Source organism: Equus caballus, chromosome 4 (genome assembly GCF_041296265.1).
Source record: "Equus caballus isolate H_3958 breed thoroughbred chromosome 4, TB-T2T, whole genome shotgun sequence".
NCBI classification, from domain to species: Eukaryota; Metazoa; Chordata; class Mammalia; order Perissodactyla; family Equidae; genus Equus; species Equus caballus.
In genome coordinates, this window is record NC_091687.1 from 13,950,879 (window position 1) to 14,435,087 (window position 484,209).

Genomic DNA, 484,209 nt, shown 5'->3' on the forward strand with positions numbered 1-484,209 from the left:
AATGACATAGATCTACACAGAACTGCCAGGGAAAAATAGCCTTAAGAACATGCTGTTTTCATAAAGTAGCATTATTTACAGAGTTTTCGTAATTGTTAGAGACAGAACTTGTTTTAAGTGAAAAAAATGTTAGATGATAGCCAACATAGCACATTTAATTGTTAATTCCAGGCTTAGAAAAAGAAAATGCAATAAGCAGGAAGACATTAAACAAAGAATATCGTAAATAGGTTTCACAACAATCATTTGAAAAGGTAGTCATTTTCCAAAGCAGGTCGCATTTTATCCCTTCCATTGAAGACTTCACACCAGGGAGTTGTGGCATCTTCCTAACGAAGTCATCCTAGGTATTCAAGCCATTGCTGTCTAATAGCAAAGCCCTAATTCTACTGGCCTGTCTTCTAATCTTGGATGGCAATATAGCTAGTTTGTAAACCTGGAAGAAAATCTTGCACAGTTGACTAATTATCTAGGACTCCAGGGTAACGCTTAAAGGAAGGGGTGTTACTCTCGCAAACCTCTCAGTAAGTCTCTGCTGATGTTTTTCTTGCATCAAAGTAGAGTTCATGTATCACCATAGAGTGGAGTCTCTGAAGACTTATTCCTTCTCAGAAAAAAGTGCCTTTGAAGAATTTAGGCTATACACAGTCCCAGTAATGGTGTTTTGTACAAAATAATTATGCACACAGGATTATTACATATATAAGGAAGTTTGAATATTTTTGGAATAAAGGCTGATGGTGTAGTTTTTGTTTTGTAGAGTCTTTAGTTGCTCCAGGTACTATGGTGACTATGCCATGATTGAAGATAGTCTTAGGATTTCACTGTTTGGGGTTAATTTATTATTCTTTACACCCAAAGGACCAGTCAAAATTAGATTAGTAAAGTATGATTCATTTCTATCTCTGTCCTCCCCACAAGTTTGATTAAACAGGACCAAAGCTGACAGTGGAGACCAGAAACTCTGCCACCCACCCACCATTGGTGAGCTAGGCACCCAGAATTGTTTTGATATTAGCAGAATGGGTGGGCTCTGATTTATCTACATTTTCTTACCAATTTTTAGCTAATAGCTGATTGCATTTGGGGAGTATAATATTTTGGCCATTTAGCATAGCATTTTAGTGAACCAGTCAACAATTAATAGATATTCATTGTGACGCTTTACTAGGCATTAGGGGAGGAACAAATCATAAAGAATAATTCCTGACTTCAAGAAACTCATAATCTCAAGTTCTAACCAATGGAAAAGAAAATCGATTCTTCATCACTTTCTGGTTCCAGATCAGGTCACCAGTCTTTTGGAAAATTTAACCAGAATCATCCTGGTAATGGGAAAGAGAAACTGCTTTTAGGAGACAAGAGGAGATAAGAAGTTGAGTTCTGGATGCATTTATTTGAAGTGAGGGAGATGAGACCACGTGAATGGCAATATCCTAGAAGGAGCTGAACATAGAAGATTGGAGATCTTATATTTTCTTATATTTCTTATGCTATCTTATATTGAAGTGTATATGAACTATACATGTCCTAACCAGGATAGGGGGATCAAAGAGTGGGGGAGGAAAGACTTCCCTTCTCCCTTCCTAGGTTCTATGGCTGACTCTATGAAATAAACTGACAGCAGGCAGATTAACAGGAGATAAAGAATACAAATTTATTAATTTTTAATATTGCATGGATGAGAAATCACAGGGGAAAAAAATGAACACAAAATAGCAGTAAGATTTGAGAGTTTATATACCCATCTTAATAAAAGAAGAGAAGGGGGTAGGTAGGCAATTTAAGGGAGAGGAAATGATTTTTAGGAAAGATGAAGAGGCCCTTTGAAGAACAGATGGGAGATGTGATAACGTGTGACAAAGTGTGTCTAGATGGGTGTCAACGTCTAGTCTCCTCTCCTGGGATGAGTCACTCTTCCCTGGTTGATGAAACTTCTGGGAAGAGGATTTATGACAACTGAGTTCCTTCCAGAGGATCTGTCTTTAGGCACATAAGGGGAGTTCCGAGAAAGAAAGCCTCTCCCTGAATTTGCTGTTGCTCAAGTGTCTTCAGCTCAAAATAATCAATATACCAAAGTAGCATATTTGGGGTAGCGTGTTGTCAACTCCTTCCAAAGAAAACAAGAAAGTGAACAGGGTCTTCGAGCAACCAAGTATAGTGAGAGACAAGCAGGGGCCCTCGCACAGAGCTGCAGGGCCTGGCTGTGGTTAGGGGACGGGAGAGAAAAGAAGATAGAGAAGTTAGAAAAAGAATAGTTGTTTCCAAGTTGAGCTCCCAATTTCCCTTGAGTTCCAATTAGTCACGGAGTCCTACGACTGTCTCCATGGTTACACAAGCAGTGTTTGAGAAGCTCAGAAGATCAAGGGCCAAGAAGGCAGTCAGTTAACATTAGTGATGATGGTGAAACAAATAAAGGCTAGTGAGACAGAAAGGCTAAGGGCTTGTAAAAAGCTTTGCATCCTTCCAAGACGTTGGTTATCTCCATGGGGCAGAGGTCCTAATGAAACCACAATTAAAGATTCAGTCTCTGAAAGGAACATTTGTTTGCAGATTATTCTGTAAGCTTTTGGTAATAAATAAATAAACAAGTTAAATAAATTAAAAGCTTTGTGCTGTGGATCATGTGGGAAACTGGAGCAAGAGGCAGATGAAAGAGTTTAGTACAAATCCATTTCAATCAGGAAACAAAAGATGCCTCAAAGCATATATCCTTGCACAAATGTTTAGCATGTTTATTTAAACTCTAGAAGGAGAAAAGACTTCTCTGAGTGCAGGATGGCATTTAATTTTGCTGTCTATAAACTACCAACGATTTCATGAATTTTACAACTATTTCCTCATCTTTCAGCAGCTCGTTTTTGAAGAAATGTGTCAATTTCTCAGCCTTCTTCTTAGATCCAAGAAAATTAGGCTACCATCAGAGTCAATATTTTCTGGGGCACCGTGGCATAATTTTGGTAAGTCAGACAAATTAAGCCATGGTGAGCTGTGGAAAGCCATTAGAGGAATATGGAAATGGGGAGAAGCTGGCTAAAGGCCACCACACTGACATACCTGGCGTAGCCCAGCCGACACGTTCCGACCTCTGCCCTGTACAGTTACATGCTCTGCCTTTGCATGTGACATACACTGCATGTCACATCCGTGTGCTTCCCCTTGCTTGCTCTCAGTCCCTACCAGTTCACTTCTCTTTGCCCATCTCAGAATATAAAACACCATGAGGATTTTACTAATTGGAAAATACCTTAATATAATTAATCTGCAGGAAATGACAATTTTACAGAGTGTGTTTTCACTGTCAAATGAACAAACAAAAATATTATTTAAAAAATTTGGCCCACCAATTAACATTCCTCTAAAAGAGAAAAGGATTCCTTATACTCTACGTAAGTGCCCCAGTGTGGGTTTTCATGATGAACAGAGCTGTTTTGAAGGTGAGGCTTTTTAAATAGAAGGGAAAAGGAAGGAAATTCACATACTCTGTGACTACATACTCTGTGTTAGATGCTGTAGGAGATGCTTCGTAGATATCATTTGCATTTTATTCCATTTTAGGGAGATTTAAGTCTATTTCCAGTTGGCAGAAATTTCCATTTTAGTCTGGGAAATAAGAAATGGAATTAGGAATGACCGGAAGGACAGGGTGACATTGAAAAAGATATTTTGAGCCAAGGGGCATTTGGCAGGCGGCATCGAATTGATGAGTAGGAGAGGCACCACAGGTCAACACTGAGTCGTCTCTAAGCCCAAGCTTGTTTTATGAGGCAGTACAGTAGCAAAGGCTGGTTGGCTGAATCATAGCTAGGTAAGAGGAAACACAATCGAACCTGTGTTAAAGAGGACGAGGACAGTACGAAATGAATGATATAAAAGGAAGATTGAGAAATCAAGGACATGGGTGTTGTCTAGCTCATCTGCAAATGGCCGCACATGTTTACACACCCCCCGCAACTGTGAAGGAGACGACTTCCCCTCTAATTTTGCCATCGCTTGATATCATCAAACTTTAAATTGTTTGCCAAACTCAAAATTCATCGAGGCTGTTAGAAGTCGGTTGCTTCGTGAAGGGGGTTCGAGGGGGCAGCCCAGGAAGCTGGCAAGGTCCTGCTCTTGATCTGGCTGCTGGTTGCACACCAGGGTTCAGTCTGTGGAGATGCATCGGGCTGTGCAACTAGGATATGTACGTATATTATACTTCAATCAAAAAGTTTAAATAATGCTTGACAATCTTAATAAAGTACCTTGTTATAGTTTTCACTTGAGTTCCCCCGATGACCTCTGAGACTGATCATCTTTTTTTTTTTTTTTTTTTAAAGATTTTATTTTTTCCCTTTCTCTCCCCAAAGCCCCCCGGTACATAGTTGTATATTCTTCGTTGTGGGTCCTTCTAGCCGTGGTATGTGGGACGCTGCCTCAGCGTGGTTTGATGAGCAGCGCCATGTCCACGCCCAGGATTCGAACCCACGAAACACTGGGCCGCCTGCAGCGGAGCGCGCAAACTTAACCACTCGGCCACGGGGCCAGCCCCAAGACTGATCATCTTTTAAGTTTTGTTGGTCGTCTGTATTTCTACTCCATGCATCGATCAAAAGAGACCTCAGCAAATCATAGTGAAATTTTGATTTTCAAAGTTAAAGAATTTAGCAAAGCATTCAAACACTCACATGCACACATACACGAAAACAGCTCTAGGGGCCAGCCCGGTGGCGCAGTGGTTGAGTTCGCAGGTTCCGCTTCTCAGCGGCCTGGGGTTCACTGGTTCGCATTCCAGGTACGGACAAGGCACCGCTTGGCAAAAAGCCACGCTGTGGTAGGTGTCCCACATACAAAGTAGAGGAAGATGGGCATGAATGTTAGCTCAGGGTCAGTCTTCCTCAGCAAAAAGAGGATTAGCAGTAGTTAGCTCAGGGCTGATCTTCCTCAAAAAAAAAAAAAAAAAAAAACCAAAACAACAGCCCCACATATAAATTAAAAATTCTACTTCAGCATAGGAAAAAAGTCTCACCCAACTCATCTATGAAGGAAAAAAATTAAGCTTGCTTCAGATTTTACCTGCACAATGTTAAATGATATACAACAACAAAGCCAAGAGAAGGCAGCAGAAATATTATCACATATGAAATAATTCTGAAATAAACCTCATATATAACCTTCCTATAAACATTTATCAAAAACATATCCCAGTTAGTTGAGAAACTAATAAAAAGGATAGGAAAATTGTGGTATAAATACATTGCAAGTTTATGCAAATGTTGCAGGTACAACATTAACAACTAAATATAGAAGTTAAAACTAATGTATATATCAAAAAATCACTCTTATAAGTAAAAAAATCTCTAGAGAAAATAAAGTATGGAGAATACATAACAGAAAATAGAAAACAAAATAAAATGGAGGAGGGAAATAAAAAGAGAAAGCAAAACCAAGGCAACAACATGAAGTTATACATGCAATTATGCCCGAGAAGTAGACATGTGTTGGATTGTCTTATTAAAAGATAAGATGAAGCCTAAAGTTAAACAAAAGAGACAGCTTTAAAGATGGTCACAAGTGCATTCATTTTAACAGCAAGAAGCATAAACCTTTGCCTTCTCCCTTCATCTTGGCCTGTTCGAATGCTTTTGAGACCATTTTTGACAGATACCACGTCAATTCCCAGTATGAAACAAACACAAATGCCTCCCACGTAATGATGAACAAACATGAAATACAGAGACCCGGAAAAATCCAGTCGTTCAAGGGAGTAAGGTTCTGAGTTAAATAATGGATTGAATGCATGTATTTAATTTTATTCCTTCCCAAAACCCTGCTAAAATCACCTGAAAAGGATGTTTACCAAGAACACATAAATCCACAAGAATAGAGACGGGGACAATAGCAATATATTTCTGGAAAATGGATGCAAGGAAACCAGTTGGGTGGACACAGAACAGTACTAGAGAAAGCTGAGAACCAAGGTAACTGTGTGTGGCTTTTCACGGAGGAAAGGTGCCCCGTCCAGGCGCTAAGTTGGAGCTGAAATCCTGGCCACATTCCTCCAGCCAAGCAATGCTCCCTGGCGTGGGGATATATCTGCCCAGAAGAAGAGGCGCCTTTGCTAATTCATACAAAGGTACCACCTGCTCAGCAATTGCCTGTGTCAAGAAGCATACTCTTCTATATACTCGTACTTTACTGGGGGTTCTGCAGAGAGCCCAACCTGATTTATACGGCAGAATCCTCAAAAGGCTCGAGAACTACCAGCACGATATCTCTGGCTCTTGGGGCAAAGGGCACTGCTAAAAATAAGGAGGGCTGCACGGTTGTTTGGACGCACCTACATCCCTGGATCCCCTACTCCAGTCACTGAGCAGCGCCTCTCCCTGCTCCCTCACCCCACCCCACCCCCGGCAGAGGTCCGCTGGTAAAGACCCTAGAGAAGGTAAAACAGGCGCTGAGAACTGGGAGGACAGCTGAGAGCCTTACCCAAATCAGGGGACTTCAAGGACTACAGTCTATAGAATGCTGCCTCCTGGGTCACATTCTTCTCCCAGCCTCCTACCCACTCTTTGTTCTCAGAAAGCTGGCAGCCAGACCTTTGCTTTTCAGGCAAGACACCTCTCTGGGGAACATGCTCAGACCAAAAGAAGAGATCTGAAACTATCGACATCAGGGTTGCCCAACAAATGCCCCCCCAAAAAACTTAACGTGAAGCTCAGCATTGACAACTACCACCCCACCAGCACAAGTTTAACGCTCCCACTTGGCTGTTTTCTCCCTCTCTTAATCTTGAGCATACCACCAAGAATTGTCATATATATGAGGGAAGCCCCTAATGTGGAAGATAGAGGAACAGAAACTATCCAGGGAAAAAGAAACTTTAAAAAGTTATCATTATCCTCAGTGTTATAATATATTAAATCAATACAGAAAGAACAAGATGATCTTAAAAAAAGGAGTCAGGAAATTGAGAAATTAAACAAAGGATGGCAGCAGAAATGAAAAATTCAATAGAAGTGTGAGAAAATCTCTAGAAAATAAAGGAAAAAGACTCAAAAATGGAAAGAAATGATGAGAAAATTGTCGACCAGTCTATAGTGTCCAAAATCTGAATAACTGAAGTTGCAGAAAGGGAGAACAGAAAAAAATGGAAAAGGAGACTAAATCGTCAATGAAACAAATCATAATCTCTCCAAGGCAGAAGGATACGACCTGAAGTAGAACAGATGAAATTAGACCCAAACAAGCATGTTATTCTAAAGTTTCTGAGTACTGTGGACAATGAGAAAACCCTTCAGAGAGAAACAGAGAAACAGACAGAAAAATAGAAAGACTGAAATATATATATATACATACATAGAGAGAGAGAGAGAACACAAGTCATAAATTCATAAATAAAGGAATGAGAATCAGAATGACTTTGGCTTTTTCAACAGCAACATTAGAAGTTAGAAGATGAAGGAAGGATCCTGTAAGGGTTCTACAGGAAGACATTTCCAACTTGGAGCTCTAGACTTTGTTAAACTGACATCCAAGGGAAGGAAAGAATAAAGATACTTTCAGACAAGCTTAATCTCAAAAAAATTTAACTGCCACCCACTTTTTCTTAGGAAGCTACTAGAGGATGTGCTCCATCAGAATGAGGATGTAATCGAGGAAGAGGACTTCATTGGAGACAAGGAACACAAGATTCAATATAAGAGAAGTAAAGAGAATCCCCAGGATGACGGTGATGAGCAATCATAGAATAACAGTTGTGTCCCAGGCATAGAGAGCTAGTTGTCCAGACGAGAGCAGATTTCAAAAAAAAAAAAAAGAAGCCAGCCCGGTGGCGTAGTAGTTAAGTTCACATGCTCTGCTTCAGTGGCCCAGGGTTCACACATTCAGATCCTGGGTGCAGACCTACCCACAGCTTATCAAGCCATGCTGTGGCAGGCATCCCACATACAAAGTGGAGGAAGATGGGCACGGATGTTAGCTCAGGGCTAATCTTCCTCAAAAAAAAAAAAAAATATATATATATATATATATATAGTCAAGGATAATGCAGAGCTTCAGGTCTATAGCTCCCTACAGAGTTAACTAACACATAATAAAAGCCAGTGTAGCTATTACTTTTATTTGTGTGATCCACAATTATGATGGCTTACAACTTAAATGCAATGATGAGACAATGAAGTTATATGTTCCTGATCTGAACTGCTACAATGAAGCTGGTGTCTCTCGTAAAAATTTAGTGATAGCCTTTGCCTTCTGCAGACTTCAATACAGGGCGAGAAATCTGTTGAGGAAGTTACAATTAAATAATCGACAATATTGGTGTATCCTATTGGAACGAGACCCTGCGGGTGTCTACAGTGAAGGAGAAAACTACATTAGGAAGACTGACTTGTCATTGTTGACCCCTTGTAAGTTTGTACCACATACACGTAATACCTATTCAAAACAGATATAACAAAAATATAGTTTTTAAATTTGAAACAAATTAATACATAAAATAAAACAAAAGCAAATTTGAAAAATCAAAAAGGCTTCAAAAAACAAACGAAAGTATTAAAAATCTATAATTTTTATTTCTAATAAGAATCAGGGAGACATTAATTCAAATAAAAAATTTGTTACGAAGAAATGATAACTCATTCAACATTCTGTTCTGGTGATAAGGATTCAGGTGAACTCTGCAGATAGGTCTCTGCCCTCGTGTATAATCCATCATGGGTAACAGTAAGTGCGATGAAGAAAAACACAGGATAGAGAAGGGTGGGAGATCATTTCCTAGTGAGGTGGATATGCAAAGTCATCTCTGAGGAGGTGATTTTAGAGCAAACTCTTGAAAGAAGTGACAAAGGAATGCTTACAAATTTATGGGGGAGATCTTCAGGCCAAGAGAAGAACAGATGTTCTAAGACAGAACCCTGCCTGATGTACGAAAGGGACAGCTAACCTCACTGTGTAGGTGGAATCACAAGAGATCAATAAGGGGAAAAGTGGCAGGAGCTGAGGTCAACAGGGGAGGTTAGTCAGGGGCCAGTTCTTGTTAGATGTAATCAGCCTTGATAAGGGATTTGAAATCTTAAGTGTAATTTGATGTCATTGTAGGGTTTTAAGTAGGAGAATGATTTGATTCAGACTTTAGAAGGATCCCTTGACAGCTGAGTGGAGAATGGACCACAGATGGGACAGAATTGGAAGCAGGAAGACCATTTTTGGGAAGTTATCGTAATAGTCCAGATGAGAAATAATGTGGTTTGGACTAAAGTCAAAATAGTCAAAGCAGTGTATTCGGGTTTGTTCTGAAGGTCAGGCCAACTGAATGGGTTAGAACTGGGGTTTGAAAGAAACGTCAGGCACAGCCCCAAGGTTTTTGACCTGAGCAACTTGATGAACTGAGGTGTTGTTTCCTGATGTGGGGAAGACCGTGGGAGGAGCAGGTGTGAAGAGAACAAGTTATTTAACTTTTATTTAACGTTTATTTAAACGGTTTGTTTTTGACAACTGAAGGTATACATATTCTCAGATATCCAATTGGAGATATTGAGTACACAACGTCTGTAAGACTCAACAATTCAGGGCAAAGTTAGAGGTTGGAGTTAAAAGTTAAGACCTGTCAGCAAAGCCACGAAATTGATTGCAACCATGTAGGAAATAATTGTTGGCTGAGAAAGAACAGATTGCACAGTTGAGCGCTGAGACCCTCCAACACCGAGAGGTCAGGAAGAAGAGAAGGACACTGTACTGCCCAGAGAAGGGGTGGCCTTTCATGAATTCAATGAAAAAGCCTACCTAAAAGCATGTCTGATGTTAAAAATTGGATTATATAATCAGAATCTTCTTCCAAGACTTACATTCTCCCCCCTCTGTAGCATGCATTCAGAATTCAGATTCCCATCTTTAGCACTCCAGGTTGTCTGCGTGCTTCACAGTTTAAAACCATAATGCGCTATTTCTCTCATTGCAATATTTCCAAACTCTTCTATCAAAAAGTAAAGAACTATAGTGCTACTTTTAATTGGCAGACGCATGACTTAAAGATGGCTGCAAGGATTTTTATTGCAATTAATTTCTGTATCTCTTTTCTCTTAACAAAAAGACTACATGCTCACCGTAGAAAATTAAGAAAATTCAGATAAACAAGAACGGTGCATGTTACTAGAGAATTTTTTTCGATTTGTGTGAAATATCTGCCTCTCAAATCATGTTATGGCTCAATCAGTATTTGCTCTTTCTTTGAAGAGGAAAAGAAAGAAATGTCTGCGAGTGTCTCGATATAATTGCATGGTACTTGCATACAATTAGGATGCAATGCATTAAAACCCATTTTGAAATTGCTGCACCCTGTTCACTGTAGGATTTCTGAAAAGCAACATGAATGATCCATTTCTTTAATTAGACTACCTTAGGCTATTAAGAATGGTAAGAAGGAAAAATACTGTGCCTGGTAGTGGGAAATCTTAGAAGAAAATAAGACAGAGGCAGCTAAATGAAGTCTCCTGGGAAGAGAAATTTTTACTATCATTTTCTTTTCCCAAGAGGATTCCATTTTTAGAGTTAAAGAACTAGGATTACTCCATGGCGACTGACTGTCACACTGGATTCTTTTAGCTTCATTTGTTGATACCTAGGTTTTTCTAGAAACACTTCCAATCAACAAATGCAGATTCAAAACTTAGCATCATGCACCATCACTACGAGAGTGGGAGTCACTGCAGACTACAGAAAGTTGGTAAAAAACAAAAATTCCATTATTGCAAAGCTCCTTAATTATCTGGCCTCCAGGTTTCTGTCCCAAAATGGGTCTCTGGTAGGGAGAGGACAGAGGAGAATTTTAGGACAAGAGGGAAAACAGAGTCACATTCTTTTTAAATAATTGGAGGTCAGTGGAGAAACGAATGTGAGTAGGTGTTCCAGGTCCTGTGGGCTGTTCCCAGCCAGCCTCCCATGCTAACGTTTGCTGTTCCTACAACTCATTAGTTAACATGAACCAGACACTAATTTTGCAGGTCTAGGACACAGCTGCAAACTGTAATACTATTGAAAGGCCAGGAGCTGTGAGAAGGTTTCTATTCTGTTGTGGAATTTGGCCAAACCAGGTGAGTCCCTATCTCTTGATGGAGCCATTGGAGACTCGTGGACAAAATGCAGCCAAAAGGGGAGCGGGCTCAACTAAGATGTCGCAGAGAAATAATCTGTAAATGGCAGAAGGACCCTTCATCCCTTAGGCTCAGTTGGCAAGCAGAAGACAGGGACTCCTCAAAGTGGATGTGGGGCCAAATGCGTCAAATCCTTCCTTAAAGAGGATGGCCAAGGTGGATGGGGAGGCAGAGGAATCAAGAGCAGGATTTGAGAGACTTCGATGGTGCTTGGGAGCCAGCCCTTTCTTCCTCATAGGAATTGATGAATATGTGGTGGTCTTTTGAGATTTTGCTTCTCATGGTGCAGCCCCAGAGGTGTATGAAAGCACAGAGCCATAAGACTGAGGACTCCTGATGCTGGGAAAGGCAGGATCCAGTCCCAGTGGGAGGGAATGGAAACTGGTTCTGTAACCCATTTTCTTTACTGCTGGATTATTTCTGCACACAGGCCATGAATGGGGGTACCATTCATGTTTCTTGAAGCTACTTAGAGTATTTTGAAGGCCACATACAAAGACCATTTATGGAGTTCCTGCCTAAAAGGTTAAAACAAACAAACAAAAACTGAAATCAGCAACATGACCCCTGCCAATTTTCCTATCACCTAAAGTAGGAATTCTGGTCAACAAGCTGAAATTTGGTGGGATGAGGGAAGGAAACAATCATAACAAACGCTTCATAGTAAAAATATTCTGGCTTGAGCCCTCCAGAAGAAAAGTGAGAGCTGGCACGGCAGAAGACGTTCCCAGAGAAGGAAGGCGCAAGCCAGAGAAGCCCTGGGAGCTCACCTGTGGTCAGAACTCTGGAGAGAAGGCCAGAATCTTCTCCTTTATGGAATGCATCCCTGGGGAAGAAAGAAAAAGAAATTGCCTAAGATGGTGACTGCCAGTTCTGTTTACAGCAGGCCAATGTCAGCAGCTTGATCTCGATTACAAAGGAAGAGACTGTATCCATGACGCAGAGATTCAGGTGCCACTGAGAGATGGATCTTGGGAGTCCACAGACAGCCCAAGTTTGTGGGTGATGTGCCTGCTGGGACTCCAGACTCCTTAAGAGCTACTGAGCACCATCTCAGGAGCTCCTGGGGGCTAAGAGGCCACCTAGGCCCAGAAGTGATGCTAATTTGCGAGACCCCTAAAGTCATAGACCTTTCTCCATGTCTCTGTCCCAACCTTGCCGCCTTTCCAACTGTGCTGGAAGAGGAGCTGAGGTGGGAACTAGAACACCAGCGAAGGTGGAATAAGAAAATTCAGAGTGAAGAAGCAGAGCAAATGGAGGAAAGAAAAACACACAAAGAAATAATAGAAGAAATTCTTGAGCCTTCTCATGGACGAGGCTCTCAGAAAGTTAGGGTTTTGTTTTGTTTTGACCTTGAAAACTAAAACAGACATGCCTAAATTTATCCTGGTGAAATTTCAGATTTTCAAAAATAAAGGACACAAGCAGTAAAACCAAGTTAACTATAGGCTTTGGCTCCAGTCTTCTCTGCATTAGAAGCATGCCAAGACAGTGGAACAAGATCCACAGAGTTTTGAGGACAAAGAGTGTGGCCAGGAATTCTAAACTGAGACAATTTATTATCACAGCACTAGGAAATGATAAACGTGTTCTGAGACACGCGATTATTCAGAGTGAAACACTCATGTCACATTAAAAACACCCAAGAAGAAGGTAAATGAGGTGAAGAAGTACAATAACAAAGACACAAAATAAAGTCCCTAATGAATAATTGCTGTTTATCTGGCTGTATGTAATTAAGATATCAAAATTGTTTTGAAAGATAAATTACAGAGTGAAAAACTTAGTTGTTTAACACCCCAGTTTTAAAGTCCAAGATAATTCTAACACAATCTGGGAGGCAGAGAAAGAAGAAAAAAAAATTAAAGCAAGCTAAATTCCTCATCTTATTCGAGGCATTGAAGCTTTATGGGTGATATTAACAGAGCAATAAGGGTCTCATATTTTTAATGAAAGATGCTCTTGAATAGACCATGAGTAGAATGCATATTTTCCAAATCCGTTGAAATATAAAATATAACATACTAAAAAAAGCCAGACACACAGGGAAAGTAAAGAGCAAAATACAGAGAAGCATGAAATACAATTGTAAGTGCAAAAGGGTCAAATTCCACCTTTAAAAGAAGATGGTTTTCAAATTGGGTTGGGAAACCACTATCTACATAAATGTTGTTTTCAAGAAACTTGTAAAACAGATTGAAGGGAACAATATTTTTAAAGAAATGGACAAAGACACACCACATGAGTGCAAACAGAAAGCGGAAGTGACAATATCAATACTAGACCAATAGGAATGAAGGAGAAAGGAATCACTGAGCAATGGGGGCCATTTCAGAAGTCAGAGGCAGAATCTAAAATGAAGATGTGATTGTCGTGAATAACGGAGGGACCAAGCAAAGCACAAGAGTAAAGGTATGAAGCCACTTCTCTTACTAACCCTCCTCCAGTGAGCAAAACTGAAAACAGTGGGGATTACCTGCTCTTAATAAAACAATTCTATCACCAGGGGTATTTGTTTATAAGTTATTAACGTTCAATTCAATTTCTTCTTTATGGCATCTTTTATTCATTTCTGTCTCCTAGATTATTTTATTGAATGCTTAACCAAGCATTCTTTCTGGTTTAATATAAGAATGTTTAAAGTCAGGGATTTTCTGACCACAGCCTATTAGTTTGAGTATGTAATGTCTTATGTAATAGTCTGTGATTTGATTTTAATTTTCCTTTTTACTCAAGACTTATTTGAGTGTCTACTTTTAATTCCTAACTAATTTTATTTTTAAAATTAATTCTAGTTCTTCATATTGTACTCAAAGGTTATGACCTGAATAATTTTTATAAATAGTTCCTGTAAATTGAAAACAATAGTTCTCTATTTGCAAATGCGCCATTCTTATTTATCTAAATTTTCTACAATGAGCGTGTACAACTTTGTTAAGAGAAAAAAAACAAAAATTAATTGACATAAACATCCTTGTGGCCATATTTAAATCATAGGCTTGTCTATTGAAAGCAGCATTGTGGTTCTTGTTGATGTAAAAGTTTAAAAATAATTCAAAAAAAGAAATAACGCATTATAGTTTTACCTTGCAGGAATTAAATCCCAGATATCAAATTATATTCTTAGAATATAAGATAGGAAGATTCCCCTCCTTGCAATCACAGAAAAATTACTTTGGCTATTTATAACGTCCGAATTCTGCTGTTTTGTATAAAACAACCATGAATTGGCATTTCTAGTGTTGTGCTGGGTCTCTTTTAGAAAGCAAAGCTGAAATCAATATACTCTTCTGCTTCCCTATTCTTTTCCATAAAACGTAGTTTGAATTGCTGAGCCTAGAACAACATCCTTTGAAAAATATTTAGCATTTCAAGACAATAATTTTCCAAATCAAGCAACTGATAAATTGGAAAAATACGTGTGCACAGAATATCAATCAGTATGTACAATATAGTCATACATGGAATGGATACTACTTAAAGCATTTCAGGTATAAACTGCAATATATAAAAATAATACAGGAGAAATATTGATAAATAATTCCAGACTGTAAATTATAACAAATTAGAAGAAAAGAATAAATCTTTCGTTACAATATGTTGTACTTTAAGTTGGTTGTAATACAAAATGAACCTTTTCATTTAAGAAAAAATACATTCAGGCAAGCCCCAGAAGGTCATTTAACCCATAGGTCATTGAGCCAAGTCAACTCACAAATGAGAGCACGGTTCATGATGTTCCATAGGAGAATGTGCTTGAAGCTTTACTCGGGATGACAGGACCACCATGTCCCAGTGCAAGTCAGCTAAGGGAGAGGGGATTCTCTGACTGCACCTCTGGTGGGCTCCAGTGGGCAGGGCTTGGGAAGATGCTAGTGGTTTCCCAGGCGAGGCTGGTTCTCTGTCACAGCTTTTCTTCACCAAAAGTTTTGGCACTTTGCCTCTTTATCCCTTATCCCTCCCATATTAATGGCTTTTCCATGCCTAGAGGTGGAAGCCACTTGTGACCGTTGATCTTTATACTTTTTAAAGAAGCATAGAAACATTCTATTTTCTAAATATATGTGTGCATATATTTATGCATGTATAATTAGAATAGATGTATGCCAAATGTTAATACATATTCAGGTATATGAGGTGAATTTTTTTTCTTTGTTCTTTTTATTAAGATTATGATAGTTGACAACCTTGTGAAATTTCAGTTGTACGTTATTGTTTGTCAGTCATGTTGTAGGTGCACCCTTCACCCTTTGTGCCCACCCCCCAACCCCCTTTCCCCTGGTAGCCACTAATCTGTTCTCTGTCTACATGTTTGACTTCCACATATGAGTGGAGTCATACAGAGATTGTCTTTCTCTATCTGGCTTGTTTCACTTAACATAATACCCTATGAGGTGAATTTTTGAGAGCACTTTCCACGGGACATGTGGAAAAGGATCTGAGATACTAGCCTATTTTCAGGAAAGTCCAGAGGAATCCTGCATCATGACTTAGCCTGAATAAACGTGTCTGCACAATATGCTTAAACTTTCTTAAAATGAAGCTAGAGATGAGATAAAGGGCCCGATAACACACTTTCATGAAAACCAGGTCCCTCTCCCAAGGCATGCCCAGTGCTAGGAAAAGCCAATCAAGAATGCTCTGTGCACTTGCACCTCCTGTGGTAGGCAGGGCACTTTCCTCCCTCATGTCACACCTGCAATGACCTGGACCTGTTTCCCCAAGCCAGTAGGAGATACATTTCCCATTCTAATCACACTCATGCTCAAGAATGTTGGCCCTCTAACCAATGTTCAAGCTATCGTGCCTTCTCCCTTGAGTGTTCTCCTTTCTATATGGAACTTTTCCATTTCCTAAGCGTCCCTATCACAGACCTAGTCAATGTGCATCGCCTAGTCAATGTACCATGTTAACAAATATTTTTTGTTAAGGGTCATGGGATGTTCTTTCCCACTACAACCTCTGTGTGCTTTCATGTTTGGACCATGTCATCCCTTTCTTTCTCTTTCATCCTAACATCTAATGGAGATGAACATCTAATGCCACAGTCCCCAGGGAGAGAAGAGGAGATGGAAGCACAAGTCATGTACCCCATTCCCAGGGTCAGTTCAGAGTCTTGTCCAGGGTGAGGAAGCCACACTGTTTGCTTCCTTTATGCACACCTCTCTCCCTCTTCTCCCGTCCACCTGCCCACAGCAGCTCAGCACAAAGATATTGGTGATGGCAGAAGTCAGAGGCTGGCCAGGAGAAGAGGAAGAGATCAGGAAGGGGACTGGGAGTGAGGAGAAAATGGAGAAGTGGTAGAGGAGAAGGGAGGAGATAATGACAGTGAGAAAAAGAAACCAATACCCCCCTTCTCATGCAAAATGAAGGGGTAAGGGGAACAGACAAGGAAGTTGCTGAGGCAACCATAGCCAGCAAAGTTTGAAAACCAGTGGCAGGAGAGGTGAAAATTGGGGCGGGAGGGCGGCAGCGGCAGCAAGATGTCAATATGGAAGAACCTTCATATTGCAACTGTACTTCACTAGGGCTGCCTATCACACTCAGAGTTTCACGGCCTTGTGAAGGGGGAGTGCAAAGCCACTGAGTTAATACTATCTGTAGTGACTCATTGACAACAAATTTCACAAACCTCTGCTCATTGTAGGAAATGCATCTGGACCATGACCATCACTGGAGTTAAGGGTTAAATATGAGAGATACCCTTCGCTGTCTTCCACAGTCAAGGAATAAGATTTGTTATCACTTCTTATCAAGGTTTTTGGGTCAGTAACAGTAGGAATGAAGCTTACAAAAGAAAGAATTTGCTGACTCCAGATTGCTTCTTCCGCTTCTGAAGAACTTAGTTTTCCATTTCTGATGAGATTTCTGGATGTAGGTCTCATTGAAACTGTCGTAGTTGTCAAGTCACTGTGAAATTTGAAACTTACATTGACCGTTGAATAGAGTTTGAAAAGGATGTATTTTCTTTTATATTTTTAAGATGATATCTAAAACTTTTTCATCTTACATAGTTGCAAAGGATGTGATTTCTGACATATTGTATATGTTGACATTTTAAAATAAAACTGTTACATTGCTGTGATGAATATGCTATGGAAAATGGATATGAACACTATTACAATTTGATACCCAACATCATCCATATTTAAAATACATGAACATTTCTTCTTTACCAGCCAGAAAATTTATATCAATCATTTCCCTCTTAAAATCATATTTTTATCACACTTGCCCCATAGAATTGTATCCAATACAATTTTTATGCTTACAAATCTTTTATTCTTTACGCTACAAATTTCTTTGAAACAAAAACATGTCTATGAATTAAAATTTATTTTTAATCTTCTCTGATTAAAAATCTCTAAAGTTAAAACTTCTATTTTAAGTGGAGGAATTACTATAGATCAAAATACCTTAACCATACAGCGAATTGTGACAGTAATTTTTAAACATAAAAAGAAAATTTTATTAGAAATGCAGCTCTTAATAAGATGTGTTGGAGGGAACTTGTGAGGCCTTCATTAAAGGTGACTTTCCCAAATGATATTTACAATTGTGCCTCTGCTTGGAGCCCTAGAGATTTTGATACTTTGAGCCACTGTACCAGAGTCAGATTCCAGATCTGCGAATCTTTGGTAAGATGCATGAAAGGAAGTCCTGATGGGGATGCAAGAAAGTATTGGTAGCACAGGTGAGTTCCCAGGCCATTCAGTATCGGGAAAGAGTTCATATGAACCTTGAAGCCTGAATTTGATTCCCTTGGGAAGTTTTCACACAAGTCCAGGACGTGTGAACCTCAATGAACACCACTGCTCCAGGCTGGGGAGCCCCAAGGCAAGTGGGATATATCCAGTGGGGTGTGAAAGGAAAATATTACAACTCTTTATTTTTTCAACTCCCACTTCTAAATTTTCCACTTTTTCTATGGTGTAGAATATTGAGTATAAGTTCGAATAAAGTAGAACAAGGGCGTAAATGTGAAAATCACTTTTCTGGAGCAAGTCAATCATGAGCATGATTATAGAATCACATTACGTCTCAATTTGAAGAAACATCTTGTTTATGACTCAGTTCTGTGGGACAAGATTTCTTCAGTGAGGGTCCACAGATGTATCACGGGGTCTGTGAGTTCTCCGGCAGAACATAAGTTATGTCTGTGCTTTAACGATAGCTTGGAACAGTGTGCCTATGTTGGGAGTTTGGACCATCAGGCCGATAATTTTCTCCGGAGACCTCCTGCAGGATTTCAGTGAATGTGTCCTCCATGCTGTGAGGGTCCCAGGTCCTGATCCTTGGTCCTCTGTTTTTCTCCAGCTTCATCCACTCCCTTGTCTATCATTCATTCAGTCCTTTGGCTCTAAGGCCATCTATACACTCACCGACTCCTAAATTTCTATCTCTGCTCCAAACTCTGGACTCTTGTACCCAACTTCTCCTTCACCTTGATGCTTACCAGATGTCCTAAAGTTAATCAGGTCAGACCTGATCTCCTTATCTCTCCTCACCCCCAGACCTGGGTACCTGCTGCTTCCCCACTCCGGTTGAAGGCAGCTCCATCCTTCCCAAGAGATGCTTCTAAACTACAAGTCAGATCATGTCATGCTTTGCTCAAAATGCCGCAGCGGCTCCTGATTCCACAGAGTACACGCCAAAGCACCTGCAGTGATTTCCTGGGGTTTAAAATCTTCCTCCTACTTCGCCCCCTCATCTCCTGCCAGCGCCCCTAACTGACCCGCGTGCAGCACACTGACTTCCCCGTTTCCTGCACAAACCAGGCACGTTCCCACCGGGAGGATTTGCCCTGCCCTTCCATCTGCCTGGACGGCTCCTCCCCTGATATCAGCTCTGCTGGCTCCTTCATTCTCCAGACGTTTTCTCCATTCTCACCCTGCAACCTGGCCCATCCTGGGCCTGGAACTCCCTGAACCCTCTTCTGCTTCTCTTTTTTTCAATGACTTATTTTCAAACACACTATAAATGGTACTTATTAATGTAACTCTTGTTTTCTGTCTCCCTCTGCTAGAGTGTGAGCTCCGTGAAGATGAGGATCTTGTCTGTCTTCTTCACTGATGTGTGTAGTTGCCTAGAACAGTGCCTGGCCCGTGGTATGAGCTTACTAAGTGTTTGATGGATGAATGAGTGAGTGAAGGGTATGAAGGAGCGGAATACAGGCCAAATCACGTATAACTCACTAAGTGAAAGTTTCATTGTGTTTTAAATAGAGAACAGTGGTGGAGATGTGAGTGCTCACACAGCACGTGGTATCAAGTTCCTAACACTCAGAGGGCCTGCACCAGCTCAGCAGTCGCCCGTGTCCCAATCCCAGGCGGGCGTGTGGCATACAGTCCAGTCCATCTTGCTCTGTACTGACTTCAAACAACCCATTAGCAGCAACCACTGGAATTACAGTGAAGACTTTTTTCTATTTCCAATTCCAGAAATAATTGGATTGGACACCTATTTATTGTAGATTCAAAAACATCACAACCCTCACTTAATTTTCAGATGAACTAGTCAGCTTTACAAGTTTCTACATGACGTCTCTTCAAAACAGCACTCAAGGATTGCTTACTAGCAGAATTTTAGCTAAATAGGAGGTCTGTTTACTGAAAAAGGCTTGAAGTTATTAATATCACATTGCTGATCAAACGTATCCAAACAGGCATTCTCTAAAATTAGTATCATTCAAGTTAAAATATAGACATGGATTAATCTACAACTGAAACTAAGGCTCCTCCTTTCTTTTATTAAACCCAACTTGGATGATTTAGTTTTACCAAGACAACATCAATTATCATTAATAATCATTAATGTCATTAATATGATGTTTTACACTTGTAGTTGTTTATTTATTTTTTAAAGTTTCATATTTTGCTGCCTTTTTCTCTCTCCCCAAAGCCCCAGTACATCATTGTATAGCCTAGTGTAAGTCCTTCTAGTTCTTCTACGTAGGGCGCCACCACAGCATATCTTGATGAGCAGTGTGGAGGTCCACACCCAGGATCCAAACTAGCGAATCCCAGGCTGCCAAAGCAGAGAGCATGAACTTGACCACTGGTCCACCAGGCAGACCTCTGCAATTAATTTTAAAATGTCAGGGGGCCGGCCCAGTGGCGCAGAAGTTAAGTTCGCATGTTCCGATTCTCGGCAGCCCAGGGTTCGTGGGTTCGTATCCCCGGTACAGATATGGCACCGCTTGGCAAAAGCCATGCTGTGGTAGGTGTCTCACATATAAGGTAGAGAAAGATGGGCACAGATCTTAGCTCAGGGCAAGTCTTCCTCAGCAAAAAGAGGAATATTGGCAGTAGTTAGCTCAGGGCTAATCTTCCTCGAAAAAAATAAAATCAAGTAAAATAAGATTTCAGTTTTCTGGCTTCATAAGAGCCAAACTCATAGGACGTTTATACCTAGTTTCACATTTGTCATAAAAACTGCATCCCAACAGTCTCCATCTGTCATCTATCAGAGTCTGGGACAAAGTCCACAAGGAAAGAGATGAGGAATAGGCTTTACTGAGGAAAGAAAAAACTAACAAGGATGGATTAATAAGTGAGAAGACATGGGGTCTGCCATCTTCCCATCGCCCCATGGAGAGGAAAGCCCGGACCAGGGCAATTTGAATGACACATGATGGAGCTTGTGTCCCATGGAGGGACTCTCCCCATGTGGGTCCTCCTTTCTACATGGCAAGTACGTGAATGCAGGCTTGTCAGTGAGGATAATCAGACCAGCAGTCAGGATGTGGGTGCCAGTGTCTGCAGAGGGGTCTGCAAGGGCAGCCCAGGCCCTGCTGTCAGGGGAAGGGAGCTGCTGGCTGCAGGGGAGAAGAGAGACCCCCAGTCTCTGCTTGCTCATTACCCAAGCAACCCAGCATCCTCAACGCATCACAATATTTGTTGTATTTTAAGTAACAGCACAATTGAAATAATTTAAATCAATAATGGATATCTGTTACTTGCCCTTAATGGGTTCTATATGATACTTAAATTTTTAAAATGCTGCCTGATAAGCAATGTCATTTAAAAATAGCCTCATCCACCAAGATTTTAGTTTATTATTGGCCAATACTTTAGGAGGCCTGACCACTACATAACACCAAATAAACCCTTCACTGCAAGGACCTGCATTTTTGGGATTTGGGAGGAGTGCATAGGAGAAGGAAGTCCCTGGCTACTTTCTCCTTCATGGCTGTGACAGTTTCATTGGAGAGTTTTTCTGAGGCTTTGAGGTTCTCCAAAGATTGAACTAATGCCAATCAAGGACCTTGACACGTAGGAGTTGATCCATCTCTAACTTCGTGTTCAAACATAACACATGTTATTGTGCTGTGAATAAAGAATGAACATTTTTCCCTTGACACAAGGCAATGCCATCAGCTTAATGAAAGACCAGGCTTTTGTACATTACTCACTCACTGACCATACACGGACAATGAAATCAGCAATCCGGTATTGTCTGAATTGAGGGGTTTTAAAAATTAATTACTCTGCAAAAATGGTGTCTACTTATCTGACAGATGAAAATCCTATAGGATAATTTTATCTCCTTGGTTTTCCAATTAGATGTATTAAGAGACTATTCCAGCCTCCAATAGCTAGGACACTTTTAAAGTCAAGATGAGCAATTGCCAATCCAATTAGTTAAGATGCATTGGCTCTTTGGTTCCAGGAATGGTTCAACTATTGCATTTCCTGAAGAAACAATTATCTTCTCCCTGGAGCATTTTCCACTTTTTGTTCCTATTTTCACACTGCCTCATCAATGAAAATCTTGTGCAATTAGCTAGAGTTCCTTTGAAGTCTGCATATCTTTCTCGGGAAGCTTAGTTGAAGCTACTCTTTATGATTACTTTGCATTTTATAAGCAACAACTTTTCACTGAAGACCTCTAAGGATTTCCTTTCGCCATCACTTCATACGGTTAGTGTGTTTTAGAAGAACTTACTACAACTGCAAATGCAACCGAGCTGGCAGATGCTCCCTCGGCTCCTAGCAGGGAATTCAACCTCAGCTCGCAACAGAGCCTCATCAGCCCTGTGGTTGAGCATCGATCAAGGCAAGAACTTGTTTTCTTCATAGAGCCCTTTGGCGGTTTACCAAGCTCCTTCCCCTGTGATTTGATTTGTTCTTTCCAACCATCCTGGGGAGAATCTAGTTATTTCTGTTGAAAGGATGTATTTAATCAAGACTTAGAGAAGTTGAAGCTCACTCGGGTAATAAATGACAAGGAATCAATGTCTTCTGGGTGTGAACCCCGTGCACTTCCCCCACGTGCCATCCTACCTTATGACACTAGTGTGAGGCACAGGGAGAAGCACGTGCTTCCTACCAGCTGCTCTACACTCATAGGCTGCCTCCTGATGGTGACACCCAGGGTGAGAGTTTGACACGTGCCTCAGAGTCACCACCACGCAATAATCCCCCAAACGAATGCGTATCGCTCCACTTAGAAAATGTGTTGCAGTGAGAAATAAGGTCATTATTTTAAAACACCCTGAAGGTTTATAGTTTCAAAATCTATTTTAAAAAAATCGTGTATTTTTTTCATTCCCAATTTACCCTGGTATGATTCAATTTTCTCCTGAACAATTTCTGGTAGAACAGACGATTGGTTTACAAGGCCAAAAATAAATCACATGCAAATTAATATTAAACATCCTCAATACAGTTCATGATATATGGTAGTTTTGTGGCTCTTGGCCCATAACCACCTTCTACCAGTAGGCAGGAGATGGAAGGAAGCAAAATGAAAGATGAAAGGCAGCTAAATGAGCACTCTTAGCAAGGTTGGAACTCCGTTGAGTCCAGCAAGGCACTAGGCTTGGGCGCAAAGTTTAAGGGGTAATAAGAGACCCACTAGTGAAGAGCAATAGTAATTTAACGTAATTTTCTGAAAAATCAATGAATACAAAATATCCATGATGAATCAGATATAAAAATTTTAAATAAAGACACAATCGGTATCGCTGGCTTTTCCTTTTGCTGCTGGCTGCGACACGGCTTGGCACAACACTATTATGGACCCTCTCTTCGTTTCAAATTTTGACATTTTGTTCACGATGGATTTTTTTGCATCCACTTGGAGTTTTCAAAAATATCGGGTTAAAATATTATTTACAAACTTTGCACCCAAGGCGAGTGTTTACTTAGCTCACCCTAGTCCTGGCCCTCAACATTCAACTCTCTCCCTATCAGTAATAACCCTTGGGCTGTGCAGGTCATCGTGAGCATGGAGATGTTGCCACCTCCCCCAGCGCTTTGAAGCCCCTCGACTCACCAGGCCCCTCATTGCATCTGAGACAGTGTTCTGTTAGATACAAAAAGTCGAGGGAACCAAACAAGCAGCAGGCATATAACAAACACCCAACCTACAGAGTCCCTACAGACCCCAGGCTGAGTAATCTGTGCAAACGAGAAGCATCCCCTTGCTCAGCAGGTATTTTCTTTCTGTGACTTCACAGAGGAAAATGCAAACACATTGACAACTAACCACACAAAACTATCCCTCTGCAGATGCAAGAAAAGAACTTTAAAAAAAATTTCAGCAAAAGTTCTGTCTTTTAGAGTCTCTGAGGAATATCCAACACAACCGGTCTCAGAAACCAAACAGCTTGCAGGAGAATCTCACACAGGGACGTATTATGAGCATGGCAGAGCTGTCGCGCTCAGGCCACACAGGATTGCACAGCTTCTTCTGAGAGGCTGGAAGCCAGGAGAAGGGCACTCCTAAGCCCCTGTGACGCACGTGCCCAGCACTGTCAGGACCCTCTGCCTGTGCAGGTACGAGATCGAGGTGTGGAAAAGCAGGAAATTAGAGAATGTGGTTAATAGAGTGGGGTGATCAGCATTTTAAGAGCAGGAGATGAAGGATATGAAGCCTTGACTGAGGAAGCGCTTATAGAAGAAGAAGAATGAGAAACCAGACAAGGGAAGGGATCACGCCACCCGTAGACACTTCATTGCTGGGACCCAGAGACTGTAGACCACGGATTGGTCAAGGTCAGGTGAGTGGGACCTCAAGGGCCTTGCTTCCTATACTCCTGGACCTTTTCAGACAACACTCCCTCCCACTGTTATAATCTTGGGATTGTGGTGGGCCTGAGAGGACGGGGTAGTGCTTGACACATATGCTGAAGGAGGACTGGCAAGAACACAAGACCCTGGGAAGCCAAGGGGTTATGGTTCTGTCTGCTCAGGCATTGTGCAACCAGCTGCTGAGGGGCTGCGCTGACACCTAGGCAATTTGGCTGGCCATGCTTGGGATCTCCGCATCTCCAGTGATCCCAGGTGGGAAGGAGGCAAAAACTCTGGGTAACACAACAGTCCCGATGGGGAACTTCAGGGTCAACTTGTGTGGCTGCCTCATTTCTTTCCCACGGCAACATACAAGGTAAGGATTGTTGTCCCTAAATTACAGAGGAGGAATCAAGTTCAGAAAGGTTCATCAGCTTGTCTAACGTCATGCGGTGAATAAGTGGCAGAGGTGAGACCCGAATACAGTCTGCTTGACCTCAAAGACTATGGTCTTTCCACCATATGACACAGCCTTCAAAACTTCTATTTCAGAAGTGCTTAAAATATAAACAAATACTTAGACCAGTCAGGCCATTTGAGAAGAGAGAATTATTGCAAGCAAAGGGCAACAACAGAAAATCAAGCGCCAAACCAGCCAAAGGTCAATAAACTCAATGCCTAAAATTAGACTGCCATCATGAAGGAAACGATATCAACAAAGCTTGAAGATGCTTCAGACTCACAATGACCTTGATTTCAATAACAGAAAGGTATCAACTTTGATATCAATTCCATGATACCAGCTCGAGATGCTTAGCAGAAATAAAAGTATGATTAGACTATCACTGAAGCTTTCCTCCGTAGTCTTTATTTTGCATGTTTTCCAGTTATGAAAGATTTAAAGCTTTGCTCTTTTTTTGCAGATACATTTCATTGCCGTCAGGTTGGAATCAAGCACCAAATATACAAACCACAAATATCTTTAGATCTTGGACTGAAGAATTAGATATTTTGGGGATTTCACGGTAAAGCTTCCAAAATCTGGTTCTACAAAACAGAAAATTAACATCTTGTCTTATGATCTGACCACAAATAAGATTCTATTTTTTACTCTCAGTCAGGAAGATGAATTAAAATAGGTAATGTTTCAAGAAAGATGTGAGCAGAGCCTGTGGCAGCCGTGACACTGCATCTCGCAGCCTCTAAGCACAAGGAGCATAATTGACCAAGAGCCCAGGGACTTGTTCTGAAATTCATTGCTGTGCCTGAGCCAAAGTCATGCCTCCCAGGGCTGTTCCCAGGCGGAACCGGGGGGCAGCAGGGACACTGAAGCAGGCTCACTTTGGGGAGACACGGGACTCGCCTGATAAACAATTGTTTCTCAAGGACCCCCGACAATGACAGTGCTGCTGAATCTTCTTATGCTCGCTGCATGGGGGGGTCTGAAACGCTTCCCACCCAGGATTCCCTCCCTCTCTCCTTCATTGGGGGGCAGGCTCGCAATGTGGTCTGATGGCTCCCCTGGCTTCTCCCAGCTCCCTCTCCAATTTCTGTCAATATTATCACCCAATAAAATCCTCATACGTTTAGTCCTGTCTTGGTGTCTATTTCTCAAAGGACGTGGACTAACATAGAGCATAAACGTGAGGAAAAACTAGGATAGCTTATTTTCTTAGTTTTGTATATTTCTAAAGTTTTAGAGCTCAATATATGTACACAGTAGGTATTCAATCAAGTTTGTCAAAAGGACAAATGAATCAATGAACATTATCGTAAAAGATGTGTGGAATACTTAGCTTCTAATTGCTATTAACCCTTACGTATTTCTTACTGTGTTTTATTCATAAAGGATAGGGAATATGCCTAACGAAATCTTCAGTTAAAAAAAAGTTATTCCTGATATTAACTGGAAACCAAATACATTTTTGGCCTTAGATTAAAAAATGTTTAAACTCACTGCTTCAGTACAGATGGAGAACTCACCGGCCTGTATTACTAAAAGAGAAGTAACAAGTGTTTCTGTTCCCTCATTTCCCCTTGTCATTTGTAATATTATCATGTCCTCAATGTGGGGCTTAGAAGCCACCCTTCATTTTCTGGAATAGCATAAAAACGTCCAGTCTGTGTTACCACCCAATGAGTGGATGCTTTGGAAAACATACTGCAGTCTTTCTCTCCAGTAGGAATCCTTTTATTCTTGCTGGCAATTCCTAGATGCTCACAAAGAGCCAAATGTCATCACTGTTTAGCCTAAGCAGAAAATAAAAGTCCCTTGAGCACTTACCTTATGGTTCTTAATAAAGTGCTTTCTCACTTTCATACAAGCTAGACAAAGTTAATTAGCTTGGATATGAGAAGCCGTTCCCTGTCCTCTTTCCCCTCCAAGCACTAATTAATATTAATGAGTAAAGGGATAAAATTACTAAGTACTCCTATAATTGTACTGGCAGATCATTTCCTTCGGATGATCCTGAAATCCAGATAAACAGGACTAAATGCGGATTATCAACAATGAGACGATTGACAGACCTTGGTATAGATTTCACTGGAAACTCTGATAAGAGGGGTCCTTCCACCTTGAGAGATGGATTTAAGAGGATTATTGTATAGGACCTGGCTGATTTACTAACACTGACATTTCCTTTTCCCTTCCTTCTTATTGCTTTGATTTTTTTTGCCTGGTTTGTCAGGGAAAGGCAGTGAGATTTGATGTTCTGCCCTATAGATTGTTTTAACTCTTTCAGAGGCAAAGCCTTCAGGCTTTTATCCCAACCCTTCATGAGGCTAAGAAGACAAAAGAGAGCACCCCAGATTGTCAGGCTCTTCCAGAAGGATGTCAGAGAATGTGACGAAATGGAAAGCTGTTTTGGAAACAGCAATCATGTCAAGATTTTTTCAAAGCAAGGCCCAGGCTGCTTCGGCTGCTCCGGTTGCTCCTGCGGGCAGTGGAAAGTCATCTTCTGCAAAGTTCTCGAGCCCAGCTGGAGTTGAGAAGGTGTTCTCAGCATGGCAATTAGGCTGCTGTGCCTTGAGACAAAGGAAAGCCACGGTCTGTAGGGAATTACATCCCACAACGGTCAACCACCTTCACTTGTTTCTTCTGGTACCACGGGTGCTGAGGTCTGACCCAGAGATGTTTCAAGAGGGTTAAACATTACCACTTCCCCACCGAATAGTTAAATAAGGCGTTTTGTGGAAGTGCTACATCTGAAAAATGAGAAAAGATTATAAGGAAACAAAGATAGGCATCTTCTAAACGGAAACCTATTGTGTCAGAATAAAAACAATAATTTGTATGAAATGTATAAATACCCGTAAGGCTACAGTTGTATGTAGTAAGAAGCTTTATAAAGAGGAGGAAGATCTTGTGTGTCTTATATGATATACACACCTGGAGGATTTTAAGTATCCTTCTTGTATATTTATCAGCAAGATAAATATAAAGATGACATGGGGGCCGGTCCGGTGGCACAGAGGTTAAGTGCCTATGTTCTGCTTTGGCAGCCCGGGGTCAGCTGGTTCGGATCCCGGGTGTGCACATGGCACCGCTTGGCAAGCCATGCCGTGGCAGGCATCTGACACATAAAGTAGAGGAAGATGGGCACGGATGTCAGCTCAGGGCCAGTCTTCCTCAGCCAAAAGAGGAGGATTGGCAGCAGATGTTAGCTCAGGGCTGACCTTCCTCAAAAAAAAAAAAAAACGACGTGGTTGAGTGACAGAAAGAGGAAAAAGATGTCTCAAGTATACTTAGGACTAATTAGGATATGGTCAGAATTCATCAAATGGCTGAAAGTTCACCACACTATTTAAGCTCGACATGTCTCCCTCAGGGCTGTTTTTTCTTTACAGATTCTGGCTTCATGAGGCAAGCCACTCATAATGAAGAGACTCCCCCCTGACCCAAGATAGGGCAGAGACCAAGCTTAGAGGGGGTTTGAGGGGTGATCTCAGGGTTATAAACAAAAACAATGGACTGAGGCTTGAGTGATGCAGATCTGCTGTGTGTCCCACTGACTTGGACAATCCGGGCAAATGGACAGCCACGTTGCCGGGTTTCTTCCGCTGGCTGTCACTGGGAGGGAGGAACCTACAGGAAGACGATGGAGCTCCTCCTGGTGAGGCGTATTTGTGAACTGTCTTTGATGGCAATTTAGAAAACCTGCTACTTTGACACCTCTTCCTGGCCTTTGCTTTTCTCATAACAGTTTAGAATAGGTGGCCAAGGGAGTTAACACTTCATCCCATTTTTCTACCCTCTGAATTGCTGTTTGGACAAAGCTGGACCACAGATCATGAGTGAAGCCTCACCACAAACACTCTTGAAAGGGAACGAGACTACATAGCATAAGGATATATTCAAATGAAATGCTAATGATACACGCATCCTTTACTGGGAAATATTTTTTCTCCATGCCATGCTACAGTAATTCGTAATGATGCGCCTGAGGTCAAGGTTAGCAGAATAAGTGACCAGCAACAAAGAGTAATTTCAGGGGCTCTAGAATTTTTTTCCTGTCTTATTACTCTTATTCCATAATTAAAAATAAGGTTTAAAAAGTGATTATTCCCAAGAAAGAGAGAATATTAAGTTCGTATTAAGTCAATGACAAAAAAAATCTCCACTTTAAAAAATAAAAAGAGGAAAAGGTCCCTCACGTGCCTCCACACCTTTGTTCAAGTGTTGAAATTCCCTTCCTTCTTATTGTTTTCCTGGTAAACTCTTGTTCTCAGTTTCGACTGAGTGAATGAAACCTACACACAGTGGATCCACTTTCACTCTCCCATAGGGCGCCGTCTGACTTTGCCCTGGGTCCTCCACTAGAATGCCTGGGTCAGAAGTCACCCCGTTCTCACTGCCAAAGCCACTGTCCTATATTCAGGACATGTCCAAGCAGAAACTTGGCTATAGTGGATTTTGGCCAGCCTCTTAGAAATTATAAAATTCTGTCTTTTCTTGGCTTCTGCAACACCGCTTTCCCCCACTTCCCATCCTACCTTTGTGACAAAATTTTTATATAAGAATCTCAACTCCAAGTCTCAGGTTTTTAATTCAAGGAAGGAAGTCTCTGGCTGAGAGTAAGGAAAGCACTGTGTGTGTGTGTGTGTGTGTGTGTGTGTGTGCGCATGGACGCATGTAGATAGGCATCTGTTAACGCCAGAGCAGCTAGCCCAACTCTTCCTCCCCATTTCCAAGGTGAGGGGACCTATGGGACTGGGGAAGAGCTGTTGTTTCTCAGGAAGATCTATAAACTAATGGACCCATAATTCCTAAAAGACTAGAACTTTAATGGTTGGGTGTTACAGTTAAACGTTCCGGAAAGTCCTCATCCTTCTTCTCTACACTCTACCTCTCCCAAAACATTTTGAATAAGAATTCCAAGGCATCCAGTCCCAGTCCCTCCAAAGCAGTGGATTTCTAGGACCTCATAAAGTCATAGACCTTGTCTCCTGCTTAATCTGCCTACTTCATAGGTTGCTGTGGGAAAGAAATGTGGCAGTGTACACATGTCGACCCTTAGGCTCTTGAGGCAGACTGTTGTGCCCCTTCAGAATCCTAGAAGATTCTTGGCTCCTTTGCAGTACCCAGCATTTCAGCTGCACATGGGAACCAGTGTGCGACATTCCTTGCCACTGCTCATTCTATTCTACAGGGAGATTTCAAAAAATAGTGAGCCCTGAGTTGAGCTTCACTTCTCTCTTGCATATTTTAATGGGATTGGTCATCTGAAACCCCCATTTGCCTTGAGCTCATCTGCAGATAGACCATTAATAGACACTTGAAACTTGCAGTAGAGTCATCTCGACCACCTCCTCTTTTTCCAATACAGACTCCTGGAAGGGAGAAAATCCATTTCTGATCACGAGTATATATGTTTGCCCAAGAATATGGTTTATGAACATACAATCACTATGAGGAATTCTTGGCCCTCCTCAGGCATATTGGCACTAGGTACCAGAGGTACCTGGGTCAGGCGTGCCAGGTGGCAATTAATCAGGGTCACTATCAAGGGCAGGAACTCCAGAAGAAGATGGTTTGGGTTCAAATCCTGGCTGCATCACTTATTCACCTGTGACCCGTGAGTAAGTTATTTTACCTTCTGTGCCTCTGTTTACTTATTTAGAAACTGGGAATAATAATCATATCTACATCATAATTTGTTGTAAGAATTAAATGATTTAATAAATCCAAAATGCTTAGAACAGTGTCTCATACATAGTAAATGCCACATGAGAGTTAACTATTGATGATGATGACAATGATAAAGATAGAAAGACTTCTGAAAATAAGCATCCAGTGTGCTCCTTAGGACAAGGGGAAATTCTGGCTGATATGTCCAAAAAATACCAGCTATGACAGAAATAGAAGCAAGAGTTTTAGAAAGTCAAATTTGCTTGCTAAAGAATCTGAGATCTGGGGATTTTTCTGAAATTTCAACTCTTTGCATGTTCCCAAGTTTCAATACAGAGAGAATGTAATGATACAAATGGTTTTGTTGGCTGGAAATTGGGACATTTTTGGCTCCTACTCATCTAAGATGACCTGGGTTCATTATGTTCACCTTTCAAAAAGTGAAAAAATGATGAAAATTTTATAAATGTTTGCTATATTATTATTATTATTATTATTATTATGGTTTTGAACCCACGCAACTAAATAATCACTGATTGTGCACAAATTCAGAAGAGTACAAATGATATCGAAACAGGCATGTGGCTAGTTAGGTCTCTAAAGGCCTGGATTGGAGCAGAAATTTAATCGCATATTTTGGTCAAATACTGAGATCAAAGCTGAATTGCAGTGCATTCCTATAAAACTGACAAATTTGTAACAAGATGGATCAAGAAAAGAGAGACGGAGAAAGAGAGAGAGAGAGAGAGAAGCACAAATAAAATTAGGAATGAAAGAGAAAGAGGGAAATAATCCTACGAACAAATTTAAGCCAACACATTTTAAAATGTAGACAAAATAAACAAATATCTTGAGTACTATAACTTAACCAAAACTACCTCAAGGTGAAATAGAAAACCTGAATATTTCTATAACTATTAAAGAAACTAAAAGTCTTCCCACAAAAACGTCAATCTCAGATGGTTTTAGTCAAGTTCTACAAAATCTTCAAAGAACAGATCTTTTCAATCTTATACAAACGTTCCAAAGAATCAAAAAGAGGGAACATTCCCCAATTAATTTTGATACCAAGTGCAGAAAATGGCATTATGAGAAAGAAAAATTTATAATCTAATATCACTCATAAACATAGACACAAAAATCCTAAACAACTAATAGTAAATAGAATCTAGTGATGTACAAAATAAATAATACAACACAGCGAAGTGAGATAAATTATTCCCAGAATGCAAAGATGGTTTAACATTAAAACAATCTATAAGTATAATTCACTTCAAGAAGAAGGTTTTAACAAAATGTGATCATCTCAATACATTTGTAAAGGCTTTTGATAAGTTCAACACTCATTCATGTTAAAAAAAATTATCAAGTTATGAATATAAGTGAATTTATTTAACATGATAAATGATGCCTACAAAACCCCTTACAGGAAATATAATTATTAATGCTGAAACATTAGAAGTTTTGCTTGTAAAACCCAGAATAAAACAAGGATATCTACTAAGACCATTGTTATCCCTCATTATACTGGAGACCTATCCGGCAGAGTAAGAGGGGGAAAAAAGAGAAAAGCATAAGGAATAGGCAACAAGAAACAAAATTGTCATTTTTTTGTATATGATATGATTGTCTACATAGAAAATTCAAAAGAATCTACATGCAAATCTTAAGAACTAAGAGAGTAGAGCAAGATACATAGATATAAGATCAACAGACCTAAGTCATTGATTTCTATACCCCAGTCAGAGGGAGCTGCTTGGCTGGTGTTGGTGCCTGAGAATCTTTGAAAAGGGGTCCCACAGAATGCAGCTCAGGGCCCTGAGAAGGGGGCACCACCCAGGTGTTGATTATACCTCTAATGGGAGTCAATTATATTGGATCTGAGAGCCAAGAGCAAAGCTGGAAACTGGAACCACCTGCTCCCACCATGATGAAGACCCATTGCTAGAGCGAGACTGACAAGGGCAGCAGAGCAAAGGTCAAGGTGCTTCCTCCTCCTCTTGTCTTCCGCCCTCCCTCCAGTATCCTTATTGCAGAACCTAATAAGAAGCCATTTGGGAAAGGAGAACTACGGTTTGCAGAGGCCCAACCCAGCATCATATGGCAGACTATGGAAGGATGGGATTGGAACAAGAGACAACAGCTTAAAAGTCTAGCCCAGCTTTGTAAAGAATATTTTAACATTTAATATTTAGATATTTAGAATATTAAAATATTTGGGATATTTAATTATGAAATGACATTAAATAAGAAAACTAAATGGAGAAATATACTGTTTTCATGGATGATATGTCACATCCTGAAAATTTATCTATAGATTCAATGTAATTCCAATCAAAATCCCAACAGGTTTATTTTCAGTGAAACCCGTCAAAATAGGATTCTAAAATTTATACAGAAAAGCAAAAACCCAAGAAGAATGAAGCCATTTTTGAAAAAAAATCAAATTATTATTTTGGAAATTCTGGAAAATTTTATAAGTTGGTTAATGAGGTAAAACTTATATCCAGTAAAATTCAGCCTTTTTAGTTGTTCCGTTCTGAGATTTGGCAAACATATATAGTCATATAATCACCATGATCAAGATATAGACCACAACTAGAAGGACCAGCAACTAAGATATACAACTACGTACCGAGGGGATTTGGGGAGAGAAAGCAGAAAAAAATAAAAAGATATAGAATGTCTCCTTTGCCTCCCCCCAAAATTCCCTGTGTCTCCTTGTCGTCAGTCCCTTCCCTCATTCCCAGCCTCTGGCAACTGCTTATCTGACTTCTGTCTCTATTGTTTTGACTTTCCCAGAATGCTAATTTTTTTTTTTTTAAGGAAGATTAGCCCTGAGCTAACATTCACTGCCAAACCTCCTCTTTTTGCAGAGGAAGATTGACCCTGAGCTAACATCTCTGCCCATCTTCCTCTGTTTCATATGTGGGACGCCTGCCACAGCATGGGTTGATAAGTGGTGCCAGGTACGCACTGAAGATTCGAACCGGTGAACCCCAGGCTGCCGAAGTGGCACATGCAAAATTAACCCGTACGCCACTGGGCCAGCCCCCGGAATGCTAATTTTTAAAGTAAGTTTTCGATGCAGAATTAAACATAGTGACCGAGGCAACAAAATAAAGAGTCTAGAAATAGATCAATGCATATAAGAAAACAACATATGACAGACATGGAATTGCCCATCAGTGGGAGAAGGGTAGATTTGCCAATAAGTGATGCTGAGATAATTGGCTTATCCACATGAAAAATTGAAATTGATTTCTCTCTCATACTATACATAAAATGTAATGAATTAATGACCAACATGAAAAGTACATAAAAGGCATACCTTTAAAACTTTCAGCAGAAAATATGGCACTATGTTTCTGATTTTAAAGTACGAAAAATAAGTAAATAAAAATAAGTAAATAAATAAATTAAAATTTAAAAAGGAGGAGGAAAGAGGGCAAAAGGGGCTTCAGGGCACATGTGAGTGGCAATGGATGGTAATTAGTCTTTGGGTGGTGAACGTGATGTAATCTACACAGAAATTGAAATATAATGATGTACACCTGAAATTAATATAATATAAACCAATGTTATCACAATACAAAAAATAAAATATAAAAGAAAGTAGAAAAATATTTTTTAATCAAGACTCAAAAACCATTAACATAAATGACTGATAAAGAAATTAAAATTGACACTGTTTGTCAAAAGACATCACAATAAAAAAGATAAGCCACGATCTGAGAAAAGATATTTGCAACACATATTATTGATGGAAGATACTGCAACACATAAAGATTAAAATCTACAAATACGAAGAATCCTTATGATTTAATCATGAAAAATAAATAATTCAACGGAAAATTGGGCAAAGCACAAACAGGCGCTTTATAGAAAAGAAATTAAAAATGGCTTATTTAAGTAGATAGACAGAGAGAGAGAGATAAAAAGATGCTTAGTCAGGTAAATAACAAAGCAAAAACACATTTTGTTAAATGGATAAATACTCAAGAACTCTAACAATACCAATTGTCAGAGAAGATGTGAAAGAATGAAAACAGCAAAGGACGCCATTGATGAGTGTAAATTTGGTACTACTTTCAAAAGTGGAATACTTGAGTTTACTGCAATCCAGAAATTCCATTCCCAAGTATATACTCAGAAATATATGTTCTAGAAATCATGTGCAGAAATGTTCACAGCAGTATTACTTGAAATTTCAAAACATTGGAAATAACCCAGAAATCCACTGCCCAAGGGATGAGTAAGTTTATTGTAGAAAATTCACACAAAATATACAGGAGTGAAGGGGCCAGCCTGGTGGCATAGTGGTTAAATTCACGTACTCTGCCTCGGCTGCCCAGGATTCTCGGGCACAGATCCCCAGCATGGACCTACACATCGCTCATCAAGGCATGCTGTGGCAGCATCCCACATGCAAACCAGAGTCAGCAAGAAACTTTGTTTTTCTAAAAAAGGTGTCTGACTTTAAAAGGCATTTACTAATTTTTGGTTCCAAAATATTCTTGGAAAAATTGTTGAACACTTGAAAACGAAATTTAAATTTGCGTTGCATAAAGACTAACTTCTTGTTTAAATAATAATTTTACCTCTGAAGCTATAGGAGCACATCAGAGGAGGAAGAGTCTGTGTTTCCTTTGGAAATTGTAATGCCATGTGCTCTGAGCACCTTCAGAGAGCTATAGAGAGAGCATTGCATTTGCTGCGTTAAAACTATGGAAAATGATCTTTTATATTCTCTTTCTGAAAATATCAATGCTTTGAGGACATAGTTACTGTTTCCCTTGCACTTTCCATTTCTTAAAATAGTTTTTTTTCAACAAAGATTTACCTGTTGGCCCAGATCTGTCAAAACCTGGTTTAATATTCTTTTTAAATTCCTGTGATAAATAAACACATACAAATTCATTTTAGTGTCATGATTACTCTATGGGTCAATGGGTATAAGAGGTTAAGAGTGAAGTTAGTATAAACTGCATTATCTTTGCACTTTTTTAAAAAACACATTTCCTATGGTTAGGTAGCAAAAGAAAAATAATCCATGATCTGACACAAAATATAACAATATCATTAAGATTATTATTAATATACTTTTTTTTTTAAAGATTGGCACCTGCACTAACATCTGTTGCCAATCTTTTTTTTTCTTCTTCTTCTCCCCAAAGCCCTCAGTACATAGTTGTATATTCCAGCTGTGAGTGCCTCTGGTTGTGCTATGTGGGATGCTGCCTCAGCATGGACTGATGAGCGGTGCCATGTCCACGCCCAGGATCCGAACCGGTGAAAGCCCGGGCCACCAAAGCAGAGCACGCAAACTTAACCACTCAGCCACTGGGCTGGCCACTAATACACTATATTTATATAGGTCTGACACATTTTTTTCCAAAGGTGTTCGATATTTTTACTGAAACCATCTGACATCCCAATTCTCTGCCTATATTCCTTTTGTCCATATTTCCTTACCTGGTTATTTTTAGTATAATTTTATCTTTTTCTTGATATTGTATTTGTGAGTATCTTTAAACCCTTTTTAAGAAGATTTCAGGTGTAAATGAAGAAAATAACTGATAAAATACACTATATACCTATACCTATATCTATACATATCTTTTTAATCGGAAACTAAAAATAAAGTTGGAAGAGTCATTTTCCTTAAGGAAACAGCAGCCCCTGCTCATTCTGGGGGCAAATCTGGAGCGGATTCCAAGGTGTGATTGAGAAAAACAAAATGGCAGAGCAGCTAACCCAAGGGACCCGAAACTGACGAGTGGAGAAAATGATGACACAACCCCATCAAAATATTGGTGTACCTGCATAAATGCATGGTTGTAAACTTCTGGAAAAATTAACATGGAAAAATATAAATTCTTGACAGCAAGAATCACCTTAAAACAACCAAGAATTCAGAGGACAGACAGAAGGAGTGAGCCCCATGCAATATTGACTGAGCACAGTGGGCTGAGACCTACAAGTTGATCACCAGGTACATTACACATAAAACCACTAATCTCCAACACAAGCCTACAGGGTAAGCATCACTATTTTTCAGATGAGGAAATTGAGAATTAAAAAGTCAAAGTAGTGGCCGGCCCAGTGGCATAGTGGTTAAATTCACACGCTCCGCTTCAGCGGCCCAGGCTGCATGGGTTTGGATGCTGGGTGTGGACCTACACAGAGCTCATCAAACCATGCTGTGGCAGCATCCCACATACAGAAAATAGAGGAAGATTGCCACAGAGATTAGCTCAGTCACAATCTTCCTCAAGCAAAAAGGAGGACGTTTGCCACAGATGTTAGCTCAGAGTCAGCCTTTCTCTGCCCCCGCCCCCTCCCCCCCAAAAAAGGCAAAGTAAACTGCCTAAGGTTTCATGGCAAGTTTAGTCTTATGAATTTTATACCATCATACAAGATGTAAGAAACATAATCTCTTCTTATTTTCCAAATCAAATTTAATTGCAGTGCTGGCTCCCTGACTGCTCTAGGCTCATACAAAAGTCCCAAGGGGATTATGCTGTCTGGAATAATTCCTGTGGTCTTTGATCTACATCAGTAAGCAGAGTAACCAGAGATGAACTATTTAAAGCCTCACGATGCATTGAATATAGTGCAGCACTGAAGGGTCTTCCTGCAGTCCAGGCACCTTGGTGTCTAGTGACTAGTTTCCCCGGGGCCACAAATGTCACTCCCTTCTGATACCTGAGCAACCATCCCATCCCCTGCTCCCAGGCCCTGCAAGAGGGGGAACTAGCTTCCATGCCCCTCTCTCTATCAGAGATGCTCTTCCAACGGTAGCCCTTTCAAGCTAGGTACTGCTCCCCAAACTCTACATGCATTCGGAAATCACAGCCACCACATAACCAAAATTAAGGAAATGGGGGTATCATAGTGGCAAGTTGCATTTAAGTGGGTATAGTTCCAACAAATTAAAAATGCTCTTTGGTAATATTGCATGCTAGGTATTTTATAGTTTTATACAAAAAAATCATCTTATCAGATCCTCCTCATGGGTTTAAAGCTTAAGAGTAAGAAGGGCTGGAGAAAATCATACTTTAATCCAATCTCAGGAAAACGTTAGTTGGACAGGGTTGATGGTCTCATAGGTGACCGTAGGTGTTGCCCATCATCCAACCTCTGACTCTGCATCTGTGAGGTGGGGGTGGGGGATTCCATCAACACACATCAAAGTACATTAATATATCCAAAAGTATAGTTTCAGGTATTTGGTACTATCCCACTGTGTCTCATGCTGTCTGACACTTGGTCGGTACTGATGACATATTTGCTGGGCACATATTGTAGGAAACAGAGATCAATAAGTGGTGAAAATGTAAGGAAATGATGTGATTATGTCTATGCTTCATTAGATCATTTGTTGGGTTGGATGGACTTGACGTGGTCGATAATGAAAGCAGAAAGACCAGAATATCTTCTAACATTTACACTCATCCTCATTATTGGCTGCTTCCAAAGTTAGAATTCGCCTACTCACTAAAATTTAGTTGTAACCCCCAAATCAATACTTACAGCACTTTCGAGATCATTCATGGACAAGTGCAGAGCAGTGGGAAATCTGAGTTGCCCAACACACGTGTTCCCAGCTGTGGGGGAATAAAGTGATGCTCTACCCTCTTATTTCAGTTCTTATACTGTAAACAAGTATCTTTTTTTTTAAAAGATTTTATTTTTTTCGTTTTTCTCCCCAAAGCCCCCCGGTACAAAGTTGTATATTCTTTGTTGTGGGTCCTTCTAGTTGTGGCATGTGGGACGCTGCCTCAGTGTGGTTTGATGAGCATTGCCATGTGCGCGCCCAGGATTCGAACCAACGAAACACTGGGCTGCCTGCAGCGGAGCGCGCGAACTTAACCACTTGGCCAGGGGGCAGCCTAACAAGCATCCTTTTCACAGTCTATTTGGTGCCGCATCTTCCACGTGTTTGTGCTTTTTGATGGTGATTTCTCTGTTTAAAATGGCCCCCATGAGGAGTGCTGAAGTTTGGGACAACTAGACAGCCCAAAGGCTGTGATGTGCATTATGGAGAAATATGCATGTGGATAACCTTCACTCAGGCATGAGTTATAGTGCTGTTGGCCATGAGTTCAATGTTCATAAATCAACAATATATGTTAAATAAGGTGTCTTTGAAGAGAAATACACATAAAACCAGATTACGTTTTGATCAGTTGACAAAAATGTTACCAGAGGTCTGCAGGGACCTCACCCCATGTTTCCCCAGGAACAATGATTCCGGATTCACTAATTCGCTGTCCAGGTAACTTTATAGAACATAATACTGTGAGTAAATGTACGACCACAGAATAGACAAGAGAAACGCCACACAGTCCTATGCATCTGTGGCCATTCTGAGCATAAAACTGAAAGCTGAGATGATACGTTATTCTTAAGGGCTGTGCTACTTGTTAATAGACAGGGTCAAGTTGGATCATTTTTCTTTTATAAAAACTGAAATCCAAAACAAGGCTATGATTGTCATGAACTTTGATGTGCCAAATAATACTTTGGGAAATGTATATAAAGCACAAACTATTAGAAATGTAAAGAGAATTGACCAAAAAATACAATATAGTGGTAAACTTTGCCCAATTCAGAAGGCAATTAGAGAGATTTAAAAATAGCTGGATTTGGGGGCTGGCCCCGTGGCCGAGTGGTTAAGTTCGCGCGCTCCGCTGCAGGCAGCCCAGTGTTTCGTTGGTTCGAATCCTGGGCGCGGACATGGCACTGCTCATCAGACCAGGCTGAGGCAGCGTCCCACATGCCACAACTAGAAGAAGCCACAACGAAGAATACACAACTATGTACCGGGGGGCTTTGGGGAGAAAAAGGAAAAAATTTTAAAAATCTTAAAAAAAAAAAATAGCTGGATTTGGAATTATTTACTGTTCCAACAGTGTATTAAAGGAAACTTTGGCTAGCCAACTGGCCACTGGAGACGTCTGCTGAGCCCGAGGCCAGGACCCAGTACCCACACAGGCCCTCTCTCCCCCGAGGGGTGAAGCTACTCCACATAGACAGCTGCATGGGCCCGAAGCTGGGCATCTGCAAACCCTTTGGCAGAAGAGGATTTTGGAGCTCCCCCAGCTAAGCATGGGAGAGCACCTGCCTCCATCACTGTTCCGTATAGCTGCTGCTGCTTCTATTTTTTTTTTTTTTTAACTCTGGCGAGTGTTCTGTTCAATCTTTCTGTATGGGTGAACTTGGCCACCTTGCTTTAAGAATCCAGCCAACTCCTGCTTCTGCATGTCAACAATGTTCTATAAAAATGAGTAATTATATAAAGTAATATACATGTGTGTTTGTGTATCAAGGAATTAAGGTGAAAAAGGATAACGTTGTATCTAAATATAGGGATGTCCATAAAATATTCTCAATGATGAAAAACAACTGGTAAATCCAGGCAATGGGTGGATGGCTTGTTCATTTTACCGTCCTTCCAATGTTTTTTAATAGGTTTGAGAAGTTTAAAGCTGAAACTTTAAATGCTACAGATTAAAAAAATAATAATAAGCCAAGATATGGGGGTGGAGTGGATGGGTGAAGGCAGAGTTTGAAACAAGATTGACCTTGAGTCAACGACTGTTGAAGCTCTGTGGTGGGTACATAGGGATTCATTATACTGTCCTCTCTATTTCTGTGTGTTTGAGATTTTCCAAAATAAAACCTTAAAGGAAAAACAATTTGTAGACTGAGCGTAGTGTGATTCCATTTCCGTAAAAGCAAACACAATACAAAGAAAGCATATGTGTTTAAATATGTATGTATGAATAAGAGAATGGAGGGCTGGCACACAGCATGCTGTTAATACTGGTTACTTCACAGGGACGGGTGACGTAGCAGGAAGAGCATTAGCTTTGTCATTATATGTGTTCATAATGTACTCTTTGACTTATTATATAACATGCACATATTATTGTTTTAATTTTCAAAGCATTAAAAAAACACTTGTAAATAATGTACCATAAAAGAAAACAGATGACATGGTCGCCCGGTGGCACAGCAGTTAAGTGCACACATTCTGCTTCTCAGTGGCCTCGGGTTCACCGGTTTGGATCCAGGGTGTGGACATGGCACCGCTTGACAAGCCATGCTGTGGTAGGCACCCCACATATAAAGTAGAGGAAGATGGGGGGCTGGCCCCGTGGCCGAGTGGTTAAGTTCACGCGCTCCACTGCAGGCGGACCAGTGTTTCGTTGGTTCGAGGCCTGGGCGCAGACATGGCACTGCTCATCAAACCATGCTGAGGCAGCATCCCACGTGCCACAACTAGAAGGACCCACAAGGAAGAATATACAACTATGTACGGGGGGGCTTTGGGGAGGAAAAAAAGGGAAAAAATTTAAAAATCTTTAAAAAAAAAAAAGTAGAGGAAGATGGGCATGGATGTTAGCTCAGGGCCAGTCTTCCTCAGCAAAATGAAGAGGGTTGGCAGTAGTTAGCTCAGGGCTAATCTTCCTCAAAAAAAAGAAAGGAAAACAGATGTAAATGCTTTCAGGGCTTTGGGAGATGATGTGAATATATGACAAGGCCTGGGAGTTTGGGGAACAGTAGCAAACAGGCACGAAGCAGTTCAATTAAGAAGAAATTGACTCAATATGTCAAACCAAACACCTCCCGTTTTCAGGCTCTGGACCGACGGTTTCTCAATATATCGAACATAGGGAACTTGACAAACAGTGTGACACCCTCACTAAGCTGAAAGGGCTTCTCTTACACAGCCTCTAAAAAAAATCCATTTGCAATCCCTATCACTCAAGTGCATGGAGCAGAAGCCAGTTCTTGCTGGAATCTCACCACTTTTAACATACTAACTTTAATCTTTGACATTTTCTAAGACCTTTATTTCAGAAGAGACACAAACTTGAATAGATCAATAATCATGGAGAAATTTGGGAATATTGTCCAAAAACTGTCTCAAAATATACTAAACCAGGCTATTTTATTGATCATTTAGACCAATCCCTTCAAGAACAGATGATGCTTCTGTTACATGAATTGTTCAAGGACCTAGATAAAATTGGAAATCTTCCCAACACATTTTGTATGGCTCTGAAAACCCTGACAGAGTTCGCACAGAAAAAAAAACTACTGGTCACCCTTGATGATAAATATAGGTAGGTATGAACAAATTGAAACCAGGACTGTATTAAAAGAATAATGCATCGTAGCCAAGGAGAATTGACTTTCCAGATACGCAGCAGTAAAGACTCTAACAACGTATATTTTTCACATTAATAGGTTGAAGGAGACAACCCACTCAATGATTTCAATTAAAGTGGAGAAGGCATCTTTTTGACTGTGCGTGGGTGACTGTCCAGCATCAGGACCACCTTTGTATGTTTAGATAATTCTGCACCTTGGGAGCATAGGCGTGAAGCAGAAGATGAAATCAGTTCTCCCAGCTTCTCCTGCATCCAGGGCATGAGTACGTGGCCTAGGATTGGCCAACCACACTGACACCAGGTTTGAATCAAAATTAAATAGGTAAGCAAAGAATTAGGGGCAGGGACAGCGGTTATTTCCAGGCTCTGGGGTGGCAGGGCAGCTGTGCCCGGGAGGCATCTGGGTCGCCTGGTGTTGGTAAGTGATCTCACTGTGCCGGCTCATGGAATGATTGGGGGTCATCCTGATGATGCCTCGCCCTTCCTGAGGAACTTGCAGCTCTGGGCCCCATCCCTGGACATGATCAGGGCTACCCTGGACCGGCCAGACTGTGTTTTACTTGTAAGTGAGATCCCTGAGTCTGAAAAAGTAAAATTAATCACCCATCCTGATTTTAAAATAACCAAATAAAAGTAAACTGTTAGAAAACCAAAAATAAAAAGTAGCTTGCTTAATGCGATAAATACCTACCACCTATATTGTACTTAATAGTAAAACCCCAAAATATTCATATTAAAGTCGGGACAAAGACCACGCCTGCTGTCACTGCAGTGCTCAAGGTTTGAGAGGTGTTATCCACCGCAATAAGAAACTGGAGGGAGCGTAGTGGGAAGAGCAAAAAGGAGAAAATTATCATTATTTGCGGGTGATATGATTTTTATCTGGAAAAGTTAGCATAACTAACTAAAAAGACTAGACCAAACAGATAGTTAAGTGCTAGCCAATTAGAAAATCAATATTAAAAAGTCAGTGAATTTTCCTATATATCAGCAGTAACTAGTTAGTGCTACGGTGGGAAAATAATACCTAGAAATAATTCTCATAAATAGGTTAGTAAGAAATATGTGAAATCTATAAATATTTATTGAGAAGTAATACAAATAATTATTGATAATGATTTACCTGGAAATTTATTGAATAAATGTAGAGACATATCCTGTTCCTGGATGTAAAAACTTATTGTAATATGTCACTTCTTCCTAAATTAATCTGTATTTTTTTTTGAGGAAGATTAACCCTGAGCTGACATCTGCTGTCAATCCTTTTTTTGCTGAGGAAGACTGACCCTGAGCTAACATCCGTGCCCATCTTCCTCTACTTTATATGTGGGATGTCTGCCACAGCATGGCTTGCCAAGTGGTGCCATGTCCGCACCCAGGATCCGAACCAGCGAACCCCGGGCTGCTGAAGTGGAACATGTGAACTTAAGCACTGCACCACCGGGCCAGCCCCCTAATCTGTATTTTAAGTTCCACTCAGAACAAATGTCTAATGAGTTTTTTTAGAAAGTCTGACAAAATTATTTTAAAGCTCATACCCATGAATGAGTGTCCAAGAAGAGCCAAGACAAGTCTCCATGATTACTACGTTGAAGAGGGCCTTGTTCTATGAGCCATCAAATCATTTTCTGAAGTGAGGAAAAGTAAAACAAAGTGGGACTGCTGAAGAATAAACAGAACAATAATGGAAGAGAAAAGAAAGTCCAGAAACAGAATCAAGTGTATGTGAGAATGCAGCAAATAAAAAGTAGTGCCAAAAGAGTTTCTATTCCTAGACCAACATATCAAAGTACGACATAGTAAATTTGTCAAATGTGGCTAAAGCCATCGTTATATGAAATTTATAGTCTTAAACGTAAATATTGAAAAAGAAGAAAGACTGAAAAGCAGTGATCTAAGTACTCATCTAAAGAAACTAGTAAAAGAACGGCAAGTAAAACCCAAAGGCAGAGAAAATTAAATAATATAGCTAAATGTAAAAACTAATAACATAATAATAATAATAACGATAATAACAAAATAGAGACGATGAACAATTCCAAAAGTTGGTTCTTTGAAAATACTACTAAAATTAATAAACCCCTGGCAAGCTGATCAACAAATAAAGAACCAATGATATTCACTCATATCAGGAATGAAAAAAGGGACATCACTATATCATTTGCAAACATTAAAATGATAAAAAGAGAATATTATAAACAAAGAGAGTACTGCCCAATTTATATTGTATAGCCAGTCATACTTTGATATTGTAACTTGACAAAAAATAAAATCTTAGTATATATGGTAATATATAGAAAATGTATAATACATTACTAACATGATGCTTTATTCTGGAAGAGTAGGGTTGCTTTTAACATTAAAAACTTCAGGGGCCAGCCCCGTGGCCAAGTGGTTAAGTTTGCGCACTCCGCTGTGGCAGCCCAGGGTTTTGCTGGTTCGGATCCTGGGTGTGGACAGGGCACTGCTCATCAGGCCACGCTGAGGCGGCATCCCACATGCCACAACTAGAAGGACTCACAACTAAAATATACATCTATGAACTGGGGGGATTGGGGGAGAAAAAGCAGAAAAAAGTAAAAAGAAGATTGGCAACAGTTGCTAGCTCAGGTGCCAATCTTAAAAAAACAACCTATAGTAGATCTCTGAATGGTAAAATGCAAAATGTTGCAAGCTTTCTGAGACTGGGAACCAGCTAAAGATTTCTACTCACTTTACTTCTATTCAGTATTGTACTGGATGTCCTGGACAGTGAAATAAGACAAGAAAAGGAAATAAAAGGTAAAGGATTAAAAAGGCAGAAGTGAAACTCACTATTCTCAGATGATAAGATTGTGTATGTAATGATCTAAAAGAATCTATTGATAAAGCATTAAAATTAGTAAATGAATTAGCAGAGTCTGTGGAAAGCAGGTTAAAAAATTTATTGTAGTTCTATGTATATGCAACAAACAGAAATTGAAAAACGTTTTAAATATGCCATTTAAAATCATATCAAGAACATCTGATACATAAAAATAAATATAACAAAAGATAAGTAAATGTCCTTCACGGAATGTAAAACACTATTGGGGAGTCAGAATTTCAGTGTACCCAAAAATCGATGTAAGATTCAATGCAATCCCAATCAAAACTCAAGCATTTTGAGGATAGGACAAATTAAGACAATTCTGTAATTTGCATGGAAATGAAAAGAACCATGAATACTCTTGAAAATCTTGCAAAAAAAAGAAGAAAGAGACTTTCCATTACCAGATATCAGGACTTACAAACCTACAGTAATTGAGATAGTGTGGGACTGATCTAAGGACTGACCGATGGACAAATTTTGCAGAAGAGATAGACTGGAAACAGACCCAATAATCCATGGGCGTTTAGTTTATAACAAGTGACACTGCAGAGTAGTGCTAAATGGGTAGTCTGTTTAATAAAATATCCCTTGTTCAGTTGGACATACATTCAGAAAGGAGTAAAATTTGACCCTTTCCTAATACCATGCACAATGACTTCTGATGGATAATATAGCTAAATATGCAGCTTCTATGGAAGATTACACAAGAGAATATCTTCATGATGGTGGGGAGGAAAATATTTCATTAAAAGGATGCAAAAAAGTTCCAATCATGAGGGAAGAAATACAATTACAAGGGTGTAGTGGTTAAATGGTGTTCTTCCAAATTCATTTCACCTGGAATGTGTGAATATTACCTTATATGTCAAAGGATATGATTGAGTTGAGGACCTCTGGATGGGATCATCTTGGATTAGGGTGGGCCCTGGGTCTAATGATAAGTATCCTTATGGGAGATAGAGAAGGAAACAGACACAGAGGCACAGAGGAGACCACTATATGAAAACAGAGACACAGCGACACAAAGGATAAAGTGAAAATAGAGTCAGATATTGAAGTGATGTGTCTACAAGCCAAGGAATGCCAAGCAACTTCTGGAGTCACCAGAAGCTAGGAGAGAGGTAACGGAATGGATTCTCCCTTGGAACCTCCAGAAGGAACCCACATTTCCCACACTTTGCTTTTGGGTTTCTGGGCTCCAGAACTGTGAGAGAATAGATTTCTGTTGTTTTAAGTCACTAAGTTTGTGTAGTTTTGGGAATTTGTTAATTTGTGGTAATATGTCCTAGGAAACTAATACAAAGGGTGAAAAAGTTGTCACAGACTATACTAAGACTTTGTAATACACATATACATAAATATAAAGGGTTTGTTTTCAAGAATGCATAAAATCTCCTGTAAACCAATAAGAAAAAGACAAGAATCCAATGGAAAATTGGGCAACAGAATTAAACACATACTTCACAAAAGGTGATATTCAATGGCCAAGAAGCCTAAGAAAATGTTCTCAACTTCATTAGTCATAAAAGAAGTGAAAATTAAAACTATAATAAGATACTTCTATACACTCATCAAAGAGCTAAGATTAAAAAACCTGACAATACCAAATATTGGTGAGGATGTTGAATACCTGGAATTCTCATGCTGATGGTAATGGTGATTGATAAAACCACTTGGAAAACTGTTTGGCAAACATTTACTATATGATCCAGCAATTCTATTCTTATGTATGTATGTATATACCTGTCAGAAATGTGTACATATATGCACCAAAAAACATGTGCAGGAATGTTTATAGTAGCAATCTAGCCCAAAGTTGGAAACTGAAATGTCCAGCAAAGTACAGTGGATAAATAAATTGTGGTATATTAATATAACGGAATACTATACAACAAAAATAGATGCTAACACAACAATGTAGATGAATTTCACAAGCATAAGGAAAGAGAAAGAAATGAAAGAGGGTACACCACAAAAGAACGCACATTATGTGAGTCCATTTATACCTATAGCAGTAACCTTTGGGGAGGAAGAAGCATAGTGACTGAAAAAGGAGTGGTGGGGGTGTCCCAGGTGCTGGCCATGTTCTATTTCTCAAGCCGTTAGGACGTTTTCGTGAATGTGTTCACTTTGTGATAATGTATTGAGCTGTGTTTTTATGATTTATGCAGTCTCTATGTGTTTTATACTTTAATTGGAGATGATAATTAAACAAAGTAGTAAAGCAATTTGTCAACAAGGTAAGTTATAACTTTTTGTTAAGCTCCAGAGGAAAAGGTTAGATACTATTTTACAACATATAGTAAAATAAATTCCAATAAATTAAATAATTAAATATAAAAATGGGACAATTTAAAGTCCAAGAAGAAAACAGGAGAATACATAACCTTGGGGGAGAACGATGAGAAACAGAAGGTGATTTGACATATGGCCCTTAATGTATGCCACTGCACAACAAAAAGATTTGTAGAAATGTATACAAATTTTTCAATGACTAGATGTACAAATATGCAAATACAAATGATAAACTGGGAAAAATATTTACAATACATAAAACAGTCCAAGAATTAGTACTTACTAACAAGATATCTGAAGGAGGATTTTTTTTTAAGATAAGAGACTCATACTGATGAAAGACAATTCAAAACATGTATTGGGGAACAGAATTTTATGTAGCGTCAATTTCCTGAGGCAGTTAGTAGCACCTATTATAAATAAAATAGAACTGTTAAAAATATTTGAAATAAGACATTGAATTGTGAAACTATCACATTTTTAGTTGTTATTAATATTGCCAAAAATCACAGCTTCTTCTTCACAACAGGAAGTTAGCTTTACAAAGTAGAACAATCTGGTCTACCAAACATTCTAGTCATGGTTGGTCTATGCTTGGAGAAGAGAGACCAGATTCTGCAGCTGCTTGGGTCCTCCCCTGATGGTGCTCCTCCCCGAAAGGTGGGGAGAGTATGTGGACCAAAGGGATGTGTCTACCCAGCGGCCACTTGGTGCCCATTTGAACTCCACTTCTTGCTTAAAAGACCCTGAAGGGCATCCCTTTGGAGCCCAAGTAGCTGCTTCCCAGAGTCCTTCCTCCCTCGAGTGGGCACATGGCAGGTATGTGCCATTCTAAGCCAGACAGGAGGTCAAAGGTGGCTGTCTTAGGGCCTCCACACAGCCTGAACCTGCACGTGAGAGCCCTTCAGAGTGTGGGATGGAGACCGAGGTGGGAAGAGAAGGAAAGCAGGCTGAAAGTGGCCTGCCCTCCCAGCACCCACTCTGTTCTGGCTCAGAACTCCCCAAGAATTTGAATTCCAGCCTGGCTTTCCAGGTCCTCAGGGAGGCACATTTGTTCAGCAGGATGATGAAACATATTTTACATAAAACTTAGCTTGATTTATAACTTTAAAATTTTTAGAAGATGGTGACGTAGGAAGATCCTGAACGCACCTCTTCCCACAGACACACCAAGTCTACAGCTACATATGGAATAATTTCCCTGGAAGAAAAAACTTTAAAACTATTGGAACTACTCCTGCACATCAGACAAGTGAGAAGCAAACCACATTGAAGTAGGTAGGAAAGGCTGAGACACAATCTCACCATAACCTCACCCTTTGGTGTGGTGACCCACAGTTGGAAGGGAACTCAAAACCCAGAGCTTCTCCCTGAGGAGCAAAGAGTTCATCGTTCCCTACATTGGGCATCCCAATTTTTAAGACCTGCACTTGATAGAGGAGCCCCCAAAACATCTGTCTTTGGAAACCAAACAGGACTTGTACTCATGAGATCCACAGAGCTGAGGAAAATTGAGAAAAGGCTCTTAAAGGGCTCATGGCCTGGAACAATCCAACCCAGGGTCCAGCGCAGAAGCAGCCTTTGAAAAGAGCCCAGAATTTGTGTGAAACAGGCTCATTTGATAATTTCAAAGCATCAGACTGAGGGACAGGCACCTGCTGGTGTACTTCCACGGGGATAGAGGCTGGCAGGCACAATACTTGCTCTTTCCTTCTTCCTTAATAGAGCCCACAGACCCAATTTTTTTTTCCCTGTGGGAGCCATCTTTATGCTCCAGCTGGTGGGTGCCATCTTCTTGCTCTCCCTCTGCCTTGCTAAAGCAGGCAGGCACCATCTTTTTCTCCTTTTATTTTCCTTTTTTCTTTCTTCTTTTTTCAGCAGCTTCCATCTTTGCAGTCCCCCTTTGCCTCACTCCAGCCGGCAGGGTACATCTTTCTGCTGTTCCTCAGCCATGCTCAAGAGCACCAGCATCTCCCACAGGGGAGCTTCTACATACGTCTGGTGCCCTGGTTTTTACATCTGGTGACCCAGTTTTTGCGGCTGCCACCCAGGGGATGCTCCTCGATCACCAGGCTCTGCTCACCAGAAAGAATTGCATGTCTTGGTGCCACAGGACTGGAACAATCAGAGAGACACCCCTCAGCAGGCCACCACCCCCAGGGCACTGCCCTCTAGCAGACTGAAACACACCCTTAGTCTTTCTGTGAAATATGTCTATTTGCTTGTCCTGGAGCTTCAGCCTGAGGGGCAAGCTTCCGGTTTGGAGCACATCTAGGGGCCTATGGAGGGGCTCTCAGGGAACATAGGCTGGGGGGTGTTATTTTTGCACTGTCCCTCTGCCTCACTACAGCTTACCAGTATCTCCCAGAAAACAGCCTATACACTTGTCTGGAGCCCCAATTTTTGTGCTGCCCAGAGGACACCTCTAGACCTCTTGGCTCTGGTGGCCAGTGGGGCTTACTCTTGCAGTCCTACAGGACACTATATATTTGAATGCTTTAAAAACTGCTGCCTGAGGGTCTGGCTTCCAATCAGCCTAATTCTGGATACAGACTTGATCCTCCCATTTGGGATACTGACAGGTCTTGGCACACCCTCAACTACTGGAAGCTATTAAAAATAAAATAGGCTGCTTGGACAATAAGAAAGCTTTGAGAGACAACCAAGAGGAAGGGCAGGGTTGAACAATAAGGTTCATCTCTTACTCAAGACCACTCCTTCAAGACTGGGAGAGGTAGCTCTTTCACCTAATGCATAGAAATCAACACAGAGAGACAAGTAAAATTAAGAAACCCTAAGCTGGGGAAAGAAACAGATAACCAGATGCAGGAAGCGCAGAGAGTTCAAAACGAGAGGAACCCAAAGAGACCCACACCAAAGCACACTATAATTACAATGTCAAAATTTAAAGACAAAGAGAGAATCTTAAAAGCAGCAAGAGAGAAACAACTTGTTACTTGAAAGGGAACCCTATAAGACACTCAGCAGATTTTTCAGCAGAAACTTTGCAGGCCAGAAGGGAGTGGCACTGTATATTCAAAGTGCTGAAAGAAAAAACTTCCAACCAAGAGTACTCTACCTAGCAAAGTTATAATTCAGAATTTTAGTAGCGAGAAAAAGTTTTCCAGACAAGCAAAAGCTAAAGGAGTTCATCACCACTAAAATGGCTTTACAAGAAATGTTAAAGGGACCAGCAACAGTCCTAGTTGCTAGTAATTAGCAACAATAAACATATACAAGTATAAATCTCACTGTTAAAGGTAAATATATAGTAAAAGTAGTGGATTAATCACTTAGGAAGCTTGTATGAAGCTTTGAAGACAAAATTAGTAAAAAATAACTATAACTATAATAATTAGAAAAGTGGTACGCAAGATAAAAAGATGTAAAATGTCTCATCAAAAACATTAAACATGGGGAGAGAGTAAAAATGCAGAGCTTTAGAATGTATTCAAACTTAAGTTGTTATCAACTTAAAATAGACAGTTATAAATATAAGGAGTTATATGTAAGCCCCGTGGTAACCACAAAGCAAAAACCTATAGTAGACATACAAAAGATAATGAGAATGGAATCTAAACATACCACTAAAGAAAGTCATCAAACCACAAAGGCAGAGAGCAAGAGAAGAAGAAAAAAAACAGAGAAACTACAAAACAGCCAGAATACAATTAACAACATGGCAATAAGTACATACATATCAATAATTACTTTAACTGTAAATGGACTAAATTCCCTAATCAAAAGACACAGAGTGGCTGAATGGATTAAAAAGCAAGACACATCCATATGTTGCCTACAAGAGACTCACTTCAGACACTAGGACATGCACAGACTGAAAGTGAAGGGATAGAAAAAGATATCCCATGCAAATGGAAACCAAAAGAAAGCTGGGGTAGCTATACTTATATGAGTCAAAATCAACTTTAAAACAAAGACTATAATAAGGGACAAAGAAGGGCATTGCATAATGATAAAGGGGCCAATCCAGCAAGATGATATAACATTTGTAAATATTTATGCACTTAACATAGGAGTACCTGAATATATAAAACAAATATTAATAGTCCTAAAGGAAGAAATAGGCAGCAATACAATAATAGTAGGGGACTTCAATAATCCATTCACATCAATGGATAGATCACCCAGACAGAAAATCAATAAGGAAAGATCAGCCTTAAATGACATGTTAGACCAGAGGGACTCAACAGATATATACAGAACACTCCATCCAAAATCAACAGAATTCATATTGTTCTCAAGTTCACATGGAACATTCTCTAGGATAGATCATATGTTAGGCCACAAAACAAATCTTAATAAATTTAAGAAGATTGAAATCATATCAAGCATCTTTTCTGACCATAATGTTATAAAACTAGAAACCAATTAAAAGAAGAAAACTAGAAAATTCACAAATATATGGAGATTAGCAACATGCTACTGAATAACCAATGGGTCAATGAAGAAATCAAAAGAGAAATTTAAAAATACCTAAGACAAATTAAAATGAAAATACAACGTATCAAAACTTATGAGATGCAGCAAAAGCTGTTTTAAGAGGGAGGTTCATAGTGATAAATGCCTACAAAGAAAAATCTCAAATAAACAACCTAAATTTACATCTCAAGGAACCAAAAATGAAGCCCAAATTTGGTAGAAGGAGGCCATAACAATGTTCAGAGTGGAAGGAAATAAAATAGGGGCTAAAAAGACAATAGAAATGATCAAGGAATCAAGAGTTGGTTCTTTGAAAAGATAAACAAAATTGACAAATCTTTAGCTAGCCTCACGAAGAAAAAGAGAGCTCAAATAAATTAAATCAGAAATGAAAGAGAAGATCTTATAACTGATACCACAGAAATACAGAGAATCATAAGAAACTACTATGAGCAATTAAATGCTAACAAGTTGGATAACACAGAAGAAATGGATAAATTTCTAGAAACATACAACTTCCCTTGTGAATTCTACCAACATTCAAAGAAGACTTAATACCCATCCTCCTGAAATTCCTCCAAAAAACTGAAGAGGTGATGCTTCCTAACTCATTTTATGAGGCCTATATTACCCTGATACTGAAAACAGACAAGGATAACACAAAAAAAGAAAATTACAGGCCAATATCACTGATGAACATCAATGCAAATATCCTCTACAAAATACTAGCAAATCAAATACAACAATGCATTAAAAAGATCATACACCATGATCAAGTGGGATTTATTCCAGTGATGCAGGGATGGTTCAACATCTGCAAATCAGTCAACATGATACACCATGTTAACAAAATAAAGGATAAAAGTCACATGATCATCTCAATAGATGCACAGAAAGCATTTGACAAGATACAGCACCCATTTATGATAAAAACTCTGAATAAAATGGGTATAGAAGGAAAGTATCTCAATATAATAAAGGCCATATATGACAAACCCACAGCTAACATCAGACTCAATGGTGAAAAACTGAAAGTTATCCTCTTAAGAAGAGGAACAAAACACAGATGCCCACTTTTGCCACTGTTATTTAACATACTATTAGAAGTCCTATCCAGAGCAATCAGACAAGAAAAAGAAATAAAAGGGATCAAAATTGGAAAGGAAGAAACAAAACTCTCACTATTTGCAGATGACATGGTTTTATGTATAGAAAACCCTAAAGCGTCCACCTAAAAACTATTAGAAATAATAAACAAATACAGTAAAGTTGCAGGGCAAAAAATCAGCATACAGAAATCAGTTGTGTTTCTATACACTAGCAACAAAATAGCAGAAAGAGAAATTACGAATATAATCCCATTTACAATTCCATCCAAAAGAATAAAATACCTAGGAATAAGTTAAACCAAGGAGGTGAAAGATCTGTACACTGAAAACTAAGACATTGATGGAAGAAATTGAAGAAGACGTGAATAAATGGAAAGATACTCCATGTTCATGGATTGGAAGAATTAATATTTTTAAAATGTCAATACCACTGAAAGCAATCTACAGATTCAATGCTATCCGCATCAAAATTCCAATGGCATTTTTCACAGAAATAGAACACACAATCTTAAAATTTGTATGGAACCACAAAAGATCCTGAACAGCTGAAGATCATCCTGAGAAAGAAGAACAAAGTTGAAGGCATTATGTTCCATGATTTCAAACTATATTACAAAGCTATAGGAATCAAAACAGTATGGTATCAGCATAAAAATAGATACATAAGTCAATGGAACAGAATAGAGAGCCTAGAAATAAACTCACACATATATGGTCAATTTACAACAAAGGAGCCAAGAATATACAACGGGGAAAGGACAAACTCTTCTCCAGCAAATGATGTTGGGAAAACTGGACAGCCACATGCAAAAGAATGAAACTAGACTGTTGTCTTAACATTGTACACAAAAATTACCTCAAAATGCATTAAAGACTTGAAAGTAAGATTTGAAACCATAAAACTCCTAGAAGAAAACATAGGCAGTAAGTTCCTTGACATAGGTCTTGGTGATGATTTTTTGGATCTGACATCAAAAGTGAAGGCAACGAAAGCAAAAACAAATTGGACTGCATTAACCTAAAAACCTTCACAGCAAAGGAAAACATCAACAAAATGAAAAGGCAACCTACTGAATGGGAGAAAATATTTGCAAATCATATATCTAACAAGGGGATTATATCCAAAATATACAAAGAACTCATATAACTCAATAGCAAAACACCAAACAATCCGATTAAGAAGACATATGACGGCCAACAGGTACTTGAAAAGATGCTCAACAACACTAATCATCAGGGGAATGTAAATCAAAACCACAATGAGATATCACCTCAGACCTCTTAGAATGGATATTATTCAAAAGACAAGAAATAATGTGTTGGCGAGGATGTGGAGAAAAGGGAACCCTTGTACACTGTTGGTGGGAATGTAAATTAGAACAGCCACTATGGAAAACATTACTGAGGTTTGTCACAAAATTAAAAATAGAATTACCATATGATCCAGCAATTTCACCTCTGGGTATTTATCCAAAGAAAACAAAAGCACTAACCTGAAGAGGTATATGCAACCCCATGTTCATTGCAGCTTTGTTTACAACAGCCAAGACACGGTAACAACTTAAGTGTCCATCAATGGATGAATGGATTATTATTCAACCATACAAGTGAATGAAATCTTGCCATTTGTGACAACCATGGATGCACCTTGAGAGCATTATGCTAAGTAAAATAAGTCAGACAGAGAAAGACAAATACTACAAGACTCACTTATATACTGAATTTTTTTAAAAAAGAAAAATCAAGCTCATCGATACAGAGAACAGATTGGTGGTTGCCAGAGGCGGGGGTGGGAGAAATGGGCGAAGGGAGTCAAAAGGTACAAACTTCCAGTTATAAAATAAATAAGCTATGGGATGTAATGTATCGTATAGCAACTATAGTTAACAATACCATATTGTATATTTGAAAGCTGCTAAGAGAGTAGATCTTAAAAGTTCTCATCACAAGAAAAAAACGTGTCTAATTATTATGGTGATGGATGTTAACTAGAGTTACCGTGGTGATTATTTTGCAATATATACTAATATCAAATCATTATGTTGTACACCTGCAACTAGTGTAACATTTTTTGTCAATTACACCTCAATTAAAAAAGACGTTTCGACACATATGTGTGGGTCTCCATTTGGACTCTGCCCTGCTGCTCAGTTACAAACTATACTTCAGTAAGCATCACCAGAGGTAAGTATTTAAACAAATCTTAGATACATTTCTAGGATAATTTCTTGTAAGGGAAATTTTGGGGTCAAATAATAAGGTTTTGAGAGCGTTGCCAGTTTTCCTTCTACAAAGTTGGAACCAATTTATCCCCCTATTCTATATTACAAGACAGCGCCAGTTTATCATCACCATCGCCCAAATCAGGTATTTTTCTTTTTACTTCACCATTAGTATCAGGAAATTTCTTAGGTGAAAAAGATTCATCATTATTGCTTTTAAATTTGCTTATCTTCGATTATTAGTAAAAAGTAAGGTGGGGCATTTTTTTCATGTTTCTTGGTCACCTGCAATTCATCTTTCATAACTAGATTTTTCTTTTTGTTTTTTTCTTAATGGATTGCTCCTTTGTCTCGTCTGTTTGTAATTATTCTTTAAATATTATGGATTTCTCCATCATATGAGTCACAACAAAATTCATCTAGTTTTTCTTACTATTTACATTCTGCATTTATGCTCAACTTATAAAATTCAGGTTTTAAGATGAAATTTGAGGGAACAAGAAAGCTTGTTAAGACTTTCTTCAAAAGCTGTCAAGAACAGAGACTATTTTCCCCCAGATTTTAGAGAACTATGCTTTTCAGGGAAAAAAGGTATAGATTCCAAAATTAAACTTTGCATGCATATTTCTGAGTGCTATTTGAGACACCTCGCTTGTCTTATCCATTTGACTAAGGCAAATGTCGAGTGTAAGTGACTTCTAAGAGCCAAAGAAAAAGTGGAGTGTGTCTCCCCAGTAAGGCTCTGCCAGGATATTGGCAGTACATGCTCCCCATATTTCCTGGGAGAGAGAATGTGCTCTTCGGCATGCGTAGAAACAAGATCGTCACAAACACATTTATGTGCAAGAGGAAGCTCTGAAATCTGAATGCCGTTGAGGCTTGGCCAGAAAAGATGTCACATGGATCTTCTCCCAAATCTCTCCAACCCTATGTAGCCTATAATTCATACACTGTATGCATGTGTGTGTGTGTGTGTGTGTAGAAAACACGGGCTTCAGTCTACTTTGCTAGTCTCTAGGAAGAGAGGTATTAAATTAAGTCTGATATGGGACTGGGGGCTTACTTTGTAGGGAGTGCTAATTTAGCCTCGCATAGGGTTTTCAAAATAGTCCCTGTCCAGCCCCCCGTTGATATTCAGTGACATTATCCTGCTTACTTTATACCTTCTGAAAAGTAGAAGACTCTTGGGTCCAGTATATGATAACCATAATGAAAATAAAAATGATGAAAATACTGTGAACACTTATTTGTGCTAGGTAGACACCGTTCTAAGTGTATTTAATCATCATCATAAATTTATGAAAAAGACATTATTATTATTTCCATTTTCAAATGAGGGAAACAGAGACAAAGAGGTTGAAGAACATACCCAATACATGTGAGCCACTCTTGCTGGGAATAATTAGAAAAAGAAGGAACTGGGCTTTAGAGCCACACGAGGTGATAAAGTAGGGCAGAACTTAAGTAAAAGTTTTACCTTGGGATAAATAAACCTGGACAGCAGAAGAGTATTCTTGCAGCTTGGAAAAGGGTTGGCAGTAAGCTTTTAGAGGCTACATTTCTGGGACTACTGGGGGCTAACGAGTCATAAAATCAGAAAAGTGTAAAAGAAAAACAAATTTTATTATTTGTAACCTGGGGAGCTGATAACAAAGGTGACTTGAGCTGTGCAGCAGCCCTTTTCTGCTGGGGCGAAGGGTTTGCGTGGGAAAGTTTGGGAGTAGGAGTTAAGGAAAAGCTGAATTGCTCTCCATAAAGGCGAAGAGAAAAACTATTTTGGTTCCCAAGGCAATCCGAGTGGGAGGAAGTGAGGACCAGAGGAAAGAGAAGAGTCAGTGAGATGGGGCAAGGTTCCACGGCAGGGTGACCAGAAGAATTTTCAAGAGATGATTAAATGTTGATTGGGAAATATTTGCAGTGCCATCTCCCCTCCCCACAAACTACCCTCAAACATCCAGAAATATTTTTGTGAGTAGTTTTGTCTTTTTCTTTTTTCCTTCTTTTTCCTTTTTGGGTGCATGAAGAACAGCGTCACATCTTGTCAACACAGTGCGTTACAAAAACACACAGAAGTTACCTGAGTGCAGAGCTGACCGTGAGACGATGAGCACATCAGGAATGTGGAGAACTCTGGAGCAGGCTTTGGGCTTCTTTAGAATGTAGAATTAGAGTTTGAGCCAATCATCAAGATGTCAAGAATCACAGGGTAGGAAGGTCCGAGATGACATTAAAGTTACAAAGCATTGAACGTTTGAGTGAAGATTCAGTGAGTGTAAAAGGATGGCATTTTGGATGATGCTATTGGCGACAAAGAAAAACAAATTTATAACCCTATTTTTCTAGGTGCCCAGGAATGACCTCCTGGCTGAGTTTTCTTAATTGCTTTGGAGTCCTTTAACAAAGAAAATGGCTAGGCTGGATCAGCTAACTATCCACTTACAGCACACTATGAAAGCCAGAGGCCTCTATGGCAGTCTTGGAAAACCATAGGTCTTTCCACTGCGGGGCAGGCACTGCTGAAAACCAGGCCTGGGATCTTATTGCAAGAGAGAGCTGCACAGGAGACTGAAGGCCCATCCTTGCTAGGTCACCTATGTCAAAATTAGTTCTCTGATAAGAAAAGAGTGTGACCCTGAGACCTGGGAATGGAACATTTGGTTGATTCTCCTGAACAACCCAGGCCAGAAGAAGCCGCTCTCTCCCCTTTGTTAGAGGAGAGGAACATCCCACACTCGAGGCCTTGCAGAGGCTCACCTGAGTCAGGAGCCTTACAAGATGGTGCTTGTCCTTCATCTCCCGTCATTGTCTCCATCCTGATAAATTGGGGTCAGGTACTGCTACTGGTGATTACTATCTACCTTCCAGAAGGAAACGGGTCTCACAGTGAAGGAACTGCAGGACCTGGCTAACGTATACCAGCAAGATTTGAGAGTTTGCAGTTCAGACCTAAGAAAAAAGAACAAGAGAATATTTATCCTAGAGAGGAAAGTATGAGTGGATGCAAAAATGTTTTAATCTATTAATATATTATACTATATGGAGTATAAAATGTCTTACTTTAAATGTTCTGGAGGTTTACTTTGTAGCCTTGTATATAGTCCATTTTTATAAATGTTTTATGGCTGATTAAACACATCTGTTTGATTTTTAAAACATTTGATATGTGTCAACTAATTGAACTTTTCCATCACATTATTCTAATAATATGTACTTTAAATTTTCCTACACAATCTGACATTGGTTGGTTGAGATATGCTGAAGTCTCCTTAAAAAAGATATCAGAAATAATTTCTCTATGCCTAACACTTGTTAATATGTTGACATAAGGCTATTCTACACATTTTGACTTTTAAAAATGCTTTAAAAAAAAGCATTTTTTTGCTTTGTTGGTATTTTTAAGGCTTGATTTCCATTTAATAGGGTTGCAAATGCTATTTTAATGTACTCACTTGCCTAATCTGTCTACTTTTCATTTTTAATGTCTTTATATTGCTTTATTTTAGGCTTTTAACACATGCATGTATAATTTATATGTGCAATTTAATTTGTTGTATTTTGTTTTCAAGCCTCCTTTGAGGAATTTTAATACGGGAATTTAACCCATCTATTTTAAATGGGGTAACTTCTGTCAGTCTCAAACGGTACGTTTGACCCCAATTCTGTTGTTGCTTTATGTTATTAAGAATCTGGCCTATTTGCTTCTATCTTCTGAGTTGAAGAAATGATTGAAATCTGCCAACTGCCCACATGGATGAGCCCAGCTGAAATCAGCTTAGTCTGGCCCAGATCAGCAATTTACAGCCAGTTTAAAGACTCATGGGAAAAAATACATCTTTGCTGTTTTAATCAACTAAATTTGGGGATGGTTTGTTATGCAGCAATAACTAACTGATACAGCTACATTTGGGCACATGAGCTGTTAAAACTCCACGAAACAAGTGACAAATTGCACTTCAGATAACATGGAATTATATGCATTCTCACCAGCAGAAATGCACTGCACCTTAACTAGTAATTTTTTAAAATGTGTGTTTTTGGTGGGGGCAACTTAATTACTGAAAATGGTCTCTCAGTTTCATTTGCACTTATTTGATTCATAGAGTTATTTAAAAGTTTTTCATGCATTCATTGTTCATTTTAAATTATCTGTCAAAGATTTTGAGTGTCCTTTGTCCCACTTTCCTTTTGTACAAATTGTGTTTTTTTTAACCTCCTTAAAAAAACTCTATATTTTTTGCATATCTAACTTTGTGCAAACACTTTTAGCCTTACTCATATGCACTACAGCATGTGGGAATCTCCAAACGGATTTATAAATAACATTACTTTTGGAACAAGCTACGGAATAGTGACTGCTACCAGGCACTATGCTATGAACTTCATGTCTGTTATTCCACTTAAACCTCAACAATTTTAAAGGTAAATGATTAATAAGTCAATTTTATACATAAGAAAATTGAATTTAAATGAATATTTTAAGAACACAGAACAAGTAAAGGGTAGAACCACGTTTTCAAACCCAGGTCATCGACTTGAGTCCATGCTCTTTACCACCGTCCTCGACTGCTTTTCCTAAATGAAGGCTTTGCATTTCTGAGGAAAGGGAACACAGTGATATCTGTTTCTATTTGTTTTTGTTTTTGTTTTTTTCTGTCTGGCTGGGTTTCAATGCCTAAACCATTCTTTATCAGTGAAAAATCCTTCTGGAGTGTGATAAACTGTTGATAAACATTTGTATTTTATAATGGTCTGCCTCTTTTCTTTGTCTTGTGCTCTTTAATAAGTATTTTGATGGAAAGGTGGGTGAGGGGAGATGAGCTAGCTGCCATCCTAACCTGACCCTTCTGTTATCAACATATCTTCTTAATCTAAAATTATTGGAAACTTAAAGTAACATTGTTAATTTCGCTTTACTGTATATTTACGTGACAAATCTTATTGTTTTACTTCCTGGCTTTAAACATCTTCCTGGTTCTCCATTACTAATGGAATAAACTCTAAAATCTGGAGCAGGGCATGTTTTGCTCGTCACACTCTGTCCCAAAGCTTTCTTTCCAGTTATCCCTGACCCCCTGTCTCTTTGCTCCAGTTAAGTTGAACTCTCCACCATTTCCCAAGCTCATTCTATTTCTTCAGTCTTTCTGCCCTTTCACGCAAGCTGTTCTTTCTTCTTAGGATGGGTTTCCTCTTTGGGCCATTCAACAAGCTCCTGTTCTGCCTTTAAAGGCTTCTCTCGCTCCCCCAGCCATAAGTAGTGTACGCACTCCTATCTCACTGACGGCACACCTCTATTGTAGCACTTACAACATGTTGTACTTATATCTTTAACTTGACCATAAGTTTATAGGCTCTTTGAGTATTATTTATCTTCACACTGAAGCTCAACAAATAGTAATTATTGAATTAATTAATAAAATTAAAATATATGCAATAAACAGGAAAGATCGACAATGAGATAACACACACACACACAAAACAAAAGGCAAACAGATTGAAAAGCAAGAAATAAAACTCTCCCCTCCACAGACAACAGAATTGTCTACAGTGAAAATTCCAAGAAATCTACACAAAAGCCCCTAGAGGGGGCTGGCCTGGTAGTGCAGCCATTAAGTGCGTGTGTTCTGCCTTGGTGGCCCAGGGTTCTCGGGTTCAAATCCCGGGTGCGGACATGGCACCGCTTGGCAGAGGCCATGATGTGGTAGGCGTCCCACATATAAAGTGGAAGAGGATGGGCATGGATGTTAGCTCAGGGCCAGTCTTCATCAGCAAAAGGAGGAGGATTGGCAGCAGTTAGCTCAGGGCTAATCTTTCTCAAAAAAAAAAAAAAAATACAAAAGCTCCTAGAACTAATAAATGAGTTTAGCAAGATCACAGGATACAACATAAATATACAAGAAAAACTTTCATTTTTTTCCCTGTTCTAACAATGACCAAGTCTGTGTTAATCATGTTTTTTTATTTTCTGTAATTTATTTTCTGTTTTGACATGTTAGGGGCCTTGCTGTCTGGAAAGAGATTGCCTCTGTGAGGGCTAGCTATTTCCTAGAGATTGTACACAACTTTCCTATGAGCACACCTTTCATAGACAAACCAACTAATTCTGAGTCCATACCCCCAACCACCTCCATAATTAAACTCTCAACACCAAGCCAATATTTCTCCCACCCAAGTCACTCCAGGGCCAAGCACAGAACACTTGAGACCACCTCTATAGTCCAGAGCCCAGTAAAATTACTCAAACGAGCCAATCCTGAGTTTGTTCAAGCTTGCTTGACCTGCTCCCCCCATTCCTTCCTGTAGAGAACAAAATAGGGGCTCTGGACCATACTGTCCCCTTGGCCCTTCTGAGTCCTGACCCACCCAGGTGCTTCTCCACGTGGCCCTGTGTGGCATATCGTGCTTCCTTTTTCTAGGAATCTGAACTTCTTTCATGACAATCATTTCTATGTCTGCATGTCTGTGTGTCCATAACTGATTAAAACAAATCCCAGATACGTTTTAATACACAGTGAAATTCAAAATTAAAACCAATACCTTTTACAGTAGTACCCAAAAATGAAATTCTTAGGTATATATCAGCAAAATATGTGTAGAATCTGCATGCTAAAAGCCTCAGATTCTGATTAAGTAAGTCAAAGAAAACTGAAATAAATGCAGAGATACACTATGGTTATGGATTGGAACACTGTAAGAAATTGGAAGATCACTAAAATGTCAAGTCTTCTGATTGATCTGCAAATTTACCAAAATTGCAGTCAAAACCCCAGGAGGAATTTTTTTGTAGATATTCACAAACTAATTCTGAAATTTACATGGAAAGGCAAAAATGACTAACCAAAATAATTTTTAAAAGAAGAACAAAGTTGGACTCACATTACCTGATTTCAAGACTTACTATAAATCTACATAATTAAGATAGTGTAATACTGACAAAAGGATGGACAAATGGATCGGTGGTACAGAATAGAGAATCCAGAAAGAGACCCATACAAATGTGGCCAATTTTTTTTTGAAAAGTTTCAAAGGCAATTCAATCAAGAAAAAAAATAATCTTTTTGGTAAACAGTTTTGGAATAATTAGACACCCATATCCAAAAAAAAAAGAACCCATGACTCATACCTCACACCTAAAAAATAACAAACCAAAGACCTAAATGTAAGCTGTAAACCTATGAAACTTGTAAAACAAAACATAAGCAAAACTCTTTGTAACCTTGAGTTAGTCAGAGTTCTTAGATACAATACTAAAAGCGTGATCCATAAAAGACACAGTTAATAAATTGAACTCCATCAACCTTAGAAACTTTACTCCATGAAAGAAACTATTAAGAGAATGAAAAAACAAGCCACAGACTAGGAGGAAATATTTAGAAATCACACGTCTGACAAAGAACTTGTTTCCAGGACATATAAAGAACTCTCAAAACTCAACAATATGACGGGAAACAACCGATTCAAAAATGGGCAAAAGTTTTAAACAGACACTTCACTAAAAGTTGAAAATAAACACGGGAGAAGATGCTCACTCTCATTAGTCACTAGGAAAACACAAATTAAAAACAAGATAAGACACCACTACACACCTATGGAACTCTCTAGATTTCAGCCAGACTGAAATTTTGTTGAATATACTACGGACTTCTCTGCTTGTCTTCTGACCTCACCATGTTAATCTGGGATGCTCTTCCTTCATTCCCTTCACCTGCCAACTCCTACTGATCCTTTAAGACTCAACTTAGGTACCACAGGTTCCAAGAAATTCTACTCTCCCACTCCCACCTTCACTCCCCACATCTGGGTCTGAATTAATGGGCTTTGTAATGTGTGATGATGGACCTTCCGTTTTACCTATCACTTTATCTAGAAAATACTTAGTGCTAACTGCTTTAATCAGGGGTTTTAAAGATTTTATTTTTTCCTTTTCCTCCCCAAAGCCCCCCGGTACATAGTTGTATATTCTTAGTTGTGGGTCCTTCCAGTTGTGGCATGTGGGACGCCACCTCAGCGTGGCCTGATGAGCGGTGCCATGTCTGCGCTCAGGATTCGAACCGGCGAAACCCTGGGCCGCTGCAGCTGAGCGCACGAACTTAACCGCCCAGCCTCGGGGCCGGCCCCCGATCAGGGGTTTTAATACTCTTCACCCTGATCTCCACAAAGTCAGAGACTCAGTCTTCTTGAAGGTTGTATCCCCAGAAATTAGCACCTTAAAAAATTGTTGACTGAATAAATTCACATAAGAAAAGTCCTAAGCTCCTTCATATAACCTCAGCCTCTGCTTGACCCCCATAACTCAAAACCACCCTATGGTTTTCATAGCTCCGAGACAGCCACTGCCATTCCCTAGTCATTTGCAGGTGTACTCACCCTTCAAAACTAAAATCCTTTTTCCCTCCTCAGAGGAAGGCCTGGTTTCTCTAGATAACTTGCTTAGCTGACCAAAGTCAGACATCCTAAGCCGTAGGTGTCCTCAAATGACAATTTTGTATCACTGGCTACAATTTGTCCTACTGAGAGAGACCGCATCAGACATGACACCATGAGCGCAGCTCCAGGGGCTCAGTCCTTCACTATAGCGTTTCCTTCTGACGCTGTGGGTGGGGAAGGTGTGTTCCCGAAGGTGAAGCCCCCGGTCAGTCCAAGTCATAGCTGTCTCAGCATTGTAGGTGCCACTTGCGAATGGTGCTCTGGTCTATATCTGCATGTGGCCTGAGATGAGCAGGCAGGCCAGTCTCTCCCTGCGCCCTGCTGGATGCTGAGTTACAAAAGGTGGAAACACAGGGTTGTGTCAGCATTGTGATACTACGTGGCGTTTGTGTATGCTTCTCAAAATGCCTCATCATCTTATTCCACTGTGTAAGATTAGTATTGCTGAGGCATTGGGACTGTGACTTATTGTTATTGCATTTATTACAGTGTTTGGAGTATATCAAAGCTTGATAAATAGGATTCATAAACAGATGGCTTTAAAATTCACGGCAAGCCTTTTTATTTCTCCACCAAATATGCCTCGCTGTAAGGTTAGGGCAGCTGAAGTCAGTTCGCTCTAGATTGGAGGTATTCTGCTGGCCATGAGACCTTAGGGAAATTACAGAACCCTGTGTAGCCTTGGTCTTTCTCCTCCGTAAATCAGGATGATGCTACCCAGACTGCAGGGGGACTGTGAGGGATAAGCAAGATAATGCGAGTGTGAGGAATAAAGAAGACAGCAAGTGTGAGTGCGTATGTTGCCACTGCACGTGGCACGTAGAAGGCGCTTTACAAGGAGTTTATCTACTCAGCATGTTAAAATGTGAAATTTTGTGTACTTCTGCTTTCATATCTTCTGCCTTCATATAAAAAAAGAAACTCTCCAGGGGAAAATAAAGCACACCTCAGGATTGTTCTATCAATCACTTTTATGAGAGACGTTGACTTAAGTTATCTCCGTGATACAGAGAACAGAGAGGAAGATCTCTAAGCCAAGTTGATGCTGCTTCACCGAAAATAATGAAGTGAACATCCTGGCAATTAATTGAGGTAAAGAATTATCCTTTATTGTGGTTTGGTGATATTGTGATCATTTAGAAACCATGGATGCTGGTTCGTGGCAAAGCTTTTGTTTTCATTCAAGTCTCTGGTTGGAAACATGACACGGTTGGTGGATGTTGCTGCCTGGTACCTACAGAGGAGCTGTCGTAGTCTATTCTTGGAGAGTTTTCTTCATATAGGAGGTGACAGTAATTGGAGTGTAAAATCTACTGGAGAAATGTGTGCCCCGCTTTCTGCACAGATCCTTAGCTGAGGTTTGAAAAGTCGGCACCTTCGATCTCACTGACCGGGAGGTCTAAAGGCGGCAGGCAAGGAGAAGGTGTCTATCAGGAAAGGTGGAGGCCTGGGCACCCCCTCCTCCAGTGGGATGAGGAGAGGGAAGCCCTTATGATGTGTGCCTTCCAGGATAAAGGGGTACAGCTAGTAAAGCTGCCTTCACATCTTCCAAGGTTTCCACTTCTGGAAAGTTCTGGTTGTGAGAGAGAGATCAATGCAAAGAGGCTGGTCAGTGAAATAAGAGCCACTGAGAAACAGCCCATCATACAGTATTTGGAGGGGCGGGGGGAGGGGAGAGGCTTGTTTGGGGAGGTCTGTGTTGGGGTCTTCAGTAAGGAGTCTGGAGTCAGAGCCAACCCTCTGTTGATTCTAGAGGACTGCGTCAGTGGTATGGGAAAGAAAACTTCTCAGGATGTGAAAAATGTCTTATGTAGGGGATGCTGGGCAGGAGAATGGGGAGAAATAAATAAGCATTGGGAAGAAAGCGCTGAGGTCATGGAATCACAGACTATGAGATTATGTGCTCAAAACCACTGCATCTTATGTGAACACACACGGGCCAAGAACAGACCAAATGCACACAGATTTACATACGTGCGGCAGCCAGCAACGAGGAGTGACCAACATTTCAGATCTCTTTGCATCTCCGTTGGCTGTACAAGAAGGGGTTTAGCCTTTGCTTCCTTCCAGTTCTGGCATTCTGACACTGTGCGCAGTTTAATGTAAAACCTGGCTGAAAGCTAGTTTTGCCCAAGAATAGATTTTCTGGGGGGATTTTCGTCCTTTGCGTTTGTAATTACGCTGTGGTTTTGTGTGTTCACGGTGCAAATACAGGACGGTGCCTGGACATGTGTCTGTGTTTATAACTGTATGTAAGGGAGGTGGAGAAAGTGTGTAAGACAGAGGCCAAGAACACCTGTCCTAGGGTACCTGCTGGGGTGTCTGTACCACATCCTTTCTGAACACGCTGTTTGCACAAACACAAAAGGGCCGATGGGCCGGCGCGGGTGCTGGATATGCCCAGTGCGCGAGCTGGGTGTTGGAAGGACGGGGCCGGCGGTAACAAGAATCAATATATATTTACGGCGCCGGGGAGCGGGGGGGGGTGCGTGGAGGCTGCAGGGCGGGGCAGCGCTAATGAGAGCAAGCCTGGCTTGTGGTTGGTTCTGGAGTCTGGTACCCATAGAGGAGCAGGCAGGGAGGGAGGGGATGCGGGCGGGAGGATAAAGCGATGAAGTGTGCTGCGTTACCGCGCATCAGGCGCCGTTGTGGGAGCCGGAATACCGTGCGTCTCTGACCGAGCCGGCCCTCTCCTGCGCACGCCCTCACCCAGACACGCAAGCCCCTCTGCTGTGGCCGTGGCCGTGGCCGGCCGCTCGCCCGGAGCACCCGGAGCGCGGCGAGAGCAGGTGGGCGCCCCGGTCCCCCGGCAGGTCCCCGGCGCCCGGCGCGCCATGCAGGGCACGTGCGCCCCCCGGCTCTAACCTGCGCGCTGACGGGAGCATGATCTGTGCCCAGGCCGGGGCTGCCAAGGTAAGCGGGCGCCGAGCGGGGACTCTGCCTGCCGCCCCTTCCCCCGCCCTGCTCTGGGCGGCTTCCTCGCGGCTCCCGAGGCCCCGGCAGCGCCCTCCCTCCGCAGGGCCCGGGATACACCCTCCTCCCCACCCTCTCGCTTCTCCCGCGAGGTTCAATTGTCAGCCTGGGGCGCGCCGCTGCCCGGGCTGGGTAGGCGTCCCCGGGTGGCGACCCCGGCTCGGGTACGGCAGGCACACCGGGCCCTCCTGCGGGGCAGGAGAGAAACAAAGAAGCCCCCAAGCGGGTTCGCGGCGCCTCCCCCGCCCCCCGGCGCCCTCCTGGTGGCGAAGTGGTGTCAGGGGAGGGGGCGGAGAGACCTACGTAATCTCCCTTCGCAGCCCACACCCACCCCTTGCGAACCAAAGCTCTGGATTTGGCTTTGCCTCGGGCTCCCTTTTAGGCAATTGTGTCCCATGCAATGCCCACGGTTAGCCGAGCGAGCACCCACAGCCCCCGCACGAGCTCGCCGGTGCTCGCTCAGGGTGCGCGTGGCAGGTCCGGCCCTCGCTCCCCTGGGTGGTGGCAGGCGGGGAGGATGCGCGGTGTGGGTGCTCCTCCAGCGGCTCCCTGTCCCCGGCCGGCTGCGCCGCCCAGCCTGGCCTGCCACCTGAGTTTTAGCGGGAGCAGCCCCTCATGTCGCCTACCGTATTGCGACCTGCACACAGGCCGGGGGGAGCCGCTGGGAAAAACGCGGCCAGTCCATTTTTGGCTGGAGGGGCGCTTCCTCCTACCCCTACATTCGCGGACCGTGACAATGCACCAAAAGCCGAGGGCTCAAACAATGTGGCCCCTCCATGCCCCGCTCCTCCAGTGCCTTCTGATCGCTCTGCCGCCTTGATGTCCCAGCCACTTGGCGGATCTGCGGAGTGTGGGCGCGTGGTCTGTCTGTCTTGCATACAGAGGCTGGGCACCATAACTTCTTCGCTGCCGAATTTCAGCGCGTAGGGGGAGCTGGCAGAGACACAGGCTGCAGAGATGCCCGGCTTCCTATGTTTCCGGGCACAGCGCTCCCCAGTCTGCATTGGGCTGACACCAGATCGCATGTGGGAATTTTCCTAGTTGCTGAAGACACTGTTTGACGTTGCTGTAGTTTCGTGCTTACTTCTCTTGGGATCTGCAGTGGTGCCATTCTCCCCTTGTTTTTTATTTTTCCTCTTTGAAAAGAGACCCAGGCTGTGTTCAGCAGAAATGGATACAGGAAGAGCAGCATAGTGCAAAGACTAAGGGACGCGGCTTCTCTCTTTTCCTGGGATTTAAAGGCGATTTAGAAGGGCAGATGCCCTACCCGAAAAGGCCAGCCTTTAAAGACCCCGGCAGTGTCCTGGTCCGAGGCATCTCTAAGCAGGTGGCAGGATCTGCGTTTCTCATCAGCGGACTCGCTCCGGCTGTGGCTATTACGGTAATTCGTTCTAGATGGGGGATTCATTTTGAAAATGTGTGTTTTCCACTAAGAAGGGATTAGAGTCCACATGCCTACCCTGGTATGACTGTGTGTGCCCGGAGCGAAATCCAGTGTGGCAGGTTCCTTGTCGCCCCTTCTCGCTGCTTGCTCCCTCCTCTGGAATGTGGCATTGGAGAACGTAGCGCTGTTTTCATTCCTAGACCGACAGACAAATTGGACTTGAGAGTGTTTCATTTCTGACTAATTCTGGAATCCTGGTCTAGTGCATTTGGCAGTCTGGTGGAATGACAGTTCTGTTTTTGTCTGGGGTAGCTATTTCATGAAGGCAAATTGCCTAAGTTTGTTCAGATTGTGGCATTATTGACTTGATGGGGGGACCACGTCCTGAGCCAGCACAGTCTATCAATGCATCAGTACAGAGGGACTGCAGCTGCCGTGATGTGTGTACGTAGCATCATTTCATTCCTTTTATACTTCTGCCTTTTAAAGACGGGTGTTTTAAAAGGTCGCTTTCAGCTTTACCTTCTAGGATGCTTGCTTCAGATATGACTATTATTATCGGAAACGCTAAAAGGCCAGATGTGATCATGGGGAGACAAGCCTGTGTCGTCTTTTTCCTTATCTACAAAGTGAATAAGTTGGGCTAGCTGATCTCTACGCTTCTTTCCAGTTCCAGCCTTGTGTAATAATGGTAGAGCAGTAAGAAAAGTTACCCAGTTTAGCAAGGCAAACAAGTATAGCCCAAACCATGTAAGCAATCCAAAGTTTGATTTTAGAATTTATGGTTTATTTTTATACCTGCAATTTTTTTTAGTCCCCCCATCTGCATTTTTCCCATAAATGGAATTAGCCAACAACTCAAACAGGTCATTTTTTGGTTCACTATAGCAAAAGATTTGGTTGGAGCTGGGGCACAGAGAAGAATGTTGAATTAATCGGATAATAGCTTTTCTCCTGATCTGTGGATTAGTTCTCTATTCCAGCCCCATCTCTTGTGGATAATCAAGAATGTAGCTTATTTCTAATGATTGATTTTTTTTTGTTTTTAATGAAAGACTCTAGGTGGCTGTTTCATCCTATCCAGCCATTCGCAACAGCATCCAACTTACTTTCCCTGATAGAATTTGGCGTTGCTCATAAAACTTGCTAGCTAGCACTGTTGCTTGTTGTAAAAACGACAACAATTATTCTAAACAGGCGAGCAGAGTGTTTTCACGTGCTTATAGTAGTTTCTACAGCTTAGAGATACTGGAGGTATTTCGTCATTGATTTATGCTTATCCACACAATCTTCCACAGCACTGTGCTCGTTTTCTCTTTTCTTTTCTTTTTTTTTAAGTTACAATCAAAATAACATCCTAGCATAACAGTACCTGCCAGGCGTAATGAGTCGCTCCCTCTTTCATTTTCCCACAGCCTTCTTGTCCATACTGCTAAGGCAGCCCGTGTGATATTGCAGTCACATGAGTTGTGAATGGGCCACAGCCCCTTGTCATACACATGGTATGAGTGTCTCCAGGACAAGGACATTGTTAAGTGCGTCTCTCATCTCTCCGGCACCTCACACCTTGCTGGGGACCTGGTGTGTTCTCAGGAATGTTGACTGAGTGGATTTCAGGTCCTAAAAATGCCCTCTACCTGTTTAGGAAGGAGGTGGGTGGGAATTCTTCCTTCCCTTTGCGAGTCAGATGGGCGAATCAGAGAGGTTATGTAACCTGGTGAGGGGACCCGGGGAGCCTGCACTCTAATCCAGGCCTCCGCCATGCTGCCTGGGGGAGAAACTCCACCCCACCCTCAGTAGAAAGCAAGTAGACTCTAAGTTGAAATGCGGCAGGTCTGGGTTCTTTACTTTTTATCTGAGCCACCTGGATTGTCCATTTTGACAAACTCGATCTGATAACTGCCCTGTTCTTGCTGTGGCTTTAAAAGGAAACCCATTCGGCTCAAGCACTGTGTCCTCTCACCTGCACTTAGACAGAAAGGGTGGGTGCCCCTCTGCCCGCCTCCTCTCCAAGCCTTGCCTCCACCGCCCAGAGCCTGTGGGAGAATGGACTTGTCTAGGGAATGCCCCTGACTGACTCATCATTTGTTCAGATCACGTTTAACCGCTGTAAGCTCTGCTTCGGAAACAACCCGGCAGCTAGACCACAGACGGCCGTCGTTCCTGCGCTGGGCCACCAGACAGATTTCTGTGCAAACAGGTCTGGCTTACAGAGAGACCCCTGCTTCTCTCCCATCACTTACTTCCTTTCCATCCTAAAAAACAGGACAGGTTTCCGCTACGGGCAGGAAACCAGGGAGCTCTGACCCCAAGTGCCCTTTCTGTAACGCAGCCTGTTTGACATTCATGGCCTTTTAGAGAAGACTGTGTGAAATGTTCTGTGTGGCTTTTTCTAAGTCACTTTTCCTCTCTGAGGTTTACTTTCTTCTTCTTTAACAGTAGGGAGTTGAACCAGGTAATGCCAAAGATCACTTGGAACACCATGATTCTGTGATTGTTTTTGTTGATTTATTCAGTTGAGCCAATTGGAGGGCGAAAAATATTTTTTTTTTTGGTGAGGAAGATTGTCTCTGAGCTAACATCTGTGCCAGTCTTCTTCTATTTTGTATGTGGAACGCCGCCACATCGTAGCTTGACAAGCAGCGTGTAGGTCCACACTAGGGGTCCAAACCCGTGAAATCCAGACCACCAAAGCAGAGGGCGAGAACTTAACCACTACACCACCGGGCAGGCCCCTGTTAGTGATAATTTAACTTGACAATATAGATAGTAGAACTCGTAAAGTCTGTTGTCTGCCAGCCCCTGCATCATCTAATAATCACTCTGAGCCGTCTGTTAATGCTATTCTCTGTAAATATACTACTTCTTTCTTATTTGTAAAACTAGATTTACTATGTGAAAGGAAAAGTTTGTGGCACTTCCGGACCCCAGTGAGGAGAGCAGTGATGGAAAAGCATACAATCCTCAACTCCTGTACAGAATGTTTAGAATTTTAAGGTTTGATCCTCAGGATTCCAAGACCTACGTAAAGCATTTATATTCTCACCCTTGAGTGTGTTTCACGGTGAAGAACTCTTGCCGTCCAGAGCGTGCCCTGAGTTTGTCCAGCAATGTCCCTCTCCATGTTCTTTGCTTCCTCATTTTGCTCTTTTCTTGTTTTTTGTTTTTGCCTCCTGTTTAGCTCCGGTGACCTCCTGTCACATCCATAAAGCCTATGCCACTAGTAGCAGCGCCCCCACCCTCACCCCCTGCCCCACCAGGTGCAGGAGTCAGAGCCTCATACCTTCCTCCTCGTGTCCGCCTTTTCCACGGGCTTCGTGAGCCTTGCTTCTCAAGATAGGCTGCGGTTTGGAGGCAGGCTGCCTCCTCTGATGATTTTGTTTATAGGAGACGTGTATTTCTCATGGGCTTTCTGACCACCAGGCATTTGTGTCTTAAAGCTCCTTAAGTACTTTAGGAAACACAGCAGTATATAGGCGATTTATCCCATACCATGAAGTGTGGATGTCGGGGTATCGCTAAGTGGTTCTCATGTTCTGTGACCTGGGCACAGGATGAGAATAATGTCACTGCTTGTTGGCGAGATACCATAAAGACCACTCCTAGGTCACTGGATTCCCATAGCAACAAGTGATGTGAGTCCTGTTCACATTATTAGTTCAGAACCCACACTTTTCCTGATTTATTGGCCCAAAGCTTGATGCACACAGATGACTGAAAAATAAGGATAGAGCGTACAGGCAGGCTCTTCTGGTGTTATTAGCCATCTATTGCATTGCAATATTTTGGGGAAAATGCAGCGGTTGGAACTTAAACTCGTATCGGGGGCGCGAGGGGGAGGGGAGATGGAGAGAGCTGGAAAAGGATGCCATCTGTGCCCATGATGACGAATGCTATCCTGGAGACTTCATTCGGGGTCCCTTTTATATATTTAGTGAAGCAGATTTTCCCTTTCACGCTTTCTAGATCTATTTGTATTGCACAGATGTCAGGGAAGTATCATGTGTGTGAAAGGAAAGAAAAAAAAAGACGGAAATTCACATCCATCACCAGGGATCGTAATTCAATCACTTTGTCCTTAAACTGACACCCGTTTAACCTGCACGAGTGTTCCCTGCTTTTGCTTTCGGGGTTTCAGTCCGAGCAGTTGGAGAAACAGAAATCTCAGTCTTGTGCAGTATTGAAATTCAGAGATTCAGGTTAAGGGGGGAATAAAGATGGGGAGACTAGAATTAGGCACATTCCATCTTGGTTGCTGTCAGTCCCAGAGCTAATGGAACCCATCCACCATGCGTCATCTCCCTTCCTGTAACACACTGACCGGCTGAAAAAACTACAGGGCACAATCAATAGATGTTCATTCTTAAAAGGACTTCTCTTTTTCCTTACAGTTATTCGGAATTCGTTTTACCATCAAAACTTAAAACTACTTAATTAACAAATTTTTTCCCTCTGTTTTGAGCACAAGTTATTTTTGTGGAAATGAGCTTTTGAAGTTGAGGAAGAAAATCGTTTTGAGGGTTTTGCCAGTATTTTCTCCCCCCACCCCTCCTGTGCCTCCCCCCTCCCCAGCTCCTGCGTGTAAAGGGAGGGACAGCAAGATGACGGGAAGCAAACAGTTGGCGCACAAATGTGATGCAGTAGATTCCGTTTTACAGATCCCTCCCTTGCCCCCCGCCCCCACCATTGATTTTCTGTTCCCTCTTGTGGGTCAGGCCTCAAAAAAGTTGTCCACACTGGCTTTCTCCACTTAGTCTCAGCCTGTAGAGACATATTTTCTTGCGTAATGTTTGATGTCAGCAAACAATACATTTAACGTATATGTAAATTAGGAAACAAAACAATACAAATGTCCGCTGTGCAGCCTGAGACCAGAACACTGTTCATTTGAAGCTCCCTATGTGCTCCGGCCTCATCTCTCCTTCCACCCCTCCTGCCACTGGCCCCATGGTGGTCACCTGTGGTCTCAGCCTGGAGAGGGCAAGGTCACTTCTCTGTCCCAATGATGCTGACATCTCAGCAGCGCTTCCTGCCATGGACCCCTCCCTCTTTCTCGAGCTCCCTGCTTCCGGGACACCAGCTTGTCCTGGTTTCTCTGCTGCCTCCCTGGGTGCTCTTTCTCAGCCTCTCTTGATGGCCCCTGGACTTTTATCCCTACTGACCTCTACTGAATTTTGCCCTCGATGTGTTGTAATTCTCCAGGGCTTGGCTCTCAGATCTCTTCTCTTGCCTGTGTTCCTGCCTTTGGTCTCAATACGGCCTCCGTGCTGAAGATCCCAAGTTGGCTTCATCAGTCTTGACTCATTCCCAGACGCCAGCCCTGAATGTGCCACCGCCCAGCCTCTCCCCTCAGATGCCATGTAATCTTAAATTTATATGTGCACCACACAACCCCTGCTTTTCGCTCCCCCAACCTGCTTCCCCTCCAGTGTTCTCTGTCTCTGTAAGGAACAACTCTGTTGTTCTAGTCGCTCAGGCCAAGTGCCTTTGAGTCCCCTGACTTCTCTCTCTCTTGCCCAAATCTAGCCTTTAGCAAATCGCTCTTCCTTCCTCTCACCCCCTCCATCCAGCACAACCATGCCCATCTAAGCCACTGTGATCTCTCAGCTTTTGCACTTGATTCCTAAGCAATGTCCTGCATTCCTTGCCCATCTGCAATCTATTCTCTATGTAGCAGTGCAAATAATCTTTTAAAAATATAAGACATATCATTCCTTCATTCAACAAACGTTGACTCTGTGCTATGTCCCAGGCATTATTTTAAGGTGCTGGCATGGAGCACGACACAGCACAGAACAGTCACAAATCTCTGTTGTTTCTTTGCCCACAATCCTCCGACGGTTCCATCCCACTCAGAATGAAATCCAGACTCCTTATTTGGCCTGCAAGGCTCTCCATCGCCGGCCTCCAGCTCCTGCCTCACTGATTTCTTCTCCATAAACTATTTCCCCGACTCCTCGAGGTGGGGGTTGGGGGTCTTCATTCCGGCCTGGACCTTGTGTTGGTCCTGAGGCTCTGTGTTGTTTATCCTGGCTGGCTTCTCTAACAGTTAAAGCTCAAGTCGTCTTTGCTTCCTCCTCGGCACCCAGCAAGGAGCAGCCGGACGCTCAATTATTGTTGAATTGAATCACTTTGTTGTTGTTGTTGTTGTTGCCAGCACTTGATATGACTGCCCTCTGCCCTCTGCTCTCTGCCTCCTCTGGGCCACACTGACTTTGTCATCTCGAATGTGAGCGTGTCGTTCCTGTGTTCGGAACCCTTGGGAGTGGCCACAGTCTCCACAATAAAGAACCAGCTCCCCAGGCTGGCCTGGCGGGCATGTGGGCCGTGACCACCGTGTCACTAGGCTGCCCCGTTGGACTCGGCTGCAGCCAAATGGATCTTTTTCCCATTTCTCCACACACGTTCTGTGCTTTCCTATAATTAGTTACTTTTTTCCTTATGCTATTTTCTACTCTGATTCCCTACCCCTCTGTAAACTATCCATTTTTTAAGATCTAGCTTAAATCTTGCTTCCTGGTAGAAGCCATCACTCGGTTTCCCAGTAGATGTATTTCTCCCCCACTGCATTCCCCTGTGACAGGCATTACAGTAGGCTCCACATTAACTCTCCTCCCTGTCAGCCTCTCTTCTAAATGACGAGCTCCCCAATATTAAGGACCGTGTCACATTTATCTTAGGATCCTGAAACCACCTGCCCCAGTATCTGCCACTGCAGGGATTTCTCTGACTGTTAAATGAATGAGTGATGCAAGGAACAACCGAAGAGTTGAGAAGGTCTGTGTTTTATAGCTTCCAGAATGGCATTATGCACAGTGTATGAATCCATGAAATACGGGTCCCAGTGGGAAGTGGAAAGTTGGGAGAGGCGAGCCCCACAGAGACAGGGATTTCTATCTGCTTTGTTTGTTGATTCTCCTGAGTGCCAACAACAGTGCTTAGTAACAGAACTCAGTAACTGCTTAAAGATGGAATGCAGTTTCTAGCCGGATGATATCTTAAGTTTCTAATATCCTTGTTATATAAATGAGCAAACCCGGGGACTGGAGAGGCTTTCCCGAGATCACACAGTTAGACATGGACCCTGTCTCCTCCCTGTTCTCCAGCCCTGAACAGTGTCCGACCTGGATGGAGAATGCCCAAGAACATTTTCCAAGGTGATGCCCAACAGTGTTATTTTCTTACCAATGTCTGAGTGACTCCCTTCTTCAGGAGAAGCCTAACTTTTTAGATCTTCTGAAAGAAGCAACAGAGGAGAAATTTCAGAGCCTTGGCGATGGGAGACAGCATTTGTGTTTCCACACTGGTTCCCCTGCTGCTTGTGTGGGCCATTCATTCTGCAGGTGCCTGAGCAGATCTGGACCCCTGACTTTCGTGGACCACGCTCTGGGATTTTGCTTAAACCTGGTGTCTACTCGAAAGGATCAAGTGGTCATTGTTTCTTAGACCCTCTAAGGGCAGAATCATTTCGTGATGAAATCATCCAGTTTTCATTTCAACAGGGAGTTTTACAGGCAATGTTGCTCTCCGGCTTTGCTAACAACTTTCAATGACAACCTAGCACAATTTTTGATGAGATATCGCTCACAGGAACTTTGCAAGCATTCTCCATCTTTTTGTTGCAAGCTAGTAAAATTTATCTTTCTTAGAAACTTACATTCACCTCGTGGTTTGACATCCTCAGGAAATATAGTTGAAAGTCACAAATTGTTATTTTCATCTTTTTTCCAGGAGAAAGGAAAAATATCACTATATGTATAAGGAATATTAAGGAGGCTTCAATCTTCTAACGAGAAATTTGACCAAGGGACTGTTGGATCACAATCCAAAATAATAATGCATTATATGTGTGTATACATACATGTTTCTATGTGCAAATGTATAGAAATATATATATGATATGTATGTAATTTTTTAAAATCTTGGTTAATTATTTTCAATTACTTGTTCACTCAGAAGACATTTCTTGAGCTCTTATTATGTGACAAGTATTTATGCTTGTTTGTGTGTGATGTAAGTAGACAAAAATGCACTTACAGTTTAGGGTGAAAATGACCAAAGAGAAAGCAAAATTAAATCCACGCAGTGGAGAATCGTCTAGTTTGAGAAGGCAAATGGGAAAAGTTGTGTCGTCTAGGAGTGATTATTTTATTTTCACACTGTTAGTGGAACATCTATTATGTAGACGCTGGGCTGGGAACTGGGTTACCACGGTGGATGGATACACAGCCATGTTCCTCGTCTTCACCAGTGAGGTCCTCAGATTTACAGTATTGCTTCCTGAGAAGCTGACTCACGGTTTGGTCATTAAACAGAACATCACCCTTGTCAGGCACTTAGAAATCACTGTGATATTCTTTAATTAAACTTAATTTTAACAAAATCGAATGCTCCTCTCGTTGATCTTAGGCACCTTAGGGCCAAGGCATTGGGTCTATTACCTGGGAACCCACTGCTGTAGGAACATGCTCCCTCAAGACTTGAAGCTTTGCCACAAATTTTCTTTTTTCCAGTGATCCAGAGAACATTCTGGAACAGGAAGCACTTTTTTCTCTAAATACTCCATATGGACTTTTGTGAACAGCTGTGTCCAGGGACATTCTGCAGCTCAGACTTGCCGCCTGCTCAGGACCCACAGACTCCCAGGACTGGGGGAAATGAATGACCTGGCCTGGTGCACGTGGTTAGCAGGTGGACAAGGCTTCAGGTTGCTGAAGTTTGTAGATCACACTGGACACTGGGCCACAGCCCGCTTGCCTGCCTTATGCTGTGGAATAGTGACGCTGCAGCTCCTCAGATGGGTGGGCTGTGTGTGTGGGTGGGGGGAGGCAAGAAGACCCAGGGCCAGGCCTCCTCTACAAACGTCTGTGTCCTGCTCTGCATTAAATGGCATTTATCTCGTTAACCTAGGATAATTTTTAGTTTCTTAGAGAAAGCACTGAATGAACCATTTCAGCTAGAAAGAGAAGGTTGAGGGGTTACGGCAAGAGAGATGAAACAAATCTAAAGCCAAGTTGTGTCTGCCAGTGTGGGAGTGATGGGGGAGTGTAGGAGTTGGGTTCAGCTCCCCTGCATTCTGTGGGCCTGACCTCTCCCTTTTGCAAGTGTTCATTTGTCTCTGCTCCATAATGTAACTGATGCACTATTTCTGTAGAAGCATTAAGCTTTGTGGTAGGAATGTTTTCTTAAGTGTAGAATTCTTGCCTCTGAAATTTCATTTTAGAGGCAAAAGAGTGAATGGCTTTGTTTTTACATTGAGCGCATCCTGGTGCGAATTTGCAAATGGCTTTTGAGGGATCCAGATAGTTTATTTTTCAAATCTATTTTTTCAAAGTGCTATTAGCAGGTGGAACTCATGACTTCAGGCATTTTTCAGGCAATGAACTCAGTGAGATTTGAAAATTAGCTAGGCCATTTATAGATTCATAGAATGCCGGCTGGGGAAGGAACCTAAGCCACGTGTCACTTAACCCCCTCACTTTCCACATGATAAAACAGCCGCCTCCCAGGGTCACAGAACTTGCATTTGTTAAACCTGGGGTGGGAAGCTGTCTCTGGGCTCCTTGCCCAACGCTCTGGAGCACACTTTGGGGGCAGGGCAGGAGACCTGGATGTCCCCAGGGTCCAAGCAGATGTGTGTGTGTGGGGTGGGGTGACAGGGGACTGTGAAACAGGAGCTAGTGCTGGTCACTACTTAGCTTCAAGCCAATTGTTGACATGTGGGAGTGTGACCCAGTGTTGCTAGTTCTTCTGATTTTTCTAAGGAAACCAAGAGACTAGATATTTAAGAGAAATTTTATGATTTTAAGATTCTTTTACTCATTCAATGCAATGATTTTACAATGCTTAGTTGGTCAAACCAGACATAACTGTAAGCTTCCAATTTGCAACTTCTGCTGTAGAAAAACTGTGCTTTGAGGATTTCTAGGATGGAAACAAGAGACCACGATCATGGCTTCAAATACCTAAAATCTGAAATGTGGCAGAGGAACTTGCTCCAAGTCCAGAAGGTGTGCCACTGAGCAGAGGCCACGGGGCCCTTTGTCGGGATGCTGGCTGGAGGCCTGGGACCATGAGCCCCTGGGTGACAAGGCCCAAGAGACCGTGCTCTCTAACTGTGCTGTTGTCTTGAGAGCCCCCACGGCGTCACCTGGCCATGGGAAATGGGCCCAAAGCTTTCAGGACAAAATCCAGTGAGAGAAAAGGTCTGTTTACATAGTTTGCTCTCACTTTTTCTTTTCTGAATAAAAAAGTGTGATTCCTTCTACCCGCTGAGGGATTGCCGCTCGTCTTGCTCCACAATTGCTCTATTCTCTCTCGCCGTAAAGTGTTGTGCAAGGTTTTTCACCTTCTACAACTGCACCTGCCACTGGAAAATTCCTCTCTTTTCTTGATTTTTGCTACACCCCCTTAAAATTTTATTTTTTAAATAAAACATGTATATATCATGATCTAGAGCAAGGATCTGCAGACTAGGGCTATCTGGCCTGTTTCTATAAAGTTTTATTAGAACGCTGTCACACCCATCATTGACATATTTCCTGTGGCGGCTTGCATGCCTCAGTGGCAGAACTGAGTAGTTAAGACGGAGACTATAAGGCCCGAAAAACCTAAAATATTTACTAACTGGCCCTTTAAAAAAAACTTTACTGATTCTAATGTATATGCAGATGACCATATCAGATAGATAATTTGAAAACAAAAAAAATGTATAAAGGATAAAATAGCCACCTGTAATTCAATGACCGGATTTAAGAAGCATTAGCATCTTAATGTATTTCCTCTAAGCATAATTCATTGTAATATTGAAATCACATCATGAATACATTTTTGTGTCCGTTTAACAATATATGAGATGCATTTACTTGTCATACAATTTTTCATATTATATATATTATTTTAATTGGCTAGATAATAATCTATATAGTACTCCCTGTCTGTGTGTATATCTATTACGCACTGATGCTTTATTGTGGCACTTTGCAAATATTTTATATATAAAATTTTGTTTAATCCTTCTAAGCTTATGTGGGAAGTACTATGAAGTCCATTTTACACATGGGAACACTGAGACCGGAACTGTTTCCATGACTTGACCAACTCACACAGCTGGGCTGTCTGACAACCAACCTTGCTTTTTGAGCCATTCGCCTATGACTGGGCACTGAAGTTAAATTTACCTTTGTGGGGTTTTGAGGGGAAGGTGGATATTAGAAATATTGAATTGGTGAACATCAATGTGCACAAATCGTTGACTGCGTTTCTCAATACATCCATAGAAAAGATTCCCGAAAGCAGAACTGATGAATCCCAAAGGCACACTGAGGTTTCCTCAAACACACTGGAAAGCCGCTTTCCAGGAAAGGTGGAACAATGTATACCATACACCAACAGTCGATGAGGGTGCCAGTCTCCAGTTCGTCAGTACTGAGTACTGGGATCTAACCATGCTGTTTTTGCTGTTTTGTCAGGGGAGGAGGGATGCTGGAGGCCGACTCTTTGCAGGTCGTTGTGGCCAGGTGACTCCTCTGAGAGTGACTTCCGGGAAAGATGTTTTCTGGATAAAAAAGGACAGGCTCAGTTGGTGCAAGTCTTTCGCCCTTTGCCCTTCCACGTCTTCCAGCCGTCTGGTGACCAAGGATGGAGGGCTGCAGGCTAAGAATGGCAGGCAAAGGGAAGGGTGCCGGGGACCTGGGGCCCGGCCGGTACTGTTGGGGGAAAAGTACCCCGGTTTAGTGAGGTCTCTGTAGTGAGGGTTCTGATTCTCAGGCAGATGGAATCCTGTCCAGGGCTGTTTCTCCCACTGCCAGTGAAGGGATAAAGGGACAGTGACGCTGTTTCTACAATTCTCTGAACCTGTATTTTGCCAACACCCTCTCCTCCAGTAAGGTCTTGGTGTTTCTCTTTCCAATTTTATGAAGTCTTTATATATTAGAGGTATTAATTCTATCGTATTTGATGTGGTTATACCGTGTCTTTTAATCTTACTTATGGTGACTTACTGCTTGAGTTGGTGATCTTCAGACATCTCCATCAAAAGGTGCAACTTATCTTTACAGTTAGGACTAGGGACCAATTCCTGTTCCCCAATACCCTTTCACTTAGTTCTTTGATCATCCAGTGGATCCTTCCCTGAATCCATTATTACATTGGGGATTGCAAATTGGTGACTTTCCAGTGATATAATTCCTTCCACATTTACTAACTATTATTCTTCTATGAAAAAGAGCTTTCCCTTTTTTCCACTCTCTCTCCTTCTTTTGGGAGGAGGGGGATCACTGTGTTCTTATAGATTTTTATTTACTCAGTGTGATGTAATCAATTACAGTCATTATTCTTTTTGATGCTCAAATTAACCCAATTTTTGCCAGTGGGCGCCTTTTATCTTATCTCCAACGCGAGAAATCGAATGCTTACATTTCTTTGTAATTTTCTACCTTTCTTCCTCCCTCCCTCCCTCTTTCCCTTCTTTTTCTTTGCTTTGGGGTGGGAGGTGCTTATAACATTGGCTGGAACGAGACAATTTAGGTCGTGGTGGTAAAGGAGGGCTTCTTATCTCGCTCTTCTCCTTAATTAAACTGGATTTCGTTTTCTACTGCAGTCTACTTATTTCAGGGCTTTTCTTTAATAAGTAAGTGTTATTCTGTTTCTAGATTAGAATGTGTTTTAATCATGTGTAAACACTGAATTCACGGGGAATTTATTTGAAGTTAACCAGTGTGTTCTCTCCGTTGACCCAATAAAGTGATCAATTACATTAATAGGTTTCCTATTATTAAACTATCTGTATAGTCTTCTGATACACCCAAACTGAACATCTGAATACTGTTTATTATTGTTTGAATTCTGTGTTGATTCATTATGCTTAGTTTTATATATAGATTTATTGGTATTTTTTATTTATAACTAAGTATAAACTATATGTAAATTATATCAATAACATAAATAATATATAGCTATATATAAATATATAAAAATTATATTAGTAATATAGACTATATAAATATATAAATTATATATTAATAATATATAAACTTTACATAAATATATATAACTATATATAAATGAATGAATGAGATTAGTCTGCATTTTTATTATAGTATGTATCTAAAATTTATAAAAATGAATTGGGAAACTGTTGTTTTAGTTCTTTCAAAAAATGAATATGATGTCTGATGATTATTCTCTGGAATTTAAAAAGCCTTTATCTGTAAAATCTTCTCGGGCTTTATGCCTTTTTTGGGGTCAATCTGATAAATGAATTCATTAATCTCATGGTTATCAGTCTATTTAGAGTTTCTACTTCTACTTGAGACAGATCAATTCTTTTCCTAGAAAATTACTTATTTGCCTAAATTCAGACTGTTGACCATAAAATTCTTTCGTACATTTTAAATTGCCTCCTCGTCTGCAGTCTTACTTCCTTTTTTTGGGAATTTTGTATTTCTCCCTCCTTCCGTCTCTTCCTTTATTCCTCCCTCTCTTTTTAAAATAAGATTGGTTAGAGATTTGTCTATTTTATTGTATATTTTTTAACCCAAGAACTAGTACTGGTATTTATTTATCTTGTTTATAGCACTTTCTTATATCTAATGTTTTCATATCTAATGTTTTCATCTATGTGTCTGTTTTTAATAATGTATACTTTATGAGTGCCTTGCTTTTCTCTTTATGCTGTCTTGGATAAAGAGCTAATTTATTTATTTCCATCTTGTCATGTTAGTAACGCTAAGCTAGTCATCCTTTCCTGCTGAGCCTAGATTTGACCTAAGGATTCCTCTCAACATGCAGCCATATGTTGTCACATGTAGGATAGAAGATAGTGCTGTGTCCATCTTTGGAAAATACAATTGGTTACAAGACCTCTTTAATATGTTCAAATTCACCCAAATTATGGTCTTGTACAGCCTACGTTTCCCACTCTTAAATTTTAAGAATAAATTTATTCTTAAACGTGAATGGAATGAGTTTCTCGTTCATAGACTTGGGAGAAAATTTATGTTTTAGTGAGTTTTAAGTGGCATATTTTCCGAGTCTTTCGAAATAAAGGGGATATTTTTTCTCTTACTTTCAGAAATAGTGTTTTGACCCTGACTATCAGTTTTGTGCAATAACTTTTCCCCTAAGACTCTGGAGATATTATTTTTTTATCCTTTACCTTTGGGGGTCATCAAGTCTGAAGACAGCCCAAATTTAAATTCTTTGTAAATAATTTTTTTTCTGCTTGGATACTTTTAGGATTAAAAAAAAGTGTAATTAGAGCATTTCACCAAGATATCTAGGTATATAGGTTTTTGTTGTTGTTATTGGACTTTACTGGAAACATGACAAACAGACAAACTCTTCTTATTTGCATTCATAGCACAGGAAAATCGTCACCTGTTTATTTTTGTGTATTGGCTCTGCTCCTTTGTCATTGTATTTATCTCAGGAACTTTGTTATAGGTTGCTATTTATCTACCAATATTTCCTCTCCCCCTTTTCCTTACTTATTGAACTATGACTTAATTTTGGAATGGTCCCAGTTTAAAAACTCCATTTCCCAGTCTTCCTTGCAGGTAGAGGCAGTCATATGACATACTTGAGTCCAATGAGATACATTTGGAAGTCACTGGGTAGGACTTCTGGGAAAGCTCTTGAAGGGGAGCTGACTCATCTGGCATGCTGCATTTGCTCTTACTCTTCCTCCATATTCAGTCTGGAATGTGGTCATGGTGGCTGGAGTGCCAGCAGCCATTTTGTAAGCTGGGGTAGAGAGTCACACACTAAAGATGTAGAGCAAGGGCTAAGAAAAAGTCTGGATCCAGGGTAGGGTAGCTGCCCTACCAGCCTGGATCTGTCATCTCTGGACTTCTTGTCACAGGAGAGAAAAATAAACTTGTCTCTTGACTAAGCCATTAGTGACGTTTTATTTTGGTCAATGTCTTTGAACAAAATCCCACTCTAATAAACAATCTTTCCTAAAGGTAAATTATCTGCCTCCAACTATCATCCTTTCATGCATTGTTTTTTCCTTTGGCCCTCCTTTTATATTCTCAGAGAGCTTTCTTATTTCTTTTCTACATTTCTAATTTGAATTTCCACTCCAAAGCAGACTTATTTCTATTATTGCCTTTTAAGTTTTCTTGCTCTCTTCCTCCATTTGAGCCATATTCACCTTGCATTTCATCCAGTTTCCTTTGCTCCTTGAATTTGTTTCTTCTAAAATTAAGTCTCAAGTTCTTTTTCACCTCAACTTTCATCTGGTTTTGAAGGACCTTTTATGCATTTATGACATTTATTTCGAATGCAAAATAGATGCAGTTTAGACTTTTCTACTGTTTGCTGTGGCTCCTCTCAAACTCTGCTTTTCCCTGAGTCTTTAGAGTTGTATTCCCTTTATCTGCCTGTTAGACATTTTTTTTTCAGTTTATTCACCTTTGGACAGTAAAACCATCCAGGCTGGGGCCGGCCTGGTGGCACAGCAGTTAAGTTCGCATGTTCCGCTTCGGTGGCCCAGGGTTCGCTGCTTCGGATCCCGGGTGCAGACATGGCACCGCTTGGCAAAAGCCATGCTGTGGTAGGCGTCCCACGTATAAGGTGGAGGAAGATGGGCATGGATGTTAGCTCAGGGCCAGTTTTCCTCAGCAAAAAGAGGAGGATTGGCAGCAGTTAGCTCAGGGCTAATCTTCCTCAAAAAAAAAAAAGAAAAACAACCATCCAGGCCGATGTTCACTAGATGACAAGGGGTGCATATTCCCTCTGTTCTCCTCGGTTCTGAGTGGGTTCTGCCAGGAGCAGAGTCGTCCCAGTATTAACTAGAGCTACGTGAGATGCCCAGTTCCAGCCACACTTTAGTGCCTCCTTGGCATTTATCTCCTGGGGTTATCCAGCAGGGCTTACTTTGAATGAGTGACTTCCCACGGTTGTCCTGTGTGGTCCTCTGACACTGGAACGGGAATTTGTTCCTAGATAATGATGTAAGGCATGCACTGGGAGACTCCTCCTCTCCATTTGAGGGGAGAGTGATTCCAATCCTAGGGCAGAGGGCACCCCTGCCGGATGACCCTTTCTCAGCTGGGTTGAAATATAGGGAGGCGCTCGCATCTCCCAACAGCTGTAGAAAGAGACCACTTGGGAAGGAGAGCCTGAAAAGACAGGTCCCCTGAGCGCGATCACGCCTCCGCGGCGGGGGAGGAGCCAGGTGCGTTTTCTGGCGGGGCGTGGCTCTTGCTTCAGCTCTGAAATAGGGTGGTATGCTGCACATGGAAGCCTCGGCCGGCTGTTTTCTTCAGAGTTTGTCTCTGAACAGATCACAGTTTTGCAGTCCGGCCCATCCCCACTGCAGCTAAGAGAGATTTCTTCCAGGGAGCTGAAAATGTTGATCAGCATTATTGATGCCCCGGGCTGTGCTCTCGGGAGCGGTACCCCCAATGGAAGGCCACGCTCACCTCTGTGTTGGTGGTGGCCAAATCTAGCCCAGGATTTTCCTGACCTAAGTCTGATCGCACTGAGATTTCAAGGCATTTCATCTGAAAAATCCTTTTATCACTACAAGTTTAGCATGTCTAGAGCCAAATTTATGATTTCTCCTGGTAATAACTTGTCATTCTCCCAGCCCTCAAACCTTGTAGTTACGCAACAAGACCCACGTCTAAGGAAACATACTGGAGTTAAGCCACCGGACACCTGCTAAATACCCTTGAGGTTGTTCTAGAATTCCACTTTCCATCTTTTCCATTCTCCTTGCTGCCCCTATGGTGCAGGATTTAACGACTTCGTGTCAATCACACCAGAGGAGCATCGCTGCTCATCTCCTTCTTCATGTCTCTTCTCGCCTCCCTCTCAACAGGCAGATCAGTTCCGGGTTGATCTTCTTTTATGCAGAAGCTCAGAGATTCTACTCTTTTGCTGAAGATCTGCTGACTCCTCCCTTTGATCTGTGGTATCAGGTTCAGAGGCCTTGAATTGAATTCCACGCTCCTCCACCCAGTGGTACTTCCCACTGCTCTCTAAAACGGATACTCGTCTCTTTAGTAGATTCCATATGTCCATTCGGTACTCATCCTCCGCTCTTAGGTTTTATTTATGATGTTTTTTCTGCTTGGAATGCTTCCTGCATTCTTTATCACCAGTTTAGACCTCACCCCTTCTCAGATACCCGGCTCAAATCCAGTTGTCAGATTGTTCTGACGCTTTTTTTTTTTTTTAAATGATTCTGGCTTTTGTAAACTGAATAAGAGACATACACATTTGGAAATTATTTCAATGGGTTTGTGTGTAACGTCTGTTGCATCACTTTCATTTAAGTGTCTTATTTGTGCTATTCCTCTTAAGAATGTGCGATAAATAGACCTTTTTTTCCCCCTGTAGCTGTTAAAGTCAGAATCATAACCGTCCGACTTTGAGAGGTAATATAAGATGTCCTCCTTCTCTGTGCTTGGAATTGTGCTGCTCAAGCTGACATCACCCCGTTGCACAGGGACTACCGGCGTGCCGGCCGAAGACATCATTTTAATCATTTTCTGCTTTATACTTTCTTGGCACATGTGGTCAATGGTTTAATCTGTGCTGCTGATTAAATAGCTCTTTATTGAAAACATGAGTTTTTGTTTTGTTTCTGGGGTTTTTTTTGGTTCCTAAAGCACAGATTGCTCTGGCACTGCCAGCAAATTCCTCACGAAGCACCAGGTGGTTTTCCTCTTTTGGTGGAGTTCGTTTATCGTGTCTTTCCCCCACATTTCTCGTTCCTGAACTGCTGTTAGAAAAGGCCTGACTTTTCTGTCTGCACGTGTGCTTGCCTCTGTGATTTATTTACCACCCCACCAGGAGCATCATCTTCCTAATCTATGTCTGTAATATTCGCTTTTAAACAGATTGGGCCATTAGGACAGTGGTCTCTGCCTTTATAAGACTGTCCTCTCTCCTAGACCCGGTGACCCCTTGTTAGGACAGTATTTTCCCAAGTGCTTTCCATAAACCTGCTTTAGGAGGAAAATAGGGCTTATGCAAGGATCAAAGGTAGGGGGAGGGGTTTCAAAGGTCAAATAAGGTGACTTGAACAAAGAGAAGCAGGTTTCTTAGCTGCAGGACTTCTCAGGGCTTTTGGTGTGCTGGAGTGTGGCTCAGTCTCCCCCGCCCTCGGCGGTAGGTGGCCTGGTGCATCTGTGAGGGTGCTGCGGCCCCACACTGAGCAGCCCTGATGTGAACTGTGCCTCTGGGAGCGGTCCAGTGACATGATCCCAGAGGGGACGACGGTGGCATTCCAGAAGTATCTGGCTTGAGGCTCTTTAAAGACTCTCTTTCAGAAATAGTGTATAATGGGAAAGGTATTTTTCACATCATTCATACCATTTTAATTCGTTTTCTTTTTCCTTCCTTCCCTATTTTGTTACCATATCTTCCTTACTTGTAATTTTCCTGCTTTTTATTTTCTTTCCTTTAGAAGTTTAACGCAGTGTTTTATGCTCTTCTTAGCTTTCTGGTCTTTTATTTTCTTAATTCAAGTTCAGTTGAATTTTATCTTAATGGCTTTATTTCACTATTAATTTTGAGGGATCCATCTTTGGAAAAAGTACAGCGCAGGGTCCCCGGGGGGTGGCGTTGGGGTCAGAGGATGTGGTTTCGTTCTCTTTCTACCAGTTTGTCTCTGGGCATCTTTAGGCGAGTTATTTAGCCCTCTCTAAGCCTCACTTTTCTGATCTGCAAAATGGAGTTAGTGATGAGTCGTTTTAAATATTAGATGACAAAATGCGTCTATAGTTCTTGGCCCTGTGCCCAGGCTAATAAATTCTTCTTCTTTATTCTATAAATAATAAATGTATAATTATTATTTATTAGTTCTAGTAAAAGTTCTTTACAGTTTTAATATTTTTGCATTTTAAGCTGTTTATCATGTTTATTGTTAAATTTACATTTATTTAAAATTTTTGAGGATTTTATTTCTTATTTCTTTTTTTTCCTTCTATTCATCTCTAATCTTTGAAAGTTTGTATTTTGATATTCTTTTTTTGGTTTTATTTAATTTTTATTTCTCTTCATTAATTTTTTTCAATTTCATCTTTTTTTTTTTTTTTTTTTGAGGAAGATTATCCCTGAGCTAACTGCTGCCAATCCTCCTCTTTTTGCTGAGGAAGACTGGCCCTGAGCTAACATCCATGCCCATCTTCCTCTACTTTATATGTGGGACACCTGTCACAGCATGGCCTGCCAAGTGGTGTATAGGTCTGCACCTGGGATCCAAACCAGTAAACCCTGGGCCACCGAAGCGGAATGTGTGAACTTAGCTGCTGCGCCACTGGGCCGGCCCCTGAATTTTGTTATTTTTATGATGACTTATATTTATATGATTACATGAAGTGGGATGAAGGGAGATCTGAAATGAAGAGGACGCAACTAACGATGAGGCCAGAGATGACAAAGGCTTTTCTCTTTAATTGTCCAGTCACTGCTCCCCCTCTTAAATCTCCTGTATCTTTTCACATCAGTTCTCCAGAAAAATCCTACTGTGATCTACTCATGAATTCCTCCTTGAGTGAATATGAGTTCTCCTTTCATTGGGGGAACACCCAGGTGCTGGAGTAATGCTGTCCGCTCATGGCACTCATCAACCGTGAAGAACCCACATCTCACATCCATCCCTTCTGGCCTTCGTCATCCTTTGTGTAGCTTCTTTTGTTATTTTTTTGAAGGTAGTTTCTAAAAGATGTCAGGATCAGTCTTCTAGTCTTAGATTATGATGATGATTCAATATATTGCATTCAGTTTTCTCCCACTAGATCGGGAGAACCCAACATAGCACAAACTCTCTTCTTGCCATACCCCTCTTGGGAAGTGTCGATGCAAATAATCCACAATAGATCTATAAATCAAAACCTGGGGTGAGTTTATTATGAGCCAGGTTTGAGGACTATAGCCCAGGGTGGGCTGTACAGAGTGTAAGTAAGAGCATACGTCACATATGATAGGAATGTCCCTTTTGCAATAGACACAAGGTTGCTTTGCTGGCCCAGCAGGGTGAGCATAGCAGGTAAATAATTAATCCTTGGCTTCTAGGAAGAGATGCTGATACTGGCCCTAATGTCAATCCTCCTATATTAAACCCAGCATATATGGGGTTAAAACCAAACGCACTCATTCCCTTTCCCCGCTTACTCCTTGGCTCCCTGGCACCAGAATCCACCGTCCATCATGGAGGTAGACAACCAAGAACACCCACCTGCAGATTCCCTTATCTCACTACCTTCTTCCCTGCAAACAGCCTCACAAGGCCAACACAGGCTGGTGGCAAAACACTGACCAACAAGGCCACAGACTCCCCTCTCCCTACAAGCAGCCACTTTCCTTGCAACCTTTAAAAGCCCTCGCCTCCCATCTTTTGGAGAGACAAGGTGAATTTGAGGGCTCACTTTCATCTTCTGGCTGACATCACCCGAAATAAAAACGCTTTCCTTGCCATACACCTGGGGTTCCAGTTTTTATTTGGCTCCTCTTGTGTAGCAGGTAAAGAACCTGTAATTGTATGTGGTAACAGTGCTTATCTTTAAAGGAATGCCAATATGGGAGAAGATACGTCCTTATCTTTAAGGGCATCATTCCTGTCTTTGGGACATTGTAAACGTTTAAAGCAGATGTACCATGCACGCTCAACAGGCCACGTCAGGTACTTTTGAAGAAACAAGGTCAAGACAAATTGATTTCAAACCAAATGTGTTCTTCATATTTTCCAGTATATCCTATTGCTTGCCATTTATTTATCACTGAGGAGAACGCTGAGCAGTGGCGTGGTCTGCCAGCCCTGGGAGGTGATGTGTTCCACTTACACTCCTGACTGAAGGCTTTCGGCCTCTGGCTGTGCTATTCTTTGCCTAAATCCACGGAGAGGAGTCCTGAAGAAACTCTTGATTCAGCTGACTCACGAGGGAGCCCCACTCACATGGTTCTGGAATCCCTCAGAAGCCACCTGTACAGGAATTGCCGAGACCTGGGGCACCTTGGCTCACTGATCAGTCAAACCACTTAACTTATGGTTGGAATTGAGCTACACAAGGCAGCTGGCCGTGCCCTTTGGGGCCACTGGTTTCCTTGGAGTATGCCTTTCTTGGAATGTAGCTGAGAGCATTGACATTTCTCTTGGGTTTTGATATCATATGTTTGTGAGAGATTTAGATTTTAGAAAACTAATTCCTCAGTTTTTAAGGAATTGAGAAAATCAGAATCTTTGGTAACACTAAGGGTGTACCGACCACTCGGATTATATTCAGCCCTAGAGGGACCACAGCCAGACCTTCTAAATCAGGATTTTTCCCTCTGGTCCCATCTTAGCCTCTGATCTTTTGGATGCAGTTGACCTCAATGTTTTAATCCTTCTGAGAATATGCACACAATATGCTTGGACTGTATGTGTTTATTTATATATTCATTTATTGCCCTGTGTTACACATTTTCTATGATGGAAAAATTCTCTGAGGGCCTGAAATCTAGGATTAACTAACATTGGGGCCTCATTGAGAAGTGCGGTGACTGCTTTTGTTTCTTAACGTGTGGCCTGGATACTCTGCATCAGAATCTCATGGGGGATGCTAATTAAAAATGCAGATTCCAGGGGCCAGTCCCGGGGCGAGTGGCTAAATTCAGCAGCCTGGGGTTCTCCAGTTCGGCTTGGCTCCTGGGCACAAACCTACACATCACTCATCAAGCCACGCTGTGGCAACATCCCATGTAGAAGAATTAGAATGACCTACAACTAGGATATACAACTATGTACTGGGGCTTTGGGGAGGAAAAAAAGAAAAGAGGAAGATTGGCAACAGAAGTTAGTGCAAAGCCAATCTTCCTCACCAAAATAAAGCCAATCTTCCTCACCAAAATAATGATAATAATAATAATAATGATGATAATAAAAACAATAAAATAAAAATGCAGATTCCAAGCTCCCAGGGTGGGGCCCTGGAATCTGTCCCCTGAGAGTTGGAGCTGTGGCTATTGCTTAAAATCAGCATTTTAAAACAAGTTTCCAGGGTAATTCTTATGTGCACACCGGTGTTCCTCTATGGCAGCTTTGTCTCCAAATTGAGACTTAGAAATGTATTCACACACAGAATCCACTAGGGAGTGGTAGCCCCAGAGGGTAGCCTGGGGCAGGCAGCTCCTCCTTGTGCCAGACCATCAGCTATTGTTCTGAGAAGAGGCCCTGCCTCACTTCTGTCCACACAGTGCCAACAGGCCCTCTGAATATCAGCTCAGGAGTGACACCAGGCTGGCTCCTCACCCCCTGCATCCCTTCCCCACAGGCCTGGCTTCTCTGTCCAGCAGACGTTCCTTCTACTTTTTTGTTTTACCCCTGGAATTTGACAACATAGCTTTTGGATGAGCTGCCAGGCTTAAACGTTGGTTCTTTTAGGACACAAATTTTAGCATCCACTTGTTAGCTTCCTGTGCCTTGCGCTCAGCAATGAGTGGCCTTGGCTTGTCTGGGGCATCTGTCAGGGCCGTGAGGTAGACACAGCACCAGGTCCTGGGTTGAGGCCCACTTGGGAGGATGGATGCTGCATTAGCTGCACTTGGGCTTGGCGGTGTTGTAACCACGGGCCCTCTAGGACCAGTTCAACTGGCCCCATCTTATCAACAGAGTAATTAAGAGTGGTTTTTCAGGAACTGAGAAACAACTCCTTGTCCAGTTCAGGCCAGTTGGGACCACCAACCTGTCAGGTGGGCCTGTGCAAATGCCTGATGAGTGACCCTTTTGATGTCGAGGGGCTGAAAACCCCACCCTCAGATCATGCTAACACCACCGCTTTGTGAACATGCATCCTATGAAGAGCCATGTAGCTTGATGACGCTTGTGTAGATTATCAGTTACCTCCCTTCTCCTTACCTCCAATCACCTGTCTCCACATTTCAGACCGCCCTGCCCTTCATCCCATAAATTTTGCTCCAAGCTCTGGATCGGGGAGACAGATCTCAGAGCGTTGCTTCCTGTCTCCTTACAGATCGATCTTGCCGTAAAGCTTTTTTCCTTTCTCAAAAGCTGATGCTGTCATAATTGGCTCTTTATGCACGTCGGGCAGGAGAACCCCAATTTCGTGCAGTAACAGTGTGGCACTTCAGACTGGAGAGTGGAAGGTCCCTTTTGGATGCCAGCTCTCACCCCCCAGCTTGAAGGTGGGGGTGTGACTGTGGGAGCCCAGCCCCAGCACCTTTATGCAGCTGCTGCTTCAACTGCCTGAAGGACTTTTGGGAAGCTCTTCCTGGCTACCAGCTCCTGGTTCAATTTGCAAAAAGTACTTGGCTATGCCAAGTACACTCACTGGGGAGACTGAGTTGTTTACCTTATTTGATTGCTATTTTGGAGTGGGCAAAAGATATCGATTGCGTTATGAATTTGTATAGCTCAGAAGTCTAGAGGGAAGGAGGTAGTCTTTATTTGTAAACTCAAGAGCACACCTTGTAACCTTCTTGGTCAATATTTGACTTGCTGACCGCCAAGCCTACATCAGCTCCACAAGCACAGCCCTCTCATCACTCTTCCACCTGCAGGCTCACCATGGGTGATGGTACTGCCCTGCTTATGGTTGACAATTGCTCCAGCATGTGTAAGGTCAGCCTTGCAGGCAGTGATGGTGCTGGAGCTGTCTTCCCTTCCATCATAGGGCACCCCCAGCATGGTGGAGGGTGTGGGCCAGAAGGACTCCTATATGCGTGATGGGGCCCAAAGTAAGAGGGGAAACCCTGGCCCTGAAATACCCCATCAAACATGGCGTCATCACCAGCTAGGATGACATGAGATGATCTGGCACCACACATTCTACAGCGAGCTGCATGTGGTCCCTAAGGAGTACCCCATGCTGCTGACTGATGCCCTCCTGAATCCTAAGGCCAACCAGGAGAAGATGACCCAGATCGTGTTCAAACCTCCAGCACCCTCACTGGAGGTACGTGGCCATACAAGCTGTGCTGTCCTTTACGCCTCTAGTCACACCACAGGCGTGTGATGGACTCCTGCAATAAGGTCACCCATACTGTGACAGTCTAGAAAGCGTATGCCCTCCCCCATGCCATCCTGTGTCCGGACCTGGCTGGCCGGGCCCTAAGGGACTGCCTCAGGAGACCCTCACAGAGTGTCACTGCCACAGCCAAGCAGGAAATTGCATGAGTATCAGGAGAAGCTGTACTGTTTTGCTCTGGACTTGGAGCAGGAGATGGCCACCACAGCCTCCACCTCCTCCCTGGAGAAGAGCTGTGAGCTGGCTGATGGTCAAGTCAAAACCATTGGCAACAAGTGGTTCCACTGCCCCGGGGCTCTTCCAGCCTTCCTTCCTGGGCATGGAATCCTGAAGCATCCGTGAAACTACCCCTGACTCTGTCATGAAATGTGACGTTGATGTCCACAGCGTGTGATGTCTATGCGAACATAGTGCTGTCAGATGGGACCACTGTGTACCCGGGCATTGCTGATGCGGAAGGAGATACCCCACTCTGGCTCACACATGATGAAGATCCAGATCGTCATGCCTTCCATCCGGGCTTCACTGTCCCCCTTCCAGCAGATGTGGATGAGCAAGCAGGAGTACCATGAGTCCAGCTCCCCCACTGTCCATCGCAAATGCTTCTAGGCCGACTGCGTGTTGCACTCTTTCTTGATAAAATCTAATTTGTGCAGCAAACAAGATGACATTGGCATGGTGTATTTATTTATTTATTGTCACTTGACTCAGGATTTAAAAACTGGAATGGTGAAGGTGACAGCAGCCAGTTGGAGTTGCATCCCCAACGTTCTGCAGTGTGACTGAGTGTTTTAATTGTACATTGTTTTTATTCTTTGGTTTTTTTTGAGTCATTCCAAATATCCTGAGATGCATTGTTCCAGGAAGTTCCATGCCTTCCCAAACACCTCCCCTAAGGGGAATGAGGGGAATGGCCCAGACCTCGCCCGAGTCCACTTAAGAGAGGATGATAGCATTGCTTTTGTGTAAATTGCATAATCCAAATCTTTTTAATCTTCTGCCTGAATACTTGCTCTTCTTATTTTGTGTCATTTTGAATGGTCAGTCATCATGACCCCCTTTTTTGTCACCCAACTTTCAATGCATGAAGACTTTTGGTCTCCCTGGGAGTTGGCTGAGGTGCTGAGGCAGTTCAAAAAAAGTACACACCTTAAGGAAAAAAAGAAAAAGACTTGACCAGTCCTTTGGCTGGCTGTAGTTGGGGACGGGCTCCTTCAAGTTCTGCCTCGGGGTCACAACTGGAGAAGAATGAGTTGCCTCTGTTGTTGAGCCAAGGTTCGAAAGCCTTAGAGGGGTCTTATGAAATTAATGGGTCAGGGCACCTGAAACTCCCATTTTATCCCATCCCCCCTATCTTTTATTCTGTCCATCCACCTGGACCTGTGCTTTATCCCTTACAATGCCTCAGCCTGGGCACACTGCCTGGCAGGATGACCATGGTGTGCTGGGGTCGGGGTAGGTTTACTCCACAAAAACCTGGCATGTGGAGTGACCTCACTCACCCTCCTCAACAGGAACCACAAAGGACTTGCTCAAATCCCTCATCACGCATCGTTCCCAAGGGAAGAGACCAAGTACCACATCCTTAGTGCTTAGAGCAGCAGTCACAAGTCTCCAGGTTGAGGCCAGAAGAGATCACGGGCTGTGATGCAGTGTTTAGCCAAGCTCTGGTCTGACCTGCCCCGCTGCTGGCCTGAACCCAGCCTGCCTTCTTGGGTCTGGAGGTCACTGCGGAGTGGCCCAGGGACCAAGATGAGTATGCACCCAGAGATGGGGCTGTAATTCGTTGCCCATGATTTCCCTGGGCCTCGGTCTTACACCCTCAACCCCACCCTGATCTGGAAGACCCACACCCTTTGCCTTATCTCAGTGTTGTTGCCAACATTGACTCTGCCACCCCTAGAAAGCTCTGTGCTGCTCTTTGTATCTCCACAGTCCTGGCCTGGTCTGCCACTCCAGGGAGGGGTGTTCTGATAGGATAGAGAGGAGAGGCACCGTGTTGGGAGGGAAGCTCTGAGATAGACCCTCCTGGGTTCCCTTGTTATCAAGCCAGATGCAGGCACACCCCAGAAGCACCCAGATACCACCTCCGGTAGAAGCGCCGAACCCACGACCTGTTCCCAGTGTTGATCACAAAGAGGAGAAATTGAGGAAGCTTTGCTCTGACCAGATGCAATTTCTGCTGACCCAGGGTGTCGGTCTTCATGGAGCTGGCAGCCCTGGCTGCCCCTGTGTCCACAGTCATCTTGCTCTCAGCTGGCTCCATCGCCTGCTGCACTGGGAGGAAAAGTGAGCCTGTGGGAGTGCAGTAGGGCCTCAATCCACACTCCCTCAGGGAGTCCTTTCCCTGGCTGGTAATGGGGGCCTGTGAGGAGGGTGCTGGCTACTCCCTTTCAGCCCCTTCAGTGCAGTGAGCCAGGAATTACATGAAGAGCCCCTGGGGAAATGTGTGGTCCTGGCAGGAGTTGCGCATCTCTGCCTGCTGCATCGGCCATGCCTGCCATCGCCTTGGGTGAAGATGCTTCAGCCCTGTCAGTTCTATTTTTCTCCTGGGCCATGTACTCTTTTCCTTTGCGGCTCCCTCCCTCCTGCCTGGTCACCTCAGACTTTGATCAGCAGGTCTTAGACCTCTCAGCACAGTATCCGCTTGCAGGGGTGTGAAGCATCTAGAAAAGTGAACTACTGGGGAGTCAAGGGCATGGACTCTCCAGCCATTTTTAGCCGTGGGCCGTGCGCAAGTTTAAAGCTTCAGTGTCTTCATCTGTACAATTGGGATGACTGTTCTACTCATTTCCTAGGATTGTTATTGGCTTAAATGAGGAAATATATGTAATATGATTAACATTGTGACTTGGCGCCGGCCCAGTGTCATAGTGTTAAGTTCGCACACTCCACTTCTGTGGCCCAGGGTTCCGGGGCCTGGATCCTGGGTGCAGACCTACAAACAGCTGGTCAAGCCATGCTGTGGAGGTGTCCCACATACAAAATAGAGGAAGACTGGCACAGATGTTAGCTCAGCAACAATCTTCCTCAAGCAAAAAGAGGAAGATTGGCAACAGATGTTAGCTCAGGGCCAATCTTTCTCAACAACAACAAACACAACACAACATTGTGACTGGCCCATAGTTCCCTTTAATAAGTATTAGTAATTGTTCACTGTTACTCCCTGGTGGTCATTTTACCCTCATCTTAATCTAGACATAGGTGTCCTGAAGCTGCTGGTGACACGGGCTGAGAAGAAAGAAGAACAAAGCGTCAGATTCAATGGGACACCTGAAGCTCTCTGAAGAGCTCCAAAGCTTAAGTCAGGGATTTTGCCTTTTATCTTTCGGTAAGTTAAGATTTATCCACTTTAAGGTTTATCTTCTTGTTCCTAGTTTGAAAAGAACTATTAATGAGCCTAAACACACATACATCCTCACGCCCCAACCCCCCCACCCCAAACAATGACCAAGTTAGAGATACGATATGTGAATCAGACTTTGAAAAGGGAACCACTGTTTCTTAGTAAATTTAAATCTTTCTAAAAATTTAAAACTTCCTCTCACTTTCAAAAACACAAAACATACTTGGGTTTGAGTATGGGAGCTGCGGTGTTTGGCTGACAGCAGTGGTTGCTCCTGGGCAAGCCCAGATCTGGTGGAGAGTTTAACGTTTTATTTCTTATCAGCTTTATAACTCAAGGAAAATGCTTCTGAATTTAAAAAATTTTACCAGCTCTCTAATCTAAGGACAACTCATTCATTTAAATATTGTAGCGCTCTGATCCCTTTGTGATGAGGTGTAGTAACTTTGCCTTCCTAGCCCAATTGATCTACGAAGCAGATGGAGGAGCACGTGACGACCTTCCGCCCCTAGAAGTGTTCAGAGACACTCTGAGGGTCGGTTTATGTATCCTCATCAACCCCGAGAAGGCTCGGTCCCATGGCTACATGTGCGCCATGTGGCCTATCCTGTTGTTTAAGAGGAAGCCCCTACTCCGCCATTCGTCAAGCCCTTGGTGGGCTATCTGTGAGACCCAAATGGTTCGTCCCTTTGCTTCCTAACACATTTCAAGCCAGCTTCTTGACCAGAACTCAGCTGTAGAAGCAGGAAGGCCTTAGGGAAACTTTCCATCACTGAGTGGAAAAATCTGGTAGGACGATAGAACGTTGTTTAAACCTTTTTAAATTTTATTTATTTATTTATTTTGGTGAAGAAGACTGGCCCTGAGCTAACATCTGTTGCCAATCTTCCTCTTTTTGCTTGAGGAAGATTGTCACTGAGCTAACATCGGTGCCAGTCTTCCTCTATTTTGTATGTGGGATGCCGCCACAGCATGGCTTGATGAGCAGTGTGTAGGTCCACGCCCAGAATCCAAACTCCCAAATCCCAGGCCACGGAAGGGGAATGTGTGAACTTAATCACTATGCCGCCAGGCTGCCCCCTAACCCTTTGTTATTTTTAAATAATAGTTTTCTTTTTTCTCTGTCTATAGAGATCCATATCCATTATAGAAAATTGAGAAAAAGATCTCACAGGGTTTTTTCTATCACCAGATGAATACATATACGTACACACACATATTTTAACCTTTTGTAACTCCTTTTTTCTCTACAATTTATTGCAATAACATCTCAAGATTATTTTGATACTATTTTGTTGATTCTTAGATATAGATATATTCCAATTTATTTAACCAAACTCCTGTTGTTGGGCATTTATAGGTTCTTACCACTTTTCACTGTTTTAATAATGATAAGATAATCTTCCTTCTGGATTAATCTTTTGGCACATCTGTTATTAAATATGTGCTCCTTTTCTGTCTGGCTTCATTCATTTAGCATAATGATTTGGAGGTTCATCCATGTTGTAGCATGTGTCCTCAGTACTTCGTTTCTTCTTATGGCTGAATGACACTCCATTGTATGTGTATATCAAAATTTGTTTATCCTTTCTTCAGTTGTGGACATTTGGGCTACCTTTTGGCTGTTGTGAATAATGCTGCTGTGATCATGTATTTATTTGTTTTTACTACTTTTGGGTATAAATCTAGGAAAGGACTTGCTGGGTCCTATGGTAATTCTGTGTTTAACTTTTTGAGGGATTATGGCATTTTCAAAAATAGACTTTTAATTTTACAACAGTTTCAGATTTACAGAAAAATTGAGAAGGCATTACAGAGAATTCCCATATATCTCACACCCAATTTCCCCTACTATTAACATCTAATATTAATATAGCATATTTGTTACAGTTCATTAACCCATATTTATTTATATATTATTAGTAGTGAAAGTCCATACTTTCAGATTTCCTTAGTTTTTACCTGATACCTTTTTTCTGTTCTAGGATTCCATCCAGGATAGCAAATTACATTTTAGTCACCATGTTTTCTTTGGCTCCTCTTGGCTGTGACAATTTCTCAGCCTTGCCTTGTTTTTGATGACCTTGACAGTTTTGAGGACTGCTGATCAGATATTTGTAGCCTGTTCCTCTATTGGGATTTTTTTCTCCAAATTAGCCTAGGGTTGTATGTTTTGAGGAAGAAGACCACAGAGGTAAAGTACCATTTCATCACAGCATATCAAGGGTACATGCTCTCGGCGTGACTCGTCACTGTTGATGTTGACCTTGCTCAGCTGGCTGAGGTGGTGTTTGTCAGGTTTCTCCACTGTGACGTTCCTCTTTGTTCCCCTTTCCACACAATGGTCTCTGGAAGGAAGTCACTACGTGCAGCTCACACTTAAGAGTGGGGCTATGCTCCGCCTCCTTGAGGGCAGAGCATCTGCATAAATTATTTGGAATTCTTCTCCACCGGAGATTTGTCTCTTCTCCTCCACTGTTAGTTTATTCAATCATTTATTTATATCAGTATGGACTCATGAGCATTTATTTTATACTTCTAGTTATAAACCAATGATGCATTATTTATTTTCTTGCTCAAATTCTTCCAGCTTTGGCCACTGGGAGCTCTTTCAGTTGACTCCTGTGTCCTTCTGACATACCGCCATCCTTGTTGTTGGGGTGGCGGGGGGGGCGGTGGTTGTTTGCTTTTCTTGAGCATTTCCTTGCTTCCTGGCACTACAAAGCGTACCCAGGCTCATCTGGTATATTTCTTGTTTCTATCCTAGAATCAGCCATTTCTCCAAGGAGCTCTGGTTTCTTTTATTGAAGAATGGAATTAGATAGACGCCAAAATCTGGGTCTTAGGTTTTATAGCACTTTTGATGTTCAAAACCCCATGTAATTAAATTTTACTTAGTAAGATTATCAATCTTTGACTTAATATTTTCTCACTGTGCTTTTATTTTTAAAATGCCTTCTTTCTAAGAATAGGTGGATGGATGACTTAGGAATTTAGAAGTAAATAATATTCACGTATGTCCTTTTAATTATTTATTGGTTTTATTTATTTTTTTATTTGCTGAGGAAGATTTGCCCTGAGCCAACATCTGCTGCCCATCTTCTCCTTTATGTATATGAGCCACTGCCACAGTATGACCACTGACAGGTGAGTGGTGTTAGTCCATGCCTGGGAACTGAACCCAGGCTGCCAAAATAGAGCGCACCAAACTTAACCATCAGGCCACTGGAGCTGGCCCTCTTGGTGTTATTTTTTAACATTTGAATCTTTAAATATACAAGCTATATTTTTGATGCATAGTATAAAGTAGGTATTTTACATTTTTCCAAAATAAATTACTAGTTCTCTTAATAAGATTTACATTATACTTTTTAAGTAATTTTTCCCTATTCTTTGAATCTTGAGATCTGGATTGCTTGGATTATGGGTTAAGCTGTGTGAACTCAATCTAGTCCATAGGGCCACTTAATACAGTTGAGAGAATGTGTCACTGGTAAAATCAGAATTGTTTTGCTATCTCCTTTTTTCTTATATCTTAACAAACAGTTTCTAGATGCAATGGATGCATGTCTTCTTGCTGTGGAAGTCTAGAGAATATGCTTCTTCCCTTAATTGAAAAGTCTATCTACTCTAATATATAGCCACCATAGATAACTTCAAATTCTCTGCTGCCCAAGTGTTACTGGGGTGTGGTTGTGAGAAACAGAACACATGAAACGTTTTCTGAAAGATCTGTGGTCTATCCGACAGTCTGTATATTTTGCATGTTACTCCCAGGGCGGAACAGAGCAAAAGAAAACAAAGCAGAAGCAGACTCTAGTCCACCAGTTTTGGTCTTTTGTAGATCGGCCGGTGCTTTGGTTTTGGCCCCATTCTTGCGCTATGGGAAGCTGTGAGAAGCAGCCGCACTGAAACTGGAGCTGGGTACCTGAGGGTTATCATAAATATTCAATAAGATTACCTTTTGACCTCATTATGAAAAGAAGTTAATCTTGTCAATTTGCTGTTTTCCTCTTTAACCTGAGGGTCACAAGGATTTATGAGCTTGTTTTACAGAAGAAAGAGAATGCCTTTAAGGATCACCAGATAACCAGCCCCTAGCTGCCATTGACTCCAGAAGTCAGATTGCCTGGGGGTTTATCAGGAGTGAAAGAAACATGGATTACCGGATTACCCCTTTGTTTCTTTGAAACTCCTCCTGCCAAGCCCCTTAGCTCTATAAAACCCTCTGCCTTCTTCTCTTGTTAAGGTGGATTTGAGAGAACCCGTGCTCCCACCTTCTCATTTTGGTCAATTCGAATAAGCTTTCCACATCTCCAAGCATTGATTTCTCAGTGATTGGCTTACTGTGCATCAGGCACACGAATTTGAGATTAAAAGGTTCAGTGTCAAAACCACACTCGGATTCATCATTTGGGACCTTTGTGATGGAACATTGGTCCTCTCCATCACCCTCCATCTCCTTTATGGTGACCTTAGGAAGAATGCTTATCAGGCTCGTGGGTTGGCAGAAACTTCCCCAGCATGATTGGTGGTTAGTTTTTTCTTATGGTCACTGTTTCCTCTACCAATGGTATTTCACTCTTTTGTTTTACAGACAGGAAGCTCAGAGCCAAATCATTGGTCCATTTACAGCAAAATGTTTGCCTCTGACTGAATTTTACCATCCTGGTTCCGAGTTTTGCTTTGTTCTTTTCCATTTAATTTTCTGTGGTATTGGATTTAAGGTTTATCTGCCTCAGCACTATTGACATTCTGGGCCAGATAATTGTTTCTTGTGGGGGTCTTCCCTGGGCTTTGTAGGATGTTTAGCAGCATCCCTGGCCTATGCTAATAGCAGCCTCCCCACCCCCATTTTAGCCAGAAAAAATGTCTCTGGACTTTTCCAAATGTCCCCTGGAGAGCAAAATTGCCCTTGGTTGAGAACTACTGAATTATATGTACTTATGTCATCACTAAAGTATTTTTGGCTCTAAGGCAATGTATACAATTTTAAATTAATAATAAATAATGAAATGAATCAGCCTTAACAGGTGAAAAAAGAGGGGAATGGAGCATTTATATATGGATCTAGAAATCAGAGCCTTAATAAGTTACCCAAGCATCATTGTTACAGCTCTGAACCCCTGTGAGTGTATTCACCTGGTGATTCTAGAGTGGGAATTAGCCCATGGAAGCTGCCGTGCTTTTAAAGAGAGAAGCTTCTGAAGCAGAGAAATAGAGGCTGTGTGAGGGACCAGCCTCCTCTGGGTATGCCCTCTCCAGTCGTTTATAGACAAGGAAGACGAGTGGCAGTATCAGCAGCCAGAGGTAGCAGGGCCCTGGCCAAGCCCACGTCCACACGCAGGCAGCGCTCCTCCAGTGCGTCCACTGGCCAGTAGAGTGTGGCGTGTAATTCAGAACATGTGGACATGAGAAAATGAAGACAAGATTGAGTGAGCCATGGAGACCATCAAATTAGGACATAAGAAATGGGTTATTTGGCACTTCGGGGGGTCTTATTGCTTCTAAAGACTATTTTAAGGCTCCTTTATGTGTAACACAATTGTATACCCCTTCAGGAACTCGCCTCTGGCCAACAGTGGGTAATGGAAATTTTGTACTTTCAGAATTTTCTGTGAAAGACCATTAAAGTTGTCTATCATTTGAGGAAACTTTTACCAAGCTTTCAAAGCCAGAGCTAAAGAATAATAGTAGCATGCAGGCAAACATTTTAATGCACTTCTGATTTTTCTAATGGAAATACAGATTTAATCATGCAAGAACGTGATGTGTGGTTTTTTTTAACCACACTTCAGGCTAAGAGATCTTTCATCTGAATAGGTAATTGAGCTCTACACTGTTTCAGCCTGTTGAAATGGCACATAGAGTGCATTTTGCCCTTTGCTTGAAGAAGCAGGATTTCATTTGGCTCTCAGGGTACATTCCTTTGCAAGAGAAGCACAAGCTAGTTTTTCTTTTGTGTTTGCAGAACAGCTGAAATGAAGGAATAGAGAAATGTTGAGAAGTCCTTTTAAGAGCAGAGCTCTAAAACTCACTTCCACACTCTTGATGACTTGAGTGCCCAGAACTTGCTGACACTTAGCTGTGGAATTTTTAGTATCAAGGGTAAGCAAAGAGTTGTTCGGGAAACAATGGGTTTCTTTAGTTTAAAATCAGGTTGTGCCTTTTGTTAGAAAGCCAGTGGTGACACTCCACTTCCCGACTCCAGGGTTCTCCAGTGATGGGCCTTGATGGAGCTGTACTAGGATGTGAATATTAAGAGAGTTTAGATTGAGAAGGGACTGGCCACTGACCACAGCAGTCTTGCCAAAATGGTGTTTTGGTTAATTGCACAATCTTGTTTAGTTTTTGGTCTTCCCTACTCAACAGTGAGCATTGTTTTGCTAAACTCTGCATCGCTCTACCTATTACTGTGCCAGAAGCATAATAGGTACTTAATACATGTTTGAGTTAATTCATATTTAGTGATATGGACGATATGCAAAGATCCCCAAAAGGCACAGCAATCATATTCATAAGAATTGTTCCCAATTCTCGAGAACCTGTTTTGTATCATGTGGCAATTTAGGTTCTCCTGGAAGTGGACTTTGAGATGGAGTTGGGTGTTTGGGATGTGAGAGTGCCTCTGGAGCTAAAATGGCTTGTTCTGTGTGGGGTCAAATTGGCTGGTCCTCGCTATCCTTGTCTTTGCATATGAGTCACCATTGGAATGGCATGATCTTGGGTGAGGTAGCTCTTTTCCTCTGAGGCCGACCTTGCAGAGGCTGAAGGCACAGCTGAAGCCGTGTGCCGACAGCACTCCCAACAGCTGGGCCACATCTGCATGCACGTCTCTGTGTCCATCACATGCCAGCTTAGTTCCCTAGGTGCTTTCCATGTATTATCTCTTGTCTTCACTATTATCCTTAAAGTTAGCTACTGTTTCCTTTGATTTACAAATGCAGAAACTGACGTTGAGGGAGATTAAGTAGCTTGCCTAAGAATACCCATGGAGCTAAAATGAGCTTTGAAGCACACAGATCACTCAGGAATCTTGTTACAATGCACATTCTGATCCAGTAGGTCCCGTGTGGGGCCTGAGAGTCTGCATTTCTAACAAGCTGTCCGGTGATGCCAGCATTGCTGGCATCTGAGGTCTCAGAGACTCTGAGGTCTCCTCCAACACTGAAATTCCATGCGTCTCGAACATGTAGGGACAGCTCTTCCATACAGAAGAATTCCAGTTGATAAATATAGAAGAAATTAAGGAAATAGAAAGTCACCATTATAATACCCAGTGATAATTGTTTCAGGTAAGATCTGTGGTTAGATGCTAAAATTCGAAGGTAAAAGTTTAAGGAGAAACATGATATTTGCACGATATCAAAGTGTCTCCCCCCAAATATTTATTGACTACAAAGGGAAAAATAATGTTTACTGCAGACACTACGTTAACCAAGTGATCCAAGTTGATATCACTAGTAATGAGACATATCGACATCATGCACCTCCTGTATGATGCCTGAGAAGGACACATCACTTCCGTGTATTCTCTTGCAAAACACACAACCTCAATCTAATCATGAGAAAATAATAGACAAACCCAAACTGAGGGCTATTCTACAAGATAAGTGACCAGAACTTTTGAAAAGTGTGAAAGTCAGGAAAGACGAGAAAAGATGGAGGAATGGTCACCAACTGGAGGAGACCAAGGAGACAGGACAAGTACAATTTGGGATCCTAGACTGGATCCTGGAATAGAAAAAGGACATAAAAATGTGCAAATAAAGTCTCTTGTTCATAGAATTGCACAACTACTTAGTTTTAACAAATGCATCATGGGAATGCATGACGTTAACATTAGGCCGTGCTTGGTGGCAGTTAAACCAGGATTCTCTGTTCTATTTTTGCAAGTTTTCTGTAAGTCAAAATTATTTAAAAATAAAAAGTAAAAAAAAAGAAGAAAAAGAGTAAAACAATCTATAAGTATATCCTTCAAAACTTCTTTCAGACATTTTTATATACAAAAGCACTCATACAATAGAGTTGTTTAGACTTTCTATATCACATTGCTTGTAAATAATGATGATTTTGCTCTTAATTTTCTATTATTTTTATATCTCTTCTCCTATCCCCAGCCCAAAGCTAGAACTCAGATCATTCGAAATCATTGTGATGGTCTTAGATATCCTTGCAGCATCGCTGACTGTGGAGGTTTTACAGTCAAAAATCATAACTAACATTTATTGTGTTTACTGCAAACCAGGCACTGAGCTAAATGCTTTAAATGCCTTCTCTCGTTATTCTGCCCAATAACCCTATTGTTATCACTAATTTACAGAAAAGGAAATATTTAGAGAAGTGAAATAGCTTGCTCAAGTTGACATAGTAGTAATCTGTGAAGCCAGGATTTCAACCGAGGTTATCTAGCTCCCAGACCTAAGCTTTGAGTTACATTATCCATAACACTGCTTAATAATATTAACAATTGATTTCGGATAGGTTTTTTTTTTTTTTTTTTTAACATGGAAGGATACCATCACTGAAACAACGTTTGAAAGATGAGATCAGAATGACCAAGAAACCAGTATGTGTTTTATGGTCCTCAACCCAGTATAGGCAAAGCAGGGTGTCCTTAAGAAGATGGGTTTTCCAGGAAACCCCTCAAATCCCAGGCCTGAGCCACTGCAGTTGGAGGGGCAGGGGCGGGCAGAGGTGATGAAGGACCTCAGTGTCTGACCGGCACCCCCGACCCTGGCAGCCTCATCCCTCAGCTTCACTTGGCTGCTGGCTTACTGGGTGCAGTGGGCATGGGCTGCAGCTGGCTCTTACCTGGGCAGTGGAAGGACCCCTGACTCCTGCTCACACAACAAATACAGATAAAAAGAAAAAGAAAAATGGGTTCATGTGCTCCTTCCTGACTTCCTCCAGGCACCCACAGCTCTGACTACAGAGATGTCCCTATGGTTCCAAGGAGAGGCTGGAGGAGTGAGTGGGGCTGAGGGGCTGTTTGGGAACCAGGACTGCTCAGCTCATTGACAGAAGCCATCCAGTGCCCCTTTGACCTGTCCAGGCACAGGCAAGGAGCACGATGGCACTGGTGAGTTGGAGAACAGTCTCAAAGCTTTCTGTGTCTTGTCTGTGCAAAGGAGTAAAAAAATAGAAGCCTGTTTTTTTTGTTTTTGCTTTTTGTTTTTTGCAGGGAAAGATTGCCCCTGAGCTAACATCTATTGCCAGTCTTCCTCTCTCTCTGTCTTTTTTTCCCCTCCCCAAAGCCCTGGTACATGGTTGTATATTCTAGTTGTAGGTCCTTCTAGTTCTTCTGTGTGAGCCACCATCACAGTATGGCTACCAACAGACGAGTGGTGTGGTTCCACGATCAGGAACGGAACTCAGGCTGCCAAAGTGGAGCGCACTGAACTTAACTGCTAGGCCATCAGGGCTGGCTCCCCTTTCTTGTTTAAGTGTTTAAAACAATAAATCCAGAGTGGATCCTAGGACAGCTAGACAGGAAGAAAATTAGCAGCTGCAGTTAAGTACTTAAGAACTCTTAATTAGGAAAAGTAAATTACACCAATTTTGAGCTCTGATAAAAAGCAGAGCTCATTAGGAAGCTTTTTAAAAAATTACTTTTTAATAAAATTACAAAAGAAACACATGATAACAAAAGTCTAATACATGAAAAACTACCATATAAAGAAAAAATTATTCATTGTAATGCTCTCACATTTTGGGGCATTTTCCTTCGGCCTGAGGCTAGAATCTATGTCTTAGTCATCTTCATACTTCCAGAGTCTCTCTGGTGTCCGGGCCAGAGCAGGCCCTCAAGAGATGTTCACTGAATTGAGTGAATGAATTATGGGGTATCCTCCGTCATTCTTTCCTCTCCTCCCTTTCTTATTGGCCAATATTGATCAGTGGTTATTTCTTTTATCTTGGAAACTAATGAATAAAATTTATAATTAAAATGAATTTGCCACACATAATGAAATAAAAGTCATAGATCTTTCAGCAGTAACACAACTGTAATGTCAAGGAGATATATAAAGCTGTCTATTTCTATGTTCGTTTCAGTTAGTCTCAAAAAAGAGAAACTGACATTGTAGACCATTGTCAGTGAGTAAAGATATTAATGAGTACTAATTAATAATGTCATGATTCCTTCTCGGAACCTTTTTGGGCAGCCCTTAATACTGTCCTCAAATATTTCTGGCTCACCATCTTCTGGATATGTGGTGGGATTATACTTCGCTGCCTCTTGAAGTTAGGTAAGCTCATGTGACTTGCACTGGCCAATGGAATATGAGTGGAAGTGATCTGTGTTCCCTCTCGGTTGAGATTTATGAGGTCATTCACCACAGTCTCTTTCCACACAGAGGTGATTGGGAAAGTGTGTGTCAAGCTGAAGCTTCCACCAGTGTCTATCCCTGATAAACAGATCTTCCTACCAACTGAGATTTGACATGTAGTGTGATTCAGAAAAGAAATTTTTGTTGGATTAAGTCAATGAGTTTCAATGGTTTATTTGTAATTTAGTGTAATTTAGCCTTTCCTGCCAGACATACATTGATTCACAAACCTGGGCATTGTGCTAGGCATAGTGGAAAACAATACTAATAAAATATGCATCTTTAGTTCAAAGGAGTTTTCATTCAAATAGGAGAGGCAGTACACAAAGTACCATTCCCCCATAAGTATAATAAGTCAACATTTATAATATGCATTAAAAGTTGTGGGAGGTATTGCTTTAGGTACAATGGCTTCAATTAAACGTCTTTAGTAAACCCCGGAGATCTCATAGTTGAAAATGAATTCTTTCCAGTAGCTTCTATCAAGCACTCAGAAGTTTTTTTATCAGCAGATTCATTCCTCTGGCTGTCTTATTTCAGACCAGAGTAAGAAAAAATTAAAATGTTTTCATATTTGACATATAAATTTTCTCTGAGTAGACTATTAAAATAATAATTTTGACTCATACTGATATGAAACCATTGCTCTAATCTTAGGATAATAAATTACCATGTGAAATTAGGCAGTGACTTACTCTGTCACAGGGTTTGCTTTCATAAGGATAGAATTGATATGCTCTTGTCAAAATCAGATTCACTCACATCCACAGAAACGTAGAACACCAACTTTGGCCTTAGTCTGGTCTGGTCCTTGCTCCCCACTGATGAGATGTGAAGTCTAGCCTAGTGACTTCCGGTATCACAGCTTTAGTTTTCCTATCTGTACAGTGGAAACAATAAAGCTCTTACCTGTGAAGCTTCTGTGAGCATTGATGGAGGTAAGTCAGGAGGCACTTTGTGCATAGTACCTTATTCATAGGAGCCGCTCAAAAAACATCTACTAAACAGTACTAATTAGTATTGTTATTCATTCCAGTTTCTCTTTCAATAGACACACTGTTTCCCCAATTTTTTAAAGTTAAAAGGCAATAAATAAAGTTAAAAGGCAAAAAATAACCAGTATGGGTGATTATTATTCATAAACAATCAACAATTAAAGTATTGGGAAAACATACCAGTTTCCCAATTTTCTTTGAGAACCTTTTGTTTATGATCTTAAGGGAGTGCCTTAAATTTTTTTCTTACGTATTTATTATAGAACTTTTAGAAACTAGAGACAAGTGAAAAGAATCAAGCAACAACAAAATATGGATAAGCAAAGAGAACAAAGAAACAAAAATTTACCCATTATCTCAAGATCTAGAAATAACTATTATTAATACTTTGGAATATATCCTGCAAGGATTTTTTTACGTATTTGTGGGAGTATATAAAAAATATGTATGATACACATTTTTAAATGACAAAGTGATCATGTTCTGCTCTTTAAAAATTTAGTATTCATGACCACCTTCGGTATGAATATTCATTCTGCACAATCCTTTTTTGTGGCCTCATGAGCTGCCTATCTTTCTCTGCCCCTCGAAATCCCTCTCTACGCTTTATACTCCTGTTCCCAGGGACTGCCTGGGGTGGACCACAGCAGGGGGCTCCCCTGCCCTCTGAGGTCAGCCAGTGGAGAGCACCAACAGAGGATCGGAGATGGGGAGGAAAGGGAGGTGGGGTATTTCTTCTATGGCTGCCTCCCTGTGGGGTCATTGGGGATTTTTTGAGTCGTCTCCCCACCCCAACCTGAGGTCACAGTTCCAGCCAGGCAATCATTCCCAGCCAGCTACATCTCTCTGCATGACCATTCCCTCCGGGGCTGATAATGCAGCCCCACTGTCACCAGCCTCAGATCCTGTACCCCACTGTGGTTTACTTACTTTTGTAATGGTCCCTTTTGTAAAATTCTTCAAACTACCAAATTTGAGTGTCCCAGCTAATTCCTCCCAGGACCCTGATTTATACACTAAGGGAGAGGTTCTTAAGCTGTAATGCACATCAGAATCACCTGGAATGTTTCTCAAAACACAGATTGCTGGGCATGACCCTCAGGAGTTCGTGACTCATTAGGTCTGGGGAGGGCCAGAGAATTTGCATTTAACATTCCCAGATGAAGCTGGAGCCGCCAGTCTATGCACCACACTTTGAGAACCATTGCGCTAAGCATTCCTCCATTGTGTGAATCTCACAGTTTGTAACCAACCATTTCTCCCTTATACAAGTAACTCCGACATTTATATCCTTTTAGCTAATCTTTACACACAGACTTGTTGGTTTCCTTCAAAAAATTTCCTAAAAATAGAAAATGTTGAGTATATGTGTATGCAAATTTTCAAGGTTTTTGATCTTTATTGACAGTTTGCCATCTGAAAGTTTTTATAAATTTATAATTCTACCACCATATATGAAAGTCAGTATTTCATGTATCTTTGAAAATACAGGACACATTTTATCATATTAAAATCCTTGCCAATTGATAAATGGGAAAATGAAACTATTGTTTTACTCGGAGTTATTCTGAGAACTAGTGAGATTAAACAGATTTGCAAATACTTTGGTCCATCTGACAGTGTTGATTTGTGGGTGGCATCTCCATGATCTTTGCCCATTTTCTGTGCATCTGTAATTTAAGATACCCTTCATTTGTAGAGAGTACCAACCTTTGTTTTTTTATATGTTTTCAATATTTCCGTCAGTTTATTGTTTGCCTTTGGTCTTTGTTTATGATTACTTTTCATACAAAGAATTTTTTTCTTTCTGTAGTGAGAGCTCTCCATCCTTCACTTCTGGTGTCAGGTTTTAGCCTCCTGTTTAGAAAACCAGAAGCCACCTTCATCCCCAACAGGATGAACCATCCACCTGTGTTTTATGCTAATACTTCCATGGTTTTCTTTTTATATTTCAATATTTAGACTTTATTTTGATAAGAGAGAGATACAGTGCTTTCCCTCCAAATGTCCTAGAACCATTTGTTGAATTATTCATCCACTCTCCAAGGTTTGGAAATGCCACCTTTATGAATTTGCAACGTCTTAAATGCATTAGGGTTTGTTTTAGAATTTCTTTCTGTCCCAGTGATCTGTTGACCCCATCTCAGAACTACACGGTGAATCATTGACATTTAAAACGCTTTTAGTGCATCTCGTTAATTTCCTTTTTCTCCCCCAAATTTCTTTAGCAATTATAATGGCTTACTATTTCCAAATAAGGTGTTATTTTGTCTAGTTCCCTCAGAAAGGCCAATAAAATTGTGACAAATTTCACCTCAAAGACAAGCTTTTTTTTTCCACAAGGTTCAGCCCTTCAATTCTTCCACCCTCGGTTCTGTCCCTTTTTTCCTTTGATTTCATTTGGGTTTTGTTTGTTTACCTTATTCAATTTATTTACCTTATTTAATTTTTGTAACTTATCTTTCCTTCATTTCTATAGCTTATTTCTTCTTCTGAGTCACCCATTGTCTTGAGGAGATGTGGCTCCAGGTGTGTGTCCCCTGGGCCCTGAGGGAGGCAGGGCTGGAGGGGCGCAGGGCAGCGGTCTCTCTTGCCAGGTCCAGGTGGGGCTGCATGTCGTGACTGACTGGGAATGAAGAGTGAAAAAAGAATTTGACATAGTGTCATTTTTCCACAGGGCCCCTTTTGCAGTTGCTCATTAGTTTTATGATATTATTTTTTGAGATTACTTTGGGGTTTTTTTTCTTTTAATGCTATCGATACAATTATTTTCTCATGATTCTGTTGAATGACATTCCTATCAATAATGTTTTAGACTTGGCCTGAGAATGAGAATTGCTGATGGAGCGAAGGTAGGCTAGACATGGTCAGGTGTGTTGAGGGCCCACGTGGGGGCGTGGAGAAGAGAAGAGTTAGCATGTGCTTTTCCCTGGACTTCTCTCTGGTTCCCTCTGCCCAGCCAGGCACGCCCTATTAAAATCAACCCCTTCGCCCCAGACACACCCTTCCCCACTTTCCTGGTTCACATTTTCTTCTATTGCACTTGTCATCACCTGACACACTGTATATTTTCTTATTTATTTCGTTTATTGGCCATGTCATCCGCTACTTAATTTTTCTGTGTCCTCCGCTGGAATAGAAGCTGCAGGAGGCTTGGGTGTTCTGCTTATTTCCTTCTCTGTGTATCCTCGGCATCTATAACACTCTTTTGCACCTATTAGGTGGGCTCACAAATATTTGACTAAGTGAATGAAGACCTGGACCCCCTTTCCCCCTAGAGGTGCCCTGCAACCTCTGAACACCCACCCACCCCACCCCACCCCCCCACACACACATGCACAATTCCTCAGGCTGAGACTTAATCAGCTTGCAGAACTCAACTAATGGGTCACATCTTCCAGAAAGCTCTCTGTGTTAGTCCCCTCCTCCAGGCTGTCTTCCCCTCCTCAGATATCCTGTAGTAAGCATGTGAGCAACACTGTGGCACACCTGTCTGCTCACTTCTGTCTCATCCTCCAGACCGTGGCCTGGCCCTCAGAGCACACTAGCTCCTGTGTCTCCAGATCCTTGTGTATCACAGCGCTTGACTCATAGCACAGGCCTGGTCAGCGTCTGTTAAATACACTAGTGCAAGAGTTCTGTACAGTTCTTCAGTCAGAACTGGAACCACGAGACGCTCAACACAGGGAGTGTATTTTATCTTGCTCTGGCTGTGAAAGATATTTCAAATAAAGCTTTCAGGTAAGGCAGGCTGGGGAGGTAGGAAACTCCCCATTCCTTAAGGTATTCAAGCAGAGGCTGAGTAACAACTGTCAGTGGGGCTTGTGGAGGTGATTACTGCATTCATTATCTTGGAGGGTGAACTAAATAACTTCTGAGGTCCCCGTGTCACTAAGATTCAGTGATTCTGTTATTCCTGGCCAATTAAGCTTATGTCTTCAATTTTTCCTTGCATTTTTCTCCTAGCCTTCATTCCCTTTATTCCCCTCTCTACAAAGTTGGTTTGTCGTGTCACTCGTGTGCGTTTGTGTCCTCTAAATTCTGCCTGCAGCTACGATCCATCTCCTGTTAATTCCTTGAGAAATGTGGGTGCTTTTCATCTGCTTGCTCCTTTCACAGCCCATTTGTCTTTATTGAATATGCAAATGTGATGGAAGCATCTGTCACTGGCTCTGTGATCTCTCTTTTTCCATAAATGATGGAAGGAGAAAAATGATTTCATGTTATTAAACACCATAAACAACTTGATGTCCGTTTCAGTGAACATCAAGATTTATCGATCAGTACGTTTACCTGCCTGCCTACTGAATCACTCTTCATCTTACAAAACAAATTAAAATTAAAGAAGGAACTACAAAATAAATGCAAGATAATTTTTAAAACTTACTTATCAGTGTATTAGTTTCCTAGAGCCGCCAGAACAAATTGCTATGAACGTGATGGCTTGAAATGATAGAAATTTATTCTCTCAAGGTGCTGGAGGCCAAGTCTGAAATCAAGGTGTGGCAGGACCGCGCTCCTTCCAAAGGCTCCAAGAGAGAATCTGTTCCCTGCCTTTCGAGCTTCTGGTGGCTGCATCCGTTCAATCTCTGTCTCCGTGGTCACACTGCCTCCTCCTTTTCTGTGTGTCTCTTATAAAGACACTTGTCATTGGATTTAGAGCCCACCCGGATAATCCAGGATGATCTTCTCATCTCAAGATCCTTGACTTAATTACATGTGCACCCTTTTTCCAATTAAGGTCACATTCACAGTCCCCATAGATTAGGATGTGGACATAATTTTTGGCGGCCCCCATTCGTGAGACTATAGGTGTTAAGCCGGGAGACCTAGTAGGGAGAAAGGGAAACTGAGTAAGATCTCACGTGGAGATCCTGGGAGTGTCCCTTTATACTGAGTTAGTGGTCCTACAGACAAAGATCCCATAGTCCTATGACATATAATAATAGAAGCTATGATTTATGATGCACTTGTTTCATGCCAGGCATTGTTCTATCTTTATAAGCATCATCTCAGCTAATTTTCTCAACAAGTCTATGAGGAGGTAACTATTAATATTGTCGTTTTATAGATGAAGAAAATGAGTCTCAGAGAAGTTAAGATACTTGCCTATGGTCACACGAGCAATGGTGGAAGAGTCGCTTACATTTGTTAGAGCCCACGGCCTGTGTTGGGAACCAGGACTGCTCGGCTCATTAACAGAAGCAGTCCAGAGCCCTTGTGACCTGCCCAGGCACAGGCAAGGAGCACGATGGCACTGGAGAGTTGGAGGAACAGTCTCAAAGCCTTCTGTGTCCTGTCTATGCAAAGAGCTCCCAGTGAAAAACAAAACAAAACAAAAAACAGCCAGGTTTCCAGAAAAATTGTTCTCCACTGATTGGTTATTGAAGAAAAGAATTCAAACAACATCGGATTTATCATTAGTTTAGGATAGCAAATACATTTCCTCTTGGAGAAGATCAGAAACCACCCCTGGAAAGCAGATCATGGTTGATAGCTCACACGTGCGCGCACACACACACCACGTGGGCACTGACAGGAGTGCCGTTTGCCCGCCGCCTCCCTTGTTCTGTGCGGAGAGCAGTGCTATGAAGGGTGGGGAGCCGGGGCCAGACTCTGCTTCTCTGCATTCCTAACCCACCATGACCATGACCAAGCTCCCTGACCTTCCATGTGAAGATCCAAGCTAATTCACGGACCACCTGCCTGTCACCCAGGGAGCCGGCCATGGGTCACCCACTGACCACTGGACCCCCGCATGCTCCAGGTTTTCTTTCCCACCAGCCAGAAACCAGGGTCTCTTGGATATGACCTCTGGGTGCCCCAGCTCTCATCAACTGAGTCCCCCTAAATGGCTTCTCATTGGATTCTTCTCCTCCCTGCTTGCTGTTTGCTGCCCACAACCCTCACGTCTTGAGTTTAAACCCTGAGAGAAGGCGGAGATGTTTGGATGGATGGAGGGGTTGGACAACCAGAAAGGTGAGGATACTGCAGGTGAGGCAAACACTGACTACTGCCGTGGAGAAGGAAATCATTGTCCTGTTCCTGGAAGAGCAAGGACTTCAGTGTAGCTAGAATCGGAGTCTAAGAGAAGAAAACCAAGGACAGAAATCTGGACCTTGGTGGCCAGCCGAGGGCGCCCACTGTGCTCTAGGGCCCAGGGCGCACAGGTGATCTCAGGCCAGGAGAAGCGACAGGGCAGACAGTGGAGAGAGTGGCTGAGGCCCAGGCTCAGGGGAGGCCTTGGGACAGAAAGGGAGGCTGGCCCAGGCCAGGAGTGAGGAGCAGTGGGCGCGGGCATCTCATCCACGTGGGCAGGAGAGAGGGCGGCTGCCTGGGGAAGGGCAGCGCCATTGCCATTCATTATTTCTCGTTGATTTGTACGGTTTACTTCTGCCTCGATTACTTTCGAAAAGAATTACAGCAGCTAATAAAATGTATGTGAACGCCAAACCGCGGACACACGTTTGTGAACAGTCACCGAGGACCTGAGCGAGGGGGCCACGGCCTCCCGGGGGGCGCCACCTCGGTGTCCCCAAGCGGGTCCCCTGTGCCGCATGGCTGCAGCCTCCTTCCCTGCAGAGCATCCACCTCCCCGCGGTGCTGGCGCCGTGGGGTGGGGTCGCCGTCGGGTGGGGTAACTGGCCTCCCCTAGATGTGGAGGAGGAGGAGGAGAAAGGAGAGCCGGAGCATCGGGCTCAGGCCTCCAGGAGTGACGAGGAGCGGTTGTGGGCGGGGGCAGAGGCACGGGGTGGGGGCAGAGTCGTCTTTGGAGAATTAGAGGAGATGCCAAGTGTGCAACAACGCTCACCTCCTGCACTGTTTAGAAAACTGTCGTGCAGTCCGCAGGTCATCACAGTAAGAACGCATTTATCAGGGAGTGTCTTAGGGGTCCTGGTTGAGGGCAGAAGGACGAGTCAGTTCCTCCCTCTCTGTGAGACAGGTAATACAGTTGTGTTGGGTACTTTTTGACTGCTTGCCTGCTCCAGAACCTTTCCACTTTTTCAGAAATTCCGCAAATTAATCTGGTTTGAAATTCAGTTTTAATGTTGAGGGCTTCTCCGTTCCTAAATAATGAAGATAATGAAATGATGAAAATGGAGGATTTTAATTTTTATTGGCATTTTTTACTGTGTTTTAAGTGCGACTGCAGTGCATTGCTGAACTGTTTGTGATGTTTATTCTGTTTCCCTTTGCCTTTTCCTACGTTTTCAAATACTCGTGTGTCCACAGTTGGAGATTTCCAAAACACGTTGGGAGCCACTTACATGAAACTTTTAATTTCAGTGCACTATGTATGAATTATATGTTAGAGAGTGTGTGTATATATATATCCCATGAGGTTAGAAAACAGTGTCAAAGAAACTGGGCTTCCGAGGGAAGTGTGTGTGTGAATGAATAAAGCATCTTCTGACAGCCAGTCTTCTTTCACTCATCACAGGTTATTAATAACGACTCAATAAGTTATCCATAAAGGTGTAAGACGTTTATTCTGTGGAGTTTAGATTGCTTTGAGAACATTAGAGTGTTTTATTTTTGCTCTTGTGCATTTGAAAAGGACATGGCTATCCTATATAGAGATTTTTGCATTTCTTTGGGGCTTTTCATCCCTAGACAGGCATTGTGAACCCAGTCGAATCATTTAACTTATTTTTGGTAATGGTTTCCCTAACAGTCAGTCGTGCCAGCTGTTAGAAAACATACTCTGAGCTTTATATTCAGACAAATAAAGTTAGAGGCTCTGTGCATCAGTCAACTATGTCAGAGGGAAGAAGCCATGCCAGAAGCCACTGGCATGTGTTAAGGTTTTTGGGTCCCCAAGGGAGACCTCCCTTCTAACTCCTTGCCCATTCATTCATTCATGCATTCAGTTATTCAACCAATGTTTATGAGCACCCACGTGGGTCAAGCACAGTCGAGTCAGTGGGCCGCAAAGAAGAATGGGATGCTGTCAAAGGCCCTACAGTCTGGTGAAGGAGATTGACAAGCAATCAGATGACTTTAACATAGTTAGCGTTAAGCTAGAAGCTGCCCAGGATATAAGGTCATCTAGTTCTAGAAGAAACCCCTAATCCAACTGCAAGGCAGAGATGGAGAGGGAACGCAGCCTGGAGAAGCTGACCTCTGAGCCAAATCTTTTGATATTGTTGATATTTTTAGAAAGGATGGTGGTTAGTTACCTTAAAAAGAAAGCTTCTCTTTGCCAAAAAATGCCAGTAACTGTTAATTTCACTTTATCAATTATATATTACCTTTCAGATTACATTTTACAGATTATTATATTTAGATGATTATTTACTTAAGAGAAAGCATTCTAGGAATCTTTGCCCATTAGAGAGTAAGAAGGAATTAAAGTGAATGAGCTTTATCATTCTTGTCATCGAGTCGGGGGATTCATTTGAATTCTTGATCTTAGACAAGAGTGGGAGTTACCAGGTGCCTGGCTGGCCTGTGGGGCCAAGAAAGGTGGTGCAGGCACAGGGCGTGTCCTGCCAAGAGTGATGACAGGAGCACCTGCAGATCTCAGAGGTGGCCTGATAGGAAGTCCCCATTGATTTGCACTTCATCCCAGAGGTTGTAGGCAGCCACTGAAAGATGCCAGGCAGGCAAGAGGCGTTTCAGAGCAAGATGTTTGAGAAAAAACCCATGTGATTACGTTCTGGTAATGCTGTAACAAATTACCACAAATTTGGTGGCTGAAAACAACAGGAATTTATTCGCTCACAGTTCTGGAGGCCAGAAGCCTCATATCAAGGTGTGGGTTGGGCCATGCTCCCACCGAAGGCTCTAGGGGAGAATTCTTCCTTATTGTCTTCTAGCTCCTGGTGGCTGCAGGCGTTCGTTGGTTTATGGCAGCATCTCTCCAGTCTCTGCCTCTGTCTTCAGGTGGCCTTCTTCCTTTTATAAAGCCTCTCTTCTTTGATGAGGACACTAGTCATTGGATTTGGAACCCACTCTAAACCCAGGTTGGTTTCCTCTCAAGAGCCTTAGTCAGTTCATCTGCAAAGACCTAATTTCCAAATGAGGTTATATTCTGAGGTTCCAGGTACGTGTGAATTTGGGGGGGATGCTAGTCAACCTACTACAGATGGAGAGAGGTTGGAAGAGATTCAGATGATCAGATTCTAGAAGTACCTGGGAAGATACTATGGTGAGGCACCTACAAGGAGAAGGAATGAGTATATGGGTAGGGCAGGGTGGCAGGCAGCTTTCAGGAAATGTGTGTTTAGAGAGAATGAGGGAGGAAAGGGTAAAAAGAAAGATGAGGGGTTATGAAGCCAAACGTCAATCATCACAAAACTTTCTGCACATCAAGGTGTCTTCTATCATTTAAGTCCTAGCTCAGATGCCACTCTCTCTTCTGTACTAATAGCTAATAACATTTATTTGTCCTTTACTTTATGGCTAGCAATGTGCTAGGAGTGTTGCTAGCATTATCTCATTTTATTCTTAAACAGTCTTCAGAAACAGGTACTATTATGATCACCCCCCAACCCCCACCCCATTTTAAAGGTGAAAAAACTGGATCTTGGAGAGCTTAAGTGACTTGCTAGTAAAGAAATATTGGAGCTCGTATTTGAACCAGACAACCACACTACAAAGCCAGCACTCCTGCAGACTCAGATCCCCCACCGCCACCCCCACCAGTAAAGTTATTCCTCCTTCTTTTGAAGATAGACCCTGTGGTCTATACTTCTCTTTTGGCCTTTGTGTGCACATCTTGAAGGCAGGACCTGGACCTGTTTCACTTTTGCATGGTGTCCCCCAGTATCTTGCACCTTGCATTTCACGAAGATCATATTCATGAGTGTTCATTGAAGAAAGGAATATTAATTCAAACCACCATTGTATGTCCAGCCTATGAGAGAAATACACAAGGCAACATACAAAATTAAGCTGTATGTTGTGTGCTAGGGTAGAGGTGAACATAATGACTTTGGGATGCTCTTAGGAGGGGCACTTAGTTGAGGCTGAGGGGGAGGGTAGAGGGTGGGTTCAGAGAAGCCCAGGTTCCTGGGCTGAGGCCTGAGCTGCATCTGAGGGGGTGGGTAGGAGTGGCCAGAGGAAGGTAAGAGGCAGAGAGAGCAAGGTCTGTTTGGAGCCCTGCATGTGGCTCACAGTGCCACTGGAGAAGAGGAGAGAGGAGGGTAGTGGCCAGAGATCCTTGGGCAGGTAGGCAGTGGCAAAGCTATCAGAATCTTCTCTGTTGTGCTGAGGAGCTTGACCTTTATCCAGAGGAAACAAGTGAAAGATTGGAAAGAGTTGAAGAGTCAACGAATCAAACTCACGTTTTGGATGGAGTTCTCGGGCAGCACTGCGAAGATGGGTTGGGGGGTTGGGACTGGAGGCAGGAGGGTCACTAAGAGGCAGCTGTGTATCTAGGAGGAGAGTGTGGATAATGGGCAGCAAGGTGTAGAGAGGAGGCAAGAAGTGGTATTAGTTAGAAGATATGATCCAAAAAACTTGGTGGCAGATGTAGGAATGGGGAAAGGGAGGAGTCAAGAATGACTTCTAATGTGGGCCTCAGGCGAGCAGCTTTTGGCGAGAGGGAAGTTGATGATTTGGTTTGAGACTTGGTGAGTCTGCAACTCCGGGTGCAGGATGCAGATGCGTGAGGGGTGGCTGGGTTTTTAGGTCCTGCATCCTGGGCCCCATGCATTGCAGGAGGTGTTTGAATAGTAGGAGGCTTCCGTTCTGAAAGAATGAATTTTAGGGTGGCGGGAGCTTCAGAAATCACGGAGCTGGGAAGACCTTCTTAAATAAAACAGAAAAAGCAATACCTGTAAGGGAAACACTTGGCAAATTTGGCTTATCAATATTGAAAGCTGCTGTTTGAAAGAGGATAACAGAAATAAAAATGAAGAGGTGGAGATGGGAGAAACTGCCTGCAACACACATGCATTTAATTGTCAAAGCATTTATATACTAGTCAGTAGGGATAAGGGACACTTTCGTTCACTGTTACAAATGAGCAAAGGAAACGAATGAACAGGCAGTTCTCAGAGGAAATAAACATATGAAAAGATACTCAGTTTCACCTGTAATTAACAATATGCAACTTAAACAATGCAGGGTATCATTTTACTCCCACCAGATTGGTGAAATGACAGTTTAAGGAGGGCAGGGAATCTGTCTTTGTTTATTCCACAAAAATACAGACCAGACTGAGAATAAAATGACATGATTACTTCTGAGGGCAAAGGGGTGGTTGCTAGGGCAACTTTACTTTTATCTGCAATGTTTAAATTGTTTGACTAGGAGAATGTGTTCATGCGTTACTTGTATATTTAAAATTAATAGAGAAAGAAATCATTGCCTCCTCCTCATTTTACATTATTGAGTAATTGCAAGGAATCCTGACATGTGTTACTCATTGTTACTTTCACAGCGGGAAGAAAGACTCGTATTACCAATTCTGTTATCTTTCTACCACGTTTTAATGATAAGTGAGATGGGATCAGGAAGTAAAGGAAACACCAGTCTAGAGGGAAAATATAGAGTCTAGAGCAGGGTTTCTCAAGAGGAGCCCTGTGATTTGGGGCTGGGTCTTCCCTGTTGTTGGGGACCATCCTGGGTAATGTAGGATGTTCCACAGCATCCCTGGCCTCTACCCACCTCCCGAGCTGGGACAGTGTCTCCTGACATTGACACATTTCCCCTGGGAGACACACTCTGCCCTCCACTGAGTCCCACTGCTCTAGGCAAAGCCTAGAAAAAGAACTTAAGCATCTCAACTCAGCCCAGTTACCCTTTACAAGAGAAAAAGTAATAGACTTCAGTATATGCTAGTACTTTGCTGTTCCCTAAAATAACCACTATTATAAATTCCTTGACAAGATGATATTTTATTGCTTTTTCTTATTTTTGTATCTTAGATACACTCTCCACACCCAGGTAGGGGCAACTCTCTACCTGGGAAGGCTGGTGGATTTTGACCATTGAGGGTAGCTCAGAGCCATACAAGTACAGAGAGGACGTGGCTGTTTTGTCTGTTGAACACCATCAGAGCCCCTGGATGGAAGATCATTCCAGGGGATGCACTTGGCTTCCAGTCATAGATGCATTAGGGCTCTTGGTTGTAACAGAAACCCACTCAGACTAGCTTAAACCAAAAGAAGGGTCACCCGCGATGATTACAGCATGTGAGAAGGCCCTGAAGGGAGAAGGCACAGCGGAGATCAGAGTGCTGGAAACAAAGTCGGAGTAGAGTAAGAGCGCATTAAAGGGCCTTGCCAGTGTTAGAGAATGTGCATTGTTTGTCCAGAGAGGAAGAGCGGGAGTTCAGTCAGGATCATCCCCACCTGGAGGCTAGGTTGGGGAATAAGAGGTGGGTGGGAAGAATCTATTAAGTGGATGCCAGCAGCCAGTGAGAGATGAAAGCGGCCCAGCTGACCATGGTGCGAGTGAGCATAGGGCAAGTACATGGATCCTGAGGAAATCAGACAGTGGGCTCTGTGGGAGATAGGGCGGGAGCAGTGCATGTGTGGTGCAAGTGTGCTTTTGCACACAGTGAGGAAAGAAGAATATTGCTGCAAGCGCTTAGGCAGCTAGGGGAACATTAATGAAAACCACATCTGTTAACTTAGAGAAAGTGGTACCATTATGGCTTGCTATGTGTTCTCTCCTACTTACGAAACGCTGACAGGTGGCACGCTGTGGTGGGCTAGATGGGAGAGTGCAAGCATGGAAAACCCAAGTATTTTGTATTTGATTCTTCCTTTCCTCAATTTTAATTTAAAAAAATGTTTTTTAGCAAATGAACATAAGTGAGTTTATAAAAAGTAACATGTCTGCCTTTCTTGTATGGAATGAAGATTTTGAGTCTACAATGAAGGAGTTCCAGAACTATTCTGAGTGATGGGAAATGTAATTCCACTAAGTGTAGAGCTGCTTCAAGTCACTAGCCAAACACACATACACACACACACACACACGTTCAAGTTCTGGTGTGTTGTTTTTAAAAAATCTCATTTTTCAAGTCGTATTTCCTATTGTGTGAGTCTGCTATTTCTATAGGTCTTACTCAAAGTTTGAGTGAACGTTTAAAAGCATAGGCATCATGCTTTCAGTGAACCCACAGTGTGCTGGCCAGGTCCCATGGATAGGACACGTATGAGCTCCATGCAGATAATCTAGTGGGAGAAGACAACCTCATAAAAAATAATTCAGTGCAATGGACTAAGATGTATGAGAAACAATGCAAGGAAAAAGGAAAGAGTTTCCACAGCCTCGAAAAATCTACAGTCCTTGAGATTTTGAAGAATTGCTGTGAACGATAAGCTATCAGACTGGAAAGTGTCTACTGTAGAATCTTCCTGGAAGGGTTGGGCTTTCTTATTCCCTCTCCTGTTGTCAGCTGCCTTACGGGAATCTTTTTCAGGAAGATGGCACTTGCAGATAATAAAAGTAAAATGCTTTTTCGGTATTTCATCTGACAGCTTTTGAGATTAGTTTCATGTTACTTGTGTACTGTGATCGTTAAGTTCTGATGAATTGAATATTTAAGCAGATACAGGATTTTTACAGTCTGAGTGTTATTTATGTCCGTTATGAGTGAAAAACAAAAACTACTCTACAACTCTTAGTATTTTCACCATTGGGCTTTAGAGATTTCTAGGGCATTTTTTCATAAATCCTTTCATATATACCTGTGTTTGACATCAAACACACATATACACACAGAGTCAAATTATACTTATGGACTAATTAAACTATTATAGGTACTCGAATGTAATGTGTTACTTAACGCTCAATGTCACTTTTATAAACATGCTTTGGGTTTGAGGAAAACAAATAGTCAAAAGTGACATGAGATGCTTAGGACTCAGCCCTTCCTACCCTGGTCCACTCCCCCAGAGCTCAGAATCCTCTTAATTGGCACAGATCCCTGTAGGGAACCAATGTGACAGTTAGATGTCTGCCCTCATTATAACAGGGTCAAAGGAATAGATGGTGGCGGGAAATACTTTTGTTTTCTCAGTTGCATTATCACCAGTCCTTGGACACAGCGTGAAGAGGCTCTGAGGAAAGCCATGCGTGTGATGAAAGGGAAGCTTTTGAACTCAGGATGGAACAGATGCCCAGGAGGGACACAGACACCTAGCCCGTTTCGTCTCTACCTGGGTTGTAGTTTACATTCGTCAAATCTCTAGCTGTGCCTTTGAGCACCCACTGTTTTGGGTTCCTAACCCCGATCCCCTCCACGGCGGTGGTTTTCACACTGTATCCACAGGAGCCTCAGGCTCAGGGGAAGAGTTCAGACCTCCTACCTCTTAGAACCAAAGGGGCTCTGAGTCTCTATTTCATGTATTTTGGTTTTCTGTAAAATTTAATCTGAAACTAGGGTTCTCCAGGGGAAAAAATAAACAAAGACAGCAAACTTCAGCTTTCAGATGTAAATGACCATCATGAGAATGTTCCAGTCATACCTGGGCCGCCTGGGAACAGTTCTCAGGTCTGTGGCAAGTGCGGCTGGGAGTGGAGGCGCCTTATCTAGTGAAGAAAGCAATAAATCTGGGGACTCATGGAAAAGACGCCATTCTTCTTATTCCCAGGGGCGGGGGCGTGCTGGGCAGAGGCAGGGGATGGTTAAGTTCTAGGATTACACAAATACCGTCTCCTCTTAGCCCTGCAAGAAGGAAACACTAAAGGAGAGCCAGAGGAAAGTTAAAGGGGCACTTTGTGTGGCTGGGCAGGGCAGAAAGGTTTTTACTCTCTGTTTTCTGGAAAGGAAGGACTGGTTTACTTGGGAACAGTCAAATGTAAAGTTTCAATATGGGTTGTTTCTCCCTTGGAACTCAGGGACCATATGTTGCCCTCCAGAGGATGTCCGCTTCCAACCACGTGTTAAGAAAACAATGTGATTAAATAAAGTTACCCAGGGAGTGGATGACTGACAGTATATCCCCCACCGCCTAGATGCCTGTTATTTTAAGTGAATCCTGATGAGTGGAATTCCAGGCAAGATTGGGAAGATGGCATAAATATCCTACTGCATGAGGAAGGGGTTTGTACCCGAGTACCTGACGAAGCCCCAGTAGCTGAGGCATCATCCTTGCCTCTGGAGGATCCATGGAAATCCCTTATGAGGAAGCTGGAACCTTATCAATTGGGATTTCCTGGGTCATGGGTAGATGGTCTCAGAGCAGTCCCTGCTCCCACCCATCTCCCCAAATGCTCTTTCTTTCTTAGCTTCTGCACCTGTCCTGTTCCTCCCTCCAAACTATGTCTTTGTTCAGCTTCCTGTTCATGTGACTCAGAGATGACCCCAGTTCCTTCTCTGCTTCTTCAGTCTTCTCCCAGTGTCAGCCTGGACCTATAAATAACTCTCCAGCCCAGCCTTGGACCAGGGTCTTTGCTGCTTAGGAGCTGGAATGAGCTGAGAGGAACTCCCAGCCACTACTTCACACCCTCCCCAAGTGCCTGTTTCTTCCGTTTGCTCTGAGTCTTCAGACCTTTTTTTGCTCACGAAACGAGATTGTCAGCTCACAATAACAAAAACACCTCTAGATAATTTTGTTTCCTTATTGCAGGATACACAGAGGTTTTACTTCAACCAACTCTTTTCCACATGGGGAATGCTGTCAAAAGGCCTCTTGTGTGCTGTCCATGGATAGTAAGCAAAGGAGAATGACTTGAAATAGTTGAGATTTGCTCTGCCCTGAAAGCGACTCAAATGGAATACACTAAATTCCTGTGATCATCTCATTTCATTCTATTTAAAATTTTTATTATATAATATTTGATAAAAATAAACGTTATATGTAAGTGAAGAGGCATATTAATAAAATGAACACATCTCACAACTTAAGAATTAAAACAGCTGAAGGTCCTTCCGTGCGTCCCCATCCTAGCCTCCTATCTCCTGATATCATTTCCCAATATTTTATGATGAAAATTTTCAAACATACAGGAAGATTCAGAGAATTTTATTGTGAACATTCACATTATTTTTAAGGTAAAAATTTCTCCCTGAATGTTGGAGACTGAGTTTCAGTAACATAGTACTCTAGCGATGCTGGTTGATTCTTAGTGAAGTGGGTAGAGATTTCTCTCACCATGCAGATTGTGAATTTTCAGATGAAAGGATCTTTATAAGCAACAAATCACTGCCAAAAAGTAACTGATTTGAAGACCAGCAGAGTGAATCTACTAATATTTGCTAGACCTTTTCCGTGGATGTAAGATGAAGTATTTTAGGAAAAGATGAAGCCTTTTATGTAACAAAGAAATCATGAGGGCACTGGAGTGACATTTTACTCAACCTCCTTTCCACAAACTGCTCACTTTGATAAATGCAGACCTTTCCTGGGTGGTTTTTTATATTCTAGTCACTTCTTCCTTCTCACAGCATACGTTTCTTTAACACTCTCTCAGTTCTGCTCCCTTTTCAATACCTAATTATGTCTCAAGTTTAATTTTTCCTTGCCCACCGGAGCACATTTCTTCTTAATGTTCACAGTGGCTAATGGCCTGTTCACATTTGAGTAAGCTTTTAGATAATTCTTCTCAGGGAGCCACATGGTATTTTCCTCAGCATAATGTTAAATATGGGCAATTGCTGATAAACGATGGTGGACCTTTTGTACGCCTGGATTCAATTCTAGAGTCCACTACTTTGGGCAAAATGCTTTGTTGGGGGGACTGTGAAAGAGGTGTCCAATGTCTGTTTTTGCTATGCCATATTTTTTCAGAAAGAAGAAAGATACAGGCTACAGCCAGAAGAACTATTCAATGGAGCTGTAGTGAGGGGCTGTGAAGCAGTTGTAATTTTGTATTTTGGGGCCATTTTTCAGTACCTGTCTGTGATGCTCTGGAATAGGGATTCTTCTGCTGGGGACTGGGTTCCCCTAGGTGAGAGTTTCTGGAAGTTTACCTAGAGGCCACCTGCAGTGCCTGTTAATAGGCAGATTCCTGGGCCTCGCCCATAGATGTCTTAGATTACTATTTTGGGGGCTGGAGACCGAAAATTTGCATTTCAAACCAGCTCTTCTGGCTGTTCTTCACTGTACATTAAAGTTTAAGAACCACTTCTCTAGAGTGTCAACTTAAAAAGCAAATTTGCGAATTATTTTTCCCTTAAAGTGAGTTTTTTCAGGAATAGCCAAAGAATTGCAATTCAGGATGTGCATGCTATGGTGGACCATAGACAAATCCAGAGAGACGAAGGAAGGGGCTTTCATTTATAGAGCACAAGGGGGAGTGGGAAGGGGCTGTTCTGAATGAAAGTCCACTGGAGGAAAGTAATAATTCAGGGTGGCAATGGCTTCTTGTTGGCTTAGCTGTGGTGTTTCTCCTTGGCTGGGCTGCTGCTGTGCAGGGAGAGAAATCCTTCTTCTGGAGCAAAGTAGTTGTACTTCCTGTTGGAGATGTAAGCCGGTATCTCTTCCAGTTGGGAGTAATTGGCAATGTATGATAGGGTGTGAGAGCTCCCCCTACAGGCTTTCCCAACTCCAATTTAGTTGAGATTTCCCTTATTCATTTCACATTTTCCCTTTTGATCAAGATCTTTCTCAGAAAGCATCGCTGATCAAGAGTCAGGTTCTCTGTGTATGACGGTTTTGTCCCTCAGTTCCAGGAAGAACCTTTCCTGTTTGTTGTGTCCCACATTGGAGAGAAAGTGCATAGTGGTTGGAGACCATTTAGGCCTCATTTGAGTAACAAGAAAGGTTGGTAGGGAGAACACAGGCATTTCCCATCTAAAGTCTATATTTTGATGAGGTTGTGGGCGTTGGAGATTATCCTGAAGTGCTGAGCCAGCATCACATTATTGGGCATGTCATTTTTACAGCAATTTGACAAGCAATGAGTACAGAACTTCACAGGTATATAAAGTAAGATTAAGAACAATACTCTAAACTCGGTTTGCAGGATGGTGCTAAACTAGGAGCCCAAACCTGAAGGTAATCAGTTGAACAAATCAAAAGACAGTGGGTTGTTAGGTGAAATTTGTTGTAGCCAGTGTACTTGCTCTCTACTCTTATGTAATTGGATTTCTACCTCCCCAGAGGCATTTATCCATGTGCAACAGGAGGTGGTGGCCACTGCACAGACCTCCTTGCTCAGCCAGTAGGTAATCAAGGGCTATACAGTTATCCAGAACTACCTTGGCCAGTGAGTTAAATGATTGTTGCTGAACTGAAATTGCTTTGGCTGTGGAATCAGCCAACTTTTCTAGTGTCAGCAAGAGATTCCTGATCATTTGTTCATTGGCATTTACTCTGATCCACAGGAAGAAAGCTCTTGCCGTGGAGGCAAATCCAGAGTCATGTACATCTCCTGGGAGTTACCATTTAGAGTGGCTATGGAGATTCAATGGGAGAGACCAATGAGAGGTCTCTGATCAGTTATGTAGAGAGAACAGGAGAGTGAATATGATAAGGACACACTGTCCTTTTATTCTCCAGCTGTCAAGGTAATGAGTTGCTCAGGTATAAAGGCTACTACTGAAACCGCCACGGATGAAGATGTAACCAGGTGGTATACATAAGGCTCCCACATCAGTGATGTCATCTATAGACTCGTTCATCAGCATAGAGGCATTAGCAATATATAACCAAGACTCAGATACTATGCTGTTGCATCTTGAAAGTTTCCCTAAATACATGGACATATTAAGAAATATTCAAACGATTTGACTTACATTGATGGTGCCACAAAATTTTTCACACAAATACTCAAAAGATCTTGTTTTCCCCTCCCAAGCTTGGGTTAAATTAAAGCAAGGGACAAGTTAAGGTGGACTTAGTATCCTGACTCTATAGGTTGGCCTGCAGAACAATTCAGACAGACAACAGCATTTGGAATCCCAGTAAAATTCCTTATAGGGTGAACTAAGGGGTCATTACTGCCTGAGACAGACCGAGGTTTCCGATGGCAAATCCAGCAATCAGAGAGCTTTCTCCCCTTTGCAAGGGACTGGGAAATGTGGGCAAGACCATTGTTTTTCCAGTAAAGAGAAGGAGAAAATAAAGAAGGAACAGTGAGAGAAGAGTATACAGGCCTGGTCCAGTCATCTTGAGAAAGCTTCTGCCTCAGATGTTGGGTGCCTCTCTTCCTAGTCAATTTGAATTGGAGGTCCGAAGCATTTGTACAGAATCAGATGTCAGATGGAGCCTTTTTGAGCTGCGAGATGCGTACCCAAGGCTTGAGTCTCTGAAGTTTGACTGCCCTCTGGGTAGTGAGGTGGACATGGTATAGTCCCTTCTAAGGATATTTTGAGGGTGGTAAAAATTGGAAATATTGGTTTAGAGAGTCGTAGCCAGACACTTAAGGAAACTAGAAGAATTTAGGATCCAGTCCAGCCTACAGGCATATAACAAAACCTTAAAGACAGTTAATAGGATTAGAACTTAATATCTACAAAAAGTATAAACTAATTTCTCTCCCTACAATTACCCCCATTTTTATAAAGATAATCATGGTAAAACTGATTTGTTTGTATTAAGCTTGGCCTGATTATTTATGTAAAAGCAGCAAGAATAGTGATTGATTGTATGAGCTCTTTTTTTTTTTTTTTTTTTTTTAAGATTTCTTTGCTGGAACCTTATAAGAAAGGTAATAGGTTGATTTTTCCAGGCAGTTCCTTAAAACCATCTTGTCATATCTGAGTCTATGTACATCTCTCTTGAATATGATAATCCAGTCAAAGCCTTGGTAATATTAGCCAGTATTTCCAGCTATGTCCTGTTATAAGGAGAACATATTTTCATTGAATTTATGAAAATACATATATTGTCCTGAAAAGAATACTTAAAGGGTCTCTAAATTCTGGAGGGATCAGGTGGGGAGAAAAAGATAAAGGTTTCAACCTTTGTCGTGAAGATACACTTTACCAAATTGCAGTAAGAAATAGATAGCTTAAAGGGTAGAAGAAAAAAGGGTCCCTTACATCTGGAAAACAAAACATTAAGGCAGTCAGTTTTCCATTAGAGTTTTAGAAATTTTTACCCAGTTCAGTGTTGTGATCTCAAAGTTATCAAAAACCTATATTCCAGAGTATTTGTCAAAGTCTTCTCCACGATTCTCTTTGAACATGAAACATATTTGTAAAAGCATCAAAGCAAAACAAAAAGGCAATGTGTAAGGATCAGGTGAAGGTTCATTATAATGCAGTTGATGAGGAAATTTGGGTATTTTTGTGACATACATTTTTAGATAGTAACTAGAATTATAGGTGATAACGTTACATTACGACATATCAGATTTTTAGGAATTTTATACAATTTCTACAACACTTTTTAGTAACATTCATCTATACAATATCATCTAAAAAGGTTTATCATCATTTGTTGATTTCTTTCTTTTTCTTCCCAAAGCCTCAGTACGTAGTTGTATATCCTAGTTGTAGGTCATTCTAGTTCTTCTATGTGGGATGCTGCCACAGGATGGCTTGATGAGCAGTGCATAGGTCTGCACCCAGGATCCGAACTGGTGAACCCCAGCCACTGAAGTGGAGTGTGTGAACCTAACCACTTGGCCACAGGGCTGGCCCCTATCATCATTTATCCAACCGTGCTTCTCATGTAATTTGACATACCAAATAAGCCTAATTAGTATATTATCTCTCTTTTTATAAGGAGAGAGAACAAATCTTTTGAGATGTTCCAGGTGCCCTCTGGAAAATCCCAAAGTTACATCCAGATTGAAAAGACTTCATTTACAATTTGAATATTTTTGGAAGCTTGTCAAAAATATCAAGTTTTGGATATTACCAAAAAGAATCACAGATGATTATGAAATAATATTTAAATATTTATCTGACTAACATAATAAAAGGTTTCAAAGGCAAATAGAAAAGGTTATGTGGTTGTGAGCAAAACGTAACTCCTTTAGTACTAAGAAGACTCAGTTCTCTTAAGTAATGAAAGACCTGATAAAAACAACACAGGAAGTTATTTTAATAAAACGCAAAATTCCTGTTATCAAGAAATATTGCTTGAAAGGTAAAGAAGCTTTCACAATCTGTCATCAAAAGCAGACCAATAGCCCAACAAAAGGCATTTTCATTCCTCATACCTTTTTTTTACTAAAATACATATCCTACTTTCCTGGCATATGGAGATTTTCCCCTTTTTATTTCTAATAGCTTTAGTTACATATATTAGAATTCTTAACCCTTAGAATCTTTAATTCCTAGTGAAAACTAAGCAATTGTGGACTGGCAAATTTATAATGTTTCACTTTCAATGTTGCACAAGACCTGGTTACTGACAGACTCAAATTTATCTTTAGTTCTTTCGCAATAGAAAGCCAAAAGTAGATAAACCTACATTTGGTAATTAATGTTCATCTTATTTGGAAATGATTTAGATGTTCAATGACCATCCACTATTTAGTTCAATGTAGTATAAACTTTGATTTTATTTAATTTGTTTAAATTACTTGCTTTTAACAATTATGCTTGGATTAGACATTAAAAAGCTAACTATCCTCTTAAGTTACTTTCTTGCTGGAAAATTTTGTAACAGAAATAACATGAGTTTAATGAACCCAGGTAGAATGAAAATTGCATGTCTACCTTATATTTAGTGTTGATAACTCTGAATACATGCATATTTCAATTAGACCAACAACCTTAAGCTAGCTTTTATTTACTAATGTGAAAAGTATTTGGGTTAGTTTCTATATGTCTGAGATTTAAGGATACTTAATTTATAAGCACTTAATTTCACCAATTAAATAGTGCTCTTTTAAAAACTGGTTTTATCAGTACCATCCGGAGGTAGAAAAATATCACATCTGTCTAACATACATATGTAGACACATAGACAGACAGGCACAGACAGAGATCTCATAGCTTTCATCTAAAAAATTTTAGCCATGTCTCAGTTATAAAATGCAAAAGAATAGTTGGATCCAAATTGTGTTTCTGGCAGATGTGCTAAGTTAAGTTTACTTGCTCAGACAGTGAAAGTTTTTCTGCTAAAGATTTTTTTTTTTTTTTTGCATGGTAAAAGGATCTTTTAGAGCTAGTTTTTGGAGTCATTTTGTCTTTGGTCAAAAGTCTAGGGTAATTGCTATTTAAAATTTCCTTCTAGTTGTTTATTTGCTCCAGTTAACTTAGAAATAGTAATTAGAGTGTTTAGTACTTGAATCCTCAGAGGGTCTGATTTTAAAGGGGCAGATTTTCACAGAGGGGAAAAGAGGAAGATGGTGTCAGGAGCAGAGCCTGAGGATAAGATGGCTGCTGGGGTGGAGTCTGAGACAAAGGAATCTGGGAAGACAAACAAGATGGGACCTGAGACAAAGAAGGAGGAGGGGATCGTGAGGCTTCAGAAGCCATATTGCTCTCCCTCTGTTTTTTAGTTGTTTCAGCTAATTTGGACTTGGTATCTTGTAGTGGAGGCAATCTTAGAGCTTTGTGCATGTCCAGAAGCCTCCAGGTACCAATGAAAATAGACATGCTCTTCCTTTTGCTTAATTTTGGAGCTGCAGTCTTCCAATTTGGTTTTAAGAAAAGTGAGTTTGGGGAGATCGAAAGTTCCCCATAATCGCCATTGTAATTCTGGACTACTGATGGTCAGTTTAGCCCACATAGTTAAAAACGTACATGTCGGGGGCCCAGAGTTCTTAAATGTAAACCCTGCCAGGGTCCCTGAAGGAGGGGTTTCCATCAGAACATTTAGATGACTGGGATCCCATTTCTGGAATTTCCTCTGAAAACCCAATAAAGTTGCTAGAGTTCCAACCCTGATCCCCAAAGGAACCTAAAACCAAAAGAAAGTTGCTGGATTCCCAGTCCCGACTCCTAAAGGAATCTGAAAAACAAAGGAAAACTTCTGGATTCTCAGCAACCCCAAGCCCCAAAAGGTCCTGTGCTACTACTTCAGGAAATAACTGAGTACTCACTAAGGATGAAGCCTTGAACCCAAGGGTGGAGCCTTGAACTGGGAAAAAGTCCCTCCCCTGAGAGGACGAAGCCTCTCTCCATCCCGAATAAAGTTGGAGACCTCAGGACACAAGGAGAGCAAAACTCAGAATCTGAGAGGAGACTCACCAAACTGAAGATAGGGGGCGACTCAGGGAAGTGCTGAGTGCAAGGGGCCCCGTGAGAGTTCCCCGCTTGATTCTAGGGGTTGCCATCCCTTGGGGATTGCCTCCTCCATCTGACACCATATATGCCAACTTAAAAAGCAAATTTGCCAGTTATTTTGCCCTCAAAACAAGTTTATTTGGAAACAGCTAAACATTTGAATTTCGGGATGTGCATGCTTTGGCAGACCATAGGCAAATCCTGAGAGACAAAGGAAGGGGCTTGCTTTTATAGAGCAAAAATGGGAGAGTAGAGAGGGGCTGTTCTGAACAAAAGTCCACTGGAGGAAAGTAACAGTTCAGGGTGGGAACAGCTTCTCATTGGCTGAACTGTGACATTTGTCATTGGCTGGGCTGTTGCCAGGCGGGGAGAGACTCTTCCTTCTGTAATAAAGTAGTTGTATTTCCTGTCAGACGTGGGAGCAAAGTCTCTTCTCTTTTGGAGTGATTGAGGATGTGTGATAGGGCGTGAGAGCTCCCCCTGCAGGCATTCTTGACTCCAGTTTTGTTGATGTTTCTCTCACTCATTTCACAAGAGTTTCAGGGTCAGAAATTTCCTGAAATTGTGTGCATATATTTTTGTGATTCACATATGAACATTTTTTCCATTACAGTCAAAATATTTGGAACTACTCCAGAAAATAGAACGCTTGGACTCTGAAGGAGTTAATACTACTCTCTTACAGATTTGGGAATTGAGTTGCTCTGTTTCTGTGGGAACTGATGCGCAGAGAGGCTTAATGGCCAGGAGAACTTTGCAGAACCAAACCCCAGCACCTCCTCTCTAGTCAACAGGTAACGAGGACTTCCACAGTTATTCTACCAGTACTCAGTTTTGGTCATGTTACCCCTCATTCAAAGATTTCATGTGCTCCCCACTACCTACTGACTTTTTAGCCTGATCCAAGAAACAGTCTGAGCTGGGTTGGTGTCTTACCAAGTTTTTCAGGATATTCACCCCAGTCATCCTCCCTGTGCTTTGTCTTCCAGCCCAAGTGAGCCACTCACCATTTAATCCCACATGTATTGTGGTTAAGGAAGGCTGCAGAATCTGACAAACCTGAGCTCCAGCCCTGGCTCTGCCGTTTGTCAGCTGTGTGACTCTAGGCAAGTGACTTAATCACTCTGAGCCTCCATTTCATCCTTAGTAACATGAGAAGACTTGCACCTACTTCAGTGAGTCTTTGGCAGGATTAAATGAGTCAGGACGCACATACAGTGTCTGGCACATGGGGAAGAGCTCAAATGCGTGCTCCTTTCCTCCTGTCTCTCTGCTTTCTCCCTCTCTACAAGTCCCACACCTATCCATCCCCTCCTTGAAGTCTTCTCAGATCTTCCCATGACTCCCCTGCAGGAGGCACTCTCTCCTTCTGAATACTGGTAACGTTTTATTTTATCTTTCTTTGGCATTTATCCTTCCCTGGTTGGTGTGACTTTTATGTACCTGTCTTATCTGCCCTGCTCCCTGTGGGCAGGATTCCTGTCTGGTTATCCCCATGGAGCCAGCCAACAGCATTCTTGCATGTAGAAAGTGCTCAGTTAGAACTTGGTTTTAAAGCCATTCGTAACAGAGCGAATTTAGTATAAGATGTCTTCCACGTTGCCCAGGAATTTACTGGATTAAACAAAGGACTTTGTAAGGTGGAAGAAATGGTCAAATGTCAAATGATATTTGGCCTCCAGACAGCTTTCTACCAAGCATCTGCTTATATAATAGCTTACAATTATTGAGCTATTTGCTGTTTATTTTGCGATAGTCACTATGTGATGCTCCATCTCATCTGATCCTTGCAACAGCCCTTTAACATGGGTTCTCTTACACCTCCAATTTAAAGGTGAGGACATGGAGGCTTACGCGGGTAAAGACGACGTGCCCAAGGTCGCACAGTTAGAGGCTGTGCAACGGAGGGAGTTCATGCTTCGAACTGCTGCTCTGATGCCCCCAGCCCCGCCCTGGCCCACTCTGACTTTTAAGTCTTATGAAGCCCCTTTCATTGTACCTGCTTTAAATTAAAGAAGGCTTGATGACATAGAAAGCTCAGTTGCAAACGTAGCATTTTCAGAACTCTTCCTGAAAATATCTTCCTTATAGAGGATAATACCTGAGTTGAATTGATGAAACCCTGCACATAATACTGTCCAGAGGATAAGGGCTTGGAGAAGACCAACCACTTTCTTGGAAGTGCCAGGCCCTTCACAAGTATCACCAGGAAAAAAGAAAGCATTTTCTCCAGAATAATCATCCCCTTTTCTCCTGCAGTGAGAAACCATCAAAGTTGTTGACACTTGAAAGAGATTCTTGCTTTCCACAGGAAATAATGAATGGAAAATAGCCATCCTAGGATGCTGGGGAGAGTGGCTGACAGCTCCACCCATGGGATCCAGTTTGAATCGGGCTGTATTATTTGTGCAACATTCAAGGTGAAGCTGAAGTCTACGGAGAGCAAAGGAGATTGCAATATGATGCTCTCCCTCCCTAGTCTTAGGACTCCCAGCGCAATGTTAATGCCAAGCGCAGCTTGAGTTTTACTGGCTGCAATAGAAGTTCCTGGTGTTTGAGAGCCAGAGTGTGGTGGTGAAATTGAAGTCTTTTTATTTTATTGGGACCTGAACCCTTTCAGGTGGTTATGTTCTCCCACTACAGTGAAGACCAGTGCTTGCTTGGGAGATTTTATACATGCTTTTTTTTTTTTCCTGGGAGATCAAAAATATCCAAATGCAAAGGTTATATATACTTCTAGTTTTAAGAACAGCTGAATTCAAAGAAGTGTGTTTTTAATACATTTAGTATTGTACATTGTCTGTATTAAATATGGTAGCCTAGATTGTGACTACCTTATTTATACCTAGGGGGAGTTACAGAACATCCAGATTTTCCTTATCAGGAGCCCCTACCTGAGGGGTGTGTAAAGGAACTAACCAGGAGTGCATTCCCCAGAGCGTGGCTGAGCTTTACTTGTCGCGATTCCAGTCAATCCTAAAAGGTTCATTAATTAGCACAAGGGCTGTTAGAAATGGTTTTTCATTGTTGGAACGAGTAAAGGTTCAGTTTGGCCAGGAAGATTGTCCAGGCCCCTTTGCCTTGTCTGCAGAGGGTAAAATAATCAGCCGTGGCCAGCAACCGTAGGTCTGGCGCTCTGGTCCTCTGGCCCGCAAATTGCTGGAGGATCTTGTACCTACACTGGCCTTCAGCGGCGTTGCTACACTTGCCTTAACGTTAACTTTTATGCAGGCTGCTCTTTGCAATGCCTAAAAGGACACGGGTTGTGTGACTGTTTAAGCCTCTGGGTAATGAGTGTTGAGTTCAGGCGGAGCTTTGCGGTCACTGCACGGCACCTCCTGGGACAAGCTTGTGTAGGAGGAGCCTTCTGGTTCCCACCCTCTCTAATGGTTAGAGGCAATTCAAAGAACCCGACGATTTCCAGTATCCAAATCAACTCAGGCTCCTTTGCACTGAGTCTATTCTTTTTTTTTTCTCTATTTTCAGTGATTTAAGTGCAACTTTGGCTGTAACTTGCAAGGGTACCTCCCCAGGCATCCTTTCAGTGCACGCATAAAACCCTTGTCAGTTGTGTACAGTTATCAAGTGAGAGGGCAGTTCTCAGTACATCTTTATTTTCATGCGGGTTTTCACTGCTGATTTATCGAGCGTCTCCTAGGCTCAGCGCCCTCTGAGGGTCGGCGCTGGGTTGTGGGAGCCAAGGGTATAAGAAAGCCTTTGTGTGCAGGTGCTCACCTGTCGTTTGCACTTGGCCTTACTATTTAGTTTACAGTTGAGGTCGCAGTAACATTCATCTCCTAAACCTTTCCCTGGGAAAACAGCTCTGCCAGCTTCTGCCACCATCCCCTGCGTCCTGTCGATCTGGTAGGTGGTGTCAGGCTGGAGAATAGATAACCTGGTTCCCCTGCCGTGTTCTGAGCGCTCTTGCTCCTGCCCTCAAATAGAGGCCGGAGCATCCCTGCCCCTCAGCACAGTCCCCACCGTGTACAACGTTGGCTTATTGTTAATAAAAATAATGTACCTACTATAGTCAGCATGAGTTAGTGTCAGTGGTATGCTGGTAAATGTTTAAAAACTGGCTATTTTTAGAAAATGAAGTATATGTACATAATATACACATTTAATAAAAATTTTACGGATATAAAGGACGTGTAGCACACAGTTTATGAGTAATAATAAAAATATACAGTCTTCTTTATTGTAAATTCCGTAAACTCAGTTGATTTTCATAAAATGTTACGTTGATTTTTGCCAAATTTTTATCCATACTCAACCTATGGTTGCAACTGACAGATGAGTGCAATTCAAATTGACTGTTGTTTGATATTTTCGTTTACCTTAACTGGTAAGACAAAAGTGAAATGATGAAGACATATCTCAGAACGTCACTCATTCTTCCATGATGAATTGGATAAAATTTTTGGAATACTGGAAGAATATTTCCTCAAAGTTTTGTGCTATTTCAAATGTAACAGGTAGAGAAATGACACAGTTTTAAGTTTAATCTGCATTATTAACATTTTCTGCATCACTTTCTAAAGAACAGACAATTTAAAAAAAACAGTGAATCAAGACCTGACTTGTATTGACCAGTTCCCAGGGTGTAAATACTCCCGCCACAGCTGATTTCCAGCTGCCAATGTGATGTCCACTGAACCAGCCTTTGGGAAGAGATGCCCTGCTTCAGACCGCTATGCAGTATTTCTATCGTATAGATTCAACACACACAAATCACCTCGAAAGCACAGATAATAGCGTAACGTAGTAAAATAATTAGGGTGTGATGAGTTTCAGTATTTGTTCCCTTTTTCTTTAATATAATTGATTTAACTTTAAGCTTAAATTTAATTTTTAATAATAATTTCATGGTTTTAGTTAACAACTGGCATGCAAAATTCCTGAAAATTTAACAGTCTTCTCTCACAAGCCAGGATGAGCTGGCTCCAGCAAGCCAGAATGGCGTACGGGTTAGGCCATGGATGTCAGGGTCGTTAGACATGTTTTCGGGAGATAGGCCTGCTGTAAGTGGTATATTCTGGATAAGGGATGGGAGTCATGGCTTTCCTGCTCAAAGATCAAGAGTAAGATGCTCAGAGAGCTTCTCCGGGATTTTCATGCTTTGAGATCCCCTCTAACTCGAATGAGAAGGCCCCATTAGAATACACCTTATTTGACTCCTTTCTAAGCTGGCTCAGTCTCTCAGGAGGGTGCAGTGAGATGTCAGCCAACACTATGGTATCTGAAGGCCTGACTGAAGCATCGGCTTCTAGGATGACTCATCGCATGGCTCTTTCCCTTGCCATGTGGACATCTCCACAGGGCCGCTTGAGTGCCCTCACAATATGGCGACTGCTTCTGCCAGAGTGAGTGGTCGAAGACACAGCAGGTGGGGGGCCACCAAAGCTTTCCTATAAATCTCAGAAGTCACCCACTATCACTTCGGCTTTATTCTTTTCATTAGAACTGAGTCACTGCATTCAGCCCACTCAAGTGGAGGGAAATTGGATCTCTCCTTTTGAAGGTAGAGTCAAAGAACTCGTGGACATATTTTAAACCACTACTTATCACAATTTTATGTAGCTTTAGCTCATTTTGTCATCCTAATTTATGCTTTCAAATTTTAGGATTTTTATTTTACTTTCTAGTAGCTTATTACATTGTCTATATTTTGTTCTTATGGACATCATTACCTTTCATTCATTCTAGAGTCTTATGACTTTTATCACTAAGATTCTTAATGTTGTTTGTCTGAAACATTTATTGATTTTATGTGATTGAATTTTGCGTTCTCATTTGCTTTTCTATTTTAACTGTGATAATCTTGCAATAACTTGATTTACCTAACTCCTTAATGCTTTCCTTGCTTGTCTCTATTAGTCTATCTTCTTGATTTGAAACTTTCTACTGTTTTATATTTTAGCTGCTGCAAACTGACTGAATTTGACCAGACAGCTTCTTTTGATAATTGGCAGATCTTTTGATAATTGTGGGTAACCTCTGACATTTAGAGGTGAGTGGGAGCTTTGTATCTCCACAGCCACACTGAAGAGTGATATGTTATGACAAAAGCGAGTCTCAGACTGAATTTGGCCACAAGCGCAAACATGTACTAGCAAGCAGGCAGAGGCGCAAACAGCTGTATGTCCCGTGTGCAGACTCAGTAAAGACCACCCGCTGCCCTCTTGGTGCTCTAGCCCACACCTTGCAGGAAAGACAAATTCTGGCACAAACATAATGAATATCCTGATGACAGGATCGGCTAACCTTGTGGTGGGATCAGGTGAGAGAATGTTCTGTGGGCGTAGGACCGAATGGAGTTCTAGGCCCAGGATGTCTTTCCAAAGGGGTTTGTTTTCCTGGCTCCCAGGTTGCTTCATCCTCATTCAAACCAGGTTGGAGGTGCTGGAACAATTACTTCTGGTCAGTGAAACGTTATTTCCAAATCCCAAAGGCTAATTAATGACCTCTCTGATGCAGATTTAGATTGGGAGCCCTGAAGAACGGTGACAGTCTGAGGACTGTTTGTCACAGCCCTCCCAGTGCTAACTAAATGTGTCTGCTGACTGGGGAGCCATGACTTCAGTTGTTAACTACCCACCCCAGGTTACAGGTTAAACTCAAGCATGCTGTCTGTACTGAGGTGTGTTAAAGTTAATTCCTCAAACATAGCATTCAATGCCTTAAATTTTATTTTACCTTACGTATTAAGCATTCTTTTTGTTGGGTTCTTCCTCCCTTTAACTTCTTAATCCCTTTTTTTTGTTGTTTTTACTTTATTATCTACATTTTATTGTATTTGACTTTGAGATTGTTTTTATAATTACAGGCAGTAAGCATGGGAAGCATAGTCCATACTATAAACAGTAGAATTTGAAGATTTATTCCTTTCCACATCTCTGCAGCTGCCCTTGGAATCTTCTTAAGGAAAGTAATATTTCCTTGAACAGAGGTTCTCTCCCCGCACCCCGCCTCCCCCACCCCCCCCAGATTTCCTCGTATTTAACCCTGGAGATCTAAAGATTAAAAATTTTTGTAGGCCAGTAAAGATTCTCCCTTTGTGGAGCACTCATTTGAGTCATTGAAGATTTATTATTTGCCATGTTTCACACCTTTTATCATCTAAATTCTACAACGTAGCTGTATTAGCGTTTCCCAGAGAAACCGAACCAATAGGATATCCTGTAAATAGCTATGCATAAGAGGACACATTATGGGAATTGGCTCACATAGTTTTGGAGGCTGAGAAGTCCCACAGTCTGCCACTTACAAGCTGGACACCCAGGAAAGCCAGTGGTGTCTGAGTCTGAGTCTGAGGGCCTGAGAACCAGGAGCTCCGATGTCTGAGGGCAGGAGAAGATGGATGTCCCAGATCGTGAAGAGAGAGCAAGAATTTGCCCGTCCTCCGCCTTTTTGTTCTATTGGGCCCCCAGTGGACTAGCTGTTGCCCTCCCGCATTGGTTGTCTTTACTCAGTCTGCTGATTCAAATGCTAATCGCCTCCAGGAACACCTCTACAGACACGCCTAGAAATAACGCTTCACCAGCAACCTGGGCCTCCCTTTGCCCAGCCAAGTTGAGAAATAAAATTTACCATCACAGGAGCCAAACTGCAGTTAACTATATACTCAGAGTATGACGACTGTCTCAGACAGAATAGACTATGTTCTCTTGCAACCAACCCCAGAATCCCAGGAGCTCTAAATGTCAGTGGTGTTTCCTTGCTGGCTGAGTACCTCTGACGTTGCTGGTGTCTGGGCCAAAGGGAAAGAGTGCTCTGGGGAGGCTCACAATAAAAATTAGATGTTCTGGCTGGAAATGACACTCGTTACTCTTGCTTACAACTCATTGGCCAGGCGAGCCTCCTGCCCCTATGCCAGGGGCCGGCCAGAAAGGGCCATCCGGCAGGTACCTGGGAGTGGTAGAAATGGAGTCATTTGGCGAAAACACAGTGCCCACCTCAAATGCCCTCCTTTGGTGTTGTCGTTAAGGTTAAAAACAATTCACAAAAAGTCATCAGTGAATATTAATTTCTATGGCAGCACTGTCCTTTTAAACAGCTACATTTAAACTACCCATTGGGGCAGCAGCAGCGCCCTCTCCTCTGTGAGACATCCTGAGTGATGCTGGAGTGGGAGGAGCTCTCACTCGCTTTTGTCCTCGTTGGTTGAGTTGAATGCTTCCAAAAGTCAGGGGGTGTTCTCCCAAACTTGTTTATGCCAGTTATACTTACTTTTATAAATACATAATTTGCTTAAATGGGACATAACCTATAAAATATGAGGACAGAAGGAAAGAGTGGATTTCTTTAAAAATGGCTACTGAAATAGGTTTGGCTGGATGGGCACTGCTCAGATTTTAACGTGCATATGAACCACCCAGTGATGGGGTCACAAGGCGGATTCTGATTCTGCAGGTCTGAGTGGGGCCTCACATCCTGCCTTGCTGATTAGCTCTCAGTCATGGCGATACTGCTGGTCCACAGATCACACTGTTAACAGCAGAATACGAGACAGTTACAAAAGCTCATTGGAACATCATTAAAATCCTGAAGGATCTCGCCTTCAGGTCGCTTTGCTTGTGTTTTAAGTTCTCTAAGATCTTGCTCCACTTTACAGAAGCTACGCCTGGGGAGCATGGAGGTTGTGTTAGAGAGCTGGCCATGTCGTAAAGAGTGTGTGAGCTCCACTGGGGAGAAACATATGCATGGTAATCAAAGGAAGTGACTAAGACTCTTTAAGCAATTAACCAGGCTTTAAGCAGATACATCCCACAAAATCTCAGGGCCACCTTGTTGTTCAGGGTGCCCTTTACACAGAATATAATAGCAGACCTGTAACACTTCTTGAACCTTGGAGCTTTTTTGTGTATTGTTGCTTTCTAACGGGGAAGATTATTAACTGTGGTAGATACTCAACACTTCAGAGTTAATCTGGGGAGAGAGGGAGGCTTGCTGAGTGGATTCAAAGCAGATAAATGCTCTTTGCTCTGACATTGCCGTCACACAGCCATGGTCACAGTAGGAAAGGGAGGGTGAATGTGTTTCTTCATTGTGCTACTAGATCCTGATAAGCTTGAGGGATTTTCAAAAGAATAATGACAGTGAAATACAGTGGTATGGGGGAGCCGTGGATTGAGAATTGTTTCTCATAAAGTATTCAGTTGATCAGTGATGTATTTACAACAAGAAGAATTTTAATCCTTATCTTCTAGAGTTTGTCCGAGGACCAGAGGGCTTGCTGCTATAGAATAGATTGACAACTGCCTCCTCCGCAAGCCATCCCAAATGGAACAGTCTCATGGTTTACCAACAAACCCTTCTGCAGACAGAGCCTCTTCCCACAAGGCTCTACCCTCCACACTCCAAACTCCTTTTCTACCTTGTTCAGTTCTCCTAAGTTTGTAAAAGATTGTGCTGCGCAAACTATTTATTCATTCCTGATTTAGGTCCAGTCTTGGTTTCTGTCTGCTAATAGGTTCACTGTGTGAGTTCATATCAAATCCCCAAATGGAGTCTGTCTCGAGTGTCATTCTTGAGACTGGAATAGAGAACATTTCTCCTTCCATATGTTGTGTAGGGAAGGACCCTGATGTAAGTACCTACCAGGCAACGTATTCCAGAAGCCACAAAACAGAAAGGCTCACAGGCCAAATTAAGATGCTGGAACCCCACAGTTTGTGAAATCAATTTAAAATACAAACAAGGGGAAATGATGGGGTAGGTTAACATAGTTGGGGGAGGGTATCAGCAGGTAGGACCACACTGCCTGAATCCTGGGCTAGTAAAGTTGATGTGTGCCATCTCTCTGCCATGGCAGCCTTCCCTTTGATGGCTAGAGTTGGTTTGAGCAAGGGGACCCATAGGCTGAAGGTACCTGGGGCCATTGACACAACCATGTTCTATGGGAGAAGCATGGGGCAAGGATGGCTAGCCCATAGCTGTAGCTTGCTAAGAGCTATGATTAGCTGCTAAACAGCTGTGTTTCTAATCGCACTTCTTGGGCAAAGCATATGTGGAGCCAGAGTGAGGACACAGTGGATGTCACCAAAGGATGTCAAGACTCTAGAGATATTTAAAAATTACCTTCCAATAGGGTTGTTGCAGTCTGCATATCCATGTAACAGTTTCAAGGTGACCCAGCTGTCAACCCACAGGCAGCAGGCTCATGACTTGGTCTGTCTCTCCTTTTCTAGCTTTGAGTAACTTTTACATTCCTGCCATCTGTATTCCATTTTCTATCTGTTTTTAGCATTACAGGCTTCTAACTTACTGTCAGTATTTAGCACATGCTATGAATTCTGCCCATGCCTCACAAGGCCCTTGCTTAATCATTATCTGTACTGACCACATACTATGAGTTTCTCCTATGGCTCACCAGCCACTTGCTAACACACTATGTCCTACATTGCTTATGCATGCGTTTCATCCATTTTATTTGCTTTTCTTGTCGTCTTGAGGGAATTGAATAGTGTCAAATGATACAGCAAATTCACATTATGCAGTAGACTAGGAGGACTGATGGAAAAACATAATGTGAAAAATGCATTTTTGATGGCTTAGCCAATAACTGCTGCTGCTGCTTTAACAAACGATACATTATTGAAGATTCTTTTTAAAGAAATTCTTCCATTAATTCTCCTAATTGTAAGTTATGCAATACTCACTTTAGGAAACTGGAAAATACAGAAAAGTAGAAAGAAGAAAAACGCACAACCAGAGGCACTCACAACCAGAATATACAACTATGTACCTGGGGTGGCTTTGGGGAGAAGAATTTAAAAAAAAGATTGGCAACAGATGTTAGCACAGGTGCCAGTCTTTAAAAAGAAAAGAAATTGTCCTTGATGCCATCTCCTTGTGAAATCAATGTCAGCATTTTGGAGTACTTTATTTTTTTAAGCTTATTGTAGTAGACATTTTTCCTCAACTGTTAAGATGGTACGTACATTTCTATATCCTGATATATTTCTATATCCTAGGTATTATAACATAGGCGTCTTCCTACCTTACTATAAACTCTTGATAAATATCCATTTAGTGATGCAAATATGTCTCTTGTATATATTTTTTGTAATATAACAAACCATGTCCCTCTTTTGGGATATATTGGCTGTTTCGGGTTTTCTGTAATGTATGTAACACATGAATGGATTATGCATAAGGCTTTTTCTCGATTTCATATTATTTACAAAGGATGATAGTGGAGTAACTGACTGAAAGGCCCTAAGTGTTTTTAAGGCTGCAGAGATAGATATTTAAAAATTATGTTCCAGTAGGGTTGTTGCAGTTCACATGCACATGTAATAGTTTCTAAAGCTAGAAAGGTGGGTTAAGGACGTAGTCAAATTTTTGGACTTAGTGGGAATTTAATCTTGCATGATATATGTTAAAAATATCTGAATTGATATATTGTTACAGTCATGATTAGTGCATAATAGATCACAATATATGGGGCTGGCCCCGTGGTGCAGCAGTTAAGTGCGCATGTTTCCCTTCGGCGGCCCAGGGTTCGCCGGTTCGGATCCCAGGTGCCGACATGGCACCGCTTGGTGGGCGTCCCACATATAAAGTGGAGGAAGATGGGCGCGGATGTTAGCTCAGGGCCAGTCTTCCTCAGCAAAAAGAGGAGGATTGGCAGCAGATGTTAGCTCAGGGCTAATCTTCCTCAAAAAAAAAAAAAAAAGATCACAATATAAATGTTATAAAGCAGGAAAAACAGAAAATTTTATTAGAAGTCTATCTCTTACTGAGTAAGAAGGGGCATTTATTTCTCCAATGTTCATGTACTCATGGATGAGTATTATTTACTGCTAGCATGAGACGGTTCTCAGCATCAACTCTGTACATTTAAAAAGAAAATCTCACAGTTGAAAGTAGTGAGAACAACTTTCCGCTTTAACTCTGTTCAGTTTGGGTGGTGTGGTTATAGTAATAATCTGTGGGTGAAACTGAGAAGAGGTCATTCGTTGTCACTCAGTTTTTTAAAAGGCCTTCTAGGGTCCATGCCAAAAATCACAAAAATTATTTGTTAAGGTTCTATCATCTGACAATTTGACTAGGTTCTCCTTCAATTTATTTCTGAAAGTATTAGAAACCAACTGACTTTCAAAAGGACTTGACTGCCCTGGTCATTAGTCCTTCATTTTCCCGGTTTCTGGAACCTATACCAAAAGAGGCTTTCCTAAGTGACTGTTAATTATGCCTGTTACTCTTTAACTTAGAGGCACCTTCTGTAACTTGATCTATATAATTAGGAAAGGTGAGTAAGACTGAAATATTGTTAACTTAGTACACTTTTGCCAATATGATACAATATTATTTTCTTTAAAGAGAGATTCTCTTTCCATTAGTTATTTTTTTTAAAGATTGGCCTTGAGCTAACATCTGTTGCCAATCTTTTTTTATTCTTCTTCTTCTTCTCCCCAATGCCCCCCCAGTACGTAGTTGTATATTCTGATTGTAGGTCCTTCTAGTTCTGCTGTGTGGGATACCACCTCAGCGTGGCAGCATGGTCTGATGCGCAGTGCCGTGTCCACACCCAGTGTCCAAACATGAGAAACCTTGGCTGTCAAAGTGGAACATGTGAACTTAACCATTCGGCCACAGGGCTGGCCTCAGATGCAATATTTTTAAATTTTAGATATTTTTTAATGTTTTAGTCAAAAACTTGAGTTGCCAGTTTTAACTCATTTGTGTCATTTAATTGGTAAAGTGATCACTTTTAACCAAATTTGCAAAGTCAGTCTTCTTTGGCAAATCAATTAGCCAAATCAGATTTACTCTGAGTCAGAAAATTACATCTTCCTATTTCGTAGGTTCCGTGGGAGTTAATGCATGTTGCTGAGACCACCGTCTCACTTCTGAATTCTCCTTCTAAGATAATTACACAGATGAGACATGGAGCTTTGCCGCACATCTCTGGTCCGATGAAATAAGTCTCTTCTGCCACCAGTATCGTGTACTAGGCTGTTTTCTTTGCTCTTGTGGGAGCCTCCCCCAGGAGACGTGCATTGTTTGGCATCAGTTGGGAAACAGAAGAGGCAGGGTCTTTAAAAATTGTTACCACTTTTGCCTCCTCCTTAGCTAGTATGTCTTATTACCAAACACAACATGGGCCAAAATGCTCATTCTTGACTCTGTGTTCCCATGCTTTACCCTTAAAAAAAGTAGTTATACAGCTGGGAAGACAGGAGGCTTTACCAAAGCACCTTGATGCATGGAAGTTTCCCAAAGGAGACGTTCACATCAACCCTTTGTTTTCAGGAGGTTTTACATCCAAAGTCAGTGTAAGATTCATGGTGGGGACGACTCATACTTTTGTTTCTTTGGAACGTGGGAGGAGGGCAGCTGTAAAAGAGGAGGTGTGTGCTAACCCAGTTTGAAGACCTGACTCTAGACGGGACTCAAATCCACCACATACTGGCCCTATCGTTCCTTTTCTTCAAAATCTCTCTTCCTGGCCTGCCCAAGTCCTTCCTGTGATCTGGGCAGAGTAGTAGCATGGAAGAGACGATCCCAATCACAGGGCTCCAGTGTAGAGGGTTCTGGAAGCCAGAAGTACAGATTTCTGAGTCTTTCTCATAGAGGTGATAGGTGAGGCCCCGGAAGTCCACTAGTCTATAAAGGCGAGATGTGAGGAAATGGGACTTTGTGAATGTCCAGGGCAAAGTGTGCTGTGTTTACACAGTGGAGGAAGGACACCTGGAAGCTGAACCCTAAGTGATGGGGGCCTTTCTGTAAACCTGTAATATTGTTAGGATAATTATAATAAGAAAAAGAGTAATGGCCCTCATTAATTCATCTTTACACGGGAACATGGTATTGTGACTCAAGGTGCATAACTGGTTAAAGTTACCATTTTTTTCACAGTCTTTTTTTCCACATCTTTTTCCACGTCTTTTTCCTACACAAAGTCTCCAGAGAAATTTAACAATTCTTCTACACCCTAGGCTGGAGAATCTTAGTCAGAGAATTTGTCTGGGATGACTTATGTCTAGAGAATGGCGTCATGCGGAGAGAAATATCTATGCTGAATTCTTGCTACCAAGTGAAAAAATTATATGCATGGAGATTTCATTCACATTAGAATATAAAAGCAAAAAGAAAACACCCAAAAGTCCAAATATTTTTAAGGGACTAAGTAAATTATGATGCAATTGAAGTGTAACCTATGGCTCTGGGATAGAAGTTTTATTTATGAAAGCTTCAGAGAAATTTGTAACAAAGAGCCTTCTGTGTAACGGTTTTTGATAATAATAAAATAATACTTAGCTGACATTGACTTATTCATTATGCTTCAGATACTGTTTTAAGCACTTCCTCATTTAATCCTCACAGTAACTCTAAGGAGGACAAGTAGGTACTGTTAAGATTCCCATTTTACAGATGGGGAAATCAAGAGACATGGACGTTAAGTTATCTGCCAAAGAATACCTAGCTCGTCAGTGGCCCAACCAGAATTTGAACACTTAGATTCTGGTTCTAGAGTTGGCGCTGTGCTCACTGCCTTAGAGATTTCTTACATGTTTTAGTCAAGATCTGTACCCTATAGCATCTCTCTCTCATCTTTAAAAAATCATGTGCGTATTTTGGGAGTTTGTGGGCACTAAAAACACTATAGAAATAATGATAATAATTATAGAATTGAAAAGTAAAGTATCTTTCCTTTTCCATATTCTTTTCCATGTCCATATACGTTCATAATTATTATAAGAGTATAATCATGGGATAGGTAAAACTTTGCTCCCTGCCTTTTCTACTTATTTTAATTCAAATATTTTTATTTTGCTACTTGTCTTCATAATAATCATTCTACTTGTTGTAAAATGCTCAAATAAGCTGATGTTCCATAATTTCTTGAGACAGCCTTCTCTTGGGTTCCTTTTTTATGTGATATTGCAAATAACATTGCATTGAACATCTCATACATTATTTCTTTTCCTTCTTCTGAGTTATTTCTTTAGGACAAATCCCTAGGAGTGAGATTACTGACAAAGCATAAGAGCATTTTCGCAGCTTGCGAAAATAAAGTCTCATTACTTTCTGAATGGGTGGTTGTATGGGGTCATCAGTGACATAATGAACTATCCATTCCTCCACAATTCCATGAGTATTGGTGTATTTTAATGTTAAAAATCCTTTGCAGATTGTACCCCAATTTCTTAAGTTACATATATTTCATAGCTGACAAGTCTGGCTATTACACAGGAATATCGTGTGTACATTGTATTTAGCTGCATATTGCTGAAAAAAGCACAAATTGAATTATTAATGAGCTCTTTGTCTTACCCAAAGGATTTATTTTGAAGTTGTGATAACAAATGAAATTTTGGTTAATAAGAATGCTGATTGTGGCTATTTAGCTCAAAGTATGAATCATTCTTGCAGTTATTGGCAGATTATGGTTAGAAACATTTTACCTCCCCCTGCACCACAATAAATATTTTTGCTTTCTTCAACAGTAGGTGTCAAGGCAGCTAATTTTGTTGCTCTATCATTGCGTAAATTCATTCTTCTCATGAGGAAATCTCTGAAGAGGGCTTGGGAATAAAGACCATTTTGCGTGACTCATGAATAGTTTATTGAATAAACAGAAGAAAGCTAAGGCTATGAGATCCCTCTCTTTCTTCATTTGCATTAGACTCTGTTCAAGAAACCCTAAGTCATTTTTCTTTGTGGATTAGTTTGTCCAGCAGTGTATTTTTTGCAAGACGACAGTTCAAGAAACCAAGTCGCTATCAGAGTCCAAATCAAGTGAAAAAATCTTATACTAGTTTATTCATTATACAAGTATTTATTGAGCACCTTCACACTCTGCTGGTGGCCAATTGTATAAGACAGGCATGGCCCTTCCCTCATGGAATTTATGGCCTGCCAAAGGAGAACAAAGCTGGACCCTAGGTAAAGGCAGTTGGACAGATTTTAGTCAACACCCCTGCCGTAGAGAGAGCTCAGTGTAACCTGAGCTCAACTCTGCCAAAACAAAAGCCAGGAGGCCTTTTAAACGCTGGGGGTGTGTTCAAGGAAGGGTAATAGAGGATGTTGAGGGCTTTGTCTAGAGATTAGGCCATCTGGTTTTCTAATTGGCGCTTATCTGGAGGAGAAACAACCTTGTCATATCTCTAGGAGAGGAAGTAGTTTTGCAAATTGGAGCAAGGCGCCCACACCCATGGAAGTTATGGTCCTGCCCTCCCACAGGAACTGGGAGATGGGCGAGCTATCTCCCTGGGTGTCTGCCTTTCAAGGAGATGGCTCCAGGTCCTTGAGGAGACATTTCTGGGTGGTAGAAGATTTACATCTCAAAGGGTCAGGGAAAGGATTTATCATTGCAAGCTTTTTAAAGTAAATGCTCTAAAAAAAGGGAGGTCAGGGACCTATAGTCAGATTTTGGCTGGAACAAACAGTAAATTCTTTTGGCAGCATTGAGTGTTCTCAGGCAGCATTTTAAGAGGGTTGGAGTCATCCTAGGAACACAGCCTTTAGCTGATAGAAACTATGCTCGTGTTTGTTCAAGTCTCTTAGTGTAGGAGGTGGGCAAAATTGTTTGTGCTGAAAGTTGTATTTCTTATAGGCCAAGGTTGAAGCCTAGTTAAGAAGTGGGCTCAGGACCCTGCCTAAGTTTAGTCAAGGAGATAGTCTTTGTCAGGACGTAGCCAGTTAAAACAAGGCTTATTGTATCAATGCCAGGAATGGTGTGCAAGTTATATACTGCACAACTCTAGGGGTGCCATTTGCTTCATAGTCTTTGTGAATGACTACCTACCCCTGAGCTGTGCAGGGCACAGCCTGCATGGCCACATGCAGCAGTCCTGTGACCACAGCTGCTCTAGCTGCTGGAAGATTTTCCAGTTGGGTCTTTTCAGCTCCATCTTTTTCAGTGGGCTTAGCTCCTTCTGTCCTAGTCCCACCTGCCATGTATAAGTCTCTCATTCTCATCTGAGGGGGCTGGACTTTTGGACATTTGTGGTCCACAATGCTGTGTAGTTGGATCCATACACTGAGCACAACTCAGCCCCAGATTCCTTCCATCCTGTCCTTTGGCCCTCCAGGGAGAAGGTCTTTACTTACCTTCCCCATCCAGGACATCCCGCCCCCACCCCATCTTCTCCTTGGAGACTAAAATCTCTATAAGCAATGTGGGGGACTGGAATTGGCCACCCCAAGATATCTCTCTTTGGCATGAGGATTATTTGGGGCTGGTTACTTTTAAAAACTGCAGACATGAGAGAAACTCTGAAAAGTAGAATTTACTTACCCTTTGTTAAGAGACATTTACATTTGTGAAGGAAATCTCCATCTGTAAAGGTGTCTCCCTCTCTGCACCAGGAAGAAGGGGGGATGACCTTTTGTCTAGAAACAATTAATCAGTGCAGAAGGCAAGGACTTAAATCTGAATAATAACCTTACTCTTGTTTACTGTGCTTTTCTGGCAATCTCCTATAACTGACTCCCCCAAACCCCAACATCCTCCTTTGTCTTTAGCTGAGGATGGTATTTAAGGTGAGAGCTTCTGCCATTTTGGTGAGTTACTCAGTTTTTCTGGGTTTCTCCCATGTATCATGTTATAAAGCTTTGTTTAATTTTCTCCTGTTGTTCTGTCTCCTGTGAATTTAATCTGATGTCCGGCCAGAAGGATCCAGAGCGGGTAGAGGAAATGTCTTCCCCCCCTCCAGCTGATATTGTCTAACACCTCTGGCTGGGGCTCTTTCCAGTCTTCGCTTCTCCTTTGCAGCAGGGAGAGCAAATTAAAGAACATGGGAAACGCATGGATTGATGCACCTAGATAAGCCTCTGCCAGAAGCACTTACAAGGACGCATTCTAAGGGTTCCCCTGGGAAAGGAAGGGAGCTCTGGGAGTGGAGACCAGAGCCACATCAGCCAGACTGCAGCAGAGACAAAGGAGTCCTCCATGGAGAATCTACACCTCCACAAAGGAAGGGTGGGGAGGTGGAAGAGAGCCAACTACGGTGCCAAGGGGAGGGCTGGCTCAAAGACCAGCCATGCCTTTTTGGTCTTTTTTCTCTCTTCTGCTTTCTTTTGGATTAATCACATTTTCTTTATAGCTTTCTCCCCTCCCCCTGCCTCCCCCCTCCTCTCAGGAAGTAAGGTGTTCCATTTCAATTCTTTTAGCAGTTAACTTTACATTTTTAAGAGGCATAGTTAACTTTACAAACACAGCAGCTCATTAATCTTTGTATTGTTCTCAAACAACACAAAGGCCTTCAGATATCAGCTTCCCTCCTCTGCCCCCTATATTCGTGCTGCTTTTGTTTCCTTCTTATCGTGAACTTCCAAGGCTGGTCATTGATCATTGTTTTTACAGTCAGCTCTCATTTAGATGAACCGAAATGTTTGCCAGTTTCTTTGCTTCAACTGGCGTCTTAAATCCAGCTCCTTTCTAGATTCAGTGTTCTGTGTGCTGAAATAATCTTTAAGCTCTTTAGGGTGGGAAAATCTCTCAGTCTTTGTTCTATCTGAAAGTTAACCCTTGCTCTTGAATTACAGACTTGCTAAATAGATAATTCTAGGCTAGCTGTGCTGTTTTCCCTTGGCACTTTGACTGTGTCATTACATTGTCTTATGGAGTCTTTCGCTGCTTTGAGAAAATGTGCTTTTGTCGAATTGCCATCACTTTTTAGATGATCCTTCCCTACCTTTTGGTAATTTTTGAAGTATTTCTCTTTTTATGTTTTACAGATTCAGAGTGCTGTATCTGTGCAGATTTGTCTAATTTATTCTGATTGAGACTGTGCTGCCTCAAGCTTAGGAACTGTATCATTCTTCACATCCAGAAACTTCTCCACCACTATTCCTTCAAACATCACCCCTATCCCATTTTTCTCCATTCTAAATTTCTAGAACTCCTGTTAATGCATAGTGGCCATTTCAATCCCCCTCCATATTATTTAAACTCATATTTTCCAGATGTTTGCTTCTGAGTGCTGTACTCTAGGTGATTTTTTTCATGTTTTTTTCCAATAGACCAATTCTCTGAGGTCTCTTCTTCAACTTATCTGTTGATTTCTCTGTTTCAATGACCAGATATTTCAGATGTAGAGTTTCTTTGCATCTTTTGCAAATCAACTTGTTCTTTTTCCCCAGAGTTCTATTACTGTCTTATGATTCATATCTTTCTCTCTTTGAACAGTTTAAGGTGAATTCCCAATTTAAAAGTTTGATCCAATTGTTTTATTATTTTTGCTTCTTGGGATTCAGTCTCCCATTTTTACCTGCCAGCTGTCTCTCAGGGTGGTTTTCTCTCATGGAGAGTCCTGCGGGTCTGGACATGGCAGCCTTCCAATGGGATAGTTCACATTTATCTCTCTGGGCCTCATGGGATTCACTAGTTCTGGGCAATTTTTGTCAGTTTTTGGCTGAGAACATGTGTGTCTCTTTCCTACTCGTGTAGTATGAATTCTGACTCCCTGTCTGTTGGTGGCTTAGATCTGGGGCACGTTCCTGATAGGTGATTCCTATCACTCTTGGCCTCCTTGCAGCCACCACTTCCCCGGGCTGGTGGGCAGTGGTTGTCTCTTCTCTACTTAAGCACAAGTCAGCCCTCCTGGGCTGCTGGCTTCTGGCATGGAACCTGGGGTCTGGATTCATCAAAACTCATGCTCCCGGAGGTTCAGGCCTGTGTCCAGGTCTGAAACACCTGTGCCTCCTGTGGCTCCCACTTCAGCCAAGTTGTCCCAGCTTTTAGTTTTCATTTCTCTTCATTCCAACGCCTCTTTGGTCTTGAACTTGGATATAGACACAGAATAGTATCTTTTATTTAGTGTTTTTCTGTATTTAAGCAGGGAGGGCAGCGTTAGGAGTGGGAGGCAGAAGCCCTTTTGTGCCAGCTCTGCTCGCCCTGCTGCATGAAGCCCCACTTATTTTCTGGATTCAGAAGAACACTGACATCCAATCTGCTTAGCCTTCTCAATCATCTTATCCGTGACGCCATTGTGATGAATGGTTTCAGGATGGCATTGGGCACACTGGCCCACTAAGGATCGATGCTTCCCTGTCACTCCTGCTGACTCAGAAGCACATGACCCCTCTCAGGCAGGTGTCCTAAGTCAGCGACCTTGGGCCTGTGTGACATTCTCCAGACACAAGAGGCATCACTCTGCCTCCTGAGCGGCTCATTCTGGATTTCAGTTCTCTGTCTCTTTCAGGCGGGTGGTTCTTTCTTTCTCAGGCTCATCTCGGGGCTCCTGCCTCCGCTGGAAAGCCCTGTAATATTTGTGAGGGAACTTCTCCTCCAGTCTCGTTCTCTTACAGATTGGAATTAGCACTTAGGTGCCCCCCAACCCCATCCCTTTTGTTTCTCTGTGAGAGAAGTTTCTGTTGAAAGGTGAGTTGGTAGCCAGGATACAACTGGGTAAGATTTAGAAGGGAACCCAGGAGCATACGTGTCTTTCAACAAGTCTGTTGAGAAGGGGAGAAGATAAATAGGTTACCTGAGTGAGAGGAAGGTGGGAAAGGAGTGAACATCTTTGAATGCTGGTGGGAAGGAGGTAAAACAAAACGATGCTGGAGTTCCAGGGGGGTGAAGTGTTAATGAATAGCGCAAAGTCATGGAGAAGGACAGGCACTGCTGTCTGCCATGGGTGAGCTGATGTACACAGCCCCACACTGTCTCCATTGAAGGTGAAGTGTTGGATGTGTCAGGGGAGAACCGTGCTAGAGGGACAGGCCACAGCTCTAACTTTGGGCTCTTCTCCAAATGGATGGGCAGAGTTGGAGAGATTTGAAATCACCATCCTTGATTTGTGACTTTATGGTCCTAGCAGTTCCTGGTGTGGCTGGAGTCAGCCTTCCTCAACCAAAGGACCCCTGCAGCCTGTCAGGCTGCCTGGATCGGGAGACCTTGGTAGGCAATGAATCTTTTACTGGAGGAGTTTTGTAGAAGTTGATGTATCTACTATCACTGCCCCAAGAGAACTTGTAGAGATTGGCCCTTGAATAGACGCGTTGCGATGGCATGTGTTTTAGTCAGCTTGGGCTGCTGCTACAAAATACCATAGACTGGCTGGCTCAAACAACAGACATTGATTTCTCACAGTTCTAGAGGCTGCTAAGTCCAAGATCAAGGTGCTGGCTGATTTGATTCCTGGCGAGAGCCCTTTTCCTGGTTTGTAGACGGCAGCCTTCTTGTGTGCTCACGTGGTGGAGAGGAAGAGAGGGCTCTGACTTCTTCCTCTTCTTATACAGGTGTTAACCCCATCATGGAGGCTCCACCCTCATGACCTCCTCTAAACCCAATTACCTCCCAAACGCCCCATCTTCAAATACCATCACATTAGAATATGGCTTCAACATATGAATTTTGGGGGATACAAACATTCAGACCATAGCAGAGTGAGTATAGAAAACTTTCAGAGATTGAGGCCCTGGGACAGCTCTGGTAGAATATTCTAGAGAGGGACTCAGGCCATCCAGAAGCCAGAATTTGTGCATGCTTAGGGGAGGCTAATAGAGGACTGAAGAAGGGATAAATAGCACTGTGTGTATGTGTGTGTGTGCATGTGTGTGTGTGTGTTGGGGAGGCAGAAAGGCTAAAAATCAGGATGAAAAATCTAACCTTTACAATTTTATGTAAGTAAAACTTGCTTTTGGCTTCTTCAGGCAGTTCCCATTTTTCAGTTCCATGTGAAATGCCACCTTTCCCTTCTATAAATGAATGAACTAACTCATTCAATAGATATTTATTTGGGATGCTCTATGCTAGGCACCACGGGGGGGACAGGAGATGCAGGGGTAGTTAAGATAGTCTCTGTTCTCAGGGAACTCACAGTCTCACGGGACTGTTGTCCTTAACCAGTGGCACGATTCCCTGAGTAAGACTTTCCAAGGGGTACTCAAACAAGAATATTTTATGGAATTTTGTTCTCAAATACTCAGTTTCTGTTCTTTTCTAAAGTTAATCTACTAGAAAAACCTGTGTTCCTGATAATTCTGCACAACAGGGAGGCATTTCTAGCACCTGCCTCAGATCTTACCCTGCTGCATACCCACAGGTGTAAAACTCCAAGGGCATCGAACAAAGAGAAAACCTTCTTTTTAATAATAAGTCAAGACATCATAAACCCTTGGGGCTTCCCCTCTGCTCCTGGCTTCTATATTTCCGTTAAGAATGAAGTGTGGGATTGGAGAGAAGGTGCTCTGGCCCGCGTGTTTGTGATGTTCTGTGGAGTGATGACAGGTTTCATTTTAATGATTTCGCCTCTCCCATTATCTGCCTATTGTAAAAGGGGTTCTCAAGGGTCCTCAAAGCAAAGAGAGCTTCTGTAAGAAATAAAGAATACTAAAAACAGGCCCACCCACGTGTAAATGTGCACAATTCTTGACACCTGTCCTCAGGGCTCAACCCCCCCCCCCACCACCACCCCCCCAGGACCTGTCACTGATTCTTATAAATGCAATCAGATGTTTCCTGGAACTATCAGTGTTTTCAAGACTGTTAAATAAATGCCTGAATAAAACTTTTACCAGATTCTCTCAGATTAGGAATATGTTATTATTTAAGGTAGTTAAAAGCTAGTTTTTCAAATCATATCATAAACTCTTTCTTTATAATCATTTTTCATGTTACCAAATCTGTAATATTTTCTTCCTACTGTTAATGCAAGATAAAATTATAATTATATGCTAACTGCCAGACATATTCATTATTCTTAGCAATATATTCTTTTTACTTTTTAAAATAGATATAAAAATTTTGATAATTATGTCTAACAAAATTATTGGAGTTATTTCTGATTTTTATACACAAGACCTGCTTAATTGTCCTTCAAAATCAAATGGTGCACACACAATTACAGAAGGAATGCCAAGGCCGTTACCACGCTCTGCTCTTCTCAAATAACTGGGCATTTTAGCTGCAGATTACATTGCCCTAGAGCAAATTAAGTAATGAGAAGGATTTATTATCTTGTTTGTATAACTTACTTTAAAAAGAGTAAATATGTTAGATCTACGTCATTCTAATCTTGCTAGAATGTTTTTAGTAATCTAACTTGCAAATTGCATCTTTTTCTTTATTTCCAGTTATATTAATAACATTCTTTGAAATGTGCATTAACACATTGATTTGAGTTTGAAAATGAGGTCAGGCTTTTTCCTGACAAAAAAATCCAATTTGGCTAATTGGTTTGACAAAGAGGACTGGCCTTACCATTGATATCGTATGGTAGATATTTTCCACAAATAGAATGATTAAATCTGTAGCTCCAAGATTATGACAAAAATATATTTAAGGCATGAGCTAATATAAAATTATTGGATTAGGGACCGGCCCAGTTGGCTCAGCAGTTAAGTGCACACGTTCCGCTTTGGTGGCCTGGGGTTCGCAGGTTCGGGTCCTGGGTGTGGACATAGCACAGCTTGGAAAGCCATGCTGTGGTAGGTGTCCCACGTATAAAGTAGAGGAAGATGGGCCCGGATGTTAGCTCAGGGCCAGTCTTCCTCAACAAAAAGAGGAGGATTGGCAGTAGTTAGCTCAGGGCTAATCTTCCTCAAAAAAAAAATTATTGGATTAAAAATATTATATTGGTAAAAGTGTAATGAAGTTAACATGTCAGTTTTCTTGACTTTTCATGAATTAAATCAATGTACTTCTAAGTGAAAGTAATATTGATCATTTGGTAAATCTTTTTTATACACTTCTCAGAAAGTGAATGACTGATGAGGAGTAAGGACCTTTTCCAAGTCAAGTGTTTTCCAGTTTTTTACTTTCACCAAACTGAACCAGGACCTAATTGAGTTGTTGGCTTATGATCATTAAAAATAGTTTTGATGATGAATGACTTTGAGATTGGAAGTGTAAAACTTGGAAATAGTTCAGACGTGTAATACTATGAGAATAAACCGTTTCCCACTCACACCTACTTGTTTATGTTACGAAGATGCGTTATTGCTTAATTCTATAATCATAATAACAGCAACAACAACAATAAAAAGAATTGCATTAACTTAGAAACCCAAATCGTTCTAGCTATGTCATTTTGTTCACGGGTATGTGAGCTACTTGGGGAGAAACAGCCCTATTCATATTATTAAGAGATGCATTTCTGATAATTTTTTATGTTAGTAATTTTAAGAATCAAGTTTGTAATATATTTATTTTGTTTGGATCAACTGTATCCTACTGTTAATAATTTTAACAACAATAATAATTGGTTACCCAACCCAGAAGAAATTGTTTAACAGTTAGAGCTGGAGATCATAGGAACTTTTTAAAAAACTAAATTTAAATTTACATACCTATTTTGTCACAGAAGAAGATAATCAACAAAAGAGTTTATATGATGAATATAGAGCATCGGGATTAAATTATGTCAGGGGAATTGGAATGGAGATCTGAGTGCAGTAAGAATAAAAAGAAGGTGTAAAATTTCTTATGTTGTGAGCATCGAATAAGTTTGTTAGAGTCTGTGGAAACATTTAAAAGAGAGATGTAGTCATTTTATTTTTAAACATCAGTACTTACAATATAGCAGAAATAACATCCTTTGCTGTGATTGAAATTTTTGATGAACAATTTTCTGTTTCAACTTAAAATGTAGTTTTTCAAAAACTACGTAGTTTTTCAAAACTCGGTTTAGCGGTTATGGTACCAGAAATATTTGAAGAGAACACGAGGACTATAATAGACCCCACATAGAAATAAACACTTATCACAGTGTTCCGTTGATGTTATAATAAATACGGTAAGTAAATAGCACACATCTCAGCCAGGCAGGTCAATGAAAGCTTCCTGGAGTCACTGATACCTGAGCTGGGACTAGACAAGGGGGGGAGGAGCCAAGCTCAGCAGAAGGTGAGGCACAGAGAGCAGGACCCACTTAGGGGAACCAGAGGTGTGCAGGAAGGTGTGCACCATGCAGGTGTAAGGTAGGGTGGAAGCAAAGGTTTATTCAGTCAGTATCCTCTGCTTGGTCATTGAGGTAGTTTCTGGTATTCCGTAATTACATTGGTAGTGCAATGGTTCCTTGTGCATCCGTAGTCTCATGTTCTGGAGGCGCATCTTCAGCGTACCTTCCTAGAAGGAGGATTGCCCGTGCAAGAGCAGAGGTGTCCTGGAGTCTGCTCACTCAGGCACGAGCTCGCAGGAAATGATTGCTGCATTTTCAGGAGTTTTGTGAGCCTGCTGTTAAACCATCGATAAGTTAACATCGACCATGGTGGGGGAATTTACACCACAGAAATCAGCAAATGCTATAATTAGGGGCCACCCACCACCCTCAGATGGCCATTTACCAGCACACCAGTGGGGTAAGAGTGCCAAATTCTCCTCCAATCATGTATTATTTTTCTTTAAACATATTTCTGGATTCCTTTTCTGTATCTCGACTTAGAATTTTTGTATCAATTACCTTAAGAATGCATAGCTTGTAATTTTTGAGGGAAAGTGGCATGGCATGGGTGTTGCTTTGTTAATAAATTAGGAAACTATCTTGTATATTCTGAAATATGGAAATTATGTAATAATTATCAATTCCTTGAACTTCTGAAATAATTTTCTGGTAAGCAAAAAAACCTTTTAAAATTGTTTTGAATTTCTTTAATATTTATAGTTCTCTTGATTATTTCTTTTTCTTCTAAAGTCAGATTTTCAGAAAAATTAGCCATTTCATCAGGATCTCAGAATTTATTATATTAGACCTTTAGATACCTTTCTTTTATACTTTAAAACTACTTTCCCTACCGATCATAGTTATAATCTCCCTTCGTATTACTAATGTTATTTGCTTTTTCTGTCTAGTTTTTCTTTTCTAAATTCCTCTGTGTGCTTGTATGTGTGCATATATACATCTGTATGTACACATGTATATATTTCTCATTTTTATATATATTTCTAATTTTTTAGTTCTTTTTTAGTTTTTCAAATATATTTTTCTTTTCTGTGTGTACATATATGTAAAATTAAAGAGAATAAAGCAGGTAGTCAACTTAAAAAGCTAATTTTCCTGTTATTTTTATCTCAAAGTGAGTTTATTTGGGACTAGTCAAAAAAATTGCAATTCAGGATGTGCACACTATGGCAAACCGTAGGCACACCCAGAAAACAAAGGAAGGGAGCTGCTTTTATAGAGGAAAAGGGGGAATAGGGAGGGGCTGTTCTGAAGAAAAGTCCTTTGGGGTAAAGGAGCAGTTCAGGGCAGCAACAGCTTCTCATTGGATGAGCTGTCACATTTCTCATTGGCTGGGCTGTTGCCAGGTGGGGAGAGAAGTCTTCCTTCTTCCTTCAGTAGTTTAAAGGGGTTCTACTTCCTGTCGGAGATGTAAGTATCCAGTCTCTTCCTGTTGGTGTACTTGATGATGTGTGATAGGGCACCAGAGCTCTCTCTATGGGCTCTCCTGACTCCAATTTACTTAAAGTTTCTTTTATTAATTTCCACAAGATAAACAAGATTAGGAATATGCAAGGAGATTATAACTGCCATTGAAAACAGCTTTTAAAGAATAAAAGAAAGCTATCTAAAGGTCTAAGGTAATTATTAATATGAATAAATAACATATTCAGGAAATAATATGTGCAAATAAATTTCCTGAATGAGGTTTGTATGAAAAACTAGGCAAACTAGAGTTTGGCTGTTTAATTCAGATATCATTTCTACTTTCCCCCTGCACACCTTTTCCTTTCCATTATTCTGTTGTTGTTATTGTTAGGGTATCAGGAAATGATGGCAAACCCAAAGTGGGCAATTTGAGGAGAGTTGACAAGGGCATGAACAGTGTGTGGGAAACCTCATAGTGGACAAGTGGGCACAGAAGCTAGTCTGGGCCAAGTGGAGACCAAGTGGGGCCAAGACCTTGGGCCAGCTCACAGCCCACAGTGGGGAGACCTCGGAGGAAATACTCTGACCTCACATTTCTTCCTCTCTCCAGTCACCTGTGTTGGCTGAACCCAACTGGAAGACAGAGGGGAGGGAGCCCGTTAATGCCTCCAGCAGATGGGGCGTCTGGGACCGAGGGTAGGAGGGTGGGACAGGGAAGCAGAGGGAGGATATCCCACACATTTGGGGTCTTCATTAATTTATTCTTTCAGCTCTCTTAGGTTTACTTTGTTCTTTCTTTCCCCCTAATTTTCAGAAATGTTAAGGATTTAATTCTCAGTTCTTTTATTTACCTGTTTTCCTTGTTTCCTAACACAAGCAGCTAAACTATGTGATATCTAACTACGAGTCCTGTATAGGAACTGACCAATCAGAGTGGACACTGCCCTTGGGACTCCTGGAGACCCCGTGCTGTGCCAGGCTTTAACCTTTTAGCCGCTGCATCTTGGGAGGGTTGGTGTGTCCAGGAGAGAGGCTCAGAGCCGTATAGAAGTGTTTCCATGTTTTAGCAGTCAGATGGTTGAACCAGTGGGTGCTGGCTGGATAGCAATCCTACTTAATGCTACAGATTCTCCTTTTGAGTATAGTTCTGTTTGTATTTCTTTTGTAGCATTTTCATTGTTACTAATTTTTCAATCTGTAATTGCAATTTAAAATTCCTTTTTAACCAAAAAGCTGTTTGGGTTCTTAGTTTTAAATTGGTTAAGGTATTTTTAAACTTCAAACTTGTGTTATTAATATCTAGCTTAGTTGCTTTGTGGTCAGCAAAAATGTCATCCATATTCTTTCTGCATTTTGTAATTGATCCGATGTTTCTTTGTGGCCCTTGTATAATCAATTTCTGTAAATGATCCATGAGTATTAGAAAATAAGGTCTATTCTTTGGTTATCAAGATCTTGAAAGCTTTTCTCAATAGCTTTGTTCTGATCATTGCTCTTGGAGGATACGTAAGGACCGTGTGGGGAGATCCAGACGGCGGAGTGGGGCAGACGGAAACCACCGTAGTTCCTTCAAAATGCCTGACGCCCGTGGTCCAGTGTTTCATGGGAGTAGCCTCAGGCCGTCTCAGTCAGAGAGAAGACAAACCTGAAGTCATATGAGTCCGACTGTCATTTGTGTGATCTCTGTTTGATGAGATGAAATCTGAGTCTGGTGAGAGGAAGCAGGTTTTTAAGGCCTTAAAGCTGTCCTCCATGGCATAGGCTGTCCGTCCGGCTTAGTCGTCAGCACTGTTGGCTTTTCCTGTTTTTCCTGGGCCACAGTGACCTGAAGACACTGCCTGGTATTGATCTATAGATGCTGTGTCAACCCAAAGGCACAGGATGTGTGAGCTGGCACACATCCTGCTCACCTTTTGCAGGATGACAAATGCTGTGCAACCTTAAAGCATCCTTGGACCACCCCTCACGGCAATAGTGCTCATAAGTGGAATTCGAGTCCTTTGTGGCACCATCTTAACAGCTCCTTCTGTGAACACACTCTCCCGTTTCACTTCCCACCCCTTGACCAGGCACACTTGTTTTAATGATAGCAGCTTACTACTAATTACACTATCCAATTAGCCCATTATCTAATAAAAAGAAATAAGAAATATACTAGAAAAATTTTAGAGACACTTACTTTTATCTTCTTTCCCTGTTTTGCTTCATAGACAAATTATTCCTGACATCTGATCCTGAACCCGGTAGTATAAATTATAATTGAGTCTCAGTTAGAAATGTAAAATATATTCTTGGCCCCAGCTAAATGAAGTCCCTCCCTGGGAATGCAGATAAGGAAAAAGAAACATGTTTCATCCTACTTAAAATGCATGAATTCTGTTAAATAGGGTCGGTGTTGGATTATAGTTGAATGTCTATATCAAATTAATGAGATCGATTGCAGCGTCTTTCTGTTTGTAGATGAATCGTGGTGTCCTAGAGAGGAAGGTATGTCTTATTCCCTCCAGAATCATTGCCTGCAAGGAAAAGAAACCCATCTGAGCTAATTCAAATTCCCAGAGAGGGGAGAGTTGTAGAAACTGGGCAGTGCTGTAGAATCATACGGCAGACAGATTGACTTGCAAAATCACAAGGAGCTTACGTTCCCCCTTCTTCTTTTTCTAGACTGTATTCCTTTGCTTGTTCATGTCCTCACATGGCCTGAAGTTTGGGTGACCTCACAGAACTAACATCCACCACTCACGTTATCTTAGAATCATCACGAAAGGAACACTTTTTGGTCACTGACTGGCCGATTAATTGGCTCCACTTGGTGCTACGTTCATCTCTGGCAGTCAGCTTTGGCCCGGGAGTGGTGTCATCTGGGCAAACCTAGCTTCCAGCACCTGCTCCTTGTCGGGCTAGAGAGGGAAGAATTCCCCAGAAGAGGAAATTCTGAGCTAGAAGGACAGGCAGCGAGGTTTCTGTTATACACAGAAGGAAGAAGGGCAGAGTGGCACCGAGGTATTGCGGTGTTTTAGACTCCCCTTCGGAGGACACCTGTATAAACGGCCTGACAGTCTGTGTCACAAAGGATTTTGAAGCTTTAGGGAGAGAATTTTGCAGGTGAAAGCTGATAGTTCATCGTGTATTTTTAACTGAAAAAATCAATGTCACAATGCCGGACCTTTCAGCTTAAGGTATATATAGATCAGGGGTTGAACTTTCATTCCTGAGCAGCAACATGATCTGAGAGAACAGAAGTGGAGTGGAGTCAGGAGGTCCCGGTTTTCTGGCTCATGCAGTGGCACTGGGTCACCTTGAAACCTCTGCTCTTAGCCTCTCTGGAGCTCAGATTATTTTCTCGAAACAAGAGGATAGGTCGTATCACGGATTTGAAAATGGCAGTGACTCAGGATATCACATCTCGGGTATGTGGCCTTATCCTAGAAGCAGTTGGCGCTGACAACACATTTTGGTGGATAAGGGAAGGAAGTGTGAATGCAATACGGCCACTCAGGGAATAACCTGGCTGCGGTGCCCCTGTGACACTGTACGAATCACAGTGTCCTGGGAGGAATGGCAAGCCTGAACTTGGTCAGTATTTATATCGAAGGGCGTTTTCCTGGTGGGCTGTTAAAGCCACGGTAATCTTCTGAATTGATGGTGCTTGATGAACAAAGTCCAAGGCAAGGAAAATGTTATGTTTTAAGAAGTTCATTAGTTTGGAGCAAATCTCCAGCCAGGGTGGGGGGGTGTACAGAGAAAGGTTCTTTTCGGGGAGCAATAGGCAGCCTCAGTCAGTTGGGCAGCCCTCGAGAGCAGTGCTGCTCGGGAAACTGAGGCAGACTCCTGCAGCGAGTTCTCACACCAGCTCCCTGGAGTTGGGCCAAGCTTTACAAGTAAGGGCTCAGTCCCCCACAATACCACCTCAGTCATGGGCTGAGTCACCCTTATTTCCAATAAAGCCTGGTTCCATCTCTGTAGCTTGCGCATCTTATTATAGAATATTCACGTCAAGAAGGTCCCTTGTGTAAGAGGGGCTGCGTTTGAGCCCTGTTTCATCTCAGATCAGCTCTTGTCACAATGTGGACTTTGAAGAGGATGGTTGAGCGCTTTGAGAACAGCGCAAGAAATTAGCAGTGCCTCTTCCTGGGGTCGGATTTTCCAGTTTTTTCTTATGCCATCACTGCCTTATTAGAATCTGGAGAAATTGCTTTTCTTCTATAGAGAGCCAAGTTCAGTAGGGGACAGCTTACACAGATGCTTCCGTTTACAAAATTAATCTGGAAACCTGATATGTGTGAGGTTGGTGACTCTCAGTTTATCTTCCCACACCCGTGGAATGACCTTCACGCTGGACTTGACCCCTAGTCTTCCTTTTCAGGTTCTTCCTCCTTTCCTTTCCCATCAGGACTCGGGCCTGTGCTGTCCTCCCTTCTCTCTACTCACTGCCCTGGTGATCCCACCCGACTTTCAGTTTTGTTTATGCACTGATGACTCCCCAATTTTTATTTCCATCTCACACCATTCCCCTGAATGCCTGACCTGCCTTTCTTTCTCTGCCTAGCTGTCTAATAAGCATTTTCAGACATAAAATGTCCACCCCTTTCCCCATCTCAGTTCATGACAAATCCATCCTTCCACTTTGCTCAGGTCAACAAATGGAATCATCCTTCCCTTTCTCTCACATTCCACGCCCACTCCAGCCGCGGCTCCTCTGCTTCTATCTTAAAGGCATATCTAGAATCCAGCATAATCTCATCACCATCCTGGTCCGAACCACCGTTTCTGCCTGGAATACGTACAAAGGCTCCTAACTCGTCTCCCTGCCTTTTCTCTTGGTCACCTCTGGTCTATTCTTAGCACCACCCCCTGAGAGAGACCATTAAGACTTCTCTGCTCAGGTCCCTTCAGTGGCTTCTTGTCTCTTAGGAGCAAAATCAGAGTCCTTACTATGACATACGAGGTGCTACCTATGTGCCCCACTTCCTTCACTCTCCATCCATCTCTGACCTTCCTCCCCAGTCTCTGCTCCAGCTTTTCTCTGCCTGCCAGGCACGTCCCCTCCTCAGGGCATTTGCTCTTGCCCTCCCTTCTGCCTGGAAAGCACTTCCCCCAGATATCCACGGTCTCCCTCCCTCCCTCCTTCACGTCCATCTTGTTCTGTTGCCCCTTCTACAATTCAGGCCTCTCGCAGCCTCCCGCCCCATGGGACCTGTCCCGTGTGCATGCTTTCTTGCCCCAGAGCTCACATCACTTTCTATTACACTACATAGCTCATCTTTTTTTTTCATTATCTGTCTTCTTGCTCTAGGATATAAGCTCTATGATGGTAGAAAAAGGAATTTCAACAGTTTTGCTCACTGCTGTATTACTAACATCTAGAAAAGGCACATAAAATGAAGAGGACTGAACGCCATTTAATGTGAAACATCATGTATTTGTCACCTAGTGTTCACCAGTCCCCATGCCAAGGGCATGCATCACTAAGACACGTTAGTGTATCTCTGAGCTCACAGCCTAGTGAGGATCTCATGTGCAAACAAGCACAGTACCATATGATTCATGTGCTTATGGCTAAAAACTAAATGCTCTGCAGCTCAGAGGGGCGCTAACAGTCTGGCTGAGTCAGGAGATGTGGCATTTGAACATGGTGTAGAGTGGGAGTCCCCAGGGAAAGAAAAGGAAAGCGTCTTTGGCAGAAGCAGCTCCATGTGAATAGGGACAGAGGTAAGAAGTGTTTCTGGAATCACTGGACAGCAGGATGGAATGTGATGCAGGCAGGAGTGGCTGGGATAATCCTGGAAAGAGGGATGAGGCCAAATGGTGGAGGGTGAACGCTGTGCTGGCAAGTTTGGATGTTATCCTGCAGGCCTTGGGGGACCATTAAGTACTTTAAGCAAAGAAAGAACAGGATAAAACTGATGGCAGGTAAAGAGCTCTGTGGAAGTGCAGGGAGGGTGAGGGAGAAAGAAGGCCAGCTGCCGAGGCGGTGGAGGTTTGTCTAGGGCCTGGCAGCGAATGAGGAGGATCAGAGGATTTGCAGAGATATTAAAGGGGGACTGGCTTATTTCTAATAGTCAAAGCCGCCACTGGGGAGTAAAGTCATAACGCTAGTAATAAGAAATATATAAGTTAAACCCACAATGATATGCCATTTCACGCCCATCAGGTGGAAAACAGAGAAGGCTGACAATAGCAAGCTTTGGCAAGAGTGCAGAAACACAGGCACTGCACCGATGTGGGAGGGTGCACTGGTTCTGCCCCTTGGGTGAGCTCCGGGGTCCCACCTGGCAAAGCAGAGGGTGCGTGGTCTTTCTGTTCCAGCAAACCCATGCCGTCACGCCGGGAACCTCCCTTACGTGTGCATAACGGGTCGTGGGTAAGAAAGTGACATTGCTTGTAATATCAAAAGCAAAAACTATTGGAAACAACCTAAATGCTCATCGGTAGGAAGACAGGTAGATAAATTTTGGAAGACACATCAATGAAATATTATAGAATGATTACACCAGAAATCTAGAGCTATATGTGTTAATGTCGGTGATCCCAAACATAAAATTATTGCTACAGCATGAGGAACTTTTTTTCATACTAATGTGAAATCATTCATGCTACCAAAAGTGGTTAGTTAAAAACCATGAGCAATGATGGAAAATGCTGTCAATTTTCTATGAGATTGGTATAGATTAGAATAGATTGGTATAGAATAGGTATAGGATGCGATGACTACCAGTTGAATAGACCTCTGATTTGCATTGTTAGATTATTTGTAAATACCTACAAGAAAAGTCAAAATGCCGCTAAACACCATATTTTCTTTGGTAAACCAAATAATAATAATAACGTTTTATATGAATTATATGAATTTAGGGAATATTGAGGTCCATTCACAAACCAAAACAATTAACGTCTGTGTTACTCCAGGTTCTCAGCAGGTGCCCACGTGGGATTAGACATCAGAGAATGATTAGGAGAAACCCCTGGAAGGGGAGGGAGGGAGGGAGGGAGCTGGGAGGGCTGGGGGCCGTGCAGGTCAGGGTCGGCCCTTGGGAGAAGAGAGGGAAGGAGAAGGTTGTCTGGAGCTTCACAGGCCCCAGCGTGGTCCTAACTGTCCCCCTTCAGGAGAGCCTGTGATCTCCCGGGAGCGGGCCCACCGCGGCATCCCTGCCATACCCTGTCCTTGACAGGAGCCAGCTCTAGAGGCGCGGCCTGGCTGTGATGCTCTGACAGGTGAGGGTTCCAGAGCACTGGACTGGGCCCATCTCCCACAGTGGGAAATCTGAGAGTTAGCGCTTTCCTGGCTGCCACAATGTCATGAGAACAAGCTACCATATTCTGTGTCTGATGAGCATGAGTGCCATTATTCCTAGCACATAACTTGTTAAAGAATATATTCCTGTAGATAACAGAAGATGGAAATTAAGGTCGACTTCAAACTAATGGCCAATGTCTTGCTTTATGTTAAATGCGTTCCTGTCACTATCAGAAACAACATAAACTTGACCACCATTTTTAGTGATTGTTTAACATTGATCTTGGAGTTCTGCCTAATGGAATAAGAGAGAGCAAAAGCTGTGGGGATGGCTATTGTAAAGTTGAGATCAAAATGGTCATTATTTTTAGGGATGTGATTGTATACCTGTGAATGGAAGAGAAATAGCTAGTCAACTGAATAAATAAGACAGTTTTCAAAGTTAAAAATATTCAGAATATAAACTTTAAAAGTAATTTAAAAAGTGTCATATTCACAGTGCTAATGAAAACATAAAATATCCATATTTAATCATTAAGTGCAGAAAGTAAATAAAACTAAAAATCTATACTAGAAACATAAAAGATTTAAATTAAGTTACAGACAGCCCATGTCCTTTCATGAGAAAACTGAATGTTGCCAAGTTGATGATGTTTCATGTGAATTCATATGTACGGTCATGCACCAGATATTGACATTTCTGTCAATGACTAACCACATATACGACGGTGGCCCCATGAGATTAGTACCTAAGAGCCTAGGTGTGTAGTAGGCTGTGCCATCTAGGTTTGTGTAAGTGCGCTAGATGATGTTTGCACGACAGAGAAGTCACCTAACGATGCGTTTCTTAAGACTTATCCCCATCGTTAAGTGACGCTTGACTATAGGTTACAGTGTTATAATTAAAATGTTCTCACTTTTCCTAATTAAAATTTTTTATTAATTGAAAATAGTAAGATTATTCTAAAATATTCTGAAAGAATAAGTAGGCCAAAAGAGAGACATTTGAAGAGGGCAAAAGAAGAGGCATGAAATAAAATTAACACCATATTTAGAGCTACAATAATGAATAAAATGTGGTCCTGATTCCAGAAAAAACAATAGATTCATGAAACTGCATAACTCAGAGTAAATTGTAACACGTGGCAGATCTGAAACATCAAAGGGGCAGCAGGTGTCAGCAGGGAAGAGGGGTGTTATTCACATGCTCCTAAATAAGTTACCAATGGATTTGAGAGCCAAGCTTTTCAAAATAGTGCCCTAGCTTACTGGATGGGTGCAGGAGGCGGGGGTGGGGGGAGCTCTCTAGGATCAAAGTGTTAGAGGGGATCAAAAAGAATAATTTTGACTACATGAAATTGCAAATCTTCCATTAATTTCTAAATACGCAAAATTAAAAGGCAAATAATACACTGGGAAAATATTCGCAACAAGTGTGTTGGACAAAAGCTTAATATTTTAGGGTGCATGGAACTCATATACTTAAGTAAAAAATACCAGCAAGCTTCAGTAGACAGCCACTCAAAGAGCCAGATCAGACAGTTAACAAAAGGGCAAGAGAAACGGCTGAGAGAACGTTGAAAATGTGCAGTCAGGAGCTAGAACCACGAGAACACCCAGTATTGTTGAGTCTTTGGGGAGAACAATACTTGTATGAATTGCCACTTGGTGGATAAATTGGTGAGGCCTTTGTGTAAGGCCACTTGGCAGTATGCATCCATTGCCTTCAGCTCAGCCCCCCTCATTCAGGCCATAATATTTCCTACGGAAATAAAGTAAAATGCAGAAAATACTTTTTGTGAATGCCAAGGTGTTTGTCCTATCATTATTGAATAGCAGAAATGTAAACCACCTAAGTGTCTACAATAGAGAACAATGAACTAAGTTATGGTATGCTTACAAAAAGCATCCTTGAAGATTTATTTATTAAAAACATCTTAACAACATTGGAAACGTTTATGTTTTGTTGAAAAATTGGAGTATAAAATTATATACAATATAACTTAAGACAAAAAGAAAAGGGGAAAAAATTACTGCAAAGAATATACCAAATGGGTTAGCAGTGTTAGATTCTGGATCATGGGTTTCTTTTTCCTTCTGTGTCCTGCTTTTTATAGCCTTCAGACTTTTCCACATTAAGAATGACTTACTTTTATAATTTAAAAAAATGAAAGGGACCAAGCCAGTGGCGTAGTGGTTAAGTTCGTGTGCTCCACTTTGGTGGCCCAGGATTCGCAGGTTCGGATCCTGGGTATAGACCTATGCGTTGCTCATCAAGCCATACTGTGGCGGCATCCCACATACAAAATAGAGGAAGATTGGCACAGAGGTTAGCTCAGTGACAATCTTCCTCAAGCAAAAAGAGGAAGATTGGCAGCAGATGTGTCAGGGCCAATCTTCCTCACCAAAAAAGAAAGAAAGAAAAAGAAAGAACAATGCTATGTTGAAACCAGATGTGAAATGACTATACTGTAATTTAGTGTCAAGAGAAATTTAGTTTCTATTCACTTTCCGGTAAATGAGATGGATTTCCAATGTTGACCATTTTTACCTTCCCTAAATTGAAGTCTTTGCAACCGGCTGACACCAGGCAGGAGCTCACTTTTTAGAAAGATGTTTTACGATATAGTGGCATTAGTAAGTCTCATTATAAAATCCACTGCCATGGAAAATATTCCTCAAAAGACAGAATTCAAAACTTATGTGAAGAAATGGGCAAGGACCATCAAAATAATAACTGATTCAGGCAAAAGTAATTAATGGATGCTAAAGGAAGTGGGTGAAAGTTTAAAGAGTAGTAGCATATTTATGTAATCTCAAAGTCTCTCTCCACAAGATACTTATTAATTATAAAGGATAAAGAAGTAACTTTACAGAGGAGAAAGCCGGCAGACATCAGCTTAACTAAGTAATCAAAGCTAACATCACCAGAAATGGGACTGGTGACAGCATGTGCGTCTGGATACGGTGCACAGAGAACTCAGCATTGCTTCTATGGTGTTCCCACACAGAGAGTGTAACCCCAACCTGACCAGGAGAAAATAGCAGACAAACCCAAAGTGAGGGACATTCTACAAAGTCACTGGCCTGTACCTGAAAAACTGTCAGTGTCATGAAATACAGAGAAAGACAACTGAATGCAACACAGGATCTTGGATCTTGGCGTTTCCTTTAAAAACAGACATTAATCTGAATAAGATCTGTGGATTAGACCATTGAACTGTGTCCATTTAATTTCCTAATTTTTATAATTGTACTGTAGTTATGTAAGAGAATTTCCTGTTTTTTAGGAAATACTCACCAAGGTATTTAGGAGTAAAGGGACATCCTATCTACAGATTACTTTGGAGTGGTTCAGAAAAAAATAGACATGCACACATATGTGTATATATAAGTATGCATAATTATATAAATTATTCTTGTACATATATGTGTGTCTACACACGTATATATGCAGAGAGAGAGAGAAAAAGAAAAACATAGCAAAATATTAACATTTGGAGAATCTACTTGAAATGTATTAGATAATTCATTGTAGTATGCTTGTGACATTTCATAAGTCTGAAATTATGCCAAAATCAAAAAAAAACTAAATCAGAAAGTGGTGGCTGCAGGCTCATCACATCAGTAGGACCCCAGCTGAAGTCTGAAGTCCCCTCGTTTCCTGAACTTGACCCACCTTTTTCGACTCTGTTCTATAGGCAATAGATGCCTTGTGTCTCATGCTGTTCTTAAGGCCTTTTAATGTATTTCTCTCCCTAAATCTGTTGACACTGCTGTGGAGTAGTTACAGTTATAGTCCTCATTTGTAAGTCACTTGCTCAAGATCCCAGAGCCAGAAGTGGCAGAATGAGACTTGAACTCAGCGTCTCCCTGTCCCTCTGCCCCTCTGTCTGAGAGAATCTTCTGTCTCTCCCGTCACAACCCTTTGAGTGTGACTCTTTTGTTCTTGGTATTTACATACCTAAAAAGCATCCCTGTGGTCCTTGCCTGTGATGTGGATTCATTGACTTGATTTGTTCTGGGAAATGTCATCTCGCTTTGCTCCGTGTGCCGCCATTAAAATCATGTTGAAGTTCTGCCCTGAAATCCTTTAAACTATTGGGTTCTGGACAGAGAAAATGAAGCAGTGACCTGTTTCATTAAGTCTGTAAATCTGAGATCCTTTAAGCTCTTTGGCTTAATCTGAGCAATCTCTAACATACTTTGGCTGTGTTTTGTCCAAAGCTCCTCCTGGCCGTGGTAGACAGTGGACAGAGAGGAGATGCTACCCTCCCCTGACAGGTCATCTCCCTCCTCCTCCCTCCCTGTTCCCGCTGCTGGGATGGGAGGCTGCTCTGATTCTGAAGTGTAAACGCCTCCGGGAGGACCAAGTTTAAGTCTGTGAAACTGCAATATCGGAATTGTGTTACTGCCCTGCTGGGGACTTGCTGATTGCCAGCTAAGAGACTGAAGAAGACTCAAGATGGTAGATTCAAGGAAGAGACGCAGCCCTCGGACGGTGCTAGAGACTTACTCCTGGTTTTCTGTGCTTTGAGATAAAAACAGTAAAATACAAGAATTTAACTCTGAGCCCTTACCAGCAACGCAGCACTGTAGCCTCAGAATAGAGTCCAACCTTCTTCTCTCTTGTTGGCAGAGAGTGCTTTCCTGTGGGAAACATTGAGGGGATACAGTAAGTGTCCTGACGCGACAGCTCCTGGGAGAAATTGCATCTGGGAGTTGGTAACTAGGGGAAAATGACCATGAAGAGCTGGGAATTTCAGTGAAAGAGAAACCAGCAAATACAAAAGGAAAAAGTAGAGGATTTGGTTGATTAGGATGGTTCGAATGGGACACAGGAGAGAAGAAATGTGCCCCTTACATCATTGCCACCTTGCAAGTCTATATTTGTGCTGAAACCTCTCCCCACTCCTGAAATATAAGCTCTTTCTTTCAAAGAAGGTCACTTTAGGGGAATGCCAAGTGCTGGTTGGCATAGAAGAATTGGGATATGCCACCTTCCACTGGGCAATGGGGTTCAGTTCAGAAGGGGGTAGAAATGGAGGCTGGGTGTGCAACTGTATTAGTCTGCATTTGCTGGTTATGCTGTGAAACAAATATCCACACAATTTGCTTTCGCTGCTTAGGCTGTGAAATAAACATCCACACAAACTCAGTGGCTCCCACCACACAGGTTTATTTCTGACTCGCATCACATCTAGGCTGTGGGTCCGCTGCAGCCCTCCTTCACTTTGGGGCTTAGGTTCAGATGTGCTCCAGGTGTCTTCTTCCTTCTGAAGCGCAGGCAGAAGGCACGGCCCAATCTACAACCAGAACATGCTGTTCTTATGGGAGAGGGAACAGGAGCAAGAAGGATGGTGTCAGCTAAGGATACCTCTTAAAACTTCTTGCTTAGTAGTGAACATCACATTTAATTGGCCGAAGCATATTACATATTACATGGCCAAGTCCTGAGTCTATGAGATGGGAGTATGTACTCTCCCCACAGGGAGCATGAGCTGGTCACATGGCAGCAAGAATGTATGATCGCCCTGGAGAGGAGACTGGAATGATTGATGGTGCGTCATAATGCACTATATATTAATGAACGCTGTTACTGTCACAGCCAATTATCCTTTTATTGTTAGGTTATACATCTACTTGTATTTATTTATTCTGACAGAAAACATGAGGTTTCTGGATCAGAGAACAGTCTGATTACCATAGCAGTCTTATCATCATTCCCCCATGCCCAGGTCCCCAGGGGGTGAAGTGGTGGCAGCCACATGTTCCCTGTACATACAGGGATTTGTGCCACAGGAGAGAAATCCTGAAATTATGAGTCTCAGAGCTTCTATAGGAGCTGCTGGCACATCTGGCCCTCTTCCCCTCTGGAGAGAGGAAAAGAGACTTTGGTTCTGGCGTGATAAGAAATCCTCTCTGGGGAGAGGAAGCAAAAGACTGCGCTTACAACCCCTAGAATGTAAACAGATGTCTCCGGAGGTGATAAGACTGTGTCTTCCCAGAGGTCTCTATCTTTAGAGTGGCCATCAATCATCCTTTAACCCAAGTGCCAGTGCTCTTTGCTCAGAAATCCCTCACCACCAGAAATGTGAAAATATTCAGATTGTTCCTGACACTCGTACTCTGTAATATTCCGACTTCTGTTGTTTAGTTTTAGCAGACCCAAGCTTTCAGAGTTGTGGGAAGGACTAGCCCCCTGGTTCACAGTTCTCGGTTGGCAGATATTCTCCTTTGGCTGAAATATGGAGACCAGATGGAAAATCTAGCCCTTCCCTCCCTCTCCCAGCTGGTGGACATTATAGTGTTTGGTGTTACATCTGGAAACTCTTTACGTTTTCCTATACTATTAATATGCAAACAATAAAGTTACTAGAGAAACCACAACTTGGGTATTATATTTTTTCTTGCTTCTTAAGCCCTCAACACCTTATTATCGAGTGACATAATTTATTTACATTTAGTCCCCAGGACTTTTGAGGTGCTACAACAAGAGTTGGCCACACGCAGTCACATATATTTGGGTCAGTGTATGCCTACGGCTTTTAATATCTTTAATGGATTATGTGTTCAGAGAAAAGATGCTATTGTTTGTTTTTCAATGTCTGAGAAACTCTTTTATGTGTCTGTAGAGTCTTAAATTATTATCCAGTGGAAAAATGTGTCACTGAAAAAGATGGCAGTGATATTCAGTTACCAAGCTGACTGACTGGTAGTGATAGATTTTAGTGAATGAAAAGCTTTATGATGCAAAATGGTAGTGTTCCAGAACTCAGGAATAGTGATTGATAGGTGTGACTCCACAGTTGGTTTCCAGGATGCCAAGTATGACTTGGGCCCCGAAGACCAGGGCCAGACCTCTGCCTGCCTGCACGCTTCACCCACCCTTGTGGCTCCAGACCTGCACCACCAACCTCTTAGCCTCCATTTGCACCTCTCTCCTTGTTTTCATTTGGGGTCTTCCGCTCCCCAGAATGCAGCAAAGCCGGAAGTGGATATAGAGATACAATGGGCGTCGTAGGAGCTGTGATACCCACATTAGGAAAAGGCAGATCCAGAGAGATTGGAAAGAGATTACAGTTTCCGGCAAGGGAAAGAGAAGTGCTTGATATTAGCCAGAAATAAGCTTCGTTGAGGTAGTCAGGTGAGCAGGTAAAGAGCAGCAAGCATCTCTCCTCAGTCTGCAAGAGCTGCATATGGTAGGAGTGATTGCTAGACACACGCGAGGTTAGCTGGCGGCGTTACAAATTAAAGGCAACACAGCCTTGTCAGTGACAGCTCTCTTCTGTCTACGATTCTGACCAAATTCTCAGGGCCTCTTCTGCCCACACCCTGTTCACGCCACCTTAGAGTCTGGCCTGGATTCTTGCAAGACCTCCCAACTTCCTCCCTTGCCTCCTCTTCAGCGTGTTCTTAAACCAGCAGCCAGAGAGACCCTGTTCATTGCCAGCCAGGTCATGTCTCTTCCCCACTCAGTGCTCTCCAGGGAGTCCCTGCCCTGATCAGTGTGGACCAGAGCCCTTCCCCTGACCTAGGAGGCCTAGCACCATCCAGCCCCTCGCTACATGTTCAACTTCATTTCCTGCTCTTCTCCCCTCTGTTCTTTTCACTCTGGCCACACTGGCTTCTGCCGTTTCTCAAAAACACCAGGCACTCTCCACCTCAGGACCTTTGCACTTGCTCTTCCCTTTGCCTGGGATGTTCTTTCCCTGGGCTCTCCTTGGACACTTCCATTTCTTCCTTCTGGTCTTTACTCAAAATCTCCTTACCTTTCAGAAATTCAGTCTAAAATGTCACCTTGAACCCACATCTTAACATTTGCTTTCTCATTTATTGTTTCTTCTTCAAATTTCCCACCATCCAACATGTGCATTTTACATATTACATACATAATGCAACATGTGTATTTACATATTGTGTTTTTGTGCTCTCTCCCCTCAAACTTGAGCTCCACAGCCAGAGCTGTCGTCTGCTGTTCACCAACATTGCCTCATCTCCAGGGCCTGGTGTGTGGTTGACCCTGAACAGACGTTTGATGAAGGTGTGACTGAATCAAAAGACCCCTCCGCGTAAGGCCCTAGAGGGAAACAGACACACAGCAAATGAAAAAAAAAAAAAAGAAAGGTCACACTTTGCGACTATCTGGCATTTAGGTTGCAGATCCATGCTGGGTCCTCAGTAGTCCTGTTCCTCCTGATCTCATTGACTTGAATTAGCTGCCAACAAATCGGGCCAGTCGCTTGCCAGGCCCATGGTGCAGATCCAGGTCCCGACCACAGCCGTTCCTGCAGGCCTGGCCACAGCACGCCTGCGAGGAGAAGACCCGGGCTGGGAGAGTCCTCCCCTGGGACTGGGCCAAACCTTGTCCAGGGCAGTCCAGAGCTCTGCCCCTTGAGACGCTGCAGGAGGATGTGGGGCCCATCCCCAGGGGCTCCTCACCTTGAGGAAACCCCGCAGAAAACCAACTGCCCCTGCTCCAGGAGTGGCTGCAGGGGAAGGAGATTTTGGCCCTCCCTAGAGGGCAGTGTAGGTGGGAATTCTGTCCTCCCTGGCTGTTGGTGAACCCCAGGTCAGCAAACATATTAATGTTTGACAATACATGATAATAAAACATGATGATACCTGAGGGGACTGCGCCCCGGTGGTCTAGTGGTTAAAATTCGGCATTCACACCACTGCAGCTCGGATTCGGTTCCCAGTCAGGGAACTATACCACCCATCTGCTGGTTGTCACACTGTGGCAGGTGCATGTGGCTGTAATGCTGAAAGCTATGACACTGGTATTTCAAATGCCAGCAGGATCACCCATGGTGGACAGATCTCAGCAGAGCTTCCAGACTAAAACAGACTAGGAAGAAGGACCTGGCCACCCACTTCCAAAAATTTGGCCATGAAAACCCTTTGAACAGCAGCAGAGTGTTGTTTGATAGGGCACTGGAAGGTGAGAGGATGGCGCAGAAAGAGCAGGCAGGGATTTGCTCTGCTGTGCACAGGGTCGCTAGACTTGGAGTTGACTCGACAACACTACCACCACCACCTAAGGATGAATATTAGGCTGATAAAAACATTCTGAAAGACAAGAGAAGGGAATAGAGAGCCATTATTCTTAAGAAATGCAGAATAAGAAAGACTTCCTTTGGCCCAAGCCCGTGATAATTTTAGAAACGATTTGAATTCTTAAGAAAGAAACCATGGACTACACACAGCAAGGACTTTGTTTGACCTAGCTGAAGAAAGCTGTGAATGTTAGTTAAAAAAATCAGAGGCTGGCCCCGTGGCCGAGTGGTTAAGTTCGTGCGCTCTGCTGCAGGCGGCCCAGTGTTTCGTTGGTTCGAATCCTGGGCGCGGACATGGCACTGCTCATCAAACCACGCTGAGGCAGCGTCCCACTTGCCACAACTAGAAGGACCCACAATGAAGAATATACAACTATGTACCGGGGGGCTTTGGGGAGAAAAAGGAAAAAATAAAATCTTTAAAAAGAAAATCAAAACAGGACTTTAAGAAGTGGAGAAACAGATCATGCTCCTGGGTGGGATAACTTAATGTGTAAAACCGTCCCATAGTCCTGTGTTAGTTTAGTTTAATCCCAATAGCAATATCCTTGGGATTGTTATGTTCCAGAATGTGGCCAATTGAGTCTAAGTTTTGGGTCCCACAGGCATCCTGGGCGGGGAGTCCTCCGTGTGGGTGTTGCTGGCACCTCCCAGCCCCACCTTGTACGTGCCTTGTGACAACTGTCACACTCCCATAGGCATTTCACGTGTCCCCCCGGCTCCACAGCAAGCTGAGTTCTCCAGACTCTAAACATAAAAGCGCAAGCTAGGAGGTTTTGAGAACTCATTTCAAAAATTAAGGAAGTAGTTACTTATACTACCCAATGTGATATATGTTATAAACATATAGTAAATGTGTTTCTATGTTTTGGTCCCTGTGTATGTACACCCACACATGCATGCAAACATGAAAACTACGTGTCAGTATATGAATAGAAAGAACAATAGAAGAGATTGATGACTCTGAAATAGACATGAGTTTATAAAAAATTTAGTACACTCTAATATAGTAAATGATTGCTTCACAAATAACACTCAGAAAATTATTTGGGGACGGAAAGCTGAAATGAAATACATAATCCTCGTCAGGCTTAAGTGAGTTGCTATACGTAAAGCAATTAGAATGGTGCCTGGCGCATAGCAAACTGTATAAATGCCAGATATTAGCTTTCACCACCGTATTTCCAATGCCAAACCGATCCCAGGCGCATGGAGGTGGTCAGTACATGCTGAATGCCTCTGGGCCTGCTCTGCTGTGTTGTACCTCTCTGATTCCCCAAGCCTACAACAGACTCACTCCTTAAAGACAACTGATGGCAGATTTTGAAAATAGAAGCAGAGAGGCAGTTCACCAGACTTCTTTTTCCCTTCTGCCACTTGGAGCATGGAAAAGCACTGAACAGGATGAAGTCTGTTCGCGCACCCATGATGGGTAAGTTAAATGAGCTATTGAAACCAGTGGAAGCGAGCTCCTAGTTGCTGAGGGCACAGTTAAGCACATATGTTTTGCATAATTCTGCCCCATCATATTGCTTGTTGTACAAGGAAAATGTTTTGATAGTCTGTCACTGAAATCTGTTTTTAATGAAAACATCCTGGGATAAGCTATTATTCTTAGAAGACAGCTTTGTGGAGTCAGTCAAGCATGGAGTTCTATTATGAGTGTTTTCCCATCACAGATGTCCTGTGGATGGAACACGAAGGGTGGGGCAAAAGGAAACAGCCCTGGCTGAACAGCGGTCAGTCACAGCACTGGGAGGGATGGAAGTGGTGGTGCGGGGACCCAGCTCATGGCCATGAACACTGACCTTGCAGGAGGGCTGGCTGGGAGCTGCCCTGACCCTGTCCTCACCACCTGAGCTCCAGGACTCAGCTTCACTCTCCTCCTGGGGTTGCTCCTCTGCTGCTCAGAGTTGGGGTCTGAGGTACAAGGTCCTGGTAAGAGGAGGCTGTACCCACATATTTCTGTTGCTCCGTCATGGAGCTGGACCTGCCCAAGTGAGGACAAACTGGCCATTTTTGGAACCAGCCTTTTTTAGAACCAGCATGAGTCCACCGGGTTGGGAAGAAAATGTCAAATGGGAAGTTTGGGGACCGTGGAAATTTAAAGTCAAGCCATCATTATTTTCCATCTGTATATCCTTAGTAGTAGAGATTTAGTCGTGGAAATGCATGAGAACTGCAGAAATACATGAATAAATGAAAATAAAAATATATTAATAAAATGAGTATGAAAAATGAACAGCTCACTGGTTATGCCACCAAGTCCATGTACTTCAAGTAAAGCCTGGCCCGTTGGTCAAACCCTATTTTTTTTTTTAATTTAAGAATGGAAGAATCTGAAAATCTAGAAGACATTGTAAACCGTTAGTGACAGGAAATGACGCTATTAGGTTTTGGCTCATGAAGAGACCTCCTCCCAGGAAAATGAATTCAATGATAATAATACCCTTAAGGTTACATGATAGTAAATCTTATAGCTCCTGGAAATTTCAGTTGGATGAAGACAAGGGGCTGAAAGAAATTAGCCTGGGACAAAACAAAACCAGTCACACCCCAAGTAGTCGTGATAGGTTCATGTCACAAATTGAGAACAGGACTAACCTGTCATTAGTTTCAGCATACTGTCCCCACTGGCTGTCAGCTGATGAGTCCCTGCTGCGACACCAACAAGAGGTGGATGTCTAGTGAAACAGCTTGTTATTGGGATCTCACAACAAGAATTGTTTTATTAAATTAGCAAATATAATTTTCTGGTCTCTAAGAAGAAATGTTTTGCAAAATCTCATTCAAAACATATACAATTGGAGGCCAGGCCGGCAGTGTAGTGGTTATGTTCATGTGCTCTGCTTCAGCAAGCAGGATTTCACCAGTTCGAATCCTGGGCATGGACCTACGCACCACTCATCAAGCCGTGCTGTGGCGGCATCCCACATAGAAGAACTAGAAAGACACAACTGGGATATACAACTATGTACTGGGGCTAATATCTGGCGACAATTGAACTTAATTTGTCCTTCCAAGGGGTTCTGATGTGATGTATTTGGAATTGCCCATGTGTGTGGGAATGCATTTGCAGGTTATTCCTTCCGCCATTTATCTAGTCAGTCAGTCAGCAAACATTTATCAGATGGCGGACACTGGGCTAAGGTCTTTGCATGTGAACAAAAGGAAGATTTTAAAATTTTCTTGAGGGCCTGGAGCCACTGAAATGGAAATTGTATGACTTTAAATGTCTCTGCAATTTGGCTTCTCCCGTTGAAACTCAACAGATCCTAAATATCAATCGTGCATACTGAGGACGATTTAAAATAATTGATAGTTGTGATTAAGGCTTTCACGAGGGGTGATTGTGCTAGCTGACTGGCTTTCTGAGGATATCAGACACATTCACTTAAAGTAAGTGGAAATCCTTTTTAGGTATCACAAACCTCCTTTGAGGGCCAGCAACTCTGGAATTCTTTCCCACGATGCCCACCCACAGGCCAGTGGGACTTGTAGGGACCTGGCCACCCACAAGGCAGCAGCTTGATTAGATTCCCCTCAAACCATTGCTTAGAAATGAGGAACTCATTCCCAACCAGACTCTCTGCCTTTCTTCAGGGCTGTGGTCATGAGTGACTTTCCATCATATTATTTATTGTCTGTATGGATTGGCTTTTTAAACAGCAAATGGTCATTGTTTCTATAATTACAAACAGTTTTTAAAAAATTGTCATCTTTTATATTGCTCAGTTTCATCAATTCCACCTGTGAATAATCTTGATCTCTTCCTCAAAAATCCTCCGTTTATTAGATGCAGACCAAATGCAACAGGAAGAAAGAAGAGCAAAAAAAATTTTAGCACATGATAAATCACCAATGTTATTGTTCCTATTAGGTTTTTAACTTTAGCTCATTTGGGTAGAGGCAGGACCAATATTGGCCCTGGAGAAATATCTTATCTAGTTTATTTGATTTTTAAAAATGGTAACTTCTAGAGCCAGCCCTGGTGGCCTAGCAGTTAAGTTCAGCGTGCTCCACTTCAACGGCCTGGGTTTGGTTCTCGGGTGTGGACCTACACCGCTCTGTTAGCACCCATGCTGTGCTGGTAGCCCACATACTAAAAATAGAGGAAGATTGGCACAGATGTTAGCTCAGGGCAAATCTTCCTTAGCAAAACAAACAAACAAAAAAAGTAGCTTCTACCCAGGTGACCTAATAGTAGTAGCAATGATGGGCCACAGTGGTGATGTCACCACCTTTAAGCCTGGACTCATAGACTGGCGCAGCGGGAGGGTTAGTTTACAGGACATTGGAGTGGATGCCAGGGGCTCAGAGAGTCAACACAGGGACCCGTGGAGGAGCGGCCTCGTCAAGGGCTGTGCCTTGCCATGGGGCCCCTGCTCTTCTGTCGCTGTGTGTTAGGGCTTCTAGGGCAGGCCCTGCTACAAGGGTCTTCAGAAGCATCCTCCCACTTGACTTTCCTGCTGCCCTTACAGTGGGCTCCAAGAGTGTTCCCCAAGGGTCACCTCTGGAGTCCAAGAGAAGAACTGGACATAACTGCATATAAATCACGTGTGCATCTGAAGGAAGAATTGTCTAATCTCAGATGATTTACAAGGTTCAAGTTTGTTGATCCCTATTACTATCAATTCTCGTTTCTTGTTGGGATTGCCTCCACGTGAAATCTTTGCATGCCTTTGCTGGGATCTGGCGGATCCCATACAGCAGAAATGAAGAGTCATGTGGATCTGTAAAGCTCAGGGGGGCTGGAAATGGAGTAGAGCATTTATCTGGTTGCTTCCATGCAGACAGGTCACTTGGTCCCCATTCTATTCCGTAATTTCCTTGGGCTCCAGCTTATTCCTGCTGGAATTGGATTCTGTCCGGGTCGTTCTTGGTAGGCTGGTATGAGGTTGCAGGATCTAGAGCTGGGTCCTTTTTAATCCCTGTTCACTTTCTTAATAAAGTCTCCAATTCTGCTCTCCTTCTTTGTCAGCTCTCCTTAACTTCTTTGCAGTTAATTAGAAAACTGTAAGAAAACAATTGACAGTAAACTGTAGGTGAAATATACCAGTATCCCCAGCACTAAGTGCTAAATAGATAATGTCTAATTTGAGTGGTCTTTTTTTCTGTTCTGCTTACTCTCCTAATGTGTGTGTGTACGTTTGATTAATTGGATCAACACTTGGCTTAGAACAGGCGCAACAAAAGCCTTCTTTTATATCTTCGAAAGTCTAGACTGAGACTTCCTCTGGAACCTGGTCCCTAATCATTCAATCATTCATTCCTCTAATTCTTGTTGCAAATAGTGAGCATGCCCATGTACCAGGCTCTGTCTACGTCCTGTGGATGACAGCCCCAGCTGCCAGAGAGCCCTGGGTGACTTTGCAAGACAGACATTAAGTAAATTGCATAAATAATTCTCTAGAGTTATTTTCAAAACTGCCAAAATAAGTACAGGGTACTGTTCCGGAGGCATCTGTCCTGGCCAAGGGACACAGGAGAACCAAGGACTGAGGGTTGTAGAGAAGGAAGGGCTGAGGGAAGCACATTTCACACAGAGGGAACAGCATACTGAAGTCTCCCAGGAAAGGAGAAGCGAGTGCCTCTGAAGACTGTCATGCCTGGGTGGAGGGAGGCTGGGAGTGTGGCCAGCAGGGAGGCAGGCCAGATCCATTTTGCATGTTTGTATGAAATAAGTCTCAAACTGGTGTTTAGGATTTTAGCCTAAAGGAAGTGTGAAACCAACTAAAGCACGGAAGTGCCACAATCTGATGTCCCCTTTTTAAGAAGCGTTCTGCCTGTTGTAGAAAATGTATTTGCAGCAAGGGTGGGGTAGAGAGACCACTTAGGGTCAATTGAGATTGTGTAGGACAGAGGGGCTTGGGCCATGGTGCAGGAGGTGGAACTGGTGAGAAGCAGATGGATTCTAGGACTGTTAAGAGGCAGGGGCAAATGAACTGGGCCCTTGGTTGGATGAAGAGGATGGGCTGGGGGAGAAAGAGGAGTTGAGATGAGCTCCCGAGTTCCTGCCAGGAACACCCAGAGGGTGAGCAGCCATTTCTGAGTCTGAGCTTCTAGGGAGAGGATCAGGGTTGAGGATGAAGATCCTGAGTTGCTTTTGCACTGTGTCTGGGGGGCTGTGAGAAGTCCTAGTGGGTGTTAGGTTTGGACTTCAGACAAGAGCTCTGAGCTGTCACAGAAATTTTGGAGTTGTCAATGTTCAGGCAGTAATTGAGACCATGCATGGGCATATGGACCCCTAGTGTGAACATATGAGAGTCTGAGGACCTCCAACATGGAAGAGCCTGCAAATGGAGCAGAGCTGGGGCAGCCTGAGGAGCAGCTGGGCAGCCAGTGGTCATGACAGGGCAAAGGGCCTCCGGAGGGCACGCTACACGGTTCCCTCACCACTGAGAAGCCAAGTAGCGCCCAGCATGGGGTTGGGCATAGAGCAGGATCTTAGTACGTGGATGTTGAATTCTCTCTCTCTCCTATTCAAATCTGCTCGGATCAGGGATGAGAACATAATCTGTGCACCCAGAATGCAAGCTTGCGACTTGTTTCTTACACGAATTCATTTGTCAGCAAAGCTTCAGATGTCACTGGGGTTTTGGAAAGCTGACATCATATACTGCTTTCTTCTGGAATAAGGCCATATTGATTACTTTCATAGCAACTTTGACTTCAGAGGAAGATGAGTCTATAAAATCAGAATAAAGATTCATGAACCAAAGTGATACCTGCATTATGTGGACCCTTAATACCATCAGCAATCTTCCTATGCCTGGCATCTTTCTGTTCAAATTCTTTATCCTAATTTTTGACATGGCTTCTCTGTATGAAAGTGCTGATGATGTGACTAGTGATTGCCTTTTGGGGCCATACTCTGCTGGACAAGACATGTAAGGGGACAGTGCTCCCTCGTGAATCTTTCACATCTAGGGAAATGCCTGAGTGAGAAAGGCGCCGAGATGAGTCAGTCATGTTTCAGCAGTTTGACTGTGGATCCGGTTCCTTTGTGGTTGAGGGGGTCTTATGAGTGAAGCTTATCTGAGGATGCTTTTAGGGGGTTTTTTCAGAAAGCTAGGGGAACAGAACTTCCCCTCTCTCCAGACCCCACACAAAATCCTTGTTTCCTTAAAAGGAAAAAAAAAATGTTTTTCAAAACTCATGGTTCTTACTCCTTCAAGGTAGATTTTAAAATCCTAATCAAATTATTGATGGCATAAAATAATGTTGCTTGCTACATTTTGTCCATTTTCTCAAAATGAGATGATCCTTGTGTAATTTTTCCTTGTCCCTGTCGGTTGCGCAAGCCAGGTGTCTTGGTGGGGGTGGGGGCGCAAGGTTCTTCATGTGGGTAATGTCGCTGACTTTGTTTGCTTGGGATACACACTGAGTTAACCTCGTTGGACTTTCCCCAGGAATTGATGCGCGTACACGTGGTGGGTCATTATGCTGCTGCACCTGTGTAGTGTGAAGGTCAGTGTGTTTTTCTGATTATAAGAACCCATCCATGTCATTCCATTATAAACCCACTCCACTCATAATGGAATGTGCCTCAGCCCAGAGCCCATGGCAGTCCCCAGCCCAGGAATTCTCTCAAGTGTGGCCCTGACATTTGAGATCCATCACTCACCCTTCCCACTGCCTGCATCCACCCCGATTCGACTGTGCTCCATTTTGAGATGATGTTCTTTGCATGTCAAGTTCTTCTTGTGTGATGTGAACGTACAGTTGTCACAAGTGAATTTGTACCTGGAAACAAACCTACTATGATGGTCCTTCCAAAATTGCAGCCGAGAGCTCTGCTGGGCTGGGGGCAGTTACCTGGCAGTTGATACAGACACACGGAAATACCCCTGGAGACCAGAGAGACGATTTCTTCTGCTGACTCAGAGTCAGCCGCTCAGCCTCCAGGAGGTTGCCAGTTTCTTAGAAGGGGCCTTCTTGCTGCTGAGTGGCTTTCCTAGGGTCAAGGGCTTTCCCCCAGCTCCCCTCAAACTTGCCTGTAAGCCCCCTGCTTCACGTATTTCACAGTTTTACAACTTCTGGTGGCAGTCCTGGTTTACAGTAATCACAGCTCACATTAACTGGACACGATGCATCATGATTTGTGTCGGATGCTTTTCCTGCGTGAGTTCCTCTCTGCTCACAGCCATCTGAAGAGGTAGGTGTGACCGTTGTTCCCATCTACGTATGCGGGAACTGGGCCACAGCGGCTAAGTCACTGCCCCAGCATCCCTCAGGGTAAGTGGGAAGCAGGGATGCAAATGAGGCCTGTCTGAGCTGGAATCCCCATCCATAGCCTAGTGCTGTCTGGGAAACTGCACTCAGCCAATCCGTGAGTGAGGCTTTTGTTTAAGAAATAAAGAAAAGCTCGCTTCTGCATAGCGCTTTGCATATTTACCACGCGTATCCACATGCGTGTTCAGCTCGTCCTCGAAGTCGCCCACAGTCAGGAGAAGGAAGCCAGCCATGAGAGGGTCAGGGAGTGGCCTGGTTTTCATCAGCTCCGGGTGGGCAACCCTCCGACTGGGGGCTTCTCTTCCACCACAGGGCACTGCTTCCAACCTATCCCCAGGGGGCTTTCTTAAATTGGTGAGATTAGAGTAATGCACTAGAGAATGTGCATTTTCTGTGTTGTATTCAGGAAGCATTAAATTAGTACTAAACCGTGTGCTGCCAAACGTCCAGGGACAGTCACAGGACAGTGGCTGTGAGTACTCTCCTTACTGTGCATCCCAATTTGTTGTACTCCAGCAGAGGCTTGATTTCTCCAGGTGCACTCAGCTACTCAGCCCCCAGTCTTCCCCATCTGGGGACGGCTTGACCTCTGCTAAGAGAATGCTCCCTCTGCTAAGAGAATGCTCTCCCCGGTGCCCAGCACTCTCCTGCGCTACATTCCCTGGGGCTTCTGAATTGTCTCTTTAGCTGTAAAGATACAGTGAGAAGCCTTTTTAAAATACCAAGTGGTTGCCTTGGGGTGCATGTCACATTCCTGGAGAATGCCCCGCTTTCCTCTTTCCAGGACTACTATCCTTGGAAAGTTGGGGCTTCCCTGTCTTAGAGAACGTCACTTCATGTGCGTCTTCAGATACAAGCCTGGCCTGGAAATAAAACTCCTTGACTCTCACAGCAGAGCTAAATGTGCACACATGTAATCTCAGGGGGTTTTACTCAGTGGTCCAGGAAACACAACGGCCCAGTGCTCTCCCTTGACATTTATGTGAGTGATGCGCTCTGATCGACAGGAGAGAGGAGGCGGAGCTCATGACTGATGTTCCCGAACGACTCAGGTGGTGAAATAATAGCATGACCCCAACCTCCTGCCCCGTGAGGACACTAGAAACGTGAAGGGACAGAACACGGCCACCGTATTCCCAGTGTTCGTGAAAGTCAATCAAAACTCCTTGCCCCAAACCCCACATGATAAAGGAACTCTCATGGCCCCATAACTTTTGTATTTTTTGCTTATATCTTCAAAATTGCAAGTGAGCCCAAGGTTTCCTCCGCCTCTCTGTATTATTTTCCAAGATGATTCCCCATGCTAGGAAACGAATCTGCAACATTAGTAGCTGGACTTATAAAAATATCTGGAGAGGAATTAGGGATCCCTTAATTGACTATTTAATGCAGATACGCTTTTCAGCTTCTAGAATGATCCTCAGGATGAATGCTCCTCTCTGGAAGAGGCCCAAACCAGGGGGAATTTCATGCTAAAACCAGTGGTTCTCAACCAGGGGTACATCTCAACCACGTATAGCTTTGCATGTGGAGCCTGGGCATTCGCATTTTGAAAAAGTCTCTGAAGTGATTCTTATATGCGCCCCTAATTGAGAACCCCTAGCTAAAACTGATGGGAACGAAGCCTCTGTGTGTCTGTGAATAAGAGAATGGAAAAGAAATCTATTCTGCAGATCTTTGAGCAACAAGAGGTTTCCTGAAGCCTGTCAAAGATCCTTTTTGGGTAAATAAACAAACAGAGTTTACGTGTTACAGTGACTAGCATCTCTGGGTCTGTCAGGTCCCCTGGGACATAGATGCTGGTTGTGTGAGAGACAAATGAAGCCTGTGAAGAAAAAGGGAGGAAATAGAATTGTGCGAGGGCTACAGCCTGACAGAATCTCTTCCAGCCCAATGGCCCTAAGGAGCCAAGTCTGCCTGTTTAGAGACACCCCCGTTGGGTGGGAGCGGCCAGGCCCTTGTTCCCACACCTGGCTCAGGGCACCCTAAGAAGACCAGACCAACCTCAAAAGTTGAGGTGGACCTGAAGGAGTTGGCATTGTCAGCTGACACCCTCCTAGCAGCTGGGCAATGAGTTCTTTCTTAAAGGGGCATCTAAGCAGCTCATTGCTATGTCTGCCACACTCCCCAAAACTTTAGAAAATCAGTTTTTTGGGGCTCTCCAGAATTTGGTTAGAAGCAGCTTGAGTAGGGAGGCAGTTTTAAAACGTGGTCCTTTGCTGAAATTCACTGCTTTATGTGGAAGGAGGGAGGCAAATGGAAGAAGGAGGGAGGAAAACACAGCTCCTTAGATTTCTCTCTGTGTCAGGACGTGTGTGAGGTGGCGAGGCATGGAAGAATAGGGGATTCAGATTTGAGGAACCTTGAAAACTTCTCGTGTAGACAGTGCAGCCCAGAGAGGTTGTGTGGTATCCAAGATCGCCCAGAGACGGCAGGGCTCAGGCGAGCCCCAGACTCAGCCCCATACTCCACTCAGCCTCATGTCTGCTCAAGACTCCTGATATAGAATGTTCCGGATCATTTCCTTCCTCTTGACCCCAAACTCTGTATGATAAAGGAAATCATATGGCTCCATCACTTTTTTGTTCTCGCTCAAATATTCCAAACTGAAGGTGATCCCAAGGTTTCCTGCTCCTTATCCCCACCCCCTCCTGTCCTTGGTGGTGAGCTCTGTATCCAGTGTATTAGTAGACACAGGCATGGATCCTTGGGCATCTGAAGCCCACAGCCAGCCTCCCTAAATATCCACTATATCTCTGTCTTGCTTTTCAGTTGTAGTATCATATAGGCAAAAATGGAAGAAGTCATCGGAAGCCTTTAATTCTGCCCCACAATTTCTCATCTTGACACCAATAGAAAATCAGCACATCATTAGTTCTCTACGTTTGTTGATTTGGACACTGAATTGAAAGGCTGACTGCCACCTTCCTTCTGCCCCAGTCCTCCTCCCCCTCCCACTCTCCCTCCTCCCCTTCCTTCTCCTCCCCTTCCGCTTTCCCCTCCTCCTCTCCTCCTTACCCCCACCCCCAATCATTTTCAGGTTCTGGAGTCCTCAGCCACTGTGTTGCAATAACTACTGAAGAGATAAGCACTAAATCTCCCTGCATGTGAAGCCACAGCTCTAGACCCCACTGAGTTGGGGACCACCGTGGCCTCCCCCAGCTCTTCTCAGTCACTGCCTCCCATTCAGCTTTACGGGACTAGGAGAGAGAAATAGTGTGGTCCGGCACTGCGAAGGAGTGAGCTGAGTCATGCCCTTGGCAGAGTCAAGGAACTACATCAAGGAGACCAATAGCCTTGGGTTATTCTGGAAGGGGTCTGACCTGACAAAGATGCCTCCTTCAGAGACTGCTTGCCCTCTGCCCAGCAGGAGATGAGCGCCCCCCTCCCCACCTCCCTCAGGACTCGGAGCATCTGGGGAAGCTTGGCTCTGCCTGATACCTGGGGGGAGCTCTGCCACCAGTATTTTCCCATTAGGAAGCAGCAACCTCAGCACATAAATAAAACTGTCCTGCTGACTTGCTCACAGCCTGTCCCAATAATTGTTCTGAGCGTCATCCTGACGCAGCAGCCCCAGAGGACCAGGCCACTCAGGCTCAAACCTTTCTGTTAACCATGCCCAACAAGACCAGAGCCGCGAGCACAGAGCAAGGCCATGGCACTGAACAGCTTCTCAGTCTGCTCTTTAGAAGGTGTCTTGTTTTGAATACATAATCTGTCCTGTTCTTTCAAAGTAAGTGCTTTTCTAAAAGGTCTGGACTGTCCTTTAAACATATTTTTTCTCACTTAAAGGGAAATGTATTTCTAGTCCCTTTGTGGACTCAGCTCTAGAAAGTGAGACAGGTAGAGGAAGGATGCTTTTGTGTGGAGTTCAAAGATTGGCTTAAACTGGGGCATGCACATTGCAGAGCTGTTTTCCTCAGACAGCAGGTGGACAAAAGCATGCGTGTGTAGCTAACTGTTTTGAGCTTTGCTTATGTGATGGAGTGTATAGTAACTGGTTTTGTTTAAGCAAAGGAGTGCCAGCTTTATACGCAGCCCCAGATGAGATGCTTGTCTTGCTCGGGAGTGCCGGATTTAGAGCCTAGAATTTTCTTTTTCAGCAAGAACTAGAAGTCCCCTGGCATTGCTTTTTTTCCCCTCATGCCGTTTGCGTTGTGCAGAATTCTTAAAGAACACGGCATCGCTGGTGTCCTGCAGCAGCCTCCACACAGCACTGTGTGTCAGCAGATACGGGTCTCAGGTCTGTTTGCCTAGCTATGCCTTCCTTAACGAAGGTTCTCGCTTTACACGATTTCAAACAGCAAATCAGTATTTTCATGATCACAGCTAAATATATACCACGAGTAGATGTGTATTTGCCTTTCTCTCTTGCAGACTTTTTTTTTCTCATTTTACAAAGTAGCAATGGGATTTGGGAGGATTTTATTTTCCTTAAAGTTTTTGGATAGAGATTCTCCTGGGTTGCTCTGACCCAAAGCAACCCCATGGACTGCTAGGAATTAGACCCTGGAATAAGAGCCCTGTGACACAAGCTCACCCTGGCTTGGATGTTCGACACAGAGGCATGGACCAGTCATTCGTTAGTCACTTGGCACCTATTTATTGGGCATCTACCACGAATCAGACGCAGTCGAGGTGTTGGGGATACAGCCGTGAACAGACAGGCCCCTGTCCTCATGGAGATTTCATTCTGGTTGGGGGGAGGGGCTTGTTCGGAAATGAAAATCGCAGATAACTGTAGAATATGATGTCAGGAACCGGGAAGCGGTAAAAGGCAAGAGAGAGCAGGGTGAGGCTGGGTGGAGAAGGGAGAGCCTGGAACACCCTGATTCTGCTCTGCCACTGCCCCCCTCCTCTGGGTACAATCCCCAGAACCCATGCTGGCTCTGTACTTGCCTAAAAACACAGCCCAGAGCTCACTACCTCTACACTCCTAATGAGGTTACTTTGTTTGGCTGCAGGTAGTTTTGGGGGGTTCTTTTGGCTTTGATTTTGTTGATGACAATTAAAAAACAGAAAATTTTATATAAAACTTCAGAATCTTAGCTTCTCTTGAAAAAATTCCAAAGCTCTTGCAGCACTGGGCCCACATTGTGCTTGGCAGCATTTGACGGGAGCTGAGTAAGGCGGTCCCTGTTAGGTCAGAGGGGCGTGTGACCTTCAGATTGTCATTGTTCCCACTCAGCTCACCTCCTCCTGAAGGCAGCCCTTGTCTCCTCCTGTTCTGATGCCAGCCCTGCAATGCCCGGGGCAGTGATGTCTCCAGTGTCAGGGACCCCTTCTGACTGGATGGGCACTGTGGGGCTCTCTCCTTCTTCTCTCCCAATCACTTTATGTAGGTTTGACTCTTTGCGGGCTGCCAGGGGCTGTCAAGGTATTAAGCCGTCACAGTCCCAGGCTAAGTCAGGGAAGCCATCTAGTCGAAGAAGGATCCCTCTTGCAGTCCCAGATTGCTTTCACATAGCCTAGTGGAGCAGGGGACTCAGTGCAACTCACAATGCCTCCTACATTTCCACTCACAACAGTCGCAGGTCTAAATAACTGAGATGCTCTTGGAGTTATGGGTTCATTATCCTCCTGCCTAATTAAAACTTAGGCCCATTCTCTGGTTATTTCACCTTTTGTCCCTTATGCAATTCCACCCACCAAATCCTCCCCAGACTTTCCCTTCCCCAAAATGCAATTAGCCAAAGCACATGGTATTTTTCCCAATGACCATTTATTTCGTTTCTGTTTGGCTTTTTAGAGTACCATGCCATTCTTTACCTGACAGGAGGGGGTGTGGCCTTAGGGATTGGAAGAGGCAGTGTCCTCTGAGCTAGACCCCGCGCTCCATGGGGCACGTGCCATGGGATCCTCGGCTTACCTCCCAAGACTGTCAGCATTCAGGAGTGCCCTCCTCTTTGTCTCAGCTCGTTGACCCAGTGTGGGCCTAGAATTCACTCATTTGACTTATACAGACTGTTTCCAAATGTACGTAACTGCCATAACCATATGTTTGCAAGCCCTCTAATCAAGGTTCAAGTGTACTTTTTACTTAAATGAGTAACACTTCCCTACTCTACAATAGATAATAGATTCTTTGTTGAGCACTGCCTTCCCCGCTGTTGCATATGTCGGAAGCACATCTCTGAGTGTCCTCCCCAACTTTTTGCCCCAATCAGTATCCCCGTCAGTGAAGGTCAGTGATACCCACTGACCAGGCCTGTGCTCATTCTTGAGAGTGGATCTCTTCATTGGTGCCCCAGGGCTGCAGTGGCCTATACCCAGGAACCAGCAGCTTTAGCATCAGCTGGGAGTTAGAAATGCAGATTGTCAGGCCCACTTTGGAAATGCTACATCAGTATGCACATTTTAATATGATTCCCAGGGAATTAATGAGGACCTTTAAGTAGGAAAAGCACTGGCTTCTCCCACTGTCCAGTCTGTGCACAGGCTTCTTCCACTGCCCTGGGCCCGCTCTCTTCCATGCCATCTCCACCCTCTTGTGCAAAACTCTTTCAACAATGAATAGACATTCTCTGATCATTGATTATGAGTTCCAAAAGTGAGACACAGACCTACGCATTTTGTGATCTTAATCTTTGGTAGTTATTGTATTCAGCTATATGTAAATGCCACCATATCATTACCACTTGGCTACAGTATAAAGTATCCTTGGGAACTAAGTCATTCATCATAAGCCTCTAAATGGTCATTAGGGGAAAAAGTAATCTTGCAGTGTAGTTTAACAGTGAATGTAGAATGTGGAAAACCAATTAAAGTCACTAAAAGACAGTTGTTAAATCAAATAGATTGTTATTGCCAGTCAGGTAAGATGGAAGTGGTTAAGAGCTGACACGGGTGTCCGATGGCCAAGGTGGATTCGGGTCCAGCTTTGCTCCCAGCTATGTGACCTTGGGGAAGCGACTTAGCCCAGTCATTTGCAAACCCACCTGCTCAGTAGAATCATCTGTAGAGCTTGGAAATAAAGTTTCAGCTCCCTAGGATTCCCCAATAGAGACCCTGGTTCGGTACCTTTCTGGTGAGACCCAGGCATCTGCATTTAAAAAAAAATCCTCAGGTCATTTTGATGCACAACTGAGTTTGGGAACCACTGGAAATGTCTTGAAGCTTCTAGCTCCCCTTTTCTAAAACAAGGATAATAACAAAGCTGCGTGGTGGGGTTTTGGGAGAATTTAATGGTAGCCTGAAAGGAAAGATCCTGTCACATGCCTGGCACATAGTCGTTGCTCAACATTAGTGGTGATGATGATGATGATGATGGTGACAATGATGATGATGGTGATGATGATGATGATGATGATGATGATGAAGAAGATGGTGGTGTTAGTAGTGATGATGATGGTGATGCAGGCACCATTTAGACACCATTGGATATGGACAAGTCTACATCCTTTCTTCTGAAATCTGAGCTTTATTTTATATATGGGTCTGAAGAGAAGCCCAATAACATAAATTGTCAGAATAAATATGATTATTTTATTATGTCTGCTGGTAGCTCCACACTAGGCTTGAATCCACCCTTTTGATAATGCTGTTTTATCTTGTTCAGTTCTTTGTTTTCTAAGCGCATTAACATATGTCATCTCCTTTGACATCCTCTGCGGTCTTAAAAGCTATCACATGAACTTGAAGGAAACAGAGAAACAAGGGGCTTGCTTAAGGCTGCCCAGTGAGCAACCCGGAATGGAGTTCAGGCCTTTGGACTCTGGCTACATGTAGAAAGACTGCTATCTTTCTTCCAACAGCTCATAGAAGGGGAATTTTCCAGGCAAATCTTCTTGATTGACTGCTAATGAATCTCCCCCGGTTAGATTAACAATTGTCTGGGAAATATCTATGTTTCCTGAGTCAGGCTCCAATTTAGTCTTATCTTCAGGTCTTTTCAAATCTGAGGCGACCAAACACAGAAGATCCTTTTTTTCAATGGAGAATCAATGACCACTCAGGGCAAGATAATAAAGGCCCACTTAAGTGAAAAATAACATAATTTAGGTAATTGTTAGAGAGAGGAAAATATGGCATGGTCCACTAACTCTGTATTGTACAGCTTGTATCTGCAATTTCTCATGAATTCCCACAGGTAATTAGTTTTATGAAATATTGCCAGATGGCACTTTTCTACTTTCCAAGCCCACTTGGAAATATCTGACATGCTAGACAAGCGCTATTACTAGAAAGTTCCTTCAAAGAGTTTAGCAGAATGTGCTAGAAAGCACACTATCAAGCATTAAGTCAATATGCAATCTACTGACACCGTCCTCACAGGAACCTCAACAGAGACCTCCCTGCCTCCTCCACCATTGTTTTTCTTCAGCAGAGGCTTCAGCCTTCAGCTCTCCTGGAACATAATGCATGAAAGTGTGTGAGGAGCCAGATCCCTCTAAGCTCCACCTCCACTGAATTATCATCTCTCTTCTCTCTTTCTGCACTTGTCCTACCTCCCAGAGAAATGGCCACTCTTTGCTTTCTTGAAAACGCCAGAACCAACTGTAACTGTTATCCATCTAAACTCGTCTCCACCACGATCACTTATACTCCTAAGATGCTTTGGTGTCACTAGAAGGAGGGGTATTTAATTACTCTCTCTCAGATCACTTTGTCATTCCTTACTGGATTGCCTAATAGCGTCTGTACACTCAGTCCAATAATTCATTCTCCATTTCTTTATTGTATTCATGTATGAAAAATACAAGTCAAGAAGGGGAAGCACAATGTCCTAGTGAATCAATACGGTAAATTAAAAATTAGAACCTCAAGTCTATATTATTTAAGAATTATGGCATCTAAAAGCTTCATAGGTGTGCCCAGTGGGATCCAGGTTGCTAACACTTATATTGACTCCTCATCTGGAACTTTACTTCCAAGCAAAAGAGTTTGAAATCAAAATGAGGAGTCAAGTACTGTTTCAGATACTATATTGCCTCCTTTTGAGAACTTTCGTCACCATGGCATACAGCAAGATTTATTCAACAATTATGTACTATTATTTATTCATAAATATTTGTGGAGTGCCTACTCTGGGCCAGATGCGGTTATAGGTGCAGGGAATAAAATGTGAGCAAAGCCAGCCCAGATTTTCCAGGCTTATTGTCTAGTGAGGCAAAAAGCCACTCAAATCATAGCTGATAGGGGTATTCTGAAGGAAAAGAATATAGCTCTATGAGCACTCATAAAGGAGAATTTTACCTGGACCAGGATTCAGGAAGTGTCCCTGAGGAAGCGATGTTTTGGGGAAGTGAAATATGAATTGTAGGTAATTAGGTAAGAGAGGAAGATTTCTCTTCCTTATTATAAAAATTGATGTCATCTGCTTCCAAGAAAATCTGACCTCATCACTTAATATGAAGAGCTAGGAAAGATAAAACAAGCTAATACTTTTTGGTTGGTCTTTTCTAGAACCATCTTCTTAATTTTTAAAGTGCACTGCTCATTACCTTGCATAGCATCTCCTTTATTAGGTAGGTAAATTTTGACTCTTTTCTCTGGGCAGTTGCTCTTCAAGTTATTGCACACTCTAGGTCTATATTATTTATATCCATAAATATTTCCAAAGTCTCCAAGGAAAATAATAATGATTGGCTATTTGCTTTATCATACTACTCAAAATAGTAAACGTGAAGAGTTAGTGTGTTGGTCAGAAAGCTGTGTGTGGCAGAATAGGCGTACTGGGCACTGTAAGAGGAGGAATATACAGTTTAAGCCAAGTAAGAATATATAATAGAGTAAAAGATGAGCACCATAGTAATTTCTCCTTATTAATAATACCGCAGTGAAATACTGGAGTAATTAATAAGTAATACATTGGCCTAATGTGTGCCAAGGGAGTGATTCATTACGTAAAAGCTACTGCACTAAAAGCAACATTTCCTAGAAAGGAGCCTTCTATTCTTTATCCCCCTTCTCTGCGTATGGCTACCCCCTTCCCACCCCCCCCCCCCAAAGGCAAAGAAATGTATATAGATAATGTATTGCAAATCTCAGGTTTGGTTCCATTTATGCTGTCTAAGGCTTAATTTCAACCCGAGATCTAATCTATCTATACATTTTAGTATAATTGATAGAGAAATCAGGAAAGAAAAAAAGGAAAAATGTCTACTCTCTTCTTGTTCCAGAATTAACAATTTGTGTTACAATGGTTACTACTAGGTATTTGCTCATTCTTTCCATTATTCATTCATTCTGTGAGCTTGAACTGATCACTGCTTTAAGTAATCAGTGAGGCCACCTAAACGAATAAAACACAAACAGATGTCTACTTAAATACAGCATATGGGATCATATTCCAAGGTGACATATTAGTAGTTGTTCACAAAAGGGTTCTGTGGTCAAGTAAGCGTGGGGAACAGTGGTTTAAACAAACTTAATCTGATTTCTTCGCTGCAGGACATCTCAGAGTGTTTAATATGTGACAAGAGGGGGATTTAGAAATGCAGTATTTCTATAGCATTTTTTTTAACGTATCATCTACTCATGATTCCTTGGCTACACTCTGGGAATTGCTCATCTAAGCGGTTGAGCAGGCTTCTGCTTTCCCGGCAAGGAGGGTGATGTTATCAGGACAGGTTAGGGCCCGAAGCAAGAGGCATGGGGTCTAGGTCAGAGTTCTAACTCTGATGGAGGGATAGCGGCAAACCTCCAGTGGCACAGAGGTGGAAAACCAAGACAGGTCGTAGTCATATAGACCAAGCAAACTTGATGCGGATTCATTTTATTTGCGTTATGAATTTTAAGGATATTAACTATTAATAGTAAAAGCACTGTGTTGAGGGTCAAGAAGTACCAGGAATTTCAGCATGGTGGATAAAGACTATAGGCTCATGCTCAAGATTATTAAAGTCTATATCCATGTTTTACCACTGCTGACTTATGACCTGAGGCAAGTTACTTTACCTCCATAAAACTCATTTTTTTCATATATAAATGGAAATAGTAATATTATGATTCACTGCAAAGAACATTGTGAGGTTTAAATGAGATAACATGGGTGAAGCACTTGGTACAATAGCAGGTACCTGGCAAGATTTCATCAAGTGCTCATTAATTATTAAATGCTCTTTAATCTTCCCAATCCTATGAGGCAGCTACTGTCTTCCCTATTTTATGGATTAAAAAACTGGGACTCAGAAAGTTTAATAAGATGCCAGGGTCATGTGTATAAACAGTAGTGGAGCTAGCATTCAAACTCAGGTTAGTTTAACTCCAAATGCCATGTCCCTTCCAGTGTAGCATTCCAATGTGAAGCTCAGGGGCATACAGATGCTGGATTCTGGGACTAATTACAGACTTCATTGACAGGTAGATCTTTGTCAAGAATGGCTCCAAAACTGGACTAAGCTGGCATAGTTGTTGAATGAGAATATAGACAAGAAGGACAGACTCAAGACTCTTTTTGATGTATTGGCCCAGAAAAGTTGGAAACACTCCACTTGATCTAGTAGGAGCCAAGTAAGATTGAAAATGTCACATTTACTTGTTAACCTACCTGTGCTTATAAGAGTTGTCATTGGCCCTGGCATAACTGATAGGCAGAAAGAGACTTTTTTTGGTGTTGAAACTAGCAGAGGCAAATTTGGTGAGCTGAGCAGCAGTTAAATTGCTGAGGGTGGGGAGTGGCTTCTGTAGGGTGAATGCTAGGATAGAAAATTTCTACACTTAGCAGTGGGAGATACAGCCTAGTTTTAAACCAACTCAGCTCTTACTAAAATATGAATGATCACTTCCTCGTCTTAACCTCCAGATATAGGAAAGAGCTGGCACAGTAATGGGAAACAAAACAAACAACGGTAGACTTTAGTCTCCATTGTTCTTACATAAACATTGTTCAATATATAATTTGTAAAATTATAAAACATGCAAAGAAGCAAGAAAGTGTGGTAAATCAAGAGACAAAATCTATCGGTGGAAGCTGGCACAGATGAACCAGACATCAGAACTAGCAGAGAAGGATTTTAAAACATCTCTTGTAAGTATCTTCAAGGATTTGCTGAAAAACATGCTAGCATGGATGAATAGATGAAGAATCTCAGCAGAGAAAATGGAAACTTTAAAAAGGAACCAAATAGAAATTCTAGACTAAAAATAAGTCATCTGAAATAAACAAATACATTAGATGGATGTCTCAGTCTGTTTGGGCTGCTATAACAGAATATTATAGAATGAGTGGCTTATAAACAACAGAAATTTATTGCTCACAGTTTTGGAGGCTGGGAAATTTGGTGTCTGATTGATAGCCATTTTTACCTGTAACCCCATATGGTAGAAGGGATGAGGGATCTCTCTGGGGCCCCTTTTATAAGGGCACTAATTCCATTTATGAAAGCTCCACCCTTATGACTTTATCACCTCCCAAAGGGTCTATCTAATACCATCCTATTGGGGATTAGGTTTCAACATATGAATTTAGGGGGACACAAACATTCAGTCTATGGCAATGAGCTTAACAGAAGAGTAGAAACTGTGAAAGAAAGGATCAGAGAACTTGAAGACTGGTTAATAGATATTGTTGAAACTAAAGCACAGAGAGGAAAATATTGTAAAACACTTTACAGGTCATCAGTGACCTGTCAAGTGGTCTAACATACACTACTTGGAATCCTTCCAGAATGAAAAGACAGAGAAAATGGGCCAAAAACTGTATTTAAAGAAATAACTCTGAAAATTTTCGGATATGAAGGAAAAATATCAGTCCACAGATCCAAGATCTCGGTGAATTCCAAGTAGTAGAAATACAGAGGAAACCACACTTAGGCACCTCAAAGTGAAAGTTCTAAAAACCAAAAAAATGTAAAAGAAAATATAAAAGCAGCCGAAGGAAAAAATGACAGACTGCATTACATACAGGGCAACAATGACAAAAATAATGGCTGACTTCTTATCAGGCACAATTAAAGTCAAAAGACAATGGGAAGATATCTTAAACTGAGAAAGGGTGTGTGGAGGAAGAATGCACCATGCTCTGAGGACTAATAATGGAGGATATGACCTAGTCAAGGGGTCAAGAAAGTCTTCCTTAAGAAAGTGTCACCTGAGCTAAGATCTGAAGGATGAGATGTTAAGTAGGCAAAGAGTGGGGAGGATGTTCCAGGTGTGCAAAGGCCCTGTGGCAAGAGAAAGCACGTCACGTGGAAAAACTGAAAGGTCCAAGGTAGGCGTAACACAGATATCAAGGAAAATATAGGGGCCAAACTAGCCTTTACAAGCCACAATGTGGATTTTTGTTTTCATTCTAAGACAAATGGGAAGATTGTCAAGAATTTTAAGCAGCAGGGATTATTTAAACAGATTTGTGTTTTGAAAAACTCTTAAAATTCTAGATAGAGGAGAGGGACACCAGAGTACCTGAGGAGAGAACAGGAGGCATACGAATGGTCCAGGTGAGAAATGATGGTGGCATGGACTCAGATGCTGTCAGTGAAGATAGAGAGAGGTGACAGTCTGACTCCAGGGAATGTGTTCCTGACCATTTCATTAAATTGCCTATGGGAAAATATAAAGATAATGTGTTGCAGGAGACTGAGACATTCACATGGATACAGGGACTTGGGACTCAGAAGAGAGGTTTGGGCAGGAGATAAATATTTGCAGGTTATTGGCATAGAGAGAAGATAGATTAAGTCTTGGATGTAGATGAAATTGCCTTTTTCCTTAAAAACCTTGTATCCAGAACATCAGCTTTGTTGCTGTGCTCTGCGTAGCATCCCAAGTATGTTCTCTGAGTAGGGCAGAACCCCTTTTCCTGAGGAGCATCACTTGCGTCTCTTTTTGTCGTCCCGTTGGAGACTCCCCACCTGTTTGCTGCCCTCTAGTGACCCTTGGAAGCTCTGCCCCACCATCAAGGCAGCTGAACACTTGTGTCCCGGCTGCCACTGGTGGGGCCTCAGGACGAGGGAGCTCTATGACTCCTGGAACAAGTGGCACGAGTTACAGGTCCCCCCCCAATTACATGGCACCTTTAGTTAAACAGGAGGAATGACCACACCAGCCGGCATTGAAGCCAGAAGTGTTTTATTCCATGCCAGTGATGTGATTTCTTAACGAGCGGCTGTTGACAGAATTAACACTCAGATTTCAGAGGTTGCCTGAATTTCTGCCGTATCCATTTTATCTTGTGATGGTGAAGAGCCCATCACTAGTGGTTCTGTTTTATAACAAATCCGTAACTGGCAGATTTTTATTTTTCAGTGTTATTTGCTGACTCCTTGCCTAACCAAATTAGCTAGCAAAATCTACAAATCTCAAGAAATTGATGAGTATTTGAAGCTACAAGGAAGTCAGAGAGAAAACAATAGCTGTCAGTCGTTGAATAACGTCTACACGTCAGATATTTAACATCTGATTCAACATTCACAGCAGCCTACAAGGTGCGGATGATATTATTTCGCATCTGAGGAAACTGAGACTCAGAGAAGGCATGGCCCCTTTCCAGGAGCCCATAACTACTGAGGTGGAGGCGAGACTCAGAGCCGGTCTTTGTGACTCCAGAATTCCTGTTCTTTCCCCGATGTTATGATGTCTTCAAATGAATCTGTAATAAGTTAGCAGTTGCCTTGCTGGAAGCAAGCTATGAAAATATAAGATGTAGTTTTCTTCTCTAAAGAGTTTTCAATCCAGTAATGAGGTTAACATGCATTCTAAGGGGGAAACAGACTATTAAAAATAATAACGTTACAGTTAAAAATGCCATTTCCTCCTTTGTTTCCTCTGAATGGCTACTATAAATAGAACAAAGATATTGTATCAATAAATGCCACCAGTCCTGGGAGATGATCAGGACCGTTATCCTTGTTCATCTTTATATCCCCCTTCTGTCCACTTCCCCATCCGGGCTCTTCCCGCTTCACGTTCACATCCATAGCCTCTTATGCAACCCCTTGTACACGGCTTGACCTCGGTGAGAGCAGTTGCCTCCACAGTCACACTCTCTGTTTGTTGAAAAGAGCAGGTTAGTTGTCTGTATGTAAAAGTTGCATTTAACAGACTAGATACCAAAATGACAAGAGTAGTTACTGATGCCTGGTAGGATTTTCAGTAATTTTTTCTCATGTGCATTTCCTGATACTACTTAACCTGTGCAATAAAAGAAAGAATATAATTTAATTGCCACATTCTAAAGAGGGGAAAATTGGTTGTTATTTTCTCAGAGAAGAAATAATTTTACTGAAGCATCTGAAAACTTCAAAGAGCCGTCTGGCTCTTACAGATATATAAGTGAAGATTTCCATTAATTTACTAGTAAACACAAAGAATTATAGAAAATTGTGAATATTCTTGTCACGAATAGCACTGCACAGCGAGCCATCTGATTGCTGAAATACTCTGAACTCTGTTACCTGTAGTGAAAATATAAGGAGAAATACTAGACAAGAGAGAAGAAGGGAGGGAGGCAGGGGAAGCCAAACAAGAAGAGGAAGAAAAAAGAAGCTATTCTCTCTAGCATTATAATTTTTTTTTTAATTTAAGCTCATATTTCTTCACATCTTACATTTCTTTTCCATTATTTGTCATTCACAAAACACAAAGGAATGGTAAAATGCGTGAATCTCAAAATTTTGCTCTTTGCTTTTCTTAAATAGTGTATCTGTTGTCGGTAAGAAATAATTACTGTGGTTAAGAATTGAATGTATCTACAGTCTGCTTTCCCTTCCTAAAATATATGAAGAGAATTAGTCTAAATGACTTGGCATCTTAAATTCCTCCCTCCGTTTCTTCTTATTTCCCATGACAACTTGAGCACGTGGAAGCAAAGGTATGTTGTTTATACAGTAAAGAAACTGAGAAAACAACGTGGACAGAAAACAGGTCAGGATACAATAGGTTATATTGTGATAACAAACAACCCCCCAAATCTCAGGGGCTTAAACAAATGATTGCATTTTGCTCATTGAACTACTAGTTCATGACATGCTCTGCTATTGTAGTCACTGTGGGTCCTGGGTGACAAACAGCCACCATCTCAGTGTTGTCAGTTGCCATCTAAGAGGGAGAGAGTGTTCTGAAAGGGTTTGCACAGCCATTTAAACAACTCAACGTGGAAGTGACACACTTACAACTCCGTGGCCATTATTCATCCCATGGCCCTCCTAACTACAAGGGGACCAGGAAATGTCATCCTACCATGTACCTGGACAGCTGAGAGCAGACATGTTTGGAGAAGAGCACAAGTTTCATCCTAGAAAGGAAGCATAAAAAACAGAAACCCTAATATCAGGTGACATAAGTATATGTTGAAATGTATATAATTGCTAATATTCTGTTTGACCTACAAAAACGTCAATTTCATAAGGCTCACACTAACAAGACTTTTAAAAAAGTCTTTTTTTAAAAAAGACAACACCTTTGTCTTTTTTCTGACACTAAATGTGTGCTTTTCCCATACCAATTCTCTGACACCAACAGGGTGTCCAAAAATTCAATTCAATTCTGACACTAATTCCCGGACTTAGTGTATACTCTCAGCTTAAGAACTTAATCCCACCACACGGCTCCCACTTCAGATCCCACCTGCAAATGGGATGTCCAGGCTACCCTTCTGCAAGCCAACTATAAATTCTGCCTGGCTAAGTATAAATTTGGGGGGCCCCAAGACTCCTTCCTCTGGGGTTCAATAATTTGGTAGAATGACTTACAGAACTCAGGAAAACACTATACTTACCACTATAGTTTATCATAAAGGACACAGGTGAACAGCCAGAGGTACATAGGGTAAGATCCTGAAAGGTCCTCAGCCTCTATCTCTGTGGAGTTGGTGTGCACCACCCTCCTGGCATGTGGATGTATTAACCAATTTGGAAGCTCCTCAAACCCTGTCTTTTAACAGTTTTTATGGAGGCTTCATTATGGAGGCGTGATTGATTAAATCATTAGCCATTGGTGATTGAACTCAGTTCCAGCCCCTCTCACCTCACTGGGTTCTCAAAGTTCCAGCCCTCTCATTACATGTTTGGTTCTTCTGGGGACCAGCCCCAATTCTGAAACTAGCTCTGGGCCCACTAAGTGTCACCTCATTAGCATAAATTCAGGCATGGTTGAAATGGGCTGGTTATGAATAACAAAAGACACATCTATCACTCAGGAAATTCCGAGGGTTTTGTTGCTCTGTACCTAGCTGAAGACAAAGACCAAATATATATATTTTTATTAAACCACACACCTCATACAAGAATGAATATAAATAAATATCTCCTAAGAACATAAAATTCTCAGACTGAACCGAACTATAAAATTCACCTATATTGTATTTAAAAGAGTTGTGTATAAAAGTAAATATTAAGAGAGAAGAGTGAGAAATAAAAAAACAAAAGTCAGCTTAATATCCAATCAAGTAATGTTTGATGGGAAAAAGTCCTTAATGTGATAAAGCTGATAATATTATATTGATGAAAGTTATAATCCACAGTGAAAGAGCTATGAACTTTATGCTCCTAATAATGTAGCATTGAAGTAGTTAAAGCAAAAACTGCAAGAAATGAGCAGAAATGTACATCCATTGAGTTTTAACTCATTTTTTGGCATGCAAACGTGAGATAATAATATTACATAGAAATCAAATGATATACAAATTTAAAAATTATACCAGTTCCCAGTTCTGCATGGCAGTTTCCAATTCCACATGTAAGGAGCTTGGAAGTTGCTGCTTCATCCTAACAAATAAAAAGCTAAACAGGCTGAAAAATCAATAACTTTTCCTGGATCTTTAAGAAAGTCCAAGACACAGGGCAAACCTCGGCCCCCGCAACTTGGAGAGACAGACAGGCAAATACAGGGCGTCATAGTTTAACAGAGCAACTGCTCATGAGCAGACACAGCTGCAGGATCAGTGCCGGGGCAGGAAAGACTGAACAGTAATCGATGAGCTGCCGGAGGCTCAGTGTGGGCAGCGCTGAGAATTAGAAACTCCAGGGACCTAGTCTTAGGGGGGCCTCAACAATTTTGTGAGATTTACTTCCAGGAGCTCAACCAGGTTCTGACAGTTCATATCAGGTAAAAGTCTCCTCGAACTTCTAACAGGGGGAGTGGAAAAGGAACCGACTTGAAACGCATCAGAGCTCTGTTCTTAATGAGGCCCACATCAGTGGAAACTAGTTAACCAGAGTCTAAACTGCTGGGTTATTATCAGAGCCTAACTGACCTCAGGGAAGGGAAATACCCAACTCCAGCCACCCTAGCCATCCTGTCCCACCTAATGGGGGAGAAAAATATAGAGAAACACTTGTGAAGTTCACACCCCAGAATGACAGGCTCACTTAAAGACTGAGAACGCATTACAGGACTAGAGAATGCTTCCTCTCCCCCATACATCACCACCACTTCACTAAAGGCCTATTTACAGCAGTTCCTTTTACCCAGTTCATCATGCCAGGCTATCAAGAAAAAATGACAAGGCAAAAAACACAATTTGAAGAAGCAGAGCAAGCATCAGAACCAGACATGACAGAGATGTTGGAATTATCAGACCAGGAATTTAAAACAACCATGATTAATATGCTAAGGGTCTAATGAATAAAGTAAACAGGGTGCAAGGACAGATGGGCAATGTAAGCAGAGAGATGAAATCCTAAGAAGGAATCAAAAGGAAATGCTAGAGGTCAAAATCACTGTAACAGAAATGAAGAATGCCTTTGATGGGCTTATTGAATGACTGGTCGTAGCTAAGGAAAGAATCTCCAAGCTTGAGAATATCTCCAGGTAATCTCCAAAACTGAAAAGCAAAGAGAACAAAGACTAAATAAGACAATGGAAATCCAAGGACTGTGGAACAACTACAAAAGGTATAATATATGTGTAATGGGAATACCAGGAGAAGAAAGAGAAAAGGGAACAGAAGAAATATTTGAAGCAATAATGATGGAGAATTTTCCCAAATTAATATCGGAAACCAAAACCAAGGATCCAGGAAGTTCAGAGAACACCAAGCAGAATGAATGCCAAAAAAAAAAGCTGCACCAGACCTGTCTTATTCAAACTGCACAAAATCAAAGGTAACTCTGAAAGAAGCCAGAGGAACAAAGAAAAGAATTACATCATTCTTCTCCTCAGAAACCATGCAGGCATGAAGAGAATGGAGTAAAATATTTAAAGTATTGAGAGAAAAAAGCCACCAACCTAGAATTCCGTACCCTGCAAAATTATCTTTCAAAAGTTAGAGGAGGAATAATGACTTTCTCAGACAAACAAAGCTTGAGAGAATTTGTTGCCAGCAGACCTGCCTTGAAAGACACGTTAAAAGAAATTCTTTAGGGGCTGGACCCATGGCCTAGTGGTTAAGTTCGTGGGCTGCACTTCAGTGGCCCAGGTTCATGGGTTTGGTTCCCAGGCGTGGACCTACACTGCTTGTCAGCGACTATGCTGAGGCAGCGACCCACATACAAAATAGAGGAAGATTGGCACAGATATTGGCTCAGGGAGAATCTTCCTCAGCAAAAAAAAAAAAGAAGTTCTTTAGAGAGACAGAAAATAATATAGGTGAGAAATTCAGATCTACATAAAGAAAGGAAGAACATCAGAGAAGGAATAAGTGAAGGTAAAGTAAAAACTAATTTTTCTTATTCTTAATTGATTGAACAGTTTGTTCAAAATAATAATAGCAACGATGTATTTGATTGTGTATGCTTATGTGCATATTTTATGCACATAACATTATATGTACACATATATAAGCATGCATAAGCATATATATGTGTGTGTGTGTATACATATATATATGCTTGTGTATGCTTTTATATAAGTGAAATGAATAACAGTGACAATACTAGGGAGGGAAGGGAAGAATTAGGATTCTTTTATTATTATAAAGTACTCACACTACCCATGAAGAGGTATGGTGTCATGTGAGAGTGGACTTGATTAGTTGTAAGTGTGTTTTGGGAGCTCTGGGAAAACCAAGAAAATAAGTTAAAAAAGAAGTATAACCAATAAGCTAAGAAGGGAGAAAAAATGGAATCAAAATGCTCAATTAAAACCACAAAAGAGAGAAAAAGAGTGAAGACAAAAACAGGAATAAAGGACAAGGGCAACAAATAGAAAACAGTAACAAATATGGTGAATATTAATCCAAATATATCAGTGGCCTAAAAACACCAATTAAATGTCAGAGATTGTCAGAGTGGATCATAACAATGGATCCAATTATATGTTGTCTACAAGAAATCCACTATAAATATCAAGACATATAAAGATTTAAAGTAAATGGATGGAGAAAAATATACCATGATAACACTAATCAAAAGAAAGCAGAAGTAGCTATATTAATTTTAGACAGAGCAGAATTCAAAGCAAGGAAAGTTATCAGGGATAAAGAAGGGCATTACATAGTGATAAAGGTGTCAGTTCTCCAAGAAGACATGACAATTCTTAATGTGTGTGCACCTAATGACAGTGTGTTAAACCACGTGAGACAAAAACTGATAGAACGGCACAGAGAAATAGATGAATCCACTCTCGTCGGTGGAGCCTTCAACATCCCTCTATCAGAAACCGACAGATCCAGCAGGCAGAACTTCGGTAAGGACACAGTTGAGCTCAACAACGCCCTCAGTCAACTGGATATAATTGACGTCTATAGACGACTTCATCCAACAACAGCAGAATATACATGCTTCTCAAGTACACATGGAACATTCACCAAGATAGACTGCATGCTGGGGCCTAAAACACAAAGAAATATGAAAGAATAGAAATCATACAATATCTGCTCTCAGACCAAAATGGAATTAAACTGGAAATTAATAACAGAAAGATAACTTGAAAGTCCCAAAATGCGTAGAGATTAGACAAGCACTTCTAAATAACATGAGTCACAGAAGAAATCTCAGGAGAAATTTTAAATATTTTTAACTAATTGAAAATGAATACCAACTTAAAAAATCTGAGGAATGCAACAAAAGCAGTGCTTAGAAGGAAATTTATAGCTTTGAATGGATATATTAGAAAAGGAGAAAGACCTAAAATCAAACCAAGTTTTTGCCTTATGAAAATAGAAAAAGAAGAGCACATTAAGTCCAAAGTAAGCAGAAAAAAAGAAATAAGAGGAATTAGGGCAGAAATCAATGAAATTTTAAACAGAAAATCAACTGAGAAAATCAGTGAAACCAAAAGCTAGTTCTTGGAAAAGATCAGTAAAATCAATAAGCTTACAGCTGGGCTAACTAAGGAAAAAACAGAGAGAGGACACAAATTACTAATATCAGAAAGAAAAGAGGGGGCATCACTACAGAACCTAAGGATGTTAAAAGGATAATAAAGGAATGCTATGAACAATCCATGCCCACAAATTTGATAATATAGATGAAATGCACCAATCCCTTGAAAGACACAGTTTGCCAAAACTCACACAAGAAGACATAGACAATCTGAATAGGCCTATATCTATTTAAAAGATTCAATCAGCAAATAATAACCTTTTACAACAGAAAACACCAAGCCCAGATGGGTTCACTGGTGAAATCTACCAAACTCTTTAAGAAGAAATCTTACCAGTTCTCCACAATCTCTTTCAGAGGGTAGAAGCAGAGGAAATACTTCCTAAGTCATTCTATGAGAACAACATTAGCCTAGTACCAAAACCAGACAAAGATATTACAAGAAAATAAAACTATGGACCAATATCCCTCATGAACATAGATGCAAAAATCCTCAACAAAATATGAACAAATTGAATCCAACGATGTCTAAAAAGAATTATACACTAAAAGCAAGTGGCATTTCTCCCAGGTATGCAAGACTGGTTCAACATTTGAAAATCAGTTAGCGTAATCCATCACAGCAACAGACTAAAAAAGAAAAATCACGTGGTCCTATTAGTAGATGCAGAAAAAGCATTTGACAATATCCAACACCCTTTCATGACAGCAACTCTCAGTAAACCAGGAATACAGAAGAACTTCCCCAACTTGATGAAGAATATCCAGAAAACCTACAGCTAATATCATGTTTAATAGTGAGAAACTCAACACTTTCCCACAAAGCTCAGAAATGAAGCAAGAATGTCCTCTCAAAACTCCTTTTCAATGTCATATTGGATGTTCTAGCTTATACAATAAGACAAGACAAGGAAATAGGTATAAAGATCGGGAATGAAGAAATAAAACTTTGTTCACAGGTGACATGATTGTCTATCCAAAAATATCATCAAAAAATTCCAGGAACTGGGTGGCGTGGCAGTTAAGTTTGCACATTCCACTTTGGTGGCCCGGGGTTTGCCGGTTCAGATCCCAGGTGCGGACATATGCACCGCTTGTCAAGCCATGCTGTGGCAGGCATCCCACATATAAAGTAGAGGAAACTGGGCATGGATGTTAGCTCAAGGCCAGTCTTCCTCAGCAAAAAAGAGGAGGGTTGGTGGTGTCTGTTAGCTCAGGGCTAATCTTCCTCAGAAAAATAAATAAATAAAATTTGAAAACTCCAGGATCTAATAAACAATTATGGCAAGCTTGCAAGAAACAAGGTTAATATACAAAGTTAATCACTTTCCTATGCAATGAACAAAACAAGTAGAATTTGAAATTAAAAACACAATACCATTTATATTAGCACCCCTAAAAAGGAAATATGTAGATATGAATCTACAAAATATGTACAAGATCTGTATGAGGAAGACTACAAAACTCTTATGAGTGAAATCAAAGAACTAAATAAATGGAGAGATATTCCATGTTCATGGATTAGAAGACCCAATATCGTCAAGATGTTAGTACTTCCCAACATGATACATAGCTTCAATGCAATCCCAATTAAAATCCCAGCAAGTTATTTTGTGGATATGGACAACTTGATTCTGAAGTTTATACAGAGGCAAAAGACCCGAATAGCCAACACAATATTGAAGGAGAAGAACAAAGTCGGAGGACTAACACAACCCAATATCCAGACTTATTTTAAAGCTACATTAAGCAATGCCAAGTGTGGCATTGGTGAAAGAATGGACAGATAGATCAATGGAACACAATGGGAAGCCCAGAAATGGATCCCCATGTAGTCAACTGATCTTTGACAAATAAATATAGTCAACTGATCTTTGACAGAGAAGCAATGGCAATACAGTGGAGCAAAGACAGTCCCTTCTTCAAATAGTGCTGGGACAACTGGACATCCACATGCAAAAGAAAAAAAAAAGGATCTGGACACAGACTTACACCCTTCAGAAAAATTAACTCAAAATGGATCATAGATCTAAATGTTAAACGAAAACTATAAAACTCCTAGAAGATAACACAGGAGAAAATGTAGATGACTATGGGTATGGTAATGTCTTTTTAGATATATCACCGAAGGCCTGATCCATGAAAGATATAATTGATAAGCTGGACTTCATGAAAATTAAAATCTTGTGCTCTGCAAAGGACAATATTAAGAGAGTGAGAAGACAAGCCACAGGCTGGGAGAAAATATTTGCAAAAGATACATCTGATAAAATACTATTATTCAAAATATACAAAGAACTCTTAAAACTCAACAAGAAGAAACCAAACAACTGGATTAAAATGAGCCAAAGACTCTAACAGACACCTCACTAAAGAAGTTATACAGATGGCAACTAATCATATGAAAAGACGCTCCACATGGTATGTCACCAGAGAAAAGCAAATTAAAACAACGACGTACTGCTACACACCCACTAGAATAACTAAAATCTAGAACACTGACAAAACCAAATGCTGGCAAGGATGTGGAACAACCCTCACTCATTGCAGGTGGGAATGCAAAATGGTCCATTTACTCTGGAAGACAGTTTGACAGTTTCTTACAAAACTAAACATATTCTTACCATAGGATTCAGCAGTTGTGCTCCTTGGCATTTACCCGAAGGAGTTGAAAACACACAAAAATCTGGACACGGATGTTTATAGTAGCTTTGCTCATAATTGCCAAAACTTAGAAGCAACCAAGAGGTCTTTCAGTAGCTGAGTGGATTAACTGCGGTGCATTCAATGGAATATTATTCAACACTAAAAAGAAATAAGCTGTCAAACCATGAAAACGCATGGATGAATCTTAAACGTATATTACAAGTGGAAGAAGCCAATCTGAAAAAGCTACAGACTGTATGATTCCAACTATATGCCATTCTGGAAAAGCAAAACTATGGAGACAGTAAAAAGATCAGTGGTTGCTAAGGGTTGGTGTGGGGAGGGATGACTAGGAAAGGCATGTTGTAATGGTGAACACCAGGAGGTAAGGCTCTTTGGGTGCCATCTAGGAGGCTCACTAAAAACCTACCAAAACAAGCATAGATATTAGAAGAAATCAATATAATATTTACAAATGTCCAATTGTCAAACTAAAAGACTGCAGTGACAGGGCTGGCCCCATGGCATGGCGGTTAAGTTCAGTGTGCTCCACTTTGGCAACCCAGATTCGTGGGTTTGGATCTTGGGTGTGGAACTACACCACTCATCAGCCATGTTGTGGCAGCGACCCATATACAAAATAGAGGAAGACTGGCACAGTTGTTGGCTCAGGGTTAATCTTCCTCAAGCAAAAAAAGAGGAAGATTGGCAACAGATGTTAGCTCAGGACGAATATTCTTCAGCCAAAAAAAAACCTGCAGTGACTCAACTGAAATATTATTGGAATAAAAAAGAGTTAAGTAATGTGGCGGGACACAAAATAAATATGATAGATATTAGTAGATTTCATCTAAATCAGTGATATCAAGTTGGAAAATATGAGGGAAAGAAAATCCTATTTATAAAGTACCTAGAGATAGCCTCCAAAAGAAGTACATGGAAACTCTCTGAAGAAAAATATGAAGTCTCACTAAGAGACATAAAGATTGGAACATGTCGAGAGGTACATCATGTGGCTGGGATGGAAATGCTGAACTTTATATAACCTCAGTTCTTCACAAATTAATAGACAGGCTGGCTGCAAATCTAGAATCCCAAGGAGATAGATTTATATAAACATAACATATATATATTTATATGTGTTGTGTGTATATATTTCATTAAACAATTCCAGAAATTATCTAGTAGAATGAAAGGAACAACATAACCAGGAAACTTTGGGGAAAGAAGTGTGGATGTTTGGTTTAACATTACGTCATATGTTATATAGTAGTCGAGATGGTGTGGTATCAGTACAGTTATATAATGGAAGATCAGTGGAACTACATAAATGGACCAGAAACTGACCCTCATATAAATTTTATAAATAATAATGATGGAATAAAAAACTCTTTGAGTAACAAATATATTACACAATAAATGTTACTGACATAATTAACTACTTAGAAAAAATCTTAATATGTATTTCCCTTTTTAGCCATACTCCAGTCCCTAAGAGAGCTGAGTTAAATATAAAATGTGAAATCATAAAAAGTCAAAAGAAAATATAGATGAATATTATCTTGAGTTGGAGAGAGAGAGAGACCTTTTAAGCATAAAATAAGAAAACGATAACAATGGAAAAGAAATCCAGATATTTGCAAATATAAAACGTTAAACTCTCTGTAAGTTAAAAAAAACACACACACAATAAATGAAATGAAAAGACAGGTAAGATTGGAAAATTTTGTCGTATTTATAGAAAAGGGTGCTTATCCTAAATACATCCGGAGTAGTAAAATATGCTTTTATGATAATAAAAGCAGTAAAATCCTGTTACAAAAATAGAAAAGACACGAGTCATCTCTGCTTTGATTAGTCATTCGATATCTATTTATTGAGCGCCTATGATGTACCAGACACCGAGAAAGGTGTGAGTCACACATATAAAAGGTCGTTAACCCAGTGAAAATATTTTTAGCCAGACTAAAAAAACAAAACACAAATTAATGAAAAGTACTCTGCCATTTTGCCTATCAAACGAAAAATTTTAGGCAGGATACTAACCAATGCTGTTGAAGATGCGCTGGGATTTTCAGTTCTCACCCTCCTGCACTTGACACAGTTGACAGCACCTTTCATGCATTGCAGCTTTCTCCACTTCCTGGACACTCAGAAAGTGCAGGCGGAAGTGTAAATGGGTCAAGTTCACACGGTTTAACCAGCAGTTTGGCAGTCCACGTCAACAGTGTGGCTGAGTTATTGGGTCCTCAGAGAATGGCATAGATGTTGATACAAAGAATAAGCTGTAAGTTGTTTATGTGCAGCATTCTATTTACAATAGTGAAAAATTAGACATTTCCTACAGCGTTCAACAAAAAGATTACTTAAATTACTTGAAGTAACGCCCTAATATGGAACAATGTGTAACTTTTGTAAAACCTCCTAATGTTAATAATAATGTTAATAATAATAGTAATGTTAATATAATAAACGTTGCTCATGACATGATGTTACAGAAGCGAAGCACAATCTGAATGGTATATGCAGCACAATATTTTTTGGCTGAATAAAACGTATGCGTGTGTTGAAAATAGTTGGGAAGGAAATCTTTGATATAGTCATGCATCACTTAACGATGGGGATATGTTCTGAGAAATGCATCATTTGGTGATTTCATCATTGTGTGATCATAGTGTGCTTACACAAACATAGGTGGTATAGCCTACTACACACCTAGGTTGTATGATATGAATCTTATGGGACCATCGCCGTATATGCAGTTCGTCGTTGACCGAAATGTCGTTATGCGGCACATGACTTTATATCAATAATGCTTATCTTGAGTGGTGGGGCTTGAGGTGGTTTTTGTTTTTGTCTGTATGCTTTTTTTATTTTATAGGCTATTTATAATTAGGCAGTATTGTTTTGATCATAAAAAAGATGAAGATGGAAGAAATAGTATTAAGTTTTGCAAAGGCTAGAGGGGGAAGTAATGTAGATGCAGGAAGCATTTGCCCAAATTATGGAGCTGCCTTGCAGCCTGGCCATTCATTCATCCATGTTGTTCCCGTCTATTACTTACACAATCCATCTCTCTCTCTCTCAGTCTTCCCGTCTCTCCCTCATGCATGCACGCGGACATGCACGCGCACACAAACACACACACACACACACACGCACACATCCCTGCAACAAATCTGATCATTGTTCTTTTGCTGGATAGGTGGGTTTATTCAGGTGATTTATTCAGTCAAATGCTTTATAGAGTTTTTGCCAATACCTTGCTAATTGATCGGTGGGGCATTTCCTCTGGTGATTTATGGCATTTTATGGTGTCAGCTCTTATTGAATTTCCTTCCTGGGTTTTTGTCATTCAAATCGTTTCATAAATTGAGATCTATTGTAGGGAATGGCATTCAGAACTGTGCTGGAAGGTGGGAGGCAGCAGGAGTTTTATAAGGATTCAAGAACTGATTGTGCAGAAGGCCCCTTGTCAAAGGGCCCCTTCTGGTTGCAGTTGATGGAGAGCCTGTGGCAAGAAGTGACCCTTTTATTATTTTTGCTGGCTGTGTAAAGGATATCAGAAACTGGGCAATCATGTTACATAAAAGTCACGCAACAGACAGTTTGTTTTGGATCAATCTAACAGACTCACTTACGGCCTGACCTGTACTTTAGAGTTATCTAAAGGCCGGCAACATTGATTTCCATGTCAGGACTCATAAACTCCCGGCGATACGTGGCTCCCCTGAGAATTCCCCTTCTGTCCCAGCAAGTGACTAGAGACCTCTGGTGATGCTGCTCTCGGTTTGTCATCGATTAAAAAAAGAATCTGTGTCGCACAGAGTGGTTTGTAGAATTTAAGTAGATGTTAAATTTAATTTTATAAAATTCTATATCATCAGGTGCCATTCAAAATAAAATGTAGGCAGAAATTCACATCATGATTATTTTATAAAAGTTCTGATAAGTAGCCCTTTCTTCTATGTTAAGGGTAGTTCCATCATCTTTATGTCCTTATAAATCATTATTAATCCCCATAAAATGTAACTTTTATTTCTTGGATGACACTATTTATTTTTTGCACAGCTAAATGCCGTAAGCCAAAGGTAGTCTTCTGGGAATGTGCTGGGGAGGCTGAGAATATGTCAGAATATGTAGGGGCCTCTTCTCGGAATGCACCTGTCTACTGGCATACTCTACGTTTTAAAATAGACCTCAAACCAAAGCCAATTAGTGTTTTATAGTATGTGCAAAATTAGCTCGCTTTGCTGTCTCCTGAGGAGCAATTCCTTTTTCGGCACATGCTCCTGCTTTTCTGTTTTCTCAGTGTTGCTTTTCCTAAAGCGAAGTCAAGTACCTGAATCACGCAGAAGGCATGATTCTTCGCCCTGGAATAAAAAGTACATTCAGCAGAAATGCAGATGTCTTGTACCCTACTTTGCTAGGTTATCTTTGTCTCTCAGCAAAGATCAGTGGGATCTTCTCAGTGGTGGCCAGAAGCTTCATTTGGGGTTTCTCTTGGGTTCTCTGGATGTCAGAGCTCTTTTTTCTCCTCCTCCTTCTAGCCCTGCTCCTTTTCTTTTTCCATATAATATAAGAACAGATCTTATATTTATGAAAGAAAAATCAATCCATTCATTAGTTAAAACACGATGATGAATGAATCTCCATCATCTCCTTCCCATCCTCCTACTCAGATGATGGATGACCCTGCTTCACACTTTGCTGAGACAATTGAAAGGATCAGAAAAGATCAGAAAAACCATCCTGCCTTTTATGGTGCGTGAACTACCTACACCCCACTCTATAGCCACTTGGGCCCTAGACGCTGCCCTCTGTCACCTGCTGAGGACATCACTCCCCCTCCCTCCCTGTTAGATCAGTCCCAGAAGTGTGCACCAGCTCTTTCTCCCAAATCTTCTCATCGCCCACATCTTTCTGCATCTATCACCCCATCTTTTTCTCCCCCTCACAGCAGAACTTCCTCAAAGAGGTATCTGGACTGCCTCCAATCCCTCTCCTTTCATTCTCTGAGCAGGCTTCCTTAACTCCAGCCTTTGTTAGAGTCACCAGTGGCCTCCTCTTTGGAAAATCCATTGGTCAATTTTCAGTTCTCACCCTCCTGCACTTGACATAATTGACCGCACCTTTCATGCATTGCAGCTTTCTCCACTTCCTGGAAAACATCCTGTCCTGGCTTTTTTCCTGTTTCTGGGCCTCTTTCCCTGACTCCCCCAGACCTTGAACTGTGGGCTGCCTTAGGGCTCAGACCTTGGCCTTCTTCTCCTGTCTATACACACACTTCCCCCTTGAGGCGTCTCATCCACTCTTGTGACTTTAAAAAGTGTCGATAGGCTAGCGACTCTCACATTTCTATGTCCATTTCAGACCTTTCCCCGGAACTCCAAAGTGGAATATTCAGCTCCTGCTGGAGATCTTCAGTTGGATGCCTAGTAAACATCTCACATTTATACTCTCTACCTTACATCCTCTTCTGCTCGCCAGCTCCTCCACTCACAGTCCCCCCGTGTCAGTTGATGGCAATTCCATCCTTCCTGTTTCTCAGGCCAAAAACTGTGGAGTCATCCTTGACTCATCCTTTCTCTGCACCCCACATCCAAACTGTTAGCCTCAAAAATAGATCAGCTCTCCCAGTGTGTGTCCACAGCAGCTAGCATCCTGGTCCTGGTGATCAGTCTCTCTCCCCTGATTACTGCAGCAGCTTCCTCACGGCTCTTCCTGTCCTCACCTTTGGCACATACAGCCACACACCCACCAGCGGGCACCTTTTCAAACCTAATCTGGAATGTGTCACCTCTCTGTTTGAGCCTCCAGTGGCTCCCAGAGCTGCTTCAGTGGCCAGCGAGGCCCTAGTGATCTGGTTCCCCTTTTCCCCTCCTTGCTCCCTCTGCTCCAGCCACATGGGTCTCCTTGCTGTTCCTCTGGCAGTCCAAGCACACCTGCCTGGGGACTTCATGCTTGGTCTCCCCTCTGCTCCCCATGCTCTTTCTCCTGATGTCCAGAAGGTCTGCTTCCTCTCCTCCTCACATACCACCCCCCGAGGTGCTTCCTGACCACCCTATTTAAAACTGCACCTACCCTCCTCCCCGTCCTGCCTCATTTCCCTCCACAGCCCTTCTCTCTACTCTAGTCTGTAACTTATTGAATTGCCTCGTTCATGGCCTCTCCCCCATTGGAATGGAAACAGTATGAGGGCAGAGATTTTTGTCTATTGTTTGCTGCTCTATCTAGAGCGCCTAGCACAGTAGGCACGCACGAAATCAGTTGCATGAATGAATAAAGCCAATGGTTGTCAGTGATTAAGAACGAGGACACAGGTGTAGACGCCTATTTTTTTCTCCCTTTGAACTGGGTCTAGATCCCATTTCCTGCCGTTTATCTCGGATGGGACATTGAGGGTGGGCTCAAGGTGAGGGGATTCGGTCTGAGTTATGGGTGAGGGCGCTTTCCAGCCAGGAGGACTCTGATAATGAACTAAGTTTCATTTGCATTTTCATGAACTGCTCTTGAGCAAATAGCAGGTAAAGGACAGTCTTGGGCTTTCGAACTGCTGCCTTTTTTTCTGTTTTTTTTGTTTTTTTTTTTAGTTCCAGAATAAACATTTTTATACATACTAGAAGCAAACTGCTTCTTTGTGTCCTTTTTTAGGATGTGGGAGGGATTATCTTCCAGTTTCAATTAAGTGAAAAGAAGTATTTTAAATAAAATGTGATTTCTTCATAACCAGAAACCCTGAACTCCCATTGGACCGTGTCAGACCCCCTCAAAGGCTTTCCCACTGCATTCAGAACAAACTGCAACCTTCCTGGTGGTCCCACGTCACCGCCCCTGCTCGCCTCTTTTCTTTTCTTTTTTTGAGTAAGATTAGCCCTGAGCTAACTGCTGCCAATCCTCCTCTTTTTGCTGAGGAAGACTGGCCCTGAGCTAACATTCATGCCCATCTTCCTCTACTTTATACATGGGATGCCTACCACAGCATGGCTTTTGCCAAGCTGTGCCATGTCCGCACCCGGGATCCGAACCGGCGAACCCGGGCCACCAAGAAGCAGAACGTGCAAACTTAACCGCTGTGCCACCGTCCGGCCCCTCGCCTCTTTTCTTAGTTCACTGTGTGTTGCCTCACTCATCTTCATTTCGTTCCTTGAACCATCAGGAATTCCCATCTCTGCATCGTCACCTACGCTGCGCTTCTGCCTAGAAAAGCATCCCCCTAGGTCCTTCCACTGGGGTGTGTGCAGCCCTTCTGGGATGCAGAAGAGATCAGAGTGGGGTGGGGTGGATGGAGCCCAGAAAGGGAGTGGCGAGCGCAAGACCTCTGGCTTCTCTAATGAGTCTGTCCCAGATGCTGGGTATCTGCCATTCTAGCATTCAGTGGTCATCTAGTTGCCAATGGAAAGAATGAGCATTATGTTTCACATATGTTATATCTAGAACAGACATTCTCACAGTATGGCCTGGGGACCCCTGAGAGACCCCAAGGGCCTTTCACGGGATCCATAAGGTCAAAACTAATTTCATAGTGATATTAAGACTTTATGTGCCTTCACTTCATTCTCTTACAACGTGCCCTGGAGTTTTTCCAAAGCTCCACGATGCTTATCAACAGACTGAAGTCAGAAAGCAGGCATGAGAATCCAGTTGTCTTCTCTTAAGCCGGACCTTAACGAGAGTTGCGAAAACATAAAACGATGCCACGATTCTCACTATTTTTTAATTTTGAAAAACATAGTTATTTTGCATAAATGTTATCCATGTTAATGTGTTATGAATGTATTATTGTTGTCCTTAAATGAGTCGATATATATATTTAAATTTTTTTTTCAGTTTCAATTTCTAATCGGATACATGTTGATAGATAGAATCCACATAATAAAAAGTTCTTTGGGATCCTCAACAGTATTTAAGAATGTAAAGTGATCTTGAAACCAAGATGTTTCGAATGGCTGAGTGAGAGCTCCAGGTATACCAGGTTAAGAGTAATATGTACTGTTCAATCTGCAAATGTCCCACAGCCTCCGTCCTACTAGGTCATCAGCACCTCTGCGGCCCTGAATTGGAACAGGAAGAGAAGCAAAATCTTGACCCTACTTTATTGTTTTATTCTGTCACAATCTATTTCATTCACATTCTCTGAGAGAAACGTGTGACCAGTTAATTCCCTCATGGGCAGGCTTTAGAATTCAGAATCTCAGCGGGCTGTGATTTTATTCACTTGGCATTGTATTCACATTCGTGTGCTTTCTGTATGGATTTTCTTCCTGCTTTACAGCTCTAATTTTGATTTAAATTTATTAAACTTAGTTATATGAACTCAGTATAACTTTTTGTTATAAAATGGGCTGACTTTTTTAAAAGAACAGGTCTGATGGATAACTTGGAATTGCTGGGAGAATATTTATAAACATAGTGTAATTCTTTGAGGCTTCAGTATAAAGAGAAGCTCAAGACAAAGAGGGGGAAAGGGGAATAGGTTGTTGTGAGAGCTTCTCGGCATTAGAGGTTTAGATAAGCGAGTCAGGGTCTCACCCGGGGAGTTTGTAAAAACTGGGATGCCCAGGCCACACCACCAGCCAATTGAGTCAGAATCCCTGGAAGGGTGGGGGGGCCAGCCATCTACGTTTGTTAAAGCTCCTCAGGCTTTGTGGGTTGACAACCAGTGCACTAGAAAATCAAGAAACAGCCCTGCGAAGATCAGTGAGGACCTCTGAAGTTCCGGAAGCCTAGGCCACTTGGATTCTAAGTACTTATTACGAGTACAGTCAGGAATGAACTTGCTCAGAGTCATAAAAAATAAAGGACCCGGAGTAGGCTGAAAAACAAAAAAGCAAATAGCAGCAAGCTTTAATTTCTTTAATCCGAGGAAAATGCTTAGGAAGAATAGGTCATCCTGAAAGCACCAGGAATCCAAGTCGGGCAAAGGCCAGTGGTCTAACTGGGGGAACTGGTGAGAGTTCTCTTAGTCTACCGTCTATAATCTGCAAATAAATGCAAGAGCACGGAGATAGAGCTCGAAGCTGGTTCAAGAGGGAAAGGACAGGCGGAGGGCAAGTGCTTCCTTGCCCTTGGTTCCAAAGGAGGAGCTCAGGGACCCTGGAGGTGGGGGTCATGGAGGGCAGAGCAGATAGAGTAGTGAATTGAACAGAGATAGGATGAGAAATCAGCATGGTCCCTTGAAGAAGAGACATAGCAGCAGGCTGCAGAGACCCAACCATTGGTCAAAGCGTGAAGTCCAGCCATCTCATGCCACCAAGACTGATCCATGCTGAAGCTGCAGGGAGCCCTCATGACACACTTCCTTTAGTCTGCGGTGAGGCCGGTCTTCAAGCCTCCAGAGTTGCGGCCCAGCAGGAGGGCTGGCTGCAGCATTTGCTGCTCTCGCTTCCTTTTTCCTGATTGTTCAGTTGATCGCTGCTCAGTTTGTACCCTGAAAGAGGAAATATAATGTCAGTTTCCTTATAGCAAGTATTTAAAAGAATATTTAGCAAAAGTGCTGGCAAATTGTAGGCTCTCAAAAATGGTAGCTGTTGTGTTTTCTTTACTGCTTCTATTGGCGGATGCACAGTTTCTGTTTGCCACTTTTAAAATGGTTTTATGTCCAACAGAATTCCACATTGCCACCCCCGAGAGTGCTTGGGAGGAGGGACGTCACGAGCCTAGCCTCACCCAGAATCACACCTTTTAACTCTGCTGCAAAGTCATAGTCCCCAGGCTACTTCCAGTTTGAAAGTCATAGACAGAATTCAGGGCGCTCCGTGATGCTATGTAAATGCTTGCCATGAACCGTGAAACTCCCTGAAATTCCTGGGGTGGTCATTTAACTTCTTCAAACTAATTAAATGGGAAAGTCAATAGATGTGCAAATGACTTACATACAGTCATGGCCGTAACATCCATTTATTCACCCACTCAACATTTACTGAGTGATTTGCTGTGTCGCGGGCACCAGGAAGATACAGCAACAAACAAAACAGCCCTGTCTCTCGTGAAACATACCTTGTAATGGGAGAAGACAGACAATAAAGTAATGGATGCATCTTTTTGCCAGTTAAATGCTATATAGAGAGCGCAGGGGAAAGGGGAAAGCTGGTGGACATGGGGAAAGGATGCAGGGTGATACAGGGTGATCCTGATACAGAGCGATGAGGGATGAGTAGATGTGCTGAATTGGATCTGAGGAGTGAGAGGGACAGTCAAGGACGCCTCTAGATGTTCAACCTGAACACCTGGAAGAATGGAGTTACCATCTACTGAGATGGGGAAGAGCAGATTTGGGGCTCGGGTGGCCAAGAACTTGTTTTTGGACGTGTTGTGCTTAAGATGCCTATTACATATCCACATGGATGGAGCTAGTTGGGGGAGAAAACCCCACCAGCATTAATCACATGGTTCTCTGCATATTACAAACGGGGCATATTCCCCATGTCTCTTCTCATGGGGAGTGTTCTCTTAACATCTCCTCTCTCTCCAGGGCTTCCAGAGTAATTGAACACACAGCTGAAACCACCAGCACTGAGCATCCTCAGTGAGAGGAGGAGGGGATTAGCTGGACAGCTGCAGTGAAGGCTGATAGATATTAGAGTCATGGGAGCAAATTAGATGCATGGAGGGGACACTGTCAGAATTTGGGAGCAGAGGAGACAGGGAAGAACAGGGCGGCCATACGTATTTGGAAGAAATCTCCAGGTGATTCTGATAGTATTCTTCTCTCTTGACATTTTTCTGGGGACCTTGTGATTAGGTTTTCCAGGTTTTCAATTCAAGAGTCCTTCTTCAAGAGAAAACATGCAATATATTTGGAGTAAATAAAATTTTGCTGGGAAAGGACATACGCCGATTGGAAGACTAGGAGTCACAAGCCTGAGGTTTGAGGGCCCACTTTGCTGCTCGCTGGCTGTGCGACTCCAGGCAAGGCCCCCTCGGAGCCCAGCTTCTCCTCTGAAGGGGGCTATGATCTTCTCCCGGGGCCACCGGGAGGACGGTGTGACATGACAGCTGAGGAAGCTTCTTGTAAATGGGAATGTGCTGTGCAAAAGCTTGTTGGTATCATTCACTCACCCTCTTCTGTCAGCCTCGTTTTCCTAAAATGCCATTTTCATGCCCTTACTCTCCACCCTTCTTGAAGAATGTGCAATGCCTTGTTCTTCCCCATTGTGGGTAATGAATCCCAAAGACAAATTCCCCTGCCAGTATTCACGGCTCCCCAAACCTGGCCCAGCCCGCCTCTCTCACCTTATCCTTGCATTCCAGTGAGGTCAGTGTTCAGGTGTACTAGCTTTTAGGTAAGTCTTTTGTCTCTTTAATTCACTGGATTATCCCATTGCCCACAACAGTGCCTGGCTGCTAGCAGGCGTTCCGCAAATAGTTGTTCAATGAAGGAGTGGAGTGCAGCCTTCCAGTCCTTGCTAATGCTGGTCCTGCGTGCACTGACAGCACTACCCCTTTGGGGGTTGGGTTCCAGCCCCTTTCTGACATGCCCCCGATATTCTCACTAGCTAGAATGGCAGCTCAGACATCAGGAGGTCAGGAGCTAGAGGAGAAGAGGAGAATGAGGACCTGGAGACAGTTATTCAGCCACTGTTGGTGGCTCGGGTATGTGCAGGGTCGACCTGGCTCACAGGTGGTACAAGGGAGGTAGGCAGGAAGGTCATAATGTCCAAAGTGACAAGTGGTAGGTCCTTGCAGGCAGAGAGCATGCGTGAAGCCCAACAAGGAGTGACTGGTGTGCGAGCCAGCAGAGGGAGTTGGGGAGGCCACGTCTGGAGATCCAGGCTGGCTGTTGACATGGTGGAGATCTGAGAGCTGGTGGGGGTTACTGAGTTTCAGAGGCAGTATAGGGAGATTGACAGGACAAGGCGGGGACCTAGTTTCAGGGGAGCAAGGAGAGCAATGAGGTTTCCATCAAGACAAGACGTAAGAATACTCAATAGCAGTACATGCCATTGCCAAGAGCCTGCCTGGACCAGGCTCCTCACCTCAACTCTCTTTAATTTTTACAGCCATCCAGGATAGTTACTCACCTGATGCATCTGAAGCTCAGAGTGGAAGCATAAGGCCTTGCTGGCTGAACCAAGCTGGCAGAGGACAATGGTAGTAAGTCATACAGCCAGCCCTTTGCACAGTGTGTCCAGATCCAAAGCAAGTGCTCTTTCCTCCTTGCCGTGTGGCCCTAGGGAACCAGCCAGGGTGACGGGGCCAACGTGGAGATGAGTTACAAGAACTGAAACCCAGTTAATAACCAGGTCACAAGGTCACAGCAGACTAAAAGCAAGTTGGATTTCATGCTGTGTCACCTGAACTTCCCCACTAAGGACTAAGCACAGGGTGGCCCAGAGCCCGAGAGGGAGCTCAGGGTACAGCCAGCAGCAAATGACAAGGTGTGAGGAGAGGAGAGGTGGGGACAGAGCCGTCAGGTGCGTCACTCTTGGACATTCCTCCACCATCCAGCACTCTGAACGCCGCCCTGGGCTTTATCATTTGTGATAAAGCTTTTCCACGTTCCAGCATTTCCCAGGGAGTTGTGGGCGCTCTGTGTTCAGCTCAGCTCCTCTGGTCATGCAAGGCAAAATCTGGATGTTTGTATCCAATAACGCTCCACTGTTCGCCTCTGCACTTTCCCAAAATCCAGCAGTCCATCTTCAGCATCACATGCTGTAGGGCACTTTCAGATCTAAAGAGAGTCCTCTTGTGTGGCTTTGGGATTGTGGTTTTTTTTTTAATTAGAAATAACTTTATTTTAGTCCATTATGTAACCTTTAAACCCTTAGGGGGAAAGTCTAGCGCACATTAAAATGGAAACCTCTAAGTGCCAGCCAGCAGGAACTCACTGCTGCTTCTCCCACGACCTCAGATGCTCTGGTACCCTCGACATGTCCATCACCTCTCTGCGAGAGCAACATGTACATCCACACAGGGGACCGCAACAGGGAAGACCTTCAAGACGACGGCAGCAGTCCCACGCCCAGCCTTTCTGGGGTCTGGGGGCAGGTGGTGGCAGGGTGGGTGTTTCTGAGATAGCACCTTCTTGGCTGAGAGAAGTGAAGTGACTCAGAAGTCCTGGGGGAGTGGCTGCCACTGTTGCTGTCAGACTAGCTCCTTCCAGTCCCGCTGGAAGCAGCCTGATGTAAGGCCAAGCAAAGGCAGATTATCCAGCTCTGGCTGTAGCAGTCGATCCCTGCGGAGGTCAGGTCCTATCTTATTGAATCAACTGAAGTGTGGAGAGGCCCAGAGATTTGATGAGGATCACACAGCAGGTGGAAGGGTATTTAAGGCCAAGTCAGTCTGACTTCAAAGGCTTTTGCCCCCAGTCCCTAGCCTTTATGTTCCTGGGGGAGACGGTCTCCTGGGCTGCCACCTTAGGTGCCAGCAGCAAGACTGAGCACTGCTAAGTCTAGAGATGGGTTTTTATCATCTTTCGGGTTGTTTTTGCATCCTCCCAAGCAGAGACCATCTGGAACCTGTCTCCCCTTGGATGTGTGTGGCCAGTATTCCCTAGGGATGGTGCTCGGAATGGAGCCAAGAAGGGAGATGGTTCAGGTACACTGAGAGGGAGCCATTCACCAAAATGGGGTGCAGGCTTTCCAGTCACCAGTCCCAGCAAGGGACCCTTCGTGCCTCCTCTTGCCCTGTAATTGAGATGAAAATTACTACCCAGATTTCGATTCACATCCCAAGACTGAGACGTTTCCCCTTAGTTCTGTGAGATAGCTGCGTTGGGTTTGGCTCTAAAGCTCCTTCTTCAGTGTGTTGATAATATGTCAATTGAAACATACATATGGTGGAGTCACCAGAAAACAGCGATGTGGTAATTTTTCCAAAAAGCCTAAATTGGGTAGGACTTAAAGTATGTGTCTTGATTCCTTTATATTTTGGAAGGGCGTCCACGGTTCTCCCTATCAGGGATGCCCACCCCACCCTCCCCTGCATTTGTGTTTCTTCTGGTAGCTCTGACTTTGGCTCTTGGAATGTGAGACTCCAGAGAGTATTTGGGGCTGTTATAAATTTTTCATACACGTGTGTCCTGGCTTTCCGGATGCCATAGCTTATACTCTGGTTCATTTTCCAGTGTTTGACACATGCGTTTGTTGACTGAATGAATAAATACATGAAGATTGTCTGGGAAATGCACCCTTAGCAATTTAAAGCCATCCTGACAAGCCATCTAACGACCTTGGAGTAATATTAATAAAGCGAGAGTAAAATGCCAGCATTCGACTGTGGGTCCTAATCGAGGCGCTGACGTGGAGTGCTTCATCTTCCCAGGACTGGTGGGGATGAGACTTGTCCCCTGCAAAGAACAAAGCTGATGTCTTGGAAATGCATGCACTTAAGACTCATTAGCATCTTGCTTCCTCAGAACTAATGTTTCATCTTGAACCGCCTTTCAAAAACCCAAATTACTTCATTTTCTCATTTTTCTGTTAATGCCGCTGTCTCCCAGGGCTTTGCGAAAAAGCCTAACGAGCAGTTTGAATGGCAACCTAGGTGCCTCCTTGTGATGACAGAGCCTGTGTCGCTGCCACCCCATGAGGGGAGGGCTGTGTCTGCTGCTCCTGAATCCCGCAGCTCCTCTTACAGCTGTCACTCCCCTGCAAGGATACAAAACTTTCATCTCTGATGTTTTCTGCCTGCAAAGTAAAATGGAAAATTAGAGATGTTATCTGAAAAATTAATTCGTCTTAAATGAAAAAAATAACTTTTCTAATATATCCAGATCATTGAGACCTCTGGATTTCTATTTATCTGGATATAAGCAGCTTTTCTTTTAACTAATTGAAATGGCAGTGAGTGCCCTTGAATATATTACCATATCGTTGAGACCCCCGACTTCTAGGCATTAGCTTAAGGAGTGAAAAATGTCTTAACTAGATGATAATCATCTAGTTTGCCTTCTGGGGATTGCTACAGAGAGTCAAACTAGATTGTATTCTCACTGAATTTAATGTAAATCTATACCATACTACTGAGCAGAGTCTCAGTGGCCAGGAATTCCTGGGAGAAGCACCAGGGCTTGTAATGTCACTGTGGCAGCTGCATCTTTTGTGTATCGTAGACAAGCTCAGGTGAGGGTCCCAGGCCTCCAAGTAAAAGAGATGGACTCTGAGAACCATTCCCCTTCTCTAGTCTGTAAAACTGAAAATACTGTCTAAAATCCCCAGCAGACTGCAGCTTTTGTCCATGAATTCGGAGGTTCCAGGCTGCCTCGATTGATCGTCCCTTCTCTTTAGTTCTGAAAAGTCAAAAGGATTAATTGTTATGACAAATGTCAGAAGGGACTTTCCTTGAAAGATGCTCAAGAATTTCAGCAGCGGGTGTCACGTAGGTCTGTTTAAAAGGAAGTAGCTAAGTGTTTCTTTTCTCTTAATGTTCTTTTAGAACCAAGCAAGACTTCTGAGTGAGGAGGTCCCTACCCCTGGGAAGTCAAGTAGGGAACCCAGCTGTCTGGATAACCGCAGACTGAATGCTCACTGCCAATCTACTTGAGCCATCATCTTAGTGATGGTTTCCCCAATGCCATCAGAGCTGAAGGACAAATCCTATTTGTGTTTTCAAAATAGAATTCTTCCTTCCTTTTACCATTTTCATGAATGATTGATAATAAGTGATATGGCGCCCATTTAGCTCACCTGATCTCGATGCTGTTAGAATTTTCCGCAAGGGACTCTACACTATTAGATACTTGTCTGTTTAGCTATGGTTCACTTGAAAAGCAAAGCTTTGTCTCTGTTCTTGCATCATTTCTCTCATCTGGAGATGTGAAGAGCTGCATGGAGATGCCGTTGGGTCGATTTGTCTCTTAATCGTTTCAACTGTCCCAATCATTTTACCCTAAATCACTGAAGGCCTAAATTTTTTTTAATACCACCAATTCTTTCTTATTTCCTCCTTCTTCCAACAGATATCTCTTGATTTAAACCATCTCTGCCAGCTCTCCTTTTATAGCCCAGGGGCTGAGATGGTCCAACCTGGTGTGGCTAAGAGAATGAGTGACAGCTAGAATCAGAATAGAGTAACATGGTCCAGAAATATCATGGGAGTGGGCACCATGATGTGGGGAAGGAACTAATTACCTGTGACCCCATCTGGGTTATGAACTGGCTTTGTCACTTCTCAAGGGAGTTAGAGGGATAGACATGAAACAGAAAGGAGAGAAAGCCAGATGAATTTATAGTGCCAAATGCTATTTATGCTTTACTCCATCACTGCTCGAAGTTGCCTTCCAAAAACGGTCTCAGGTATTAACATTGTGTTCGTCTCAGATATGGATGTGTTCATCCAGGGCACTTTGATAACAGAAGGAAAGCGCTGCCGCTGCGGCTTCAGTTCCCCTGTGTCCTGATAGCGGGCCATTGTGGTTCACGTTCCTAGTGATTGGCACCTTTGCAAGAGCTGCAGTCGAAGATGGTGCCTTCCTCTGTCCTGAGAGGTGATCAGAAATAGCGGTGCTGACGGCCTCCTGTACTGCGGAAGCGAGAGCCGTGCAATACGTCCCTACCTGCCCCTACTACTCGGGCAGAAACTTTTGCCACGTTGCTCCTGAAGGAAGATGTTCAGCAGCACAGTGTGTGAAAGCATAGCGTAGGACCGTCCGCTGCCCAGTCTCTCCCCGTCTTCAGGAGAGCTCGGTCTCCCCAAAAGAAATGCCTCCCTCCTTTCTTTGGCACACTTGGCCTTGAAACTGGTCTCATTTGTGCTCCAGCTTCATGCCTCCCCACTGCTCCTGACCCCCGCACCCTCTGCTTCAGACATTGGTCTTCTTCCAGTCCCCTGAACACGTGGGCACAGTCTGTACAACTCTCCTGCCTTTGTATGTGTACCTTCTGCCTAAATTATACCTTCTCCACTTCTCCCTAAAGTCTCATTTCCTTCCCCCTCAGACAAAATGAGTAGTTATCTCTGCGTCCTTTAAATCCCTCTAAATTTGTTTGTCACCCTGTATTGAAATTACATGCTTATGTATCTTTCTCAGCACTAGGTAGCATGCAGCCCATAGCATATGCCTCATCCTACCATGGTACAGATCACATTGTCTGTGCTCGTGTGTGTTTAACTTACGTATTAATTAGTTCTGGTACGCCATTGGCAAGATTACTACGTAACGGTGAAGGATAGTCTTTGTCCTGTATTCTATGGCAAGGTAAGATTACAAATTCAGTATGTTCCAGAAAGTCTGTCTGATTCACTCCATATTGATATCAGCGTTGGCCCAGCTTTGCAAACGAAGGAGGCAAAGATCGTGAAGTTTACCTCTCTTGAGTAGTTCTGAGGAGCAGTTTGCTGAGGAACATGCTACTGAGTGAATCAAAGTCCCCTAACGATAAAATTAGGCACAAGTACCATTTGCCTCTGAATGGGCTGGCCATGTGGTCGCGACACTGCTGTATGCCTGGATGATTGCACCGGCCGTGAGGTCCCAGTACAAACAGGCCACGTGTGGTGCCATCTGTGGTCTCTGTGCCTGTGCCTTTGGATTGCCCCTTCATTTACACACCCCTTGAAGGACCCAGGCCATACCTGTTCCTTTGCCTCTCCTCCTCCCACAGTGAGACAGCGCCTACACTGCAGATGGCGCTGTGGGTTTGAGGGACCATCTGATGGATGAAGCTTCTCCGTGCACTTGGACTTGGCTTTCAGAACTGCTGACGCACGGCTGCCCCAGACAGGGCAGACGTTGCTCCTTGCTCTCCTCCTCAGTGTTGCGGGGTGATGTTTCCCAGATCTAAAATCTCCTGGGCTCCCCGTCCTCCAAGTGGGGAGGTCGTGTGTCTTGGTGTGGCGTGGGAGACCCTTCTCCCCACTTCCAGCTCCCCTCCTGATGTTCTCCAACAGGCGGCTCAGAGCTCTGCTAAATCTGGCAGATTTTTTGTAAAGCTGCGCTTTACACGTGGAGTTCCTTCTGCTCAGACTGGATTTCCCTCTGCCCTCACCCAGCTGGTGACCACCCTTCTCCTCTTTCGAAATACAGCTTCCCTCTTCCCCCATCTGGGCAGGTGGTCCCAGCCTCTCTCTCCCTCCCACGGGGGACCTTGCCCACCACTCCTGTCACAGCCCTTGCCATTGTGTCATTGACTGCTTAAATGTCTGCCTCCTGCACAGAACTCTTTCAGGGCAAGAGCACTATTGAATTCATCTCTGTATCCATACTCGATACTCAGCACAGTGTCTAGTACATACTAACGACTCAATCGAATGGGCTAGAGAAAGGAAGAAAACCAAAACCAGAGTTCACTTAAAAAAATCCACCTGACTGCTGGGTGTAACCTTCCAGGGGTGGAAGAATTTAAAAGAAAGTATCTATATGGCCCCCTGAACCTCCACAACAAATAAGGTACTTTTGAGTATCAACTTCAGTATGTTTGCAAACTTTATTTGAAACCCTGCTGAAATGTACTTCTTAGAACTATATTCGTTGCCTGGCCACCTTGCCTATTGCCAGGCAAATCTGAAAACCATCGTGAACATGATCATAAACAGGGAGGGAAACACTGTGGCTCACGTTCTCCATAAGCCTGATGCTCCCTCCTGAGCGAGGCCAGCCATCGGGGCTGGATTCTGGTCATGGCTCTCACTTGCTGTCCTCAGGGCAGGCTGCTGTCCTTCCAAGGCCTCCGCCTCCTAGTGAGCATGGGCAGGGGCTGGACGGGACCTCTCATGACTGTCCCTCTGGGCGTTTGTGTGACTCATGGTTTTACTGGTTGGGTTTTAGAGACTGAACTGTCACCAAGCAGGCGGTGATGCTCAGGGTATGGAAGAGACGCAGTCACCCACTCGCCACAGCAGCCCTGTGCTCCAGGAGCAGAGCTGTGGAGGTCAGGGGTGTTGCTCACGGCTGCCAGGGGCTGGACGCCCTGGAGGAGGATGCAGGTGCCCTCCTGCGCTCCCACTAGGTGGCTCCCCAGTGGTCAGCAGGGACCCTGGAGCTCGGGCGCCATGACCTGGCTGGAGTGTCACTGTGGTTCTGGGAGATGAAAGCGTATCATTTTCTCCTGTGTGTGCAGTAGGTAAAGAAGGAATTTTTCCAACTTCCATCAGGATGGGACCCTCCTGAGGAAGAAACAAAGCTGTCTAATATTGAAAAGGGAAACACAGGTCCCTTTCCACATCTGAGCACTCCCATTGCATCTCTGTCTCTCTGCGCTCTCTGTCCCTGTCTCACACACACACACTAGAATACCACTAACAGTGACCTTTCCTTTCAACATAGATCAGAAGGAGATGCTAGGGATCAAGAATGTCCCCTAAATAACATAGGGAGGCCCTGCTGCCTCCCGCCTCCCTCTGGCTCCTCCCCCACAGCCCCCCGCCCATCGCTCTGGCCATACAAACTGCCCAGATTTCGACAATTTCGTTCTTGAACTCCTCCAAGCATAGACCTCCCAAGTGACCAAGAAATTCCAGACTTGACCAAAGCGGTGAAAGGTACATCCCCAGAGAAGCATGGCTGGACTCCTGCTCGCACCTCATAAACGAGAGCAGAGAGAATGGCATCTGAGCCACAAGGAGCAAAGACTTCCCTCTGCCACCATAAATGCGGCCCCAGAGAAGCAAAGGGCTGTTCAACAATCTTAAACCTGTTGCTGGATTTTTCCCATGAGTGATAACACTTTATGTATTCCTAAAACAATACATTTGCCTGTCATTTTAATAAGTCCCCTGTCTTTTAAATCATAACTTCCTATGTGGCTGTTTCCTGGCTTGGCTTTATTTGTTTATTAAAATTTTCTCCACCTAATGTTCCCTTTCGGCCAGCAATGTGTGCGATTCTATTTCTTCTTCAAAGAAAAGGAGCCCACACAATTTAGTTTATGTAATTCTGTGATATTCCTCTGCACAATGGCCAGCACAAAAGAAAGCTTTTTCAACACACAGCTTTGAGGCTGAAAACACAGTTTTGAGGCAGGAGTTTCAAAACTTCCTGGGCGTCTGGAAACTGAAGTGTAGGACAGAGATGGTGGTATTGCAGCCACCTCCCGCTTGGCTGCTCAAAAGCGCTTGGCCGTCTGACAGGATCAGGGCCACCTCAGCCCCTCACGCCCGCCCGTGGCCCAAGGCCTCACTCACACAGCCGTTTCCCAGCAGACGTACAAATGTACAGGCAGGACTCAGATGTCAAGGTGTGAGATGCAGAAGGGACCCAGGGGGGAACTTAATCCCATCCTCAGTATCCCCTTCTTACCAGCGTCATTCAAGAACCAGGAACCTGGGGCATTCTGGGTACCACATCATGTGCTTTAGGCAAAATAGGCACCGAGAAGGGTTCTGAGCTCAAGGAGCAGAGCATCATGTCATGGCTCTGAGACACAGGAGGCAGATCGCCCCAGACCCCATCACCCATGCATCCATTCATTTATTCATTCAACAAAATATTTACTGAGCATCCACTACACGCTTGCCAGGAACATTCTTTACTGGAAATGCCGACCTAAAGGAGCTAGGCAAGGACCGTGCTGTCTTGGCGCCCACCTCCTAATAGAGAAAGGGACAATGACAAGAAGTGAGTTAACGAGTTAGACAGTTGCAGATAAAACATGTCGTTCAGGCTCTGATTTACCTGCATCAGAGTCAGAGAAGGAGATGCGGGATTGAGAAGAGGCATTGAGTTGAGAGCAGGAGATTTGGGGCATCAGGGCTGGAACAAGCCAAGTGGACTTTTGAATGTGGTCGAAGACAACACAGCTAAATGCATTCATTCAGACCCAAATAAACTCTCTTTATGTTATGACCTTGGCTTTTGTCAGAAACTTGTACAAGCAGTCTGCCACTATGTTTATGATAAAAAAGAAAGTCTTTTAAAATATTGTTCACCACATAATGTGGTGTTCCTACATAAAGTTTAAAATGAAGCATTTTATTAAGAACTTGAAGGGAGAAAAATAATTCCAATATTCGGAGCATGAGAACTACGCTTTACTTTATCTCCTTGGCAGCCAGGAAGCTCAAAGGAGGATCTGAATCCCAATTATTGCCACTATATCTGCCCACGTTGTAATTTGGAGGGAGTGCTTAAGACTGATAAAAGTGCCCACTTATAATCACACAGAATAGGCTCAAATCCCCATTTCCTGCTGCAGACCTGTGACCTTGAGAATGTTTATTAACCACTTCTGAGGTGGGTTTCTCACCAACGTGGGAATAGTGATACTTGATAAGGTGTTAATGGAATAATGTACCAAGTCCCCTGCATAGAGTAAATGCTCATTGTTATTATGATTCTCTTTCTTATTGCTACTTCCTGATTTCTGTCTGGTTTACATTTCCCTATTTCCTTGTACATTTCTTTTGTTGTAAATTTTCTCAAATCCATTGTAGAGACAAGTTATATGCAATTTTTTTTTAAGTTCTATTACCCCCCAGGTAGCATAAAAGCGTTAGGCGTCCATTCGCTCAAAATAAAATTAGTTCATGAACTCAAAAACTATTATGCTCTTTCTTCCAGCTAAATAATGCCAGTTTCTGTAACCTCATCTCGTATACTTTAATGAGGTTTCCCTCAGGGCCTGTGTTTTGCACTCACAGTTTTCCATTTCTTAGTGTAGAGGCAATTTTGAAGAATCATTTTCCTTATTATAGATATGCCTTTTGTCTGCCGCCTTTCCATTTCTGAGATGGCACTCACTCATAGCTTTATATTCCAAAACAGGAAAGCTATTAATGACTTTCTCAGTTAGAAATTGACACAGCAGAATCTCTTATCTCCTTGTGTTCTCCAGAACCGAAAATCATGTATAAGAACATGTTCCGTCCCTAGAAATGATGGTTTTCTGCTTTTACGATTCCGTCTCCTTACAGGTTTTGTTTTTGCTAATGTACTGTCCTGCATAAGAGTATCTTAAAACATACCAAACATGCAAGGCCTGTTCCAAGATTTTAAAAAAATCCAAGAACTTATCACTTAATTCAAAACATTTCAACGATTATGAGTTCTTTAAGTTCAAAAGCAAAACAAGTAAAGAGAACATTGTTGGCTCCTCCACTGCAAATAGGCAACAAGCCAGCGGATGGAATCGTACTCCCCGTGAAGCGAGGCACAATGTGATCAGATTGTTTTCAGCGGCTCATTCATTGGACCCACTTTTTCACGGGTCACTTAAAATCTATGCTTAACACAGCCCATCACTAGGGACCCTTGATTACAACCAATATTTGGAAACTTACGAGGTTACTGAAACTGTTACTAATATTCTTATGGCTTTCTTCTTAGTGACTATTGCCTATGACCAAGGTAAGAGAAGATAAAAGAATTGCTCAGTGGGCTGGAGAAAAGCTGGGAGCAATTTAGTGACACCCTTAACTTCCTCATCTCACAGAGAATGGGAGAGCCACGCCTCTCCTTTGCGGGAGGAAGAAGGGAGGTCTCTGTCAGACGAGCTTTACCTTAGAGATTAGGAAGAATTCCGAGGTTGTAAAACATTGGAATCACTATCTAGCAAGAGAGTGTCTTTTATCCAGGGCTATTTAAAAACAGGACAGATCCTCATCTATCTCCCACGGCTCAGATGTGAAGGGAGAATGATTAAATTGCTTCTTCCAGCCCGATGAGTCTATAGTGTAAACTGGAACACTTGTGAATGCCCGGGGGAGGCGTGGCCACAAAGGACTCTCCCGTGGGGCATCAGCCGTCCACCTGCTGCGTTCAGGAAGCAGCTGTGGCGTCTTTACGAAGCACACCTGTTCAGGACATGCTGGCGTATAGGTTTATGTTCTTCCTGCATACTTTTTTGTCTCTGTCTTTATTTTCTTCTCTCTCTGCACCATCTACTACTCACTTATCATGTCGTGTTTGATCTATTTTTCATAGCCACCTTAAACCCTTTCTGGAAAAAGAAGGGACATAATTGAATAAAATAAATTCCATTAGTTAAAGTTTTGAGGGCCTTTTAAATGCCAGGAGTCATGCCGGGTCCAGGGGAATATAGAGAGCAGAGAGCCCTGGCCTCCAGGCCTCCACAGCGTAGGGCTGAGTGTAGACAGGTCGACTAGCAATAACACAGTAGGAATCCTGGCAGGGGAACTGGGACTCCTGTGGGATCACAGAGCAGAAAGGCCCACTCTCTTGGGAATGGGAAAAGTGTACTGGGAGAGGTCATAGCAGAGTTAGTACTGAAGTATAATCTCGAAGCCGAAATGCAAATCCAGCCTGCAGGTGTGAATGGGGAGGATGTGGGCAAAGGTGGTGTGGGGAGAGTATGGTCTTTGAGGAACGGCGTTGAGGCTGCCCATCTTATTCCAGGTGAATGCCATTATTCCAATCTAGTAAATTACTGACAAACATCTTCCTTGACTAATGCTTCCTTCTGTGGCTTTGTTCCCACCATGTGGACAGTGATCACTGGTGTAATTTGACACACAGTTTCAGGAGAGTTGCCTGGTTTCCAGGGAATCCTGGTAGAAATACGACAGCAGAGGTGTCTTCAACAAAAGAAAAGCACTCTATGATCTTTTTTGAGGCCCTGATACTACATGGATAAAAATCTCTCATCCTTCTCAACATTAATGCAAAAAAACCCTACTCGAGCACAAACTTTACAAATTAAGGGACCCCTCTCCAAAAAATTGTTATATAGGCACCATTGCAAATACACTTGACTGTTTAACGTTTGCAATTTCGATTTTGTAAGGAACCCTGGAAGGCCATGATTAGGAACGATTCATAGGTTTGCTGCAGAATGAACTTCAGTGCGAGGGCTCCGGGACTGATGTGAAGGGACCTTTGGCCAGTGGGTGAGCCTGGCCCACTGCCTTCGTGTAGTGAGCCTTTCTTCCTAACGCAGTACTAGTGGTACTCTTATTTACTGAGCATTTTCTATGCTAAGAGCTTGATTTGCATTACCTCATTAAATTCTGACAACCACCCATTTACCCATGAGGAAATGGAGGTCTGAAAAGACTGAGTAAGCTGTCCAGGGATGCACAGCTTGGAAGCTGGTGGGTGCTGCACCAACTCGATCCTGGTTTGGTCTAACTCATAATTATGTACTTGACCATTTCATTTAATTTCAAGTAGTTTTCATCTCCATAATCATACTGTCAGATGTTATTAGTCCACATGAAGTGTGGGTACATTGAAGAAATGTTATGCTCTAGCAGGAGCCTTCCCTTTTTTGGAGATTTTTCCTAAGTTATCTGGATAAAGCCTGGAGGGTGGTCAGCCCACTGAGATCGTCCCCAAAATGGCCAGAAGAGCCAGGGTGCCTGTGAGGTGGGTGGGTCGTTCATGCTTTCTGGGCTCGCGGCTTGGCTTGTCTTCCTGAGAGGAGGACCGGTTTCCAGGCAACGCTGTGGTCCATCTATTTCATACTGTCGCAATGACAAGCATTTTTTAAAAAAATTAAACATATGGTACCAATAGTTGATGAGATGCTTTCTGAAGTCTGGCTTTTCTGCCTGTAGTAATTCCATGGTTACCGCCAATGGAGCCAGAGGAATTCCTAACAAGAAACTCAAATAATGAATGAAAAGATCTGCCACATGGTCATTAAGGACTAAGATTCAGAATGCCAACACTGGGCTTTATCAGGTTAATGGGCTTTTTACAAGTGCCCTGGTCTTGGAAGAGGGAAAAAGTACAGGCCTAAATTACTGCTCAATAGACTCGTCTAATCTAAAGAGTAGACCAGTGCTGGGGTCTGGTCCTCATGGCTGGTATACCAAAAATCCCAACTTGCATTTGATTGTGTATATAATAAGTTATAATCTCTGGGATCTAAGCTGCATGATTCAACACATTTGTAGGCCTTAATTTTCCCTTCTTGAAAACAAAAGTGTTATTAGTTGTACAATAACATGTACGTTTATAGCCAGGAGGCCCCAAAATGTACATTTAAATCCCAATTTTAGTGTACTTTGATGAAGTCAGAATCACTCTTGCTTGTTTCAAAAACAAAGCCCTTATGCAAGTTCTCTATGATGCCCTTTCTCCCTTGTTTTAATAGCTATCTGTATCCAAAACAAACGAGTTATTGCTCTGCTTCAGCTCAGCTCTTTCTAAGTGCTCAATGTTGTAAACAATAGAATATATTTTGTTTTTCTCATCAGATGCAATGTTTTCTACAATAACATTGACTCTGAGGGAGACACAGTCCTCTGAGATCTGATCTTATTGAAAATGGTAGAGTTTCAAGAAGATTACTAGGATATCTGAGATCCTTAATAGATATTTCAGATGGCCCGGAGACATTCTGTAGAGTGAAAGAGCTGTGAATGGGGGAGGAATGACCACCTCATCCAGCAGGGACCACCTCTCATTCTGGGCTGAGTTTAGGGTCTTGAAGCACTGAAATGGGACCGCTAAGATGTTCAGTGATAATAACCATCATTTACCCTAAGGAGGGATAAAATTGGATCCAATTGAATTGATATTGGAGAACCAGAGAAATGGCACCTTTGGGGCAGGCATACCCTCAGGGCCATTCTTCAGACCTTCAGAACTTTTAATCCCAAGTAGGCTAGAGGGAGCAGGAAGAGGTGGACTCCAGCAGAGTGTGGAAATGCTTGGCCCCTTGGTGAGCTCGTCTTTTCACCCTTACCTCCCTGTGTGAACCCAGAGCTACCGCACTTGTCCTGAGGAAGATGCTGTGAGACGTTTCACATCTTCCTAGGAGGGCCGCTCACTCACAGCTCATTTCTCCCAGCACAGCCTTGGTTTCCTGTGAAGACAGTTACTCTGTAGATGGCAGATTATCCCAGCTCATTGTCTCTTTGCCCCCACAGAATCTGTACCAGAACAGGTTTTTAGGCCTGGCTGCCATGGCGTCCCCATCTAGAAACTCCCAGAACCGTCGCCGCTGTAAGGAGCCACTCCGCCACAGCTACAACCCCAGCCAGTTCCACAGCATGGCCATCAGGAATGGCCCCCATGGCACCGTCACCATCCCCCGCTCCACCAGTGACACCGACCTGGTCACCTCAGACAGCCGCTCCACGCTCATGGTCAGCAGCTCCTACTACTCCATAGGGCACTCACAGGACCTGGTGATCCACTGGGACATAAAGGAGGAAGTGGATGCTGGAGACTGGATCGGCATGTATCTCATCGGTGAGTAGAAGAGCACTCAGCCAGACTGGCCACCAGGGTGCCAGAGAGATGATGGTCTCAGGAGTGTGGTTTGGGCGTTCAAGTATATTATTCATCATTCACTTTTACATATGCTTTAATATTGCAATAAACTATAATTTAATTAAAATGCACACTTCACAATCAAATGTATTGTACACCAAATTCTAACATGTTGCAGACCACACACTGAGGCTTCTCTTGCCATTTCTATTCAATGGAAGAAAATCAAGGGATAGCGGGACGAGGTGTGGTTGAACACAAACGTCATTACCATTTGCAAATATAAAAGCTCTTCTACTTATGAGTGAGTTAATATCAAAAGCCTGTTTCCAAATCCATGTGTTTATAAGACCAAAGCAACACCATGTATGCAACCATCTTATGCACATCTATTGGAGGTGATTTCACTTCTGTTTCCAACATGATCATGAGCCTCTTTTCAATTACCCTTTCAACATCTTACTGCTTTGTATTCACAAGACATAATGGCATTGAACAGACAGCGAGAGCAAGCACACTGCAGTGTGATGGCTGAAAGGAAAATGAATGCACAAATCTGTGTGCTGGAGAAAATAAATCTCACAAATTTGAAATGATGAAAATAAACTTACATGAAAAATATATTTTATCTAAATTACATGATAGAATCAGTCATGATGGAAACTGATGCATTTACTCTGGTAACTCAGCGAGCGAAGGTGTAATTGCTGAGGGGTCATGAGAGTCAAGTTCAAGAGAGGCCAGGCCTGCTACCTTCATCTGTGCACTGAACCCCTGACACGCTCAGACACACGGTGCCTGATTTCATATCATCGAATATCACAGGCACAATCCATTAGGATTGCTATAAGTATTTTACAACCTGGACCATTTTTCTGATAAAATAAAAGGGATCTTATTTAACTGGCTGTTAGGGAAATATTTTTGGCTGTCTTGAAGGTTTTGCGATCAGCTAAGTCAGTGTATTTACAATACACACATTGTTGTAAAGATGGAGAAATGTAATTTTTGAAATTTTTACACAAATAGTGGTTACTAGCTAAATTGGACTTCCAAACAGATAAAATTTAATTCGGTTTAAAGATAGTTTTTGAATAGAAGCGTTTGGACACCGTCATCCTAGAACAGAGCTTGCAAAATGACAGCCTACCCAGCATATTTTGTTTAGTCCATACTGTTTTAAATTTGACTCATTATCAAGATTTTAAAATGTAGAGATTTCACATTGAAATCCAAATTTCTAGCTTCTTTCACAGAAGCCCTCAATTTGCAGACTGAGGCTGTAATTCTGCTTGGCGCTAATCCGCTGGAATTAAGCATCTGCTGCCCCTTTAGACGGGCCTGTACCCTTGGGTTTCGCCACAGGCCCCCTCCCACCCATCTCTACTTTAACTATGAATGTTACTTGTTTAGCGCCTTAGGCAATTACGCATTGGCCCCAGACCTAATTTTGAATCAATTCCTTATAGCTGTACCTTCCTGCAACGGTGAGTGTCAATGCCATTCATTCCGGGGAACAGCTAGGAGAGGAGCATGTGTGGGCAGAAGGTGAGACAGCCAGGGACGTAAAGGAATGGATGGATCTGGAGCTCAGCCCTACCTCTGGGCTGGAGGTGTAGTTTGGGGTAATTTGCACCTGGGAGTATGTAAGGTTGCTCATGGCTTGAGGGCAGAAAGAGAGCACCAGAAGGCACCTATCAGAGAGAGGCAGAGGAGGAACTCAAAAAGGAGATAGAGAAGTGGTGAACATGTAGGACAAAAACTAGGAGACCACATCATCAAAGACGAGAGAGGGCGTTAGAGGGAAGAAGGGGCGGTCAGCAGTATCGATTGTCATGAGACTCTGAGAATGAATGAGATCTGGTGTTAACGTGACAATTTGACTGAGACAAAAGTAAACACAGCTCAGCATCTTGGAATCTTAATCTGACAGTTTGTTCTTCTCATAGTGGCTGCACAAATATAACTGTGAAGCTATTTAATGCAAAATGCCAACACTTTCGGTGGCGTAGCTTTTCAAAAATACTTTCCAAATCCAAAATTATCTGTGAATCTTAAACGTTCATAATTTGTAGGTCCTTAGTAACTTATCTGCCAGATTTGCAGTGCCTTGCCAGAGATCAAATCGTAGATCCAGGCCTAGAGTTTTAGAGGTGGTGATTTCACCTAATCTGTCATTTCACAAATGAGGAAATGCCAATTCAATGTCTCTCAGGGCCCTGCCGCTGCCCATCCTTCTAGCAGACTCCATGCTGACCATAGGAACATTCCAGTGTGACATCAGGTATGGGCCATTCCACGTGAGTGGACTATCTGAATGTCCACATGAGGCCAGTTTTTGATGCTTTCAGCATCTGACCTCTAGAGCTCTCCAGGCAAACATGACTTTCCTTCTGCTGTACAGAGTGAGATGTCTGGGTGTGGAGGGGATGTGTGGCCCTGCTCACTGACACTGTCACCAAGTCACTGGTGCTGTCCTTAGCCAGGACCCGAGGAACTCACTGATGGGACAATAACAGCAGCATTACCAATATTTAAAAAGTGAAATCGCATTTGCTTGCCCTCATTTGTGGAGTAGTTCATGAACTACATGAGAGGGATGAAGGATTTTCCCTCCTAGTGGCATAGAATGGGGAAAGATCATGTGGTTTCAGTGACAGGTTGACCTGGGTTAGAATCACGTTCTGCCATGATAGGATGTATGGCCTCAGCCAGATAGTGTCATCAGATCTTTGGGTTCCTTATCTCCAAAATGGAGAAAAAAACTTTCTTCTGAGGATCATTGAGCAGAATTGATGTGCATTTACTGTGCCTTTACTGCCTGCTGATCGATACGGTGCATCTTCATTTAACTTGTCAGGTAGCTCTGTTCTCTGGATGCATCGTGGCAAATTACCCTCATTCCCAGGCTGCAGTCAGCCTAGCCTGGGCCCTTAGACATGTACTCAGCTGTTAGAGTTGTACATTATACACAAAAGCTTCTTACCAAACCAACAAGGGTCTGGAAAGAGATTTTAGACGTCAGTAAATGGGCAGAAACTTATGATTCCGTCAAAAACAAGTCCATAAAGGCAGATTTGCTAGAAATCAGTATTTCCGGGAAATAGTTTTGCAATTATTCATTCAGGAATGCCTATGTGATTTTGACAAGTAAAATGTAATTGTTTATGAGTCTTGTACTTAAGATTAAAGATTCATGGCCATGGCTTACTCACACTAAGGGAAGGGACAGTATTGTATCATTTGGTTAGGGTACATAAATTGAAGGATACAATTAATACTTTTAATCATTAGAATGCGAAATTAATGAGAACATATGTATTCAAGTATTTTTCTTCTTTTATAATTGACATATAACATTATATTAGTTTCAGGTGTACAACATAATGGTTCAATATTTGTATTTATTGCAAAATGATCAGCACAATAAGTCTAGTTAATATCTGTCACCATAAATAGCTACGAAGATTTTTTTTCTTTTGATAAGGACTGTTAAGATTTACTCTCTTAGCAACTTTCAATTATGCAATACAGCGTTTTCAACTATAGTCACCTTGCTGTGCATTATCCCCGTGACTTATTTATTTTATGACTAGAAGTCTGTGACTTTTGAGTCCCTTCCCCCATTTCACCTACCCCTCAACCCCTACCTCTGCCAACTACCAGTCTGCTCTTTGTATCTATGAACTTGAGTTTTTGTTTGTTTTTATAAATTCTACATATAAATGAGAGAAATTGTCTTTCTCTTCTGACTTATTTCACTTAGCATAATGCCTCAAAGTCATCCATGTTGTTGCAAATGGCAAGATTAGATTTCACTCTTTTTATGGCTGAATAGTATTCCATTGTATATATATATATATATATATATATGTATACCACATCTTCTTTATCCATTTCTCCATTGATGTACACTTAGGTTGTTTCCATGTTTTGGCTATTATGAATAATGCTGCAGTGAACGTGGGAGTACGTATATAAGAAAAGAAGATATATCTTTTCAAATTAGTGTTTTTGTTTTCTTCGGATAAATACCAGAAGTGGAATTGCTGGATCATATGGTAGTTCTGTTTTTAATCTGAGGAACCTCCATATTTTTTCCATAGTGGCTGCAACAATTTGTATTCCCACCAGCAGTGCACAAGGGTTCCCTTTTCTCCACATCCTTGCCAACACTTATTTCTAGTCTTTTTGATAATAGCCATTCTAACAGGTGTGAGGTGATATCTCATTGTAGTTTTGAATTGCGTTTCCTTGATAATTGCTGATGTCAAACATCTTTTCATGTACCTGTTGGCAATCTGTAGATCTTATTTGGAAAAATGTCTGTTCAGATCCTCTGCCCATTTTTTAATCAGAGTGTTGGTTATTTTGCTATTGAGTTGTATGAGTTCTTTATACATTTTAGATATTAGCCCATTATCAGATAAATGAATTGCAAATATTTTCTCCCATTCAGTAGGTTGCCTTTTCATTTTGTTGATGTTTTCCTTTCCTGTGCAGAAGCTTTTTAGTTTGGTGTGGTCTCATTTGTTTATTTTAGCTTTTGTTGCCTTTGCTTTTGGTGTCAGATCCAAAATATCATAGCCAAGATCAATGTCAAGGAGCTTACTGCCTATGTTTTCTTCTAGGAGTTCTATGGTTTGAAATCTTTAATCCACTTTGAGGTAATTTTTGTGTATGGTGTAAGGCAGTAGTCTAGTTTCATTCTTTTGCATGTAGCTGTCCAGTTTTCCCAGCACCATTTATTGAAGAGACTTTTTCCCTCTGTATATTCTTGGCTCCTTTGTTGTAAATTAATTGACCGTGATAAGTGTGGGTTTATCTCTGACCTCTCTATTCTGTTCCATTGATCTATGTGTCTGTTTTTATGCCAACATTATACTGTTTGATTACCATAGCTTTGTAGTATAGTTTGATCAGGGAGTGTGATGCCTCCAACTTTGTTCTTCTTTCTCAAGATTGCTTTGGCTTTTTGGGATCTTTTGTGGTTCTGTACAAATTGTAGGATTGTTCTATTTCTGTGAAAAATGCCATTGGAATTTTGATAGCAATTGCATTGAGTCTGTAGATTACATTGGGTAGTGTGGACATTTTAACAGTATTAATTCTTGCAATCCATGAGCACAGAAAATCTTTCCATTTATTTGTGTCTTCTTCAATTTCTTTCATCAATGTCTTATAGTCTTCAGTGTACAGGTTTTTCGCCTCATTGGTTAAATTTATTCTTAGATATTTTATTCTTTTTGATGCAACTAAAAAGGGATTGTTTTGGGGCCGGCCCGGTGGCGCAGCGGTTAAGTTCGCACGTTCCGCTTCTCGGCGGCCCGGGGTTCGCTGGTTCGGATCCCGGGTGCAGACATGGCACTGCTTGGCAGCCATGCTGTGGTAGGCATCCCACGTATAAACTAGAGGAAGATGGGCACGGATGTTAGCTCAGAGCCAGGCTTCCTCAGCAAAAAGAGGAGGACTGGCAGTAGTTAGCTGAGGGCTAATCTTCCTCCAAAAAAAAAAAAAAACAAAACAAAAACAACAAAAAAAAAAGGGATTGTTTTCTTCATTTGTCTAATAGTTCATTATAAGTGTATAGAAATGCAACAGATTTTTGTATATTGATTTTGTAGCTGGCAACTTTACTGAATTCATTTATTAGTTCTAACAGTTTTTTGATGGAGTTCAAGTATTTTTCACCTCTTCATTTCACATTCCAATATTAAAATAATATTTAATATCTTAAAACTCTCCCTAGGATTATTAATTTTTAAAAATAGCCATTCCTTTGACTCTGTTGGAAGCAGTCCTTATTAAAACTGCTTAAACATGAAATAAGTATGCAATTAAAATTGTGAAAATATAATTGTATAGGTAAAATAGGCATAGTACGCTCATAATTTGCAAAACTAGCTTTGTTATTAATTTAGAATTTTAATAAATCATGTCATTATTATGCCATGCTATCCCTTGCTATCCCTATATGATGCTAGAATTTGCTCGGTAATTTAAAATGTAATGAAACTAGAGAACATTGCTGCATTCAAAATTTGAAAAATTACGAGAGGATAACTGAGAGCAAAATTAAAATTAAAAATTCTCTAACATGTCATCTTTGAATCACACTCATAGACTGGTGCCTGAGAACGTATGTTCCCTTCTATATCTTGTATATCTGGATTGCTCCATCTGTGTGGGGTTAGAGATTATGGTCTGTCTCAAATTGATTGTTTGGAATTTTTTGAGGCTTCTTCTGTGACCTGTACCTGCTCAATGTTCATAAATATTTCATGTGTGGTCATAAAGAAAGTGTATTTTGTTCTGAATAGGTTTCTTTCTATTTATCTATGTATCTATCTATCATCTATCTATCTATCATCTATCTAGAGATAAAGAATATTTTATGTATATCTAGAGAATATATATATATAGAGAGAGAGAGAGACAGACAGAGATTTTATAAAACGTGTTTACTGAAACTTATGCATACTGGGGCCATGTCCTCACCTTGTACAGTTCCATAGCAGCTGAGGGAGCGGTGGTAACCGTTATCACAGAACCATGCAGAGCAAGGACATAATTCTGATATGTACAAGTTTCAGTTCACAGGGCGTCTCACAAAGCAAGGATTGCCTCTCTTTCTCATATATGCGTGTATTATTAATATTATATATATAAATTTCCATCATATATTGTATATTCTGATTTTTTTGTCTCCTTGTTCTTCCCTCTTTTGAATGGAGTGTGTCAAAAATTCCTAGCAAAATTTTTTTTAATTTTTCATTTTAATCCATCTAGTTCTACCTTCGCTTCTGTAAGTAATATACTTTGTAGATGTTAACTCTGATTATTAAGTGCATAAATGTTCATATTGCTTATATCTTTTTTCTCGATGGTGTTTAACAGTTTATCATCACAGATCTCTATGTGTGCCTTGTGCTACACTTTGTCTTGAATTCTATTTTTTTAACTATTTAAGATTGCCAGTCTCCCAGTTTTCTTCTGCTTCATATTTGCTTGGTATTATCTTTTTCTTTTCTTTATTTTCAATCTTTGTCGCTTTTTAAGCATGCCACTTTGTGTGTATGTTTTTATTCTGATCTGGGAGTCTGACTTTTAACTGGCTAGAATAGAATACTTACATTTATTGTACTTACTGTTCTTTTTTGAGGGGGGGAAGATTAGCCTTGAGCTAAACTACTGCCAATCCTCCTCTTTTTGCTGAGGAAGACTGGCCCTGAGCTAACATCCATGCCCATCTTACTCTACTTTGTATGTAGGACGCCTGCCACAGCATGTCTTGACAAGCGGTGCCATGTCCGCACCTGGGATCCGAACTGGCGAACCCCGGGCCTCTGGGAAGCGGAACATGCGCACTTAACCGCTGCGCCACTGGGCTGTCCCCTGTACTTACTGTTCTATTAGGGCTTATTTTCGCCTTCTTTCTTCATATTCTTTATTTACTGCATTTTGTTTTTGTTTCTTTTATTTTGTCTTTTCTACTTTCCACTAACTGGATCAGTTTATTTAAAAGTTATGCATTCTCTTACTGTTCTTATGGTGATTGCTTTTAATCATAGACCAGTGGTTTTTAGTCAAGGGTGATTTTGCCCCCCAGAGGACATTTGGTAATGTCTGAAGACTTTCTTGGATGTCACATTGTAGGTAGTGCTTCTAGCATCTGTTGGGTTGCCACTAAACATCCCACAATGTGCAGGGCAGCCTCACCACAACAGAGTTAGCCAGACCAAAATATCAGTAGTGCTAAGGTTAAGAAACCCTGCCCTAGATCATACTCATATTTACTTGCCACTGTCAATTTTTCTAACCTTATCAATAAATATCTCTTCTTCCAGCAGACGAGTAGTTCAGCCAGCATATTTTCATATTCCTTTGGTATTCCAGGACTTTCATTTTCCAGATGTGGACACTTTCCCTTTTGTTCTGATACCCCTTAGCCTTTCTTGTATATTTTCTGTCTTTGTTCTGGGAGGGTTTCTCTGTCAGATCTTCCAGCTTCCTGGTCCCTTTATCATCAGAACTCACACAGTAGAGTAGGATAAGAGCCATGACGGATGAAGGCATGAATGTTGTAGCCAAATGAACAGCACTCACATCCTACACATTAGTTTCAGTTAGCTCTCCATGGGGAAAGACTTCTATGGTTAAATAAGGATGGAAAACTCAGCCTGCATTGCCCCACTCTTAGAGACTCACAATGCATACTGAAGGTTTGAGAAGCCTGGAGGGAGCAACCCACTTTACTTTGTTTAACCCGGCATTTCCTACACTTTCTTGAGCGAGAAACACGTTCTTATTTCCCAATATTTGTCCATCAGGTGTTCCAGCTTGGGAAACCATACACTAGGAGTTATGGGAAATCATAGAGTAAGTACAGAAACCCAACCCTTGCCCTTAAGAAGCGCTTAATGTACAGAGCCTTAAAATTTAATGTTTTAGGACGAGAGCTAAAATTGTCTCTCTGCCTGGACACCTGCACATGGGAATTCCCAGAATGCTTCCTTACAGACATCAATTCGTGAAGAACTGAAGTTTTTCCTTTTCATCAGCCACCCTATTAGAATACAGAAGAGCTGGAGCTGAACTTGCTCATTAAGGCGCAACCAGTTAGAATACTTATGTTCAAAGAAACAATCTGAGGGAAAAGCCACGGAAGAGAAGAGAGTGCCATTAATTTTTAGGGCTTCCCCTGCCCTTTATCCTTAGATTCCCTTCGTAGCACAAGAGAGCGGAGTTTCTCCATCTTTGGCTTAGTAGTATGAATGGCGAGTAGATTCTCCCTGGATCTCCTGGGCTACTGTTTAATAAAGCCACAGTCTAGCCGTAGTAGGAGAATCCTTGGGGATTTTGCCGAGATTTGGTTATCAATGGGCATGAGTTCCTCTGAGAAATGGCAGCCACGTTGTATTTTCTCTGTTGGGCTTAGGAGATCGAGGTAGTGGATCAGGTCTCCTTTTTAACTGATTCTGGGCTCACTTGCCCATTCTGCTCTCGACAACAACAGTCTTGTTGTTGTATACTCTTCTATTATAGGTTAGGATGTGGAAACTATAGCTACAGATTTTATTTTAAGGACAAAGCAAGAGAAATACGTTCCTCGTTTCTTAGGTGTGCTTGTTTCTGTAAGCTTCACTAGAACTTTCAGATTCAATTTTGTTTGTTTGTTTGTTTGCTAAGGAAGATTGTCGCTGAGCTAACGTCTGTGCCAGTCTTCCTCTGTTTTGTTTGTGGGACCCCGCCACAGCATGGCTTGATGAGCGGTGTGTCAGTCTGCACCCAGAATTCGAACCAGTGAACCCAGGCTGCTGAAGACAAGTGCATGAACTTAATCACTATACCACCGGGCTGGCCCCTCAATTTTTTGATAATCTGCAAAGATCTTTTCTCTATTATTAACTGTGGGGCAGGAGGTACACACTAGAAAAAATAAATATCACCCAGCAAATATAATCCTTTTTTGAGAAACTTAATACACTCTACACGTTCTATACAAAATGAGCAGTGGCAAAATTTTAAATAGTACCGGCCTAAGCTAATGTCTCAGGTTATTACTAATGGTCTTACACATTAAGTGTCATGGAGCATTGCCATAGAGGACCCTATTTTTAGCCCTGACTGTAAACAGAAATAGCCACTTATTGGATGTCTGACACTGTTCTCAGACCACTGCCTGTATTAGCTCATTTAATCCTCACAACAGAATTGGGGGTTGGTACTAATATTACCCCTACTTTGTAGTGAGGAGCAAAGACACAGAGAGATTAAATAAGCTGCCTAAGATCTCATAGCCAGTAATGGTGGACGTAACCCTCCTACCTCACAGGGGCTGTAAATATCCCTCTAATCACACAAACATTGCTCCTACAAAGAGACTTCCGCCATGACAGAGAGTGCCGAAAAAGAACCTCTGGGTAGAGAGCCCAGAGGCTGCCATTCTAGTGTGGTGGAGAGCGTGGCTGGGCCCCCATCATCCATTCCAGTCCTCTTTTCTTCTCCAGCACCTTCCTCTAGTGCAGAATCTGGTCCACTAAAAATTACATTTCCCAGACTCCCATGCAACCACATCCTGGAATTCAAATTTGGTCCCTTCCTTTAGATGCACCTGTGCAAGACTAGGAAGGTGGAAGTGATGGGGATCCTCCTTTAGTCTGGGGCTGCTGCAAACATGGCTTTGATAAATTAAGCTTTTCTACCATACTGGCCTAGTGTCCACTCACTCACTTGGTGGGTGTCAGCCAGCAGTGGTGATGGCAGTAACCTATTCAGCCTGCCACTGGCTGGCCACTATCTTTGTGGGTGGAGAGGCAGTTGCTGTGGCCTGTGCAGCAGCCTCCTGCTCCCCGGATCAGCTGTATGGGGTTCTTGTACTCAGCAGGTCCCATGTGGCCTCTCTGAGTGAGGGAGAGGCAGCGCCTGGGAGAGCCAGTGTTATTCTGGGGGCTGTTCCCAGAGGCCTGGCCTAGAGTCCATTTCTCCGATACTTAATTCCCTGCATTCAATCCCTTTCTGCATAAAATATCCAGACTGATTCTGTTTCTCTGCATCTGACCCTGACAATACACTTGGATTCCCACGCAAAGACTAGTGACTTTTCTAACCATTGGCGGTAAATGCCTTTGGGGAAAGATTTGACCTCTCAGCAGAGATGGTCTGGGCAAGAATTCAGACTATTCTATTTTCTTGTGTGATATTTGTTGTGAAGTGTTATTATTAGTGTAAAGGAATGAGATGCTTATCAGGACGAATTGGCAATCTCTTAAAATGTGTTGTGTTTAAATGTTACAGCGAAATGTATCTTGCTCTCTTTAAAATGTTATTTCACTATTCTCGTCAATCTTTTCTGATTCTTCCCACTCATTCACCCCCATCCTTTTCTCATTTGTACCCCTGGGGTTCTTTAATATTTAACCCATTCTTATATGTACTGTATTCTAATGAAATTGCCTGTTATTCGAATAAATCCCCAAATCTATTGGAAACTTCCTGAGAACATGACCATGTCTTGTTCACCAGTGTCTCCCCAGGGTTTAGCACAATGCCTGGAGTGGAGTAAATACTCAATACACATTTACCTAATGTGTGAATGAACTTTCCCCTTCTTGGTGTTATTGTATGTGGATACGTGACCATGACTTTTAAAGTGAATATTCTGGCAATAAGAGAGGATCAATTCAGGTAAATTCCACTCCTTGGAGAATAGCCATAACAAGGCAAATTTCTGTCTGGAAATGAGATTTGTTATATCTGTACTGAAGACCCAGGGAGCCAGGAAAATATTATGCTTTTTTTTTTTTTGTCAGAAATGAGGCAATTACTATAAAAGACATATTATGCAATCATCTTAGTAACCCAAACAGGGCTGTAAGCACACACTGTGAATATAAAGACAGGCAAATTTTGCAAATAAGTGATTTTCCAAGAGATGCCAACACTTCCTGCCATTAATGAGGCAGAGACAGTATTGCCTTGCTCAATCATCTTTGCCAAAGTGGAGGCAGGCGAAAATGTGCTGTCACCATGGCAGGGCACAGGCATGTCTACCAGTCATCTTATTGAATCCTCCCCCGTGGGTCCGAGTTAGTACTGCCCCCACTTTGTGGTAAATGGCACAAAGGCCTCTGAGAGCCCTGCCCTCTGCCCCTCATCTCTGTTGGTTTTCCCGGTCCAGCCAGATACAGGATGTGAACCTCAGGGTATTGTAGTTACAAAAAGACTTAGTCCCTCTCTGCAGAACTAGGCCTGCCCTCAGGAGCCCCTGAGTTGTGGTGGTTTCTCCAGTCACTGTGGTGGATTTGCACTCTCAAAACATGGTTTCCCACAGCCTCAGATCCATCTGGCTCAGGTGGTTACGTTCTGGTACCCATCTGCAAGGGCCCCATACAAGGTCAAGGTAAATTCATATCCCTGTCCTAGTCTGCACTGAAAACGTGGGGTATGGAACTAAGGAGGTGACGGTCAACTTGGTCTTCCAGAATCTGTTCTCTCCAAGAATGCTGCATTCCTCTGCAGACACCGGCTGAAAGAAGGACATTGATGGGTTGCAATGTGATGAGCAGAGAAAGGGCAGGAGAGAAGAATGCACCGTCAACTTCCAGCTCCTCTCAGTGCCTCCATGTAGCAGGCTCTCCCCCACCTCGGGCCTTGGACACCACAGCCAAGCCTTACTCCGCTCTCCACACATCCTGCCTCCATCTCCACCCTTGTGGCTTCCTCTCATCCCTCAGCTCTCTCCTGACCTGCTGTTGGCCTTCCTCCTTGTTAACTCCCTGTCAGAGCACCCTGTTCTTTCCTTCATATCCCTTATCACATTTATTTCTTTACTTAGTGTTTAAAGGCTATCTCTTCAATTGTTTGTAAGCTTTCACACAGTGAGTTCACAAAGGACCGCATCGGTTTTGCCCAACACCATGGCCCCTGCACCTTTCTCATTATAGCAGGTGGTTGGATCTTAATAAGTATCTGTTGAATGAACAAGTAAACGCACAAGCACATGAAAAATGGATGGACAGATTGGTGGATGAGTCCCATGTGTTGGATGATGATGGGTGTCCAGGCTGGAGAAGAATTAATAGAGGGTGTGGCCCATGAGAAGTGGGCCCCAAGTGAAACGTGCAATTGGATGTTTTCTCTATGCCTCATCCTCAGACCCAAAAAGGAACCAGTTAATGAAAGATTTAGGAGGAAAATTTTTACACTGAAATTTCACACATGAAAGAGCTGTTCAAAAGTGAAATGAACTGCCATAAAAGCAATTACTTCCCTGTTTCTGGAGGTGTTCAAGAACCAGTTAGATGATCCCGGGCCAGGAGTGTTGCAGAGTGGGGAGGAGATTCCAGTGTTAAAAAGGAGTTGGGCTCGGGGCTGGTCCACTGGTGTAGTGGTTAAGTTCATGTGCTTCTGCTTCAGCAGCCAGGGGTCCACAGGTTCAGATCCCAGGTGTGGACTCAGAACCACTCGTCAAGCCATGCTGTGGTGGCGTCCCACATAAAATAGAGGAAGACTGGCACAGATGTTAGCTCAGTGACAGTCTTCCTCAAGCAAAAAGAGGAAGATTGGCAACAGATGTTAGCTCAGGGCCAATCTTCCTCACCAAAGAAAATTGGGGATTGGTCCAGATGATACCTGAGGATGCTTCTAGCTCTGTGATGCTATGATTCCAGGTGCCTTTTCTTCAGTTGAGCTGGAAACGGCATTAATATCTTTTGCTCTTTTAATTTTTTTTTAATAAATATGCTGTTGGCTGATATGTTCTCTGCCTTCTTTTCTTGGAATTATAGATGAGGTCTTGTCAGAAAACTTTCTGGACTATAAGAACCGTGGAGTCAATGGTTCTCATCGGGGCCAGATCATCTGGAAGATTGATGCCAGCTCTTACTTTGTGGAGCGTGAGTACTTTTCCCACTCCTGTTGCTCAGGATGAAGCAGAATTCAACTGCTTTGTTCTTTGTTCTGTTGCCTCCTCTTAGAAATGTAAAAGAGACATGAGTTTAATGAGATGCTTAAAAATAGTGAGCAGCGAGCTGGAGAGTGGTGCGTAAAAGCCATCTAACCCAGCCCTTTAAATTCAAGGAAAGGTTTGGTTCACGTTCAGTAATAAGCCTCTGGATGCAGGACCTTTTGGCTCATTTCCCTGAGCTTTCACTCCATGGCTCCTCCAGGGTCTCTACAACTTTGTGATAGTTGTCCCTCTGTATCCTGCCATCCAGTTTTGGCTTTGCCTGACCCAGTCCTTCAAGGCTCCTCGATCACGGCCCCGGAATGCTGGGCATATTCTGCACTTTGCCCTGGTCTGTGGCTTTGGCCACAATTCCTCAGGATGGGGTGCTGTATTGGTAAGGCCAACCTGTTTCTTTGATTCTTGATCTCCTGACGTTTCTGGACGTGTAAACTTGTCATCATGTATCTTATTGAGATATTTTCTAAACTCTTCTGCTCTCTTTGAGAATAAATAATTTTCACAGTTATGGAAGGATATTTTTCGTAGGTCTCCATACTGGTGCATTTCCCATTGCATGAGGAAATTTCTACCTGGGCCTCATGTTTGCCAGCTGAAGGAATGCACGGATTACCCCTAATCCACAACTCCGTCCGCTCCCACTCGGGTACTGAGAGAGCTAAGGGCACAAATTCCTTCATGCATCTTCTGGTTCAAGGCAGGTATTCGTTCAATATAGCACTTCTGAAAGGAAATAGAATAGTCTATTGTTCCAGCTGCCCAGTTCTCAGAGGAAATGATATAGGACCAGGAACCTAAAGGTGTCTGTTATCATTTGACTTGTGGTTCAAGAAAAACTATGTCCTCTACCATATTTTGCTCCCATTTTTATTCACTCTCATTTTCATTCATTCACTTAATAAACATTTTCTAGGACTTACTATAGTCCAAAGACTACAGATTTGAGATGAAAGGCCTAGTGTCAGCCCTTTAGAAGCTTATGGCGTCTCTGCTCCTAGAAATGACACAAGTGCCCATTTTTTTTTGCATTGGCACATACAGAATGGGTAGACAGTCAGGAGATTTGATACTATCAGATGTAGAAGGAACACGATTTTATGGGATATGGTTGCTGGCCCTTGCCTTTGAGTTATGCACAATGAAATTCCCAACAAGAGATTTCCTTTTCCTTAATACTTTACTCCCTGACTCTAGCTTTTCTTCTCTCTAATCCTGCACACTGATACCAGACAAAACTCCTTCAACCCAATTCTGCTACCATCTGCCCAAAAGACGCTTGGCTGTGCTTTCATAATATATCAGCTGAAACCTCTCTGCCCAGCTGCCAAGCCCCAACAAAACTCATCCTCATCCCTCACCCCTACTTCTCCATCCTCCCCAGCACACACTCGTTGCCCTTGTCATGCCAGTATCTTCCCTTATCCCACAAATAGCTTCATTTATCATAAAGAACATGGGTGGCTTAATTTGAGGATAAAGATGGGCTCTAGCTAGTAGTACCTAATATGACTTCCCAAATGCCAAAAAGAACAAAAAAGGTAAAAACTTGCATTAGCAATGAATATTAGTCTTGATAGTTGACTGTGTGCATCAATCTACATTGGAAGTTTGCTGGAAGAGTCCTTCCTTACTAAACACCCATTTTCTTCTTTCGGGTTCTAACTAATTGAGAAATAGACACAATTTAGGGTCAGAATATAATATCAGCTCAAAATGGTGCAGGCAGGAACACAACTTAGAATTTTTTATCTGTTTAGAGTCAAGGAAGTAGGCATTAAGGATAATATGAAATCTCATGACTGTTTCTTCATTCTGCGTGAGCCAATATGAAAAAGGGGAATTTGTGTATAAATTAATCTAGCACTAGTGCCATTCCTTTCAAGGCATTTCTTCAAGATTTCTGTGACATATAGAACATTTCCTGTATATTCATCTCAAATAACAAACCGTCTAATACAATTGTCTTCATCAGCAGTATGAAGACACACTTTAAATATCATTAAAAAGATATTGTAAAACCAGCTCTGTAAAACACATAAAATATTGTCATAATTGAGTGAAAGTGTATTCAAACTTGGTTAAGTAGCAATGTCTTATAATAAACAAATAGCTTGCCAAGTCATATTCAAAATAACTAAAAGTTGAGCACTTTAGAAAAATGACATTTTTAAAATGTTCTGGTGCAAACTTGAGAAGATCTCACTCTGCGATGTACCTGTTGGACTAGCAATATCTCAGTGCTTTGGGAAATGGACGAAAGTGAAATTGAAAAAGTGGCCATTTACATTCTGCTAATATATCAAAGGAGTGGTCAATATACTAAGAATGTATTATTCTGTACAAATGTAATATAATTTGTCAAAAAGTAAAAATTTATCAAGATAAAGCTTAATTGAGTTTGCAAATGATTAGAATATTAACTCAGGGAACACATATAAATCAAATAAATGTAAATCAAATAAGTTAAAATGCTGTAATGAATCATATTTTTAGAGTCTGAATGGATTAAAACTATATAATATGCTATATGAATTTATATTTTTTACCGTGAAATAATTTGAATTTTCAAAAACGTATGATTGAAAAACTGCCAGATTAACAAATAGGAAGAGATTGGAAGCACAAAATGTCCTAATATGGCTGTCCTTCATGAACACATCAAAGGTCCTCTTGCTGTAATAAAAATGCAGAATCTAGACCATTATCCGGAAGGTTACAGAAGTCTTTGTTATGAATCAAAAATAGGACTCTTTCCCAGTCTCTCAGTAGTAATAAGCACATTATTCTAAGTGGTAAATTATACCTTCTTAAAATTAAAAGTAATTTTGTAAACTTTGAACATTGGCCGTATTTTAAATGTTGAGGTACGGCAGAAGGTCATTCTTTCTACCTGGGAGTTAAATTAAAATAATAAAATAAATGGTTTTTATTCTATTTTCATTTACCATTTTTTTCTTTATTTTTTCCTTTTATTATTTCCTTTTATGAGGTGGAAATATATTGCTGATCCTTGGAGTCTATAATGTTTAAATAGCAGATTTCTTTTGGGGTTATGATTCAATTTAGAATTAGGTGATTGCTATTGATTTATATGATTTTTTTTTAAAGTTCTGACTAAATCAGAGTTTGAAAGTACCACCAAATGAGGAACATTCAAAACAAATATTTTCTGCATTCTCCCAAGAGTTACATGCATGATAAAATACAAGAGGAAATAAAGCCAGAATCATTTCCTATTCTCTGGCATAATTATTCCCTAGTGGACACCTGGCTTTTTGACTATAGTAATAATTGCTGTAATATGAAAAGTGTGAAAATGCAAATTTTGACACCGACAAAAGAAACAACTAGTGAAATTCTAGTTTCACCCTCGTGATAAAATCTTACAATATTTCATTGTTATAGTAACTCAATTATTATTTTTTAATATGTGCAGTCAGGCTCCGTGGGCCAGTCTCACACCCTCAGAAGGAGTGACCACAGGCCTTGTTGATTGTGTGTTCCTTCAAGTTGGGGCTCATATTGCCCAGAAGCAATGACCGGAGGCGGTGATGCAGCAGCGAAGGCATCTTTTGCCTTGATCGCTTGCCCAAATCTTCTACATGTTGCTCCCTGCTCATTGTAGTTTTCCATCCATAGCAGGAAGAACAGAGTGGTGTGCCTGAGGTGACCACCAATTTCTGGCCAAAAGAGTTTCTCCCGAAGGGGGCCCCCTTTCTCCACCCGCCCTCGTGTCATGTCATGTTGTTATCACAGTCATGACGGCTGCCTTCTCACAGCTGTCCAGGCGTACACCAGAAATCTGCAGTCATTTTAGACTGCTCTGCTTTGTCTTGGTATCCTGCCTCCTTGGACCACCGGTCACCAGGTCCTGCCTCGCCTCCAGGTTGGTCCTTCACATCCAGCTTCTTCCCAGGCTCTGCCCTCACATCGAGGTTCACACCCTGATTACTGCCTACTCTGGTTTCCTCACTCCCTGCATCTGTCAGAAGAATGTCCGTCAGTCTCCTTTTCAACACGTCATTTCCAAATCCTTTTCTGTCATGTCTTCCCAAATTTAAAAAACACACAGTGGTCCCTGATTACACACAACAGGAAATCTAAGCACCTAGTCCTGCTGAAAGTTTTTAACGACTGCCGTTGAGCATGGCCAGGTAGAATTTACACAGGTGGGGTCGAGGGGTCAGGCTTTGCCTCCTCGCTCCACACTTCCGTGGGTGGCTCCAAGTGAGAGGCACGTGGGCTCAGCGTCCACCCTGGTGTGGTCCCGTGGACTCTGAGATTCTGCTTCTTCATCAATAAAATGAAGTTAACATACATCCCCACAAGGTGACCCCCTGAAGATCAACTGACTCGGCCCCATGAGTGCCAGCCCTGTGTCTGGTACAGCCAGATCTGCTGTGCAAGTGGAAGCTTCAGAGACCGCAGTGCTGTTCCAAGGGGGGTCAGAGCAGGAATGTACATTCTGCTTTTCGTTTCTCCTCTGGAAACAGACATGTCGCTGACTTGGGGACAACTGTGAATTGAATGGCTTTATTCTGAGAGTTTTCTTTGGGGAAATGCTTTGCAGCCAGAGTTGGAGACCCAAGGGCACTGAAGGAAAAGCAGGGCTCCGGGGGAACCAGCTGCCATCCCCTTATTAGCATTTCTGGCACAGGCTTTCTCCGCTCGGCAAGGCAGCCAGAGCCAGGACGAGCTCTGCCGGAGCCAGAGGCTCCCCAGTTCCGTGATGAGACACAGGGATCTCGTCAGGTCAACAATCCAGATGGTTCAGGTGACACAGGCTTATAGCCTTTTATTTGAATCTGGGCGTCTTTTCACCAGACTGCTCTGTTTTTAGAACCAGTCCGGCTGAGAACTGCTCTGTGGCCTGCCATTTTCAATCACTGTGTGGTTATTTCCAAGGAGCTGTCTCCATGTGTCCTACAATAAACGTCTGACTCAGGCTCTAAGCCCTCACGAAGTCTAATGTCGTCTGCTTGGGGGGACTATACATACCCCATGAAACATAACCCAGTGACAATCTTTAGGAACAAGTCCAGCTCCACATAAAGATTTGCAGGATAACGGGCGTTTAGATTATTACGTCATCTTATTTTTATTATATAGTTCCATGGAAACTATATCTACCTCCATTGCTCATCCAGTTTAATACTATCCTAAAAGGAAATCATGCTAAAAATTGAACTCTGCACACTCATAAAGGCATTTCAGTATTGCTTACTCATATTTCGTAAATTTTGAGGAAAGAATACACAGTACACAGCAATACTTCTAAAATTATCTTTCCTCTTTCATCTGTGTCTTTTCACCATCTGATTCCCTTGGTGTCCCTCCCACCTAAACTTCTCCATCAACCTAAATCTGCTTGTAGCTCACTCATGCCGGTCTTCTTCCCTTCTCATTTCCTCCACATTTTGCTTTAAAAGCCTAAGAGAAGTACTCTTTCTAGAGAGAAGTCTCCAGGGGCAGTAGAGGCAGGAACCCACGTCACTAAACACACACTCACTCACCCTTTAGCAGACCAGAGTGAAGTGGTTGAAAATATTCATACCATAATAATTTGTCCCTTTGATGCTATCATATATCATATATTGTACATCTTGTGTGCCAATGGAATGTAGAAAGAATATAAAAGTGCTTAAACTGGTGGGTGGAGCTGGCTAGAGATGGTTTCTTGGAGGAGGCCTTAGTGAAAGAAGAGGATGGAGGGGTATGCCGGGGATGCAGACAGGCATACTGCATTTCATAACCGTGTGGAAGAAAACAGAGAGCTGTGATTGGCTGGAACTCAGGACAAAGCTGAGTATTGTGTGGAAGATCAAGGTGCTTAGATTTTATGTAGTATAAGAAACCATTTATTGCTTTTTTTCTTTTTAATTTTAGGATCAGGTGATCAAAATGGGTTTGAGGACCTGTTCATGCAAGGCAATTTATCCGCCTTCAGTAATCTCAGCTGTGGCTTTTGGCATGGGACACAGGGCAGGAAGAGGCCTGAGAGGGGCTGTGGTTACAAGCTGGTCATGATCTGGGCTGCCAGAGGCCAACCTAAGGGTTCTGACTGAACAGGGCCAATGAGACAATGAGGGTGTGGCAGTGGGAGAGTAGGGGTCCAGGTGGGAAGACAAGACATAGGAGTGAGGAGACACACACAGCAGGCTTGACCTCAGTCCACCCAACATGAGAAGCCAAACTGTTGTGTGCAATCTTATCTTTCCATGTCAGATATTCCATGACATCTGGGGGCATCAGAGTCGATCTTTGATCCACAGAAGTACCAGTCTCTCAGATTCAATAACAGACCACACACAGAGTGACTGAGCATTATTACAGAAAATAGGTGTGAAGATATAACCAAATCCTTCAATTCAGCAGTACAGAAAGATAGCACTGGCTTCTAGTTGGATACATGTCAGATTCTTCCGATGAGATGAAAGGTCTTAATCAACACAAATGAATAGTCAAAGCCATATTAACTCAAACTGAGACTTTTTTGGATTAATCTTGAGTTACCACGTCACTAAGAGAACATATAGACCTGCCTCCCTTAACCCTACAGAGCTGGAGGCCTGCTGGGGACTGTGCTGGTCTCCAGGGACTGAGATCTTGAGGTGAAGGCTTGGTCCCTGCTCTCTGAGGCTCTCAAATTGCAGTAGGGGAGAAAAGCACATATCTCTTACTGTGTCCTGTGTCACTGATGAGGAGAACCCAACTGAGCTCTGGGGCATGGAGTTGACCACCACCCATGGATAAGAGGAGCTGATATATGGACTTGACCAGTGGGAAGGAATGACTGGTGTTGGGGGCTGAGTGGTAGAGGGGTCATTCCAGGCAACGGACAGCAGCTGCAAAGGCATGAAGTCATGAGGCATGGGGGACAGTGCGGGTAGAGAAGCCTGGGGTAGGGGCAAAGAGTTGAGGATGGAATCCTAAGGAGGAGGAGGAGGACAAGATATCATCAAGTGTAGCAGTTTAAGGATGGCCACAAATTCCATGACATGCCTCATAAAGAGACGGGGTTCATGCCCCCTCCCCTTGGGCCTGGGTGGGCTCTCTGACCCCGTGCTGGTTTCCATGCCAAAGTGATGCTGTGCTGGCTTCCAGGCCCCAGTCTTAAGAGACTGGTAGCTTCCACTCCTACCTTTAGATCACCCACTCTTGGAGCCCTGAGACGGCTGTGCTGTGAGAAAACCAAGACGGCCAAGTGAGAGGTTGCATGGAGAGAAGGTGTGGCCAGCCCAGCTGCTCCAGCTGCCCCTGCCCAGGGGACAGCAGAGGTCCAGCCCAGCTGCTGTCCACTGCAACAGCATGTGAGACCCCAAGGGAGAGCCACCTAGCTGTGCCCAGTCACCTTATGGGCCTTTGAGGAGAGAATAATACAGTGATAGTTTAAGCCATTAAATTTTTGGTTCTACTATTGTGCAGCAATAGCAACCATAACATCAGGGAAGCCAAAAGAGCAGGGCCGTGGAAGTCAGGGGAGAAGAAACTACCAAAGGGGGCATCGTCGACACAACCTGGTGAGTGCCAACAGAGGAGTCTTGGAAGACAGGGTCTAGAATGCCTCTGCAAAGAGTTGCCACAGAGGGGTTGTGGTAAAGTTTGTCCAAAAAAAGAAATTCAACGAGCTGATGAGAAAGACTTCAGGCTGAAGGGTAGGGTGGCTGGTCCATCTGGCTTGTTCAGATCCATCCTGGTTGTGGCTCTGAAAGTCCCCAGCCCAGGAAACCTCTCTGTCCTGGACACACTGGAGTGGTCGTGGCCCTCTAGTAAATCTGCCTTGATAGAGAAGAGGCAAAGTCTGTAAAGCCCTCCTCCAGGGAGGGTGGCTGTGGAGTGACTCTGAGGTGGCAGCATGAGAAACAGGTTGGAGATGGGCTTGAACTTGTGTATAGACTGAGTGGAACAAGCCATAAAAATAAGCGTTCTCATTTATTTACTACTTACTTGTGTCCACTTCTTGGCGAGGATCTTACATTCTTTTATTTTATGCTAATGAAAGCACCAAGACGTGGGTGCCAACACCACTGTATTTGAGGAGAAAGCTTAGTCTCTGAGGTAGGTGGTAGCTTGTGTGGTAGGTGGTAGAGCTGGCATATGAACCAGGCTCATCTGCTTGTGCTCGTCAGCCCCAGAGAAGAGCCTATGGAAACTTGGAGATGCCGGACATAGAAGGGATGCTTGATAGACAGAGGTCCTTAAGGAGTCAGCAGGAACAGGATGCAGAGAATAGTTAATGAGACCAGCCTTTCCTAGAAGCCCGTGAGCCATGGACTGGATGACCGGAAGTGTGGCTGGGGTGGGATGGAGACAGAGAGATGGGAGGAAGAAGTGTTGTGCTGACCACTCTACAGTGCCCCTTTTCCTAACAAGGGAAATAAGTAGAAACTGGAAGAACTCAGGAGTGATTTTCACCTATACAGACATAGTAGAGTAAAATTAGAACTCTACAAAAAATAGATTCTCTCCATCCCTCTCAAAGCCACTCCACACACAAAGTGAATCTTTTTTACTCAAAATGTGGAGCTAGAAACAATCAGGACTGCTGAGGCCCTTCATATCTCTGCTTTCAGAGAGGGCTTCAACCAGACAAGAAGGGAACATCATACCCATTTTAATCTCCATGAGATGGACTCAGTAGCTTTCTCATAAAGGCCTGTGGCGGGGGAGGGCAGAGAGAGGCCAAATTTGGCAGGAGACTATGTGGGACAGACAAGGGAAACTGACCTAACTAAAATGCTGTGTCTGGACCTGCAGCCAGGTGGGTGAGGCCATGTCTGAAGGGCATTGCAAGCTGATTACCACAATGTCCGATCAGACAGACACGGCAGATGGGCACAAAGGTGGCTGCGGTCATCCCAGGAAGCTGGGCTATGCTTGTGCCTGGAGATCTGTGCATGGGTTACAAGATCTGACCCCGGGCTGTCATCTGGGGTAAGGCTGCTATCCTGATTAGAGGAATAATACTGCTAATAACAGTAGCTGAGCATCTCTGTGTCAGGTGCCAGGCTGAGCCCCTTACCCCATTTAATCTTCATGCAAACCCTAGATGGCAGATATTACTTTCCCTTTTTGTTTTTAAAAATTCTTCCTGAGGTGCAGGAAGATAATGCAACTGGTCCAGTATTCACAGGTAACAAACAAATGATGGAACAAGGATTTGAACCTAGGCAGTCTGACCTCAGAGCCTGCTCTTTTAGTCATCGTGATGCCCTGATAAGGCCAAAGTAGGCCAGAAGGGCTCCCACCACCAAGGTGGAGATTCAACGTGGAGATGTGATCCATGGCGGGTGGGGTACCAGGTAAGACCCAGGCTAGAACTCTGAAGTTGGAGTCAGTGCTGGGGGCTTAACTCTCAGAGTGATTGGCAGGGAAATTATTTGAGCATCAAAAGTGGGAACCCAGACGTCACTGGGCTAGCAAATCCTGACCAGGGGAAAGAAAGTCGAGATGGTTAATAAACAGCCTTCCTCCTTTCTAGATGATTCTGAGTGGGGAGCTCACTAGGCTCCTCCATAAAAAGCTTAGAGAAAGTCAGATTAGAAGACAGAGGCTATCCAAGATTTCAGTCACTTCCTCACACGTAAATCCACAATCTTCTCCATTTCCATGTATTTGTTATGTGGGTATGAATCCCATTTGTGTACACATTTATAAAAATATTACTTGTTCCCTGCAGAAAATTTGAGGAAAAGATAAAAATAATAATCAGCCATAATTTCAGTACTTGATAACATTTTAAAAGGTTTTTTTTATTGCTAGTAGCATCTCCCCTTAGAAGGGCTTAATAAATATTTATTCACTTAATTAATGAGTTAATTAATCTAGTGCTCAGAACTCGTGCAGGAAGCATGAGACTTGTGCTCAAGGACAACCACCGTCGTGTCTTATCTTTCCCACAGATGGCCCCTGAGCCATCTAAAGGAAGAGACAAGAAATATGGGTGGAGGGGGAGAGCCGGTGGTCCCTGGTCAGACGCATGGCAAGAGGGTGCCACAGAGAGAGAACAGAGTCAACTGACCTGTCTAACTTCTTGGAATAAGGAGGTGTAGAGAGGTACCACCTTGTAAAGCAGAGGATTCTGCTGTCTAGCAAACATGGCCCAGTCCACACTGGGAATCTAACCAACCAGTTTAGCACTCCTTCCCTCTCTACCGAGGCCGGGAAGCGGATGCAAGAAGAGCATTCTGGGAAAGGGGGATTTTCCCTTCTCCCACTTCATTCCCAACTTACCCTTCTCTCTTTTGACCCACCAAGCCTTTCAGCCAAGTCTGTGGTCCTGCACAGTTACAGTGTTCTCGGTAAGGACAGACACCCACGTTGGTCAGAGAAGTCCTGCCTGCACACCTGTGTGCCTTCCTGGACTCCTGTCACTGCTCCTGTGCACCTCCCTGGGGCCCGTTCAGAGGTTACCCCTAGGAGTTTCTGACATCAGCTCAGACAGGTCTCCAGTCAACTCCAGGGTCATTTTCTACAGCTACACTGTCCACACCGGCTTTGGACAGCCAGGAAAGAGTTCAGAGTCCCAATAATATAAAAAAGCACAAATCCTCACAAATTCTCATTAATCCAAACTTCAGTGTCTCATGTATCCCACTTTTCCAAAATTCCAGAGTTGATGTGGTACCCAAGAATATTGCAAAACCCACCAACACCCACAAAATCTAGAAAACACAAGCAATGCCTCGTCCATTACAGCAGCTGTTAATCTAAGCCCTGTTTCCCTCTTTCCAAGCAAAACCAGAGTTTGCAGACCCCTGGTCTGTATTTAAAAGACCACATTGCTGTTGCCGGCTCTGTTGCCTGAGGGAAGAAGGCAGACAGAAAGCAGAAAGGAAAAAGAAGAACATTGTCCTAGTTTCAGCTTCACCAGAATGAGCACCAATCTCTCCTAGGTTGCTCAAGGCCTAGGAGTTTAAAATCCACACCAGAGAACTCGTCTTAGAAGACAGGAATTGTGTCATTATGCCTCCCATATCCTTGGAGAAAACACAGTTAAAAATACTGCACACTCTACCAGAGAATGATATATATGAAACACTCCTATTTTTATACAAACTCTAGAAATTCGAACCTACAAATTCAAAGCCTGTTCAGGGGACTTCTATTCCTTATATTTGAAACCTCTTAATCTCTTTCTGTCGCCAGTAATAGCTACCCCTGAAAAAAGAGGCTTATTTTACAGTATGTTTTCTGTAACAAAAAACAGGAATTTCTAGTGAAAGCTAAACCTTTAAGGCTTGGCTGACCCTTTAACAAAGGAAAAGATAAGTATTAAAAGAATATGAAATATTTTTCAGAGGGGGAAGAGTAGATTATGTCAATCTTTGGGGGAAAAAACAATAATAGGCACAAAGAGTATGGGAACTTGGAAAAGAAATAATAGTCAAAATAATCTTCGATTAGACCTCATCCTTCCTACTAGCCTAATGACAGGCAGTTCCCAGATGGGAGAAAAATACATTTCAGGCAAACTCAATGTAGAAAATGAACATTCAAATATTAGAACCAGTTCAATGGAAGCTCTGGGTACTTGACACGGACAAAGTGACCTTACAACCGCACAAAGCAAATTCTTACAAGAGACGGACTCTTGAAAGAAGACCCAGCTCCTCCCCAGGGCTGGTGTTGGGCAAGACTTTTCTCTGAGTCTCCAGCTCGGTCCCTCCAGCTGGACCTCTTGCGGGAGTTCCGTCCACGCAGCCCCTGCAGCGCCCTCTGTCAGCAGGTCCCTGGCAGAGCGCAGAGTAACAAGAGTGTCATTAGCTCACTCTTGCTATCCACAGAGGCTGGAAAGGAGGCGGGGAATCTGCAAAGGGGTCCGGAGACCCATTGTGCCAAACGTGGGAGGATAATGGGAAGCTTATCGGAAGTGCCAGGCTGGCAGTGCAAGCTCAGCTGGATGCATGGTAGGAAGAATTCCATAAAGCCTGTGATTCCTGCCACCTAGACGATGTGTGGAAGTAAGGGAATATTTAAATATTGGGATGTTTGTGTCTGATCAGGACTGTTTCTAATGAGGTTGCTCCTCTTGCTTGACCACCTCTCACACAAGCAGGAGCCAGAATTTGGTGTGTGTGAGGGTCTTCTGTCACCTCTCCCACCCCCGCACGCTTTCCTCCAGGACAGTTCTTGGTCCTCTGGCATAGACTCATCTCTGAGCCTAGCTGGAAAAGATGCTGAAATTTCCAGTTCCGTGGCCTGCGCATGCTAGACGACAGGTGGAAAGGGAGGCCCTGCCAGCTGAGCAAAGGCAGGCTCCATTAACCCTGCCTTCATAGTGCCTGGGTTTTACGGGCTGGCCTGTGTGCCTCAGTCATCACCTGTCTCCAACAGCCTTGACACTAACCTGTCCCATCACTGGCGTCTCAATGTCTGCAGACTGTCTTCCTGGATGGCCTCCACCGCTCAGCCATGTAGTCAAGATCAGTGCCTCCAAATCAGAAACAAGTTTTTCCCGAGAGACAATTCCAGTAAATTCCAAGCCTGCAAATACTATCTTTTCCTGAAATCCCACACCAATGGAGTGCAGTGTTCCTTTTTCAGGAAAAGAACTTGCTTGCTGTAAAGGCAGCTTTTTCGATGTCAGGGATCCCTTAGAGGGATTCAGCTTTCAGTTGCTGTAGCCTAGGTGGGACTCAGCTGCCCCTGGGAAAAGCAGCAGCCAATGCCAGATGGCCTGGTGTTTTTACACGTGCTCTGAGTTACCATGTCCCACATGCCGGGGAGACAAAACAGTAGGCAGGCTCTCCGGCCAGAACTGCAGATCTGAGGGTTCTTAGCCTGCCAGATTCTCCCCACATAAAACTATGGTCAAAACTATGGTCTTAGGCTAAGCCCCTAACTATGCAGCTAAGTTAGTCATGACTGAGCATCCATTGTGAGATGTCTCCTAGAATCTAAGGGAGGATTGGGCAGGGAGAGAAGAGAGGCATCCTGAGAGGAAAAGGGAAGCAAAGACAGAGGAACCTTTTCTACTTGCGCAGCTTTCTGTTTTTCTTGCCAGGGAAGCCCGCCCCTGAGGATTTCACCTTGTCATGCATCCCACGTGGCGGCCTCAGCAGTCCAGTAGCAAGACAAAGTTGGCTAATATCTAAGAGAAGTACATACTTCCCAAAAACACCTCTGGAACACTCTCCAGCAGGTCAAGAGCTGGCTCAAGACATTCTTAATCAGCCCGGGATATGGGGAAGGGTCTCCATCTGGCTCCCTCCCTTCGCGCCAGGAGCCGTGCTCTCTGCCTTCTGGAGCTCTTCAATATGACAGTCTGTTGGTCTGTGGCCTTCTGTCTTGTGTCCCATCTCAGTTCCAGGGAACTCAGTCCTCCAGCATCTGACCAACCAAGACCCTTCCCTCCACTTGGACCGAAATGCAGAGACCTACCCTAGAAATCCAGGACTAGGGATAAAAATACGTGGCACAGAAGAGCCTAGACTTTGTGGTGTCACTGCCACTCCTGTACTTGGCCTTGGAGGATCTTCTGGGATCCCCGCCTCCGGCCAGAAGGCCCAGGGAGGCTGAGAGACAGCTCAGCCAGCTCCATCCCCAAGGGAAGACTGCTAAGATGCCAGCAGCTATGCGAGGCTCCCTTGGCATTTGCCATACTCGTTACTCATGCCTTCCGCCTCTCACTAGGGATTTTTCATTTTATTAGTCTTTTCAAAGAACCAGCTTTTGGTATTCTTGATCCTCTATGTGTGTTTGTTTCTCTTTAATGACTTTCTGCTCTTATTTTTATTATTCTTTCCTCCTTTCTTCTTTCCCTGGGTTTATTTTGTTGTTCTTTTTCTAATTTCTTGAGACGGCTGCTTAGCTCATTGGTTTTTAGCTATTCTTCTCTATGTATGCATTGAAATTTCCCACTAAACAGTTTTTGTTTTGCTTTGTTTTGGTAAAATTCAAACTGAAGCACAACACACACACAGAAGAGTGCACACATTTCAATGCAGAGCTTATGAATTTTCAGAAGGTAAACACATCTACGTACGCAGCACCCAAATCAAGAAGCAGGGCTTGATTCACATTTTAACCCATTCTGTTCCTCTTCGTTCCTTCCCGCACATCTGTTTCTGTCTGGGATTATTTTCCTCCTAAAAGAAAAGAGCTCCGTTTCTTTTAACTCAGGCCTACTGGTGATGAATCCTCTCAGTTTTTGTTTGTCTGAAAACGTCACTACTTCACTTTGACTTTTGAAGAATAATTTCACGAGATGTATAGGATTCTGGGAGAGCCATTATTTTCTTCAGCACTTAGGAATGCCATTTCCCTTCTTCTGAAAAGTCAGCTACTGGCCTTTTTGTCCTTCCTTTGAAGATAATGTGTGTTTTTTTCTCTCTGATGTGCTTTTGTTTCGCTTATTTTATTGAGATCATAATGGCTTATAACATTGTGTAATTTGGGGTGTACATTATTATTTATTGATTTCTTTATAGACTTCGTTGTGCTCACCACCAGTAGTCTAATTTTTATCCATCACCATACATATGTGCCCCTTTACCCCTTTCATACAGCCGCCCCCCCCCCCCCCCCCGCCCAGTGCCCTTCCCCTCTGGTAACCACTAATCTATTCTCTTTATCCATGTGTTTGTTTATTTTCCATATATGAGTGAAATCATGTAGTATTTGTCTCTCTCTGTCTGGCTTATTTCGCTTAACATCATACCCTTGAGATCCATCAATGCTGTTGCAAATGTAATGATTTTGTCTTTTTTTATGGATGAGTAATATTCCATTATATATAGATACCACGTCTTCTTTATCCATTGATCCATAGAAGGGTACTTGCCTTGCTTCCACATCTTGGCTATTGTGAATAATGCTGCAGTGAACGAAGGGGTGCATAAATCTCTTTGAATTGTTGATTTCAAGCTCTTTGGATAAATAACTAGTAGTGGGATAGCTAGATTGTATGGTATTTCTATTTTTAATTTTTTGAGAGAAATCTCCATACTGTCTTCCATAGTGGCTGCACCAGTTTGCATTCCCACCAGCGGGGTACGAGGGTTCCCTTTTCTCCACATCCTCTCCAACATTTGTTATTTTTTGTCTTGGTAATTATAGCCATTCTGACAGATGAAAGGTGGTATCTCATTATAGTTTTGATTTGCATTTCTCTCATAGTAATGGTGTACATCTTTTCATGTGTCTGTTGGCCATCTGTATTTCTTCTTTGGAAAAATCTCTGTTCATATCTTCTGCCCATTTTTTTATTGGGTTGTTTGGGTTTTTTTGTTGTTGAGTTGTATGAGTTCTTTATATATTTTGGAAGTTAACCCCTTGTCAGATATATGATTTGCAAATATTTTCTCCCAGTTGGCAGGTTGTCTTTTTGTTTTGTTCCTGGTTTCCTTTGCCTTGCAGAAGCTTTTTAGTCTGTTGTAGTCCCATTTGTTTATTTTGTTTGTTTGTTTCCCTTGCCTAAATAGATATGGTATTTGAAAAGATGCTGCTAAGACCAATGTCAAAGAGTGTATGCCTATATTCTGTTCTAGAAATTTTATGGCTTCAGGTCTCACATTCAAGTCTTTAATCCATTTTGAGTTAATTTTTGTGTGTGTTGCAAGATAATGGTCTACTTTCATTCTTTTGGATGTGGCTGTCCAGTTTTCCCAACACCATTTATTCAAGAGACTTTGTTTTCTCCACTGTATGTTCTCAGCTCCTTTGTCAAAGATTAACTGTCCATAAATGTGTGGTTTTATTTCTGGGCTTTCAGCTCTGTTCCATTGATCTGTTTGTCTGTTTTTGTGCCAGTACCATGCTGGTTTGATTACTATAGCTTTGAAGTTTATTTTGAAGTCAGGGATTGCAATGCCTCCAGCTTTGTTCTTTTTTCTCAGGATTGCTTTGGCTATTTAAGGCCTTTTCTTGGTCCATATAAATTTTAGGATTCTTTGTTCTATTTCTGTGAAGAATGTCCTTGGGATTCTAGTTGGGATTGCATTGAATCTGTAGATTGCTTTAGCTAATAAGGACATTTTAATTTATTCTAATCCATGATCATGGAATATCTTTCCATTTCTTCATATCTTCTTCAATTTCTTTCAATAATGTCTTATAGTTTTCAGTGTATAGATCTTCCACCTCTTTGGTTAAATTTATTTCCAGATATTTTATTGTTTTGTTGTGATTGTAAATGGGATTGTATTCTTGACCTCTCTTTCTGCTAGTTCATTATTAGTGTATAGAAATGCAACTGATTTTTGTAAGTTAATTTTGTACCCTGCAACTTTGCTGTAGTTGTTGATTATTTCTAATAGTTTCTGGTGAATTCTTTAGGATTTTCTGTATATAGAATCATGTTATCTGCAACCAGCGAGAGTTTCATTTCTTTCTTTCCAATTTTCATTCCTTCTATTTCTTTCTATTCTTGAATATGTGCTCTGGCCAAAACCTCCAGTACTATGTTGAATAGGAGTGGTAAGAGTGTGTACCCTTGTCTTGTTCCTGTTCTCGGAGGGATGGCTTTCAGTTTTTCACTGTTAAGTATGACATTGGCTGTGGTTTTGTCATATATGTACTTTATCATGTTGAGGTACTTTCCTTCTGTACACATTTTATCGAGAGTTTTTTTATCATAAATGGCTGTTGGATCTTGTCAAATGCTTTCTCTGCATCTATTGAGATGATCAAGTGATTTTTATTCCTCATTTTGTTAATGTGGTGTATCACATTGATTGATGTGTGCATGTTGAACCATCCCAGCATCTCAGGTATAAATTCCACTTGATCTTGGTATATGATCCTTTTAATGTTTTACTGTATTAGGTTTGCCAATATTTTGTTGAGGATTTTTGCATCTATGTTCATCAGCAATACTCGCCTGTAATTGTCTTTCTTTGTGTTGTCCTTGTCTGATTTTGCTGTCAGGGTAATGTTGGCCTCATAGAATGAGTTAGGAAGTGCTCCATCTTCTTCAATTTTTTGGAACAGTTTGAGAAGTGTAGATATTAAATCTTCTTTGAATGTTTGGTAGAATCCTCCAGAGAAGGCTTCTAGTCCTGTACTTTTGATTTGGGGAGGTTTTTCATTACCATTTCAACCTCTTTACTTGTGATTACTCTATTCAGTTTGTCTATTTCTTCTTGATTCAGTTTTGGGAGGTTGTATGAGTCTATGAGTTTATTTATTTCTTCTAGGTTATCCAGTTTGTAGGCATATAGTTTTTCATAGTATTCTCTTATAATCCTTTGTATTTCTGTAGTATCTGTTGTAATATCTCCTCTTTCATTTCTAATTTTATTTATTTGAGCCTTCTCTTTTTTTTTCTTAGTGAGTCTAGCTAAGAATTTACCAATTTTGTTTATCTTCTCAAAGAGCAGCTCTTAGTTTCATTGATCCTTTCTACTGTTTTCTTTTTTTAGTCTCTATTTCATTTATTCCTGCTCCAATTTTTATTATTTCCCTCCTTCTGCTGACTTGTGCCTTTGTTTTTTCTTTTTCTAGTTCTGTTAGATGCAATTTAAGGTTACTTATTTGAGATTTTTCTTGTTTGTTGGGGGGGAGGGGCCTGTATTACTCTGAATTTCCTTCTTAAAACCACTTTTGCTGCATCCCAAAACTGTCTGTATGTTGTATTTTCATTTTCATTTGTCTTCAAGTATGTTTTAATTTCTCTTTTGATTTCTTCATTGATCCAGTGGTTGTTCAGTAGCATGTTGTTTAGTCTCCACTCATTTGTGATTTTCCTAGTTTTTTTTCTTTTAGTTGATTTCTAGTTTCATAGCATTGCAGCCAGGAAAGGTGCTTGATATGATTTCGGTCTTCTTAAATTTATTGAGACTTGCCTTGTTTCCCAACATATGGTCTATCTTTGAACGTTCCACATACACTTGAGAAGAATGTCTGTTCTGCTGCTTGGGGTTGGAGTGTTCTCTTTATATCTGTTAAGTCCATCTGGTCTATATTTTCATTTAAGGTCACTATTTCCTTCTTGACTTTCTGTGGATCTATCCAGTGATGTAAGTGGGGTGCTGAGGTCCCCTACTATTATTCTGTTGCTGTTAATTTTCCCTTTAGGTCTGCTAATAGTTGCTTTATATACTTTGGTGCTCTTGTGTTAGGTGCATATATATTCATAAGTGTTATGTCCTCTTGGTGGAATGTCCGTTTTATCATTGTATACTGCTCCTCTTTTGCTCCTCTGATTGTCTTTTATATCTTGAAGTCTACTTTGTCTGATATGAGTATGGAAACACTTGCTTTCTTTTCTTTGCCATTTGCTTGAAGTATCATCCTCCATCCCTTCACTCTGAGCCTGTGTTTGTCTTTAGAGCTGAGATTTTTTTCTTAGAGGCAACAAGTTGTTGGGTCTTGTTTTTTAATCCATCCAACTGCTTTAAATCTTTTGATTTGAGAATTCAACCCATTTACATTTAGAGTAATTATTTATTTAGATTAGATTTAGATTATTGATATATAAGGGCTTAATACTACCATCTTATCTCTTGTTTTCTGGTTTTTCTATGTTTCCATTGATTCTTTTCCTTTGTATTTCTGACTGCCATTTCATTTTGGTAGTTTTCTGTGGAGGTTTTCTCAGTTTTCTCTTTTTTTATTAACTGTGACTCTGTTCTGATTTTTTGTTTAGTGGTTACCATGAGGTTTCTATAAAAAAAATCTCATAGATGTGATAGTCCATTTTCTTATCTCCCTTAGCGTAAGCAGGTTCCATCCCTTTCCTCTTTCCCTTCTGAATTATTGTTACCACCACTTGTCCTGTTTTGTGTTGTGAGTTTGTGACTAAGTTGAAGTCTTTATAGTTACTTTTGATGGCTTCTTTTCCTTTATCTTTTAAGTTATAATTAAGTATTTGCTTCAGTGTTCTGAAAGACAGCTACAGTTTTCTGATTTTGCCTATTTATCTCCTTGCCCAAAGCTTTGTAGACCTTTGCCTTTTTGTTCCAGGTATGAGGACCTCCTTGATCAGTTCTTGTAGGGGAGGTCTAGTGGTGATGAACTCCCTCAGCTTTTATTTATCTGGGAAAGCTTTTATTTCTCTTTCATATCTGAAGGATAGTTTCACTGGATGTAATATTCTTGGCTGAAAGTTTTTTTCTTTCAGTATTTTGAACATATCATTCCATTCTCTCCTAGCCTGTAAGGTTTCCACTGAGAAATCCACTGAAAGCCTGATAGGCGTTCCTTTGTAGGTTCTTTTCTTCTGCCTGCTGCCCTTAATATTTTTCCTGTTTGTTGATTTTGCTAGTTTTACTAGCATATGCCTTTGTGAAGTTCTTTTAGCATTGATGTAATTAAGAGTTCTATTGGTTTCAAGAATTTGTAAGTGCAGTTGCTTCCCCAGGCTTGGGAAGTTCTCAGCTAGTATTTCTTTGAACAAGCTCTCTGCTCCTTTCTCCCTCCATTCTCCCTCTTGAATACCTATACTCTTTATGTTGCTTGTCCTAATTCAGTCAGATATTTCTCAAAGAATTCCTTCATTTTTTAAAAATCTTAGTTCTTTCTCCTCCTCAACCTGTGGCATTTCTTTATTTCTATCCTCTAAGCCACTAATTCTTTCCTCCATAATGTCAGCTCTATTTTTAAGGAGTCTAGTTTATTTTTTATTTCACTAATTGTATTCTTCATATCCAGAATTTCTGCTTTGTTTTTGTGTGTGTGTGGCTTCAATCTCTTCAGTGAAGTATTCTTCTTCTCATTAATTTTGTTCCTGAGCTCATCAACCGTCTCTCTGAGTTTTCTTGTAACTCATTGAGTTTCTTTATGAGAGCTATTTTGAATTTTCTGTCATTTAGATTATAAATTTCTGTGACTTTAGGGTTGGATTTTGGAGAATTATTTCCTTTTTCTCTGAATTGTTGCTGCAGTTTCTCACGGTGTTTGATGAACTAATCTTTTGCTGGTGCATTTGTGGTGGTATCAGGTCACAGATTCCACCTGCTCCTTCTGTGGGGAAGCAGGAGCTGTGTTTCTGATCCCACCCCATCTACTGGAAGTTGTGGTGGTACTATGGGTGCTTACACTAGCCAGCAAAGTGTTCATGTGTCTCTGTAGACCTGCCACTGCCTCTTCTTACAGTTGTGCTAGCCAGTGTGCTTGTTGGATGGGGTTTCTTCATGGGGGTCCCAGCCTAGGCCACTTGTTGGGACTGCAGCAGTATGGTGGGCTCTCTTGCTGGCTGAGAAAGCATTCACATGTGGGCTCAGGGCTACCACCACGTCTTCCCACAGTCGTGCCTAGGTGTGTTCCCACTTGTGGGGCCATAGTAGTACTATGGACACTTGTGCTGGCTGGGAAAACATTTGTACTGGTGTGTAGATCTGCCATCATCTCTTCTTGTGGTTATGCTGGCCACTGTGCTTGGAGGGCAGGGGCTTACTCGTGGGGTCTGATTCTGGGTCACTCCTTGGGACTGCAGCAGCGCAATGGGCTCTCCCACTGTCTGAGAAAGCAATCATACACATGGGCTTGGGGCTGCCTCTTCCTACAGTCATGCCAAGGCATGTTCCCACTTTCAGGACCACAGTGGTACTATGGGCGCTTACACCAGTTGGGAAAGCATTTGTGGGTGTGCACAGGGCTGCTGGGGAAGGACTGGGGAGTGCTCACCTATCTCCACTACTTTCTGGAGAGCCAGTCCATCCACCTTTAGATGTATTACTGCATGGGTCTCTCAAGTGTCCTGTTGTGCTGTGTGGGTATCCTCTGTTGGTCAATGAATGTCCATTTAGTTGTAGCTCAAAGCAGGAGAGATAAAGGAAACAGCTCACTCAGCTGTGTTGCTGACATCACTCTTCTCTCTGATGCTTTTAAGACTTTTCCCTTTCTCTTTGGATTTCAGCAGTTTAACTGTGAGGTGCTTAAGAGTGATTTTTGTTTTTCTGCTGAAGCTTGATGATAAACTTTCATTTTCCCCAAAGTCAGCTTTGCCTGATTCTTTGGAACTCCAGTTATTCCATTGTGTCCTGTCTGTCCCTAATTCTCACCTCTGTATTTATCATCCTTTTTTCTCTCTCTTCCTTCAGTCTGGATCATTTCTATCAATCCATCTTCCAGTTCACTAATCCTTTTCTGCTATATCTGATCTGCTGTTAACCCCATTATAGACGCTAACCATTATAGAGCTTTAATTTCAGCTCTTCTGTTTTTCAATAATAAAATCCACATTTGATTCTTTTCTATTGGTTCTAGTTTTCTGGCAAAGTCTACACTTTATCTATTTTCTGCATATAGAAATCAGTTTCCTTTGAAGTGGTTGTTTAATGATGTCAATATCAGGATCCAGTTTCCATTTTCTTTCCTGCTTTTGGTCATTTGCTTCTGTCTCTTACCATACTTGGTAATTTTCTATTGATCACTATAAATTGGGTGTGAAATACTCTAGAGACTTTGGTGATGGCATCTTCCCCTAGAGAGGGTTTGCCTCTCTAAGTAATGAGGATGCTAATGGCCTTGGCCCAATGAGAGGTAAGCTTAATGAAGTGTAGTCCAGGCTTGGTAGGTGTCAGCCTCCCTCTATCTCGCCCTGTTCCTGTGGACCCATCTCTAGGGCTTTCCAAGGGGACCCTGGGTTCTCACCAGCAGCCGTCCTTTGCCCGTCTCTCAGCCAGGTCTCCTCAGTACTAAGACAGAAGATTTTGCCTCTACTTTTCAGATGCTTTCATGATTTACAGCTTCAGTGTTTTGCCTTAAAAGCTCAGGATTAAGCAAATGTCTGAGGGAAAGCCAGCTGGATATTGTGGGTCTCTAGTTCTGTACCTCAGGCCCCACATGGCCATCAGCAGCTCTGCTGTTTCTCTGCCACCAGGGAAAAGGCGCTGTATGTTGTCAGCTCATCTCACCAGTCTTTTCACTTGTCTAGAATTTGCAGTCCCTGTTGCTTCCATTCTCCTGCAGTGCCTTAAACATTTTGTTTTAAAACCAACTTATCTAGTTGGCAGCAGAAGTGTTAATCTGCTATAATTACTCTGTCCAAGCAGGAAGAGAAAGTCTGTTAACTGCCTTTTAGCAAATACTCCACATGCGATGATCCCAGAGATCAGAAACACTACCTAGGGGGTGATAATAACCAGCACTGAAGTAGGAAACAAATACATTTATTGGATTGTTTTTGAGTTTGGAATTGGCTCTCTGATGCCTTAAATAAGTATTTCCCATAAATTAGAGTTCTAGTATCATTTCACATAATGCTGCATTTTGATCAATCTCCCACTTTTGCTGTGGTACCATATCTGAAAGCATTAACCCGGGATTTATGCTGCTGTTCTAAATAGGAAATTAGTCAAATGATATAAAGTTCTTCATATAAAAAAACATGTATCAGTTATCACAATTGCTTCAAAACAGTTGCAATTAACCATTTTTCACTCAGATAATCATAATTTAGCAGTTAGAGAAATAGAACTTTATCACATGGCACTTTTTATAAGCTAGGCAAATGTGAAATGCTTGAGGATGCAAACATCTCTGTTTATTCAAAATTTATGACTTTATTTTTTTCAATTATTGTCAAATTACAAAGTTAATGTAATCAGTCCATAATACAGCATTCTAAATCACTTCTGGAAGTGCAAATCCAACTAAAATGATATCTTTACCAAATTACAAAATTTTGACAAATCAGTGTGATATTATGTAATGCAATAAGATTATTTTTTCTGTTAGAGTCATATATTAACTTAATGAGAATTTTACTACAAAAATATCATTTAAGTACAAAATAAAAACACCATGTTTTTCAGAGCTGTTTATAGTAGAGCAAAGGTTTTTTTGGTACAACTTAATATGGCTTTTAAACTTATATAATTTCTTCTCTTGAATGAGTTCTTGGATACAAGCTGCTAAAACTTAATATAACAGGACAAGCATGTATAAAAGGTGACTGCTTCATTTTGCTGTTGGTCCAAAACCAGGGCCCTATGCATAAGAAGATTTAAAACTCTACCTTAACTAGATCCAACAGGCAGTATCAGTTTTAAACTAATATAACTTTCCAATGTTAAATCTTTACCTACATAGTGGAATCTTCAACGTCAGATGCCTTGTCAACGAACACTCATTCCATTTATTCCAATTTATTAGGAAGCTATTCACCCTTCCTTTTGTTTGTTTGTTTTCTTATTCTTCTCTCCAAAGCCCCCCAGTACATAGTTGTATCTTCTAGTTGTGAGTGCCTCTGGTTGTGCTACGTGGGACATGACCTCAGAATGGTTCGATGAGTGGTGCCATGTCCATGCCCAGGATCCCAACCGGTGAAACCCTCGGCCGCCAAAGCGGAGCACATGAACTTAACCAATTGGCCATGGGGCCGGACCTGCTTCCTTTTGTTTTGATCAAAAGTCACAGCCTTTCTCTAAGCTACTTATTTCTTAAAATCCGTTTAATTCATATTTTTAAATAAAAAACCAAATACAAATGAGCATATTGCCATGTAGGATAGACTAGGGGGCCTAAGGTTTTATACCAGTAATGTGGATTATTTCTTTGAAAATACTGCTCATGCTAATTCTTCTTACTGAAGCTAAATGTTCTTCAGACTCAAAATTTAATTTCTGTCTGATTATCCATTGCTTTTTGATCTTTTTGAGCATTTGAAGATGCTGTACTTTCCATTACTCTTCCTGGATAACTGTTGACACTGACTCTTTCACAGTGATTGTAGCTTCTTGAGTTAAAATTGCTTTTCCTGGCTTTTGAGGATGTGGTTTCCATTTGTCTCACATCTATTTTGTAAATGAAATATTACTAGATCAAAGTTTCTTGTTCTTGGTATCAAATGTTACTGCATAGATAACTTGCTTCTTTCTGCACAAATAAGTGACTTCACAATGGAAGACATTTCACATTTGGGCATTTCTGCATTGCAGACGTAATATATAGATAGCTAAAAACGTGCTATGAACTTCAGATATTCAGGTGCTGGTAACTTGTGCAATGTCTGGATAGCAATACGAGTAATCATCTTATTCTCAAGGAATATTTTTACTGGTTGCAGAGTTCCATGTTGACAGTTATTTTCTTTCAGCTCTTTTATCTTCCATTGTTTCTGTTTATGTTGAGATGACATCTGTCAGTCTAATTGTTGCTCCTGTGAAAGTAATCTAGCTCTTTTCTTCATTGGCTGATGATGCGATTTCTTTCTTCTTTTTTGAGGTTTTACAGTGATGTCTGGCTGCTGTGTTCTTTTTTGATTCATAGGGTTTTTTGAATGTATGGCTCAACGTCTTTAATAACTTTTGGAGAATTTTTAGCTTCCGCATCACTGTCTCTCTCCTTTCCTTTTGGATTCCAATTTACACGTATTTTAGACCACCGCCTGGTATCCCATATGTTTCTCACTTTTCTTCTATATTTTGCATCCTTTTCTCTGTATGCTTCATTCTGGATTTTTTTTTTCTCACCTATGTTCCAGTTCCCTAAATTTTCTCCTGTATTTTGTTTAATCTGCTTTAAATCCATCCGTTGAGTATACTATTTGAAAACCGTAGTTTTTCAGATCCAGAATTTCTGTTTGGTTCTTTTTTTATAGACTTCATTCTTTGCTGATATTTTCAATCTTAGCTTTTACTTCCTTGAATGTTTTAAGTATATGTTCAGTAAAGCTTGTGTCTGATAACTCCAATGTCAGCCTTATGATTCTGCTCATAACGCCTGCTCTTTCTATTGCTGCTTTTTACATCGCCCTGTCTCGGCATTAATTGAGAACCGGCCATTGTAAATGAAAACTTGTAGAAGTAATTTGAGGCTTAGAGTGATGTTATTTTCTTCCTGAGAGGATTTGCATTTCCTTCTCAGCTATAGGTAGCAATCCAGAATAACCTCCGTTGAATTTCAAGACTTGAGATGATTTGAAGGGCTAGGGCTGGTATATTTCTCAATAATGTATCTATTCGACTGTTCAGGGTTCCACCTTGAATCCTGAAGGATTTACCAGAGTCCTCCTGTTTGGCAGGCATTGAACTCTTAAGTGTTATCTTCTTAGCCCTGCAAGTCTGTCAGAAGTTCTCTTCACCTTCCCGGCCTCTCAGCTGCATTTTTTGGAATCAACACAAGCCCCGCTGGGGAAACAGCCACCCCAAATCCTGGGCTCATCTCCGAGTTCTCTTCTTCTGGATCTGTCCTCAATATTTTCCATTGTCTCACTAGGTCTCTGATGCCTTCAGGCTAGGATTTCCAGTTTTAGGGAGAAACAATTGCAAGACCTCTAATTAAATTTGAATTTGAGATAAACAATGAATATTTTCTATGCATATTTAATGAATATTTTTTATTTATAAGTCTGTCCCATGTAATAACTGGGACAGACTATACTAAAAACTTATTCCCTGTTTATCTGAAACTCAAATTTAACTGAGTGTCCTATATTTTATCTGGCAACCCTACTTCAGGCAGATTGATTTCCAGGTTTTTCGCTCTTCTAGATGTTCTCTGAATTACCTGGTAGTGCACGTGGAAGATTGCTTTTGCTAGCTGGCCAACAATCTTGAATTATTCAAAATTTTTAAAAGACAAATCACCAAGTGAAAAGTTATTTGCTTAAGTCCTGGCTGCCATGAATTCCCTGTGTGACCGTGTACAAGCAGCTTTACATTTTGGCCTCATTTTCCTTAGATGTAAAATAGGAATGATAGATGACATTTGTTGAAGCCTTGTTATATGCCAGCCTTTGTGCTAAGTATTTGCAAAAAAAGTTAATAATAATTACCTACTTCACAGGGATTTTCTGAGGATCAAATTTTAAAATAGTATGAATTGGCTGGTGCATATTAAGTGCTAATTAACTGTTAGGACCAATTTGTCATAACTTTTAAATTTAATTGAACATTATACTTATGCCAGGTCTGCTACCGTCATTGCATACTGATGTCTCAAATGCTACAGCAGGCCTGCTAATCCCTCAAGAAGGGATGGGAAAAACAACAATGTTTTTGTTTCTTTAAGTGATATGGGAAGTGAAACAGTCTATACTTTCTGAATACATGTGCTAAAAAAATTATAACTGCAAACATACATATTTGTAGAGGTAGAAACTTCAGTTTTATTCCACTTTGTGAATGAGCTGGCCACTCCTGCCCAAATTTGAAAACAGATCATGTGCCAGGCCAAAGTAACCAAAATGTTATGAGGAGACCTATTTCAGGGCCACCATTAACCTATCAGTGTTTAGTTGTAAACCTCTTCCTGGAAGGGCAAGACCTACACCCTCTGGTGAGTGAAGCATGGACTAGATTTCGATCCCCTACTCACTCCTTGGTCAGACACCTTTATGTAGGATGTGCCTGAACAACTATACAGGACAGTTCTGATGATCAGAAATGCTGATCTCACAATCACCTACAGGCAAAGTAACTCATGTAAAACTCCTATGTGTTGACCACCTCATGTATGCTAGGCTTCACACATTCCATTTGCTCTGTACAACTGTACATGAAACAATATGTACAAAGTTGGCAATGGCATCGCCATTCTACGTTAACACAAAGGCTCAGAGAATCTGTGTGACTCGTTCTGTTAATAAGAGGTGAGTCAAGAATTGAACTTACATCTATTCAATCCCACATTCCTCCTCTTTCTTCAGATCACTTTGCCTTCTTAAACTTCTGTTACTACATACATGTTTACTAGGAATAAACAAGAAAACTACTATAACATAGATGCTTTGTGTTCAAACTTTGACGGCATTTTTGAATTATTATTATTTTAACTAGACAAGCAGAGAAAGATTAGAACTACTGTAGGTCTCCTTAGATAAAGTATCTGAAATAATAACCAACAATGCTGTAATATTTCTTGGCCATTGAGCCTTGATACTTTTCTCAGAGAGAGCAATAATAGCTAAAATGGGACAATTTCCTTATCTATACTTGAATCTATTCCAAAAGTAACGTAATATTAGGCCATAGAAAATCTATGTTCTCTATGAAGAATTAGGACCCAACAGGATGCTATACCTGCTCCTGGGTTAATAATAAGGCAGTGAAGCCAATCAAATGGAACCAATAGTTCGTTGGTCATTTTTCAGCAGGTATTTATGGAAGATCCTTACGTTACATGATACTGGAGATAGAAAGATAAATAATACCCAGTCTCCTTCTCCTGGAAAAACTCAGTGTGGGGCTACTTAAACAGAGCAATTTAATGTAGCTGTCACTAAAGGCAGAGCAAAGTAGCATGGAATTTTGTGAGATGAAGTGGTTTTTAAAAATCCGTACAGCGTATTATTTATATATTATATTGTTGCATGTGTTTTAACATTTGTGGATTCCCTTCACACCCCACCCCTAAATAAGAGGAAATTTTAAATAATTTAATATCTCTTTCAAGTTTGAATAGGAAATTATTTTAAATTATATAAAGTATTTAGGTTAAACAAAAGGAAGATCTCTTAATAATCAAGTTGCTAAATCCTGAAACAGACTATTAAAACTTTTCCTTAAGGAAAAAAAAAAAACTTTTGCCAGCAATTTCTCAGAAGATTACCATGCTGTGAAGGTTTCCATGAATTCTTGGCTCAAAATATGTGCTCATCTGCTCACCTAGCGATAGAAGCAATACAAGATTGTATGTAATCTCCCTGACCATTTTTACTCAAAGCCATTGGAATAATCTCCCTTGAAAGGAAAGTGAGTAGTGCCTGTTCAGGTCACCTGTTATTTAAAATTTCCTTCTGCCCAACTGAGCTTGGGCGAGGCCATTGGCCCCTCCATGCTGATCTCGCTGGCACCTTCAGGCAGAGCGACTCCCATTCTGAACTACACCCACTCAGTGTGGTTACCTAGCTCTGTGGCTCACTGTTTTACTCAGGGTCCCTCCATGATCCCTAACCTACAAGAAATCTGCCTCTCAGGCTGAGACAGTAGTGGATCTCGGTATGTAGACCTAATGTGGGGACAACGGTGAGGTGTCTTGGAGAACAGGCAACTGGGTTATAAGATTGTCCACCAAGAACTTAAAAGGCAATCCGTCAACAGATATTCAGAGTCACTGTAGGGGAAGAATGATGCAAGGTATCAACACATCTAAGGTAAGAACATGTCCACCCAACGTTGAGCACACAGGAGGCCTTGTCCAGGCAGTGGGAAAGGCTAGCAACTACAATTCTATGGATGAAAAAGAGTAAATATAAATGGCTAATTAAAAATTGATGGAAAATGTTTAATCTCACTAGTAATCGAATGAATGAAATAAAAATAATAATGACATACTATTTTAAACTTATTTTTTAATCACTGTTTAATGCTAGCAAGGATTTTATAAGATGGTCAGAGTTACATTTTCTGGTGGAAGCGTAAAGTGCTTTTCGGAAAGCAATTTGACCGCAGGAACGGAGAATTCTTACAATATTCATGTCTTCTAAGAAAGAACATTGCGATATTCATATTTCCTACATCAAGGAACCTTTCTGTATCAGTTAGGTTTAGGTTTAGCTACAAATAACAGAAACCCCAAAATAAGAATGGCAAACAACATAAATGTTATCTGCAAAGGGGGCTACAAAATGTAGTACTTTAGCTGGACGTTACCATCCAAAACAAAACTGAGATTCTGTCATTAAGGAGGAAAGGGAGAATGGGTGTTGGGCAGGTAACTAGCAATTTTTGCTCCATTATCCTCGGGAGCAAACTCGAACTTAAAAATAATTTTCAAACAGTCATTCGTTTTTAGCGAAAAGCCCAAATTTCCAAAAATAGGGGAATATTTGCAAATTACAAATCGATTAAGTGATTCCACAGAACAAGGAATGTTATCTACAAAGTTTTAAGTAATTGAACATGCTTATTTAATAATGTTGTTTCAAAAAAAGCAAACTGTATTGTTGTATAAAGTTTATACTCTCAGGTATGCAAAAAACACTCATAGAAGATTTGTATTTTATTTATGCTTTTTTTCATTGTCCATATTTTCATTGTCATATTTAATATGCATGCTAAGAAAATTGTAGACATTATTTTTTTAAATATTATAATTGCAGCCAAAGTCCTAGATTTGAGAAACAGGATCTCAAATTGGAGATTCCTCATGTTGTTCCAAAGAAAATTAATATAATGAATTAAGAGATAGTCCGGTAAATTTTTCAGATCTAAAGAAAAAATCCTATAAACAGTCATTTGGGAAAAGCAGGTCACCTTCAAATGACCTGAACTCAGGTTTGCCACAGATTTTGTCCTCTACACAATGAAATGCCAGAAAGTAATGGCGTCCTAGCCTTATCATCTAATCATCATCATCATCACTAGCATTCACTGAGCGCCTCGTTGAATTCTAAGAACTTTTATTTGCTTGTCTAGCATCTTATGAGGCAGGTATTATGGTTAGTTCTATTGTACAAGGAACATGGGGAAAGGAAAGATAAGTGACTTGCTCAGTGTCTCACAGATTGTCAGTCATGGAGCTGCAATTCAAACCCAGAGTGATTCCCCCGAGGCCCGATCTTTTCTGCTTCCATCTATAGAACTTTGAAGAAAAACAAATTGTGAGGCAAAGAGGTTACTGTTGATGTGTACCAGAGTTTAGAAAATATGCCTCCCATCCATGTATTTCAACAACTTCTCAAAGTCTTCCTACAAATTACCAAGATACAAATCACAATGAAGTAAATTACAGAAAAAACAGACTCGTGTTGGGCGCCAAACCACCTAAAAGCTTAGAACTAAGGGTCTAAGATCAATAACCTCTAATGGAATAGGGTAGATGCTCAGAAGTCTACAGAATGGATTTCACTTGGGTGCAAAAATGCTAAGGCCAAAACAAATCTTGATGACACATTTTTAGAGAGAAGTTAGACTTGTCCATGAGGCCACATGCTGAACCAGCACTGTCAGGTGTGGCCTGCCTGGCCTCTGGGAAGAATTAGGTTCCAGTTTGTGGGTGTCCTCTCTGGTCATGGCTTGCTCTTCCTGGGTTATATTTTATTCTTCTCAGTCCCGTTTTATTTTTGTCTTTCAGCTGAAACTAAGATCTGCTTCAAATACTACCACGGAGTGAGTGGAGCCCTGCGAGCCACCACCCCCAGCGTCACGGTCAAAAACTCGGCGGCTCCCGTAAGTCCCATCTCTTGCTCTTGGGTCAGACGTAACTCTGGTGCTTCTTTACTTTCCCACTTTGTTCTTATGTTTTAGTGTGCGTGTGTGAGTGACTGTGTGGGTGGACACACATATGTGGAGATATATTGCTAGATTATGAATAGATAGGTAGACTGACAGACAGAAACACATCTCAAAATACTGAAAAAGAAATAAGATCCGGGGGCCGGCCGGTGGTGCAGCGGTTAAGTGTGCATGTTCTACTTCGGCGGCCGGGGTTCGCCAGTTCGGATCTCGGGTGCAGACATGGCACTGCTTGGCAAGCCATGCTGTGGTAAGCGTCCCACGTATAAAGTAGAGGAAGATGGGCACGGATGTGAGCTCAGTGCCAGTCTTCCTCAGCAAAAAGAGGAGGATTAGCTCAGGGATAATCTTCCTCAAAAAAAAAAAAGGAAGAAGATCTGAAGGCAAACATTAAAATGCATGCTGCTTTTTGTTAGAGAAATGTTATAACACTTCAGTAGATAGCAAGAGGCTTCTAATAGACTTATGCTTAATAGCAGTGAATAATAAGTCTTTCTTTGGAATACATTTTTTTTTAATTCCTTGGTTTTAAATGTTTGTATTTTCATATGTTTTAATTTCTTTTTAGGCTTATAAATAAGTTTTTGGAATAGAGTTTATAGTCTTCGACTGATTTTAGTCATAGAATTATAAAATGATGGGCCTAGAAAAGACTAGAATCTCTGGTCCTTTTTTTTTCCTTATGAAAATGTGGAAACTGTACCTAAAGAGCTTAAGTCATGTCCCTGAGTTCACACAGTCAGCTAATTACAGATCAGGGGTTGAAATCACGTCTTTTGTTCCCTGCTTTGTGGCTTTGCTCAGTACTGTGGTAACAGATGCCATCTTTTCCTCAATTACAGTCGACTTTTTCTCTTTGTGGTGCTTCTTATCTTAGTTCTTAGTCCACCTGGTTAGGTTGGCTGAAATCTCCTTCAAATGGCATTCCTTTTCCTTTTCACGTAAGTTAAAAATTACTGACTCGGGGAGGCTGAACAAAACTTTTCTGAGTCTATTTGTATGGGCCATCCTCAAAAGAGGGTTCCTGGAAAAGCCAAGGAGGTCCTGATAATGTGTTGCCAATGGTTAAGGCAGAAGGGTCAGCTAAATAGAGGCAGCGAAGCTGGAGTTGGGGCTGAATTGAACCAGAGGCAAGGTGGGCAAAGCAGGAAGGTGTTGAACACACCACAGACAGAGAAGGAAGGAGGCAGGAAGGGGAGTGGAGCTGATGCAGGAAAAGCCTTCCAGATGCAGGCGTGGCTGACTCCGCCACAGCACAGCAAGTCATGTGATGAGACAGTTTCTTGTCAGACACATTGATCCCTCAGCAAAGATAGACCTTGTCCAGTGCTAGGACTGGCCTGTTGGCTCTAGGCTGGAAGGGGAGAGGTGAGTTCCTCACTTCCTTCTGCTCAGGCCTGATGCTGTGAGTGTGGCCAGCCTTGGAATCAGACGAATCCTTATCATCAGGCAAGCTCTTTTTGGAGGAAGCTCTGTGGAGCGTTTGGCTCCTCTGAACTCAGCCTACTGGCGACTCCAGATGTAACCTGCTTCTCAGAACAATGTAAAATGCGATCTACATCATCACAGAGAGACCCAGTGTAAGCCTAAAAGAAAGCAAGACGCCAGCTACCCAGAAAACGGTGTGGAGTTGCACTCTAGACAAGCCCACTATAGAAGCGGGATAAACTGTCAACAAACGTAGTCTTTCCAGGGGCTGCCGACACCAGAAACAAGGACTTACGTCTGAGAAGAGGAAACACCATATGAAGTGATTCAGACATGTTGTTGGACAGGAAGTTTCAGGAGACTGCACTGATTCTCTGTCAGCCTGAGTCCTCTTTGTTACTCCATGAGTGCTTGTACTTAAAACGCAGACAGCTTGAAACGCGTTGACGTGTTGTGTTGCCCTGATGTCATCTCCGTAATGACTCTCTCGTGTAAATCAGTAGACACTTGGGTTGATGCTTTAATATACGCTCCACAGTCAGCTTTTGTTTCTCTTCTTAATCCCGACACGTGTGAGAGCCCAATCGTGAAGGCTATGTGATGCCAGGGCCAGAGAGTAGTCCTCCCGCTGCCTTTTGGAAGAGGAGCACTTGGAGGAGTGGCAGAAGGGAGCACACGGTTTCCTGCAAGACACTATTTTAACGCGCAGCTGGGTTTTACAATACAGTCGCATGTCGCTTAATGACAGGGACACGTTCTGAGAAACGCATGGTTGGGTGAACTTGTCGTTGTGTGAACATCATAGAGGGTACTCACAAACCTAGGATGGCACAGCCTACTACACGCCTAGGCTATGTGGTACTAATCTCATGGGACCACCATTGTGCACATGGTCTGTCATTGACCAAAACGTTGTGATGCAGCGCGTGACAGTGGTTAAACTGTTAGAGGCCCTTCTGGTTCTATAGCACAGTGCACTTTTCAAAGGAGCTTTACTTGCATTATTCTAGTTGATTTCACAGCACATCTGTGAGACAGGTGGGAAGTATCATTTTGGCTAAGTGACCATTTGGCTATCCAGAGATGGGGCTGAATCAGACCTAGCTTACACTTTTTGCAACTCAGTTCAGTTACTAGTATAATCTAGCAGCCTTCTGGGTTAAATAAGCCTTTGCAGTTTGGTCTGGGGACTTAAGCCCTGTCATTGAGAACTCATACTCTAAGTGATAATACATCTGAAATGTCTGGTGCTGGAGTGTGAAAACCCATCGTGCTGATGTGTAGAGTGAGGACGGACCTGCAGCCACTGAGAAGACTTTCAGAGGAGATGCACGTAGGCTGAGTCGGGCAGCATGAATTGGACTTTGCCAGGCCTAGGAGGGAAGTAAGGCCTGGCTGGCAGAAGGGACAGCGTGTGCAAGGGCACAGGGGTATGAAATGCCACAGGCCCGGTAGGGAAGGAAACCTAAATTGTGTTAGGTCTAAAGAACATCTGATTGATTTCATTTTCTCCATATTTCACCCTGTGCTTTGTTTGTATCTTACTGGGAGCACTTAGCATATGTTGTACATTGTTCTTCTGTTTTGTGTAGAAAATCCTTTTCAAAAGTAAGCTCTTCCTCTTAGTACTTTTGCCCATGCTACCTTCCCCTGGTGCATCGCAGGCTCTCTTAATAAGCCCCATGATCGTTTTTTCCTCTCCCCATTTATACATCAAGGGACAGAAATCTGGGGCAGGCATCTCCTGGTAGGGTGGGCATCTTCTGGACAGGATGAGAGCACTCCCTCTGCCTGCTGGATTCTCCTACAGTGTGGGAGATTCAGACACATCTGTAACTATGCTCAGGATGTGTTCCCAGTCCTGAGCACACCACTCCTCACGCCTAATTTCCAAGACTTTCCCAGAGGAGGGTTCGCTTCGCAGTACAGTGGCCACCACGTGTTTCCCTTGTCCCCAGCCGTGCTAAGGCCTGGGAACGGTAGCCTCTGCATACAGAAGATCGGTAGCTGTTGGAGGATGACTCTGGCAGGTTCAGGAGGCTGGGCCTGAGGAGTTGGGGTAACGCCAGCAGAGTGAGGGGCGGACAGAGGACTTTATGTTCCTGCCTTCTCTGGGGCCTAGTGTTAGGAGTCCCCCAGATTAGGGGCCAGACCATGTGTAGTCCAAGAATGTATTTCTTTCTCTGTCTTTGTCAACATCAAAATTTGTGGAAATTCCTTCACAGATTTCGTTATTCTGGGTTGTTCTCATCCTTCCTTCACATTGCTATTGTGTCTATCTATTAACATATTCTGTACTTCTAGCTTTTTCTGTGAGAAATTGGAAATGAACATGGCAGGTTCCGTTCCTTCTTCTACCACTTTAACCCAGTGCCCCTGCAGCCAAGCTTTTGATAATAATTGAACAGTGTAGGTTCAAAGGAAAGTTCTTTGCCAGAACTTGAAATATCTTTTTATAAGTTCATGTTCACAGATTCATTTGCTTTGTCACACCCTTAAGCAGAGGTAGAGTTGACATTCTCCTAAAAAAAAAAAGGCAACTCAGTAGGACATTTCCCTAGGAATACAGCCTAAATTCATACCCTAAGGTGAGATCAGGTCAAGATTTTCCTCCACAAATAGTCTGGGTCTCCTGCACTGACAAACAGGTGATCACTATCCCCTGAGCTCTAAATCGTTACGCTTAGCCATAGTAATATTTGTCTTGGGAATTTTAAAAGCAGATCTTTCCAAAAAATATTTTAAGTCATAATAAAGCAACTGTCGACACAAAGTAACCAATAACCATTCTATAGATAAAAGAGATAAGGTGAGTTTTACTTGAGCCAAACAGGATTATAACCTGGGATGGCCTTTTCCAGAAAGGAAGAAAGCAGTCCGGAGAAACATGGTTTTCAGTGCCCTCTTATACCTTCTTAGAACAAAGAACATCCTTTAAACACGCCCAGGATACATATTCATCAAAGTTTCAAAGAAGTGTTCAGTTGCAAATTAGCAGATCAACTGGACCCTGATGTCTGGAAAGAGACTAATACCCAGCATTACCAATAGGCTGTTACCAATAGGGCGCAGGAGGGGAAGTGTGCATTCTTATCTTCAGAGAATGCATTCTTTACTTTAATGGTTAAAGCAGATGTGTGTTTGATAGGCTATAAATCAGGCTTCTTTAGTTCAAGCCGAATCAGTTTTGAACCCGAAGTTACCCCATATACCTCAATGTGTGAAAATCTCTTGTCACGACCATGGAACAGCTACTTTAAAGTTATGAAGCTTCCTGGAAAATACTCCAACCAATTAGTTGCAACATTAATTCACAGGTCACTGACTGATGTGACCATAGCTAGAATTGTTAGACATAAGCCAATGAATTTGGAAGGCACCTTGGTTTCACAATAGATGATCTTGTGCCCTTGTATTTGGCAGAGATGAAGTGGTAAGACCACTTGTTGATTGAAGCCACTCTTCATAAGCATCAGTCATAACGTCATCAATGTTGGGGTGAAGGTCTCCCAATTTATCAAAGGATCCCCTTCATCCTGTGCGTCCACATGGAGACTCATCTTCACGCCAAAATGCACCAAGAGGGAGTATCCAAAAAATGAATGGAGGAAAACAGAGTTCATCTTCTCTTTTTAACTGGGGTGGACTGTACTGCTCTAGTAAGGAGGGACCCCAGCATTGAGAGCCTCAAGACTCTGGGCAGTGGGTTCATAGCCCCCCAGTCAGAGGTGGCCTTAAACAAACCTTGGGACAGCAGCGTTTCCCACGGGGCTATTTTCTCATAATTTTCGATTTTGAATGAGTTGTGTTATGTCAAGAATTGCTTCTACACAATGAGAGAGGGACTTGGGAAGAGTTCAGAGCCATTTTCCATAAATCATAAGAAAACAGAGCCTTTTAAGGATTTAGTCAAACTGAGCCTTTCATGATCTCACCGGATTCATGCCCTACAATCGTATTCTTAAATCTGCCCTTATTTCCAGTCCTAATTCTGGAAACCTGGCCCCATGACGTTTCGGGAAGATGACACGACATTTATTTTATGACTAGGATTTTATAATAGCCCTAGGAGCCTTTTGTGAACTAATTCTGTTTTGCCTCTTGCCTCACCAACATGTTCATAATTTAGTTTTGCAATATGTCCCCGGTACTTATGAAACCAGACACTAAAATGGAACTTCATCCGCAGTCCTAGGATGAGACAAAAGTCTGTGACTCAGTCCCTAATATTCTGAAAATCAGTTTCTAAATAAAATAATCCCAGTTACACTAGGAGAACAAAAGTCTGAAGTAATATATGGCACAGCAGTCTAATTTTTCATTTCTTTCCTTCATATATATTTCTGTTAGCCTTTCCTTGGGGGAGAATTTAAGAAAACATTTTGATTTGTAGAAGCTGTCAGTCAAATGCTACAGATAAAATGCAATAAATGTAAACTTGAGTGCTTGAGCTAAAATTGCACACATGCTTTATTTACACACTAAGGATCGACATTGCTCAGACATTACTAGAGAGCTTTAGAATGATTTTGGAAGGAGGTGTTTTACAAATCTCCTGACTATTGTAACTTTGAACTGTCTCAATTGCACAAAGTCAAGGGTGGAATGGGAAAGGAGTTGCTAAGGGGGAGAGAGAGAAGTGGGTGGTTAGATATTGGCATAAGAAGTCATTTCTTGAGCTGAAAATCCACAGCCATATTTTGGTTCCTGCTAATCTGGCAAATTGTTTTACGGTGCTCGGAGCCTGCTGCCTCTAATCCTCTTTCTCCAGAACCCACTCCCACCTCCTCAGTACCCGCCGCTCCCCCAAGACATGCGGTACTCTGATCCCCAACCCTGGAAGTTTGCTCCAAACATAGTTATTTTTACATCTTTGTAAAGCCTGTGAAGCCTATGGCTTCAATAATTCATTTATTTATTCAGGAAATATTTATGAGTGAGCTCTTCTCTGCTAACCACTAGGCGTACAAAACTGAACAAGTTAAATCCTCATCCTCATGAAACCATCTGCCTGGGGTGGGAATAAGTGAGCAGTGGGGAGAGAGACAAGAAAACAGGCAATAACAAGGGACCATTCTAAGCACTGTGGGAGTGGACATACAGGGAACTCTGGGAAGACCCAGGATGGGCAGGCCCAGAACGTGAAGGAAGGCTTTCTAGGTGGAGTGGACCAAATCATGTGCACACCGTATCTAGGATTCCTGATCAAGCCCTTTATTTTTTCTATGCTAATTGCACCCAGAGTGTAAGGTCACGTTGCTCACATGTGCATCTTCAGCAAAAATACTTTGAAGTTTTGATTAGACTAAAGCAGGGAGACATTTAGACATTTGTATTTTGGTTAACACATCAGGTAGCCTTGTGCTTCTAGAAGAGAAAGAAGAGGAAGGGAAGTCAAAGCCACGTTAGGCATCGTTTCGTAGAGAATCTACCCGGGCCCTGCCCACCATCACAACTCGAGGGACCCCGGAAGTTTGGATTCCATCCTGGCCCAACATTAAGAAATTTGTTCAGTTTTAGGAGAAGAGGTTAAAGTTCACTCTAAAGTGGCATTTTGGGGTCCTCAGTCTGGAGGTGTTGTTCCCTGATAAGCTTTCCCACCAGCCTCGTTTCAGCTCCCTTAGTGCAGGGATGGTTTACATCCTTCCTTTCTAGGGTACAAGAAGCAAAACGCCAAATCATATTCTGTGATCACCAATGGTTAGTTCTAAACCTTCTCTTCAAGTCTGATTTTCTGTAGAAACCACATTAGAAAAAAATCAGAAGCAAATCACTAATAGAAAGTGGAAATCCTCTCCATGTTTCTAAGAGCCGTGTTCTTACATGGGAGTCGGGATATCTGTGAAGCCCTGATGTTATGTGGATGTGTTTGTGCCTGTTCCTGGGGAGTGGATCCAAGGCATTCATCAGATTCACAGGGTTCGTGGTCTCAGAAAGCTTAGGGGCCACAGTTACAGGAAACACCAATGTCACTCTTTGCTGATGTGGAGACCGAATTTATTAGGCTTTGTACTGTTACACTTCTACTTTTGCCTTTATTGGAGTAAATATTCTAGTCTTTGGCAATTCTCTATAAAGCCAGGAATGTTCTTCCTGAAAGGAAACAGGTAGTAAATACCTAGGTAAGAGATCCAGACCTAGAAAAGAGATGAATCTTCACATAAATATATCCAATGAGCCAGCTACAGGAGGACATGAAAATTAAATGAAGACCTCTTAAATGGAAGGCTTTTTTATTCTTTTTCTGCAGCAGGATACAAATGTTAACTTCTCAGGGATTAGAGGCAAGGAGTCTGGCACAGAGTAAGCAAATCAAGAAAATGTTTGTTTTCCCTAAAACAAAGCAAAATGGGTGAATTCATAGGTGAAGTCTTTCAAATGATTGAGGTATTGATAAATCTGATATGATTTAAACTTTCGAGAGCAAAAGGAAAGAAAAGAAGCTTCCAAAATAATTTTCCTTAGCCACCATAACACTGACACCAGAATTGCCAAAGATAGCACTAAACTGGAAAACTATAGGCCAGTCTTATTGATAAATATAAATATAAAAACCTTAAGTTACATATTGGCAAATAGATTTCAAAAGTACCTTAAAATAATTGGACTACATGAGCATCATGCCCAGCTTATAATGTTGCCTCAATATTCAGAAAGCTATTATTACAATAAACTTTATTAATAGAAAGCCACATCACCGTCTCCATAGATACAAAAAAGGCATCTGAGGGGCCAGCCTGGTGGCGCAGCGGTTAAGTTCGCATGTTCTGCTTCGGCGGCCCGGGGTTCGCCGGTTCAGATCCCAGTTGGGGGCTTGCACACCACTTGGTAAGCCATGCTGTGGCAGGCATCCTGCATGTAAAGTAGAGAAAGATGGGCACAGATGTTAGCTCAGGGCCAGTCTTCCTCAGCAAAAAGAGGAGGATTGGCGGCAGATGTTAGCTCAGAGCTAATCTTCCTCAAAAAAAGAGAGAGAGAGAGAATGAGAAGACAAGCCACACTGGGAGAAAATATTTACAAAAGACATATCTGATAAAAGACTGTTATCCAAAATATCCAAAGAACTCTTAAAACTCAACAATAAGAAAATGAACAACTCAATTTAAAAATGGGCAAAAGATCTAAACAGAGACCTGACTAAAGAACATATACAGATGGCAAATAAGCATGTGAAAAGACACTCCGCATCATATGTCATCAGGGAAATGCAAGTTAAAACGACGATGAGACATCACTACACACCTGTTGGAATGACTAAAATCCGAAACACTGGCAACACCAAATGCTGGTGAGGATGTGAGGCAGCAGGAACTCACTTTCATTGCTGGGGGGAATGCAAAATGGTGCAGCTACTTTGGGAGACGGTTTGGCAGTTTCTTACAAAACCAGACATACTCTTATCATGTGATCCCAGTGATCACACTCTTTAGTGTTTACCCAAATGGGCTGAAAACTTAAGTCCATACAGAAACCTGCACACAGATGTTTACTGCAGCTTTATTCATAATTGCAAAACCTTGGAAGCAACGAAGATGTCCTTTAGTAGGGGAGTAGATAAAATAAACTATGGTACATCTGGATCATAGAATATTATTATGCGCTATCAAGCTATGAAAAGGCATGGAAGAATCTTAAATGAATATTACTAAGTGAAAGAACCCAATCTAAAAAGGTTGCATGCCTTATGATTCCAACTGTATGACATTCTGGAAAAGGCAAAACCACAGAAGCAGTAAAAAGATGAGCGGTTGCCAGTGGTTGGGGGAGGGAGAGCTGAACAGGAGAGGCACAGAGATTTTGAGGGCAGTGAAACTATTCCACATGATACTATAATGGTGGATACATACATATTATTATACGTTTGTTCAAACCCATGAAATGTACAACACCAAGAGTAAGCCCTAATGAAAACCAGGGACTTTGAGTGATAACGATGCATCAATGTATGTTCATCAGTTGTAACAAATGTACCACTGTGGTGGGGGATGTTGATAACGGAGGAGGTCATGCATGTGTAGGAGCAGGGAGTATGGAGGAACTCTCTGTGCTTTCTGCTCGATTTTGCTGTGAACTTAGAACTGCTTTTGAAGAATAAAGTCAATTCAAAAAAAAAAGTGCTTCAATCAGAAAGCAAAAATTAAAAATTTCGATGGCACCCAGGGATGATGAGGCTGTGGGAGAAGTGTGTGTACGCTATTGGGTCCATTTTTCTTGAGGCAATTTGGCAATATATATAAAATTTATCAAAATTTTTCTTGGGCGTATTTGCAAAAGATCTTTGAGATATAAGTACAAGAACATTCGTTGCTGCATTGTGGGAATAGCAACAACAAGGACACCAAATTGTCCACATTTGCAAGACTGGATGTTACAGCCCAAGGGGAGAAGAATGAGGGCATCCAATGGTGATTATGGGGAAAGTTCCTCAATATGTTTTATCAAGTGAAAAAGCAAGGCATAGAACAGTGCTTTTAATATTACCCTACTTATGTAAAATTTTTATTAATAGTTAGAAAGGTAAGTATAAAATTATTTTCAGGAAAGGATAACAAGAAATGAGTAACAATGGCTACCTCTAAGGATTTTGTGAGGGTGGGGTGAGTGTCTTCATGAGCGGGCATTCACTTATTATTCTGAACCTATTTTTACCTGTTTATGTTCTCCAACAATGGATTTCTTTCCATTTTTACCCGTTTGTATTTTCTAACAATAGATTCCTTAAAAAAAATGTTTTTTCATTGTGGTAAAATATATATAACAATATTTACCATTTTAACTATTTTTAAGTGTACCGTTCACTATCATTAATTACATCCACATTATTGTGCAACCATCACCACCATCCATCTCCAGAACTTTTGCATCTTCCCAAACTGAAGCTCTGTACCCATTCAACACGCCCCTTTCCACCTCTCCCCAGGCCCTGGCAACTACCTTGACTGCTGTCTCTGTAAATAGACTGCTCTAGGCGTCTCATATGAGTGGAATCATTCAGTGTTTGTCCTTTTGTGATTGTCTTCAAAGTTCATCCATGTTGTAGCATGTGTCAGAATTTTCTTCCTTTTAAAGGCTGAGCAACATTCTCTTGTATGCATATCCCACATTTGTTTACCCATTTCTCATCCATCGATGGACTCTCGGGTTGTTTGGTGTAGATATTTTTAGGGAGGACTCCATTGGTATTTTGGGCAGGAAAATTACTTGTCGTTGCTTTCCTTGCATTGAAGGATGTTATTGTCGCTCATTATCTATAAAAAGTATTCTGTGGTTCGGATGAAGAGAAACGTTAAGAAAACACAGAGTTTGGCTCCTTCTGGAGTAAATTCAATGCGATGAACAGATGGAAATCCTAGAAAATTTCACTTATGTTCTCAACATGATTCAAAAGAACATTGCGTCTTTGAAACCTCATAAGAGAGTGATGAGAGGTAAGAAGGGACAGTGAGGAGTTGACCGGGCCACCTTTTGGCTCACTGTTATAGAGGCGTGACTTAGAAACCACAGGCCAAGGAATTACTGAATTAGAAAACAAACTAAGAAAATTCACCCCAAGCCCAGCAGGAATAGGAGATGAAAAGAGAGAGAATAAAAGAGACCTAGAGATCAAATCTTTGGACAATTGGAATTTCCAGAAAAGAAAATACATAGAAAAAAGTAATAGCCAATGAAATAAAAGATGAAAATATTTTCTGATATTAAAAAAATGCACTTCAGACTTAAAATAGAAAGCCCTAATCATATTTCAAATACCTAGAATTTATATAATAAAATACATGCATATGTTCATGGTAGAAAATTCAGTAAACACACAAATAAGAAGAAAAAATAATGCAGCAAGCTCATGGAACTACACAGTCAGGTATTTCTGGAAGAATTTTCAAACTGAAGAATCCTATAAATAAGCAGGAGAAAATGTCAGGATACCTAGAAAATAACAAAAGCCAAGAAACTTTGAAAGTCCTCTCCCCAGCCCTAAACTTGGCAAGATGACTATTTAAAGGAAACACTTTGTTTTCTACTGTGCCAGTGGTCAAAGATGTGTGAGGGCAACGGAAGGCAGATATTCTCAAGCATGTAAGAAGACAGAAATTGCCCACACATCAAAGAGACAATTTCGGGTTCCAGGAAGCTGTGGATGGAAGAGACTAGAAGTGAATAAGGAAGCTGGTTAGCTATAAAGAGATAAGGCAAAATAATTGCAAGGTTCGTTATTATCTTATTATTCAAATATATATTATATGATTTACTGCATGAATGGATTAAGCAAAAAACACTTTACCTCAATAATCAAAAGGCATTTTTTTAAAAAACTCTTTAAATAGCAAGATTTGCCATGGTCAGGAATATTTGTTTACACCAAAAGGCAGTGATTGCGCATGTAGGTTTGACCTGTTGATGTTGACAATGTAGCTTGTTAGATGGAATCCATTGGAATGTGTCTTGTTATGTCACTAAGCTTCACCAACACTTCCTGACTGGTTTGTAAAGGGTCCCTGAGCCGCGACGAGGACTAACCATGGTGACTGGCTCAGTGGGCTAGGGCTGCCGTAACAGAATGCCACAGACTGTGGGGCTTAAACAACAGACATTCCTTTTCTCATATTTCTGGAAGCTGGAAGTCCAAGGTCAAGGCGTCTGCAGGTTTGGTCTCTCCTGGGGCCTCTCTCCTTGGCTTGCAGACGGCTGTCTTCTCCCTCTGTCCTCACACCGCCTTTTCTCTGTGTGCTCACGGGCTGGTGTCTCTCTCTCTCTTCTCATAAGGACCTATTGGATTAGGACCCCACCCTCAAGACCTTATTAACCTTAATTACCTCTTTAAGGCCCTATCTCCAAGTGCATTGGGGGTCAGCGCTTCAACAGATGCATTTGGGAGAGACACAATTTAGTCCATAACAGAGACCCACTGTCTCTTTGGGCTGACTTGACAAAGTCTACTCCAGCCATCTGCTCACAGTGTCTGTGCTCCAGAAATAGTCGTATAGCTATCGATCTATAAAACATTTTATATATATATATATATAAAACGTTTTATATAATAACATAATAACATAATAAAATTTATATAATAACAAAAAAATGTTTTTTATATATATATATGTATATGCATTAAAATGCAAGGATTTGATTCTAATTTTGGGGACTCTTTAATGAAACAACACTAGAGAAGACTCCTGATCTAAAAGCACCAGTCCCATCTCCCTGGTCATATAAATAAAAATATACATATGCACATTTGTATATACAATTGTATATATATGAAATTTTCTTTTCATTTTATTTTTATTTCCATGACCTTGATTATCTCCAACACAGTCCAGCAAACCAAATATATACTCATCCATTGCAATGCTTGGCCACGAAACACTAGAGATTTTTAAAATTAAAATTAGCATCAAAATAAGTATATAGGATGTCACTATTTTTAACATTTAAAAAGTGCATAAATAGTATATGCTCTTTGGAAATACATGTAAACGAAAAGAAAAATATCACCCATAATTCCCCACTCAAGAAGCCTCAGGAAAATAGAGAAATTAAGGGTTTTTGATTATCTCTGGCCCTGGAGCCAGTGTTTGGAGTAAACTTGACAAGTCTCCGGGGGGCGGTCGGGGTCTCAGCCAGCATCTGGGTTATGTTGACTCTCGTGGCCATCTGGCACAGTGCCTTTTACACATTTAGTGCCCAATAAATGGCCATCAGGTTGGCAAAAGTCTAGCTAAAGACATCATTCTGGTTTTTAAATCCTAAAGGGCCTTTCTATAAAAACTCTTTTTATTACCACTTCATTGAAGGATAAGAAATTTCAAATCCAAAATTCCTGATTCCGGATTTGCAACTTTCAGCTCCAGTGTTTAACTCAAGGGTCACACTCTGGAAAAAACTTCCCTTCAAGGAAAAGTCTTGAGAGAAAGGAGATTCTTACTTCGCAAGGATCTCACAGAGCTGACATGAGTAAATGAAATCGGACTCATAAGCAGATGAATGAATGCAGTGCGTAAAGCTTTCTGGTAGATCAGAGACACCTGGGACTCAGTTCCTCCCCTCTTCAAGCAGAAGAATAACCCCTGGCCACACATGGTTTGATGTGGGCCAGAGAGAAGGCAACCCAAGCCAGCCTCCTCTCCCATCCAGGGGGCCCACCTTTCCCTTTTGCCAACCACGTTTTCAAACTTTATTTCGTCTTCTGCAGGTATCACGTGCAGCAAGCTGCTGTCAGTCCTTCTGCCTTTCTTGGCCTGCGAGGAAGGTGAAGTTCAGGTTGACTAACCAGTGGATTAATCTGATCTCTTGGTTTCTTTGCTTCAAAACACATAACAAGACTGACCCAAGTTGCGAAGCCTTCAAAATACGCTTACTCAAGACTTCGCTGTTCACTGTGCAACCTCACCCTGCCCCCTCACAATAATTAATCTCGGCTCCTGGTAGATCATTAAGGTCCCAGTCCCACCTCCTTCAGCCACCGGAACTGGGCCGTGAAGGGCCCCTGGATTTAAGGTGCTGCGGCTGACTGAGGAGCCAGGACCAGCGCTTCAGATCAGGCGTCTTCTCCAGTGTTTTTCATGAAAGAGTCCCAAAAAGTCAGAATCAAATCCTTGCATTTTAACCCACAGAAATGAATTTTTTTTTCTCCTTTGGAGTTTTCCTGTGTTGCTTTTAACAAAGATGGCAGAGGCCCTTAAGTCAGCCAAGTGCTCAGGCATGTTGCCAGGGTGTAAAGGCCCCTATCTGTGCTCCTGCCAAAGGGAAGGCAGACTTGTCGGGCAGCCCTGGGTCGGAAGCACAAGTCTGATCCTCGGGGTCTTCTCAGCCCGCCCCTCTGTGGATCATCCCTCTGTCCGCACTCTTGACTGCAACCATCGTTTAGGAAAAATGGCTGCTCTGTCAGTACCCAAAGATGACTACATTTCAGAGGAGGTTAGTAGAAATTTAGCGTTAAGGCTTCGGTGTATTGATGCATTTATTTATACATCCGAATGGATGCATTTACACATAATCACTAACAGCTTGTTTTAAAGAGTTCCTTGAATTTAACTGGAGCCTATTATCTCTCTCCTACATTGCCAGTTCTCCTCTCTTCTCCACCTTTCCCATCTCAGCACATAACATCTCTGCTCAAAACTGGCTTTCTTTCCATAGCATTCTTTCTGGAGCCTTCAAGTCCTAGCTGCTCTCCCTCTGCCTACGCCACCACCTCCTATTCCACTTCATTCTGGCCTCACTGGTTGTCTTTCTTTGTTTTTTTAATTTTTATTTTTTATTTATTTTTTTTTTTTGAGGAGGGTTAGCCCTGAGCTAACATCTGCTACCAATCCTCCTCTTTTTTGCTGAGGAAGACTGCCCTGAACTAACATCCATGCCCATCTTCCTCTACTTTATTTGTGGGACGCCTGCCACAGCATGACTTGCCAAGCGGTGCCGTGTCCACAGCTGGGATCTGAACCAGCGAACTCGGGCTGCCAAAGCGGAACATGCAAACTTAACCACTGCACCACCGGGCCGGCCCCACTGGTTGTCTTTCTGACCCTTGGATGCAGCAAGCTCATCTGCCCCCAGGGCCTTCACACGTCATGTTTCTCTGGTTGGAACATTTCTCCCAGATAGTTAAATGATTTACTCCTTCTCTTCATTTAGTACTTTTCTCAAATGCCACTTCCGAGGAGTGGCCTTCCATGACCCTGTGTCTCAAATTTTCTCCACACGCCTCCAGTCACTCTCCATTCTCTACCATGTCTGCTTTTGTTCACGCTGCTTGTGTTGTAATTTGTTTGTGTTTGTCCCCCTATTAAAGACATGACCTCTGGGGTCAGGGATGGGCCTGCCTACCCTGTTCAGGGCTGTTCCCCAGCACCAGCTAGGCCAGCACCTGGCATGTGGCAAGCACTCCATAAAATATTTGTACCCAGTGGGCCTGGTCCAAGCCCTGCACAGGCCACTTAATAACTTGGTGGCCTTGGACAAGTTATTTAATTTCTTTGAGGCTCTATTTATGAATCTACAATGAAATAGATGGGTGGTAAAAATGGGACCCATTTCACAGGACTGTTGAAAGGTTGTGGATGAGGATGAGGTGAAATGATGCCTCTGATGTTCTCAGCACTTGCCCAGCGGATGGTAAGTACACAGTAAGAGTTCATTTCTATTGAGTCTCATGAGCTGATTCAATAACTGTCTCTCTGTGGAGGTACGCCAGCTCTCTGGTTGCAAAATACATAGATTTCAGTATCAGTATGATATAGAGAAGCTAAATGCATATTTGGACAATATATGGAAAGTTTGAAAGTCCCCAAAATAGTGAGTTACTGTCTATAGGCAAGGGCTTAATTCCTTCCTTCAAGCCGATTTTTTTTAAAGGAATTCACTGCCCCTGGCATAGTACCTGTGAAATAAATGGATGAATGGATGAACAGACGGATGGATGAGTAGTTCAAAATGGTGGCTGAACTGTTTTTTATTTTAACAAATATGGAAGAAAAGCACTGGATCAGAAGTACTATAGATTACTTCTAGAGCACAAGTGAGTCTTGTTAGAGACTTTGTCTTCGAAAATCACAATTTAGGCAACAGAGCGGGGGCCGTGGCTTTCCACATGGCCCCCGGGAATGCAGAAGGGGGTTGGTGTGGGGTTCTCAGATGCTGCCCAGTATTTAATGGAAGAGCAAGAAGTCTTCTGCCATATGTGAGAGAAGGGGAGGTACCCACTCATCCCACGATCGCTCATCACTTATAGGGAGTAGGAGCCCCACACACATCTGGAGGGATGTCTGCGGCTGCTGGGGTGCCAGGGGCCCCTGAGGTGGCAGAGTGCTGGGGGGCTAACAGGCCTGTCCTTGGACCCTATGGGCTTTTCCTAGCATTTCTCAGGAGATGAGCATCCCTGTGGCATGTCATGGGACAAAAGACATTGCACTAGAGAGAAACACTGTTTTTGCCTAGAACTTAAATATATCTTTACCTGGGAATACATCTTAGAAGTTTTAAAGCAAGTCAGGGAGAGGGAAAAGGTTTGTGTGAAAGCAAAATCATTTTTTAGGCATCTTTTCAGGAATATCTTTCATCTAGTGAGGAGTAAAGATTGTCACGTTGCCGCCATACACTCGCATGGATGAACCATGCCCATCCCTCTCTGGATGGTCCCTCATGCTGCTCCTCTGTTTGGTCAGAGGCAGTGGGTGGCTGCAAAGAGCTCTGTGCAAAAGGCTGTCCTTTCGTTTCACTAAACACACTCTTTGACCTGGATGGAACAGCAATTGACATACTCCCTGTGCTTTAGTTTACCAAAGGTTTCGTGGTAAATTAACTTAATAGCTGTTTTTAAAAAATAGAGTTAAAGCAGTTTCTGCTTCCAACCTCATATGCTTAGATGCAAAGAGCTAACTCTTGTCACTCCTGCATCCTTAGCCAGACTTGCTGGTGGTAAAGGACAAAACTCAGGCCTGGAAGGACAATGATTTTGAGGAATTTCATTATCTGTAAGAAACAGATTCTAAATTCAAAAAGAATACAAAGAAAGAGATCACTTAAAGGGACTCCTCTCTTTTCCTCGGTGTCCTCTTCCAGTCACCGGGTTCCACCCATTTACCACCGAACAGTACAGGCCCCCTTCTCTCCATCATCCCATCACATTTTTAGGCCCCTCACTGCTATTCACTTGAATCATTGCAGCTGCTCCAAATTAGCCTCTCTGCTTCCATCTTGTGCCTTCTCACTTCATGGTTCTCAGCCTGGAGTGCACCCTGGACTCACCTGGGGAGCTTTAAAAAGGATGCATGCCAGTCATGCACCCAGAGGGTCTGCCTGCCCGGGCCTGGAGAGGCCTGGTGCCCCTACAGAAAACCCCAGTGCTGCCTCCAGGCCGCGGCTAAGCGGGGCTTCAGCGCACAATCTCAGCATTGCTTTCCCCGAGCCAGAGTATCTCCTGTCGTCTGCAATGAGTGTGTATTACTTTTTAAAGTGAGATTTATCATTCAAATAAAAGCATTATTTAACAAAAAATAACAAAACAAAACTTTCAGTGGCTTTCTCTTGCTTGTAGGGTAAAGTTCAAATTCCTAAACATAGACCACAATAAAAAGTAAAAATAAAACACCAATAAATTAAAATGTCCAAAACATGGCACAACCAGCCTCCGTTTCCTGTCTCCTGCAGAGCCTCACAGCCACCACACATTCCAGCACAGGGATGTGGCAGGACTGGTGGCTCCCGGAATACCAGGCTGGTCTGCATCTCCTGCCTTGCGGCTGAGATCCCCTCCACCTACAGCATCCTTCCTCCCCTGGCTCATTCCTTCTCATCCAGAGATACCCAGTTCAGGAATGTTCAGCCTCTGGAGCAAACTTCGGCCATACCTCCAACTACAGGGTATTGAAGCAACCTGTTGCTCTGTCTGTCAAAGATCAGTTCCTTAACGGAAGATGCCACATCCCCTGTGGCATTCACAGGCCCTCAGGAGAGATGACACTGGGTGAGCCTCCCCCTGTGACGCACACAGCAGCCCCCGGCCCACCACTCTAACTGCCCTTCCCCCTGTCATGTACTTTTGTGGCACCTTCCCCCAACTGCTGTCCCAAATTCTGGCTTTCAGAGTATATTCTGGCATGGTTTGACTTTAATAAAAGCATGACTGACCAATGCATAAGCACACAGAATGGTTGCAGGTATGGAAGGAATGTGGGGTCATAAAAGGATTGTTACTTAAGGCGAGGTTATGATCCCAGGAGACTAGAGAGGTAAGTCTTATGCATATAATATATAACATAAATTATTCTATGTGATGTGTATTATACATACACGCGTTTTCAAAAAGTCGGGAAACAGAATAAATTCATTTTTAGAAAGTAGGTCAGTTTTATTTCCAAGTAATATAGTTTATATGTTAAAGCAGTGGATACAATTGTTAATCATGAGCTGCCAATTTCTTGCCCCTACAAAGTGTACAAAAAGTCTGGAAACACAGGGAAAATGTGTGTGTGTGTGCATGTGCATGCACACATGCTCTGCCTTGCTCCAGAAAGGATTTCAGACCATTTGCAGAATACATGAGCATGTACTTTTAGCCAATGAAGAGTGGGGCTCCAGGATCAGGTGAATGTGCCCATGACAATGGTGGGCACATGTTTTACAGGGGCTGTGGTGGGGGCTGATCTCTATGTGTTCAGGTGGTCCTTGCTGAAAAAGGAAGAAGGCCAGGTATACAGTTCATGGTTTCCAGGGGGCTGAAAACTGATCTCACTTGCTCAGGAGAAATTCAACTGTTATCGGTTCTAAGATCAGGCAGATATTTCTCCCAAGGCAAAAGAGTGTGTTGAAAATGAGCTCTGGCTCATAAAGGAAAGAGAGGGGAGAAGGTTGTGTTGGTTTCCTATTGTTGCATAACAGATTACTGCAAAGTTTGCAGCTTAAAACAACACGTAGTGTCTCACAGACCTGTAGGTCAGAAGTCCAGCACAGGATGGCAGGATTCTCTGCTCAGTGTATTGCAAGGTAAATACTTGAAATCAAGGTATCAGCCAGGCTGAGTGCTCATCTGGAAGTTCTGGGAGAAATCTTACTTTCCAGCTCAGTCTTGTGGTTGGAAGAATTCAGTTCCCTATGATTGTAGGACTGAGGTTCTCATTTGCTCGTTGACTGTTCGGCTTCTATACGCTGCCCACATGTCTTGCCCCATGGCTCCCTCCATCTTCAGGCCAGCAATGGCATCCAAATATTTCTCACTTTGAATCTCTGACTCCCTGCCACTCTGACCTCTAGACCCAAATTTAAAGGGTTCATGTGGTTAGGTTAGAACCACTCATATGATCTCCCTTTCTCGAAGTCAACTGTGACATATAATATAACCTAATCATGGGAGTAATTCACAGTCTCTGGATTATGCAGGGCTCATATACCAGGGGCAGGAAATCTTGGGACCGTCTTAGAATTCTGCCTGCCACGAAAGTTTAAAAGGGCCCCTCCAGTCCTCCGGGTATTTGGGGGTTGAAGATGGAGGAGGATAGAAAGGAGCCAAGCCATCCCAGCTCAGCCCAGAGTTCCCACTGCAGACAGTATATAGAAGCGCACTCCCAGGGATACGCACGACCCCTGAACAAGCAGAGTGGTCCTGGCTCAAACAGCATTCCTTCCTCCTGAGCTGCCAAGTACTTGCCCTAAGTCCAGCCTGTTCCCAAAGTACTCAGGTGGATGCTCCTAACTCCCTGCTTGCTTTTCCTATCTTCTGATGGAACTCTTCCAGAAATTCTGCCCACCCCCTCTTCCCCACCCACATCAGCCCTGTGATCCCTAATCTCAAACTGTGATCTCTCATCCCAGGTCCATGGGCTCTAAGATCAGCTCCAAGATGAGAGAGGAGTGCTCATCAGCTCTCCTGTCTGGGCCGACTGAAGGGTGTAGAGGGTAATATAAGCTCATTGCGCTATTGCTTTTATTTTGTATTTCATTTAGGCCAGATTTTGTTTACAAAATGATTAAAATAACAGCTTGACATGAATTTGTTGGAAAACTAGGGATAGAAAAATATGGACAAGACTCCAAGCACATTAAATTAATCCGGATGAGCATGGCACACCAGTCAATGCATTTGTTGTGCTGAGGTGTGTATTTGTAATATGGTCTGGCTGAGCAGAGAAGTGATCTAGCCGTATAGAGGCACTGAGGAAGCTTCCAGAACTACTTTTGTCACGTCTCTTTCTCACAGCCGGCCAAGCAGATCCCTTGATTGACCTTTTTATGCTTCATGTTCCTCACCTGTAAAGAACCAAATATTAGACAATCTGCTAACATAATTCTTAACAATAGAAGGTCAGAGGTTAAAAAACAAATAACAATATAAATAACAACAATGGCCTAATTTAGAGCACCTACTAAGTGCCAGCCTTTGTGCTAAGCATTTTACACGCATCACCCCTTTCAGTTCTAAGGATTTCAAGTAACTCCCCGATCTCCACACATACAAACAAATGGCCACCAGGTGCATGAAAAGATGCTCAGTATCAGTAATCATCAGGGAAGTGCAAGTCAAAACCACAATGAAATATCACCTTCCACCTGTTAGAATGGCTCTTATCAAAAAGACAAGAGATCACAAGAGTTGGCAAGGATGTGGAGAAAAGGGAACCCTTATGCACTGTTGGTGAGAATGCATACTGGTGCAGCCACTACGGAAAACAACATGGAGGTTCCTCAAAATATTAAAAATAGAACTACCATATGATCCAGCAATCCCACTTCTGGATATATATACGAAAGAAATGAAAATTGGATCTCTAAGAGATAGCTGCACCCTGATGTTCATTGCAGCATTGTTCACAGTAGCCAAGATATGGAAACAACCTAAGTATCCATCGGCGGATGAATGGATAAAGAAGATGTGGTATATATATATTTACAATGAAATATTATTTAGCCATGAGAAAAAGGAAATCCTGCCAATTGTGACCCCATGGAGGGATCTTGAGGGCATTATGCTAAGTGAAATGTCAGACAAAGACAAACTCTATATAATATCACTTATAGATGGAATCTAAATAAGCCAAATTCACGGACACACAGAGGAGAGTGGTAGTTACCAGGAGCTGGGGGAGGAATGGGAAGATGTTTGTCAAAGGGTCAAACTTCCAGTCATAAGATAATAAGTTCTGAGGATCTAATGTACAGCGTGGTGACTAGAGTTAATACTGTATTATATGCCTGAAAGTTGCTAAGAGAATAGATCTTAAATGTTCTCACCACAAAAAAGAAATGGTACTTATCCGACCTGATGCAAGTGTTAGCTAAAGCTATGGTGGTAATGATTTTGATTTGCTGTGTATCAAATCAACACATTGTACACCTTAAACTTACATTTAGATGTCAATTAGATCTCAAAGCTAGGGAGAAAATAATTTGACAATGTTTCAAAAAAAACCCCGTGGTATATACATACAATGGACCATTCAGGCATGAAAAGGAACGAAGTGCTGATACTTTATACAGCATGGGGGAAGCTGGTGATGGTTAATTTTATATGTCAACTCGACAGGGTCACGGAGTGCCCAGATATTTGGTCAAATGTTATTCTGGGTGTTTCTGTGAGGGTGTTTGGGGATGAGTTTAACATTTAAATGAACACACTGAGTAAAGCAGATCCCCTCCCTAATGTGGGGGGGGCGCCTCATCCTATCAGCTGAAGACCGGAATAGAACCAAAAGGCTGACCCTCTACCGAATAAGAGGGAACTCCTCCTGCCTGACTGCCTGCTAGCTGGGACATCGGTTTTTTCTTGCCTTTGAACTCAAACTGAAACATCAGCCCTTCCTGTGTCTCCAGCTAGCCAGCTTTCAGACCGGAGCTTAAACCGTCAGCTCTCCTGGTCTCCAGCTTGCCAACTGCATATCTGGGAGCCTGTCAACCTCCATAAACGTGGGGCCCAATTCCTTATTTCATACATATATGTGTGTTTGTGTATGTGTGTGTGCGCGTGTGTGTGTGTGTATATATATATATACACACCCTATTAGTTCTGTTTCTCTGGAGAACCCTGACTGATCCACACTTCAAAAAATACTAAGTGAGAAAATCTAGTCACAAAGGCCATATATTGTATGATTCTATTATATAAAATACCTAGAATATATAAATCCTTAGAGACAGAAAGCAGATTGGTGGTTTCCTGGGGCTGTTGGGGAGAGGGGAAAGGGGAGAAACTGCTTGACGAGTATAGGGTATAGGGTTTTACTTTGAGTTGTTAAAATGTTTAAGAACTAGATAGATGTGGTAGTTGTACAACGTTGTGAGTTGTGCTAAATACCACTGAATTTCTCAGTTTAAAATGATCAATTTTATGCTATGTGAATTTCCCCTCAAAAATAATTTAAAATAAAACAAAAAAGTTAAAAATGCCTAACATACAAACATACATACATACACACCATAATAAGGATCGCAAATTCAAAAGGTTCCAGGGAGCCAGGTTGGTATCACATTTCATGGGATCTAAGTTGCCGTGGATTTTAAGACCAATCATTGATTTTTGTACCTCAAGGCTATAAAAAGCTTTCCAATTATAATTACAAGATGCATTGATGGATAGCCGCACCGATTTCAGAGCATTAAAATGGGAAGCATTTTATGCCTTCAGATTGATGAAAGCAGTCCCAGAGAGCAGGTCTAGGAAACGTGGCACTTCGAAGAGGACTGTTCTGTCTCAGCTCCAGCTGCTTATTGCTGGATTTTCAGGTATTTTAAAAGTCTGAAACCCACAGTCTAAGTAAATCTCCTGATTTGTGTGGGCCAAAGAAAACACGTCAATGGGCCACACAGCCTGCGGCCCCACCTGTGCCCGTGGTGGGTGCCTTGTGACAGGTGTGAACCAGGTGAGAGTGATCAGCCCACGGAGCGCAGGGCAAAGGCCCCTTCCCAGACCAAGGGACCAGCTGGGCAGTGGTCGTCCAGACCAGAAAGGAAGACCTGCAGAGAAGCGACCATTCGTCCCCGATGGAAGTACAGGCCCGAGCACTGGGGACAGGGGCCTCCATAGGCCAAGGCACCTGCAGAACCTGCTTTTGGTGCTTCAAACTAGGATGCAGACAGTTTTGAGCTGAGAGTTAGTTAGAGACAAATCTAAGGCATCTTTTCATCACCTTCTAAGAGAGGCAGACACGTGTGACAGGTGCTCCTCCAAGTGCCACAGCATCAGCCTCCACTGGGCACTTGGCAGAAATGCAGGCTCCGGGGCGCTCCTCAGCCCTAGGTGTCAGCGCTTCCGGGGGTGGGGCCGGGCAGTCTGTGTCTTATCAAGCCCTGCTGGTGGTTCCCATCCACACTGAAGTTGGACAACCTCTGCCCTCGAGCAAACAGAATGACTCAGTTATTTCTTAGAATTTGGTAGAGTTTGTCCCCACTTTCAGAACAGTCTGTACTATACAAGAAACTATGTTAAGAATAACTAGAAAGCTTAAAAATTCATCAGGGAAAATCCAGTGTTTGATTCCTTCCAGCTAGCATTCTCATTCTCCCAGCACTGCTTACACACTCCCGTCACCTTCTTCTCTTTAGTAAACCAAACGCCCAGCCTCCTAAATACAGCGGTCCTCTGCCCCAAGCAGATTTTCCCCATTGCTGGTGTCTGCAATCCTGCATCACCAAAAGCAGTCAGAGTAAAGAAAAGCATCCCTAATTAATTAACACGTTTTTGTCCAATTCACACACTGAAAGCTAGGAGGACGCCTCATTTTTCCAACCCCTTTTTTTCCCCACTCTAATTAGCAGAAGAACCCAGAAATTGGAAGGTCGTGCCTTGCCTTCAAGGCAATAAAGAAAGCTGGAGCAGTGAGGACTCTGGAAGCTGGCCTGGTGACAGCAACATCAGAAAGCAGAGAGGAGCGAGCAGAATATGAACCACACATGAACAGAATATGAGCAAAAGACAGCCAACAGCCAGGATGGGGCTGGAGAAGTGGCCCCGGGGGGTTAACGGACTCTCTGGAGGTGGTCCACGGACTCTATGGGGGGCGTTCCCGGACTTTGTTGGGGAGTTCTGCAACTCTCCTTTTATTTAAGCCAGATGGACCAGAGATTAATTCATCCCAGGTGAATCTTGGGAAGTCACTGAATGTTCTAAGCTCGGCTTTCACGTTTGTGAACTGGTGGAGAGTGAATGATGCGAATTTGCCAACTGTTGTCTAGAAGAATGGCTCTGTCCTTGGCACATGATCAGCTCTCATCTGTTTTCATTGTCTTCTTGCCCCTTTGATGGGCCTGGAGAAATTGCCTGGGGATGCAGTTGACTGTTGGAGCTTTATGTTTCGTTCTTTTAGCCCCTAAAGATGGCTTTGCACATTGAGTTTACAGGCCTTTCTGTTGGAGAATTTCAAGTAAGCTACCTACCCACCTAAGAATCATTATGAGGATTCAATGAGGGCAGTATACTCAAAAGTGCTCTATAAACATCTCTGTTGATTGTTTGCTTGTTAGAACAATTCAGAGGTTTGGAGGTGGAAGTGGAACTTGGCCTTGGCTTGGTTTGATTTGAGGTTTTTTAAGGTCGCTGAGAGGCATTTCAGATTCCTTAATAGACTTTATCTTGGATGCAAAAGATACTGAACTTTACAGGAACCACTAAACTCTGGTCTAAAATGGAACCCATAAATCCCTGCTCTTGGCTGCTGATTCCACGGCTTGGATATTTTATTATTTATAATGCAATGCTACTCTGTACTCAGTCTTTAGATTCACATTATCAGTCATGGACCCCTGCGCTTTTCATTTATAGGGAAATCAGAGTTATCTGGGTGAGGTGAGTGGATAAAGGTTCAGTGAAGTCATGAATTTCAGTCCCTGGCATCATTGTTGACTTAATTGTTCTGTAACTGAACACAAATCCTGTTAGCAATTTTAGGGGAAAGAATTCTATAATTACTTGAGGATAATCGTGGGTATGTAAATGGAGTTATCGCATCACAATTGAGTGTAACATGCGCACGCTGGAAGTGCCGTGTGAGCTACAGGGAGGTCCCCCAGCTTTCACCGGAGGAAGCAGACCCAAGCCTGGAGAAGCAACTCAGAGTGGCCAAGAGAGTTCTTTGAAAACTCCTCCTTTCCCTTCAAAGTATATTCATATTTTGCATTCAACTTTAAATCTCTCCATGTTCACTTTTAAGATAGTTTTACCAAAAATTTTGAGTAGAATTGATTGCCCCTGGGCAGTCTCATACCTGGGCATGAGAGTGCACCTGTCTGGGGAGCCATGATGTCCTCGGAGACTGGAAGATGGAGGATAGAGGTCCGCATGCATTTATGACCATGCGATTGAGACACACGTGTGATTTTGGCAAACAGCCTCATGTGCATGAAGATGGAGAGAGAGCTAAGGCAGAGGGAGCCTAATCAACTGAGCCACGCGTCTTCACCCTGCTGAAACATAAGTGCCCCTGCAACGGTAAAAAGGCCTGGTCTTTACTCTGGTTTTTGCTGAACTGCGTTTTTGCGGTGTGCGACAGTGGTGTGGATTCATCCTTAGAACTTTTCAAAAGGCAGATGTAAAGAGAAAATGAGAACGGGAGTAGGAGAGAAACATCTGAATGAACCCCAAAGTCCTTGATTCAACTCCAAGAGCCTTCTCATTACCCTGCAGAATCTTCTGCACGCCACCAGCAGATTCGGCTTTGAGTCTGTTAAACCAATTGCCAAGTGGGCTTTCTTGTGGAAACACTTGCGTGTGAAACAAACAGTGAAACTGCCAGGGCTGCATCTGAGAGGGGGGAGTCAGGCCCCCGCGCCCAGTGGTTAGAACAACAACCAGGTATCAGACAAACAGCAGAGCGAAGGGAAGGTGCAGCCTGGAGAAGATGAGCGGTTAGCTCCTCTGCCCTCACTTCTCGGGTTGTTCCGGGGTGCAAATATTTTGCCTGAGTCTTCACGTCATTTTCACAGTCCATCAACAGTAGATCACCCAAATCTGGGGGTGCAGCAGATTTCTTACCTCAAACATCCCTCTGGAACTCATCTCAAACAAAAAGTCAGGATGCGAAACCTTCAAGATGGGCAAACATCTTTACTTCCTGGAAAAATGTCTATCACGGCTTCTGAGGCCTCCACTTTTGTATCATCAGTCTGGTGCTGAGATGACTTTGTGAATAATCATTAGCAAAAGCCATGAGATAGGTAGAATTTTATGGAGTTTCAAATGTGTGTCTCCTCTCTGAGCTTAGTAGCATCCGAAAATGTATATTGTTTTTTTGTCTTCATTCCCCTTTTTGATGCAAGAAAGATGAAGAACCTTTTTGCAAATACCCAGCAGAGGAATATTTAAATATGAAGAATCAAAATATGTATGCTTTAAATAGGAAGGAACAAATGTCCTCTTCTTTGTTATGATTGCGTGTTTAAGCTCCTTTTAGCCTAGCACAAAATGTGCAGTTTAATCCTACAGCTTTTGAAAAACATAAATTGGCATGTACACACTCTGGACTTATAATTCCACAAGGCTCTGTTAAGAGAATAGTTTTTGTTGTGCCCTCAAGGAACTTACATTCTGAGAATAAACGAGCTAGATGTTTATCTTTTGAAACTGGAATTAGGAATCGTCAATTGTACTTGGCCCACTTAGGCAGGTACAGCACTGTAAGGGGGTGCAGTCAGCCTGCGGAAGGTTTGAAAAAGAAGGAAAGTCCACAACATTAAGGAATTTTGAGCCCTGATTGTGCCCGTGCATACTGGCCACTTTGAGAGTTAGGAGAGTAGTCCAGCCTGAGGACGCAGTCTCTGAGCTGTGTGTTGACCTCCGTTGCTCTGTGTCAGCCAGGTGAGGTGAAGACCAAGCACAGTCAAGGAAGGAGCGGGCTCTCCAATGCGAAGAGGCTAGTGCTTCAGACCAGCCAGCGTTCCCACTCTCCAATCCTGGCCCTGTCTCCCTGATTCTTTATCATCAGATGAGGTTCCTACAGGCACAGACCTGTCAGAGAGTTTCCTGATCTCTTATCTCACTTGATGCCAAGCCCCATTCCATATGGCACCCATGTTGGTTCCCTCTCCTGAGCTGCCCAGCATCCCTGATATTCACCTTGCACTTGGACCTAAGAGCAGACATACTGAGGAGATTTGCACACAAGCTGCCGCCAAACACGTAGGCCCACCAGGGGCACCATCTTCAGTGTGAGGTGGTGTTCTAATAATCCCTTTGTACTCTCCTTGGGCCAAAGTTGTGAGCTCTGGTGAAGCCCAGTCATTGCTCCCAGTTTCATATGAGGCAGATTGATGGTAACATCCATTCACAGCTCTTATAGCATCAAGAATACAGAGAGGCAGGGGCCAGCCCTGTGGCCTAGTGGTTAAGTGTGGTGCACTCCACTTCAGCAACCCAGGTTCAGTTCCCAGGCGCAGACCTACACCATTTGTCAGCAGTCATGCTGTGGTGGCGACCCACATACAAAATAGAGGAAGATTGGCACAGATGTTAGCTCAGGGCCAATCTTTTTCAGCAAAAAAAAAAAAAAAAAAAGAAGACTACTGAGAGACTGTAGGAAGAGAGAGAACAAGCCCACATAGCCTACAATCAAAGAGACTTTGAGCTACAGGTCATCAAGCTTTCCTTTTTTTCTTCTTCAGTACAGATTATCTTCTAAAAAGTAGACCCTGTATGGGTTTGTTTAATACTCAGATTTAAAAAATTATTTTCTGCAAATATGCAATATATGCAAAGGTAACTCTGTCTTTGAGTAAATACTCAGAATTCTTTGAGTGAAATTTTCCTAGAAGAGAATGGAAACAAAGACTCTAGGTGTTTTGATTAATCCATTAACAAATGTGTATTGAGCAATGATGCAAAATAAAACTTTTTAGCAGCCTGGTTTGCAAATGCCTATCAAATTGCAGAGAATCCGTGTAACAATTGTGTTGTGAAATTTTCCAGGAGGGCAATTAAATAAGAGGGACTTGAGAGCAGCTTGTCAATGCCATGCTCAGGCTCCTCCCTAATAAACAGAATTTCCTGAAAATCCCCAGATAATAACACAGATCAGAAGAAATGGAGACAGCAGTTTAACACTATCCTTTGCTAAATGGAAACACATTATAATTACAACAGTAAATATCTATTGACCTATCCTTCTACTGCCTTAAGACCTGCTTTAATAAGTACTTTTTGCAAATTTGAATGTGAAAAGACATTATTTACATAAATAGTTACAAAGGGCCTCTAGTATTATAGTAATTGTGTTTATTGAGCTCCGTTTCTCTGAAACTTGCCCCTCACCCCACCAGCAGATCTTCTATTACTGGGAAAAACATTAGGTTGCTAGAAGCTTCTTTTCATCAATAGTAGCCTAATGAAAATCACAACGCTGCTGTCTGCCATGGAGCATAGCTGGAGAAATACTGTGATTAAGCATGTTTGTGTGGAGTGTGAGTATCTATCTCAATGCTTGTTTGCTTGTCTCCCATTTTCCTCCTTCTTACAGATTTTTAAAAGCATTGGCTCTGATGAGACCGTCCAAGGGCAAGGAAGTCGGAGGCTGATCAGCTTTTCTCTCTCAGGTATGTTTTGCTCACCTGAAGGCCTTGTGGAAAGAATAAGAATGTCAACCAACCGTCAGGAGACGTGCTTTGAATTGACTCTTACCCACAAGTTACTCATCCTTTCTGTGCCTCAACTTCTCCATCTGTAAAACAAAAATTAAAAATATTCGCTGCATTCCCCTCGACCTCATGAGGATATTGGAGGATTCAGTAAGTAATAGATGCAAAAGCACTTTGAGGTGATGAGCAGAGAAGCTGCTACTCTACCTTCCCTCCGGTGCCAAGCAGCAGTAATTAAGAGTTTATAAAGTGGAGGTAGGGGAAAGCCTAGGAATAAGAACAGCTATGGGTCCTTTATCTAAATAGAATCTCACATGAAGCTCAGTTGGTAAAATAGATAAAAACTGAGCTGCTCAAAAAGATACGTTCATGGAAAAACCAGTGAAATCCAAATAAAGTCTGTAATTTAGTTAATAGGGTTTGGTTAATAGAGTAATTTAGTTAAATTTTTAGTTTTCATAATGTACCATAGTTCTGTAATATGTTAACAGCAGGGAAACTGGCTAAGGGGTGTTGTACTATCTTTGCAACTCTTCTGTAAATCTAAAATAATTTTAAAATCAAAAGTATAACGAAAAACTGAGTTGTTTTGGGTAAAGCGATATACAAAGCTCAAAGCCCTACACACTCAATTCCACCCTTAGTGGTCTTTGAGGAGACACAATGGCATGAAACTCCAGGTCTTCATGAGCATGGTTTGAAAACTATTGCCTTAGCTTATTGTTAAACCAACCAATGTTACAGGCCATAAATGTCAGAGAGCCAAGTCACAGAAGCGAAGTGTGTAAGCGTCCTTGGGAGATGGACAGTCACCTGGGGCTCTTCATGTCTAAGTGAGCCCCAGTAAAGCAAATGTGGGTCTAAAGATCCATTGATAGCAATTACAGCAAGGTTGCAGGATACAAGGTTGATATACAAAAAGTCACTTGCTTTCCTACATACCAGCAATGAACAAGTAGAATTTGAAATTAGAAACACAATGCCATTTACATTAGCACCCCTAAAATGATATACTTAGGTATAAATCTAACAAAATATATACAAGATCTATATAAGGAGAACTATAAAACTATGGTGAATGAAATCAAAGAAGAACTAAATAAATGGAGAGAGATTCCATGTTCATGGATATGAAGACTCAATTTTGTCAAAAAGTTTGTTCTTCCTAACTTGGTCTATAGAATCATGCAATCCCAATCAAGACCTCAGCAATAATTTTGTGGATAGTGACCAAATGATTCTAAAATTTATATGGAGAGGCAAAAGCCTCAGAATACCCAATACACTATTGAAGGAGATCAAAGTTGGACAACTGATACTATCCGAATTCAAGACTTACTATAGAGCTATGGTAGTCAAGATGGAGTAGTATTGGTGAAAGAACAGAAAAATAGATCAATGGAACATAGTAGCCCAGAAGTAGACCCCCGTATAGTTCAACTGATTTTTGAGAAAGGAGCAAAGGCAATACAATGGAGCAAAAAAAATCTTTTCAACAAACAGTGCTGGAATAACTAGACATTCACATGTGAAAAAAACAATCTAGATAGACCTTATACCCTTCAAGAAAATTAACTCAAAATGGATCATAGACCTAAATATAAATTGCAAAACTAGAGGGCTGGCCCTTTGGCATAGTGGTTGAATTTGGTGCACTTCACTTCAGTGGCCCAGGTTCACAGGTTCACATCCCAGGCAGAGAACTATGTGATTCGTCAGCCATGCTGGGGCAGCAACTCACATACAAAATAGAGGAAGATTGGCACAGATGTTAGCTCAGGGACAATCTTCCTCAAGGAAAAAAAAAGGAAGATTGGTGGCAGATGTTAGCTCAGGGCAAATCTTCCTTGCAAAAAAACATACAAAGCTATAAAACTTCTAGAAGATAACATAGGAGAAAACCTAGATGTCCTTGGGTATGGTGATGCCTTTTTAGATACAACACCAAAGACACAATAAATGAAAGAAATAATTGATAAGATGGACTTAATTAAAATTAAAAACTTCTGCTTTTTGAAGGACAATGTCAAGAGGATGAAAAGACAAGACACAAACTGGGAGAAAATATTTGCAAAAGACACATCTGATAAAGGACAGTTACCCAAAATATACAAAGAACTCTTAAAATTCAACAAGATGAAAACAAACAACCCAATTGAAAAATAGGTCAAAGACCTTAGCAGATACCTCATCAAAGAAGATATACAGATAGCAAATAATCAGACGAAAAAATGTTCCACATCACATGTCATCAGGGAAATGCAAATTAAAACAACAGCGAGATACCACTACACACCTATGAGAATGGCCAAAATCCAGAACACCGAAAACACCAAATGCTGGCAAGGTTACAGAGCCACAGGAACTCTCATTCATTGCTGGTGGGAATGCAGAATGGTACAGACACTCTGGAAGACATTTTGGTAGTTTCTTACAAAGCTAAACATACTCTTATCATATGATCTGGTGATTGCACTCCTTGGAATTTACCCAAATGGGTTGAAAAGTCCATACAAAAACCTACACGCAGACCTTTATTCATAATTGCCAAAACTTGGAAGCAACCAAGATGTTCTTCAGTAGGTGAATGGATTAACTGTGGTGCTTCCAGATAATGGAATATTATTCAGTGCTGAAAAGAATTGAGCTATCAAGCCATGGAAATACATGGAGGAATTTTGAATGCCTATTACAGTCTGAAAAGGCAATATATTGTATGATGTATGATTCTAACTCTATCACATTCTGTAAAAGATAAAACTATGGAAACAGTAAAAAGATCAGTGGTTGCTAGGAATTGGGGGAAGGAATGATGAATAGATGGAAGACAGAGGGTTTTTAGGGCAGTGAAAGTACTCTGTACAATATTGTAATGATGGACATGTCATTACACGTTTGTCAAAACCCATAGAATGTGGGCCACCCCTGTGGCCGAGTGGTTGAGTCTGCATGCTCCACTTTGGCGGCTCAGAGTTTTGCTGGTTCAGATCCTGGGTGGGGACATGGCACTGCTCATCCAGCCACGCTGAGGTGGTGTCCCACGTAGCAGAACTAGAAAGACCTACAACTGGGATATACAACTGTGTGCTGGGGGGCTTTGGGGAGAAGAAGGAAAAAAAAAGATTGGCAACAGATGTTAGCTCAGGGCCAATCTTTAAAAAAAAAAAAACGTAGAATGTACAACACCAAGAGTGAACTCTGGTGTAAACTATGGACTTTGGGAAGAAATAAAACATTTATCACTCATCTGTGATTATAATGTGTCAGTGTAGGCTCATCAGTTGTAACAACAGTACCATTCCGGTAGGGGATGTTGATAATAGGGGAGGCTATGCGTGTGTGGGGCAGGCAGTAAATAAATGGGAAGTCTCTGTACTTCCTCTTAATTTTGCTGTGACTCTACAACTGCTCTAAAAAGAAAAGTCTTTTTACTTGGAAAAAAAAAAGATCCATTAACAATATTAGCATGTGTCTGTCTAGGTTAAGAAAAAAGGAAGAAAAAGGAAACTCAATACTTTTGTATTACTAAATCAGAAAGCTTAACAATTCCTAATTCACTATTCCTGATTTGCTATTCTTATGTTTGTATTGAAATGCTTGAGAAGTCACAATTATTTGTACAAACCTTCAGGAACAGTAGAAACCAGGAAAACTACCTGCCAGAAACGAAGAGGAATTTTCACAAACCAAATCTCAGTGAAATCCCAAAGCCTAAGAGGGATGCCACACAGGATGGGCAGCATGGCGTTGGGGAAGAAGAGGAAATCTCTGCCAGTTGGTTCCCATTTTGGCTCTGCCATGAAGACATGGGCTCACAGACCCACCAGAGGAAAGGAACTGCTCCCAAATTGGTTCAAAAGGCTACCTGATAAGGTGATCAGGATTGCTTCATCTCCTATAGCCCCTCAATATATCATTTTTATTACACTTATTTCAAGGCAAAAATTGCCAGCAATGAAATGTGACTGGAGATGTAAAATTAGCAGCTAAAGAAGCAAGCCTGGAGTGGTCGTGGAAGTATACTACTGAGTAGTGGAATAGTTGAATATGTGTGTGTGTTTAATTCACAATGTCTATTTAGAAAAAAAGGGTAAATATTGCTTAAAGTATCATGGTAAATTTCGTGCCTCAAAGAAAGACAAGATAAAAAGATCAGCAAATCTATGTCTAGGCAAAGCCCATAAAGTATCAGAAAATTGATCAGATGCTGGTCATGTCTGAGTGTAAAAGCAGAGATGAGGAGTCCCACGGAAACCACCTGGACAACCAACCTGACAAAAGATGGACCGATATCAGAACTACACAACATATTCATGGATAAATAACAGAAATTTCGAGTTAAAGAATGTATGGAGAAAAGATTCTACCTATAAAAAAGTTGAAGAATGTAACACTCAAGAGAAGAAGAAAGTATTGTGTTGACAGGTATCTACTGAAGAGAAGTGAAGTGTTATCACTCGTCCGCTCAGAGTCTCAATGAAATACAGGGAAGTGCGGGACCTATGAAGTACGAGATCTAAGATGAAGAAAGATGATAAAAGGGAGTTCTTTGAATCTGGCAAAAATAAAAACTTAGAAAGCCAAGCGTATTGGTTTCCTATTGTATTTCTTTCCTATTCCAGTTAATTCCTGAACAAATTACCACACACATAGTGGCTTAAAACAGCACAAATGTATTCTAACTTTTCCAGAGGTCAGAAGGCCAAAATGCATCTTAAGGGATTAAAATCAAGGTGTCAGCAGGCCTGGTTCCTTCCTGGGGTCTCCAGAGAAGAATCCATTCCTTGTCTCTTTCAGGGTCTAGATGCTGCCTGCATTTTTTGGCTCATGGCTGCATCACTCCGATCTCTGCTTCAATGGCTCATCACTTTCTCCTCACTTTGCTCCCCAGCCGCCTCCCTTTTATAAGGACTCTTAGGATGACACTGGGCCCACCTGGATAATCCAGAATAATCTCCCCATCTCAATCAAGATCCTTAATCACATCTGCAAAGTCCGTTTTACCATGTAGGGTGACATATTCATAGGTTCCAGGGACCAGGTCATGGTCATCTTTGAGGGGTCATTTTTCTGTCTATCATAGTCAAGCAGAGACTGAAAATAAATTCTAAAAGGTGCAATCATAGCATTAAAAATGAGCCTTTGAAAGCAGTAGAGAGCACAACCACCCCTACAGCATGGAATCAGTGATATATATGGGAGACTGACTTGAAAGTCTCTCCCACAATGCTTAGATGAAGGGCAAGACATAAAAAGGATGAGGAAATAAAAAGATGGATGACACATACCGAGCCGACATATAGGTAATTGGTGCTTTTGATGAAGAGATCAAAGCAAATTGAAAGGAAATAGTAAAAGGAGAAAATTTTCTTGAGCCGAATATAATTTTGAATCTTCAAATTAGACTATCAGGTACTAAGAAAAAGAAGAAAAAAAATGTATGTGCAGAGACCAACACCTAGACAAATGCCAACTTTTGAAAGAAAAAAATGTTCAAGTACAGACACAGTAGCTCTCTGGGCAGAAAAAGCATGAGAATACACGTTTTACGAAAGAGTAAACCTCATGTTAATCTCAGACTTGTCTCCTGTGGTACAGAATGCCAAAATAATGAAGCAAAGTCTACAGAGTTTTGAGAGTAGAGTATTTTAACCCAAGATTTCTATGCCCACCAGGTTGTCATTTATATGAGAAGGCAAGAAAAACACATTCTCACGTTTGCGAGGGCTCAAAGAACATCACCCTTGCATCTTACCTGCAAATCATATATAAACATGTACTCCAGCATATAAAGAGATAAATTCAAGAAAACTCAAGAACTGGAGACACTGCAATGTGAAACAACCGATTTTAGAATTTAGAATGAGAAATGATCAGAAAGGTAGATCATGGAATTGCCTTCTCTGGAAAGCTTCAAAAGTACAGTAGACACATCAAAGCAAAATTGTTGATGCAAATGCTTTCCTTCTCAAATCTAATTATATATTCTGTTTTTCCCACTTTTGGGGGTAATAAATTTCCTAGATAAATAATATCCCCTTAATTTTTAATGAATTCCTCTTTTAGCACTCTAACCTAAAAATATCAGAAATGCAGATAAAGAGTTATTCACAAGTGTATTGGAAACAATTTAAACATTTAAAATTAGGGACTGATTAAATAAATTACCATACAGCCAAGTAATGAAATAGTAGATAATCGTAATAATTATGTATACAAATGTTCTAAAAGGCGTGAAACATCTTTATGATAGAATCTAGGCAAAAGAAAAAGTTTAGGATACCATATTGTATATACAGTATGGTCTCAACTATGCAAAGAAAAATACTGGAAGGAAATGAGGAAAAAGTCTGGTAATGGTTGACACTAGATGGTACAATTTGGAATAGTCGTAAAATTCTCCCATTAGTGTGTCATGTACTTTTGGAAAATTATAAATCTGTCCTTAGAGATATCCATTCCAGCAATTTTCTAGATGAAGAAATTGAGACCTGAAAGAGTTAAATCAGTTTCCTCAACAAAGTTCAATAGTATGTTCCAGAACTAAAATCTAAGTATACTGACTCCCAGGCCAGTGCACTTTTAATTACCCTCCTTATTGCAGCAGTTTTCAAACATTTTTACTTCATGAAACATATATTTTAATAAGATCCAAATTGAACTTAAATGTGTAAATCTTTATAAAGTATAAAAGTTTACTGCGGGAAGTGAAAGAAGACCTTAAAAAAAAAATGAAGAAACATATGCTCTTGAATGAGGAGTATTATAGAGATACAAATTCTTCCAAAATTAATCTATAAATTCAATGCAATTCCAATCAAAATCCCAACTTTTTGGAGGAGGGTTATTAAGAAATTAATAAAATTAATCTAGAAGAATAAGTGTATGAGTGATAGAGCAAAGTGGGGTTTTTTTGGAAAAAAGAACAATGAAGAGTGACTAAATTTATCAGGTATCAAACATGATAAAGACATATTGATACAGGTATAGATGAGTCATTTGATGGAACAGAGTATAGAAAAAAGACCCATTTATACTTGAGAATTTAACCTGTGCCAAAGTTGGCATTTTTATAAACAGGTAATATGACATTTTAGTTAAAAGCATAGACTTTGGAATCAAAGAGAAAGGTCTAAATTTCGCTTCTGACATTGACCAGCTCTGAAAACCTCATCAAGTTACTCAATTCGTAAGCTTCCATTTTCTCTTCCTCGAATCTGGGATATGATATCTACCTTGTAGAGTTTATGGGTAGGATTAAATCCGATAATGTATTTGAAGGACATAGACTGGTTCCCAGAATTTAGTGACCAGCCAATAAATGGTAGGTGGTAGTGGTGGAGGTGATGGTAGTCATATTATTTTATGATGAGTAAATCTATACGTCTGTCACACTCTGGGTTAAGGTCCCCAACACCATCCTAGATTTGATGATTCTCTAGGAGAGCTCAGCACATGGCCTTACTCATGGCCGTGAGAGGGATTACATTGAAAGGATGCAAAGCAAAATAAGAGAAGAGGTGCTAAGAGTGAAGTCTACAGGAAACCAGGGGCAGGCTTCCTCGAGTCCTCTCCCAGTGAGATCACACAGAATGTGCTTATTTCCCCCAGCAAGTTGCAACAATACATATGAAATATTGTGTACCAGAGAGGCTCGTTACAGACTCAGTGGCCCTGGTTTTCAGTGAGGGCTCATGACACATAGGCACCTTCTGCCTGGCATGTACCAAGATTCTGGACTCCCAGAAGGAAAGCAGGTGTTCAGTATAAACCACATAGTTTGTACAAACCATTTAGGAACAGCGAGCCACCCTTCTCAGTTCCAGATCCAAGTTCCCAGACACTAGCCAAGAGCCAACCTTATAAACAGGACTTTCTAAGGAGAGACGTCTCAGGCAGCTGTCTTACCTCTGTTCTCCTCATGGGTTTATCCCAGGTTTTGCAAATTTCTGTGATGCTTGTTGTACTTTCTATCCTTTGTCCCCTATGGGTGTATTATAATGCAAGAGAGTAAGAATAATTTTATTATGGAGATAACCGCAATCAACTCAAAGGAACTTTTAAGTAAATTCACATGAAAACTTCTGTACTTTTTCATCAGTAACTAATTACTCACACCTCACAACTTACACCGTGGTTGGGAAATCAATTCAGTGTATCTTTACCTGGGTTACTTTCACTTATATGTAAAAGGGAATAATTTGGGGAGGGAATACTTCAATAATATAAATTTTTAATTATGTTTTTTGATATCATAAATATATTTCCAATAAATATAAAAGGATTTCAAATTACCCCAGAATAATTATAATCCATTATCACAAATGGTCTTGCTCTCTGTCTCTCTGTCTCCCCCGCCCCCAACTGCATGAAATTTACACAACCAGACAATTTCGATTCAATGCAACAGCTCAGTTTTCCACACTTTGCCCTCCCTAACATTATGGTTTCTCAAAATTCTCCTCACTGATAGGCACTTAGCTCCATGGGGGCCATGTTTTCTTTTTCATTCCTCTATTATCTTTTTTTCTTTGCTCTTTTAACCCTCTTCTCTCTCTTTATTTCTCCTAATTCTGTCTCGCCTTATTCAGTTAAGACTATATTTATTGTGAGACAACAGCCCTTGTTTTTCTATGTCTCCACTTTGCAAGGGAATTTTCACCTAGACTTGTTGAACTTTCAAAGTTGGATTTCCTCCCTCAGTGTCCACCCAAGTTTCCTGGGTGACCCTCAGCCCCTTACCCCAGTCTGCCTGAGGGACATCAAAAGTCCAGTCCAGTAAGGGCCAGTGGTCCTCTCTTGAAAAGCATAGTGACTACAGTGCCAGTCATATTGATTTATAACAAGGTTTTCTCACCAAAACAATTTAATATATGCCAGTAGATGTTCCGTATAGCTGGTTCTATAGACATATCAATCCATATTTGTAATGAGGTAGAAAATGGTCTAAAGATTGAAAGATTTTTCTTTTTTTTTTAGACTTGTTCTTATTTTATATTGACTTTTCCCCTTTGTGTAAGGCCTGATACGATCTTTAACCTCACTAAAACACATTTAAATTAAAATATCCTTTATTTTATAGATTTCCAGGCCATGGGGTTGAAGAAAGGGATGTTTTTCAACCCTGACCCTTACCTGAAGATCTCCATCCAGCCCGGAAAGCACAGCATCTTCCCTGCCCTCCCTCACCACGGACAGGAGAGGAGATCCAAGATCATAGGCAACACTGTGAACCCCGTCTGGCAGGCCGAGGTGAGTGCCGTGGGCCCTGGAAAGAAGCCCACGTGACAGAGTGAAACAACTAGGTATGAAGCTGCCCCTGTGCTACTCCCTCCTTCCTTGGAGCCTCAAACTCTGCTGCTAAGTTCATGGCTCTCCTGGTCTTAGAAGGGAGCCATGTTCTCTCTGGGTTACAACTCTCAGGGGTCTTGATCAAGTCCCTCAAGGCCATCCCAGGAAACTATTCATTGCCTCTGCACTCAGTAGCCATGGGACGGCCTCTTCCTCTGATTCAGAAGCTGCACTTGAAAGCAGGACAGCTTTCTCTCTGCCTTTGTGTGGGAGAAGGAAGAGAAATGTTTTGATCTGAGGATTCTCACGCTCTTGCCATGCATGTGGTCCTTAAGCAAGGGTGCCAAATTTTAAATGTGTCACTCTGGACCAGTTTCAGAGATTCTAAAACTGTCAGATTCCTGGGACGGGCAAATCAAGAAGCCCTAGACTATCCTTGGGGGTGCCATTTTCTTTGATTTAAGTAGACATGAAGGCTCATGGTTCATCCCATCTTCCTGGTTTGCGCCGTGCTCAGCAATTTGCTGGAGTATCAAATAGTTTGTTTTGTCAAATGGAGACCCTTCTCCTCTGCCGAATGTGTCTCCTCTGCCAGCCAGGAGCTAAGAGGTTCCTCAACAAAGCCACGTGACAGGCTCAGCCTCATGTGACCAGGTCCTCTCCTAGAGAACTAGGAGAAAGTTGTCGCAACCCATTCGGCTGCCTAGCTCACATGCTGTAGCTTGAGGGGATGACCTGCAGACTGTGGGTTTGGGAGCAGCTTAGGGCAAGAGAGTGGCCACAATATAATGTAAGGGTCACACAAACCTTGGTTCAAATCCCAGCTTGGCCAGTTCCTACTTGTGTCAATTTGAAGAACCAGTTATCCTCCATCTGTGCCTCAGATTGTCTTCATCTGGCTGTTACTGATGGAAGTGTACTGCTCCGACCCAAGGCATTTGCTTTCAACAGGGTACCTTCCTTTATTCTTCAGATTCGATCATCTCTGACATAGAATATTCAAGCATTCTTGACAAGAAAGTCTAATTAGACGTTTGGCGGCAAATCTTTTTCGTTGTCTCTTAAATGATACCACCTACTTCCTAGGCTTCATTAACCCTGACCCAGGCTTTACGGAAGAGCACTGTTATAGCTTTAAGTGGGCAGAAGGGAAATGGAGTCGTACTTAAACGTCCTTCGGCTTGGTTGTCCACAGATTCTAAAGCACTGGTAGTCCCGCGAGGGTGGAATAATGACTCTTCAATTATTTGTTCCTTCAGCCCTGGCTAGTCTCGCCAGTTATTTCTGGACTCCTCACTGCATTCCCAGGGGTAATACAAGATGCCACGGGAATTTATAGCACATGGGGAGAAAAGCCTTCTCTCTTCTGAAGATCTTTAGAGCAACTTGTTCTAAGACATTTCGTCATAAAGGTATTATAAGTCTCAAAGAACCTTCGTAAAATCCAGCACCATCAGAATGTTTCTTGGCTAAAAATGTCAACTAGAATCCACTTTAAGTTCTGAAATGATTTCTGAATCCTCTCTTAGGATTTATTTTTCTCTGGAAGGGTCCTGGCAAACTCTCCCTGTGCTCTTGATCTCTTCCACTCCATCCAGCGTGCTGTGGGTAAGGTTAGCATTCTAAAAAGAGTTTCTCCACAGGTCTCCCCGATGAGGCTCAGAGTGAGGGTAACTGGTTTCTCAAGCTAAACAGCAAGGAACTGACTAAACTGTGATTTAAACCAAGGTTTGTGTGACCACAAAGCTGCCCTTTCAGCTCCTAAATTAGGCAGCAGTCCCCAGTGCCCAAATGTGGGCGTCAGAGCTCGTATGCAGAGCATCCCAGGCCTCCTCTGACCGGGCCTCGCCTACCACTTGTGTCAGCTAGGGATGCCTTTGGCTCTAAGCCGCTGGAAGCCTGGCCAGCTGTGGCATTTCTCACAAGCAGGAAGTCCAGAGGGAGGTGGTCCAGGCAGTGCGGCTACTGAGTACAGCTCTGGCCAGGGGCCCAGCTCTCTGGGTCTTCCCGCTGCACCATCCTTAGCAGATGGCCCTTGCCCTCCTGTTTGAAAGCCTCAAAGCCAAGTTCCAGGAAGGAAGGAGAAAGCGAAAATGCTAAAGAAGCCTTCTCCTTGTAAGGTTTAGCATTTTTATTCTGTAAGAGAAGCCCTTCCCAGCAAAAGCCCTATTACCTGTCACAGGACCTCACCTGGATGGGAAAACCTAGAGTTCCGCTTCCCTGACTGTGCCAGGGAGGCCGGGGAGAAGGCGGTTGAACAGGAGTATTGAATAAACCAGTTTATAGCATCTGCAGTGTGCTTCAGCTTCACTGCCCGGAACCTTCCAGCTCAGACATTGTGCTAAGGCCTCTCTCGGTAGCTGCTGTCCCCCAGTGCCCCTCGTGCTTTCACAAGGCTGTGTAAATTGTGTCTTTGCTTACATCTGCCTAAAATGTGCATCCCCAGCTACTCCAACTAGCAACTCCTGCTCATCCGTGAGTCTCAGCTAAAACACCACCTCCCGTGGGGGACACTCCTGACGCCGCCACCCCAGGCCTCAGGAGGAAGGTGCTCCCTCCTCTCTGCTCCCTTGTCCAGACCTCGACCATAGCGTCTTTTGTTTGCACATCTGTCTTCCCATGACACTTGAGCTCCTCAAGGAAAGGAATCACATTCAATTCATCTTGGTACTTCTGGTTCTTGGAACCTACTAATAATATAGGCTGTGTAGGGCTTACTGTGGCAAGCAGTGTTCTAAATGTTTTCTGTAATTATCTCATTTAATACTCACAACAAGCCTATGGGATATATACTATTATTATTCCCATTTAAAGATGAGGAAACCAAGGCACAGAGAGTTAACTAATTTTCCCAAGGTTATACAGCTGGTAAATGCCAGAACCAGAATTTAAACCAGCTCTTCCGCCTTTAGAGTCTGACACTGATCAGTTTTGTGTGTAGGTGGTAGAAAAAGAAGCTGCTGGAAGGACACAAAAGTGATTGATAGATGAGTCCTCTCAGGCTGGTGGAAGAAGACAAAACAATGAAATAAATGTTCTGTCAAGGTATGGACGGAATGCCACAGAACACTGAGGGCAGACTTCACAGACGGTGTGCCACTGGACTTGGGTCTTGACAAGTGATGACATTTTGGGGGAGGGGGAGGGCATTCCAAGTGGAAGGAACAGCATGTGCAAAGGTACCAAGGCAGCCCACAAACATTCAGAGAACCATTTAGAAATGTCATGTGGTTGGCGCTTGTGGTGTGCACAGACAAGTGATGGCGACTGGGCTGGGCTTGCTTCAGTCACACATGTCCGGCGTGGTTCCCTTATTCCTTACAAATAAAAGCTAATGTTGATGGCTTCCGGTCTCACTTGTACCTTGGTGAGTGAGATGAAGATTCCCTGCTCCTACAGGATTCACGTGAGTCTGTGAATTTCTATGCAAGAAGGTAAATGAGAACCAAACTGTTCGACTTTCTGTATTTACTGATTAACATACAAAGGATACTCAGTGAGAAATAACTGAGGTTGCTTGCACTTAAGAGCAAGAATATCATTTAATGTGTAATTTAAATGCTAAACATATTTCGATGATTAATGTTGCGTTAAAGTCTTATGTGATTTTTTTCAAATTTATGCAAGTTCAAACTCGGAATATATTTTTTTGCCAATTAAACATTCTAAATCTTAGAAAAAGTAAAGTTGCCATCAGAATTTTTAAATGAGAAGGGAAAATTGAGAGAAATACAAATTAAACATAATGCGAACTGCAAAAAAATTAAAAAGAAGACTTCCATGTTGATTGATCTATTTCCTCTTTTTTATTATTACTGTAATTAGAAACTGTTTTCACCCGGGGAACACTCTCCTTGATTTTCAGGTCTGTTTACTTTCCAGGCTGGATATAATGAGCACTTATAAGATTGCAGCTACGTGAGAAGTTAAACAGAAACAGCAGCGACTAGAATCTTGGTTATCTATTCAGAGGGCTTATGTAGAGAGTATATTTATACCTCTAAATGAAACAAGGAACTCCTAAAAGCGCATTCTCAGAAATATCAAGTGGATTGAGCAAATATTAAAATCGAGCCTAAGGCTCTGGTGTGTGTTAGTCTACACCCCATTCTCCCTGTTTGTGCCTTCAAAGCTGGGTGGATTAATCCCCACACATGTGCTATTGGCCTGCTCCACACTGGTCACAAGATGAAAAGATTGGAGAGAGAAGCCTAGCCCTGTGGAACTTATATTCTAATGTGAGAAAACAAAAAATAAGTGAACAAGATAGTTTTAGTGGAAGATAAGTAACATGAAGGAAATATCACATCATAATATGATGTGCGTGATTGAGAGGAGCTACCTTAGATGGAGGTGGTCCAGGAAGGTCTTTCTGAGTTGCTGTCACGTGAACTGAGAAGCCAGACACACGAACACCTGATTAGATGTGCGTTTCAGACAGAGGAAGCAGCTCGTGTGAAGGCCTGAGTGTAACAAGCTTGGCGTGTTTAAAGGGCGGCAGGAAGGTCATTGTGGCTGGAGGATAGCAAGTGTGTAAGGGACGGAGTGGGGCGTAAGAAGAAGTTGGAGAGAGGGCCAGGGACCAGCATCTTGTAAGTAATGAAAAGTGATTGGGATTTCATTCTAAATGTGGTAAGAAGCCATTGGAATAGGGAAGCATCATGCTCTGATGAAAATTTTATTAAAATGTTCCTGCTGCCATGTGTGGAATGGATTCTAAAGAGTCTAAAATGCAAGCAGTTGATTTCTGCTTCTGGCTCTCGTGGAGCAGCACATAGCCTACCACACAAAAACACCTAGAAAAGACAAATAAAATATTTTTTTAAAAGAACATTTGTGATGACATCAGAGAATGGTCAAGACAACCAGAACTTGTGTGGTGAAGATCCTAGAAAGAAAGGAATTTCAAGTGAGCCAACTTTCTGCAACTGCTTTTCAGTAATTTCTCAGCAATCTGAGTTTCCATGTGGATAAGCTACAAAATTAAGAGCAATTCAAACACAGTGAGAGAAGGACGTACGCCAGTGCAATGAAAAAGATAAATGCAGAAATCACTGAATTTGAAAACTAATGCATAATAGAGAAAGTTGGCAAAAATAAAAATGTAATGATCTTACATATGTTAAAAAGATAAGAGAATACTATAAAAACATTTATGGTAATAAATTTGAATGGAAGATTCCTAGAACAACACATCTTACTAAACTGACACAAGAACAAATAGAAATGCTGAATAGTCTTATATCTATTAAGAAAATTGAATCTGTAATTTAAAACCTTTCCACAAAGAAATCCCTAAGACAAGATATTGTCACTGTTGAATTCTCCCAAGTGTTTAATGAAGAAATAACAATAATTGTATACAAATTCTTCCAGAGAAAAGAAACTTGTTTTATGAGGCCAACTTGTTTTGTAAGACCAACAAAACTTTGATATCAAAATCTGACAGGGTCAGTACAAGAAAGGTCAATTATAGTCCAAGCTTTCTCATGAAAATCCATGCAATTATCCTAAATAAGACATTCACTAATTGAATCCAGCAACATAAAAAGGCTAATACTTTATGAAACTGAGTTTATTCCAAAAATGCAAAAAATCAGTTGATGCAGCGGTTTCCGTCTGGCACCAGTGTGCTCATCATTTACTGAGCTCTAGCTGAACAAGGAAGGGAGTAACTAGTTCTCTATCCTGTGGTTTCTACTGGGCAGACTTCCCACAAATCTGCCAATGGTAAAACACCCAGGAAACAATTAGACACAATGCCTGCTCACAGGAGTATGCCAATATTACCAGACATTCACCTAACTTCCGGTTCAAGAACTTCCCTTCCAGTATCTGGCATAATAACTGCTTAGGACTGTAGACAGGTGTGCACTTCCAGATCGCTGCTATTGACTCTTTGTTCAAAGTCATCAAGCTGTATGCTACCAACCACATGTGTAACAATTATGCCAAAAGACATCTAGTTAGGACACTTGCATATGGAGGATGTGTTTAAAATCCACCATCATGGAAAATATTTCATTCTCAAACAAAACAACAAAAATCTTCCTGTTATTGGTAATTATGAGCATCAGAATTTTTGTCTGAACTATATAACTGCAAATAGAAAAATAATGCACAGACTCAGGTATTGACATGATGTTGTTTTTTGATTTTCAGTTGTGTGTAAGTCTTTTTTGGTCTCTAATATTCTTTACATGATTATTTTTATCCTTATCATCTTTATTAAGAGATAACTTATATACATAAATACAATTAGTTACATACAAAAAGTGAAAAAACTCACTTAAAGCAAGCAATTTGATGAGCTTTGACAATTGTATATTCTCATGAAACCACACTATATTAAAGACACAGACATTTCCATCACCCCTAAATGATCACTAGTACAACTTTTCAGTTCTGACTTGACTTCATTCCTGGCCACAGTTACACTCTGAACTGTTTTTATCACTGTAGATTAGTTTGCATTTTATATGAATGGGATCCTACAGTATATACTCTTTTCTTTCTGCCTTCTTTTGCTCAGAATAATGTTTTTGGATTCATCTATGTTGTTGCGTATGTTACCAGTTTTTTCTTTCTAGTGCTGAGTAACATTCAATGGTGTGGCTATACTACATATTGTTTATCCACTCACCTGTTAATGGACATTTTGATTGCATCCGCACATTGACTATTGTGAACAAAGCTGCATTGAGTATGTGGTGTAAGTCTTATTTCTCTCAGGAAATACTAGGAGTAGAATAGCTGGGTCATTTTGGTGAGTGAAAGCTGCCATAAAGTTTTCCAATGTGGTTGCACCAGTTCGTGCTCCCATCAGTAGTGTCTGAGAGTTCCAGTTGGTCCACATCCTCATGAACACTTGTTATCGTCATTCTTTTTAATTTTAGCTATTCTAGTAGATGTGAAGTAGTAACTTATTGCGGCTTTAGTTTGCATTTCCATGATGACTAATGATATTGAGAATCTTTTCAAGTGCTTATTGGCCATTTTTATATCTTCTTTTGTGAAGTGTTTGCTCAGATGTCTAACAATGAGTTTTGAATAGTCTTAAATATTCTGATTCAAGTCCTTTGTCACACATATATTTTACAAATATTTTCACCCATTTTGTGGCTGCCTTTTTGTTTTCTTAATGGTATATTTTAAAGAGCAAACATTTTTTATTTTTATAAAGCCCAGTTTATCAAAAATTTTCTTTTATGGTTCATGATTTCTTCATTCTATCTAAGAAATCTACTGAAGTTAGCAAAGATTAATGCCTAAGTTTTCTTCTAGGAGTTTTATAGTTTTAGCTTTATTGTATAGGCCTAGGATCCAGTTCCAGTTAATTTTTGTGTATGGTGTGAGGTAAGGATTGACATTCGTTTCTTTCCATATGGACATTGAATTCTTGCAGCACCATTTGTTGAAAAGACTTTCCTTCCTCCTTGTACTGAGTTGGTACCTTTGTAAAATTTCACTTGAACAAATATGTGTGGGTCTGTTTCTGGGCTCTCTATTCCATTCCATTGGGCAATCTGTCCTTCCTTGCATCATTATGACTCTGTCTTGAGTACTATAGCTTTCTGGTAAATCTTGAAACCAGGTAGTAAATGTCCTTCAACTTTGTTCTTCATTTTAAAAAATCGCTTTGGCAACTTCCAGTTTCTGGTTCCACATGAGAGCTTAGAAGTTGCCAGTCCATCCTAACAACAAGTGAAAAGCTGAACAGACTAAAAAACCAACAACTCTGCCTGGATTCATAAGAGAGGAGAGGATACCATGGTCTCCAAGATTAGAGAAAGAGACAGTTGATACAGGGAGTCATGGCTTACCAGAGCAGAGACTGTCAACAGAAACCACCACAAGAACCATTACCAGGGTAGGAAAACCTGTAATTGACAAATTTCTGGAGACTGGATGTGCACAATTTTGACAGTTAAAAACTCCAGGGGGACCCACTTGTAGGGTCACCCCCACAATATTATGAGATTTACCTCCAGGAGCTCAACCAGGTTCTCACAGTAAATATCAGAGAAAAATCCCCCGTGCTTCCAGCAGGCAGAGGGGAAAAGGAGCCATCTTTTAAATACTTCAGAGCCCTCTGTTCTTCTTAACAAGGCCTGCACTCAGGAAATAAGTTAAGCAGAGCCTAACCTGCTGAGGTATTATCAGAACCTAACTGACCTCAGGGAAGGGAAACACCTAACTCCTGCCCCTCTAGCCATCCTGCCCCACCTAAGGGGGGTAAAATCTGAGAAATGCTTGTGAAGTTCACACTCCAGAGGCACAGGCTCACTAAAATACTGAGACCTAATCATAAGACTGTAGAACACTTCCCCTGTCCCCACACCTCACCACCACATTATTAAGGGCCTATTTATAGACTTTATCTGGCACGTCATGTCTGGCTCTCAAGAAAAATTTACAAGGCATAGTAAAAGGCAAAAAACACAATTTGAAGAGACAGACCAAGCATCAGAATGAAACATGGCAGGGATGTAGGAATTATCAGTTGAAAATTTTAAAACAACTAGGATTAATATGTGAATGGCTCTAATGGATAAAGTTGATAACATGCAAGAACAAATGGGCAATGTGAGCAGAGAGATGGAAATCCTAAGAAAGAACCAAAAAAAGGGATGGAAATCAAAAAACCTGTATGAGAAATGAAAAATGCCTTTGACGAGCTTGTTAGTAGACTGGACATAGTTGAGGGAAAAAAATCTCTGAGCGATAGGATATATCAATAGAATCCTCAAAAACCAAAAGGCAGAGAGAACAAAGACTAGAAAAAAAAGACAACAGAGCGGAATATCCAAGGACAGTGGGACAACTACAAAAGGAATAATATATGCATATGGGAATACCAGAAGGAAAAGAAAGAGAGAAAAGAACAGGAGAAACGTATGAAACAATAATGCTGAGAATGTCAGATACCAAACCAAAGGTCTAGGAAGCTCAGGAACACCAACCAGAATAAATGCAAAAAAAAAAAAATAGTGACAGTTAAGCGTATCATTTTCAAACTACAGAAAATCAAAGATAAAGAAGAAATCCTGAAAGAAGTCAGAGGAAAAAAACTTCTTACTTACAGAGGAACAAAGATAAGACTCATATGCAACTTCTTCTCACAAAAATGCAGATAAGAAGAGAGTGGGGTGAAGTGTTGTGAGAAGTTGTTGAGAGAAAGAAACTACCAATCTGGAATTCTGTACTCTGTGAAATTATCCTTCAGAAGTGAAGGAGAAACAAGGACTTTTTCAGACAAACAAAATTGAGGGAATTTTGTTGTCAGTAGACCTGCCTTGCAAGAAATGTTGAAAGATGTTATATAAAGAGAAGGAAAATAATGTAAGTCAGAAACTGAGATCTACACAAAGAAAGGAAGAGCATCAAGAAGGAATAAGTGAAAGTGAAATAAACACCTTTTCTCTTTCTTACTGTTATTTTTCTTATTGTTATTGTTAATTTTTCTAACAGAAAACAGCTTGTCCCAAATAATAGCAAAAATGTATTCAATTATGGATGCTCATGTGTATATATAATATATATAGTTATATTTGCTATATATAAGTGAAATAAATGACAGCAATGATACAAGAAATGGGAGGAGGGAATTAGGATTATTTTGTTATTATAAAATACTCACACTACTTGTGAAATGGTATAGTGTTGAGAGTGGACTTGGATTAGCTTTAAATGTATATTGCAAACTCTAGGGCAGGTACTAAAAAAGTGAAGAAGAAAAAAAAAAAAGAGGTATAACCGACTATTAAGAAAGGAGAGAAAGTGAAATCATAAGAAATGCTCAATTAAAACCACAAAAGGCAGAAAAAGAGTGGAAGACAAAAATAGGAGCAAAGAACAAGTGCAACAAATAAAAAACAGTAACAAATAAGGTAGATGTTAATCCAACTATATCAATACTCACTTCAGATGTCAGTGGTCTAAATACACTAATTAAAAGACAAGAGATTGTCAGAGTGGATCAAAAATATGACCCAACTATATGTTGTCTACAAGAAACCTACTTTAAATATAAATACGTATAAAAATTGAAAGTAAATGGATAGAGATAAATGTACCACGCTGCAACTAATCAGTAGAAAGTGGGAATAACTACATTAATTTCAGACAGAGCACACTTAAGTAAGGAAAGTTATCAGGGATAAAGAAGGACATTACATAATGATAAAAGGGTCAATTCTCCAAGAAGACATAATTCTTAATGTCTATGAACCTAAGAACAGAATGTCAAACTACATGAGGCAAGGAGATCTAGATAAATCCAACACTTTTAATATCAATAGTAAGAGAGTTCAATATACCTTGCTCAGAAATGGACAGATCCAGAGATCCAGCAGTCAGAAAATCAGTAAGGACAGAGTTGAACTTGAACTCAACACCACCATCAATCAACTGGATATCGTTGACATCTATAGATTACCTCATCCAACATCAGCAGAATACACATTTTTCTTACACTCGTGGAGCATTCACCAAAATAGACCAAATTATGGGCCTTGAAGCACATCTTAAATTGAAAAGGAAAGAAACAGCACAATGTCTGATCTCAGACCACAATGAATTAAACTATAAATCAGTTACAGAAATAGAACTGGAAAATTCCAAAATACATGGAGATTAAACAATACATGTCTAAATAATACATAGGTCAAAAAATAAATTTCAAGAGAAATTTTTAAGTGTTTTGAATTAAATTAAAATAAAAACACAACTTATCAACATTTGTGGGATACAATGAAAACAGTGCTTAGAGGGAAATTTATAGCATTGAATGGATATATTATAAAATAAAAAGACAAATCAATAATCTAAGACTCTACTTTAGTAAAGTAGGAAAAGAAGAGTAAGGTAAATTCAAAAGAGGTGAAGAAAAGAAATAATAAGAATTAGAGCAGAAAGCAATGAAATTAAAACAGGAAATCAATAGAGAAAATCAATGAAACCAAAAACTGGCTCTTTGAAAAGATCAATAAACTCAATGAGCGTCCAGCTAAGCTAACTAAAAAGAGAGAGAACACAAATTATTAATATCAGAAATGAAAGAGGGGAATCACTACAGATCCCATGGAAATTAAAAGGATAATAAAGAATACTATGAACAACTCTATGCCCACAAATTTGGTAACCCAAATAAAATGGACCAGTTCTTTGAAAGACTCAATCTGCCCAAACTGATGCAAGAAGAAATAGAGAGTTGGCCTATATCTATTAAAGAAAGTGAATCAACAACTAATAACTTTCCAAAACAAAAAGCACCAGGCCCAGATGGGTTCACTGGCGAATTCAACCAAACATTTAATGAAGAAATTTTACTAATTCTCTACAGTCTCTTTCAGAGAATAGAAGCAGAAGGAATACTTCCTAACTTATTCTATGAGGCCAGCATTACCCTAATACCAAAATCAGACAAAGATATTACAAGAAAAGAAAACTGCAGACCAATATCTCTCATGAACATAGGTGCAAAACCCCTGAGCAAAATATTAGCAATTTGAATCCAAAAAAGCATAAAAAAGAATTATATGCCACAACCTAGTGGGATTTATTCCAAGTATGCAAGGCTGATTCAATGATCAATTAATGTAATCCATCACATCAACACACTATAAAAGAAAAATCACATGATCATATCGATAGATGGCAGAAAAAGCATTTAACAAAATCCAACACCCATTCATTATAAAAACTCTCAGTAAACTAGGAATAGAGGAAAACTCTCAACTTGATAAAGGCTTTCTATAAAAAACCTACTGCTAACATCATACTAATGGTGAGAAACTCAAAGCTTTTCCTCTAAGATAAGGAACGTGGCAACGATGTCCCCTCTCACCAGTCCTTTTCCGCATTGTACTGGTAATCTTTGCTAATGCAATAGGCAAGAAAAGGATATAAAAGTTATATAGATTTGGAAGGAAGACCCAAAACTGTTCACAGATGATATGATCATCTATGTAGAAAATCCAAAAGAATTGACAAAAAAAACTCCTAGCTCTAATGACTGATTATAGCAAGATGGCAGAGTACAGGATTAATATAGAAAAGTCAGTTGCTTTCCTATATACTAACAATGAATAAGTGGAATTTGAAATTTAAAACACATGAAATACTTAGGTATAACTCCAACAAAATATGTACAAGATCTACATGAGGATAACCACAAAACTCTGATGAATGAAATCAAAGAACTAAATAAATGGAGATATATCCCATGTTCATGGATAAGAAGATAATATTGTCAAGATGTCAGTTCTTCTCAACTTTATCTACAGATTCAATATAATCCCAATCAAAGTTCCAGCAAGTTATTTTTGTGGTATTGACAAACTGATTGTAAAGTTTACATGGAGAGGCAAAAGACACAGAATAGCCAACACAATATATTGAAGGAAAAGAGCAAAGTTGTAGGACTGATGCTACACAACTTCAAGGCTTACTGTAAAGCTGCAATAATCAAGACAACGTTGTCAAAATAAATAAAATAAACAGATCAATGGAACAGAATAGAGAGCCCAGAAACAGACCCCCATATAGTTGACTGATTTTGTCAAAGGAATAAAGACAATACAATGGAGCAAAGATAGTCTCTTCAACAAATGGAGCTGGAACAACTGAACAGCCACATGCAAAAAAATGAATCCAGACACAGACCTTACACCTTTGACAAAAATTAACTCAATATGGATCATAGACAGAAATGTACAATGCAAACTATAAAACTCCTCGAAGGTAAGAGGAAACCTAGCTGACCTTGGGTAAGATGATGCCTTTTTTAGATACAACACCAGAGACACAATCTATGAAAGAAATAACTGATCAGCTGGACTTTGTTAAAATTAAAACTTCTGCTCTGTGAATGACAATATCAAGAGAATTAAAGGACAAGCCACAGACTGGAAGAGAATATTTGCAAAAGACACATCTGATAAATGAGTTATCCAAAATATACAAAGAACTCTTAAAACTCAACAGTAAGAAACCAAACATCCTGATTTTAAAATGTGCCAAAGATCTTGACAGACACTTCACCCAAAAATACACAGACAGCAACTAATCATACAGAAAGATGCTCCACATCATATGTCATCAGGGAACAGCAAATTAAAACAATAATAAGTACCACTATACCTATTAGAATGCCCAACACTAAATGCTGACATGGACTTGGAGCCACAGGAAGTCTCATACATAGTGGTGGGAATTCAAAGTGGTACGGCCACTTTGGAAGACACTTTGGCAGTTTCTTTAAAACTAAATATACTCTTACCACACATTGCAGCAATCAAGCTCCTTGGTATCTACCCAAAGGATCTGAAAACTTATGTCCACACAAAAACTTGCACATGAATGTTTATAGCACCTTTATTTATAATCGCCAAAACTTGGAAGTAACTAAGACATCCTTCAGCAGTTGAATGGATAAATAAACTGTTTTACATCTAGACAATGGAATATTATTATGAACTGTCCAGCCATGATGGAATCTGAAATGCATCTTACTAAGTGAAAGAAGCCAATCTGTAAAGGCTACATGCTGTATTATACCAACTATATTACATTCTGGAGAGGGCAAAACTATGGAGACGGTAAAAAGATCAGTGGTTTCCAGAGGTGTTTGGAGGGGAGAAATGAGTAGGCAGATCACACAGGATTTTTAGGGCAGTGAAAATTCTCTGGATGATAGTATAATGATGGATTCACGTCATTATACATTTGTCCAAGCTAATGGAATATACAACAGCAAGAATTAACCCTAAAGTGAAGTGTTGATTTTGGGTAATTCTAATGTGGGTCACATTTTCTGATTCTTCATATGTTGAGTAATTCTGGATAATACCCTGAACATTATGAATGCCATGTTTAAGAGCCTCTGCATTTTGTTATATTGCTTCAAAGAGTATTGCTGTTTTTGTTATAGTGGGGAATTAACTTGGTTAGGGTCATACTATCATGCATGTGGTAGGCAGTAGTTCAGATCTAGCTCAGTTCTTTAAGCCTTAAATGCAAGCTAATTTCATTTGCCCTCTGGATACAGGATTCTGGGATTGGCCAGAAACGGGCTGAGTCTATGTACAGAATTTGGGGCTCTCCTTCTTTACCTTTCTTCTTTCTGGCGTTCCTCTTGCAATTTCTGGTATTGCTTGTTGCCCCAGGCTCCTTTGCCTGGTTCTTCCAGCCAAAAAGATGGTAGGACTTTTACTGGAGTTTTAGCTGCTGTGCACCACTGTTACAGTGAGTATAGCTTCATTCAGGCCAAAGACCCCCCCAATATGGAGAACTTATAAACAATCCTTTTACGTTTTTCTGAACATTGCCAGGATTTGGATTTTTTAAAGCAAACAACAGTGGTTGTCTGTTTTCTGTGCTGTTCCTTGTAAGTGTCCTATTAAAATACATTAAACCTAAAAAATCAGTCTAAGCCACCACATTGACAAGATAAGAGAGAAAAATCATGTCTATCTCAGCAGATCCAGAAAAAGTAGTTAATAAAATTGAATATTTATTTCTGATTTTTAACAACTCTTAGAAAACTGAGAAGAGAACTTCTTCAATCTGATAGAGGATTTAAATGATGAGAATAAAATCTACAGCAAATATCATACTCAGTAGAATATTGAAATATGTTCCCTTGAAATAGAGAACAAGACAAGGATGCACCCTTTAGCCACTTCTACTTAATATTGCACTAGAGATCCCAGCCAGTGCAATAAGGCAAAAACATACTAGAATTGGAAAGGAAGACTGCTTAGTCTCAAATAACACTGTTGCCTAAGTAAACAGTGTAAAAGAATCAACAAACTGTTCAAATTAATATGTCATTTTAGCAAGGGCACTAAATAAATAAAAGCTCAATAGATAAACATAAATTGAATCTCTATAGGCAAATAGAAAATACATTTTTTATTATTTTATTGAGATCATAATAGTCTATAACATTGTGAAATTTCAGGTGCACATTATTATTTGTCAGTCACCATATGTATGTGCCCTTTTACCCATTATGCCCACCCCTCAGCCCCCTTCCCCTCTGGTAACCACTAATCTGTTCTCTTTGTCCATGTGTTCGTTTATCTTCCACATATGAGTGAAATCGTGCTGTGTTGTCTTTCTCTGTCTGGCTTATTTTGCTTAACATAATACCTTCAGGGTCCATCCATGTTGTTGCGACTGGGATGATTTTTGTCTTTTTTTAATGGCTGAGTAGTGTTCCATTGTGTGTGTGTGTGTGTGTGTGTGTGTGTGTGTATCACATGTTCTTTATCCATTCATCAGTTGATGGACACTGGGTTGCTTCCACATCTAGGCTATTGTGAATAATGCTGCAATGACGATAGAGATGCATAAGTCTCTTTGAATTGTTGATTTCATGTTCATTGGATAAATATCCAGTAGTGGGATAGCTGGGTCATATAGTATTTCTATTTTTAGTGTCTTGAGAAATCTCCATACTGTTTCCCATAGTGACTACACCAGTTTGCATTCCCACCAGCAGTGTACGAGGGTTCCCTTTTCTCCACATCCTCTCCAACATTTGCTATTTTTTTGTCTTGGTAATTATAGCCATTTTAACAGGTGTAAGGTGATATCTCATTGTAGCTTTGATGTGCATTTCCCTGATGATTAGTGATGTTGAACATCTTTTCAGGTGCCTGTTGCCCATCTGTGTATCTTCTTTGGAAAAATGTCTGTTCATATCCTCTACCCATTTTTTGATCAGGTTGTTTGTTTTTTTGTTGTTGAGTTGTATGAGTTTTTTATATATTTTAGAGATTAACCGCTGGTCACATATATGATTTGCAAATATTTTCTCCCAGTTGGTGGGTTGTCTTTTCATTTTTTTCCTGGTTTCCTTTGCCTTGCAGAAGCTCTTTAGTCTGATGTAGTCCCATTTGTTTATTTTTTATTTTGTTTCCCTTGACTGAATAGAGACGGTATTTGAAAAGATGCTTCTAAGACCGATGTCAAAGAGTGTACTTCCTATATTCTCTTCCAGGAGCTTTATGATTTCACGTCTTACCTTCAAGCCTTTAATCCATTTTGAGTTAATTTTTCTGTATGGCAAAGCATGATGGTCTACTTTCATTCTTTTGCATGTAGCTGTCCAGTGTTCATTAGTTATTGAAGAGACTTTCCTTTCTCCATTGTATGTTCTTGGCTCCTTTGTCAAAGATTAGCTGTCCATAGATGTGTGCTTTTATTTCTGGGCTTTTAATTCTGTTCCATTTATCAGTGTGTCTATTTTTGTATCAGTACCATGCTGTTTTCATTACTATAGGTTTATAGTATTTTTTGAAGTCAGGAATTGGGATGCCTCCAGCTTTGTTCTTTTTCTCAGGATTGCTTTAGCTATTTGGGGTCTTTTGTTGCTCCATATGATTTTTAGGATTCTTTGTTCTATTTCCATGAAGAATGTCTTTAGGATGCTGATTGGGATTGCATTGAATCTGTAGATTGCCTCAGGTAGTATGGACATTTTAACTATGTTTGTCCTTCCAATCCATGTGCGTGGAATATCTTTTCATTTCTTTATGTCATCATCAATTTCTTTCAATAATGTCTTATAGTTTTCATTGTATAGGTCTTTCACCTCCTTGGTTAAATTTACTCCTAGATATTTTATTTTTGTTGGGATTGTAAATGGGATTGTATTCTTGAGTTCTCTTTCTGTTAGTTCATTTTTTAAAGTATAGAACCTAACTGACTTTTGTAAGTTGATTTTGTACCCTGCAACTTTGCTGTAGTTGTTGATTATTTCTAATAGTTTTCTGATGGATTATTTAGGGTTTTCCTTATATATAATTGTGTCATCTGCAAACAGCAAGAGTTTCATTTCTTCCTTGCCAATTTGGATATCTTTTGCTCAGGTCAAAACCTCCAGTACTATGTTGAATAAGAGTGGTGAAAGTGGGCACCCTTGTCTTGTTCCTGATCTCAGAGGGATGGCTTTCAGTCTTTGATGGTGGAGAATGATGTTGGCTGTGGGTTTGTCATATGTGGCCTTTATTTTGTTGAGGTGCTTTCCTTCTGTACACATTTTATTGAGAGTTTTTATCATAAATGGATGTTGGATTTTGTCAGTGCTTTTTCTGTATCTATTGAGATGATCATGTGATTTTTATTCCTCATTTTATTAATGCAGTGTATCACTTTGATTGATTTGCAGGTGTTGAACCATCCCTGCCTCCCTGGTATGAATCCCATTTGATCATGGTGTATGATTGTTTAAAGTATTGCTGTATTCAATTTGCCAATATTTTGTTGAGGATTTTTGCATCTATGTTCATCAGCAATATTGGCCTGTAATTTTCCTTCTTTGTATTGTCCTTGTTTGGCTTTGGCATCAGGGTGATATTGGCCTCGTAGAATGAGTTAGGAAATATTCTTTCTTCTTGAACTTTTTGGAATAGTTTGAGATGGATAGGTATTAAATCTTCTTTGAATGTTTGGTAGAATCCTCTAGAGAAGCCATCTGGTCCTGGACTTTTGTTTTGGGGGAGGTTTTTGATTACTGTTTCAATTTCTTTACTTTTGATTGGTCTATTCAGATTCTCTATTTCTTCTTGATTCCGTTTTGGGAGGTTGAATTAGAGAATCTGAATAGAGATTCTCTATTTCTTCTTGATTCAGTTTGGGAGTCTAATAATTTATCCATTTCTTCTAGATTGTCCAATTTGTGGGCATATAGTTTTTCATAGTATTCTCTTCTAATCCTTTGTATTTCTGTTGTATCTGTGGTAATTTCTCATCTTTCATTTCTAATTTTATCAATTTGAGCCTTCTCTCTTTTTTCTTAGTGAGTCTGATTAAGGGTTTGTCGATTTTGTTTATCTTCTTAAAGAACCAGCTCTTAGTTTCATTGATCCTTTCTACCGTTTTGTTTTGGGGTTTTTTTTGTTTTTTTTTTTTTTTTTTGGTTTCCATTTCATTTATTTCTGCTCTAATTCATATTGTTTCTCTCTTTCTGCTGACTTTGTGCTTTGTTTGTTCTTCTCTTTCTGATTCTGTTAGGTGTCATTTAAGATTACTTATCTGGGATTTTTCTTGTTTGTTAAAGTGGGCCTGTGTTGCTATGAATTTCCCTCTTAGGACCACTTTTGAGTTGGTATGGTGTATTTTCATTTTCATTTGTCTCCAAATATTTTTTGATTTCTCCTTTAATTTCTTGATTGATCCATTGGTTGTTCAGTTGCATGCTATTTAGTCTCCACATATTTGTCAATTTCCCAGCTTTTTTCTTGTAGTTTATTTCTAGTTTCATAGTATTATTGTCAGGAAAGACACTTGAAATGATTTAAATCATCTTATACTTATTGAGGCTTGCTTTGTTTCTAGAACATCTTCTAGAATGTTCTGTGTACAATTGAGAAGAATGTGTATTCTGCTGTTTTCAGATGGAATGTTCTATATGTATCTATTAAGTCCATCTGGTCTAGTTTTTCACATTGAGCTACTCTATGTCTTTTGATTGTAAAATTCAATCCATTTACATTTAGAGTGATTATTGATATATGAGAGTTTTTGTCTTTCAGTATTTCAAATGGATCATTCCACTCTCTCCTAGCCTGTAAGGTTTCTGCTGAGAAATCCGCTGAAAGCCTGATAGAGTTTCCTTTATAAGTTATTTTCTTCTTCCTTGTTTCCTTTAATATTTTTTCTTTGTTGTTGGCATTTGCCAGTTTTACCAATATATGCCTTGGAGAATGTCTTTTTATATTGATGTAATTAGGTGTTCTATTAGCTTCATTTACATGTAATTCCAGCTCCTTCCCCAGGTTAGAAAGTTTTCAGCTATTATTTCTTTGAACAAACCTTCTTCTTTCTCCCTCTCTTCTCCTTCTGGAATACCTATAATCCTTAAGTTGCATTTCCTAATTGAGTTGGCTATTTCTCCAAGAAGTTTTTCATTTCTTTTTAGTCTTAGTTCTCTCTCCTCCTCCACCTGAAGCATTTCTATATTTCCATCCTCTGAATTACTAATTCTGTCCTCCCTAATGCCAGCTCTGTTTTTAAGGATACAAGATTCTTTTTTTTTAATCTCATTCATTGTGCTCTTCATCCCCAACATTTATGTTTGGGTTTTTTTTTTTTTAAAGAGTCAGTCTCTTTTGTGAAGAATTCCCTGTACTCATTAATTTTAATCCTGAGTTCATTGAACTGTCCTTCTGAGTTTTCTTGTAACTCATTGAGTTTCTTTATGATAACTATTTTGAATTCTGTGTCATTTAGATTGTAAATTTCAGTGATTTCAGCATTGGTTTCTGGATACTTGTCATTTTCATTCTGCTCTGGAGTGTTAATGTATTTCTTCATGCTATTTGATCAGGCAGATCTTTGCCAGCACATAGTGGTAGTGTCTGGTTGCAGATTCCACCTGCCACTACTGGGAGGGGGCAGGGGAGGAAGAAGCTGTGTTTTCTGAGCATGCCGCATCCCCTGGCAGTTGCACCCATCTGTTGGAAGCAGTGCCAATATGTCTCTCTGCATCTGGCAGCCACTACTTCACAGATGCAGGCACAGGTGTTCTAGCAGGGATCCTCTGCCCTTGCTGACTGGTCAAACTGGTGCACCAGGTGAGATCAGGGGAGGGGTGCTTTCTTTCCCACCATGCTCCCACTCTGCACTCACTGGTGGCCCACCTGAGCTGTTCAGCTTGGTGGGGGCACCCCTGCAATGACTTAGCCACTTTGGTGTGAAGCGTTTCCACAGGCTGGGAAGCAACTCAGATAGCGAAAGCATTCCCATGGAGGGCTGTCTTTTCCCCTGTCTCCTCTCAGAGTCACACGCCAGCCACTGAGTGAGGTCCCATGCCCTAGATTGCTGCTTCTGAGGAGGGGCAGGAGATCTGCTTACATCCTTCCACTGCTTCCCCAGGGATCCAGTGCCCCCACCATCACACATATGGCTGCATGGATCTCTCAGATGTGTATTGTGTTGTATGGATGTCTTCTGTTGGTTGATGAATGTCCCTTTCATTGTCTCTTAGTGGGGAGAGCCTAAGGGAACTGCTCAGTCCCCCATGATCCTGATGTCACTCCCCAAAATAAAATTTTTAAAGATACCATTTATAATACCATTAAAAAATATCAAATACCTAGGAATAAATATAACAAAAATGTGTAAGATCTCTATGCTGAGCACTGAAACATTTTTAAGAGAAATTAAAAACAGTCTAAATAAAAGAAGAGATATTATATGTTCAGTTCTTAGAAAATTCAATATTGTTGAGGTGTCATTTCTTCCCCAAATTGATCTGTGGATTCAATGAAATACCAATCAAAATTCTAAGAGGTATTTTTAATGTTACTTGAGAAGCTAATTCTAAAAAGAAATGCAGAAGACCAATAAGAAAGAGAACCTTGAAGAAGAAAAAAAGCAGAAGGACATATACTACCAGGTGTCATGACAAATATAAAGCTATAGGAATTAAGATGGTATAGCATTGGCACATAATAGAAAAATAGCTAATTGAATAGATTATAATCCAAAAGTAGACGCAAACAAATATCATCACTGTTTTACGATAATGGTGATATTGCAATGAAGTAAGGAAAGGATGGCTTTTCAAAACTTGATGTTGGATCAATTTGCTATCCATATAGAAAACAAATAAATCTTAAATGCAGGCTCACAACATACACAAAATTCATTACAAATAGATAGTAAATCTAGATATGAAAGTATAACAGTAAAACTTCTAATTCATAATAAAACATATGAGAATACCTTCATGACCTATGGAAGCCAAAAAAATTCTTACATAGAATGCAGAAAGCATTACCATAAAATAAAAGATCGATTAATTGGATAACATTAAGAATGTCTGTTGATCAAAACTCTAAGAACAAACCGCTGAGTGGGAAAAGATTGAGCTAGATCTAGGTAGCAAAGAATTAGTATCTAGAATGCACATACTACCCCTACAAATCCAAAAGAAAAGGACGGAAACTAATAGAAAAACGAACCAAAGACTTAAATAAGCACCTCACAAATGAGGATGTCCAAATGCCGGTAAACATATGAAAAGGTACTCAACTTAAGTGGTCATCCTGGACTAAAAATTAAAAATATTGTGTGATACCACTGCACATCCCCCAGAATGGCTAAAATGAAGAGGATCAACAATATCTGAATAAGACTTTCACACTTTGCTGATGTCAGGGGAGCGGGGGGGGGCGGGGGGTGGAGAAGGGGTGACAGTTAGGAGGCAATTTCAGAAGTTAGGTGGGAGATGATGAAGACCAGAACAGTGGCAGTGAATATGGAGAAGTGTAGATGTAGATATAATTAGCCATTATGACTCACTTTTGTCTACGGGGTCCCTTCAAGATCCCCCAGCTACAGCGCATTTAAAATAGGGCTCTGGCATGTGAGAGGATCTTCAAACAGTACTGGTAGCTCAGGGCAGCTTCTAGTGCTGGGGCTGGTGGTGAGTCAATATTAGACACTAATCACCAAAATATTACCCTACAGTTAACCAAACCACAACCCACTGCCCTGACACCTTGAAGAGTCAACTATGGGCATAAACTCACAAGGGTCAGACTTGGACTGAACAGAGTATTTGTCTGTATGCCAAGTAATAATAGGTTGTTTATCAGAGTCATCAGATTTAATCACCCCAACAACATCATGAGTAGATAAGAATGAGATTTATTGGGCAGGGAATAAAGGTGCCTGGCCAAGACTCTCAAGCTCCAGAAGGTAAGCACAATTGCTAAATGATTACTATAATCAGCCAGTATGAGTTTTAACCAAACTCTGATTGGTTTAGAATAGATTCTTCACTTTAGTCCTGATTGATTAGAAATTGAGAGGTAATTTAATCAGAAATTAAGTTGCGCTTTTGACCTGGACAAGGTAAGGAGTATCATAAACACAAAAATCACATTTATGGAAGAAAAGCATTCTCCGAAAGCAAAGCTGGCACTGGTGGTGAGTGTGTGAGAAGCCCTAACCAACAGCCCTGGCCCAGGACAATAGTTTAAGAAAAAGATTTTTGAAGTTCCTTGATATAGACAACCATCATCTAAGCACCAAACCAGTCCTTTTATTGGCTGAACCAGGTGCTGCACCCTTTTATGAAGGGAACTCATGGATGGAACACCAACTTAAAAGCCTGAGGGGTGCTACTCCAGTGGAATTGCCTCTGGTTCCCAGGTGATGCCTGAGGCTCATCCACTGAACCTAGGACTCAGAGGCACACAGTGACGTCCACTGACTAAAGTGTTCCTTGTGCTTGTCTCTTAGCATCATTTTGCAACCTCTGAGGAAATAAGATATAAGTGAAAGTTTTGAGAGCAGCAGTTAACCCCAATGCCTCCTAATTTCTCATGGAGGAATGGAGTGAGCTGGGGGTGGGGTTGGCTTAGTACATCCATCCGTGGGGTCAGGGGTGTGCTGGAGCCGGCTCATGTGGGCTCTCAGGAGCTACAGGGCACATCTCTTCCCAAGTGCACATTTTGTGAGGTCAGCTGTGGTGAGAGTATTAACACCAAGAAAACTGGCAAACACTGCACATCAGAGCTGGAACTGAGTAGTGCCTCTTTCATTGATTGAAATTGGCTAAGCTAAAGACCAACACCAGAAGTGACATCCTGTGGGGCTAATAACCAAAAATCAAAAGTGCAGCTGGAGTCGGGGAGAACCGATCTAAGTGGATTTCCAAACATGAAGGCTTGAGAAGAACAGAAACGAAGTACAGATGAGCCAAAGAGGAGGATCTGGGAACCAGGAAAGACAAGGATCAGGAACGGTGGAACAGGCAGGCAGGAGATGACCCAAGGAATATCAGAGGTGGTGTGCAGTTGTCCTTGGCATGTCTACACAAGCTGGCCACATCTAAAGAATGAAAAGGAAATAGCCAATGGACACTTAAATCATCCAAATGGCCAAATCCTGTGGACGCTCTTTCCTTACACAGCAGAAATTCCACTTCAGCAAGGCCCATCTCTGACTGTGAGTCCATTCTTTTGGGGGGACCCAGTAGCAGGTCCCCAGCTTTCTCTCCATCTGGCTTGTCTTGCAGGAAGTAATGGCTATGCCCCAGTGACAAATTTTAAGTCATGTCAGGCTGTAACTTCAACTTTCTCAACTTTTTTCAGTGCTTTGGGTAATTAGCCTGGGGAAAAAAGTGAATAAAGAAATATGAACAAAAACAAATATAAACAACGGTATTTTTAAGGTTAAAAATATCAGAGAAAATCTATAGATTTTCTTTCTTGTCATATTATCAATGATTTTAATTTGCAGTTTTGTAACAACTGAATTGCTACGTTTAGGCTATTGATTTCATATATCACAGAATAATTGTTACAGCAATATCATGATTAATTAGCTAATCCCACATTTTCTGAGATTTTATTTATTTTAAAGGGAAGATATTACGTATCTTGAAAAATCTTATCGCAAACATTTAGGCCATTAACTATAGCCATCTTTGTCGAAGAGAACATTACATTTAAGGGAGGCATTGATGGGTATGGGTGTAACTTAGTGTATTTGTGAGAGACATACAGATGCAGTAATATAGCACAAGTCCAGTGATTTACAGGGTAACTGAGAGGGGATATTATGCAGCCCACAGATAACATGGAAGAGTAGGAGGCAAGAGTAGGAGCATGGAAGAGTAGCTTTCAAACCTAGCTAATGAAGCCAAGATAATATTTGAGAAATGGGTGTTTTATATACCGCCAAACTCCCCCAGCATGCATACACACACAAGTGGATAGATAGATAGATAGATAGATAGATAGATAGATAGATAGATAATCTGCTTAATTGAGCTTCCTCCAGTCAGTGGAGTGATACCATAATCACTTTTAATTTCTTCCAATCACTGTATTCAGCTATGTTCAACTATCTCTTAATAATATCTTGGGTACATCCTATAACTTTCTGGTCACATTTACTTAGAAATAATCCAATCAAGTCTAATTTGATGTTCAGTGTAAATCTCTTTTCCTCTCGTCCACTACAGAGCAGGAGTGTGGTTTGAGGGTCCTAGAGTAGAAAGAAGACATACACTCTTCTTTTGTCCCTTCCCCCTACTCCAGCACTGAGAGAAATGGAGTCACGGTAGGAATCTGGGGATCCCACTCACCTTTTCTCTGCAGGAGTAATGGCCCTATTGTTGGAGGCTAGGACTGGAAAAGGGGAGGCAGAGATTTTCTTACTTAACAGGCCACCTGATTGTGGAGGGAGGAGGAGAGGTCTGGTCCCCTTTCTTGGCCTGTCTCTTGAGACATGGGGCCCTTAGTGACCTGACTTTTCCTATGAGCACACACGTGCCAAATCTGCCGCCACACAGCATCCTGATTACCCTTTCAGAGGGTCACATCCCTTCTTGTTCCTGAAAATACACAAAATGCATACAATACAGCAAGACCAAATATATTTAAATATAGGTGAGAAAAAATGAAACCAGAGAAATCTTTTGGTGAAAAGTAAGATGAAGTAAAGTTAGTACATAAAACAAATGTCTGACGTCTTGCACACCTTCTGGAAGAACAAGAATGACCAAGGAGGAAGGGCCTCCTGATCTCAGAGGGCCCCTTAGGTAACACTCAGCCTAGAAAACATACTTTGGTATTTTTCATACAAATGCTGCTTTTGATTTGCAGCTAATTTTATTTACGATTTTTGCAACTATGTTAATAAATAAGATGCTTTGAATTTTTTTCTTATAATATCCTTATAAAGTTTGTGTCAAAGATGTCTTATCCTCAGAAAGTGATTTGGGTAGCTGTCTCTTTTTATTTTTAATTTTCTTGAACAGTTTATATAAATAGAGATTCAAGGAGTTTTGGCAAAATTTACTCATAAAGTGCTTTGGTGGCAAGATGTTTCATTATCAATTCAGTTCTTTAATGGTTATTGATTTATTCAGGTTTCTGTTTCCTCTTGAATCAATTTTAAAACCTTTTTTTCTAGAAAGTATCCATTATATGTTTTTTATGTATTTTCATAAAGTTATTCATAAAAATATACACAAAATGTGGAGGCGGCTGTCTCTCTCTCTGTATATATGTATATATACACACACACATATGTATATCTACCATGATTTTTTATACCTGTACTGTATGTCTTCTTATTAATCTGATGCCTTGGCTTATCATTATAATTTATAAACTATGTCTGAAAAAAGGCCCTCCAAGTTTGTCAATGATAAACTCTGCAAGTCTTTGTATAGTTGAAAATGTCTTTATTTTACTTCATTCTTGAATGAGAGGTTAGTAGATATACAACTCTGGGTTGACAGTTATTCCTCCCTCAGCACTTTTAACTATAAACAGAGAGAAAATACCAATTCCCCAAACTGTGATCTACGTACAGCAGTCTACCATGTGACATCACACACACACACACGCACGTCCACACTTGCCAGGGGAGGTGCCACCCTGCATTCCATCTTGCAGATTCACGATGCACATTTTTGTAATTAAATCCTTTGTGTCACCTGACAGTAAAGAAATCCTCCTTTGACCCAGTGCTCCTCGTCAGAGCTCTTTTTTCTTGGAACTCTCAACATCGCGTGGAAACCAGTTTGAGAGATGCTATGGTACACTGATTCAAACCCTGCCAGTAAGTCACTCTGCATCGTTGTTCAGAAGGTGTCCGCATCCTGCTGTTACTTACCCTCATTTAGATTCCTGTGTTAGGTTTCTGTTGTTACTAACAAATTACCACAGACTTAGCCACTTCAAACTGCAGGTGTTTATTATCTCACAGCCCTGTAGGTCAGGAGTCTGGGCACAGCCTAAAGGGGTTCTGCGATCAGAGTCTCAGAGGCTGAAGTTGAGGTGTTGGCTGAGCTGTGTTCTCATCCAGATCATTTACAGGATTGTTCAGGTTATTGGCAGAATTCAGATCCTTGCTGGTTGTTGGCTGGAGACCGCTCTCAGTTCCTGGAAGCTGTTCTCTGTTTCTTGTTACGTGGCTCTCCCCATCATCAAAGCCAGTGATGGAGAATCTCCCCCATGATGAGTCCCTCTCACACTTTCTATCTCTTTGACTTCAGAAAGGGCCCAGTCTTTTTTTTTTTGTAAGGAAGATTGACCCTGACCTAACATCTGTTGCCAATCTTCCTCTTTTTGCTTGAAGAAGATTGTCCCTAAGCTATCTGTGCCACTCTTCCTCCATTTTTTGTATATGGCACACCGCCACAGCATGGCTTGACAAGCAGTGTGTAGGTCCACACCCAGGATCCGAACCTGTGAAACCTGGGCCACCAAAGCAGAGTGCACAAACTTAATCACTTGGCCACCGAGGGGCTGATCTTTGTGAAAGGGCTCACCTGATCAGGTCAAGTCCACCCATGTAATCTCTCTTTTGATTAAAGTCCATAGATTGGTAACCTAATCATGGATGTGCCATCCATCATATTCACAGGTCCTGCGCATACTCCAGGAGGGGATTGTATGGGATGGGGGGGTGGGGAATATCTTGAGGGGCATCTCAGAATTTTCCCTACCACATTTATTCTTCCTTAGTGCCAGCCTGTGTGAGTGGCCACATCCCACACCCAAATGAAGAGTTTGACTCTGCTTTCATTCCAGAAAATTCCATCACTGTAATATAATCGTTAGATCTTTCTGCCAGAACAGTAACTAGCATGGCTTGGGCACTGAAGGTTCAATCTAGCATTCATAGATGAGTATATTGTAATGTATTCCACTTTTGCAGCATTAATATCTGATATGGAGTGGAATTACCTCAGGAAGTAGCCAGTCATTCATTTCTTCATTTATCGATGTGCTCAATACACATTTCTGTATTCAAGTTACACATTTTTGTGTACAGGGAGTTTAGGAAAAATAGATACTACATGTGCATCCTTACTAACCACAAGAAAACAAGTAATGTGGTAAGAAGTATAGAGGAGATATTGAGGCAGAAGAAGGAACAACTGTCTCTGTTGGTGGTTCCCAAAGTCAGAAAAGGCTTCACGGAAGAAATTTTTAATTGAGTGGGTTTTTAGAGGATGAGTGGGAGTTTGGAATGGCAAGGAAGTTGGGAAAGAACAACTTCTAGGAAAAGAGTAAGTCTGTGAAAATCTGTGAAGGAAAATGAGTTCTTCCAGGAAGGAGTATAATAAACGAAGCTGGAAAGGTTGGCGGGAACCGTATAGGGCAGAAGGAGATTTAGATTTCTTCCTGTAAGTGAGAAGAAATCAGGGGAAGTTATTATGCAAGAGAATGAAATGATCAGATCTGTGTTTTACCGGCTACATAAGAGAAGAGCTGAAGACAGGGACAATAACTGGGAGGTTACTACATGGGCAAGGGATGACGAGGACCCGGACCAGTGGCAGTGAAAGTGAGGAGGAGAGAATGGCCTCCAGGGTGAGTAAGAGAGTGTAGACTCAATGAGTGGTTTGATATGGGCTCCTGAAGGGAGACTGAGAGGAGCAGAGCAATAATTGATGACAATTTACCAACAAAGCACGTGCAGATGGTGAAGCTGGAAAAACAGTTCTTTTCTTTCTTCTCTGTTCAGAGTACTATAAAGGAGGCACAGAAAGGTTGGTCAAGTTACTTATGACCACAGAGCAAATTTTGGTCTTCTTGTTTTTCAATCTAGTAATTTAATCCCATTCCTTCCTTATAGGTGTTTAAGTGAGTCATCTCCAGAAGCAAAAGATTAGAGAGAGAGATAGAGATATGGATAAGGAAATCATATAGACACAGATATAAGTGGAATGCGTATATGTATAATATATACTTTTGTATTGTATATACTTTATGTATAACATATAATTATATACACATTACATCTTTATATATGCACACATACAGCCTAGCTGCCCACTCTGCCTAGCCACAAATAAATCTTGGCCTCACTTTCCCATAGCAGTGCCTGTAAATAAAATCTCTAATATTCTATTTTGTGGCTGAGGATTCTCAGCGCTTGATGTGTAGACAGGGGAGGTTCAGTCAAGTTCATTTGCTCTTATGCATAAGAAGAAACATAAGCCTTCCACATAGCACGATTTGTAAGAGCAGCCTTTACGATGCAAAGCGGTTAGATTCCTGCAGTTTCAAGGCTCACATCTCAGCAGGGTCGTCTCTGGCACTTCCTTCCTAGGAGAGTCAAGCTACACACTGCTTAGCGGGGCGCAGGTCTTCTCCGACAGCCAGACTCCAAGGGCACCACTTCATAACATAAAACCCTGTAATGTTGCTAGTTAGAGGAAAAAAATTGCCTTCGATTCAATTTTTCTCTACTAGTGGAGTTGTTTTTCTGTCTATTGTTATCCTTGACTTTTGCCAGCACGATTTTTGAGTGCCCTTTTTAAGCACGGTGAATAGTGCCACCTGAATTGAAAGTCGTGGACTATGCAAGGTTCGAAGGAAGAGTAGCTGCAATTTGCATGCTCCATTTACTTCTTTCCTGCTTTCCTCCTCCTTGGAGAACTTCGGCACAGGAAGCACCAAGCCTAGTCCATTTAACTTCCTTTGGTAACGAATAATGGTGTTGGCTGAATGGGACCAGGCAGCCTCTTGTGAGGAGCTTGTGTTTTATTTTCCTCTTAGGTCTTGCTGCAAGAGAGGAGTGGCGAAACAAGATGCTCGCTCTAACTGCATATCGGGACCTATTTCACATAACGATTAGGACCACTCAACCCCACGTCACCAGGCATCTGATTTTGGCTTCTAGTTGGTATTCCTGCCTTACCCCAGCATATCCTCCTACCTCTACAAACGCAACATGACCCAAACCAAGTCAACCATCCCTACCATTTTTTAATTCTCGACCTTTCCAGACTTCCCTAAGTTTATCAGTGGGTGTAAATGAATCCCTATACTTCTGCTGTCTCAGATAGGGGTCATCTTTTCTCATACCCTTCCCTAAACACCTAAGTAAAAATACTTTCCAAATCACGTTGAAAATGTCTCTGAAATTTCCCACAACTATTTCTTCGTTTCTGGTTATAGCGTCACCTTCACATTGACCTCCTTATAGTCTTGGCCACCTTGAGGCAAAAATGGGTCCCTTATTTACTCAGCATGAGCAGTAAAGACCTTTCTACCTGTGGCGCCTTCTTCCATTTCTTTCCAAGACCTACCAATATTGTGGATGATCAGGGTCCACGTAAATGACCTATAAGACATCCTAATTTCCTTGACCTCCTCAATCTCATTGACCATCACTTCCATTCGTCATCAGCCATCCATTCCAGTGCTTACACCCTGATCTTGTTAAAACATTACAAGCTCTCAGTAGCACTCGCTTTTCAATATATTCTCCTTCCATACCCAACCCTCTATTTCTGTCACTCTGTTCCTTGATTACTTTGGGATTTTCAGTCTCTCAGCCCCTGTCTTTATTCCTCCCACATGCCCTCAGTCTTGGGAATCCAATCTTTGGAATTTGTGACCTCTTCCTCTCCCACATGCCATGGCTCTCACCCACATTTAGCCGCTCCACAGATCTGCCACACTTTCCTCCTTGCCTGCCAGGCTTCCTCCTCATTTCTCACTTGTCTCGCCTGATCTGCCTGCCTTCTGGCAAGAGCCATCTTTGGGCCACCTCCTCAGCACTAACAGTGACTACGCTAAAATGCAAATCTAAGTATGTCATTTGCGTGATTCAGATCCTTCAATTGCTCCCAGATGCCTTTAGGATAAGTCTAAGCTCTGGCCAGGAGGCTGTTCATTTCTGGATCTTATTTATGTATTCAGTTTCATCTCAAAACATGACCACCACTATGACTCCAGATGTAATGAGGCAGCCACAGTTCCCAAAGGGACTGCATACTCTGTGAACTTCAGCCCCTTGCCCATGGCACCTTCTCTCCCTGGAATGTTTTTCCCATGCTTTCTTCATCTGACCGATGCTTACTTATCCATTAAGACTCAGTTAAGGCATTGTATCCTCTGGGAAGTCGCCTCTGCCTGTCCATCAGGCTCCTTCCTACCACCATTGTCACCCCTCCTCTCTCAACCTGTCCATCAGGCTAAGCCTTTGGGGACCTTTTCTCTTTTGTCATTATCTACCTGAAGCATAAGACTGTGAGCTGTAAAGGTTAGAGATCTATGGCTCCAGCATTCCAGCACCCAGGGTGGTGGCTGTGTCACCCAAACCCAGCTCAGAGTCAGTGCTCAGCAAGTGTTTCTGAGTGAATATATAATGTTCCTCTTCTTCTGAGCCACTGGCTCCTTTATTACCAACACCCTCTTACTCTCTGCCTCGATTGCCCATTATGGAACTGCTATCAGTTTACATAATTGCCAATTAAATGTTTCCTTTGGTTGGCTACTCTGTTTTATTTCAGTAAGTTCAATTTATGGCAGTTTTTTTAATAGAAGATCCACCTAATATCTTTTCTGAAGCAAGATGAAATATAATAAATAAAGCATCCTATTTCTATAAGTGGCCTATTGAGTAACAATGCAAATCAAAATAAATAAATACCCCCATATATTGCAACATCAGTCCTGACATCTCTCTGAAAAATTGAAGATGGTAGGCCTATGTCAGTGGTTCTCAACAAGGGCGATTTTGTCCCCCAGGGGACATTGGGCGATGTCTGGAGACATTTTCGGTTGTCACAACTAGGAGGGGATTACTGGCATCTAGTGAGTAGAGGCCCACTGCCATCCACTACTATTAATAAGAATGCCAAGACAAAAAAATGAACTATTAAACTAGAGTTTGAAGAATATGTTACAAATCATTGGACCAAATATTCAGGCCACAGAGGAAGATTTAGATTTGATCTAAGGAACATTTTCCTAATAATGAGATTATTCGTTGTTAAAATGGGTTCGTACTGAGGGGGCCGGCCCAGTGGCGCAGTGGTTAAGTTCACACGTTCTGCTTCGGCAGCCCAGGGTTCGCCGGTTTGGATCCCAGATGCAGACATGGCACTGCTTGGCAAGCCATGCTGTGGCAGGCGTCCCACATATAAAGCAGAGGAAAATGGGCACAGATGTTAGCTCAGGGCCAGTCTTCCTCAGCAAAAAGAGGAGGATTGGCAGCCGATGTTAGCTCAGGGCTAATCTTCCTCAAAAAAGTAAAAGAAAAAAATGGATTCATACTGAGAGAACTGTGGTTCTCCACTCTGGTTGTTCAGTAGAGTAATCTGGGAAGCTTGAAACACTACCAGTGCCGGGGTCCACCCTCAAGGGAATCTAATTTAATTAGTCAAGGATAGGATCCAATAATGGGTATTTTTGCAAAAGCTCCCCAGATGATTCTAATGGGAGCCAGGGCTGGGTACCAACAGCCCAAAGCAAAAGCAGGAGTCCCAACAACCTGTGCTTCAGCAAAAGAAAGTTGACTTTTAACTAAAAGGAGGCTTACACTATAGGAACACTGTGTCATTCCAGCCCATGCCCCAGCAGTGGACCTTGTACAGCTTTCTATCTGCGGTTGCTGCCCGATTGTAAGAGGTCTGACAGCTGATGCCTAAAGTGCAGCCAAGAGAGAGAATTCAGAATCCGATGCTCTAATGAAGAGTGACCTCTGGAGCTTTACTCTCTGACCCTCGAGACACCAAGAGTTCCTTTCCTTTAGGCTGGTTTCATGGCTTATGCAGAGATGAGGAGCCATTTATTTGTTGGTTGGTCCAAGCACATGTTACAGTTGCTCTTAGATGCTCATGAGCAAAAAGAACAGGAGGAGGAAGTGGGAAATGGCCCGACTTCAGACCACTAAGGATGTCCAGGACCGGCCCTTTCATTTGCCACAGGTGAACTAGGATGCAAGGAGATAAAATTCCCAAAACACAGAGGGCTTGGAGCAATAATGCATCTTTTTTTTAAAAATCTTTTGCAGATAGAGTTCACAGATTTCTCCTTGACCAGTAACCAGACCATTTCTCTGGACAGAAAGACAGAGTGGGCATTCATAGTAGGAAAATTGTAGCTTTTGTCCATATATTAGGCATTTGAACCAGGCCGTATGCGTTCCTACACACAGCTGTAGAGAATTATTAGGCATTAAGGGCCAGCTGAAATGAGGAAGTACATGTGAAGGATGTCCAACAATTAGTCCACAGGAGAAGGAAAGAGTAGAGGATGGGGCAGGGAGGGGCTGGAGAGAACAGGAATGGAGAGGGAAGAACGCAGTTTAATCTAACATGGCATGGGCCTTCTTTTCCCATTCTAGAGTTGAAGATGCTGAGGTTCAGAGAGGCGGTGAATGAGAGAATAGAGGCCAGGTCCACTTCACTCCAAAGGCTCTTTAGGGGCTGGAAGTAAGAGCAAGGTCAGCAGAGGCAGCCAGGCAAAATTCCTCCCCCACCCGGCCTTCGGCTCATGGGGCTCACTTGCTCCTGAATAGACAGACTTTCACATTTTCAGAGCTGCTCACCACTTCCCAAAAGAACCTGACCCAGCTGGGGGTTTACATGAACCGTAGTAACCACGGCGTGGAAATAAAAGGGCCTGGTGGGAGAGGTGGAGGCTGGGATGAACAGGTGGCCACGTGAAGAGAGGCTGAGAGGGAAGCCCTTGTGAGGGAGGAAAGGACTCAAGAACCACCACCAAGTTGCAAATACGTTTTGATAAGCTGACCCTAGTGTCCCGTGCGGGCTGCTATAGCCAGAAATACTCTTGTTTTAATAAAGGTGGTTGAGTTTGTCATTATGAAAATAATATGGGCTTATTACAGACTGTGCAGAAACTGCAGAAAAAAGAATGATGGAAAACAATGCTCCTTGGTAAAAACTGCTATTAAAATTTGTGGCAATTCTTTCCAGTCTTTTTACTATTCATATATTTCACATTTTTGTGATCATGAATTACATGTTTCCCGCTCTTATTTCTTAGCAGTATAAAACAAGCATTTCCTATCTTATCATTTAAAGTGTTATAATTATATTGTAATTGTATATATATATATTTATAAATCAAATATAAATTATTGCAGTTTAGAAAATTATGAACTGTTCTCTCATATACATAGACTCCAATGTACCTGACCTGTTGTTGAGCATTTAGATTAGGAGATCCATGATAACACACTTCAGAATGCAATTACTGGACCGAAGATACAGATGTTTTGAGGACCTGAGACAGTTAAGGGGGCTGGATCCTCACTCCGACAGGCCTTCTTAGAGGAGTACCTATTCCTGGGTTTGATCCTCAAGCTTAGCACGTCCATAAATTCAGTTTTGTGCCTATCAGGAATGATTGGTTCTTAGGAACTGTCCACAAGTTAACTAAAACTAATGTGTAACGGAAATTAAAAGCACCATGTGGAGGGTGTGGAAGTCATTAGGCTTTTGCCAAAATCTTCTGTTCTCTTTCTCTCAGACTCACTGCAGGGTCGAACTTCCTGTTCCCTGTGGTCGGCTGGGGCATGTCTAGTTCTGATGAAGAGTCAGAATTGGAAGTAAACACTTCTTTGCAGAAGGAAGACCCTCCAGAGTTCTCTTTCCCTCTGTCGCTGTGGCTGGCAGTGTTTGAGAGGGTGTCTGCTCCATCAGCCTGGCTCCCTGAGTGACTACTGAGCAGAGCCCTCTGCCAGCCCACAATGACAGTGTGAGCAAAGAACAAAACCCTACCGTCGTAAGTCACTGAGACTTGAAATTTGGTTGTCACTGCAGCATGCCCTAGCCCATCCTGACTGGTACAGAGGGGCTATTGACACTAGCAGGCCCAGTGTCTTTAATCTCTGTAATTAGAAATCAGCTAAAGTTAAAAGATTGCTCTTAGGAATTAATCAGAATAAAAGAAAATACTTATATATTCAGCTGTTTCACCATGCTTGATTAAAGGTACTGTAACAGTCGATGTTACTTAAGACTCCCTCCTCCCAGATGGTCTAAGCTGGGCAATGCCAACATTTACCTCCCTCTCCTCTTCTACCCTTTGATCATTGACCAAGCCAACTTCTGATGGTCACAGTCGTCCTTTAACTGTCGCTTTTGTTTTAAAAGTCATACAGTATGCTAGTTTTAAAATGAACACTTTAGAATCGGATGAAAAGATCTGCTTTCTCCCCTCCCCTACCAGCCCACTTCCCGGGGTTCCGTGTGGGGTCTACCCCCGCAGGCGGTTCAAAGTACAAATGGCATCTCGCTCTTCATGTTCTTCTGTGCCTCGCTTTGTTTTCACTTAGTTTGTCAGGTATCTTTTCATGTCAGTGCATATTTATTTACCTGTTTCTTTCTAATGACAGCAGAGTTCTCTGTTTCCAAGATTTCCCATCCTTCGTTTAACTGGTTTCCTACTGATAGACGTTTTTGGTCTTTCCAGCCTTTTGCTATTGTTGATCATGCTTCAGTGAACATCCTTATAAAATATATATTTTGCACACTTGTGCAAGTTGATCCAGAGGGAAAATTCCTAGAGTAGAATTCTGAGTTGAAGGGAATTTTCAGCTTAAATGGCAACAAATATTGCCAATTCCCTTCCCGAAGGTCGAATCAATTTACATTTCCATCAGTACCCTGGGGGAGTTCTTGTCTCTTCCCACTCTCAAGAGTGTGGGGTATTATAAAACTTTTTTAAATCTCTGCCATTATAATCATAAAGAAAGGTATTGCATTGTTGATTTAAAGTGCGTTTCCTTAATTATAGGTGAGTTTGTGCTTGTTCTTTCTTTACTTATGTTCATACCGTCAGTCAAGTGTGGTGGGGCCTGGGTAGCATTCTTTCTCCTTAAGGTGAATTGATTTTATTATTTGACTCTCCGAGAATACCCTTATTTTCAAGCACCTCTTTGTTGCCATTATTCACTTACTGAATAAACAGGGCTCACAGCCTTTCTAAACCTTGTTATAGATATTGCTGCTTGGGTGTTTTCCAATGACATCATCCAAAGCAGATGGACTGGGAATTGACCAGCTCTCGCCCCTCTCGCTTAATTGATATGACATATTTTTTCATTGCAGCAATTCAGCTTTGTGTCCTTGCCCACTGACGTGCTGGAAATTGAGGTGAAGGACAAGTTTGCCAAGAGCCGCCCCATCATCAAGCGCTTCTTGGGAAAGCTGTCGATGCCCGTGCAGAGACTCCTGGAAAGACATGCCATAGGGTAAACCTGGGACCGAGACTCAGTATCAGTGGCTTCAGCCAGCAGGCCATGCCCCGGGGAGGCCTGTGAGCTGCAACAATAGAACATCCTAGAGATGCAAACTAGGATGGTGGTGTTGAATTTCCTTGGTTTCTCCCATTCATTCTGTTGCTTGACCCACAACCTTCAATTCAACAAATGCTTCCCTTTCCCCTTGTTTGTGTATCACTGGTTACTTATGCAAGAAAGTAAAAATGCCTAAGACATAATATTGAAAGAAGCCCTTAATGCAGCCTTTTTCTGTACAGGTAGAAATTAAAATTTGTTTTACTATGAAAAATATTATTTCATTCATATGCCTGTCTTGTGTGTAGGATTTAATCATTTGTGACATTTCCATAACAAGATGAAATGCTGGGGTGCTAGAAGAGGATGCCTTAGAAAATTCTAGGATTTATAGAAAACGCTAGATAACATGAAATATTAAAACCATGAATTCTCATGGAACAATAGCAATTACATTTTTCACATAATTCAGTGGCATATGAGAATATGTTTCTGTGTTTTGTATCTTTTACATTCATGTCCATTCATGGTTCTCATTAAAGTGAACTCTGAGCAGATAAAATCCTTATGTATAATATATATTTCCTTAGGTAACAGCAGCTGTATTTGAAAACACTAGGTATAGCTCTCTGGCCATAAACTTATGCTTCAATACAATATAACTCTTAGAATGACATCAAAGGAATGAGAAAAATTATGCAGAATTTCTAAAAGTCTGAATTTAAAGCTCTATAGGTTTTTGTAAGGACCTTGGAATCACTAATGGTTCTCAGAAGGACATTTAATTAGAACCTTCTAGCACGTGTGCAGCTGTGTGCACATAGATACACGTTAACTCTCAAGCCAAAGGGAGTTGACATTTATGAAACTACAGCGATATGTCAAAACAGTGTTTGCACTTTGCGTTCTTGCCTGTGAGGATTAAGCAAACAAACAAAAATGTCCGTCAAGAACCTAAAGCAGTCCCTGGCCCCTAGGGCCTAGCGATTCTAAACTGTTCATTTCTTCAACAGCATACTGTATGACTTTTAAAATAAAGGCAACTTGGAAGGCACCCTCAACTGCTTCACCTCTACCATCCCAGCCCTCAGCTGGCCTTCTGGCTGCCCTGAAGTCCCCTAACCCTGACCACCTGAGCTTCACGTTGGAAACATCACAGGCTGCCTTAAACCATTTACAGAGTGGCCCTGCCTGATGCCCCAGCTGGATGGAAGCTATTTAAAGGCAGGGGCTGCGCGTGGTGTGCTTTGTATCAACCATATCACTTTTGACATGACACAGGCTCAAAAAATATTTGTTCATAAAGTGGGTGGAAAGAGAAGCCTGAAAAGCAAATATAAAGCATAACAAATTTAATTTTGGTCTCACTGTATGATTGTCTTTAGGCTTCCCCTGAGTCCAACTAGGTTGGGGTTCAGGATCTGTGTCTCATGGTCCTAGTAGGACCTCCTTCATAATATTGACCAGGGCCTTTCTACATAAACAAAATTTTGTGGCTCTATTTGTCCTGCATATAATGCTTAATGTAATGAACTTTCTAGGAACTCCAAACACTAAACCATGGCTTACGAAAGGAAAATACTAAGTCAGTGGGTCACTGGGATATATGTTGTTTGTTTCATAATTCTGCTATTTTCTAGAAAGAAACTTTAAAACACTACCAGCCAGTCATTTATCTTTTTATTTAAATGTCACAAATGAATAAATGGAATGAATACAGAATCATCTGAGTAACAACTGATTTTGGAATAAGATTTGTTATTATTGGGTACACTAGATTTGTCAATTCCTGAATATCCCAAGGGAGTTACTTTTCCTGTGTAGGTCAAGGTAGGGGACAATCTACATTGTAGATGGCAATATAAACCAAAGTTTCAGTTTGATTTCCTCCAATAATTTTCTTCTTAGTAATTAAAAAATTGCCCTTGAGTAGGCAGAGGGGATAGTGTCAGAGTTCCAGGGTGGAGTTTCAGAGTCTCTACTTGGGACCCTGGAGTTGGTGTCATTGAAGTCACAGGCCAGTGAACCCAGCACACATCTTGCTTCACTCCATCCTGCAGCAGGTCCCTTCTGAAGCACTCCACAGGGTCTCCAGTAACGATGGCAGCATCCTTTGTTAGACAGTACACATATACTGCAAGGCATGCGTCTGCTGCCAGCACTGTCCGTAATTGGAAAATGTCACCCTGCACAGGAAAAGCAAGCACAGAATATCCATATGTTTTGGGTTTTTGAGTGGGTTTTGGGGGGGTTTTTGTTTGTTTTCTTTTTTGTCCCCCCCTTTATGACACAGGCTGGCAAACTTTCTGTAAAGGCCCAGGTAATAAATATTTTAGGCTCTGTTGGTCATACGGCTCCAACCCAGCTACTCAACTCTGCCATTGTAGCATGAAAGCAGCCCCAGACAATAAGTAAACTGCTAAGTATGGCTGAGTTCCAATAAGTCTTTTGTATTTGTAGAAATAGATTTGCATTTCATATAATTTTCATGTGTCACAACCTATTACTCTTCTTTTGCTTTTTTTCCCAATCATTCAAAAATGTAAAAAGCTCATGGCCATTCATGGAAAAACAAGTGGTAGACCCAATTTGGCCCATGGGCTATAGTTTGCCCATATATATAGTTTGAATATTCCGTAAGGATTTTCTGGAAGTTTCCCTCTGCTGTCGAGCAGATGTACTTCCCCATCTGTACCTTAGGACCATCTCAAATGTGCCTGAGCTGATCATCACCTCCCAACAGCAGGGCCTCCCTGGGCTGGCCTGCCTGGCCCACCAGAGCGGAAAGCACACGGTGTGGTCTCTCAGAGGAGAGGTGTGGACAGATCTGTGATGGTGCTTGCTTCCTTCTAGGGACAGAGTGGTCAGCTACACGCTTGGCCGCAGGCTTCCGACAGATCATGTGAGTGGACAGCTGCAGTTCCGCTTCGAGATCACTTCCTCCATCCACCCAGGTATTTTCAGCATGAACTTCCTGTCTTATTCTAGCCTAGTGTCAGAGTGTGGCTCCTTTCTCTAAAACACAATAACAGGGCTGGCCCAGTGCTATAGTGGTTAAGTAGGCACACTCAGCTTCAGGAGCCCAGGGTTTGCAGGTTCATGATCCCGGGGGTGGACCTACACACGGCTCATCAAGCCATGCTGTCGCAGGATCCCACATACAAAACAGAAGAAGATTGGCACAGGTGTTAGCTCAGGGCCAATCTTCCTCACCAAAACAAAACAAAAAAAATACAATAACCATGGTTCTCTCCAGACATGTCCTAGGTTTCGTGGTTCTCTATCTTATCCATTTGAAGCCCAGAAGCCAGTGGTCTGTTCTGGAAACCGGGTTGCTGTCCCCTTGATCGAGAGGCTCCTCTTCATTCTGGTGACCCAAAGGTAGAGAGTTAGATGGTGCAGTGGGCATTGACAGTGAGGCCAACGTAGATATGGAGCCATGTCTAATTTATCATTTTACTCCCAGCACCCAAATAGGAGGCACTTAATAAATGTTTAATTATTGCATACATGAGTGAATGAATGAACGTGAACATGAATGAACATGATACATGTCATATTGTTAAAGATCTATGATTGTACAGTGGCTTTTTACAATATCACAGGGAAAATGAGAACTTTAAATTGGATAGGGGACTTTGGAATCATCCAGTGTTCAGTTTTTCAAGCCAAAACATATTTCCAAATAAGAATGATGAGATGCCTCATAATTCCACTTTTACTCCTCTCCCACAGCCCCCATCCTAAGTGCCGATCACGCTGAGAATCCTTTGGTCCTCTGGGCCACATCTATGAGCTGTTGAAGCGAATGAAGCTTTTGAGAACTCTGAGCCTGGAGCTCATCACTGCCGCTCATTAAACTCCAGTTGCACTTTTCTATATGCCCAGTATTCGCTGCAAATTAGGGGGAAACACCTGTCTTGTCCTTTCAAATTCAGCCTTTTCTACATTCTAAGAATAAAACTGACTCTTCCTTCAGTGCAGCAGTAAGGCCAGTTGCACTAGTGTGTTTGAAATGGGAGGTTCACATCTGACGGGAACCCAACAGAGCAGCTGGGGAAGGGAGAGGTGAACCGTGGTGCTGCTCCTTGAATGGTTGCTTGGTGTGGAGACCACGTTTATTTTGCCACTGTGATGACCTCCAAGTGTCGGAAGCCTTCCAGTTGGAGCTCCTGGGTGACTGCGGTTGCTCCCATCATCTTCTCTAATTGCCCAAGAACCCTACTTTCCCATCCTGCGCCCCCCCCCCCAACCCCGGGAGGCCCAGCCATAGACACACCCTGAGCAAGTATAATTAACCTCGCCTGGGATCAGCGGGGAACTGTAAGCACCCCTCCCCCATCTCTGAAGTGTTCCCTGTAGCACACATTGTTGAGCACCTACTGTGTGCTCAGGACTGGGGTAGCGCTAGCCTGTGAGCATTTTTACCAAAAGATGAATTCCCTTGAAACAACTCAGAAATATATCATGACTGCAAATTGTCATTCACATAACAAGAGCTCGTTCTTACAGAATTTTTTTAGCAGATCGCTGGCCAGGAGACACCCTCATCAACCCCTCCATCCAATACCCTAAGGCAGAAATCCCTTAGGAGACTCCTCGTCCGGCCGAGTGTAATAACCACAGTGCTCTCTCCTGGAAGGAGTGACGTTCTCTTCTTGCCCGCAGATGATGAGGAGATTTCCCTGAGTACCGAACCGGAGTCGGCGGAAATTCAGGACAGCCCAATGAACACCCTGGCGGCGAGCGGCGGCGGGGAGCCTGTGTGCGAGGCGCCGGAGCCCGCGGGGAGCACGAGGCCCGAGCAGCCGAGCGAGGGCGGCGCCGGGGACGCCGCGGGGGACGGGAGCCCCGAGCCTGCCGAGCCGGCCGAGGCAGCGGCAGGTACCGCCGAGGCAGGAGACGACGGCACGGTCTCTGTGGGACCCGATGGGTCTGGGGAGCTTCTGGCCGCGGGGCGAGAGGATGCCGAGCCCGCCCTGAGCGCGGAAGAACTGGCCGAGCGGCTGGACCTGGGTGGGGAGGCGCTGCTCCCGGGGCTGCTGGAGGACGGCGAGGCCCCAGGCAGCGCCGGGGAGCCGGGGGCCGAGGAAGCGGCGACAGAGGGCCGGGCTGGGGGGCTAGAGGAGGAGAAGGAGCAGGAGGAGGAGGGGGACGTGTCTGCCCTGGGGCAGGGGGAGGACAGGCTGCCGCTGCGGGCGTCGGTGAAGAGGAAAAGCAGGCCGTGCTCCCTGCCCGTGTCCGAGCTGGAGACCGTGATCGCGTCGGCCTGCGGCGACCCCGAGACCCCGCGGACACACTACATCCGCATCCACACCCTGCTGCACAGCCTGCCCTCGGCCCAGGGCGGCAGCACCGCGGACGACGACGGCGCGGAGGAGGAGGCCACCCTCAAGGACGCCTCCGAGAAGGATGGGCTCAGCGAGGCGGACGCGGTAGCTGCTGAGCCGCCTCCCCTGGAAGGGGATGGTGAGGACCCCGAGGGGGCCACTCCGGGCACAGCGCTCCCAGGCCACTCGGGCTTGGCCAACGGCCTGGTCCCGGATGGCGACACGCACCCCAGCACGGGGAGCGAGAGCGACTCCAGCCCCCGGCAGGGCGGGGACCACAGCTGCGAGGGCTGTGACACGTCCTGCTGCAGCCCCACCTGCTACAGCTCCTCGTGCTACAGCACGTCCTGCTACAGCAGCTCCTGCTACAGCGCCTCCTGCTACAGCCCCTCCTGCTACAACGGCAGCAGGTTCGCCAGCCACACCCGCTTCTCCTCGGTGGACAGCGCCAAGATCTCCGAGAGCACCGTCTTCTCCTCGCAGGACGACGAGGAGGAGGAGAACAGCGCGTTCGAGTCGGTGCCCGACTCGGTGCAGAGCCCGGAGCTGGACCCCGAGTCGGCCAACAGCGCCGGGCCGTGGCAAGACGAGCTGGCCGCCCCCGGCGGGAGCGTGGCGAGAACCGGGGAAGGTCTGGAGTCCCCCGTGGCGGGACCAAGCAGTCGGAGAGAAGGTTAGACCTCAAACCTGATCAGAGGGAGCATAGGACCACCAGGGGGACACAGGTCTCGCCAACATGGTTTACAAACAGGAGAAAGGATCAGTCCCAGTGGGGTTGCTGCGGCCATGTGTGCCTGTCCTGTACATGTATGTGTGCATGTGTCTATGTGTATGTAAGTATCTGTGACTGTGGCTAGCTGACACGCCACCTCCTCTCAGGTGTACACCAGGAATTGCAACTAGTTGAATGGGAGTGTGCACCTGTATGCGTGCTTCTCTGTTTTAACTAATCCCCAGAACTGGTTAGTGACACGTTACCCTTCTAGTCCTTGCCAGCAACCAGAGCCTCAAGGCTAGTATCAAATGATATAAGCAGGAAACGATCATCAACATTAGGTGCATAATGTGTAAATATCTGCTGACTTCCCAAACTTATTAGCAATAACTGTTAATATAAGTAGAAGAACATTGATTTTTACCTCTGTTTTAGAATTTAACCAGCCCCTGTACATATGGATCTGTATAGCTTACATCTATTTGTCATTATTTGTCTGCTCAATTCTCGTTGTTGTTGGTTTGTTTTCTGTTGGTTTTTGTTGTTGTTGTTTGCTATTTTGACTAATGGAGGGAAGAATAACATGAATGTGTCAATTACTTTGTTTCAAGTAAGATTCGAATCCAAAAGCTGCCACCTTTAGTTTTAAAATGTGCTCTGTATTTTAACCAAAGACGTTCCTTCTTAGTCATGCCTGTGGAATCATATATAAAATTAATTTGCTAATTTGCTTTTCCTTATCCAGAATTGGGAACTATTTTTCAGTCGAGTGACAGTGACATAGGGGGAAATAATTCAAAAGTCACACAATAATATGAAATAATTCAGTTGTCTTAAAAGAGATAAATATGGATTCTGTTATTTTGCTGGTCTACTGTTTAAATCAGCCTTCAAACAAAATGTGGTGGGACTGTCTCTAGATTGTAAGCTCAAGGGCCAGAATCGTCTATTCTTTGTGTTTGAATTCTCAGCACTTAAACAAATGCCTGGCACCTACAAATTTTTACAGGAACTAAAGTAGCACAAAAAAATTAATTTTTAAGTATTCAGCAATGCCCAATTCTACATTTCAGAGAAAACAGGAGTGAGGGGAAGAGGCACAGGTAATAAGGAGACACACAAGGAAATTGGTAAAGAAAGAAACACAGGGAGGGAAACCGTAGTGACAATAAAACTTAGTGACATACACTATGGAAGGGCACCCATGAGAGTGAGAATGGGGTGGACAGTTCCCTTCTTTAACAAGGATGTTTTGAGGACCTTCTTTGTTCTGGGCCGGATGCTGTGTGCCGGGCACAGGAAGGTGGATCAGCATCAGATAACATATGGAAGGTACTCACTAATTACAACAGAATTAGAAATTATTCCAGTATACGCAGAGTTGGGGATCCACACACAAAGGGGCACAACTAGGAGCTGGCAGGGATATTTTAGAGCAGAGGATGGCAAAGTTTTTCTGTAAAGGGCCGGATAGTAAATATTTTAGGCTTTGTGGGTCAAGAAGCAAAAGTAGGCAACTATTCTCACCAAAAGGCTATTTTTTCTAACGGTTTTACATTTAAAAGGGTAATAGCCATACTTAACTTGAAGCCATACAAAAACTAGGCTAGATTCGTAGTTTGTCAACCCGTTGTAGCCTATAGGTGTATTTTGACCGCCATGTTGGGAGACAGTCCACACATGTTTAATTGAAAATTGGCTCAGTATGCATTTATATAGAAGCGTGTTTTACCAAAAAAGACACTGTCCATGGGCTTAAGGGATGAACAGTACATCAGGGAGAAGCTGCCCCCTTGAGAAAGGACAGGCAAGTGTTTCAGGGCCATAGTGGAAGTCTTTGCAGGGCAGTTTCTAAAGAAATTTCTAAATTCCTGAATTCCTCAGACCAGAAACTCAGAAAAGGTTAAGCAGCACCTGCGTGCTTCACTGTGGTGGGGACAATGGGAGGTACAAAGATTCCCAAGAGGGCCTGTCGATCTCACGAAGGCCATGCACACGTTGGCATGTGACTTCTTCACAGCCGGTCTTCCGTACCTCTAGAGTGAGTCCAGAGCTAATGGTGGGTGTCAGCATTGTGGATCTGTCCCCCACTCGCCACCAGGCTTCCAAGAGCACATGCTCAAAGAAAGCAAGACTTTGAAACCATATGCACGAGGGCCCTCTTCTGCCCTGAGAATCACTCTTGCGTCCTCACCATGACTTCTAAGATCGCAGATTCTTTCCAAGGTAGATTTGCTGCACACGTGCCCACATAGCTGAGTCTGCCGCAATTTATGGAGGATGTATTCTTTATCTACTTTTTGCTTTTTTTGCTTTTATAAAAACCTCCTTTTTGAACCTCAACATAGAATAGTATTTAAGAACTTTCTGCAGATCGAATGAAAGGAGCAATATAATGCTGTGATTAGGAACTCAGGCTGAAGCCCCCTGGGTTTATACTCAGTCCCACCACTTTCTAGCCATGATGCCTTAGCCAAGTTCCCTGAATGCTCTATGCCTCATGTGTAAAATGGGTGGAAATATAGACTCTACCTCAAAGGGTTATTGGAAGGATTAAATGAGATGCTACATATAGAGCACTCAGCCTCTCACGGAGTGAGGCTTCTTCCAGGCAGATAAGCAGTGAGGCTCACTTTGAAAGTGGAATATATTTCCTTCTCAGAAGTTCTAGCAGCTCTGAACACTTGCTTTGTGTTTGAGGCAAGGGTGATTGCGTGGAGCCGCGTCCTCGTGCTGAACAGAACTGCTTGCTGCTTCTGTGCGCTCCATCCATTCGGTTGGCTGAGATGCTTCGGTCCCATCATTGCCTTTGCTTGGGGTTCACCAGCAGGGGGGCTCAGCTCCATTAACCCCCGCAAGCAACAGTATTGTCTCCACTAGCTTGCAGGAGTATTTAACCTGATTGGTTGAATTAATTACAACAAGGTAAGTTTGTTGTTTTTTTTCAAGACGCTAAATTTAAAACACAACAGCTGGTGACATAACAACTATACCATTGTTTTTTAGTTTCTGCCACTAAACACTGACAAACATGAGTGTGGTGTCCACTAAGCATGGAGGCCATCTTTGAAACAAGAGTCGGTTTGCAAGGAGATATGTATGCTACCTTGACTTCAAGTCTCAGAGGACCCCAAGGATTTGAGGAACATACCAGAGTTTGCAGGAGAAATAGTGTTGTCTATTTAACATTCAGAAAGACCCTTTGTTCCTAAATACATCTCTCTTTTTGTTTTCCTAGTTAGCTCTAGGAATTAAACTGTTAAATTAAACCTACCTAGCTTCCTTCCTGATTCATTAATTTTTTTTTTAATCAGTTCTATGGCTGTAGAGTGAGAAGAAATAATCATTCTTTCCATGTATGGACATTTGGAGAAATATTTGAAATTTGAGGTCCTACAAAGATCTTAACCACTGTTTTTCACAGTTTCTCTCCTTTTTGACCCAAGGGATAATGGAACACTTGCAATTTGCATCAGCCATGGAGGGCAGAGGAAGGAGAAGCCTTGAGCTTTGTCCTCTAGCCAAGGATCGTGTGAGGCAGGGGACACCAGTCTGAATGAGGGCTGTCTCGTGGCCTGGGCCCGTCTAGCTGTCAAAGATCAAGAGCAATTGCCTCTGATTATGTGACCCAAACAGCTGGTGCTGTAGGCCTCCCGTCCACATGGCCACTCTACACACGGTGTTACCAGGACCTGAGGACATTGTGAAATAGGAACACCGTTTTATAACATTGTTCAGTTCATTATAAGTCTGACTGACAATGTTGTTAGCTATGTCTGCAATAATCAAGGCATGCGTCCTGTGGATATGTTTATTTCCAAAATTTCTCCATGTTCGTGTTTCTTCTTCCTTCTATCCCACTTCTGTGTTTCTTTCTAGTTTTTCTGTCTCCGTCTTCTTGCTTCTGATCTACTTTCTTCGTCTCTTGTCATTTTCTCTTTCCAGAGCACCCTGGCTTGTCTGATTCTTCCTCAAAATAGTCTGAAACAATCACAAGATCCCACTGCTCCTTGGCTCCCCACCCAGCCCCTAGCTTCCATACTATAGGAATTTACCTTCTTGGCCCACCAGTTCCTTAACCCCATCTTGAAAAGTCACCATCTAAGCGTTTCATTCCAAAACCAAAATCTGAAAAATGGCTTATTGGCAGCCCTCTGATGAAACCTATTCAAACAAGGAGCTGTAATTTTGCACAGGCCTGCTGAGCTTTTGTGGGACCTTATAAATGCTGTACTTCCCTCAGACAGGACCGTTTCTTTTGCTAGCCTAAAGTCCAGCTCTGCCAATTTTCTTTTGGGTCCCTTTGTGATGCCACCTTCCCATCTAGATAATTCAGGTGGTGACAGAATCAGATCCTGATCCTACATATTGGTCTGTGTGGTACAGATCACAGTCATGAGGTGTTTGGCTATTTTCTTCAGGAGTTTTTGAAAATAATTCCCTCTATTCCCTCTCTCATGAATGACTGTGGATGTAGCAAACTGACACAAAAAATAGACTGCCCACTCTTTGGGGTTTTTTCATGTAGTAGCTTGTTCTACAGTCATGCTTTTTTGATGACGTTGCCACAGCAATGAATGAATCTGAATGTCTTGACTATCTTGTCCATAGGTGAATGTCCTATACTCCATAATTCCCAGCCAGTAAGCCAGCTTCCTTCCTTGAGGCCTGAACATCATCACTACCCAACAATCGATGAGCCTCTTCCACCAAGTAAGCTTTAGTTTTTAAAATCTATGTCTTAACTCTTCCTATCAAGTCTAAACAGGTCAGTATGAACTTGTATGTAAATATCCAAACTCTTCCCCAACTCCATACCTTACACGGTTATCAAAAACCAATATGGCACCTACTATAGAAACTGTTTGGGTTTTTTTGACTAATGGTTTTGGCATGTGATCTTGAAGAGATAACTCAGTATTTTCAGGGTCTCTCAACTTATCAAATAGAGAGCATTTCTTTACAAGATTTGGCTAGTCCTTGCAAACTGTACAGGACCCTGAAATCCCAAATTTTACTATTTTATATTTAAAAGTTTACAGTTCAAGATGGAATAATCCTGTTGTTCTCCATGGACGCTGTTATGTCACAAGCATCTCCATGTAAAAAAAAAACATTTCAACCCATCAGGACCCACGAACTTGCATTTTCCTTACTATAACTTGCATCAATAGGTGACAGCCTCAGATTTCTTCTGCAGTTCTGTCATTAGGGATAGAATTCAGTATCATTTTCTCCTAGTAACTGGAGTGTAATTAATTATCTAACTAATCATTTGAACTTGAGAAAATCATTAAATATCTCAGAAACTCAGTTTTCTCATTTATAAAATAAAGCTTTAATTTCCTCATCTGCTAACTGCTGGATTTGGAGCAGGAAATCTCTAGATACTCCAGCTTTAACCTTATAATACTCCATTATAATAAATCTATAAAAAGGAACTGACACCCCAGACATTGTACATTCACTTAGCATCACATGTGTTCATGAAATCTAAAACATCTCTGTTTCGGTTTAGGCTTGTTTTTTAAGCAAAGATAACCTTTAAGATGTGATAAATTTTATAACTGGAAATCTTTCCCGGATGCAAGGAATCAATGTTTCTTTACGTTCTTTTGCCTGTGCTTAAATTAAGCACAGTTACAGTTCTCCAAAGGAGAAATGCTTATTCCTTAATTCACCTGTTCTTGGTAATGTGATATGTTTTACATTTACACTGTTCTGTTCAATTGTAATTTATCAGTGAGAAGAGAATGAGTATCTTTCATATGTAGACTAATGTAAAGGAACACAGTATTTGTTTTAGGGGCCAGGCCAAACGTTATGTCCTTTAACTTTTTATGGCTGATTTCTTTCTTTATCCATTGATTTGTGGATACTCCATAAATGAATAGCAAAATTTCAGTGTCACTATAGATACTTCCTGCTTAGCACTTATCTGAAAAACATCTATGACATTCTCTCCAGAAAAGGAACACTTTCCTTACAACAAATAACCTCTCAGTGTGTGTGCATGAAGTGACCTCCAATCCATGCCAGAGGAATAACTAGTTACACGTACAGTTATTTTATATAATTGAATGTAAGTCCATTTTAAAGAATACATTGTATAGGCTGCTTGCAATAATGAAAACGAATTTCTCCAGATAGGTTTCGATTTTCTGTCCATGCAACCCTGAAAAAAATATTAGAAAAGTTGGTAGTTAAGCCTAACAACTGAGTTTTCTTAGATAATCTTAAATAGTACATGGATGACTTCATCACCGATAGGCCTTCGTTTGACAGATATTTATTGAATGCTTCCTCTGTGCGAGGTTCTGTTTTAGGTAAGCAAAACAAAGACCCCTGCCCTCATGGACCTTCTAGTCTAGTCTGGCAGAGACAGACAATAAACAAAGAAAAGAATGAAGGAGGAAATAGTGGAGCACATTGGATGGTGATAAGTACTATGGAAAGACCAAAGCAGAGCAAGGAAGGGCATCTGGAACGCGTGGTGGTGGCTGGTTTGGAATTTTAAATAGGGTGGTCGTCACCGAGAAGGGAACATTTGAAGCTAGACTTAGAGGCAGTAAGGGAGTTGTCCACGCAAGTGTTGGGGAGGAAGAGCTTTCTCAGCAAGGAGAGGGGCCTGCCTGGTGGGTCCTAGGATCAGCGAGGGCACCAGTGTGTCGGGAGCAGACTTAGGAAGGGAGGAGCAGCAGGGGATGAGGTCAGGGAGATATCAGGGATGCAGGTCACATAGGGCCTTTGGCTTTTACTCTGCATAAAGGGGGACATTGTAGGTTTTTGAGCAGAGAAGTGATGTTGTCTGACTTAGGTTTTAAAAGGATTCTGTGGTTGCTTTGTTGACACTCAGTTGTGAGGAGGAATGGTAGAAGCATGAGACCCAACGGAAGTTATTGCAGTGACCCAGGAGAGGAGCCATGGTGGCCTGGGCCAGGGTGGGAGCAGTGCAGATGGTGAGGAGTGGTCGGTCAGATTCTGCAAATATATTTGGTAGGTAGATTTGCTGACAGATTGGATGTGATGTGTCAGAGAAAAATAGGAGTCAAGAATGATCTCAAGAATTTTAACCTAGAAGGACAGAGTTGCCTTCAACTGAGAGGGGAAGGGAAATCTGCAGATCAAGCAGATTTGGACGGGAAAGATTGGAAGCTTGATTTTGATCCTGTTATATTTGAGATGTCATCCACGTGGTGATGTCAAGAAGGCAACTGGATGCATCAGTAAAGTTCAAGAGAAAAGCCTAGACTACAAAGATGGTATTACGTTTGTTAAAGGGGAAAAAAAGTACAATTCTGTAGGCTTTTGTTAGTATGATAACTAAAGATGACACATTCTTGGAGTCTCCATTGTTGTTAGACTTCATGGAAAATACATAATTCAGTATTTGATAGGTCCTTCAGTCACAAATGAATTGGCACCAATGAATTACTCTAACTTGCCCCAGCATTGTAAAGGTATGGTTTTCAGGCGTCTGTTTGGGTATCATGGTGCCAAGTCCATCGGGACATGCTGAGGCCTGAAGTTCTATTTGGAAATTTTTTCTTTATACAATATGTGAAAGTAGATTCTTTACAAAGCAACCCAGAAAGCAGCCTTATTACCTTGAATTACACTTAGCTATTATTTCCCGAATATTTATGAATATATAATTACCACTATGCATTACAGATATTTAATATATTGACAAAAGGGCCTGTCTGTCTTGCCATCCTTTTCCATGAGTGATTTGGAAATACTTGTAGAAAGAAGTTATTATCATCGCTGCGCTATTCTCCAGTTTTTTTCCTTAGAGAATTTATGAGACTGGAGCTTTGTCTTTGAAGGAATCGTTCCTTTACTGGGGGCGCCTGAGGGCAGGAATGTGTGTGCCTCGTGGTGTGCCCTCAGGACCTGGCCTAGTTTCTAGTTCATGGTGAGCACCAAGAGGAGTTTGTTCAATCGAATCGAATAGCATGATAGTCTTCAAAGATTAGTGCTCATTCTTTGTTGGATGACAGTCGTCTTGGGTTCCAGAAAAAAACTGTCCAATTGCTACTAGTTTGGGAATCACTGAAATTTCAAAATTCTTGGATCAAGATTAATTACCTAGTATTTACACATATACACAATTTCATCATTGAGCTAATGAACATTGACAACTAAGAATTGATGACTGGATTATGTGGTGGTCAATTTTAGTCAAAACATCCTAGAATATGTTTATATGATCTGACTACATTTTTTCTTCAGATTGTCTTAGCTAAATTTGGTGGTTTCTGGTATTTCGGTTTTCATTAGGCATTATTTGGCAATTCTTCAGGTAGATGTCAGACATAAGCCATAATGTTCACAAACAGATATACTGTGCACATATAAAACCATAAATATACCAAATATATCGTTTTTCACTTAAAAATTGAGAGTTGCTATGTCATTACCTGAATGATAATTTTTCAATAGAATTGTTAATATCTGACCTACTCCCAAAAGCTATGGCTTTTCTCACTTCAAAGGCTGAATGGTTTCCCTGTGTTTGCAATCATTTTTGCATTTTCTTCTTTAATCTAACACATTTTGCAGCATAACTTTATCATGAAGCTGTTATTTCCACCACATTTTTGCCTGTGGGCTCTAAAAGCTTTGCCCATTTCTGTATGGCAGACATTGCTCTTCCATGTTAAGCTCAGATATTACTTCCAGCTCTCTCGGTTTGGAGGACTTTTTCATGCACCCCACCCCACGCCAGCGCCTACATATGTTATGTAGTGTATCACCTATGCTTCCACCTTTGAGTTTGTTGTTTTTTAAATTTGAGAAGTAAAGGAACTTTATCTTTATCTTGGGCTCCCTCTACTGTTTGGGATGATTATCAACAAAGAGCTATTGAAAAGCTTGATGTTTGTTGATAGTTGTTATTGATTTGGTTTTGTTTCGGTCAAGAGATATCTGGCAGCCACAGGTGGGTTGAATAAACACTGTGAATTTACGACTTATCAAAAGGATGATTTGAAACCCAAATCCTTCCATTTTCCCTCTCAAGAGGAATGGCAATCGATTAACTTTGCCAAGTATCAGATAGAGATCATCTAAAGTTGCGTGTACAGTACTTTAGAACTGTAGTTAAAACTAGTTTTAATACGGGGGCCATTATTCCCTCCCCAGACTCGTCGCCCTCTATCAGATTTGGCAAAGAAAGGATCCTGCAGCATCCCAGTGTCAGCTCTCACCGGAGGACATTTCCAATCTTCTAGCTGTCATTTGAGTGGCCAAGAAGATTGACAGGATGGAAATTTTTAAAGGAAGAAATAAACTAAACATTAGACTCTCTTTAGAAATTATTAGAATTTTAATGTAGGTCATATATGAGGAACCCTAGTTACTGTTTAAAATGGCCCAGCAGAGAATCTGAATCCAGTAGGCTCTTTTCTGGAATGCTCGTTCCATGCCAATGCCCCAGAAGTCATGGCAGGTGCTGGGGGCAGTGTCTGGCCTTCAGCAAGTAACCAATGGTGAGTTCTGCCTGCAGAAGACCTGGAAGTAGCGTCTGTTTCACAGGGGTCAGTAGTTTGTCCTTGATTTTTCTTTTTGCCTTTTTATTCCACGCTAGACTGGGAAGCTCGCATTGACAGCCACGGGCGGGTCTTTTATGTGGACCACGTGAACCGCACGACCACCTGGCAGCGTCCAACCGCAGCAGCCACACCCGACGGGATGCGGAGATCAGGGTCCATTCAGCAGATGGAGCAACTCAACAGGCGGTTGGTGATCAGCATGCAATGAGCTCCTAGAAACCACAGAGAAAGGAGAATGGCAGCTAAAGAAACTCTCTCTGACGCTTTCCTGCTCAGATGGTGTCAGGAGGCTGAAAAGTAATTAAGTATCTTAAGAAACCAGTTCAGAGTAGGTATTTGGAAAGCTAGATTTAGAATTTGGCGGCAGGGAACAAGCTAAGCCTGAGTGTCATTTAAAGATGGGAAATCCTCTGAACTTCTTGATGGCTTGGGCTCAAAAACAAGTGTTCTTAACCAAGCGCCCATGGGTTACCCAGGTGTTCACTGAGGACCTCCGTGTTCCATGAACCCTCCAGAAATTGTATGCAAAATTATACATGGATACACATTTTTCTGCCAGACTGGTCCATATTCATCATAAGATTCTCAAAACAGTCCAGAACTCAAACAGTTGAAAGCATTCTGAGGATAACTTCCATAGAATGCCAAAAGCTACCCGGGGAAAAACTCTCATAAGTCACTGTTTTCATGTCTACCCTGGTCCCGTAATTGCCGTATACTCAGAAATACTAATTCTTAAAAATCCTTCCTCTTAGAAATGTTTAAAAAATTTTTTTGAGAATCGTTTTGTCTAAAAACCAGACCATTACTTGTGAACTTGTAAGGATGTCAGTTTGTTCTTAACCTGCAAACGAAACCCTAAATAGCATCTCTCCCATGCTGTGAGAAAGTGTGAGCATCGTATCTGACATCTGGCTTCTTTAAGACCAGCATGGCGGCTTTGGGATACTTTGAGTAGCCGGGAATGCAAGCTACAGGCTCAGCTTCAGTTAGCGTGTTAGTACAAAGCTAAAAGAGAGGTTGAGAGGGCCTAAAAAGGATAAGAACTGGGTTTGGGGGACACACCTATTGATAGCAAATGTCCTTTGAAAGTTAACTGTATTAGCCAGAAAAAAACAAAGTGGAAAATTTAGTCCTATTAAAAGTTCATAGAGGGGCTAGCCCATGGCCAAGTGGTTGGGTTCGCGCACTCCACTTTGACGGCCCAGGGTTTCACCAGTTCAGATCCTGGGCACAGACATGGCACCGCTCATTGGGCCATGCTGAGGCGGCGTCCCACATAGAAGAACTAGAATAACCTGCAACTAGGTTATACAACTATGTACTGGGGGGCTTTGGGGAAAAGAAGAAAAAAATATTCATAGAGACCAAAAATTGAACTTCCAGTGACTGTTGTACACAGAGGTGCATGCTTTAGGTGCAAATCACTGGGACTCTTTTATTGCTTGAGCATTTGGAGTTTATTTGCTTTCCATTTTTCCCTGTCACTAGCCATAAAGGATTTTCATTGGCAGCATATTTCTCCACTATGATTCCTGTAGAAGGAAAGCATATTACAAGGAACAACTTGTGATAATTCAGTTTTATTAGATATGAAAGCACCAAAAATCCCTGAGAGAGTCCTTTCATGGTGAGTGCGCCAAAACTCCGATAATAAAAATGGAGCGGGGCCAGCCAGGTGGCACAGCGGTTAAATTTGCATGTTCCACTTCTGTGGCCTGGGGTTCGCTGATTCGGATCCCAGGTGCGGACATGGCACCGCTTGGCAAGCCATGCTGTGCCGGGTGTCCCACATATAAAAAGTAGAGGAAGATGGGCACAGATGTTAGCTCAGGGCCAGTCTTCCTCAGCAAAACGAGGAGGATTGATGGCAGATGTTAGCTCAGGGCTAATCTTCCTCAAAAAAAAAAAATGGAGAGAGCACAGCAAGCTCATCTTACATAGAGACAGAGTTGAGATTCCACAGGCAAAAGAGCTTCTAAGTCTGTCTTGCCAGAATGGATAAGCTGAAGTTGTTTCACAGACTAAGACATAGGGAGAGCATCATGAGGCTGTGTCTGTGAGAAGCGATGTTTGGACACTAAAACAGAACAGTCAGTCGGAAGCAGAAGTAAGCACCTTGACCTATGACATGAAAATCCATGAAAGTTCATGGTGTTCAGGTTGTATAATATAAAAATTATACAACTGCATCCTGAAGCAGGCCTCCAAGAGAAGTTTTGCAAGCTTGGATCTGTAAATTCCCGTGGCCTCCAGTGGAGCTGAACTCACTGAGAGAGGCAGCTGGGGTTTGCTGAATAGGAAGCTGTGTTTGCTGCATCCGTCTGGACAGATAAAAAGAAAAGAAATTCAGTGATTTGAGAAAGTGCTTATTTCTCATGAGAAAACCTACCTAGGGAAGGTCAGATAACCGTGAGATAAGCATCCAGGCTCCTCAGGACTTATTTTAACCATTGCTTCCAAGTAGTTAACGTTTTTCAGTGATTTGGCATGATAACAGCAGCCACGAAAGCCAGTCTTTTATCCATCTCACATGTGATCACACGCAGGGCTCGTTTTTTGATAACCTGCAGCTGTTGGGAGAAATTTACAAGGATCACTGTCCCACAGCAAAACGGAAATATTTCTCAGTGTTGCAGGGAGTTTCCTTTCACTCCTGACAGGCTGAAAATCAAACGTGCTCGTGCAAGGAGACGCCCACTGAGAAATGCAAAGTGCACAAAAGCAATGCATGGTGACCGCATTCAAACTCGGCCACCTCCCACGCACAGCACACTTGTCTTGGCCTTTATGGCTCTGCCACATGTTCCCACCGCAGGGAAGTCCTTCATGCCTGCCTTCCACCTGGTACACTTCTCATGCTGCAAAGGCCCAATGCAGGTGCATGTGCCCCCTGAAACCTTCCAGAACCCTCCACACTGAGCCACACTGCCTCCTCTACAACCCGTGAGTGGTCTAGTGCCTGACTCTGGAACAGTCCTTCCCTTTCTACCTTATTCTTCTGTGTACGCCTCCCAATGCCTGGTACGGGGCCAGATTTAACAGGACTCAGGGCAAGACTGTTTCCCATGTTAATTTCTACACTTTCAGGATATCCTGAATTAACTAACTCCACTTTCACAAATATTTATTGAGCAAGCAGAAAATATAAATATGTATTCTCATTTTAAACAATCAATTAAAATTTGATCTTTTAGTTATTTGGATAAAGCTATTATAATATTAAGAGAAATGGAAGTTTTAAATAGGAAAAAAATGATCGATAATCCTACTACCCCAAGGTTTAGCTTTTTAAAAAATTCATCTATCTTTGATTTTCATAGACCTGCACAGTCCTTACATAGTTATGATAATATATAGTTTTATATTCATTTTTCACTTACTACCCTGTAAGCATTTTCATATCGCCACATCATCTTAAGATGATCCTTTAGATGGTTGTATACTACTCCATTGAATGGATATAATTTAGTAACTTAATTTGCCCTTAGTTTGGATGTTTTGCTTATTGCTTTGTATCACCATTTTTGAGAAGGCCCAAGGGCCTGTTCAATATGAAGATTGTGTTACAGAGGGTGTTTCCTTAGGGCCGGATTCCCAGAAGGACAGGCCAAGGGCAGTCACTGTGGTTTTGGTATTTGCTATCAATGCGTAAATGTGTTCTAAAATGATTCTGGGGGTTCGCTGTGCCAACAACAACAGCATCACTTCCGTCGCATCTTCTGGTTGGTTTCTGCTGACTGAGTTGGTGCTCCTGCTGTTTTGGGGCGTCTTACATCGCTCTTCTTGGACGGAAGGTCAACTTTTGCTTCCAGGAGCTTCTCTTTTACCAATCGCAGCTCCTCCCACGAGACTCGTCTCTTCTTGGACCTTGGTTGTTTGCTTTGGTTTGGTTCGGCTTGGTTTTCAAAGGTTTCATTTTTCTTTTTTGGCTTTGTGTGTGTGTGTGTGTGTGTGTGTGTGTGTGTGTCCATTTACAGGTTAGATTTTCCGGCAGACCTTCTTACCAATTTCCATAAACTCTTTACATAATATAAATATTTAACCTTTTGCTGCAAAAAAAAAAAAATAAATAAAACCTCGTGAGGGAGGAGATTGAAGGACAATTCTTGATGAAATAGAAGGGAACCAGCGTTTGACCCCTGTCTCATCTTTAAAGCAGAGTGAGCCCATGAGGCTGCAGTCTTGCCCTCACTGGGTGATCCCTCCAAAATCACTGTGTGTCCCGCTTCTTTGAAACTGCGCCTGCACTTCAGTGAAGATCAGGGTGGGCCCTGACACCTGGGATGGGAGACTGTTAACTCAGTTGGGTGTGAGATAACCAAGGTCCAGCTGAGGACATGTGAGGTTGTGACACTGCTGGCATCTTCATCATCCAATAAGATCGCATTTACTCTTAAAATCTCTTCTGTGGTCACTACACTTTGGGAGGAAAAGAGAGGCTACAATTTGACCTTCCTCTAAGCCCTGTTCTTAGAAGGTACTTATTGCTGGAACAAACCACCCCAAACTTAGTGGCATAAAATCAATAATAATTTTTATTATCATTATTATTACTATCATCATTTCTCATGGTTCTGGGTTGACTAGGTCCAGCAAGGCAGTTCTCTCTCAGGGTATCTTGTGGTTATGTAGGGTGGACACTCATATCTGGAGGTTGATGCTGGCCATTGTTTAGGTCTCTGCTGTGACTGTCAGCCAGAATGCATACACGTGGACTTTCCATGTGGCCTGGGCTTCTTCACAGCACAGCCACTGTGTTCCATCCCAAACTGTCACTTCCATTATCCTCCCTTCGTCAAGGTAGCCACAAGACCTTCTCCAATTCAAGGGGAGGGGATGTTGATTCTGCCTCTTAATAGAGTAGTAAGGTTCTGAAAGAGCATGTGGGACTAAAAATATTGTGGAGCCTTTTTTGGAAAATGCAGCCTGCCATGAGCCGTTTAGGGAAACCTCCTGACAGCAGCTTCCTTGGTCTTTGGCAAACCCAGTCCCCCCCACCCCACGGTCAAGGTGACACACTTAGGCAGCTTCTCACTGGCCTGCTCTGTGCCTCCCACCATGGCAGCCTGCCCTGAGTTCCCGCAGGGAGAACATAATAGACAGCTATCCTTCCTCTTCCTCACAGCCTCCCTCCCACAGACCTGCGAGGTCATCAATAAACACACGTGTTTCGGTCTGTAATTCTCTGCTCATCCCTGTCCTCTTCCACGTTTTCACAGGAATGCCTCGCGGTAACTGCCGCGGGCACAGGGGTCTTCTGCAAGGTGTCAGCAGTGAGTGGCTGAGTCTTTCTAGATAAAGTAATACATAAAGAAAGCCCCAGGCCAGTGATTCTTAAACCAAGCTGCAGTTAATACTACGGGAACTTGTTAGAAATGCACGTTTCAATTTTGCTTCAATTTCTGTAATTCTAACAGTCACCCAGATGATTCTCTTACAACCTAGAGACCACACTTGGGAAAAAATTCCTCTTTAAGGTCAAGGAAAGAGATACGGGTCTTCAGAAACCCTGCCACAGCAGACCTGGCCTGTGTAATGGTGCATGCCGCGGGGCCCCCATCTCGGGTTGCACTTGGAGCCCCAGTTGTCACTGCTGCCTGGACTCTTGCCTTCCTCCTTCTCTTTACACCCGTTCTTCCACGCTCACATCTCTCTCCTGAGCACAAGACCCATCCAGCAGTGTTCCCGGGCTGTCACTTGCATGATCTTAAGGACTTCCGAGTCAGCATGTCCAAATCCACACCCAAATCTTCCCTCCCCACCTGTCTGTCCTCCCGTGTGCTCATTGTCAGTGTTGGCGCTTCCACCTGCCTGGTCTAGGCAGACGCCATGAATTCACAGTTGTATCCTCCCCCTTGTTAACCTCCATACCCAGTCCGGCCCCAAATCCTGTTGAGTCTACGTGTAAAATTATTACAAATCCTGGGGCCATCCCCGTGGCCGAGTGGTTAAGTTTATGCGCTCCGCTTCAGCAGCCCAGGATTTCACCGGTTCGGATCCTGGGTGCAGACATGGCAGCGCTCATCAGGCCATGCTGAGGTGGCATCCCACATGCCACAACTAGAAGGACCCACAGCTAAAAATGTACAACTATGTACCAGGGGGCTTTGGGGAGAAAAAGGAAAAATAGAATCTTTAAAAAAAAATTATTACAAATTCTGCCACCAGATATCTCTTGCATTCGGCCCATTCTTCCATTCCTGCTGTGCCTTGAGGAAAAGGGAAGCTGAATTCTTATCAAGTTGCCTGGATAGGCGGAGAGACATTAGGCACAACAGAGGTCAGAGGAGGGGTAAGGGGGTGACTACCAGGAGTGAAGGAAGAACAGAGCAAAGAGGAACAAGACAGCTGAATATCTGCCTACAAAAATACAGTGTGAATTGGACAGAGCAGCCTCTCAAGGGCATGGAGATTTAAATTTCTGTGAGTATTTTGCTGGCAGATATAGGTGATCTTAGTGTCCCTCCAGTATGTGGGCACCCTCCCTGCAAGCAGCAGGATCCACCACCCCTGCCTGGGTCCAGGCCGTTAGCATCTCCAGCCTGGACTGTTGCAGTAGTTCCTAGCTGCTGTCCCCAGCTCCAGGCTCTTCTCCTCCAGTGCATCCTCCACACAGGTGGGGGTCATCATTCTCAGTGTCTAGCTGGCCCTGTCTCTCTGTTTCAGCGGATACCCAACCCCTACAGCCGTGGTTCTCAAAGTCGGTCCGTGGACCAGCAGCATCACCTGGGAATTAGTTAGAAATGCAAATTCTTGCCTCCTGCCCACCCCAGACCTACTTAATCAGAGATTCTGGGGGCAGGGCTGGGAAGGCTGTGATTTAACAAGCCCTGCGGGTGATTCTGATGCAGCCCAAGGAGGAGAACCTGTGCCTAGAGAATAACATCCAAACTGCTGCGGGGACGTCCTGCCAGGTGCCCCCCGCCTCCCTCTCTCTGCTCTCCTAGCACCGCCCGAGTCCTGATGCCACCACCAAGCTTCTCAGAGTTCTCCAAGGGTGAACTCTTCTGCGCATGTGATCTTCTCTGTTGTGGCCCTACACGCTCCCCAACCAGTTCGCACTCTGACTTCAAAATGCATACACCGTAGGTGTCTCCTGGTCTATTCACGCGCCTCTTTACACATCCGGGACGCATCGCTAGTGTTCCGGTTTACGTGCCATTCCCCTCTTTGTTCCGTCTTGACTGCGTGTGTTCACAGGGCGAGATCATATTCGAGGCTTCTCTTTCATCTGGAAGTCTGACACAGAGCCTGGGCATGTTGGAAGAGTCAGTAAATATTTCATAAGTACCTGGCGAGGTGACCGACTGGCTAATCAACTGAGTAAATCCCCAATTTGGGAAGAAAACTAAAATGAACCTTCAAATAAGCAGAAGACGTTTATTTGTCTGTCAGCATGCTTCTAGTGTGTAATATTTCCACAACGCCTGTCAGTCATATCAGTTACCTGTCAAATAAAAATAAATGAGTAGAACTATTATTCTAGTTTGTAGACATTACAATGATGTGGAGGTGATTTGATATTTTCATTCTAATGTTTTCAGTTACTTCCCCCACACAGTTATTCTAGACTTAGCCTGATTTTGTTTCATGCAGGGCAGAGGCTGTATTTTGTGACTAGTTATTATTTGTGTTGATTTTTTTAAAGTTACCGTACTTGAAACTCATCATAGCTCGCAAAACAAAAAAAAAGTCAGATCATCCAGAGATACTTGTCTTGCTAAGTGTTTGGGTATCTTGTGGGAATTTAAGCATTTCTTTCCTGACATTCAAGACAATTCTTTACAGACTTCCCCAGTTATCTGATTCAGAGCATCAGCCCCCCACAAGACAACAAACAAAAGTTAACTCCTGTCTTTCCGTTTTCCGACGCAAAGGTATCAAAATATTCAGCGAACCATTGCAACAGAGAGGCCTGAAGAAGATTCTGGCAGCCAGAGTTGTGAGCAAGTCCCAGCTGGAGGCAGCGGAGGAGGTGGCGGGAGTGACTCAGAGGCCGAAACTTCTCAGTCGAGCTTAGGTATGGGAGGAGGGGTCCCCAGACTCCTGGGATGGCATCCAGTGGCAGTGTGACAGCGCATACCAGCATCTCGCCCTACCTCGTGGGGTGGCACCACGCCCTGGGGTATGGGTAGCAGTGGAATGGACAAGGTCGGGGCGGAGGAGAAAGAGCTGGTGCCAGGAGGGTAAACACAAGTTTCCCACAGGGAACATAGAGAAGTGGATTCACAGTGAAGAGAACTTGTACATCAAGGCAATTTTTTCAGTGGCTTAATCATTTCTTAAGTGAATTGATTTGTTGGTGTCCTAAGGATTTTCCACTTATAAATAAAACATGCAATAAAAATTTACTGTCTAGGGGCCGGCACAGTGGCTTAGTGGTTAAGTTCAGCCTTTTCCACTTCATAGGCCTGGGGTTCATGGGTTGGGATCCTGGGTACGGACCTACACACCACTCATCAAGCCATGCTGTGGCGGCATCCCACATACAAAATAGGGGAAAATTGGCACAGATATTAGCTCAGGCACAATCTTCCTCAAGCAGAAAGAGGAGGGTTGGCAACAGATGTTAGTTCAGGACCTATCTTCCACGCCAAAAAAAATTTACAGTCTACCTCAAAGGAGCCATGTAATAACATGAGGAATAATTACTCGTTTGCATTTAGAATAAAATCGGTTCCCCCAGAGGGAGGAACCTGGGAGTAAAGAGATTTTGCAGTGGGTTTATGGTCATGTATGCCACCCTAGAGCATTTTTCCCAAATCCCCTAGGCATCCACTAGGGGCCTGGTTTTCATTTCTTTGGATCTGCCTGTGTGGAACTCAGATGAGAATGCTCAAAAGACACTGAGACTGGCTCCTGCTTTTTATACCTGTAATAACATAAAATTATCACAGTGACATCCTAATAAACCACTTTTTTTTAAATTGGGTTAAATGATGGCAGAGTGAAGTCTCGGAGACGAGTCTGAGCCAGCAGCGTGTGCCTCCAGTCCTGCCGGGCCTCTGCGGTCCACAGCAATGCAGACAAGTGACATTTTCAAGCACTCTCTTAGATTCACATACACAGTTCCACCAACAATTTTAATTGCCTCTGTTCTATTCATTTTACCAGATATACTAACTAAACTGACTAGTTTAGCTTTTTCTGTTATTAATTTCTTTGTTTGACCTCTGAGAGAGTTATGGTAAAGTGGTCATTAGAAACATGAGGAAAAAAGGAAGAGAAAATTTATTTCTGGGTTCAGTATTGGATCCGTTGGCCTTTGCTATGTGATAAACCATCCCCAAGTTCAGTAGCTTTAAATCACAGCCATGCATTTATCCCACGGTCCTGCAGGTGGGCAGTCTGAGCACAGCTCCACTGGGTGACTCCTCAGGACGCCAGTGGGCTCACACGTGTGTCTCTGGTCAACTGTGGAATCAGCCCAGGCCCGGTGGGCCTGAGATGGCCTCAGCTGGAGTGGCTTGTCCCTGCTCCCCATGGCTTCTCGTCTTGTACCAGGCTAGCCCAAGCTTGTTCTCACAGTGAGAGAGAGAGGGAGTGGGGACACACAGGCCTCTCAGAACCTTGGCTGAGAACCCGCACATTGTCACCTCTGCCAGATTCTGTTGGTTGAAGCAAGGCATGAGGCTAGGGCAATTCAACAAGAGGAGAAGCCGCGAAGTCCCATGCAGCTGCGTGTGGCTGTGGGGAGGGGAAGAATTATGGCCCTTTCTGCAAACAATCTTTCATGGCTGTGGTTGGCAACTTGTAAAGAAAATAAGAAAAAAGTCGTTGGGATAAACGGGAGGTGTTCAAGGACCTGAGCCTAACTGAAGTTCTGTGATAACATTCCTGGGAAAGAATGATTCTTGACTGACAGCCCAAAGTGATGTGACATCTGCTCGTATCCCTATGATACCAGGTTGGATGACTGTGACACCTGGTCATAGCACTGTTAAAAACAGCAGTCCCCTCCAACCGTGTAGGCGAAGGCTTGTGTGCTGCTGATGCAGAGAGAGGCACTGTGTTTGGAATGCCTTTTCCCAATGCGCTCTGTTGCTCTGCTTCACTTGTTTCAGATCTGAGGAGAGAAGGCTCGCTCTCTCCAGTGAACTCACAGAAGATCACCTTGCTGCTACAGTCGCCAGCAGTCAAGTTCATCACCAACCCCGAGTTCTTCACTGTACTGCACGCCAATTATGTGAGTGCTCCCAAACGCACAGGGAGCCCGTCCTGGCTCCGCCAAGACCCAGAACTCAGCTTTGCAAGGTCATTGGATAGATTCAAGAGGGTAGCATTTTAACCCAGACGAGAAAAAGAAAGATGGTTTGGTCCACTCATTTTACTCTCTGTAAGTCTCCCCACCAAGGGGAAAAGCTGGATTTGGAAATGCTGTTGCCTCTTCAGGTTTTTGTCAGGCTCCAATGTGTTAATGTCAGTGAAAGTGCCTTTGGAAACAAATGCGTGTTTTTATTATTGGTATTATTTTCAGAGAACAAGATTATGAAGTTGACAGATTCCCTTCGGCCTGAGTCATCTTATAAAATCACTTTCATTAAAGAAATTTTAAAATAGATTTCTCCCAGGTAAATAACTGGGTTTCCTTTTATTATAATTGGCTTTTCAAATATCATGCTTAAGGTAAATTTGATGTGATTTCTACATATGTAGTTTTTCATTTCTTTTGGTATTTTCGAGAAAGCAGTGACATGATATCGTTATATTCATTAATTCTTTCATTCGACAAACATTTTCTGCGGTGCAGGCCCAGATCTGGTGCTGGAGTCACAAAGACAGAGTAGGGTCACACTTAAACAGCAGGAGCTCCCCGTTTTGTGGAGCCACAGCTGTGTGAAAAGACGAGTCAGACGTGACAGGACAGGGCCTGACCACAGCGAGAAACCAAATGCTCTGGACACACAGGAGATGGACACCAGGGGGCGTTCCTGAGGGAGCAACTGCTGAATTGGGTCTTGAGGGTTGAAAGTGGGTGGGGAAGCAGTCCCAGGCAGAGGGAGAAGGGGACAGCAGTGAAGGGGTGCGGAGTTTGAGTCCCGTGGGGCTGGAGTGTGGTGACAGAAAGAGGTGGGAGGAGAGCTCGACAACAAGTAGCAAAACGCCTGTAAGTCAGGGCGGGAGGCTGGATCTCCCGCAGGAGACAGCAGGAACCCTCTGCAGGCTGGGGTGTTGGTCAGAAATGAGCAGGGCGTTTGCTGAAGCGTTTTCTGTGGGAGAAATGTGGAGAGAGATGGGGGGGAGGGGGGGAGCTAAGACCAAAGACTGAGTCAACCACTCCCATGAAAGATGATCAAGGTCTGCCCTATGGAAGGGGCTGGGAGCAAGGAAAGGAGAGACTCAGTTCAGGAGATATTTCTGCATAGAACTGATAGTGTTTGGAACCGCCGTGATCAAGTTGGGACAGGAGATGAAGACTCAAGAAAGTCTGAGTCCTTTCTGCTCTGGGCACACTGTGTCTCCTGTAAGCAGGGGCAGGAGTTTGATTAGGTGTCGGAGGCTGTGGCTAGGGGAGGAGAGACCAGTTTTTAAAGAGTTATACTTGAGAAGTCTCTGGAACATCCAGTGGTTGGACCCAGCGCAGCTGCCCAGTGGTGCAGGTCTGGGTCATGCAGGGGGACAAGGATGGCAGATATGGATGCCCTCAGCATGGACAGCAGATGGCCCTGGACTGGCAGAAGCCACTGCGCCAGCCCACTCTGGCTGTGAGCAGCCATTCTTTTCACCACACACACACACACACACACAGACACACACACACACACACACACACACACATACACATACCGGCCCCATGTACCATAAAATTATCATTTGGCACAATTAGAAACTCCTGCAACTTTCTTTGTTTCTTCTCATCCCCCAACCCCTCCACACACCAAAGTTTCTACATAGGATTCAAAGGAGGGACAGACCTCTGAAGTCCAGCCTTAAATTCCCAGGGACCCTAAATTAATACTCCCTATTATAGACAGACAAGAGGAGCAAGGGCCGCCCTGTGCAGTCAGAGAAGGAACCGTGGAGCAGAGAGAGGAGCTATGCTCAGAGAGGTAGAGGGAGGCTCAGGAGAGCCCAGCGCCACTGCTGAGACAGAGGGAGGATGGGGAGGGAGGGGAGGCTTTGAGATGTACGGGGAGGTTGACGGTCTCCAAGGCTGCCCAGCAGCCGGTAGAGTTGGGATCGCGAACAAGTATTCATGTGTGTTTGCCGTGTGCGTTTCCTTCTTGAGCAAGATCTCCACTTCTGAGGCCTCCCTCTCAAGGCTCGCATGAAATCGCTGTGTAGCAATCACATCACATCATGTTAACATGCTCAAAGTGTGCGTGGTCTGTTTTTCCAAACCCCCCACCCCCTACCCCAATCGGCCCTGCCCATCTCAGAGTGCCTACCGAGTCTTCACCAGTAGCACCTGCTTAAAGCACATGATTCTGAAAGTCCGGCGGGATGCGCGCAATTTCGAACGCTACCAGCACAACCGGGACTTGGTGAATTTCATCAACATGTTCGCAGACACGCGGCTGGAGTTGCCCCGGGGCTGGGAGATCAAAACGGACCAGCAGGGAAAGGTGAGCGTGACGGCTGTGTGGGCCTTTCATGCAACAGGCTGTTTCCCTGAAGGTGGGAGAGTCAGGAGGGAGGTTGGTGAGGAGAGGAAAGCCTGTGTCTGCGATGTGCTGTGGGGCCACGAGGAGGAAGGGAGGCGGTAACTCTCTGCATCAGGGTTTCTGTCCTGTGCATTGTAGGCTGTCGAGCACATCCCTGCCCTCTGCCCACTGATGTCCATAGCTCCCCCCAAGTTGTGACCTTTCTGTATGTCCCGAGGGGCAAAATCACACCTCTTTGAGAACTGCTGCCCACATCTTTTTAAATTTATCTTTAAATTTGAAACCACATTATGTTCATTGGCCTGTCTATCGTTTTGCCTCCTGGGCAGCTAACTCTCAGGGAATGAAATTATTAGTTAAATGAGAGTGACATTATTAGATTAATCATTGTAATTTCCCTAATAAACCTTCAGTTCTCATTAAAACAGCCTGTCAAACAGGGATAGGGTCTACTTACCGGGCCCGTGTGAGGTTCCTGGCTTGCATCTTGCCTTTGTGTGACATTAACTAAAACTGGTCCTTCCAAGTGATGCTTCAGAAGCCTAGCTGAGTTCGCTAAAGTGGGGATGTTTTTTCTTGATCACCATCAGTCGTCTCAATGTATTTATAGGACAGGCCAAACGGTTCACTAAGGAATTGTCCCTGAGTAATCTTTTATGAACTTCGGTAGGGAGAATCCCTCCCTCTTTTAGGGTCAAAGGAATCAGAAGCTTTGCCAGTAGACGTGTCTCAATGGGAAAGTGCACTGTAGCGCTCCTTTCCTCTGTGATTGTGAACTGCAAAGCCACAGTTCCCCAAAGTGTGCTGATGGGGTGTCGTTGTCCCCTGGGAGCCACAAATCCCTCTCTCACAAACCCCTTAGCCTGCCTCAGATCCTGGGCTCTCTGCAGTGTGTAGGGAAAGAATGTGTCCCTTAATGCAAGTCCCTCAGTCCAGTGGAGCTCTGTGATCAGCAACTCTGTGGTCAGGGATGAATTAGGGGGAGGAGGGGCACGCCTTGTGTAGCAGAAAAGCCACCATAGCCAGAATCTGCTCCCCGGGACCTTCTCTTTTACTGGATGTGGGCTCCACTGGGAGAATGACGGTGATTTATACTGTGAGGACTTGCTGACATGTGTTAGGGTGGGAAATAAAGCCTGAGCCAGAACAGAAAGTAAAGGAGCATCTTATCAGAGCTGGGGTGCACCTGCCTCGTCTCAGTGGTCTGCAGTGGCCACATTTACATTTATCATTTAAGCAAGATGCCAAGAGATCACCGCTATGAATCAGTGAACAGAAAGGCAGCGTTTCTTATGCAAACAGCTCATACTAATGCAAACAGCTTGCTTAGCCTTGGATTTCCAGGACTGCAGCTCTCGTACCAGATGCAAACAGCAGGGAGCCCAGTGCCATGCCAGGGATGCCCCCAAATGCCATTAGCCCTGGTTCTCCATGTCACGCACAGCCTCCTGGTCATCCTGCTAGCAGAAAGCACAGCAGCTGAGACGTACACAGTGAGTTTTAGCCATTTCAGAATACGTATTAGGGAATTTCTGGCAAGAGATTTTTTTCCCCCAACTCTGTTTAGTGAGATGGTATCATATACAGGAAAGAAAAAGGTCTGAATATGAAATGAGAAGACTCGAGTCCTGCTTTCAGTTATAATACAAACTAGCTGTGTGACTATATACACACACAGAGAACGGTCTCTCTGGTCTCTTATTAAGTGAACACACACACAGACTCACAGTTGGCCCACAAAAATTCTAAGAGGCATACATTGTATTGAATTGTTGGAGGGGAGTAGCCTTAAATTTGAAATTTGTTGTCACAATCCCTAGGGTAGAGAGGAACAATGGAGGATATTGGAAAAAACAGGGGTAAGAGGACATGTGCAGAGGACTGGTCCATCTCATTCTGAACGTGAGACCCTGGGCAGTCACTTCACCTCTCTGAGCCTCACTTTGCTTATCATAAAGTAGCAATAATGATGCCTGCCTTGCCTTCATGATTTTATAACCAGATGTTAAGAATAAATACGTTAATGTGGGAATCCATGATAATATGGCAGGTCAGCAGTAGTCCTCTTAATCTGCAGTAAATGTCCACCAAAAAAATCCAAGATCAAGATTGGCAACTGGAGTCAATAAAAGAATACCTCATTGCTAAAGCCCATTGATGATGAGAATAGATTGAGAAAATATTTTTGGACTACATCCTGCGGATCAACCCTCTAACCTGGAAAGAATGTGCCACCCAAGATACTGGGCTTTTGGCACACCACTCACTGAAGGATGGTGTGGCGAAGCTCACTATGCAAAAGCCATCTTCATAGGTGGCTAGAGCGGGTTCCAGAGTACCAGATGATCCTCTCGTTCCTCATCTGGCCAATCTGCTTCTTTATCAACACATTCCGAGACGACAGCCTTCCCTTTAGTATGCACTGTGGTAGGGATAGAAGGCTGCGGCTGAGTTGTTTGGTGGCTTTGAAAGCAGGGTCATTCCCGCAAAGGGTCACAGAGACAGAAACTGGAGCAAAGAACAAAATGGCGTCTGACTCATCTGTCGTTTTGAAAGTCTGAGAGGGAAGGACACAGCTTCCTGCCCAAGTTCAGCAGAGATTGCGTGTGGGCCCAAACTGGGTTCCAGGGCTGAGCTGAGGAGGGTGGTTATCATCCGGAGAGGAAGTGGGCCTGTGGCTGGTGAGACAGGTGGGATCCTGTCTGTGGCAGGCATCATGGAGGCAGCCTCCTCCACTGAGGAGCGAACACACAATGACAAAGTGAGAGGGGGCCTACGAGGACCCACTGCTACGTGAAGGAAACAGAATCTCCATCTGAGAAAAAGCATATCTCATCGTGTAATTTTCTTCAGAAAATAGAAATACATTTTTCAAAGATATCTGCTTATTATCCACAAAATGGCACAGGAGCACATGACTTCTATTGAGCGAGAAGGAGGAGCCACAAACAGAAAACAAGCCGAGAGGAAGCAGACAGAGGAAAGTAGAACCACCATGAGATCTAGCAATCCTGCTTCTGGCTGTATATCCAAAAGAATTAAAATTAAAATCTCAAAGAGTTATCTGCCCTCCCATGTTCTTTGATATACCATTCACAATAGCCAAAATATGGAAACAATTTAAATGTCTGTTGATGAATGAATGGATAAAGAAAATGTGGCATATACGTACGATGAATATTATTCAGCCTTAAAAAAGAACAAAATTCTGACACATTCTATGACATGAATGAAGCTGGAGGACATTACGTTAAGTGAAATTAGCCAGTCACAGAAGGACAAATATTGCATGATTCCACCTTTATGAGATATCTAAAGTAGCCTCATAGGGGCCGGCCCGGTGGCCGAGTGGTTAAGTTCGCACGCTCCACTTTGGCCGCCCAGGGTTTCGCCGGTTCAGATCCTGGGCACGGACATGGCACCACTCATGAGGCCACACTGAGGCAGCATCCCACATGCCACAACTGGAAGGACCCACAACTAAAATATGCAACTATGTACTGGGGGGATTTGGGGAGAAAAAGCAGAAAAAAAGAAAAAAAAAGAAGATTGGCTAACAGTTGTTAGCTCAGGTGCCAATCTTTAAAATATAAAATAGAATAAAATAGCCTCATAGAAACAGAGTAGAGTGGTGATTGCCAGGGGCTGGGGGGAGCAGGAAATGGGGAATTTCTGTTCGATGGGTATAGAGCTTCGGTTACGCAAGATGAATAATTTCTAGAGAGCTGCTTACAACATTGTGCCTATAGTTAACAATACCGTATGGTACACTTAAAAAAATTTTAAGAGAGTAGATCTCATGTTTTGTTCTTACTACAATTTAAAAAAGAAAGGAAAGTGGGCTGAAAATAAACATTTTAAGATTGCAAGGGGAAACAAAATGTAATAGCATAGAGATGAAAGAGAGCAGAACTGACATGGTGTAAAATCAGATCACTGATACAGAATCAGAACATGGAAACAGCGCCAGCCCCCAAAGCAGAGGGAAGGAACCACATTGCACACAGTGAAGGATAAGGTTTAAAAAAACCAGAAACCATATCTCACCTTCTCGGCGAGGCCTCCCGTGACCACCCAGTTTAATACCACTGCTTCCCCAAGATCCAGCCCATGCGCTCCACCATGTAACTTACATATGTGTTAGGTTTCCTGTCTTATTTGCTTCTCCTGGCAGCATTTCAAACCCCACGAGAGCACGGATTTTTGCTTCGCTCGTTGATGAAACCCTGAGGGCCTACAATAGTGCCCGGCACATGGTTGGTACTCCATAAATCTTTAGTGGATGAATGACTTATAGATGTTCCTGAAGAAGAAATCAGAATAATAGTACAGCGGCAACAATTAAACGTTAAATATAAATATTAATACTGAAAATAAAACTTTGTGATCTAAAACAAATTATTCAGGTGAGCAGATTTATTGGGCTCACGGAGTTATAATAAAATTGATTAAAATAGCTTCTCCATCTACGCATAATCTGGAATGTCTTTACATAGAAATTTTTTAAATCTTATCAATATATGATAATATGAAAATTACTTACGACAGAATTAAAATCAGACCAGCTTCAAATTTCTCATCCTTAAAACCAAACTATAAAAATCCACAAAGCAACGACTACAGGTTATTGATCAGAAAAGGTTGCAGCCCAATAATCTGATATCCAGACAAATTATCTTTCGAAAGTGAAGACACCAGAACAACAACCTCATGTACAAGATTTCAGAGCTCCCCTCCTCTTTACCCATCCTGAGAAAACACCGAAGGCCATTCTCCAGATGGCTCACAAACGAAGAACAGGAAGCCAATAATGGGAAAATCATAGTATAAAAGGACTGGTGTGAGTATTTCAGTCAACCAAATGCATACATATAGATGTAAATAATTGCTGTTAAAATGCTTTAAAGTATATTGGAAAAGCCTCAATTAAATATAGGAAAACATGTATAATAAAAATGGAATAGTTGTATAAGAGCAATTTGGATCAATATCCCCAGACTAGAATAAAAAAGATGAGGAAAGGGGAAGAGGGCAGGTGAGCAGATGAGGAAAGTTGTGTTACGTTCCTCGTTGGGTATAAGGGAGTCAAACGGGATAATTTGAAAAACAAAGGCTAACTATAATTATTTGACAAACTTTGAAGGCAACTGTGCCATTTAAAAGCAGATTTTTCTCTTTCAAACTCCTAGAAAAGATAAAATCAAACAAAATACAGTTTATATAGCAAAACACAAAAAAATCAACGTGGAAGCAAACAAATGGAAAGAATAAGAATAAAATAACAAAAGTAAAGCCAAACCTAACGGTCATGGCAGTAGGTTGAAACAGGATAAGCTTGCGTACCAAAAGGAAAACACTTTCAGACCTGGCAACAAGACAGATCCAGCTTATCAAACACATGCCTAAGAAATGATTCAGCAAGTTTAAAAATAAAAGAATAAATATTAATATAGTTTGAAAACAATAACAGAAAACTCAGTCATGGTGTATTCATATCATTCAAAAGAGAGTTCAAGTCCAGAATCATTAAACGGGGTCAGAGAAAGATTTTATATTAATCAATGGCGCAATTAAAACAAAGATACAATAATCATATCCCCTTAGGAGATGAATAAAATCATATCGTATTATATAAAGAAAAATAACAGCGAAATATGAAAGAAATGAAACAAACACATTCATAGTAGGAAAACGTGCTTTCTATCCACCAGTTTGACAGATTAAATAGACAAAATGAACCATCAAACACAGTTTTTCACAATGCGTCTTCAGTCCTGTCGAAGCTGTTGGACAGACGGCCTTTTTGAATCTGCGTGGGACGCTTTCCTGGGAAATTGTATTACAAGCCACAGATACCGATGTACATGACACTAGGAGAGTTATTCACCTGTGTCCTGCGGGAGGACATTTTTGATCTCTATAATGAAACCACCTCCTGAATGACTTCTTATGGAGCTCTTTGAAAGGCTTGTTTACAATGACATCTAATACTTCAAATGATACGCTTATACCTCCCAAGAATAATGTCTAAATCTGTATAAAATTTCTTTGACTACTTCTGTCAGGTGACATCTGGACGTATCTAAAATGAGCATTGATTGAGGTCATTTAAGCAAAGATATTTTCACCAAACATTACATTTTGTTCAAAAGAGAGTATTTGAAAGATTGTTTTGTAGTACAAGAGGTTTTTTTTTTTAAAAAAAAAAAAGTATTTTCTCTTTTATGAGGTAATTGTAGATTTATAGAATAACTTTTGTCATATATTAGGACATATACAGTAATCAGACATGCCACAAAGATTTATGTATAAGATGCATTATTTTAACAGTGAAAAAGTCAAATGTCCAATGATAGAGGATACTGAAATTAATTATTATGCATCCATCAAATTGAATACCATAGACTTACTAAAAGTCTATGTTAAAAGAATGTTTAACAACTTAGGGGAAGCTCATAAAATAATAGGTGAAAAAATCTTATAAGAAAATTGTAGGTGCAGATGTGTGGAAAATATGTATATATTTGTATATTTGCATAGCAAAAGAAAACACTAGAAAAAAAATCACCAAAAAATATTTTGGTGACTACCTTTAGATTGTGATATTTGGGATGATATTAGTTATTTTCTTCCGACTTCTTTATCCTTCTAAAATTTTTTCTCAGTAAGACTGTGCTAACCTATAATCAAAAAAGAGCTATTTTAAAAATTATTTTAAAAATAAATTTCATTTTAAAAATAAAACCCTCTATAAATTATTAATTACTAGTATTATTTTGATCCGTCGAAGGCCCTATTTCTCTTATCTTCTGTATTGAGTAAAGTGTTATGGTCCCGACTCTATAACTCCACTGTGTAAAGTGTGTATCAATGCCTGATATCACTTCATTCAACTACTGAGCAAGCAGGCGCACAGTGCCCCACTCTTCCAGCTAGTCTTGAATAGATCAAAAGAAGGGACAGAAGTAAACATGACTGGAGCCCCGTAGCATTCCCTTATATGAATTGACTTCACTTTGGCTCATTCTCATGCAGTGTGCCTTTTTTTGCTGGTCTGTCTGCAGTCCTTTTTCGTGGACCACAACAGTCGAGCCACCACTTTCATTGACCCCCGAATCCCTCTTCAGAACGGTCGTCTTCCCAATCATCTGACGCATCGACAGCACCTCCAGAGGCTCCGAAGTTACAGCGCTGGCGAGGTACCATCACCCACTGCCCCGACCCCACCCTTCGCAGGGTCACAGGCTCTGCCTCTTCTCGTGGGGCCAGAGCTAGTCCTTAGCGGCCAGGATCCAGGGTTGCCTATTCCCCATGGGGCTGAGCCATATCCATACTGCTGTGTAGAAGAATGAATGATGGCTTGAGGTCACCCACTTAACTCCCTAGACTCATCTTCCGATTGCCTTCCCTTTAGTCCTACACAATCACCGCTGTTAAAGATCTGTCTAATTGAGAGAAAACTGAAAGTGTAGCATGTCAGGGGATCCCTACACCTATGATGGGAGCCGTGCCTCCTAAGGCCTGCCAGTCACATATAAATTCTTAAAAGACCATGGAACTGCTGTGCAGTGTATGGCTGACTTTAGATGTCTACCTCTCCACAGACCCTGGAGAAGACCTCAATAATATACATATGGGCTAAAAACTGGGGCAAGTCAATGGGACCATGTGAATACTCTGTTCCCATCCCACCTTATGCTCTTCCCTGATTTATATCTTCTTTTACTCCCCATGGTTTGCCTGCTGCTGAGCCGTGAGAGGCCACTACCTTTCTTAAGCATCACATTCATTGCCTTTCTGAATTACTGTCTCTGTATCCCATACCCCCGTCCTCCTTTCTCAAACCGAAACTCAGAACAGAGCTCTTTTCTATTTCCAATCAATTCCTGTCAATATTATGGACAAATACCTTTCTATGTCCCGACTGGCATTTCCCAAGTGTCTGTACCTTCTCATAGAAACCGCCAGGATCTCAGGAGATATGAGCTCTGAGGACCATTTCCCATAAAACAGCTTATAAAATTAGACTATAATGAAGGGAAGAAGTGGTGTAGGAAGAAAAGAAATATATATATGGCCCCTACAGAGAGTCATTCCAGGAGCGCCACAGTGGACGTGTCAGGAGAAACTGGGAAAATATGGATGTACCCAACAGCCTCCAGAGGGCAGACGGAAGTCCCAAGGGAAGAGCTTGTTGATGGCGTGTCAGCACCAGCTTTAATGAAAGCCTAGTGCACACAAATTTCTTTACTACTTTTTCAGGGGAATCATCTGCATACCCTGAGAAACATAACTATTTGCAACCAAGGGCACTCAGGGTTTACTGCCAGTGTGATAAAATGGATTTTTCTTTCATGGAGTCATCTTAGGTATCATTGACTTAGCATACTACTAAAAGCATGTTAACTCTTTCTTTCTGCATAGATGTAAAATGCGTATGTGACTGCGCAGAGAGGGAGCGTTATACATCCTGGAGCGTTATATGGGTGTCAGAACCCTCCAGAGACCAGACACTCAGCAGGAGATATGTTCACAGCCCACGGAAAGCACTGTCCCAGCTTCCCAGCTCAACATGCATAGTCCCCCTCTCTGGTGGCACTTTTATAAACTTCACAAAGTGCAAGATGTATTGTCTTGAGTTGATAGTGGATCAGTTCAAAATTCTGCATCAATTTGAAGTTGCCATTTTAATTTATTTAAAATGTCCAGCTTTTTAATATTATTAAGGCAATTTCAGTATTAATGTAGGGTAACTACATATGATAAAAGCAGCTGAGCGCTGCGCACAGATTCTCTGTCACTGAAATGGAAATCTCGATTACTCAATGAAGGATGAATCCCCTAAAGATAGAGATCGCTTACATCTATAAAAAATTAACCTGAAAATATAAATATTAAAACCTTTCTGTTGAAAGAACAAGATTAAGATCATGAGTACCACTTGCATTACCTGGTCCAAAACATTTATTTGATATGACTAGCCCAAACACAGTCACATTGAATATCAACATTAGTGACAAAGCACCAGTTGCATCAGCCAAGAAAGACTCTAACACATAATGATGAAAGGATGTTAATGTGCATCAGCCATCTGTATACTTCCTATTCATCCATTCTCCAACTGACTTCTTCAGCTTTTCACACCCCTCCCATCCCTCTGCCCATCCTCTCTCTGCTGGTAGCTTCGCACTGAGATAAGGGGGAACCAAGAAAAGCAACAGAGAGAGAAGCTGGGCAGCAGAGGATATCTGATCCAGAGGCAGCACACCAAAAAGAACAAAGACCCAGCCTCTGTGAAAACAAATATCTGGTCCTCCACTGCGAGAGCACACAGCCTGGGGGATGAGGAGGACCTTGGTAGAACAATAGAGAGAGGGGGCAGTGTTGATTGCGTTTGCTGTGATGTGATTTTGCTCAACAAAGATTGATAAGTGCATGGCCGCTATGAGCATTGTGAATGCAAAGAAGTGGGAGATGTGATCCCCACCCTGGAGACGTTTGTATTCTATTTTTGAAGCCAGGCCAAGAATATACAAAGTTAAGTAACGAGACAAATTAGAATATGATTGAGTGCCAAGAGAGATGTTAGGACCAGTGCCACAGAAGTTCAAAAGAAGCCAAGGGAAGATATCTTTTAAAATAAGGTACTTGACCTAGAACTAGAAAAATTGGTAAAATCTAGCTGGGTACAAGGAAGAGGAAGGGCAGTCCCCTAGAGAGCACAGCGTAAGCAGAGGTGCAGAGGCGGGATTGAGACAGGTCTGTAGAGCGACAGTGAATAGTTCCATACGACCAGGATAGTAAGTTTCCACGTGGTTTTGGGAAAGCTTTGAATGCCACATGGAAGAGCTGGAACTTTTTTGAGTCCCTTGAACAAATTGGGTTGGAATAATATGATGATTTTTGTGTGAAAATGGGCTTTAGAGGTCAATTCATCTGTTGCTTCTCAAGAGGAGCAGACTGTTGACATTTGGGGAGGACAGTTCTCTGGTGTGTGGAATTGTCCCATGCCATTGCAGGCCCTTTTTTGGCAAGTCCCACCCATTAAATATTAGGAGGGCCCCACCTCACCCGTCACTATGACAACCAAAACAATAAATAAAACAAAATACCTCCCAAGCATTTCCAAACACTCCTAGGTGGTAATAGCAGTCTGGTTAAGAATCATATTTTGTAGTCAAGTAAATTGAAATACCAAGAACTCAAGTCACACAGAGGATTCAGGACCCCAGCCCAGCTTCCCTCACTCCCAGGCCAGGGTAGACTAGTCTTTTAACGAGGAGGCAATGAAGGCCAAGACGAGGAAGGATTGTGGCAAAGAGGGAGTTGAGAGAGAAAGGCCCATTAGAGGTAATGCCACAGGCCAGGTGTAAGGTAGGGAGGTGGCAGAGAGACAGAAAACAGAGGACACCCTGGGGGAGGAAGCCTCAGGGAAGTGGAGAGGTGTGGAGGAAAGGGCGCCTGGGACTCGAGTCAGCAGGTGGGAGTCCCAGCTTGGGCTTCTCCACGGAGGAGCTGTGGATCCTTGTGCCTTCCTTCCCTTTCTGGGGTCTCATTTCCTTGTCTGAACGTGGAGACAAGGGGACTAGATGGCCCCTGAAGTCCCCTCCAGCTCTGTGATTCTCAAGCCTGTGAGGTTAGAGTCACAGTCCCGTTAACACATAGGGAAGATGAGCGGCACAGCCAGGTGGGGAGGATGGCGGCTTTGTCTTTAGATAAGCTGATGGTGAGTGTGGAAACAGCAGGATACCCAATTAGAAATGGTGGGTAAGCAGACAGAAATATGAGACTCGGGAATAATCAATGAATTATTTTCATAGTCCGTGATTTTTCTATGTCGTATGGCACAGGTAATGGGGAATCAGATACAGATGTTTCTTAGACCACAGCCTTAAGAATCAATGTTTGCCATCACCTTCATGAGTTATTCTCTTGAGTGTTGCTGAGCAATTGATTTTTTTTTTTTTTTGGTGAGGAAGATTTTTCCTGAGCTAACATCTGTTGCCAATCCCCCCCCTTTCTTTTTTTGCTTGAGGAAGATTAGCCCTGAGCTAACATCTGTGCCAATCTTCTTCTATTTTGTATGTGGGATGCCTCCACAGCATGGCTGATGAGTAGAGTAGGTCCGCACCCGGGATCCGAACCCACAAACCCAGGCTGCTGAAGCAGAGCATGCGGAAATTTAACCACTGGGCCATGGGGACGGCCCCCTCAGCAGTTGATTTTTTATAATTACACTTAAGGACACAATTAAAATCAGTTTCTATATTCCAACTCCTACATGGTAAAAGTTTCTCTCAAAACCCCAGCAATAGGTTACTAATAGAGACACTGTTAAACACCTTTTGGGTTAGCCTTTACCTCCCCTGAAAAATTTTCAGGCAGTTTCCTGAAAGCAGTTATCAGGAATATAGGATTTTATGCATAAAAAGACCATTATTTGACATTTTAACATGCATTTTAATACAGTGGCACATCTGTCCGTAGTATATTTAAGGACCAACAAAACAGACCTTATCTCTTCCCATAGTGTCCAAATGGAATTGGCTATAGATAAATGGAAAGAACATTGCAGACTATAAATATCAGATCCCGTCTCTCTATCGTTAAGGAAGTCACTGAAGGTCAAGCTTGTCTTGTTTATACTGCAATTAACAAAATAAATTAACTAATTAGGAAAGATAACAGAACACGTCATTTTCATTTCTTTTACCACCTTCTCTTGGTCAAGTGAGAAAATCATTAGTCATATGAATTTTCTGGAAGGGTACACAGAAAAAAGCTTAACAATAGTGGCCTCAGGAAAGGGCCAGAGTCTGGCAGGGAAAAGAAACTGACTTTTCACTTTAAAAGCAGAAGTCACTCTTAGTCATTCTTCGCAGGAAGCTTTTTGGATGACAAAAGTCATTTCATTAGCTCTAATGTCCCAGAGAAGTCGTCATCCAGGAAGCTTGTCTCCGGAGAGGGTGACTTCTGCATTGCTTCTTAAAATTGGTAATTTTCCTCTTGATGCCACATAACCTATGCATGGTTACAAGGTTTGGTTGGATAAAATTCAGACACCTATGAAAAGAAACTTTTTAATGATAAGTAGTATGTAATGAGTGTAGAAAACTCAGACACAGGTGGAAAAGCAGTGAAAATACCCCATCTGGAGACCCTCCCTTGTACACGTAGAAATAAAAAACTAAATCATGTTGTCGGTGGTTCTCCATCCCAATTTACCGTTACAGGACCTTGTGGACAGTTTCCATGCCATGAAATTCTTCTATAATATTTTATCATGTGGATCTACCCTAATTTATCTCAAGCTTTTCTTTGTACATTATGCTTATTGCCCACTTTTTACTATTATAAATGTAGAACAACTCAAACATAGGTCTCTCATTTTATTTCCTTGAGACAATTCTGAAAACTTTGTTAGTGATCTATTTTTAGAATACAAAAGGAATCTAGAAATGAATCATTCGGGCCTTTCCTCTGAACTTGCTAATTTTTTTTTTTATCATCAGGTCTCCAGCATTTTCAAGGAGAGTGTTAGCTGATTGCTAACCCGAATTCAGTCTAAAACCTACAATTTTCAATCACAGCTTAAAAAACCACCAGTTCATATTTCCAAATTGCAACACAGAAGAGAAGCTTGTTTACCAGTCACTGAAAACTATTTTCTGAGCATATCTATTTTGTTTTGTCTAGAGAACCAAATGTTTGAAGTTTTCACATTTGCAATTATGATTAAAGCTATCTCAACATCAAATGGAAAAGAAATTCTAAAAGTAGTCCCTAGTGCATTCTGGGTTTTAGCTGTAGAATAGTCATGGCGTGTCAGGGGTTAAAGCAGCCCACTGTGGGCTCTCCTCTGTCTGTCTGTCTGTCTGTCTGTCTGTCTGTCTGTCTCTCTCTCTCTCTCTCTCTCACACACACACACACCTGAAAACCTCAGTAAGACAAAAAGCACCAGATGCCAGGGAATTTAATGAGTCACGTAATTTTGGTTTTAATTGGAAAAATCCATTCATCCAGTCATTTCCAGTAGTTAGGAAAACAAATGTTAGTATCATGTTTGCAGTGAGATCCAAAGTGGTCACTCAGTGGATATTAGACATTCTTCAGGATGGACCATTTAGTACCAATTCAGGGCTGCAGGAATCCTAGTACATGCTAAATTCTAGCCCAATCTTAGAATCTCAGAATCTCCTCCGGCACTGCCTGAAATTGTCTCTATTCCTGTAAATTCCTGGCTCCTCATTGGAAAAGATCGTTTCTATCTAACCTCGCATCCTCCAGCTCTCACCTGGAGGCCATCCAGTACCGCTCTGTAATCACCTCCTCTGCCCTTGGCAGACGTTTCTCTGGCTCAGGGACCCCCCCCCCCCCACCCCCGCCCCGCAAGCCCTACCTCTCCCTGTGTTGCTTCCTCTGTCGCACTCACAGTCAGCTTGAGGCATATTCCTCAGTCCATCATTTACCTTCAGAGCAGCTGGGCTTCATCTCGTTTCTGAAGTTTTTCAATCTGGCTTAGTTTTGCCAGTGAGCAGGTGACCTCGGAGCTAGGCACTGTTTTCCCTAAAGCATGTCTCCAACGCGAGAACTCTCTCTGACAGCCAGGAAGAGAAGTGAGCTTGTTCCTGTTTCAAAGCCCTGTTCATTTCAGGGTAACCCACCGACAGTTAGATACCTTCGCTCAGGGTGTGACAGCAGGCGTCACCGAGCTCAGTGCACAGCCAAGCCTTCTCGAGGTCTGTTGTCAGATCTATCTGCTTCCCAAGTTTCTCTCTGTAACTCGTCACTTAGGTCATCTTCAGCTGAGTGGGCTTTGAGAATCCTGTCTTGACAGCATCAAAAATATTTTAACACGCATTAAGGCAGGCTGACATAATTCCCCCCAAGGAAAAGAGGCCTATCATTTCAGTCCCAGAAAGTCTTTATATATTTACTAATTCATGGAGAAAAAAGAGCAGTCTAGAGGCTCAATATTGCATATTTTAGTAATGAGCAAACCTTGCTTTCATCACCTTGCATCGTAACCATTTGGTTGAGACTGGCAAGTGCTGTTGCAGAAGTACCAGCTTCTAAATCTTGGTGTCTGGCTGTACCAGCTGAACAGAGCCAAGTGCTGATGACATCAAAGTGAGAAGTCCACCAAAGTGGCACAGAATCTATTCTCTTGTCCCTAAAGTAAGCTGTGGGCAAAGAGAAGGACCAGGCGAGAAGAAGGATAGATCTACATCCCTACTACTTGCGGAAGAGCAGTTCAAAGACTGCCCCATACAGATGGCGAACTGGCAGCACATCTCTGGATGCAAAAGATATTATTCCTGTCTGTGTGGAGTATGGAAGTAGGACCCAAAGGAAAACCAGTCATGGCCACGTCTTCAATTAGGAAGCCCTAAGTAATCTGTCTTACTTTGTCGTCTGCAGTATCACACATGGCCTGGTCTTAAATGACCACTGTGAGATTGACCTGACCTTTCTGGACTTTGTAGCATAGGGTCTCATCACCTCTCCGGAATTCTGTGTGAGTGAATTGTGCACTGGTCTCAGAGGGAGAAATTTCTTTCGTTTTTTTATCTGGATGTTTGAGCTCTTTATAAGTATCTTGCAAAGCAATCCTCAAAATTCTTAAATATTTTTAAAGTCTATTTTGGTATACTTTGCCAAAATGAGTCATACTCTATTCCAAACCCCATATATCTGGCGAATGTGGAAAAATCTGGGGAATGTGGAAATATTGAAAATCTATGGATTTTCAAAAAATCTACAGTGTCCCAGTTTAGATAGCTTACTCTGCAGGGATCCTTAAAGAAGAAAATGTGTATGGAATCAGGTAGAAAGCTCATTGTCATGTTCTAGAGCTTAGAGGATTTATTGAAATTTAAAATTGATCTAAATTCATTATCACAATTAATCAGTTTTAAGCTAAGCAAGTTATTTATTCCATGAAGTTTTGTCAAAATGCCCAACTGAAATCAAGATGCTGGATGCAGGCGAGTAGTATGGGAGCAGTAAGCCCATGCTTGGCAGTCAAGCATCAGTTAGAATGCTAGTTCTATCTCTCAGGGTTGAAAATTTTGGAAAAACTTCATTTTCTCTGGTCGTCAGTTTCCCCATTTGTAAACTAGGATTAATAGTGCTTATCTTGCAGAATTTTGTGAAGAGTCACCAGCATAGAGAATGGAGTAACAGGCATTAAACTAAGAATGGCCACTCAGGTGAAACAAACACCGTTTGAAAGAACAAGTCTGTTCCACATTCAGTTTTGAAGTTCAGTGCTGCCTGTTGGAGATGAGGGTTATAAACCTACCTTTACTAATAATATTTATCTAGAATTTATCTTTTTAACATATTTATGAAGAGAAACGTTTCTTGGTCTATTCTATGCATTAATTTGATTTCCATTCATGACATTTGGCACGATTACTTTCTAAAAAACCATAATATAGCACTCCAACCACTCTACTTAGTCATTTTTTTTTAACTTGCTCATTTTCTATCACTTTGAGGATCGTAACTTCATTGCTTTTTTAACTCAGGTGGTGTCAGAGTCTTTTGCCCCTCGTATTGAAAAACTGGTATCAAAAGACGATCTGAAATTGATGACAGATTTCCAATGCTAATAATTTTATTTTGAAATTAGGCCTCAGAAGTCTCTAGAAACAGAGGAGCCTCTTTACTGGGCAGGCCAGGACACAGCCTAGTAGCTGCTATTCGAAGCCAACATCAACATGAGTCATTGCCACTGGGTACGTATCATGCTTTTTGAACCCTGGAAACTGAAACTTAGCCTTGTTTTTCTTATCCTGAATCCTTGAATGTTGAGGATTCTGTCGTCTTTCTGCTCTTTTAAGGTATAATGTACTCCCCACCCTTTACTCTCGTCCTCTCCTTTGCCTCTTTTCCCTTCCCCTTCCTCCTCTCTTTGTCCTCTCTCTTCTCTGCTCTCTTCCAGACCCACCTTCCCTTTCTTCTTCACTGCATTTGGTGATTTGTTATCTGGTCCAGGAGAGCATAGTTCAAATGAGGTGATGGATGTTATTGCTGTTAGATGCAGTTTTTAATTTAGATCTCTCTTCCTGTGTGTGTAAGGGGATAAGGCAGCACAGCCTTCATTCCTAACCTCAGCTACCCCTTTCTAAAACAAATGCCACTTGTGTCAAGGGAAATGAGGTGAGAAAGTCTAAATGGATTTGGAAAAGTTCCCTTGTCGCTACTGGGAGATCAACCCATGGCCACGGGTGGTAAGCGGCAAGTGCTTAGAAAAGGATTTCTTTGAACTCATAAAGAATTTTTTGCCCTAATAACTATGACAAAATGACCAAGAGGGGTGAGAAAAGAAGAGAAGTCCCCTCATGGAGAGCTATTATTCTCCTTTACCTGTTCACAAAGAGATGACTTAACACCCGGTTAAGTTTCTGGAACATTAAAGATGATTAACTTAAAGCTGGTTCGCTTTTAGTTTGATCTTTTAAAAATAATAATACTATTATGTCACAGAAAAAAACCCTCAAGAGCTTACGTTTTTTGATGAGCATGCTACCTGCCCTTCGAACTCCTACGTTAATCCTGGTATCAAGCAGCCATTTTCCAATCATCAGAGAAATTATCTCTGGGCTGCAGACTCAACCACAACTCTGCACTTTTGTCTCTTTCAGCGTATAATGACAAGATTGTGGCATTTCTTCGCCAGCCAAACATTTTTGAAATGTTGCAAGAGCGTCAGCCAAGCTTGGCGAGAAACCACGTACTCAGGTAGGGGCTTGTCCCTCGCCCTGTAACGCCAGGTGTCTCCAGCTAGTTTTCCAGGTGGGACTACACGTCTGTGGAGAGAGAGCAGAAGTTTATAATGCATTTTATTTGTGCATTTAAATTATAACTTACTCAAAATGAAGAGTCCGGGGGGTTCTAGTGTTCTCAGAAGTGTCGCAATCAGAGATAGTCATATTGTCAGGTTGCTAAAATGATACATGATGCTAAATGATTTCCACTGACTTGAAGGGGAGCACGGAAAGGGAGCAAAATCGCTTTCATTTAAAAATTATTTATGTAAAGCACCATATAAATTATTTTTATTTTTGAAATATAATTGTTTGATGGTAAACAGGATATTAGATGACATATTCAAAAGTAAACAAACAAACAAAAAGTATCATATATGTTCTAACTACTTAAATCCTGTTGTCCATTAGGGTCATTTTTGAACGAGTGTCTCTGAAACCATGAATCACTTCATTTGGAAGGGGTAGCCACCCAAAGTGATAAAAAGAGAAAATATCCTCTGAGCTTAAATTCCGCTTTCTCACCAAGATGTTCAAGCATCGCTCTCCTTCTCTGTACTACCCAGCGTTTCACAAGCTGGAGATCAATAGTGTCTAAGTGTGTCACCTTGGAGTTTGAATTCTCCCTCCAGCACTTAGGGACTATTGGCCAAAGCGTGTTATTCCATCCCCCACCCTCCACCCTTCGCCTCCTCATCACTGAAACAGGTCACGATTCAGGCATTGTTGAGATGCTTAAATGGGGCTGTGTGTAAAGGGCCAGGTAGGGTGGGTGGGAAAGCAGTCACTGACGGCCTCTACCTCCTCACCTCCCGTGGGGTGGTCTTTTGAATCTGGCTGACTGTAATACTCTAGTTTGACCTCCTCAATGAATCACCAACACCTGAAAATAACCTCTTTGCTATTCAAATCTTCATTAGTCCTGCCCGGATGGATCATTCACTATTCTTTCCCTTCCACCACCCTCTCGTTGACACCTCTCTTCCCTGTGTTTTTACCCGATGTAAATTAGAGCCACCATGCCCCCAACTGCCTATGTTCTCAACTGCTCCCTCCTTTTCATCTCCACATTTGAACATTTGCCGCCTCACTTTCCCTCTTCCAGCCCTTCTTTCTTCTTCTCCCTACCATAGTCTACGTTTGGGTCCTCATCATTTCTCTCCTGGGCTTTGCTGGGATCTCTTAGAAGACATCCCCTATCGCCCTACTATAACCAGAATTACCTTCTTACAGCACAGATCAAATCCTGTCACTCCTGCCCTTCAAAAGAGCTTTCATGGCTCCCACTGTATATGAAATAAAGTCAAGATCTTTATGCACAGTTTCTGGCCCTAACCTAACTCTCAATCCTTCACTAGTTGTTTCCTTCTGGTATCTTCCACCTCCACTAAGCGGGCTGTGTCCTCTCCTACCTCTGCCCTCCCTGGAATGACTTCTCTCTTGAGGGCATCTCATCTCATTTTAAAGGCTCAAATCAAATGCAAAGATTTGGTGATCCAGGCAGATTTTAGTATTTCTTTTGTCTTGCTATAACAGCATTCTTTTTTGTACCTCTGAGATACTTTTCCATTATCTCTTATATTCTGTCACATGCTTATGTCTCCCCACAACACTACAAGCCCTTTGGAGCAGGACCTATATATTCCCTGTCTTCGTACCCACTCTGCCCCCTCAGAACCTGGTTCTCTACTTTGAAGATAGGAAACGCTAGTTACTTTTAGAGCGAATGAAAGGTATTTAGCACGAACAGATGAGCTTTCACATGAGTAATTGTCACTTCCACTTATATTCAACTCTACCCAAGTTTCGTTACTGTGCCACAGAAGCCAGTGACATGCTCAGTCCTATGGGTCATTTATTTTTGGGCTACTCTTTGACTCACAGTACATAATAATTTAAGGGAATTTCCGAGGGAGTTTTAGAGGAGTTATACTACCTGAAAAGTTTCTGACACATTGCTGCTCTCGAACGTTTTTTATATCACTCATTCTACCCTAAGTGATGAGATCACTGCTTACTCTCTGGAGGAACTTGAACTAGAGTCCCATTTAAATCATTTGAAAAGTAAAAATAAAAAGAACCCCCTGTGTGAAAGAGTGGAATATATTTCCAGAGGGAAGTAAATTTTTCAGCCCTGTTGTGTAATATTGTGTTATAACAAAATCCAAGAAACCTTAAAGATTTTGTTGCAGTGTGGAATTGTACAATTATGATTTTCCAGATATGTGGGGACTTGGAAGCAGGGCCTGTTGGAGCTGGAAAAACCATAGAAATGATCTAGTATAGAAACTAATAATCTTTTTGAAGTTGTGGACTCCTTTGAAGATCTGAGAAAAACTATCATACACCCTCCGCTACATGTAATCATAAATCTTTGCATGTGTTTCAAACAGTTAATGGACCCTAAAGGACCTGTGGACCCCAGGTTGAGAACCCAAATGTCTGCTCAAAAACAGAAGGCCCACAGTGACATAAGAAACTGACTAAGAGGCCATGGAATTAAAAGGGCAGAATGTCAAGAGCAAGAACTTGCTCTTCAAGGGGTCAGGCTTAAGGGAACCAGGAAGCTGGGCACTGCTCGCTATAACTAGGCCTCTACTTGCCCCTGGATGTGATGCGAGGGTGACTCAGCTCTATTTTAAAAGTCTGAAAGTTGAAAAGAAAATCACCTCTCCCCGTGACCCTGCCCAGAGGAAGAACTTATTGCTTCCTCCGTGGTTCCCAAGTGGGGACCATGTCTGCTGTTCAGCCATTGCTGTTCTCAAGGAGCCATGGCTCCACCTTCTTGGGTCCACAAAACCAGTTTCTGGGTTAAAGAGTGGAGGGTGCATTCTCAGAAAACTGTGTTCAGCAGACAGCAGTGAATCATAAGGAAGCCACACGTGGAGGGGGAAGATGGAGCCAGAAAATCTGGAGGCTAATGATGTTGTTAACTTTGAGGATCGTAGTAGCAGTCCTCATTCATTCATTCTTTCCTTCAGCTAGTGCTTCTACTGTGCAACCACTCTGAATCAGGATTGTGTAATGCAGTAGCAAGCAAAACCGACACAGGCCCTTCTTTCATGGCACTTACAATCCACTGAGAGAGAGAGATGATAGACAAGTTTGGTTTGTTTGGGTTTTTTAGGCCAAATATTTGGCTGTAGAATGTGTAAGGGCCGTGAAAGACATGATCAGCATCCGATGATAGTGGATAAGGTGCAAGTACTGAGGAAACAAACTCAGCACCAAGACAGAAGACAGGGAAGCCTTTCCCAGGGAGGCGGAGCTGGATGAGAAGGAGCTCTCCCTGACATGGAAGGTGAGGATGAGGGGGAGAGTGTGCAAAGGCCCTGAGGAGGAAAAGCTTTATGTAGGTGAAGAATGAAAGAAGTCCAGTATGGCTCGGGGGTAGATAGGGAGGGAGACAGGGGACCACAGTGAAGGTGGAGAGAGGAGTCTTGTCGGCAATGGGAAGGAGCTGAGATTTTATTTGAAGTGCAATTTTATTTGAGAAGTGATTAAAGAGTTTTCAGCAGGAAAGAAAAGATGGTTGTATCTGTGTTTTTGGTGACCACTTGGACTGCTCTCCTCTGTGGAGAATGGACAGACCGGAGGTGGGGCATAAGATAGTGCAGGGGGCTGCGTGGGAGACTATGATATTAATCTACTTGAGAGATGATGGTTGTACAGGTGATGGGAGAGCATGGAGGGAGAGGAGCGAGCAGCTTGTGGTGATACTGTGAGTGCAAAAACAACAGAAGCTGATGACAGCTTGAATGTGGGGGTGAGGAGACAAGAGAAAGTAGGAATGACAGCTGGGGTGGGACAGCCAGATCAGTGGATAATGATGTCTGTCTTAGCCTATTTGGGCTGCTATAACAAAACACCACAGTCTGGGTGGCTTATAAACAGCAGAAACTTTTGCTCACAATCTGGAGGCTGGCAGTCAGAGTCCAGGGTGCCAGCATGGTCAGAGTGAGGGCCCTCTTCCAGGTTGCAGACCACTCATACCCACACGTGATGGAAGGGACCAGGGAACTCTGTAGGGTCTCCTTTTTAAGGGCACTAATCCCATTCGTAGGGTTCCACCCTCCTGACCTCATGACCTCACCTCTGAATATTGTCACATTGGGCATTAGTATTCCAACATGTGAATATCAGAGTGTCAAACATTCAGACCATAGCAGTGTCATTTACTGAGATGGGGAAGATGGAGGAGGCACTGGCTTGAGTAGAGGGAGAATGTCCAGGATTTCATTTTGGATATTGCATTTTGAGGTCTTTGAGACCATAAGTAGAGATGACAAGATGTCAAGGAGGCAGGTGGCTCTACCGGCCTGAGCTCCGAGGACAGCTTTGCACAGGAGTTTTCCTGATGGCCAGAGGATATATGCAGGAGAGGCAGATGGCATTCTCAGCCCCAGAGATCTTCCCCAGTTCTCACTACCTTTGGGATGGAGTCCCAGGGGCACTGGGAGGCCCTCAGACCACTGGGTCTGCATGAGATGTTCATAGACATCACAGGGGGTGTAATGTCCTATGGAGAGCCACCAAAACTCTCAGAAAAGTGGCATGGCATTCTGACACATGGCTGTGGCCTGTGTGGGTGGTGCAATGGTAGAACCACCACATTGGGGTGCCGCTTTCCATGACTGGGAAGGGCACTCTGCTGCCCTAGTAGGGTTGACCCTCTTTGGACTTGCTTTCTCCAGGGATGCTGAGAACCAAAGGTGATCCATAGAGTGCCCTCCCCCTTTCTCCCCTAGGCTGGGAGACCAGGGGCGTACCCAGATGTGGGTCCCTTGGAGCAGCAGGATGCTCTGCACCAGGGACATTGTCATTGGGAGAGCATATAACTTTGAGGCCCTTGATGGGGCTGAGGTCAGTAAACCAGAAGAGCAGATCCATGGGAGTCTTCCAAATGAGAGGCTGGGAGGTGGTGTCAGGATTGGGAGGACAAAGCTCAGGCACACGGGGTCAGGACATAAGGACATGGAAGGAGGAACACGTGCTGGAGGAGGTGTGGTGCTTGCATTCTTGGCTCACCTTCCACGTGCTTCCTGCAAAATAATGTGTGTACAGGTCTGCTCCATTCTTCAAACCCCTGGGCAGAGAAGCCACCCTGAGCTCCCCCCAGGATTTGGGAATCGCATTTACTACAGTGGTACTCGACCTAAACTGAGAGCTGGGGTCACAGTGCATTTTTCTGTTTAATCCCATTTTGTGTATCTTTGTAGAGGCCAAGAAGTTGCCCTTGTCTTTTTTAAAAAATACCCACACCGAAAGGTCAAGTTCATTATATTTTTGCCTGAAAATATGCAAGTTATGATGAAGATTTAGATTCATGTTGTATCATCAGAGAGAGGAAAATTTGTGTCTGCAGTATTTTTATAAATAGATTTTTAAAAAGTCATCCATTGGAGGAACCTGAGTAAAAGGTACACTGGATCGCTGTGTATTAATTTCTTAGAATTACACGTGACTCTAAGATCATCTCAAAATAAAAAATTAAACAAAAAAAAAGAAAAAAGTTAAATATCTTTAAAACTCAATCCTTAAGTCTTCCCAGATTTCTGCTGCATCTCTTCAAAAAAAGGGAAAAAATTTAACTACTTTGAAGCATGCATACAATAGAGTGATTCTTGACCATGGTGTTTGTAATATTTGAATGTCAGAGAATCAAATTACAAAGTTCCTTTGATCAAAATAAATGCTATTCATCCACAGACTTATTGGAATAATTTGCTGGGTTGGAGTTGGAGGTAGTGGAAAAGGATCAGAATGCGTGAATTGTAACTAAATAGAGAGAAATTGATGCCTGTGCTCAGACCAACCTGGGAGACCCTCCTGTGTTCCGCGGGCCAGCCCCTCTCTGTGCCCAGTGTGGCCTTATGCATTTTCCATCAAGCATAAGGTTTCTCAAGAGGCGGCCCCTCACTCTTTCCTCTGCCAGCTTCCAAGACGCCCTGAGCCCACAGTCCTTCAGCCGCTCTCTTTACCCAGCTCCGCTCCTGACTGTCGTGGGTATCCGAGGACCTCTCTTGTGCTCCTCAGCTTTGGTCCCTGTGTGAGTCGGAGGAAAGGCCGTGCCTTGTAGAGCATTGTAGGAACTGCAATACGAACTTAAAATACGGTGAAATACACTGGACGTTAGGACATTGCTGTTCAGCCATATTGGAAAGAAAAAAAAGGGATCCAAAGGGACATAGTCCTTAGCCTATGAGTTGGTGTGTAATCATTATTTTCTTTCCCACATTATTCTAGGGAGAAAATCCATTACATTCGGACTGAGGGTAATCATGGGCTTGAAAAGTTGTCCTGTGATGCAGACCTAGTCATTTTGCTGAGGTAAGGGGCTAAGCCTGAAACATTCTGGAAAAGCTGCCCTGGGCAGTTCTCCACTATAGCCCAGACTGAAACACTTGCCATTTGTTCTAGAAGATTCTACTGGCTGTGACTGAAGTAGGGCCACCCTTGTACCTGCTATCCATTGCCTTCTTTACATTTACAACTTGGGGTATCAAGAGCTACGCATAGTACTTGGTGTAAACTTTGCTGTAGGATTAACTAGGGTTTAAAATAACTCTGAGGGGCTAGACCCAGTGGCCTAGTGGTTAAGTTCAGTGTGCTCCACTTTGGCACCCTAGGTTCAGTTCCCAGGGGTGAACCTACACTACTGGTCTGTTAGTGGCCATGCTGTGGCAGCAGCTCACATACAAAAAGAGTAAGATTGGCAGCAGATGTTAGCTGGGGGCGAATCTTCCTCAGCAAAAAAAAAAAAAAAAAAAAAACACCAAATTTTTTAAATAACACTGAGAATTTGCATGCTGAGATATGCCTGTCTTTTATACTACAACTGAATCTCAGTGCTGTCGTTGCCTTGTGAAAACTGTGACTGCTGTCACTCCACTTCGTGAACACTCTCTCATGGACGGAGAACTAACCTTTTGTATTTTCACTTTGCAGTCTCTTTGAAGAAGAGATTATGTCCTACGTCCCCCTGCAAGCTGCCTTCCACCCTGGGTACAGCTTCTCTCCCCGCTGTTCACCCTGTTCCTCCCCTCAGAACTCCCCAGGTAACTTGAGCATCTCAGTCTGTCTCCTGTAAGTGGCCATCTGTGTTTCCACAGATGGAGGTGGAAGAAGGGCAATGCGACTTGTCCTCTCTTCACCGCACCCCCTCAATTTTCTGGTGGAAAGCACACAGTCTACACTGGGTGATGACAAATTGCCACCTGCCTTTGCGATGCACACAGCTAGAATGCCTTTTACATTTTTAAGTGGTTTGAAAAAACTTTTTACAACAACCATTTCATAACGTGAAAATTATGTGAAATTCAAATTTCAGTGTCTGTAAATAAAATTTGATTGAAACCGTGCCCCACTTGTTTATGTATTTTCTATGACGACTTTCACACTATAACGACAGAGTGGAATAGTAGCGACAGAGACCATATGGCCCAAAAAGCCTAAAATATTTACTGTCTGGCCCTTTACAGACAAAGTCTGCCTACCTCTGCTCTAAATTGCTGTTGCATTCCAAGCATGCCCTCCAGGCATTCAAAGGGAAGCGCCCTCTCTGAAACATCCTGCCTTATGACTCAGAATGTTATTAGTTACAAATTTGGGTAACTTTTCATTAAGTTGTAAAGGGGTTCCTGGGCTATTCGTTACTAGGGACCATCATTGTGTCCCCACGAAGATGCCAAACAGTGTTCTTATGTGATATGAAACTGTTCTCCCAAAGTTTTCTTTATGTGTTGGAATGAATTTACTCCTAATTCAAAAAGTCTTTGTAGGTATTTTCCATTCCAAATGAGGAGATATATATTGAGCTCCTTAGTGAAAAAAGAAGATATCATTTCCTGGGTTCATCGAGATAATTAGCTTAACTAAAATCCATCCCCCCTAAACGGGATCCAGATATTGGAGAGTTTTTCCCCATTTGTTTGGTTTGCATTATCGCATTATTGTAAGTCTCTGTAGTAACCCCAAATTTCTTTTTACAACTTTTGAAAATAAAGGAAGTTAGTTTGAATAATTTAGTAACTTCCTGTCTTATGACCTCTGAAGTTGGAGTCCAAGCTTGGCTTTTGAAGCCAATGGGGAAATTCAGAAGAGAAGGAGTTTGGCAATATGCTCTGTCCCTCAGAAGCGGTGTCTCACTCAGTGTCACTCTCTAAAACTAAAATCGCCATTAGTTTGGCTCCTTCAGGTCATGTCATTCAGAACTGTCTCTTAGAGGTAGTTTTGCTAACTGCTAAAATCTGTTTTTAAGTCAGTGTCTCATTGTTGTCACTTCCTCCAACAAGTATACCGATGTTACTGTTAAGCAAATGCCCAACGCACGCTTCCTCTGCCATCCAACGTTACTGAGATGGCATGACCTGGGAAAAGGAGGGCCAGGAGCTTTGTCAGAGCCAACATCAGGACAATCAGATGTGTCCAGTGTGCACAGGGTGACTGACTTTTGGGAAGCAGAGGCTTCCATGAGGAGAAGCTGTTGGTCTGCATGATAATCTGCCATTTTGTTGTAGAGATTGTCCCAGCCTGCTAACCTGTCTACACTTGGTCCAAACACTTGGCAGTAAAGTATGATTTTAACATCATTACATGGGGGAGACATCATATTGCAAATAGGATAATAAGAGAGAATAAAGAGTTATTTGTTAAAGGAGCATGATTTGGATAACTTTTATAAAAGAAACCAGCTTTCCTGATAGAGACATTACTGATGCCATGAATCCAAGCAGCCATCCAATTCATTTTGTCAAAGTGCTCACTTCTTTGTTCTCCCAGCTTCGATTGACCGTGGGGTCCTAGATTATGGAATCCAAAGACTTTGATGTTAAATTTTACAATTCCCATTTGTCCAGATTTTTATGCAATTTCCCTGGGTGCTACAGTGATAGGGAATTATAGACATTTATGCCAAAGTACTTTGTGAAGCATAAATTATTAGCAAATGCATAGCAGTGGCCATGGGGATAGTGGTATACCCACAGCGGTGAAAGTCCTATTATAACATATACTGTAATCTGCTGGACAGAAAAATATGCTTGCACCTTCAGACTTGTATTCTGGTTCTACCTGTGTCCTGAAACCTGGCATTTCACTGAAGATACGACTTTATAAGTGGTGGCTGTGGGTTCCCTCCCACACCACATGCTGAGGGTCCAAAGGTGGGGCTGGTGCCCCCCATGCTTCCTCGCTTATACCGCTCCACTCTATCTGCCCTCCTAGTTGCTGTCATCTACCAACCTTTGCTGTTTCTCAGACTGTGGCACCTGACTCATGGTCCCCCTCTCCTTCCTGGGTCCTTCCATCATCCTCGATGACTGCAGCATCCACAAGGGCACCCATTCAGTTCCCTGACCTCCCAGTTTCTGGACTTCCTTGTCTGCAATGACCTTCTCCTCCTCCACCTCAACCACATCCTCCCACAGACACCTTCCTGCCCTTGTTATCATCTCTCAAATCGCTGACTCAAGCATCCTGCTCACGTCCAACATGCCTTTTCAACTATTCCCCCTATTTCCATCTGTTGCCCTCATCAGGACCTCCAGCTCATGAACGCCTCTCCTTTCCTTTGCCCCTTTCCCTTATCCAGCGTAGATTCCATGGTTTATCATTTCAGGAACATCCTTGCCAAACGCCGAGACTCCCCTGACCCTCTCCTTTGGTTTGCAGAACTCCAGCTCTGGATAAACCTGCTCTCTGCTTCCTCCACATCCGTAGTCAGGCATTCTTGGGAGAATTCACTTGACAGGGCAGGTCATTAATTAGGAATTGAAAACCCAAAAGAAAATTCTGCCATATTTTTTCAGTAAATTTATGTCTTCTCTACTGCCATTTCAAATTTTTCCTCTCCCCTCAAACGTTCAACCCCGTGTGTCTCTCCTCGAAAATGGTATGTCCCTTCTTCCTTCACTGAGAAAATTAAAGCCATTAGACAGAAACTGTCTCAAATGCCTGCTACCAATCCTACACGCCTACCAAGCCTGGCCCCACCCGCTCCCCTTCCTGCCTGTGCGTTAGAGGAGGTGTCTCTGCTAAGGTCGCCATGGCCTCTGGGCACCCAGTCCAGTGGGTAATTCTCAGCCCTCCTCCCGGTTTTTCAGCCACATGTAATATTACTGACTGCTCTCCCCCTTCAGTCACCTCTTCAGTTGGCTTCTGTGACACCACTGTATGCGTCCATCTACCTTTGGGCCACCTTTGCAGACTCATCCTTCACCTCTTGTCATCCTCAACACTCAGTCCCAGATGTTTTCTCTTTTCTCTCCAACTACGTTTCTTTCTAATTAAACATTCAAAGGTACTGCCATCAAAGACCAAGCTCATGATCTCCCCCACAAATTTGTCCTTCCATTGTTCCCCATCTCAATGTCACCAGAGTCCATTCAATTACAAAATCTGAAACCCACCTCTCCCTCACTACCTATATCCAATCCATTGCCTCCTAAACATCTCTCCAATCTATCCACTTCCCATCTCTACTGACACCACTCTAGTCCAATTTAGGCTGTCTCTACTGCAGAAAGACTGATGTTTTCATAGCTCAAGTCACATCCTGTCAGCCCCCATGCAATGGCTTCCTATTGTGCTTAGCATTAAACAAAATTGCTTAACAGAGTATATCTTATCCTGTTTGATTGTCTCCTGCCCCCCTCTCAAGCCTCGTTTTGCATCACTTTGGTCCTTGCAGCCTGTGTTACAGATAAACTGGAGCACTACTTTCCATTCTGCCACAGGGCCTTTGCACACACTGATCCTCTACCTAGATTGCTTTTCTTTTCCCAGCTCGTCTCTTCTCCTAGTTAAACTGAAGCCCTTCCTAATTCACTCAGTCTAATTCATGCCTACTTATTCTTCAGATATTCCCCAGGGAAGGCTTCCTAAACTTGGCCAGAGTGTTCTGTGGTCTCAAAGAACTGTGTTCCTTGCTTTCATGGGTAGCAATCATCTCAACTTGTAATCATCTTCTCACTTCTGTGAGTTTGTTGGTATCAGTCTTCTCTAGATTATAAATTCAGTACCTGGAATCTTGTAACTAATAAGTAGTTATTGAAGGAGCAAACCGTGATTCTGGCCTTCTGTAAAACTTAGAGAAGAATGTTATTTTTTCTATTCCTTTTTCATTAAAAGGTGTGTAAAGATAATAAAGCATTTATTATCTAATCTAATATAAACTCCTAAATGCTCTGGGCCCTAGTGGACAGGTGTGTTTATTTTTGCATGTTTATTATTTTGATTTTTCAATATCAATATAGTTAGTGAAGTAGGACATGCACATATGTTACAATCCTACTTGCCTCATTGTAGTCACAATCACATCTTATAATATAGCAACCCACAGGAAAAGATTAGTCTAGTTTGATCTATGTTGTCTTAGATATTTAAGTGCAATTAAGCCAAGAAATAGGCTCATCAAGGTACTTTTAAGAGAAACACAACTGAAATGGAGTGGAAGACATAAATATTTATTGTCATCAGAGTTCATTCTTCTCCTGACTGTATTCTGTTTCTTATCAAAGTCACTGAGGGAGCGATGGCAGCAAGGGAAACCTCTTGGAGACACAAGTGTGAAGACAGGAACGTGCCCCTGGCTGCCATTCCTCTTGCGTGGCTCTGCCCATTGGTTCCTTGTTATAGAGCGAGGACCTTCAGCCCGTGTGCTTCCCTCTGCAGGTTTACAGAGAGCCAGCGCAAGAGCCCCTTCGCCCTACCGGAGAGACTTTGAGGCCAAGCTCCGCAATTTCTACCGAAAACTGGAAGCCAAAGGATTTGGTCAGGGTCCAGGGAAAATTAAGTGAGTGCCCCAGTGCTTGGCACTGGATTCAGATGATCCATTTTTCCCTCCCTTTCTCCCCCATCCCTTGTAATATGTTTTGGAGATGAGTACCATGGTGCGGTAGCAGGTATGCCCATAGAAGGGAGGAAGCAAAAAAAGGAAGTTGGAAAGAAAGAAGAAAGGAAGTTAAGAAACTGGAAGGGGGGCAGGAAGGGTAGGGAAGAGAAGAGAAGGCAAGAGAGAAAGAACAGTGGATTTCAGACAAAGGCATGTATAAAATCAATGGTAGACCTTTTCAGAAAACAAGGACTTGGGAACTAAATAAAAGATCTTATATTTCCCTTACTTATTCTTGGGACAAATTTAACTCTATAGTCAAATTCATAGACTCTTTGTAACTGTGTAATTTGGATAGAAGTAAAAAGATGTGTCGGTTTTTTTCACCTTTTGAGTTTATTATTTTCATCTTGAAAAGCTCAACCCAAACTCAGGAATCCAACTTAAAAGATTCTTTTTGGAATTGATCAAAAAGAATCCTAAAAGTAGTCCAATATAATGGAGTGTATCCAATTATAAAGTGTCCGTGTTGTCCTTGTCCTTTCAATGTTTTGAAAAGAGTTCAAATGAGTCCATCGCTGAGAGGGCGGGATCTGGACCTCGTTGGAGAGGCTGGGGAGTGAGACCGTGGGCCTGGGCGCTCACAGCTCACCTCACACCCTCTCCAGCGTTGGCGCTGTGGAGCCACGGCTCCCCGCCCACGTGGCTGCTGCTTCTCCCCAGGCTCATCATCCGCCGGGACCACTTGTTGGAGGGAACCTTCAATCAGGTGATGGCCTATTCCCGGAAGGAGCTCCAGCGAAGCAAGCTCTACATCACGTTTGTTGGAGAGGAGGGGTGAGGCACCAGTGGTTTTATGCAGACAGCTCGGTGTGGGTGAACCTGAGCCCCTAATTTGAGGTGATTTTTCTCAAGCAGGATCAGGGTGGCTCTAAGCCTTTGCCCCAAGGTGATTCTGATCAAGTCCTCCCAGGAGGCCTTTCTCTCCAGGTATTGCCAAGCTTTCAGTTTCACGTTCTTCAAAAGCCTACGATTATTGGCATGTGCTAGAGTCTGACATTATGTGTCAAAGTATAAACCAAAAATACAGTCCTCAGCTACTGGAGCTTTACTTTTTCAGGTGGTGTACAGTTCTGAGTATCGGATCAAAGAGTCCTTCTGCCTAGGGTGCACATATATGACTGCATGCCAAATTATTCATATAATTTCAGCGATTTCATGGAAAACCATTCCACCACGAAGGGCAAGCCCACCTGGGAGGGCATAGCAGAAGGAACTTGGAAACTTTTCAATTCATACACATGCACACATGCACGCATGCACGCGCTGTCGCAGGAAATTCTTTTGCACCTCCTGCAACAAAGTCCCTGTTTTTAACGGGCCAGCTGTGTGTTTTATCCAATAGGTGTTACATGATCGAAAAGAGGTTAAGGAACACTGCCAAAAGAGTTCATTCATGGACGTCTGAGTAAGAACATCCCCAAACAGTATGGCGTCCTTGTTTTCTACAGCAAATTGATACTTGCATTGGGATCCACTGTAAAGAGCCGAGGTCGCTCTCTGGTTTCCCCAGCACCGACTCTGAAAGGCACACTAGCACCTGGATAGACACCGTCCCCACGTCCCGCACATAATGAGCTCCTGGGCCTCTGCTTCCTTTGCAGCCTGGACTACAGTGGTCCTTCGCGAGAGTTCTTCTTCCTTTTGTCTCAGGAGCTCTTCAACCCTTACTACGGACTCTTTGAGTATTCTGCAAATGATACTTACACCGTGCAGATCAGCCCCATGTCTGCGTTTGTGGAAAACCATCTTGAGTGGTAAGATCTGGAATTTTTGCTTTCTTGTGTTTGAATGGTCTAGGCTTTCTTAGTCAGAAGTCAACAGCATTTCTTGAGGGCCACAGTGTTTCTGAGGGGTGTTGAGAGTGAATAACAGCGCACTAGAAAGAGGACTCTGTTAGTCTGCACCCAGAATGCAAAATAAGTTACTAAAGACACTGCAAATTGATAGAAGATACAGTAATTGCCTTTGGAGGAGACACTAAGGTCAGTAGATATCAGTTGTGAATGTTAATAATTCTACTAAAATCACGAGAGTCTCCAGCAGAGGCTTCTTAGAGGCAGTCATGGGTTCTCTGACCTTGGACCAATGATTTTAGCACTGTGGACATCAGCTTCTGCATCTTACTGTAAAATAAGGCTGTTGTGACAGATCGTCTCTCAGCATCATCTTGACTGAAAAATCCAGTATCTGGTTCTCTGCTATGGAGGCATCTATTACCGCTTACTGATATACGTGTAAGGAGAGAAGTCTCAGTCAATTCTGTGCAGTTCTGTGGGTGAGATACCTCAGACATAGGGTATTAGAAGCCTCCCGAAAGCTACCTGGGACATCTGGGATGCAGGCACTTTCCTGCTGTGTCACCACCACACCTGATTTGAAAATTAGCCCTGCTTTCGCTGCGGGTGCTCCTGCTGTGAAGAGGGAAATGAGCCCTGGAGACTGCTAGTGTGGGTTCTTATCTGAGACTCCTTCTTTATAATGTGTTGCCGTGTCTGCTGGTGAAGGGAGCTTCTGGGTCATACCTGGGCCTGCTGGGTTTATCCCAGTATTTTGGTTTTATAGCATCAGAATAACCCCCGTCTGCTAAGGCTTCCAGCTATTGCACATGCCCTCTTTCTCCAAGCACTCTCAGCTCTGAAGGTCTTGAGGTAAAACAGGAGTGTCTGCATCATGTGTTTGGCACAAGTGAAGAAACAACAGTTGCCCCGTGTCGTTCCTTTTCCTGTAACTTATCAATAAGCGGATAATGAAACTGTGAGACAGAAACACACAGACAGGAGGCAGGTGGAGTGGGCAAGACTTATGACCCTAAGAATTGAATGCCAGCTCTCCCTGAGGCCACATTCAGGCAGGTTCATTCCAACAGTAAAGAGTACTATAACCCATGACACAAGAACATGTATGCACACAGATTGTGCTTAATATCCCTCAATGCTCTCTTAGTCTGTGAGTATGGAATTTAAGATGGTGTCTTAGAGGACACATCTTAGAGGATTGGAATCAGCAATCAATAAAGAAATATTTTCACCAAATATCACACCACGTAGGACAATCCTAGGTGTTGTGGGAATACCTTCATTAATTTAGCAATTATAAATTAAGCACATACTGGGTGCTGGGAGGATACAAAGATGAAATGAGCAAGATCTCTGTCCTCAAGGAGCTGTAGTGGGAGGAACACGTGAGTAAACCGACAATTACAATACATCTTAAATGCCAGATTATACATATGTAATACGTGTGTGTGTGTGTGTAAGACTAAAATGCAAATATAAGCCTGAGAATTGTATTATATCACAAGGAAGAATGTTTCCTTTAGCCCAAGGTAATAAGAGGGTATGGAGACTGAAGCCAGGATCTTATAAAAAGAGGGGGTGATTGCACCGAGTCTTAAGGCACAGTTGAATAGGAGACTCAGCAGACAAGTGGAGAAAAGACATGTCGAGGAGCCAAAATTGGAAGTAAGAATTGAAAGGTGTGAGAGGGAATGGAGCCTTCAGCAAGCAGTGTGGACGGACCAGAGCAGAGACTGACCTTTGGGGTTGTGGTGGGCAGTGAGGCTGGAGACAGAAAAGAGAAACAGATGGTCATATCCCATATGGAAAATACTATAATTGGATTTGTGTTTTTTAAAAAGTAAATCTTGCCATAATGTGGAGAAAATTTTAAGGAAGTAAGACCGGAAAGACCAGACCAGCCCTGAAGCTGTCAGTAAGACAGGAGACATAGAGGGTCAAAAACTGTGGCAGAGGCAGGGTCCCAGAAGGAAGGGGCTGACTATAGAGACATATCAGAGGGAGACGAGATTGAACTAGTTGGTTCACTGATTGAATGTTGAGGTGACGGAAGAGAGAATAAGTCAAGGTTTCTGGTTACACAATTGAGTGGATTGATACTATCAACTGTGATGGGAGTTACGTGAAGTAGATGGCATTTAGAGGATAGATGAGGAATGCACTCTTTGACAGGTAGACTTTGCAGTTTCTGTTATGTATACAGGTTGACATATTAATATGTAAGTGGAACTATAGCCCTGGTGAGCAGGAGAGCAGTTGGGCTAGAAATGAAGACTTGGGAGACGAGACACCGAAATAGATGGAGTGGCTCAGCCGTGGGTGGAGGTGAGAGCACTCAGAGCTTGTGCAGGCAGAGCAGAGCTAAGGCCCACAACAAGATGGGCCACGCTGATGTGTAAGGGGTGGGCAGAGTCAAAGGTCCCAGAGGGAAGCTGAAAAGGAGGGGCTCAGAGCCTGGGAGGCGTGTGATGAGAGAATGAAGAGGCCTGCTGGAAGCAGGAGGTGCTCAGAAGACCTGAGGGGAGAGGAGGGGGCAGTTTGAAAAGGCTGGAGGGGGTATGTAGGCAAAAGAATGGGATCTCCAGGGACTCAGAGCATAAGATTGGGAGGACAGAGCTTAGAACATCAGGGAGTACGAATGTTCAGATGACAAAGGGAGCTGCATTTTGATGGTGGCAGAGGGGAACAGCGATAGGTGCCTTGGTGGCATGAATGGGACAACATTCTGAAGAAAACCTTGGAGTCAAGTACGGTTCATGCAGACACAGAGTAAGGCCACAGGCAAAGGCCTACTGGAAGGCACTGAAGACTCGCTGGGCTGCGGCCTGCTCGTTTGCTACTTGACTTGGCCTCAATCACTTTCCACTGGGGAAGGCACCTCGCCAGCTGCCCAGCCTCGGCTCTCACCCTGATTTCGTTGCCTTCTGCTCATCTCTGGCATGCAGGGGCTGACGAGGCTGTCAATGTGTCAATTGTACTTTCTCTCATTGAGGAAGCAAACTATGTGATACAAGGATGTTGTAAAAATTAGCAAAATTCTCTGGATGGATCCCCTCCAAAGGTCAGAGGCCCAGAAGTGCCTATCCTGAGGTGCTAGTTAACTCTTTCCAAAGGGAAGGACATGAGGACTTTGATCCACTGACTTTCCTTTTCATGTTGGGAATATTTGCTGTGTAGACCGGAAAGAAAATTGCAGGTAGCTTTCTGACCAACTAGAGATCTAAACAAAGCTCACACAGAGGAGGGTTTCCTTTCAGTGCTGCACATTGGATGACCAGTGGCTATGAGGTGGCAGGGACCTCTGATCCAAGGCTCCAGCTCTGAACTTTGTTGCTGAGCCCTGGGCTGGTGGAGAAGCCGGGATATGGAACCAGCACAGGCACTGGATTGTATCACGAGCGTCCACATGGAGACCGGCTCTTCTCTCTTCAGTGCCTCAGAGGTCCCGGGTGAGGGGAGTGGGTTTTCTCTGGATGGTCACAGCCACAGCTGAGTGAACTTGAGCCACTGGGCAAAGCCTTCTTTAGCTTTGAACAGGAAGCTCTTTCTGGCAGTGCCATCTCAACCAGGCGGGAACACTGCCGCTATTCCCTCCAAGTATCTCCTTACCAGCCATCCTTGTGCCTTGAGGCAGATGGTTTTACAGAGAAAACTCACGGGGTTGCATTGCCTGTGTGCCTGAGTGCTCAGTCAGCTCTCTGGCCAGCATTTTAGTGAAGGGCACCGAGGAGGGCCCACAACTGGATAAAGTCACTCTGAGCCTTGCACAAAGTATGGGCAACAAGCCGGTGCTGAGGCCCTTGCCTGAGGCTTTGTCACTGTCATCCTACACCCGGGAGGTCGAGGACACTGAGGAAACCTGAATGCCAAGTTCTCAACTCTGATCACCCCACCAGGTGCTAGTTACCGCCAGCAGGATGGCGAGGCTGCAACTGATCTCAGACCTAGATGCGTGGCCCTCGTTTCTTCCTCACTCCCCAAGACCCGTTATCCCAGAATCCACACAGCCTGTGAGAAAGATGACACTTACTATGACCAGTACATGACTGATAAGAAAATAGAGACCAAAAAATTACAGGGCTCGTGACGGTAACAGCGTTGACTTTTTAAAACTGGGATTTGTCCCTGATGCAGGCCAGGCCGGGACAGGAGTCCACCTGGAAGGAGGAGTGACTTGTGCTCCCTGTGCCCCCCTTCACTCTGCAGACTGGTGTTGCAGACCAGAAACCAACAATAAGAAAAATGGTCAGCTTTACAGGATTAAATATCACTTAGGATTGAAATGTTGTTCAGGTGTGGATGCAGGAGACATCTGTGTGCTGATCTTTTTTTTTATTATTCTGGTTCTTTTTCTTTTCCTGACCTTCTTCTGTGTCCCATGGGACACAGGGATCTGTTTTGTCTGATCCCCCGTAGAAAGTCAGCTCCGTGGGAACAGAGACGGGTCTGTCTTATTTTAATCTAGCACATACCTGGCCCTTGAAGGTGTTCAAAATAACACTTCACTGACAATTGGGTGCATAAATGAGTATTTTGGCACAAGGCACACCGGTCACTTCCTTGTGTCAGAGCCCTTAAAATAAATAGGGGCCGCATATCTGCCATGTACAATTAATTTCTGAAAGGTCTTATGCTTTTGTTATCGTCTGTGGTTTTAAAACCCTTACAACATCAGTGATAAATGCACGTGTACCCTGGGAGCATTGCCCTCTACTCTGCATGATGGCCCCAAGGCTGCTTGTGACTGAGGGAAGGCCTCCACCTCCTCTCCCACTGCACCGTGCTGCTCTCTCAGCTGGTTCCAGGTCAGACACTACCTAAAGAGCTGGGCTGAGAGGTCTCTGACACATTGGGTCTTTCCCCTGCAAGCTCCCTTTTGATTATAGCTATTTGAGACTCTGTGTCTTCGTATTCACTGTGTGTAGGGTTCGCATGTGCTGGAATACAATCAGCAAGATCAAAAGGCCATGTAGCCAGACAGTGCTATTCTACCTGCTGCCCTTTGTTCCTAGTCAAGTGTTGAGAGATACCAATGTGAATAAATACTACATGCACACATTAAGTAACCTAAAAAGAAATTGGAGTTTCTTTGCCTTTGGCCTAGAAAGAATTCCTATAATTGCTGTTTCATTACTTATTTGTACCACTGACTTTCCAAGTTGATAAAGACCTTGTCAAAGTCAGCAGTGATGACATTCATGCCAAGTAAGAGAGAAGAGATGGAGCAGAGCCCTGCGGGCCTCCCAGCAGAGCTGTGGTCACAGATGGACACAGCCCTGCCAGACCTGAGTCAGGCAGAGAGGCCAGGAAATGGCACCTCAACACTCTTCTTTCACCCTCCATCCCATTGGCCAAACCAACCAAAAATTAGAGAGCAAGGGGTCTCCAGATATTGCAACCCATGGCGGCCTATCCCCAAGGTCAGAGCAGGGCAGAGAATGGTGAGAAACTTATGAGGGGTGAGAGTCAGGGATTAAAAGTAACCAGAAGAGAAGTGACGTCAGCAACACAGCCGAGTGATCTGTTCTCTTTATCTCTCCCTCTTTGAACTACAACTAAATGGACATTCATTAACCAATGGAGGAAGCCCACACTGCACAACAGGACACCTGAGAGACCCATGCAGCTATACATCTGAAAGTGGATGGACTCACTCCCCAGGAAGTGGTGGAGATAGTTGAGCACTCCCCTCACTTCCCCAGCAGCCCTATGCACACACCTGAATGCCTTCCTGGCAGACATGAGCACCCATAGAACCCCTGCAGGCCTGAAAGTGGGAACACACCTCGGTGCAGCTGTGGGAAGGGATGGCAGCAGCCCAGATCCTGGGTATGAATGCTTTCCCAGCTGGTGGGAGAGCCCACCCTGCTGCTGCAGTCCCAAAAAATGGCCTGGGCTTGGGCCCCACAAGAAACCCCACCGACCAAGCACAGTGGCTGGCACTACCATAAGAAAAGCAGTGGCAGATATACATGCACATGAATGCTTTCCCAGGCAGCATAAGCACCCTGGTACCACTGCGACCCTGCAAGAGGAAATGCACCTCAGCACAGCAGGAGCCCTGAGCCCACGTGCAAATGCTTTCCAGGCTGGTGGGACCATCCACGGTACCCATATAACTTCCAGCAGACGGGATGAGATCAGAAACACAGCTCCTGCTTCCCCTCAGTGGTTGCAGGTGGAATCTGTGACCTCATACTACTGCCAAACAATTACTTCATCAAACACCATGAGAAACTGCAGCAACAATTTGGAGCAGAAGGAGAATGACAGATCTCCAGAAACCAACCCTGAAGTCACAGAAATTTGCAATCTAAATGATAGAGAACTCAAAATAACTATCATAAAGAAACTCAACAAGTTACAAGAAAACTCAGAAAGACAATTCAGTGAGCTCAGGAAAAAAATTAATGAGAAGATTGAAACTATTTTAAGAAAGAAATTCTGGATATGAAGACCACAATTAATGAGATAAAAAATAATCTAGAATCTTTAAAAAATAGAGTTGATGTTATGAGGAAAGAATTAGTGAGTTAGAAGATAGAAATATAGAAATGCTTCAGGTGAAGGAGGAGAGAGAACTAAGATTTTTAAAAAATGAAGGAATTCTTCAAGAAATATCTGACTGAATTAGGAAAAGCAACATAAGAGTTATAGGTATTCCAGAGCGAGGGAGAAAGGAGCAGAGAGCTTGTTCAAAGAGATAATAGCTGAAAACTTCCCAAACCTAAGGAAAGAACCGGACTCACAAATACATGAAGTCAATAGAACTCCTAATTACATCAATGCTAAAAGACCTCCCCTGGGTCATATAATGGTAAAACTGGCAAAAGTCAATGACAAATAAAAAAATATTAAGGGCAGCAAGACAGAAGAAAATAACCTACAAAAAAAAACCCTATCAGGCTTTCAGTGGGTTTCTCAGTAGAAACCTTACCAGCTAGAAGAGAATGAGATGATATATTCAAACTACTGAAAGACAAAAACTTTCAGCCAAGAATACTCTATCCAGTGAACCTATCCTTCAAATATGATGGAGAAATAAAAGCTTCCCCAGATAAACAAAAGCTGAGGGAGTTCATCACCACTAGACCTCCCATACAAGAAATGATTAAGGATGTCCTCATTCCTGAAACAAAAAGACAAAGGTCTACAAAGCTTTGAGCAAGGAGATAAATAGACAGACAAAATTGGAAGACCGAAGCTCTCTTTTGGAACAGGGTAGCAAAGACTTAACTATAACTTAAAAGCTAAAGAGAAGGAAAGCATCAAAAGTAACTATGAACACTTCAACTTAAGTCTCAAAATCACAGCACAAAACAGAATAATTTCTTGATAACAATAACTCAGAAGGGGAAGAGGGAAGTTATGGAACCTGCTGAGGCTAATGCAGATAAGAGGCTATCAGAAAATGAACTATCTCATCTATGAGATCTTTATACAAACCTCACAGTAACCACTAAACAAAAAATCAGAGCAGAGCCACAATTCATTAAAAAAGAGAAAACTGAGAAAACCTCCACAGAAAACCACCAAAATGAAATGGCGTTCAGAAATACAAAGGAAGAGAAAGAATGTAAATGTAGAACACCCAGAAAACAAGAGAGAAAATGGCAGTATTAAACCCTCATATATCAATTATCACTCTAAATGTAAGGATTGAATTCTCCAATCAAAAGACACAGAGTAGCTGGATGGATTACAAAATAAGACCCAACAATATGCTGCCTCCAGGAAACACAGCTCTAAAGACAAACACAAGCTCAGAGTGAAGGGATGGAAGATGATACGTCAAGCAAATGGAAAACGAAAGAAAGCAGGTGTTGCTGTACTTATATCAGACAAAGCAGACTTCAAGATAAAAAATACAATGAGAGACAAAGAGGAGCAGTATATAATGGTGAAAGGGACTTTCCACCAAGAAGACATAACACTTATAAATATATATGCACCTAACATAGCAGCACCAAAGTATATAAAGCAACTATTAACAGACCTAAAGGGAGAAATTAACAGCAACACAATAATAGTAGGGGACCTCGATATCCCACTTACATCATTGGATAAATCAGACAGCCAGAAAGTCAACAAGGAAATGGTGGATTTAAACAAAACACTTGATCAGATGGACTTAATAGATATATATGGACATTCCATCCAAAAATAGCAGAATACACATTCTTCTCAAGTATACATGGAACATTCTCAAGGATAGACCATATATTGGGAAACGAGGCAAGCCTCAATAAATTTAAAAAGATTGAAATTAGATCAAGCATCTTTTCAGACCACAATGCTACAAAACTAGAAATCAACTACAAGAAAAAAACTGAGAAAGTCACAAATATGTGGAGACTAAACAACATGCTACTAAACAACCATTGGATCAATGAAGAAATCAAAGGAGAAATAAAAAAACTACCTGGGGACAAATGAAAATGAAAGTACAACATAGCAACTCATGTGGGATGCAGCATAAGCGATTATAAGAGGGGGATTCATAACAATACAGGCCCACCTCAACAAACAAGAAAAATCTCAAATAAGTAATCTCGAACTACACCTAACAGAACTAGAAAAAGAAGAACAAACAAAGCAAAAAGTCAGCAGAAGGAGGGAAATAATAAAAATTAGAGCAGAAATAAATGAAATAGAGACTAAAAAAACAGTAGGCAGGATCAATGAAACTAAGAGCTGGTTCCTTGAGAAGATAAAATTGACAAACCCTTAGCCAGACTCACTAATAAAAAAAGAAGGCTCAAATAAATAAAATTAGAAATGAAAAAGGAGAAATTACAATGGATACCACAGAAATACGAAGGATTATAAGAGAATATTATGAAAAAATATATGCCCACAAATTGGATAACCTAGAAGAAAAGATAAATTCTTAGATTCATACAACCTTCCAAAACTGAATCAAGAAGAAACAGAGAATCTGAATAGACCAGTCACAAGTAAAGAGATAGAAACAGTAATCAAAAACCTCCCATAAAACAAAGGTCCAGGACCAGATGGCTTCTCTGGAGAATTCTACCAAACATTCGAAGAAGATTTAATACCTATCCTTCTCAAACTACTCCAAAAAAAATGAAGAAGAAAGAATACTTCCTAACTCAGTCTATGAGGCCAACATTACCCTAATACCAAAACCAGGTAAAGACAACACAAAGAAGGAAAATTACAGGCCAATATTGCTGATGAACATAGGTGCAAAAATTCTCAACAAAATATTGGCAAACCAGATGCAGCAATACATTAAAAGGATCATATACCATGATCAAGTGGGATTTATACCACCAACAAAATAAGGAATAAAAATCACGTGATCATCTCAATAGATGCAGAGAAAGCATTTGACAACATCCAACATCCATTATGATAAAAACTGTCAATAAAATCTGTATAGAAGGAAAGCATCTCAACATAATAAAGCCCATATGTGGCAAATCTACAAGCATCATCATACTTAACAGGGAAAAACTAAAAGCCATCCCTCAGAGAACAGGAATAAGACAAGGGTGCCCACTCTCGCCACTCCTTTTCAACATAGTACTAGAGGTTTTGGCCAGAGAAATTAGGCAAGAATAAGAAATAAAAGGAATACAAATTGAAAAGGAAGTAAAGAGACTCTCACTGTTTGCAGATGAGTTATTTCTATATATAGAAAACCCTAAAGAATCCATCAGAAAACTATTACAAATAATCAACAACTACAGCAAAGTTCAGGGTACAAAATCAACTTACAAAAATCAGTTGCGTTTCTATACATTAATAACGAACTAGCAGAAAGAGAAGTAAAGAATACAATCCCATTTACAATCGCAACAAAAAGAATAAAATATTTAGGAATAGATTTAACCAAAGAGGTGAAAGAACTGTACACTGAGAGCTATAAGACATTATTGAAAGAAATCCAAGAAGATATAAAGAAATGGAAAGACATTCCATGCTCATGGATTGGAAGAATAAACATAGTTAAAATGTCCATATTACCTAAAGCAATCTACAAATTCAGTGCAATCCCAATCAGAATTCCAATGACATTAGTCACGGAAATAGAACAAAGAATCCTAAAATTTATATGGAACATCAAAAGACCTTGAATAGCCAAAGATATCCTGAGAAAAAAGAACAAAGCTGGAGGCATCACAATCCCTGATTTCAAAATATACTACAAAGCTATAGTAATCAAAACAACATGGTGCTGGCACAAAAACAGATACACAGATCAGTAGAACAGAATTGAAAGCCCAGAAATAACACCACACATCTATGGTCAGTTAATCTTCAAAAAAGGAGCCAACAACATACAATGGAGAAAGGAAAGTCTCTTCAATAAATGGTGTTGGGAAAACTGGACAGCTACATGCAAAAGAATGAAAGTAGATCATTATCTTGTGCCATACACAAAAATTAACTCAAAATGGATTAAATGTTTGAATGTAAGACATGAAACCATAAAACTCCTAGAAGAAAACATAACCGGTACACTCTTTGACATCGGTATTAGCAGCATCTTTTCAAATACCGCATCTACTCAGGCAAGGGAAACAAAAGAAAAAATTAACGAACAGGGCTACATCAGACTAAAAAGCCTCTGCAAGGCAAAGGAAACCAGGAACAAGACGAAGACAACCCACCAACTGGGAGAAAATATTTGCAAATCATATATCCAACAAGGGGTTAATTTCCAAAATATATAAAGAACTCATATTACTCAACGACAAAAAAACAAACCCCATCAAAAAATGGGCAGAGTATATGAACAGACATTTCTCCAAAGAAGATATACAGATGGCCAACAGACACATGAAAAGATGTTCAACATCACTAATTGTTAGGGAATTGCAACTCAAAACTACAACGAGATATCACGTTATACTTGTCAGAATGGCTATAATTGCCAAGACAAAAAATAACAAATGTTAGAGAGGATGTGGAGGAAAGGGAACCCTCATACACTGCTGGTGGGAATGCAAACTGGTGCAGCCACTATGGAAAACAGTACAAAGAAAATTTCTTTAAAAATTAAAAATAGAAATACTGTGTGATCCAGCTATCCCACTACTGGGTATTTATCCAAATATCTTGAAATCAACAATTCAAAGAGACTTACACACCCCTATGTTCACTGCAGCTTTATTCACAATAGCCAACACGTGGAAGCCCCCCAAGTGCCCTGCTACACACAAATGGATAAAGATGTGGTATATATATGTATATATATATACAGTGTAATACTACTCAGCCATAAAAAAGACAAAATTGTCCCATTTGCAACAACATGGACGGACCTCAAGGGTATGATGTTAAGTGAAATAAGCCAGCCAGCCGGAGAAAGACAAATACTGCATGATTTCACTCATATGTGGAAGATCAACAAACACATGGATAAACAGATCATATTAGTGGTTACTAGAGGGGAAGGAGGTTGGGGGGTGGGCAAAGGGGGTAGGGGGGACACATGTATATGGTGGTGGATAAAAATTAGATTATTGGTGATGAGCACGAGACAGTGTATACAGAAACTGATAAATAATAATGTACAACCGAAATTATACAATGTTATAAACCTTTATGATTTCAACTTAAAAAATTGGGGAAAAAATAATAACCAGAAGAGCCTCTACAATTCAGGACTTGCAATCCATTCACTAGAAATATTATCATTTGCTAAACTCTGTGTATCTATTGTATGTGTCTTTAACTGAAGAAACCTTGAAGTAATATTCCAAATTCCCGATCTTCATTCTTTGATTATGATTATATCATTTACATATTAATGAGGTTCTCATATGGTGATCTTTTTTTAATCTCTATTGTATGCTGATTTTATGTCCCTGGAGATTCAGAAGTTAATATAAAACTAAATAATAAAGCATCCATTGAAAACTTACTAAACGTGTCAGGCACTGTTCTAGACACTTTTGTGTAACAATACTATAACCCAGATAGTGAGTTATCCTGCTTTTACAGATGAAAAAGATAAGGTACAGACATAACCAAAGTCCCGGAGATAGTCATGGACCAAGCTGGGGTTGGAACCCAGGCAACCTGGCTCCAGCATCAGGCTCTAGCCCCCATACGGAGGCAAAGTCAGATATGTAATTGGACAAATTACAATACAATGTGATGGATGCTATACGTATCTCTATTATGGCACTTTTTACATTGTGTGGTAATTGGCACTGGGTACAAGGAGCTTTAAGAATGAGTGAGGACAGTTGGCTGGCAGAGATGGGGAGAAGGGACTTCCAGGTACAGGGCCAACATTCGTGGCGGGATGGAGGGGTTGAGCAAACAGATGTCGGTTGGATGTGGCTGCAAGATGGAGAAAGAGAAAGAGGCTGGAAAGGCCTCCTTGTGTCAGATAAAGAAGGGCATTTGGTGGCGTTCCGGGGAGTTTGTATTTTATCATGAAGATGACAGCGTAATATTTTTAGACTAGAAGAATGCCCTGATCAGGTCTGTATTTTAGAAAGTTAACTCTGGCTACAAGTGGATAAATTGGAGCGGGCAGTGCGGGTATCATTTAAGGGGCTATTGAAATAGTCCTTTGAAAAGAGAATAAAGAAACTAGGGCAGAAGCAGTGGGAATGGAAAGTTATTTCAGAAGAATGAACAAATGAGCAAAACTTGGTGATGGATTGTAGACGGTGGGGTGTTAAGTATATGAAATTTTCCGTTCACTGTAAAATGATGTATAAGAAAATACCAGGTAAAAAATTCTCATATATTTGAATGGAGGCATAAACAGCAAAAGTATAGATGTGAACAGCTCCAAACCTATTTTTTATGTTTAATACAAAGTATGAATGGTGCAAAATGCATATATTTTCAAATTATTATGCTTGAATAGAAAAGATTCACGTTTCAGCTCAACATCTCCTCTAAGGGCCTTTGCTGAGCACTCAATTTAAAATAGTCCATCCACTTATAACTCTCCAACTTAACATCTTTATTATATTGGCAGAATTTATCTCTATCTGAAATAAGTGTATTTATATATTTAGATTGTATTCTTAGAACTCACTATTGTTTGTCTCCCCGTAGAATGTAAACTCTCTGAGACTGGGGTTTTGCTTTCCTAGTCACAACCTCAGCACTCAGTGAATATTCATGGAAGGAAGGAAAGGAAAAAGGATGAGAGGGAGAAAACGATGGATGGGCGGATGGATGGATGGGCAGATGGATGGATGGATGGATGGGTGGATGGATGGGTGGATGGATGGGTGGATGGATGGATGGGTGGATGGATGGGCGGATGGATGGATGGGTGGATGGATGGGCGGATGGATGGATGGGCGGATGGATGGATGGGCAGATGGATGGATGGATGGATGGGTGGATGAATGGGCGGATGGATGGATGGGCGGATGGATGGATGGATGGATGGATGGGTGGTTGGATGGATGGGTGGATGGATGGATGGATGGATGGGTGGATGGATGGATGGATCATTGGATAGATGTATGGATAGATGAGTTGATAGATGGATGGATGGAATACACCTCAGTTAAAACTCCTTAGTTATGCGAGTTTCAATCTCATTTCAATTTTTTTAGTTTAGAATATTTGGGATTCAGAAAAACAGTGCTCATTGTTGTTAACTGTCATTTAAAGTCCTACCAGTTGTCCTTTCTGAAATCAACACTGGAAATTCTTTTTCTGTCTCACTCAATCTGAATGCCACTTTACCCAGAACAAATCTAAGATATGCTGGAGTCTTAAGTAATTGCAATAGGTGAGCTGCTTCTCTGTTTTGGGGAAGACTGCCAGAGCTTCAGACATGCTTTGTTTGTTTTAGGTATTAGATGTACCATTGTAAGAAGTTGCAGTGGTATGAGTCACTCTTTACGTAATTGTCAGTGTGAGAATTTCCAGAAGCCAGGTTTCAAATCTGACGATGACTATTAACCAGTTTCTGTGCAGCCAGCCACCTGAAGGCCAATTTAATTCATGTCAGTGATGGTGACAAATCTAACCTTACCAGTGTCATAACCAGAAATTTTAGAACCTCGTAAGCCAAAAGCTCCACAAGGGGCCCATGACCCTTTGCTAACTGCAAAATAGACTACCCCCTCCTTCTGCCCCTGGCCTGACCTCTCTCCCTTTCCAAGCAGACACTACTTGGGTGGTAAAAATCTTCTGTTTTTGGGTCCTTAGCAAGGGGATGTCAGGAGAGGAGGGAGGCTCCTTTGAGCATGTTTAGAGTTTGGCCAAGTGGTATTAAGTGTAATTGTAGAGTTTTATGGAACTTAAGAAGTCCTGGATAACACACTTTAAGTATCCCTTGCTACATCTGCAGTCTTGAATTAGTAGGTAGAAACCACAATATTACGAGATCCCATTGGTTGTCTCATGGCCCTTCAAACTCCAAGGGCCCATCATGACAAAAGGGCTCAGTGCATAGTTTTTATTTGAGTCAAGGATCAGATAAGCTCCCCACCCCAAGCCACCCCAACAGCAGTCCCAGGGTTCCTTACTACGCACCTAAAGGAGCTTTGCTGGCTGGTTTCATCTCTGATTGAATCTGAGCAGCCTTCCTCCCAATGCCCTAGAGAAGCTGTGGGGCGTCAATTAGTTGAGAAGTCACCGTAAAATGTGCGTGACCGGTTCTGACTGTGTCCATTCTGCCCATTTCTTCACCCAGCTTTCTTCACAACTTCTGAGAAGCTTGTAGTAAAGTTTTCAGAAAGGTTAGCGAGAACACTCTTTTTGAACACCTGTATCATCCAGAAATAGAACCGAGGATGTCGGAGAATTTAATATTTGGAAGAGTGGTAGTTCAATCCAGTTGGAAAAGAATGCACTATTTAGTTAATGATGCCAATACAACTGGCTATGCAACAAAAAAAAATTAGATTAATTCCTTTCTAATTTGGAAACACAAGTAAGAAAATGTAACAATAAAATTTCTTCAAGAAAATCTACGTGATTTTATATATATTCTAGAACATAAACATTATTGAGAACATAAACTCAAGAAATCGTGAGTGGTAGAGACTTTTTAAATCAAGGTTGTAGCCCTAGAATGCAGAAAAGAAAAAGAAAACATTTTGAATATATACAAATTAAAATACTTTTTATGGCAAAAATACCATAAACAAAGTCAAAAGACAAGCTTTGATTTTGAAAAATAATCTTTGCAACTCAGGAAAATCAGAAGTGAAAAATCTGCGATATGGATTTCAAAGAGCTCTTTCCACTTAAATAGAAGAGAGGGAACAGCCGTTGAAAAATCGGCAAGGAACATGAAAAAGCATTCAGAGAAGAAAAAACCCAAATGGTCAACAAACTCATAAAAAGAATTTCAGGTTTACCATGGTCAGGGAAATGCAAAATAAAGTAACAATGATATATCACATTATATAACTATCAAATTGGCAAAAATTAGAAAGAGTTATATTATGTCTTTTTGAAGAGGATATGGCTAAAAGGATACTCTCCTGCATTGCCAGAAGGAACGTGAATTTGTATAGCCCTTTTTTAAAAACGCAGTCAGAGGCCGGCCCCGTGGCATCATAGTTAAGTCCAGCATGCTCTACTTCGGTGGCCCAGGTTCGCAGATTCAGATCTCAGGTGTGGACCTACACCACTTGTTGAGTCATGCGGTGGTGATGACCCACATACGAAAAAACACATATTAGCTCTGGGCTAATCTTCCTCAAGCAAAAAAAGAGTAAGATTGGCAACAGATGTTAGCTCAGGGCCAATCTTCCTCACCAAAAAAAAAAAAAAAACCACAACATATATACTCGAATTTTTTAAACCCTTATACCCTTTAGCCCATGAGCATACCCGATAGAAACAAAAGAACTACTATCAAGGACCCTTGTAATAATAGTTAATATTTATTGAGTCCTTCTTATGGGCCAGGTATCCTTGTAAAGTTTCTGCATGAGTTACACATCCTATTATGATCCCCCTGAATTTACAAATGAGGAAACTGATACCCAGAGAGGTTTAAAACTTTCCCCATGAAACACAGCTAGTAAATGGCAGAGCTAGGAATCAAACCCAGGCAGCCCCGCTCTAGAGTGCAAACTTTTAAAAGCCATGCTATGCTGCCTAACGAAACAGACAAGGATGTTTATTTCAGCAACATTTGTGAGGACAAATGTAGAGACAACCCACACATCCGTCAGCAGGGGGCTGGTTCACTTCATTACAGCAGGTCCACGCTGCACAGTGACGTGAGGCATAAAAGATTGAATTAGAACCTTACAGACGATGACAAGGGATTTATTTCTTCAAGATACTGTTAAGGAAAGAAAGAAGCAGAAAAGTATCAACAACACAATTCAAAAATTGAAAAATAATGACGCGAAGCCTATGTATGTGTAGACACATACGTAAATAGAAATAAATTAGCCTGTGATTATATGATTTAGATGAGAAATATGGAAGGATGCATCTTCGTCAACATGGGTCACAGGAGATGAGGCGAGAAAGGAGGAGTCACCCAAGCCACTAGATAAAACCACGATAATAAAAATGTGTCTATGAGCATATTAATAACTTTACATAAAAACTCCACGTGTGAGTAATTTTTTAGAGTAAATCCCTGACAGCTAACATGCCATTTGATACAAATGGCTTAGCTAAATCATCAGAGGGAAGCAAATGTCACAGACATGAATTCCTCAGCGCCCTCTCGTGCTCTGAGGACTTGGTGCTGGTCACACGGCTGCTGGGCAGGGAGCCCCTGGCGTGTTATAAATGCCACACGGAAGTGCTCCTGTCTGGCTCACCCTCCCTCTGGTCTCATTCAGTCTCCATCCCATTTTGCCACCCTCCTCCCTTTACTCGGCACAAAAATCTTTCATAATTCCCACCGTCTGCAAGATGAGGTCCGGATGCCTCAGATCATCGGGACAACCCGAGCCGGGAGACTGCCAGCCTTGAGACCCTGTCTCCCTCTCCCGCCCCAGCTCCTCCTCTGTCCCCTACGGGCTTCCATCATGGCTGTGCCCCAGTCCCTACGTGTGCCTTACTGTTTTCTCTGTTCCTCTTCTCCTGTTTATGTGGGTCCAAATTTCACCCACCGTTAAAGTCACTTAAAATACTTTGTAGTGACTTCTTTCCTGAACTTTCTTCTGAAAAACAAGTTCATCTTCTCTTGTGTTCTTTTCGAAATAGAGGTTTTTAGACACTTTTAGCTGAAACCTCGCTTTCCGGTGAAATTTGCCTTCAATCCCAGTGTCTAGAACAAATGGAAGTGGAGACGGGCTCCGGGAGCCTGGCGGCTGCTTAGTGTCCACTCAGACTCTCCTTCCTCCTCCTCATCTCTATGCCTCTGTGCAAAACAGTTTGAAAACACACCACTCTGGGCTGCCATCTGCACCCTCATTCCATCTCTCCCTGGCTACTTTGCGAAGTCAGGATTTGTGTGAGTTTTGAAACTGGACCAGGCCACACTTCATGGTCGTCATTTGCCCTTTGCAGCCAGCATGGTTCCTGCACAGCGGCAGCACCCTTCAGTTCCTGAGGTAGGATGCACACAGCAAGGGCCAGGCAAACCCCGGTGTAAATTTCTGCTCCGGCTCTCAGTTGCTGTGTGACTGTCGGCAGGTTTCTTAACCTATCTGAATCTCAGCTTCCTTGGCCATGAAAAGGAGATAACAGTGCCTATTCTGCATGGTGGTTGTAAAGGTATGGAAAGAGTGACTGGCACCCAGTAGGCATTTAACAAGTGCAGGCGCTGTCATTCTTTCCCTTGAGCATATGTGTATATTTTATAGAGACATCAGAAGGTGTTAGAGAAAGCTCGATTGGTTCCTTCAGTGCAGGTTTTCTCAACCTTGGCAATATGGACATTTAAGGCTAGATAATTATCATAGGGACTGTCCTATATGTTGTGGAATGTTTAGCAGCGTCCCTGGCCTCTGCTCACTGGGTACAATCACACCACCACATTGCCAGTGTCCCCTGGGAGGCGGATGTCTCCCTGTTGAGAACCATTGCTTTAATGTCCCGGTATGGAAAGAGGGTGGAGAAAAAAGTGTCACAGGGCTGAACAAGGGTGGCAGCATGTTTGCAAGTTAAAGTGTCTTTTTGTGGGCCTATAGTTTTAGGAAAACACGTTCCGCATTGCAAGAAGTCATATATTAACATCTCTGGTCACGGGACAGCATTGTCCAGCCTCTGGGCGGGCACAGAGCGAGAGGCCCCTGAGCTGGGTGCGGTCAGGCCCTGAGTCCACACTCTGCTTTCCTTCTAATTTATCCAGAAGAGAACCGCTCCCTGGCTTTGATCATTGGCTTCCCAGGACAATTGCCCCCTGGACTCGGTGAGAAGGCAAAGCGCAGAGAGAGGCCAGCCTTCTCGGGAGTCAGGACCCTGTGCAGTTCCTCTGGGGTTTTCAGGGAGGGGTTCTCCCAGGCTGGGTGCTGTGTCCTGCCCAGCAGCAGGCCACTGTCTCCCTCCCAGGAGGCCTGCCGCTGTGCAGGAGGCCAGGCACCATGCTCAGTCCTCCCACAGACCAGGAGGGAACAATTACAGAGCAAACCACTGGTGGGGATGCCAGGGCCAAGCTGAACCCTCTATTAGCTGCGGAGTTAGGAGTCTAGCTTAGGGCCAGACCCTGAACTCAGCTGGCAGGAATGTGCACCCAGCAGAGGGAGTGAGAACAATGCTGGGCGTGGCGCCGGAGCATGGGGCAGGGAAATTCCTTCTGCATCAAGGACAGGGAGCTGCGAAGAACCAGACCCTGCTTCCCGAATCTTTATTCCAGAAGCATTCCATGCCGAGGACATTATCATTGTTGGCACTTGCCCCTGCTGTTTGTACTATGCGTTCCCTTTTCAAAGGGAGTTCTGCTTGTTTTAATTTATGTTAGCAATCAATAGCCTTGACAAGGGCTCTTTCTGGGAGCTCAACTCTGTGGGGCAGCAGAGAGTCTGATCTCCAGGCACCTATAGGAGCATACCTCGTTTTGTTGCGCTTTGCTTTATCACACTTCACAGATACTGCGTTTTTTACAGATTGAAGGTTTGTGGCAACCGGGCATCGAGCGAGTCTACCGGCGCCATTTTTCCAACAGCATTTGCTCACTTTGTGTCTCTGCGTCACATTTCGGTAGTTCTCGCAATATTTCGAACTTTTTCCTTATTATTATATTTGTTGTGGTGATCTGTGATCACGATCTTTGATGCTACTGTTGTCATTGTTTCGGGGCACCATGAACCACACCCATATAAGACAGCGAACTTAATAAATGTTGTATGTGACTGCTCCACCGACTGGCCGTTCCCCATCTCTCCCCCTCTCCTCAGGCGTCTCTTTTCCCTGAGACACAACAATATTGAAATTAGGCCAATTAATAACCCTACAACAGCTTCTAAGTGTTCAAATGAAAAGAAGAGTCACATGTCTGTTACTTTAAATCAAGAGCTGGAAACAACTATGCTTAGTGAGGAAGGCATGTCAAAGCCAAGACAGGTTGAAAGCTAGGCCTCTTGTGCCAAACAATGAGCCAAGTTGTGACTGCAAAGGAAAAGTTCTTGAAGGAAATTAAAAGTGCTACTCCAGTGAATACGCAAATGATAAGAAAGCAGAACAGCCTTATTGCTGATATGGAGAAAGTTTTAGTGGCCTGGATAGAAGATCAAAACAACCCCAACATTCTCTTAAGCCAAAATCTAATCCAGAGCAAGGCCCTAATTCTCTTCAATTCTGTGAAGAGTGAGAGGAGTGAGGAAGCTGCAGAGGAAGTTGGAAGCGAGCAGAGGTTAGTTCATGAGGTTTAAGGAAAGAGACGTCTCTGTACCATCAAAGTGTAAGGTGAAACAGCAGGTCCTGATGTAGAAGCTGCAGCAAGTTATCTAGATGTAGCTAAGATCGTTAATGAAGGCAGCTACACTAAACAACAGATTTTCAATGTAGATGAAGCAGCCTTCTATTGGAAGATGCCATCTAGGACTTTCATAGCTAGAGAGGAGAAGTCAATGCCTGGCTTCAAAGCTTCAAAGGTGAGGCTGACTCTCTTGTAAGGCAGCTGGTGACTCTAAGTTGAAGCCAGTGCCCTTGTGAAAATCCTAGGGCCCTTAAGAATTAGGCTAAATCTATTTTGCCTGTGCTCTATAAATGGAGCAACAAAGCCTCACAACTGGATGACAGCACATCTGCTTACAGCATGGTTTACTGAATATTTTAAGCCCACTGTTGAGACCAACTGCTCTGAAAAGAAGATTCCTTTCAAAATATTACTGCTTATTGACATGCTCCTGGTCACCCGAGAGCTCTGATGGAAGTGTACTATTGAAATGTTGTTTTCATGCCTGCTAACACGTATCCATTCTGCAGCCCATGGATCAAGGAATAATTTTGACTTTCAAGTCTTATTATTTAAGAAATACATTTCGTAAGGCTGTAGCTGCCATGGAAAGCGATTCCTCTGATGGATCTGAGAAAAGTAAATTGAAAACCTTCTGGAAAGGATTCACTATTCTAAATGCCATTAAGAACGTTTATGATTCATGGGAAGAGGTCAAAATATCAGCATTAATAGGAGTTTAAAAGAAGTTGCTTCCAACTCTCGTGGGTGACTTTGAGGGGTTCAAGACTTGCGTGGAGGAAGTAGCTACAGACGTGAAATAGCAAGAGAACTAGAATTAGAAGTGGAGCCTGAAGATGTGGCTGAATTGCTGCAATCTCCTGATCAGACTTCAATGGATGAGGAGTTGCTTCTTATAGATGAGCAAAGAAAGCGGCTTCTTGAGATGGAATCCACTCCTGGTGAAGATGCTGTGAAGTCTGTTGAAATGACAACAAAGGATTTAGAATATGGCATTAACCTAGATGGTAAGGCAGCAGCTGGGTTTGAGAGGACCTGCTCCAATTTTGAAAGAAGTTCTACTGTGGGTAAAATGCCATCAAACAACAGACATGCTACAGAGAAGTCATTCGTGAAAGGAAGAGTTGATCGATACGGCAAACTTCACTGTTGTCTTCTTTTAAGAAATTGCCACAGCCACCCCGACCTTCAGCAGCCACTGCTCTGATCAGTCAGTCAGCATCCATGAGCACTGAGGCACATACCTCCACCAGCAAAGAGATTATGACTCACTGAAGGCTCAGACCGTGGTAGCATTTTTTAGCAATAAAGTTTGTGTGTGTGTGTGTGAGGAAGATTGTCCCTGAGCTAACATCTTTGCCAATCTTCCTCTGTTTTATATGTGGGACGCTGCCACAGCATGGCTTGATGAGTGGTGTGTAGGTCCGCGCCCGAGATCCAAACTCGCAAACCCTGGGCCTCCAAAGCAGAGTGCGTGAACTTAACCACTACACCACTGGGCTGGCCCCATGATAAAGTATTTTTAATTAAGGTATATACATTGTTTTTTTTAGACATAATGCTATTACACACTTAGTAGACTACAGTATAATGTAAACATAACTTATATGCACTGGGAAACCACACAATTTGTATGACTAGCTTTATTGCGATATTTGCTTTATTGCGGTGGTCTGGAACCAAACCTGCAATATCTCTATAGTATGCCTGTATTTTAACAAGCACACCAGGGATTCTGATGCCAATGGAAGGATCGCACCCTTGGAGAAATACTGCCATAGATGCTGGCAGCTTCAAGAGCCCTCCAGAGGGAGTGAGAAGAAGAAAGCTAGATGTTCTTGCAATTTTCACACAGAAAAATGAAATCACCCCAGGCAGAAACAACAGACTTTCACTCAATTTACTAATATGTGAGAAGTTAGAAAATACAAACGTCCAAAAATGAATGTGATAATATTGGGTAAATTATGGAAACATGCATTGTGTGGGAACATCATAAATAATTTATGCTCTTAAATAATGAGGTTGAGAAAGGATAATTATTTTTAATTAATCAGAGTTATGAGCCTAAGGAAAGGGGGTATCTTTGAGATGGGTTTTTAAAATGTAATAGAACTTAGCAATTATGAAGTGCTTTTCATCTTCAAAGAACCTATTAACATTAAATTACTCTTCTTTTTAATCCTGTAAGGTAGGTAAGCAAATTTTAACATTATTATCCCTTATTTGTAGATGGGAAAAAAAGACTGGAAAGGCTGTAACATGCCCATGTACTTAAAATTGAAAGGACTTTAAAAAAAAAAAGGTTCCTATTGTAGCGACTGTGGCAGTCTGGGTTTCCAGGCTATTATTTCACCGTTAGCTCTCCTGCATGCTTATATTATTGGAGAAAGAAGTTACAGCCAGTTTTGTATAAGCAAACATTGGTGGAGAGGGGAGAGAGGCTTATGAGCTGCTCATGGATGGGAGATCCCATTTACTGTTCTGATTTCCCTGGTGTATTAGGATTTAAACTGAGGGAGGGTTTCAAAAGAATCAGAGTTCATTAATTTGACCAGACTATTTATATTACCTTACTTCAGCATCCTAACATATAAAATGGGAATTAAAAATTATGCTTTGATTACATGACTTGAACTGTTTTTTATGAATACATTATAACTTGATTAAATAAATGGTAATTGATGCTGCCCACCTTAAAAATTTACTTTGAGGACAAAGGAAATGAAAGCACTCTAGTAACAGCATCAAGCCCAAGAATAAATTGGAATATATGGTGAATATCCTAACTGAGAAATCCCTAGGCTGGACTCTTTATAAGTATAAAAATTAACAAAATTGGAACTAAGTCACTAAAAGATGCACTTTCCGTGAAATTTGCTCATTTTCTGATTTAAATACTAAATAGAATTAACAGAGTCAACAGCATCTTGTCTTCAAAAGACCTTTTGTCTGTTGGAAGAGGTTTTTAAAAGACATAAATTATGTGAAGATGCAGAGGTGTACTTTCTGTTTAGCCTCAATTTCACGAGAGAATGTGTCTATTCAGAGCAGTGGAAAGAGCGAAGAGTTTGACAGCAACAGAAACTGGAGTGAACAGAGGGACGGGCCGTTAACCACCTGGCATGGATTTCCTAAATTGAGAATAGTAAAGCTGTCACCAAAAAGTGTTGAAAATGGCATTTGCAGAGGTGGCCAGGGACAGAAGTTCAACCCTAACTGAGAAGGGGGATAATTGGTGGAGAGGTAAAAATCTCACGATCAGAAACATCATTGTGAAAGATACATGGAAATCACTCTAGACTTCTAAGGAAGTGTGTAATATAATCCAGGAGACAGATCCGCAGGCAAAGGCTGGGAACAGAGCAGACAAGTGCCTTGGGATCTTTAGGGGTACAAGGGGGCAAGAAGGACTCCCAGTTTTCAGAGGATGAATAGCAAACATAGACTCCAAGATTGGCTTTCCCTACTATCCAGATTTCTCAGGACTTTCTCTTTATATTCTAATCTCAAAGAATATCAACTCATTCTATTAGCTAAGGAAAAATATAGCCAGTAGTTAATCTTCAAAACAATAAAGCTAAATAGAACATGGTCGCAAACCTCAATATCATGTTGATTTATTACACTGTTTGGTTTAGGCTTCTCATACTTCCCCTCAATCAATGAATGCAATTAATTCAGAACCAATGACTTAAATAGCTTCAAGTATTCCTGGTATCCTGGTTGTATCAGTACCTACTCTTTGTGTAGCTTGAGAACTTGATGTTGTCAGAGCCGTTATTTTGCCAGTCATGTGAAAATTATACAATGTCATTTTAGTTGAGACTTAGGTAGTATTTCAAGAATTCTAATAATTTCCTAAACCATAATGTCACTAGACAGTATGCTCCATGAGAGCCTTGTCTGTTGTTTTCTCTAAGAACCCCAGCAACCAGCACAGTGCCTCAAGAATAGTAGGTACCTCATTATGATTTGTTGAAAGATTGAAAGAATGAATGAATGAAAAATCTGAAAGTTGTTTGGGTTATATAAAATTGATTATTTTTTTTAACCTGACTCAGTTTTAGTGAAATACTGTACATTGCTTAATGAGTCACAGGCAAGAGAGGGACACTACATTTAAAGGGTCATAAGGCACTGTGGGTTGTATCTGGAGCACAGTGACATCGCTATTCCTGTGTTTTCTGTTCTGTGTAACTCAGATAATTAAGACCCCTTAAACTTTCATCTTCCTGGATTACCCAGTTTGAGGATAGAGCAGACTTCAGAGCATTTTAGTTATCCAGGCAAGCAGCCTGTTTTGGTCAACTTTTCTATATAATTCTGGGCATGAAACCAGACTCCATGTCTCAGTCAAAATTGGATAAAATCTCCTCTTGCATGAAATTAAATATATGGCTTTAATGGATCAACTTACAAACTACACAATAATAAGCTTAGTGAGAAGTGTTTTAGAAAACTAAGGAAGAAGGATATCGTTGGACTGGGTACTATGTTACATTCCCAGGACAGCCATAGCAAATTACCAGAAACTGAGTATTCTCAGTTCTGGGGCCCAGAACCCCAAAATGAAGGAAGTGGCAAGGACATACTCCCCTTGAAGGCTCTAAGGGAGAATCCGTTCTTGCTTCATTCAGCCTCCTGTTTCCAGGCGTTCCTTGGCTTGTGGCTGCATCTCTCCAATCTCTGCTTCCGTCTTCACGTGGCTTTTCCCTCTATTTCTGTGTCTTCTCCTCTTCTGTCTCTTATAAGGACATTTGCCAGTGGATTTAGGGCCCACGTGGATAATCCAAGATGCTCTCATCTTGAGATCCTTAATTATGTCTGCAAAGACCCTTTTTCCAAATAAAATCACATTCACAGGTTCTAGGGTTTAGCAACTGGACGCATCTTTTGGGAGACCAGCATTCAACCCACTGCAGATAAGAAGATCTGGATGATATGCTCCCAGAAGGGCTTCCTCTAAAAGAAAGTGACTCACTTGGCCCCACGTCACCATGTTGAAGAACCAGCAGCCCTGTCCCTCCTCCTTTGCCCCCTGCAGGGCGGATGTTAATGGAAGGTACTTGGCAGGTGCTAGACATTCATTTCAGTTGCTAATTAGCAATCAGAAGATAATATCCTGTCATTATCTCGTGTTGGCAGAATCTCTTTCATGGCAGATGAAGAAAACTTCAAGTTTTCCCAGCTAATTTGCAGTACTGGTGACACACACAGGGAAACTAGGAAAACCAAATATAAATGATGCCTTGCATCTGCGATATTTAAACAATTTTCCAGGGTGTGAGGGGAAGAATTCTTTACACATTCCTTGAAACATTATCTGAATAAAGGTGGGTGCAGAGAGTAGACCTAACCTGCCTGCGCCCCGTGGCCCTGACCTACATTCCATTCCAGCCATCTGCTCCCACAGTGGCCCTCCCAACCTCGTTATCACCTAGAACTGTGCCACATCGGAAACTGAAAACTCTAAAATCCTGCCGTCTATCATTCTGCAGCCAGTGTTCCCACCTCCTCCCCCACCACAGCTGCTCACCAAGTTCCTCGCACCTCAGACTCAGCATCTCCTCCCTACCTGGCATGGCTTCCTTCAGCCCAGGCCTCCTGAACACCTCCTTTCCCTGCACACACAATTCCCTCTCTCCTTCGTGCTTGCACCCCATCTGGTGGGCAGAACGCCACCTTGGATCAATATCATACCTCACTCTCCTGTATTCAATGCCGGCGCTGTTTCCTGTACGTCTAGCACCAGAGAAAATGAAATAATCCTGAGAGATGGTACAATTCTAAATCTCATTCTCTGACTTCAGCAGGTTCTACAGCAAAGCTCGCCAGTCCTTTGACTGATGCGTCTTCCATTCCATTCCAAGCCCCTACCAATCAGACTCCGTCACTGTGAGGAGATGACTTCAGATCCTAATGAAGTAGAAACAGAGGCAGCCACCACCATTTCCCACCCCGACTACAAATACCCACCCGACCCTAACACCTTCCCTGTGTCTCCCTCCTCCCGTTCAAAGCAGACTCATCCACCTGGCTCTGGATCCATCTGTTCCCATCTCCTCCGTGCCCGTGCTCCAGCAGCTTTTTTTCTCCTCGATCTTTATCCTTTACGTCCTCCCCCTGCTTATGGCTCCTTTCCCTCATTCACTTCTTCACCTACTGAAATCTGATTTCAGTGTTCATCACCAAAGCTGTGCTTTCCTTGAGCAGCAGAGACCACCTAATCGACAAAGCCGGAGACCTCTTATCTCTCCTTACCTTAATGGAAACTTTTACTGCAGTAGACGTGGACTCCTACCCCAAACTCCACCCTTTGGATTCTGAAACACCACGTCTTCTACTTTTCCTGTGTCTCTGTTATATGTAAATAAACATATACAATTTTATCACATCAGTAATGCATTTTTGTTACTGAAACCAAAGTGGGTTCCCTCCTGGTGAGTTAAATCAGACTCTCCACCAGGAGTAGTTGTCTCACAAAGGAAAGTATATTTGCAGCACATAGGAGACCATGAGGAATCATTTCAGAATCACGGCGTCCCCGAACAAAGGGATGCAGGGACCTTTTATTTCAGATGGGGAATGAATATTCAAAATGGAGACGTGGGTATTCGCTTGCGCAGGCTCAGTTAGAAAACATGCTTCCACATACACTGCAGGTTGTATAATAAGGCCTAAGCTCCTCCTGGAGAGATCTTAGCATTAAAAATAAGGCAAAGGTCATAGGCCTAGCTCTCGTGGTGAGGCCTGGTCTGGCTCAGCGTGGTTGGTGATTGCATTGCCTTAACATAACAAAAGGAAAAAGAACAATTTGGAAAAAGAACAATTTGGAAAAAGTTAAAACATCCAAACCCACCCTTGAGTTCCTTGGGGTAACTAGTCGGTGACATTTTCATTGTAAGAAATTTAATACACATAAGGAAATATCTCCACACAGAAATAAATGCTATTAATATTTTGACTCAAGTCCTTCCATGCTATTTTATGGATGGATGGATGGATAAATGGAAAGATGGATATAATTTTATATAAAATATACCAATGAAATCAAAGTTTACTGTTTTATAAATTTCTCTCTATGTCAAAATATAAATTCTCAATCTGTATTTTCAGCCTGACCTCTCTGTTGCGCTTCAGACTCTTTTATCCAGATACCCACTGGACATCTTCACCTTGATCCTTCTCCAAGTTAACATCTGATCTCTCCAAAGAGCCACTTCCTGTCATCTTTCACTTCTCGTGTGCCCCTGTAAAGCTCCCTGTCCTGTCAATTTTACCTCCAAACGTTTCTCACAATTACCCAGACAGCCCATAATATCTTCCAATCTGCCCCCTCCTCAAATCTATCCCTCATACGCCTGCAGATTGATTTTTCTGAAATGCCAAACCCAGCATCTCACTCCCTTGCTTAAACCCTTCGATGGGTCCCCATTATCTACAATTTAAAGGCTGAACTCATTGGCATGGAAAATAAGGCCTTCCAGGACCTCCCACTTCCTCTCTCTTCAGCCAGATCTTGCCCCTCCTTACTCCTCATGCTCAAGTCGCCGTGCATTGCATGCTGTTCTAAACACGTTCCATTCTATTTCCTGCCTCTTTCCTCATGTGATTTTATTTCCTTAGAAAGCTCTTCCCTGCCTTCTTAAGCAGACTAATTTCTACTCATTCTTTAAAGCTGACCTCAGTCATTACCTCCTCCGGGAACCCTGCCTAGATTTAATCCCTCCCAAGTCAGCTACGTCTCCTGCCTCTGTGCTTTCACACCTCCTATGCATTCCTCTGCAGCACTTGCTACATAGTAATGAAATGATGCATTGCTATGCCTGTCCCCCTTACTGTCCTGTAAACTCTTCAAAATGATTGTTTACCTTTGTACACACCTGGCACATAGTAGGCAATCAGTAAATTTGTTGAAATTGAAAAGGCATGAACACACATTTAAAAAACAAACCCAAGCCTCCTTTGATGTCAGCCCTATCCACCTACCACTGCTCTCCTTTAGAGAACCATTCCTACAGAGTCATGTGTGCTTGTTTTCTCCGCTGCCTCTTCTCCCATTCTCTCCAGCCAGCCTTTCCCCCATTCCCCCCCCCCCCCCCACCATGGAAACAGCTCTCATCAAGGTGGCCAAATCCACTGGGCAACTCTCAGGCCTCCTATTACTTTATCTCAGAGGCACTTGACACAGTCAGTCTCTGCCTCCTTCCCAAAACACACTCTCCACATCCCTTGGTTCCTCTCTTACCTTGCTTCCTGTTCCTTCTCAGTTTACTTATTGTCGCTCCACAGCTTCCAGATCCCTGAATGTTGCGTTGCTTAAGATTAAACCCTTGGTCTACCTCTCCATCCGCACACACTTTCTTGGTGATCTCGTCCAGCTGCATAACTTCAAATGACACTACATCCTGACGACCCTCGAATTTACACCTGCAGCCTGGCCCTGTTCCTGGAAGTACTGACTCATGAATACAACTGCCTCCTCAACGGCTCCACCTGGATATTAAAGAGCATCACAAACTTAATATGTCTGAAAGAGAACTTTCAAGTTTCTCCTCCAAACCTTCTCTTCTGGTGTTTCCTATCTCGGTAAATGGCCCCACCATCTACACAGTTGCTCTGGCCCAAGACCCTGGAATGTTCTTGGTGCCTCTCTTTTTCTCACATCTCCCGTCCAATCCATCAGCAAATCCTTGTGGCTCACCCATGAAAATATACCCCAAATCTGACCTCATCACTTCCACTACCGCCTCCCTAATGTAAGCTGCCATCACCTCCTAGCTGGATTACTTCAGGAGCCTCTAAACTGGTTTGTCTGCTTCCACTCTTGCCAGCTTCACCTCTCTCTGTGCAGCATCCAGAGTGATCATTTCAACACATCAATCAGTTCACTCCATAGACCCTGCATGAAACCTCCAGTGGGTTCCCATCACGCTTAGAATAAAATCCAACATCCTTCCCATGGCCTGCCAAGCTCTGGGTATCTCGCCAAACTCACGTTCTACTGTCCTCCCTTTCTCTCTCTGGGGTCCAGCCCCACTGCTCTCTTTACTGTTATTCAGACAAACCATATATGTTCCCACGTCGGGCATTGCTATTCCTGCGGCTCATATTGCTCATGCTCCTCGAGGCTCACTCGGTTTCTTAATTCAGATCAGCATCATCTCCTCAGTGAGGATGACACAATTTGGTGCGTTTGGGAGGAATCATTCTCCCCTCCTGTCCTTTCCCCAAGGGAAACCGAGAGCCCGAGAGCCCAAGTTCTCGGTGGGAGTCTGAAAGGATATTCGGTGGAGTAGGAAGGCATACCTAGCGATTCAGGGAGTGAGGAGAAGCTGCTCAGATATGCGCAGAGTGGAGCTCCAAGCCTCAGGGTGTGTGACTGTCATTGCCTCCGTGAGCGGCCCAGGAGAGTGCCTACATGTCAGTTAGAAAAGAGATGATGATCGCCTGTTCAGATAGCCTCCCCCTGAGCGAGTGGTTTTGTTTCGCCCCCACCAGGGGATATTTGCAATGTCTGGAGACAGTTTTGGTTATCAAACTTTGGGCGGTGGGTACTGGCGTCTAGTGGGTAGAGGCTGGGGTGATGGTAAACATCCTGCAGTACACAGGACAGCAAATGTCAGTAGTGCCACAGTTGAGGAACTGGCTCTATTCCTTTGAGAACCGCAAAGGACCTCTTAAAGGACCTTAGCCCCTGCATGTCCTCGTCCATTGCCAGGGAAGCAGTGGCAAGGGAAGATCCAGAAAGTAGCAAGGATGGAAAACGTGATGGCTGAAGAGAGAGTCTTCTAGAACTCAGCTGACACAAACTCCCTGGCTGTCAGTCTGCAGAAGGCAGGCAGTACACAGGTGGGTGCAGTCACAGTCATAGCTTGGGAGGCAGGCCATCATGATGGTGTCCTGGGGGCACTTGGCATGCATGCAGTTTCAGCAGCTCTCTGCCCTCTTTCACGGACTCAACAAAAATGTTTTTGAGCCCCTGGGATTTGCCAATACAGTGCTGGTTCTGACAGGGGCTTGAGCTCCAGAAGATGCCATGGCGTTTGAAAGAGGCCTTCAAAGTCTGCAGACTGTGTGCAGGGTTTTGAGCAGACCTGTGTCCTTCCAATTGTTCTTGCATCTGCCTGAGCCTCCCATCCCCTCACCAAAGGCGGCAAGAGCCAAGCACATTATCACCAAGTGTCCAGCCTCTCTACAGCTCTCCAGTATCCTGTCTGATCCCCTTTCTAGGCAGAAAGACCAGAGACAGGACCAGCTTTGGGTCTCTCCAGGCCGAAGCTGGTACAGGGAGCATCTCTGATACTGAGTGGTGTGCAGCCAAGAGTCACGCAGAGAGAGACTGGTGGCTCACACTTCAAGAAGAGACCGAGAAGGTCACCAAAACCAAGAGACACTTTTCAGAGCCTTTCACACTTGGCATGTTGCTTGGGCAGTGCGCCGAGGGTTTTATTCTATTTTTATATCACTTTCATATAAAGGGATTAACTAGAAGCCTTTGAAAAGTGTTTTGTTCTGTCCAAAATGTCGTTCCAGGGTATCATCCGGTCTTTTATTTTCTCCACTTGGAAACCATCCTGCTTCCCCTTCCCTAAATGCAGCCTGTGAACAAGAAATTCCTCTCCCAAAATTCCTGACTGAATTTTTGCCATCACACAAACTGCTTTTGTTTAAAGGATCAGTTGAAAAATACACCGTGAAATCATTACATACTACCTCCTGCTAAAACATGTTCCCGCACGAAGTTTCATTAGAGAGATTGGAGAGGGAGGAGGGAGGGAGGGAGAGGCCTGCTGTTTCAGCTTCTTGGTGTAAAACAGTCACCACGTCTCTCCATAGGTTGACTCGGTCATCTACAGTCTCCTCTGCAGGTCGCTCTTTCTGTCCATCTTCCTGGAAGGAGACCTCCTATAGATATTGGAAATGTGAGCAGTTAACTTAATCGAACAAGCCTCAAATGGTGTATGATGTAGGTTTGTATATTTGTGCTCCACTGGGATAAAACCAGATATAATTTTCAGTTTAATTCAATTCAACAAATCTTGATTGGGCCCTTACCTCTGTAGGCGCTGTGATCCGTGAATGCTGTTCGTAAGCAGAGCAAGAGTTTGCAGCTGTGGAACAGCAGGAGACTGCAAACCAGCCCACTGGTCCAATCTACACCCTCCCCCTTCAATCCAGTGGGGTTGTGTAGCTTGGTGTAAGGGATCGCATGCACGTCTGTGGATAGGATTTATCGAACACTCCAGTAGACTGACCTCCACTAGTCCCTGGGCAAAGTCTTTTAGCATCTTAGCAATTTCCCTGTGTAACAGGTATCATTATGATCCCTATTTTGCAGATGAGTAAACTGAGACCCACAGATGTTAAGCAGCTTGTCCAAAGTCACATAGGTCAGGAGAGTTCAACCAAGGCAGCCTGACATCAGAGCTTGCAGTACTGTCCTCCCTACCACACTGCCTTTCTTGAATTATTGGCAAACAGTCCATAGTATAATGAGCCAACAAATAGTAATACACTCAAGGGGAGAGTTAAGATTTTGTTGGGCCTCTAAACCATGTGGGAAGATGTGCTCGAACTATGTGAAACTCCATTACCTTTGAACTCTCGCTAAAATTGGCAAAACCCAGATGGAACTGAGATAAATCCCTGCCAGTAACATTGGTTCCTCTCAGATCTCCTGCCATAATCGCCCTCAATGTCTTGATGAGAGCTCAAAGTGGCTGTTCCATTGGAGGCAACTCAAGTTTCTCTCCCAGACATCTGGTGAAGTGTTGATGAGGATTCTTGAAGAGTGACATCTGCCCATTTGAGAAGTTTTCCCATGGACCCAGAGTTAACCGACTGCATGCTGCCTCCTCACAGTACCTCTGAGCAGACAGGTGAAGATGAATCCCGCTGAAGTTTTCATCAGAGTGGGAAGAGCTAAGCCAAGGGTTGGAGCATTCATATAATGAAATACTTTGCAGTTGATTTAAACTAGATGATGGCAACCTGTATTTGCAGATACATGAGGGTCTCTGTGCTGTACTGTGATGTGAGAAGAGAAGTTGCAGAGGAGCACGAGTGGCAAGGCAGCTCCATCTACATAAGCGTGTCTGTACTCACCAACTGATGCTCAGGCGGAAAGACCCGTCAGGGTCAAGGATGTTGCCTCGGGTGATGGAGTTGATGGATTTTTATTTGATATTTTCTATGTTGCTTGTATTTTTTCTTTACACTAAAAGATACCCAATTCTGTTCTTTTTCTTTGGCAGGAGGGTGGGGGTTGATGATACCAAAAAACAAATCTTGCAACATACTGGAAACCAAGGATACGAAAAGGACTCAGAGTCCAAGCGACGTTTCCACAAACCACAGGGTCGTTGGGGTTGGGTTGAGAAATCTGACTGTGAGCTGTCCACATTTCCCCACTGAAGGGAAACAGACTGTGCCTTCTCCCCAGCGAGACCCGTATAGGACTGACTCTCAATAGAGAGGATGTTTTTTCTATTAAATGTGGGGTTCTATATTTTGCTATACTGACCATCTTCTTGTAGTGTCTTAGGTCTAAATGGGTTTCTGTGGAAACACCTCTCTGATCAGTAAATAAATAGAAGAAAATGGCTTATATGTTTTTAAAAAGCCAGGAATACATCTTATGGTGATAGCATATCAGAATCTCCTGGGGAGTTTTCATATTATACCCAAGACAGAGCCAGAGGGAGACTCTCTCTTCCCCCCACTTGATGATTACTGATGACGGGAGGTCCCATTCCTGACCCACCATGGTGTCATATCCTTCAGTGGCTGGAATGAGAAAAGGTTGAGACCCACCATCCAGTGCCAGGGGGAGGGTCCCAGTGGGATGGACATGGTGTAGCTGGCACGTGGACTTAGACATGTCTGGTACATGCAATCGGGGGAATGCCTTGCTCCTCTTGTCCTCAGCCACCTCCACATTGTATGCATTTGCATCTGCTCATTTACGTGGGGCCTGAGGCTCCTGCTGTAAAGAGAAGTTAAATGGTGCCCATCGTTGGCATCAGACGCACGTGGGCACGTCTGACGTGCTTGTGAAGGGAGCCAACAGAAAGCCAACTCCAAGCGGGGAATCTGGGTTCCTCCAAAATAATACAGCCCAAGAGAAGCAGAAAAATGGCACAGCAGTTGGGCAGCAGAGCCTGAGGTTCAGATATGAATGAGTGGTGGTAGCTTCTCACCACGCCCACCGTAACTGCCAGCCTAGGGACAGTGAGTGAACCTCAAAAGCAGTCCTCATACGTTCTCAGGGCCCCAGCAATGCCGCTGTGGGGCCTGGCTAACAGAGCAGGTCAACATGGAAGAGCGCCTTCCCTACTGGGAAAATTAAAATGAGCAGAGGGCACTCGGAAGAGCAGATCTCAGGCAGCAGCCTTGGGGCTGATGGTAATGCCACTAGAACATGCAGCACATTAACCATTTCTGGAATGTGGTGAGATCAGCATGGCACAAAAATGGCAGCCCAGGAAAAAAAGAAGGAGCAGTGCCACACCCCATGAGCAGGGCTGGCCTGCAATATCGGATGAGACACCATCTGGGGTCCCCAGAGAGAAAGGAGTGACTGAGGTTCTGCAGGTTCACACTCAGGGGCTCTTGGACTGGAGACCCTGGGGCCTGGATATTAAAGCCACACATGAACACCCACGGGCAGGGGAGGAGGAGTCTGCTACTTCTGTAGGACTTACTTTCATTTATCCTTAGAACTCTTTATTTGTGCAAGTAACTTAGATCAAAACTAAACTTTTTCTTTTTCTTTTTCTTTTTTTTTTTTGCTTAAATTATCTGGATGGTTTCTTCAGTCATCAATCCAGAGACTAAAGAAAAGTATTTTCTCTCCATCTCATAGTTCCTACACATTTTAACCTGTGTTAACAACAAGTACAGTCAATTTCCCAACAAGTAGCTAGGTGAGATAAATAAAGGAGGGGCACAATTACTAGAAGGTGTTTTCTCATTGACAGAATTATATGCCATGGCAACTCATCAACTGGTAAAGGCTTTCCATTCCAATCCATGCTTTTTAAGCTATTGTTTGGGATTTAAATTGTACAATTGCTGTTTTGCGCTTTAAACAAACACATCCCAGATCATAGTTCATTGCTCTGGAATATATTTTACTGTAAATATTGGACTGGCTACAAGCCATCCTGTCTGTGTTTATATAAAACTAAACCACATTATTATAGCTTGCTTGCACAGCTATCAAAAAATATCTAGGGCCTACTCGTTGCCCACATCAGCCTGTGAAACCAGTAAAATTTTGTCTTTGGAAATTCCATCTTATGGTCTACCCCATACAAAGCAAATAAACAGTTCTCTATTGGGTCTGCATTGCAGTCCAGAAACAGTCCCATTAGCCACACTCCCTCTATTCCCACCCCCGGGATGAGAGGCAGGCAGTGGCGATCCTGGCTGCACAGTGCTGAACAAGACACCAGACTCTGAGGTCCAGTCCGTCTGGTCCCCAGACCCTGCTACCCTGATCACTCATGATTGTCCAGAGTGGGCATCCAACCTGAGGTGGGACAACCAGGGAATCTTGCTGGAAGTTTGGACCTGGGTCAGAGAGAGTCCAGTTGGTCTTTCTAGGTGCTTGCAGTTCAGCATGTAAAACATGGGACGTGTTGACGATGAGAGAGAAGAAAGGAGCAGATGTGCAGTGAAGAGCCAAAGGGAGAAACTGGATGAGAGAGTGGAAAGCCATTTGAGCCCCTCATGTTCCTGACGCCCAAGTGCGTTCCTGACCCTGGGTTCCGCGACACACCACCAGGACCTTACAATGAATTCCCTCTTTGGCTTAAGCTAGTTGAAGTTTGCTTGAAGCAAAATATTTCTAATTAGCACAAGGATGGGTGGGAAGCCAATATAAAATGATAATAGCAATAATAGCTAACATTTAAAGAGGGCAGTTTTCCAGAAGAGGAAATGGAGAATAGTTGGCTAAGTCCTTGCATGAGGTCACACCCCAGGCAGCCCGGCCCCAAGATCAGAGGATTAACCTCTCTACGCTCCAGCTTCTCAAAACGGGCACAAAGGAAAGGGCCTACTCTGGTGTCGGGTCATTGTCCTCACTCTACCACTGCGCCACTTGCCTGAGCTGGTGATAACCAGCAACCTGCATTTTTACTGTTAAATGTGATGCTGAGATAAATGTTCTTTATTATGTTAAGGCAGCATCCTTCTATTCCTCGTTTACAGCGATTTTTTTTCTCCGGAAATTGATGATATTATCAAGTAACTTTTCAGCTTCTAACCAAAAAAAAAGAAGCAAATGATTTTTGTCTTTTGACCTTATAATTACTTTTAATAATAGAATGCTTACGATTAGATTGTTCTTAGTTTCCCCAAATCAAACATCCTTAATCAGTTTGCATTGTTCTGGGAAGAGATTGGTAGGTTCTCTTGTGTTTTATTTATGATTTTTCTTAGTGAATAAATAAGATGTCTTTAGTTTTCTTTCTTTTTTTTCTTTTCCAGATTCCATTTTATGGTTATGGTAGCTCATAATGACGAATTAAGAAGTTTTCTACCATTTTCTGATTTCTGGAACTGTTTAAATAGCAGAGGGGTTTTCTGTCCATTGAGGGTTTGAAAGAACATGTCATTAAAGAAATATACATACATATATATATATCCAGTCCCAGCATCAATTTTGGATATAGTCCTTTTTCCTCGAAGTTTTCTAGTTTACACTATGGTCGTCTAAGTTTTATACTTCTTAAATAGAATTGAATAATTTATATTTTCCTAGAAATTTTACAATTCATTGAGTTATCCAATTTTTTAACGTTGAGCTGAAAATAGTATTCTTATGTAATGTTTTTATCGCTCCATATCTGCAGATACTGCCTGCCCTGCTGAGATTACCATTTCCCTTTACTAGGCCCTCTGGGACCACCTCTAAGTGAGGAGGGTACTGGCCAGGCACCTCTGTGTTGACGTTGGCTCTCTTCCCCCTTTGGTTGGCCTCAGTCATCTCCACCTGGATGTCCACAACCTGCCATTATGTTAGAAGCAGCAGCTGTAAATGCCTTAGAATCCAGTTGGAGTGAGTAGGCCTGTATTGGAGCAGAAATAAACCGTGTTTTTATTCACAGGATTGTGGTTGCCATGTTGGGGCCCGGTCAGTTATCAGGGTGTCCAGGAAAGAGCGCTGAGGAATGAGGCACCAGAGGGGCACCTGGCATCAAAGACCCTAAGATGTTTGATTATCCTCTGAGCCTCCCCATCCACAGTGGCCCCATAGCACCTTGATGAGGTTCTGTTCGCCTCGAGTCTCTTCAGAGTCAATATTTGCATGTAATTTCATGCAAAAAGAATCAACTACTTCAAACATGCCAATTTGAAGTTTTGTTTATAGTTACACTCATTCTACAGATTAGAAAATCTATTCATTTTAACAACGTTTAGAGCAGCTATACAGGAAATCTTTTGAATCTAAAAAGAGCCTCATAAAAGGCAGAGGAGATGGGTTAGTTGGCAATTCCAACTGGGAGAGTCTGAGGAAGTCACAACTAAGTCCGTGCCCAGGGGAAGTCTAATCAGATAGGAAGACAGGGAGACCCCAGTTATGGAGGTTGGTACCAGAACTGGGCAAGGCCCCATGGTGGGGAAACCAGGGTGCTAGACCAGGCAGACAGGAAGCTGGTTAAGGAGCGGAGCAGCAGTGGGGTCAAGCTCCAGGAGGCCTCAGCATTCAGCTAAGCAGACTACCAGCAAAGATTCTAGGTAGCTGTTTGCCCCAACTAGGATTTAAATCAGTCAAGGCCCTTACATCTGGAGGTAGCCAGGTCTCCGCGACCTGTTCTTCCCAGCAGACCTTGCGCTTTGTTTGTATGTGGCTGGCAATATTGAATAGCAATGAAGGCTCAGCACAGTGTAATTCCGTGTAACGCTTCCCACTGACTGTGGGCACAAGTGCCATCTGCGCTTCCTGCTCAAATCCTCCGCCTCCCAGCACGGTGTCAGGCACACATTACATCTTCGGGTGGTGTCTCTGGAATGCTGCAATGGCTAAGCATGCGTGGTCCAGAAAACTTCCTGTGTCCTTGAGTTCGGTCCTCCTCAGGTTCAATGTGAGCTGTTTCTCTAGGGTTCCAGGATTCCGCTTCACCAATGCTGTCCTTCTCTTGGGTCCTCATACTGTCAGGTCTGAGGAGGATTCCAGCAAAATGACTATTCTGGTACTTGGGGTGAAGGAGGGTTCCTTTAGTACATACCAAGCACAGGGGCACTGCTTACGGTAAAGAAGGAGAAGAATGGGCGCCTCCCATGTGCTATCAGTTGGCAAATTCCTTAAGCAGCGTAAAATGAGTTAAATACTTAATAATGTGAATTCTCACCTGCCCTTAAATTTCTCTGCCTTGTCTGCTCCAGGTTCAGGTTTAGCGGTCGTATCCTAGGCCTGGCTCTGATCCATCAGTACCTTCTGGACGCCTTCTTCACGAGGCCCTTTTATAAGGCTCTCCTGAGACTGTAAGTGCGTTGCAGCCACGGTCCCCCTCCGGCCCTGCCTGCAGGACGACAGGCGCTGGCCTCCCGGGCACCTCCGGCACTATTGTCACTGTTTCGCCACCATTCCTGTTAGGTTTATGGTGGTTTACGTTTCCCAGTGCTTAGCTATCACATAAACCATTTTAGCGCAATAAAAAGCCATTTGGAGATTTTACGTAAGCATAGGAGAAGGCTGTTATAACATCATATGGATATGGATATATCAGTTTTTGTAAATAATTATAGTAACATTACAGACATTTCCTTAAACTACTAAGTAGAATTGATCTGTCTATAACTTGGTCATTTTAAAATGATCCTTTGCTCCAATTGCCGGGGACAGTCCATGAGTCAATAATTGTTTCATGTTTATTATTGTAAATCCTTAATATTTCCCTTTCAAAAACATTATTGAATGAACTAAAAAGATTCCTCAATATATTCAAAAGTATCAAATTGTTAGAGTAGGTCTGTGTTGTTTTAGGCGGGAGTGGCATGACCACGTTTTGGGATGACGTCTGGGCAGCCACTGGTTGAACAGTCTGTTTCCCTTCCTCCCTTTGAATGCACCCAGGCCCTGCGATCTGAGCGACCTGGAGTATCTGGACGAGGAGTTCCACCAGAGCTTGCAGTGGATGAAGGACAACAACATCACAGATATCCTGGACCTCACGTTCACGGTCAACGAAGAGGTTTTCGGACAGGTCTGTGAAATGTGGGACTTGGAAAAGAGATTTTGGTTTTTATTGTGGAAAACTCACACAACATAAAATTTACCATCCTACCCATTTTTAAGTGTACAGGTCACTATTGTTAAGTATACTCACATTGTTCACAACCAATCTCCAGAACTTTTTCATCTTGCAAAACTGGAACTCTACCCATTAAATAACTCCCCATTTCTCCTTCTCCCCAGCCCTTGCAACCACCATTCCACTTTCTCTTTCTATGAATTTGGCTACTTTAGATACCTCATATAAGTGGAATCATACAATACTTGTCTTTTTATGACTGGCTTATTTCACTTGCCATCATATCCTCAAGGTTCATCCATGTTGTACATGTGACAGGATTTGCTTATTTTTTAGAGTTGAATAATATTCCACTGTGTGTATATACCATATTTTGTTTACCCACTCATCTGTTGATAGACACTTGAGTTGCTTCCACCATTTTAGCTGTTGTGAATGATGCTGCTGTGAACATAGGTATACAAATACCTATTCGAGTTCCTGCTTTCAATCAATTCTTTTGTCTATATACCCAGAAGTGGGATTGCTGGATCAAATAGTAAAGGGATTTTGTTTTTAAACTAGAAAACAAGGAATCTTATTCATTAAAATATAATTCTTTGGAGCTGGCCCCGTGGCATAGTGGTTAAGTTCAGCACACTCTACTTCGGCAGCCCAGGTTTGCATGTTCGGATCCTGGACATAGACCTACACCACTTATCGGCCATGCTGTGGCGGCGACCCACATATGAAATAGAAGAAGGCTGACACAGATGTTAGCTCAGGGCTAATCTTCCTCAGCAAAAAAAAAAAAAATATATATATATATATATATATATAAAATTCTTTGAGGACTACTTTCTTTAATAAAGCTGTCCATGTCTTCTTCCTTCTTTTTCTTGTTATGACATGGATCTACTTCATAGAGTTTTTTGAAAATTAAATGTGATAATGGATCAGAAAGCATTTTTATAAAGTGTGAAATATGTATGTAAGGTATTTCTGTTACCTGTGCAACTACAAAAATACTTCTTTTTATCACCAGCATCTAGATATTTACTCCTCTAAAATGCATATCTTTCCATACTATTTAATAAGATAAAGCTTCCCATTTGTTTTCAACCAGCATTTCTATAACCTGAATCTTCTGGGTTACAGTTTTATCAGCCTGACGTGTGGTAATTTGTAATGGGCTGTTGTGAGAATTAAGTTGGGATGCTTGATAAGTGCCTTGCATGAATGTAGACAGTGTGCTGAGTCGGTCGGTGAGTTACCCACTGAGCCTTGCAAACCACCCAGCACCCACATGTCAATCAAGAATCTTTTCCCAAAAAAAGGGGGGTCGGCCCAGTGGCACAGCAGTTAAGTGTGCACGTTCCACTTCGGCAGCCCAGGGTTCACCAGTTTGGATCCTGGGTGTGGACATGGCACTGCTTGTCAAGCCATGTTGTGGTAGGCGTCCCACGTATAAAGTAGAGGAAGATGGGCACAGATGTTAGCTCAGGGCCAGTCTTCCTCAGCAAAAAGAAGAGGATTGGTGGCACATATTAGCTCAGGGCTAATCTTCCTCAAAAAAAAAAAGAAGAAGACTCTTGGACACGTCATGGAAAATGTCAATGTTCTGTTGTGTTTCCTTCATGTAAACTCACCTCTGAAGAATACTCTCTTCCATATTTGAGAAAAAATTAGTTCTTCTACTATATAATTATTTCTCTATAACTATAGAGAGCACATTCAAATGTGTCCAAGAATGTACGATTCACTGAACTGTCCCGCCATGTACTAGATGAACATATAGAATACACTGTCCCCCGCGTGTGACTCCCTTTAGCCCATCCTTTACGTTTGCCCCATAGAAGAGGGTAAATTTGTAAAATCAACACAATTATTTAGCAAATTGTATTAAGACAACTGGGTAGCCGTCTTAAAAAATTTCAAGTTAGATCCCTAACCTAACTCATACTAAATTCCACCTGGATCAGAAAGCTGAACGTAAAGAAAAATAATTTTTAAAAAGTGAGGGAATTTTTATTTTTAATCTTTCAGTAAGGAATGCTGCTGTAGATGTGACATAAACTTTCAGAATCATAAAAGAAAAGATTGACATAGTTTAGCTCAAATTATTTTTTCAGTTCTGCATGGCAAAAATACACCATAAACAAAGTAAAAATGGCATAATATTTAATACATTGTAATGTGTAACACAGACAAAAGGCTATGTCTTTCAAAATAGGAAGAGATCCCACAGATCAATAAGAAATTATCAACACCACAATAGAAAATTAGCAAAGATTATAAGTAGATAGTTCCCAGAAAAGGAAATATGAGGAAATACTCAACTTCATTCACCATTTTTTAAAAGGTAAATTAGAGCATAGTGAAATACCATTTTTCCTTAGAAAGTTGAGCAGTGTCCTATTTTGGAGATGGAGAAGCAGGCAGTCTGTATGGGAGTGTAGGTGGAATAAGGTACCTCTGTGGCATCTGTCCTCATTCTAAATGCACCTGCCCTTGACTCGGCATCCACGTCTAGGAATTTGTCTTACACATAGACTCACACCTAATTGAAATGGCCTGTGTATTAGGATCTTCATTGCAGCGTTGTTGATAATTGCAAAAGATCTGAAACAATCTAAATGGCCAGCAGTAGAGAATTGGTTAAATACATTATGATACATTTACATAATGGAATCGTGGACTAGCGGGATGTGTGGCTATTAAAAAGTGTAAGACACCCCAACGCATCAATTTACATATACATCATAAATGATAAATAGGATATTATAACAACAACAACAAAGAAAGGATGGGACAGATCTAAATTGGTATGAAACAATTGCCAAGACATATTTTTAAGTGAAAAAGTATAGTGATGAACAGTGTGTGTAATGTGCTACTGTTTAAGGGGAAAAAGGAATAATATATACATATTGCCTAGTCTGTACATAGAATCTCCCAGGAAGGGAAATAAGGGTAATTTTCTCCAGGCAGGGAGATTGTATGGCTGGGAGAGGAGATGGGAGAGAAACTTGCTTTTCATTTTATAGCCTTTTATACAACTCAAATTTAATTCCATGGACAGATATTATCTGCTCAGAAATATGAAGTAAACTACAAATAATTAAATACATAAAATTAGAGAAAAAAATAACATTGAAAATACAAAAGCACAATCCTTCATGTGTGTATAATATAGGAAGTGAACAACTCAGAGAAAAGTTTAAAACGTTCCCAGTGATAAAAATCAGGATGTGTTGTAGATCTAGAATAATGTATGATCTGTTTAAAGCTTATGCAAATCCTGTTCCTTTTCAAATGCCATCACCAAGAACGATGACTTTTGTTTTAGAAAATTGAGTTGCAGCCCTTCTTTTGGCAAGTTATGAAATGGTGAAGACCAGACAGACAGATGCAGGTGAAAGACACCATAGGCTTCTCATGGGTGTATTAGGATTGGGGTCAGCTGCTAGTGAAGAAACCCAAAATGACCCTACTGAAATTAACAGAAGTTTATTTTTCTCTTGCCACATAAAAGTCTGGGAGGGGCTGGCCTGGTGGCGTAACAGTTAGGTTTGTGCACTCTGCTTCAGTGGCCTGGGGTTCGCAGGTTTGGATCCTGGGTGTGGACCTAGCACTGCTCATCAAGCCATGCTGTGGCGGCATCCCACATAAAACAGAGAAAGATTGGCACAAATGTTAGCTCAGAGACAATCTTCCTCACAAAAAAAAAGAAAAAGAAAAAAAGTGTGGAGGCAGGCAACCTAAGGCTGCAATCCCTATGATGGGCTCCTGTGCTCATGGCCCAGATGCACATGGCACCCATCCCAACCATCACATCCATGTCTGAAGCAGCAGAATGAAGGAGCAAGAACCCCTCTCTTTGAGGAGACCACCTGAAAGTGCCATACAACACTCTTGCTTACACCTCATTGGCCAGAATTTAGTCACAGGGCACACCTTGCTGCAAGAGAGGTTGGGAAGTAAAGTTTTTAACTGGGCAACGAAAACCCAGAGGATCCAAGGAATATGGATATTGAGTGGCAACTAGTATGTTGTAATTGGCCAATAGTTTATAATTAGCGCTGGTCACCTAAGTGATAGGAGAAAAAGTAACCATCAGACATATGTGGACTGTTTCGTTTCGGTACCTGTGTCCATGAGTGCCAAATATATATATGTGTGTGTATTTTTTAAACCAATAGCTAAGTACAGTTACTCCTCATTTGTCTTATAGCTCTGAGGGGTGAGGTGAACTCCTTAAGCGAATTTGAGATGACTGACACTGACCTTTTTCAAACACCAACACTTTTTGATAAAAATGTCTACTATGTTATCCACCTTCTTACCTTTCAAAAGACAGAGCACAGATCATAACTTTCCTTGATGACTCAAGCTTGTCCTAACAAACGGGTGTCACCAGACTGAGTGGCAATGCCATTTTCTGTTTCCTTTCTCAAGGTCAAGCTGTCACTCTGCAGCCACTATTATACCTGGCTGTGCAAACCATCTTCGCATCCTCTGCTGCTTTGCTGCCAATGAACTGGTGTGGGTGGGGAAGCTGGTGACTGTTACAAACTTGCTTTAATCGAGATTCAAGAGAATCAATTACGTGACTGTTGTATAAGGACACTGAGCTCCATTTGGGGACAACCAGAGGCATTTTTCTTTCATTTTCCTTATGCCTCCTGAGTTAAAGAAACATATTTTCTCTTTATAAAACAAAAAACCACAGCTCTTGCAAGGTGCTTAAGTATCTGCTTAGGACAACTAGAGCCTTTCTAATAACTTCTAGGCAACTTGAAGGACGAAAGAGGTAATAATGCTGAGCCTGTGTGAACAGGACTCGTTGCACAGAGGTCATCCTCCTAAATTTGGCATGGCTTACTGTGAGATAAGCTGAGCCGACAAGCATCGCAATCTTTCTGTTTTCCCACAAGGTAACGGAAAGGGAGCTGAAGTCTGGAGGAGCCAACACGCAGGTGACCGAGAAGAACAAGAAGGAGTACATTGAGAGGATGGTGAAGTGGCGGGTGGAACGCGGCGTGGTGCAGCAGACAGAGGCCCTGGTGCGGGGCTTCTATGAGGTGAGGCCGACCCAGCTGAGGAAGGCAGGCTGCAGGCCAGGGCCTCGGTCACCAGACACAGCTTGTGAGGGAAAGGGAGAGGAGGAACCAAGGCAGGCCACGGGCTCAGCTCTACTCACCAGAGCACAGGCAGGACCTGCCTGGGGTAGATGGATGAGGAGTCAGAGTCCTCTGGGAACCCAACTGTTGTGAAAAATGCTCTCACAAAACTGGGGTTGATGTGGCCCTCGTGTGCCGCGTGTGAAAACGTCCGGTACCTCCTGTCAAGATATGTGCAGGTGGCATGTCCTTTCATTCAATGAAATAAAAATAAGTGAGGTGAAGGCATTGAAGGGTACTGTCCACTCTTGCCAGATTTTTGTTTTGTTATAATGTCACTTTGTGCCACATAATCCATGCGGAGGGGTAAATCGAGAGGGAGTGATGGTTGCTACCCTTTCTGTCTGCAAAAAATTGACATACTCACACGTTTCCAGTCTAGAAACAAGAGGCCATGAATGTTTTCCCAAGGCTCGGGGCTCAGAAGGTTTTCTTTCCCTGCCGTGATGGAGAGCAGCGTGGGTCAGTGCTGGCCCACCACTGGTTTCATTAAAGGAGGTCCCCACCGCAAGGGCTCAGTTGTGCCTGATACACAGGGACGTGGGATGGAAAAGCCAGAATCAGAACCTAACAAGGCAGCTCCTCCCAGGTCTTTGAAGGAGGGAGGTAGGAAGTCAGAGGAGAAAGGAAGGAAAATACTGTCGTATTAATATATAATGCCTGTTCCTAGGAAATAAGGCATATTTTTATGTGGAAGAGAGGGTACCTTTTAAGAAAATGGTAATACTAATACCTGTTGAGTGACTTCAAAGTGATTTGGACTTTTTGCCTTTAAAATCAATGTTACTGGAGACTTAAATGTGACGAGAGAAGGTCAAGTCTGGGTTGCTCATCACTTCATGCTGAGAGGGAGTATCAGAGGTAGTGAAAAGCATGGGACTTTCATTCAGTCCCCAGGGCATGAACAGGCTACATTTAAAAATGTTTAAGTCACAATTTTGAGCTTAAATACGACCACACATTGAAAAAAAAGTTATAATTGACATTCAGTTTCCCAGCCTAACCCACAGAAGGAATCATAATCAATGTAACCTTTCACCGTGGTTGGCCCTGTGTACCGAACCCTGATCTGTATTTCAGGTCGTAGACTCGAGGCTCGTGTCAGTGTTCGATGCCAGGGAGCTGGAGCTGGTGATCGCTGGTACGGCAGAAATTGACCTGAACGACTGGCGGAATCACACCGAGTACCGGGGAGGTGAGCTCCCAGGGCTTGCGAGGATATGACCATCACAGATATGATTCATCAATTTTTAAAAATTTTTTATTGAGCTGAAATTGACATACCATAAAATTAACCATTTTAAAGCGAACAGTGCAGTGGCAGTCAGTACATTCACAACGTTGTGCAGCCACCACCTCCAGCTAGTTCCAAAACATTTTCATCATCCCAAAAGGAAACCCTGGACTCATTAAGCAGGTGTTCCCCATCCCTCCCTCCCCCCAGCCCCTGCAGCCATCAATCTGCATCATCTCTATGGATGTACCTATTCTGGATATCTCACATAAATAGTCACATAATATGTGGTATTTTATGTCTGGCTTCTTTCACCTGGCGTCCTGTTTCAAGGTTTGTCCATGTCGTACTATGTTTCAGTACTTCATTCTTTTTTATGGCTGAATAATATGCCTATATATATGTTTCATCATCATTTTTTGAAGACTACAAAAAACTTGGCCTTACTTCATACATGTATGAAAAGTGCATCCTAGTACTTGCTTTGCTCTAACCTTTCAATCTGAACTTTCCTTCAGGTGACAGTAGTCGCCATTAGTGGTCTCTGGCCTAACTCTGTGTAGATGTGTCACAGAGGACACCGCCACCCGTGGCCAGCTCCTGAGCTGGGTTGCATCCTGGCAGGGAAATGGGTCCTGCTTCGTGTAGGACTGGTGCTGTCTTCACCTCAGTCCCTGTTTGCCACAACACGGTGCTAATTGTCTCTCCCAACCTAATTCCCCTTCTCCCGGCCCGACTAGTCTTCCTAAAACATTGTTCTATCAGGCCACTTCCCCACGCACAAAACAGGCTCCTTATTACCTATCAAGAGGTGTTTGAAAGTATTTTTTAGCCTCAACACCCTTCCCTCATGTAAAATCTTGCAGAGAAACCCCCAATCAATAAAGCAGAGAGCGAGCTAGGGGCCTGCCCCTCAGCCTCTCGTCTCCATAGTATGCTCAGCATAGGAAGCCTCGGTGGACGTCTAAGCCCTCCTTGGCCTGGTAAGAAAAGCACTGACATAAGGCGTCGAGTCGCAGTGTCTCTGCCTGGCTGTTAAGACCCCCAGCCAGTCTCCCCTCCGTCCTTCCAGACACCCCTCTATACCAGTCTGCTTGCTGTTCCCTGCATATTTCTTCCTCATTCTTGCTGTTCCTATTTCCCCGGCCAGAGATGCCCTCCTCCTCTTCTCCACTCACACAAACCCTTCGAGATCCTAACTCACGCCTCACTTCCTTTATGAAGCTTTTCCTCTTTCTACCCCCACGCACGCTGATTTCTGCCATCTGTGACTGCCTCTTGCGTTGGCAGTCAGCGGTGAACCGTTTACTGATTGAGCCAAGCTTGGTCTCCTGTCTGCGCTGTGAGAGGGACCCAGGGCTTCCTCTGTGGGCCCAACTCATCTCAGCCTGGGGCTGGCCTGAGCGCAGCTGCTCCGGGGGCACCAGTGGCTGCAAGAGAGCCCAGCAGCTTCCGTTCACCAAGCTGGCCGTTTACCTCAGGCCTTTCTTAAGTCATAGGCTCTCATGTGGTATATGATTACCAAGAACTAAGACATCAGAACAAAAAAATACGATGAAATCTTGTATTCACAGATGGTTTTATCTCTTAAGAAGATCTCTACTACGCCTAGCCACTCCTTGTCTACATTTATATAAGGCGGGAAAATGACCTCTGGGGGCCCAAGTGTTTAAATAGAAAGCAACGTCTCTGAGGACATCCCTCAGAGCATAAACTCTTCTTGTAAGATGTCTATTTTCTAAATCTGCTTCTGCTGTAGAGCTTGACCTAGCTACACACCAGAGGTTGTTTTAGACCTCTCTAAGGCCACCACCATTAGAGAAATCAACAGATGAGAAGCAGCCGTTCAGTTCTTGTCACACCTGATGAGCGTTTCATCTCTCCCCCTCCGCTCCTCCCTCCCCTCCCCACGCCCGCTCCTTCTCCCTCCTTTTGCTCCGTTCAGGCTATCACGACGGGCATCTTGTGATCCGCTGGTTCTGGGCCGCGGTGGAGCGCTTCAATAACGAGCAGAGACTAAGACTGCTTCAGTTCGTCACGGGAACATCCAGTGTGCCCTACGAAGGCTTCGCAGCCCTCCGAGGAAGCAACGGGCTTCGACGTTTCTGCATAGAGAAGTGGGGGAAAATTACGTCTCTCCCCAGGTACGGAGCTCTTGCCAACCTTCAGGGAACCCGCTGAAGAGGGCCAGGCGTTCCTTGGTATCTGAGCTTGGGTGATCCTCCTTGGGGGTGGAATTCTTTTCTGCCACCCGAAGCATTGTTATGTGAGTTATGAGTGAAGGGTGCAGGTGAGAAGTCTCTGGGAGGTGAATTTAGACCATATTCTTAGTGATTTTTTGATGATTGATGGTATTTGGGCTATAATATCATGGTCCATGTGTTTGTTGTGGGAAGCTTTCCAATCCGTATGTAGCCCATTTTAATTTAAAGGAGAATGTCTCACCTGGTGGGAGTGAGGGGAGGAAGGGCTGAAAACCCAAAGGAACCCTTCCAGCACTGTCTCTGTGCTTCTACAGCGCATCACTCGACGCTCGGTAGGACAGCTGTTCGTGTACATGTCACATTTTCCTTATTGTGTTTTCAAACATGTGAGGACGAGACCACGTCTGTCTCAGGTCTCTATGGTGACTTCTGTGTAGTAAGCCAGCAAGGAAATTGTTGTGAGATAAATACAGAAAAGGAGGCACTGGGGATCCAGGCAGTTTAACAGAACAGCTTCCCTAGGCTGTGAGTTTTCCTCCACACACTTCCTGGGTCCTTTCTATGCCGCGTTGGGTAGCATATTCCTCATCAGTGAAGTCAGGAGCACTAGATACTTCTGTGTAGGTACTATAGTAATAAATACTGCTCAACCGACAGAGGAAAAGATTGATCCATGTTATTTTCAACTACTATGATATTTTCCATTTATAAAACAAGATTCACATTTATTTCAGCTCTATTTCTCCATGGCTTCCCAGATACCATTGCTAAGTCCCTCTTATGGAAGGATTTACGGAACTATGATCTTCGTCTAGCTTTCCCACCTTCCTAACGTCCTGAAGACAATTCATGTGACGTCAGTGAGCGTCAAGAGGCCCGGGACAGCGCATCCCAGCCAGTTAACAGCAGCCCCAAGCCTGGGCACCATTGTCAGCCCTGGCTTCACCCGCTTTGTTAGCAGACCCTCAGTGCTCATTTGCGTGGCTCTCCTGATGGCTGAAGCTACTGAATTAAGTCTGGCAAGAAAATTAGGTTAAAAAGGCAAGATTTCCATTTGTCTATTTTAATGATAGATGTGGAGGATGGGGTTATTTGGAAAAATTCTGTTTTTATTTTAGAGAAATGAGTTTGAGTCACCATTTGAGGATGGGCTTCCCCGCCCCGCCCCAGTGTGTACCTCCAGAAGGGGCTGAGGTACGACACAGGAGATTTCAGTCTAGGGAGGAGCACAGCCCGATAGTAGTGAGACACAACGCAAGGTGCACTAAGAAGGGAAGGAAAGAGCGAGATGCTGTGAGGATGTAGGACAGAGGCCCCATCCTGACTGAGCTGTCACCACAAAGAAGCTGGCATTTCGGTGAGCACTGAGGGGCACGGAATAGGGGAAGGGACTTCCAGGCTGAACCAGCAGCATGAACAAGGCCTGGGAGAGTGAAACAGCCAGCATGTGCTCAGGAAGGGGCACCAAGCCAGCGTGGAGGACAAGATGTCTGAAATGACATGTGTAGGGGATGCAGTTGAGAAAGATAGTTTGATGCGCCATGAAGAAAAGACCCCGCTGAGGAGTCTGTTTTATTCTTTTGGAAAAGGAAGTTATTACTTTTGTCATTTTGGGGTCACAGATTCAGTTTAATTACATATTTGCTTTGGAAAGCTTTGAAATATACATTAAGCCTCTTAAGACAGGGGCCGGCCCAGTGGCGCAGCAGTTAAGGGCGCACGTTCTGCTTCGGCGGCCCGGGGTTCACCAGTTGAGATCCCAGGTGCGGACATGGCACCGCTTGGCAAAAGCCATGCTGTGGTAGGCGTCCCACATATAAAGTAGAGGAAGATGGGCACGGATGTTAGCTCAGGGCCAGCCTTCCTCGGCAAAAAGAGGAGGATTGGCAGCAGTTAGCTCATGGCTAATCTTCCTCAGAAAAAAAAAAGACTCTTAAGACAGAGAGCTTATAAGGTGGACATTGAGCTTATGATCGGGCCCTTCACATCTGGACCAAAACATCACTAAAAAGGCCACTGCCCTCCAACCCCAGAGAGGATTCTTTGGAGAAGCGAGGACTTCACCCCATGCCGGTAGGGTCCCAAGAAGCACATGCTGAGATTCCTGTGAGAGGACAGTGAAAATGACCCTCTGAATAGTAACCCCTGACTAGTGTCCCTTGTACATAGTCTGAAGATCTAAGAACCTAAGAAGTGTCACCTATGTGTGGAGAGAAAGAACGGTAGTTCAGAAAGACCTGGCCAGGCCACATGGCAGGTGGCAGGAAGTCCTGAGGCTGGCGGGAGCAGGAGTGACAAGCAGACATGAGGTGACCCAGGGCTTCCCAGAGACCGTGAGCCCCAGTGCACGCTGCCCACCCTCGGAGGAGAGGGCGTCTGGGCCTGCTTTCTCCTCAGCTCTGCCCTCTACAGAAAGGCAGCTGGCTTCCCAGATGAGAACACCAAGTGGCAGCCCAACAAAACCCAGGTCAGAGCCCAGACTAAAGCTTTACGTCAGTCCACGTGCTTGACGTCTAAAAATAGTGCAAGGGGTAGGAAAATGGACTTTGAGAGTAGGGCTTTCAAGCATCTAATTTTGCAATGCCTGGTCGAGAAACTTCTTACACCTTCATAGGGGACGTACAAGACGAGTGGGACAGTCACTAGGGTTGAGGTCAAGGAGCTGCAGGCTAGGGCATTGAACAGGACATCTGTGTGGACTCAGATGCTACACAGCCTGGGGGGAACACTTGAAATGGAAAGGATGTAAGTACAGTACCAGAGATTTTAATAAATGTAGTTAGCCAGAAGATCAGAAGTTACGGAAGTTATATCTAGATCACTGATTTTCAAACTTTTTTAAGCATAGCCCACAGAAAGAAATACCCTTTGCATCACAACCCAGCACCTGCATATGTACTCATGTGTGTGTGTGTCTGTGTCTGAAGTACAAGTTCCTCAAAACAGCACTTTAACCTTCTTAGCTGCAGGTAATACACTCTGTTTTCTACTCTATCCTATTTCATTAAAACATCATGTCAGACAAAACCAGTAGTTTTGGAAAAATTATGTAAGTGGCTTGAGATTCAAAGGAACAGAAATTTTTGGTCAAAGATTGAAAAGTAATGGTCTAAAGCTGGCATTGGGGAGTGAGAAGACTCCACATCACAGACTGTGGCAGTGTGAACAATGGCTGTCTCCAGTCATGAGGACTGAGAAGGGACACTAGGACATGGGGGTCATGTCTGAACAGAGTTTAAGGAGGTGGGAGATTTCCTTACCATGAAATGAGGGTTGGAAAGGTGGCAGAGGAAAGGCTGGGAAGGAAAGAGAAGTGCAGAAGCTGTCAGAGTAGACACAGCACAAGGCAGCGTGGAGATGGAACACAGGGGAGGAGAAAGCCTTAGGAGTTTACCCTTGGAGTAGGGACCAAGGATAACACAACTCTGAGTCATGGGTGGATTAACTGGCCTAAAAGTTGCAAACAGAATTCCAACATGAACTTGCTTCACCACAGACGTAAACTGAGCCCCAGCCCAGGCTGGAGGCGGAGGCCTGGTTAAGCTAATAGTTGGCTTACTCTGTAGGGATGGCTCTCAAGGGGGGGCAGGGAAGAGGCAATTTTGCCCACCACCCCCCATCCCCGGGGACATTTGGCAATGTCTGGAGATATTTTTGGTTGTTGGGGAGGGGTGCTACTGGCATCTATCTGGTAGAGGCCAAGGATACTGCTAAGCACCTACAATGCACAGGACGACCCCTCCCCAGGAAGAATTATCAAGTTCAAAATGTTAGTAGCGCGGCGGTGAGAAACCCCGCTCTGTAGGCTGTCAGGCTACAAAGGAGGCGTGAGGGAGCCATTGGGAGTCCAGAAAAGACACTGACAGCCATTGAGAAGCCATAGAGAAGCCAAGGGGAGAGGGGTGTTCAAGAAGAAGAGCTGTCAAATGCTTTTAAAGAGCTTGAGGAGGTGGGGGTAGAGAATGGGCTCTGGATTGGGGCATCCAGAGGTTACTGACAAACTTGAAAAAGTAGATCACCAGTGATGAAAGCAAGGACCCGTCTGGAGAACGAGGCTGTAGGTGGGCAGACTCGAAGGGGAGACACAGCTTCCATAACGGGCCTCACAACCAGCAGCAAGTAATAGTGATGGTTCCTCTTTTTGTCGTTTGCTTTTTTTTTTTTTTTTAAAGATTTTTTTATTTTTTCCTTTTTCTCCCCAAAGCCCCCCGGTACATAGTTGTATATTCTTCGTTGTGGGTCCTTTTAGTTGTGGCATGTGGGATGCTGCCTCAGCGTGGTCTGATGAGCAGTGCCATGTCCGCGCCCAGGATTCGAACCAACGAAACACTGGGCCACCTGCAGCGGAGCGCGCGAACTTAACCACTCGGCCACGGGGCCAGCCCCTGTCGTTTGCTTTTAACCAGCCTTAAAGTGATCTCTGCTGGACAGGAGCAAGACTGTCTTTGGCACTGTGTTGGTTAACATTTTAATCAATAACTTGGGAAAAGTCGAAGAGACAGGAAGATCAACTGTGTAGGTGACACAAATTAGAAGGGCAAATAATACAGTGATTGGCACAATCTAAACCCAAAATTCTCACCAAATACTGGACCTAGATTAACACCAAACAAAGTGAAATTTGTCCTGCCATCATTGCAAAGATCCGTGTGGATCAATTGCCCAAATAGGAGATGAAGGTGACTCATTTGCCAGCAGTTTGTGTGAAAAAGGCTGAGAGTCTGAAGTCCCCACAAGTGTGACACAGTTCCTGAAATCATGATAGCAATTGTGGTTGCATTAAGAGACTCTTATTTTAAATAGTGATTCATATTGTTGATCCTCTCAACAACCCTCTGAGGTGCACAGAGCATGTCCTATTACCCAACAAGTGATAGCACTGAGGCTCAGAAAGATTAACTGACTTTCCCAAGGTTATAAAGCTGGTAAGTGGCTAGACTGTGACCAGAATAGAAGACTTCTGACCCCCAGTTTTGTGCTTTCTCCACCACCCCACCCCACCCGGGAGCCCTGGGCCCAGTGCACAGGGAGTGAGGTAGGCCGGCTCTCTCTGCTGGCAGAGCCACACCCGGAGGGCAGCAAGCACTTAGGAATGCTGACTCGAATCGTGATTTGATTGTGTTCATTCCTGCTAGATGACAAGCTAGAATTTAAGAGAGTTAGCCAAGGCTGCACATAAATGCAATAAAAGCAACTCTTGAAGAAACCCTGGGTGTTCAGGCTAGGTCTTGAAAAGGTGCCATTTGCTGAATACTTTCAGTTTATTCCCAGAAATTATCTTGTCCAGAATTAATTTGGTTCCAACTATTTTGTAAATAGGGGATTTTTTTGTCTGTCATATTTCCAGTCATGAGGGCCAGTTAAAATGACCAGAGGAAGAAAACCAAGAGGATGACGTCTGCTCATATCTCACTCCTGGCTAATTCAGCCAGGTCCAAAAGCATACTTGGGATCTTCCTGCCCACTTAGCTTGGTTAGCCATGGCCCAGGGTACGTCCTAGTGTCAGGCTTTGTAAAAAGAGAGAAGGGCCACTGTAGCTGTCTTCCTACTCTTACTTGCAGTAAAGATAACTCTTTACTGAGTTATCTTCCACTCTTCCTCAAACAAATACATTTAGGTAAAGCATTTCAATTATTTTCTTTTGAAGCCAACATAGGCCTGTTTGAATCTTAGATAAAAATCTAAGACCTCTGCTGACCTCTGCCTATTTTCATATGTCTTCCCAGTTAAATTTTTAAGGCCTAAGGGCAGACACTGTATTGTCCTGTTCCCACCCTTGGAGCTTGAGGAGACAGGTGTTTCGGAGAGTGGGGGGTAGCTTCCCAAGGCCAGTGAGGGAGCTGTTACCAGGGGAAGGAGTATGGATGCTGGGAGACGAAAACAACCGCATTCTCCCCAGACGCTCCGTGTGCAGGAAAACCTACCTTCCCATCCCCTAATTGATCCCCCCATATCCTGAGCTCCACAATGGCCTGATCTGGAACTCCAAAAACAAGGGTAAAAACACAGCACAACTTCCCTTGGGATCTTGTAATTAAAAGAAGAGTTTAATATCCCAAATAAAATTCAAGAGAAGAGAGAATGGTTTTTTTGGTTAGGGTTTTGTTTAGTTTTGTTTGTATGTATGTTTGTTTTGTGATATTTTATTTTATTTATTTTATTTTTAAATTTATTTTATTTTCTTTATTTTTTATTTTTATTTTTCGCAGGGAAAGATTCACCCTGAGCTAACATCTGTTGCCAGTAGTCCTCTTTTTTTTTTTCCTCCCCAAAGCCCCAGTGCATGGTTGTATATCCTAGTTGTAAGTCCTTCTAGTTCTTCTGTGTAAGTCACTGACACATCGTGGCAACTGACAGACAGGTGGTATGGTCCTGCACCCAGGAACCCGTCCCAGGCTGCTGTAGCAGTAAGAGTGCCAAATTTTAACCACTAGGCCATCAGGGCTGGCTCAAGTTATGTTATTTTTTAATTTATCTTACATTATCTCACAGCGCCCTTTTCTGTGCTGGTTGGCTTCTCAAAACACCATTTCGACACACCCCCCCTTCAGGGAGGAGAAGGCATTAGATCAGCCTTCCGCTGCACCCATCCACCTTTCACCTACTTATGTACGGGACTCAGCATCAACCAAGGATTCTGTAGAAACAAAGAACCTCTGACAGGGAGCAGCCAGTCCGGCGATTTAAGGTTCCAGAGCAGGAATCTGTGTGTCCTGGGCTCTTGGACTCTCCACTGAGCCCTGCACAGATGACACAGGGTCTGGCTGGTCCCAGTCCGTGCGTTAGCAATGGCGGGGGAAGCCATTCCTTGTCTAGGCCAGACACTGGCATGTGTGGGCCTGCAGGATGAAGCACATGCCAAATAAAGCAGAACCTAGGGCAGGTGGCACGGGAATGCTCCAGGCACCCAGGGAGGACTATCCCACAAGCTCAGCTGTTTTTGGAAATGCAGCACTTTGGCTCAGCCTGTCCCATAGAGAACTATAAAGAAGTCAGACTCTCTCCAGGGCACACCTGGTGTAATGGAGCATTGGATCTCAGACCTCCAGGGAATCCATTGGCGCCTCTAAATTAATGCACATGGTTTACAGAGGCCCAGAAATCAGAGCTGGGCGAGGACACTTGGGATTGTGCCCCTTTAATACTAATGTTATTTCTGCCTCCTTCACCGACCACATCCACATTCAAATTTCAATTGCAACGTAAAGCTTATGCCATAGAGTTTATCATTGATTTGCTAGTGCGGTGTGGTGTGGTTTGCTTACAAATGCAAACCACCTATTTCTGTTTATTCCGCTCCCTTAACTGGTCTCTTCCTGTCTAGAAGGCTGTGGTTCTTAGTTTATGTTTATGTTCTTAGCAATGTTTTACGGGGGTCCTAAATCATGGTTCAGCTCACTTTCGATTCACTTTCGACTCACGGCTTCAAACTGATTACAGATATATGCAAACCCGTTGTCCCATTGTGTCGTTGAAGCAAACCCCTTCACCAATCTTTTCTCCCCCGTTCAGGGCTCACACATGCTTCAATCGATTGGATCTTCCACCTTATCCCTCGTACTCCATGTTGTATGAAAAGCTGTTAACAGCAGTAGAAGAAACCAGCACTTTTGGACTCGAATGAGGAAATGGAAACTTGCCTGACCTTTTCCTGGCCGGTGACGTCACCCTCTCCCTTTCCCAGAATCAACTCTCCTTTGATTTTGGTATTCCATGATTTTTATTTTCAAACCAAATCAGGATTGACAAAAGCTGTGCATGAAGAACTGCCTTCTTCTAAGATCTCACCTTCAGGCTTATCTCCTCTATTTTCAATGAACCGCTAGCCTGTATGCAATATTCAAAAACAGCACTCTCAAGGTCTGTGTATATCCACATACCTCCATTACTAACAATGAAATATGAATGCAAGTTATGCTACTCTTGACCAAATGGTAATAAATGTTTACTTCCATTTATATGATTTAAGGGAAAATTTGAGCATTAAGCATTCCAAGCTTTTATATGCCCATCTCTTCTGAGCAGAGCCACCATTTTTTATAATTTCTAACAACCAACTCCAGAACCTAGGAGCTGATCAACTCTTTCTTTCCCTCCCACTCTACTTCTCCCTGTGCATACAATCCATCCCAAAACAGCAGCGGCAAAGCCGAAATTTTTATACGTTCAACTCATGATTCATATGTGGCATCAGTCTCATCAGCTGGAACTAGCCTAGACATATGGTGCAAATATTACACTTTCCAACAGATAATAGCAGCGAGAGAAACACCTGCTGATGCAACGCAGAGCATCCCAATGGTCGTGGCTCAACTTGAGTTCAGAGAAGTCTAGGAGGGGTGCCCCTCTCGTGAACACTCCACACAAGAAGCACAAACTTGTGCACATGCCCAAGAAGGAGATCTCAATATGCAGCATAAAGGGCAAGGCTTCTCCCCGCACTGTGTGGCATAGAGTGTGATCACGCAAACAGGAAGTAGGAGAGAAGGCCGTGTTAGGCTGGTCTGAAAACCTGAGTTCTGTATTGTTTTGTTTTATTTTGCTTTGCTTTGTTTAATCTAGCTACAGTTCTCCTTCCCAAAGGAAAAAAAATGTATAGATAATCTCATGACTTTTGTTAAAGCCGGGTAATTACTTGCTTGGCAAACAAACTTTTATTTTAACTTTGATATTGGCTTTTTTTATGCTGTTTTCTTTTTTATTCTTAATCATGGTGTTCAGATTCCGTCACATCTGATCATCCACAGGGACCACACTAAATAAGAAGCTGCAGAGAGTGACGGTGCTTGTTAGGGATCAAGGGCAATAGAACACTTCTCCTTCATCCACAACAGTCCTCCTGGAGCAGAGACCTAACACCCCAGAGGCACGTTGATTTGTGTCAAAGTGGATATCCAGGTTCCTTTAGCGTTCAGTAAAGCGATCTCTCAGAAAACTTTGTGTTTTCAGAAAAACAGTTGCAGCCTCCAAAGATAGCCTAAGTTCTCAATTACATTTGGAATAAACCCAAACATAATGGTCATTTGCTGTTTTTCTAACCTTGTCATCCATGTTGTCTGAAATATGTCATAAATGAAAGTGTTTTTCTTCACTGGGAAGAGAGGAGATAAAGGGGCACCACGGTTGAAATGTCACATTGCTGTTTTCAATATATGAAAACAATAGAGAAATGTGAGACATGGAAGACAAAGTTAATTTCTTACCAAGCCAGGCATTGTGCTCCTTGTAGCAATTTGTGTCTGGACAGTGCATGGCTTGTGCTCCCCGCTCTCCAAAATGGAACATTCTTTTAATAGGAATTACTTAGAATGTCCAACACCCCCTTGCTGCGTTGTATCTGTTGTCAATCAGGGAATATAGATGTTACAGAAATTTAGCTTACTGTTGTTGTCTAAAAAGAATATTAACCAAGATAGGATAGAATGTGTAGGTTATAAAATACAGAATTTGAAGGATCTGTAAAATTCGGTCTGCATTTCAGCATCTGAAAGTTATGGATTCCGGTGGGGCTATTATTTATTTATGAAATCAGAACATATGGATTATACAGATCATTTCACCATTCTAACTCCTTGAACAGCATCTCTAGTACAGGGAGCATCTTTCATTTTTAGAATCTGGTGTTATAAGTATGTAAGTACTCATTAATTCAAGCATATAATTCTATTTTTAGTACTTACATTATTTGTTAGGCATTGGCAAGGGAGAAAGCTGTTCAAAAAATGCAAGCTGCTACTGGGGAGCTTTGTAACTTATTCAAATATCTAATTAATCTATCAGCTAGATTAATTAATGCCTATTCTACCCATATGCAGCAGGAACAAGGTATAATACAAACTATAGAAAGATAGATAGATAGATAAACTTGGTCATAGATGATTTTTCAACTAACTTGTCCTTACCACCATCCCCCAGGCTATGGCTCTAGATGTCTCCCGCAAAGCATTACAGGAACAGTATTTCATAAAAGTATAAAATTCCAAAAGGAAATACTAGTGTCAGAGTTAACTGAAAGAATGCGAAGCTTGTTTAACAGGGTCTCAGATTCCATTACAGCCTGCACAGAAACCTTAAGGAAGGAAAACAAAGGGAAGAGGAGCACAGACAGTCGCTATGGAAAGATCCTTTTATTTCTCTATGTCCCAAATGATGTTTCTTTAGTTACTATTCCCTCATATATGAGGCTGATTTTAAAGTTGTTGATAATCTTTCATTTTATATATATATAATAAAACATATATATATATAATAAAACAGCTATAGGATTAAATTATGCTATTAATTTCACCAGATAGAAGTATAAACCACCCCAAATCACATAAATCAATGGGTAAGGCAGATCTATTTGTTACCACTTGTAATTTTTTTTTAATTTGAAATATGAGTTTTCTCCATGGACGGGAATTATAAAATTACTTACTTATAAACCACAGCTCCCCTAAAACTATATCTGTTAAAGCTAGTTTTAGTAAGAGTGGATTACCTTTAATTGGTGGACAAACAAGAACAATAAATAAGAGAAAACATGTTACAATTTGGAAAATGGTTTTAAAATGCTATAAAGTTTTTATAATAATAATTTCGTGGCTATCACATTTTAGTCTATCATATGAAGATGATAACCCTAAAAATAGAAATTGACTCTGCAGCGTCAGGAGGAACAGTCTAGATCTACTGAGGTTTTTGAAATTTCCTATGTATGTACGTTGACAGTGGTTCTGAAAATTTTTTACTACCATCACTATTATAGCACAATTGCTCGGAGGGCAATGAGAAAATTAAGAAAGAGAGATGTATGATGTTTTGGCAGCCTTTAAATATGCAAAACCTAAATCTTTTTCTCTTACAGTACATAACCATATGTCCTTGAACAGTAAGTGTGATTGTGTGACAAGCCAATGAGCTAGACTTCCCAGGACAGTTCTAATGTCCCATCTATAGCATTGTCAGCCCATGTGTCCAAAATTTGGGTTCAGAAATTTCTCAATTGCCACAGATGTTTTCCCAGTCAAGATGAAACACCTTCAAATGAAAGTAGTTAGAACTTTACATAACAAATGTGGTGCTTTATTATTATTAATTATTATTATTATTAATTATTGTTATGTACTTCAGTGTTCATTATTGAAACTACTGCAATACCATATCATAAAAATCTGGGATGGATGTTCCAGCCATCATAAGGTCCAAAAAAAAAGTGTTATTTTCCTGTTAGTGACATGTAGTCCCTTTGTTCTAGTAGAAAAAAAGGTGCCTAGAGGTAGTATATAGAGTAAATATTGTTCCATTAGCCTACTTCCTGCAGCTTCCAATTTATCCAAGGAAATGTCTATAACAATTTTGTTACGTCTTTGTTCTCGTCAATAGCAGAAGAAGTCCACATTATTGGGCCCATTTTGCTTACATCGACAAGAGAAATGTCACGTGATACTCAGGCCGAGCTTTCTCTTCCATCATACCACCTTCAAGGAATGTCAATAAACTCACTTTGGTATGGCATTGTGTGTGCTCCTTATTGCAAACAGAAGTCTGGGGTGACACATGACGGTTTGTATCATGCCGATGCTCTCGCTGGATGTAAGCAATAAAACAACACAGAAGGCTCCCAGTTGCTATGATAAACAATCCCTGGGAAAATTATTTCTCAAAAAAGCATAGTATGTGCTCGCAAATCCAGGAATAAAGGAGCAGCTTTAGTAACAAGTTCCTTGCGTCTGACTATTAGAACTGCTCATCAACCACATGGCCTTTGTTTTCTGAGTGTCCTTTGTGTTGAACCCGGCGTACACTGGCTTAATGAATTCCTACCTGTTGAGATGCTACCACAAAGGCCTCAAGCCACAGCCTAACACCCAGTGTGACCCTAGGACCAGGGTTGGCACTAGGCAAAAATGTGTCCCGTGGCACATATCGTAACTCCCAATATAGCAATGGTGTGACTTCCTAACAAGCCTCTAAAAGAGAAACCATGTGGCTCTCACTCGGTGATCAGAAGCTGATTTGTTCTTTGAGGAAAAAATATTTTATTATTAGAAGAAAAATGTGGTTAGGATTGAGAGAAGGGAAAATCTGAGAAGGCTCGATATTGCGTGCTTGCACACGTGCTGAGTATACTTGAGACTCATTCTAACAGAAAATAATTCTTCTCTTAAGGTATAAGAACAAAATTAGCCTAGACTATAAGTTACAGAAAGGAGCAGATGATAGAATTTTGTCTTTCCATCTGAGCATTATCCTCAAATCAAGATTAGATTTCAGATCTCCTCATTTCTATGGCAATACTTTTCCAATACACTGTGCTGACAACTTATTAATTACATACTATTGAAAAAAATGACACAAAGAGCTTATATTCAAGATGTGGTTTAAATATGTTTATAGAGGATGGCTCTCTAATAGAATAAATGAAGGGAGTTTTGAAAAGTCAGGCTAACCTTTATCACTGCTGCAGGAATCATCACATTCATAGCTGGGAGTAGACACTTAGATACTTTTGCCTGAGAGTTTTTCTCGGTGATGAGGAATCTGAAACTGGGAGAGGTGATTTGCTTAGCCACTAAGCTTTATCTTGAGGGTAAAGGTAGGCCCTGTCACAAAATCTCCCTTGGGGTCCTGGGCTGCTGGACCTGGCATAACCGTTAGGAAATTTGCCAGGAGGGCAGAAGGGAAGGAAGCCAAGACAGCATCCAAGGGGATGCCGGGAATCCATAGCCAACGAGTATTTACCAGAGAAGGATGTGGGCTGCTTGCTACCATAGCTCCTCTGGATGAGTTTGCTGAGGCTGCTGTAACAAAGGACCACAAACCAGTGGCTTAAACAAGGCTGGAAGTCCAAGATCAAGGCGATAGTAGGGTTGGTTCCTTCCGAGGGCGGTGAAAAAGAATTTGTTCCATCCCTCTCTCCTAGCTTCCAGCGGCTTGCTAGAAATTCTCGGCATTCCTTGGCTTGTAGATCTCCAGACATGTCATCTTCATGTGACATTATTCTTCTGTCTGTGTGTGTGTGGTGTCTGTGTCCAAATTTCCCCTTTGTATAAGGGCACCAGTCATTTGGATTAGGGCCCATTCTATGACCTCATTTTAACTTGATTACCTCTGTGAAGACCTTAACTCCACATAAGGTCCCATTCTGAAGTAGTGGGAGTTAGGACTCTAACATATCTTCTTTGGTGGACACAATTCAGTCCATACCATCCTCCTTCCTGCTGCATTAATAGCTGTCATCAGCCCCAACAGTAATAGTAATAATAATAAAGGCTAACATATTTAGAACCACACTATTCGCCATGAACTTACTAAAGGCTTTTTAATTGACATGATAATAATCACAGAATGAAAAAAATGTTGCCTTTAAGTTACTGCTATTTATAATAGTTTAATATAATAAATTAATAATTAATATTGTGGTATCTGTTTAATCAGTGGGTTAATGAAGAAGACTGTGATCACAGTAAATTTTTTCACAACTTAAACAAAACTAACTTGTACTTTTCGTGTATCATCCTATGAAATAGCTACCTTTATATCCCCATTTTAAGCTGAAAAAAACTGAACCATAGAGAAATTAATTAACTTGCCCAAAGAGAATGGTATAGCTAATATCTGAACAAGGAACCTGGCTCAAGGGCCAAAGCACTCAACACTACCACATACTACCTTCATTCAGTTAACCGTTTATTGAATCCTTATTACATGCTGGGTCCTGTGCGAGGCACAGCGGGAAATGGCAGTCTTTGTCCTCAGTAAGTTGATAGCCTAGCAATATAGGCGTGCATTTTTCTCCATTTTGAGATTTGGCTTCTGTTTTAATATGAGTAGTCCTCCCACCCGAACCCTGCCCCAGCTCCTGAGTACAATATGGTGTCCTTTAAAAATAATAATAATAAATAAGCAAAATGCTATGGGGAAAAGGGAACAGGAGCCATTGGCTCCACTGGAGAGGAAAGATGGACAGGAATGTGTTCATGAGGATGCAGGAGTTGAACCTATATAAAATTGGGAAAAATAATTTAGATTGATCAGCAAGAAGGAAACATGTTATTCTTCCTGAAACAGTAAGCAGAGAAAGGACTAGAAGTGACTAAATCAGCCTAAGAACCTTAATATCTTGCAGAGCTGGGAGAACACAGCTACCAGGAGACTTTTCTAATGTCTGGAACCTCTGAGTGAATTAGTGTGAAAACTTATTCAAATTAGCCATCTTATATATGCCCAAGAACGTGTATTTCTTTCCAATTTATTCCAAAGAGTATATCATATAGAGTTCTCTTTTTTCTTTTATAGTTATATGATCCCTATTACTTTTTAAATGTAATAAAAATTGGGTCCTAACTTTTATCCAAACTTTTATATGGGTCCATAAAACGAGCTTCTCTTCTTTCAAGCTTTTCCTTTTAGTAGGAAAAATTAAATGACAGTGCGGAATTTATCTTTCCTAAGATCATGGAGATCTCATAAAACAGCTTCAGTTCTTCACCCCTCCCTATCGCCATACCCTTTACCCCATAACTTTGCAGCCACCTCCTTTAGGGGGTCAAGCATTCTGACCCACCCACTTTGGCCAACATATTGCAAGCAGAGGCATGTAAAGTACTTGCACAATTGAGCTTGACTTCTCTCTCTTGTCATACTGCTGTCATGAGGAGTACATGCCTAGTGTAGGAGGAGGATGACAGACATGGGGAGCAGAGCTGAGACGAGTCTAGGTCAACCAAAAGCCAATCAACTCCCAGGTATTTGAGCAAACCCAGCCAGGATCATGAAAGCCACCTAGCTAAACTCCAGCTGAGCCCAGAGACATGAAATAAGAGCTTATGGTTATATGCCAGTGACACTTTGTGATTGTTGTACCTCATTATTGTGGCAACAGAGTACTGATTCAAAGACCATTAGGCATCCTTTCCTTTCTGGGATAACTTTTCAAACTGAGCACTGGAAGTTTACTTGAACCTTATGAGTGCATCCACTGTGCATGGTGGTGACTGTTTAAATTAATAGTGAAACTGAAGAGACGAAAAATCAGCATTTTTATATGAGCTCATCAACCATAAATTATAAAATGTATGAGGAACTCCACTGCCAAGAAAGAGAATCCACAGATAGAATGAATAGGAGGAACTTGAAATAGTATTGCAATCTAAAAGAGGCATAAAATAAGTACTTTAAAATGTTCAAACAGACAAGGAAGGAACAGAAAGAAATCATAGACAGAAGATTGTCAACCTTGAAAAGGCAAGTTTGAAAAGAACGATATTGTGCCTTTTTCCTTTTTTTTCTTTTGCTGGAATGAGCCATTTGAATTCTTTGAGTATTTAACTTGTATGAAAATGTGTAGCAGCTCACAACATTTGAAAGAGAGCTTCTAAAATAAGTGAAACTATATTTTCATATATATGTGTTTATAAAATGTAGTCTTATCATAATTGTATGGTAAAAACAAATATTGCTCAGTTGACTTTTACTTTATAAACAATCAGGTTGAGATAAGAACACTGAACTTCAACTTTCAAGAAATTGACATCTAGGTGCTTAATAAATGTCATTTAAGTTTGGTTTTGTTATAAGAAATATAATTTGTTTCATTGGTATAGCAATGCATACACACACATATATACATAAATATAATTTGGTTTATAATTGTTGATAATTTATTTCTGTCAATTTTATAAATAATTTATAGACCAAAAATCTTTGAATTTGTAACTCAGTAAGCTGCATATCTTTTAAGACTATGTATTATGTGTATATAAGTTATATACTTATATACTGGTTATGGTTAGTGTAACGAATGATGTGTATAGTATAGATGATTAGTATAAATAACTAAGGATGGTTAGTTCTCTTTGGTGGCTTGTTTATTTTACAAATATGTAATGACATTCTTAATCCCCAATAATATTCACCTCAAATTCTGTTCTCTTGGTTATTAAGAGTTATTGAGGGTTTTATGGATATCTACGTCCCACCTATCGTAGATACCTATAAAACTCTTTACCCAACAAACAGATCATATGCATTCTTCCCAAGCACAAGAAACATTTGCAAAAAAAAAAAAAAAAAACCACTGTCTCAATAAATGCCGAGGAAATTATATACTCTGACCACAACGCAACATAATTAGAAGCCAATAGTTAAAAATTATTTTTACCGCAGGATAATAACAAAACACTAGGCATCCATAATTCGTGGATACAGCTAAAACATCTCTTAGATTTAGAGTTTTACTCAGGAAAGTGGAGTCACCCTGAGTGATACAGAACAAGGAATTTATTATAGGTATAGGCCTTACACAGTTGTGGGAGCTGGTGAATAAATCCATGGAAGGTTTTGCAGCTGATGGTTGGCCTGAATCAGGAAGAGAAGCCATATATGAAGCAGGGGAAAACTAGGACAAATGAATCCCACACGGATAAACTAAAGCCCATGGGAACAAACTAGAAGCCACCTCAAGAACGTTGGTGACCTGCTGAAAGTGATGGGTCCTTTCGTCATGGAGCTGCACACATACTTGAGCCAAGACTCAGAGAAGCCGCGGAAAGAGATCCTTCTCTCAAACTCTTCATCTGATCCACCAGCAATTCCTGTTGGACCCTCCTTGAAAGAATTTGCACTGCTTTTCACCCATTCCGTTGCCAGCTCCCTAGTCCAAGCCACAATAATATTTCATCCTTAATACTGTCATAGTCTCCTATCCGGCCTTCCTACATCCAATTTGCCACCCTACAGTCTATCCTTCACACCATAGCCAGAATAATCCATAGAAAATGTGTTAAATCGTGTTACTCTCCAGTTTAAACCCTCCAATGGTTTCCCATCCGTTTCTGAACCCCGACGTGATCTGTCCCTGGCCACCTCTCTTCTCTCTTATCTTTCTCTCCCAGACACACACCCCAAACACTTTTTCACTTGAAAGCCTTTGCAATCACGATTTGCTCTGCTTGAAATGCTCTTCTTCTGCATCCCTGCAAATTTCTCTTCCTCTCTCACTTAGGTCTGTCCCTAAATATCACCTTCTCGAAGAGACTTTTCCTGCCCACTCCAATCCCTCCCTATGTCCTTTTCTTGCTTCGTGTTTTTTCATACTGCTTATCTCTCTTTGACATTATATTATATATTTGTTTGTTTGTTGTGTCTCTTCCATAAGAATGTAAACTCCAAGAAAGCAGGGGTATTGTTTTGCTTACCCTTATAGCACGAAGGCCTAGAACAGTCCTTGGCTCAGAGTAGATATTCACTGGATAATTCTTGAATAAAATATGAATTAATCTTAGACGGAGTATACAAAAATGAGACTTCCAGTTTCTGGATCCACATGTAAAGAGCTTGTAAGTCGCTGCTCCATCCTAACAAGTGAAAAGCTGAACAGATTGAAAAATCAACAACTCTGCTTGGATTCGTAAGAGAGGAAAGGATTCTGTGGCCCCCAAGATTAGAGAGACAGACAGGCAAATACAGGCAGCTGTGGCTTAAAGGCAGAGACTCTCAAGCAGAAATCGCCATTGGAACCAGTGCTGGGGTAGGAAACCCTGAATTGTAATTGACGAATGCTGGAAGCTCAGTGTGGACAATTTGAGAGTTAAAAACTCCCAGGGGACCCAGTCATAGGAAGGCCCCCCACAATATTGTGAGATTTACCTCTAGGGACTTCACCAGGTTCCCACAGTAAATACCAGAGAAAAATCTCCTCAAGCTTCTGGGGGCGGGAGGGGAAAAGGAACTATTTTGAAAAGTGCCAGAGCACTCTGTTCTTCTTAATGAGGCCTGCCCTCAAAGGAAACTAGTTAACCAGAGCCTAACCTGCTGGGGTTTTATCAGAGCCTAACTGACCCCAGGGAAGGCAAGTGCCAAACTCCAGCTCATTCTAGAATTCCACTTGAGAGAAGGGAAATACCCAACTCCAGCCCACTCTAGTCATCCTCTCCCACCTAAGGAGGGAGAGAAAAAAACTAACTGAGAAACGCTTGTGAAGTACACAGTCCAGAGACACGGGCTCACTAAAAGACTGAGACCTAATCATTGGGCTATGGAACACTTCCCCTCCCCCACACCTCACCACCATATTGCTAAAGGCCTATTTACAGCAGTTCCTTTCACACAGTACCTCGTGTCTGGCTATCAAGAAAAAATAACAAGACATACCAAAAGGCAGAAAAACACAATTTGAAGAAACAGAGGCAGCATCAGAACCAGACATGGCAGGGGTATTGGAATTACCAGACTGGAAATTTAAAACAACTATGATTAACATGTTAACGGTATAACAGATAAAGTATAAACATACAAAAACAGATGGACAATGTAAGATGGAAATCTTACAGATGGAAGATGGAAATCCTAAGGGAACCAGAAAGAATGCTAGAAATCAAACACACTATAACAGAAATGAAGAATGCCTTTGATGGGCTTATTAGTGGACTGGACGTGGCTGAGGAAAGAATCTCTCAGCTTGAGGATGTGTCAGTGGTAACCTCCAAAACTGAAAAGTAAAGAGAACAAAGACTGAAAAAAAAATACAGAACAGAATATCCAAGGACTGTGGGACAACTACAAAAGGTATAACGTGTAATGGGAATACTAGAACGAGAAGAAACAGAAGACATATTTGAAACAATAATGACTGAGAATTTCCCCTAGTTTAATATCAGACCCCAAACCACAGATCCAGAAGTTCAGAGAATGGAAACAGGATAAATGACCCCCCCCCCCCCAAAATGACGCCTAGTCATTTTAAAATTACAGAAAATCAAAGATAAAGAAAAAATCCTGAATGAAGCCAAAGGAAAACAAAACACCTTACCTATTGAGGAACAAAGACAATAACTATGTCCTACTTCTCCTCAGGAACCATGCAAGCAAGAAGAGAGTGGAGTGAAATGCCTAAAGTTTTAGAGAGAAAACCCACCAACTTAGAATTCTGTACCCTGTGAAATTATCCTTCAAAAGTGAAGGAGATAAAAAAAACTTTCTCAGACAAACAAAAAATGAAGGAATTTGTTGCCAGTAGATTGCCTTGAAAGAAATGTTAAAAGAAGTTCTTTAGAAAGAAGGAAAATTATATAGGTCAGAAACTCAGATCTACATAAAGAAAGGAAGAGTATCAAAGAAGGAATCAGCAAAGGTTAAAAAAAAAGCATTTCTTTTTCTTTTTTTTTTTGAAGTATAATTGTCACATAACATTATATTGGTGCACAGCATGATTAGATATTTGTATATATTGCAAAATAATCACCACAATAAGTCCAGTTAACATCCTTCATCATACAATTACAAAATATTTTTTATTGTGTTGAGAACTTAGCAACAGATAACAGTTTGTTCAAAATAATAACAGCAACAATGTACTCAATTATGTATGCTTATGTATCTTATGTGTATAGATATATGCTTATATACACTTATATACGACTGAAATGAATGACAGCAATGATACAAGGGACAAGAGGAAGGAGTTAGGATTATTTTGTATCTATAAGGTACCCATCCTAACCACGAAGTGTTGCAGTGTTATTGGAAAGTGGTCTTGAATTAGTTATAAATGCACTCTGCAAACTCTAGGGCAACCACTAAAAAAAAAAAGATTTTTTTTAAACAGTACAACTTAGAGGCTAAGGTAGGAAAGGAAGTAGCAAAATCATATAAAATGCTCAATTAAAACCACAAAACAGAATAAGAGTGCAAGACAAAAATAGGAACAAAGAGAATGGGGAGCAAGTGAAAAACAGCAATGAATCTGGTAGGTATTAATGCAAATATATCAATAATCACTTTGAATGTCAATGTCTAAATGTACCAACTAAAAGACAGAGATTGTCAGAGTGGATCAAAAAACATAACCCAACTATATGTTGGCTACATATTAAATATAAAGATACACATAGATTAGAAGTAAATGGATGGAGACAAATATAACATGCTAACACTAAGCGTGAGAAAGAAGAAGTAACTACATTAATTTCAGACAGAGCACACTTCAAAGTAAGGGAATTTATCAGGGATAAAGAAGAGCATTACATAATGATAAAGGGTCAATTCTCCAAGAAGACATAACAATTCTTAACATTTATGCACCTAACAACAGAGCATCAAACCACACGAGGCAAAAACTGATAGAATTGCAAGGAGAAATAGATGAATCCGCCATCATAGTAAGAGACTTCAACACCCATCTCTCAGAATTAGATCCAGCAGGCAGAAAAATCAGCAAGGACATAGCTGAATTCAATAATACTATCAGTCAACTGGATATGATTGACATCTACAGACTACTTCATCCAACAACAGCAGAATACACATTTTTCTTAAACTCACATGGAATGTTCACAAAGATAGACCAGATTCTGGGTCATAAAACATATCTTAAGAAGTTTAAAAGAATAAAAATCACCCAATACCTGCTCTCAGACCTCAGTGGAATTAAATTAGAAATCAATAACAGAAAGATAACTGGAAAATCCCAAAATACATAGAGATTAAACAACACACTTCTAAACAACACATGGGTTGAAGAAGAACTATCCAGATAAATTTTAAAATATTTTTAACTAAATGAAAATGAAAACACACTTATCGAAATTTGAGGGATGCAGCAAAAGTAGTGCTTAGAGAGAAATTTATAGCATTGAACGGATATATTAGAAAAGAAGAAAGATCCAAAATCAATAATCTAAGTTTCCACATTAGGAAACCAAAAAGAAGAAGAGCAAATTACATCCAAAGTAAGCAGAAGAAAAGTTACAACAAGAATTAGGGCAGAAATCAATGAAATTGGAAACAAAACATCAATGGAGAAAATCAACAAAACCAAAAGATGGTTCTTTGAAAGGATCAATAAAATTGATAAGCCTCTACCCAGGCTAACTAACAAAAAAAGAGAGAGGACACAAATTGCAAATTTCAGAAATAAAAGAGAAAACATCACTATAGATCCCACAGACATTAAAAGGATAATATAGGAATATTGTAAACAGCTCTATGCCCACAAATTTGATAAACTAGATGGAATAGACCAATCCTTGAAAGAGCAATGTGCCAAAACTCAAAACCAGACAAAGACGTTAGAAAAAGAGAACTATAGACCAATATCTCTCATCAATGTAGAGGCAAAAATCCTCAACAAAATATTAGCAAATGAAATCCAAAAAAGTATAAAAATAATTATACAGCATGACTAAGTAGGATTTATCCAAGGTGTGCAAGTCTGGTTCAACATTTAAAAATCAATTAATGTAATCCATCACATCAACGCACTAAAAAAGGAAAATCACATGATCATATCAACAGATGACATAGAAAAATAATCTGACAAAATCGAATACCCAATCATGATAAAAAACTCTCGGCAATCTAGGGATAGAGAGAAGCATTTTCAAGTTGATAAAGAACATCTACAAAAGCCTACAGCTAATATCATATTTAATGGTGAGAAATTGGAAACTTTCCCACTAAGATCAGATACAAGGCAAGGATGTCCCCTCTCACCACTCCTTTTCAACATCATACTGGAAATCCTTGCTAATGCCATAAGGTAAGAAAAAAAATAAAAAGTATACATATTGGGAAGGAAAACATAAAACTATCATTGTTCACAGATGATATGATTGTCTATGTATAAAATCCAAAAGAACTGACAAAAGAACTCCTGGACTAATAAGCAATTATAGCAACAATAAACAAGTAGAATTTGAAATTAAAAACACAATAACATTTATATTAGCACCAAAAAATGAAATACGTGAGTATAAATCCAACAAAATATTTGCAACAAGTATATGAGGAAAACTACAAAATTATGATGAACAAAATCAAAGAAGAACTAAATAAATCATGACATATTCCATGTTCATGGATAGAAAGACTCGATATTGGGAAGATATCTCTTCTTCCCAACTTGATCTCTAGATTCAATGTAATCCCAATTGAAATCCCAGCAAGTTATTTTATGGATATCAAAAACTGATACTAAAGTTTATATGGAGAGGCAAAAGATCCAGAATAGCCAACACAATTCTGAAAGAGAAGAACAAAGATGGAGGACTGGTGCTATCTGACTTCATGACTTACCATAAAGGTACAGTAATCAAGACAGTGCAGTACTGGTGAAAGAACAGACAACTAGGTTAATGGAACAAAACAGAGAGCCCAGAAATAGACCCAAATGAATGGAGTCAACTGATCTTTGATAAAGGAGCAAAAACCATACAATGGAACAAAAGATAGTCTCTTCAACAAATGGTGATAGTCTCTTCAACAAATGGTGCTGGAACAACTGAACATCCACATGCAAAAAAAAAAAAAAATGAATCTAGACATAGACCTTATATCCTTTACAAAAATTAGCTCAAAAAGGATCACAGACCTAAATGTAAAATGCAAAACGATAAAACTCCTAGAAGATAACTTAGGAGAAAACTTAGATGACCTAGGGTGCCGTGATGCCTTTTTAGATACCACATCAAAGATATAATTCATGAAAGAAGGATATTGGGAGAAATATTTGCAAAAGACATCTGATAAAGAACTGTTGTATAAAATATACCAAAAAACTGCTAAAACTCAATAATAAGAAAACAAACAAATCAATTTCGAAAATGAGCCAAAGACCTTTAGATGATATACAGAATGAGAATAAGCACATGAAAGATACTTAATATCATATGCCATCAGGGAAATGCAATTAGACGCAGTTAAAACAGCAATGAGATACCACTACATACCTGTTAGAATGGCTGAAATCCAAAACACTGACAACACCAAATCCTGGGGAGGATGTCGAGCAACAGGGACTTTCATACATTGCTGGTGGGAATGAAAATGGTACAGCCATTTTGGAAGACATTTTGGCAGTTTCTGACAAAACTAAACATATTTTCACCATATGACCCAGCAACTATGCTCCTTGGTATTTACCTAAGTGAGTTGAAAATTTAATGTCTACACAAAACTTCACACAGATGTTTATAGCAGCTTTATTCATAATTACTAAAACTTACAAGCAACCAAGATGTCCTTCAATAGGTGGATGGATAAATAAACCATGGTACATCGGTACAATAGAGTATTAATCAGCGCTAAAAAGAAATGAGGTATCAAGCCATGAAAGGACATAGAGGAAACTTAAATGCATATTACTAAGTGAAAGAAGCCAATCTGTAAAGGCTACATGCTGTATGATTCCAACTATGTGACCTTCTGGAAAAGGCAAAACTATGGAGACACTAGAAATATTGCTGGCTGCCGGAGGTTGGAGGGAAGGAGGTATGAACAGCTGAAGCCCACAGTATGCTTAGGGCTCTGAAAGCACTCTGTACGGGACTATAATGGTGGATACATGTCTTTATACATTTGTCAAAACCCATGGAATGTACAAAACCAAGAGTGAACCCTAAGGTAAACCATGGACTTTGATTGAAAATGATGTGTCAATGTAGGTTCATTGATTATAACAAATGTAACACTGGCAAGGGATGTGGATAATCGGGGAGGTTGTACATACAGGGGGAACAGGGAGTATGTGTGGGAGCTCTCTGTACTTTCTGTTCAGTTTTGCTATGAACCTAAAACTGCTCTAAAAAATAAAGTCTATTAAAAAGAAAAAAAACAACCTTGAAGCAAATATATTTCTCTCCCCATTTTTCTTTTTTTTGATGGAGAAATTGAGACGCAGAGAGTATTTGTCCTGACTCAGGCAGCTACTTTGTGGTTGAGCCAGACTGGGAAGCCAGAGAGCTCACCACTCCTCGGGGCCACTGGCATTGGATCCATTACTCTGAGCTGGTTTTAGGATCAACCAGCTGAAGGAACCCAGTCCGACGGCACAATCTTGTGGGGCAAGGCCAAGGGAAAGAAGCCCTCTGCTTGCGATGTACCCATAAGAAAAAGGAGTCCCCTTTAGAACCTCATAACTCAAAGACAGGATGGAGGAATCATCAGAAAATATTTTACACAATCTTTCTCTTTTATCTGTGTTTGAGGGGAAGTCAGGCTCCTCTGATGGTGGAAAAGGCCTCTGAGATTATGACGCAGAACTTTACTATCCTTTAAATTGATTGAGAAACACAAATAAAAGGGAGGAAACGTATCAACTCTTTCAGATTGTTAAGAGGAAAATTTCAAAACAATAAGACAGAGATGAGGAGAGACGGCATGAGATCTAAATCACAGCAACCAAATTAGCCTTGGCGTTGGAGTCAGCACGGTCAACGTTCACAATGTAGAAAACTCAGTCTGCAGTGTGGAAGAACATGAAAAACTCCTGTGTGCCCAAGGAACGGATAAATGAAAAGCCAACACAAGCCAACAACGGATCCTGGAGAGGTAGCCTGTGAAGGAGAGGTCTTCCTGAGTAACAGAACGTAAAGCGTCATGACCTCATGTATAATCCAAACCATCACTCCAGATATTTACTTTTTAAAAAAAGTCTAACAATAAGAGCACTTATTGTGTTCAACTGTGAAAATAAACTTAGAGTTTGAGAAGATTAAAGATCTTGAAGGTAAGAAGTCCAAATTTACTTGGACTCAGTCAAAAGATGGAATGGAAGTGAGAATGGAAAATCAGCTTAAAAAGATCGCATATCACATGCTTTTACATGAAAAAAGCAAGATGCAGAACAGAATAGTGTGCTACCTTTTGTGTACGAAAAAAGGGGAGATAAGAAAATAAGTAGAGGGGCCGGCCCCATGGCCGGGTAGTTAAGTTCACACCCTCTGCTTCAGTGACCCCGGGTTTCACTGGTTCAGATCCTGGGCGTGGACCTAGCACCACTCCTCAGGCCATGCTGAGGCGGCGTCCCACATAGCAGAACCAGAAGGACCTACAACTAGAATATACAACTATGCACTGGGGGGTTTTGGAGAGAGGAAGACTGGCAACAGATGTAGGCTCAGGTGCCAATCTTTAAAAAAAAAAAAAAAAAAGAAGTAGATACATATGTCGACAGATAGATGATGGATAAAATTTGAGTATTTTTGAAAAAACAAATCTTGGAAAGATAACCAGAAACTTAAAAAATAAAAAGGCCACCAAAAGCAAGAGAGGGAACAGCCTGGAGGAGACAGGGAGAGAAATCTGTTTTATCTAATTTTGACTTTTGAATCATGCAAATGTTTTAATATTCAAAAAATAAAATTAATATGATAAAGCAGCAAAACCTAAAATTGAATACAAATGGAAACAAATTATCTAACTGCATATGAAAATGGCAATATAAATACACAGAAAAAATTATTATTTCAAGTAACTTTTGAACACTATCTACATCCCTTATTGTTATGATTACATATATTGTCGTACATATTATTGAATTAAATTGGCTGATTTTCAAATGTGAAACCAATTTAGCATTCCTAGTGTAAACACAGCTTAGTCATGATGTGTTGTGTGTATATGTATGTGTGACTGAATTTGGTTTGCTAATATTTTGCTTAGGATTTTTGCATCTATGCTTATGAGTAAGATTGCCATGCTACTTTTTTTTTTGTAATGTCCTTTTCAGGTTTGGTATCAGGATTATGCTGACCTCATAAAATGAGTGTGTTTCTCCTTTTTCAGTTGTCTGGAAGAGTTTGTATAAGGTTGGTGATTTTTCTTTCTTAAATATTTAGGAGCATTCACTGCTAAAGCTACCTGGACCTTGTATTTTCTTTGCAGATATTTAATAACATTTAATTGTTTTTATAAATATGGGACAAATCAGATTTTCTATTTATTATTGTGTCAATTTTGGAAGTTGTATGACTCCTAGAATTTGTTCATTTTATCTTAATTACCAAGTTTATTGGCACGAAACCTCTGGTAATAGCTTCTTTATTTTTATTTCTTGATATTGGTAATTTGTGACAATTTGTAACTTTTTTTTATCATTCTTGCCAGAGGCTTACAAATTTGACTAGTCTTTTCAAAAACTAACTTTCAAGTTTGGGATTCATATCTTTCTATTTAAACTTTATTATTTTACCTTTATTATTTCCTTCCACCTACTTTAGAATTTCTTGTAAGGCAAATCTAGTGGTGATGAACTCCCTCAGCTTTTATTTGTCTGGGAAAGTATTTCTCCTTCATTTCTGAAGTTTTTCTGGGTATACTGTTTATGGTTGGCAGTTTCTTACTCTGTCAGCACTTTGAATATATTTTCCCCCTCTCTGGGTCTGCAAAGACTCTGTTAAGAAATTCGCTGATAGTATTACGGGGGTTCCCTTGTATGCGACAAGTCATTTGTTCCTTTGTTGCTTTTTCAATTGTCACTTTGTCTTTGATTTTTGACAATTTGATTATAATGCGTCTTAATGAAGACTCTTTATGTTTAATCTATTTGGACTTGGGCATGATGGTTCTGAAGGTTCAGTTCCCTTCCTAGATCTGGGGAGTTTTCTGCCATTGTTTCTTTAAGTAAACTTTCTTCTCCTTCCTCTTTCTCTGCTCTTTTTGGAACTTCCATAATGTGTACTATTGGTTGACTTGATGATGTCACATAAGTCCCATAGGCTTTGTTAACTCTTCTTCCTGCTTTTCTCTTTTTGTTCCTCTAACTGGATACTTTCAAATGACTTGTCTTTGATTTTGCTGATTCTTTCTTCTGCATGATCTAGTTTTCTCTTGAAGCTCTCTATTGAATTTTTCATTTCAGTCATTGTATTCTTCAGCTCCAGGATTCTTGTTTGGTTCTTTTTTATGATTTCTCTTTCCTTACTAAACTTCTTATTTTGTTCATGTGTTGTTTTCCTGATTTTGTTTAGTCATTTATTCATATTCTCTTGTAGCTCATTGAGCTTCCTTTAGATGATTATTGTGAATTCTTTATCAAGCAGTTCATGGATTTCCAGTATTGGAGATTTATCAGTTTCCTTTCGTTGTTTCCTGTTTTCCTGATTCTTCGTGATCTGTGTAGACTTGCACTGATGTCTGTGCATTTGAAGGAGAAGACACTCTTCCAGTCTTTACAGACCAGTTTTGGCAGATAAAGACTTTCTCCTCACTGATGGCACTGCCTCTGGGATTGCATTCAAGTGAGGCTGCAGCCAGGTCCCATAGCTGCTGCCAGGTCCACAGTCAGTTCTGTGGTTGGCAGGCCTGTTGCCAGGGAAACAAATGGGTGTCACTTCCACCAGGTCCCTGAGCATACTCCTTCTGGACCCCTGGGTGGGTCCCTGGATAGGCAGGACTGTCTCTGGACCGCAGTAGAGCAGGGCTGAAGCCATGTCACAGGATTGCTTCAGGAACCACAGTCAGATCTGAGGTTTGTGAGCCTGTTAGCATAGATGCCCATGGGCATGCTACTGCCAGGCCCCTAGGTGGATCCCTGGGCAGGTATAACTGCCTCAGGACTCTCTGGAGTGGAGCTAGGGGTGAGTCAGAGGACTGCTTCAGGGACTGCAATTGGGTCTGAGGAGTCAACGGGCCCTGTTACTGGGGGCATAGACAGTGGTGGCTCCTCCTGGGTCCCTTGGTAAAAGGGGCTGGTAGCAGAACCATGGAGAGCAGAACTGGGCTGAGTCTACAAAGGGACAGAGCTGCTTCTGTTCCACAGCTGGGAACCAGTCGGCAGGCCTGCCAGTGGTGTAGCAGGCTGCCTTCTCAAAGTGGCCCTGCTCAGTCTTGGGCTCCACTGAGGTCCACAACCTTCCACCTAGATCCCAAAATTCCCAAAAAGCCACTTTTGTTTGTGGGTAGCTGCCAAATATTTGTTTCTGTGGGGGAATATGGGCTGGGAATCTTCCATTCCACTATGGAGTATTTATTTTAAAAAATAAAGCTTTAAAAAAAATTTTCACTCAGTTTAATCATAAGAGTAATATATAATCATTTAAGGACATTTGGAAAGTACGAAAACTAAAATAAAATTACTCAACAATAGTCACATTACTCAAAAAGAATCACTGTTAAAGTGGTAATTCCATGTCATCTCTTTTCAATGCACTTCTAAAATATAATATACAATAGAAACAATTTTGAATCTTTTTTTATAGCTATCATTGCAAAAAAAATAAGTATAGTGCAGTGTTATTAAATTCTTCTAGAAGTGTTGCATAATAAACTATCAGGTAAATATATCATAATTCATTTAAACATTCCCTTGCTGAGAGACATTTAGAGTGTTGCACATTCAATTCAACCACATTTATTGATCACTATTTACGGAGTGTCACTTACACACACTGAGGGTACAGAAATAAATGGCCTCTGTCCTATCTAACCGTGAAAAGAAAAAATAGAATGCTATTTGATAAAGATAAGCTCAGGTTGATAAGGAAGCGGGTGGGCCAGGTTCTATGTTACTCTCATAGAATCAAGTAAGGTGCCCTGTAGAAAGTGATATCTGAGTTCTTAGAAAAATACAGATTAGAACAAAAGAAGGAAATAAAAAGCACTTATGTTTTTATCTTTCCAAACTTTCCCTCCATTATTACTAGCGATGGCCATTGAATACCTTAAAAATCTTTGCCAATGTTACTGGCAAAAATGGAAGTCCATTGGTTAATTTATATTTCTTTGATTCCTGGTAAATTTAAACATTTGATATAGATTTATTATATTTGTCCCTTTAAAAATTGTCTCTTATTTTCTTTGTCTTCTTTCTGATATAGTTTTAGCATACTTCTTATTGATTTGTATGTTCTTTATATATTTAGGGTATGATTTTTGTCTATGATGGTTTTGAAAATCTTTTCCCAGTTTGTCTGCCTTTTAATTTTGTATATAACATCTTTCGATATACAAGAATTTTGAACTTTTAGATAGTCAAATATTTTTCTTTGAGACTTTTTTTCCTTGGCTTTACTGTTTAGAAATTGTTTCTCCTTTAGAAATCAGCTAATTGTTATATATTATTTCTTTGCAGATTTTACAGTTTAGGCTTTTTTTCCCCACATTTAAGGACTTTAGAAGATTTGGGGCTTATTTTAGTTTCTTATATATTGTAACTCTATTTCAAAAGTATGTATTCTGTTATGTTGAGTTGTCTTATCTCAAAATATATTTTAATATTTTTTAGGAAAATTCTGTCCTTACAAACTTTCTTTTCCAAAACTTCCCTTGCTATTCTCATTTGAACATTCCTCATAATGAACTTTGGGATAATTTTAACAAATTTCAGAAGAAATCTTTTTGGGATTTATTAAAATTTTGTAAAATATAGTGATTGATTTACAAAGAATTGCAGAGTCTAATCTCTTCATCTAAGAACATGCTAAGTGTCTCCATAAGTCTTATTTTACGTCTCCTAGGATAATTATATTCTGTATAATTATAAAATAAAAAGGATTGTTTCTTCATGCTTTACTTTTCATTCTGGTGAAAATGGGATAATTTCCCCATTATCTTGCATGCCTCATAGTGTTTATATAGGAAAGCTGTTGATATATTGTTATTAGATCTAATCACCTTTCTTTAATTTCTTAATTTTAATATTTTTCAGTTGGTTCTTTTGGATGCTCTAGAAATGTACCTGCATTGTCTGCATTTAATAATTTTACCTTTTCCTTTCTGACCATTTTAACTCTTCCCTTTCAATATTAGCGCCCTTGTAGTCTGAATTGCCCTGTTTAGGTTCTCTACTGCCACAATGAATAGGGTGGTGAGAGCAGGTATCATTGTGTCCCTGACTTTGATGAAAATCCTTCCATAAGTTTTTGAGAGATATATCTTACTAAGTTTAGAAAATTGCTTTTTATCTCTAGGTTGCTAAATTTTTTTTAATTAATCATGAATGGGTATTGAATACTATAAAATGTTTTTTCCAGTATTTATTAAATTGATAGGATTACTTTTCTCCTCTAATCCGAACATGTAGTGAAACTTCCTTACATTCTTGGCATAAAATCTGTTCTGTCATGTTGCATCTTTTAATATATCAATCGAATTAATTTTATTTAATATTTCTGAGCCTGGGTTTTTCCCATGGCTTAAAAATTTCTATAAAACAGACTTTAGAAAATTGAGGTATAATTTAAATTCACTGATCTCAATCAGATTTGAAATTGCACACACCCGTGTAACCCATAGCCCTGTGAAGGAACAGGACATTCCATCATTTCAGAAAGTCCCCTCTTGCTCCTTTTCAGGCAATCCTCTCCACCCCTCAAATCAAACCCTCTTCTGATTTCTATTACAATAAATGAGAAGGGAATTAATTAATTTCCGAGCATTTGTGGTTTTATAGAGCTTTTGGCTGTGGTTGTAGTTGCTGTATATCAAAATGTTAGGTAACATTTGGTTTCTTGCTTAATTCCAGTATGATCATAGAATATACTCTAGAACTTCAATCCTTTTAAAATGTCAAAATGTGTTTTATGACCCAGTACCTAATCAAGAAATGTTCTCTTTGCACCAAAAGGACGTGTATTCTGCCAAGTTTTTGAAGTTTATTCAAGTGTTGTTCAAAACCGCTAATAACATTTCTATATAATTTTTTTTTGTCTGCTTGTTCTATCAGTTACATACAGGAATGTGTTAAAAATTTCAGGTTATGATTGTGGATTTGTCTATTTCTCCTTTTAGGCCCATCACTTTTCTTTATATATTTCCATGCTATATTTTTCAGACCAAACAAATCTAGACTAGTTATAACCTACTGACGGATTGATCTTTTGATCATTAAGAAATGTTCCTCTTTGTCTCTAGTAATGCTTCCTGTGTTAAAATATACTTTGTCTAATATTTGTACAGCTACACTATTTACATGACATAATTCTTTCTATCCCTTTACTTTCAACCTTCCTGTAACTCTCCATTTAAGGTGTCACATTGAAGCAACATACACCTGAGATTATTTTTTAATCCTGTCTACAATCTTTGTATTTTAACCAGGGCTATATTAAATTCCATTTATAGTTAGTGTAATTGCTGTTAAACAAGACAAACTCCTGTTGTTTAAATGGGTCATTTTATTATTTTTTTTCAATTTGTCTTCTTGTTTTAAGTTCCTTTTTCTTTCTTTCCTTGCTGCTTTTGGATTAAACATTTTTTATTATTCCATTCCCCCCCTCATTAACTTGTTATTCATTCCTTTTCTATTATTTTAGCTGTTACTCTAGAGACTATAATATTCATTCTTGTTTATTAAAGGCAAGTACTTTGATCAGGTCCCATACAATGCTAGGACTCAGCACACTTTAATTCCATTTACTCCCACCCTGCTCTTGTGCTATTATTGTGTATATTTTAATTCTGTACATACTCAAACCCCACAAGACATGAATTTATTGTTTTATACAGTTGGTATAAATTTATATCTAGCCGTATATTAATCCTTTCATTCTTCTTCATTCCGTCAGACATCTCCATGATTCCATTTGGGATTATTTTCCATCTGCCAGAGGAATTCCTTCTGGAATTTCCTTTCATGCAGGCAGGTCAGCTGATGATCTTAGTGTTTGTTATAAAAATGTTTGTGTTTTATTTTCAATTTTGAAGAATACTTTTACTGGGTATATAATCTAGGTGGGCAGCTAATTTCCTTCAGCACTTTGAAGGTATTTGAAAGCCTTTAGACTGCCATTGTTCACTTGAGAATAAGCTCTTGATCTTCTTGTTGCTCTTTTGCAGGTAAAATATCTGCTTTCTCTGCCTATTTGTAAAGATTTCTCTCTGTCTTTAATTCTCCGTAGTTTAGTATGATCTGCCTGGGTATGGTTTTCTTTGCTTGATATCCTGCTTGATTTTCATAATATTTCTTGATTCTCTGCGTTGTCATCTTTCATTAGTTTTGAAAAATTGCCAGCCATTATCTTTTCAAATATTGCTTCTTTTCTTTTTATCTCTCTCCTCTCCTCTGATACTTCAGTCTCATGTGTGAGAACATTTTACTACATATCGCAAGTTTTATTCTCTTTTCTGGAATTTATGTCCTTTTATTTCCCATGTTTCATTTTGCATATTTTTGACATATTAAATTCACTAATCAGGTTCACTAATTCTTCCTTAAGTTGTATCTAATCTACTATTAAACCCATCCATTCAGTCATAGTTTTAGTTTGTGTCGTCGTCCCGCCCCCTCCCCCGCCAATTCCGAAAATTCCATTTTATTCTTCTTTGGAGTTCTCAGTACTCTGCTGAAATTCTCTATCTTGTCGTCTAATTTCTTGAAGATATTAAGCAGAAATTTAAAGATCTATCTTTAAAGTTCAAAATCTGGATCCCCTGCTTACGTATTTCTATTTTCTGTTTTTTTCTTAGTTTTTAAGATAATTTTTTTTGCGTGTCCCCTTTTTAAATTAAGTGCCAGATATTGTGTATGAAATATTGTACAGATAATGTGTAGCTCTGAATGATGTTGTTTTCCTCCAGAGGGAATTTACTGTAGCATTTTGAAGCCGTTCGTCAGTCCTCGTGAGGGCTGGTCTATTTCTCTTTTACCAGTGCTCCTAGGACGTAGCCCGTCAGGGTTCCCACTGAAAGTCTAGAGTGTTCACCAGCTCCTCCGCCTTGATAGGTCCTAAACTCCAATTTTTTGTCTCCCCAGTCCCATAAGATGGCTGAAGCTCTGCTTACGTTCTCACCCTTTCAATCGTTGCCTTAGAATCATCAAACACCTTATGGGGAAAGTGGTACCATTCTGGGCTGCCCTTCATTTCTGGATCGTAATCATCCAAGTCCGTGCTGCTTTTGAAGCTCTCTGATGTTTCAAGCAGACGTCTGTTTTAAAAATGTTGCCAATTTTTCTCAGTGGGAGTATTAGTCACAAATAACTAGTCCATCATTGCCAGAAGCAAAACTCTATTGGAACACTTTGGGCAGAGCAGTGACATGATCTGACTTAGATTTTCAAAAGATCGCACTGATTACTTTGAAAATAAACTACGTGAGATTGGGGAGGAAAAAGGATGGAAGCAGGCAGTTCAGTTCTTGTGCGATCACGATAACCTAGACAAGAGATAATGGTGACAATTCATTGTGGCAGTGTGGCAATCGAGAAGTGATCAGATTCTGGATGTATTTTGAAGGTAAAGCCAAGAAGATTTACTTGCAAATTGGATGAGGGTATGAGAGAAATAGAGGAGTCAAAGCTGATCCCAAG

The 484,209-nt window shown here is 42.1% G+C and overlaps 1 protein-coding gene, 1 long non-coding RNA gene and 1 pseudogene across 7 annotated transcripts; all 3 read left to right on the plus strand.

Moving 5' to 3' along the window:
- The first annotated feature begins 15,714 nt into the window (after window positions 1-15,714).
- On the plus strand, window positions 15,715-25,737 carry LOC138923882 (uncharacterized). Its single transcript, XR_011438112.1, has 2 exons — window positions 15,715-19,240; window positions 25,072-25,737. It is a non-coding gene; the product is annotated as an uncharacterized lncRNA (long non-coding RNA).
- Window positions 25,738-65,386: 39,649 nt separating this feature from the next.
- HECW1 (HECT, C2 and WW domain containing E3 ubiquitin protein ligase 1) lies at window positions 65,387-459,153 on the plus strand. Of its 6 annotated transcripts, none has more exons than XM_023638970.2 (29): window positions 65,387-65,718; window positions 178,829-178,886; window positions 229,157-229,481; window positions 242,792-242,899; window positions 272,875-272,969; window positions 301,394-301,469; window positions 310,594-310,763; window positions 345,664-345,806; window positions 348,705-348,805; window positions 350,520-351,854; window positions 356,508-356,609; window positions 361,489-361,639; window positions 369,334-369,476; window positions 371,521-371,642; window positions 373,837-374,022; window positions 381,126-381,260; window positions 389,699-389,804; window positions 390,714-390,810; window positions 397,083-397,166; window positions 397,785-397,894; window positions 402,510-402,630; window positions 403,393-403,506; window positions 404,334-404,486; window positions 441,730-441,828; window positions 442,421-442,550; window positions 447,515-447,661; window positions 448,841-448,955; window positions 450,940-451,138; window positions 458,712-459,153. In XM_023638970.2, exons 2-29 carry the CDS (start codon window positions 178,860-178,862, stop codon window positions 458,821-458,823), a joined length of 4,806 nt encoding a protein of 1,601 aa, XP_023494738.2. In that variant the 5' UTR covers window positions 65,387-65,718; window positions 178,829-178,859; the 3' UTR covers window positions 458,824-459,153. The 6 variants fall into 6 exon arrangements, with proteins under 6 accessions (XP_023494738.2, XP_014594467.3, XP_070121608.1 ...); XM_070265507.1 differs by lacking the exon at window positions 65,387-65,718 and adding an exon at window positions 66,732-67,159; XM_014738981.3 differs by lacking the exon at window positions 178,829-178,886 and having other exon boundaries at window positions 65,391-65,718.
- LOC138923883 (actin, cytoplasmic 1-like) lies at window positions 90,687-91,755 on the plus strand (annotated as a pseudogene).
- Window positions 459,154-484,209: the final 25,056 nt, after the last annotated feature.

Coding starts and splice junctions, on each gene's coding strand:
- HECW1 (XM_070265506.1), top strand. CDS start 67,037: ATGCCCTACCCGAAAAGGCCAGCCTTTAAAGACCCCGGCAGTGTCCTG. Junction 442,551..447,514: donor ACGAAGAGGTTTTCGGACAG/GTCTGTGAAATG, acceptor TTTTCCCACAAG/GTAACGGAAAGGGAGCTGAA. Junction 451,139..458,711: donor AAAATTACGTCTCTCCCCAG/GTACGGAGCTCT, acceptor TCCCCCGTTCAG/GGCTCACACATGCTTCAATC.